At 40.8% G+C, this 576716-nt stretch overlaps 2 protein-coding genes and 2 non-coding genes across 5 annotated transcripts; all 4 read left to right on the forward strand.

Annotated features, from left to right (window-relative positions):
- Positions 1 to 8589: 8589 nt before the first annotated feature.
- On the forward strand, positions 8590 to 268295 carry cntn1b (contactin 1b). Of its 2 annotated transcripts, XM_007894635.2 has the most exons (23): positions 8590 to 8643; positions 84260 to 84397; positions 98318 to 98444; positions 98787 to 98959; positions 99607 to 99702; positions 102387 to 102593; positions 104721 to 104820; positions 106586 to 106767; positions 109477 to 109610; positions 109996 to 110125; positions 110989 to 111139; positions 111432 to 111559; positions 118919 to 119094; positions 135110 to 135230; positions 187568 to 187726; positions 190739 to 190888; positions 215031 to 215101; positions 217187 to 217421; positions 224644 to 224747; positions 235973 to 236159; positions 238942 to 239054; positions 242038 to 242197; positions 265312 to 268295. In XM_007894635.2, exons 2-23 carry the CDS (start codon positions 84343 to 84345, stop codon positions 265392 to 265394), a joined length of 3042 nt encoding a protein of 1013 aa, XP_007892826.1. In that variant the 5' UTR covers positions 8590 to 8643; positions 84260 to 84342; the 3' UTR covers positions 265395 to 268295. The 2 variants fall into 2 exon arrangements, with proteins under 2 accessions (XP_007892826.1, XP_042191038.1); XM_042335104.1 differs by lacking the exons at positions 187568 to 187726; positions 190739 to 190888; positions 215031 to 215101; ... (4 more) ...; positions 242038 to 242197; positions 265312 to 268295 and adding an exon at positions 155156 to 155178.
- A 36724-nt stretch (positions 268296 to 305019) lies between these two features.
- Positions 305020 to 305091, forward strand: trnas-uga. The gene has a single exon. It is a non-coding gene; the product is annotated as a tRNA-Ser (tRNA).
- An 11050-nt stretch (positions 305092 to 316141) lies between these two features.
- Positions 316142 to 548431, forward strand: pdzrn4 (PDZ domain containing ring finger 4). Its single transcript, XM_042335323.1, is given in 11 exon segments — positions 316142 to 316908; positions 323712 to 323798; positions 333017 to 333124; positions 520761 to 521014; positions 522563 to 522665; positions 530411 to 530509; positions 538860 to 538922; positions 542654 to 542755; positions 544519 to 544635; positions 546098 to 546332; positions 546335 to 548431. Coding segments are annotated over 11 exon segments (3180 nt in total). The 5' UTR covers positions 316142 to 316191; the 3' UTR covers positions 547630 to 548431.
- Positions 472999 to 473070, forward strand: trnaa-ugc. The gene has a single exon. It is a non-coding gene; the product is annotated as a tRNA-Ala (tRNA).
- Positions 548432 to 576716: the final 28285 nt, after the last annotated feature.

The raw sequence follows: 576716 nt of genomic DNA on the forward strand, positions 1-576716 counted from the left end.
AGGGTGATAGGTTCATATCACAGTACAAAGAGTTAGTAGAAATTATGGTTTCTTGACTTAGACTGACAGTTCCCGAACCTGTTCCTGTGGGAATACAGAGAATGGAAGTACACTTATAATAAATAATAAGTACATTATTAAATCTTTGTAGAGAAACTATAAAATTTACTACTAAATTCAGCGAAATTAAATCATTTATTACTCTATATCCGTTGTTGAAAGTAAGAAATTTTAATTGAACTGGTTAATATTCAAGAGTCAACATGATTAGGATCAGTAGTTAAGTCTAGTAAATAACCAATGCACAAACTTACAGATTGTTACAATGCTGGACTTATTTACCATTTTAAAGAAATGTTGTGTATACATGAGAGCGTCATTTCATACTTGCTTGTTGTGATTAAAAGTGACCCGAATTGTGCACCAGACATGTTTTCTGACATGATTAAAATTGCTGCTGCGGTCAAAGAACATGATATGACCCACATATTTTCTTATGCAGGGCTGATTAAAAGAAGGTCAGAGTATTCTTTAAAATTAAATTCATATCTCATAAAAAATTCACATTTTTATAATTCTTAGCTTTATAGTTATTACAATTGGCATGAATTGTCGTACCCCTCACCACTCCACATCCCCTCAGCCCCCACCCCCCGGTCAGGTGCATACCGGGACTGTCCAGCTTCTTGGAACGTTCTCTTGATGTAAAGGCGCTATATAAATGTACATTTGTATTGTATTGTAAGGGATTAATAGGAAATTTCAAAATGTTCTAACTTCTGTTTTGTTCTGCCTGTATTTCTTGGCAAGAAACATGAACAAAACGGTGCAGTTATCAGAGTTGGAACAAATGAATTTGACAGAAGAAATATTTTGGGTGAAGTAGAAAAAACTTATATAGTGTCTTCACATGGGTAGCATCTTGGAGTGTTTAACAGTGGTGCAAGAGAATCTGTTAATTTCCATGATTTATTTAATAGCGTATTTCAAGATTTCCAACTTCAGTTTATCATGTTGTCCTTTACTTTTGGTTCTTAGTAAACAATTTTGAGGCTGGCCTCTGCTCATGAAATATAGCCTTAGAATATGAACTGCATCCAGTTGAAACCAGATGGGACGACCAATAACAAAAGGCAGAAACTCAATTTGGAACAGCATCGTGACAGCAAAATGGAAGAAATATTAAATAATTACTTTGCCTCAGTATTCACCAGGGAGACCGATCAGGTGGACATGACAGTAGAATAAGAGATCAAAAATAATATAAATACATTTAAGATACAAAGGGGAGATATAATCAAAAAACTAATGAAACTCAGAGAGGATAAACCCCCTGGTCCAGATGGATTGCATCCGTATATATTAAAAGAATCGAGGGAAGAGATAGCAGAGGCAATGCAATATTACACACATATAATAACTCATTAGAAAAGGGAGTAGTCCCAGAGGACTGAAGGATAGCTAATGTTATACCTATATTTAAAAATGGAGATAGAACAAGCCCAGGGAACTACAGACATTACTGAAGGAGGTAATAGAAAAACATCTGGAAACAGAAAACATAATGAAGAATAGTCAGCACGGATTTCAAAAAGGAAGCATGATGCATGACCAACCTCATTGAATTCTTTGAAGGGGTAACAGAAAGAGTAGACAAGGGTAATGCGGTAGATGTAATATATTTACATTTCCAAAAGGCGTTCGCTAAGGTACTACATATAGACTAATGAATAAGGTCAGAACATGTGGAGTCAGGGGAAAAATAGCAGAATGGATAGCAAGCTGGCTACAAAACCGAAAACACAGTAGGAGTAAAGGATAGCTACTCTGACTGGCAGGGGGTGGGTAGTGGTGTTCCGCAAAGATTGGTATTGGGACGTCCTCCCGACGTGAAAGGGGCTCTATAAATGTAATTTTATTATTGATGTATTGGAACCACTGTTGTTCACAATATACATTAATGATTTGGACTTGGGAATCAGCAGTACAATTTCAAAATTTGCAGATGACTCCAAATTGAGGGGAGTAGTTAATACAGAGGAAGACTGCAGCAAATTACAGCAAGACATTAATAAACTTGCTGAATGGGCATTTAAATGGCAAATGCATTTCATGTAGAAAAGTGTGAAGGGGTGCATTTTAGTAGAAGGAACAAGGAGGTCACATACATGCTGGAAAATAAAAAAAAATGGGGTAGAGGAGCAAAGGGATCTAGGGGTACACATACACAATTCACTAAAAGTAGCAACGCAGGTTAATAAGGCCATAAAAAAGGCAAACCAGGCATTGGGATTAATTTCTAGAAGTATAAAAATGAAAAGCAGGGAAGTTATGGTAAAGTTGTGTAAAACCTTGGTTAGACCACACTTAGAATACTGTGTGCAGTTCTGGTCCCCACATTATATAAGGGATGCAAAGGCACTGGAGGGGTTCAAAGGAGATTCCCAAGGATGATCCCAGAACTGAGAGAAAAGAGGAGGGTAAGGAGTGACCTGATAGTTCTTTAAAATGATGAAAGGTTTTGATAGGGTAGACATAGGGAAGATGTTTCCACTTGTGGGGGAAACCAAAACCAGGGGCCATCAATATAAAATAGTCACAAATAGATCAAATAGGGAAGTTAGAAGAAATGTCTTCACACAGAGAGTAGTGGGAATGTGGACATGCTACCACAAGGAGTTGTTGAGGCAAATAGGATAGATGTATTTAAGGGAAAAACTAGATAGGTACATGAGGGAGAAAGTAATAGAAGGTTCTGCTTGAAGGCTTATTTGAGGAAGGGCAGGAGGAGGCTCATGTGGAGCATAAACACCGGCATAGACCAGTTGGGCCGAATGGCCTCTTTCTGTGCTGTTTATTCTAATGTATTCCAATGTATCAAAATGCTTCTGGCTCAGACAGTCATGAGTATTGTGTCCTCTGAATTTTATTTTGACAGTGATATCTTGTTTGGAATTTTACAAGAACAGTTGCATCATGTTCTCTGAAGCTGTTGATCTCTTTGTCAGAAACTCTGACACTAACCAGAAATAAAAACTTAACGGTTGTTTTTTAACTAATTTGAGCATAATACAATTCCCCAGGAATACTTGAGGTACAATTGGATTGTTGGAGAGTTTATTGCCTTGCTGAGTGTAAATTTATTGTCAAGATGTTTGGCTTTCATAGACTATCATTATTTGATAGAATTTGACTTACATTGAAATATAATATTTACTTGGTGAATACTGAGATGGATTCCTCCAAATAAAAATCATATTTTTCCATTGGCATAAAATGCTCAGCAATCACAGACAGAAGAATTGGTTTATTGTCTTTGAGAGTAATTACTCAACACTTTATCAGGTCAGTTTATTAATTTGATGCTTTTGAAGACATTTTACTATGTTGCCAAGTCTTTAAATGTTTTTAAATGTTTTTCAAGTGGACTATATTCCAGAAAGGAAGTCCTATTCCATTAGTAGCATTTTAGCTGCAGCAATTTCCTGAAGCATAATTAATAACCCAATTTAATGTGTCGCCATAGCATAATAACTGGATTTTATTCTGCATTAGTGTTATTACAAATTATAGACAATAATTATTTGGCGCTGTTAGAGTGCATTTTTTATAGTTGCTTCATTTGTTTATGTGGATTAGTCATTTTTTTATTTTTCTACGGCAATGGTTGTGATTTGAACCTTTGCAATTCTGATTACCTCCAGAGATGGGAAATACAATTCTCCACTCAAAGCCTCAACAAGTGCACTTAGGTTGCAGTGCATATCAGTAAATTTAATTTACATTTGCCAGTTTGGCATTTCAGATTCTGAAGGATGTCATGTATAATTTACTGAATCAGATAGATGAACTTCTTTTGAAATGGCAACAAAGTCTGTGCATTTTGGGGGCAGTGGAAAGAGGTTCACTGTCTCTTATCTTAACCATGGAATGTGACATTGATGATTCTATCTTGGTGCACAAAATGGATCAATCTTCCATTCTTTGACAATGTCATGGGCTCATTTTTGTTAACATGAGTGGCTTTAGGCAGAAATGTATAGCTCTGGAAATGCAGCAATTCTGCAAATTAAACAATGTATTTAACCTTGGATGAGCCATAGAAATACTGTACAATTGGAGAAATTGTCAAACAGGCAGCGGCCGTGTGTAGCAGAAGAATAAAGTGACGATCCCCTGGGAATGTAATGTGGTCCTTGAAATGTGCAGCAATTGAGAGAGTGCACTTTATGCTAGGCTTAGGAATGGTTTGTACTGCTCAGAGCAAAGTGACTTTACTTTCAGGCAATGTGGGATGGAAAGCCTGGTTATGCTTCTTCCCTGCATGGCAACACAGCCGAAAAAAATCGAAACACCTAATTTTGGAGTTCTGTTTGCAATACTTGCATCAAGTAATAGTTTTTGATGTCATTGAAGAATCAGATGTTTCAACAACAACTTCAACAATAACAACTTGCATTTATATAGTTCCCCTCACGCAGGGCAGTGTCCCAGAGTGCTTTCACCCACTGTTGCAACATGTTTCAAGCTCTTGATCATCCAAATGCAGTGCTCCGAAGCTTTCAGTTCACAATGGGGGAAACGGATTCCGATTTGACTCGCATGCTCTGTGTTTACATTACTTCAGGGTAAATGGAGCTGCTGCAGAAAGCATATTCTCCAGGTGATCCGAAGTGTAGGGCTCCAGCATGATCCTCCTGGTTTAGGCGCAAATTACATTATATGTTCTGTTTTGAATGACTGTGGATCATACGGTAATTATGTGCCGGAAAGGGAGAAGCAGTCTTCCTAAGTACGACGCCAGGAATCTAAAATAAAGGTGAAAAATAAGTGATGAGAATTAAGATGATGAAATCTTCCAAAATTGACCTACTCATCTTAACTAATTGTTACTTGCCGCTTCAGTCCCTTGCTACCACTTAAGCATTTTGGATTATGCAGAGTATAACGCTACATTTAAAATAAACCTGGTTCATTTATCTAATTATTTCTATTCTCATAAAAATATTACCTTTGATGAGATTTGTGAGTTGCAACCTCATTCTCTCTTACCGGATGTCTTAAATTACCCTTGATTTATGCTTAGACCAGGATGTTGTTGTTCTTGACCCTCACACTGCACATATTTCCTCTTTCTATTTCTCTCACACATTCTTTTAGCAATTCCTGTGATTGCACCAATTAATTCTCTTTGTTTAAATGATTTGTTTTGATCATGGCTTCCTATTTGCACTTGATAAGTAGAGCATAATTAAAGAGGAAAAAAGTCTTGTCCTTTTAGTCGTTTCTGATTTATCAACTTTTGAACTTACTTATGAGCATCTTAAATTACTTGAGTCTGATTTTTTTTCTGTTTGACAATGGTATCTGGTGGATTGGTTTTCACAGTTAGTTGGCATGGTATAATTTAATCTGGAGAAACTGAAAGCCAGGCTTGACTTGAGAGATGAAAGTAACCTTTTCTGCCAGCTGGTTGGATTCTATACTGAGTGAATTTAAAAAATCTTAACCTAGTCACTTGGACCCCATTCTACAATGAAGCACATTGAGTTTAAGAGAAACTCAAAGCTGTGAAGAGCCTTTAAGTGGATGTTGTGTGATGAAAGGATATTGGTTGTTCCAAATTGATTAGATACCAAGGTCAACCCCTTTTACTTTTAATTCCATCACTAAGAGGGAAAGAGTTACAAATGTTGCATAGAAATACAAAGACATTACATTCCACAGTGAAATCATGTAAAGTGCTTGAGATATCCTCCTGACATGATAAGACTTCAAATCAAATGCAAGGATATATTATTTTATCATTGGGATACGCAAATGTCTCCTGTGTTGGATTAGCAAGGTGAGCCAGGCTTGGAAAGGTGAAGCGAAAGAAATTGCAACATTGGTAATAGTTTGGAGGTTTTATTTTTCCACTACCGCTAGGCACAGTAGTGACATGGATTGAATGTAGATTATTTTAACAGAATTCTGATCCAATTTATCATCTCACATTGAGAAAATATTTCATGTTTGCAGCAGAAAGGTGAAAAAGTAATGAAAAAGAAATTGTTTTAGCATTTACACTGTCAAATTATGTTCAAATTAATTGCATTTTTGTAAGATTTGTGACATGTTTGTATGCAGAACATATATACATACACTTTCGAGTCCGCTTGGCACTTCCTTTCGTTTGAGTCTCTGGATCTGTGGAAAACCAACTTAAGGTTGTGCACTTCTCTCCCGCACAGTGGGGTATAAACACGTCCCTCTGCTGTGGTGTTCTCGATGGGAACTTCATGTATTTAACTGAATTTCCCTTTTTATTGGGTTGCATTGGGGCAAGTGCCAGCTGCCAAATCAGATTCAATTAATACTCCAACAAAGGATGTGGAAAAAAAACCTCAACACCTGCTGCTTTCATGTGGAGGGACGAAAAAGTTCAAATTCATTAATTAGATATTTCATAGGCATTCAGATGGCACGTAACTCACAAACAATGACAAGGAATCATGCCATGTCAGAGGCTTCATGTTTCTCTCTGCCAGGCGCCCAGGGATTACCTTTTCAGAATATAAATACACCGACATTTCTTGTGTGAACGGTGAATGAGAGGAGGACAAATGTGAATAATAGCAACTTTCTGTGTTTGATGCTGATGCAAATAGCGCAGATGCCCTGTTTTACAAACTCCTCTTTTTTTCCTTTTGTGCTGTCTTTCAACAAACTCTTGTTTTCATTCCAGATCCTTAACCAGTGTGTTTACTTCATCCATTTGATATCTGCAGCTGACGAGGATTTTAATTAGAGGCTTTTATCTATCAATCCCCTCCACAGTATTTGAATTCTTCTCCATTGTTGCAACTCAGCCAAGCCTGAATATGCAATTTGTAATACTTGAGTCAACTTTTGTCACAGCTTTCTAGATGATGTGCAAGTTCCCCAGGGGCCTTGGTTTCAATTTCACCTTCTTAATCAGTGCAATTCCATTAAGCTTAAGAAGACTTTTTTAAAAAAATGTTATCTTTTGACTCCTCCGTACTCAAGTTTTGCCAAAGTAAAATGAACTGACTCTTATGCAATGTTTCAGGTTTCTGACAGTAATGTGAATTTAGCTTCAGGGACCATCAAGAAAACAATGTAATACCTGGGATTTGTCCCGCTTTTGTCATTGTTTCTGTGAGCAGGTGTTGGGACTAGGGTGATTTTTGTATACTGCTCTCTCATTTTAAATTGGTTCAACATAAATACACAAAATTGAACTCTTACACTGGATGACAGTTCATTGAAATAGTACGAGAGTTGTGCCTGAGGAAAGAATGAATAGGATAATTTACTCTAAATTACATTTAATTTTAGGTGTTAGCTTGGCTCATTGGCTAGCATTTTCCCCTCTGTGCTGCAAGGAACACTGCATTGTTGGAAGTGCCATCCTTTGTATGTGATGTCAAGCCGAGGTCCCGTCTGTCTGTTCAGTTTGAATAATTAAAATCTTGTAACACTATTCAAGAAGAGAAGGGTGATTTCTCCCAGTGTCCTGGCCAACAATTCCCCAAATAAAATTGGTTAAACCCATTGGTGTACACAAATTGGCTGCTGCATTCACTTACAAATACAATTACTGAATTCTGAAGTAAATCCTGGTTGGCACACCTAGCCCTGTTAGTACTCTCCCAGCCTGTGTTGGAGTGCCAGGCTGGATTTTAGTTCAAATTCCTTTTGGAGGGCTTGACACTACAAATTTCTGACTTAAAAGACAAGTGTGCTGCCACCTGAGTCAGGTTGACACCTGTCTGACAAATACTGTCATGGGATCTCTGTAATGTCCACTTGAACAAGCAATCATGTCAGGCTATGAGATTTGAATCCTGAACCTTCTAACTTTGTTGCACAGTTGCATCTGGGATTTTGTTTTCTCTCCTGGCGATAAGGGAGTTTGAGCAACCCCATCTTGTACACCAATGGTTGAAGGTCAAATAAGGCCAAAAAAAATCAAGTTGAAAATTTACAATCTCACTTAGTGAGCTTGTAGGATGCCCAGTGGAAAGTGATCATAAAAAGACCTGGTGAATTACAACGCTTTCTATTGCAGTTGTGAGTAAAGCAGATTGTTGGAGCAGAGCTGGGGAAGTTTCACCTTTCACATGCTGAATCCAGTCTGCCAGTGCAGATGCTGATACTGGATACCAAAAGGGGAAAGTGTTCCATGCCCTTGTGCTCATAAGCCTTCCGTCATTGAATGCAAAAATTAGAAAACAGAACTAATTTGTGCATTTAAAATATCAAGGTCCACAGCGTCATTCCTGATAATTGGACCGTTTGCTGTACAAAGAGGTTGGGTTGAACTTGCTGTAGGATATGACTCAGTGTTATTTTCATAGATTCTTAATCATTTGGGTGTTGGATCATCTCCACCCGTTCTTTAGTAAGTTTCCATTTCTGATGTAAATTTGACAATTGCAGCTCGTTTATTTAAGCCTGCATGTGGCTGTTTTGCCCATTGTGTTTGCACTCTCCAGCTTATGGTCACCAACCATTGAAAGCATAGCTGAGCTCGTCCTCTCCTGTTTCCGCAGGTTTTGTATTGCCAGCTTGGAACCTTCGCCCTCCGAACATTTCATCCTTCGAATGTCCTTGCTGCCGATGATCTTGTCTTCCACGGTAGGAACAATTCATTTTCAGTTTCATAAACCTCTTTGCTTATAATCATTGCCACATTGGTGTTCATAATATGCGAATATGTATTTAAAAAATCTTTTAAATTTTAAAGTTTTTCACAATTTCTTGAAAAAGACTCATTTAAGAAATGTTTCAGCTCAGCTTGGAAAAAAATGAAGCACCAAATGCAGTTTAGGTGCCCAATCAATTTAGGCAGGGCTGGAGGGGATGTTCAACAGCGTAGCGTCTTAAAGTCACACTTCAACACCTTTTTATCTGCTGATCCGCAACTATTTTGGTGGAGTCTTGTAGATCCATGCGTCTTTAGCATGTGTCTGATAGGGAAAGGAAGAGGGTGTCATCGAACTATTTGCTTAAAACCTAATTCCACAATACCTAAGTTCTTCCTGACTGCAATAGCATTTCTACTGTGCAGAGTGTCACTTGAGCCAAGCACATTTCTTTCAAGAATTACCAAACCCAACAATATTTATTCATCCTGTTAAAAGTTGTGTCATTTTGCAGCAATATGCTGCACATACAGCACTTGGCCAATGTAAATATAGGTTCAACCAGTGCAAATTGAGCTGGAGTGTGGCTTTTGCCTCCAACTTGGGGTTTGTAGGCGCAAATCCCTCTGGACTCACTGCCCTCATGCAAACGCAGTATAATTAACAACACTTGATTGCAAAGTAGTGCCTTTATGCCTCTCGATGCTTTGAGAAAATGGTCCACGAGCAACAGTGATTTACATCTCTGCAGTACAAATACAAGCCCTGTGAATCAATACAATAGCTTTTTTGCCCTACCTGCTTGTCTTGTTTACTTAGATTGCAAATAAAAATTTAAAGTGTGCTTTCGGTCTTGAAAAGCTGCCTCAGGATCCCATGTTTGATATTTTCACAAACACTCAAATTTGTACATTACCTGTCCAACACTTCACTGTTGTCTGACAGCTGGGTCTGCACTTCATGAGCAGTATAAATCCATTCTGTTTTCTTGCATTGATCTCATGCTGGAAGCAATACTGCATCACCTCCACCAGTTTAAAATAGGAATGAAATAGGATAATATGAAGGTGGCATGCTGTTTCCATAGCCATCTGCGATTCGTGGCATTGGGCAAGTCAGTCCAGGACAGATGGCTGCAGCAGTTACATATTTTAGGGGTGAAAGAGTACATGTCTGTCTTATTTCTTGAGCCACTGATGACCAATGTAATGTAAATTTTGCAGCACTTTTCACAGCAATGCTTCTAGGTTTCCCAAATCCACCAAGCCTAAGGTGTTGCATTTTATCTCTGTCTTGAGATTGTGGTCATGAGTACTTGCCGTTTAATGAGTGGCTCTAAACACTGCCAGCTCGGGAGAGTTGTTGAACCCTGTGAGGCAGTTGAACAGCGTGTGGAGCTTCCTTTCTTTTCTACTGATATCAATTCATCTCCTGCACAATGTGCGCCATTTCCAAGCTCGTACACTTGCATCAAAACATGTCAGCACAGGAGCATTTACAAAGGAATGAATGAGTGTGGTGGTGGGGCAAGGGAGGGTTGAGATGGGGCGTGTTAATGGGACAGTTGAGACAAACTATTTTTCAAAATGCTAATTTATAGCATTTCAGAGGGTCCAGAATTAGGCAACTTCTTTAACATTGCCTTCATTTTGAAGCCAATTGTCTGTAAGTTTATTTCAAGAACTGCAAATGCTGGCTTCAAAGTTAAGACTGAATTCAACAAATTCTGCTGGTATCTGAGCTACAAGAAAGAAGGGCAAACTTACAGGTCATCAGGTCACTGCAATATTGCTGATGACCTAGAAATTGACTATTTTTGTTTGCATGGGAAGTTGCTGCCAAAATCACTTCCTGGTTTGTGTTTGCGCAGCAAAGCAAGAAGTTATGTCAACATTATCTCTGAATTTATGAATGGCGGCCAGCGAGCCAGTGCACAGCAAGTCCGCTTGCACACACGATGAATGAATGGGTCCACAGTGTAACACCGATTCAGCGAATCTAAGCTAAAGTGAAACATTATAGCAGGCCTGCACAGTACTTATCAATAATGAAGTAACGTTGATTAAACAGCAAGTCCGGACTGATTTATCATAGTAATTTTCTTTGGTGCTTGAACCATTATTCCTTAAACAGTTCTTTAAATGTATTGTAATTGAAAAGATACCACTAATGATTTCAGTGTTGGACAGCCTGGTGATAATACTGCAGATCTACAGAGCTTTTCAGCTTGTCTAATGCTCATTTGCAATTCACAAAATACAATACAGTTTACATTTATATAGCATGTTTCACGTTGGAAGGACGTCTGTGAAACACTTTGAGGCGTCCTCTGAAAGTGAAAGGTGCTGTATCAGATGTAAGGATGATTATAGTAAATATGACTACATAATAAATATAATATTATGTAATAATACTGTATGTATTACAATAGTAGTATTGTACATTGACAGTGAACAGGCACCGTGTGGATGAAACTGAATGAGGGCCATGTCAGGGTTTACTTCTCTGCGGGCATAATCCCAAAAAGAGACATGATCCTTTCAGACAGAAACAAAAATTTGGCTTCTTTCAGTACTTTGAGGGGATGCCAGATACACTCTTAATGCTACTTCCTGACCTCCTACCACTTGAGTCAGAGGTAATCATGCATTGAGGATAGATTACATTTTTTTAATATGCTTTGTGCATCAATTGCCGTGCATTTAAAATCCTCAAATCTTAGCTCAATGGGTTTATTGTTTATCGGAAACAAGGGAAAAAATCAAGCAAGAAAACAATGCATTAATGCGACTGAATAAAAATTGTGTTTGCTGTGAAAGCAGGAATGAAGAGAGAGAAATATTATATGAATCCTGATTGATTCTTTCTTGACCCCATGTGACATAAAGTATACCAATCAATCTTATTGGCGTTTCGCCCACAAATGTACAGTCAATTCACTTTACAGTATATTCTGTAAAGCGCTTTGAGACGTCTAGAAGACATGAAAAGCGCTACATGAAATGCAAGGATTATTATTATTCTTTAAAGGGCAGGTAGCTTAAGAGGTTATTTTGTTAGGTTGTTAGGTTGATTATATCAGTGGTATTTCAAATGATGGGAAAAAATGTTGGGAGCAGGAGTTCTGTACTCAAGTATTTTGCAAGGATTTCCTGTTTACTAATAATTGTTTTTGATTGAAATACTGCCTTGCCCCCGCTTCGTTGTTCCACTCTGGCCTATCTTCAAATCGCATCTGAAGAACTTCCTCTTTGACCCGCCAACAGTCGCCTCTCCTATCTCCCAGCTCTGTGTCAAGTTCTGCCATTGTTAAGCACTGCGAGAAGCTACCCACAGTAAAGGGTGCTATGTAAATGCAGGTGGTTCTTGTTGAATGTAGCCAATATGAGTACAAATGATTCATTTCTTTTTGCTTAACGATGCGATGGAGTTCGGGCAGGACACCCACAACAACACAATAATGTATTTCTGTTCTGATCTGTAGACTTTTCACTCCCAAATAAAATTGCTCTTGGATTTGCAGTGATAAAACAATTTTGGAATCAAATTAAATGTTCATATCATTGTGGTGGAATCCTAGTAGTGTAGTAAAATCCGTTTTACTGTAAAATACCCATGACCCATGCCAGCGGGTGCTATGCTGCCCTACCATGCCCCACCCCCTCAGTCGACTCTGTCTCGGCATTTTGGCTGCTGCCACCAACCCAAGCTGCTTCTCCCAAAAGTGCTCCCACTCCTGTCCTCTATCCTCCACTACTCCCGCTCAATCCTTCTCTCTCACCGCTCTCTCCGCCTCCTTTCCCTGCTCTTCCATCCGATAGCCTCCCTTTGCTCCAACCTGTGAATCCTCCGTTGCAACCTCCGTGGCAGATGCCACTGGCTGTCCAACCCTGACTGCCCAAGCCCCCACCTCTGGCACAAGGCGCATTGGTCCCTGGCCTAGGGGCAACCTCTCCTCCCTTATCACACATCCCCACCCTCCCTGTCAATCCTCCCCCTCCCCCCCTTGTCTCGCCCCTTCCTCTACCACCAGCTGTCCCCTCCATATCAGCTTACAAAACGTCCGCTCCCTCTCCAGCAAAACGCTCACCATCCAAGACCCCATTGTCGACCAAAACCCAGACATCCTCACCGAAACCTGGATGACCAGGTGACACCTTCCCCCTGACAGAGGCTACACCACCCGAATACATCTTCCACCATACCCCACAACCTAACCACCATGGTGGCGGGGTGGCTCTCATCTCCCAGTCACTCGTACTATTCCTTTACTCCTCCGGAATCTTCCAGTCCTTTGAGCACCTTACCCTCTACCAATCCCTCCAACTTTTCCCTCAAAATCCTCCTTGTCTATCGTTCCCCCAAATCCTCACCCGCCTTCCTCTCAGATATCTCCACCCTCCTATCTTCCCTCTCCCTCTGATCCGAACACCTCCGCATCCTAGGCGACTTCAACCTTCAGGTCACCTTCTCCTGCTCTATCTCTGCTGACTTCTCTCTTCTCTCCTCTCCAATCCTCTCACTCCATCTCCCATATTCATGGACACCTGCTGGACCTGGTGATTACCCAGGGCCTCAGCATCTCGGACCTCACCATCACCGACAAAGCTATCTCGGACCATTACAACAACAACAACAACAACAAGATTCCATTTATAAAGCGCCTTTCACCTCAGGAGGACGTCCCAAGGCGCTGCACAGTTGGGTCATGACCCGAGCAGGGGGGAAATGGTCAGGGTGAGGGGAGGGAAGGGAGGGAGCGAGGAGGGGGGAAATGGTCAGGGTGAGGGGAGGGAGGGAGCGAGAAGAGGGAAGAGAGTCGAGAGGGGAGCTGAAGGCTCGGTCAAAGAGAAAGGTTTTGAGACTGGCCTTGAAGGAGGAGAGGGAGGAAGCAAGGCGAAGGCACTGGGGGATGGAGTTCCAGAGCCTCGGGGCTGAGAGGCTGAAGGCCCGACCACCGATGGTAGGGCAATTGGGGCGGGGGACGTGGAGCAGACCGGAGCCGGAGGAACGGAGGGTACGGGCAGGTAGGTAGGGGGATAGTAGGTTGGAGAGGTAGGAGGGAGCAAGGCCGTGAATGGCCTTGTAGGTGAGGATGAGGATCTTGAAATCAATCCTCTGGGGGATGGGGAGCCAGTGGAGGCGAGCGAGGGTGGGAGTGATGTGTTCCCGAAACCTGGTGCGGGACAGTACACGAGCTGCAGAGTTCTGAATGACCTGCAGCTTGTGGAGGGAGGTGGCGGGAAGGCCGGCGAGGAGAGCGTTCCCATAGTCCAGCCTTGAGGTGACAAAGGCATGGACCAGGGTTTCAGCCGCGTGAGGGGTGAGGTAATGCCGTAGTCTGGCGATGTTCCGGAGGTGATGGAAGGCGGTGCCAGTTGTGGTGCGGATGTGAGGGAGAAAGGACAGCTCAGGGTCGAACAAAACGCCGAGGATCCTGACTGGCTTTGAGAGGTGGAGAGTGCAGCCTTGGATGCTGATGGTGTCAGCGCCTGAGGTGCGGAGGCGCTGACGCGAGCCAATCAGGAGGGCCTCGGTTTTTTGCACGTTGAGCTGAAGAAAGTTGTCTCTCGTCCAGGACTCGATGTCGGACAGGCAGCTGTCAGGACATCGGTGGTCGTGGAGTTGAGAGTAGAGGAGGAAAGGTAGAGTTGGTAGAGACGATTACTTCATCGTCCTTGACCCCTCAATCCCTCGCCCCATCGCCGCCCAACCCACCTCCATCTCCTGGAAAAAAATCTCCACTCTCTCCCCTGCTTTGGAGTCATCTGAACTCCTCACCCTGCTGGGCTTCCTCCCGCAATGACCTATCCTCCTTGGTCACTCTCCTTCGCGACTCCCTCGCCATTCCTCAGCAACTGACAGCATCAACACACAAGGATCCACACTCCATTCACAGAGCCAGTCCGGAAGCTTGGTGTCTTGTTTGACCCTCAACCGTCCTTTCTCCCCCACATCCTTGCCATGACCCGCTCTGCCTTCGCCCACCTCCGCAACATTTCCTGGCTCTGCCATTGTCTCGTACTGCAGGCTGCCGAGATGCTCAAACATGCATTCATAACATCCATGCTCAACTACGCAAACTCCCTGCTTGTTGGCCTCCCCAACTCCAGCCTCCATAGGCTGCAGATCATCCAGAAATATGCAGCCCTAAGTTCCACCATCCATTGATTGCTGCCATACATGATATCAGCCGTGTATTTCTTGTAGCAACTAATTTCAGCCACGGGATGGCACTGTTTGTAAACTGAGATTTATTTGAAGTTACTGATTTCTTGAATTGTTGCATTCAATTCAAGAAGGAGTTGAAAATGTTAGTGTGATTTCAATACAGATTGTTGTTTCACCCAGTCACACGAACAAGATCCAAGAATGATATTCTGCTGTTCCAGACCTTAAAACTATAAAAAGGGGGTTGGCTGGGAGGGATCATTCTCCAGCTGTTGGTAAATTTATCCACCTTTGGCAGAGAGTATATGTTAATTGCTACACATCAGTAAATTTTCCAATCTCTGGGAGTACGGCCACATAAGTAGAAAATTTGTTTTAAGCCAAAGTTCAGTGATTGTCCAGCAAATGTGTCCCTGAGGCTTGCTGAGATTGTCAGGATTTGTCTCCTTGCAGATATTTTCATCTCATTCAATTGTACTTTTTGTTGTTGTTTGAAGATCTTTACCCACCTCAACAGCGTGACTGAATTTCCATTGCAGGAACTCTCAAATGGTGTTGGACCAGCAGAGATGGAGTCTGCTTTTCAATTTGATTGTAGGCACCTTTATTTTATTTTTAGGAAATAGCTGTCTGAAATAAGTCTCCAATTTTAGACCTGAATGTTCCCACTTCGGATTGCTAATTCAATCACACAGCATAGATAATTTTATATTAATTCTTGCGTTTAATATTGCACCTACATTGTCAAAGTATCGATATGCTATACAGGCTACTGTCACATAGAATGAATGTGGCATATGCTGGAGCAAATTTTCTGCACAGCAATGTCCCACACACAGCCATGAAGTGAATGTCCAGATTATATTGGGGATTGTTGGCCAGGACACTTGGAGAAATTCTCTTTTCTGTTCTATCTGTGTCACAGGATCCTAAAATTTCACTGGCACAGATAAATACTGCCCCATTGCTGCACTGGAGTTTCAGCCTGGAATTTGACCACTAAGTCCTGATATGGGTTTAAATCCAAAGACAAGGCTGCTACCAACTGAGCCAAGAATTGTCAGGGGTGCTATCCTTCGCATGAGACGTTAAACCGAGATGTCTTCCTGTTTAGGTGAACATTAAAGATCCTATGCCACTATTTAAAAGGAGAAAGGATTTTCTCCCAGTGTTCTGGACACAAATCCCACAGGTAAAATTGGTCCTTTATTTCATTGGCTATATGTGGGACATTGCTGTGTGCAAATTGGCTGCTGAATTGCCCTCTAAGCACATTACACTTGGTGGTAAAAATACTGCAAAGTGCTTTGAGACATTTGGATGATAAAATAAGATATAATATCAATTGCAAGAAGTATTATTATTTATAGTAAGATAAATTAACAGTTGAAAACAAGATTATTTTAAACTTTAGGGAGTACCTCTTGTCAAACAGGAGAGGAAGTGAATAATAACAATAGTAATAATAATCCTTGCATTTGATAGGACCTTATCAAGTTGTTAAGACATCTCCAAAGTGCTTCACAGAATATACTGTAAAGTGGATTGACTGTATATTTTGTGGGGGGTGCAATTCAAATCGCAACAGCTATATTTCTAACAAAATCTTGAACTCTGTTGTGAAGCTCTTTCATAGTAAATGTTCAGGTCAATCATTGTGAGTGTGAAACATTTTGAGAAACTGCTTTTATGTGACTGCAAGACAAAATTGTGAAACATGTTTTGGTTTCTTTCAAAAGATCAACATGGGGTTAGCAGAGGGATCAACTTCTTATCTCTGTTCCATTATATCACTGGAGTGTCAGCTTGGACTATGTGAGCTCAGAATCCCAAGGCGGGGCTTGAACCAACACCTTTTGATTCAGAGGCAAGAGTGCAACCACCTGAGCCAGAATGACAATTTTCTCTGTGGTCTCAGCCACCTCTGTTGAACATGGATAGTGTTATATTTCTGAATCCTTTTGGCTGAATTGGCTTGTGTCCACCATCTTTCTTCTCCTTCCTTGAGAACTGATGCACGACAGGTAGATTCACATTTCATCCAGGCATGTTGTTCTCTCATTTAGTACGGACAACATTTTTGACAATCTATTGTCTCTCTTTGCAATGATTTTAATGCAGTCCAGTTGAGATATCCAAGATGTGGTCCAATTGAGAAAGAAGCTGCATTCCACAAAAATAGTAGAACATAAGTTACCCTCTTAGTTTGACATGTTAACTCGATCCTTAAAGAGAACCACCGTAAGGTAGAAATGATTGTTCAAGTGGAATTTGGACCAGCAGAGCTAAGTTCATCTGCTGCCTGAAATCCAGTACATCAGAACCAGTCATCCATAATGCCTTGTTGCCCTCAGGATGATTTGGGTCCAGAGCTGCAATCATAACTCGATTCTTGACTTTCAAAGAGTGTTTCAGTGAGTTCCGACAGATTTCTGTTCAGTTGTCAAGAGCCAAGAATAACTTCTAAATCTGATTCTAAATTTACAAGGAACTTGCAAGTTGGGTGTAGGGGAGTCCTCGGAAAGATGTGTAATACAGGGGAGAAACATATTCCCATTAAATCTACATATTTACGCTGAATTCAGCCATCCGCTTTGATTCGATGTTAAAAGGCGAGCTTTGTGGGAGAAGGTACGAAGTGAATTTTCCCTTCCTGAGCCAGTACTGATGCCTTTGTTATTTGAACACAGAACAAATTTATTGCCCTAAAAAAGAGCTACCTTCTCCCAATCTCATGGTCCTCTTCACTTTGCAAGTCTCTTGATTCTGTCCTGATTTTAGAGATTATAACTCACACTGAATTTGAGTGGCAAGGTTGCTCAAGTGAACGTAATGTGCATTAGCTTTGATTAGTTCTGATTTCCTGATACACTAAGCACAATTTTCTAGAATGAATTTCCATTGTCTTTTTCAAAGCTGCAAATCCGCTCTGGGAATGCGATAATTTGATAAAATAGAAGATAATTGCTTTTTCTGATTCCTGCATTCATGTGGTTGTAAAATTACAGTGATTAACTTTCCATTTCACAATATCCTATTTTTAGCTTTGAAGGTGAATGTTGATTGACGTTACAATTTACACTCAACTGTGGACCAGTTTTTTCACATTTCCAATACCAGCGTTTTAAATGTTTCAGTAAAATTATTTTTAGCTTTAGAAAAGGTTGACTTGCTTTTGGATTTTGTGTGTTTCAACAGTTTTGGAATGGAGCTTATTGGGTAATTAATCCAGCAGAAATGAATTGTGTTAACAGTGAGAACTGGAGTCACGTTTCTATTAGGTATCTCACGATAAAATAATCCTTATATTGGAATTATTGCCTTTCATGTTGGGAGGGTGTATCAAAGTGCTTCACAGGATATACAGTAAAGTGTAGTGACGACTTATTATGTTGGAAAAGTCTGCTATTCCCCATTTTTCAAGTATCATCAATTTGGATGACTTTTGATAGTAGCAGCTGCAAGCTGCAATTGGCTTATTAAAATGCATGTGCAATTATGGCTCATTAGACCCAGTGACAAGGGATTCTGAATATGCTGTATTCAAGTGGCAGACTAAATATGGATGAGCTCTCCAGTAAAGTGCTGTAAGCATGCACTCAAAAGCAGTTTGAGACGTGAAGCATTGATTTGGATATACTGAACCTAGTCGCACATACTGCAGATGCTGGAAATCTGAGATAAAAACAGAAGTTACTGGGAACACTAACCAGGTCAGGCAGCATCTATGGAGAGAGGAACGTGAGTTAACATTTCAGGTTGATGGACCTTTCGTCGACCTGAAATGTTAATTCACTTTCCTCTCTCCATGGACTTGACCTGCTGAGTGTTCGCAGCAACTTCTGTGTTTATTATAGTAGCACATACAATTTGGATATAACAATTAAAATAATCTAACGAGAAACTGTGTGACAGTACAGTAGTCTCAGCCTCATGAACTGTTACCTGTAAGACTTAGATTGCAAAGTTGCCGTAATTGTGTTATTCACTTGCCACGACAGGACATGTTGCCCCTTTCATGACCAATATATCTTGGGTATGTTGGAATAAATGGGTGGAGGTCCTGAGGTGGTTTCATTTGTGGCAGTGTTTTGTCTTGTTTCCTCCTGGACTGATTGTTTTGTTTCAAGGTGCAAACAAAAGACTAAATACTTTTCAAAATTAGTTACTGTTTTAATATTCTGCATCTGTTTTTATTTATTCATTTTATTAAACTGCACTAACTAAGCGGCCACTGAATTACCATGTGTTCAAGAATTCTCTGCAGAATTTTCAGGAGTTTATGTCATTTAAGTCCTCTTATTTAATTAGGTTCACAGCAGCTGGAAGTCACATTTGCCAGCAATAACTCTGAATGGAAACGGGTCCAATGAGTGGTTTTGGAACACATTATGCAGTATATCCAGTAGCCATGAATAACGCATACGTTTTCAACACCTGGTTGGGCATTTGTTTCAGGAAGGTTTAGGCTACTAAGTGGAAATGAAGGCTTGTTTGAATTGCTTAAACAATTAAATCCAGTTGTGAAACTGGAATAATTGTATGCTAATTTAGGTATGTTCTATGCCATGCATCATACATTTCCGTCAATGTGTGAAAATGTATTCCTCTTTTGCCTCACGGCATTTCCTCTTTTGATAGATTTCTACCTTTGCTGATTCACTCTGAGTTGAAGGGCATTTAAGCAAAAATCCAGTGACCTATTTGTGTAATCTAGTGGGACTCAGATGAATCTAAAGTTCAGCTCCCATTTGTAGAGAGCTTGATTTTGTGAAATATGACTTTACTGTTATGCATTGTTTTTTGGTGGCATTCCAGAAGTCAAGTGCATCTCTCAGTTTTGCTTTCTTGCCAATTGTAAACTGGCAACCGAGAAAACATTGCATTTGGACTGGTGCCGTGCCATCTTTCTAACCATTTCTTGTGAGTTGTGAGTTTCTCCTACACCTAATACTAGTGTGTTGTGTGTGTGTGGGCCTGTGTGTGTGTGTGGCCTGTGTATGTGCCTGTGTGTCTGTGTGTGTGTGTGTGCCTGTGCGTGCGTGTGCCTATGTGTGTACTTGTGTGCGCCAGCGCCTGTGTGTGTGTGTGCCTGTGTGTGCATGCGTGCCTGTGTGCGCCTGCCTGTGTGTGTGCGCGCCTGCCCGTGTGTGTGCGCGCCTGCCCGTGTGTGTGCGCGCCTGCCCGTGTGTGCGCGCGCCTGCCCGTGTGTGTGCGTGCGCCTCTGTGTGTGCGTGCGCCTCTGTGTGTGCGTGCGCCTCTGTGTGTGCGCGCGTGGCTCTGCCTGCGTGCACACGCTTCTGCCTGCGTGCACGCGCCTCTGCCTGCGTGTGCGCGCCACTGTGTGCCTGTGTGTGCGGGTGTGCCTGTGTGTGTGCCTGTGCGCGTGCCTGTGTGTGTGCGTGCCTGTGTGTGTGGAGGCATTGAGAATAGATAACATATGGGACATGGAAAGAATTTTGCAGTAGTGTTAGCAACCAGCTGAATGGCTGTTTCTGATCAGACCACACATTGACGTTCCCAGTGCCAAACAGTCCCAGTGCCATTCAGTTGCTCACGTTGCTTTCCTGAGCAAGAGTCGCTCATCCCCGCCTGCCAAGAATTTAGTTTGTGGGTGGTTCAAATGAAGCTGAACTCCTGACTTCTAAGCCGTGTGGATGGTGAGAGCATTAAAGTTTGCTTCCATCTAAAACTGAGCTACACCAGACATACATTTTCAAGCCTTTTTTTTGTCGGTCTTAAGTTATAATGGACCAGAGGTCTCCAGCCAGTCAATCAGAGCCATTTACTGCAGTTGAAACAAAAAAGTTTTTATATTTTTATTTCCAGGTGCATGAAATACTTTGTGCATCTGGCTTTTCTTCAATATTTACACGGTTCTCTCGCTCCTTCCTCTCATCTTTTTGATCGTACTCGACAGCGCCAACTAACGGCGATCATATAATTGGAGACTCCTGCAGTAGACAAGCCTGTGGCTGGAAGGTTCAAGTGGAATAACAGCAGAAGGGAGTGAAGAACTTCTGTGGTGGTGCAGTCAACAGGCAGCTCTTTTACACACCCAGCACGAGCCCGATGGGCCGAATGACCTGTAAATTTCTCTGGTTATAGTAGTGCATTGTGCTGAAGGTCCTCATGGACCAGGTGTCAAGCACAGGCAGGGACCCCAGTTTAGCATCTCATCTGAAAGATGTCACCTGCAGCAAATACAGCATTCCCCATCCCCCACATCCCTGGAGTTTCAGCCGACACCATGAGCTCAAAGTCTGATGAGGGACTTAAAACCCACAACGTCTGACTCAGGTGAGTGTAAAATTACAAACTTGAAATATTCTTAAACCAGCAACCCATGCTGCTGCCTTATTGCCAATAGTCAAAACTATTATCTTTCATTGCCTTGGTAAATAAAATGATCAGTAAATAAAATGCATTAATCTGTTTTTATGTATTCAGTGTCAACTTTCTAATGGTTAACAATTAGATTACCTGATTGAATATCGTAACTCCATCACATTTTCCCCCTGACAGCCTGTTATCTCAGCACATTTTATGGGCCTTTGAAGAGGATTGTCTGCAGGTACTTCAGTCACAACTGCACTGGATTATTTTCATGCATAATATAACTCACTGTAAACTCTGAGAATTATGCAATATTACACTAACTTTCTAACACTTAGCCCGGATTCCGTTTGAGAAATATATCAATCAAGTACTCCAGTGTTGCTGAATTTTCACCTATTTCTAAAAAAAAATTATGGAAATCTGGATGATGGAGTTAGGCTCCAACTGCAATTCACCACCAATGACAATAACAAGTTCAATGACAAATAACGATTGTCATCCTTACTTTTGTTGCAGAGACTTTCATGTCGGGAGGACATCTCAGAGCTACACTTAACATATATTGTTAAATGTAGTGATTGTGTATTTTGTCATGACAATCATGTAAGACACAGAAATTAGAATCAAGGGGCAGGGGTTCAGAAGAAGACCCACAACTGCAGCTCTGTTCTTGGCTATTGTGGCTGTGATCATTGGTGATCACGTCATTGAACATCTTCTCCATTTCCTTTGAAATTCAGCTCTCTGAATTTGCAAGCAGATTCTAGGAAGTCCATAAATCCGATATAAAATTTCAACCAGACAGCCAGAATCCTTCTGTTTCCAGATTTCACAAAATACACCTACCAAATAGACACAGTCACATCACTTTACAGTATATCTTGTGAAGCACTTTGAGATATCTCAATGACATAAGATGCAATGATTATTATTATCACAAGATTGATTTAGATGAAGAAGGCTCTTCAGGCCATCCAATCTCATCCCTCCATAATCCCTCAAAAACAAAAAACAATAATATAATGGTCATTTTAATCCAAGACTGTTTGTGGGACACTGCTGTGTGCAATTGGCTGCTGCGTTTCGCCCACAAGTATACGGTCAATTCACTTTACAGTCTATTCTGTGAAGCGGTTTCAAACGTCGAGAAGATGTGAAGCGCTATATCAAATGCAAGGATTACTATTAGTATACCCTTCCCCCATCACAGGATCAAGCTGCTTTTCAAATGTGTCCAATGTCCTGGCCTAAATCACCTTCCCTGGCTTCCTGTTCCAGTTGTTAATTATCCTTTAAGTAAAGAAAAACCTCCTGGTGTCTGTCCTGAAATTGTTCTTTGCAATTCTCACCTTATGTTCCTTTGTTATTCTGTCTCAGTGCATCCTAAAGTATCGTTCAAGGTTTACTTTTTGTAGCACTTTGAAAGAGCCAAGAACCATTGTGAGGATGCTGCTCTGACATTTAGAACAATTAAATTGGGATTCATCGTCCAAAAAACAGAATATAAGCTTCAAGTGCTTTATTTGCATGTTAATTTGAACACATTCAAGCATTGCATTAGGGCATAAATAACTTTCTAAAGCCATTATAAGGATCAACTGTTCTTCCTTATGTGTTGGGCCTCTTATCTTGAACTTTTTGAAGTACTTGTGTATGGTATGACATTTTCCAATTATTTTCTGACCTAACATCAGCATGTGTTATTTGCGGTGCACCCACTTTGTCATTACGCTCTCTAATTACTGACAACATGGAGCCGAGTTGAAGGACCTCTTCTAATCTTCAACAACCAGTTTTCAGAAATTGTTCACATTGAACAATTCTCTGCTGTACTTTTGAGGTAATTTTGTCAAAATATTGCCTGCAAGACACTGCAAACCTAATACAAAAGAATAGCAGGCAATTTTCAAAAGTTTCTGCCTGCCTCCCCATAATAAAAAATACACATTTTGAATTGAAAACATCTTTGTTCCATATGCTGTTAAGCAAAGGTACATTGTGGTAGCTAAATTTTCTTTAGGTATTTCAAATTGATTTATTTTCATTCCATTTGTACCATGGTGCCAACTGGAGTGACAGGGTGATTGATTGATTCATTTGCCTGATTTTTGCCACAATGGAAATGATAAATGAGACTCTGATCTTACAAAGTAATGCACATATATTTTCCAAAAAAAATACAATTGCACTGCTCAGATTGTTTTTTTTGGCGAAAAAATATTGAACCATAAATAGCCTTGAGCTATATTCTGTGCTCTATCAGAGTGTTAAATCATAATCTTTACATTTGGTATAATGCCTTTTATGTTGGGAGGAAGCTTCAAAGCGCTTCATAGGATATACTGTAAAGTGTCGTAACTGTATTTGTAGGTGAATGTGGTAGCCAATTTGTACACAGCAATGTCCGCCAAACAGCCATGATGTGAATGATGGATTTTTGGGGGGTTGTTAGCCAGGACACCAGGAAAAACTCCTCTCTCTTTTAAATCAATCCTGAACATACTGGTAAGGCTTGGAACATGATATCTCATCGCAGCTGAACTAGACTGTGTGGAGAAAAGGCTGTTTACGTCAGAAGCTCTTTCAGCAGTAGCTGTGCACCAGTGACACAGATCAGGTGCTTTTTGAACTTCATTATGTAGCGAAGAACTTCACTTTGCAAGAAGTTGCCAGGGTGTGGCGTAGAGTGGTTCTCATGTAAATCTGAAGCAGATTTGTCGTTAAGCACAAAGGCGGTAATGCATGTAAGCCCCTTTCTTCCCTTCCCATTATAACTACATTACAATTTTAACGGGTTCCCCTTCGGCACAATTGGATATGTGTAGGTGGCCTGCCTGGAACTCTGTTTGGTTTGGATACTCTTAAGCATTCTGATGGGATTCCTCAAGTGTCACATGCCTGGCTGACCAAGCAAAAACAAATGATAACAGTTCCAGTTCTGTGCTCCAGTCTCTGTGGAGTGGAGTACAGTAACATGGCTGAGGCGGTTCTGCCATTCTCCATCTGCAGTCACATCAAATATTGGGGGTCGATGCTGAGAACTCTGCATTATTAGCAACGATCAATGCACTCTTGTTCAGCCTTGCTTTAAGCACAGCTGCAACCATCTCAGTCTTTGGCAGAACAACTGAGCATTTTTGGACGTGCTGCTGAATTCATCCCAAATATTATCGAAAGAATTGTGGGGGTGGGAGCAATCACCTGATCTGCTATCAAAATTGTGTGCAGTGAGTGCTGTAACATTCTTTTAGTATATTTCATGTGGGTATTTAGTCTCTACCATCCAAAAATCTATCAATGAAGGTAAACAAACATGCTTGATTGTAACATTTATTTTCTCAGTATAAAAAAGGTGTAACAACAAGTTGGATTTACATAGTGCCTTCCACGCCGGACAGCGTCTCAGAGCGCTTTACAGTAACGGATCCCGGCGCCGAGCCAGGGGGAGGGGGAGGAAGGTGACCAAAGGTGCAGTCGAAGAGAAAGGTCTTCAGCAGAGACCTGAAAATGGGAAGGGAGGGAGCGAGGTGAAGGGAGTGAGGAAGGCAGTTTCAGAGCCTCGGGGTATTGTGACTGAAGGCATGGCCGCCGAGGGTGGAGAGGAGGACTCGGGGTACGAGGAGGAGGCCAGACCCGGAGGAACGAAAGCAGTGGGTACTGTTTTGAGGAGAGAGGAGGTCAGAGAGGTAGGGAGATGCAGAGGAGTGCACCACTTGAATACAAGGGTGAGGATCTTGAAATCGATCCTTTCTGGCACAGGCAGTCAGTGCAGTCTGGCAAGGACTGGGGTGATCGGGGAGTGGAGTTTAGTGCGGGTGAGAATGCGAGCGGCAGAGTTTTGAATGTTTTAGATTTTATGGATGGTAGTGGATGGGAGACCGGCAAGGAGGGCGTTAGAGTAGTCCAGCCGAGAGGTGCCAAAGGCATAGTAAAAATCCTTACAAGTGATATTGAGCCTTTCATATTGGTAGGATGCCTCAAAGCACTTCACAGTATTTGTTATAAATTGCAGTGACTGCGTTTGCAGGCAAACGTTATCATTTATAAGGAGCGCTTTGCCAACAGAAGTCACCCTGTTAAAATTCAAGCAGCCTATATCTATGTTCACACACGTTCGAATGCTCTCACACCCTAACACACTCACTCACACACTGACGTGTGCATTCAATTAATCTTTAAGTTCCCTGCTGATCTGCAGAGACTTCTGCCTCTGTGGGTTGACTGATTCTATATATTTGAAGTTCATAGGCTGTCATGTTATTTAAAAAACAACTAATATCGCAATGATAAAAACACTCAGACATCATGACCACCTATTTTAATGCTGGATTATCATCCCAAATGCATAAAGATGAAAAGATGTGTGCACTGCTCCCCGAATTGCAGTTTCTCAATTATTTATTTGGGCTTTGCCTGTGAATTGCAGGGAGAGTAACAGCATGAGCTGGAAATGATCAATGGCCTCAATGTGGTTATGCGGGCAGGGCTTTGACATGACTAATTGTACAGAGAGCCAAGTGATGAACAGTTGTGCACTACTCTTTATGCTGTCTGGTGCACTGAGGCTGTAATCGGGTGGTCAATTGCATTTGCACTTTGCGATCATTGGATTACAGGTAATAGTTTCTGAGATGGAGTGGGCACTGTTGGGGGAGGGGAAGGGAGAAGTATCATTTGCCACTGTTGACGGCTGACTTATTTTGAATTTCGATATCAAACTAAGGTAAGAAATGCAACCAACGTATAAAATGAGCATTGGTATCTGGTACAAAATGTCAAAGCACTCAATTCCATTGAACAAGCAGTGTCAAATCTTTGATGACTGGAGTACCATATAGCACTTCGTAAGGAGAGGGAGAATTAATTAATTTAACCATATAGCACAATGTTGGGTTAATAGTAAGCTGCTGGGTTTCTGATGTGACTTTTCTTCATGATTTTCACTGATTGATTAACTTAAGAACTGGCCAGAGAAGTATTGCATTGTGTGAGGAAGTGGAAGTGACAGAATTCAGTTTGTGCAGATATTCCATTTTTTCAATATTCGATTTTCAACGAGACTTGTTGAAAATCAGCTCCTGTATTGCAGCAGATGCCCGAGGTAATCCTTATTTGTTAAAACTGTTAGATCTTTGATGTTTTGTTCAATTTTGTTCATTTTGAGTTGATGCAAGAGAGGGTGTGGAGATGAAATCTGGTCTGCAGGAATTTATCTATGATATGAGGCTGGGCAGATTAAGCTTATAGTCATTCCTGAGAACATCTGAGGAGATTTAACTGAGGTATTTAAAATAATGAAGGGAATTGACAGGTTAGATAGTGGATGCCCCTTCTGTCTGGTGAAGGGATCCATTACAAGGGGCCAGAGCCTTAAAGTTAGAACCAAGATGATTAGAACTGAGCTTGGGAAGAATTTCTTCACACACAGGGTTGTGAAGACATGCAATGCCCTGCTCCTGAAAACTATAGTGATGGAATCAATCGGGATGTTTAAAAGAGAGATAGAGAGGTACTACTTGGGTTATAGAGGTGCTGAGGCGTACGGTGAAAGGGCAGGACATTGAGATTAATGGATCTGCCAAGATCGAATAAACTGGTGAAGCAGGCTGAATAGGCTGAACAGGCCTCGTGCTGCTCCTGTTTTCCAATGTTCCTATTTACTGACTGCAACATCAGTTATTTAATCACTTGACAATGCATATGACTGAAGGCGTCAACACAATGAGTGTAAAGCACCATGACTGGCATGTAACTACAGCTCTAGCAACTTAATTATTGCATCTCTCCTGGAAATGGCACCCATAGCATCTGCATGTCGATAAACTTTGCTGTAATCAAAACATTTCTACACATCACACACTTAGTCTGCCACATCATTGAGACATGTTGTTCACTTCTAATGAATGCTTTGTTATACTTCGCAAAGCTCACAGAGTAAAACCCACTGTTGAAGCTGAAGTATTAGCAATACAAATCCATCTCTTCTGATTGAATTGAAAGCTGATCTGAACACAAGAGCTCTGGGTGCTCATAAGAGGCACAAGAGTATTTAGTGAGTAGAGCGGTGAGCTTGAATTAGATGTTTTGTCCAGAGTAAGTATAAAACTGTATTATTACTACATTATAAAAGTATCTTCAGTGATGCACTCTTTACAGTATTATCAAAAAAATTACAATGATACCTCAGTCCTTTGCAGCTAAATGGTGGATTGTTTTGGAGCGTCTGTGTCAACTGGTACAGAGTTCCACTGTTCTATTTCTGCTGGAGGGAGATGGATTATCCTAATGCCTTCACTTCTGATGTTTGACTGGCATGTTCAATAGCTCCATTAGCTGCGAATTGTTAACTGAAAAGAGGGCTACTCTGTTGCATGAATTACTGATGGAGAAATTATTGTGCATTGTTTGCGTGTCCTCTTTTTTAAAAAAAATGGAAGCTTAAACTATTTTGTTGGGTATCGGGCACTCAGCATGCAACAAGATCAAGATGGACTGCAGTGGCATTTTGTTTTTCTTTTCATGATCTTGCCCATCTTGTCATGTTAATATGGTAGGGTACTTCTGCTCAACAAATAGAGTTTTTCCAGCCAGGTGTGTGTATTTTATTTAGCATATGGTACAAATGCTTTGATTTGGCAAAAGTGCATATGGCACACTCCTATTGTCCAGGGTGAAATGATTGAAATCACTATATTGGAACATTTACACTGGCATGTCAACATTTGTAGGTGCTAGATAGGATTGGGGAGGGGGGGTGAGGGAAAGTTGATTGAAATTGTGGTTGAAAAGATGGATCTTTAGATGGGCTTTAAAGGTGGGGAGGGAGTGAAGTAGGGTTAAATTATGGTCTTATCACTAGAGTTTTCTGGGTCCTTCTTGGGGAACAATCCTAAATAATAAACTTTAATATTAAGAGGAGGTGAGTTATGTTTAACATTTGTCCTTATCACTCTGATTCTGCCAAAGTTTCTACCGATGCATCCTCTTGTAGTCATCAAAAGAAGTTGCCCGAACCATAATTTGGCCTTGTCATCTTCATTTTGATAACAGGAGGAAGGATGGTGCAATGTCATTCTTCCAGCATTTTCTGTTTTAATAATAACCCTTGCATTTGATATAGCGCCTTATCATGTCATTGAGACATCTCAAGGCGCTTCACAGGATATACTGTAAAGTGGATTGATTATGTATTTTGTGGATGAAGCGTGGCAACCAATTGGCACAACAATGTCTCACAAAAACAGCCATGGAGGGAGTGACCAATTTTATTTTGGGGTGATTGTTAGCCAGGACACCAGGAGAAACTCCCTTCTCTTTGCGAATAGTATAATGGGAGCTTTAACATCCACCTGAACAGGCAGATGGGACCTCGGATTTAACATCTCATCTGAAGGAAGGCACCTCCGACAATGCAACACAACCTCAGCACTGCATTGAATTGTCAGCTTAGACAATGTGATTCCAATTCCCGACGTAAGGCTTGAACCCACAACCATCTGACTCAGAGGCGAGAGCTCTACTAACTGTGCTGGGCTGACATGCAAACCATTACCCATGGAAAACGATCCGCTAATTGACTAACAGCTGGGTTCCTACTCACTGCTAGGTAAATAAACAACAACAAATTACATTTGTATAGCATCAGGAGGATGTCCCAAGTTGCTGGACAGTCAGAGATCCGCACCCGAGCTGGTGGTTGAGATCAGGAGGGGTGGATTAAACAGAAGCATTTGGAGTAAGGAAACTCGCCTAAGGTTTTGACCCATCCTAGAATCGAAGCCGGGTCCTCTGAATTGCGAGGTAAGTGAGCTAACCGCTATGAATCTAATGTGAATTTTTCCTTTCCCAGGAAAAACTTACAAGTCCAACTGGAGCGCAACAGATTGCAATTTGCATAGCAATTGCTTTTTGCTTTCTTGGAATAATATACAAGGCATTATGTAAATGAGACACAATTAGCAACAGCAGCACTGATTCTAAATTATATTAACTGCATCAGTAAGCCAATATATTGGCGGCCACTAGGAATTTGTGTCCGAGTATACCATCTGCTATTATGCAAAAATATTAGACCTGCTTTTATCTGATGATTCTTAACTCATTCACATGTCTAGGACTGGAAACGGCAATACTATGATGCTGACAATTAATCCTCTAATACAAGTGTATAAAATGTTAACTTCCTGCAGTTTGCATGAAAATACTGACCAAGTTCTTTCAGTGTTGTGGTTCCAGGTCAATGCATTTATGTTTTGGAGATGGTGCACAGAAAATATTATATGACTTCAGAACAATCCATTAACGTGGACCTGCTAAAGAGAAAATATGACCATTAGCTGTGCTTTGTGTTGCTTCTTTGAGCACATTTTTTTGTTTGTTTTATTGTGTATCCCTGCCTTATCAGTATTTTGTTGTGGGAACCTTAGGTAATTTCCCACTCTTGGGTATATTTGCTGAGGCTGGTAGCACACAGTTACATTAGGACGGCACTATAATTTGTGACTTTAGAACAGGAGTAATTAGTAACGTCAGCAGGAGAAGCTGCAGGTGAAAGCTTTTGGCTTAGATAGTCGTGGGTTAAAGGGCCACCTTGAGACTTTCAGCTCCAATACAGCACTAGTACTTCATTGTTGGAGGTGCCATCCTTGAGATGTCATACTAAACTGAGGTCCCATCTGCCTGTTCAAGTGGACGTCAACCACAACAACAACAACAACAACAACAAGATTGCATTTATAGAGTGCCTTTCATGTCAGGAGGACATCCCAAGGTGCTGGACAGTTGGGTCGGGACCCAAGCGGGGGAAATGGCCAAGGTGAGGGGAGGGAGGGAGCGAGGAGGGGGTAGAGAGTCGAGAGGGGAGGTGAAGGCATGGTTGAAGAGAAAGATCTTGAGACTGGCCTTGAAGGAGGAAAGGGAGGAAGCAAGGCGAAGGCACTGGGGGATGGAGTTCCAGAGCCTAGGGGCTGAGAGCCTGAAAGCTTGGTCACCGATGGTAGGGCGGTTAGGGTGGAGGATGTGGAGCAGACCGGAGCCAGAGGAATGGAGGGTACGGGCAGGTAAGTAGGGGGATAGTAGTTTGGAGAGGTAGGAGGGAGCAAGGCCGTGAATGGCCTTGTAGGTGAGGATGAGGATCTTGAATTCGATCCTCTGGGGGATGGGGAGCCAGTGGAGGCGAGCGAGGGTGGGAGTGATGTTGTCACGAAGCCTGGTGCAGGACAGTACATGAGCTGCAGAGTTCTGAATGACCTGCAGCTTTTGGAGGGAGGTGCCGGGAAGGCCGACGAGGAGAGAGTTCCCATAGTCCAGCCTTGAGGTGATAAAGGCGTGGACCAATGTTTCAGCCGAGTGAAGGGTGAGGTAGGGCCGTAGTCTGGCGATGTTCCGGAGGTGGGGGAAGGCGGTGCCAGTTGTTCCTGATTGGCTTTGAGAGGTGGAGAGTGCAGCCTTGGATGCTGATCTTGTCAGCGCCTGAGGTGCGTAGGCGCTGATGTGAGCCAATCAGGAGGGCCTCAGTTTTGCGCACGTTGAGCTGAAGAATGTTGTCTCTTGTCCAGGACTTGATGTCAGACAGGCAAGCTGTCAGGACATCGGTGTTGTGGAGTTGAGGGTAGAAGAGGAAAGGTAGAGTTGGGTGTCATCTGCATACATATGGAAGTTAACCCCATGTCTGCGGATGATGTCACCAAGGGGGAGCATATGGAGGATGAAGAGGAGGGGACCGAGGACAGAGCCCTGAGGGGGGGCTGGAGGAAAAGCCGTTAGCGGAGACAAAATGAAGACGGTGGGAGATGTAGGACCTAAACCACTCAAGGACAGGGCCTTGAAGATTGAGGTGGGAGGACAAGCGGTGGAGGAGGATAGCGTGGTCGACCGTATCGAATGCGACCGATAGGTCGAGGAGGACAAGGAGGCAGAGGGAGCCCTGGTCACAGATGGTCAAGATGTCATTAGTGACCTTGTCCAGGGCGGTTTCCGTGCTATGGGCAGCACAGAAACCCGACTGGAGGGGTTCAAAAAGTGAATGGCTGGAGAGGAAGGAGCGCAGCTGGGAGGCGACGACTTTTTCGGGAACCTTGGACAGGAAGGGGAGGTTGGAGATGGGCCTGTAGCTTGTTTTTTTCAGTGTGGGAGTGATGGTGCTTCATTGTTGGAGGTGCCATCCTTGAAATGTCATACTAAACTGAGGTCCCGTTCAAGTGGACGTCAAGGTACCATGACACAATTCGAAATAGAAGAGAGTTTCTTTCAGTGTCTTGGCCAACAATTCCCTAGATAAAATTGGTCAGTCACTTCATGGCTGTTTGTTGGTCATTGCTGTGCGCAAATGTGGCTGCCACGTTCACCTGCAAAATGCACAATCACAACAATTTAAATCCTGTGAAGCTCTTTGAGACGTCCTCCTGATGTGAAAGGAACTGTATAAAATGCAAGGATTATTATTATTATTTGATTCAGTTGGGAACAGTACAACTCTAAATATCTGATTTTACAGGACTCTAGCTCAGGTCCCAAAAGACAGTGCGCAGTGCACTACAAGACGCAATCCTTAACATTTGATACAGACTACTTAATTGTATAGATATACTGGAGGACCATTCTGAATGATTCAGCAGCACCATTTCACAGGGTTGTTTATGTGTGGCTCTTGGCTATTGCAATATGGTGGGACTATTTTAAAAATGAATGTACAACTTGGCACAGAATTCAAATGGAGTGAAAGAAGTTCCCTTTCTTTTTTTTATTTCAAATAAGCAGATGTGTGAAATTACACTTAGACAAATACAGAAAACTTGTACATGTTGTCTATGTTGGAAAACATTTAGATTAATATTTAAGTATGAGATGAAGCTGCCCCTACCCTTTCCCCACAAACAGTCAATGATTACTGTGATTGTTGATCTCACTATGGGAATGTATTGTGGCAATGGTTCTGCATTCATCCTGAAGCCTCAATGTTCTTCTCTATTTTGACAGGAATTTTTTTCAATGCTGCAGCTTCTATTCATTCCATAGATCAAATGTAGCAGCACTCCTGCCTGTACATCTGCCAAAATATCAGAATAACTCAAGAATTTCTTCACAATTCTTCACAAATAGAGAGAGACCAATTCCCCAAAGGGACATCCTGCTTTCTCTCTGTAAATATGCTCACTCTGGGACTGACAACACCACAAACATAAGAATCTTCAGGATCTGAAAAGATCACAGCAGTTCATCCACCTCAATCTGTTTTCAATGCCCGTCATTCACAGTTTTACATATACAGCTCCTAAGTGGCCAATAGTACCAAAATCAATATTTTTATCCATTTACTGAAATTTAATTCATTTATGTTTCCAAGATTGGAAATTTTGAGGATCTTGCTTTCATTACTGGCACAGTTTTAAGAAGTACCATTAGATTTACCCTAAATATTCAGACACATGTGTAGTTGTTGAGTGGGTTGCAAACATACAGAATGATTGGACATTGAATCTCAGGATCACTTTTGCATTAAAAATAGCCTCAGTGGTTTCATCACCAATTCTGTATTTTTGAAAATAAAAATTGATTATCCAGTATAAGCATCAGGATTGCCAATAGATGATCTTCTCATTGGGAACGCTGTTAAATGATTTCCAACATAGAAGATCATTTTGATTGCCATTGACAGCATTTGGCAGGCAAATCCAGTTTTGTGACCTCCAGGTGGCCAAGTGTTTATCCACTGCATCATCATTGTGGTAATGATGTTAAGCAGAGCTTGGGCACAATGCAGATCAGACATCCTGAGGTAATACAGTATTGAGTGGCAATACCAAAGCATTTATCAAGGAGAACTAATTTACCACCAAACCGATTAAATGCCCTTAATGAGATGTCTACACAGACAGATGTACTGAGTCGCCAGGGGTTTGCTAAATAGGTGAACCTGGTCATAGTTAATCTGTAAAATGATTGGAGAGCTGGATAATATGACACAGAAGGTTAGACACTGCCCTATTGCCTTAGAGATCTGGCTGCAATTGAGCTCATTTTAATGGAATGAAGGTTTCTCCTCTCTGCCAAATTTGTAGTTAACTGAAATAAAGGGATTTTATTTTTGACAAACAAAAATCCTGGGGGAATGGTTCAAGACAAATACTAGCCTATTATTCAGCACTAATTGACAGTTTCCTTGACAGAGGATGCAAGAGTGGTTGACGTGCAAAAGAAAATAATGCCACATAGTTATGTTCGGTTTTCTGAGACTGTGTTTGAGGCATAGTGATGACAAAGAATCTGGTATGTGTAATAGCTGACTCTGAATGGGAAAATAAATACAATAGTTCTGTTTCAGAGAAACCATTCCCCATTTAATGAGTGCAAATAAATAATAATATTACTTTCATTTGATACAGTGCCTTTCACGTCAGGAAGACAGCTCAAAGTGCTTCTCGTGATATACAGAGTCCACATATATACACTACAGAGTGTAGTGACTGTGTTGTGCAGTGTACCAACTAAGCCAGGCTGACACAGTTAGAGACTGATAAATAACTCGGCAAAGGTCAAGATTTCTTTTAAGGGACTTAGCTCACGTGATCAGCCTCCAGGTCTATATAAATTCACCTAGAAACAGAGAAGCTAAGATGTGCAAACTTAACTCACTAGCTGGTGAAAAAGGAAATACAACATTCATAATTTTGTGCAGAAGGATGCTTCTGTTAATAATACAACATTTACAAAGTCAATCTTCGCCACTGTCATCATACGAATGCAAGTTGTTGTTGATAAGTTTGGTGAGAGGATACCATATTGTGTTGACTGATGGCAATCAGTAGATCAGGGAGAAATTGGTCATCGCAGGGATGGCAGACAAAATTTAGTGTGGAAATATAAAACAATGTAAAATAATCAGGAAACCTGAAGATGGAAGACTATTGTCAAAGACCATCACGGACACTTGATGGAGACTGGGAACATGTCTCATAAATGAAAGGCATATCCATAAATTCTAACCTTTTATGTGAACATCACTAAGTCATGAAAATAAAAAAAATTTGAAAAATATATTGGTGGGAATGTCATGCAGGACCAAGTTGGCAGCAGAAATTTTAGATGTGTCACTTGGTTCTGAAGCCAATAAAAAACAGAAACTCGCCCCTTGGCCAACTGTTATTTTACAGTGTGAGATGACATCTAAGGGAAGAGATTGAATGTGATAATGAATAATGGGTGTGTGACACAGCAGAAGCACAACAGCTACAGAACAATGTGTTTGATAATGGAAGTACAAATAAAGGCAAGTATTTGCATGTTGCACAAACTATTTGGTGTGAAGCACAGCAAGAGACAGTATTTTGTATGTTGTGTTCACCTTGCTTAAGATTCCTTCACCCTGCCATTTTAATTGGACCTCAGTTCACGCAAAGAAAAGCACATAAAATGTTTCCAAATAAATTGCATTGGTGTGATTTTGGTGACTACTCACCACGAAACATGTACGAATGTAGGAGGTGTTTTCTAAGGCAGTTTGCCTTGCGTCCCTGCAGTCCAAATGCATTCAACTCCACTTCCTCACGGTCCCTTGATGGTTTGATGCACAATCCGTGAAGGGATTTTTCAAGTGTTCTGCTCTCTGTAACGATCAACTGATTTTGGAGCCCTGCACATGGACTAAGTTGCACAGGCCTCTGAATTGTAACAACTTGCACTTATATAGTGCCCTTCCTGCCAGTAGAATTTCAAAGAGCTTAACAGCGGCGTGGTTTGACGCTGAACTGAAAAGGGGTAAGGAAGCTGAAGGCATGGTCTTTAAGTGCACTTGAAGATGAGCAGAGAGGAGGTAAGATAGAGGGATTGAGGCAAGAAGTTCCAGAAATTCGGGGTATAGTGGATGAAAGCACAACCACTAATTGTGGAGTGAAGGGGATTAGGGACGTACAGCAGATTTGTAACAGCTGAGCAAAGGCGATGGGTTGAGGAGTGGGGGAGTGAGAACCAGGACAATTTTCTGCTACGACTGTTGGAGTGAAGGTACATTGCTTCCAGCAGCACATGCCATGCAGCATATTTTCACTTCCCTCAAACTGGAATGTGGAACAAAACGGAAAGCCACATTAATTGAGCTATGTTGCATAAAATTAATGTAACAGAATGGGAGAAATAAAAGTTCATCAGCAGTATAGTGAAAGCCTCTGGCACTAAATGTTTTGTGGAAAAAGCAAGTTTTATTTAATTACTTTTACTCAAACGAAAAAGGATGATGAACAGCAGATTTTGTTCCTTTATTCTTTCCAAGATGCTACTCTGTGTGAAGAGTGCTATATGAATGCAAGTTGTTGTGTTCGTGTTCAGTTGGCGGCGCATAAGAACGTTACCAATTATACATACACGGCACCCAAAAGCAACAAATTATCTGGACAATTGTGAAGGAATAACTGTTTGACCAGGTTTCCATCCTCCTTCAAAACAGTAATGTTACATATCCAATTAGTTGTGTGTTTAATACTGTAGTTGTAGTCACTTGGTCCTCGGGGACATCATTGTGTGGTTTTTTTGGACTATCTAGGGCAGCAATGTTGTTGATCAGAAACCTTTTTTATTCAATGAACAGTTGGTGCACAACAGTAACATTGGTCTGACATGCTAAGATTAAAATATTACTTGTACCCATTTTTTAAAAAAATGTGGGGTAACACCAAAAAAAAAGCATCTGCAATCTTCAGTGCCAAACTACACCTGTGAAGCATTTCAAGTTAAATCACTGAAAACAATGGGGCCCAATATGCAGTGATTTCAAAAAGGATTCCTCCTGAAGAATTGAAACAAGAACAAGCTCCTTTTGAACATCAGCGTTATGTCATGTTAACCTGTGGAGACTAAAAATGGATTGCATTGGAGAGAACTCCTGTGGGTCATCGTAATGTAAGAAATCCTTATTAAGGAATGCATTTTGAAATTGTCACATACTTGAGCCCCAATAAATGAAAACATGTAAAGGATCAAAAATGTATATTTTTAGAATTTCTTGAATATGGAAGAGAAACACGTTTGTAACATTTAACCTTCTTTTGAAACTCTCTTTGGGACTTGTCACATTTTCTTGCTATCATTGCCTTTGCGATTTTCAAATTTTGGGGGGTTAAACTATGACAGTTGAAAGCAAAGTGGAACTAATATATTTGCTGACCTAATTTGCATCATTTGTAATGGTAGACTTTGCTAAGATTTTTTCACAATGTGCTGACACTGTAAGAGGCATCTGGTTTGTCATGTGAACATCAGAAGAGACAATACAAAAGCTCTGTGTCAAATCTCAACATTTTGTGGGGGAAAAAAATCACACACCTGATTTGATAAACTCTTATGACTTAAAAACAGGATTACACATCTATTTAGTTCAATAATAAAACAGTCACTGGATGTATATATACTGTGTATATATTAAGCTTCTACATTTACTAAAACTTGGCACATCAATCTGTCAGCTTAGTTTGAGTCAAAACAGTTTGACAAGGAAATTATTGAAACTGGCACAATTTTCAAAACAACATTAATGGAGACAACAGATTTATGGCTGGTTGTAACCATTAACATTGTTCTCTTTCTTCAGTGTAAGCAAACGCTCTAGATTTTAACAAGGGCATTTTTATCGTGCTGCTGTTGCCCAGATGAGTGTGACACTCTAGCATTCTGTAATCAAATATATTTATAGGGGTGGGGGAGGTGGATACATTCATCTATCTTTTCCATTTCATATAACCTGCAGCAGTTTCTTGTTAATCAAAACCTGAACAATAGCGACAGTAGAGCAAAAAAAGATCAGTTGCGCTTCTTTCAGGGAACCACATGCTAAAGATGCAGAGGGCATACGATTTTCCTCCTGTCACTACAACTTATTCACAAATTGTGGAAGGATGGAAAAAATAGACAGCTTTCCACTAGTTTTGTTGAAAAATTAATTCAGACTCTTATCTCAATGCTGGAATTAAAATAAACTGCGTTTTCGACTGGGTCAGAGGCCAACTGAATGTGGAGTATTTAATCATTGCTTGAGAATCAGCCTACAACGTGTAATTTTATTTTGATGTCTTGCTTGAATTTTGAATAGTAACAAAAGTCAAATGCACCACATTTTATTCCAATACCCTTCTTGCCCAAAGCTTCATTTCTTGTTTCAGACTATGACAAAAATAATGGGAACTAGTTATTCATTCCCTTTCTCTTTCATAGTCTCTTCTGGGTATAATTGTATGAACGAAAGAATGGGCAGGTAACTGATCTCACATCTCTGCCCAAAGCACGATTGACCCACCTGACAAGAGGAGCATGCTCTAAATTTCCATGTGCCTTGTGTTGAAGAGAATAGCCTTTGTTTGATGGCTCTCTCTGAAACTTTTCAATTGCAATCAGAAACTTGCCACAATGGGAATCACAACCAAGAACATTTGCCCCACACTGGTCTGTGCAACACAACACTGGTGCCGGGGAAGGTGTATCATTCCCTCATTGATAATAACAAAGGCCCTCTGCTCGACCTTGTTGGTGTAACAATTTTAATTGAACAAGAGCAGAAAAATACAATTTCTTTTCAATCAAGAAATATTTCCTTCCCATTGATAATTGAACAAATGCCATGAGTCCGTTTATGTCTGGTGGGTGCTAATGGTCAAATACACAGAGGTCGAGCAGAGGTGGCTGTCATACCAGAGGGACCTACGAGGGTAAAAAGCAGTTTGTGTTGTGATCTGAGGAAGGAGGAGGATGATTGCATGAGAGTTCTGCGAGGAAGATTTTTTATGGGGGAGGAGTTGTCAGTAGACCATAAGAAGCTTGAGGGAGAGGTTGAAGGAGTGGGATGGTAGAGGAGTAAGGAGATGAACTAAATTATTGTGGAGTCCTGTAGCTCAGTGGTTAGAGCACTCACCTTGCAAGCGAGACACCTGGATTCAATCCCAGGCAAGGCGAAACCTTAGGCAAGTTTCCTTACTCCACACGCCTAATAATAATCCTTCCAAAAAAAACAATAATAAATTGGTCATTTTCAATCCAAGACTGTTTGTGGGACACTGCTGTGCACAATTGGCTGCCGCGTTTCACCCACAAATATAGTCAATTCACTTTACAGCATATTCTGTGACGTGCTTTGAGACGTCCAGAAGACGTGAAAAGTGCTGTATCAAATGCAAGGATTATTATTATTAATATTTCCTTGCATTTGATATAGCACCTTATATCGTCAAGACATCTCAAAGTGCTTCACGTGAAATAGTTAGAAGCTTGAGATAAGTACTATATAACCAGTACTTTTTCACAGCCCCAATATATTCACCTCTGACAATGCAGCATAGCCCCCAGTGCTGCACTGTTGTGTCAGCCTTGTACTGATACTTTTATTAAAATTGACAAGACAAGTGCAATCATATTGCGAATGCATGGAAAATATAGAGCTGCAAATTAACAGTGGGTCCTCGCTTAAACAAACATAGGGGTTCACTGGCAATATTGGGCTTTCAGGTTGTTTGTAAACAAGTGTTGCCTTTAAATCTAAGCTCCGGTGAAGCAGGTACTAAATTATAACACCGTTGGAGTCATTTTAGTAGAATTCATATGGCAGTGCTGAGTAACTGGACCAACTGCAACATTAGATTATTGTCCATCTGGTTTACCAGAGAAAGCTACACTGCCAACACTGTATGCCAAGTTCTACCTTTCTCACTGTCGCAACCATCTGTTTTAATAATAATAATAATCCTTGCATTTGATATAGTGCCTTATCATGTCTTCGAGACATCTCAAAGCACTTTCACTATATATTTTGTGGGCGAAATGTGGTAGTCAATTGCACACAGCAGTGCCTCACAAACAGTCATGGATTGAATGACCAAGTTATTTTTTAATAATAATCCTTGCATTTGATTTCATGCCTAATTATGCATCTTCTAGATATCTGAAAGCGCTTCACAGAATATACTGTAAAGTGAATTGACTGTATATTTTGTGGGCAAAACAATAGAATTGATAGAAAATCATACTTTTGATTAATAAAACAAATAGGGGTAGTCAAATTGATTCAGAGCTGGCTATATATATATATGAAAGTTCCTTTAAAAAAATGCCAAGAACTTAAGAGTTAAGATATCTAAAAAAAACTTTGTTTAAAATAATTCTCAAAACATGTTTCAATTGTCATTCAGCAGTATTTACTGGTGGTGTCAAAAGTCCCATATATAATTAGTTTGTGTTTTTGTCTAAAATGAGGAAATGATCTGAAAATGAGGATACAATTTAAAATCAGGATATGATTTAAATCAGAATGCAATCTAAAATAATCAGGATATTATAAAAACAAGGATACTATCTAAAATCAGTATTTTATCTCAAGTCAGGATGCTGTCCAAAATTAGGATTCTCATCAAATGTGGATTGGTGTCCTTGGTGCATACCACCATTTGTTCTACATCCTAGAATTACTTAAATCAGGATTGCTATTGGATCAAGTGCAAGTGTGTTGCAATTGTTTCCCCACCGATCAAAAGTGTGGCAAATGATCACAAGTTCCTGGCATGTCATGATTCAGGCAAAGTGAGCAAATGTTAGCAATCTCTGCAGGAATCATCTGCATGCTGCGTACACATTGCTATCTTCATAGATTGGCCTAAGAATGAGGTTTGGTAAAGGTTTGCAAACTGAACATCGCTGATAAGTCCTGATATTTGAAACAGCAGCCTTAAGCATTCATCTTAATGATAACATTACTACAAGTCATTTATCACTTTATAAAGAAATATTTAGTTCCGGTCTATAATATTTTTTGGTCCACCATTGAGATACCTTCTCAGTTTTAAGGTCAAACATGATTTTGAGTATGTACTAAGTGACTTGAAGGATGTGAGTCAGATGACACATGATGGTGACTCGGCTCGCAATCTACCTTTAAAGTCTTCACAAAGTGCTTTCTGTCCACTTGAGCTTCTCCGGAAAGCCTGGCTCACATCAGAACCTCATCTTATGGAGTTCGGAGCCTAGTATGAGCTGAGGTTCCTATCGTGGGACACACAGTCTGCATCACCATACTCCCAGTGTGCCAATAGATCTTTACCGCAAGTGGGAACTACGAGATCACAGGGATGGTTTGAATGAAGAAGGCTGTCAGCCCATCTGATTTAATTTTTCCAGAACATTCACTCTTCTATCGTGACTCATCAAACTGCTTTTTAAATGAGTCTAGTGCCTTGGCCTTAACCACCCTTGCTGGTAACACATTCCAGTCATTAATTGTTCTCTGAGTAAAAAAAATTCTGGTATATGTCTTGAAATTTCCCTCTGCAACTCTAAAGCTATGTCCTCTTATTCTACTGTCTTGGTGCAGTCAATTTTGTAAATCAATAATGAATCTTTGTCACAGAGCCATCTGTGGGTTGATCTGTGGGTTATCTGTGGGTAAATCGTCCTTCTACTCCAAGACAATCTTGGATGCCAAGGACAACTCCAGGCTCCTCTTCTCCATCACCAACCGGCTCATCCGCCCACCCTCTCACTCCTTGCCCATCCTCTCCTCCAAGGCCAACTGCGAGGTGATGCTGGACTTCCTCGAAACCAAAGTCAAGGGGATCCACTCAGCTGTCTCTGCCCTTCCGTCTACTGCCCTCTCCCCATCTCCTCCTCACACCCCAGCCCCTAACCATCCCTCTTTCCACACCGTTGAACCTGTCCCCCCCTCCTCTCTCACCACCACTATAACCCACATGAAACCGACCACCTGCTCCCTCGACCCCATCCTTACCTGTCTCCTTACACCCCAGCTCCATCTCCTTGCCCCTCTACTCACAGACATCATAAAGCTCTCCCTGTCCACTAGTGCCATTCCCACCCCTTTAAAAACGTCCGTCATCACTCCTTAAAAAGCCCTTCCTGGACCCATCCCTGCTGTCAAATTACCACCCCATCTCCAACCTCCCTTTCCTATTGTCCACTCTATCCTTCTCTACTGCCTCTCTTCTCACCTCAACCTTCATGGTTCTGTCCTTGAAAGGTTCAGATCCTACCTCTCACACTGTTTCCACTTCATCTCCACAAACGGTTCTCCTGTTTTCCTTCATTGTACCACAATATTCTTCTTTCTTTCACTTCCTCAAAGAAAAGTTTTTTTTGCACATCTCACAAGTCTCTCACAATATCTGGAGAGATTGGTGTTACCCTGGGTCAATTGGTAACACCCTTGGCTCTGTCAAGATTTGGGGTTCATGGCCCTATCAGGACTTAGAACTCACGTAGTCCAGGCTGCCACTCCACTTCAGGGCTTGGGTGTGCTGCATTGACAGAGGTGCCATCCTTTGGATGAAACATTGAACCAAGGTCCTGCCTGCCTGTTCAGGTAAATGCTAATGATCCCATGGCATGACTGTAAAAGAGAAAGGAGTTCCTCTCGGTGTAATTTGATAGATTTCAGCATTTCAACATCAGACACCTCTGGAACTCTGCCTTTCACTCTCTGCCTCCCCTCTCTGCCTATCTGTGTTTAAATCCAGCCTAAAAACATCTTTTACAGTCACCTCCCCTTCCCCCTTCTCTCCTGCTCGGCATCTAGCCCCATTACTGTGAAGTGTTCCGAGATGTTATGTACATGAAGGGCACTATATAATTGCAAGTTGTCTCAAGACAAAGTCTCAAGAGGGTATATTGCTGCCAACATGATTTCTTGAGGGCAGCTCCAAGTCAGTGACATTGTGCAGCTTTGTCTGCAGTTGCTCATGACTCTTAGTACTGTACAGCACTATTGGTAATAGTCTGTCAGTAAAGTAACAAGTTTTATGGTAATTTCATGGCTGGCGTAGCTTAGCTACTGTAAGGCAGAGCTTGAGGGATTTGTGAGGATTGCGCATTATCCTTTTGGTGCGAGTATTTATCTGCTTGTCCACTGCACTTTGGTTTAAATGATGAAATAGAGTGACCTACATTTCAGGCACACCATGAGTAAGATGGGACTGACATTACGCTAGTTTTTAAAAAGCATTTCCGAACTACACATGAAGTAGTCCCTGAAGGAAGGGGGTGCGGGTATCTACCTTGATACAGCACATATACTGACTGCACTGATAATATGGGAGTATCTCCCATTGGAATAGAAAATGGCAAAACCTGAAATAACACAGCCTGCAGTTTATAAGTGGCGAGTGGCATTTGTTGATTGTGGCAAAAATTTCAAGCTCCCAAATCTCAGTACATTTTAAATAGTCCAGTGTTTGTGAGAGTAAACCCAATTACTGAACCCATTCCCCCTTCCACCTCTCCGATTGTTTTAACAAAGCAGTGATCAATAGCTCATTAGAGAGCGTGGCCCGGGAACAGAGGAAGTGCACAAAATATCTGCTGCATGAATTATGCATGTTGTGCTTGATCAGTAGTCTCGAAGCATTGAGAATGGAACTCCTTGGCTGTGTTAAGATTGCATGTGTTAAGTGACTGCAGCAGGGACTGGATAGTTTCATGCAAGCAAGTGGCTTTAAATGGGATGGGTCGTTGCAGGAAGTATAAATCCCATTGCGTGCTGCGTTTCACAGTCTGTGATCTGACAGTAAAGCTGCCACAGTGAACCGTTCTCCCTGCAGTTCAACCTGGTTGCTATGTTTGCAGAGGACGGATCTTGCCGAGCATTAGGCTGATGTCACAGCCTGGAGCCTTTTTTTTTAAATTTGTTGGCTGCAGCAAGAATAAATTTACACAGCATTGTGCTGTACAGTACTGGAGATTTTCTGTTGCAATTTTTAATTTTGCATGCAGTGGATTTTGAAGAATAACCCCATCTAAAGACACAACTGCAAGCATTGATGGTAGGTTGATTTTTTGTATTTTATGCAAGCAATTTGATTTATTTCAGTCTTGGGTTTTCAGGAATTAAATTTGCTGAGGCAGAGGACGATGCAGCAGGAGAGGCAGTGATATTGACTCGAAACCATGTGCAAGAATGCAGAGTCAGATTTTTTTCCCCCAATAGTTGTTGCTATTTCTGTACCTGTATGAATTTACAGCCCTGTACAATTTGTGTTGTCTTGTTCTATCGCACTGTATCTGTCTTGGTTGACAATGGAAGGCGAACAAGGTCAAAGATTTCACAGGAGGGCTTGATGGTATTCATACTGAGTATAAGGCAGACTCCATTGCTCACCATGAATTTCAGTATTGATCAGCAATGTTCTTTGCTGTTGCTGGTAATGGCTTGAAAACGGCGCGACAAGATTCCTAATTGATAACAATTGCAATAGAGAAAAGTAACCTCTCGTGATTTTTTATTAAAAATCTGTGCACTGTTCATGATTCTGAGTTCTTGTGTTCTTGGATATTTCATCCTCCCTTAGGTTGACAAAGCGAATGAGTCATTAAATATTACACTTTATCAATCCGTCTTCCACAGAACCTAAAGGTGAACTATCCAATTTAATTCAGCTCTGCGAAAAGCCAAAAATAACCAATGTGCATTTGTATTCCATTAGCTTCGAGCATCTGGGAATCATTTGAGCCATTTAATTCAGGATTTTCCCTTGCACTGAAAAAGCACGCAGTGACATGCTGAGTTTCAGAAACCTGGGGCAATATGCACCATGCAAAGCATGTTTCCATGTCACAAATACCGTACAAAGGAATCTATGCATAGGGCATGCACCATGGAATGCAGTGAGTCTCCAAGGATAACTCAGTGTTTGAAGTGAAAAATCTCAACTTTTCTTTAAGCTCTTTTTAAGCATATGGGGAAATGCCAGAGAAAAGTAAGTGAACTGTGAATCTGCTAAATATTTAATTATTTTTCTGTAACGGATATATTTTTCGGTAGTACTTGTAACACCTTTTTCGCTTCGTAGGATTTTAATATTAATGATTTATTGACAAAAATGCCAATTCTACACCTGTCTAATTTCCATAATGCTTCAGAAGAGAATTCTGGATTCTTAATGGAAATGCTCACAAACGACGTATGGCTTTTGTGAACAGAAATTAGGTAATTCGACTGTTGATAAAGTTCTTTATGAGCCTTGATGAGCTTGTAATCTATGTCTTGACATTTTTCTGTTGCATTTTCTCCAATTGGCAGAATGGTGCATTGAATATCAACTGGCTCTTAACACATTCCATTCATATCAGTAGCATGCCTCTGTGATCCTACAATAGGCTTTACAAAGGTTTTTTGTACAGAAAATATTGGTCTTTGGGCTTGAATAACAGTACAGAAATTACCGAAGTAAGGACCACAAGCAGCAGAATTAATGCTGGGGCAGTGGAAAGGCTAATTCAGAGATTTATGTCGCAGATAAAATCCATTGTGTCTCTATATCATTGTATTGAGGGGTATAGTATTGATTGATAATAATACTAATAATCGTTGCATTTGATATATGTCTTCGAGACATCTCAAAGCGCTTCACAGAATATAGTGTAAAGTGAATTTACTATATAATTGTGTGGGTGAAATGATTAATGATTTTTGGGGCCAAGTATTGGTGTCTCAATACTGTTCTGGATAAATTGGAATACAAACTTAGCATATTGCAGAAATGCTTGCGTTGTAATTTGCTGAATGACAGCTCCTTTTACGTCACTGTTGAAAGAGGTGATTGCTTACTGAAAAGATGGAGAGGATAAATTGTTTGTAAGGATGTTTTGCTGGATGGGAATTTGCACATGTTTGCTTTCAGTGGGGCATGCTCTGTAGATATATATACCTGTGCCGTATGTTTATAAAATATAGTGAATTCAAGAAAATCAGAGCCTCAAAATCAGTAGGCAGAGCTGGGAAGGCAGAACAGAAAATAAAACTGAAAAGATTGTTGTCAGTAAGTACCAAGCCTATTTTATGTTATAACTTTTATTTGGTAATGAAAATTTATTATTATGTTATTATATTCTGATTTTACAGTATTTTAATTGTTCGATGCTTTTTTCTTTCTGAAATTAGCGAGCAGTCATTTTGATACCTTGAAACTAGAATCTTTACACAAGGCCAGCTTCTTACAGGGCGTTGCCATCAGAGCACAGGAATAGCATGTAGTGCGAATAGTATTACTGCTTGAGTCACATTTCTTGTAGATGCAGAGCTGTGCATTGATATAATTGTTGGTATACTGTTGGCACTGCAGATGATTTTATTTCATTTTCAAGATATTTTAACAACATTTTTTCAATGCCAATTGAAAACTTGCTTGCACTGCAGCGGACAAAATCTCTGCAAATAAAATCCTGGCGCCAACTTTCCCTTGTGGTTTTCATGCCAAAATTGTTAAAGCAGAAAAGGAACATGACAGAAAGGGTCCTGTTAAATCCCCTTCAAGGGCAAATGCAGCGTTTTTTGTTCTCATGCTACAGCACAATGAGAAAGTAACAGAATCAGGATTGAACGAAATGTTGTTTTCAAAGACTGCAACAACCATGCCTGTTGTCTATAGAAATCTTAAAAATAAATAATCTTAGCAGCAGATATTGCATCATTTGCATCTGGAGAATATCGCAAAGCACTCCACATATTGTACATATTATTGTATTTTGGAAGCGAATGTGCTAGTAAGTTTACACGCAACAATATCCCACAGGCATGAAGGGAGTGGAAGGGAATTTTAATTTCATGCATAGTTCAGCTAGTATTAACAATTTACATGCAACAATGTCCCACAGACAGAATGACCAATTTTATCTGGGGGATTGTTGGCCAAGACAGTGAAAAAAACTTCGTTCTCTTTTTGAACAGTACTATGGCGTTTTGAACATCCACTTGAATACGCAGACAGGACCTCAGATTAATATCTCATCTCATCCAAAAGTGTGTCAGCCTAGACTATGTGAGGTAAAAGTCCAGAGGCGGGCAAACCCACGTCCTTCTGACTCAGAGACGAGAGAGCTACCAACTGAGCCAGGCTGGTTTCTCCATGTACCTGTGCACAAAGTTTCCCTGTGTTTCCTGGCATCTCTTGCATGTGGTTTACAAACATACAGTGTGTGTTCAGCGGTACGTTTGGAATCCACACTATATGGTTGTTAATGAGCAAAATGTGTATCAACATGGTAGCATCCTCATATCTGAGTCAGAAGGTTGTAGGTTCAAGTCCCGCATCAGGTCTTGGAACTCACAATAACAAAAACAACAATAATGCCTTTCATGTCGGGAGAATGTCCCAAGGCTACTCTAATACCGTGTTGGGGGTGTGCTGCATTATCAGAGGTGTTGTCGTTTGGTTGAGACATTAAACCAAGGTCTCATCTGCCTATTTAGCTGGATTTTGAAAATCCCACGACACTATGCCATGCCCAACAATCCCCAAAATAAAATTGGTCACTCACTCCATGGCTGTTTGTGAGACATTGCTGTGCGCAACACTGGCTGCCATGATCGGCCACAAAACATTCACACACACTTCACTTTACAGTATATCCCTATGAAACACTTTGGGACTTCCTCCTGATGTGCAAGGCATTGCATTAAATGTATGGAATATTATGCTGATTGATATGAGCAGGCAACTTGAAATAATATAATAATACTTGCATTTTTGATGTAGCGCCTTATCATGTCTTTGAGATGTCTCAAAGTCCTTCACAGGAAAGTGAATTGATTGTATATTTTGTGGGCAAAACACGGCAGACAATTTGCGCACAGCAGTGTTCCACAAACAGTTGTGAATTGAGTGATTAATTTATTTATTTTTATTTGAAGGTATTATTACCCCCGGAAAAGTGATTTGCCAATCGACTAACAACCAGGTTTCTATGTTCCTGAACAGAGGCGTGTGGAGTAAGGAAACTTGCCCAATGTTTCACCCTGCCGAGAAATATTTAAAAAAGGACCAAATTCAGCCACAGTGACTATGAACATAGGGATTTAAAGACAACAAATGTATGACAGACCCCATTCATTTCACCCCGATAATTAAGGTTAAGGTGGCACCCAGTGTGCCTGAAACAAGTTTTGATTTTAATTCAAAGAAAATGTTCGTTGTGCTATCAATCTGCAGAGGCAACACTTCTTGTGCATACATCCAGTTAATAATAGCTGAACTATACATGAAATTAATATTGCCTTCCATTCACCGCTCAGTTTTTTAATTACTGCCTTACGATTCCCGAGCCAAGTTGGAGGGCAGCTGCATATCCTGTTCTGCAATCCATAGCTGAGAAGAAACTGTAGTTGTTGCATTTTCAGCGATAGGGGACAAATTCTGAGTTATCACTTCACTGCTGGGTGGTCTCCCATATGCAGTATAAAAGAAGCGACAGCAGCAGCAATCTGCTGACCCAAAAGCTGACCATTTCTTAAATAGCGAGCCAGATAGTGTCGCGAAGCGCTGTGCACCTGTGCAATGAATGTGAAATGGCTGGAAGAAATTGTGTCCCATTATAAAGTCGGTTTCGATTTCATGGAACCCACGTGTCACCTTATAACACAGCTCCCAATTGCAACCAATTGCGCACAGCAGTGTCACACGTACAGTCGTGGATTGAAGTGACCAATTTATTATTTTCAAAATTTTATTTTAGATTTTCTTTTGAAGGAATTATTACCCCAGGAAAAGCGATACACAAATCTACCAACAACCAGGTTCCTACTTCCTGGTAAACAGAGGCGTGTGGAGTAAGGAAACTTGCCCAACATTTCGCCCTGCTGGGAATTGACCCAGGTCTTTCACTTGCAAGGCAAGTGTTCTAACCACTGAGCTACAGGACTCCACTGTATTAGCTTTACCATCAACTTTTTTGTAAATTTCTTCTTCAGCTTCATTCACATCTGCTTGTTCAGGTGGAGATTAAAGATCCCATGTCGCAATTTGAAAAGAGATTCCTGACTAACAACCTCTCGCATAAATAAATCATTTAGCATGATGCTGTTTGTGGGACTCTGTTGTACATAACATGACTGCAGTGTTTCCCGATAAAACCAGTCATGAAATTATTGTGAAATGATTTAAGACTTTTTGACATCATGAGGCACTATGAAAATGCAAGTTCTTTCTCTTGACTTGTTTCTGTGATGCTCTTTCCAAACTTCGTTATGCACCACACCATGTGCCCCGAAACTTCACCAGGGACCTGAATAGAAAAAATAAACTATTTAAAATTTTCAAACACATGAAGTGTTTTTGCATTGTTTCCTCTGGTGATATAATTGAATTGAAATATTGGGATAATATTATAAGTCCAAAATGTGTTTTGTTCCTTATTTAGGAAATGTATGCAGGAACATCAGCAGGTGTTGTCCTCTCCAGTTAGTGATTCGTACTGCTCAGAGACTAAGTGGTGTAAATTAGTCTTAACAACTTTTAAGAGAGACGTAGATAATTATTTAGGGAGGACAAGTTTGCAGGGCTATGGGGAGAGAGTGGGAGTGATATGGATAGCTCTTTTTAAAGAGCCGGCAGAGACACGATGAGCCGAATGGCCTTCTTTTGTGCTGTATAATTCTATAATTCTGATTCTAAGAAGTGCTGCTATTTTTCACAAGATTGGTTGGAATGAAATAAAGGCCCTTCAACCCATCCAATCTCATCCCACTAGAACACTCACCCTGCTGTCCTGCTAATCCACATCAAATTGCTTTTTAAATAAGTCCAGTGTCCTGGCCTCTAACCCCCTTCCTGGCACCTCTTGCAGTCAATGATTGCCATCTGCGTAAAGAAAATCTTTCTGGTGTCTGTCCTGAAATTCCCCTGTACACCTGTGTCCTCTTGCTCTACTGTCTTCTTTTGATTCTGAGATGAATATTTCTATTTTGTAAATGTTTGGCTCTAAATCAGGTTCTACATTTTAGGCAGGCTTCAATGTGTGTTTACTGAGGTAAGTGGGCCAGAATCACTACTCTTCTTGGCTAAAACGGACTTCCAGCGATCAGGCAGGTTGAGCCCAAAGCTTTTGGATGAGTCGCTTGAAGTAAATTATTACTGTCAGTCCAAATGTTCCAAAAAAAAACACTGTATCGAACACCCTTCGTTAGGGATGATTTATTCCGGTTCATAATATTTATGTCTGAAATATGTTTTACTGTGCAGTTCAAAAATTATTTTCTCCAAAATCATCTGATATTCACACAGCTGTCTCAGGGAAATCAATCTACCTTCATCCAACCACTCTGTTACGTCATCAAAAAACTTTATCAGGTTTGTTAGACATGATTTGCCTTTAATAAATCTATGTTGACTGTCCTTTATTAACCCCTGTTTTTTTAAGTGAAAATTTATTTTGGCCCGGATTATAGTCTCTAGAAGTTTCCCTACTACTGACGTTAGGCCGACTGGTCTGTAGTTCCCGTGTTTATCCTTTTGCCCCTTTTTGTATAGAGGAGTAACATTTGCAACCCTCCAGTCCTCTGGCACCACCCTGGTGTCCAAGGAGGCTTGAAAGATTGTGGCCAGAGCCTCCGTTATTTCCACCCTTACTTCCCTCAGTAACCTAGGATGCATCCCGTCCGGACCGGGTGACTTATCTACCTTGAGCACCGACAACCTTTTTAGTACCTACTCTCGGTTTATTCTTATCTTATCCAATTTCTCTGCCCTATCCCATGATACTGTAGCATTGGCTGCATTCTCTTCTTTTGTGAAGACAGAGTCAAAGTACTCATTCAGAACGTCAGCCATGCCCTCTGCCTCCACAGGAAGATTTCCTCTTTGGTCCCTAATTGGACCCATCCTACCTTTGAGTAACCTTTTATTCTTTATATGCTTATAAAATACCTTAGGGTTGTCTTTAATGTTACCTGCTAATCTTTTCTCATACAATCTCTTTGCCCCTCTTATTTCTTTTTTCAGTTCTCCTCTGTAATTTATATTCTATTTGATTATCTTCTGTATTTTGGACCTGCCATTTATCATAAATGTCATAGCCACGACTCCTGGCTCAAAATCAAGATCCTCATCCTCACCTACAAGGCCATTCACGGCCTTGCTCCCTCCTACCTCTCCGACCTACCTGCTCGTACCCTCCGTTCCTCTGGCTCCGCTCTGCTACACATCCCTCGCCCCAACCGCCCTACCATCGGTGGCCGGGTCTTCAGCCTCTCAGCCCCTAGGCTCTGGAGCTCCATCCCCCAGTGCCTTCGCCTTGCTTCATCCCTTTCCTCCTTCAAGGCCCGTCTCAAGACCTTTCTCTTTGACTGTGCCTTCAGCTCCCCTCTCGACTCTCTACCCCCTCCTCGCTCCATCCCTTCCCTCCCCCTGACCATTTCCCCCCTGCTCGAGTCGTGACCCAACTGTCCAGCGCCTTGGGACGTCCTCCCGACGTGAAAGGCGCTCTATAAATGGAATCTTGTTGTTGTTGCCTCTTCCTTACACTCCTTTGCCCCCATTTCTCCCTCCTTCCTCTCAACCACAATCATCCGGATGAAGTTCGCCACCTCTTTCAGTTCTTCTTACAGTTGAGTATCTTCACTTTTGATTGCTCCTTATCCCTTTCCATAAGTACTCTAAACCTAACGATGTTGTGATCACTGTTGTCCAGATGCTCTCCTACTGAAACCTGCTCCACGTGCCCCACTTCATTCCCCAGAACTAGATCCAGCCCTGTTTCCTTCTTCATTGGGCTGGAAACATACTGATCCAGAAAGTTATCCTGCACATATTTCAGGAATCCTTCCCCTTCCTTCCCCTTTACACTGTTATTTTGCCAGTCTATGTTAGGATAATTGAAGTCCCCCATTATCACTATTCTATTGGTTTTGCCACTGATCAAAGTAAAACAGCTGATTCTAGCTTCCATCACTCATACCATCTTGGGAGACATTTATTGTTTCAAAATTGAGTAATCTTTTTAAAATCTATTATAATTTAAATATATTTTAAATTTTACATATATTACATTTTGTATTAATATATTTTTTTCTAATTTTCTCCCCACTGGCATAAGCCTCTCTCTACTCCTGGTCTGGCCTCATCTCACTGGAGCGTAGCTCTATGAGCGCCGGTTGCCCCTTGCTGCCCTGACAAGTGGCTATTGCTCACGTGTGAGCCTTGAATGTTGTCAGACAGCTGAGCCTGACCTATCCACACCTGGCTGCCACTCAGGAGAGGAACAGGAATCCCACAAAAGCCACCCTGCAGGTTCGTTAAATCCCCTCAGCTTATTGCATTATTGATGAAGAAGCACCTATATGTGCCTCAGTTAGGGCAATAATTGCTTCCCTTGATACATCAGGTCTTGCCTTCATTGGATCTCTTTGCCTGAATGTCCCTTCTCTCCCCCCAATCTCTCACTCCCCACCCCACATTTTCAGCTATTTTACCATTAATATGGTTGGAAGGACAACATCTGCCTTTCACTTGGTTCAACTGTAGAGATTTCCTCATTCGACCACCAATGATAACAAGTAGTCATCAAGATGCCTGGAGTACAGCTGGAGGATAGGTCTGGATAATTGAGGATGTGTTCAGAGTCATTGTTTTAGATGTATAACTGCTCTGGTTGCATCCCAGTGCTGGACCAGTTGTGTTTAGTTGCTCTCTGTATGCTTTAGCAGATAGTTTTAACTTTCATTAAGATGCATGTTCCACAATTGGTGATGATTGCCCTAATTGTTTCTTGCCAGATCATTGATGAAATAGTCAGCTCTGGTGTTTCCAGTCCTCTGAGGCTTTTTTTAATTAAGCTTGGTCAACACTTCAATGATTTGTGCCTGTGTAGCAACTGTACATGATGGAGCAACTGGTTAATGGCTCATTATTGTACAGCCCCAATGCCCTAGCTGATATATCAAATATGCAGCTCTGCCACACAGATTGGGAAGGTCTCAGGTTGTATCTCTAAATTGTGACCTATTCACTGATCTCAAATGGGGCAACAGTTGGGACACTATAATTGGTCCCAAGTGTGCTGTGCTCGGGAAGCGAGAACAAGTCAGTGTTCTCATTCCCGATGACAGATTCCTCCTGGAAGATGCAAATGTATGAATATCAGGGAGAATAGCAATAGTAATAATAATAATATGCCAATAATAAACCTTGTATTTGACATAGCACCTTATCATGTCGTTAAAATATCACACAGTGCTTCACAAGATTTACTGTAAAATACAGTGACATGTATGTTTGTAGTCATACCCAGCAGCTAATTTGCACGCAATGTCCCACAAACAGCAATTAAGTGAGTGACCAAGTTTATCTAGTTTATCACTTGATTATTAGTCAGGACACTAGGAGAAATTCCCTTCTCGATTCAAACGGTGCCAAGGGATCTTTAACATCCACCTCAACTTCTAGAAGGGACCTCGGTTTAACATCTTAATTGAAGGACTGCATCTCCAACAATACAGGGCACCCCAGCACTGTATTAGAGCTCAGAGAATTCAAAGTCCCAGCATGAGAATCGGGCTTGATAATAATAACCCTCATAGCAAAATGACCCATTGAGACTGGAACATAAATTATCAGTGATTTATTCGAGGGTGTATGGCACTCGTGGAACTGTACCACCAGTAGAATGAAAAACGAGCCTAATGTATTCAGTAGAAGAGGGTCCACAAAGGGAAGGTGCAGTGTTTAATATGGAGAGGTACAAAAGGTATATTAATCTGAACTTTGGTCTAGAAAGAGCCATTCACACAGAGAAAAATCAGATGAGTTGAGAGCGAATATTCAGATTCACACTGAGATTCAGTCAGATTCATTGAAAAAGGGATTTGACTGAGAAAAGAACCAACCAACAGATTTGATGGACTGTAAATCTGACAAAAAGGAGAATCTCCACAGCAGAGAAAGAAAGAGCAGGAGAGAGCTTGGTGGGAGTAATGGAAGCAAGGCTTTAATGAGCTCTGTTCCAAAGGAAAAAAAAATCCTTTAGCCTTTTTATCAAAGTTAAGCTGTCTGTAAACTGCTAATGAACAGTGACAGCGTCGGAAGACTCAATCCGTAAGATCCAAAGAGACAACTGCATAGGAACCATTGGGAGGAAACCGAGGACAGCTCATTTGACTGCACTAGTCTGTGAAGGACCAATGTCGGACACATAACAAAGGTAATGTGCTGTTTTTGTCTTCCTAAATTAATACAGAGATCCACGGGGGTGGACTTGTACAGCCTGAACAGAAACCTTTGTTTCTTTATCTGGGCACTTCAACTCTGTAACTAAACCTCCTCGACTCTTCTCGGATTGAGCTCAGCTACATTCCAAGATACAGGATCTGTAATGATGTTTGTTAAATCTAACTTTCGACTAAATGCGTAATGATTAAATTAGTTCAGTTAAGCACATTTGATTGTGTGTTTTGTCCTTTCCTTGAGTCTTCTCAGATCAACAAAGGGTTAAACCCTATCAGAACTGCCTGCTTTGTTGCAGTCTGTCGACAGTCTTAAAGGGGCGGGGTCTGGATTTCACCGCAGGAGAAGTAATTGGCGTAATCAGTTTGTGTAAATTAATTTGATTTGAAGATTAAATCGGAACCGAAATTATCTAGGTTAAAACAATCCAGAGCAATATGAAGCTTCGATAAGTTAATATCAACTCTTAGATATTTGAAGGTTCTCCCTAAGAATGCTATTTAAGAACAGTCTTCATCATCATTTAACACACAAAAACTGATGGATATATTACACATATATATCCACTACCTATGATCTTAAATCTTGGTTGAATTGACTGATCTTTAAACTTATTTTTCTATTATTTTGAGGTGCATTGCCCAAAATACTTAAACTAATTTTCTTACCTTGATAAAGAAGCATTTGACATAAGCAAATACGTATTGTCAGGGTATCTGTGGATGAATGAAAGATGGTTTCATCTCATTTGGCAGTCAGATGAACAAAAATACTCCTGATTAAATGATATCCTAATGAATCGAAAATTATAGTGTTACAGAAATTCTTACAGAGATCATAATTATGCATTGTAAATTTGGTAACATGACAGTGAAGCATCATAGTTGTAATATGTCAGTGCTGTTATACCTGCTGGGAGTCAGTATGGTCTCTGTGATTGAACTTGCAACTGATAACACAGGCTTGTACATTGCAGAATTCAACAAACTAAGGCTAATGTGCTGAGAATTCGCTTTAATGTTATTGAGATTAGTCCCCACTTTCAGATTTATGGGTGGACATTTTAATTGTGGCACACACTTGTACCCCAGGCACTGTTCCGTTATCCTCCCAAACAGATGGTGGCTGTTGATTCAGAGGCAAGGCAGCGTGCCACTCAAATCTCCCCTCACCACTCTTGGGATGAGCAGCAGAGTGGTGTATTCCACATTGAGGGGAAGGCTGAACAGACTTGCTTGTGTTTCGCTGCCATTACTTGAAACTCAGACAAGATCAAAAGCCTGCGCGCTGAGCAGGAAATTGTAGGCAGAGCTGAGCCCCAGTGCAAGAGGGGGAGGGAAAAGGGAGACTGAAATCTCTAAAGCGATCAACAGTGTTGCTCTGACCTGGAGCCTTTTGATGACTTCAATATGACAGTCTGAAATGCTTTTGATTTTCACTTCCAACCATTTCTGTCCAGAAAATAATATGTCCTGCAGTATTTGAAATCAAAATGAAATGTGCTGCCTGCTGCAGCCATGCACATCTAATGGGCTTTCATTGCTTGTTAATTTGCTGATGTTGTTCTGTGATGAGGGATTTTTTTATGCTAATCAATTCAGAGGTAATGTCATTGGTAATATTCATAATAATAATAATCCTTGCATTTGATATAGCGCCTTATCATGTGTTCGAGAGGCCTGTAAAGTGAATTGACTGTATTCACTGACACTGACATTGCGCACAGCAATGTCCCACAAACAGTCGTGGATTGAGTGACCAAATTATCATTATTTATAAAAAAAATTGAAGGGTTTATTACCCCTGGAAAAGCGATCCGCCAATCGAACAATTAGGTTCCTACTAACTGCTAGGTAAACAGAGGTGTGTGGAGTAAGGAAACTTGACCAACATTTCGCCCTGCCGGGAATCGAACCCAGGTCCTCTTATTTGTGAGCCAAGTGCTCTAACCACTAAGATACAGGATTCCACAGTTTAATTAGCAACCTGCAATTTTGGGAGGTTCTGGAAAACATACCATATCTCAGGTATATAATTGCAGGACAGACAATTGGCTAAGTCAGATAGTATTGAAGAAAATCGTTGGACAAAATGACAATTTGTAATTTGTCAAATGTATTAAGAGAGAGAAGCCTATTCCACTGGAGCCTTGGGAGAAGTATCAAAACAAATTTGTGTAAATCTCTCAAATATTAATTGCTGTGGAAGGATGGAAGAATTATATAGATTACTTGCTGCATATCCTTCATTTGGCAATGCGAATGACAAATGAACTGCGTTCATTATTAATTATGGAATACATTTGATGGAGATGTATTTAAAGCTTTTGATCAGTTCCTTCGGTGCTTACATTTTCCTTGAGCAAATAAATATTTATTTCCCAGAGCGAAGCCTTAGACTTGATGCTCTGTGTCAGGGGAATTGAATAGAGCATCTAATATTCACAATTTTCTGAGGTGATGCGAGAGAAGAGAGAGGAATGGAAATATAATGTACGTTTGAAGCAATAATTTACCCTGCGTTTCTGAGGTGTACAATGCTGAGTTCTAAAGAGGAAATAAACAGGGGACATCAGAAGAAATCCCATATCGGGACTTTGAAATCACATAATTCTAGGCTAACACCTTCGGATGAGACTTTAAACCAAGAGCTCATCTCCCTATCCTTATGGGTGTTGAAGATCACATGGCACAGTTTGACAACAGAGGGAGTTTCTCCCAGTGTCCTTCCAACAATTCCCCCAAATGAAATGCGTTATTCACTTCATGTCTATTTGTGGGACATTGCTGTGTTCAAACTAGCTGCCAATACATGCACAGTTACTACACTTTACAGTAAACACTGTGAATTGCTAGGAGACGTGAAAGGCCTTATATCATGTCCAATTTTTTTTGTTATTTTGAATGTTCTAACCCAGAAGGTTATTGGAACCTGGCTGTTAAAACCGAGCCCATAATAGCATTTAGAAGGGAATTGGCTAAACGCTTGATGAAAATAACATCAAAGGTTATGGGAGAAAGAGGGGGAGGAACATGAATTATAGCAGATAGTTGCAGCGAGGGGAGCGTGCACAAATACAAATACAAATACAGACGACACAAGACAGAGTGACCTCATTTGGTGTTGCATTTTTTTTCTCCAAAATCTGTTTGAATATGCTTAAAAATTTGTAATGTGTTGACTTTATTTAGTTTAAACAGCAGTTTATCAGTCAGCCAGGAATGGATGGGTATGGGAGTGGAGGTAGTGGTCAAAAAGTAACCGAATCATCTGGTCCATTGAGCTGTGAGCCGCTCCCACCCCATGTCATCAGATACATTGATACAGAAGGCAGCCGTTGCCTATGGAAACTAAATTCAGAGTTATACACTGAAGGGAAGCGACACACTCTTTGATCTGAGCGGCTCCACTCACACCTGGCATTGGATACCCAATGCTTTGTACATTGCAGTCAGCTTCTCAGCACTGGATTTCACTGCTGGTGCCGGCTCTATTGATCTGCTCGTGGGACGCTTTGATGCCAGGAAGTGACTGGATTTCTTTCGTGTCAATTTGCTTCCTGCTGTTTGCATGGAATTTAAAACGAAAATTAACCTTTCAACAGCTCAGACCACCCCTCCAGTGGAGTTTAATCTCACAAAGCTAAGGACATGTTCACAACCCCATGGCTCGTTGGTGAGCTAGGTTGGTCAGCTATCAACAACCATACCTTCCTTGCATTTTCGCTCACAAATATACAGTGAATTCACTTTACAGTATATTCTGTGAAGCACTTTCAGACATCTTGAAGACGTGAAAAGTGCTATATCAAATGCAAGGATTAACATCATTACTGAAGGCTTTTTGCCAGACGTGTCTCCTCAAAGCCAGACCCAACCTACCTTCACCTTCCCTTGCCCTACCCAGTAAGCTCCTCCCCCAAGAGTATTTAATGTATTGGTATCACACTTATTTCATGGTTGATTGGACCCATCAAGATTTAAACCCATCAACTGATCGGCCGGGATACCATTTATTGATGACTGATATGTGAAGTAAACTGGGTATTAAGCCCAGAGAATCAATGTAACCTGGCAACATGATGCCAAAAATAAGACTGTGACAGCAATGGATTCAGTAACATATTTCGAATTTGACAACAACATAAGTGACTAGCCATCGTGACTTGTGGAATGGAGATGCAAATCAGAGAGTTTATGACCGCAGGAGATTTGTCTGAAGTCACTGTTAGTGCTGCTGCCACTTAGTATAAGGCTCATTTTGTGATAAATTTACTGAAGATGCCGTGAGAATTGTCATGAGTTGAGGCCGTGTTGTGTGGATCTCAACCTACAACATAATGAGATTTTTTTATAAATACGAAGGTCAATTGGGATTGTATAACAAAGCAGGAAGACTGCACAATGTAATGTAGGTATATCAAATACTTTGATATAGAGCCTTTTATGTTGGGAGAATGTCTCAAAGAATGTCACAGATATGCTGTAAAGTGTAAAAGTAGATTGTGTATTTTGTACACAAAATGCTGAATGTTGCAGCCAATGTGAGCATAACAAAGTCACACAGTGAATGACCAAGTTTATTTGGGGGATTCATGGCCAGGACAATTTGTTTTTTGAGAAGTGCCTTAGGATCTTTAACATCCATCTGAATAGGCAAACAGAATCTGGGTTCAGTGTCCCATCCACATATTGGAGTGTCATCCTAGACTGTGTGAGTTCAAAATGACAACACAAGGCTTGGACCACAATATATATAATATAATATATATATTTAAGAATAAAAGCTGCTCAATGATTCAGAATTAAAATGACTGTGTTTAAAATGTTCATTGTAAGTGAGGTATGTGGAGCTGTCCTATTCTTAATACCTGTGGCAGTCAATTCTCAGGAATCTTACCAATAAAATATCTTTTGTAAACAATTTAGTGTACTGGGAAACAGTTGTACGTTTTGACTGAATTTGATATAGTCTTGATGAAATTTAGGTTCCTTCCACCTTTGATTTTTGATCACAGATTGTCATGTCTTTAGCATTTATCATGTCAACTGGTAATCAAAGCTTGGTTGAGACGCGCGGTTAATATTGTTGCTAGATCACTTTGGAATTGGACTGTAATGCACTTGGAGCCACAATACTTTCATTGGCAGCCAAATGCTGTGTCAGTGAAACTTAATGCTCCTACTTAGAATATTTGTTGTCATTGCCAGCCTCTTAACTGCTTTCTCCATCCACCTGGTCGCTTGTCCAGTTCCCATTCAGTAGAAATGTCAGGCAAAATCACTGTCATTTCCCAATGTTGTGTTCTCCTGGCATATTGTTTTGTGCAGCCTCAGAAACTCTGTGAAGGTGGGCAAAGGCAGTGAAATTGAGAGGTAAGATCATTTTACGACTTGTGGATCATTTTCCAGTGGGTCTGCAGCATTCAGCTCTCTCCATGCGGCTCACCAACCAAACTGTAAGGAGTCGGAGACCACCCACCACATAGTGACATCCCATCCCTTCATTAACTGCCTCAACAACTGCAATAAGCAACATTTCATGCAAAACACAATGCTCCTGAGCACCACCGTGACTGAAGTTCCCGCTGAGGGTAAATAATAGCCTTCTCAGCAGTAGTGCCAGCCAAAGAAAATGCAAGACCCTCATTGTGTACATCTATCAGTACCTTGTAACTTGAAGTACACCTGTGGAGTCCTGTAGCTCGTGGAGTCCTGTAGCTCAGTGGTTAGAGCACTTGCCTCACAAGCGAGAGACATGGGTTTGATTCCCGGCAGGGTGAAACCTTGGGCAAGTTTCCTTACTCCACACGCCTGATGATAATGCCTTAAGAAAAAAACAATAATAAATTGGTCACTTCATTCCACAACTGTTTGTGGACACTGCTGTGCGCAATTGGCTGCTGCGTTTCGTCCACAAATATACAGTCAATTCACTTTACAGTATATTCTGTGAAGCGCTTTGAGACATCGAGAAGATGTGAAAAGCCCTATATCAAATGCAAGTATTATTATTATTATAGTCCCTCAACACCTCAATCATGTAGAGCTCAAAGGATCTATAACAAATGCCTTCAAATCAGAACTAAGACAGTTATAACTAGGAAGCATTTCTTCACGCAGAGGGTTATGAAGAGATGTGGAATCCCTCCTATCCCTCAAAAATGTAGAGGCAGAATCAGGAAAGACAGGAAGAGACTTGGGTAGCAGAAGTATTGATGGGTATGGTGGAAGGACTGTGTATGGGACACCGCTGTGTGCAAATTGACTGCCGCATTCGTCAACTAAGATACATAGTCACTACATTTCACTGTAAATCCTGTAAAAGGCTTTGAGATGTCGTCCTGATGTGAAGGGTGCTCTGGCAAATGCAAGGATGATTATTATTCCTGATGATGTATGCCACAAAAGTAGACATCTGAAATCAGGACAATACAATCTGATGTTTCCTCTGCGGCTGAAGCAATTAATTTACAGAATTCACAAAATCCACAGAACAAATCAGCATCTTAAAGGATTAAAATTTTGCAGTGCACATGCAAAAAATCACTTTAAGAATGGTGCAGCGTATAATATTATGCTTCATCGGAATAGTATTTATAGTGCTTGGCAGATATAAGGGATGCAACAAAACCGAAGAGAAAGGTTAGTTAAAAGAATGTAAGGGGATTCATCACCCATTTTAATGGAATGTTTGCCCTGAGTCACTTACATTGGGATCCCATTGAACTATAGTCTCATCTGAAGAGTAAAAATAATGCATAAATTGAGAAAAAAAATAGAGATTCTAAATTGTTGTTATCTATCATTCTGCTCCAAGAAAATGCCCACATAGAGTGCGAAAGAGAACTTGATAGATTTTGCTGCACAACAATCAAGTCATCATTTGCACTTTCCACCTATTGGTAGGTGAAGGCAAACAAAGGGTTGACTGATCAACCATTGCTCTCACCCTGCCTGTCGCAACGTTTCACACAGAAAAAAAACATTTCCGCACCGATCAATATTTATTCCATTTCAATGATCAACTGTGCTGGAAGACTGAAGCTGACACTTTCAGCACATCTGCATATTGCCATGACAGCCGCTCCACACACAAGCTGCAGAGTGGGTCACACTCATCAGTGAGACACCATAGCAGAGTGGCCAGGCTGGGAGTTCAGGACAAGCTGTGTGTGAATGCGATGAGGAAACTGGTTTTGCATTTGCCTTACCTTCTCCAATACATCCCTGAACAAATTGTGTGACAAATTGCCTATGGAGCCTGTGCATGTGAATATGTACAGAAATGATGAAACAATTAGTGTCATCAACGCAGTTTTAAGACAGCCATACCTTCCACTCCAGTTCAGATCTTGTGACTGAATTATTATTGTTTGCCTACTGTCACCCTCGTCTGTCAAGGCACCTGCTGCCAACAAAAAGAGAAATCTCACTGTAAAGCCGGTTCCCACACAGCGTAGCGTGGCACAGTACAGCTCCTGATAAGATGTTTCAGGTCATCATCTGACCTCTCAGACAGATTATCTTGCAATGCTTTCAGCTGTTGCTCTGTACATCTTACTGGCTGTGAACTCAATCATAGAAAGTGAATGCCAAGACACCAATAAAATGATGAATCAGGTGGGGGTGGGGGGAAGAAAGGAGTTAATGGTTTATAAAATGTTTGATTTTTCAACAATATAGCAGGTTTGTGAAAGTGGTGGTGGTTGGGAATGACAATTTACGGGGTGGGGTCAGAAACACTCACTTCAGATAGGTTAAACTGCAATGGTTTTTCACATAAAATAAATGACTGAAGCAATTTACTGTGAAGTCCAGTTACTGTGTATTTTGAAGGCAAACCCAGCAGCCAATTTACCCATAACACTGTAACATAAACAGTCGTGAAGTGAATGAACAATGTTATCTCGATTATTAGCCAGGACCCCGGGAGAGAACTCTCTTCTATTTTTCAAAAGTGACATAGGCTCTATAATACTTCAACCCACAATCTTCTGACTATAATCGAGGGTACTACCAATTGAGCCAGATTCACAGTTGATTATGTCAGAAGATAGGATAACTACCTTCACAAGTAGGTCAGATCTTAATAAATGTATCACCATTTCACAGGCAATAATAGTTAAAGTCACATGAGCAGAGATAACGTGCGTGCAAAAGCCTGCCCTTTCTGTGACCTACCACTGGATTGAATCTTTGCAAGATATATTGCAGTGTTATCTAAAATATATGACCATTCACCTTATCAAAAATTAATAGCAACCTCAATCAGTTTCCCATTGAAATATGCCACTCGGAGAGCTGTAAGGTCGAGGGATAGGAATGGTGAGGATGGAAGTCTTCTGCTCAAAGACTCACTTCTGCACTCAGTGTGATAGCAGTTAAAAGCATTTGAGAACTGTATTCAACAGTAACTGGATATCTTCCAAGCCTAATTCTTCCAACCACCATTCTTCGGTGGGGGAGGAGTATATCTTATACATGGGGGTGGGGGAGGAGGATATCTTATACATGTACCTCCAGAAATTCAGATGAGATTCAATAGAATCTTAAAACTTAATTTGTTGGATTGAGGGGGCATTTCTCAGACATTGCAGATTGCTACAAGTTTAAAAATTGATGAATTGCTGGCAACAGCGATTCTTTTTGGCAGTTATCCAGTGGGTAGAGGGTTATCATTCCAAACGTCCAGCATTAGTGTTATTGTCAGTATGGATTAATTGAACACAATAAGTATAATTTGAAGAAGGAGGATGTGTTTCCTGCGTATAGTGTGTATGCACAGCAGACAGGAAGTGCCGTCACAGTACCCTCCCAATTCAAATCTTGGCCATCTTTTTGCTCCTCTATTGTAACTCAGTCGATGAGACGTTGGGCGCAGCTGACTGCACTATAATGATATTTCGCCTGTCTTAGCATCTTCTGAGATATTTGTTATGCAGACTGATTTGTTCGTGGATAATTAATGAGACAATCTACCACTTAAAAAAGGTTCAAAGTCACCTCAGATCAGTGAAGCACAACTAAACTGAAAGAAATCTGTACAACTAAGTGAGTGAAACAGTTTGCTCCCCCACGGAGAATGCATTGTCAGAGAAGTGAATGGAGAAATATCTGCACACAGATCAAATTTTGCCTTGTATGAAATTTCTTCCGATCTGTACATTGTTTAAATGATGTAACCTGGACTGTTAAATAATAATCTATAATTCTTGTATTTTGATTATCACGTTTTGAGATGTTTCAAAGTACTTCACAGGATATACTGTAAAGACTGTATTTTGTGGCAGCAAATTGTGCATAGCAATGTTCCACAAATAGCCATGGAGTGAATGACCAATTTTATTTTGGGCTATTGTTGACCAGGACACCAGGAGAAACTCCCTTTCTGTTTTCGAATTGTGCCATGGGATCATCAACATCCATCTGAACAGGCAGATGGGACTTTGGTTGAATGTCTCTTCTGAAACACAGATAAATAACCCAACATTATACATTGCACATGGAGGGATTAATAATAATAGAGGAAGATTTTTGACTCCCAAGTGCTCTGTGGTAATATTACAAGATGTAAAAGAGAGTGACAAGATGTAAAGGAAAGCAACAATGTAATAAAGCTAGAAAATAAGGATATGATGGGTTTTCGCACAAGCTAATTATGATTGAAAATCTCTGTGAGAACAGCAGTGAATAAATAGCAAAGTGCTAGCAGCAGGTGTTTTATCACCCATTGAGCTTATGTGGAGCACAAGAAATGTCATTTGCTTAAAAGGCTAGCACCATGGTAACAATTCTGATCTTCAATCACATAATTTGAATTTTCTTAGTAAAAGGCAAATATGATTCTCCAGGACTTTCACGTATTTTCTTGTGTGTTTTAAAGAGTGGGGGAAATTAACGTAGGATTCTTCTAATTCCAGGAACGAGTTTGAGGGTTTTTTGTTTCCTGGATGTCTCTGCTATGCTCCTGCTTCAGCATACAACAACAACTTGCATTTGTATAGCACCCTTCATGTGGGGTAATGTCTTTGAGGGCTATATAATTGTAAAATACCCCTATGTGAAAAGTATTATATAAATGTAATTTATTTTGACACCTGTCACAATCTTCAATGTTGTTTCTGTTGTGTCTCTCTACGCTTCTATCTTCTGCTTCAGATGTGGAGCCTTGCACTTTTCTGTCTGTCTTCTCCCACCCCTTGGTGTCTGACTCCCTTGTCTCTCACCTGGGGTCACCAAGCCTGACAGACCGTTGCTACTTCCCTGATACCAGACTGACAACTGCAGATTTTGAGAAGCGCTGCAGTGAGCAGAAGCATTGCGGGATCTCATATGTCTCTCGTTACCAAGGAAACACTGCTGTGTTTTGCTAGTTTTTGTGTATGTTCCCTCCCTCCCCTACTTCTCTCTCTCACTCTCTCTCTCTCTCTCAGACCAGTTTCCATTCTTCTTATGGTTCCCTGTCGTCTGCGTTTAAATCTTGTCTGATTATCTACCTTTTTGATTGCACTTTGTCCTCCCCGCGAATACCCATTCACATACACAAAGGACTGTGCTGGGTTGAAGCTTCAGCTCAGCATAGGCTCCTGCAGTCTTAAAAAAGCACTTTGAGACATTCTCCCAAACTGAACAGGGAGCTACATAAGGGTAAAGTTGTCGTCGCTGTTGATGTTATTTTGATTGAAATTGGGTGTGGACCTGTGGGAGGGGGAGATGGAAATTTGAAGTGCTGTACAGATAATAATTTATTTTTTGATCAGTTGAATAAAATAAAAGGAAGCATGCAAGTCTTGAAATCCAACGAGCAGGAAATCTAACGAAATGAAAATTGAGCTGAAAACCGAATGTATCATGAGCCCTTAAGAAACTATCAGCCGTATAAAACCAGTAAACAACACTTCGATTGTTGGTGAACTGTGTGTCACTGTGCAGAGAATGAAGAACTCGCGCTATTCACTGCCATTCAAAGATTGCAAATGACCTAATGAATCACAAGATCAAAGCTTGTCTGTCTTCCCTGTTATCTGCATCCTGAGATACCATTACTGCTTGCCAATTGCTCTCGTGCAACAGATATTTATCTTACAGATGTTGTGAGGTTTGTACAGGTGGTTCAGTGTTCGTGTTATATCTGCCCCTCTCCCCCTTTTGCCTCACCAAAGAGTCTGGTCGATACTGCCAGCCAGTGAACTCTACGTGCTTGAGGAGGAAATATTCATTAATGTGAAGTTATTTTCAGTAATTACTGGAGAGTAAATCACTGTAGATTAGTTCACAATTTTCCATTTCTCAATTTGTTCTATTGAAAGACACCATCCAAGGACAATGGTGGTTTTGTCCTCATTTTGTTATTCTGGTCCCTACCCTTCTCCACAGAAAAAAAGCTCTGCACAACAGAGCGGATTTACCTGGTGTTGTGTGGATTGAATGTGAATCGTACGCAATTCACGTGGCTGCGTGCAGGTACCACAGCGACAGAATGCGCTCATTCCACATTTGCAAAATACTTGATGAATTATTTTAGCATTCATTTATTAAACAAACACATCCCTTAAATTGATAGAATTACGCCAAGCATATGTTGACCATTTACAACCTTGTGGATGAAACTTTTTCATCATATGAAAGATATTGCATATCAGAAAATAATCCCTACCTGTACTCATGTCCTGAATTTTTCTGAGTGCGTTCTTGCTGTCTTTTCCAAGATTTGAACGAAATGAAATATCAAGAGGTCCATTCATATGGTTTTTAAAAAAACTCTTCAACTGCAAAAAAAACTTTTGAATAAAGAATTGCTTTCCTTTCTCAGAGCACGTTTGACACAAATTGCAAAATCCATGCATATTGATGGCTCACAATGCTAATTAATGTCCATTGTGTATTTGGCTTCAATCAGAAAACATAAATGGAAAGTAAAATGAAAGGTACTGTGCATCACAAAGGTTGCAGTTTGTTAACTATTGGTGCGTTATCAAGATTTTATGGAAGACTTATTTCTCTCCATTACAACCATTTCCTGATTTCCGAAAAACCCATTTGAATTTGTTTATTAATAATTTGCTCTCTCATATTGGTGCATTGGCTATAGTTAACCTCAGTCAATAAATCCGCTGCAAGTGGAAGCAGAATGACACCGACTCATACAAATGCACTGGGATTCTTTTGAATATATGTATGTATGTAAGTGTGCATGTGTATGTATGTAAGTGTATGTGAATGTATGTCAGGGAGCAGAGTGGAGGAAGGAGCTGTCAGGACACTAGTGCAGCTGGGAATTAAATATCTTTCATACAAATAAATAATTTTATCCACAAAGTTGGAAACAGTCAACATATGCTTGGCGGAGTGCTATTGATTTAAGGTATGTGTTTGTTTTGTGCTAAAATAATTCATCAAGTATTTTCAAATGCGGGATGAGTGCATTCTGTCACTGTAGTATCTGTGTTCATCCAAATGAATTGCATACACTTCACATTCAAACCACACATCACCAGGCAATTTTGTGACAATGTATTGTTGTGACCTTTGGAGCTTGTGAATTGCTTGTCCATAAATCTACAACATGGAACATTAAACTTTAAGCATTTGCAGTGCAGAATGTAAATGCTGCTGGGTAATTTGTGCCGCTGTTGTGATCAGGCATTGCTTTGATTGATGATTAACTGTACTGAGATAATTTTTGACCATTTGACTTCTTCAGGAATAAATCCCTTCAGCTGCAAAACATCTGCACAGGAAAGGTCATACAGTTGAAGAATAAATAATTGGAAAGAAGGTTAGGAAACATGACTGGGATGAGGTTTTCATTTTGATGTTAAATCATGTTTTATAGCTATAGAAATGTTTACAGTCCAGTTTGCTTCGCAAGATATAGTGTAAATGTAGGACTGTGTGTATTTTGTAGATTTATGCAGCAGCCAGTTTTGCGCACAGCATCATCCCAGTAACAGTGGGACACCAGGAGAAATTCATTTCTCTTTTGAACATTGCTATGGGATCTTCAACGTCATCGAGGGCAGGCAGACAGGAAATTGGTTTAACATTTCACCCTAAGGACAGCACTTCCGAAAGTGAAGCACATCCCCATTGCATTGTCAACTTGGTGAGTTGCATATCCCATTGTGGGGCTTGAATCAACAACAACAAGATTTCATTTATAAAGCGCCTTTCATGTCGGGAGGACGTCCCAAGGCGCTTGACAGTTGGGTCGGGACCCGAGCAGGGTGCAAATGGTAAGGGGGAGGGAAGGGAGGGAGCGAGGAGGGGGTAGAGAGTTGAGAGGGGAGCTGAAGGCACGGTCGAAGAAAAAGGTCTTGAGACCGGCCTTGAAGGAGGAAAGGGAGGAAGCAAGGCGAAGGCACTGGGGGATGGAGTTCCAGAGCCCAGGGGCTGAGAGTCATTCAGAACTCTGCAGCTCGTGTACTGTCCCGCACCAGGCTTCGGGACCACATCACTCCCACCCTCGCTCGCCTCCACTGGCTCCCCATCCCCCAGAGGATTGATTTCAAGATCCTCATCCTCACCTACAAGGCCATTCACGGCCTTGCTCCCTCCTACCTCTCCAACCTACTATCCCCTTACCTACCTGTCCGTACCCTCCGTTCCTCTGGCTCCGGTCTGCTCCACGTCCCCCGCCCCAACCGCCCTACCATCGGTGGTCGGGCCTTCAGCCTCTCAGCCCCGAGGCTCTGGAACTCCATCCCCCAGTGCCTTCGCCTTGCTTCCTCCCTTTCCTCCTTCAAGGCCGGTCTCAAAACCTTTCTCTTTGACCGTGCCTTCAGCTCCCCTCTCGACTCTCTTCCCCCTCCTCGCTCCCTCCCTTCCTTCCCCTCACCCTGACCATTTCCCCCCTCCTCGCTCCCTCCCTTCCCTCACCCTGACCATATCCCCCCTGCTCGGGTCATGACCCAACTGTGCAGCGCCTTGGGACGTCCTCCTGACGTGAAAGGCGCTTTATAAATGGAATCTTGTTGTTGTTGTTGTTGTTGAGAGGCTGAAGGCCCGGTCACTGATGGTAGGGCGGTTGGGGCGGGGGATGTGGAGCAGACCGGAGCCAGAGGAATGGAGGGTACGGACAGGTAAGTAGGGGGATAGTAGGTCGGAGAGGTCGGAGAATCCACAAGCTTCTCAGAGGTGAGAGTGTTACCAACTGAGCCAGCCTGACACACAATAATATATTGAAATGAATTGGGCTGCTAGTCTTTCTCAGTGACTTGTTTCCCTCCCACCACCTCTCCTTCATTTGGTGACTTACAAATACTGAAGTCAGACAATATGTTGCCCAAGTAAAAGAAATGTAACTGGTAAAAGAAAGGAAGGGTTTTGTTTGCCTCATATAGAGACTTGAGCAAAATAAATTTCCTGGACTAATTGTTCTGGACGGTCATGTTTCCATAGGTGATCCAAAGTGCTTTTGTTTCCACTTCCAATTCCACTGTCAGTCATGCTCCTGCTATCTGTTTCCTCACCTATCCCTGTAATCTATTCTTCTTTTCAATTGAAAGCACAATTTCAATCATAATTTTAAAGATGTTAAATCTTGAAGTGAAGGTCTTGGCTTTTGCATTACTACATTTAAAGACATATTTGTAATGGCATTTTTGGTTCAGAGAAGGAAGAAAGCAACTTTTCCCAAACAGAGATCCTACTCAGCTGGAGGAGATACCAAGGATATACAACTCCTTCCTTTAGGGCCATCTTAAATCTGCCAAACTCTGTAATCGACCAAGCTTGTGGAGTTGTCTTAGAAGATTTGACTTATTGCACATCATTTTTAAAATCACCCAGGCATAGTCAGAAAGTGGTTCACTGATGACACAAAGATGAAGGTGAAGATTGCAATCAACCAACAAGATGAGGCCATGGTGTGTCAACTGAGGGGATCTCAAAGAGAGGGGGAAGGTGGTCAAATGTATTTTTGAAAAAATAGGTTTTAAAGGAGGTTTTGAATGCAGAGAGGAAGTAAAGGTGTTAGTGGGGATGTTATATGTTCATGAAATGAATCATTAAGATTCTTCTTTCAGAATCTAAGGATCACACAGATTGATGGATGATGCATTGCCTCAGTCTTCTTTGCCCCATCTTCAGGGAGAGGCATCTCAGATATCAGCAGCTGGCTGAAGAAAGCACTCAGGACCAGAATTCAGGCTTGACCTAATGATGTGCAAGCTGAGGTTGATTGGTGTTTTGGAATTTCTCCAAGGCTTAAGTCTGCTGTGTAGGCTGGTTTGTCCATCACCGGTTTGTGATCCATGAAGGTTGATCAGTAATTGAAGATTTCATTCAGTCTGGTCTCCATTGGGTCATTGGTCAGTTGGAGGTTCTTGAAACTATTATTTCTGTTATCCAAGGCATCAGGGCTGTACAGGGTAACTTTAGGACAGGCACCAAGAAGTACTTCTTCACATAGAAGCTAATCAACAGCTGGATGAAATTTCCTTAACGAGTGGTTGAGACTAGGTCACAAGACTCAATTAGGAAACAGCTTCACAGAATATACTGTAAAGTGAATTGACTGTATATTTTGTGGGTGAAACGCAGCAGCCATCTTTGTAGCTTGGAAGCCATTTTCGGCCAAGAACTTAAGAAGTGTAACAGTAACTGAGAATCCTACGGCAGTGAAGAAATGTGCCAATGTGGCATTTATCCAATTGATGACACATTATCAGTGAACACATGTCTGCACAAGCAAATAGACCACAGATGCTGCTGTTCTTCAAATGCAAATATTTGTCTCTTTGGTTGTATCAGAATGAATGATGCTTTGTTTACCATATTCCTCTCTATTTTTTCCTGTTGCCTTTCTTTCTGCTGACACCAAAACAAATGTGACATTAGACATTGCTGGTACTCAGTGAGTGACCATGGCTTACAAGTGGTATTCAGTCCTATTCAATCATGAGTTATTGCTGCACTTGTATTATGTTAATATTTGACACAAAGAGTGGCTGATGTCTTGTTCAACTTGCACCATCCCTTGATAACTGGTTAAGTTGGTGTTTTCATCTTTGTATATTAATTCTTTATGGCTGCGTTCAGTTTCATAAAGTGTGACCGTCCTGTAGTTTCATGGGGTTGGTGCCAGAACAACCATAATGCTGTCAGCACTAAATGGAAGTAAATGATACAAAAGTTCAAACCGTGAGGTTTCATCCTTTTCAAAAATTTCCCCGATGGCTCAGCAGATGTGTCCAATGAGTCAAAGGTCTCTGATTTTATTTCCCTGTCTGTGCTACCCTTGTAAGCCAGCTTGTCTAGCAGTTGTTTTCGATATTACAATTGAGCACAGCAGTTTGGTTTAGTGGGGATCAAATTTAAGAAGAGGAGAAGGCCATTCGTTCTACTGAGCCCACTCCACAAGCCAACCATTCCATGGTCTTATTCCATACAGCCAAACTATTCCTTCTGTTTAAAGAGATTGGTGAGAAATAGGTTGATAGAGGAAATATGACAAGTGGAATCATTCAGCTTGCATCAAATCTGTAAGGAAAGAGCTTGTACAATTTATCTTTTGCTTGCCGTAAACTTGGGTTTCCTGGAGCTAAATGTTCACCCCACATTTTTTTTCATAACAGATGACTGAGTTGTACTATTGAAACACGGGGTGTAAAGACAATGTGGAATGGTCTTTTATTGATATGGTGCTTGAAGCAATATAATATCATTCCCAGCAGCAGTGCACTGTGGAGCAGGAATTTTAATTAGTACTTCTCACTCTATCGCTGATGCAGGACAGCGCTCTGCTGACTATTCACTGTTACAATTATACATCCGTTCTTTGGATGAGATGTTAAACCCGATGTTCTACCTGCCTCTTCAGATTAATGATCCTATGATACCATTTAAAAAGAGAAGGGAGTTTCTTCTGGTGTCCTGGCCAACAAGCCTCCAGATTCACTTCATAGCTGTTTGTTGGACATTGCTGTGTGCAAATTAGCTGCCTCTTTTGCCTACAAATACACAGTCACTACACTTTGCAGTGCCACACACTCTGAGACATCTCGACGATGTGATAAGGGCTATATTAAATGCAAGGATTATATTCTATTATACAGGGGGGTCCTGAACAGCTCGAACAGGTTAAAATGGAGGGTGGTGCTGACAGCATGAACAGCTTCAAGCTACATTCAGAATAATATTCTGGAAGGATGAGATCAAATGGGCGAAAGAATCTTCTTCATCCAAACCTTTTTCCGAATTTAGCAGTTGCTTATTTGTTGAAAGGAATTTGTGTTGAGTCCCTTTCTTATTTAGGTGAGTGGACAGCTTTGAAATTTTCAGTCAAGTTAAATTTCAGCCATTGTCGTACCCACAGGCCAAGCTTTGTTTATCAAATTGATGCTCTCCAAATATAATCAGATTTTTGTGATTTGTAGCGGTTGCATTGAGTTAAATTACATTATTCTGACAATGGCAAAATGCCCCGAGGACACAGGATTGCTGTGCATCTCAGAATGCAGGGCTTAGACTAAGTAGCGAGTGAGTAGGAAGGAAATATGATGCCGTTTTTCTCTGTGAGACAAACTCATCAGCTCATGGTTTATCAGTGCACACCATGCGATGCTGCAGGCTATCATGAAAAAAGTGGGAAGACTTTCTTGCTGCCACCACCAGTTATTCACTCCAAAATGACAATCCAAGTGCTGGGATTTTAGAGGAATATATACAAGGCACATCAGAACCTGACGACTGTGTTAGATTCTGATGGGAAGCTTTTGAATCTGATGCTCCAAGAAAGTTAAATTAGTTTGATTTTAGCATGTACTGAAGCTGATACAACAACAACAAGATTCCATTTATAGAGCGCCTTTCACGTACAGTTGGGTTAGGACCCGAGCAGGGGGGAAATGGTCAGGGTGAGGGGAGGGACGGAGCGTGGAGGGGGTAGAGAGGCGAGAGGGGAGCTGAAGGCACGGTCAAAGAGAAAGGTCTTGAGACCGGCCTTGAAGGAGGAAAGGGAGGAAAGGGTTACTGCTGAGTGCTGGCTACATTAGAAATGACAGTGCTCAGACTGAACTGAATGTGTCTCCTATGGCTTGAAAGTGTGTGACATCAGCAAACCTGACTTATGTTAGGATAGAAAATGAAATAAATAATTTTGGAGTAGAAGAATGGAGTCAAATTAATAATAATGATCCCTGCAATTGATACAATGCCTTTCACTTTGGGATGTTATCTCAAAGTGATTCACAGGATTTTATTATCAAATGCAGTGATTGTGTACTTGGTAGGCAAATGCAACAGCCAATTTGCATAGTGACATCCTACAAAACAGCCTTGAAATGACCAATTTTGACTGGCCAGGACATTGGGAGAAACTCCCTTCTCTTTTCGAATGGTGCCATGAGATCTTAAATGTCCACCTGAACAGGCAAATAGTACTCATCCAAAGAACTATACCTCTAACAATGCAGGAATTCCCCCAGCAATGTATTGGAGTATTAGCTGAGACTATGTAAATTGAATAATTTTCTAACTTAGAGATGAGAGTGTTACCAACTAAGCCAGGGTAACATTAATTATCATTCAGTCTTCAAATGCATCTTCCATATTTATAGAGCTTAAGGGCTTTACCTGTTTATTTTAGGCTTCCAGGATATCTGCCATATGGCCCAGGTGCTCTGCAAGCATTGTGGAATTCCTTCATAACAGATGATTTACTGACCTCTGCATATGTTATTATTTCTTGAGCCAAAATAACTAATTCCAGATTTTTTGCATCGTCTCTGTTTAAAGACTGATCTGAAAAATGAATGTAAAGTTCTTACAATGTCCTGATGTTTCTATCCTATCTTTTAAAGGTTCCAGCTGGTGTTTCAACCACTGCCCACTGCAGTATTTGCAAAGCTAAATAAAAAGTGTGATCCTCTATTATAACCCTTTACAATCTGTCACGTCATTGAGACGTTTTATAATGCATTCCAGAATATATTGTAAAGTGGATTGACTGTATGTTCTGTGGGCGCGTCACTCTTTAAGGGTACTTAGTCATTAAAAAGTTACTTAAATGCACTTTTTTAAAAGTTATTTAGTCATCATACAAAATACAAATTGGCTCCAGTACTAACCAAAACATTCTTCCATTAGGAGTTATTCTGTCACTGTTGTGCCACACTATGCAAGCCACTTTCCTCTCTCTCACTGCTATTCTCTCTCTCTATGACTCTAACATACTAACTTGCTTACTTTCTTTTTCTGCTGAAAATATACAGCATTGTTCTTTTATTAGTTTAGCAGGAAGTAGGAACCCAATTGTTAGTTGTTTGATGGATCGCTTTTCCAGAGGTAATAATAAAGTAATGATTAAAATAACGATAATAATTTGGTCACTGAATCCACAACTGTACGAAATTGGCTGCCATGTTTCACCCACAAAATACATAATCCACTTTTCGGTATATTCTGTGAAGCATTTGAGCCGTCTCAACGACTTGATAAGGCACTATACCAAATGCAAGGATTATTAGTATTTTGTTCTCTCTTTTTCTCTCTCTCTGTCTTTCTTTGCTTTCTTTCTTGTTTTCTCTAATTTCTATCTTGCACCGTTCTTTCTCTTTCCCCATTTCTATGTGTCTGACCTACTGTATCTCTTTCTCTGACTCTCTTTCCATCTCTTACCATACACTATAGATTGCTGAATAAACACTTTCACCCTGCCTTTTCATGATCTGATTAACCTTGTGCACATGAACGCAACTTGATATTTCTGCTCTGGTATCTGGCTCAGTTTTGGTTAAGTGGACGTGCGGTCAACTTGCTTTCTTGCTTACGTGCTTGCTTTCTTGCACATTTGAAAACACTCCGTTTCACTTTATATTCAGTGTTGGCCTCTGCAGACAGCCATGCTGTTGACGCTTGAAAAGAGGAATATTAAAGTGACTAGAGAGCAAAGGAGGATGTGGAATGAGATTAAGGGGAGAGAAAAAAAATAGCACAGTCTTGATAGTTTTCATAGTTCCAAGGTTTCAGCTTCTGAAGTGTTTCACTGATGCTCTTAACTTTATTAATTTTGCCCTGTATTGCTTGGTATCTACACTCTCTATGGCTGTTAGGTCATCCCTTTTTAAGTAATGGCACATCTCCATCCAGTTTGTTTCTCTGTTACTCCAATGATGAAATGGTTCATTTAATTTATTGAGGCTACAGTGTGATCCTTTGCTGTGATCCATCGATTGCAGTCTGGAAATGTCACAGACTCCAAAGTGAACAGAGAAGGGCTTAATCCCTTTGAAAACTCTGAATGTTACATTTACACTTGTAGGTGATTGACTGTGATAGCAGCAACAATTTGCTGTCAGAGATGCACAATGCAGTATAAATGATGAATGAATCACACTGGAGCCAGGCTCCCAATAAACCCCTGCATGACTTATACCATTGATAAATTAGCTATGTTTCTCATGGAATTCCTCACAAAGAATTCAAGTCAACCAAATCGGGAAACATGGTTGTTTCCAGTGTTCTTTTGGATCAGTGGGAATTCTAATGGGATCCCTGCCAAGGATTCCAGTTTGAAATTGCTGCATTTTAGACCACGACATCAGCATGTATCATTAAAGTAAAAATGATTTAGTGCCTGGTTTTAAATTCACTTCATGCATGCTGATAATACTGCTTCAGTCAGGATCAGCCCCGTGAAAGCTCAAACCCATTCTTAAAATTGATTCCAGTGCTTTAAATTTAGCAGAATATGGCCGGCCTGGTGGAATATTTAGACTTCGGTGTGCATTTCATGTGAGAGTGGTTCTGTCCTACAGCCCAATTTCTATGATTTATATTTATTGTAATTCCCACTGAAGTGGCCTGAAAGCTGCTTGTCCAGCTGCCACAGAAATTAAAGGGCTGGTTGTGAAGACCAAGGCAACTTGGGAGAAGCGGGAGGGGGAGATCACACACTGCACTTTGAAAGGAGCTACATCAAATGCAAGGATTATTGATTTATTTGTTTATTTATTTATTAGATATACCATGTTTGTCTTATTTTTAGACTAAATAAGGATAAGCAGGGTTTTATTTTCACGCAGGTTAAAAGCAATGAAAGATGAGGCCACAGCTGTGCTTACTGAGGTGTGAGAAGGTGGCATTGCATTCCGTTCCATGAACAAGGGGTAATAGTCGCACTAATTATCAGCTTCTACACTAAACAATTTGGGGTTTGACTTAAGCTTTTTGGGTTGTTGTCCCCTTCCTCCAATATTAGAGCCAGACAAACAGCTCCCAGCAGATATTCTGACAGAATTTAACCAGGAGTTGTCAATCTCTGGTGCCAGCTTTACCATATATTCTAATCTCGAAGTCCATTCCAGCGTTTGTGCAGTGTTTGGGTTTCTGACCTCTCTGGAGCTTTGGGGTATGGCCACAATCATGGGTTCCAGTTTGTGAACTTTGATTTTTGGCCCCCCATATAAATTTGCTGCAATCTACATTTCTTCTTAGTCTTAAGGAAATCTCAGTGAGCTGAAGTTCACTCTTTTACTCTCTTGAGCCTGACCTTTTGTGTCTGCTTTTTATATGTTTTATTTTTTTTAATAAAAACCCTTTAATCTTGCTCAAATCACCATTTCATGGTTTAACGGCAGGCAACATTGCTTTGTTATCAAACAAAATTACTAGGTTTGAAAAATAATCATAAACTGATCAAAAGATCTACTTCAAAGGATTGGGAAAGGCAGGTCTGATGGGAGTTTTGTTCCTCTCTCTGGCATAGAACACATCTGCTGATTGATGGTCATTTTCAGGAACAGTCTCAAAACCTAAACTTGCTGCTCAGATACTGAAGATGTCATTTTCTCCCCATTACCCTTCCATCTAAAGAAAAACTTTCTGTCCTTTTCCATCCCATCTTTTTTTGTTTCCTTCCCCCTTAACCGTGAACAGTGCCATTGACATGGATGCAGTCTGAAATCCAAACCGATTGCTTCTCCTTTGTGCAGAGCCTGTATTTAACCCTGAGTTGTCACTGACAAGCTCAGATGGGTTTGCTGTAGCCCCTGCAGAAGCAGCAAAGAAAACACTGGCTACTCCACGAGAGTTGCACTGACTGAAGTGTTGCCTTGTCTCTCAGGAGCTGCGAAATCCTGGAGTTAGTTCCACATCTCTCAGTTGAATAGCAGCAGGTGGTCATTTCTGAAAAGTAGAAGTGAAAAAACAAGGTTAACCTATTCCCCTAAAAAATGACAAGAACTCTTTAAACCACTTGCAAAGCATTAAAGCCTCTCAGCTGACTTCATTTTTGCACCTATCGTGAAATTGCTTCAATCACAATACCAACAAGAAGCAATATATACTTATTGCAAAAGCTCCTACATAAGCTTTGGCCCCAGGGTGCTGGTAATCTGACAACTAGTCAGAGGTTAAATATTAGCTTTGGACCAATTCAATTACAGGGCACAATACTAGATTGATGTTAGCATGAAGCTCGCTGCTAGACAGGTATTGTTGTCATGGCTGTATGCATCCTTTGTGCACCAGAATGGTAGAAATTATTTAGTCCCAATTAATATTGGTTTGAGTTTGGTAATGAAAATACACTTACTGTGGAACAGCAAATGGAGTAATTGATTGCTGGTATATAATGTACACAGGTGTCACTTGATTGAAAAGTCAGAGAAATCCAGACAGTTGGCTTACGACTGACGGTCAGTGCAGTTTCACATGCAGTTAACCTTGTAATGGTCAATAGTCCAACCCTTGGATCCTGAAATCAACATTGAGGTATTCTTTGAAATCATCAAAGAAAAAACACTTCATAAAGTGGAAAGCAGGTGTGAGAAACTGTTTGCAAACTTGTTTGTGAGCAGCTCAGCATGAAATGCAAATGAGCATTGCCAGTTTACTCCTGCCTGCAACCCCAGACACTCATTCTGACCCAATCAGCAGTAACTACTTCCATCAGTTGAAAGCGTGGAGCTTCACCAACAGCTGCTTACCTCTCTGCATACCGATCAAGGCGTATTTACCTTGACCTTAAAAAGATTGTATTTCTTTCCTTTAGAATGGTCTTATAGGGGAAAGCTGACTTGTTTGGGCCTGACGATAAGAACCTAGTTACTCATCAGATTCACTGCTTCCCAAACAAATCAGTTCTACACATTAAATTATCAATAACTTTCCAAGTGACAGAAATGTCTGCACCCATTAATTGAAGAAACACAAGTCGAGCAAAATCCATTTTGTAAGCTTTCTCTGGCATTAAAAAAATACAGTTTTACTGCTCGTGTTTCTTTCCCTATTCAGAAGCACTCCCCTTTCCATTAAAAAGTTGCAGCACTCTTGCACTTAGTGAAGCTTTTCACGTGTGCAGCATGTATCGATTTTCACTGAGCTTATGGACGCAGGATTAACTGAAGTGCAAGACGTCCATGGTCTTATCAAAGCTTTTAATTCCTGAGAACTTTGAAATATTTATGGGAGAATGCGAACACTGCACATGAGAGTTTGTCTTTGAGAATGTGAATCAATAATTTACAATTTAAATTCTGATTCATGTTTTTTTCTGTCTGGTTTATTCATCAAAGTAATGTGGGACTGAGCGTTTCCAGTTTTGTTAAGTGGTTGAACTCATTAAAATTTTACTTGATCTAATTTGTGTCTAAAACAGCAGACAGCTCTTTGTTGTGTATATGTACCAGCTGGGTGCAATTTAATGTTGGATTGAGGTTATTAGTTCCAAAATAAAATCTGTTGCTTTTTGTGCAAAAAGAGGCATGGAAAAAATGTATCATTTTCTTTTCGTGAAGAATCTTGATTCAACCTGATACTGCTGGCAATTGAAATGTGATGTCCTGTGGATTGTGCCAGAGGTAAATGTTATTGTTGATCCTGCAGCCACATTCTCTCCTTCCACTACCTTCTGCTGATGGTTCTGGCGACACTGCAGAGAAAAACAAAGAGATCACTGCAGCAGCATGATGCCGTATGTTCGGCTAGTTAGCTGCTCGCAGTGAATGGGCCCCAAGATCAATTTGAGAGTGGAGATGGAGAGGAGCAATGTTTCTGGGTACAACTGTCTAACTTTGTCATCTTGACTGAATGCATTTCACTGCAACCTGCAATTAATTTGATCCTTGCTCATACAATCTGTATCATTGGCTGACAAGAGCTGTCCAGCATCACTGTGCTGAGTGTTGTACATTCCCTCACTGCCTCACAGACTGCCGTTGCTACAGAAAATACAAAGTGCAGCAGAGGCATGTAAATGGTTGAGATGTCTCGACGACACGGATAAGACACTTTTTCAATGCAAGGATTCAATTGGGATTGCTTTGGGGCTGAGCCGGGTGGGCGGGGAGGGAGGAAGTGGGGAAGAACTAAATGGTGAAAATATTTAAAATAAACCATGCCTTTCAATGGTTTTTGAAAGGGGAGAAATTGTCAATGGGAACAGCACTTTTTCACTGTCTTCTGTCCACCCATAGCACTATTTATTTAATGGCTGTCAGATTACCCAGATTTTGTTGTCACTGATGTCAAACTAAATCATTTCAACTACAAAATAACAACAACAGCAGCTTGGATTTATATAGCGTCCTCCACGCCGGACGGGTCTCAGAGCGCTTCATAGTAATGGATCCCGGAGCCAAGCCAGGGAGAGGGGAGGAAGGTGACCAAAGGCGCAGTCGAAAAGAAAGGTCTTCAGCAGAGACCTGAAAATAGGAAGAGAGGGAGTGAGGCAAAGGGAGTGAGGAAGTGAGTTCCAGAGCCTCGGGGGGTAGTGGCTGAGGGCATGGCCGCCGAGGGTGGAGCGGAGGACTTGGGGGACAAGGAGGAGGCCAGACCCGGAGGAACAAAGGCAACGGGCCCTGTTTTGAGGAGAGAGGAGGTCAGAGAGGTAGGGGGGTGCAGAGGAGTGGAGGGATTTGAAGACAAAGGTGAGGAAAATACACCTTTTTTACACATTTTATGGTAAATCCTGTGAAACACTGTAAGATGTCCTCCCGACACGAGATGGACTATATAAATTATTATTACTGAATAACAAAAAAAAAGGCTTGAGCTCACTTGTTGGCCCATTTATTTTTCTATGTATGGAGGAAGGAGGGAAGATTGAGAGGTTGATATTTTCAGTAATTAAAGCACACATTATTCAAGAATTTGCAAGAAATTTCTTGATGGGGATTAAAAGAAAATGCTTGATGATTTATTACGAAAGAAGATTATTACAGACTAAGCCTTCACCTTTCTTATGACAGTTAATTCTAATTAGATAGTTAGAAACCATTGACTTAGTTTTTAAACAGCTTAATAGTTTTATGATTGACATTAAAAAAAAATGGTCTTGTCTTGGAGTGGAGCTGAGCCAGGCAGAGCTAGAAGGTCCCAGTTCCGAACTCCAGGCTGTGCTGAGTCACTGGATCATAAAAGATCTGCTGGTCATTGTGCTCCTATTGGCATCGGTGCTTGTGGGATCAGGGAAATGCACAGCAGTGCCTACTGCAAAATGCACGTGTGCCATTGCTGATGCTTCTTCCAGCTACTTGACAACGACCACAACTTGCATTTATCTCACACCCTTCACGCAGGGTAGGGCGAGGGAGTGCTGAAACTTCATGGGAGGGATAACAGCAGCATCCCCTCCTCCCCCCCTCCCCACAGCAGGTTGAATATTTTAAGAGGTAAGATTGGAATTAAATTTAAAATTCCACCCTGATAAAACTAATATTGAAGAACCGAGAATGAGACTGCGTAATTTCCTTATAGAGGCCATGCACATTCTTTGATCCCTGACATTATTTATGTATTCATTTTTGCTGCAGTAAGTAGATTTCTCATTTCAAATCCATAATTTCTGAAGTATAACGTAATTTATTCCTAAGATCCTAAAGAGGTTTTAAGGTTTTCGATTGAATGAATGCACCTGACGAGAGGGTTATCAAGTTTCAGGACAGTAAGACATAAATCAGACAGAGGAGGGGGGAAGTGGTGAATAGTACTGATTGCACAATATCTGATATTTATGAGCCAGAGAAAAAATCACCTCATATAATGGCACAGTTTGCTAGACCCTCTGAAAATCACCAAAGCAATGTAATAACTCTCACCTCGCGCTCGTTGCCATGATATTTTCAGAAATCGTTTGTTTTTCTTGGTGAAAATTGGTATAAAAATATTAAATATACTTTTGTGCCTTTTGACTCATTGCCACCAGAGGTGTCATTACTGGGCAATGTGAAAAATGTTGTCCCTCAAGACACCTAGTAATGACGACAAGCAACTAGTTCAAGACTGTGGGGGTGATGACAGTCGTCATCAATGCCAGGGAAGGCTTCTTCCCCACCACCAAACTTGTTCGCCTTCTTAATAATAATAATCCTTGCGTTTGATATAGCGCTTTTCACGTCTTCTAGACATCTCAAAGCGCTTCACAGAATATACTATAAAGTGAATTGACTGTATTTTTGTGGGCGAAACACGGCAGCCAATTGCGCACAGCAATGTCTTACAAACAGTCGTGGATTGAAAATGACTAATTTATTATTGTTTTGTTTTGGAGGGATTATTATTAGGTGTGTGGAGTTAGGAAACTTGCCCAAGGTTTCGCCCTGCCTGGAATTGAACCCAGGTGTCTCGCTTGCAAGGGAGTGCTCTATCCACTGAGCTACAGGACTCCACTTCTTGTTTTGTAAGGGCTAACAGACTGAGGCCTGTTGGAGGCTGAGCCCAATTGTGCAGCGCGCATCAAATGTGGAGACAGATGTGCCTCAGAACACCCTCCTGAAGAGGAGGTTTCTCCACAGATGACCTACTTTGCATGTTAAAATATACAATGCTGTCTGCAGAAGTTAATCCCTATGTGTGTTTCTATGTTACCAGCAGATAAATAATCATTAATTATCCTTACATTTGGTATATCATCTTTCACGTCAGGTGGACATCCATGGAGCTTCACAGATTACACTGTAAAGTGAAGATACTGTGCGTTTTGTGGATTGAGTGTTACCAGAAGATTGTTCGTTACCATCAAATTGCACAAATGCGCTAAACAGTTCGATGGAAAATATAGCAGTGGATTGAAGCTGTTTCACGTTTATGAAGCCCAGTCTTGTGATGCAGCCAATCAGTGTTTCTCATTTAAACATTGATTGATTCAGATTACAATCCGCAGAAAACCACAGGAGAGGGCAACCAGCATCCATTAACCTGCTGCTCTCCCACCAGCAATCTACAGTCTGTAAATCTTCGTCTGTGACACAGTTCTAAAGATGTAATCTTGGAAACTGCTGCAGTCCCATTGAAATACAATATCTCTGGATTATTTTTNCACTGTTTATCACAATAAGGGATTTCACATTGGCACTTATGACACTTCCAGTTCAGAATATAGTTCACTTTTTGAGTTAACTGATAATGCTGCTCAGTTGCAATAAAAGTGAATTAATAATAATAATAATCCTTGCATTTGATATAGCACCTTATCATGATGTTGAGGCGTCTCAAAACGCTTCACAGAATATACTGAAAAGTGTACTGTAATATACTGTACTATGTATTTTGCGGGTGTAATTGATTTTATTAACTTGATTATTTTCAAGTGATGTTTTAAAAGCAGCGTAATGTTAAGTTTTGTTTTGACATCTTAGTTACATTGGGAAGAAAGCATGTGAGTCTCCTCTTAGTGATGCCAATCAAAGGCCGCACATGTGAAAACTTTGTCTAGAACAACAAATGTTTTATGAATTTGACTACCAATTTGTCATTTTAACTCTGGGAGGGAATGGAAATGTCAATGGGTTTAGCCACAGCTGCTTTTTACAAAGCTAGAATAAGCAGTAGCCAGCGATGAATCAGGCAAGAAGAGTTTTTGCCAGCGATTTGACCATTCAATGCTTCCTGAGTACTATTGCTCCAGGTGAACCTTCAATGTGGACAATGCAGGGTCACTTTGTTACAAAGATGGTGGTTGGGGCCATACACCCACAACCTGTCTTGTAAGGAGGTGCACTAAATCATGGCCACAGGTCAGTGCTTCCAGGGTCATCAGGTCGCTGTTGATTTACTTTGGCCAGTTAGTGCTGGAAGTGAAACGTAATTTCCATCAAGTATGGAATCATGGTATATCAGCGGTATAAACAGACTTACAACAATGAATTATAACAGATATTGTAGGGTTGTCCTGTACAATTTGAGGATCCTGCAAAGCCTTGTTCTTTCTCATCACTTATTAAAATATTTCAATGACTTGAATTTTTTTTACATTAAAAAAAATCATAAAAGTTATAATGTCTCACGTTGAAAATGTTTCCAAGTGATATTATCGGGCTTTTTTCAACAGCAGTTTGTCTGCTGCCTGGAAGGTGTATGCCAGAGCTGACCCCAATAATCAGCGCTGCTGTTTAATTGCTTTTGAAGGGAAGTTATTGCTTGCAGTGATTCTGTTCGAAATGTCACCATCTCGCCTCCCCACCTTAGGCACTGTTTAATTAATGGCTGTCAGATAAACCAGATTTGGTTGGTCACTGATGTTGAACTAAATCACAAATCAGATGTGTTGCAATCATTGCTGTTGGTCCAGTTAGCTGTTTTTCAGATCCCAGAGAACTGACCATTTATTGGGATGCTGGAGAATAGTCTCAAAGTGGGACGCTGACCTCGGAGTATTGAAGAGCAGCACAGAGGGGTTGCATTAACATGGGGCAGTACAGGAGCAGGGCACCGGAGTGGCAATGAGAGGGCCGCAGACAAGTGTTATCCAAGTGGGGCACTGCAAAAAAATGTGTTGTGTCACATGGGTGTGTCATTCATTTAAAAGGGGAAGCTGCACAGCTTGTATAAAGAACAGTGAATATGTAGGAGTGATGAGGCTGTGGAAGAACAGTGTTTTACTGCCAACTTAGTGAGTTTCATCTCAAAACTTTGGATTTTTCCTGCAGCATCATTCTGGAATGATATTAATAATATTTACATTTGATACAGCACCTTTCACATCTGGAGGAAAAAAGCGTAGTTTAATAATAATCCTTGCATTTGATATAACGCCGTATCACATATTTGAGACGTCTCATTACCACTGGAAAAGCGATTCGCCAATTGATTATTTTCTGCTAGGTAAACAGAGACATGTGGACTAAGGAAACTTGCTGAACATTTTTTCTTAATAATAATAATGTCCAGGAATCAAACTCAGGTTCTTGTCCAGGAATCAAACTCAGGTCCTCTCGCTTGTGAGGCAAGTGCTCTAACCACTAAGCTACAGGACTCTATTTGGAGGCGAACAAAGAGGTCAATTCACCCACAGCAATGTCCCAGACAAACACCGATGAAGGGAGTGACCAATTTTATTTGAGTGATTGTTGGTCAGGTCTTTGGCTTCTACCCCTTTTCAGTTCATCAAACTATTCTTAAAAAAACAGCAATGGATCTGAATTACATAAAATAATAATTGGATCAATGTTAGTGCTTGGAAGTGTAATTCAGAATGTGTGCACTTCAGCAGCATTTGGTGGCAAGTGTTGAACCAGTAAATTGGGTCAGTAAACAATGAGTCTCTGTAATATTTGCATGGAATAACATTCGCAGTGTTTAGAGGTTGAATTTTGAATTGCATAGATTTGACAATGTAGACAGTCGCAGAGAAATAAGTGCTTATCCCTCCAATTTCTCCTTAATGATTTGAAGTGACTCTAGGCTTCAGGAAGGTATTACTAATCTGTCAAGGATCCAGACACTAGTCAGGAGCTGAGGTGCATTTATAGCAGGGCCATTAAGTAGCTTGAATTGATTACTGCATTGAATGGAATGATTCAGTAAGATAGAACAAGTCATGTGGAAAATCAGGAGCTCCAATTGCTATTTGCTGCAGTCACTCACAGAGCTTTCTATTTTAGATTGAGTCTGCTTTCATTATCTTAGCGCAGTTCTCGTTGGGTTGTTGGGCAGTGACACAGGTCTTGGAGAATATTTTTATTTGCTGCAAACCAGTAGCACATTTATTCAGTCCAGTTTGACAATTTTGCACTCAGTTGCCGCATAGTCTCTAGTGAATGCTGATATTTCTTTTCTTCTATTGCACCCTTTAGTACAAAGAACTGAGCATAAGTCAGTCCCAAAACTCAAGGAGCACGGGTTTGCCTGCGTGCCAGCAGTTCACTTCCACTGTTTGTAGTGTGCTGATCCTGAGGATTTTTACTTTTGTTTTGGTTCATCTGGGTGTCTGACACATGGGAAAACTCATTGCCATGGCATGCAAACCAGACTGAAAGTCTGACACAAATGCATGCCACCTAACCATAACATTTCCCATTTGTCTGGAATGGACACCAAGAGATGCACTCTGTTTACCTAATTCCAGAAAGTATCAGGCAAAGATTGACAGGCTTGGGGACCCCAGTGTGTGCGTTCGGGAGTTTAATCAATTAATACCCCATAACTTTGCCAATCACACTCCCAACAGGTTTTCTGCTGGTTGTCAATCTTGGACCACTCTATTTGTTAGTCATTTGGCTGGCAGGGATAAAAGTAGGTAGTGGGAAGAAACTTTTCCTGGCTCTCTCAGTCCTTCTGATAAGCCAGGTTGACTGGTCTGTCTTCAGAAGTGCTTTGCAGTACTGTGGACCTGCTTTGCTTAGGAATTGGATTACTGAGACCAACACAAAAATGAGCTGGACTCCAACATTCCGTTGCCAGGTACATCACCTCGAAGCCACCTCAGCCCTGAGGAAGATCCCACACACCTGCTGATGCAATCAACCCACCACCCTGTAAAATGTAGTGACTGTGTATTTGTAGGTGAATGCAGCAGCCGATTTGTTCACAGTAATGTCCCACAAACAGCCATGAAGTGAGTGACCAATTTTATTGGGGAATTGTAGGCCAGGACACAAGGCGAAATTCCCTTCTCTTTTTGAATAGCATTGTGGCATCTTTGATGTCCACTTAAACAGGCAGATGGGGTTTTGTTTATTACACTGTCCTTATCCAAAGCACAGCACCTCTGACAATGAAGTCCTCTCCCAGCATTGTTATGGCGTGTTGGCCTAGACTATGTGAGTTTAAAGTCTCCCCGTGGGGCTTGAACCATATTTTGAGCTGAACAAATGTTTGCCATCTGATTGATTGACAGAAATATGCAGTAATTATCTATCCCAGAGAAACCTGTTTTAACATGGTTCTTTGCTTTATTTTATAGGAAGCCTGATGATTTGATATCCAAGACCTCAAGAGCACAGCGATTTCCAAGTTGATGCCATCCGCTTTCAACCACAGCTGAGAATGTGGTTCCTGTTCAGTCATTTTTTTGCGTTGTCATTCATTTGCTGCCTGGCAGGTAAGTTGACCGTTGCTCATGATACTGACGTGAAGGGTTTTCTGCTGGTCCCCTTGGCATGATTTCAGATGCAAAGCACTTCAAGGTCAGGAATGAATTTCATGAAAGGTTAATCTCTCCGCCTCCAATTTCCATTGATCTCTGCTAGTATTTGCTTAAAATGTGAACGTGGGGAGAGTGAATGTGAATTCCAATAGAGCTGGATAATCGTCAGGTGAAATGGAAAAAAAAAACAATGGAACTGATATAAAACACAGTCTACATTTGGTCCCTGTATCCGAGCAGTTCAATCCCCATGAGTTGGTTTCTGCTGCTGTGCCAAGTCTTGCATATCACATTAAAAGCACTCTGTGGCAGCAGCTGGGCTTTGTGTAATGCGTTTCCGAAGGATGATTGATGTCTCGATGTCCTACTGACAACTTGAACGTCTGTCTTATTTATGGATATAATTGTAAATGTTTACCGAGCACTGTTCAGAGATAACTGATCATAATAACTTTGCACAGTCCCAATCGAGGATGACTTGAACAATCGCTAGGTTCCCAGTGAATGCCCAATGCATTGCTTTATAAAATACTTGCAAACAGAAGTGAGAAGATTTTGTAAATATTGTGTGGACACATCAATTTTGCATGCATAAACGCAACAAGTTCTATGATATTTGCAAAACTATGGCATTCAGCTTGATACTCAAGAAAGCAAGTAGATTGTAGTAGAGTGAGACGATATGAACCTTTCAAAGCAGTACTTATCAGCTACCATCTCCTTCAGGTGGATTAAAGTTGCTAATTAAAGCGAATATACTCTACATCATATTGCGATAAATCACATAAAATAATTTGTCCTTAGCACCATGCACTGTCTTCACGAAGTAGTTAAGTGGAAGATAACTCTCATGGGCACTTATTTTTAGAATTATGGCCCGGCTTTGTTGAAAACCTGCAGGAAAAAACAAGATGAAATGAATTTGCATTGCCACAAAGGTCTGAATGCTGCATTATTTGTTAAACCTGTGAAAAGTAGCATTCATTATAGTGATGGTCTACTGTTTTCAGTGGGAGGAAGAGAGGAAAATATCCTGCATGGAACAACATGAAGTAATTAAAGCATTTGAATCAGATCAAATTGTAAAGCTTTTCTCGGATATGCTTGGATTGGTGAGAGTTACATGCCTTGAGCTTTCTTACCTGTAAAATCTTTTTGAATTCTGTTGAAGGTTGCCATGATTTCGTCAATGACCTGGTAAGACTCTTGTCTATCAAACCTGTTTGGGTCTGTAGAATAGTTAGTAGTGCAGTTACCTATGGCAGGGTTGTCTGATGATGAATATGATATGGAATCATTGAAAAAATGTGATTGTTTGTTGGCATTATCACTCTTCCAGGATGAACAGCCATAGTGCCTGGAACTGTAACAAACATTCCCGTTCTTGTGTTTAATTAGTGCCAGTGGACACCGACCACTATGTGGGACTGTTATTGCTTATCTATGAGAAAGATTTAGCAAGGGAGAGAAAGGTGTGTTTTCATATTAAATAGCCTTTTTATTTCCAGCAGTTTCCAGACTGCTCTATGTTGAGTCTAAAGCGAGGCGTTGCAGACCACCATTGCAATTCTTCTCTTTCCAGCTCTAGTGAATGGAAATGTCATTGACTACGGCTGGACGTGCCCTTCACACGGGCAGCATTTACTCAATCAATAGAAGTCTTACAATGGATTTTCTGAAAGATAATGGAATGATGCGTATTTTCCTGTAAGTAACTCACTGATGATGTAGCCTTGACTGCTTGACTGTGATCTTTCAAAATTGAATTCTATTACCAGTCTCGGTAAGGCTGCAGAGACAAATACCAGCACATGATGCTGGGGAATGATTTTTGATCACTGTAATATTGGTTTGTACAAGGGACATTGAAAAGTAGGTGAGGACAAGCTGTGGGTTCACGGACAACAAAGCCTCAGGAAATTGAATTTCCTGGGATTCCAGCTTGATGCTGCTGGACTTGATCTGATGGTAATGAAGAAGAAAGTGCACTGCAGTTGGTGAAATGTCTGGATTGATAGTCAATACATCTAAGCTTTTAGAAATAATCCTTTAAGGTCGTAATTACCAGCTGTAACTAGACAAACTCATCCTTTTTTTGTGGTTCAATGAAATATGTCAAGTCTGTCCAAAGTATGGCTGGAACTGTAAACCAGTCTGGTGAGGTGGGTGTTTTACATTCAAATCTGTTGCAACGTGGTGCTTTGGGTCCACAAAATGAGACCCCCTCCCTTCCCCCTGTGATCACGGTTTCACAAAAAAAGTCCACTATCCCGACTTCTGGGTCTTTAGGGTCATCTTTACTGGTCAGGTTGCTGTGTGTGCACGCAGCGTACAGGAAGCTAGTCGGTCAGCTGCAACAGTCCTCATGAGGGTTTTCATGCTGGAAACACTCACTATTTTGCAGCTGACTGCCAGCTCCCTACACACTGCATGCACATACAGGAGGACAGCCAGCCTGTGCCAGAAATCAGAAGCTTACCCCAGTTCTGGCAACCACTGGAGACCTGTGTTATAGGCAAAGTCACATTGTGGTGAAGCACGTCCAAATGGGAAATCGCATTTGTAATTGCTGGCACATTCATACCTTCAGACACATTGGACACATTTTGGGGTCAAAATTGCAAGATTCCTAAACACATTCACTTCCTTGATTGTCGCTCAGGATTTGGTAGCCTTATTTAAATATTTAGCGATCGCTGAGATTTTAATTCCAAGCCTATAGAACAACTTTTATTCCACATTTTTACTTTCGCAAAGAGACTTCAAACCCATATTCTCTATGACCCAATTAAAGACTCACAGATCCGCTCGATCATTTACGAGACTGTAGAGAGAAAACATTCCATATCTCTTTGCCTTTAGTGTAAAAATACTTTTTAAAGTATAATTTTGAAGTTAAAAAGATACTTGCAACACCATGGTGCTTGCTAAATTTTTTTAAAAAAGTGGCCAGATTGACTCTGAAAAACCAGGGTCAATTCCTAAACCTGTTATTAAAGGAATCTTTCGAAATAAAATAACTAATAATAATGCTTCCATTTGGTATAGTGCCTTTCACTTTGGACAGAAATCCCAAGACGCTTCACAGGATACACTGTCTGTTTTGTTGGCAATTTGCACACACCAATATCCCACAAACAGCCATGAAGTGAGTGAGCATTTCTATTGAAGGATTGTTGGTCAAATCACTGGGAGAAGCTTCCTTCTCTGGGAGCTGTGTGAAGGTGGCTAAATAAATGCAAGTTGTTATTGTTAAAGAATGGAATGTATGAAGGAAAATCACAGTTTTGACCAATAATCACATTAAAATGAGTTACATTTACTTTACAGGAGGTAATTTATTTACAATTGTAACATCATGGAGAAAATCCAGGCTTAATCTATTGTGCTTTGGCCTATTTTTCTGAAGTTGCAACCCGGCAGTTCACACAAAGTAAAACACTGTGTAGCAATTATAACAAATAGCACAGGGTAAAATGCTCGGAGAACTCGGGTTTTCTTTTACTTTGCAAGTCCAGATTATCAAGATTTGAAGACTGGGAGATTACCAGAAATGTGTGACAAATTGAAAGATCAAGGTTGTATCTGAAAAAACTTTGACATGGGCCTCTCAAAGGTTAGGGCTTATATTTTGCGAAGGGATAAAGTGACCCTCTACATATACAGACCATCATTTCTCAGCTTGTTTGGACCTACTGAATATAAAATCTGAGTTTATTTGACTGCTCATCTCCACTGATCATTGGCAATCTTTAAAATGAAGTATTTGGGTACAAACGACAGAGACAATGCCTCTGCCTCTATAAACCTGTCCCTCTCCACTGACACAGTCATACCTCATGTCCTGGATGAGCTATCACTCCCACAGCTTAATTTCGTCCTTCTCGTCTCAGGCACGACCTACATCAATCTATACAAACGCACACTCTGGAGACAATGTCTTGTTTGACCCCCAACCATCCTTCAAAATGTGTGTTTGGGCTTTCATTGAAATGGCTTTCCCTCGTTCTGGAACATCTCCCACCTGTGCCACGACTTCTCCCCGGCTGCTGAAACCCTCGTTCAGACCTTCATCATGTCCATGCTTAATTATTCCAGCACTCTGTTTACCAGTTCTTCGTGACACAAGCTGCAGACTATCCAGAATTCTGCAGCATATATCCTCTCTTACACCAGGTTCCATGTGTCCATTATATCTATTCTCGCTTGGCTCCACTGTCTCACCATCCCCCAGCAGATCAAATTCAAGAGCCTCGACCTTACCTTCAAATTCGTCCCCATCCTCTTTCATTCTTTGTCATTTCCTGTGACCATATTGTCCGGTCACTTCCTCCACACAACTAACACCGGCAGCCTGCTTCATGTCCACGTCTATCATGGATGGACGTGTTTTCATCTGTTCTGCCACCTTTCTCCAGAACTTCATTCCAAAGATCTCTTTCCTTACCCCCTCCCTTTCTGCCTTGAAAACCTATCTTTTCAGCCATGCTTTTGACACATTCTACCCCACAGCCCGCCAACCTCAGTTCCCAGTCGTGTGAAGTATTTTGAGACATGTTTTCAGGTGAAAGTGTGAAAGGCACTCTACAGATATAACTTGTTACTGGAAATCTTGAGACAGAGCGGCATGACTATATCATCTAGGGTGGAAGAGGTGCTATCGATGAATGGGTGGAGGGTGGGAAAATATTGAGCATGTACGTATGTTGAGGCTTGTGAAATTACAAAACGTACACTTAATGACACTTTGACCTTTCGCTGCTGGGTGTTTTTTTCCTCCAGTTGCCTGAGTGTCTGATTGTTGGCAGTAAGTGGTGTGCCTGCATGAAAGTGACTGGTAGTTTGGTGCTCATGCTGCTGGCAGGCGTGTCATTTCCAAGATTGGCAGCTTCCCCTAACCCCCAGCATCCAGCTATTTTCTTAACTTGAATTGCAAGAACAAAAAGGCCTGCTCTAAGATTTGCTTTGAAGGAAGACGTATCTTATCTGTGATGACAGTTCACCCCCAGAAAATTGATTGGTAAATTGGTGGAGCTAATGGCATTCCCCCATATTAGGTAATGAAGTGATTTTTGTGCAATGTGCATATGCAGGACCAGCGGCAATGTGTGTTTGTATTGTGGGTATTTGTATGTATGTGGTTGAGCATGTACGCATGTTGGGGCAGTTCTTGCAATGCACTTGCTCAAACAACCTTGCGTGTAAAGAAGTGGAGAATTCACAACATGGAAATATATAGTCCTGAGTATTGTGTAGCTGACAGATTGAAGCTTTTATCCTCTGTATTTACATTTTGATCACACAAGCGAAAGTTCAGATCTGTGTCGATGTGAGGGCTCTATCTATCATGATGTGCAGTGCCAAAATAGAGTGGCTGAATGGATCATTTTATGCAGCTATTTATCAATATTTCAGCAATAGTTCCGGCATTGCGTTTGTATTTTAAATAAATTAGATGAACGTATGCCCTAAATTTTAAAGACGATTGCACAAAGTGGTTAAAGGTCAATTTTGGGAGCGGGGGTTTGGCTGCAATGGGAGGTGAATCAGGAGAGGAAGAACAGTTTCATGACTGTTGTTCAAAAAAATAAAGAAATAATTTTGTTGAACACAATCAGAGGCTGTGCTTTTTGTCAAATATGAGTAAAGGGGACCTCTGGTATCTCAGGTGGATTATTAAAGGAATCCTGGATGGTTGTAGTGAACGCAGGCAGCGGAATACTAATTGGTCCTGCAACATAAATAGCCAATGATGACTACTTGGGAGGAATTGCTAGTATGCAAAGTAATGGTTGTGGGAATTCGTTTGAATCCAGCAACTATATTATTGCCTTGGAATCACTCTAGCGTGGCTACTTATGTATAAGTTACAATCTTTATTCATTCCATGATGTTTGAGGAGAAATACTGATAGCTTGAGGCCTCCCTCCCTCTCCTCACCATCCTCAGCGGCAGCTGTCGGTACTGACACCTCCTGTGAGCACACTCTGTCATTCGTATGGGATGATTAGAACCCTGACAGATTAACCATCAAAACGTCACTGCTGCATTTCATTTTCCTCGAGTTTCTGGTGCCAGCATGAGTTATACAGTTTTCAGTAAATTGTAATTTATGACACATGCCGTAGTAAAAAAAAAAGCTTCCCTTCCCCTCCCCTTTCCAATATTGTCAACACAGTGAAAAACCTGGTAGTGTGACAAAGTACATCCATGTTTTCAATGACTTCACAGAATATTGTTGTTTTCTCCAGTGAAACCCACTGTCTGTGTTTTGTGCTCATCACAACTGACTTCTGCCCTTCCAGAAACAGTATTGTGACAGAGTTTCTAATTTTAATGGATGCTCGAAAATTATTTGAAGTGTTTCTTGATGGGATTCTTTAACAAGGACTCCCATTGGATTCCCAATGGATCCCATTGTGAGAATTCTAGTTGGGAAATAGATTGTAGCTGACGTGGAGGTAAGTGTGACTGGGAAAGGTCTTTATTTGTGTGACTCTGACTTGTTATGGAATCCTGCTAAGAAATACAGCAAATCGGGCACAAATTATAAAATATTCAAACTCAAACCTCAAAATTTACAATGTAATCAATTCAGTTGTAGCTGTACAACTCCCTTGAACATGTTACCATTAATTCCTTCTGTATTCCTGCCAAAACTCTTGTGTAACTTTTCACTTGGATAAATTTATGAATTATAGAGCCTTTGGACTACAACAACAACAACCACAAATTACATTTGTATAGTGCCTTTCACATTAGGAGGACGTTCCAAGCCGCTGGACAGTCAGGGATCTGCACCCGAGCTGGTGGTTGGGGATCAGGAGGGGTGGAGGGTAGGGCTAGGAGTGTGACTGAAGGCACGGTCGAAGAGGAAGTCTTGAGATGGGTCTTGAAGGATGCTTTTAGTAAGTGTTTGTCTTCACTGATTCAAGAAATTGATAGAAAACAATCGATACTATGGAGTAATTACACGTCCAGAAATAAATACCTGAAGTGCAGTAGTGTTTATTTCAGCGCTTGTCACTCAATACTGCTGTTCTTTGCGTCAAATATTGTATCAACTGCTGCTGCACGACTACTTTGCATCATTCACATAGCAACCTCTCCCAGCTACTTTGTCATATCAAAGGGAGTTGTCGTGGACGATGAGCACTGAAGATTTAATCGTGAAGATCTGGTCAAACTGTCACTTGTTCTTCTAAAAAAAAGGTGCAAACCTACGTTCATTTAGTAAATCAGAACAAACATTCCTTCGGCACCATGCCTTGAAACTCCCATTGAGCTAGCTGCTGGTGAAAGCACCACCTAAGCAATTATGCCTAAACAGCCATATAACATGCAAAGAAATGAAGAAGCTGGGAATGAGTGAAAGATCCATTTCAAGGGAAATCCATCTCAAGGTTCTTTTTTCATTCAACACCAATTCTGACATTTGTAGGAATAATTGAGAAATTATTGAAGAGCACATTTGCCAGCTCTTGAGGACTTTTCAATGTCTTTTTGTTATGAAAAGGTTTCAGCAAAAGGTTTTTGACCAGCAGTTTGCTTGCCTTACAGACAATAAACTATTCTCCTGAATGGTGACATTGATACCCTGGTGCATTGGTTTGATAAGCATTGGGGTCTGCGTGTGCATTCCAGAGTTTGACTAGTGAGTTAGAATCGTCCAAATGTATCTTCAGAAGTTCCTGGTTGTCAAAAGAAAGCAGACCTGCCAACTGTGAGGCTTGAAAACAAATACCAATTGTTCAAATGCTGGCGAGGGCTTGACAAGCAGTCAAATGGGCCACATTGGGAAAGTTTAAAGATCCATGGAAAATCCTGCCTTTCTCCGTTAGGCTGCACATCTTGCCATAGCAATGTTGCAGTCTCAGAAAAAAATTCCTACTGTTCAGATTTGTGAGCTATGAAGAACAAAGTGTTCTTGCCAAATAAGCACTTTATAGGCTATGTGTTGTCCTGCGGGTGGCTTGAGGTGTTATGTCACTTTTGGAATGGCTTAGAGCAGCTTGGGTTGTTTCCAGCAGCGACCCCTGTATTTTTCTAACCTTGTTCACATCCCTCCAAGTGTAGAGAAGGAGTATGTCTGGTAGCTCTACATTGTTGACGTGAGACATAACAACCTTGTGTGTTGTTTCAGAGTTCACTTCTGGTAGCCCAGGGTCTGCAGTTCCACCAGTAACCATACGAAGGCCATTCTCTGAGCAGCGGAAACAATTCTATTTTAATTTTCTGCTGGATAGTGCACATTTTTAGAAATATTGCAACTCCTAGGAAGTAGAATAATGCAATTCCTGGCAATTCACAGTTTAAAGAGTGCTGCAAATGTCCCGGCAATGTTGAGGGATGATGTGGGCTTACAACATTTTTATTTGGAATTAACACAATACAACTAGGTATTATTGATCTTATTTTACATTATTGATCACACCAATCAGTATAAAAAATAGGATGGTCTCAACAAAGATAATAGCAATAAAGATTTAACTTATAAGTTATAAGTTGCATTGAGTAATGCATGTTAAATTATATTTTGTACTTAAAATTGCGTTGGAACTACTTTTAAGTGTGAACAAATTCACTGAACATAGTGAGCAGCAAACACAACAGCGCCCACACAATAGATTACTTGGAGATAAATAACAGCTGCTGAATTTACTGATTCATTCACGTGTAAATTCAGGTGAAGCTGTGTAAAGACTTCCACGACTGCACTATAATTAGGAAACCTTAGACATTTGATGATATTCCTGACCATTTACAGCACAAATGTGTGTGGGTGTGGAGGAGGGGCTGCATATTTCACTCCTACATTGAAACTTAAGTATCTGTCTTTCTAGAAATTCGGAATAAAATTGTTCCACTTATTAGCAATTGCTTGTCATGTCATATCTTGGGATCTCACTTTGAAAATTTGTTGGCGTAAGCATAATTAAATCAATTATGACTTGTTGTAATAATAATCTTTGCATTTGATATAGCGCCTTATCACATCTTCGAGACGTCTCAAAGTGCTTCACTGTAAAGTGAATTGACTGTATATTTTGTGGATGTAAAGCAGCAGCCAATTGCTCAGAGCAGTGTCCCACAAACAGTCATGGATTGAAGTGACAAATTTATTATTTTTTTAAGGGATTATTACCCCCGGAAAAGCTATTCCCCAATCGATTAATAACCAGGTTCCTATTTACTGCTAGGTAAACAGAGGCGTGCGGAGTAAAGAAACTTGCCCAACATTTCACGCTGCCGGAAATTCAACCCATGTCTCTCACTTGCAAAGGCAAGTGCTATAGTCACTGTTACAACTGATACAGTTGGCAAGAACACCTTCCATGTAATTTAAATAATAGTTAGTTGTAGAAAAAGACAAACGTTTTTGTAGAAGATTATGGAGTCCCTGTGTCCAAACACAGAATTTGATACTTCTAGTTTTCAGCAATTACCAAGATAAACATGCCATTGGCTGAATGCTCACACTTGTGGAAAAAATATTTTTATGCAACACAAATAGAATTGCATTGCATAATGGTGCTCACAAATCTAATGGTCTGTAACCTTAAAGTGATTACAACAACAACAACAACATTACATTTGTATAGTGCCTTTCATGTCGGGAGGATGTCTCAAGGCGCTGGAATAAATATGTTTCATACTGGCAAAGCTTAGCAATACTATATTTATTCCCATGATGGATCATTCTAATGTGAAGAACAACTCACCCAGGATTCTTCAGTTTTAAAAGTTATTCAAACATAACTAGCAAGTCTATGTGCAGAATGTTGCTCAGAGCAGCAGAATGAACCATCTGAAAATATTCATTGTGGAAGAAATGTCTGTAGCTAGGTAAATGACCTGAAATATTCAAAGAACATACATCTCAAGCAATTACAATACAGTGCTTTGCAATTTCCATTGATACAGCACCATTCACATTGAGAGGACATCTTAAAGTTCTTGACATTGTTGACTGGGCGCCCAAGCTGGAGGGTGGAAGCCGGAAAGGGTGCAGAGTGGAAAGATGACTGGAAACACAGTTAAAGAAGTGGGTCTAAAGGCGGATCTTGAACAAGGTGCAGGAGCTGCTCTTGTATTGTAGAATACTTTTGCTGCTGGTCCATTAATTTATCTTTCCTAGTAGTATAGAAATACCTTTAGAATTGCTCAATTGTAAAAAAAAGACATTTTATTTCAAATCAATTTTATTTTGTAAACGCTTTGAATTTTCTTTACACAAATTTCTTTCTTCATCGTGTAGTTGTCAAAAAGCTGGTTCATGTTCATGAAACTGAAACCATGTTTCAGAAACACCTGGTGCAGTAATTGAAACCATCATCATATTAGATGCGTGCCATATTATCATGGTAAAAAAATATAAGCACACTCTTGGCTGTTGCCCAATATGAAACAAAAGTTTTGCCAGGCACTTTAGTTTTGCCCCTTTAACTTCCGTTTAGACTTGTACTTAATAAACCAGTTATAAATTGTTTGTTCGTTCATCTCAGTGCATGGAGAACAGAGGTCACATTGTGCGTAGTTCTCATTATGCTTGGGTTGAAGCTGTCTTGAGAAATAGTTCTGAATTCAGCTTGAGACCAAGTGTGAAATCGTCGTGTCAGACTGTTACATCAATCTGACTCATGCAGTTGGCGCAGACTGTGAGCACAGAGGGTGGAAATGCCACTTTATCTTCCGACCATGTTGTTGCTTTGGTATGACTAGAGCGCTGCAGAAAACATTGGATGAATTAATGGGCATGATGTGTTGCCTTGCATGACTATGAGCTTTTCACTCTTGTGACCAAGATCGACTTAAATTTGTCACTGAGAAGAAAAGGCAAATGCTGCTTTTTGTCATCATTAAATTTTTGTCATTAATTTGGAAGAAAAACAGTAACTGATTCATTGATAAGTTTTGAGATGTTGAGGACAAATGTTGAGGAGCGTTTAAACTAGAATGGACTGAGGTGTGGACCATTGGACCAGAGTCATTCTTGATGGAAGAAATGCCATAAAAGAAAATTTGACCCAATTGATCTCAAAATAGGAAGGTGGAAAGGCTCAAGTATTTCACTTCTTCAGAATCAAAAATACTTACCAAGTTTTCTCTGTATAGTAATAATATTTACATTTATTCAGCATTTGAAACATCTCTAGGCTTGTGTCGATAGGTAAGTAGGATGTCCCTGGTTGAAAGGATATGGTTCTATGGTTCTGCATCAGTCATTCAGGGAACTGTTAGTGTTGGATCAGCTTGTCTTTTGTAGGCAAAGTGTAGATGTGTCCTGAATCTTTCAAGCCAAAAAGGTAGGCTGGACCAAGTTTGTTCTTATAACTTGACAGTATCTTTTATGATTAATTTACAAACTGCTTGAGATCCTGAAGTTTTCTTGCTGTTGTATATTGTTGAGGGAGTTATTAAATATTGGAAGCTTCGTTAAAATAATTAATTTGTAATTTGAATGGGAACAGACAGGCAATTTTTTGAAAACCTCTTCGTTGGGGCTGGAAAATAACTTATACTCATGTTCTTTTTTCAATATTCTGTTTGCAGAAAAGTTTGAGAGCTTTAATCTGAGAATTTAAGTTGTCCTTGTCAGATTTCTCATATAATTCTTCCCTTCGAGTTATTAGTGCATAAAAAGAATCCTGCTTCTTGTACGAAATGTGACTGCCTCTTCTGACATGGAAACTGTTGGAAACAAAGCTCATGCTGTGTCATTATTATTGAACTTCAGTGACCTAGAAATACAAAATTCCAACCTGAATTTTACAGTGGAGAATGCAGATTTAGATACAAGTCTTCTTCTGGCAGAATCAAGATATGTTTGAAGGTTTGAATATGTGAAACTTTTACAGCGAAATTGATGACTTCCTCAGTGAAACATGTCTTATTGTTTTTGCAATACATAGCTTTTTTTTGAGGGCAGGGTCTCCGTGATTTGTGAAAATCCCTTTTACGTAGTTCATTTGTGGCATGATAAATAAAAATGAATTTCGAGGACTGACAGTAATTTCGATATTTAAAATTTGAGGAGCTCAAGTTATAAAATAATAATAATTCTTGCATTTAATCTTGACCTTTCATGTTGGGAGGACATCTCAAAGGGTTGGTTGTTCAATGAAATACTTTTGTTCTGGTTGTTTCCATGTTTATTGGAGTTGCTGATGCTTTGTTCTGAAATGGAGGGGAAATATAAGTGGGGTTCAGAATTATCCACAGCTTCAAAACTGTTCACAGAGTCCACAGTGCCGTTGCCATGAAATGGCATCAGTAATTGTCTCAAGTGACACACTTCTGGTGAATCATGAGCCAGCACTCTGCACCATTCAGAAGTTTAATGTGGATTTTGTGCCATATTTTCTCAGGCTCAACATTCAAGTGATGCATGGTGACAGAGTTAGACTTCATTATACAGCAAACACAGGGGCAGATCTGTCACTGTGGCTGTCTATGCACAGATCACTGCTCGTTCTGCCCTGCTTTGTACAATTAAAGCACCAGGTTTTCCAATATCCTTCAACATGAATGTTTCACTTTTAACTCTCCTCCTGACAAAGCTGTCCAATTAACTCCCAACTGTGGCCTTCCTTAGGTATCTGTACACTTAAGCACAATTTTAAATGGCCTCATTTGTAAGCTTTATGGGAGACAAACATCAGACAGCCACCTTGAACATCTCTTAGCTCTTCAGCTGAAATAAAATGTTGAGTTGCAATAATACGAAATCTGTTTGTGTTATTGGTGGAAACGGAATCTATCAACCCTCAGTCACAGCACAATCGAGCCTTTATTCTTTGAATTATTTTATTAAAAAGAAAGGAAAATAAATGTTTGCAAAATAAAATTTTCATGGTCCATTCGTTCACTCAATGATATCAGCCTTTGGTGTTCTGTATGTAAACCTGTTGACAATTGTGGTCCCCAAAGCCCTGGAAGCTCAGTGTATAAATCGGGTGCAGTGCACTAACAAAACAATCACTCTGATTTTGTAAGAAATGAATGGAGCTGATTATTCCTCCTGTTGCAGTGATACAGTGTAACGGACTGTCTTTTTACTTGGGTTGTTTAAGAAGCTTTGCATAACTTTGCACACTTTGAAACTTGGACGTTGCTTTAGGTTTTGAGTCCATAATTGGTGCTGTTTCCCCCTTATCTCCTTTCCTGTATGAACTTCCTCTGTGCAGCAGAACACGTCTACAGTGGAATAATACATTTTTCCAAGGTTTCACTGATTTGCTTCCTTTATTTAGAGGATACCAAAATGGATTGATAGGGTAAGTTGTGAAAGCAAAGCAAAATGTTGTGTGACATAGACGTGGACAGATACAAATTATGGACTAACAAAAGTCATGATGGCGAATTGGTGCTTTGCTTCTTCACACTTGTGCATGTTTAGTTTGGCATTTGAAATTAAGTGCATAAAATGGGCAACGGCAGCCATCTAAACCATCTTAGAGAAAGAAGCTAACTGAAGAAAAATAAGACAGGCAGTCAAAAACTAAGAGTTGTACTAGATTACAGTGAAGTTTTGTCCTCTGAGCAATTGGTCTGGTTTGCGAGCTCATAGCTGAAGAGATGGTTTGAGAAAAGTGAGGCAGAAGAAAAATGAGCATCTGATTAACAGGTAATAATAGGAAGAAAAAAACATTTGTTCTTGTCTTGGGAGAGTGTTGATGGATGCAAATGAAAAGAACCCATTTTCATTTGTAATTATAAGGTGAGTGACATACATTGTACTGGATATTCCTCCCAATGGGAGGATCACATCTGATCAACTGGATTTATAATAAATGCACGACTTATATTTGCAGGACACGCCAGTCATCTTGTAACTTCTGCACTGCCTATAATAGTTGTGCATTGTGATTGCAGAAGACAGCAAGCAGTATGGACCAGTGTTTGAAGAACAGCCAATGCCTACGATCTACCCAGAGGAATCAGAGGAGGCAAAAGTGTCACTTAATTGCAGAGCCCGTGCAAACCCTCCTGCAATTTACAGGTAATAAGAAATACACACAGTTTAGTTTTCATTGAAGTATCTCACTGTTGTGGATCAGTGTGTTGCAAGTATTTAAATGGATGTCCAAGAAAACTTAACAAACAGATTTTCCTCACAATATGTTGTCCTCTATTGTCATCATTTGATCTCAGGTAAGTTCTGAGTAACTTCCGATTCACCCTTACATTCATTGAGAACCATTGCCCAGTGCCTTGTATTTTAATTGTGTCTAACATACCTGTGGAAATGCGTTTGCGGATCAGAGCCTAGCCTCATTATAACTTTATAGTTGTGCTGCCCTTTTTATTGTTGTATGTAGAATGTGCTTTGTGTTTGACATAGGTGGAAATTAGACAACCGGGACATTAACATGGATGATACCCGCTACAGCATGGTGGGAGGTAACCTGATTATCAACAATCCAATAAAGAGGAAGGATCGTGGGAAATACCAATGTATGGCAACAAACAATTATGGAACCATCATCAGCACAGAGGCTGAACTACAATTTGGCTGTACGTGATCATCATTTGTTATCAATGAGAAACCTCAGTGAAAGGCCAAAGCCCATAGTGAAAGAAACCACTAGGGCTGAAACTACTACTAATAATAATCATTGCATTTGATTTAGTCAAAAAGTCAAAAAGATTCAAAGCCCTCTGCAGAGTTGTCTGTAAAGTGCAACGAATGTGTATTTGTAGACAAATTGTAGGCAGCCAATTTGCACAGCGCCTTGGAACGCCCTCCCAACGTGGAAGTCGCTATGCAAATGTAATTTTATTGTTATTGTTGTTGAAGGGTTTTGAGATGCTTTGAATATGCTAAGGCATATTCAAGAGTTATTATGATGATGTTTCTTTACCCAAGAGGTACACAGTGCGAATCTGAGACTTAAATTAAAATGAGTTTTATTAATTAAAATTAACTTAACAGAACACAATCGAGTAGGGGAAGACACACATAAAAGAAAATTTAACTTTTACGCACCAGTGTCATGTTTTACAGTAGAAAACACTATTTAAGAAAGGTTGAGAGTATTCAAAAATACAATCATCCAATGCAGATTTTGAACCTCTTGAAATCAATTTTGTGATTTAAAATTCCCAGGGTACAATGGCAGCTGGAGTAAACATGTCATCTTCCAATCTTTTCTTGGTTCTAGATCTTGACAGATTTTCTGTTGATGAGCGTCCATCTGTGACAGTCAGGGAAGGAGTTGGTGTGATGCTCATGTGTGCTGCTCCTCCACATTTCCCAGGTAATTCAGTACAGCTCTGGTTACACTCCATCAGGTACCAAGTACATGCGTTTCGTTTTCAATTGTCTTTGTCCTGGTTTCAGTATCATCATGGAAGTTCAATATCTTTTGCCTTTATGGTAGTAAGCTGCTCTGTATGGGATATGGATAATTGTTTGTACATTGTTGGACAGGAAGTATACACTGAAGTTCACTGTCAGATAGAAGCACATGTGTTTTGGGGCGTAAGGTTTCTTTAGTGTTAGTGATGTGAGTGTTGGAATATTTTGCAGTACAGTTAAACTCACATAAGTCGTTATCAGTCAGGACTGTAACATTTAATATGATTTACTCGAAGTACGAGTTGCACGCAAACTGTATCAGTCATATAAAATCTGATTTAATCAATGATCTACATTGTGCATGCCTAATTCAATGCAGTTGGTAAGTGTGCATGTGGTAGTTTGGCACTGCAGTCGGTAAGTGCACATGCTCTGCCAGGTCAAGACTACGTTTCCCGCAATTCAATCCTTCTTGACCCGTTGCCATTTGCACATTTACCAGCAACCATTGGAATTGCATTGAATCGCGGGAAATGAAATTCTTCTGCACATGAGGCAATGGACCAAGATTGCATTTCCCGTGATTCAATACTGCAGGTAAGTGTACAAGTAATGGAGGATAGGGGAGTGGCATTATGAGTTAAGAGATGATTAATACGACTAGTACAAAGAAATTTTAAATGGTTTTGATAGGATACTGAATCGGACTTGGGTGGATGTATGACTTAGGTGATTATACTATTTATAAAGGTAAGACTTATGAGAATTTTACTGTGTTTTGAACCAACCGTGTTTTTATTTTCCACTGTGTGCCATTGATGTATTGGAGAGTTTCTGCTCTGAACTTGGATTTGCCTGGATTGGGCCACAACTGCCAAAGACGATTTAACTTTGGGCCCTCTCACCTTTCATCCCAAACGCAAAAGAGAAATACATCTGCACTTGTTCTTTTTTGTGTGTGTGCCTAGTTCTTTACTCTGTGTGTGAAGCTCTATACTGTGTGTGTGTGTTAAGTTGTATGCAACATCTGTGATGTGCAATACTGTGTTTGAAGCTCCAAACACGTGCTTGAAGCTCTTTCCAGCTCAACAACAACTTGCATTTATATAGTGCCCTTCATGTGGGGTAGCATCCTAGAGTGCTTGACATTAGCAGAGTCTGACCCTGAGCTAGGGGGAGAGGGAGGGTGGAGGTGACTCTACACACATGCCTCTGTTTACCTAGCAGTAAGTAGAACCTGGTTATTAGTCGATTGGCGGATTAATTTTCCGGGGGTAATAATTCCTTCAAAATAAATAAAAATAATAATAATTTAGTCACTTAATCAACGACTGTTAGTGGGACACTGCTGCGCACAACTGCCTGGGTGTTTTGCCCACAAAATATACAGTCAATTAACTTTACAGTATATTCTGTGAAGCACTTTGAGACATCTCGAAGACGTGATAAGGCGCTATATTAAATACAAGGCTTATTATTGTACAATTTGGTGAAGGTCTTTACTGTGTGTGTGATGTTCCATACAATGGATGTGAAAATCCATACTGAGTGAAGTTCTTTACCATGTCCTGTTGCAAACAGTTACATTTGAAGTTGCACTGTTCTTTTCCTGGGACAGGGACTCCCAAATTGGCTGGGTAGGGAAGGAAGATGTAAATAGATCCAAAGGACGGGGGTGGGGAGGGTGGGAGCAAAATTACAGCAAATGGGTTAACCTGGGAAACCAAGGATCAAACACAGTTGGTGGCTAAAAGGGCAATTAATCACGGTTTCGAGCTGAACAATCAATTTGGATTCTCACGTCTTGGCCTGTGATTGGAATCACAACAGCATTTGCACAGCCATCCAGCCACCAGGGATACCCCATCTGGATGATGGCAAGATGATCTGAATATAATTGGGAAGCACTGCTCCAACACTTTATTGACTTTACGGTTCAGAGCTTATCACAATTTAAAATCTCCCATTTGCTTACCTGTTTATTTATTTGCTACATACTTCACTTAATTTTGTTGACAGTAATGTTTGCTGATGGCTTTGTTTCTAATACATTGTGAGTGCCCAAGATTCATTCATTGCTGTCATTTGATTTTGCCAAATTGTTTCCAAGTAACTGATTGGATTGTTGCAGATGCGACCTGTAAAGCTTTTACTCTCCTTGTCCCTCTCAGTCAGTGGATTGTTTTAACACATGCATCCCTCACCACCTTGTGGCTGGTCAGAGTCAGTGCATCACACATTCCACAACTTCTGGACCCATCTCTGGGCTTTTATCTCTGGGGAAGGAAGGTATCTGTGCCCGAACAAGTTGGTGTGGCCTTATAAAAATATGATGAAACGCAGTCAAGGACACAACCTGATAGAAGCAACTTACTGGAAATGTCCAATGAACTTAAGTTGTTCTCACACATTCCACTCATCTTTTTTGTGTCCAAAGTGGATTTCTTTTGCAATGGGTTCTGTAATTGATTTAATGCACTCTCAGGTGCTGGATTTTCTTCTTGGTGTTAATCCGTTGATGTGCCTCTATACTTAGTGCAATAAATGTATTGCTTGTTGTATTGTGATTAAACTGAGACTTAAAGATCATTCCTGAATCCACAGCTCTGTAAGCAGCTAACCACGATGTTTTGTCTTTCACAGATGATCTCACCTATCGCTGGTTGTTGAATGAATTTCCTAAATTTATTATATCTGATGATCGTCGGTTTGTCTCCCAATCCACCGGAAATCTTTACATTTCAAAAGTAAAATCAACTGATATTGGGAATTATTCTTGTATAGTAACCAGCCCATCAATTTCCAAAAGTGTTTTCAGCAAATACATTTCACTCATTCCTCAAACTGACGGTGAGGGTTCATCTTTTGATCTCTAATATTGTGAAACCTAATTGTTCTTGAGTATTCATGTCTGCATTAGATTAAGTTCAGGTTGTCTGATGCACATGTCTACCAGATGTCATGTAAATGAATTTGCAAGTCTTGATTGTCAACTGAAATAAGTTTGTAAATTGTATTGTACAATGTTGCACATTATATTCGCTGGAGCTTTGGTAGCACTACATGGATGTCCTCATCACGATGGAGTGGCCTATTGCCATTGCAACAACAACAAAATTAGATTTATAGAGTGCCTTTCACATCGGAAGGACGTCCCAAATGCTGAATACCTGAGCTAACATACAATGGGGATGATTCCTGCTTCTGACATAGAAAAATGTATGTGCAGGCTTCATAAGCCTTTTAATTCAAAGTTATTAATTGAGCAGTTCCTATTATTGGGAATGTTTCCCTTATGTACTTGATTTGCAGTGATCCCCAATTTAATCCAGACATTGATGAGAACCTCTTAATTACTGTTGTGCTCAGAAAAGGTTTCCAGGGGGATTTGGTGTGATTTGATTATGCTTAAAGTGGGCAGACAGCAGCACTTGAGCAAAATGGATCTTCAGACATGTTGCACCTGAGCTAATTAAACACTTGATTGTGAGATCATGAAGCTAAAAATAATCTTACTTTGCAATAAAGGATAAATAACCTTTATATTTGGTCAAATGTTAATGATGTGACTAACAGCTCAGGCTGACAAAGTCCTAAGAATCTTCACATCTGCGTGATTATGTTCTCGAGATGTAACTGTATATCTGCCAGTCACACTGACAGTGATTTCATCAGTGACATTGCAATTTGGCCGTGAGAAGGTTGTCAAATTTGCAGATGACACCAAGTTAGGGAACTGTGGAATCAGTGGAGACAGAAAAGATCTTTCAAAGAGAGTTTAATAGGGTATACACTGGGCTGATAACTGACAAATTAAGTTTAATAAATGCAAGGCACTGGGAACTGAAAATTTGAAATGAATAGAATCTGTGTGTGGCACAGAACATTCCTAAGGGGAATCTGCAAGAGATCAAGGGTGTTAGTTGACTCATCATTCACTACATCAAAACTGTGTGAGGCAGCAATAAAAAACACAAACAATATACTGGGCTATATTGCTTAATCAGTTGAGTTCAGATCTCAAGATGCTGCATTCGGTCTATACAATACTCTGTTCAAGCCGTAGAGTACAGCGTGTTATTCTGGTTGCCACGACACAAGGGGATGTTGTGAATGCAGAGGAGAGTAACAAGAGTGATCTGCAGTGACAGCGGAATGAGCTATGAACAACAATTAGACGAAGTAGGGCCCTTGAATCTTGGATGGAGACATCTCGGAAGGGACCTCGTAGAGGTGCATAACATTTTAAATGGGATTGAGAAAGTCAACTCAGAACAATACGATAAGATGCACTGAGATAGCAGAACAACACGACTTAGGTTTAAAGTTGCAAAACACAATTTCAGGATAGACATCAGGAATTATTTCTTAACATAAAGGGTAATTGACGACTGGAACATGTTGACAGGAATGGTGGGTAGAGGCCAGGACACCAGACTCATTTAAAAGCAGCTTAACGTTCTCCCTCCTATTGACACAGGGCCACTTATCTGTTTTTTGTGGTCAGCCAGATTTCTGGCACATGGAGAACACCGTGACTGTGCTTATGGGTTCATAACTAGTTAAGTAGTTAAACCAAGTATATTTGTAAGATTCAATTCAGAGTGATGGATCTTGTTAAAGGAAGCTTGTGTTGGATATGTTTCTTTCTCACTTCGGCGTCCTAAATCCAAGTAACTGATCAGCTGAATCCAGAGTCTGAAAGAGCAACAGAGATTGACTTTTGAGATGACAGAGAACTTTTGATGTTGTGAAAATTTGTTGTATGATTATAAAACAACCTGAGATTATTGAAAAGTGTTTGTTGAAAAAAAATCATTGTAAATGAAAGGACAGACAATCAAAAGTGATTTCACAATTATGGGAATGTGTGTTTCTTCATCAAATTCAACAGTATTTGTAAATATTATGGAAATACTGACTACCGTTGCATGCCTGACATGATAGTATTCTTAAACTACCTTTTTTAAATTTTAGGTGCAATGAAAAGATATCCTGCTGATATCCGAATACGATTCACAGACACACAAGTCCTGATGGGCCAGAATCTGACACTCGAATGTTTTGCACTTGGAAAGTAAGTGTCATAAGGACATCAATGTCTCACAGTGCTGTTTGCTAGTATGAGTAAATATTGTATTACATGCAGAAGGAGCATTGGACAGTGTTTAGTTAACAGTGGATGTTAGATCCCAATATCAACCACATGTTTCTGAAAGCAGTGCTCTCCTAGTGACACAAAATAAGAAGTAACGAATTCTGGTCATTTGAAAAGGCATTTTCCCTTTAGCACTGGCATTAGTAAGAAAGCTTCTTTCAGAATAGATGTGAGCCATTAGGAATATGGGTTCACATGAGTGGCACGTCCACTCTACCCTTGATTTCTGTGACTTGCAGGAATCCTGAAAGGAAGAACAGATATGCCCATCATGAGACATTGGTGAAAGCCATCTCTGTTTGAACATCTTCACATTGCTAAGGCAATCTTTAACAAGCCCAGCATCTTGTGGAAAAACTAATGATGGGGTAACCGTGGGCTCGCTCACACACACACTCCCTCTCTCTTCCTTTAGCTTTCCCAGCCTCTCTTCCTCTAACTGTCTCATTATATCTCTGTCTCTCCAGCTTTCTCATTCTCTCTTTCCCTTTAACGTTCTCACCCTCTCTTCCTCCAGCTTTCTCATTCTCTCTCCCTTTAGTTTTCCTATTCACTCTCTCCCTCTAGCTGTTCTGTTCCTTCTCTCTATTCTCTCTTGTTGTGGAAAAATATCTGACCTTTCAGATTGAGATATGGCTGATGCTAGTTCATGTGGCAATAATGAGCAAATAAAGCTTACATGTCATAGAATGAGTAACCATGAATGGTTTTTAGATATGTCCTTCCAACTGAAAAGGATTCTAGGTTATTAGATGATATAAATGTGTTCAAGGAATATTGTAGGAATGAGATGCTGGATGGAGCATTGCTCAGCCCCTGATGAAATTACTATTATATCTCTGTGTTATTCCAATTTCAATTATAGTAATGGTTGAAAGAGCTAGAAAATTGTTGTTCTGTTCCTGGACTGGACAGCTTTGATGTATTCAGTTCAGTTTTTCTCTCATTAAATTTAACATTTTGTATATCAAATTGTAAGCATAATAATATGTTAACTTCTGTTTTATTTAGACGAACATGTATAATTCACATATCCACCCTTATACTTGAATTAGAAAAGCAGAGAAGAGAAGGCAAAACTAATCCCAATTGTGAATAGGGTGAATTATGAAAAACAAGTATGAGAGAAACTTGAGCTCTTCAATTGGGTAGGAAGTGAGTTAAGAGGGGCCTTTTTCAAAGGTTGTGAAACACAAAATGATACAAGTAAGGTAAACCCAGGTGTTTACCAGAAAGCCTTGACACTAAGGATGGAGGACATACAGAAAAAATAGTGAAAAACAAATTCGGAAAAGGATCAGAAAAAAAATCTTTTCTTACAAGCAAAAGGCAAAAACACTGTATTTATTGGAGATGAAATGATAAAAGGGTTAATGAAGTCAGGGAATGAGATTTGGCAGTACAAGCGATCTTTTCACACACCAGGCTTGCCTTACATTCCCATTTTAGGGAGGTCCAATCAAGAAAGGAGAAGCGATTACCAATGTAACCAATTGAATCAAAAAAAGTTTGCAAAGGGATTCAAGAGTGAATCTGTCTACAGGCTCTCTTTGAGTGATAGATGCTCTGGGTGATAATCTATAAATCAAGAGATATTGATAGCACTTTGCTTGCCTGGTGTAGATGGCTTACTTTTTTTCGTTTGTTCCATTGCTTCTCTCTAAAGTTACCTTTTTTCTTTCAGCCCAATTCCTGAAATCACGTGGAAAAAAATTGATGGTAGCCTACCCAGCAGTGCTGAGTTGAGCACGTTTAGTTCAGTACTCAAGCTGATAAACATTCAGCCTGAAGACGAAGGAATTTACGAATGTGAGGCTAGAAACTCAAAGGGAAAAGATAAGATCGAAGGAAGGATTACTGTTCATGGTAAGCACTCGGATTCCGTGATGGCAAAAAATGTTTCCCTTTCTAACAGTGTGTTTCTTCTCCAAACATCTACGATGTGTTTCTTGAAATCGCAAGATTTGGTCGCCAAATGTTATTATATTTCAAATGAACTGGTTGCAGACTCGCAAAGAACTTGAAGTGGTTTCTGGATCAATGTGGATGTAGGTATTCTGGAAGAATCAGATCAAATGGGCTGAGGGATCCTCTTCATACAAACCTATCTTGTGATGTGATGTGTCTCCAAGACATCCCTTGTTATATGGCATTCTGGGTTTGTGATCATTTCAACTTGTCTTGGGGACCATATCAAAATATTGGGATGAAATTCCATCTGGGTCTAGATTTACTCAATCAATGTAGAATTTCAGACAATCCAGAATTTGGCAAATTGTTGAACCTCGTCTGAAGTTTGAAGCCTGTTTAGTGTAGTTCAGAAAACTGGCTTGGCAGGAGCACAGGATTAGTTATGAAAGCGGCAAAGCTCAGGTGTAAAAAGAGCCCCCTTCGGCATGTCTGGTTGTCTTGCAAAATATTGTTTTGAATGGTGTTCAATATGTACCCATCCCTCGCTTGCTCCATCGCTCCATTACTTTTATGGTCTGTGCATTTCATCAGCATGGCATTTGATAGCCAACATAAAAACGGTGGTTGATGAAAAATGGTACAAAAATGGAAAAGTTCTTTTTTTTATCAACCTTTTTATTGTGGCAATCTTCCAAATGCCAATCTGCAGAAATGCACAGACCATTAAAAAAAATCCTCCCTGGATAATCCCTATTTACAGAGGTGAGCCACACTGAAATTCATAGAAAGGTCATTGAAAAGAACTAGCTGGTGCCACAACTCTTGTCACCGTCCTTTGCAAAGTGCGAAAGCGATAGTTAAAGAGGGCTGCCAGTGAGGACAAAGTTGAATAGGGAAAAAATAAACATTCCTGTTGTAATATTGAACGCAAAAGCTGGAACAAAATACAGTTCTGTGATTTATATGTAGGAACAATATATTGCATATACCATCATGGGTTTGCATCAAAACATTTAATTTATTACTTCAGGAGAATATATGTGAAGTGCAGACTATTTTAGAGTTTAATTTTGTGTAGCAGAAAAGCTAACACTCCATTATTAATGAGAAGAAATGATGTGATGGTTTGCAGAGGATACTTACTTATCACAGCATAGCATTTCAAATACCACCAAATACTGAAAAAAGATGTGTTCTTATCCTGCCCTTCACAGAAATCTCCCTCTCCTTTGTGTTCTTGTATATTAGCCGGTTTCATGCAGCAATTGAACAGATGTTAGACAGTCACTTGAATTGGAAGTGGTATAAATATGTTAATCATTATCTTCCCCTCTGTGATTTCCTCTCTGACATATTATCGTGACGTGTTTTTTTTTAACCTTACTGCACCTTCTCAGCAAACACCGACCTATGTTATGTCCAGCACTCAATCTGTCCCACCATCGGTGGGCGAGCTTTCATACACCAACATCAAGTTGCATTTATGTAGTGCCCTTCACACGTGGTAGCATCTCAGAGTAGTCAACAGTGGCAAAACTTGATGCCAAGATGGTGAGAGGAGGGAGGTAACCAAAGGCATAGTTGAAGGTCTTCAGATGTGATCTGAAGTCAATAAGAATGGGGCAAGGTGGAACGATTGAGACAGAGAATTCCATAGTTTGGGGTGTAATGATTAAAAGCATGGCCACTCTTGATGGAGCAGAGGGAAAAAGGTCAGAGCCAGCTAAGTGAAGGGGGCAGATAGAGCAGTGGGGTTTAAGCATTTTGTTCCTGCTCCCTGGAACTCATTCCTTGATTCCCTTGATTCCTTCTGCTATTCCCTCTCTTCACGTTCAAAACTAGAATTAAAACGATATATATTTGTTTCCCCTCTCAGCTCCCCCCAGCTCAGGCATCCAATTAATTGTGTGAAGCATTTGTGTTTATTGTTTTGTAGCCCTGCTTATTCTGTACACTCCATTCTTGTATGTGGGACATTGCTGTGTGCAAATTGGCTGCTGTTTTTCCAAAAAAAAGACGCACAACTTTACAGCATATTCTGTGAAGTGCTTTGAGACGCCTTGACAATGTGATGAGACCCTATTTGAAATGCAAGGATTATTATTTTTTATTGTTACACTTGGTGGAGAATGGCTGTAATCTTGGCAGTGATTTCACTGCCAGACATGCAGTATAAGTGCTACAAAATGTTGAGTAAAGCCACAATTATAAGGCACGGTAAGTCTTGACTGAAAGAATTTTGGGATTTTCCTGCCCACACAGTGAGATTTCTCACTTTGAGGGATTATTACTATTTCTTAACATGGGGAAGCAGCAATTTATGAAACAAGATTATAGCTTTTGTATAAAGCAAGTTATTGTAGCCGTTGTCTTGAGCTTGTTTTTGTCTTGACCCAGCTCGGGTACGAACACTGAACGTCCAGCATCTTCGGACGTCCTCCTGACCTAAAAGGCGCTATACAAATGTAATTTTGTTGTTGTTGTGATGGTTGTTTGGCTGCATCCTTCTAGCTAAATTGTATTAACAACTCAGATAGCTATCTAAAGCACTGTTGCTGAATTTATCCTCAGGTCCATGTCAATCAATTACATTGTATTCCTGAAAAGTGTGATATTATTCAACATAACACTAAACTAGGTGTATATATTTTGTGTCTCTGTCAGCTCATCCTTACTGGGTGCATCCAATAAATGACACTGTGAAAGATATCAAGAGTGACCTTATCTGGCCTTGTGAAGCCAAAGGAAAACCTCAACCCACATATAAATGGTTGAGGAATGGAGAAACCACATACGGGGTATGAACTATCCACATCTTGTTGTCGTGCCTCAAAAGGTTGCCATATCTGTGTACATTTGTGCACATGCACATGTTTGAGAATGAAAGAGTTGCATGGGATGTATGTGCTTCCAAAGTGTTCTCTATTTCTTCAAATTTTTGTGTAGTGTTTTATAACAATGTTGTACTCACGTTCTTGTGTTCTCCGTTGCAGTTCAAGAGCTGTTTATTTTCCTTGTGTTGTTTCCGCAAGACTGTTTTCCTGAATTTTAAGTAATTGTTAGATTTTGAAAGAGAATGAAAATTTGCCTCCTTTTCTGCAGTTCCTTAACACGCAGAGCTGTTGAAACAAACTTGATACCAAAACGTTTTGTGCGTTACCTTTTTGTTTTAACTCAATCTAGAGTCGATTTCGTGTGAATAGAGGAGAGCTGAAAATCTTGAGACTGACCCTCGAGGATTCTGGAATGTATCAGTGCGTCGCGGAGAATAAACATGGATCCATCTACTCCAATGCTGAGCTGAAGGTTCTGGGTTGGTATCTTGAACCAAATGACCGGCTGTATTTAATCTGCAGAGCTTCCACAGGACTGTGCCCACATCTCCTAATTTTCCATGTGCATTTCTCACAATTGTGTGTTTTTTAAAAAGAGTTAAAAGGAAGCATTTTTTGGTTAGAAGTTGAGGAGCATTGAAAGTGAGATGTTCTGGATTTACTCTATTTTCATTGAATATTTGGAAGGTCTAGAAGTTGGCAAATTGTTGAGTTCAATAGTTTAACTTTGCAGCTGGTTTTCTGTAATTAAAATTTAGACCATCCTGTTTATTCCTCATTTTTCACACACTCATCCACTCAGGGAACCCTGTGATTCTCCCCCCCATGATTCTCCCCCAACCCCCTCCATGATTCTCCCCCCATGATTCCCCCCCCCCATGATTCTCCCCCCTTGCCATGTTCCGAGAACACAGTGGCCATTTTTGTTAACCCGACTCAACCCCAATTAAAGCAGAAGTCACTGGGAACACTCAGCAGGTCAGGCAGCATCTATGGAGAAAGGAAAGTGAGTCAAAATTTTGGGTCACTCGAAACATTGACTCACTTTCCTTTCTCCATAGATGCTGCCTGACCTGCTGAGTGTTCCCAGCGACTTCTGCTTTTGTTTCAGATTTCCAGCATCTGCAGTATTTCAACCTCAATTAAGATCAGCTAACTCTGCACAGACTGGGAATGGAATCAAAATCTTTATAACCCAAGTAACCCAGGGTACTTCACTTGATGGGTTATTGGGGGAACTGAATTGATGGTTCTGAATGTTTACGACAGGTTACAACTGGATTGTCATTGTCACGTACAGGAATTATGTTACTCACCAGAAATCTGTTTGGTGTCTCTTCAGCTTTATCACCAGATTTCAAACTGAACCCCGTGAAGAAGAAGCTTTTGGCTGCCAGGGGAGGCAAAGTCATTATCGAGTGCAAACCAAAGGCTGCTCCCAAGCCAACCTTTACATGGAGCAAAGGGACTGAGCTACTCCGGAACAGCAGCAGGTCAGCGAGATGCGATGAATCACGTGAAATATGTTAGGATCTTAGTGCAGTAATGTCTACATGTCCTATATTTTCAGTCAATCCAAAATAACCACAACAGTAAAAATTACATTTGTAAATTGCGTTTCACATTGGGAGGTTGTCCCAAGGCGCTGGACAGTCAGGGATTTGGACCCGAGCTGGGGGTTGGAATCAGGAGAGGTGGAGGGCAGGGAGAATACTGCTTATTAAGCTCCACGAAAATGAAACTGTTCAAATACTTTGTGTGTTACACCTTTTGTGTTCATTATAGGATGTCCATTGGGTTTGACGGCAGTCTGGAAATTCGAGATGTCACCGAGACTGATAAAGGAAGCTACACCTGTTTTGCAGTGAATGACAGAGGGAAGGCAAACAGCACAGGCACTCTTTCAATAACAGGTAGGATCAAATTCTCCCCCTGATTAAATGTTGGGACAAGTGCCAGTTAAAGGCAGGCAGAGACTGGACAAGGCGGGAGAGAGAAAGGAGTCGAGAAAGGTTAAGAATTAGTTGAAAGTGCCAGGAACACACTTAGGTAATGGGCCACCTGGTACAGGTGTGATTGTGAATCATCAGTAGAAGGGCTGCGAATAGTGCGATTGGAAGCAACGAGGAGGGAGTTCATTTGGGAAAGATGCTATAGGAGAAATACAGTAGTTGAAACGTTGTACAGCTCCTGTAGAGGTAAAATCACTCCAAGCGCTAACATAAACTAAAAATAAACAGCAGTCAGAATGACCAAAAGTAGCAAGAGTTCAACGATATCATGTGAATGGAAGTTACTTTGTGCTCCATCTGGCATCCTTGGAGTGCATGAAGCATCTGTGCTGCCAGCATCTGAGGATTATAAGATTTGCCGCTGCTGTTTCCTTCTTGACAAATGGGCTCGTGTGGGCGGTTTTGGCATTTGAAACAAAATTTTCTGGAACTTTCTCATTAATCATGCAGACAACTGCTGAGTGTTCCCCATTGCCTTCCATTTCTTCATTAACAGCTTGAAGGAAAACAAATTAGACTCAGACCAAGTACAAGGGAACCCCATTTTAATGTGGATTTCAACCAAGAGAGACAAACAGCTGTTATCTGTCAGTGTGCTTCCAGGCTCTTGATCTCACTGTCCCTGGGACATGTTGTGCACCTGGCTGACTGCTATTTTATTGCAAAATTGAGTCGGGGTGAGGAGAGCGGACACTCGGGTTCGGTAATAAATGTTGGGTGAGCAACCAATTGGCCTTGTAAGTGAGGCTGCTCTGCATTGAATGGTATTTTCAAGGGATTCTCTTGTACATGCCAGAAACAAAACACGCATGAGGAAGGACAGCCCCACCTGTATCCCATTCAAAATGCTACTGAACACGGCCAATAGGCGCCCTCCAGCCCATTGAATCTATCCACACTTTTACTGGTACACAGCGAGAGGAAATCACAGACATATGGAAGCCATTTTAATTACAAACCGGTCACAAGCAATATTACCTTTGATTGAGTTGATATTGTTAGCTCCACAAGTTAACAGTACCTTTAAGAATTTCACTATTAGAACCGCAGAGTAATCTCTTTTCCCTTTAAGTGCACAGACGGGTGGGTGCATTTCCTTCAAGAAAATGCATTCAAACCACATTTGGGATACTCAACAAGCTTTGTGTGTGAAAGCACAGTGCTTTGTGATGATGAGGCATACAGATCAGAAAGATTCCTGGTCAATGCTGTCTTTCTCATCTGGATCAGTGGTGGGATCAATGACAATAGCATCTTGAGACTAGGAAGGAGGGAAATCGGATGGCTCTCTGGTTTTGATGCTGAGTGGATATCTATGGTAAGCTTGGATGCCACACTGTCAAGTCGCCTGTGAACACCCACTGCCCAGGCATATTGATATTTTGACATATTGCCATTTGGGAGGGGTACCAGAGTGCTGTTGGTTGAGTCTACGGATTTGTAGCCAATCATAAGGCGCTCAGGAGAATGAAATGTGGGTGCTTATATAACTGTGTGAGAAGGGAAGGGAGTTCAATGCAGTATAAATTTGTTATGAAAACTGTGATGGATTTTTTTTATAAAACACAGGCAGTGGTGTTTTAAATGCAAGGTTAATTGATTCCTCAACTGTGCTTTTAGAATTTTTATGATATAAGTGGAATGTTTAAACCCCATCAGGGACTTGCGAACCTTGGAATATTTTCCTGCTCAGCTCAATATATTTGGAAAAAGGGGCGAGAAAAGGATTTCAGGATGAAATACAATCTTCGACTAGACTAAACTGAGATTCTGCAGCCAGGAAAGTAATCAGATTCCCATGTCCAGCTCATTAATGTCGGCTCAGTGTTTGACAAGCTGGTCTGCTTAAGCAAAGAACAAAGTTTTCAAGTTACAAGCTTGATGTATCATTAACTTCTCCCGTGGTTGTAAGAAAATGGCAGCATTTGCTGATTTATTTCCAGCAATTCTGAAACAGTAACAGGAAATGTGAAAACCTGTCCAAGGCTTTCCTTAGAACCTATCAATCAGTTCCTCAGAAACTGTCACCGTGTACCTCAGGTACATTTGCAATATACAGTAGCAACATTTCTGCTGCTCTTCCAAGTTCATCATCAGTGTGATGAATGGACAGCCTCCAAGCTTGAAGGCATGCCCAATAGCTCATATCAGCATGAATGAGCACTGTGGTTTTCACAGCAGACAGCAATCCAAGTACCTCAATTGTCAGCTGTTGTTAGTTTTTTAACGTAATGGTTCAACAAAGCTGGTATTTTTCGTAACTTTGGGTTTCAATTTATGAGGCAAGTTTGCTGTGCTGTGTTGCCGAGGCTTCTTGGGTTTCAGCATTCAAAAACATTTCCTCAGTTTATTATATCTATTTAAAAAGTCTGTGCCAAATCGCACTGAGGAAACGCAGCACACTATTTTCTCTGCCTTTCGTGCATAGCGCTGGGGCTTGAAACTCATGGACACACCACTAAAATAAATATGGATATTGAAGGAGAGGATTTGTGGTAATATGCCCACTGTATTTTAGGCCAGTGAAATTTTGTTCCGGGTAATGGTGCTTCAGATTGATTACAGAAGGAATGTTGGTTTCATTTTATCAAAGTCCAGGCAGTGTGTCAGTGGGTCCATTGGTAGCAATTGCCTCTGAGTCAGAAGGGTGTGTGTTCCAAATTCCACGTTGGGACATGGAACTCGTAATCTAGGCTGACACTCCAGTACGTTTCTGGCACTGTGCTGCAGTGTTGGAAATGGCTTCCTTCAGATGAGAAATAAAATTGAGATCATCTCTGCTGATTCAGATGGACGTAAAAGGCACCATGGCACTATTTGAAAAGAGGATGGTGTTTCCTACCGCTATCCTGGCCTACAATCCCCCAGATACAGTTTCTCATTCAATTCGTGGTTGTTTAAGGGGCATTGCTGTGTGCAAATTGGCTGCCACGTTCACCTACAAAATAAAACAGTCACTACACTTTACAGAATATCTGTGTGAACTTTGAGATGTTCTTCTGACATAAAAGACCCTACATCAAATGCAAGGATTATTATTGTAACATAAATTGTGAAAGTTTAATTGCCTGGAGAAGATGAGAAACAGGTCAGAAGTGGCTGTGATATAAACATTGCATTAGTAAAATCCTAATGAATGCATGAATCCTCACCGCCTGTATTGGTGTGCACTCTGTGTTAATGGGGCGTATCCTCCAGTCTATCCTCCAGGTAGTGTTACTGACAGTGAAGTGTGAACAGGTCACCTTCCAGGTAGTAATACAGTGCATCGTCCAGGAAAAGGAAAGCAATGTAGGGAATGGCTTTCAAACCGTGCACCAGGTAGGTGGTATTTGGGAACACCATTGAGACCCTGATGTCCTGGAGGCTTTCAACTCTTTTTACATGTGAAAACACTGAGGTATTAACAGAGAACATTGCACACATGGGAAGATGGAAATATTAGGTCATTCATTGTAGGAGAAACTTTGTAGTTAGTATTGAAACCTGTGTTGTACAATGTGAACTGAATCGCAAGTGACTAATTGACCTATTTCTGAGAATTTCTAATGCCAAGGATTGTTGTTGCCCTCAGGCAATTTCAAACTGAAACTACAACTTCTTACACCACAAAGCAGCCAATGTGTAACCATTCTGTCACTTCAACCTCTCTGCATTTGCTAAACTGCCTCTGGTAACTTTTCTAGGATTAATTAAGTCAAACCACAGATGCCTAAAAAATGAAATGGTTTGTAGCACAGCTCTGAGTTCATGAATCCCCACCGCCTGTATTGGTGTGCACTCTGTGTTAATGGGGCGTATTTCTCAGATGTGAGTGCACAAATCCCTGCGACTTTATTTGTGTGCACTCTGTCACTGGGTTATAAAATATAATAATCCTTGCATTTGATATAGCGCCTTATCACATCTTTGAGACGTCTCAAAGCGCTTCACAGAATATACTGTAAAGTGAATTGACTGTATATTTTGTGGGGGACCGCCGCAGCCAATTGCGCACAGCAGTGTCCCACAAACAGTCGTGGATTGAAGTGACCAGTTTATTTTTTTTTGCAGCCCTCGGACCTTCCAGAAGGCACCTGGAACAGTTCCACTTTTCATCCCACAGATTAGTAGATGTGCACAATTCTAACAGCAAATATGTTTGATGAACGGCTTTTGTGATGCTGTGACTTGCACCAACATATCACATGGGCACACATCAATTAATGTTGGTTAAGGCCATCTGACCTTACTGACCTGGGAATCCAGAGATGTTTAAAAGACCAAATGGATACACAGCGCCCCTCTCTGGTTCAACACGAGAACACTGTTCAAGCTCATCTAAAGAATCTGAGGGTGCTTCAACACAGCTTCTGTTTGAACTGGTTGGGAAGTATTCAGCAAAAAATGCCAATCAACATGGCTCAATTGATAGCACTCTCGTTGCTATGTCAGAAGGATGTGGGTTCAAGTCCCACTTCAGGCTGATATTCAAATGCAGTGCTGTGGGGAGCGGCGCATTGGTTGAAGGTGGTGTCCTTCAAATGAAACGTTATACTGTTTGGATGTTCAAGTGGACGCTAAAGATCTCATTTGAAAATAGAAGAGTTTTTTTCTGATTTCCTGGCCATTATTTCCTCAGATTGGTAATTCATTTCATGGCTATTTGTGGGACAATGATGTGTCCAACTAGCTGCCCCATTCACCTACAAAACATACAGTACATTTACTTTGCGGTAAATCATGTGATTTTGAGACGTCCCTCAGCATGAAAGGAGCAGTATCAAAGACAATGGTTATTTATGCGTTGCAATAACCAGCCACTTTGCAAGAGCTTCCTGAAATAGCTTACCCTGCAGTTTGCCTTCATTCTGTTGTAGTGCTCACCACTGAAGCCTTTGAAAGCCCAACTCATAGAAAGACTTCCCTGAGAAGGAATTGAAGATTCAAAACCAGACCCTAGCACTGCCTGATGTGGTGCAACATCAGTACCCACTAAAAAAGCAACACATTGCGCTGACAGTCAGCCACTTGTCTCTTCCATGAACAGCAATGCTGGACTGCGCATTCTCACTATAAAGTCCAAAAATCCCTCAAACAGCATGTTTCCTATATGATGGTCTGGTCCAAGAGGACACTCAGTGATGTAGAGAGGCAATGTTGCAGGCATTAGCACAGTGTTTACACTCACCAGAACCTATCAAGCAACAGTGTTACTGAGGGAGGATATTTCACACAAAATATCTGATCATGGGGTTTTGTCTGACTTGAAGCATAGAGGACAGGATAAGAGATAACTGACAGATGCCGACAACATGTGGTTATTCGTCAGTGATATTTGGGGTTTATACAAAATTCCAACTTAGTGCACGTCTGCTTTATGTTGAACGTACAGGGCTTGGATTGTACTGCAGGTTTTCAGTGTGTTGTGATTTAAAATTCTGAGAAGACGCCCCATGAGAGAACAATTTTGGCCACAGAAAAGCAAAGAAAGTCTGTTGTCCTTAGAGATGAGTCCTCAAGGAATTTTGAAGGAAATTTCATGTCGTGTGACCAAAAATATAGCTGGGAGAGTAATTTAGGTTTGGGAGATAAAGAGAAACTGGAACTAATTTGTGTTTTTTTTTGGACAACAGCAAAACAATTCAGCCCGCAAAGAGCGTAAGTGCTACAAAGACGTTATCTCCTGAAGGGCTTCCCACCGAGAACATGTACACACCTTTTAAAATGAGAATCTGGTCTATTTAAAACACTGAATGCAAATTGATTTCAGAGCACAAATATATAAAGGACAATATAAGAACATAAAAACATAAGAAATAGGAGCAGGAATAGGCCATTCGGCCCCTTGAGCCTGCCCCGCCATTTAATAAAATCGTGGCTGATCTTCTAACTTAATTCCATTTACTCGCCCTGTCCCCATATCCCTTAATCCCTTTAGTTTTAAAATTCTGACCTATAAAAATATGCTGCCTGATAAATAATCATCCTGGAATAATTCATCATTCGGGTTACATAATTGTTATTCTATGTATCTTCAGCTTCATCTGTTTGTGTGTGCAATAGGTAATATATCCCACAATCATCAAATGTTCACTGTTATCTAAAACAACCCAATAGATCATGAAAAATTAGGGGGAGTTTTGTCCTTTTTTTCTCCTGTATTATTTTGATTCCTCTTGCTCCTGAATCCCCAGAAAGCAGTCACTCGTATTGGATATGATTGTCATTCTGTGTGGCATTTGGCTAATGACTGACTCCAATCCTCATCCACCATTCATGTCCCCAACATCTACATCCAGCAAAGTTTGTTTGATGCAGATTGGAGATAATTTGATTTTTCTTTTTAGATCTGAGGACACTTAGACGGATGACAGCCCTTTTGTTAGCAGTTAGCTGATGTTGACTCATGGTGTAGGCCAGTAATCAATCTGAGACTTTCCTGCGTTTTGCCACGGAGACAGAATTGTAGTTGCCTTGGTGGTGGTGAGGGCAGCAATGAAATAAATAAACAAAATCTTGCTCTTAGGATAGACATCTCAAAGTTCTTCCCAAAGACACAACTAATAATAATACTAGTCCTTGCATTTGATATAGCACCTCATCACGTCTTCGAGATGTCTCAAAGCGCTTCACAGTAAAGTGAATTGACCGTATATTTTATGGGCGAAATAAAGGGAGGAACGTAGGGAGAATTTAACCAAGGCATGGTCAGTGAGAAAGATTTTTAAGAGCACTTTGAAGGCAGCAAGAGAAGAAGCAGGATTTGTGGGGTGAGGTGGTTTCGAGAGAGGATGCAGTGGCTGAAAGCTAAGCCACTGATGGTGGGATGGGACAGTTGAGGAATGAACACTGGACTGGAGCTGGAAAAGCAGAGGCTACTGGTAGGAAAGAAGGGCTGCAATTATAAGACAAAAGTGAGAATCTTGATCTCAACAGTAACCAAAAGAGAAACAGTCTGCAAAAACTCAATGGTTCTATGCCTAAGCTTTTCAGAACAACATCAGGAATGGTGAAATATGCTTGTGGTGAGGCAGCAAGACAAGTTGTCTCCTTTCACATTAGGCAAACCGTGTTCCACATCCACACTCACGGAGAGAAGCCAGAAAGGCTTGGTTGTTATGAAAATTATTACCAGTGATCATATCACATGTTGTAGTTTTGACCACCACGTTGTAAGCTCACATTCTACTTTGGATGGTGGGTTAACACTTACAGAAACTTTAACAATGTGAAATTATTGTGGTAGGATCTTTGACATTTTGCTTTGTGTTATTACAGAGGCCACCAAAATCACCCTCGCCCCATCGAACATTGATGTCACTGTTGGAGAAAATGCCACTATGGAATGCCACGCATCCAATGATCCCACCCTGGACCTTACGTTTATCTGGTCAACCAACGGTTACCCTGTGGACTTTGACAAAGAGAAAGATTACTTTGAGCGCAATGTTCTGGTAAGTGTTTTGTTTTAACGACTTATGCAGTTCATGTGGTTCAAGTGCAGTGTCCTTTGCAAGTCATTTTCTTGTTTCAAGTAAATGCTGCATCTGAGCCTAATCAAATGAGCATCTTTATTACAATATGCTTGATGCTGTATTTCAACTTAATTTACCTTATGAGACTGTAAGCCACAAGCTTCTTTGTGCACTGCTAAACTTTGTTTCATTCACATTCATGAATCCTGCTGTCTTAGGAACATAGGAGAGCAGGAGGAGACCATTTGGCCCATCATGTGCCAGCCTGGCGCAGTGGTAGCACTCTTGTCACTGGGTCAGAAGGTCGTGGGTTCAAGCCCCACGTCGGAACTTTGAATCGTAATAGTCTAAGCTGCCATTTCACTGCAGTGCTGGGGGTATGTTGCATTGTCGGAGGTTCCGTCCTTTGAATGTGATGTTCATCCGAGATCTTATCTGCTCATTCAGGTGGACATTAATTGAAAAGAGAAAGGAGTTTCTCCTGGTGTCCTGGCCAACAAATCGCCAAATCAAATTGCTGTCTATGGGACATTACTGTGCACAAACTAGCTGCCACAATTTGCCCACAAAATATACAGCCAATCCACTTTACAGTATATCCTGTGAAGCACTTTGAGACGTCTTGAACATTTTATAAGGCGCTATATCAAATGCAAGGATTACTATTAATATCATCGAGCCTATTCCACCAGTTGACTTGGTCTTGGCGGAGATTTAATCCCAAAACCCGTCCTTTCATCATACTCCTCAATACATCTACCTAAGTGCCTGTCAATCTTTCTTAAATACATTGGAAGCCGAGTAAGCCGCGCACATTGGGGGCAGCCATTTTGTGTGCTTGAGAGGAGACCGAGGGTAACTGAAATACCGTTCCCATCCAGTAGAGGAGCCTGTCGACGCTGTATAAAAATAAGTAATAATGTTGTTTCGCTTCAAACCATATTAACTGACCAAACAGGACATCCTATGTTAACTTAGGAGTTAAAGCTAAAATACTCCCTCAGAATTGAGTAAAAATATATTTACCTCTGTTTGGCTGAAAAATAAGAGCAGAGGATGGCGCTTCCTCCCTCCCATTGCCCTTCCCATTGGATGGGAAGGGGACCAGTTAGCGCCGTCATTGAGGCGACTGACAGCCTGCAGCTGCTTGTGAATGGATGGGGGCTCCATCCATTCACAAGCAGCTCAGCTGTCAATCAATCAATCATGATTTCCCTCCCTTGTTCTTCCCTGTTTCTCCGCCCCCTCACTGATTGACAGCCCAACTCCAGCCGCTTGTGAACGGCCCGAGTGAGTACATTCAGCAGTGACCGGCTCTCTACAAGTTGCTTGTGCTGCTTAGTTTGGGTGTAACTCTTTATTTGGAGGGATGGGAGGGTATCTCATTCTTTTCCAAAGCTAATGCTTTCCACATTATGTCCTCCAGCTGCTAGATAGTTGATAAACAATGCAAGGTAAGACACATTTTGGAACATATACTTTTATTGCCTGTGTGCATTTGGGAGGTTTTATTTTGCAATAGGCTCTTGCTTCAGTCTGCCAATGAGATGGAAAAAAACAATGTTTCAGTGAGTCTGGTAAATCAATACAGTACTTTCTTCTGAAGACTATTTTGTGCGATTGCATGTAAATATGTTTTCACCCCCTTGAATCTCCCAAAGGAAACACGGTTTGTTTTTTGAGTCAGATGTTATATTATTGTAATGTTCACTTCACGTTACAAATTGGTTTAGTTTGTTCAGAATGTTAGACACAGAATGTTCTGTGGTTCCTGGTGGTGTTGCACTCTGGGAATTGTCAGAAAATAATTGCAGATGTTGTTTGATGGAAAACATGAAGTTGGAGAACTGTAAAGGGAGCTCAGTAGTAAAAGAGGTACAGATTGGGTGCTTTTGGCTGTTTCCAAATAAGAGAATGAACTCCAATTTCAATTGCGTTACCCCAGTGTCATTTGTCAAAGCGCAACAACAACAGCAAATTTATATTTATACAGCTCCTTTCACATTGGGAGGATGTACCAAGGTGCTGGACAGACCAGGGTTTGCACCCGAGCTGGAGGTAGGAGCCGTGAGAATAGGGGGGAGGGAAGATGCGAAGGTGCACCGAACATGCAGTCAAAGAGGAAGGTCTTGAGACAGACCTTGAAGGAGATGAAGGAAGGAGTGAGGTGAAGGAACTCCGGGATGGAGTTCCAGAGAGTGGGGCCAGATAGGCTGAAAGCCCAGCCGCTGATGATGGCAATCCATTCGGGACAGAATCTTTTGGGCAGAAAATAGGCTGAAGTGACCCAGCTCGTGTTTCCTGGGAAGAATTGTGAGGCTCAGTTATCAAAATGATCAAGTTGAGCTTCTAGCCCAATGAATGCAGAGGTGACGATAAGAGGTTTACAATCTCTCCTGAAAAGGTCAATGAGAATGGAAGCTGAATCTCTGTCCACCTTCTCTGAGGAGACATGCTCTACCCTTCAAAGCAACCTCTGAATGATTTTCAGAAGATTGTTTATTCACCAGAGATGATATTACTGTTTTACTGAATGAAACAGCCTGTCAGTATCCGTTTTGTTAATTGAAGTCTGCGAAGGAGAAAAGCAGTTGTTGGGCAGGTCACCTTTACTTTGTACACCATATAAATGTTAAGGTGTCAGCCTGGCTCGATTAGTAGTCCTCACACCTCTTAGTCAAAAGGCTTTGCATTCAAGTCCCACATTGGAGTCCTGTAGCATATTGGTTAGAGCGTTTGGCTCGCAAGCCATGACACTACTCGAAGGGAGATTTTTTCCAGTGTTTTGGCTAACAAGCTCTCAAATAAAATGTCTCATTCATTTCAAGGTTGTTTGCGGGACATTACCACGTGCCAATTGGCTGCCGCTTTTGATTACAAAATACACAGTCATTACACTTTATAGTAAAACCTGTGAAGCTCTTTGAATCGTCCTACTGATGCAAAAGGCATGACACCAAATACAAGCAGGAGTGCTAGTCGCAGTAGATAATAGCTGCAAGTTGTTGTTATACAATTGAAGGGGGAGATCAGATGGTGCCATGAATGGTGAGAGGGATTTCATAATTGTCATACAAACACAGAGATTAGATCAGTGCCTTGATTCAATTGGGGCTAGATTCAGTCTTTTTTCTCTTGGCATATGGTCCATTTCCTTCATCTGGATGTTTTCCAATACATTTAGAAGATGAACATGGGGCTATGTTATTTACAACACAATTATCACTTTGGATGAAAAGATTTATAGCTCAGGCTCTTGCTTAAGCGATGTGGATCACCTGGAAACACTAGTAATGTTATCAAGTCACTTTTTGGAGAGCACAGTACAGTTTGCTATAATTTTAGTCCAGAGTAATTTGCTGTGCTTTTTCATGCCAATGTTTATGTTTTGTCTGACAGCTAATTATACCACTGAAGTTGTTTCGTTTTCATGTCAGTTAGTCTGCTTTCCTTGTGAATTTCTTCAGTTGTGCCCGTGAACGAAATTTATTTCAGAGCTAAGCCATGCAAATCAAAGGATTCCAGGTTTGAATTTCCAGTCTGTGCTGTGTTAGCTGATTTCAGCCAAGGCATCATTTAGGGATGCTATAGTTGACTTTGGCACCAATTGGGCTAGCGAGGAAGAAAAACAGCTTTGGGTTCCCACTCCTGATCATGATTGAATACTGTGTACAAGGCAGGATCTCATGTAACTATGATGCTCACAGTGTCAAATATACCATAGGCACTCACTGCCAAAGCTCACAGTGAAGAGTTGTAACTTGAACAATGTAAGAAAGGGTGCTCAATGCTACGAGTCTATACCCCAGGAACAAGTCAGCGAATAAGAATTTGCCAAGTTCTGGATGCACTGAAATGCTATCTAAAGAGAGTAAATCTAGATCCAGGAGGAATTTCTCCATATTTATCTTCCTGACTTTGATGTTGTTCTGTATCCCTGCTGAACATTTGTTACCCATTCAGCCTCCTTTCTGTGGGTCATTACATGACTTTGGTACTGTATCTAGTTACTGTGATGTGTTATCTGTAACAATAGACTACTACTCAACAGGAAAATAGCAGAACCCATATTTATTGTCTTTCAAGATAATTGCTTGCAAACCATTACATTACCAAACTAATCAAAGATAACAGTCAGCAAACCTCCCAATGGATGACTAGGATTGCAAAGCCTGAAGTATCATGGAGCTGTTTTATTTGTAACATGTCAAATCCTAATCCCAGTCTCTCCAAACTCAATCCTAGGCCTTATAAACAAAGTTTTGAATCCCTCTTGTAGTTTGGTATTTCATAACTCATTGCACAGAATGAGGAATCAAATGCACCAAGCTGCAGTTTTGATTTGGACAATCTTCTCATTGGATTTGAATTTCCCCTCCGCACATCTGGAAAAAATCCTAATAAATAGTCTAGAACTGTAAATTCAAACCACATGGCAGATCCCATCATCTCCGAGCATGGCCCTGTTGGTTCCACACAGTGGATCTAGTCCATTATCTTTAGTTTAGATTTTCTGGTAGCTTGTTTTTGTGAGACCCTCAGTTTTTTTTCTGTTTAAAGGAAAAGCTTCAAGCTCATACTCTGAGTGGATGAATTACACTGGAAGAAGAAATGATTTACATTCTGCATTTGAAGTTAATGTTGACTTCGCTTCAAAGGAATGCAGACATAATGGTGCGGACGTCATGCCTTTCATAATATGTTTCAGGTGTCAGCCTGGCTCAGTTGGTATCATTCTCGCCTCCAAATCAGAATGTTGTGGGTTCAATCCCCACATTGGGACTTTGGCTGACACTTCACAGCAACGCAGGGGGAGCGATGCATTATCTGAGGTGTCATTCTTTACGCGTTTTACTGAGGTCTTGTCTGCCTTTTAATGTAGTCGTTAAATATCCAAGAACTTTTCTAAAGGGAGGCAGTCTTTCCCAGGAAACCAGCCAGACATCCCCCAACATAAAAAATTCAAACGAATATTCACTTCACGGCTATTGAAAGGCATTGTTGAGTCACTTCTTGTTTTATCTCATTTTCTCTGTGGAAATGTTCCCTCTTTGGTGCTGTGCGCCCTCTGTCTTTGACCCCGTTGAACCAGTTTCACATTTTTGAACAAGCACACGGCATATTTTTTTAAAAAAGAGTATTGCAACCCGGTGGAAATACAACTGAGCAGGAGCACACTACCTTCCTCAAAGTTATTCACCTTTATTGCTACTGTATATGTTATATCCCAAAACAAGCATTTATCAAGTGTCTGTGTCTCCTTTGTGTTGCCAATAGAAGCTCTCAGACTTCCAATTCAATTCCAGCTTCCCTTCATTTTCGGAGCAGTTGCAATGCCTCACTTTTGCCAGCAAGGAGCAGCGTAGCACCATTGTTCCTGATTGACTCTGAACTCACTGTGTTGTGAAGTCTCTGGGCTTGCTGGCAGCTTCCTTTATCAAACAAAAACTTGGTTTTAGCCTCGCAGATTATGAATGTATTGTGCTGAAAGCACTGTGTGCAAATAGAGAGTGCGTAGAGGCCTCTTGGTTTAAAAAAATTAAGAAGATCACTTTTAGTTTTCCAGTGCAAATGAACCTCGAAAAAAGTGCTATCCTGGGTGTTTCTGTCCATCATCACTGTTAGTTTAAATGTTAAGCGTAAGTTTGTCTGCTCTTGATAACTCTGCCAGTCCTTAGGGTGGGGTTGGGGTGGTCCTTGCTGGAAAAACCTTGTACTGGTGAGCTTTCTAGCTTTAGCTAACTCAGTTTCAATGCCTGTCAAGCCTCTGACAAATCGCACCAGTGTTGTTTGGGCAGAAGCAAGTGTACCCCCTTCCCTTCTCAAGACAGATTGGACACACAGTGTATCCTGACCAGGAGCACGGCAAGCAACTTTGGTATATGTCAGGCACCCAGCTGACAACAGACATCCAGAAATGTGAAATTCTGTGCATTTGGCTGCACGATAAAAGGTCATTGGAGTTTATTTTGAAAACGCAACAAAATATCCCAAGCGGAATTCTGAACCACACGTGAGCTGCTGCAGTGAGGTGCAGACCATCCTGTTCAGCGTCATCTCCTCTTCATTATAAAGTGCACAACATTTGTTACTATGATTTGATTTAGGTCTTTGCAAAAAAAAAGGAGAACGATCTGTTTATTTTCAATCCTGGCTGATTGCAGATGAGATTAACCTTGAACAAAGTGACGCACATACACACCACACCATCCCAAGAATGGAGATCCAGAAAGTTCACTTTTGTTTTGCATTTCATAGAATTTTTAATTATTTCCGATGGAGCAGTGTATGACCCTCAGAGAAGGGAAAGCTACGTCCAGTGTTGTTACAGGCATTCAAGTCAGTTGTGTTTATCCTGATATAGGAACCTCAAAGCCCAGCAGCTCGAAGGCAGAGTTTTGCAGCTTTGTTGGCAGCTTCCAACATGGTCCTGCAAAGCCGCAACAGTGAGCAGTTCAGGAGTCTAACTGACTGGCAGTACGCCAAGTGATCCAGCCTGACACTTGCTGAGGCAAATTGGGGTAGAAGGAGTCTGTCAGCTGGAAACAAGGGGAAAGGAAGTCACAAAGCAATGGTATAAAAAAGTGAAACAAAGAAGGAGAAAGCTCCAAGCTTAAGATGAGAGTGCAGGGGCAGCCCAGGGAGGGTTAAAGTTGGGATGGCGGAGGTTGGCTCCAATCCTGACCACTAAACTGTGTATATGCAGTTAAGTATAGGATTTTGCTTAGCTCTGACAAGTGTGGTCAAGTAGTCCGCCAGTCCTCCCAGACTTGACTCCCACAGAAAGAGTGACCACGTGGTAAAGTGTCAGAGGGCAACCACAATGCATGGAGCACTGTGCCATTGTGAGTGGAGCAAAGGAGACATTGGACAATTTTGTGGATGGCTGTGTGTGTGCAAAGGCACACACTGCAGATTTTTTGTGTTTTTTTGTGTATGTGTGCCTTTGCGTGTGCATGCATGTGTGTGTGAGTGTGTGTGCTTGCGTGCTTTTTATGTGTGTGTGTGTGTGTGTTTTTGTGCCTGCGTGTGTCTGTTGGCGTATGTGTTTGCTATGTGTATATATCCACTAAGGCATTTCTTTCCAACTTTGGGAGATTTTGCAGTGTGTGAGGTGAGGCTGAATCACACACACTGCTGCAGATTGACCGGAGGTCCAGGATATTTGAGTGTGGGCGTTTCTTCCTTGTTTACACTGAGGCTCATCTCCTCTGCACACGAGATTCATTTTTTGAATCAAATCCAGATTTGCAGCTGGAGTGCAAAAGAAATTAAAAAGACATTACAGTCTGAAAATCTGTCTTCCAGCCCTATTGGTCAGAAGTGCGTGTGTGAACAGGGCAATCGGAGATGCGGTCCTGTCACGATCCTTGATCCAGCATGATTACAACTTTAAATTGAAATGTCCTCAGCTCAGCGCCAGACTCCACATCAGCTGCAATGCAACAACAACTTAGATTAACATTGCACCTCCCACAAAGGATGACTGTCTTGAAGAGCTTATATACTAGGAAGCACCTAGTGAGGAGAAGTTTGGACATTGGCTGAAAGCATGCTCAAAGAGATATTTGTTATGAGCGTTTTGATGTCACGAAGAAAAGAAGCAAAATGAAGTGGTTTGGGAAGAAAAGCTTATTCTCATGCTCAGCACAGTAAGGTTCCAACAGTGTCAGCTGTCTTAAAGGTCTGTGCTGTTTTCTGATTTTAATGGTGCTGGCTTTCTTCCCTCATTTCACTTCACTCTGTTTTGTGACGAGTGGCAGAAATATGCGCGTTGCAAGGTTGACCCCAAGTGTGCTGTGACTAACCCGTACACCAGCCTTGACTGTCAGGAGTGGATTCCTCATTTATCTTAGTCCCCACGTATACCACATAAGCAAGTTCAGTTAACCCAGGGGGCTTTGGATCATGAGCAGAAGTGCGAACCTTGGCTAATTTGATGTCATTTGTAGCACCCTCACTGTTGCTCCAGCAGAGATTCGCTCACTCTGCCCACACCGGAATTACACCTGTACGTTTAGTTTCAATCTTTGTCAGGGCTTTGTCGTTTAACATCTCCTTTCCAGCTGAGTGCAGCCCAGATCCTGGCCAAGGCTCAATTTTCAAATTATTGATGGCTCCAGATGGATGTCGGGAACTGAACAAGACTATGACTCTTCCTGGTCGTTCTAGACCACTCTGTGTGTGAGCCTCTGCCAATGTGAACACTGAGGCAACTTTCCAACCTCAGACAGTCAGTGTCCAAAGCGAGGGTATTAATGTCACCCACGAGATACGATTGGGTGATATCAATTCACGAGGCGTTTAATAGAGAGGGAATTAATATTACCCATCAATTAGGAGTGGTTTGGGAGAATAAAGAAGGGAAAATATGGATAAATGTGGGCAGCCAATTGGGCACAGCAGTGTTCCCACAAACATTCGTGAATTGAGTGACCAATTTATTATTTACTTTTAGTGGAATATTACCCCTGGAAACACAATCCACCTAACAACCGGGTTCCTACTTACTGCTAGGTAAACAGAGGCACGTGGAGTAAGGAAACTTACCCAGTGTTTCACCCTGCTGGGAATTGAACCTAGGTCTCTCGCCTGAGATGCGACTGCTCTCCCCACTGAGCTACAGGACTCAACTGAGGAAGGATGTAGAGCAAGAGGCATAGGTCGAAAATTAAGCGAGTGAGTCATTGCTTCACCAAACCCAGGTTATTCGAGAATTGAATTGAATTATCGTTTATCGTACACTTTTTTTTGTTTTACTCTTTTGGTGGCAACTCAGGTTTGAAAGAAGCAGAACAGCTGCATATAAGGGGTGGAGTTCAAAATGCACTGTGGAATCTTGAGTTGAGCCAAGGTTGAGACTCACAAAGCTCGGCATCTAAGGTCTTTCTGATTTGTGTCTGTAAATGGTTTGGATGTCTGTTGCACTGTATGTGCTAAGGACAATCACTTCTGTGGCACATGTGGTTTGAGACTTTTAACTTAAGCTGCAACAAACCAAAAGTCTGGCAAAATGTGTAAAGAGGGGGAGAGAACGCAATAAAAATGTATGGTTGGCATCTGCATGAGCCACCGTAGCAACACTTAATAAAGTAGTGAAAACACACTACTTTCTACAGAATCAGCACATGCTGCAGCCACATTTCGCTACTGAGTCTAAAGGAGTTTCATGCTGACAGTGCAGTTCGGTTGAAATGGGGCAATTAACTTGTGGTTACCCAAACATTTATTGAGACAGACTTAACCTCTCAGTTTCCAGTTGGCTATCCAAGTCTCTTTGGGTGTGTTTGAACCAATCACACTGTTGGAAACCTTCCTTACTGAACTAATTATTGATGCTACTGTAAAATGACTACTATGTTCATGTGTTGCTGGGAAGATTGGTGTCTTCAGTACCAGAGAGACAGAGCCTCATAGCCCCTTTCCTGTGAATTTTCTTCCTGCAATACATGAAAAAACACTCATCGCAAAACATCTCGGTCTATGAAGTGGTTGATGCGTGCAATACCTTGTGAAGCGCTTTGGGACGTCCTCCAGACGTGAAAGGCACTGTACCAAATGTAAAGATTCATATTAGTTTTGATCAAATAATCACAGTGTAATCACAAATCTGGATTGAGAGTGATGCCTCTCAGTCTAGAGTGTCTTCTGATGGTCAGTGGACAAAAGTCCGATACACTCTGAGTGCCTGAAGAATGTCAATCCGCAGTCCAAAGCCAACATGAATAACAAATTGCATTTATAGAATTTACATCAGGAGGACATACTAAGGTACTGAAATTAATAGCAATTAAAATCTACAAACTCTCATCACTCTCAATCCAGATTTGTGATTACACTGTGCTGACAAAACCCAAACTATTAATAATTAATCTTTACAATTGGTACAGAGTCTTTTATATCTGGAGGACCATTGGGAGGTGGAGAGGGTTGCACTTGAAGTCACTTAGATCGCAGGTGTAAATTCAATATTATTGTAAACAGTGGCCAAATCACACAACCCAACATATAACCCCATATATATAACTTAGCCTCTCTACATAACTGAGCCTCTTCAATCTAGTGAATTAATTAATCAAGTGAACCATCACTGAAGATCCTCTGAGGCTCATACATCCTTCCTAAGTTTGGGTGCCCAAACCTGAACACAGTCCACCAAATGAGGTCTGACGAACGCTCTATATAACCGGAGAAGCACCTTTCATATTCTTTCATAACCTCTCAGAAACAATACATGGTCCCTGCATGTTACAAGGATAACTTTGAAATTCAAAGGGAACGTATAAAATCCTTGTGCAGAACAGCAAAGTGCATTATTATGGGTTGCATTTTATTGGGAAACATTGTGTGTTCATGCTGTTTGTTTTATTTAACCCGAATCAGTCTCCCTCGAATAAACCAACTACTTTGTGGGTCTCATTAAAGTGAATGGCCATTTTATTGCTCTTTGTGGCCACAACATTTGCAGGGAAATTTAATGCAGTGTAAGGATTGGTGGGATTTCATTGTTTCATCTTTTCGCAGAGGTGTAATCTGCAGCGGGACAGTGTATATTTTGCACATCCCCAGATCAGTCACTATCAAGCAGGGTTAGGTGCTGCCTGTCAATACGAAGATTAAATGCTGGTCTCAAACCTTGAGAATAAGCAATTGTTCACACTCATGTGAAAGTTGATGCACCGCTTTCTACTAATTCAAGCTTGTCTTTCATCTCTGGATTTTGCCCCCTTCTGCTCAATTTATGGAGCTTCTTGCGATAACTGGTACTTGTTTCCCTTCCCTTCACCATTTGTCCTCCAGCTCAGGGTGCCCGGCCATCAGTGCCTTGAGACAGCCTCCCGACGTGGGAGGCACTGTATAAATGTAAATTAAAATGTAATTGCAATATATTGTACACTGCACAATTGTTTTATTTGGGTGAACATAAAGCAATATTCCCAAACTTTCAAGATCTTGGGAAATCTTTCAAGCTTTCAAGATGAGTGCATCTTGGAATCAAGCAAGTATCTCATTGTAGCTTCTTGCATTATGTTCCACTGCAGAAAATTGTTCACGTAGCGTACTTTAACTGCTGATGAAGTACAAAATCCAGCAATGTGCGCCTCAGAGTTGGTCCCATCCTCTTGGCAATGCCAATTCACTGTCTTCTGATACTCGTACACAGGAGGAATGTGATTCTCTGTGATGATGCATAAACATCAAATTGTTTTGCTTTGTTTACCGTGGTGTCAGATCAGACTTGCTTGGCTGTCATGTTCTGTCAGATATTTCTTGAAAGAGAGAAATTTGAACAAACTAAATAATGCTTTTGCTTTTTCTGCCTTGGGCAGAATCATACCCTATATGTGTATGTATGAGTAGACTGTATTTGAGAGCTCCCTAAACCTTTGCACGCAATTACACTTCATACCCACATTAAGGCTGTGGGATAGTGGTTTCTGAGCACAGATATTTCCAGCGTTCTTGTAGTCTGGAAATGGTTCAGCTTGACTCTGATAGCTCTCTTTGTGATCCAGTCTCAAACCATTTTTTAGTTTTAGATGATGGATTCAGTCTAAAAGTAATAAGAGTAGAAAATCACACAAAAAGATTGTTTGAATTTTCAATCCCTTCAAAGGAGCACAAGGATCTATGACGTAAGTGAACTGGTCATTGACACACAAAGCAGGAGAGACCATCCCACGCTTTGTTTTAGAAGCGAGCACCTCGAAATTTGTCACTCTGGTATTGTCAGTGGTGAGCTTTCAACCATTCTGGCCCCAGTCTCTGGAACTCCATCCCAGAGATCCTTTATGGCTGTTTATGGGTCTTGGCTGTGCACAAATTGGCTGCCCGGGTCAGTTAAAAATAACCAGTCACTGCAATTTACAATACACCCTGTGAAGCATTTTGAGACATGTTGATGGCATTATATCAAATGCAGGGGAGGCATTGCCCATTTGCAATTATGTTAGCACTAAAGCACTGGGCAAGTTATTCCAATCACATTAAAAAGAGGTTAGAATGGAAAAACAGAGAATCTGTTCACCTCAAGAAGATTATTTACTTCTAAATCCACATTCTGCCTCACATATCCATCTGGCTCATGCCTCAGTTCTCCGGTGTTGGGAGTTGGGAACGTTCCCAGCTCTTAGCATTGAGATGACCACCTCCTCTGAAGACATGAAAGTGAAACCACAGTTGCTCAGTCGTGCAGTCAGACCATGTTGATCATTAGAACAAGCTGCCTTAGTCCCTGGTGCCTTTTACAAATCTGAAGTCGAAATAGGTCGTTACCAAGAGGTTTTTTTTACAATCCTTAGTTCTGAATTGAGTGTTGCACCTGTGGAGTAGAAAGCTTAGGGTGAGTTGACAATGAAACATTCAAAGTTTTATTTTGGCTGCAAGAATACTCTCTTGACGTTTGAAGTTGACTTTGCTTCTAATTTTGGAACACACTGTTGAATTCCATGTGCGTGTTGTAGGTGAGATACCACAGCTGGAATGAGTCTTTGCCTGAGCCAGTGGGTCTCGGGATTGCAGGACAGTATACTTTTTGGGATTGATTGCTCTGCTCAGCCACTGCTCCACCTCCACCGTGACTTTTTAAATTGTTGTATGAACTTTTCAAAAGGAGGTTGTGCCTCACATTCCTACCACCTAGCACATCTGCACTTCTGCCTTTCCTCGGGAAAGTGGAACAGGCCATCTGCTGGGTGGATCATAGGATACACCAGTCCAGCTGCTGGGAGCTGATCTGAAGGAGCCGCCTGCCCAGCCTGATTTTCATTTCCTATCGCAGTCAAAGCAGTAAGTGGGTCATTTTTTGAGTGGCTCAAGGAAAGATCTCGCTCTCCATCCAGTCAAAGTGCAAAGAGCAAAAGGAAGTGTAGGATACCCGACTGTGTTGAAGTCAAATGCAAGGATTATTAAGTCAGTTGACATGGTTGGTATGCACCACAGCAGTGATAGAAAAGTCCCTCAAAAAACATTTCTTGTATCTCCGCCAAGTGCTTCTTAAAAGCACACCACGAAAGTCAGAAATGGAGACTAAGAAATTGTGTTGAATGGACAAGAGGGGTTTGAAGGAATCCCCGCACTGGGTTGATTGGATATTGGTTTGTCCCTTGGCTGCATTACATTTCATGGAAAATGAATTGGATCTTGGGGCTCCAAACTGAATATTCCTGTGAAGTTTGTTATATGATCCCATCGTTAATTGCTCCTCATTAACGTTCCTTAGCGGTCAAACAAGTGCAAGCATACATTGTTTCAAAATGTTTACATTCTTATCACAGCTTGACATTGAACTGTAAAGGTTTGCAACTCACTCATTAAATAGCTTGAACGGCACGTTTCTTATAAACGAACAAGCCAATTACTTTAAGCATGTCCAGCCACTTTCACACAATCAACAGCACAGGAAAAGGAATGGAATACACATTGAAATCCAAATAATGAATCTTTGTGTTGCTAAAATGTACTGCATCTCCTAATAGACATTTGGTAAACAAGATATGGATGTTATTACTTTTCTCCTTGTTTGTGGAGGGCTCCATAATCATAGAGAACAAGAGAAAGAGTCAAATTAAACCTAAGCCCGAAAATTAACAATTAAAAACAAAGGCAAAAGTGTGAAATGGCTGAAGCTGATGAAATTTATACATCGATATGTCGAGAGGAGCATTCAAAAAATAGCAGTCACTTGATGTGTTTGTTGAACTTTTGAGACATATTTCTGTCCAAACCAGTATTCCTCCTTCAACGAACTTCACTAAACACAAACACAATTGGTTATTCATCACATTGGTGTTAGTCGGATGTTACTGGCATGGATTGCCTTCCCCGTGTGCCTGCTAAAAAGTGCCTGCATTTTAAAGTAACTGCTTGGCTTCCAAAAAAGCATTATCACACAAACAAGGAATAAAGTAATGACATCTGTTTGTCAGCCTGGTGCAGTGGTAGCTCTCTCACCTCTGAGTCAGAAGGTTGTGGGTTCAAGCCCCTCATCGGGACTCGGATTCACATAGTCTAAGGTGGCACTCCAATACAGTGCTGGCGGTTCGGGGGTGATGTTGCATTATCGGAGGTGCTGTCCTTCAGATGAGACGTAAAAACCAAGGTCCTGTCTGTCAGTTCGGGTGGACATTAAAGATACCATGGCACTATTTGTAAAGGGAAGGGAATTTCTCCCTGTGTCCTGGCCAACAATCCCCCAAATCAAATTGGTCACTCACTCCATGGCTATGAATAGGAATTTGCTGTGCACAACTGGTTGCTGTGTTTTGTCCACAAAATACACAATCCACTGTACAGTATACCCTGCAAAGAGTTTTGAGAGGTCTCAATGACATAATAAGGCACAATATGAAATGCAAGGATTATTATTATCACCAACTGTTGGGTGGTGCTTTATAAACACAAGTTGTTCTTGTGAGACTGCTGGCAAAATTGCTTGCATAAGAAAATAGCATTTCTCAAGGCAGCTCCAGGGTCGCGAGACCTCATCTCGGATCCAAGTTTTAGACAGAAGGGAAATCTCAACAATCTGAATTTCGTACAGGGAGATGATCCCCTGAAGAAAACACTATCTTGAACAAGGCAAGGTACCAAAATGGCCGACTTTGGGGTCATCAGGTTCCTACCGATGTCACTTCTTGGGCACTGTGCATTTATGGTGTGCATAAAATGGCAACCTGATGATTTTGAAGATGGCCATTTTGGCTTCCAACATGCCTTTTTGCTGACCTGTGATCGCACCCCATTATAGTGCTGAGCGCTCCTAGATGTTACCGTACATTGAAGGGCACTAAATAAGTGTAAGTCGTTGTTTGCGATTTTATGGACCTTGTTATCATGGGTGACTTTTTGCTGGACATGTGATTCAAACCAGCAGATCTACTGGCTTTACTGATCACGAGACTGAAACAGCAGGGTGTAAAGTGGAGTCAGTCATCAGGATACTGCCAAGCTCTTGTCCAAAATTCAAACTCAGCTTGAAATACAGAGAACCTAAATATTAACTTTTAGCCATTGGACCCCACCCAAGCCTCCCAACTTCTGGGTCAAGTATCAGAATGTTAAAGAAATTCTATTTCTGTTCACTTACTGAAAGTCACCATGGAACATTTGTTATTAATTAGCATTTTTCTGACGTCCTATTTTCCATCAAGCTGCTTTGCACTTAACATATAAAGGGGCTCTTTCATTACACAAGGGAAGCAATGCTGCATGAAGCTCCATGCCATTTTGATTGATAACTTGCCGTCCTCTAACTGTGTGTTTATTATGGTTTACATGTTCAGACATAAATGGAAAATGTGTGTGATCACAATGATTGCTGGAAAATGACCATCTTAGGTTACACTGGTGCTGCAGTGTATTAAATCCTGTTCCTTTCCATAACATTGGCAAACTGCAACCCCCATGTATCTTGCCATCAGTACAATCTAATAAAAATAATAAACCTTTCATTTGATGTAGTACCGTATCACATCGAAATGTCTCAAAGCTCTTCAACAGAGTCAGCCATGATTGCGAGCTCAAAATCCCAATGTGGGACTGGATCCCACAACCTTCTGACACAGAAGCGAGAGTGCTCCCGCTGAGCCAGGCTGATAACTAACAGCCTTCTGGAGCTAAACATCGGCATTTTTTGTAAAAAAAATAATTTGCTCATACTTTATCTTTGATGTCCTTCCTTAAGACACTCAAGAAACAGCCCAAACACAATTGGGTACAGAATGTCTGTTTAAAGTGTCTATTAAGTGACCATTGTGGGAACCGGACTGAACACATTCCAGTTGACTTAATGACATTTTCCAGGTTACTTCTTAAATGCTACCATTTCAACCAATTTCACACCTCGTCCATCAGCATCAGTCCACGGTTACATACCTTGCTTCACAAGGTAATAAGAACCAGGTCCTCTTCTAAAACAACGAGCCCCTGGAGGGAATGACACAACCTAACACTGGCAGGAATTAACTCTTGTTAATATTTTCTTTTCCCACAGGAAGAAGCTGGTGGAGAGCTAATCATCAAAAACGCGCAGCTGAGGCACGCTGGGAAATATACCTGCACCGCACAAACAATTGTCGACAGCACTTCCGCATCTGCAGACCTGGTTGTCAGAGGTAGGAACAGCTTTACGTGCTTCACAGACAAACAGCAAACAACAAAGCGTAAAGGGCACTGAAACCGCTGAGTTTACAAAATATATCCAGCATCTCGATTTCTGCCCCCAAGGAGACCTCCTGAAAACTGGTCTTTCCCAACAGAAGGCAGAAGCGCTACATGTCAAAATGTTAGCGGAATAACTTGTGTGTTTACCAGCATCATTGTAAATGTTTGCACAAAACCGGATAATCATACATTTGTGCAAGGCTGGAATTGTTGTGTTGCCAAATAATTTTTTTTTGCAGTGTGCTGCCGAGAGTTGCAGTTTACAAAGTTTAGGCGGAAAGAAATCTCAGCTTAGTACATTATCAAAAAGTTCCCATTGTGAAGTGGAGCACAGTTCTGGGGCGTTCACTTTACTTGCCCTTGCTCTTGACTCCTGTTTTTAAGTTCAATCCTCCTGCCAGGTCAATAGAGCTGGGACGTTTGGAAGAAGTGGAATACTGGCATAAAATGAACAATTTAAAATTGACTTCCATAATGGGGTATAACACCTGTAATTCTCGCACAGCAGTAAACATTTTGTTTGGTGCATGTACTGTGCATGTAATAGCAAAATGCTGAAAGCCAATGGAAAGAAACATTGAACTGGTTGGCTTCTACCTTGTAATTCACAACACAACAATTGTTTTGCGGCAAGTATGTGATTGATCACCGTGGAAAACCTTGCCCTTGTCCACACAGTGGAAAAATTGTATTCCGTTTTTATTTTTTTATATAATTCAGTCAGGTTTAACTCGAGGCTACTATCCCGTTAGATTGTCTCAGCTTGTTTCTGACTCTGTAAAATGTGTCTCAGAAAGTTAAGAAATGCATGATTTTAAATTAAATGATCCTTTTGGTGTATTAATGTTTAAATTCAATCAGCTTCACCCAATCTACTGCTTTGATCTCAGTTCTGAATGGTTCCTTGCTGGGCTTTAGGTTGAATTTTACAGGTTATCCTTTCTCTTGTTCCTTCCCCAATGATTGTAGAACTCACTACCAACAAGGAGTAAAGTAATAGCATCCAATATTGGTTTTGAAGTGAGTGTGAATGTTTAGAGGGGAGACGTGGTACATTATCTTCAATGAAATTTCATTATTTGTGCTATTGATCATGTGAAAGTGACAGAACATTTTCGTGGTAATTATCTGATTTGTGTCTAAGCAACGTGCTATTCAGAGCTCTTTAATGAGTGTGTGAGTCTAGTCGTTCAGAGTCGAACCTTTATAGTCAATGTCAAGCTGTTGTAGGAATGTAAACATTTTGAAGTTCAGAATGATGTATTCAGATTGTGTAGACGAGAACTATGGCAGATTTATCTGAATAAAATGGAAGAACTGGAGGCAATAATCAAAAATGAGGAATTGGATTATATAATAATAATAATATGCAATTGCATTAACAGATGTAACATGTGGATACAACTTGGACCATAATTGACAATTAAATATTGCAGGATACAATATACTGAATTCAGAAAGGACAGAGAGGGGGAAAGGGGAGGAGGTAAGAGCCCCTATAATTACACTGGAATGGAGAAACCTAAAGAATGACGGGGAAGAGATAGAATCCATCCGGTTGGAGATAAATGGTGAAGGAATAGCCATTTTATTGGGGTTGTATTATAGGCCACCCAACAGCGATAAAGAAGTAGATGAAGAAATATGCAGACAGATAAGGGAAATGAGCCACAATAATAAAGTAATAATTATGGGGAATTTCAATTATCCCCAGGTAAATTGGCAGAGAAAGGCAGTATGAGGCACAAAGGGGATGGAGGTTTTTGCAATGTATGCAGTATTGTCTTCTGTCCCAATATGTAGAACCTCCCAAAACAAGAGAAGCACTGCATGACCTAGTTATGAGCTGGGCAAATAGAAACCTTTTCCGCATTTTCCACTACAACAACCCATGTCCGCTACAAATTCGACATAAACATAGTGTCTGGCCCACGGGCCACTTGCGCTGTTTACCTGACGTCACTGTGGTCGAAGTGGTTCTGGACTCACATGCGCAGTACGGGGCAAACGGCAAATGGGCTACCGCTAGCCCCGCTGTTGTGATTGTCTGTGTGTGTCTGTATGAGTGTGTCTATGTCTCTTCTATATGTGTGTGTGTTTTTGAGTGTCTCTGTGTGAACTTGTGATAGAGCTAAGCCAGGAAACTGTAGGCCAGGCACCTTAATGTTGATTGTGGATTAGGTAATAATAATAATCCTTGCATTTGATATATCGCTTTTCACGTCGGGAGGACGTCCCAAAGCGCTTCACAGAACACATTGTAAAGTGAAATTGACTGTATATTTGTGGGCGAACGCGGCAGCCAATTGCGCACAACAATGTCCCAAAACAGTCGTAGATTGAAAATGACCAATTTATTATTGTTTTTGGTTTTGGAGGGATTATTATTAGGCGTGTGGAGTAAGGAAACTTGCCCAAGGTTTCGCCCTGCCTGTAATTGAACTCAGGTCTCTCGCTTGCAAGTCGAGTGCTCTAACCACTGAGCTACAGGAATCCACAAAGGTATTAGAATCTATAACAAAAGATGAAGTAACTCGTCATCTGGAGAAGGAAAATATCATTAAAACCGCTAACGTGGATTTGGAAAGCACGAAATGAAGGTCATATTTGACCAAACTTATAGAATTTTTTGAAGATGTAACCAATAAAGTAGACAAGGGCAAAACAGTGGTTGTATTGTATCTTGATTTCTAGAAGGCCTTTGATAAAGTGCCGCATGAGAGGCTCATGTTTAAAATAGAGGCATGTGGAATCACGGGATAGGTAGCACAATAGATTAGAGAATGGTTAGTCAACCAAAAGCAAAGAGTGGGAGTTAAGAGTATCTTCTCAACCAGGAGAAAGGTAGGAACTGGTGTTCCATAGGGATCTATTTTTTGAACACAACTGTTGACTCCATTCATAATGATTTGGATTCAGGTATGGTGTCAAAATTGACAGATGACACCACACTGGGGGTCATGATACACAGTGACGGAGATTTCCCTGTAACTCTTTCAATTCTGAACACTGAGCAGCAGTGTCTTGGGCTCATTCTCAAGCAGTATCGTTTTGGGCACAGCTGGCCTTGTACCGATCTTCCCTGGAGATCAGAAGAAGGTCCACGGCACACAAAAAAATGAGTGTGGCAGATTTTGTGAGTAAATTAATTTCAAAGACCACCCAAACACATGTTAGCTTGATGGAGATGCATACTATTTCAAGCAAGCCTTTTTTTGTATATAATGGATATGTGTTCTTTAGTGTGGCCACTGAACTCTCCTCTCCCTGCAGGTGGGGCTCAGCTGTAAATATAAAACATCACCAGACGCAGTGGGGTCTCAGAGACTGGCAGGCTCTGTATTTCCTGGTGACCTGCACAACAGTGCATGTAACTTTCATGAGGGCGGTGGGGGGATTGGGAGCCAGGCAGATCAGCCAGTTGAGCAGAACCATTTCACAGTAAACTTTTACTTCTTTGAATATAATTGGAGAAGGGTGGTTGGGGGGGAGAGTTCATTAAAAAAATAAAATGGAAACTTGAACGTGAACCCAATTTTTACTTTGTTTTTGACTTGCTTAAGTAGGTATCTTCGAAGTTCAAATTTGCCTCACATTTGCCCAGTTCTTCTCAGCATGTGACTGAACTGATAGAGGGAAATCATTTCCTTGCCCAGCACAGCCTGTCCATTGCCTTGACAGTCATCAGAACCTCAGTGCTTTCCCCATGGGAGGAAGGGACCATTCCCTGTTCAGTTTCATATTCAAAGCTGGCTGTTCGCAAAAGAATGGGACTAAGTGCAAAACGCTCTCTAAATCTGACATATGGGAAATCTTGACAACTGCTAAGGTAGCTGGTGTTGAACAAGCCAGAATTCTGTTTTCGGCAATCATCCATGACTGCACAAGGTCCTGGTAAGACCAGCAAATGTAATTTAAAACACAAAATGCAGTCATCTTGTTGCATGTGTGATGATTTGGTTGCACCCAGCAATGCTTTGTGTGTAGTGAGGAGAGGACAGCTGCCACAAGATGCTTTAAGTGTCCTGGTTTATGTGATGTGTTGTTAATGCTCCAAATGGGACATATTATTATAGAGCAGGAAATCTCTGGGAATATTAATGCTGGCGTTTGGTGTAAAAACGCATATTTGCAGCCAAACAAAAATGTCTGCCTCCAAAGCCATTACAGGAGATTTGGGGATCTTTATGAGGTGCCATTATGCATTTGCAAGCCCAGCAACAACAAAAAATTGGCCTTTTTACCAAGTTTTTGCAAAGAATTGCCTATGTAACCTTTAACTTATCAGGTGTTATAATGTGCTACAAAGAGAAATGGAATGTGACGTTTGTTGGTGAAACTTGCCAACAATGAAGCTTTGTTTGGAAGCAGCTCCATGTGAAATTAATCCTGTCATAGAGTTGCCAATCTCTACATTTTGTATTTTAACTCAATTCTTTCAAGACTGTCAATTTTGAGCTCAAATCTTTTTTTAAAAAAAAACACCAACTGCGTGTGCTAAGTTATGCAGTGAATAGCTGACATACCCCTCACAGGGGACATCCAACGTGCGATCCCTGGTCTGTGCTGAGATAACTGGTGCAGCTGGACATCGGTGCAAAGGTGTCAAACCCTGGTCACTTCCCAGAGGAGAGCAATGGTCAGGGTTCCATTTTGTGTCTGGAAGCCGACTTTTCCTACTTTCGCTTTATCCTGGGTTACCACTTGGGTGCAGTAAGTTACAGTTACGAACTTGCGATCATTTCCTCTATAAACTCCAATTCTGCAGAAGAAAAGTTCCATTTCCCTTGTTACTGTTTCAATCATTTATCACTGTTAAACCGTTAACTAGCCGAGCAGTTTGCGGCTTAAGCTGAAGAAACTGGAATTGTGTAAGTTTGAACATACACTTAAAGAGAATTTATAGCAGCCAACAGTGAGCCTTCTGCTCAAAGTGTATTTCAAGGGCCTGATTAATGTGGCTATCCCAAAAGGATATTAAAAATGGTAACAAATGGAACAATATTATTTATCTTCGCCTTTCTGCATCACTTGGAAGCCCAGCAGTGCACATCAAGTGCCTTTCAGATGTTATTTCAAAGTTTATGTGTATAGGAGGATTGAGTGTGCACCATCACTCTCATCAGTCTGAAACCTCTTGCAATTGCAAATTCCACACAACATGCTTGGAGACATGCATTTAGTTTATTGATAATTGCTGTATTTTGTTTCAATGATAGAAGTGTTGTGAATTTTGAACTTAATATTTTATAAAGTCCAGTCAATTTGCAGAGACTGCAGTGGGTTGCTGAGATTGGGAAGGTATATCGCTTGGCTAATCTCAACTGGGGACAATAGTGGGGTGCAGGGTTGTGCCACAGTTGATCTCTGTGTCCCATGATAGGGAGAGGAAATCAAGCAAAGGTTGCAGCGCCAAAAGGTGCGTTTGTGTAAACATCAGGTAATGCCCTCAGCTTAAGACCACCCCTGAGACGAAGCAGGTGACGTTTTGCAAAGTGCTAGCTTTGCTGAAATTGGGGGGAAATCCCATTTATTGCTTGAAGCGACAAGATACACAGAATGTACCACACATCCGCCAAAAAGTCAGCTTCAGTCTGTTTGACGGTTACAGCACAGCAAGGTGTTAATCCGTTCAGTATGGTTTCCATGTCAAAGTGACTGAGGGCTGTTTCTTTTTCTCAAAATGCGCAATGAAAACATTTGGAATTAAGTCAGCACTTGACAAGTGCTCTAGATTTGGTTTTAATGGGGACATCGTTTCAAACTGTAACCTGGCGTTTACTGGCAGTTTTGCACTGGTTCTGTTGCCTGCCCTGTCTGCAAACATACCCTATTCTTTAAAATTCTTTGGCACCCACTTTGTGTCTATCACATACCCTGCCTGTGTATGCACACAGCTCAGTGATGCCCACATTCAGTCACTTTGGCCAACAAGGGACACACTTCCATTGGACCAAAATAACAGGAAATTGGTGTGGCATCTTCTGTTTAATAAGGAAAATGCACATCATGTTGAATGTGCTGAAGGTATTGACTATTTGCAATATCCCAGTATCTTGGCAGATGTTGTTGGTGGAGAGGAGGAATTTACTTTGGGATTGGATTTTATTGGAATCTATTTCAATCTTTTCAATAGGAACTTCACTGGATACCAGAATCCCAGAAGCGCCGACTCAGCCCAAAACGTTGCAAAGCACTTTAGTGTTGAAGCACACTGTGCTGCAATGAGAGAGAGGCTAGTGCTTTGCATTCTCCTGGCAGCAAGGCCATAATCTCAGTCCCCACTGTGGTTGATGTGGTGGGTGGGGCAAGGAGAGTGTCAGCAAAGAGTAGAGAAAGTAAAGCAATTAAAGAGATCTGCTCAGTACCTCTTTCCTCCTGCATTCCCCCTCCTATCATCGTGAACATCAATCCAAAGATCAACATTGGCAAATGTATCGGAATATATCCTTGTCCGTCACTTTGGGCTGCCTGGGGAATGACATATGGAAAGGTGAAATCAAAAGGGAGAAACGAGAATCTAATACCACTGAAACAGGATATACTGCGAAGTGTGTTTAGTGGACGAAGGCAGCAGCCAATTTGCGCACAGCAGTGTCCCACAAACAGCTATGAAGTGATTAATCAACTTTAATTGTCAGCAGCATATCATGGACGAGATGTCGTTTCATTTTGTAGCCGAGTTCAGTTTGTAAACTAGGTTTGTGAAGCCACTGCACAAAGTGAATCTTGTCCTGTTTGAGCGTGAGCCATATAAAAGAACGAAACAAACAGTTTGAGGTTGAGCAACATAATGTAATTTCACAGAACTGTCATTTAATTCCTGTTGTTGGAATTTACTGAATATAGTTCAAGCATTATAACAGGGGCAACAGGACAAGGTGCATTCAGATTGACCAGTTTAAAACTTCCAACCAGTGGGCCAAAAATTCAAGATTATAGGTTTTGAGTGTACAACAGGAAGCTTTTATTGGCACCAAACTAAATTATGGCTGTTAACCTGGCATTTGAAGTATGAATACAGTTCCATTTGGATAGCGCATTATGACATCTGCACTGATTACTTTCGAGCACAGTGCCTTTATTTTTATATGGCAAATGCAGCCAGCGATTTTAGCATACAGCAAAGTCACATAAATGGTCACTTGGTGATAGACCGATTTATCTGGAGAATTACTTTCCAGGATACTCAGAGAAACTTGCAAATGAAAATGGGATAGTGCCAAGATTCCAGTTCTCTCCAATCTCCAACATGTTTTTGGTTGAGAGCGAGTGGTAGAGATTAGGAAAAGCAATGAGCTACTCCACAACACAAGAGGGCATTTCAGAACCTCTGGTGAACTCTCCTTTCACTCCTTTGGTGGTCACTGATGGTGCTGTGCGTGAGGATAAGAACAATTGAAAACTTGCCTTACTGCCACCTCTGGCTAATTCTCATACACTTGTGGATTAATTTTGCAATGTTTTAAAAACGAAGTCCCCATAGCTTTTGGGCACAAAGACCATCCACTGTGTTTCTACAGTGGGCCACAAAATTGGCTGTGCGGACTTGTAGTAATGTCCTGGGCTTTAAAGCACCTTGTAAATTTCCTCATGTAAGTTACCTTCAATGGGCTGGAGAAACACCAAAGAAAACTCTTACGAGGACCACGAGGGGACAATATTTTACTGTTCAAGGATCTTGATTTGCCTTGTGACTGTTTAAGTTGTTTAAAGGCAAGAGTGGTTTGCCTATGCTCATTTCCAGTGATGGGAAAATCCATCACATGGTTGAGTTGAAGAGTTCTGCTATTTTTAGCTGAGATTCTCATTCCAGTACCAAAATCCTTGGCCCACTTTACTTTGTAGAATGAAAATGTTATCCTCTGAAGTTTACAATGGAAAATCCGTGCTACTTACCACTAAACTCTGTGCAGTTTTAAGTCATGTGACTAAGCTTTATAAATTTCCTTGCAATTAAGTTTTTGCTCCTGTAAAGTTCCAGACTTATATTATTTTAATAACCTGTGAAGGTTAGCAGAGGGATTAATGTTCAGTTTCCTGCTTGTATTCCAGAAGCCTCTAATTTCCTTTCACTTTTCTGTCAGCAGGAGCTATTAAACGCTGGTGAAGTTCTGCTTAATCTCTTTCTTGAGGGACATTGGATGATCTGTTGGCTGCTTCTGTTGTCAACGTGCAGTTCACAAAGGACTGGAACGTGGCTCAAACAATTCTATGGAGACAGGGAAAGATTGTGTTTCCACTTTGCAGTAGCGTGCGTTTGAAATGTTGATTGGTTACACTGAAACGTTACTTTGGTCTCTCGCTTTTCATTCTACCTGTGGAGAAATGCTTTCCACAGTATATCATTGGAACAACAGGAACTGTCAGCATGACAAGTTCTGCACTGGGTTTTGAAAACTGCTGTGAAAAAGTCTTTTGCTCTGTTTGTCAGGCCCAGGTGCAGCAATGTGGTCCAATTCATGAAGGACGAAAGGAATTTTGTCTATATTGTGGAGAAGCCCACATGCTTAAACACTGCAAAGCAAAGATCATCCAATATAACCACTAGTGTGTTTACAACGTAGGGGTGGGCGAGTGTCAAGTTTTATAACAAAAGTGTAAAGAAAAGAGTCTGGGGTTATAACCATCGTATTGAGACTTCAAGAAGGAGCAGAAGATGATAAATCTGTCGTTACTGTTTGTTCAGAAAAGCTGACCTAGGGAGTGTTTGGGTTTGTCCGCCCTCTTGACCACTCTATCATTGATGGGGAAGCTTGTCAGTCGAAATCCAGAGTCTAATCAGTCAGTGTTCTCTACTCTGGAGGATATATTTCAGAGTCCAGTGGGTACGTTTAAAGCAGTGGGTCTGAAACAACTAATTCCCTCAAAACAAAGTGGACAGGATATTGTGATCGACTGAAGCCTCAAGAGTTGTCTGTCTTCATTCCATAAATGCCCATAACATATGAAGATGTAACACATTCATTTTCTCCACTTGTCCTTTCACCTACTTACTGAGTACTACTAACTGAGGTTAAAACCAGGGAAGAGAAAGCGTGTAAATATGAATGTTCTGCTGTATTGGTATGTCGGATCATTTCAATATCAAAACTGAATGAATGTTCAGTAGCAGGTATTTGCCAGATGCTGGAGTACAAATCAGATAGATACAGCTGTTGTTTTAGTAATGAATTGTAGTCTGAGGCTTTTTCAAAAAAACATCAAGATAGCGAACCAATAAGTCAGGATTTATTTTTGAGGTACTTCATCATTATCAGTCAGGAGAACATTTCTTCCCATTATCCAATGCAGATTGGAATATGAAGCTATTTAGATTAGTTGGTTATCTGAGATTGTCCACAAGTTTGAGGCGAGGAAACATTTCTTTACACAGAGAGTGAAGTGTGGGATCTCTTCATTCCCTCTTTTAGAAGGGAATTTGAAAGATGCTTGAAAAGAGAAATGTTAGTTGGTAAGGTTGGTAGATAAAGTTATAAAAAGGCAAATGGGGGGGATGAGCTTTATTTCCAGAGGGGTATAATATAAAAGTGAGGGGTGATTTTGAATTTGTACAAACCTTGGTTAGGCCGTATTTGGAGTACTATGTCCAATTCTGGTCTCCGTGCTATAAGAATTTTGTAGCTCAGTGGAGTCCTGTAATTCAGGGGTTAGAGCACTCGCCTCGCAAGCGAGAGACCTGTGTTTGATTCCCGGCAGGGCGAAACTTTAGGCAAGTTTCCTTACTCCACACACCTTTGTTTACCTAGCAGTAAATAGGAACCAGTTGTTAGTCGATTGGCGGATCGCTTTTCCAGGGGATAATAATTCCTTCAAAACATTTTTTTTTAAAATTGGTCATTCAATCCACAGCTGTGTGGGACACTGCTGTACACAATTGGCTGCCGCATTTCGCTTACAAAATATACAGTCAATTCACTTTACAGTATATTCTGTGAAGTGCTTTGAGATGTCTTGAAAACATGATAAGGCGCTGTATTAAATGCAAGGATTATTATTAATATAGCAGTAAAGAGTACAGCATAAATTGACTAAGATGATATCAGGGCTGCTATCAAGATAGCAGAAGAGAAGTGATGATTAAGAGGGAACCTAAAAGAGGTATTTAAAATGATCAAAGAGTTCAATAAGGTTAGCATAAATAGACTGTTTCCACTAGTTGGGGAATCCGTAACCAGGGGACACAAGTGTAAGATAGCGACTAGGGGATCAAAATGAGAATTTAAGAAAAACTACTTCACACAGAAGGTAATGTGATTGTGGAACTCGTTATCCAAACCAGTGGATTGGTCAGATGGTGTAGATGCAAGAGGAAGCGAGACCTTCACATGAGAGAGAGGGGAATAGAAGGGTAGGAGAGAGAGTAAGGAGTGGATGGAGATTGATGTGAAGTATAAACACTGACACGGACTAGTAGGGACGAGTGGCTGGTTTCCGTGCTGCACATTCTTTGTAGATCTTTTATGGGGACTGAGCAAGGGAGTGGGATTCATTCAGGTGGTTTACGATGGAGAAAATCACAAGCAGCCTAGACAGATGGAATGATATATTTCGGAGCTGTAACGTTGATGGATTCTCGGATGTTGTGCAGTGATTTTCAGTGCTCCGAGACACTTCCCCACATGAAGGGTGCCATATAAATTGGTTGTTGTTGTTGCAATTGTGAAATTATTTTCTCCTCCAGTTTCCTGATCACTGGTCAGAAGCAGTTGTTGACAGCTAACTGACCTGAGAGTTTCAGACTTTGGTATTTTGGAAGATATGTTGAACCAGTGTTTTGTCTGCTTGTTCAGATGGACAATAAATAGCCCATTACACTTTGAAAAGAGAAACAAGTTTCTCATGGTGTCCTAGTACAGAATGCCATAGACTTTCAGATTACATCAGAATCCACTTGATGGCTAATTATGTAGCATTTTTAGACAACTTGACACAAAAAGTTCTTTTTNGGGCACCACTCCATGTCATGAGAACCATGATTTTCAATGCTTTACAGCAAAGTACTTCATTTTTGTGCTGTCAACTCTTTTTATTATGTTGTGAATCTCAACCTTTACTGGAGCTGTAAGCAAATAATTTGACAGAAACGTGAGGGTAGTGGGCAAAACCAGCAGCTGGAAGTTTTGTGAGAGCAGTCTTCAGTGACTTTATAGCTGAGATCAGCCTTCAGCACATGATGGGTCGCAGGCCTAAACTCGGACACTCTGTAACACTCTGTGAAGTAAACATGCGGTGAGTGATTCAGACTCCGACACGGATTCACACAGCAAAGAGTGATACAGACCACAACACTGTCACACAGCAAAGTGATCCGGACCACAACAATGTAGCACATAGCGGAGAGTGACTCAGATTCTACCAGTGTATCACTTCGTGTTGGGTGAACAGAGAAGTGGAATTCTGTAGTATAGTGATTATAGCACTCACTTTGTAAGCGAAAGAACCTGGGTTCGATTCCCAGGCAAGGCAAAACTTAGGTAAGTTTCCTTACTCCACGTGCCTGTTTACCTAGAGGCACTTAGGAATCCAGTTGTTAGTTGATTGGCGGATTGCTTTCTGGGGAAAATATCCCTTCAAAAAAAAATGTAGTCACTCAATCCACGACTGTATGCGGGACACTGCTAGGCGCAATTGGCTGCTGCATTTCGCCCACTAAATTCACTTTACAATGTATTCTGTGAAACGCTTTGAGACGTTTCAACGACATGATAAGGCGCTATATCAAATGCAGGGACTTCGATAATGTTTTTGGGGTGAGGTTGGGATGTACATAGGTGTACATTGGGGAGGTTGAGGAAAGCAGACTTGGTCAAGGAACAAGATAAAGAGCAGAAGCTGAGCATAATGGCTTCAGTGTTGTCAACATTTGGATGAAGAACAAGTAAAATACAGGTAGTCTGAAGCTCAATTGCTCATGCAGAACTGAGAAAACAATCTGAGGATTTTGACAGAGATAAATATTGAAATGGAAAGCGTTTGCCATTCAGCCGTCGCATGTTTAGCTGGCAGTGAACATTCTTTTCCTTGTAACCCTTTGTCTTTTGTGCAGTGGTTTTTCACCAGCAAAGGAAAGTGTGTGTTGACATTGCTGGTCATGGCAAAGGGTTAACTAACTCACAGGTCTAATCTAAAGAAATAAACCATCAATGAAGAAGAATGTGATGAATGCACATTTTTATCATCGTTACGTCTAGAATGCAAAAAACCACAAAGCAAGAGAAAACGGGTGGTAAACCTGCCCGTGTGGCTCCGGGTGATCTGAGGTTTGCTGGAATTCTCATGTTAGAAATGCTTGGATTTGTTTTATTAGTCTTCTAGAGTCAATTTGCTGGAACTTTTTTTTCACTGCAAAAAATTCTGAAACTGGGAGCATATCCAAAACCCCTAATGGTTATATTCCAGCAGTCTTGGGATGTCCTCCGGACGTGAAAGGCGCTATACAAATGTCATTTGGTTGTTGTTGTTGTTATATCGGGTGTATGTTTACAGATGTCACATGCCTCGGTTGACCATAGACAAGTGTCAGCTGATAATATGTGTCCATTTACATTCATCATATGATGTATGCCCCACGGGGCTATCCTCGCAGTCCATGATGGATGATAATGACCATCAAAGTTTGCTCATGTGCCTGAAGAGGCCAGTTGTTGCAATATGAGCAGATCTGTACCCTGCTGGTCTATGCCTGTTTAAATTGTATTGCTCAGCTCTGATCTTTCTGATGAACTGATGCTCAGGCACATATGGAAAGAGAGTGAATCGCAAGACTAATGTAGCATTCTGGATGACTCATATGTCAAGTCATAAAAATAAGTCTGGAAGATACATCAACCATGAAGATTTTTTCAAGTGGTTCCTCCAAAGTCATCAACATTTGGATTTTTCCAAAAGGCAGTATCTCCAAACGAGATGGAGTTACTTAAGTCTATTTTTTCTTACCTTGAAGAAACCTTCCCTCAACCCATCACAGCTATCTAGCTACCAGCCCATCTCAAATCTCACCTTCCTTACCAAGGTCCTTGAGAGAGCCATTGCCTCCCAGCTTCACTCTTTCCTTTCCTCTCACTCCCTCCATGAACCCTTCCAATTGGGTTTCCATGCTGCCCACAGCACGGAAAATGCTGTGGTCAAGGTTACAAATGACATCCTGTAACCTGCGTGTCATATGATGAATGCCATGTGTGACCAGGGCTTCTTCTTCCTCCTCGTTCTCCTTGACTTTCCGCTGCCTTTGACACCATGGACTACTCAATCCTCCTCCACCACCTCTCCTAACACCTCAACCTTCAAGATTCTGTCCTTGACTGGTTCAGGTCCTACCATTCACACTGCCTCTACTTCATCGCGGCAAACGGCTTCTCCTCCAGCCCCCGCACCATCTTGTGTGGTGTTCCTCAGGGCTCTGTCCTCGGTCCCCTCTTCTTCACACTCAACATGCTCCCCCTTGGTGACATCATCCACAGATATTGGGTAAATTTCCACATGTATGTGGATGACACCCAACTCTACCTCTCTGCCTCCACCCTGAACTCCAGGACTACTGGCGTCCTGACCGACTGCCTGTCCGACATCAAGGGCCAACTTTCTCCAACTCAAGTCAGCAAGATCGAGGCCCACCTGATTGGCTCACGCCAGGGTCTCTGCACCTCAGGCACTGGCAGCATCAGCCTCCACAGCTGCACACTCAACCCTACTAAGCCAGTCAGGAACCTGGGTATCTTGTTTGAGCCGGAACTGTCCTTTCTCCCCCACATCCGCGCCATGACCGGCACTGCCTACCACCACCTCCGCAACATTGCCAGACTCCACCACTGCCTCACCCCTCAGGCTGCCAAAACCCTCACCCACATTCGTCACATCAAGGCTCGATTACGGGAACTCCCTCCTCATCAGCCTTCCCATCTCTTCCCTTCACAAGCTGCAGATCATCCAAAACTCTGCAGCTCGTGTACTCTCACGCACCAGGCTCCGTAACCCCATCACTCCCACCCTCACCCGGCTCCACTGGCTCCCCATCCCCCAGAGGATCGAGTTCAGGATACTAGTCCTCACCTTTAAGGCCATCCATGGCCTTGTCTCCTCCTACCTCTCTGACCTGCCCCCTACCAACCTGCCTGCTCCCTCCGTTCAGCGGGCTCCGGCCTGCTCCATGTCTCCCACCCAACCCGCCCTACCATCGGTGGCCAGGCTTTCAGCCTCTCTGCCCCCACCCTCTGGAACTCCATCCCATGGTCCCTTCGCCTCGCTTCCTCCCTTGCCTCCTTCAAGGCTGGTCTCAAGACCCTTCTCCTCGACCGTGCCTTTGGTCTCCCTTCCACCTCTCTGCCTTCCCTCACTCCTACACCACCCCTCCCCCATGCTCGGGCCCCAACATCTGACTGTTCAGCACTTTGGGACATTCTCCCAACGTGAAAGGCGCTCTATAAGTGTAATTTTGTTGTTGTATCTCCAAATTGGGGTCTTGGATCTCAAAACCCTCCTCTTCGACCATGCCTTTGCTCACCCTCCTACCCCTACCCTCCTACGTGATCCCAACCACCAGCTTGGGTGCCGATCCCCGACTGTCCAACGCCTTTGGACATCTCCTCCTGACATGAAAGGGGTTAATACAAATATAATTTGTTGTTGTTGTTATTTATTTTGCCTAACAAGAAGGCCAACAGGATCGGTGTCTGTGTCAAAGTGTGACAAGAGTCCTGAAAAAGTGTGCGTTCTGGTCACTGAGAGGTCAGGGAAGTGGTCTTGGCCCACCGTGAAAGTCACGAGACAGCCTTGTCAGCAGTGACTGCGTCAGATTTTTCAGTCTGAGGTTGAGATGATTGTTGCGTAAACATTTTTAACTTTTGCCGCTGAAACATTTTTATGATTGAGTCGAGCAGCCCTATTATTGAAATCATGTCAAGTTGCTCAGCTGAACAAAAGTATTTCAGTCAGGTAGGTACATAGGCTACATTGCTGATTTCCACCTCCCCCACCCACCCAAAAAAAACACCTCCTGTGTACTGAACAATGATGATTTCTTTTGATTTCCCCATAGGGTAAGAAGGGAGGGAGGGGAAGGGTTGGAAATAGCTGTTCACTTTCCCCTGCCTGTTTATTTAACAATGATGGCTTTTCAATGGAGATTTCATACTTGTAAACGGCATGTAAATCAGAGAGCTGCTGAGAAGTGAAGGTTGTAAATATTTCTTACCAAATGCATTGCTTAAGAATCAATCCCCACGTGTCTGGCTTCCTGAAAGCGGGTCAAGTTCTGAGTGTCGTATCGTAAATTTAACAGAGTATTGTTCAACCAGGCTGAATAAACCCCTTGCAGTTGAGTCTGTTAACCTCAGTAAAGCTTTTGATTGTATTTCTCTTTTCCCGCTCCTTCCCCCGAATTATTCACAGGCTCCGTAAAGCCTTCTTCCTCATGGACTTTACCAACCCACATATCGCTGGGTGGGGGGGGAAAGCTCCAAATCGAGACTTGCTTAATAACCCTAAAGCAATCAAGTGAGCACTCCATAATATTTCTCCATCCTTACAAAATTACATCCTGGCCTCCTTTCCTCCACTCTACTTTCCGGCCACCCCCCCCCCCCCCCCCCGACCCACACTTGCACAGAAGTCGCTGTATCCAGTGGAATATTTATTCCTCTATCCCACATCAAGGATGACGCTCCAGTACAGTGCTGGAGGTGTGATACATTGTTGGGTGTGCCATCCTTCAAAAGAGACATTAAACCTCCCTAACAACCTGCCCGCTCCCTCCGTTCATCCAGCCTGCTCCCTGTCTCCTGCCTGACCCACCCTACCATCGGTTGCCAGGCTTTCAGCCTCTCTGCCCCCACACTCTGGAACTCCATCCCACGGTCCCTTCGCCTCGCTTCCACCCTTGCATCCTTCAAGGCTGGTCTCAAGACGCTTCTTTTCGACCGTGCCTTTGGTCTCCCCCTCCCACCACTCTGCCTTCCCTCACCCATACACCACCCCTCCCCCATGCTCGGGCCCCGACATCTGATTGTTCAGTGCTTTGGGACAACCTCCCGACATGAAAGGCGCTCTATAAATGTAATTTGTTGTTGTTGTAAACAGAAATCCAGTCTACCTGTTTAGTTAACACTTGATCCTCAGTATGGTCACTCTGGACGCTCAGTGCAATCACACTACCACTCAGCAACATACAAGCACAGTTTGTAATGCTATGCTCAGGAACCTCGGTTTCTCCCTGCCTAAGGAAATGGACAGCCTGCTGTTAAAATCTGGCCTTGGGATGGTGGAAGACAGAATCTGTGCCTTTTCTGTTTCCATCAAAGCATGTATTACATTTCCAGAAGTAGAGTTTTACTTACAGTTACAGTGGTCTGGAGTTTGAAATATTAAATTGACACAGAATCTCAGTGTAGCCAACTTCCAAATGTGGAAAAAAGAGTAAAAAGCACATATTTTATATTTCATTGGAATGGAATATATTTGGGCTAAATCCATTTATGTGACAATTGGGGCCTATAATCAGCAACACACACTTGAAAACATGTGTTTTCACCGTGCTCTGGGTATTTTATAGCTTTATTAAAAGGTCATTGTTGAAAAGAACTTGTGACTTAAAATGTAGGAATGCATCCCTATTTGGAAACATTCATGTGAATTGTAGATCCAGTCTTAATACAATTAACATACTGGTTACTGCGCTTGCCTTGCAAGCGAGAGGACCCAGCTTTGATTCTCGGATGGAACGAAACCTTAGGCAAACGTGCTTACTCTAAATGCTTATATAGCTAGCAGTAAGAAGAAACTTGTTCGTTAGTTGATTGGCGACTTGTTAATATCATAGATTAGAAGTCAAATATTTCTGTACCAATACACACGTTTGTTGTTTTTGTAGAGAATTGAAAGGAAAAACGGGCCAGGAACTAATTTAGGCAATTTTCAGATACTTTTGAGGAGAAAAAATAGGAATTGGAAGGAAAGCCGTTTGCTTCATATCTGAGGTGACGGAATGTTGTTTATTGTAAAAGATTATGACCCAAAGTAATTATTGCTATAATGTTCGATGAGAGAATTGGCAGAGGTGGCTTGAAACTGTGATATGCTTAAGTTTGATTAAGTTACAGTATATTGCTGTAAAGAATGGCAGCTGATTTGTTTGATTAAAGGCAGGCTTATTTTAGGCTGGTATGTATTGTCATCAGTGGTTATCAGTAAATCACCTTCAGAAACAAGTGGGTTTTGTTTCACCATTGAACATGTTCAAGCACAAATTTTATTTTTGACAATACCATCTGCAGTGATTAACAATGAGAATCCTGTTGTAATGACATCCAATGCTGGAAATCCACAGCAGGGACAAAGAACATCTGAAGAAGAAACATAGATCAATATTTCAGGTGTGACCTCTGAACACTACACTTCAGTTCTTATGACAGGTCACACCTAAGACATTAACCCATCTCCCTTTCAGACACTGAAGACCTGCTGTGCTTTCACATGAATGCAATTTTGTTTTTTCACATGACAGCATTTCTGTTTTTATTTCGGATTTTCGGCATTCACAGTGTTCCCTTCTCATTTCTTTTGTCTCCATTCCACTGACACCAGCTACTTAAGTGAATTCCCTTTGTGAACTTTACACAACCTCAGCAACGTAAATGTTCATCACTGTTGTCAGACAATTTGGGAATTGCAGATTTTGCGAGATTAATAGAATGTGGGGTCAAGAAGCCGTATAATAGAAAGATTTTAGAATACAGATCCAAAGTTTCACAGACTACCTTCTGAAATCTCCTGGACATTGGATTCTTTGTTCTCTTCCTCTGTCCACCGTGACACCGTAACTCTATCCCTGACCAGCACAACATTGTCATAAATGTTTTGTGTTTAAGGCATGGAAATAGCCTGTTCCTGAAGCCCACGTGGGTGGACATAGGCTTGTGTGCTTCCTTCAGAAGGTACATTGTCTTGACTCTGCACTAAATGCTGTGTGCTTTTGAATGAGAAAGGGATGTGAAAGAGCAGAGGTTTGATATTCTTTCTGCTCAATCCAAATGATTTGATCTTTTTCCTTTTCATGTTTTGAATCTGTTTTAAATAGGAATTGACCAGAAACAGCTGTTGAATGCAATAGTTGAAACTGAACTTTATGGCTCATAACTATCAGCCTTGGAACTCAAATCTTCATTTCATTTCCTGCTCTTCAAACGTTGTGTAACAGCATGGCATATCCTTTTTCGTGCACAGCAATTTCGTGGTGCTGATGTTTCTCTGGAAACAAATGTACAAGCTATTTTTGGCGAACTTGGGTAGCATTTTATTTCACAGTGGTCTACACTACAATAAGTAGGTCTACACTTCCAATTTGGTCCACAACCTTAATTATTAATTGTTTTTATGGGGGTGAGGGGGTAGAATATTAGTTTGTGATGCAAAATACAAAATGGAAAAATGGCTTGCTTCTCCAAACCCTGAATCTCTCAAAACCTGAAACTTCCCTCAGGTTGAATAGCAATAATGGATCTATTAAGTGCCCAACAGTAGTGACAATCAAAGCTTGTGATCGCTGATCATTAATCTTAACTTGGACTATTTGTCAAAACTGGACCAAGTCTAACATTTGCTCAGGTGAAGCAGTTAGGATCTATTCAACACTTGCTTCTTTTCCTTGTACTATTTTGCCTCGATCAGAAAACCAATCAAATTCCTTAACATTTGCAGGCTATGAATGTCAGATGACCGGAGTTGGCTCATCATATTTGAACCCAGTGTAATGAGGTCACATTACCAAAAAAAATTTGAATGTGGGAGAAATTCAATCTGTGTCTACATTCACTCTACTTACTTTCAAGTATCCAGAATTTGGCAAATTCTTGGATACCAGGTTAATTTTGAATGAGGTTTTCTATGAGTTATTTTACTACCTGCAGAAGACTGACTTCAAAGGTATTATTTAATAGGACAAGACAAAGAAAATAACCCAAGGCCTTTGAGTTAAACACCAATGGTGAACAAATTACTGGAATCTATCATCAAGGATAGAATAACTGAGCATCTAGACAAACAAACACAGGCCAGAGAGAGTCAACACGACTTTGTGAAGTTTAGATCATGTCATGGAATTGATGTAAAAAGACAAACTTTGATTAGTGCATAATGAAAAGGGAACATAGCCTTTAAATCAGAATAAAGACTGTTAGAACTGATATCAGGAAGGTTTTTTTACACAGAGGATTGTGAAGATGTTGAATGCTCTGTCCAGGAAAAACTAGAGGTGAAATGAATAGGGATATTTAACAGAGTGAGAGACAGATTCTTGGGCATTATACAACACAGATTTACATTTATATCATATCTTTCACATTGGGTAGGGTAGACATCCCAAACACTTGATACCAGTGGCTGGGCATCTGAGCTGGGGTGATAGATATTTTAGGGAGTATGGTGAAAGGACAGGGCAATAGGACTAAAAGATCTGCCAAGATTGAAAACTGGTCGCACAGGCTTGATGTGCTGAATAGCCTCCTCCCATTCTTGCTTTCCTGTGTCTCCAGGTATTGTGTGAGTTGAGCAAATCTTCCACAGGTTTTCTACCAACACTCATGAACCACAGGCTAGGCCACTGTTGAATGTTACTGTGTAAGAGCAAAATGCACATAATGTTTCATTAATTTTAGTCTTTAGATAATGATTTCATTTCTGGGAGGTTTCCACTTGGGAACTACAGTATTAATGAGCACGTGAAAGCATAATCCCAAACTCACTCCAATTACCAATATATTTTGAAATAATTGGAGTTAATGTTTTCTTTCTTCTACGGTCGTAAAATAATACTTTACTCCATGCTGCTCAGGTATGCGGTGTAGAAAAAATACATCAAGATAAAACCTGTTTTATTCAACAGGAAGTGTCTTGTGATCAGGGAAAGGGCACACATTCGTTTGCAGTGAAATTCGTGATTGACAGTGATTGAACAGAGTTCCTGTCAGCTGTGAGCAAAGGAGCCTGTCAACATGCTGGGACAATTCAATAAAAGTTGCTTATTGGATCTAATCCTGCCTTTTTCAGCTATGTTATTCCTAATTACGGGCGTCCACCAGTGCACAACAGACAAGATTTTTTTCCACAAAGTTTGCCCCGCTCCCCACTGAGACTGTAGCTGCTTCTGGAACATTTTTTGAACTTCATTGTTCACTTGACTCCCTTCAAGACTGAAAATATGCTTTAGTCACATTGCTTGGCCTCACTTCAAGAAAAGCATTGAAGCCTTTAAAAGATTAGCTTGATCATTGCTATTCAGGCTACTCAAAATCCCTTGGATACTTCACCTGAAAATGGGGATGACTGAGTCAATCATCTTTTATCTCACAAGGAGTTAACATTTGCCCCTTGCCAAACTTAATTAGTTTCAAAAGATTGAACCATAGCAAGAGACAAGTGAAAAGGAGAGATTAAGATGAATTTCCCCCTCATTTGTTTTCAAGTGTAACAGTGAAATGGCAACAGATGTTCAAGTGTTTTTGGGAGACTATATTTCAGTAAATCTCAAGTAGAGGTCATAGGACATTGCTGTGTGCAAATTGGCTCCTCTACTTCACCTACAAAGTACACAGTCACTACACTTTACAGTAAATCCTGTGGAGTGTTTTGAGTCATCTTCCTGAGGTGAAAGGTACTGTACCAAAGCTAAGGGAATTATTACTTATTTTGACTCTTGTTTCAATTCTCCATTTGTTTTGAATTGATGGGACATTTATTGAGCCATTAATGCCTGGTTTGCGCTGCTGGAAATGGTGTAACATCGATCACTTCCAGTGGTGGATTTATTTGGAGCAGGACGCATTCCCTGGTCCTGAACGCTCCAGCTCGTTTCAGGAACGCCTGTGCTGAACATCAGAAAACAGTGTAAACTTTTAAGTAAAGAGCTGAAAGCTAAATTAGTGAAAGAGCCAGGAATTGTTCAGCAACATCAAAAACGATCGCTTACAATTTCAGATGGTCTATTGAATCATTTGTGAGCGGAGGCGAATCAATTTGCAGTGCCTGTATTTATACTGTATCCGTGCAAATCCTTGCCAAAATACGATCCTCAACAGCATGCTCCTTCTCAATCACTTGTCTCAAGTTTGATTTGCACTGTATTTTTCAGAGCGATTCAGTGCTATTTTTCACGGTAAATTGCATTGAAAGATCAGCGCAAAGTCGGCATGAAAAGTTATTTCACTTCTATGAATGAATGGGGCCATTTGTCATGGGAAATAACTGGTGTTGGTACTACTGACTGAAACATTTTGCCTGATAAATAGCCAACAAGTGACGGCAAAATGTACGGCGCAAAGTGAGAGGGCAGGAACAGTAGGAAACAGCGGGGTGTCCCTTATGTCTTTGGAAATTTGCTTTTGACTGGATCAGCTGGAACCAGAAGAAATGCTGTTCAATGGATCAGTGAAGAACGTTTGCTGAACGACTGATGAATGAAGCCAGAAAGAAGTATTTAGAGAGGAATGAGCTACTGAATGGAGCCAGGGAAACGTGCGTGCTAGCAATGGAGCACAGAGAAAGTTTTTTTATTAGAAAGTTGCAAGTGTGAAAATTGTGCAGGCAAAATGTTTTTTTGAATAGCTGCAGTGTTACAGTGTGACTCTGTAAAACCAGAAGGAGTTTTATCCAGATGCTTCTGTTGTGAGTGAAAATTAGGGAAATTGATATTGGTTTCAAGATAGAACATTTGCTTTCTTCCAATTTGCGTAGTGATTGACTATATCAATACACAGCACAGACAGAAGAAGGCCATTGGCCCATCTTGTGTGTGTTGGCATTTTTTAGGATCAATTCTTTCTGTCCCATTTACTTGCCCTTTCTCCTCGGATTCTAGCTCAGGATTTGTAAAGCACTCCTATGTGTTCTCCCTATATGAAAAGCCGGTCTACGTGCACATTGTTATTGTTCCTGTTCTTAAACATGGCACAAAAGCAGAAAGTCTCTTGTGATATGATAATAGGAGAAAGGCCAATCTGTTGGCTTCAGGCAGCTTGTTGTAAACATTTTGTTTACAGTTTTGAAATCTGGATTGAGCATCTGTTTGAACAAGGTACTGCATTGGTATCTTCAGCTGTTTTCTCTTTCTCCGTTACTGCTTTTTAATGCGGCAGGAATATCTTGGGAAGCAACAAGCACTGAATCTGGAAGATTTCGGGAAAGATGGAAGCAATGTTTACTGTATATATTGAGGCTGTAAATAACTTTTTAAATATTTAATAATGCCTCTGTAGTTATGAATGAAATGGCAGATTGTATCTGTTTGATTAATGGAGATTTTCTCAAGATGTGTCCTTGGAAGATAGATGGTCACAGAGTTTCTTTACAAAGTTTAACCTATTGAATGGAGATTGTGGATTATTAAGGCACTGTTATACCATGAAATGATGCATCAACAACTCAATTCACGATTCTGTTCCTAATTGAGACTGTGCTGAGGAATGTTCATGTTTCCCAGTTTCTGCTTCATAATTCTTGCTAATTGTGAAGTAAAACTACACAGACTTTACAGCACCGGATCAGGTGATTTGGCACAACTAGACTAGTTCTGGTGTCTGTCCCATCTCCATCCCATACCCTTCCTCCTCCATGCATGCATCATTTCTTCTTAATTGATACTTTCTGCTTCAACTAAAGCTTCTAGCAATGAATTAAAATAATAAAAATGATATAGCACTTTTTTTTATGTCTTCTAGACATCTCCAAGTGCTTCACAGAATATACTGTAAAGTGAATTCACTGTACGTTTAATATATATGTTCAACATTTGCACCATCTTTCGTGTAACGAGGTTCCTCCTAAACTCTCTTTTAGATTTGCTTGAGTCTATCTTATATTTATGCCCATTTACATCGTTCAACGTGACATTTCTTAACTCTCACCAGCCTCGGAAATGCCCCATTTCACCAGTGATGGGTCAGACTTTTCACTTGGTCGGCCTTCCCAACTCCTCCCTCCACAAGCTGCAGATAATCCAGAACTCTGCAGCCCGTGTCCTCTTCCGCACCAAACTCTGGTGACCCCCATCTTCCCCCATTCTCGCCTGACTCCATTGGCTCCCTATCCTTCAGAGGATCCAGTTCAAGATCCTGGTCCTCACATACAAAGCCCTCCATGGTCTCGCCCCACTCTGTGACCTCCTAACCCCCTACCAGCCTGCCCACTCTCTCCGCTCTGTCGGCTCTGGCCTGCTCCACGTCCCCCGACCCACCCGCCCCACTATTGGCAGGAGGGCCTTCAGCCACTCTGCCCCCAACCTCTGGAATTCCATCCCCCAATCCCGCCTCCTCGCCCCCTCCTTAGCCTCCTTCAACTCCCACTTCAAGACCCTCTTCTTCGGCCATGCCATCGGTCACCCCCCTTCCCTTCCCCTCCCTTCTCTCCCCCCCCCCCCCCGACCCCAGCTTGGATTGAAATGCTGTACACTGTCCAGTGCCTTGGGACGTCCTCCCGACCTGAAAGGCGCTATGAAAATGTAATCTTGTTGTTGTTGTAGACAAGCTAGGGCTCTTCCATCTTGAGAGAAGACATTTCAGACAGGACTTTATAGAGCTACATATAATGTTAAATGGGATTAAAAAAAAACAAAACCATGCACTAACACAGGAAAACGGTAGCAAGGGAATTCTGGAAGGTTGAGATCAAATGGCCTGAAGGGCCCTCTTCATCCAAACTAAGAGTGTAATCTTGTATTTCTTAACAATAATTTTCAGAAGATACAGTGAATTATTTAAAAAGTTACGCAAGAATTTCAGCATTAAAGATATTGCTGTTCAAACATTTATTTCACCTGTCAAATCGACCGAAATAGAAGTAAATACCTCTCTTTTAAGGATGTTTGCTTAGCTGCTGATGATTTGTTTTTTGCTGTCAGTGTAAAGAACTTGGCAGTGTGTACATACCTTCCTCCAACACTTGATTTAAAGAACTGGAATTGGTCTCGTTGAGTAGGTTTTAGACTCTATTTCCGGCCGAACAGGAAAACTCTCAAAAAAANGTTTATGTTGTCTGCATTCTTTCACTAGAATGTTTAAACATTTTCATACAAATTGTCAAACTTTGTAGCAGTTTTGCATTGCATATCCAAGCCACAGAGTGTTATTGTCTGTTTTTTTCTGGTCAGCTGGGTGTTTGACATATTTGGAAACCCATCACCATGCTTAAATGTATCCAAATCAGAATGAACTTTCCACATATGTATGCTACCAACTCATAGAAATTTCTCTGTGTATGCCCACTCTCTCACTCTGAATGCCCACTCTCTCACTCTGAATGCATATTCTCTCGTTGGAGGGACTCACCTTGATGACCAAATAATACCAAAAACATAATTGGGACAGGTTGATGAGAACCAAGGCTTGAGGTGCCCAGAATGTGCATTGGAGTTCTGCTGGAGTTAGGTTTACTGGATAGCTTACCATTGAGGACATTTTCTAGGAAGTAATCCACATTCTCCAACTAGGACCACAATACCCTTTAGGGTTTGACTTTCAGGGCTAACAGGACTCAAGGGGGAAGAAGAGTGACCAGTCCACCCTGCCAAATCCTATTGAAAACCAGGCTAGCTGGTCTGTCATCATTAATACCCTGGAGTACAAGAACCGGACTACAGACATTAACACTGAGGATTAGCTCAATTCTGACTTTCCCAATGTCTGAGATATCATCTTGTAGCCAGCCCCAAGAAGGATAGTCTATAGTTGGCCATTTGACATCTGAAAAGCGCAGGCTTGTGCACTCACTCAGGTGGATGACATTTGACACAAACTCCCTACGAACTTCCAAGTGAGCAGCTCAACTCAGCATGAAAAGAGTGAGAGCATTGCCATATCCTCCTGCCCACAGCTCAGACACCCATCCAAGTAATTGTCCACCAGTTGGAAGTATGGAGAAACAACTGCTTCCCTCCCTGCATATTAATCAAGGTGTATACAAAGAAAGCCCTGGATATATGAGCTTGTGTTCACAAGCCCAGACTCCAGGTAATGTCTTCTAACAGCTATTCTTCCAAACCTCAGTTTCCTGATTAACTATTCAATAGACACCTGCCTCCAATGTGGTGGGAGGACCTATACAGGACACTTCTTAACATGCCAGTCACCTTGATGTTCTGATAGGAACATATTTTGACATCAGAAATAGGAGTAGGCCATTCAGCCCCTCTAGCCTGTTCCGCCATTCTATTAGATCATGGCTGATCTGTACCTCAACTCCATTTACCTGCCTTTGTCCCATATCCCTTGATACCCTTACCTAACAAAAATCTATTCACCTCAGTCTGGAAAATTTTTATAGATCTAGCATCCATAGCCTTTTGGGGGCGAGAGTTCCAGATTTCCACTGCACTAATGATGATGTAAAGAATAATTTTTAAATTTATATCAGAACAACAAGTCCATTCCAGGGTGCAAAGGAAAGAATTTGGGTTTAGGTATTAAAAAGCGGTTCTTCTTACCCAGATAAGATTGTGATCACTTCCCTTGTGTAGGAAAGGAATGCCAGATGTGGTTTTGAAGGCCTTCATACAGTTGCCATCACTTATCTAGTCCAAAGGGGCTGAATCCCAACGTGCAAAGATATACAAATGCAAAATCCTCATAACACTCTTTGGAACCTGAGGGAGATTTTGAGAACAGTGTGTGCAGAAAAGATTGACATTAGAAATGTCTTGAAAAAAAATCAAAGGCCCCAAATTTCTTGAGACTGAGACCATTTCTGTCAGTGTTTCTAGTGGTGTTATTGATAACGTTGGCGTCTGAAGAAATCTCCCTATTAGAATTGTACATTATCAATGTTGCCGCATGACATTCAGAAAATAGTTTCAGCTTTCAGACTGAATATAGACATGAGAGGAGTTAGTTAGTGTAAGAACTTCTGGGTTAAGTCATCTGAGAGCAAAAGGAAACAGCCCATCTCCTCCAAGAACTTGTGTGTGTGTGACCACATATTTGCTGCCATAATGAATTAATATCAAAGAATAATGTACACTTTTATAGCCAACAATATGACACCCATTTTACTGTCAGATTTGTGTAGCTTTTAAGGTCAAATCACACCTTAATGGGAATTCATTTGTTTATTTTTTTAATCAGCTATGGTAGTTTTTGGTGTTCTCAGCTTGCAGAAGCAAACTGAGAGGTGGATGTTTAAGATAAAAAAAGTTCACTCATTGCAGGATAATATTTAAGCCATTACTTGGCACGCACAAGTCCACTGCTGTTAAACTTTACATCCCCACAAAACAATCTCTCAGAGGATCTGAGCTGGAAATGTTTAGTCTATGTGGATGTTGCACAGAAGAGTATTTAATAGACTCATTCAGCATTGATTAGGCATACATTAATGCCAATTGGCTCACAAACAACTCTGTTGCATGCTCAGCATTTTTGGGTCTCAAACAGTTCTGCAAATAGGTTGCCGGGTGATTGACTGGTTGAAAATAAGTGGTGAGAAAGGAAAGACACGTTGAAAATGAATTGTTTCACCCTACCATTGGATAATTTGTAAAAATGTTTTGTGTATTATTATCGGGGCTCAGTGAACTTTTCTCCAGTGGATCAGGTGGAGGGAAGTTCATGATTTTTGCTTGGTCTGTGAAGGGAGAAGGTTGAATTGCCTTTTCCCATTCATTGCTTTGTTATATTCTTAACTCTATTAGCGATGGTAAGAGATAAACTTGATAGGCCATGTGCAGGTCTGGACATCTTAACAATTATAGATATTTAATAGTATCATCAAGACTTTCCCCAACATCAGTTCTTAGCACTTCACTATGATAAGTACAATACCAGTTGTCCTGACTGGAAACATTTTCCTTTGAAAGACATTCCTTGAATACCAAGAAGCAGACTGATCACGCTCTGCTGTCCTCTGTCCCTAGCTACTGTTCACTTTGAGCCATTTTCAAACAATGGTTTGAAAGCTTAGTGATTTACAGTATTATGGGTAAACTACAGTGAATAAGAGAAATGACTGCTTTAATAATTATTGTCTACATTTTAGCATTATTAATGTATAACGTCTGCTTTTTGGAATTTGTACATGTTTCTGAGCTGCTTTCCGCTGAAAGTACTTGCGCTTCAGGTGCCAATTTATTTCAAACATTGTTCTCCAAGCTGACAAGCTCAAATAGCCTAACTGAAGCATGACCAGCATCATGGAAGCACTGCTCATGCTGGCAGAACCAAGCAATGGTCAGATCTGAGTCAGAGAAGTTGCTTAATGAAGGTCCATATGGAGAGTAATTATGTTTAATGGTGTGTTCAAGACAGTAATGTCATCAAAGGGTACAGATCATGTCAAATTGTGGGAGGAATGTTCAAGGTGTTTTTAAAACTCATCACAGTGAGGGATGTCATTACTGGTAATGGGTAACTTTTCCTCTTCAGGCACGCAGTTCCAGTGTCATGCACTGCAGGTTAGGTATATAGTACAGCCAAACCAGGGTAATGTTCCATTTATTCTCTCTGAACAGTTCAAAAGTAATAAATTGAATTTATACAGCGCCCTTCATGTTGGGAGGGCGTCCCAAGGCACTTGACAATCAGGGGTTTGCATCTGAGCTGGGGATTGAATTCGGGGTAGGGCGGGAAAGGTGATCAAAGGCACAATCAATGAGGAAGGCTTTCAGGCGGACTTTGAAGGAGTTGGAGAAGGGGCGAGGCGAAGTGATTATGGAATGGAGTTCCAGAGAGATGGCAGATAGACTGAAGGCTAGTCTGCTGGTAGTGGAGCATGCAAGGCAACGCAGGTGAAGAGGGACAGTGCCTGATGTGAAGGGAGTGGTGGGTTGGTCGGATTTTAAGAAGGTTACAGAGGTAGGGTCGGGCAAGACAGTGCATGGGTTTAAAAGTGAGGATGAGGATCTTGAGCTCAATCCTCTGGGGGGTGGAGAGCCAGTAGAGCTGAGCTAGAATGAGGGTAATAGGCTCTATCACCCCCAAGTCTAAGGATTATTTTTATTATACTATTTTAGCTTGTTAATGATTTCAATTCCAGATTTACTGTTTTTTAATCAAACCCTCCCTTTCAAATAACTAATGGATAAATACTATGTTGTAAAGCATTACAAAACCACTTTGTCCTGCTGTCTTGTTGCTTTGCTCGATGGGCTGAATGCCTATGTTCTGTTTCTATGTTCTGCCCCCACCCACTTTCCTCTTTGTCTCTCAATGGCTGAAAACAGGGTACTCCAACCTTTTGGCTGCAGAATCCCCATTTGAGAAACATCTGCAGGCTGCATAAGCCATATTTTTGTTTCCCTTTCAGAAAAATAACAACATTTACACAGTGCCCTTTTCACGTTGAAAGGCCATCTCGACACTGCCGGCTGGGCACCTGAGCAATGGGTGGGAGCTGAGGGAGGTGGGATGGGGAGGGGAAAAGATGACAAAGTGCGTCAAAGAGTTAGATCTTGATGGCCTTGAAAGAGAGGAGGGAAGAGTCTGAGGGACTCTGGGAATGGAACTCCAGAGAGCGGGGCAAAATGGCGAGTGAGGGAGGTCCGAAGTTGGAAATAGTCTCAGGCTGGGTGTAAATTCAAATATAAAGTAAATTCTTCCAAAGAAGTCGGTAATCCTGGAGTTGATAGCAAAGAATAGATTACGACAAACCTGCATTACAACTGGTTTCCTGTGTTTCACCCCAATGACTCCTGCTTGAAGAATTTGTTTCTGTGGTTGCCTGCAAGCCTTAGAAAATCAAGCTCAGCATATTTGGGATGTTTTCCTTCCATAAACTCTGGATTTCTTTCTCAATATTGTATGATTCATTTACACAACTCAGCCAATATGTTTTAGTCAAAAACTTTTCCATTTTTTCTGTATATTCTTTTCCCCCATAGATTTTCTGTCTTTAATTCTTACCCCATTGTCTCCTAAAGAGTCTATCTCTTTGCTGGACAGTATACAACAACAACAATTTGCATCAACATCGTGCCTTGGGACAACCTCCCAACGTGAAAGGCGCTATACAGATGTAATTTTGTTGTGTTGAGATAGCACCTTTCATGTCGGGAGGACATCCCAAAGAGTTTCACAGGGTTCACTGTAAAGTGTAGTGACTGTATGTTTTGTGGGCAAACAGTTGCTGTAAAGACAACTGCTTATTCTGCTTTTGTGATTTAATCTTTCGACTGAGCAGCATTAATATTACTACAGTGACATTAAAACATGGTTTAACTAAGCTTCAAAGTGACTCACTGTGTTCCTTGACCTGTCCATGTACTGGGGCTGCAGCTGTGTGGGAGGTAATCTGTCTCAGCTGGATTCCCATTGTGGTTTTGAGGAGCAATAGAAAATTATAAATGCCAACCCTACAACCTCCAATAAGTGATTCATTCAATCCAGGGTTTGACCTGCTCCTTCAGTCCTCCAGAGGAGACCAGCATCTGACTGCTGCTGAGTGCTGATTGGAGTGGTCACTGATCAGCCTTTCTCCCAGTTGTATTACACATCAGTCATACTGTGTAATGAGTACAGAAGTGATCCTCCAGTGTGATACTGCTCTCACTAAGTGAGGGAACATCTTATATGAACTCAAGCAAGATTTTTGTGGCACTGGGTAGCCAGTCAGGCTAAGTCTCTATGGTATGTGGGTCGGCTGCCCCTGAATTTTTGTAGTCTGAGTCACAAGGTTGTGAGTGAACCCATTAAGTCTATCCAGTCTATCTGCAGCATCACAGTGCTTTCAAAACAAAAGGCAATTTAACATTTCTCTCGTAATCCAGACTTTGAAATAGACATTTCCTGAAAGGCCTCTGAACTAACTTGTTAGGTTCACTGCTACGTGAATTAGGAGGGCAGGTTTATAGGAGGATCCCTGCAGGTGTGGGGTAGAAGGGCTGTCCCCAGAAGGGAAACTGTCAGAATGACTTTGGCTGAAAATTCTTGGAAAACAAATTTAGAAAACAACTATTTTAGATCGTTTATACAGATTACCAGGGAAAACAACCTGACATTAATGTTTGTGGACAAATTGGGGAGGCTACTGGCAAATCTGCAGTGACTTCAAATTTCCAGCAATCAAAGGGATAGAACAGGGGTGACCTTGGTGAGAGGGAATGCAGAAAATTGCTGAGTTTAGAGCTGTTTTCTGATAAGGTGAATGAATCAGAAAATCACAAGAGAGGTTCAGATGAAGTAGACTCTGCAATACATTCAAATTCATCCCTCCGCAAAAAACAACCCACTATCTTACAACAAACTTGAAAAAAGACATCTCAAGATTAGACCTCACGGAAGTATGTGAGATGCTAAATGAGTTAGATACATGCAACAATATATATCTGAATACCAACTGTTTCTTGATTGAGCAGTATCTTAGCACCAGAATCCTTCTGAGAAATCTGTTTCAGCTGTTAACTACACTCATATATTTCGCCCACAAAATACAGTCAATGCACTTTACAGTATATTCTTATTTATATATCCTATGAAGCTCTTTGAGATGTCTCAATGATAAGGTGCTATATCAAATACAAGGCTTATTATCATTAAGTACTTGTATTAATGGAGCCCCAAGGGTGAACACAGGGTGCTAAACCCATTTGGCATATAAGTAAGTGTAAATTTTATATACAATTAAAAATTTCAAATGATAACTTCAAGGCCCATCTCAAGACCTTCCTTTTTGACTTTGCCTTGGGTCATCATCCCTCCTCCACCCCCCTTGTCCTCCACTCTTCTCTGATCCGAACCAGCAGCTCCAGGCGCTATATAAATTCAATCTGTTGTTGTTGTTTCTTTGACATATCTGAAATTATTATTCACTTTCTTCCTCCCATTTAGCAGCTCACATAACTATAAAAATATACTCTTGAGACATCTTTTTTCAAGGTTGGAAGAAGCTCTGTCCAATTGGTAGGGACTCCAAAATCAGCAGTAATCAATAATAAAAATATAATAATCCTTGCCTTTGATATAGCGTCTTATCACATCAGCGAGACATCTAAAAGCGCTTCACTGGATTTACTGTAAAGTGTAAGACTTGTGTATTTTGGGGGGAATGCAGCAGACAATTTGTGTACAGTAATATCTCACATGCAACCATGGAGTGAAGGGACCAATTTTTGTTTGACTTGCTGGAGCAACACAAAGACCCATGATAATGGTTTTAGGACAATGTACGCCAGTATGTAACTGGAGAATGCAAGTGCCTGAGTTCAGAAAATGTAATATATTTGTTATGTGGAAGAACTGGAAAAGATTCATCCAGATTGCAGGGAATTGAGATTACAATGGATGAGTTCAACAATTAAATTTTTACAACATATGGCTCAGAAATCACTGTGTTTACAGAACTCCTTTATTGGGCAAATAGATAAGTCAGCAGATACGTATTTAATTCCCATTGCCTCATTACCCACTCCTTCCTAAGTGTCCCAGCTTGTGCCCTTCATAACAACATGAAAAAATGGGCCAGACGGCCTCCAACCGTGTTATCTTTCTGTACATTTTCATAAATAAAACCAATGCTGAGAATAAGAGGGACAAAAACAATGACTGTGTCATTGCAGCCGAATTGAAGAACTAAAAATGTACAGTGGTGCAACTTTAGTGCTTTAACTACAGTAAATACGAGCAAAAAGCAAATGGTGCTGATTTTACAAAGCAGTTGAAGATAATTGAAATAAAAGTTGGAGAACTAGAGAGAAGAAAAAAGTAAAATAGAAAAGTAAATGTCAATGAGCTTCATAGGAAGAAGGAAAGTCAACATTTATAGGATCAGACATGATGCTCTACCTCCAGCCATTCCCTGCAGAAGATCAAAGCATGTTGAACTTTTAAGTTTAATATTAATCACTATTTTTCAAAGAATTGGAAAAATAATTCCAGATCCCACAATTGAGGTACATGAAACAGCAGGGAGCATGCAGCAGAGGCAAAATTTGATGGAGCAAGAGAGGCAAGGTATTGCAAGTTAACAACAACAACTTGCATTTATATAGCACCGCTCACTGTATAAAAATCATCCATTTGACATTGTATGTCTAGTAGGAAGCCATTTGACATTGTATATCTAGACTTTCAAAAGGATTTTGACAATGTGCCACATGAAAGACTTCATCACAACCTGGTGTTACTGGGTATGATGGGCAAGACATGGAAATGGATTCGAAATTGGCCAAAGGGAAGGAAGCAGAGGATAGTTGTTAGGAGAGCTTTCCCAAAATGTGGGGCGTTATTACGTGGGGTGCCTCAGGGATCTTACTGTAAACCTTCTGTTTCTGATTTGCATCAATGACTTGGAGTCCTAGACTCAATGGAAAACTGATTAAAGTTGCAGATTTCACCAAGTTGGGGGGACTTCTGGAATCAGAGGAGGCAGCAAAACATTTACAACGAAAGCTTGATAGGGATGTACAGAGGCAAACAAAGTTTAAGATAAACTACCACATATAGGAAGTAAAAATTGGAGGCACATGTACTCTGTAGATGGAATAGAACTTGCCAAGGGAGAAGATGAAAGAGACCGAGGGTTGTTAAACTCATTCCTCACCAGGTCAAAACTAATAGCAGGAAGCAGAGGATCGTTGCAAAAACGAGCCAAACAACGTGCTGGATATATTGCCAAATCTATTGATTTCAGATCTCCAGAAGCCATATTCAAGCTGTAGATTGTTTTGGTCAGTCTGCACCTTGAGTGATGCGTATAGTTTGTTCAACACAAGAGGAGACCCAAGAAGCAGTGCAGAGGACAATGACAAGAGTTATCTCTAGTGTAAGAATGATGAATGAGAATGAATAGTGTAAGCATGAGCTGTGAGGAATGATCAGACAAGCTAGGATTCTTCAGCCTTGAAAAGAGACATCTCAAGGGGACCTTATAGAGAAGTATAAGATTCTTAATGGGAATGAAAAAATAAACTCAGAATAACACTTTCATATGTGCTAAAGCAGAGGAATAAAAAGCCCCAGTTTCAGGATTGACTCCAGGAAATATTTCTGTATACAGTGGGTAATTAATGACTGAAGCAGGTTGCCAGAAAAGGTGGCCAGGAGGCTGGATTCATTCGAGAACCAGCTTGTGATGCTTTAAAGGGAGATGGATGCTATGGAAGAATGAGATCAAGTGAGCCAAAAGCCATTCTTCATCCAAACTTCTTTTGTGATCATTAAAATACTTCCTCTATCCCTGCCCCACCTACTGTTCCATTCTTCCTAACTAGACTTTAAATATTTTACTATTTTGCTACCTTGTTAAGATTCACTTAAACACCAAAGGAGCAAGAACCCTCCATGCACAGAACCCCAATTGATTTAGGAACACAATGTAAGAGGATCTTAGCATCAGAACATAAAACCTGTAAATAATCATAAAACTGCTACATTTTCATGCAATGGCTAATCCAGTGGCATAAAGGTTCTCCAATCAATATTTCTCTGCAATGCCTGTAGCTACTTCAAGCGCCTGCTCAGGATTCCTTTTAAGTCACGACTTTATGAGGGCGCCTAATAAATAAAACTTAAGAAAGTATGGGATTTTTCTGTTGTGGTATGCAGGAAGAGATCAGGTTTTATGAGGTAACTAAATCACTGCTGTCTTCTGTTGTGCCTCATTGTATTCATTTTAACCATGACCATGACTTGTCCAGCAACACTATGGTACTGATGAACATTTCTTAGATGGACTGCGTCCCCACCTAGTAACAGAGTACTAATAAGAAAAATGAACTGAAGATATATTACCCTGGTCGGTGAAGCGCTCTATATCCAGATGGCTAACGTTTCAAATGTAGCAGAATTATTCAAATCAAAATAAATCAAATTAGGCAGGTTGAAAATGATACTTAGTTTGAAGTGTTTTTTCTCTCCCCCCCCAAAAAAAAATTAACTCTTAGACAACCGGGAGACCTACAGAGAATCCTATCTCTGTGGAAGAACTGGTTCTGTGGAATTTCAGCTCACGCTCACAAGAAAGCATAGAGGAAGGGGAAGCCTATCAACCTCATTCCTTCCACAGATCAGCCTACCTTAGCCCACCTTACTGTAGATTGCATCTCACCCAACGTATCTCTCGAAGAATGATTTGTATCCATACAATACATCCTACTCCTCAGGAAATCAAACAATTCTGTAAAATTCACTTTTTTGTTTAATTTGTTTTACCATCCCGGTTTCACAGACCTCCTTATCGTGAAAGAATCACAACTAGACAGGTACTGGATGAAAGAGCTGAAGATATTAAGAGAACTCATACTGTCGGGTTCAATCAGGTTAGATTCCAGTGAAGAAAGTTTCACTTTTATGGAGCTACAGGAAGTATTTAACTTTTAACAACTAGAGTTTTGCATTCAGAACAGTTATGTTGCACTCATTAAAAAAANCTCGAGCTCAGACTTGTTGATAGAAACATTCAATTCACATTACGGCTGAGGCTACATAATCTGTTTGGAATAATGCAGGGCGATTTCTACGTAATGAAGTCTAATAAGGCGCAATTTGCAATCAAAAGTTTCAAATAACAGTAACCCAAAGTATGTTACATCAACCTTGGAGAACTGTCCTTTAAAACATTTTACTTTTTGAGCAGATTGATGCCCTTCTGCAAACTGTAATGAATTGCTATTGTTGACCGATTTGCATCATCATGGAGTCTTTCCAACCCACAAGCATCCAGCTTCTGAATAAATTGAGGGAGAACCAAACTTATAAATTCAGTCTTAACTCAGAAGCCAATTCATTTTAAGAATTTCTTGAGGATTGGTAATAGGGAACTTTTTTCCACAAACAAAAATGCTGAATTGTAGCAAGATTTAATATTCAGATGGTGGAATAAGACAACGTTTACATAGGAGGCGGCAGAGATCCAGTGAAATCTGACAAAGTATTCTAATGTTAGAAAGAGTAGAAGTTACAATGGTGTGGTGAACAGGCAGCCCAGAGACTGTGGGTTAAAATCCTGATATGGCAGTTTAACTTGAATTAAAAAACATTTGATAATGTGAGTTACCGCACCACCAGAAAAATAGCTACATTTTATGAAACTTCAACTGGTCCACATAAGGAAATATCCTTCAGAGAAAGGATGGCAGAGTCCCAACCTTTGGTCTGATATCCACCTTGTCTTTGCCAAGAGGACCACTTTGTCTTAAGTTTTAAGATTTTATAGAATTGTGGAAAATTTATAAACTTAAGTCTTAACTTGGCAGCTATTTCTTTTCAAGAACTGCCAAAACCCTGTTTCCAATTTAAGATCAAATTTAAGAATTCTACACAATTCTGCGTGACCTTAAAATTAAAGAAGAAATTGCTTTCTTGGTGAAGACCGGAGGCATTTCAAGCCTCGTGTGACTAATTCTTAGTTGGCCTTCTGAGTAGGCCGAGTGAGCCATAAATTGGAATGGCAACAAATGTCTGTGTCATCCACACCCCAAAACAGAGTTTACGAAAATGGGAATGGAGCCACCACCACTAGAAGTAAATGGCCTCTTATGGCTTTAAAACCTTCTATTGCTCTCCAGATCGAGCCAGCCCACCCGAGATAAACCTGAAAGAGACAGAGCTAATTATGCAGAACATTGGAGCGACCATCACTATCCTCCCTCCCCCCACCCAACAATTTTTAGAGATTCTGCAACAAACTGAATTTCTCTCTGTTGCTGTAAGGGATAATTCCTCTGATTGAATGATCATTGTCATTCTTTATGAGAACTAACAGCGGACGTGACAGCTTTCAAATCTCCTTACAGAGCGAGCTTCCCTCATGCACACATGCAGTCTGAGATCCAGTGGCGTTTCACATAAAGGATTGTTCTGTTCAAACAAAAAACTCTTCCTCCAGGCAAATATCCACTGTGAGAAAAGTGGACACGGAATGTTTTTCAAGTTTTGGCACACAGGAGAAAATACAGCTCCTGTTGCCACATCATTTTGTTAATGTTTTTTCCTGTAGGGTTTTTTTAAAAATCATTGTTCGTTTTACATTTTCGAATTTCCAAATCATTTTACAGAACAGATCAAATCGATTGGTTCAGTTGGCCAATTTGAGTGGTCAAGAGAACTAGCATTAATTTGACTGGAAGCAATACTGTCATGCTTTTCACATAGGATGAACAGCTCAAAACTGTTCACAACAACAACAACTGACCCTTAAATAGTGCCGTCCACGCAGGGTAGTGTCTCAGAGCGCTTAACAGTGGCAGAGCCTGACTCCGAGTCGTTGGGAGCGGGGAGGTGGCCATAAGTACGGTCGAAGAGGAACATTTTCAGGCAGGTCTTGAAAGAGGAGAGAGAGGGGGCAAGGTGGAGGGATTGAGGGAGACTGTTCCAGAGTTTTGGGTGTAGTGGCTGAAAGCACGACCTCCGATGGTGGGGCGGAGGTGTGCAAGGGACGAGCAGGAGGCCGATTCCAGTCGAGCGGAGGCACTGGGCAGTGGATTGGGGAGTGAGAAGGTCGGAGAGGTAGGGAGGTGCCAGAGAGTGAAGGGATTTGAACACAAGTGTGAGGAATCCATGGGAGAAAATCAGAGGATGTTTGAGGGTGTGATCAAGGCTTGGTAAAAGATATATTTTATAAGGATTTTGAAGGTATTCTTCCAATATGTTTAGCAGATGGAGCTGATTTTGTCTTCCTCGCTGTTCCTTGTCCACCTACCAATGTCTGTGCTGAATGCTGCAGTTTGCTTATCATGCTGCATTAGGAAACCTCAGGCTAATTAAAGAGCTGGGCTAAACTTTGTACTTAATTAGCTGCCTTATTCTAGCATAAAGCATGCTGGAACGTTAATTATAACCATATTAATGTAAACCACAAGCAATATGTGTGCACTCAACTCGTTTAACCTTTTATGAAAGATGCTTGTTGTCTTGCAGAAAAAAATAACTTTCCCCACTGAATGGTACCGAATACTAAATGGCTGTGCTGAGCATTGCAGAACTCCATGGGGTTACTCTGCTCCTCAGCTGTCAAGTAGAGAGTCACTGCACTCTTAGTTCTACTCTAGTCCATTCAATAAGTCTTGAAAATTTGTCCCCACATTCTGATCAATGAGAGTTTTGTAATTTTAAGTTAATAATATAAAACATCTAGTTGTGAATGTAAGATTAAAATGTGTATTTAAAAATTCTATACAGTTACCGGCCAGCAGAATGCATTCATTGATGTAGAATATTACTTTGATAGCTGATGCATTGTTGAGAATAAGATAAAGATTCCAAGACACTCTGCTTTTTTTAAAAAAATCGTCTCACAGAAAGTTTAAGTTCACGAAGGGGTTGTTAGTCAAATGCACAACCCAGTTTACTGTTAATAATAATCGTTGAATTTGATAAAGCGCCTGATAAAGTCATACATGATAAGAACGTCTCACAGCACCTTACAGGATTTATTGTAAAGTGTAATGACACTACTCAAAAAGGGAAGGGCGTTTCTCCTGGTGTCCTGGTCAACAATCCGTCAAGTAGAATTCATAATTCACTTCATGGCAGTCTGGGGGACATTGCTGTGTGCAAACTGGCTGCTGCATTCGCCTGCAAATACACAGTGACTACACTTTACAGTAAATCCTGTGACGTGTTTTGAGATGCCCTCCCAACATGGAAGCCACTATATCAAATGCAAGCGTTATTATTATTCTGTTTCCACCAAAGTCGATTCCTGCTCACCGGCACTATTTTGCCTTTCTGCATGCATTTACAATGAATACAGAAGAGCTAACCGTTGCCCCATTACAACATTATGGATCCCGACTACTGTATTATCACAGACTCCGCTATGTGTCACGCCAAGGGTGGAAATTTTACTGACAATACTCTCTCCAAATGGAATGCATCTCGATTCACAGAATGAACGAAAACAAAGAAAGTGGTGGATCGTTATCTTGTATTATTTTTGGACGGATGTGGTTCTAAAATGCTGCTCGAGGTCACAAGGGGGTTACTTAAATAATAACTTCCGCTCATTACTTGGTATGAGGCAATAAATGGCTTCTATACAGAGCAAAGTTTGTGAGTTGTTGATTACTTAAGGAACTCTTCATAAAAGACCTCTGTTGCGGTGGTGCTGCATTTCAGCAATGAAAGACTGAATCTCTTTCAATGTTTGAAAATGTAAAATAATAGACCATTAACCTTGCATTTGATATAGTGCTTTGTTATGTTGTCAAAACACCTCAAAGCACTTCACAGGATTTCACTGCAAAGAGCTGTGACTGTGTATTTGCATTGATTCTGTGCATGGGGATTTGTTGGCGAGGCACCCAGAAGGAAAAAGCCTTTCTCTTTTTCCAAATTGTGCCTTTGGGATCTTCTCTTCCCTGCTCTCCTCACTCAACCTCTCCTTACACATAAACTCCCCCACTCACAGTCACGGCCACCCACTCGATTTGGTGATCACCCGGGGCCTCAGTGCCTCGGATGTCACTATTACCGACAAGGCCATCTCTGACCACCACTTCATCTCCTTCACCACCTCCACCCCCCTCCCCACCTCCACCAGACCCACCACCATCTTCTACCGCCCTTGGAAGAAGTTACCCCCACAATCCCTAACCGATGCCTTGGAGTCCTCTGAACTCCTCTCCCTCTGGCCTTCAACCCTCACCGACCCCTCTTCTCCTCTCTCCCTCCTCCACAATACCCTCTCCTCCACACTCGATACTCTTGCCCCCATCACTTCCCGCACTGTCTCCTACTCCCGCTCCTCCCCCTGGTACACCACCCACCTCCGCTCACTGAAAAGCCAGGTGCGGGCTGCTGAACGCACCTGTGTCAAATCTGGCCTAACGGTCCACCGACAAATCTGGCTGGACCTCCTCAAAATTTACCGCTCCACTCTAGCCTCGGCCAAGTCGTCCTTCTACTCCAGGATAATCCTGGAGGCGAAGAACAACCCCAGGCTACTGTTTTCCACCACAACCCGACTCCTCCGTCCCCCCCGCCACCCCGCGCAGGTCATCTCCTCCAACCTTCACTGCGAGGAGATGCTGGATTTCCTTGAATCCAAGATCAAGGGAATTCGCTCCGCGGTCACTTCCCCTCCAACATCCACCAACCCCCCACCCCCTCCTCCCACACTCCGACTCCTACCCATCCTCCCCTACTCACTTTTGTACCCGTTTCCCCACCCTCTGTCACCAAACTCATCCTATCCCTAAAACCAACCACCTGCTCCCTTGACCCCATCCCCACTCCACTCCTTATCTCCCAGCTCCACTTTCTTGCCCCACATATCACCGACATCGTCAACCTGTCCCTCTCCTCTGGCTCTGTCCCCATTCCCTTAAAAACTGCCACCATCACGCCCACCCTGAAAAAACCCTCCCTTGATGCGTCGCAGCTATCAAGCTACCGGCCCATCTCCAACCTCCCCTTTCTCTCCAAGGTCCTGGAAAGAGTTGTCGCCTCCCAACTGCGCTCTTTCCTTTCCACCCATTCACTTTTCGAACCCCTTCAGTCAGGTTTCCGTGCTGCCCATAGCACAGAAACTGCCCTGGTCAAGGTCACCAATGATATCCTGACCATCTGTGACCAGGGCTCCCTCTGCCTCCTCGACCTATCGGCAGCATTCGATACGGTCGACCACGCTATCCTACTCCACCGCTTGTCCTCCCACCTCAACCTTCAAGGCACTGTCCTTGAGTGGTTTAGGTCGTACCTTTCTCACCGTCTTCACTTTGTCTCAAAATGGCTTCTCCTCCACCCCCCGCACTGTCTCATGTGGTGTCCCTCAGGGCTCTGTCCTCGGTCCCCTCCTCTTCACCCTCTATATGCTCCCCCTTGGTGACATCATCCGCAGACATGGAGTTAACTTCCACATGTATGCGGATGACACCCAACTCTACCTTTCCTCCTCTACTCTCAACTCCACGACCACCGATGTCCTGACAGCCTGCCTGTCCGACATCGAGTCCTGGACGAGAGACAACTTTCTTCAGCTCAACGTGCGAAAAACCGAGGCCCTCCTGATTGGCTCACGTCAGCGCCTCCGCACCTCAGGCGCTGACACCATCAGCATCCAAGGCTGCACTCTCCACCTCTCAAAGCCAGTCAGGAACCTCGGCGTTTTGTTCGACCCTGAGCTGTCCTTTCTCCCTCACATCCGCACCACAACTGGCACCGCCTTCCATCACCTCCGGAACATCGCCAGACTACGGCACTACCTCACCCCTCACGCTGCTGAAACCCTGGTCCACGCCTTTGTCACCTCAAGGCTGGACTATGGGAACTCTCTCCTCGCCGGCCTTCCCGCCACCTCCCTCCACAAGCTGCAGGTCATTCAGAACTCTGCAGCTCGTGTACTGTCCCGCACCAGGCTTCGCGACCACATCACACCCACCCTCGCTCGCCTCCACTGGCTCCCCATCCCCCAGAGGATTGATTTCAAGATCCTCATCCTCACCTACAAGGCCATTCACGGCCTTGCTCCCTCCTACCTCTCTGACCTACTATCCCCCTACCTACCTGCCCGTACCCTCCGTTCCTCCGGCTCCGGTCTGCTCCACGTCCCCCGCCCCAACCGCCCTACCATCGGTGGTCGGGCCTTCAGCCTCTCAGCCCCCAGGCTCTGGAACTCCATCCCCCAGTGCCTTCGCCTTGCTTCCTCCCTCTCCTCCTTCAAGGCCGGTCTCAAAACCTTTCTCTTTGACCGAGCCTTCAGCTCCCCTCTCGACTCTCTTCCCCCTCCTCGCTCCCTCCCTTCCCTCCCCTCACCCTGACCATTTCTCCCCTCCTCGCTCCCTCCCTTCCCTCCCCTCACCCTGACCATTTCCCCCCTCCTCGCTCCCTCCCTTCCCTCCCCTCCCCCTGACCATTTCCCCCTGCTCGGGTCCTGACCCAACTGTGCAGCGCCTTGGGACGTCCTCCTGACGTGAAAGGCGCTTTATAAATGGAATCTTGTTGTTGTTGTTGTTGTTAATGTCCACGTGAACATGGCAGCCAATTTGTGCACAGCCAGGTCCACTAATAGCCATGATGTGAATGGCCTATTTCATCTGGAGAAGTATCGGCCAGGACACCAGGAGAAAATCCCTTCTGTTTTCGAGCAGCGTCATAAGCTCTTTAACATCCACCAAATAACAGGACTTCGATTTAATGTATTATGTGAAAACAGCACCTCCAACAATACAGCCCCCCCCCTCGCCACCCCACATACACACTCACACCTCAATGATTGTCAGCCCAGACTGTGAGCTCTAAGTTGCGACCTGCAGATTGAGCCCCCAACCTTCTGATTCAGAGGTGAGAGTGCAACTAACTGAGCAGGCTGAGTGGCAACTGTCTGTTGTTATTGGGTGTTGTTGTGACTAACTGCATGTGAATAGCAAATGAAGCAATGCATGCACAGTTATTTGGTGAAGATCAACTTGTAATAAATCACCAGGCTGTTTTACACAATACTAATTGCTTACCACAAGATCCAATATTTGTATTAGGATTGGGCTGTGATTGGATCATCCAATAAAATACATTGCAAAACACAATTGAAGGCCCAAACAACATTGTATTTTAGGATGATCACAACTTTAGATGCTCTGAACTACTGAGTAAACAAAGCATTTTAAGCGTCATCCTACAAATGTCAGACATCAGTTTGTTGGGGTTGCCTGTTATCTGGTCTTTGGTACACTTTCATGTTTTACAGAGTATTGAATTCTTCATTATTCGCTAAGAACCACAGTGTTTCTCCAAAAACATTTGGTTCTGAATAGGGACAACATCACCGTACATGGATGTTGCTAGGGATAGATGATTGCTGCCATCAAATCAAAAACATTTCCGTGCAGGATGAGTTTTCAGCTCATTGGGTCTGTGTCGTGCTCGCATCCCACTGGAGCTAACTGTTCTAATCCTATTTCCCTACATCTTTTCTGACAATTTAAAAAATGTATTCTGCTGTTTATTTTGAAAAAAATGAAAGAACAAAAACCGAGTCCAATTTTTAAAACACCATTGTCTCAATTGCTCTCACTCACAGCATGGTGTGAAGTAACTGCTTACTGTAAACATACCATCTGCTGTCACGTTTTGCTGTAACCACCTCACAAATCGAATGGGAGACTGGAGTCAGTGCACTTTGATAGTTTCAAACGTGTCTGGAAAAGGGGGCTTATTGTCTTTATGTGGGAGGGGGGGAAGAAAGCTGACAGCACAAAGACACAAGAAGATTGAAGAAAGAGAGAGCGAGAACTCAGCTTGCAAGAAATGCTGTTTGAAATGATGTCAGCATTGACTACATCTGTCAGTCCCCTATTAAATAAGAAGGGGCCCAATATTTGGCAAATAATAGATCAGCGGAGCTGGTTACAAACATAGATTAATTAGGCGAGGATAATTTAATGATAAAGTATTCTCTCAACCTAGTCAAACTGTCCTGATTATTTGAAAACGTACTAAAAAGGCACCATATTATGTTCAAATATGTCTGATCAGGTCCTCACATAAATTGATGAAAGGCGATTGTGGCAATTAGTTAAAGTGCAGATAAGAGGTGACAAGGGTATTAGTCATGGAAAATGGATCAGAGTGTAAAACATGCCAAATGAATTACAACTCTGTTATCACATCATTGGCTGTTTCCTGTAACACGATCAGAGGGTCCGAGATAAAGAGGGTTAACCAAGTTGAAATGAAAGGGTGTGAGAAACGCTGTGACTGACTTTCACAAGCAGATTAATTAAAATGGGATGGGAAATGTATCAAGAAGCTTCCTGTGAAGGTTCTTGCTCACATTTCGAACTTTGCAGACATTTCACCTTGAATTCTGTCTTTTGTTAATGAGTTACACTTTGAGACTTTGAGGCGTTCTCCCTGTGTGAAAGGTGCTGCTAAACTGCAAATTGTTGTTGTTGCATTTTCACGTTCAACCTTGTTTCAATTGGTGCTACAATGAGATAGAAGCAAAATGACCTTTAACCTGATTCTGGCACATTGTGTTAGATAAGACACGAATAAAGTATTACAAATCTTTTAAAGGTGTACAACAACAACAAATTACATTTGAATAGGACATCCCAAAGTGCTGGACAGTAAAGGATTTGGACCCGAACTGGGCATTGGGATTAGGAGGGGTGGAGGGCAGGGAGGATAGATGGTAGGAGGGTGACCGAAGGAGTGGTTGAAGGGGAGGGTCTTGAGGCAGGCCTTGAAGGAGGCAAGGGAGAGGTGAAGACTGGGATGGAGTTCCAAAGGGTGAGGGCAGAAAAGCTGACTGCCGATGGTGGGGCTGGTCAGGCGAGGAACATGGAGCAGGCTGGAGCCCTCTGATTTCTCAATCAACGTCCTGGTAAAACCACCTTCACAAGGCGTTATCAATAGCCAGGAGACAGCACAAATTCTTTCTGATCGTATGTATCCTATGAGTTGTGTGATATTCATGGTGAAGAGAGGGCAGTTTCCATAACAACTAGTGTTTGGATCCATTCTCTCATGGCTGGTATAAATCCCCCCTCTCACCCCGAACCGAGTAATGGACTGCATGTCATCCCTTCGAGCTCGTTCAACTGGTTTGGAGTATCAGGGAGGCATTTTCCAGAGGGACTTCTCTTTTTCCCAGGATTGGCTGCAGGGTTTGTTTTGGTTCCATTGCTTTTTAACCTTCTGAGAAATGGGGGGAACTGAGTGTCTGATAACAGGGACAGTGAGTGACTGCTCTTTCCATTCTGTGTGTCTATGCAACAGTCTTGTGCTTCTGTTAACCGTGGCAGATAAGGAGTTACAATAGCTATATTATATATAGCAACAACCTGGCTTAGTTGGTAGCACTCTCACCTCTGAATCAGGAGCTTGCGGGTTCAAGCCCCATATCGGCTTGAAATTCCAATGCAGGACAGGGAGTGCCATCCTTCGGACGTGAAATTAATCTGTCTGTTCAAGTGGATGTTAAAGATTGCATTGTACTCTTCAAAAAGCGAAGGGAGTTTCTCCTGGTGTCCCGCCCAACAAACCCCCAAATAAAATTGGCCAGCCATTCACTTCATTGCTATTTATGGGAACTTGCTGTGTGTAAATAGACTGCTGCTTTGGCCGATAAAATGCACAGTCATGACACTTCACAGTAAATCCTGTGAAGCGCTTTGAGATATTTCAATGTTGTGATAAGGTGCTATATTGAATGCAAGGATTATTAGTAAAAATCATTCATTATTCAACATTCGCTTTTTGGCTGGGTTTTGCTTCTCACAGCCAATGCCAGAAATGTTAAAACCACACAGATACGTTTTTGGGCGGCTAGCTTGCTCAGGCTCCTTGCTTACAAAACATCTCCGCAACAGGAGGCAACACTTGCGGGCGAGTGCGAGTGGGTGGGGGGGAGGTGGAGGAATGGAATTTAGGTTTTGATTTTTATGTTTTGTATTTGCAATGAGCTAGAAACAGACTTCAACAGACATCATCAAGCCAGAATGAAAACACTTTGCAAATTTTGAAGAGCCTCATTGAGTATGCTTGTTTGATTATTATTGCAAAGTGTCTTGCTGCATTTCATCTAAGCCCAGGCTGGCTATTAGTGTTAGGATTGCCTGCTCACTTCAAAGCAGTACTGGTGAAAAGTCATCAGCACCTTAGAGTTGCTCCTGACAGAATCTCCAGGCTGCTTGCCAGATGAGATAACAAACTGTGACCATGAGTGACCAATGCTTCACTTCCCACAGCTTCCTGACACTTTTACTTTGTAACTTTATCTAGAGGTCATTTGTTCTCATTAACCCTTGTGCTAGGTGAAAGACAAGCATGAAACAGACAGTAAACTTATGCATCAGTGACACAAGACCTGGCGGGTGCTCCCTGAAGTCGTCACAAGAGTAAAGTCATCAAAGCTGGAACTTGAGGAGCCTTCCTATTAGTGAAAGATGTCTCTCAATCACAAAGAGCTTTAAGAAACCTGAAGGAATCAGTTAGGAATCCATTAAACACATTGCTGAAGTTTTCCTCAAGCAGGTTTTGCTAGTGAAGTGACAAACGGGGTTCAAATGTGCTGTTGATTTAAAACATGGGTAAATGAAGGAAAGCTGAAGGGCAAAACTATTCTTGGGCAGCCTTTCAGCCCAGATGCGAGCAAGCACAGTGGCCCACCACTGGGCTGAATTCCAAAACCGGGATAGAAGGATACCGGGAGACGATCAGCACAAAGCAAAGTGACACACTCAGCTATCAGCCAAAACAGAGTTACAGACACTGCAAAAGCAAAAGCTATAACTCGACACCGAGTAATTCTGCAACAGAAAGACACCGGACGGATTTCTTCCATCCCTCTTGTGCCCTACTTTTACACAAGGATAAAGTATCTGTCTCAGTGTCTTTCGCCTACAGCAAAGGGCAGACATTGGAGATGCAATGTGAGAAGCAGCTGTGTAGCAGGAATTGCGATCCCGTCATTAGAAGTTTGGGTGGTGCTGCTCGCTTACTCCCATGTTTCACTTTCATAGTTGGATGGGCGCAGCTGAATGTGAGTGCCTGAGGACATGCAGCTCCCAAATACAGTGTTTTTACCAGGAGAAATAGCGCAGACAATATTTATTGTAAACTAGGAGTCAGAGCCCTTCCAGGGAATACAGCGTGCTTCACTTCATTTATTTGTGTCATGCCAAACCTTTCATTACAAATTTCATGCAGATAATACAGTAATCCTTACATTTGATAATTCTGCCTTTCAAGTCAAGAGAGCTATCAGAGCACTTCACAGGAGATACTGTAAAGTGTGGTTGTATTTTGCAGGCGGACATGGCAGCTGCCAATTTTGCATTCGTCAGTGTACCATAAAAACCATGAAGTGTATGACTAGTTTTACTTTGGGGATTTTAGACCAAGACACCACGAGAAATTCCCTTCTCTTGAATAGTGCCACAGGATCTTTAATGTCCACCTGAACATCCTCCCAATGTGAAAGGCGCTATACAAATGTAATCTTCTTGTTGTTGTTGTTGAACAGGCACACGGGACCTCAGTTTAACATCTCAACCTAAGGCTGGCACTTCTGATTATGTAGCACCCCATCCCAGCACTGTACTAGTGTCAATGAGAGAGGTGTGAGTTTAAAATCCTAGGTGGTGTTTGAACCCACAACCTTCTGACTCAGAAGACAATACTGCTACCCATTGAGCCAGGCTGACACGAGAGGGAGGTTTGTTTACTTTTCAGACATTTGTTGGAAAATAGAATGCTTCATCACAGATACCGCAAACAATCAGAGACAAGTTCCAACACAGAAACAATGCGCTGAAGGTTCTTTCTTTTGTAGACTTTCCATCATTCTTTCTAAATATGAGGGCTGCTATATAAATACATGTTGTTGTTGTTGTTGACACATTACAATTGGTTTCAGATGGTCACTTTATTGAGGATATTTTCAATCTTTTATCACTTGGTCTCCAGCAGTTTGAAAGTAACCTGTTTCCACATTGTTGCATTCTGGTCAATTCCAAGTAAATTTGTTCTAAAGAATGATCAAAACTACAGCAGAAAATGCACCAATGTCACCCAGATTTAATTGCCTGAAAATTCATTGTCGTTTATAACCAGGAAGGTTTTTCTTTACTCAGAAGGAACCAACAACTTGAGCAGGTTTCGGGAAAGGTGGTTGAGGCCAGGAAACTGGACTCACTTAAAAAACAGGTTCAGTGCTGGAAAGGGGAAGGGGGAGGGGGCAGTAGGGTGGGTGTTCTGGAAATTGAAATTGAATTGGCTGAATGTCCTTCTTCATCCAATCTGATCTTACTGATCTTGTGATCTTAAATCAGTTGTGTTACATTCAAAAGCTAGTCTGCAACAACAGCAATTTATTAAAAAGTCCTGAAGGAAATGTAGGTGCCAAGCTTGGTAATCAAAAAATGACAGTGTCAGAAATTTACCCGGAGGTTCTGTGCTTGCTTTCAGATGCACGTAGAAATGTTGTTTTATGCAGGAGCAGCTCAAGGTCATTCTTTTACATTGCATTGAATTTTTCTGCTGGCTTCGATTTATTGAGTCCAATATTTTCCTTGGAAAAAGTCACAGAGATGGTTTCAGCAGCAATTTCATTCTCCCTACTGCAGTGGAAATGCTCTGCTTCCAAACGATCCCTTGGAAAATCACTGACATTTTTAAATGTTGCTGAAATTGGCACTGTCTAACACTGACCATTTGATGCAAGGAAAAGTTGGAAGTTAGAATTGTAAATCAGGCTTCCCTCTCCACTTTGCTTTTATTGCTTCGACTCTACCCCAACACACCTGAAACTCTTATCCAGGCATTCGCCACCTCCCGCCTCGATTTATCACAAAGACCTCAATGGTCTCCACAGATCCACAATTCAGAAAACCAATTAATTAAAAATTCCATCGCCCGTGTCCTCACCCATACTAAACTCCAAAGACCCCCTTCACCCCAGACCTTGCCAGGCTCAACTGGTTCCCTTGAATCATAGAATATTACCATTTATTGTATATTGCCTCTCCTCATTCTTCCTCCCAAAATGCATCACCTCATACTTCTCTGCATTAAACTTCATCTGCCATGTGTCTGCCCATTTCACCAGTCTGTCCATGTCTTCCTACAGTTTTCTACCATCCTCCTCATTGTATACTATGTTGCCAAGTTTTGTGTGATCGGCAAACTTTAAAATTTTGCTCTCCATACCCAAGTCCAAGTCATTTATGTATATCAAAAAGAGCAGTGGACCTAATAACAACCCCTGAGGGACACCACTGTGTACTTCCCTCCAGCCTGAAAAACAACCATTCACCACTACCCTCTGCTTTCTGTCTCCCAGCCAACTTTGTATCCATGCTGCCACTGTTCCTTTTATCCCATGGGCTTCAATTTTGCTAGCGAGTCTATCATGTGGCACCTTATCAAACACCTTCTGAAAGTCATTTGATAAGGTGCATACACTACAACAACTGTACTACCTTCATCACTAGCTTTGGATACCCAACAGGAGGCTAGAGCCAGAATGGATCAATTTCGAACTCAACTAGCTCCCTATTGTAGAATGAATCGATTTCAAGATCCTCACACTCATTTCATACCCTAACACCTCCCTACCTTTTCAACTGGCTTACAGTCCACTTTTCTGCCTGCCTGCTTTGCTCAGCTGGCTCTTCCTGTAAATCCCTGGTCTCCTCCACTCCACCATTGGCGGCCTTACTTTCAGACAGTCCTGTAGCTCAGTGGTTAGAGCATCCACCTCACAAGAGAGAGACCTGGGTTTGAGTCCCGGCAGAGTGAAACCTTGGGCAAGTTTCCTTACTCCACATGCCTGATAATAATCTCTCCAGAAAAAAAAAATTGGTCACTTGAAACCACGACTGTTTATGGGACACTACTGTGCGCAATTAGCTGCCATGTTTCACCCACAAAATATACAGTCAATTCACTTTACAGTATATTCTGTGAAGTGCTTTGAGATGTCTCAAAGACGTGAAAAGCGCTATATCAAATGTAAGGATTATTATTGTAATATGCCCTGAAAGTTTGGAACTCACTGCCTCACCTTGCCCCCTCCTTGTCTGCCTTCAGATCACATCTGAAGACTTTCCTTGTTACCCTGCCTATGGTTTCGCCCACAAAATATACAGTCAATTCACTTTACGGTATATTCTGTGCAGCTTTGAATCATCTCAAAGACGTGATAAGGCGCTATATCAAAAGCAAAGATTAATTTTATGGTAAACCTTCCCTCTCTTCCTGGTTCAGCATGAAAGTTCCACCACTGTTAAGTATTCCAAGACACTACTGCATGTGAAGGGTGCTATAAATATAAAGTTGTTGTTGTTATTGTATAAACAAAACTATAGTGCATTCCACATTGCAGACATGGTTCAAGAAGCAGACAGATGCTGTAGAAGTCAGGGCATTCACAAGATCACAAGATGGGTTTGGATGAAGAAAGCCCTTTTGGCCTATCTGATTTCATCATTTCAGAACACACAGTCCATAGAACCATTGAAATTTACAGAATAGAAGGAGATTCTTTAGTCCGTTGTGCTTGTTTTGGCTCTTTTATAGGTAATCCTTCCCGTCCTATTTTTATGACCTTTATCCACACTCTTTTAGTTTAGTATTTTTTCAGTATTTATCTAATCCTCTTCTAAAACCTAATATGGATTTTGCCTCAACTACTGCTCCTGGCAGGGCATTCCATTTTCCTAACTATTTTGTGCGTGAAAGAAATTCTCCTTACTTATTTACTAATTATCTTAAATTGATGCCCTCCAGTCACTGATTCACCAACCAGTGGAAATAGTTTCTCCTCATTTCTGCTCATTCTCATAACTCCATAGTCTGAACCTACATTATGGCTGGAAAATCACTGAAGACAACTTTGATGTACAAAATAGTACGCTGCTAAAAGAGCTCTATAGATTGTGTTAAATGACATCTGTTTGCCAGAGCCATCTGAAAGCGGTGGATATGAAATGATTTTGATTGAATTAGTGCTTTCACTGGTTGGGAGAGCAAAAACCTGCACAGGACTGCCCTGGCTACTCCCTCTGCTCATCGGCCTGCTTTACCTCTCCTCCTGCTCCGTCCCACCATTGGTGTTCCCACCAATGCAGCCATTCTGCTCCCGCTCTCTGGAGATCCATCCCAGAGTATTCTGCCTAACCTCCTTAAGACCTCTCTCTTTGATTGTGATTTCAGCCTTTCTCCTCCCCCCCAATTACACATCTCAGCTTGGGCTCCCAGTCAGTTGTGTGAAGCACCTTGAGATGACCTTCCATGGGAAGGCATGTAAATTGTCATCATTGTTGTGTTCTGTCTCGCCTGCTATCATTGATCTCTGAGCCAAATTGCAGTCAAATTACAACTTTAACTCTTATGATACCGTGCTCTATTTCTTAAAGTTAAAGATAATGATCAGAGCACATAACTTTACCCACCAAAAGGAAGGGAAGAGAGAAATTGAGAGGCAGTCCCAAGTTGCTCTTATACACCTACGCAGGGCCATCTTCAGAGAAGCAGCAGCAGAGTTAGTGCTGCCAGGCTCTCTGTAATGAGTGCAAAAAAGGCAGAGACAAGGCAGATAGAAAATAGAATTTTTCTCACAAACCTGCAGAATGTTCATCCAGCAAATTTCAGTATTACTATTCCCCATTTACCAGAACAAATCCTAACAATAGCTATAACTCTAGCAAAATGTATTTGGATGCATAATCGGTTCAGTATGTATTCAATATTGAACTCTAAGCTTTGTTTGCAAATTCATAAGATCCTTGATTCAACTGCCTTCCCATTATACTTTATTTCTATTGTTAGGCTTTTGCATCCAGTAAGATCTATAGATCCTCGTGTTGGGTAACCTTAACTGGATGACGGACAATCAAACAATTGTATTCAAATGTGAATATTTGTGTTTGACTGAGATTACATTGAATGCCTTGATTCTTTCCACTCAGCTCCTGTTAACCTTACAAGCCAAAGCTATAACAGGTAGGATGGTCCTTGCTGGATAAGCAGCGGGCAGCCTACCAGACTGTGCTCTCAATGAAGAGCTTCATGGTTTTAACTGCTTAAACTCCATCACTACCGATACACAATCTGATGTCCCCAAGCTTTGGCTTTTGCTATCCGGCCCTTAATTCTCTCTGAAATTAGGTAACCAAGATGTGTCCTTCTGGGGAGAGAATGCATATTACATTCCAGACACAGGGAAATTTCTACATGTAGGTGACATACACATGTGAAACAGTCTGATTTGGATACTCTTAAACATTGTGATGGGTTTGTGCACGTGGCAGACACCTGGCTGACTAAAAAATAAATTCAGATGAGCAAATCATTTCTTGGTTTGTTTCACCCAATGCAGAAAGGATTAGAGACTTCCGTTAAGATAGTATTCGAGAACATGCCTCTTTTGTTCAGTGAACAGTTGAAGTTGCTTGAAAAATGAAGCCTGATTGTTTCTGGAAGAATTTAACCAATAATATGCATGACTGAGAGAAACACATTTTGTGACCATTCCATTTTGTGATAAGCCCGTTCTCAAGCTGACATGGACACTTCAATTTGTCTGCAGCAGGAGCCACTCATAACTCAGAAGATAGGTACTTGTCACAGACCAGTGTGCTTATTATAATAGTTGGAGAGCTATCATATATGTGATTTAGTACCTTTTCTGAACAGGTAGCTGGTACATCAACATGTCATGTTCAGAGCTCGACAAATGTGTGTATTTTCAGAGGTTAATTTCACTTATGAAGAGCTCACAACAGTCATGGAACTCAACAGGGTTATACCTATCGCATTAATTCTTGAGTGAAGATAATATTCCAATAGCTCCTAAATTGAAATACCTACATCTTAGGGTTTCAATTGTTGATGTAGTCTGTATCATCTTTACATTTGTAGTCTAAATTATTTGGCTGGTAGTTTTGTTCTAATGTAAGACATATCATTGAGCAATGAGATGGCATAAATCTGTTTATTATGTTTTATCCATAAGATCACAAATTATTGAATGTTTCAATACATCATTCTTGAAATTGATTTACTATATTCAGCACAATTCAAACATAATCTGATTATCTAGGTGAGCACTTAAGTGAACTCCCAGTGGAGCACTGCATTATCAGAGGTGCTGTTGTTGAGATGAAATGTTAAACTGAGATCCTGCCTGCCTATTCGACAGGTGAACTTTGAAGAATCAGTTTGAAAAGAGTTTTTTCCCCAGTGTCGAGAGCAACAACTCTCCTAATAAAATCGGTTATTTATTTCTCCTTTACTTGTGGATCCCAGCTGGGCACACATGGCCATGTTTGCTATAATAGCACAATATCATAGGACAATAATTGCTTGAAACATTTTCTGATAATTAATATGATACGGTTCTTTGAAAAATACACATTCTTCTTTCAATTATAATTTATTAAGTTTTAAGTACTGTGCTTAAGTGCTTGCCGGGGCTGTTGATATGAGCATTGTCAATGTAAAAATAAATTACATAAGAAGTATTCCTTGGCAGTAAGTAGTTATGGAGTCCTGTAGCTCAGTGGTTAGAGCACTCGCCTTGCAAGTGAGACACCTGGGTTCAATTCCAGGCAGTGCAAAACCTTGGGCAAGTTTCCTTACTCCACACGCCTGATAATAATCCCTCCAAAAAGAAAACAATAATAAAATTGGTCATTTTCAATCTACAACTGTTTGTGGGACACAGCTGTGCGCAATTGGCTACCGTGTTTCGTCCACAAATATACAGTCAATTCACTTTACAGCAGATTCCATGAAGCGCTTTGAGACGTTGAGAAGACGTGAAAAGCGCTATATCAAATGCAAAAATTATTATTATTACAGTGGAAGATGATATGTTTGCTCAGTGCTGAGTGACCCATATATCATTGTCCATTGCAAATCTCTTCTTTCAGGTCCACCAGGACCCCCTGGAGGTGTGAGGGTGGAAGATATTAAAGACACGTTTGTTGCATTATCCTGGAGCCGGGGGACAGACAACCACAGCCCAATATCCAAGTATACAATTCAGTGGAAGTTCTTCGATGCCGATGAATGGAAAGATGCTAAAACAGGTTAGTTATAATTCATTGAGAAAAAATGTTTAGTTCAAGAATAAAAACTATTGTACAGAGCCACACAAATTGGAACAAGCCACACTCTGGATAAGCAAACAGTGCAAGTAGTTGGACATAAATGGTAACCTGGTGGTCCTTACACCACTAGCAGGAAGAACACTCGGGAGCTGAGATTACCACTTGCTCCCTTTCACAAACTTGAAGTATTTGGATGGAAGGGGAAATACTTCTCATCTGAAATACTCACCCATAATGACCAGGAAAACAAGAGTCACATGGAGATTGTTTACAGAGATTTAGAGAGAACATACCTGCCTGCAACGAAAAAACAATTTCATAATGTTGTAAGAATGGATTGTAGGATCGTGTTTAGGTTTTGAAGGCATGCTATTTTTAAGCACGCTTGAAAAATTAGCACCCAGGTTTATCAAGTTAAATGTGGCATTAAGTGCAAATTGAGGGGGCTGACTTGTTTCTCAAATGTGCACAAAAGAGACAAAGCCAAACGATTCAGACAAGACATTGGTTGGATAATGATCATTGGTGATTTCTCTCATAGAAATGTCAATGGTTGCACCTCACCATGTTATGCCCAGCTCCCATTAATGGGCACAGAAGCTGGGTAGAGTGGGCACTGTGTTGACGTGAGTGAGCCTTTCAGCAATACGTGACAAGCACAGGCTATTTCTGAATGCATTTATGCTTTACAAACCTGATATATATTTTGACTTCTCCCAAAATGTGCTTCTATGACACACACAATGCCAAAGCACAGGAATAGAATTCAAGTTTTGCACTGGTAACATACACTATATGGAGCAAACATTGACCCAACTTAATTACAAGTGAATCCAGCCACCCATAGTACTTCAAAGCAATCTGCTCCTCAGTCATCCAAAACAGCTTCTTAAAAAACATGTCCTTGAGCGTAAAGACGAGGATTTTGAACGCTATCCTTTGGGGGATGGGGAGCCAGTGGAGCCGGGTGATGGTGGAGGTGATAGGGTCGGGTCACAGAGCCTGGTGAGGGAGAGGAAAGGAGCTGCAGAGTTCTGGAGGATCTGCAGCTTTATATGCAGATAGATCTGGATGATCTATCCAGCTTCTTGAGCTCAGCATTGGTGTGCAAGTTATAGTCTACAAACCAGTTGAGCCCACGTTTCACAGCAGGACAACCAGCATTTGGACAAATCACTCAACATATGAGATCAGGGGCAGCCCAGATGGTGCTGCAGCTGATTAGAGCTGCAGCTGATTCAGACCTCAGTGCATGCTTTGTTTGGTGGTCTTGGTCGGTGATGCAGGGGCAAGCTAAATTGGCCCTGGACTTCCCAGGATTAGAGAGGGGAAAACCAGCCATCTTGTCCATGAATACGACCCTCTACTTGGTTGTGCATGTGTGTGATGGGTAGGCAGAGAGAGGTCACGTTTGACTATGATGCACTAAAGAGTCTTCCATCGTTCACTGGGAAGGCTCAAACATGAACAAGGGCCACTGCATCCCAGCAAGAGGAGGGCAGATCAGGAGTGGAGAGGCCGGTGGCGAGAATGAAAAAAAAATTGACATGCTAAATTCATTTTAAAAAATCAAAATATGCAATTTTAGCAATATCAGGACCTGACTTTGCCCATCAGTGCAGCATCCATAGTCATTGTGTGTGTCTTTCTTGGACTTACGATATACATATGTAACAGGTGTACGTTTCCCTCCTCTTACATTGTGCATACTGCAGCTGCGGAAACCAGATATTTCACAAAACATTGGAATTAAACAATACCAGCCCTTTCAGAAAGATGAAAGTCAGTTACATTGTCTTTTGTTGTTTAAGCGTCTTGACATTCCATGCGTGTAGTTTTACAGTCTCACCGTTTACTTTTAAATGCAGTCGATAGTCAGAGGTTATGAAGCACTTCAAGTCATTGTTCGAAGGAAAACAATACCAATGTTCCAGTGACTACGTGTTCCAGCTGTATAACCAAGTGTAGAGCTGCAGTTTCAGACAGGGAGATCACCAGTTCAGACCTCAGTGCATGCTTTGTTTGGTGGTCTCAGCCGGCGATGCATGGGCAAGCTAAATTTAAGATTGCCTCAATTGGTTGCACTCTCACCTTCAAGTCAGAAGGTTATGGGTTCAGTCCGGGACTTAAAACTCACAGTCTGAGTTGACACTCTTGTGCAGTGCTGGGGGAATTCTGTGTAGTCAGAGGTGGCACTCTTCGGATGAGACGTTAAAGACCTGAGTGATATCATTCAAAAATATAAGAGAAGTATAAGGGAGTTTCTTCCATGTCCTGGAAAGCCATCTTCCAGATAAAATTATTCATTTCATAACTGATTGTGGGATGTTGTGATACACAAATTGGCTGCTCTGTTCACAACAACAACAACAAATTACACTTGTATAGAGCCTTGTGTAGATGTCCCAAAGCACTGGACGGTCAGGGTTATTGGACCAGAGCTGGGAGTTGGGGTCAGGAGAGAGCAGGGTGATGGGAGGGTGGCCAAAGGCAAGGTCGAAGAGGAAGGTCTTTAGATGGGATTTTAAGGAGGCGAGAGTGGGGGGGTGAGGTGGAGGGATTGAGGGATAGAGTTCCAGAGTGTGGGGGCAGAGATGCTGAATGCTCCACCACCAATGGTGGGGCAGGAAGTGCGGGGCACCTGAAGCAGACCAGTATCCGCTGAGCGGAGGAAGCGGACAGGCTGGTATGGGGTTAAGAGGTCGGAGAGGTAAGGAGGAGCAAGACCGTGGAGGGCTTGCTTAATCCCCTTCAAATAGAAAATTTACAGACATTGCAATTTACAGTAAAATCCTGTGAAACATGTCCTCCTGATGCAGAAGACGCTGTACCAAATACAAGGGTTATTGTTATTCTGTGGTTTTGTTCCCTTTACACACATCTGTTAGTCATAAAATGGGAAAAGCAAAGCATGATGAATGGTTCGTGTGATCTGTGATGCAGGAGTCTTTATCTCTGTTCTCACATTTGATCTTCTCTTATTTTGTTTAGACCCACAGAATATTGAAGGCAACATGGAAACAGCAAAGGTTGTTGACTTAATTCCATGGATGGACTATGAATTCCGCATTGTAGCAACCAATACTCTGGGCCCAGGAGAACCCAGTCTACCCTCTGCTAAAGTTAGGACTCTTGAAGCAGGTGGGTAGTCAGTTGCACATTTTTTTTATATCTTGCAATCGTTAAAGTGTTATGCATTTTTTAAATTATTTGCTCTTGAAAAATAGTACACCTGTATTCCTGGGACAGAGTACACTGCCTGCACTCATTTTTGGATGTAGGATTGAAAATATATTTTGCCTATATTTATGCTGTATCTATGATTTTTGACTGATGTCCGCCAAGGGAGTAGGTTGGTCTGGGCCACAGACAACCTCGTTTCTTTTCAGTACTGCGTTTCAACAACACTGCTGTAGAAGTAAACATGATGGGGTGGGATGACATTGATCTTCCCATCAGTATATTCTCTCTATCCCTACAAATAGCTAATTTCCCCACCATCATCAGTGTGTACCACTTCTTTGCAATGAGGTGCTCCAAGCAGTGCCTGCCAAAGAACCAGTAACCCACCCAATTAAGAGCAGCTAAATTTGACCGTCACTTAAGGTTAGAATTCGACTTGCAATATTGCATTCTGAATGGGAAACCACGGATGACTTCCAGTTGGCACAACCTCACCAACCTTTCAAATTCAAATTACACATTCCACCATAATATAATGCAACATCAGTTTGCTGTTGCCAACCCTCTTCTTCAAACACAATTTAGCCATTCATTTTTGTTCAAGCAGCAATCAACATTTAAAAAGAGGAACAGGGAAATTAGTTTGTTCTCCATCCATCATTGAAGACTGTTTTAGATCGACTTTACTTGATCAAAGTAATATCAATGTTGACCCAGTGCTTCCAGTGCCAGGACCTTAATTTCTGAAGCAAGCATTGTTTTTCATCAATTTATTTTATATTTAAAATTAATCGGCAGATGTGTTAAACACTGAATACTGAACATCACTTGGGGAAGGAAATTCATTGAAATATTTGTTCAATAAAACATAAATGACAGGAGTTGAAGCGATGAAACGGTATTCTGGGCAGCAGTGAAAATGCTGGGGTATTGTGTCACCTGTTGTCATTGTAATCTACCTTGGTCTCAGCTACTTTTAAGTTGTCTCTTTAGGCTTCAGCAGCTTCATATCGTATTGAGGGTCAAACGCTCATGCAACTTTTTTCACATGAACGTATAACTTTCAGATATAGTAATACAACTCTGAATTTATCTTTATCCCACCAGTGGGATTAACTATTGAATTGTAAATATAATGGAAAGTTCTGGTGCGCTTCAAGCTCTCCATTCCTTGAATTTCACAGGTATTATAAAACAAAATGAACCTTGTCAAGTAATGCAAGCTAGCTTTGATCAATTTCAACAACACTTTGAGCGACAAACATGAGAACGTATTGGTGGGAGGGGGAGGAGGTGGCAGGGGGCGCGGGGAAGGTGATGGTCTCAGTTTATTTTGCTAGTGGGATAGGGCGGGAAATATCTGGACAGATTTCATAACATGTTCCTATTTTGTGTTCATCTCGTATTGAGTGCGCATCTATTGTGATGTATCCCGTCAGTACAGTAAATGGCCCATTAAGAAAATCGAGCTATTGATCTTTTTTTTTAAAAGTGTAACTGCACTGTGTGTGAAACAAACAACTGGAATATGAGGTGGTAATCTAGACTTATTGTGCTCCGTAGAGACTTGCAGTGTCTGCAATCCAAAAGATAAAACAGCAGAATTTCAGCAACAGTTCAACCTTTCTCCAAGTCGTTCGGTATTTGAATGTTTTTGTTCAGCTATAGTGATTAAAAGCATGTTGCAGTCTTATCCAGATTAGGCATCCTCTTCTGATATCCCTCTTGAACATAACAAATTAAACTAGAGTGAGAGACAATGAGCAAAATTTTTCCTTGTGCTTTAAGATCAGAAGGCAGCTTCCGATGTTTCTGTCAGGACCCCTAACCCCAGATCCTCATTCATTCATTCTTTGGCAATTGATCAAGGTTTATATTGCATATGCATGTGTCTGAAAACTATGAAAAATATCTGTGTACTCTCTGCACTACTGTTTTTTCCTGAAGCAGTTTATCTATTTGGGTTCAACAGGTCCAAAAACAGGAGTATGATCTCCAGACCATGTTTTATATATTTATATCTCCAGTAATTTTTTCTCTGATAACCTTTGATCCTTCCTGTTGCATTCGTTGAGTTGTTGCGTTTTGCAAAGAGTGGTGCAAATATTTTTGGTACATCTTTCAGCTGTGAATGAAGAAATATTGAGTGGACATTTTTGTAATTCTGAGGTGTGATGGTGTTACACACAAAGAGATACCTCATAATGTATTATATATCCACGTCCAGATTGGTACAGTTATGGTGTTGCATCAATGGTTTAATCTGATTTTTATGTAAATTATGTAATCGGAACTTTACCAGACTGCTTGGATTTGATAGCAAAAGCCAACAGAGACTTTGAAAACCTTTGTTTGTAATTTTGCCATTTTCTGTGAACATTCTGTTTCACTATGACAGTTTGCATTCTGTTGAGGACTCAGCTGAACATAGCAGAACATAAATCTGAATTACTATTATGAGTTATAACTCTTTCAAATGTCATTCTTGATCCTTGCAACATTTGAAATCAGTTAAAATTGCCTTTTTGGATTTTATGCTTTTGGAACTGGTTGAAAAGAATTGAAGCAGGAAAAATGTTTGGGTTTTCTAGGTAATCGAGCATCACCAATCGTGTCCCATTTCATGGCAATCGTCAAGCCAACTGACAATTGGTTTGACAATTGTCAAGCCAACTAAAAATCTTTAAACTGAAACAAAATAAGGCCATGATTTGGAGCAAAAGATTCTCAAGCTCAGTGCAACTTAGTCAATTTATGGAATAGTCTGCTACTTAAGTGGGATCTGTAGACCTCTCAGTTTTCTTTCAATACTCTTGGTGACAGGTTTCCAAATGTGTCGTGTGGTTCCACCTGGCTGACCAAACAAAAAAGCATCATGAATATGCTCATTTGAAACATTTGGAAATAATTAAAATGGCAACTTGTTGATTTTCATTAAGGGAGTAGAGGGAGACTGAGTAAAAGACAAGACGATAGGAGCATGAATCTTAGCAGCATCACAATCTAAATGTGTTTTTTCTCATTCTGACCTTACATCTTTCGATGCTGTTTGAATTCCCTCATGTTATGCATGTTGTTCCCCCAGATCAGTCTTAAATTATTGAAAGCACGAGCCAGCCCCGTGCCCTCCGAACTTGATATTTGCATTAGTGACTGTGGAGGCCATTTGTTTCTTTTTCTAAAATAGCGAGAGTAACACAACTTGATAAACTGAGGTTTTGACTGAAGTTTGGGCCGACCCACCGCTTCTTCAGAAGAAATTGATCACGAGATTGTTTTACAATAAGTAGGTCGCAGAACATTCTCTTTGTTACTGTGACTGTTATGTTAGATGTCAGTGGTGTTCCTGTGCCTTTCCTTTGATATGTGATGTGCTACTTCCACACAAGGATATATGATGGTAAATGGTAACGTAAGCAATGCAAATGTATCACATGTTGTAAGTGAGTAACAGTTGATGTTGGGAAATAATTTCTGCATATTGAAAGCTGTTGACTTGCCTTTGAGCACTGCCCTTCATTCAGCAGAGGCAAAGCAGGTAACAGCATGCTGAGAGGACAATTTCAATGTGCATAGTCCACTGGAGTGTAAATGGTAATCCTAATGTGAAAATTGAAAATGTTTCTATTTACATATAAACCCTTTTAACTCCAGAGACCAGACATTTTTCATGGTCTTAGCACAGAGCCTAAAAAATATTGTGGCCCAAAATTTTGAATATCCTTCAATTCATTCTTAATTTGGAAATTTTCACAATTTTTAAAAGGAACTGCAGAAACCCGGCTGTTAAATCAAGACTTCTCTGAAATGCAAAACTTCTGCATGATACATTGGGGCCTGATAATAACATGGAAGATGGGGAATGTAATATCTCAACAATCAAAATAGCTCCATCTGCACTAAAAAGGCTGACAAGTGTACAGGAGGCCAAAATGGGCATGCACATGTCCAGGACCCAAGAAAGGGAATTGGAGGTAACATGATAGTCTGGAAGCAGCCAGAACCTATATTTTCAATTTTGGAGGAAAGTAAATGTCGGGGTCGAACCAACATTATAATTAAGTGCATTTTAATGGGGTGCTGCTCCATTCATTCTTTAGACAATGGTCTGAAGGCTTACACCATAAGATTTTTTGGAAGTTGGCAACCAATCTTATCTCTGGCTTTTTGGAGACTCCCACAGATTTATGAATCGTTCAACCACAGTGCCTTCTCTGCTTCCTGAGTTGAGCAGTCTCCCAATGTTATTTGGTTCAAACATTCTCACTGGTTCAAAACTATTCTCCCTGTCCCTGCAACACAGGAACTTCTTGTTTTGTGTGCCTCATGTTATTAACACTGAGAAAATAAACCAACAAATGTATCTGTACAAGTGCATTCAAATAACCTCTCAAAACCTCTCTCTTTGAGAACTGAACACATATTGCTTTAACACTCATTTTACATAACCTTTTATAAATTGAAAGCTATTTGATGAATATATCTGACAAGTTACAGCTGTTAAAAATCTTGGAGGAAGCACAAATGGATGAATACATCTGTACATTGTCTTGTTTCATCTGATCCATTTCTTCGTAGGAAGTAACACAGAGAAGTGGATACTTGAAAGTGAGTTGCAAGATAATTGAAGGATTTAGAAGGTTCTTGGTTTATAAATGTTTTCTAAGCCCTCAAATTAAGTTACACCCTATCTTCAATCCGTAGTGTATATTGCTTCATATCATAGATTGTGTTTGGGTGTGGAATTTTAAGTTTTTTTTTGGCATTTGAAAAGGTTTAGTCATTCCTGGCCTTGCCAGAGTATTTCAATTTCTGCAGTGCTGAGTGGTGTGCTCATGTTTCATTTACTTTCCTTTGTGATGATGCCATTACTGCAAATTCTGGAGAAAATAGGGCGTGAGAGATAGTTAACAAATAATACTGCAATGCAGCAATTTGTTTCAACTGTTTTAACCAGAAAAGTATCAAAAATGTTCTCAGTGAATTTAATTTGCCTAGTAATTTCTTTGGATGCCAAGAGTGCATGATTTACACTCTTGATTAAACCACACAGATGCATGGAATAAATCTATTTATTAATACTTTTCTGCATGCTGGCCTAACTCCCAGAATATTTACCAGTATTTATTTCATTACATTAAAAAGGTGTTGACATACAAATGCCTGAGTATAGAAAAATTGTGGGGGTGCCAGGATAATTGTAAAGCATATGGCCAAGGTGTACACATCAATGCATCCAAACTCCTATTGGCATGAGACCTACCCCTGGAGGGATGTGCTGCCTATATGACAGGAGAATGAGTGTTTTGGCAGAGTTTGCAATGTTATCTTCAGACCTGATCAGTGTAAAAGGCAGATTCATTCTTGGCAGTGAACGTTGACATGATATTCAATTACTCCATCGGATTCAAAGAAGCAGTAAGCCATTGCAGAGGGCTGGGATTACATCCACGCACTTGAATTGTGAACGAAGGGGAACTGACGACGTGGAACCAGCACATTATATAGCATTCAGAACTATTCCATTCACACTCGCTTCATCTTTTACTCACGTGTTCTGAGCACCATCAGAAAGAAGGTCTCCAAGCCTCCACATCGTGGACTAAAAACCTTGCAATTGTGTGCGTCAGTCTGGCTCAGTTGGTAGCACTTCTGCCTCTGCGTCAGAGGGTCGTGGGTCATGTCAGGCCTTGGAACTCATATCGTCTAAGTTGACAATCCAATCAGTGCTGAGAGTGTACTGCATTGTTGGAGATGCCATCCCTTGGATGAGACATTGAACCAAAGTCCTGTCTGCCTGTTCGGGTGAACTTTGAAAATTCCACAATAGTATTCAAAAAGAACAGGAGATTTCTCCCGGCCAACAATCCCCCAATAAAAAAATTGCTGATTCACTTCCCGGCTATTTGCAGGACATATCTATGGGAACATTGGCTGGTGCCTTTGTCTACAAAATATACAGTGGCAACACATTGCAGTGAAGTGAGTGAAGAGCTCTGAGATGTTTAAGGTGAAAAATTTAAATGTAAGGATTATTATTGTAAATTGATAATTGTAGAGAGGTAGTAATGCAATAGTTGAAATTATTAATTCAGAAATCAAACAATTTTGTACATTAGGAGGAAATGAGAACCAGCACACCTACTATAAGCAAAACTCTCAATTTCACAGTAAATTTTCCAGCTATGTATTGCCCTGAGTTGAGGACATGTCTACATTTCCACGCCAGATTAATGAGCTAAACAGGCTGGTGATGCATTGAAAATCATTATTTGAATTTGTAATATCATTCCAAAGTAGGCTGCTTCCCCCACATGAGGAAGTTTTCAAGGCATATTTTATCAATTTATTTTTGTGAACCATTGAGTAAACATAATGGACTTTGAACCTAATACAGTCTGATACTCAAAGTGACTATAAGCAAAGATAGAAACAAGCAAATGCGAACTAATGGCTTTGCACAGAAAGGTATGAAACAGACAAAACACCGAGTGCACTCAAAGCTGACTCATTCAGTTTGTTTAAAAAGAAGATTGATGGGTTAAGAATCAGATGGAAAGTAAAGACATCATGGGGTTTGCAGATGAGATTGTTGGTCAATTAGGATCGTGAAATAGGATCTAATTTATGTGACAAGCTGAATAGGCTGAACATCTTTTCCTTTGTTTCATTTTATCTTCCATATTGAAAACACATAGCTGAATTTGTGTTTTATTTGGCAAAGTTAAGATATTCCAAAGCAATGCAAGCCTTCAGAGATGATGAATTATTTCCGGTTTGCAAGGAATAATAAGCTATATTTTAACTTGTTGGCTGATATCCCTCCAAACTGATATGTGGGATGGGGAAGTCATAAGAGTCTGATTGCTAGCTAATAAGGGGAAACACCTGCATCTTGTGGACAAACCAATGTTTTTCACCTCAAACTCAAATTTGCCTCCTCCTTTGCAGTAAATTGCTGTGGTTTTATTTTGAGATACACTGCAAACAAGATAAACATTACAGTCATGAAGCAACTCAAACATCAGGAATAGTTTCAACCCCTTATCACCTCAAAATATCTGAAAGCACTTCATTGAGTTTTTCGGTAACGTTCAATGATGATATGTATTTGTAGGCATACTATCTATTTGTTTACCGCAGTGTCTCACAAACATGAACGATCAACTTTTAATCTATAGTATTGGTGGCCAGCACATGCAGAGAAATCCATTCTCTTTTTAAATAGTGCAATGTATCTTTTATATCCACCTGAAAAGGCAGACGGGACCTCAGTTTAATGTCTCTCATTGAAAGGAGGCAGCCCCAACAATGCAGCACTCCCCCAGCAATGTACTCGAGTGGCAGTCTAGACTGTCAGTTCAAAGTCCCACAGTTCCAACATCAGACTTGAAAACCCACAACCTTCTAACACTTGCCTCCAAGTCAGAACATTGTGGGTTCAAGCTCCAAGTTGGGACTTTGAGCTCAAGGTCTAGACCCAGACTCCTACACAGTGTTGGAGGTGTTGTCCTTCAGATAAATGTTAAACTGAGAAGATGACTGCCTATTTTTAGAAGAGAAACTTTATGCTGGTGGCCAACCATCCCACAGATAAAATTGGTCATTCACTTCATAGTTGTTTAGGGGTCTTTGCTGTGCACAAATTTGCTGCTGTCTTCACAAATATTACATTTTATAGTAAATCCTATGAAGCACTTTGAGACGATTTGATGTGATAAGGCATAATATCAAATACAAGGATTATTATTATTAAATACCTAACATATTTAATCTTCTTTTGATCATTGGAAGCCACTGCTCGGAGATGTCAGCTCAGATCAAAACAGACTTTAGTTTATCTGTGCCTCGACCAAGCTATTCAGTTGTGTTCTCACCACAGTCTCAGCCTGCAGTCCCATTCTGAGTCTACAATACTGCAGACATGTAGGGATAATATATACTTTTAAAAATAAAATCAAACTGTCTTAATGCTCAATTCATCAGTCAAATTTTTGTTCACCGATCTGTGACAGTCTTCTTATACTTAAATACAGGGACAGTTGAGTGCGGGTTTGCTTGAAGCCAGTGCACTAGCTTTTTGTCACTGACATGCTAAATTCTAATGCTAAAATATAGTTGACTTCCAGCTTCTCACATTGATGCTGACGTCACTTCTTGTACACTACTCGGGTTGCATTCATCCAACACGCAGAAAGTCATACCAGCACTTCCATGGACTGCTGTGTAACTTCCTTAGTCCCTACTATCAGAGCAAAATACAGGCTGAGATTTATTTCTCTATAGGACAGCATTTAGTGTGTGTTTTTTAATCATCAACAACTGTTGCAAAGTTGCTTGTGATTTTTGTTTTGATGTCTGCAACGCAACAACTCTAAAAAGAATAGTTTCTGCGCTCTTACCCAAATATATTTAACCAGAAATCCATCTTAAAATCACACCCCACTATTTAAACTCAAATCCTGTGCTTGTGCAGGCATCATGTGAAGATAATCGATCATAAAAATGATTTAGGAGCCTCCATCATGCTTATGGAAGTCTAGCATTTGGAAACGAGAGAAAATGATCTGAAATTGTTTTTATTTCATTTCTTGTGTTGTACATAAAGTACAGGCGTCATGGCACAAACTATTTGGTACAGAGTCAAGAGCTCGACAATGGAGCTTGTATTTTGTTAAAATCACTAATTGTTTCCATAAGAAAAGGCCCCAAGACTTATTGGCTGGGAGAGAAACACGGCATCTAATCCCCTTAAATCTAAGCCATGTCTGCTGAGATGGTGGTCTAGTTAATTCAGAAACAGAACGCCAGTTCCTCAGAATTAAATTTGAGACTTATACCTCAAAATCTACAAAGTTTATTATTGTCTTTATCTCATTTAGTACATTTCAATTACCCAGCAAACATTCCTGGCAGCGTTCAATGTAAAACTGATTTGCATCAGTGTGACAGAGATTCGGCTCAATTCCCAGGACACGTGTGTTTGACAATTCTGTTCAGAGCTTAGAACCCTTCAGTCTAGTTAGTACGAGTGTGGATCAGGGGTAATGTGCATGGAATGCTGGTGATGGTGTTGCCTTTGTTCCATTCATGTTTTGCAGTTCAATTTTGTTTCCCCTCCAGCATTATTTGTGATCACCTGGCGCTTTGTGTTACGAGTACCGTATCAGAAGGAGGCGAACATTTTCTGGTTCATGCTCGCATAAAACCTCACAAACTGTCTCCCATGTTCACCATCATTTGCCACTGCTAAAACACAACAGTTTACAGTTCCACAAGTGTTGCTTTCAAGTGGCCATTTTTTGTGTGTGAACTAAGGCAGTTCGTAGTTGGGGGTGCCAGACTCGCATTATGACGAGTCCGATTCTGATTCTATCCTTGTCCAGCCGGCACCACAAGCACTTTCCAATGAGAATTGTTGAATGGTAGTCAGAACAGGTGTCACAGTTGTTTGTTTTCCTCCCTTTCTTGTCCAGTGGTGCTAAGGCCAGTTGTGATTCTCTGCACAAAATCTCAACAAACCGGGGGATTGCACTCAGAACGCAGGGTTTTGGTAGTAGGGTGAAATCACTCCTCCAGCCTCGCCATAGTGGTAACTTCCAAGTAAAACTGGTAGTAAAAAGCTTTCCCGATTGCATTTGAGTTCAGCAGACACGGATACCTCCTGAATTAAGGTGGTATTTCCATGCAGCAGCATTGCTGGAGTTGCTGTGATTTGAATGAGATGTTAAACCGTGGTCCAGTCTGCCTGTCCAGGTGGATATTAAAGATCCCAAGGCACTATTCAAAAAGAGAAGGGAGTTTCACAGATAAAATCGATCATTCTCTTCATGGATTTTAGTGGAAAATTGCTTTGCACAAATTGACTTCTGTGTTCACCTACTAAATACACAGTCGCTGCACTTTACTTGAAATCCTATGAAGCATTTTGAGGTGTCTCCCTATTGTGAAAAGAGCTAGATCAAATGCAAGGATTATTATGTTTTTATTTTGTCAGTTTTAGCTATTCTAGTACTCGTGTCGTGAATCATCTTCCTGTTTATAGCTGAAAATATAAAAGAGGTAAAATATTTTTTCAACGGAAAAAAAGATGATCTCTATCGCTATCAATTAGTTAAAAGTTATAACTGTCAGAAGGAAATTGGTTCTTTCAGGATATATAGAGTCCTGTAGCTCAGTGGTTAGAGTACTCACCCCCGCAAGCGAGAGACTTGGGTTTGATTCCTGGCAGGGCGAAATGTTGGGCAAGTTTCCTTAGTCCACTCGCCTCTGTTTACGTAGCAGTAAGTAGGAACCTGGTTGTTAGTAAATCGGCAGATTGATTTTCCGGGGGTAATAACTCCTTCAAAAAAAAATTGACCACTTCAATCTACGACTATTTGTGGCAATTAGCTGCCGTGTTACGCCCACAAAATATACAGTTAATTCACTTTACAATGTATTCTGTGAAGTGCTTTGAGATGTCTTGAAGACATGATAAGGAGCTGTATCAAATGCAAAGATTATTATTATCCATGGCACCTTCGTGCAAGGACTGCATATGGTGTCTGTACTCTTCTTTTGATTTCCCTTCCTATAATTTTAGGGAGCTCTTTAGAGGTCAATATATGAGATGAAGATTGAGAAGGTGAGCTTGTCTTAGAGAGGTTCGAGATTGCTAGGAGAGCTACACCGAGAACCATACTTGGGAACAAATACTGAGGGCAGATTAGCAATGTTTTGAAACAACATGGTTTGATCACATCTGCTTGTCTTACAAAAGTATTTTTTTCAGAGCCGGTTCCACTCTATGTAATTTCAAATACATTCTTGCATATGCTTCAAGCATGCTCCAAGTAAGTGCTGCTTTTATGCTATTTAGAACTCAATAAAGCTCCAATTACAAGCAAAAGAACATGTATGAGCATCACTGACTGTTACCCTAGAATTCAGCACATGCCCCATTCATGAGTTCGTAAAAACGTTACCTTTCCAGCAGCAATCGAAAACAATTTATTTGTCCAGGTTATCTGGAACTTTGTTGTCAGTCATAATTAGTACTTGCAATCCTTTTCACATCTAAGCAATTAGTTAATACATGGAACTGAGGATTTAGAATGGCTCCTGGAGGAACACTAAGCATGAGAACAATTCATAATATTCCTGCAAATACTGTATTCATGGAAATCATGGAAATCAATATTTCAAAAAAATAATGTGTTATAGTTACATTTTGATTTAAAACTGATTGAAGCCCATGAGCTTTCACTGCCAAGCCTTGTTTTCTCAAGCTGAGCTGACCAGGTTATTAAAGGATAATTCTGAGGCACTGTCTCAATACTAAATGAGTGATTCATCTCTGGATAAAAAATAATAATAATGTATTTTTGTACTCAGAATTCTTACTTGATTGCTAACTGAAGAAGAGGATGTTTGATGCTGAGTCAATGAGCTTTGATGATTTGGCTTTAAGTCTTTTGGAGATTTCAACTTGTTCTGTAAGGGCTTATTGGAATTCATTCATCCTTCAATGACAAATGCATTGTGACCAAGTTGTGAAGCAAGCAATTCTGCAAACTCCATCGTAACCTGGTTAATGATTCACAGGAGAAGCTTACAGCCTTTGCTGCGTGGTTATGAATTCCATAACACTTACAAACCATTAAGCCATGTCAAGAAAATGAACTCTTAATAAGTACTCTAGAAACCAGCTTTTAGAAACAACAGAAGCGTTTCCATGTGCAATGGTGCCCTAAAGGTTATTCCTTTTTTAAGATCTCTTAATGGATGCCTAGGTTTATTCATTAAGCAGTTGAATCACAATCCAGTTAAGAGCAGTATTTTGGTGACATGAAATTGATCCCATTGCCATTTGGTGCAATTTATTATCCTTTCCAGTGACCCTGTCCCAGTCTTGTACCAAACTGAACAAGGTTGTTTGAAATGTGAGTGTGAACTTGTCGCCAGGTCATCAGTTACTGTCAACAATCCTTGCATTTGATATGGCGTTTGCAGCATCAAAATAACACAAAATTGCTTTTACTGTCAAGTAATGTTTTTGTAGGCAATGCAGCAGCCAGTTTGTGCACAATAAGGTCCCACATTCAGTTGAGTGACAAATTAAGATGGAGGATTAATGTCAAGGACACCGGAAGTGTCTTCTTTTCGAACAGACTCATGAGATTTTTAACGTACACGAGAACAGACAGATAAATAGCACCTGGTTTAACATCTCATCCATAGGACATCATCTTCAACAATAAAATCCTCTGCTGGAATGTCAGCCAAGGCTTTGAACTCAATTCCCAACATGGGGATTGAACTTTATTTCTGACCCACAGGCAATAGTGCTACCAACTAAGTCAAGCTGACTCAGAAGGTGTGATGCACAGAAATTAGATGTTGCATTTTGAGCAACAAAAGGCTGATTTTGTTCCTGTTTCTTCAGTTTTACATACATGGTGGTTTACAATGTAATCAGTGACTAGGAAAGGTTGTGCAGACTTGCATGTTGGGCTCATTTAAGGAACAGTTTGATGCTGTGATAAGATAATAATAATAATAATAATCCTTGCATTTGATATAGCGCTTTTCACGTCGGGAGGACGTCCCAAAGCGCTTCACAGAACACACTGTAAAGTGAATTGACTGTATATTTGTGGGCGAACGCGGCAGCCAATTGCGCACAGCAATGTCCCACAAACAGTCGTAGATTGAAAATGACCAATTTATTATTGTTTTGGGTTTTTGGAGGGATTATTATTAGGCGTGTGGAGTAAGGAAACTTGCCCAAGGTTTCGCCCTGCCTGGAATTGAACTCAGGTTGGTATTGCTCAGGTTGGTATTGTGGAAGAGTAAAAAAAAGGGCTGAAGAACCTTCTTCAACCAAACCTCTCTTGTGATCTTGTGATTTCATTGGAGCCCCATGGTGACTGTTAAAATGTCCAAGGCTATTTGGGTTCTTTCCACTTCCTTGAATGAAATATTTGTGAGTGAACAATTCACAAATGGAAACAAAACTAGAAAAGAGAATGAAGGCTTCATTCTTCCTCACTCTCTTGCAAGCTGACATCATAAACCTCACCCTCTCCATGAGCACAATACTCACCCTATCCTCCTCAAAACTGCCAACATCAAGAACTTTCACTCGACCCCTCCATGCTTTCCTGCTGCTCCATCCTTTCCCTCCTCTTCAAGATGTTTGAATGAGTTATTGACTCCCAGCTTTACTCCCTCCTCTACCTTCACTTCCTCCTCTGTCTTCACTCTCTCCCTTTGTGAGCCCCTTCAATCAGATTCCCTCCCCACCAAGCACTGAAACTATCCTGATTCAAATCACCAATGACATACTTTCCTTCTACTTCCATGGCTCTCTTTGCCTCTTTGTTCTCCTCTATCTCTCTACTGCTATGAAAACTGTCTTCTCCATCTCTGTTCCACCTCTGCTTCATCTTCTTTCTTGGTTTCACTCTTACCTTTCTCACATCTTCATTTTGTCCGTTCAAATGGCAGCTCCTTCACTTATCTTTTTGACTGAGTATTTGGCCACCTTCCCTCCCTTTCCCTCAGCTCGGACTTCCAGACTTCCAGTCAACTGTGCGAAACACTTTGAAACATCATCCCCTCCATGAAAGGCACTATTTAAAAGTAAATTGTTATTGGTCTTGTTCATTTTAATGATTCAAGCCACTTTGTTGCCTCAAACTTCCATACTCTTCTTCAAGAAATTAAAAGGGCAAAAATAACATTTATATAGTGCCCTTACCGCAAGGTAGCATTTCAATGGTGTAGTCTGACGCCGAGCCATGAAGAAAGGGAATGTGACCATAGGCACGGTGGAAGAAGAAAATCTCCAAAACACATAATACATCTCTTTTTTCTTGCTTCCACAGCAAGAAAGTATAGTTTAAGGCACATTTTGTCTCAGTAGACTTTAGAGAACCAGTGATAGTATCACAAATCACAGATATCCAAGTATTATTGCCCATAATACCTTTAATGTGGCACCAATGAATGAACTGTAAAATCCTTAGTGCCTAATCCTGTAATAAAGCAAAGACAGGACTTCTATAATGACTAACTATATCTTTGATTACTGATGGCAATCCAAGCTCCACATTGTTATTTATTGTTTATTTCAGTATATTGTAACCTGGAAACTTCTGATGTATTATGAAGTTATTTGGTGCACCATGGCAACAGCTAGACGCACCTGAATGCATCTCCCATCTAAGGAACATTTTGTTAGCCTAAACCATGCATATCAGTGCCAGTTCACAATATTATTCAAGAGTGGATTACTATTGTTTTTATTTGGACTGCACTTATTTCAGATCATAGATACTTGTCTTTGTATCTGAAAGCAATATAAATTGAAATGCAGGTTTCAAGGCAATTTTTTTTGGAAGACCACACGAATATTCACATTGTTTTCTCTATGGAAAAGGCATTTGAAATAGTGTTGCCACAGGGTAGAGTGATTGTCCTTGTTTCACTGTAATCATTGTAACTTGATCAGCAAAGCAACTGGAGTAATGAGTGGATTTTTTCCTAACCAGAACAACCCACAATTTAAAGTAGCATTGCTCCACATTTGTTAATTCCCCCCTCTTTCCCTCCCAAAGTCATGGAGACCATAGAAGCCTATTTTTTTAAAATTAAAAGCCTGCCTGCCACCAGATGCAATGAAGATGTCGCTGTTTTTGCAGTGAAGGTTATGTTCTTGAGGTTAGCATGGAGGTTAGCGGCTTGTAAAGAAAACATATCATTGACCTCCACTGTGGTCATTTTTTTTTGGTCAGCTGGGTGCCTGACACATGCGGAAACCCATCACTATGTTTAAGGGTATCCAAGCCAAACTGAGAATTCAATGCATCTCACCTATACATGGAAATCCCAGAGATAGATTGTTGGAGTGGAATTTCATTCTCTCCCTAGAGGGATGCATCCTGTTTACCTAATTCCAGAAAGTATTAGGCGCAGCTTGCCAAGAGTCAAAGCCTGGGGGGGCCCAGAGTGTGCGTTGATGTACTGCTGGAGTCTAACCAGCTAAAACCATAGCTTGCCATTGATATCGCTGTCTGGCAAGCTTCCCAGCCAGGACCACCCTACCCGTGACAGGCTTTGGCTTGCAGGGTTAACAAGAGCTGATTGGGAGGAATCCCTGCCCCAGTGACTGGTCTGCCCTTCCACGTCCCGCGGATGAGCCAGGCTGGCTGTGCTGTCATCAGCAGAGCCCTGGAATACTGTGGACCCGCTTGGCTCAGGAACCAGTCTACTGAGAGTCCTTCAGAGAACAGGCTCGATTCCGACATTTCATTGCAAAGCATGGGAGTCAGTTCAGCTCCAAGGAGACCCCCAGCTTACCTCCCCCCTAAGGAGGACAGTCACTGTTCACAGGTTACTGTGGAAACCTTTCAGAGCTGGTGAATGGGTGACAACCTCAACAACTTCCGTTTACTGTGCCCCAATTTCTCGAAATTCTTAATCTTGGAGTCAGCTTACCAATGTATTCAGTATTTATTGCATAATAATAATCGTTTCATTTGGTACTGTGCATTTTATGTTAGGAGGATATCCCAAAGCGCTTCACAGGTTACGCTGTAAAGTGGTTTGACCATTTGTTTTTTGGGTGAACATGGTAGCCCAATTTGTGTACAGCAATGTCCCACAAACATCCATGAAAAGAATGTCCAATTTTATTTGAGGAATTATTGACCAGGACACTCTGGGAAACTCCCTTCTCTAAAGTTCTTGAAGCAATTCTCAAGATGGGTTTTATCTCTGGTTGTTTTGCACAGTGGTGATAATATTATGAAAGCAGTGAGTAACAACTTTATCGAACAGTTAATTTTATGTTCAGCCTTGAATTTTCTGTGTTTTTTTAACTACATGGGCTGAAAATAGATTTTATCTTTAGCATTACCTTTATTTATAGTGAAAGTTAATGGCTCTGAAGACCTAAGGTACAGGGTCCTGCAGTGAAGTCAAACCACCAACACTCCTTACTGTGTGAGTGATGTGCCAAGATGCATTGGAAGATTCTCAGCCCAGGTCTTCGGTGAAATTGAGTCCACAGTTCAAAACCACTTATAATATGTTACAAGTTGACACTTAATTGGCAGTCTCATTCAGAAAGGCCAGAACAATACTGGATACCAGATGTGGAAATGGCAAAGTCTCATTCATACAACTGGTAGTGAAGCATTTTTGGAGGTTGGATGTTATGATCTGTTGTTGAAACAGCTTCTTCTACATATAACACTATCTGGATGAACACTAAGTTTACCAAAGGCTTTATAGCTCGTCAAATAATATCCAGACATGTATATTATATCATTATCTGCACTCACTCAGCCCATAAGCAGATTGGTGGCACAAAATGATCAGATGTTGCAGCTGACTGTACAAGTGATGTAAACAAGAATTAAGCTGATCTGCTCCAGTGGTTCTGTGGCTGTCTGCTACCAATTCCCCCATCACAATGCATCTAATTCTTCTTGACCCCCTCACTGCTTGCTGAGCTCCTAGTAGTGTCAGGATTACAATACAATACAAATACAATACAAAATTACATTCGTAAAGCGCCTTTCACATCAGGAGGATGCCCCAAGCCGCTGGACAGTCAGTGTTTCGGACCCGAGCTCGTGGGCAGGATCGGGGAGGGTGGAGGGTAGGGAGGATAGGAGGGTGGCCAAAGGCACGGTCGAAGAGAAGGGTTTTGAGGCGTGCTTTGAAAGATGCAAGGGAGGGGGCGAGGTGCTGTGAATACAGGATGGAGTTCTAGAGGATGGGGACGGAGTGGCTGAAGGCCTGCCTGCCAATGGTATATGAAGCAGGTCAGAGTCTGCTGAGCAGAGGGAGTGGGCAGGTTGGAAGGGGGTTAGCAGGTCACAGAGGTAGGGGGAGCAAGGCCGTGGAGGGCTTTGATGGTGAGGACCAGTATCTTGATCCTCTGTGTGATGGGAAGCCAGTGGATGGGGGTGATAGGGTCATGGAGCCTGGTGCAGGTGAGGACACAGACTGCAGAGTTCTGGATGATTTGCAGCGTATGGAGGGAGGAGTTGGGGAAGCTGACAATCAGGGCATTGACATAGTTGAGCCTGGTTGTAATGAAGGCATGTATGATGGTTTCGGCAGCCTGAGGTTTGAGGCAGTGGCAGAGTTGGGCAATGTTGCAGAGGTGGAGTTATGGCACGGATGTTGGGGAGAAAGGACAGTTGAGGGTTGAACAAGACACCTAGGTTCTTGACTGGCTTGGTGAGGTGGATTGTGCATCCCTGGATGCTGATGCTGCCAGTGCCTGAGGTCCAGAGGCGCTGGTGTGAGCCAATCTGGATAGCCTCGGTCTTGCTGACGTTGAACTGTAGAAAGTTGGGTCTCATCCAGGACTTGATGTCTGACAGCCAGTCTGTCAGGACATCAGAGGTCCTGGGGTCGAGGGTGGAGGCAGAGAGATAAAGTTGGGGGTCATTCACGTACATGTGGAAGTTGACCTCATGTCTGTGGATGATGTCACCAAGAGGGAGTATGTACAGGTTGAAGAGGAGAGGACCGAGGATAGAGCCCTGAGGAACACTGCATAAAATGGTACAGGGGCTGGAGGATAAGCCATTTGTGGAGACAAAGTGGAACCGTTGTGAGGGATAGGATCTGAATCATTCAAGGACAGAACCTTGAAGGTTAAGGTGAGAGGAGAGGTAGTGGGGGAGAATAGAGTGGTCCACAGTGTCAAAGGTAGCAGACAGGATGAGGAGACAGAGGGAGCCCTGGTCACAGATGGACAGAATGTCATTTATCACCTTGACCAGGGCTGTTTCATCCTGTGGGCAGCACGGAAATTCAATTGGATTGGTTCATAAAGGGAGTGCCAGGAGAGGAAGGAATGAAGATGGGAAGCAACAACTCTTTCAAGGACCTCGGAAAGAAAAGGGAGGTTGGAGATGGGGGCGGTAGTTAGTGAGCAGGGATGGGTTCAGGGAAGTTTTTTTAGGCTCGGGGTGATGACAGCTGTTCTTAGGGGGGTGGGAATGGTGCCAGTTGACAGGGAGAGGTTAACAAGGAATACCTTGCCAAGTCCTGCAGTTAATAAGGTGGTGTGCACATAGTGTTCTTCTGTCCATCCCTTTCTGAGGGTAGGCATTCAAGTTGCAACAGCGCCTCTGCAGAAGAATTTAGTCCCACAGAGGCCTCTTTATTTCTTCATATGACCTATTTCACCAATATGGTTTTATTTTTTCGGGCAAGTAACTCGGGAGACTATCTGGCTTTGCTATTAGTGTGGAAATATGATTTTATTTCCAGCATTTACAGGCCAAATGAGGGTTACAGAAACAGCTCCTAAAAAGAAATCCAAGTATAAAATTCCAGTGCATCAATCCCGATTGTTCCCACTTTCAGGAGTCCTGTTCCGCCCACAGTGTTTCTTGGCAAACCAGTTAGGTTTTAATCAGGCGTCCACTGTACATAAAGAATGAGAAATATTTTCTCTAAATTTTCTTTCAGTAAACTATTTTTAAAAATCATACATTTTGGAGAAGGGCCGCCACTTGCACAGGTCACACGATGCTCTGAGAAATCTGCTGACTAAACATGTTTTTGTTTGCAGACGGTGATTGTTTCTCTGAGGCGTGCAGTTCAGTATCACACTGGACATTCCTTTGTGGTTTTATTCTTCTGTTGTATTGCCAGTGAACAGGATACAATCTAATGTTTTGTAAAGCAGCTTCTCACTGTGGTGATGGATGTGTGCTCTCGAGATGTGGCTTGAGCTGAAAGCAGGAGCGCATCGTGAAATGATTACACCACTGTCTTCATGAAATGCAGGGCTGCTGTCACTGCAGCATAAAGGCAACTTCTAAACGACTCCCTGCCTCAATCCTTTTCCCCGGCCCCTCTTTTCCCATCTTCAGATGACACCTGAAGACCGTCCTCTTCAAATGTACCTATGGTTATCCCCCATTTCTCCCAGGCTCAATGTCAAACACCGTCTTTGTTAAGCACTCTGAGACACTTCCCCATGTGAAATAGTTGTTGTTGTTTTTGTTGTCATTCAGTCACCTCATTAAGGTGTTTTATTCTGTTTTGGAGGGAGCCTGAGAGAAGACCCTCCTCTTCGACCGTGCTTTTGATCTCCCTGCTTCCCCCCCCTTCCCTCCACCCTCCCCGACCCCCAGCTCGGGTCCAAAATCTGTCTCTCCAGCACCTTGAGATGTGCTCCCGATGTTAAAGGCGCTATACAAATGTAATTTTGTTGTTTTTGTTTTTTGGAGAGCAATGTCACCCTCCTGTGACATCAGTGTTGTGATGAATAGGGGCAGTAGAGCAGGTACAGCACTTCATGTCCACCGCAGCTCTACAGTGGAGCTTCTTGAAGCCCGTGGGTGTGCAAAAAATCTATGCCCAGGCATTTTCCAACTAGCAAAGCTGAAGCTTTGGACACAGTAACAAGGAGATAACAGAAAGTCATCAGCATATGTGAACTTGTATTATCTTTAGGTATATTTGTCATTTCAGTAGCCTTTTAAAAATTGAAAATCTTCAAGGTATAATATGTTGATCAGTGTTGAGAATTCTTTCGTATCTATCTCCGTTTCTGGAGAGCAGTAAACCCTTTGTTGGCCTATTGACAGCGCTGAGAACTTCAGTATAAACTATTGTGAGGTACCAAAGACTTTTAAAAGCTTTAAACAGATTCCCTGTTGGCCTCTTGCTCGATGTTAGGATTAGCTGAATTGAGCAGAAGGTTGCAGGTTGCCTGCTTGTGTGGACTGAGTTGATTTCAGACAGGGCAGCAATGAGGTGCTATAATTGGTTTTACTTCTGTGATGTCGGGGAGAAACATCTTGGATTCTGTTCCTGATTGCCATCTAGTCATTACTGCTGCAAAACACATGTGAATGTGGCGAGGAGAGGCGGGGTTCTGTGTGATGATTAATGTCTGTCTCATTAAACACCATACAGAAACAAGGGACACAATGCAAAAAAAATTGAAAAGCAAGACATGGTTTAATGGTTGTTTATCTTCTGGTAAAAGGAAATCTATTTGGTGATCACAATTCAAGTGCAACCATAAATCCAACTATTCCCTTCTCCTCTTCACAAAAGAGGCTAAATGCTTAGCATCAAGTCAGGACCTGTTTAGTCTGAAAAAATGCACGGTTGAGGTTACTAATTTTGAGTGGATTGCTCAGCAGAGATGAGGTGTTTGGTTTAGAGGTCATATGACAAAGCTGCTCATTTTCACAAAGCTTTGCAATTCCATGGGACCAAATGTAACTCGTAAATCCAAGTGCATTCTACTTCCATTCAGGATATTGTAAGAAAAATATATCAATACTACATGTTTTTTAACCAAATGTCTCAAGGTGAAGTATTTTTGTACATTGAAAGCATGCCTTTCCCTGTAAATATTTTCATTTGTTTTTTCTGAATCATAGTACTGTGTGAAAATGGCACACGATTCTTAAAACAATATTTTTGCAAGTCAGGAAGCAACATTTTATAATAATGATAATAATAATCCTTGGATATGTTGTAGCTCCAATAACATTGACAATTTCAAAGCATTTCACAATTAAGTACTGTCCAGGGCCAGTGGAGTGATCCTGTATTTGGAGGCTAACATGGCAGTCAACTTGCTCAAAGCTGGTTCCACAAATGGTCATGAAGGGAATGGCCAATTGATCTGGAGACTTATTGGCCAGGACCCTGGAGAAACTCCATTCTATTTTTGAATTGTGGCACAGAATAATTAATGTTAACCTAAACAGCAGATGACCAACTTGTCATCTGATTTCTGAGAGTTGTATTTCATGTTTGCATAGAATTACATAGAATCTACAGCAATGAAAGAGGCCATTTGCCCCCAACTAATCTGTGTCAGTTTTTATACTCCATACATACCTCCACCTTGCTAATCATCACACCTCTATTCCCTTTTCCCTCAAATATTTAGTCAGTGTATGGGTGCATTAAAGTTCAAATTATAAAGTGTTTATATCAGAAAAAGAAACAAAAAACTAAACAGACAATAATAATTTACGAAAATTTATACGTTTGACGAAGGGGTATTAGCGAAGCGCGAATGGACTAAGAGGAGGATTTGCTGCGCACGGGGATAAGGGACAATTCCTGCTGGAATTTCTGTTTATCCAGCAATACTGTGCATGGTTACCATGTTGGAGCCACAGCAGATTAATGCTGTATTTGTCCTCAATTCCGCAAAATGCCAGCGATAAACAGGTAACATCAGTTAGTGTTTATGTTGATGGGAAAGAAACAATTGTGGTTGAAAACGAGTTAGTTCTTAGTCGGTCATTACGAGATTAGACACCAGTCTTCGTTATGTTTAAATATCAATACAACCCTCCGTTGTATTTTTGTCTTCTTATTGTTGATATTTTATTGTTGTACATTTACTATAAAATTTAATCATTAGGCTAAAACAAAACTCTGTAATTATGCAATTAGAAAACTCACAGGAATTTTGACTTTGATCCTATTTTTTTTGTTGCAGTAAAGTTCAACATATGGAATGAAACTTGCTTTATAGCTTTGAAAACAATATGACATTCTTTCCAGCAACAGAAAGATTCTGAGCAAGCAGCCAAATTTATATTTCCCGCTCTCATTCACTCTCAGCTTGCGGAGGCTGAGGATAGCACTGCTAACTGTTGCAAGTTTTCTTCAAAGAAGATCGTCACACAGCATTAAATATTGTCCCTCAACAGCTCTTGGCAAGTCCATTGCACCACCAAGAACGTCTAAAAAAAACAAATTTTGAGCAAGTGCACACATACACTTAATACTGGAGCAGTGAAACCCGATTTCCTGGCAAAACCGTCTCAAGTCAGTCTCTGGGAGCCAGTTCTCAATGCGAATGACTTTGCAATTGTACAACTCACTCCAGATTTATCCCGTTTTCTTTTTCACAGCAAGCCAGCATAAAACGTGTCATTTAAATTAGGCATAAAAGCAACTTTTTTTTCATAATCCCGGAGTACCTCAGCAAAAGCTAGACATGCAAACTAATCCACAAACTGATCTGTTGCTCTGGCTATTCAATTAGAGGAGCAACTCCCAGCCACCTGTGATCTGGATTTGCCAGGATTATCACTCAGACAGCTGCGGGAAAGTTTGATTTTACTGAAAATTATAGAGAAGTTGGAGATAAGTAATTCGATAAAGTGTTTCATTTTCATTGAAATGAATATGTAGGGTATGCCATGCAAAATTCTCAGCCGTCCTCTGGGGCCTTGGACCAGTAACTAATGAACACATACTAGTGTTACTTGTTTCAAGTGAATAAGATGGAATTGTTTAATCCACATCAAAAGAAAACTTGTGTAACAGGCAATTCAAGTGAAAATAGATCAAGTTGAAAATGTGTAATATGCCAATGAAGGATAACATGATAGTTCCTTTAAAGTTCCTATAAAAGTGCAATCATAGCTTCCACTAGGCTGGGACAGGGTGCATCTTCTGCCGCTTGCTGCTCTTCTGCTACCGCCATGGCTCTCTGTGCTAACCATCGCTGTTGAAAGTAGAGCATCTGCTCACAGGAGCTGCTCAAAGCAGCAAGTATTGTCATTTGGGTGTTAGACAAGAAAGCTCATCCACCAATCCTCTGTCTTTTGATGGTTCTCATGCTTGCAGGGTGGTTTACAATAAAGTGGCACCTAAGGAAGAGGTGCCATTTCCAAGGCAGATACGCAGATAGTAGACTTTGGGGGCACATTCAGGCGTTTCCATAGGTCCAACACCTGAAAGGTGTAAGGACAGGAAAAGTGATATAGCATTTTTGAGTTGCATGACTCATCACGCGTTGAAGGAATGTTTGCAGTTCTCTTCAGATCCCCTTATCCCATTGTGCATTTAAATCCATGAGATATAAAATATTCAAAAGGCAAATTACTACAGATGTTGGAAATCTGGTATAAACGCATTAAGTCACTGGGAACACAAGCAGGTCAGGCAGCATCCATGGAGAGAGGAAAATGAGTTAACGTTTCAGATTGATGGCCGTTCTGACGAAAGGCGTTGCTCCCTTCTACCTCTGTCACCTCTTAACCCCTACCAACTTGCCCGATCCCTCCATTCAGTGGGCTCTGGCCTGCTTCATGTCCCCCGCCTCGCCCACCCCACCATTGGCGGGCAAGCCTTCAGCCACTCTGTCCCCACCCTCTGGAATTTAGTCCTTCCGTCTTGCGTCCTTCAAGACCCATCTCAATACCCTCCTCTTCGACTATGCCTCCAGTCACCCTCCTTCCTCCCATGCCCTCCACCGTCCCCAATCCTCACCCCCAGCTCGGCTCAAAACACTGATTGTCTAGCACCTTGGGACGTCCTCCCGACGTGAAAGGCGCTATACAAATGTAATTTTGTGGTTGTTGTCATTGTGTACTTTATATAGGTTATTAAACCGATGTCCCGTTTACCTGTTCAGGTGGATGCTAACAATTCCACAGCATTAATCGAAAAGAGAAGGGTAGCTTCTCCCAGTGTTGTGGCAACAATCCTCCAGATAAAATTGGTCACTCACTCCATGGCTTTTTGTGGAACAATGCTATGAGTAATGGGCTGCCACTTTCACCCACAAAATATACAGTCAAACCACTTTACCGTATATCCTTTGAAGCGTTTTGAGACATCTCAAAGACACTCCGGGACGCTACCCGGCGTGAAGGGCGTTGTTGTTGTATATCACATGCAAGGATTATTATTATTATTATCATGAAATCTGCCATCATTGCTACCAGTCTCATCTCACTCATGAAGAAATGGTAGTGGAGGGTGACGAATCAGTGAAAATGTAGACAAATAAGTTGGTGACCTTAGGAAATAAAACTGGAGTGGGTAGAAAAATAAGAAATTCAACTAAATCTTGCTACCAAACCTGCCTGAGTGGTCATGCACATGAGCTGGTAGCTGTCTTAGAACAGTAGCGAAAAAACAGTCTTGACTGTGGTGGGATCTGTGGCAACTCTACGTGCTGGTCACTGTTATTTTAATTAGATGAGCCACATGTATTGCTTTTCATTTAAAACAATAGTGAGTGGGTTCCTCACAATGGGTTTCCCCCATCCAGACATTAAAGATGCCTTTCATCTTCTTCCTCCAGCTCCAACTGTGGCTCCGTCTGATGTCGGAGGAGGGGGAGGAAACCACCGGGAACTGACAGTAACATGGACGGTATGTTTGGTAACAAGTGTAGTCTCTAAGGGGCGGCTTTCTTTGTTGCTTTCATGATAGGTTTAGACACAGCGATGTGCTGTGTTTCCGCACCGGTGCTGCCAAACACAGTTCCCAAGCAGGACTAAAGAGATTAGGAAGTGTGAATCTGCCTCACTTGTTAGCTGCAGCTGGTCTGCTCTTTACTGTGATAGGTGATACGAGCTGGGTAAAATTGCATGTGCCAGTGAAGCCTTGTGCTGTATTTCAGGCTGCAGTTTTATATCAGATGTATCCATTCCCTTTTTGTCAGGGTTTGGTTTCTCAATGCATTCTTGTTGCAAATTGGAATCATTGACTTTTACAGCACAGAAGGAGAACATCCAGCCCATTGTGCCTGTGCCAGTTCCCTGAATATGTTGTACGTTCAGTACCTCTCCCCTGCCTGCTTCCCGCACCCTCTTTTAATTTTCCTTTTCAAATATTTGTCAAATTCTCCAATAAAAGTTAAGTGATTTTCTCATGACATTTCAATTCTTGATCTGACAGAACAAAGTACAAACACTTCTTAACTAAGTTGGATGGGAAGTTCCCCTGCTATTGCACTGATGCAAATATCCAATATGATTCAGTGCATTACATAGCTTCACTGACAAAAAAAATTTGATTGGATTGACTCTGATGTGTACATTAAGTAATTTGTTCGAGTTTTAGTTTGTGAAGTTACATCTTATCTTGAAAATCTTTTGAATAATAGCATTATGACATTTTGCTGTGGTAGTTTTTAAACATAATAAAAATCTGCTAGCCCTTGTGTTATTTCCAGGTGTTTTAGGTTCCCTTTATTTAATCCAGTCTGTTGCATTTTCTATACAAGTTGCAAGTATGATTGTTGAAGTGTTACATTTTTTCTTCCTTTTATTTTTATGGATACTGTTCTCCTGGATGATAGTGTGTAAGGCTTTTCTCTTCATTTGTACATTCGGCTGCCAATCATTTATCCGATTTGTTCCTCAGCAGAAAGACATTTGTCCTGAGTCTCAACCTTGGCAAATGTTAATCCGTTAACCGCAGTGGCTCAGTTTAACTCCTGTATCCCTCACTCCATGACTGAAATTATTGAAGCTGTTCTGGGTGGACTTTTTTTTATTGTGGATGAAAAAACATACTTTTTTTATTTGCTCATTTTAAATGCATGAAATGCACAAAATTGTCCATGTGTTTGAATGCAGCACTCTACCTTTGCTCAATCTGCTGCAGACTAAAAAAGTTCGGAAGCATGAGGTAAGGCTGTGTTATCCAAAGGCAGTGAGTTACAGGCACAAGCATTGCAGACATGGGGTGAAGAGCCTGCAACTCACCCTCGCTCGTGAGAGCCTCTTTAGTTCACAATAGATGACAGTCTGCCATAAAATAAACCCCACAGCAAAGAGAAAGAAATGAGTGAGAGGAATAAAAACTTTGGAAACTCGTGTGTAATTGTGAAAGTGGACGCTGAAGCAGTTTAAAGTTGCTGTTTGACTGTAAGAGTAGGAACGTGGCTGCAGTAGTCATGAAAGATTGAGCAAACATTTTGGATGCAAACCTTTTAGTTCCAGATGAGGTCATCACCATTGTTCAGGCTATTACTGAGCGTGAAGTTACTGCTGAGGTTGTGATTTATCTAGTGGATGTAGTCATAATGTACTGTTTGTCTGACACCTGGTGCGTGTAGTATCTTTTGGGGTGGGGGGTTGTGGCAGGGGACAGGACAGCAGATTATAGATTTTAATATGATAAGATGCAATATCCATTTGGCTTTGAAACATTTTGGCAGCTTGAAATATATTCACGTCGTTCCAGGTCAGATTTAGCTGCCATCTATATGTTATTAATACCAGATGCGTGGTGTGTTTGCGTGTGCAGTGTGCTTGCTGTGACTGGAACAAAACCAATCAAAAACATAATTATAATGGAATAAAGTTAATGCACATGGCAGATGAGTTCTGCTCCTTGATATAATTAGCTTCAAGTCAAGCCCAGCATTACTATTTTAACTTACTGAGATATTTCCAAATGTCTTTTTGCTCAACATGCTTCAAAGCTAACCATTTTTCCTTCTTTCAGCCTTTGCCAAGAGAGTACCATTATGGAAGCAACTTTGGTTACATCGTTGCTTTTAAGCCAAGTGCAGAGAAGGAGTGGAGAAAAGTAACAGTGTCCAAACCTGATGCCAACCGATACGTTCACAAAGATGACTCAATGTCCCCATACACTCCATTTGAAGTGAAAGTTAAGGCTTTTAACAACAGAGGAGATGGTCCATTTAGTCTGACAGCTATTATTTATTCAGCAGAGGATGGTAAGTGTTAAAGCACAAACATCAGAAATGTTCCTCTGTTTAATCCTCCAAGTATTGCTTTGTTTTCCTCCAAAATTGGGGGAGGGGTGGGGAAGATATTTTCTTGTCCATTGATATCTGGATCACAACTGCAAATAATCCCCCCTCCTGCTGTGATTTTAATTCTAAAGATGTGCTTGTACTGGTTCTGGTTCACGATGATCGGTCAGGAATTTGGCAATGATGCAGAGTGGAACAAAGATAGTAAATTGAGGTTGAGGCAGTACAGGAGGAGGTGAGGGTTTCAGGAACGGTGTGGATCAATGCATCCTCAATCCTGTGCTCCATTGAATGAATAAATTAACGAATGATTGGAAACCCAGCAGCCAATTTTGCATGCGGCAAAGTGCCACAAAGATCCACAAATTGAATCACGAGTTAATCTGGAGCATTGCTGACCAGGAGAGAAGAAAGTTCCTTTGCCTTAAAAGGATCTTTAACCTGAGAACAGGAAGACCTCAGTTTAAAGACAGCACCTCTCACAATGTAAGGTTCCATGAATACTGACCTTGAGTGATAGCCTAGAATGAGCTTCAGACACTGTGTGTCGAATGGCAGCTCTTAAATGTTTTGGGGACCATTTTTAATATTATTAAATAGTTGCTTGCGTGACCAGCTGTTTAAGATGCATTAAAAAATAACCCCCTGGTTTCAGTGTTCTGTGGTAATAACACCATCCTCCAGACAGTGGTTAACTCCCCATCTGAAAGACAAGCTAGCCTCTTTACATTTCTCTTTAAGTCTGTGCCAATTTTTTTGTTCTTTCTCTCATCCTTAACCTTTTTATTCATGGGGAGGATATTAACTCATGATTTGGCTGGTATGATACTTTTGTTGCAATGCTTCCAGAATTGTAACCTGATAAGGTGCCAGAAATTATTGTTGCACAATAGGTTTAAATGTCTCAATATTTGGAGCACCTCAAAAGAATTCAGCAGTTCTAACGGACAGCAATTGTGCAGGGAGATATACATTGTGGCAAAGTTATAATAGGAAACCTCTTGACAGAAGAAATAACAAAGAAACACTACTTATGATCAAAAAGTTATGACACAGTGTACTCAAGGGTGTATGGCTCTCTTGGGGCTTGGAGAATGATTGTAAGTTATTTGAGCTTTGCTGTGAAACTCTGTGATGTTATCGAAACCATCAATGCAGTACTTCTTTAAAACACTCCTTGCCATCAGTTACCTTGGTACGATTTATTTGATGGTGCAAAATAATTCACAACAATGCCTCGAGTCACAATTTATTGGCACTATGGGTGACCTACTATTAAAACATAGTATTCAGCCAATGTATTAACTCATGTTCCTGGCTCCTGATTAAGGCCATGTGCATTGGATAAAATACTGTTCCTATCACTGTGCTATACTCTGTCTGTGGAGAACTGGACTGAAATCTGAAAATAGGAAAATAGAAAATAGGCCATATAGGAAAACAGATGGCCCTTTCAAGAAAATATGGCCACTACAAACACTATCATGGATTAATCAAACTATAAAATTGGAAAACAAATCTGGGCAGTGAAGATACTGAACACAACTGGGGGTGTTTATGGGGAACCTTTTTGCTGACTGGCTTCAACCAACTAAGAAAGACGTTTCAATTACATAGTTATTGCAGTGCTTTTTGGGAATATTTCAGTGCTGTCAAAGTCCTGTAGCTCAGTGGGTAGAGAACTCACCTTGCAAGCGAAAAACATGGGTTCGATTTCCGGCAGCACGCAATGTTGGGCAAGTTTCCTTGCTCAACACGCCTCAGCTTACCTAGCAGTAAGTAGAAACCCAGTTGTTTGTCGATTGGTGGATTGCTTTTCCAGGGATAATAATTCCTTCAAAAAAAAATAATAATAAATTGGTCATTTCAATCCACGACTATTTGTGGGACACTGCTGTGCACAATTGGCTGCTGCATTTCACCCACAATATTTACAGTCAATTCACTTAACAGTACAATCTGTGAAGCACTTTGAGACGTCTCAAAGATGTAATAAGGTGCTATATCAAATGCAATGATTATTGTTATTATCTATGGACCATTTTCTAATGGATATGTTCAAAGATGGTAACTATCTTATGAAGGAGAGTGAGAGATTTTAAAGGGATAGAAATAGCAATTCCACAACTTTCTCAACAGGAAAGTAAACAAACAATTGACCAGATACTTCAATACAATATCTCAATCGAACTAACTAAGCCAACCACACTTGAGGAAGGACAAAAACTGATCTAACAGATTCATAACAATAAAACTGCTGGGCCAGATGGGGTTCCAAGAGAAATGTATAAGACTGGGGGTCAGACAATTTCAACCTTCTTCTGTAAATAATTTGGGAACAAAAAGAAGCCTCTCCAAGATGAAAGGAAGGATATTCTACAGTGGTCCTAATCTGATTCCTACCCCATTGAAACTTTGTAATTTTTCTTGTGGCTTTTCTATTCTGAGCTACTCTAGATCTATCCGGTCACATGGAAATCAAGTACTGACTATATGAAAATCATTTCAACCTAAGGTGCTTACAGGCAAAGACAAAGTCCTCAATACCATCATCATCGATCTCTGTATGCTGACCATTATACAATTGTGGCTCATTCTGCAAGCAACCTTCAAACAATCTTACACAGTTTTGCTGAAACCTAGAATATTTTCAAATTCTATTAATGTTTCCAAAACAAAAGTTTTGCACCTGGTACTCCAGCTTCTCTTCTACCAATAGCCATCAATAAAAAGATTATAGAGAATGTAGACAACTTCACATACCTTGGTAGTTATCTATCAAAGATTGTAAACATCGATGAGGAGATTCAACATCACATCAATGGTGCCTCACCGGCTTTGCCGTCTGAGAGCCCATGTCTTCAATGAAAAAAGACTATGTATCTACTAAAATCTACTAAAAGTCCACAGTTCTTTCAATCCTGTTCAACGGTTCTGAGTCCTGGGTTACTTAGCCCAACCATAGAAGATTTCCACCAATGTTCCTTATGCACAATCATTCAAATTCGCCTGAATGATCATAAAACCAATGTGTTTGTTCTCTCAAAATCCGGTTGTATCAATATTGAAACTGATTATTGAAGCCCAACTTTTCTGGACTGGTCACATAAGCAGAACCGATGACTCTAGACTTCCAAAACAGCTACTATTTTCTGAATTGTGTTGGCAGCCAGAAAAAGAGATAGGAAGATTTTTTGAAATCTAACCTGAAGAAATGTGATATTGTCACTAATACATGGAAAGAAACCTCCAAAGACCACAGACTTTGCCAATCCATATATAGGTAGGGAGTTAATGATTTTGAATAAGCTAGGATTGCCAAGGAAGAAGAGAAACATAGACAGAGGAAGGAGCGTCAATCTGCTGCGACCACATCATCAACTGGGTCATCTCTCATCTGTTATATTTGTGGTAAAATCCGTCTCTCTAGGATTGCTCTACAGAGCCCACCAAGGCCAATCTTAATACTCAAATCTCCTCCAATTTTTTTTAAAAGCTGAAGAGCAATTTTACTCGATTATCAAGGGATTGCCTATTATTATTTGTACAGTGGCTGCAAATCAGGGAAGTGGTCAGTGAAACTTTAGGTGAGGGACATGGGGAAAAACAAAGTTGAGTAAGAAAGAAAACATTAAATCACTGTCATTGAAGATAATTAGAAAACTATGTATATTGAGTCTGTTTCCCACTCTACAGCTTCTTTCATCAAACAATTGCTCTAATAATGTGGAGTATCCATATTTGGAATGGTGGGGAGAATTCAAGATGTATTAAATAGGATTGAGTGATATTTCAACCGTTTTCCATGCTACACGATATACAACCTGAAGGAATGGATTTGGAGAATGGCTTACCAGGGCAACCTCATTACAACAGGATCACCTATATCCTTTATCTTACCAGAGATACCAGTGACTGTGCAATGCGTGCATCTACATAATGCACAGAAAGTGACGTCATCACTAACCCAGAAGTTGGCCATTTTTAGCATATGAAACCAGCAGCAGAATTCTTCTGGTTGGACCAGGTCCACAGTAGATCCACTCTCTAAGCTAATCTATGCTCAACTGAGGTGGCAGAGAAGGTGCAGCATTATGGATTTCTGTTTCCAAAGGGAAAAATCATAAATACTTCATTCAAACCTCCCCTTAAATTCCTCTCATCCAAGGCACATAATCCCAGTCTACTCAGCCTTTCATCATAGCTAAAATACAACAACAACAACAACAAGATTTATAGAGCGCCTTTCACGTCAGGAGGACTAATTTAGCGAACAGCTGCCAGAAAACCTCAATGACTTCCTAAATTTGGGTGTTCAAAGTTGAACACAAAGCTCCAAATTAGGTCATTGATATATAAGATGAAAAAAGATAACCCTTGAAAATTAATTTTCTTATCTGGTCACAGTGCAGATGCATAAGAAAGAAGGCTTATAAATCATTGAGTAACTCTATATAATGATAATAATAATAATTATCCTTGCATTAGATATAATGCCTTTTGGGACGTCCTCCTGACATGAAAGCCGCTATACAAATCTAATTTTGTTGTTGCTGTTGTTAACACATCTTCGAGATGTCTCAAAGCGCTTCACAATATATACTGTAAAGTGAATTGACTGTATATTTTGGGGGCGGATTGTGGCAGCCAATTGCCGCATCTGCTCTTTTTTGGCCATTGGCTGTATTGTGGGAGTTTTGACATTGACAGTGAAGATGTACAGGCTGTTAAATTGACACAGTCCCATCTTCCATTCCAAATGCAGGCATCCTGCTATTTCACATGACATACATAAATATATTCCAAATCACTGTTTTCTGTGTCTGATTTAATAAACATTCTCATACGCAAGGGAAGGTTTTGCTATCTGTAAGTTATTAGCTGTCACTGAAAGATGGTTTTATTTTTCACCCCTGCTTTGTAGGAGTTGCTGTTTTTCTAAGATACCTGCCTTTGATAACTGATGAACGTTTCACAAGACTAATTTATGGCACTCCACGTCTCAATGTCCTCAGACAATTCTCCTTGGAGGAGAAGGTAAACAAGGTCTCCTTGGGCTTGATTTGATTCCAAGTTGACATCTTTGCAACAATATATTGGAATTGAGCCAACCATTCGAAGCAGTCTTGGTAGTTTCGATCCTGAGCCAGGCAAGTCCGCAGGGCTGATGATCAGTCAACCTGGCTTCTCAGCAAGGCTTGGAACAACAGACCAGGAGCAAGGATGCTTCTCTCTTGGCTCCTGTTAACCCTACAAGTCAAAGCCCTAATGAGTGATGTCCTGACTGGCAAGCTGTGGGAAGCTTGACAGACAAAGCTTTCAAAGGCAACTACATGATGTAATCTGGTTTAACGTCCTACCGCACATCTGGTCCCTGACCAGGACTACCTTCCTCCACCTCCGCCACATCATCTGCAATCGCCCCTATCAGGCTCCATACCTCCATCATCCCAATGCTTGGCTTCCTGTTGAAATAATTGATTTCAGGATCATTACTCTCACTTTCATGCCTTAGTACCAGCCTCTCTCTCCAATCTGCTCATACCCCACTCCTCTATCTGCCACCTTTGCTCAGCTGGCTCTGGTCTTATGCATGTTCCTTGTTCCCTCTGCTCAACAATCGGTGACCAGCCACTTTGCCCTGAATCTCTTGAACTTTTTGCCTCAATCCCTCAGTCTTGCCCCCTCTCTACCCATCTTCAGATTACACCTAAGCATGGCAGTGTGTTTTCACATGTGACAGATACCTGCCTGTCTAATTAAAATATGCTCCGTGTGTGGTCTGTGCTGTCGTTGATGCATATTTCTCATCTTGTCCAATGGGGAGAACAAATGATGACTGAGGTTTCAATAGAAAGTTACACAAGTGAACTCAAATATTTTTTTTTGATGGTTTGCACCCAAGTCTTCGTTTTATGCAAGGAAATAGTTTTTTTCAACACAATCACCTTTCCTATTCATTCAATGAGCCAGTAGAGATAAAAAGGAATTCAGTTAAGTGTTCCATTGTTTATACATAAAATGCCATTGAATCTCTTGGGATAATGCTGCTGTCTGGAGCTGTCTTTTCAATACAAAAATGACTTTCTTAAGAGATCAGTTTGTGTTATTGAGCAAGTGATTTTCACTCTAAGCTCCTAGATTCCTACCATTTGCCACACAGTCTCAATCCCATTCAAAATCTTATATACCTCCATTATGTACCCTCTAAGCTGTCTCTTTTCAGGATGAAAGAGCCTAAGTTCCTTACACAGAGTAGACAGTAGCATGAACATACATTTCTGTAATTGGCCTCTGCTGTAAAAACCTTGCCTTTAATTGTTGGTTAAAGAAGTATTGTGGCTTTTGCATTTTTTTTCCAGAACAACCTACAACCAATAATTTTGTATTTGGCCAGTTAAAGAAACACTCAGTCAAGCCTGAGCTGTTGTCCTGTACTTCAGTGCTGCAGGTTATGAGGGTTTCTGTTGACATGTTAATTTTCTTTGACATTAATTGTTTTTGCCGATTCATGTTTCGGACGTAAAAAGGTATAACGTCATCATGAATTACATCATATGTTATAGGTTTTTGAAGAACAAAATTCAAAGTGTTTCCCCAGAAGAAAACAGAAGAAAAAAAACGGAGTCAATGTAATTGGTGTATTACATGGACATTTGGGATTGTGACAGCCTGCTGTGTGCTCTGTGATACAGAGTGATGGGGTGCAAGATCTTTGTGAGGCAGGCGAGTCAGTATTTACAAGATCAATAGAAAGAAACAAGCAATTGTTTTCTGATTGTAGAGTGAGCTATAGATTGAGAGATGGAACTGACTGAGATAATTAGCCGTAGAAGACTTTGCTGTGTGATATGCTGTGTCCATTCTTTATCGTCAGTGTAATGTTGTACAGTTTCAAATATTATTGTCAATGTGTGTGCACAGTTTGGGAAAAGTGCAGAGCTCAAAAAATACTTTGTCACAAATAAGACGGTCAATCAAGAGGTGCAGTATAAAAATAATATCAATTCACACAAAGTGGTGAATGAAACATCACCCTTTAATACCTGTGCCGGTATTAAAGCTAAACTTATTTCTTGGTAGTATTTCCTCCTATCATGGTTGGCAATGGCAAGGTCAAAAGAAGCACATTGCAACTGTTCAAATGGAAATCAATTAATCCAGCCTCTTGTTATTTCACCAGAGCCATCTGAAGCCCCTCCCCAAGTGGCTGTCCGAAGTACATCATCCACAGAAATTGAAGTGGCGTGGAAGCCTGTCTCCCCTCAGTCAGTGGATGGCTATGAAGTAAGTTGAGCGCATCTGAAAAACCCTACCTTTTATTTTTAAGTGTTGAAATGTCTCAAAGCAATTCATAATTATTGTCAGATGTAGCGGGTGTTTTTTTGTAGGCAAATATGGCAACAGACCATAAATACAGAATCATCTCATTATGAAACCAATAGTTCTAAGCTGCAGTACTTCATATTTGCAGAAACCAGCACTGCTTCTCTGCTGGTTCCACATTGGACTGATTACAGTAATAATAACAATAATAATAATAAAAAGTAGGATGTATTCTATAAAGAATAAAGTTCTTCAGGTCTCCTGGACCTGAAAGAGATACACTAAATTATAAGAGGTTTGGACAGGATTAACAGGAAGAAGCTATTTCTGCACATAAGGCATTCAGTTGTAAGATAGTCAAAAGAGCAAAAGGAGAGCTCGGGCGAAATGTTTCACTCAAAGGTGTTGGGATGTAGAATATCCTTCTAAATAAGATGGTAGAGGCAGAGTCCATTGTGGGTTTCAAGAGGGAAATAGGCAGTTATATATGAGAGTTTGAAGCTTGAAGGCATATGGGAATTAAATGAACACGTTGCTCTGAGAGCTGGTGCAGATTTAATGGGCTGATTGGCCTCCTTCTGTGTTTTAAATTTCTATAATTTGATAACTCAGCCACTGTTCCAATCACAAGACTTTTGCATACACCTCATAAAGAGCAAAATCTACAGGAGTCACTTCATAGCTCGTGGGAAACTGCTCCATCTTGTAAGCAATTGAAATTATGAATCCTTAAATCATATTGCAACGTAAGAATCCAGACCTATAATTTGCTGGAACATTCTGTAACCAGTTGATTTTTATCAGCTCACCTCTCAATATTCAGCAAAAAATGCCACACCCCAGATTGATTGTAATTATATAAAAACCTTTTCTCTGCATCCAAAGTGCAGCTTCCAACAGAATTTGAATTTCCCATTCCAAATCGTATTATCCGGGAGCTGAGGAAAGTAACAACAAATTCTATTTATACAGTGCCTTTCACTTTGGGGGGGCGAGGGGGCATGTCAAAGTGCTTCACACCACTGGGTGTGGGGTGGGAGGGTCATTTAGGTTTTGCTCTTTATGAGGATGAAGAGGCAAAAAGCTGACCAAAAGTGCAATTAGAGAAATACATCTTAAGGCGGATTTTAAAAGTGGGGAGTAGTGAGTTGGAGGGAATCTGGGAAGGAGTTCCAGAGAGCAGGGGCAGAAAGAAACACACCCAACAACGGTGGGAGAGAATCAAGTGGGGAACAAGCACAACTGAGCCACGCGGAGAACTCCAATAACCGGCACCGGTCCAATGCAAGCGGGTTTGAACTGACAAAGAACTGTGTACTTTCTTTGTTGAAGAAAAGAACTGAATCTACATCTTGTTTGGGGCCGGGATAAAGCAGCTTTGACCGAATAATTTAATGTTCCACATTTTTAAGAGGTGGAAAAATTACAGTGGGGATTGAAGGTATAAAATTCCAAACCTGATCTGCTCATGGACAAGCAAATAAACTGATGCGGGTATAACAATAAAATGGACTTAGTTTGATATATAATAGTATAACGTTTGATAAACAAAACAGTGTTATATATAATACAGTGCCATATGTGATAGTGTAATATTTGATGGTTTTATCATTTCCAATTTTAATTAGTACAATGTGGTATTTGTCAGGTTTTCCGATTTTCTACAAGTCAAAGAACATGAATACCCATCATTAAACAGTTTCTTACTTTTTAAAATTGTTTTCAACTACAAAAATGGCTGACTTCCAGGTCATAAGATTCCCACTGATGTCACCTCCCACAAGGCACATACTGTCTCAATAGTTACTTCCTGTGCCCTGCAGACCCTCAGCCTCCCAGGCTTTACTTGTCCTGTTGGAGCGTCCCAAAGGTGACTCTGTTCTGGATTTTGTCTCTCCCTCATTGTGAGATAAGGCAAGCTCGCTGCTCTGTATCATCTCACACCATTGGAGTTGACCACTTGAGTTGAGAGAGGACCAGATTGAACTGAGTTGAGCGTGGAACGTAACCAGCTTATCTAGAGCGTATTAGGCATGCGTTGGTAAGAGCCAAGGCTTGTGGACCCCAGAATGTGCGCTGGGGTACTGCTGGTGTCTAACCGGCTGAAACCGCATTAGCTTATTATTGAATATGCTGTGGGCATGTTTTCCCGCTGCCTGACCAGCTAGGACTACCTGAACCGGGGGGCTTTGGCTTGCAATGTTAACGGGAGCTGATTAGGAAGAGTCCCTTCCTCCAGTGACTGCTCTGCCCTTCCAGCTCCTGCCAATGATCCAGGCTGACTGGGCTATCATCAGCAGTGCCCTGCAGTACTGCGGACCCACCTGGCTCAGGAATTGGACTACGGAGATCACCATAGAGAGTTGAAAATGGAAGGAAGGAAGGGAGGTGAAGGGACTCCAGTATGGAGTTCCAGATAATGGCTGAAAGCTTGCCCACAAATGGTGGGTCAGGTCGGGTCAGGCAGACAGGAGACATTGAAGCAGGCCAGTGCTTGCTGAGTGGGGGCAGCAGCCAGGCAGCAGGGTTCATCAGAATAATAAAGACTGCTATCTCTTCAACTTCTAATATTGTGTGTCATTTTCCACTGTCTTTACGAGCTGATTGGCTCCATGCTGTTACCACAGTGCCTGGAGGCAATAAGCACTCAATTGATATTGCTCAGAATTATAACATCTAATGGCAACCACAAGCAATTGTAATTGCTGTTTGCATCATTGTATCTGCAGCATTCTAGCTGATTCTACTCTATAATCAAAGCAGAGCTAAATCGTAAACTGCCCACATCAAACAGAAGTTAAGTTTCAATTACTTGGAAACGGTTAATTTTCCATTTGCTGATGAATTGTGCAGCTGAAGTAAGCAGAGACAAGCCAAGGGGCCATGCCTCTGTGTATCTATCTCATGCATCCTGTCTCGTGTCCCATGGGAAGCACCAAATCATTTCTTGCCTCCAAAGTTTTAACTTTCCATCTTCCCAGGCCTCACTTGCTCTTAACTATCACCAGCAACTCAGTCTGTGGAAACGTAAGATTTTTTTTTGGGTGGGGGTAGTTTCTGGTTCACTGCTGAGAGAGAAGCCCTTGTTTCTTCATGTTTCTGTGAGATACTTGCATCAACCTGTATTACATCAGTTTTTATATCTGGTGACCATTTTTACATTGCATTTATTGTTTCAGAGCCTTAGCAAACAACCAAAGAGTTCACTTCCCGAGCTCTCCAACCTGCTCAAGCACTACTCCTCAGCCTGTCCCTTTCACTCGGCTGGCTCGGGCCTTCTGCATGTCCCTCAACCCCTTTGCTGCACCATTAGTGACTGTGCCTTCAGCCACAACTCCCCAAACCGCTAAAACTGTCTGTCTCAATCCCTCTGCCTTGCCCTTTCTTTACTTGTCTTCATATCACACCTGAAAATTTTCATCTTTGAACTTGCCTTTGGTTACCTCCCTTCTTCCCAGCTCGGCGTCAAAGTCTACCATTGTTCAGAGCCATGAGGACGCTGGCCCATGTGAAGGGTGCTATATGAATGCAAGTTGTTGTTGTATCCTATCCCTGCTTTCAATTCTTCCACTGGCTGTGACACAGCTTCTGTAAAAAAAGCAAGACAGAAGGTTTGCATATTCTGAGATTGTTGTACCAAGAATGGTTTTATCAGGGCACCTAAAACCATCCAGTGTGTTCATTATAACAATTCCCACTCATTGGTATAATGGAAATGATAGTGCTATTTTTACTTATTTCCCAACAAATAATTCTCCGCCATTTCCGGCAGCTCCAGCATAATCCAACCACTAAATATATCTTTCGCTCCCCTCCCCTCTCAGCATTCTGATGAGGACCGTTCCCCTCTTGACTCCCTGGTTCATTTCTCCATCACCACCAACAGTTGCTCACCTCCCTCGAGCACCTTCCCATGCCAACACAGGAGATGCAATACCTGGCCTTTCACCTCCTCCCATACGACTGTCCAGGGCCCCAAACACAGTTTTCCAGTAAGACAGTGATTTACGTGTACTACCATCAATGTGGTTTACTGCATTTGCTGCTCACGATGTGGTTTCCTTTACATTGGGAGACCAAACGCAGATTGGGTGACCGATTTGCCAAACACCTCCGTTCTATCTGCAAGTACAACCCTGAGCTTCCAGTTTCTTGCCACTTCAACTCTCTCTCCCACTCGCACTCTGACCTCACCATCCATGGTCTCCTACGCTGTTCCAATGAGCCACAGCGCAAGCTCGAGGAACAGCACCTCATTTATCTGCTAGGAACCTTACAGCCTACTGGCCTCAATATTGATTTCAACAATTTTAGACCATAACAGCTCACTTTGCCCCTCCCCCTCTTCTGTGACCATTACCACAACATCTGGGTCCCAGATGCACCTTTTCTCTCTCTGGTCTGCATATTTTGTTGCAATTTTCCCCCATCTTTGTTAGAACATAAGAACATAAGAATTAGGAGCAGGAGTAGGCCATTCGGCCCTTCAAGCCTGCCCTGCCATTTGATAAGATCATGCCTGATCTTCAGACCTCATTCTAATTACCTGCTCTATCCCCATATCCCCTAATCCCTCTATTTGTTATGCATTATTAATACCTCTTTCCTCCTGTTTTGTTGCAACCGACCCTTTGTTTTGCATCATTAACACCTCTTTAACCCTGTCCTCTACCACATTTTCTCCTTTGTCTTCCTTGCCCTGCCTCTGTTAGCACTTAAAAGCCTCTCCCTCCAAACATGCCCCAGTTCTGACGAAGGGTCATGGACCCGAAACATTGACTCACTTTCCGTTCTCAATAGATGCTGCCTGACCTGCTGAGTGTTCCCAGCAACTGATTTTGTTTGCTATTTTCAGTGATCAGTATAGGAAAGCTAACAATGTCTCCAGCTCATTATAAGTGAAAGAAGACGTTGTTTGTTTAGAAGACTCCTGAATTGGACGGAGTCAGACTCTGTGAACTTTGTGGCACACTGGGTCAACAAGTTTTCCTAGCACCTCTGGAATCTGGGTTGTTGGGAGTGTATTCGGGGGATCTTAATCCAATTATAAACAGTCATGAATCTGCAGCACAGAGCAAGGTAAAATGCAGCATTAATTGGAATTCTCATTCAGTCATTGAGAATGTGAAATAGGAAATGCTTCAGGCAGCAGGTTTGCTTCTGAGGATTGTGGTTAAGGCATATTGTTAGGCAACATAGGAGGAGCTTTAGTCTGTAATTCCATGCCACAGCCGTTGATGGGAATGTTGAACAATAGCTCTGACATGCTCCATCTTGAGAAGCATCAAATGTACCGCAAGCCTTGTGTCTTGTTTGTAAGAGCAAGACTGATGACATCTCCGAGATTCAACACAAGAGATTGAATAGTGTTGTAGAAAAAAAACACAAAATACTGCAGATGCTGGAATCTGAAACAGAAACAGAGAGAGCTGGGAAAACTCAGCAGGTCAGGCAGCATCTATGGAGAAAGGAAAGTGAGTCAACATTTTGGGTCCATGACCCTTCGTCAGAACTGGGGCACGTTGGGAGGAAGAAGTTTTTAAGTTGAGAGGGACAAGGATGACAAAGAAGACAAAAAAAGAGAGAAGACAAAGGAGAGAATCTTTTGGATTTAAAATAAAATAATAATCTTTACATTTGATATTGCGCCTTTCAAATCTTGAGGACATCAAAGTGCTTCACAGGATTGTTTGTAAAGTTTCCTGACTGTCTATTTTATAAGCAAACGCCAAATGGTTTGGAGAATATGAAAAACTTTGTATAGTTTTTGCACATATTCCCAGCTTGTCAGTACCTCGGAGATTGGAATTTTAGGTGAAATTTTAGGAGAATTTCATGAATGTAATGACATAAATATCCTCTGTAATGTAATAGCATAATTGTGTGAGGACATTGTAGTTCTGCCACTGATTTATGGCAACATAAGTTAAATAGAAAGTGTCTGCGTGAAACACGGTGCCTCAGGCTTATCTTTGGAGTGCAATGCAGATGAGTAAAGACCTGCGCATGAAATAGCCTCAAAAAGTTGAATATGGTTTAAAAAGTTGCAGAGTACATTATTCAGTCTATGTAGAAAAGGACTTCTGCAAGATAACTCAGCAGTTATAAGAAAATGATGGCACATATCTCAGATTGAGATAGGTGGATGTGATGAAGGTGTGAATGAGTATCCGGGTAGCCAGAAGGGTAGAGGTTGTGGAGCAGGTGGGCTAAATTGTGAGGTGAGGGAAAGTCAAGCGAATGTAAGTCTGAATGCAGAGCCTAAAGGACAATTGGGGTTCAAACAGGACCCCGAGGTTCCTCACTGGCTCTGTGGATGGAGTGTGCATCTTGTAGATCGATGCGGTCAGTGCCTGAGATGAGAAGGAACTGACAGGAGACCAGCAGGAGAACCTTGGTGTTGCTGACATTTAGCTGAAGAAAGTCCTCCAGGACTTGATAGAGGCAAGTGAGAAGTTGATGACGTTGGCTAGCAGGGAAGCTGAGCAATCAAGAGCGAAGTGGAGATGGAGTCAAGGTGGTGCTTTTCATGCAGGGGATGAGGGAGGAGAGAGATGAGGGCGAATAAAGGATGAAGATGTGGAAAGAGGGGTGAGTGGAGGCTGAGAGGGAGGATGGAGAAGGGGAAAGAGCCTGACGGAAGCACAGGTAGCTGAACAGATCTGCTTGATTGGTGCAGTGTGATGATTACGATATAGAGAGGAGAGTGGTGCAGTGTATTAATTATAGGTATAAGAGAGGAGAGTCGTGCAGTGGCTCATTTTTTCAACAGGCACTCAGGAGAGCGATGTAGCTTTGAATCCAAATGGCAGGAGCCGAGGATATCTCAACCATGCTGTCCCAGATTGAAGAGGGAAGCAGGAAACAGCTGAGGGAATGCACTGGTACACTTCCCCAAAGCTGCGTCAAGCAAGAATTTCCCTTCCACCCATCTAGTCCAGGAACGATGTGCAGTGGGAGGATAAAAGAAGTTGAAATTTTGAAATGTGGCACAATTGAAAGTTCAAACCAAGGAGATATTTTGTTACTATGCGGTTGCCTTGGAAGATGATTGATGTTCTCCTCGATTATAATTTCGCTAAATTGTTCTTCCTGTCTTGCTTGGCCAAGTTGAAGGAGACGTCGCGGTTTATTTGACGGCCATCTTCAAAAACATGATTGAGCAAGATAGCGCAATATATAAAGCAAACATTTCAGTATGTCACATAGCATAGTATAAAGTCAGTATTCACAAACCCAGTATATTTTTATAAACGTTGAGAAGGGTGCAAAACCTGCCAGTTGTTCGTTATATTGTAGAGCAGCATGGTCCAACAACCAGCCCATGGGCTGCATCCTCCTGCCGGATGATCTTATCCATCCCTAGACCATTTCCAACATTCAAATGTTTGCTCCCTCCCTTCCTGGCAAACATCCTCCCATGGCAGCGGCAAGACCCGGCGTTTGTGGGGGGGCGGGGCACGGAGAGTGAAACCAACGCCAGCCGGTACTGCAGTGTGCACCCAAGCTGGGGAAGGAGCCTCCTGACAGGCAAGTGCGTCCCCTTGCCCATCGCGTCCTTACCAACCCCCGGCGGAAGATCTGACTCGCCAGTGAAAAGCTGCTGAGGCAGAGCGGGATGTATCCGATGACATTCCGTGTGAGAGTTATGATGACATCAGCATCGTCACGTACTCACAAACGGCCACCAGTAACTTTTTGGGGGATCTTTGCTGGTCAAATAACTGCAATGGAATTAATGAATAATAGTGGGAGGCAAGTCACATGTGGAGTAAAATTCCATCTGGGCCTAGGTTTACTCAATTTACATAGCATGTCGGTTTACATTCAGTCACCATGATGATGAGAAGCCACAAGATGAGATATTAACTTGACACCACTCTAAAGTCCTGTTTATTCTAACAGGTTCATAACAGTACGAGGGCAGAACATACATATCCTGTTCATACAAGTGCTTGTCTAGCAGTAAATGTGGTTTAAGCGAGACTTGCCATCTTGGAACAGCAATAGTAGCTGAGAAATACAATCCTTTCATCTTCGGCATCAGTTTCAATCCAGTCCAGATTCTGTTGGGGGATGAAAGTCTTGTGTCTAAAGATTTGAATGATTTGTGCTGTATCAGTACACAGCGCAAAAGAGAAGCCCTAGATTTCAGATGAGATCTGAAGTTTAAACTGAATAAAATCCCATCAAGAAAGTTGTGCTACAAAGGGCTAGTTCATTTCAGCAGAAAGGAACTGGGAGTTGGCAGAAAACATTAAGAGAAAGGTCTCCAGAGTAAATACAGTAGTTTGTCACGTCGTGGTAACATTCTGGTCTCTCTACTCAGTATTGACCTCAGTAAAAAACACATTTGGGAACAAAATCCTTAAACATTCTTCAGTAAATTAACAAAAACATTGTTAATTCTGGCATTGCCTGTATGAAAGCTGATGTTTAAGTGTTTTTCCCCTTAAATTTTTATTTTGGAGTAAAATATTCACAAATATCCTGAAATAAAATGAGTTTAATTGAAACCTTTCCGTGCTGACTTCTAATAACAGGATGTACTTCTGATGCCAATGAAGAATTTTCAGCTAAAGCTGTGTCGAGAAAGGTCCTTCAGTTCGGGGTTTGGTTTCTTGTCGGGATTGGCTCTGCTCGTGGCTACAGTGGCCACTGTGGCATCCAATTGAGCAGAGAGAAATGAACCCACCCTGTCTCGGAGGATCCCATGAAAAGAAAGCACTGTTAAGGCGCTTCGACTGACACCACAGACAAAGAACAGACAGATTGCCTGGGCTCAGTGTGTTCTGCTTGCAGTATTTTTGCTGAGACACTTTTCTGTTCTGCAGCTGGCGGTTACTATTTCATGACCCAGTACATGATGGAAAATAGGTCGCACCTCGCAGTAAATTGAGGAGTTGGTTTTCAGCAGCACTTATTGAGTTGGAATCTGCAGTACAAATGCAGCAGTGTGAATTCCTGTGAGCTCTGCTCTTCTCCCCAGAGGTTCGTGGCTGGTCCAAATTCTCCTGGTGTCCTGGCCAATGATCCTTCTGATTAATTGGTCTTTCATTGCACAACTATTTGCGAGGCACAGTATTATCACTGTGTGTGTTTGCTGGCAAAAACAGTTAATATATTTGACATCAATTGCTGCAAAGGGCTTTGAGCGTTTCTTTACAGAATTAAGATTTGTTTTCTTAATCTTTCAAATCTTTTCCTCCTGCCCAGTTTTCTCTCTGCAGTCCTCCTCTCATCCTCCCCTGTCATTTCATGCTGGGGTCTGCTTCCACAGAAACAAGAGGTCAATGAATAATAATCAGAAACGGGGTGATTTTTTTTTACAAATTCTTCTCTTCCAAAACCCAAGGACTTACTTTTATGCCCAGATCATAACTGATTCAGCATAGCCCAGGGATCATTGATGCGGAGACCTCCCTGTTCTGCATGATTCAGGGTTATGCTGTGTGTTGTGTTCCTCCATTATGCCATGAAGGAGAGCAGTCACTGATGCTTTCCAATTAAAAGTGCTCTGATGGGTGGAAGGGATGTAAAAGTGTACAATTTCCCATCATAACTTGCTGACTCATGGTAAACGTGGAGGAGAATGGATAACTGTAAGTGAATTACATGGCAGTCAAAGCACTCAGATGATACCATAAAGCACAGAACATAGCTGAGACAGTTTATATCCATCTGGACAACATGACCTGAACCTTTTATTGTTTATTATCATTACCAGAGAGTGCAAGCGTGTTGCATCATGAGACACAATCTGCAGTTCAAGCAGATTTCTTTCTTTCGACAGTTTAAAGGAAATGTTGCTTCTGGTATATTAGAAAATGATAATCATCCAGCAATCAATATGAATGGCTTCAAAACACCATAATAATATTGCCATAAATAAAGTGTTTCCATTATAAAACCATGCACTACTGCAGTAATTCATTGGTAATATTTCAGTCATGTCTTTGATGAAAAATGGGCTATCATGAAAATCTTTTATTGCAATGAAGTGTGGCTTAAACACCCACTTGAAAAGTAATTTCTCAAGGAATGAATCTGGAAAACCTAACATAACTGATTGGTGGATGGAGGCTTCCGATGAAAATATTACCGTAAAACACAGTGTGTAAAGCTCACCTTTGACTTATGCACCAGGGCAGTTAAGTGGCGAATGTTTGCTTTGCACTAGGTCATAAAGCTGCACCCAGATGTGTTAAACTTTGCATGATCATGTGTGCAACTTGTGCAGCAGATTTTTAGCTGCATTAATCACATATAGAAAGAAATTGCAATGGAGTGTAGATCTACTCTATTTATATAACATTTTAGAGCACCCAGAATGTAAATATTTGTGAATGCAGCCTTAATTCTGAAGCCTTTTTTTGTAAGTTCTTTTAAAAGAACTTCAGAAAAACAACTTCAAAGTTAAGGTTGAATTCAACAATTGCCAAATTCTGTACTCTGAAATGCTATGTAAATAGAGTAAATCTAGACTTTGGTGGATTTTTTCCCCATAGAATCTGTGCTATGACAAGACTTACTGAAATTGGCTTTTCAGTGTTTGTGAATTAGCTGCCTTTCGTAGAGTCTGGAATGCAGATTGCACCCAAGTGTTAAGTTGCTTTCTTGATGCTGCCATTTTACTGTGTGGCAGCTTTAATATCCAAGTGAACAGTGATGAAATACAAAACATAACTAAAAAGACTTTCAAAACTAAAATGTCAATGATTCCCACAATCTCAGAAGTCTAAACATGTAACAAATAAGTTGGTGTTCACATCATTTGCTTATTCTTTGAGGACTCAGTGGAGGTACTGTGCAAAGTGCAACTTGAATTTATGCTTGATACCAAGAGTTGAGACCTTTTTGTGTTTTTAATGAAACTTTCAGATAGAGTGAATAAAGAATTTCACTTTTTGGTAACTTACTATCTTACGAACGTCAGGTTGTGCGAGTAGCTGATACCTTGTGCAGTGTTCTTAGCCTGTGCAAACATTTGAAAATAGATAACTCTGCCATAACCACTATATCACACTGCCACAAGAGCAATTTGGGATAATCTTGGAATATTTTCCTTTGTGAGTGTTGGATGTTTTTGCATAAGGGTAGATGAGGAGATGGTGTATAAAGTCAATGGCTTTAATGGAATTTGAAGCGCAAATACCCTGAATCGCATTTCTATGCTTAACTTGCAGATCAGATACCGGAAGTTCATCGATAACGAGGCTGCTGCACATCGAGTGAGAACAGTTGGATACAATCTAACAGCCAGAGTGAAGGACCTCAAGCCTGACACCTGGTACCATGTGGAAGTCAGAGCCTACAACAAAGCCGGAGCTGGTCCTCCCAGTCGAACAGTCCAAGTTGTCACCAAGAAAGGACGTATGTAGCATTTCATTTGGCCAAATTATTCATTATAATTATTTCTATATCTATTTAACAATTAATTGTGAAAACGCCTGACTGTTGGGAAGGCCAGCACTCACATTCCTTTCATGACTTGTGTTGTTTCCTTTTCACTGTGTGTTGAGAACGTGAGCTCTCCTTCCCAGCTGTTTGTGGCAGTTTCAGCTGTTTGTGCAGCCAATTCACTTTCCAGTATATTCTGTGAAGCGCTTTGAGACATCTCAACGATGTGATAGGATGCTATATCAAATGGAATGATAATTATTATTTAAGCATGGACAGAATGCCTCGACAGACAGACAGTGTTCACAGGCGATTCAAGATGGGGGTGGGGGGGGGCATCACATTCTGTCTCATCCAACATCATACAAACACACCCTCACTTTACAGCAGATTCACACACACATTCACCTTACAGTAGACTCCACACACAATCACTTTACAGCAGATTCTACATTCCTCACTTGCGAGCAGTAATTACTTAACAATCAGCAGTGGGAACCCAAGCTAATTTCACCTCCTAAACCCAGAAGCCCTGAGGATAATTGTACTTTCCAAATTGTTGCCCTGGTTGATATCAGCTGATTCAGCACAGACCAGGATTCAACGTTGACTTCCTGAACGATGCTGCCTTTTCTCCACCATCACATACTGATCTTCATATGTAGGTTCAATATTTCCTCTTTCAGGTCTTTGACTATCTGATGTTCACAACAACGTTTTTACTCGGTAGGCAGTGTTGCTCCTCACTGAAAACAATTTTCCCCATTTGTTTTGAGGCTAAACTGTTGCTCATGCCCCTCAGACCTGAATTTGATTGATGGTTCTGAGCATGTGTCAGCTTTGCTCAGTGGTATCACTATCGCCTCTAAATCAGAAGGTTGTGAGTTCAAATCCCACATTGGGCCTTGAACTCAGATAGTCTAAGCTGACACTCCAATGTATTGTCGGAGGTGGCATCCTTCAGATGAGACTTAAAACCGAGGTTCTGTTTGCTTGTTCAGGTGGATGTTCAAGATCCCATGGCACTATTTGAAAAGAGGAAGGAGTTTCTCCTAGTGTCCTGGCCTACAATCCCCTTACTAAAATTGGTCATTCATTTCATGACATAAAAGTGCTCCCAAACTACCTCCCCATCTCCAACCTTCCTTTCCCCTCCAAGATCTTGGAACAAGTTTTTGCTTCCCAGCTTCGCTCCTTCCTCTACTGCCACTCCCTTCACAAACCCCTCCAATTGGGTTTCCGTCCCACCCACAGCACAGAAACAGCCCTGGTCAAAGTGACAAATGAAATTCTGTCCACCTGCGACCAGGACTCCCTCTGTCTCCTTGAACTCTCTGCTGCCTTCGACACCGTTGACCACTCTATCCCCATCCACTGCCTCTCCTCTCACCTCAACCTTCATGGCTCTGTCCTTGACTGGTTCAGATCGTACCTATTACACCATCGCTACTTCCTCTCCACAAACGGTTTCTCCTCTAGCCACCGCACCATTTTGTGCGATGTTCCTCAGGGCTCTGACCTTGGTCCCCTCCTCTTCAATATCTATATGCTCCCTCTTGGTGACATCATCCGCAGACATGGGGTCAACTTCCACATGTATGCGGATGACACTCAACTGTACCTCTCTGCCTCCAGTGGTCCTTGACTCCAGGACCACGGCTGTCCTGACAAAATGTCAAGTTCTGGATGAGAGCTAACTTTCTTCAGTTGAACGTCAACAAGACCAAGCCTCTCCTGATTGGCTACCATCACCACCTCCACAGCTCAGGCGCTGACAGCATCACCATCCATGGATGCACACTCCACCTTACTAAGCCAGTCTTGCTTGACCCTCAAACCTTGGCATCTTGTTTGACCCTCAACTATGCTTTTTATGCCACATCCATGCCACGACCCTCTGTTCCTTCCCCACCTCCGCAAAATCGCCAGGCTCTACCACTGTCTCACACCGCAGACCACTGAAACCCTCATACATGTATTCATTACATCAAGGCTCGACTCTTTGCTTGTCGGCCTCCCTAACTCTTCCCTCCATAGGCTTCAGGTTGAGGTCCAGATCTCTGCAGCCCATGTCCTCTCCCGCACCAGGGTCCATGACCCTATCACCCCCATCCTTACTCAACTCCACTGGCTTCCCATCACACAGAGGATACAGTTCAAGATTCTGGTCCTCACCTTCAAAGCCCTCCATGGTCGTGCTCCCCCCTACCTCTGCAACCTCCCAATCCTCTAACATCTGGCCCACTCCCTCCACTCAATGGGCTCCGGCTTGTTTCAAGTCCCTTATCTCGCCCGCACACCATTGGCGGGCGGGCCTTCTGCCACTCTGCCTCCACCCTCTGGAACTCCATCCGGCAGTTTCTCCACCTAGCCCCCTCCCTTGCCTCCTTCAAGACCCATCTCAAGACTCTCCTCTTTGACCGTGCTTTTGATCACCCTGCATCCGCCCCTGCCCTCCACCCTCCCCAATCTTGACCCCCAGCTTGAGTCCGAAACTCTGACTGAGCAGCGCCTTAGGATGTGTCCTGATGTGAAAGGCTCTATACAAATGTAATTTTGTTGTTGTTGTTGTTCATGGCTGTTTGTGGGACATTGCTGTGTACAATGGTGCTGCCATGTTTGCCTCCATTTCACAGTAATTCCTGTGAAGCACTTTGAGCTGTTCTTCTTACATGATAAGGTGCTATATTAAATGCAAGAATTATTATTATTCTATGCTTGTCGATCTTGAAAGGTTTGATTTACTGTTCTCCAGCTCCCAGCCAGCCTCCAAAAATAGTCAGTGTCACACCGATTGGAACCCACTTCCAGATCGTCTGGGAAGGTGTCACAGCATTGTCCAATGAATCGAATGTGGAGGGATACAAGGTATGTTGAGCATGTGACACTGCTAAGCACTCTTATAAGACACAGCATTGGACAGTCTATGTTATAGGAGTCCCCGTAGCACTAATTCAATGCACAGCACATCTGCAGTCGGAAACTGCTGTCTAAAATTGCTTTAACCTACTTATGTTGCACTCCAAGCTCTCTTCCTGACATCTCTCCTCTCTGTGAAGTAGTGACTAATGCTGCAGTTTCAAGTGCAAGCTGCATCTGGTTCATGTTTCGAGGGGGTGCACTGTTCATGTGTCAACCTTGGTGATGAGCGTCACTGGACAGTGGGCTTCGCAGACTCACACCCCCTGGATTGGGTGTGCTAAGGCCAATATCTACACTTCACATGCCTTCCTTGACTGAAATTGGGAATTTTTGTTTTTGAACACATCAGCAATGGTGAAAACAGTTCATTCCAAGGAATAAGCAGATAACTCGAGTCAGGCAGATGGTGACTCTTTCTCATCAGCAGAAGCACATCATACAAACCCATTGAGAGCTCAGTCCTGATACTATGCACCTGCAGAGAGGAGTCCCACAGGTTGACTGGAATTCCAGATAATAGATATTGTAAATTAAGCTGCTATATTTCAACTACCATTGGAATGATTTCTTCCAGGATGCTTTTATTTGGACAGGTTTTTCATGGCTCAATCCAGACTGATTGTGAGTCAATGGCATTAGTTTATATATGACAGAATGGAATTGTGCCCAGGTCTCCCTCACTTTCTGCCAGGACTGAGCATCAATCCTCTATGTCCTCAATCTATGACTGCCCACTGTCCTCTGCTCCAGTATGCAAAGCTGAAAAGTCTGGAGATTAGCTTGCATGAATCAGTGTTTGTCACCTTAAGTCAATTACACATCCGTAACAAGTGATTTACATCCATTTATTATTGGAGATCTAAAAGAATGTGATCTCGTCCTTTGTTCTTCTTTAGTTCCTAAAATAACTCCAGACAGACAGCTGTCAATTACCTTTAGGTTCTTGAGAGCAAGTCATCAATATTTCTTTGCATTAAGTTACTTTTACGTATTAAAATGTGAAGCCATGGGAATCAGGGAGAATTTAGCCTATGTCAATCAACTGGCCGGCCATCACTGTTCCAAATGATGCGAAACCTGTCACAATAAAATTAACGGGAGATGAAATAATGAATCGGATGTGTGTGTTTGGTAACGGTTAAAATCTAGAGAGAGCTGCTGTTGAAAAGACTGAATGACTGCAGCAGACTTTACTAACACCAGATATGCTTTGGAGCTTTAGTGTATCAATTATTGTATTATCTGCTACAGTAATATCTATAAAAGACATTAAGCGGCAGAACCAGGGTAAGAAGAACAGCAGCACTGGCATGGAAAGCTGCACAAAAATAACCGTACTTCACAAAAACGCTGCAGAACTCAATATCTCACAGTTTATAAATCATATTTTGAAATGTCTTGCCACAGTGAAAGGCCTCATTGTTCTGCACACGTGGATTGGGTGACTGTTTTACACTGAAGCTTTTTATTTCATTCTACGAGTTAAATGCCCTTATTTATTGAAAAAAGCCAACTCTGTTCATGTGAATAATGAAATGTTTGTTACAATGTTTTGTCCAGAGTTTGAGGTACCTCCAATATTAGTCACGCGCACCTCACTCAGAGAGGCTAAGGTTTCCGGGTCTTTGACTGAACAGTGTATCCTCTGTAAGCCTCTGTGACTCTCCTGCACAAACTGAACTCTCACCAGCTGATGTTGGGCGGCTAGCTTTTTGTGTGCAGCCATTCATGCCTTTGCAGCTGTGCTTTTTACCTGGTTCTGCCGCTCAACATCTTTCACAGATCTTGCTGCAGTCGCTATTGAATCGAGTGACCCGTGTGAAGCTCCAAAAGTATCTGTGGTGTTTAGAGAGGCTGCTGCAATCTTTGATTGAAAACTTAAAATGTAACATTTAAAATGTTGTGGTCACAGGGGGGTATAGGGATTCGTTACCACTCAACTCCTTTTAACTCTATAAGTCAAAGCCCTAATAGGTAAGGTGGTAGTAACTGGACAAATAGTGGAACAACAACAACTTGCATTTATATATAGTGCCCTTCACGTCGGACGGCGTCTCGGAGCGCTTGAAGCTTGCCAGACACTGCTCTCTCTATGTTTTTTCGCTGATCAACTCCAGCAGTACCCCAGCACACACAAGCTGTGCCTAATACGCTCCAGAATTAGGTAAGCAGAGCTCATCCCTCCAGGGAGAGACTATGCATTTCATTCCAGATGCATGGAAATTTCCATGCGGAGGTGGTATACATATGTGGAACTTTGTCTGGTGTGGATACTCTTAGGAATTCTGTGTGTGTCAAGCAGACAGCTGACCAAAAAAAGCTGCAGTCTGATGGCTTTTTCAACATCGGTTCTCTGAGGTGTTTAACATTTAACCAACACATACTATATTGTTCTGAATGTAAGACAATCTCAATTATAGGGCGATTCCCACATTTTTCAGTTAGATTTGCTAAAACGGAAAACAAAATACAACATGACAATGACTATGGAGCAGTACAAAAATATATGTTTTGCATAATTTTAGAATAATATTACGCCACATCAAAATTATTCCAATCACAGTGACTTGCTATACCTGGCCAACTGTGTCCTTACGGGAGGCTGGAAAATGTTAGGGGAATACAAAAAGTGGGAAAAGAAAATAGAAGTTGAGTAAGATGAATGCTGTGTTCACTTGGATATTTAAAAGAATACAGTGGTGTATTAGTTTCATGGTGTATCATACTTAAAAATGTTCACACAGATATGTCAGTGTATTGCTCAGTGCCTAGGTTGGATGGAATACTAACTGAAATATTTTCAGGTCAGATAATGCCTGGACTATCTGTAAATGGAAACTCACTGTCAGATTCCTGCTAAATTTTCAGTGTTTTATATTCTATTAAGTGTCACGTATATACTACATCAAGGTTTCTTTTACACTTTTAGGTGCTATATAGAAGAGATGGAACCGTTAATGGCACACTGCTACAGACCTTAAACCACAATATAGATATACCTGTTTACGATGAGGGGGACTACATTGTGGAGGTCAGGGCCTACAGTGAAGGAGGCGATGGGGCAGTGGGCTCAATCAAGATTTCAAAAGGTACGCAGTTGCACTTTTCTTTTCAAGACAATTTCTACAAAGAAATGCTGTTGATTGGTGGAACAATAACATTCGGCCTCAGTCAGTGTCACTCGGTTGGGAGTTGGAGGATTTGGGACACTGTCTGAGATCACTGGAGAACAGAAGATTGACGTAGCAGCTCTTTGTGAATAATGCAGATGCAGGTAAGTTATTTAACTTATTTTGTGATGGCAGCAGAATAGATGAGCATAAAATGAATGAACCTTGAGGAAGAGTATCAATGAGAAGAAATCTTCCACCGAAGTGGTGAATTTGTGGAATGGACCCCACTGGCCTGAATGCGCTTCTGATCATTTGATAATGTAGGAATACATTTAATACTTTGTAAATGTTGAATTGGTTAATTTGCTATCTTGGAGTTTTGTATGGTCATCATAAGAAGCTTGGAGACATTTTACAGCATTTTACCTTCCTGGATCTTATACCTTAGGCAGGTAAGATTGAGATGGGTGGAAAAAATGATTGGGCACATTGTACATGGTCTTTGGAGGGAATAGTTTGATGGAATAAGAGACTGTTCCTCTTCCCTACTAACTTATGATTGAAGATGTCATGATAGGAGTCCAGAAACATGTAGCAGAGTAACCTGTTAGCACTTCAGCCCAACGTAGTGACACTGGGAAAGGACAAACACCCAAAGTGCAAGCACTTGCTCAAGGAACAGCAAAGTCTATGATCAATCGGTGATAATGGACATTGCCCCCAATGCCCCAGAAATCAAGGTGAGGCCATTTGATCTATGATGTATGCCAACCCTCAATTTCCAGGTATGGTACAGGCAGTCATTCCCTGTTCATTTCAATGGTACAGTGTTCTGTGGGGAGGTCATTGTTATGGAGAGAGTGCTTTGTATGTCCCCAAAAGGTAGGAATTGAAATCAAAACCTGAGGTCTATATTATAGTACATATTTTCATCGTTTGGATGAGACATTAAACCGACGTCCCATTTGCCTGTTCAGGTGGATGTTTCTCCTGGTGTCCTGGCCAACAATCCCCCGAATAAAATTGGTTACTCACTCCATTACTGTTTATGGACCTTGTTTCGCCCACAGAATACACAGTCAAGCCATTTTACAGTATATCCTGTGAAGAGCTTTGAGACATCTTGACGACATGATAAAATGTTCTATTAAATGCAAGGATTATTATTATTAATAGGAGTGAACACTCGGCCAACCCATTGACATGCACTAGATAACAGCCAGTACTAAAATCAATCATGTGCATCTTCCTGCTGCCTCCTCTGACCTGTGGAAAATATTAAATATATTTGACAGCTTGAAAAAGAAATTTTAGCACAATTAGGTCCTTTTGTCTTCTTACTTTTTCACAAATGGATCTAGATTATATTCATCTCAAGATGGTGTGATACGTGTTTTCCTTGCCTGACACTGCACAGATGCTCAGAAGCAATTCCTTAGGCTGTTCTACAGGAATGTGCCATCGTGTTTCCTCTACATCTCCAAGGAAAACTTCTTCTTTCCAGATGCTGCTTAATATCCCTTTGGCCCCAAGTGCATGAGATGCTTGATGATGCGACTTCTTTGTCCCTATTTATCCTGATGGTCCTTGAAGCAGCTCAGCATATGCAGGAAATGATCTGTCAGTGGAATATGTACAGTCAGGCTTTTGGCAATGTTTGGGTGAATTGAGTATTCTTCTAATCCCGTATCGATGCTAAGGAATGGAAACTGAGTTTTTACAAATCATGCTCCATGCATTGAGTTAGTCGTTCAGTCTGTTGTGTATCAAGTGCCTCATTAATAAAAAAAAGTTTACAACACCTAACTCAGAAATTGTGCCACATGGATGGTACAGAGATTCTGTAGTAGAAGGTGGACTATCCTACCCCTGGGGGAAAAAAAGGTGATGATTGAACTTTTCAGCTCTCCAGACATGTGTAGACAATGATAAGAAAATAGGATAAGAGGTAAATAGCTGGTTGCTCCAGCATAGGCTCAATCAGCCAAATGGAACTAGGTTAAAATGGTGAGGAGGGGCGCATACTGTGACAGCTCCTGTTCGTTGTGCACTTGAATAAGCTGGATTCTCAGACCCAATGTAAAGTTGTTAAATTTGCAAATGTCACCAAATTGGAAGGGGAATTTGGAATCAGAGGGGGCAGCAACATCATACAAAGGGAGCTTGATTCAGTATGCACATGGCCTGATCACTGCAAAAGAGTCTCAGAGGGCTAAAAAGGATTTTTTTTACTATAAAGTAACTATATTTTTGTAGATGAATTTGAAATTCAACACAAATGAATACAAGGTCATACAGTAAACTGTGTCTTATCAGACTCCCCTGGTATCTGGAATTCAAACCTTGCCAGACTGGACCCGAAGCCGAATTTTTAAAAAAAAAAGTTTCTGCAGATTTCCAACTCTCAACTCTCCTCGCACATGCCAGTGCCACCATATGCAACCTCAAAGTCCTTGCTGGCCTTCACAGTGGCTAAGGGTATTGAATTAGACTCGGATTATTTGAATCACACAAGCAAAAAATAGCTTATTCGCTATATTTTTAAATGCCAGTACTAGCATTACAATTCCACTTAGCTGGGAATTCCAGTTTGACGGACCAGATCTTCCCTTCATTAGTCCTGCTAGCCATGGTTTTAGTTTAATAGTAAATAAATAATAATCCTTGCATTTTATACAGTGCCTTTCACATCAGGGGAACATCTTCAATCTTCAAACAGAATTCACTGTAAATTGCAGTAATTGTGGATTTGTACACAACAATTTTCAGAAACAGCCACAAAGTGAAATACCAATTTTATCTGGGAGAAACTCCCTTCTCTTTTTGAGTAATGGCTTGGGATCTTTAATGTCCACTTGAACAGGCAAGTCATGCAGCACACCTACAGCACTGCATTGGAGTGTCGGTCGATGCAATTCCAAAGTCCTGACATGAGTCGTGAATCCACTTCCTTCTGACTCAGAGATGAGAGTGGCACCAACTCGCCAAACTGATACACAAATCGGCTGCTGGTCTGCTTACAAATACAGCCAAAAAGCTTCACAGAAAACTCTTGTCAACATGATAAGGCACAATACCAAAAATGAAGATCATTATTATAATGTCATTCAGCAAACTCCAGCTAAGAATATAATGTAATTGTACCAAATAGATTTAGTAAGTTTGTAATATGTGAGGTATAACTGATGTAATATGTAATAATTATTACATTTTATATCATTTTGCCTTTCACATCAAGTGGACATTTCAGAGCGTTTTACAGGATTTACGATGTATTTTGTGGGTAAACAGGGTAGCCAATGCCTCATAAGAAGCCATGACATGAAGGAACAATTTTATCTGGGAGATAAAATGTTATAATGAATTGGTCATTCATTTCATGGTTGTTTGTGATTTAATGTACAAATTGGCTGCCGCATATGCCTACAAAGCACTGAACTTTACAGAAAATCTTGTGATGTGTTTTTGTACGTACTCCCAAAGTGAAAGATGTTATAACAAATGTAAGGGTTATTATTATTTAGTAAATCTTCACTGGAGTCATTGCCAGTTCTTCTGTCTGTCGTTCTGATATTCACTTTCCCATGGTTTATCTAGAACAAACAAAAGCATTATCAGGAATTTAAGTAGCATAAACATGACATCAATATTCGTTTATTCTCAATAGTCAGATTAACTATAAGGTTATCTTTTGATATATTTTGTTGGCTATTTCTCATACAGATGACTCCTCTACCATATCTCTTGAATAAAACATGTTGTACGTATTGTTAGATATAATGCTTGTGTGGACTGATAGTAAGTGTGTGGCACTTGAAGTTCCGGTTTTAATTGATAAGATCCAGGTCTTCACTGATCTATTTTGACTGTGAGAACATAAGTCATGTGCAGAGGTTTAAAATGAAAAATCTCAAGTGGAAATAGAGATTAGGTTTTTTTCTTTCATATAAGGATATAAGGAACAAACTCCCAGCAGAAGCAATGTATACTTCATTCTTTTTGAAAGTAAGAAGCAGTCTTTGTTTCAAATTTCCTTTTGTTCCCAGCAAGTTGATTTCAACAAATCCCATGTGCATCTTGGCAAGCCCCAGACCATGATCTTCAGCTGAGAGCAGAGCAGGTGATAGTCACCAAAACACTTGTTACAACTTATTATTACAATAACTTACATTCAAATAGAGCCCTTCATGCAGTGTAGCGTCTCACAGCAACCAGAGGTATATGGGCAGAGATATATATGATAATTGCACCTGGGTCTAGATTTACTCTCTCAATGTAACGATTCAAAGCGTACAGAATTTGGCTAATTCTTAGTTTTTATTTTTTCAAGTCGATTTTCTGTAAGTTTCTTTTGACAATGTCAGAAAAACAACCTCAAAGTTATGAATGAATTTGTGGGTCAAGGCTGGCTCAGTTGGCAGTACTCTCGCCTCCGAGTCAGAGGGTTGGGGTTCAAGTCCCATCTTGGAACTCATATTATCTAATCTGACACTCCAGTGCAGTGCTGGAGTCTGCTCCATTGTCGCAGGTGATTCCTTCAGATAAAACATTAAACTAAGGTCTTGTCTCCCTATTCAGAAGGATGTTAAAGATCCCATACTATTCAAAATTTGTTGTGTGCAAATTGGCTTCCACATTTGCCCACAAAAACACACAATCACTGCATTTTACAGCATATCCTATGAAGCACTTTAGAACGTGCTCCTGAGGTGAAATGGACCATACCAAATGTAAGGATTATTATTAATTTAACAAGCTGCCAAATTCTGGACTTTCTAAAATGCTACTTTTCTAAAGTAAATCTAAAGACCCAGGTGGAATTTTATCCCAATAGAGATTTTAAATTTTTCCACAGCATCCGTTGATCGCAGCCATAATAAAACCATGAAAGGTGCAAAAGAAATGGTATAAAATCCTCAAGCCATAAATCGTCTCTGGTATCCTGAATGCCACTTTGAGCACTCGGTTGGAACAATATTTATCAGGATTTGTGCTGTTTCGACAGTGAGATATTTGTGTGACATAGCTGTGTAAAGAAAGACCATATAGAAGCAATTGAATCCTTCATCATTAAATATTTACTTGTTTAACATTATTTCATTAGTGGTTTGGCACAACTCTATCCTTTCCATGCTTTGATGCAAATGTTTGAAAAGTGTTTGAATAAGAATGTGTGATTTTGTCTGAGGCCCCGTGCGGTTTTGGCTTTGGGTCATTTTGCTGTTGGAGTTGTAAAGTTAACAGATCTTAACCATTGCAAATCTTTGCAAATAGTTTTCCAACCCAAAGTGTAGGTTCAGTGATGTTAAATTACACTGTGAGAAGTCACTGGATGAAAATTGTAGCAGAGCCTTTGCACAAACTATGAATAGAAGTAACATTCCTTTTCATTGATGTAAGAGAAGAAAAGCAACCAGAGATTAGCCATTGATTAGGGATGATCATTTAGGTCTGCGATGGGCTCCTCATTGGAGGATTTTCCTATTTGGAGGATTTTCACAAAACAGAAGATCATATCCTGAAATCTTCACCGATTGCATAATTATTTTCTCCTGACAAAGCCAAACAAACAGATGCACGTACACATGCACCAACAGGAATATGTGTAGACCCATAAACCTACCACACCAAGACAGAAAATGTACACAAACCCTGCCAGGAATTGGGCCATCTGACTTCCCCAACACAAGCTGGGAAAACAAATTAATCACTACCAGCAAGAATTATTATTCTCCAGTCCACCAGAAGAACACCAGTGATCAGGAATCTCATCAGCACAGACTGACAGGTAGGGAAAAGTTAAAAGAGGAAAGAAAACGACAGATTTTAAATTAAGCCAATGGCAACCACAGATAGCACCTATCTGCCTGTTTCGGTTGATAACAGGGAAAATACGTGTTGGGATTTGCACAGCAAAGCTGTATGCACGCAAACAGTCCCAACCTCGTATCTGCACCGAGAAGCATTTAAACTCAAACCACAAACATTATGAAATGATTGAAGTTTTTGCATTGTGCAATTTGGATAACTTTTGGGATAAAAATGTAAGTTGGTCCTCCTCCTCTCATGCAATATTATTCTCATGTCTAAAATACTAGATTGAATCTTAGGACTTTGTTGAAAGCTTTCTTTTCAATTGAATTGTACATGTTTCTGAGGTCATATATCTACAGCAAAGCTGCTGTGCCTCAAATATGCCTCAGGGAAAGTGTCAACATTTCCATTAAGTGTACCTCTATCTCAGCCTGTGATAATTGATTGAGAATTCAGCCAAAGGAACATATCTGTGCTGTTGAAAATGGGAATTATTATAGGCAACTATATAGTGAGAGGACCTATAGTCTCTTGTAAGGGCGTATCCCTCATAAACAAAACCCGATGATATTATCTCTAATACAGCAAAGGATCTTGTGTTTATCTCAGGTGAGTTATGCATCAGTTTGACAAAAGAACATTTCAGTTCCATGCCTTCACTGTGCACTGTTGTTGCTGAATGCAAGGACTTTGTTCTAAATTTATTCTGAATAAAGATATTCTAGTTTCTGAACCAAATGTCCTTTCAGGGTATTAAATGTCATAAACATAGGCAGTTAGCAAGTTAGCACTTGACATTGTCCCACATTTTGATTAAATATGGTACAGGGCAGTCATTCGTCAAAAGTACAGTACTGTATTTGATGCTTACAATAAAATCTGCTGGTTGCTGGGGGCGGGGGGGTGGGGTGGGTGGGAGTCACCTGCAGAGAGATAGAGATTAGTTGGGAAAAAAAAGCTGCTGAATAGCCTGGGTGGAGATTTTACTCGTATGCTTGAGGAGTTTTGATGCAGAATTTTCTCCAAGGAGGTAGAGTGTTTGTGAAAGGAGTTGGTTTTGCATGGGTCAATGGAAGGAACAGGCTTGCTGGATCACGTGTTATTTCACTTTCCACCCCTTTTCTGATGTGTTTGCACTGATGGTTGTTGGCACCAAATAACATTTTAAACTTGCAATGGAGCAATTCTGGATGCAGTTTACACAGCGGTAGTATGTTTTTACATGATAGCGCTCCATTCCCATTATCAGTCACGCTAAATACATTTGTTCTTTTCTCCCTGTATTTAGAGAGTGAAAGGACTGAGTAGAAGTGTAGAAACAATTTACAGAAAGATTGTAATCCTGTGAAGTCCCAACAGAACATTACAAAATGACGCAGTTTGTACATATTGATGCAACTGCATTGCAAACTCATGTGCCAAGTGGAATGGTTGTATGATGTGTGATCATGGTGGTTCGCCTTGCCTCCTCCCTTTCCTCCTTCAAGGCCGGTCTCAAGACCTTTCTCTTTGACGTGCCTTCAGCTCCACTCTCGACTCTCTACCCCCTCCTCGCTCCCTCCCTTGCCTCACCCTGACCATTTCCCCCCAATGCTCGGGTCCTGACCCAACTGTACAGCGCCTTGGGACGTCCTCCCGACATGAAAGGCGCTCTATAAATGGAATCTTGTTGTTGTTGTTGTTGTTCTTTCCCCTGCCTTCCTACTGTTCAAGCCCCTTTGCATATTGTGACACGAGTAATCCCAGCACTAGATTACTGTCTTTTACAGCTAAAGACTTCTGATGATGGTGAAAACTGATTAGACAGTATTAAAGATTTTGTGCAGTGAGATCAGCTTTCTCATGTGAATTATAAAGCAGCCAACTACAGAGAACACATTCTGGGCCCAATTAAATCCCCTTTTACAGAAGCTGTACAACCAGTTCATGGTGCTTCTATTTTCCTTCAACAGCACCTATAGTCAACTCTCCCTTCTCCCTAACTTGGTGTCCAACCTTGCCATTGTGCAGGGCTGCAAGACGTTATCCTGCATGAAGGGTGCTATGCAAATACAAGTTGTTGGTGTTGGTTTATTCCTCTGGATTTTACAGCCTGTTCTTACAAGCATTAATCTGGGTCAGTTGGTAGCACCCTTGCCTCCGAGTAAGAAGAATGTGGGTTCAAAGCACCAAGTCGGGACTTTGAGTTTCACAGGCTAGGCTGATGCTCCAATAACAGTGCTGGGGGTGTCGGAGGTGCTGTCCTTCAGATAATACATTAAGATAGGATACTGTCTGCTTGTTCAGATGGATGTTAAAGATTCTATGGCATTATTTGAAAAGAGTACGGACTTGACAATACAATACAAAATTACATTCCTATCGTGCCTTTCACGTCAGGAGGACATCCCAAGGCACTGGACTGGACAGTCCAGGATTTGGATCTGGGAGGGTGGAGGGCAGGGAAGGTAGGAGGATGTCCAAAGGCTAGGTCGAAGAGGAGGCTTTTGAGAAGCACCTTTATCCCGGTGGCCTGGACAACAATCCCCCACATAAAATTGGTTGTTCATGACTGTTCATGAGTGCAAATTGACAGCCTTGTTAACCTACAAAACACACAGGCCTTTACACTATACAATAAATGCTGTCAAGGGCTTTGAGATGTGTTAAGGCACAGTATCAACTGCAAGGATTATTATTACAGTTTCAATATCTTGCTGATTTAAAATTACAAAATCTTAAATAGAATCTAGGGGGTGGTTCTCATATTGAGCCTTTGTAGAAATAATTAAAATAGATTATTTTGGCCACTGTCTTCATTTTGTGTTTTTAACCTCAATAAAAGTAAGCAAAGTGACAACAAATATGACTTGCATTGGATGCATGGATTTCAGTGCAATGGATGCTGGTCTCTGCAATGGAGCCTTTTTGAAGGTCTTATGCATATTATCATTAAGAGTTAATTACCTGTCAGCAGCACTGCATGTGACCAACAGCAGACCCTTCTCTTCCATGGACCAGTGAGTAATAGCTTTCTGGCCTGCAGCTACACTCTGCTTCCTGCTGCTGTAGCTATTTTCTCTTCTTCTTTTCCATGTCCAGAGCTGGAGGATGTTTAGGTGTAGTTTGACACATAGCAAAACAAATTTGGTGCTTTCTTCTTGCCAGGCCATAAATCACTTTGCACTTATGCTGCTCCTGGTCACAGATTCATTGCATCAGGCTTCTTTTGTGCTGTTGTTGGACTGTCCAGCACTAATGGGCTGGAATGTCAAGGAGGCAGACAAATGCCCTATTTACACACCGCCACATAACCTCAGTGGATTAGCTTGATTGCTGACAAATGAAACCAAACCATAGGTGGCTAAAGACTTGTGTTTACCTGGTGCTTAAAATAAAAGTATGTTGATTAGATGTGTGCTGAGTGCTTAAAATGAACAAATAAATAAAACTGGCTGAGATGTAGTAATTGAACATACGTTCTTCACACTTCAGTTGGTCTTTCTCATGAACGACTGCTAGTGTGGCTGATAGTCCAATTCATAAAAGACCTGCAATGAATTCTACCAGTTCTCCACGCATCACGCGTAGGCAATCCTGTGGGCGTGTGTGCATGTGTGGGGTGGGTGAGTGGGGGGGAGAGATTCAAAGAAGTTAGGAAATATTAGGATAATATTGGTTTTGGTTCATCAAAGTCAACAACAACAACTTGGATTTATATAGCGACCTCCACGCCGGACGGCATCTCAGAGCGCTTCACAGTACCGGATGCCGGGGCCGAGCCAGGAGGAGGAGGAAGGTGACCAAAGGCCCGGTTGAAAAGAAAGGTCTTCAGCCGAGACCTGAAAATGGGAAGAGAGGGAGCGAGGCGAAGGGAGTGAGGAAGTGAGTTCCAGAGTCTCGGGGTGTAGTGGCTGAAGGCACGGCCGCCGATAGCGGAGCGGAGGACTCGGGGGACAAGGAGAAGGCCAGACCCGGTGGAACAAAGGCAGTGGGCACTGTTGTGAGGAGAGAGGAGGTCAGAGAGGTAGGGGGTGCAGAGGAGTGGAGAGATTTGAAGACAAGGGTGAGGATCTTGAAGTCGATCCTCTCTGGGACAGGCAGCCAGTGCAGTCTGGCAAGAACTGGGGTAATCGCGGAGCGGAGTTTGGTGCGGGTAAGAATGCAGGCGGCAGAGTTTTGTATAACCTGGATTTTATGGATGGTAGTGGAGGGGAGACTGGCGAGGAGGGCATTTGAATAGTCCAGCCGAGAGGTGACCATGAACCAAAGTTTCAGCGGCTTTTGGAGTGAGGTATTGGCGGAGACGGGCGATACATCGGAGGTGGAAGAAAACAGTGCTGGTGAGGGACCGGATGTGGGGGAGGAAGGGTAATTGGGGATCGAACCTGACGCCTAAGTTGCATACTAGTTCAAAGAGGTTTAGAGGGAGGTCAGGTGGATGGAGGAGGTGAGAACCATGTGATTTTAGACGTTGATGAGAGCCAATGAGTATGGCTTCCGTCTTGTCAACGTTCAGCTAAAGGAAATTTGCTCTCATCCAACTCCTGAGGTCTGACAGGCAGGTTGACAGAACATAAGGGGACTGAGGTGGAAAAATAGAGTTGGGTGTCGTCCGCGTACATGTGGAAGTGTACCCCATGTCTGCGGATGACATTCCCAAGAGGGAGCATATAGATCAGAAAGAGGAGGGGGCCAAGGATGGATCCTTGGGGTACTCCGCAGGTAACTGGGTGAGAGCGGGAGGAGAAGCCATTTGTGTAGATGTACTGCTAGTTGTTCGTGAGGTAGGACTCGAACCAGGCGAGTTTTTACATAAATGAACATCTCAAACCCTTGACAAATGTAGTGGACAGAACAATCATTTACATTTATAAACAGTAAAACTCATAAGTCTTAATAAGTCGTATAAATGCCTAAGTCATACATTCACCCGAGTCCTATTAGTTTCCTATCAAACCTACTTAGATTTCTTTACACAATTTGTATTGCTTACCTCCTTAGTCGTAACACTGCTCCCCTACCCCCAAAACTCCTGCGCTTACTGGAAGCCTTGAATCGCAGGAAATGACATCCTTACTGTCGATGCTTGGCACTTACCAGCCGGTTGCATTAAATCACAGTTAATGTAGCCTCCGTCCATCGACGCATGCACAGAAGAACTTAATTTCCCTCGATTCAATGCGATTCAAACATTAAAGTTTAAGCAGGTAAGTGAGCATGCGGTGATGGGTGAAAATGCATTGGATCACAGGAAATGCAGTATTAACCCGTAATGACAAATTCTGCAAGCTCACTCACCAGCTGCATTAAATTACACATGCGCATTGTGGACTATTGATTAAATCAGATTTTCTGCAACATCTATGTTTTGCCTGCAACTCGGACTTTGCATACATCGTATTAAATGTTATGATCCCGACTGATACAACTTATGTGAGTTTACCATAGGGCCCTTCAAGCCGTGAGGATGCCTCAAAGCGCTTCACAGAGCTCACTGGGAGTCCAAGATCTGAGGGGAGCTGAGAAGGGTGGAGGACACCAAGCAGAGAAATACGGTTTAATATTTGACCAAAGGCACAGCTGAAGAGAGATATCTTTAGGATTTTAATTTGAATGCAGGAGAGAGAAGCAAGGTGAAGTTGCGTTGGGAGAGAGATCTCGTGAAATACCCCTTTTTGTCAATGTAATAGAGGTACAATTAGTGTTGGAAGCCAGGGAGGAGTCTGCTGATCACATCAAGATGATAATCACAGAACAGAAAAGAAAAGAAAAATGAAAATCAACTGAAGCTTTCAAATAAATCACATTGCTTCAAAACTAAAGGAAGGAAATGTACAGCTCTGTGCTGAATACAGATGAAAAGGACAATGATAAACTGACAAAAGGGAGAGAAGCAGAATGGCTGTAAGGAGAGCTTGATCGAATGTTGAATGGTGTGCCTCAGGGTCTGACCTGCAATCTCTCCTGTTCCACGTGTGCATAAATAACCTGCATTTAGAGATTCAGTGTAAGATAGTAATTTGTAGGTGAGACCAAGCTCAAAAGGCAACATCTCAGACAATGCCTTGCAGAGGGTTTGGTGTCAATCTGGCTCAGAGGGCAACACTCTCACCATTGAGTCAGACCCACTTAGGTTCAAGCCCCACCTCGAGACTTCAGCTCGCAGTCCCCAGCCCAGTGTTGGTGGAGCAATGTATTGTCAGAGGTGATGTAGCTAATGAATGAGTTGTTAAACAAAAGCCTTGCCTGCCGGTACTTCAGGTGAATGTTTAAGATCCCATGGCATTATTCAAAACAAAAAGTGGGTTTCTGTCTTCAGGTGAATTAGGTCATTCATTATGTGGCACCAGCTCGGGTGATCCCTGAATGTCTAGCGCTTTGGGAATGTCCTCCTAACATGAAAGGTGCTAAGCAAATGTAATTTGTTGTTTTTTATTGGACTTAGTTGTGTGTAAAATTTCTGTACTGTTTGCCTGCAATCACAGTCAGTACACTCAACAGTAAATATGGAGAAGCATTTTAAGATCTTTCAACATAAAAGGGACTGGAAAAATACACGTTCTTTCTTCCTGAATGAGAATGAAAATACTAATAATCCCTCCAAAACAAAACAATAATAAATTGGTCATTTTCAATCCACGACTGTTTGTGGGACGCTGCTGTGTGCAGTTGGCTGCCGCGTTTCGCCCACAAATATACAGTCAATTCACTTTACCGTCTATTCTGTGAAGCACTTTGAGACGTCTAGAAGATGTGAAAAGCGCTATATCAAATGCAAGGATTATTATTATTAAAAGGAAAATCTGATCAATAATTTCAAGTGTATCATGACAACCGGGCAACAGGGCACAGGCTTTTGGATTGTGAGGGCAATTTTAGCAGACACCAAGAAGAATTTTACATCGAAGATAATCATCAGTTGGAGGAGATTACAAAGAAGGTTGTTTGAGTTCAAGTCACTGGAATCCTTGTAGAAATAGCTGATGCTGTAGTGGGACGACAGCAGTGTTACTTTTCTAGTCGAATGAGATCAAATGGGTCAAAGACCATTTCTTTATCCAAATCACTTTTCTGATGTTACTGAGGGCATAGAGAATTTACATTTGGAAGAAGTAACACATTTTCCTGTATATTTCCTCTCTCATTGCAACATCCGAAATCCCGGTGCTTTACTTTTGCTGCCTTGTGTTACAAATTACTCCATACTCCAAGATTCCTCTTAAAGTAAAGACATTCTTCATAAGATGGGTTGTGTATGATATATCTGCAGTGCAGTAACAAATGAGCAGTACAGCTATAAATAGAGAAATGAGTCCTAGCTTGTCACTTTCCTGACATTTCGAATTATTTATGTCTGAAACAAGGTGGTGTCGATTTTGTGCCGATTGTCATTTTCCTGACCTGAATGTGCTGGAAGGAATCGCTTTATCACAAACGTGGTCGTCTTCAGTGGGTTTAGGGTTTTAAAAAGTAAGCTTTGCATTTAGATGTACGGGATGAATATTTACTGGGAAAGTAATGCTTAGAAAAAAAGTCATTTATGTTTTACACGATCAGCTACACAATCTCGATTGGGGGGAACACAGACTCGAGCTCAGACGAAGGTGAACAGATAGAGCAAATTTAATTACTTCACACAGAGACTGAGGAATAGATTCTCCAGGGAGGGGGTGGAGGAAAACATTGTCAGCGTATTCAGGAAGGAATTGGGTAGGATATTTATTTTTATACATTACTTTGATTGACCAGATAAAAAGACCTTTTCTCGTCCTGTGCTTTCCCATGTTCCTATTTCTTAATTCTGTGAAAAACCTAAATAATCCTTGGAGTTTGATGTTGTCTGTTCTGCAGCCGATATGCTTTTGTGTGCCTCAAGTCATTGTAGTTTTGTATGTCATTTTTTCTACTTAGAAATATACAAATGTATGGAAATTCATCTTTGGAACTTTTTTTTAAAAAAGCACTGATATATCAGCACCCAAAAGAGAGAGCTTGATGACGCATCACACAATGGGCCCTAAATAAAGTACAAATGTGAATTAAGATGATTTGGGTAATTTGGGAAGTTAATGGGAACACAATTGTTAATTTTATGCCCTAAAGTCTTGTAAATCGAATTCAAGATCCTCATCCTCACCTACAAGGCCATTCACGGCCTTGCTCTCTCCTACCTCTCCGACCTACTATCCCCCTACCTACGTGCCCTTTCCTCCTTCAAGGCCGATCTCAAGACCTTTCTCTTTGACCGTGCCTTCAGCTCCCCTCTCGACTCTCTAACCCCTCCTCACTCCCTCCCTTCCCCCCCTCACCCTGACCATTTCCCCCCTGCTCGGGTCCTGACCCCAACTGTCCAGTGCCTTGGGACGTCCTCCCGACGTGAAAGGCGCTCTATAAATGGAATTTTGTTGTTGTTGCTGTAAAGTTCTGCGCTTGTTTACTGGAGATGAGGTAGTCCTGTGAAAACGTCTAAGAAGGTCTTATTTTTCTACAAGTTGAATAACTCAATTTTTAAGCATTAACATTTTACCATTTGTACCACTTAATGGAATTCACCAGATCACCAACCAGACCCCTTTACACAAGCACCATAATGGCTAATGGAATTCCGAGCCCATGGTATCCAAATTCATTGCGGTTACTTAAAAATTGGGAATGCTCAATTCTTAGCTCCCTTGCCAATCTGGAAACTAAACAACAATGTTAAAAGTGATATTATTAACAATAATCATTGCATCTGCTATAGCCCTTTTTCGTCAGAAAGATGTCCCACAGAGCTTCACAGCTGTGACTATGTGTTTGCAAGCGAATATGGCAGCTAGTTTCGCCCACAGCAGTGTCCCACAAACAACCATGAAGTGAATGACCAATTTTAATCTCAGGACAACAGGAGAGAAACTCCCTTCTCTTTCTGAATAGTGCCACGGGATCTTTAATGTCCACCTGAACAGGCAGATGGGACCTCGCCTCAACTGAAGCATGGACACATGGAATAGTAGTAGAAAGCTACTGCACAGAAGGAGGCCTGACTCTCTGGAGTAGCTAGATATTTCATCTCTGTCCTTAGTTGCCCAATGTGTGTTCCAAAAGGAATACATGAAAGATAGGTTAGAAGCCAGTAGCTGTGACAAATTGATCCAAACATCTGACCTTTACATATACCTCAGTTGGACTTATTATGAGAATCATTTTTGAAGCGTGGTTGCCAGAGTGGGATAGACAATTTAAGTCTTTCTTTGTGATAATATGTCTCATTTCCAAACCATATTCCATCCAGCAACCTGGGAGATGAAACTCAGGACTTCAACCTTGCATTCAGTGAGAAAATAAATGTTAGTTTCATAATAACTTCACCAAATTTTGAACATTTCAATAAAATATCAGCATGATTTAAATATATCAGACGCTATCATGAACAGAGCTCTCTGGTTATCAGTCAATAAAAATAGATGAACTGATAACATCAGCTGAGGGGCTACCAGTTATGCAGTATTAATGCTCTGTTTATTTTTCCTGCCCATTAACATTTCTGGTTAATGTTTTGAAAGGGTTACTAAATAGTTATGGAAGGAAAGGAAAATAAATACAAAGGCTATCTTGTTATTTTGTAGTCAGTGAATGAATGTTTGGTTCTGCACTTTGACATGGATGTTGTCAATCATTGAGCATTCTTAATTGCCACAGGGAAAGTTACAAACATGTTCAAATTCCAAGCATGTTGGGTAATTGCGGGACGTTATACTGGAGCAGTGTGAAGCTACGGGAATTACTTTGGACTTTAAATAAAGCATTAGAGCTAGACAATACAGACATCTGTAACTGCACACCCTCAAGGACTCTGGAGACTTAAGTGGTGAAATAGTCACTTTCACAAGCAAAATTGGTATGTGGGCCAAATATCATTCTTACTTTATGTTGAATGATACTCAGAAAAAAATCCAAATGAATGATCAATGTGGTGATGTCAAAGGTTTCTCTACCAGCTGTAAGCATTTTTTTAAGGTATTTTTTTTCAAACTTTCATAAATAGTTGCAATTTAATTCCATTATGACTTGTGTAAATGAAAAATCTTAGTTTCTTGTTGGAGTTGAGATTCAACTTTATATTGTATGAAATATACCTGCTACTTGATCACTCACTTTATAGCTGTTTGATGAACATTGCTGCGTGCAAATTGGTTGCCACGTTCACCTACAAAATTCTGTCACTAGACTTTACAGTAAATCCTGAGAAGCTCTGAAACATCCTCTTGACGAGAAAGGTGCTGTATCAAATGAAGGATTATTATTTTTATTGATTATGTTCCTTCTTCCTGACATTGCTTCTGATCATTTCTGATTTTCAGCAACTGCACTTGAATCGTTTAAATGCCTTTAAATATTTAAACAAATAAATAATAATTTGGTCACTCAATCCATGCCTGTTTGTGGGACACTGCTGTGTGCAACTGGCTGCCGCGTTTCACCCACAAAATATACAGTCAATTCACTTTACAGTATATTCGGTGAATCGCTCTGAGACTCTACTCTGCATGGAGGGCGCTATACTCCCATCTGGAGTACTGCATTCAGTTTTGGGCACCACACCTCAGGAAAGATATATTGGCCCTGGAGGGGGTGCAGCGCAGGTTCACTAGAATGTTACCAGAATCTTAAAGGGTTAAATTATGAGGAAAGGCTGCGTAAACTTGGATTGTATTCCCTTGAGTTTAGAAGGTTGAGGGGTGATTTGATTAAGGTATTTAAGATAATAAAGGGGTTTGATAGGGGAGATACAAAGAGGCTATTTCCTCTGGTGGGGAATCCAAAACAAGGGGGCATAGTCTTAAAATTAGAACCAGCTCATTTAAGAGTGAAATCAGGAAGCATTTTTTCACTCAAAGGGGGCAGAAATTTGGAATTGTCTCCCCCAAAAGGCCGTGGATGCTGGATCCATACATACCTTCAAGATAAGGGGTATGGGGAGAAAGCGGGAAATTGGAATTGAAAGGATTAGTTGAGGTACAGATCAGTCATGATCTAATTAAATGCCGGAACAGGCTCGAAGGGCTGAATTGTCTCCTCCTATTCCTATATTCCTCTAAGTGCAAGTTGTTGTTGTCTTGAAAACGTGATAATGTACTATATCAAATGCAAGGATTATCATTATTGATTTCATAATCTTGTTCTTTCCACATCTCTGGCAGTATAAGATTAGGTCTCACATTTTCAGTGATGGCAGATGCTTGTTTTCACTTTCAGACCTGTAGCTTTCTATTGATAATAATAATAATGATCCTTGCATTTGATATAGCGCTTTTCACGTCTTCTAGACATCTCAAAGTGCTTCACAGAATATACAGTACATACAAATTCTAAGGCACCAACTCACCCTTCGAATGCAACACAATTCTAATTGTTCCTTGGTTAAGTATATTTTCACTAAAATTTATGTTGTGTAACATGAAAGCATTGTGTTGCCTGTTAGAAATCACACATTTTTAAGCTCAACAATATCAGTGTTCCCATGGTTAGGATGACGAAATAAGTGTTGTTCCACCTCAAGTGGCCTTTTTTTNGGAAGGGAGGGAAGCGGAGAGGAATGGGTAGTGAAAATGATTGAGAAAGTTTGCCTTCTCTGATACGGGCTGTGGAATGGTAGTATAGGAGGATACAAAGGAGTGGGTGCTTTGGTTATCTGCAGTTCAAGGATGTATGAATGTTGACGTATTTGAGGTGTTTTGTAATTATGGGAAAATGTTGATAAAACACTTTTATGAAAATATTTTTTTAATATGGATAGCAGGGGTGTATTATTTGTCTGATATTTCTTTTAACTTTATTATTAAAAGACTCAAACAAGGAAATGTCAGACAACAATTGTTCATAGTGAATCTCAACTATGTGTTGAAACAATGTGCAAACAATGCGTTTTGTATGCTGTTTAGAATACGTTCCTTCGGGTCACATTTGGTACACTCCTCCTTTGAGATAAATTGCTGGGAGCAGCCTTTTTTCCTTCATAGCCAGTTTTTGAGCATCAGTTTAACCCATTCTGACATTTTTGAATTTATGAAAGTTTAGGACAAGCAATTTTGTTTGCAGATTTTGTGATTGTCAAATTGATTGTCTGCTGCAGAGTGAAGTACCTTTCCACCTTTGTCATTTTGTTTCAGCATCAAGCACTTCCAGGTTAGGTACCATATATCAAATGCAAATGATCATTTCCTCTTCTACTTCATCCCATGCTCAAAACATTCACCCCTTACTTTCTCCTCTTACCTGCTGCAGTGTGCAACAAGTGTTTCTGAGTGACTTAATAATTTATTTTGGGTACTTTTTTTGTGTGGGCCAGTGGTGAGTGAAAATTCATTCTACCCAGGCCTTCTACTACCCAAAGAGACACAGTAGACATTCATCTGATCAGTCAAGACTGGATCCAAATCTAGTTCTGAGAGGCAAAAGGACTATAAGCCAAACAGTCCTCTGACATGCACAGTTCTAATCCAAAAGCAAAATCCTCATGACCCAGGAGATACAGGAAATCCCTCGTCTAAATCCGATTATGAACATTAAACTATCTGGCTTCCACTGATTATTTCCAGTTCAATAAAAGCATAATTGAACCTTATAGCATGGTAAATTCGGATTCCAAACATAAAGAGGCTTCCACAGAAATTTTTGAAAAACAAAATTACACAATGTTAATGTATCAAATATCAAATGCAAGCATAAGATTTGCCTATAAACCTTGCCGAGCCTAGCCTTGTCTTGCTGAATCTTTTTTCTTTCAAACTTACGTAGTTTCAGACCATTTTCCTTAAATGTAGGAATAAATTTCAGAATAATCATCAAGTCTTTCATTCTGCCACATGAATACGAGTACTAAATAATTCACTTGATATAGTACCTTATCACACCAAAAAGTCTCAAAGACCTTCACACAAATAGTTCCTTAGAAATGTATTGACTATTGTTACGTCAGCAAAGGTAGCTGATCTGTGTCAACTTTTCACAAACAGCAATGAAATGAACAATCAAATTTTATCTTTTTGTAAATTTACAAAAGGGAGGACACTGGCTGTTGAAGCAGAAAGCAACAACCTATTTAAGAGTCAACTTGATTCATAAAATGAAGGGGAAGGGATATTAGGAGATGATTGGATTGGGTGAAGCCAATGGGACGTGGTCTGTGGAAGGCATGGGCTTGATCAATCTTGTGGCTTTTTCACATTCCAGAGTTTTTCCAGCAAACTGATAAGTCATTATGTTGCATCCAATAAGTAAACATGTCAGGCACAAATCACTTGGGTCAGAAGAAGTGAGCGATCAGAGGGATGTGTAATCATCACAAGGTTGAGACAAGTCTGAAACTTTTTTTTCCAGGATCACAATATTTCTCATATCTTTCAGCACCACTTGTGCTGTTGTCTGCAATTGGGGCTGAATTTGTTTCTTCCCACGTCAAAATAGTTCTGACTTTCTTTTTGTTGTGCATACCTCCTGTCAGTTTTGTAATTGCGTGAGGAAAGAGGACAGAAGTTCATTAGCTTTGCCGTGCAGTCACTTTGAGCAACGAATTCAACTTTCTTATTCACTTACTCAAAGAACTAAGTACCTGTGGCATGTCACATCATCTATCATTATAGAGTCAAAACAAAATGAAAATTACAATGTCAAGGGCAGAAAGGGAAACATTCTTCAGTGAAACCATTTCCCCTTCCAGTGGAGACTGAGCAGTATAACCTGACTTAGAAATGCATTGTGCATGCATAATAGTAAAATGCTAATGGTTTCTTAAAATTGTTTCTTGTTGATGATGCTATTAGAGAGAAAAAAAACAACCAAATGTTAGCAATTACAATGACAGTTTTTGCATGACAGATTAGTCTACGTGACTTTGGTCCGTAGTTGAACCACCAGAAAAAAACTGCACTTGTCCATTTCAATAAGAATCGTAGAATATTATAGCATGAGTGGGCCGCTTGGTCAACCAAGTCCCTGTTGGTGTTTTCCTCTGTATGAGCCACCTCAGCTTATCCCATTCTCTAATTCAAGCATCTATCTAGTTTCTTTTTTTTAAAAAAATGGATGGTGCCTCAGTAGAGGAGACGTTTGAAATGTTCTCTAATCTCCTCTTTATTTCTGTTAGTAGCTTAAATTTTCTACTTGCCCTTTTATTTCTTTTGCACTTAACTTAAATTTGTGCACTCAACGTTAATGTCTCACAGGCCAGTAAAAATCATCTACTGTATTACTGTAAATTTCAGACTGAATATCAATGAAATGATGATTTCTCCAAATCATCTTATCATATGAATTTAAAAAGCAGTTGTGATCTTAAAAAAAACTGTTTCTAAACCAATTTATTTAAAACAAGACTTTGTTTCTTTGATTTAGCTCCTCCTTCTGATTGTTTGAGGATCTCAGTTTTGCCCTCTCTTTTTGGTGATCCTAAACTGGAAGTCATGTTTTGTTTATATTATGTTTTTTGCAACAATTTGCAGAAAACATTATGGCAATTCAATGCTAAAATTGGGTTTCAAAGTATCAATTACAAATCACTGAGCACTGGAGCCTGGTTGTTGAAACTCCTTAGAGGAGGTGTTTTCATCAGACATTTATTTGCAGTGCTACAGAATAAATGTAAACTGTTTTGGTCACGACACAAAATCATCTCTTGAAACATCTTGGCGGGACATTGAGGCACCCAAGAACTTATAAGAGATTATTTTTTAATACTAATAAAGAACTGATCAGCCTGAATCAGTGGTTTCACTCTCGCCTTTGAATTATGTGGATTCAAGCCCCATGTTGGTACTTTGAATTCTAAGCTGACATTCCAGTGCAGGGGGAAGCACTGCATTGGATGGGGTGCCATCCTTCAGACGAGATGGCAAATCGAGGTCCTATCCTTAGCCAACAAGTCCCCAGATTGTTCATTCATTTATGGCTACTTGTTTGGCAGGTTGGCTGCCACGTTCACCTACAAAATGCACAGTCCACACTTTACAGTAAATCCCGTGAAGCCCATTGAGCCAACCTCTCATCATGAAAGATATGGTATCAAAGGCAAGGATTTTTATTATTATCATCATTATTTTTATGATCAGCTTTTTTGATAATTTTGAAAAACTAGCTGCAATGCAAAAATTGTTTGGTGCTGATGAACAGAGTTTCACGGATGGGCATTAAGCAAGCGCTGGCCTATCCTCACTCCTAACCAAGCAATTTCAGAGCGGGAGAACTAAATCAGGCTTCTCACTGCGTTTAACTTGAATACTGAAAGTAATGGCAAATGTCGTCTATCGGTACAAATTGAAATTTTGGATTGAATTGTCTGCCATATGTTTGAGTTTCGTAAATTCTCAGTTCAAGGTTGTGTAATCTGGTACATAGGGAAAAACGTAACCTTTCTGGAAGAATAATGCACATTGGCCATTAGCCTGGATAAGAGATCCACCCTGTCCAATGAATAATTCCATGCTGTCTGATGTTTCCATTATGGGGAATAGATTGGATAAATGGCATGATGTAATGATCCCAGTCAAATAAAGAGTTTCAGTGGACTTCTGTATAAATTACAAAAAATGTGTCATGTGGAATCAGTTTTTGTCGCTGCTGAAGTTGTTTTAATTTCATCCATGCCCATTTCAGCACTTGGTCTAACTTCAATTGAACATCATCTGTTTTGTGCATTCATGACTAAAAAAGTACATCACAGAGAGGAGAATTATTCTGCAGAATAGCTTTGGCAACCAAACTGCAAATTTATACTATTTCAGAGGCATTTAATTGAGAACAAGTTGAAGGTGTCAGTTTGCAAAGGGTAGAGCTGAGGAATGTCCATTTTAACCAGATTAATTTTTGGACTGTGGACACTATTATCTGGTCAGTTGGCAAATATCAACTGCCAATAAAGAAACAGCTAATTATTATCAGGCATGAATTCTGTGAGGTCCTTTTTTTGCCTGTTTTGCTGGAAAAATATTCAGATGCCAATTTTTAGTAAACAATCTGTGGGAGAGAAACTTGTTTTCAATTTGTGCAGTACAAAAAAAATCTTTTAAGCATAAAACTAAGGGTAAAAATGCTGTTGGAAACTTGAAAATGCCACAAAAATCAAATTATTCAGGTGAAAAGTGTGAAAAATCTCAAAGTGCCCTACAGGATATACTGTAAAGTAGATTGACTGTGAATTGTGTGCAAGAGGAGAATTGAGAGCAATATAACACAACAAATCTTGATGCTGAAACAAGGACAAAAGATGTGACATACAAGGCTCTGACAAAGTGGTCTTTTAAAGCCAGTGTGGCAGACCTATGGGGAACTGATTGAGAACTGATAAAGTTTCTCATTCCTATGGAGGAGATTTAATAATTGATGGTCCTGCATTTAATGTATACAACAAATCATTGTATACACTAAAAGTCATTTCCAGAACTCTCCATACACAGCCTCCTGCCTGGGTTCAAATCACACACCTCCAGAAGATCTCGATTTATATTGCATGAATGTCATCAGATTTGTTACAACAGGAAAATGATTCAGTTTGACTGCTGGTAAATGAATTCCAATATTCTTTCCTTTAACAGGAGTAGAGTTTAACTGAAGCTGATCTCCTGCTGGCAATGCAACAATATCACTTCTAGCAGCATAGGGATGTGTAATGGGACATCTGAATTGTATGACCTGCTCTTTATCACATTGGCCAGTGCCCAGGAGAGTGTTAGCACAACTATCCCCAGTGTCCTTTATGGACTGAGTTTTCCAATATTATGAAACAACATAAAAAGTGTTACCCAATTAACTATTGAATAACATTAAAAACAGAAGAGTGCTTTTATATCGCACAGTGAATTGCCACAAAAATCATGCTCACTCATACTTTGTGTTTATGAATACTCAATATTGGAGGCATTTTTGACAAACTGGTTCATTAAGTCAATACTTTGCTACCTATTTGTGCCTTAGAGCAAGGCAAATGTGGCAAATGCACAGTGTCCATTGCTCGTTTGTTCAGTGAAAGACCATGAGACAGAAGGAGTGTGGAATACTACGAGAGAGAGAGAGAGAGAGAGAGAGCAAATTGGTCAAGGAGATGGATGATAACTGAGCACTTTAACATATTGGTTTTGGACATTCAGAACTCCTTTGTATTTAATCTTATGTTCATAGGAAGTCACTGTAAGTCACTTAATCTTACACCGATTATTTCAAATGAGTCTTGAGTTTGGCTTTGTGCAGTATAAGGAGAAATTTCTGAAGAATTTTTTTCTTTCAAACATTAACTTCTTTTTCTCCTCTTTTCCATTCAGGTGCTGGAGTCGCACTGCAGTTCTCTTACAGCTTGCTGAGTTTGGGCCTGATCCTCGGTGCCATCAGATGCCTGGAGCTGTGATTGTATCCAACTTTATTTTCCCTTTACATCAGTAAAAGAGCACTCCCTGAGGTGACTGAGTCGTCTCAAGCCAGTAAGGACCTTGGCTCATTCCAGACATCTCTGGTACCATCAGAAGCCAAATATAACACTTTCATGAAATTCAAATTTGAAAGACGTATTGTATAAATCAAGAAGACAGACGGCATCAAGGAACTCCCCCTGTTAAATACCAAGTAAACATAACATTGGAAGTGAATCAAAGGAATTCTTGTGACTTGTTCCAATATGCCTTATACAAACACTTACTCCAATCTACTGCAGTTGCATGATTTGGTCTAATGGTGCAAGTTACAAGTGGCAAAATACCATAGCTTAAGAGTTCTTCAAGGGAAATCACTCAAATCACCATATGTAGGGCCTCTAATTTTTATCAAAAATCTGTTAAATCTTCTAGACAATGAATGCATTTATTGTATAAAAACAAGCGCAAGGTTAATCTTGTCTTATACCAAGTGTCTGCGAGCAGCACTGTTCCTCAAAATTGGCTGCTGCCAGTGTCCCCATGAATGAGAACATTCTATTCAGAGAAACAGTCATAACAAATATAACAGTGGAGTTTATGGCGATTGTACCAGATTTTTGCAACACTCTAGGTGTTTGACATCAAGTGCACTTTTTAGTTACCATATCATGCATGCTGGCCTCAAGATGTCCTACAGCCTTATTTCTCAGTAGGATGACTTCTTTTTGACGTTGAGCAATACAATAAAATAAAGTTTAAAAATACTGCTAATTACGGTACTAATTTGCTTAACTTTTATTTGGTTACTTTTTGTGAGGACAAGTAAATGATGCATTACATATTTTAAAAAAAGTTAAACTATATTTTTATTAACATTTTCCCTTTCAAAAGTCTTTGAGATTCTAAATAGTTACATATGTCTTATAAAACACTATAATATCCATTACACATCTCCTGGAATTTAAGAGAACCATTGTAGGATCTTATGAAGTTGTATATGCCAAAACATCTTGCAGAATTTATGCCTAGAACTTGGAATCCAGTAGGATTTTCAAATGGGATATCTCATGGATATGTTTTATGATACATTATTTAAAACAGACATTAAATATTTAGTTTATGATTTCTTCAGCTTATTAAATAATGGTTATTTGCAATTCAAGTAACCTGTTTGGATCCCTTCAATTTTTCTGCATCATTTGACATTCTTGTCTTCTGCAATTTCTGGTCAAACATGCTCTGTGTATATTTGTTCAAACTCCGTTCCCTACTCGTTTCTTGACTGAATCAGCCTCCTCCTTCTTCACCAACAATGGAGAGACGATCCTACAGGGTCTAGTTCACGTCTGATCTCAGGTTCCCAATCTTTGTTCTCATTGGAAAATACTCTTAATGGAAAATCTAACAAATAATAACCCTACCTACGAGTGTAGTAATATAATACAGCATAAATATATGCGGGGGAGGGGTGAGGGGGTGGAGGGTGAAATCATCTGACAGAAATTTAAAAGGGAATCTCAAAACATTATTGGATGTTTAATGCACAAGTTATTGTACAGTTACGAGATTGTCCTGTTTTGTATTGTATTATCTTTGCTTTGGAAACTGGCAGAATTTGTACCTTTCTTGGAGTGTTGAGAGTGCTGGAGGCTCAAGATACAAGTGTATTTTGTAACTAAACGTTGTGGGTTTTACACATTTAAAACTAATTTAAATGTTATCCTATTTGGAACCATTACCGGTCATCATGTCAAGCACCTAAAGTGTAGCACAGCCTATGAATGGTAATGCAAAGTGCTGAAGCAGCTGCCAAATGCCTGAAAAAGTAACGCTTTTGTTCTGACTGTGTCTATGAAATGTCAGTGTTACATGTTGGTGCTGTGTGAGGAATATAAAGTCCATTTTTGATTCACTTGTCAAGTTAAGATTGAATGTGTGACTGTTAAAGATACGCAAATGATGTCAGCAGGTTAATATATTAGTGCAATGTAACGCTTAAACAGGTAATAGCTTTGAATGAAACTTAGCACAAACTTGCTAGATAGGGATAGATTTTCTCTTTTAGATTTCATGCTGCCTACAAGCTTCTTCAGTAATAATTAAAAGATGCAGAACTAGGCACTATGGTATGTTTAATGTGTTTTCGATGGTTTTAATATGTATGGTTTTGCACTATGTCATTTTTAATATAAATCAAATGTGTTATTCCGAGTTCAGTTAACTGGTAGTCTGTCTACCTGATTTACTTTCTAATGTGTGCACCTCACTCCTGGTATTTCTTTCTAGATCACATTAATTTGTTAAGACTGATCTCTGGAAACATAAATAAATCAAAATATATTCCTGAAAGTTGAATTTGCTCCTATTGGTTTTGTGATCATTTTGTATATTCAATTTTGACAATACTATGCCTAGAATTTACAATACAAATTACTTGCCTGCTTTGTTTCATTTTTTATTGTGTAAAATCAATTAACTCTGTATTGGTGCTTCCTCCCACATCTTTTGGTGATAAGTAAACAAAAGTAATCGGATTAATTGCCACGATGCATGAATGTCTTTTCCTATTAAAATCTAAGATATTCAGATCAAAATTGGTATGTTACATTGTTCATCAAGTTTCACTGGAAGGCAAAAAATAATCTTTTTTGCAACTTTCTTTTTCCAACTAACAGTGCTACTGCGGTTAATATAAACAATCGGGAAGCATAAACTGCCTTTTTTGTTACAAATTGATGTACAATTTATGGGGATCATCAATTCACAAAGTATTGTAGATTAAAAAAAGAAAAGTTAACAAACATTAGCTTTCCGCTGGTTTCTCATACCAGTTTTAACTGAATACTGGAACTGGTGTATAATGGCTGTTCTGAATTAAAGTTTATATAGACAAAAAACAGTGCTGTCGTTTCTCTGATTTTGTTACTCAAATAGACAAGTTATCTGGTTTCATATGAAATAGCTTTGAAAGAAGGTATAGCAAACTGTGTCAGAAAAGCAGGAAAGATGGAGCCGGACAATGCAGTTTAAGTTTGACAAAATGTTAGTACATTTGGAGAGGAAGAACAAAAAANGCAAATACATTGCAGGTGGTTTATTTTACTTTCCGATTTTGTAAACCATGTTTAGAATTCGGTCAAACTGTGTGAAATAAATTTCCAAATAAAGATGTGAGGCTGTTGACTGTTTCAGAAAGGATATTTCAGAATCTTAAGTCTGCAGCTACATTGGAAATGCACCAGAAATAGAATTTTTCAGGTGGGTGGAGAAGCATTTGTGAATGGGCAGAAACACAATATTAAATGAAGCTTTCTCACTCTTTTTCTTGTGGAACATTCCTGTGTTCAAACTGTTTTTGCCTTAAAAACACAGTCACTTATGGGAATTCCCTGTTTCTAGGATGTAGAATGTTCTGCTGAGTGCGGTGGTCGAGGTAGGATCAAGACTTAGCTTTCAAGAGTCAACTGGGGATAGATATCTAAAACGGAGTAATTAAAAAGGAGTATGTGGAAAATGAAGGAAAAATGGGACTCAATTGATTTGTTTCAAAGAGCAAAAGGCACGATGGGCCAAATGATCATCTTCTGGGCTGCAAATTTCTACGATTTCCTCTTTATATGTTCGCAAGCATTTCCAAATCAAGCGAATATAAAAGAGAATGAAAAGAAAGGTTGGAAGCAGACCTGAAACAGAGTAAAAGAAGAAGCACAGCCATGGGGCAGAAGCGAGATTGTCCGGTCACAGTCACATGAGATATGTGAAGAACTTCCTATTCAACCTCCATTTCATCCTGGCAAATGGTTTCTCCTCCCTCCCCCGCCCGGTCACCTGCGGGGTACCCCAGGGGTCCATCCTTGGCCCTCCTCCTTTCCTTATCTATATGCTCCCTTTGGACAAAGTCATCCGCAGACATGGAGTAAACTTCCACATGTATGCGGATGACACACAAATCTACTTTGCTACTTCCAGTACCAACTCCAGGTCCGCCGATGTTCTATCAGCTTGTCTGGCAGACATCAGGGCCTGGATGAGTGTAAACTTCCTGCAGCTGAATGTGGAAAAGACGGAAGCCATACTCCTTCACTCCTGGGGATCTGAACTCCTCAACTTCCCTGGTCTCTCCCTCACACTCACTGAACCATAATCTAGGCGTCCAGTTTGACCCCCAGCTCTCCTTCCTCCCCCACATCCAGACCCTGACCTAGACCGCCTTCTTCCATCTCCGCCACATTGCCTGCCTCCAACCATACCTTACCCCAAATGCAGCCGAAACCCTCGTGCATGCGTTTATCACTCCTGCCTAGAAAACGCACCTCTCACTGGTCTCCCCAGCTCCACTATTCAAAAGTTCCAGCTCATTCAGAACTCTGTTGCCTGCATACCTACCCGGACCAAACTCCATACCCACATCTCAGCAGTTCTGGCCAGGCTCCACTGGCTCCCCGTCTCCGAACGGATCGACTTCAAGTTCCTCACATTCGTGTTCAACTCCCTTCACTCCCTGGCACCTCCCTGCCTCTCCGACCTCCTCACTCTCCAATCTACCACTCAGCACCTCCGCTCGATTGGCACCGGCCTCCTGCTTGTCCCTCGTACTCTTCGCCCCACCATCGGAGATCGCATTTTCAGCCTCTACGTCCCGAAACTCTGGAATACTCTCCCTCAATCCCTCCGCTTTGCCCCCTCTCTCCCCTTTTCAAGTCCTGCCTGAAAACTTTCCTCTTCGACCACCCCCCCTTCCGCCCCTCGGCTTGGAGTCAGGCTCCGCCACTGTTAAGTGCTCTGAGACACCACCCTGCAAGTTATTTTTGTTGTGCTTACGGCAACTTCTCCCTCCCCTCCCGGCTCAACGGCAACGCTCCACCACTGTAAAACGCTCTGGGACGCTACCCTGTGCGAGGGGCGCTATATAAATGCAAGTTGTTGTTGTTATTGCTCCCATGATAAGTGATTGTCCGAGTACCAGCTGGAGGGGCAGGTGTTTGAAAGCGGGAGTGGGTTGCTCCTCAAAGTCAATTCTCCTCATGCTCACTCTTTATGCTCCTCATGCTTCTTTTGTACATAACATTTTGAGTTAGTAAGATAGGAATGTTTGAGTAATTATTGCACTGAAGCATGTTTTTTAATCCACAAAGTTTATCCCAAAATGGACCCAATGGAGATTTCACATTGGGTGAGAGACTGACGGCTATCTGGCCATTTTTGATGTTTGGTTAAAAAGCTCTTGTCATGTTACAGTTGAAATGTAAACCAAACTCTTTGTATTTTTTTTCACCTATCCTTAACAAGGGTTGATCAGTCCATGTTTTTCCGGGAATGATTCAGCTCCTGATTTCCAAACCGGAGCACAGTGAAAACCGACCCCAGTGTCCCAAAAGTGGTGCAAGTTGACAATTTAGCTGTAATTTTTTTTACTCAGCTCTTCAATTTGGGAAACACAAATGCAAGTCATTCCCTAAGAATCGAGGCATGACATCACAAGTATTTGATCACAAATATTAGTCAACCTTGAGGAACTGCAAGATCAATAATTTGGAGCACTTTGAGCTCACAGGCTAGGCTGGCTCCCCAGTGCAGTGTTGCACTAGCACTACATTGTCAGAGGTATCGTTCTGAAACCTAGGCCCTGAGTGCCTGTTCAAGTGGATGTCAAAGATCCCATGGCGCTAGTCAAAAAGAAAATGGAATTTCTCTCAGTGCCTTGGCCAACAATCCCCAGATAAAATTGTTCAATCACTTTATAACTGTTTGTGAGGCATTGTGTGCAAATTTGCCTACAAAATACATAGTCACTCCACTTTACAGTAAATCCTGTGAGCTCTTTGAAGTGTCCTCTCAACATGAATGGCATGATATCAATTGTAAGGGTTATTATTATTACATGCGGCCATATAAGAAAATTCCTGAAACATCTAACTTTCACCTTGGCCGAAGTCCCAAATGTAAAACAAGCTTTGCTTCATTCTGTCGTTCTTGGTCAGACACTGAAGAGTAATTTTTGGCAGGGAATCAAACAGTTGGAGACGAGCTCTTGTGGTACAATATAATATGAAATTATTAATGATTAAAATAAGCTACATTTTCTTTTGATCTCCGACCTGAATCTGTTCAAAATTGAAAAACTGCAGATACAACTTGATGAAAATAATACAACACCTCATCACATTGAAACTTAAAATCCTTTATGCCATGAATTCCTTTGAAGTGTAATGAATGTTCAGGAGGCAAACATGACAGCTACTCTGCACCAGTAACATCCCACAAACAGCAATGAGATAAATGACCAGTTAATCTGGGTTTGACCCATTTGGATGAGTGAGGATTATTGGCCAGTATGCTGGGAGAACTCCCTGCAATAGGGTGTTCAAATTCCATCTGAAAATCACCACAACAGGCAGATAAAACAATATTTTTTAGTGTTTAATCTTAAGAAATGCAGCAGTCCTGCGGTACTGTTAAAATTCTTATTATTTATAACTTTTCAAAACCTAATTTCAGTTTCATGCTCTTATTATCAAGGTTGCAAAATCTAATAGAAGTCATCACAGAAATTTGACAACTAGAAGAAACATATCCTTTGCACGCAGCTGAACATGCCCCGCTTCATATCACCCAGAACTCTTCACTTCCAAAGAGGTGCCAGAATATCTGAGGTCAGAACCACAACAGATAATCAGGTGGGAATTAGAAGGGAGACACAATTGACAAGATTAAGAGTTGAGGGAGAGATGAAAAATTGGGTGAGACAAGTACAGTCCTTAACACATCATATTCAAGACTATCGTGATAATCTCTGCACCCACATCACCCCAATCCTTGCCAGGTTCCACTGGCTTCCTGTTGCAGAAAGGATCGATTTCATGATCCTCACACTTGCCTACAAACCCCTTCATGCCCTAGCACTTGTACCTCTCCAACCTGGTAATACTTCACTCCTCTACCTTGCATCCCTCGACTTAAGGTCCACCATCAGTGGCCATTCTTTCAGCCACTATGCCCCGAACCTTTGGAATTCCCTATCCAAGTCCTTCCAACTTGTCCCACATTTGCCTGCCTTCCTCTCTAACTGTGCCTATGGCCCCCTCCCTTATGTCTGTAGTTTGGTGTTGAATTACACCATTGTTAAGCACTCTGAGATGCTTACCTATCAGAAGAACACTACGTAAATGCAAGTTGTTGTTGTTTATAAGATTGGGTTTGTAGCAACTCATTTGGTTTGGGATGAAAGATGAAATGGCCTTTTGTTCTGTAAATGTCTATGGTTTTTGCAACAATGACTAAATTAAATCTCAAACGAGGCTGCATATTTGAAAAAGGGTTTATTTTACACATATTCTGTGGCACTTATTAAAAGAATGTTAAACTATTCTATCTCAAAGTGTTTATCAGGATTTTACTGTGAAGTGCAGTGACTGTGTATTTTTTGGCAAGTCAATGTTTCTTTAAGGGAAGAAAGAAATGTAATATCTGAAATAGTAAAGCAGTTCAGACCCTAGTCACTGTAGGAGCTCTGTCAAGAGCAATCCTTTCAGTTCCTTTCAGTTATGGCAGAATACATGATATTGCAAGACCAAGACCAAGAATTCAGCAGCGGTGTTCAACTGCTGTAATGCCTGTGGTGCCTGTGAGTTGTCCTGGATCCGAAGCAACCCCTTAAGGATATTTAGATATTAATTCAGGCTCTTTAGAGCAGCTGAACATATTACTTTCTCATTACCGGTTACAAATAGAGCTTCAAGAGAGATAGGCCAAGCCATGGTGTGGCTAGTATTACTGATGAGTATGTTTTTTTTATGATCAACCGGGTGCCTGACACATGAAGAAACCCATCACTGGTGCTTATGAATATCCAAAGCAGACAGAGTTCCATGTATGCACATTGAAATTGTAGTGTCTAGAATGGAATGCACACTCTCTCCCTGGAGGGACGCATTCTAATTCCAGACAATATAAGACAGTGGTGTTGGCAAGAGCCAAGGCGTGAGGCCCCAGAGTTTGCATCAGGTATTGCTGGAGGTTAACCAACTAAAACTGCATAATTTGCCATTCCAAGTACTGTCAGGCAAGCTTTCTGCTGCTTGTCCAGCTTGGACCAACTAATCCTTTGGGCTTTGGTCTGCAGGGTTAACAGAAGCTGATTGGGAAGGATCCCTTCCCCAAGTGCTAATGAATGTGGCAAGAGCAATAGATACCTCATTGTTCCTTTACAGTGCTGTTGTCTGCTGTATGGGGTAGTCACTCTGATTGTTGTCATCCCCTAGATTACCTTATCAAATGGTTACTGCCCCTGCATTATGATGTTTTGAAGCCGCCTTAGACTTGGAGAGCAGTTTGCTCAATCCTGTGTCGTATTAGCCACTGCAGAGAGGCTGAGCATCTCGTCTGCGGCAGGCAATGTGCATTTTGTGCTATTGCTTTTTAAATGCAAAGTGTAGCTCAGGGCAGAAGATATGAACCAGCGTTTACAACTGAGCACATTCATCTGAATTATCTTGTTCCGCACAGACAACCTCCTGCAGTGTTAGTAAAACAGAATAATTGAAGCGGTTACATTTTCCTGTCTCCCAGGAAAACCTATGGCATTGTAGTCTGATGTCCAGGAACCATGGTTGGACCAGGAATGGATCATTTTCAATATTTTTTATCCAAATAATGATTGCTCATTTGTGCATGCTGGGTACACTTAGATTTTTTTTGTTGCAATTTCTCAGTCAATCTCTACAACAGTCACATGGACTTACTATAATTAATGTCCAATGAGTTTTGCACATGGACGTCTGCAATATATACCCTCAACAAATGTGATATCAAATGTGATTACATTTGTATGGCGCCTTTCATGTCGGGAGGACGTCCCAAGGCGCAGGAACAAACAGAAGAGACATTTTGGACCATTGTGTGGCAATTTTACTCAGGTGCTCCAGTTTCATACAGACTTTTTTTAATCTTAAATCATCCAGTCATATTAGCCAAACTAGGAAATACAGTTTCTTTGTCATATTTATCCTCATATTGCCAATGAAGGGCTCAGTAATCTGATACGACCACACGCATTTGGGAGCGTGTGGATTAGGTTCTTTCTGTCGAGCATGAAATATTGTGAGAAATTGACAGACTGTAGAATTTTATAAATTTATTATGATAAATTGTCTGTGGTGAGGCTCTCAAACCAGTTATTGATTCCAGGCTGCTGTTTTCGTATCTTCACACTGTTGATGGAAATTATTTTATTCTTGTGCATCAGCACATTAAGTCAATGTCAGCAGCTTATTATGGCATTACTTCTCCTATCTTCCAGGTCCATGGAAAGTTCGATTTCAATTTGCCTTTGAATACTGGTCATTTGATGCGATAAGCCATTCCGATCTGCTGTCAAACACTAAGGCCCATAATGGCCCACCTGATCTTATCTTGAAGACGACTTTTTTAAAATTTCTGATTGAGAAGAATTTGAGTAAGTTTGGTCTCAATTTTGAAGTCAGCTTTTCACTGCTATTTTTAAAAAAAACTAAAAGCTCCCAAAATTAAAACTTGAATTCAAAATTGGAAAAAATTCTGAATGGTTTGAAATTGTAAGCTGCGAGTTTCGTAAGCTACAGCTCATCCAGAACTCTGCAGCTCATGTCTTCTGCAGTGACTTTGCTCAAAATAATTGGAGTTTTAGAAATTAGGCCAATATTCATCTGAATATTAAACATCTCACTTCTATTAAAAGTGAAATATTTTTGGTTAAATCCTCCTTTTGTTCTGACAGTTTCTGTTCATAATTTTGTGTTTAACCACTGTAGTGTCCCTGATGTCATTGGAAGGCTTGACTTGAAGGGGTTGCAGATCCTGATTATCTGAGGGAGCTAAATTAACATCAGCGGAAATCTGATCATTAACCCAGGGAACTTACCATTTCTCTTCCACTGTGTGTGTTAATTCTTCACACTGCCTGGTTCATTAACTCCTCCAAGGCCATTCTCCCCACAATAACATGAGAATGCACTGTTCAAAAAAAAAAGGTTGATTCTACAAAGAATGAAAAGAGAACAAAAGGATGTTCGATATTTTGTTTAATCATTTGATTTTTAATAGAGGTGCTCGCAATGCAAGAAGCTTCCTTTTAACCTTTCCAAGTAACCACAGCCATTGAAAATAACTTCAGTCCAAGACAATGAGTCTCAGAACACAAGGGTTTGTGGCAAAATTAAAACTCCTATTTCTTGCAAGATCAGTGGAGTTGTTTCTCTCTACCTCTTGACTCTCTCGCTGCCTTTAAACGCCTCCCCACCCCCCACAGCATTAAACACATTTATTTGACCATGTATTTGGTCAACATCCTTAATTCTCCTTTCTCTACATTCAATGTTCCCTCTTGTATACTTGAGTGTTTTGAGACATTCACCCAACACAAAATGCATTATTTGGAGTGCAATTTGTTGAGACAGCTTTAGTTTGCTTTTTTCTTTTGAATATACCTCAAGAATTCAAGATTTCATTCCAGCTGACCCAAAAGGAGCCACTTTTGAATTTAAAACTTTTTTCACTTTATTTCACACCCTTATTTTCTTTTAGATTCTCCCAGTTTTTCTTCTGAACAGCTGGGTCAGTTTTTTATATTCTGTGTGTACGGGATGAATGCAGATCAAGTCTCTGATGACTCTCTTCCCCTTCGCTATGGAGAGCACCTCTCATCTCTGTCTTGACCGAGTACATAAAGAAACCGTTCTCAACCAGGGTGCTCTGTACAAACACGCCACGTTGCAGCTTAGAAAAATATACAGATTTCTCAGTCTGGAGCTATGAGGACTGATCTGTTAGGAAATAACATCTTTCAAAGTAAATATTAAAAGAACTGTGTTGTCCTGGGAAAATCGCCTGCCGGGTGCCTTGAACTGTTCATGCATTGTGCCGGCGAGTTGACTGATGGGCAGCGTTTGTGTCTGCAGTCTGCTGAGTATGAACCTCTCCCAGCAAGTCAACCTCAGTCACTTCATCGTTTCTTTGTTTCCAATCCAAGCTGCTCAAGGCATCATCGCATGTAAGCTGATGTCAGCAGATGGCCGAGCTCTACTAATTTTGTGACAATTCACTGAGACAACAATGGTTCTTAAACTGATCATACAAATGGAGCAAATCTGGGTGTCCAAGCTCAATTCTCCACAGACGTCATTGGTGTCTGAAACATTTGATCAGATCAACGTTACACTTCTTGTTCCTTAACACATCCTTAATACATTATAAACATTGTACGAAGGGGCTGGGAAACAGCAATATGCTATCCGGTGGGGAGCACAGCATGACTGACATTCACACTGCAACAGCAATATTAATTCCCATTCACTTTCTCTGTCCACTCAACTCTCTGCCTGTCTGTCAAATATCATCAAATTGTATTGGGTGCATCCAATGATTCTTTAAAGTATGAGTCAATGTGAGATTGAGAAGAGCTGTTGTTTGCAACATATCATTTTTAAATCATGCAATTGAGTCAAAAACATTGAAGTCAAACATCTACTAGAAATAACTTTTCTTCACCTCTGCTGCTTAGCTCAGCTCCACCCCGTCTCAATCTGAATGCCGCAGAAATACCTTAAAATCTATCTCTTTGACCATGGCTACAGTCACCTTCCCCTCCCACCCCCCCACCCCCACTTCCTCTGCCTCCCATGCTCGACTTCCAACAGCATCTTTGTAAAGCTCTCCTTGACGATAACCCGCATGAAAGGCGCTATATAAATGCAAGTTGTTGTCAACATGAAATGCAGATGATTTGCAATTTCACCTAATATTTATACTGAGTGGATATGAGAGCTGTGATATTTCATTCATTTAAGAAACCGATATAATCAATGAATTTGTTAAACTTCTCAAATTTATATAAAATGTCTACACTATCCTAAAAAAANTAAAGCAATTAAAAAAATAGTCTTCGACTGTTCTGGAAAATACATCCACACCAGCATGGGAGAAAGACTGAGGGAAGGATCCAAATGCAGTGACTTTATATTGCTGTTTTAATTGACCTGAGTTGATGGCCATTTGAAGAAGGCAACTTTTTTACCAAAAATATACAAATAAATTTGACCTATGAAGAAACCCTGCAAAAGAAAATAAGAGGTCCTTACTGAAAAGGTATGAACCATTCAGCTATGGTCTATTTGTTCCCTATATATATCAAAAGTACAATATATATGCTGTAATTAAAATCAATACAGCATTAGTGATTCGATGTCCAGACCTTGCCTGAGCAATCTATGTCGAGAATGTTGCACTGATTTCACTGAACTGATCTTTCCCAGACATTGCACCTCCAAATGAAGTTTTTGCGCTGTGAGCTGTTCCACTTTGCCTGTAGCTCAGCACTGCTGTTACATACTCAATTATTAAAAGAACAAAGCAGACTGTGGTGCCAGTGAAACCACGGGCGAACAGCCTGAGATCACGTACTCTGTGGATGCAGAGAAAGATATTCAACCAGATGGAGAGGATCTTCTACTCCCTACTCAACAAAATAGCCTCAGTGCTGTACTCCAAGGAATATGAATAAGCACATATAACCTCTTTATTTTTGGAGATCAACAAAGTTTCACATTTTGGCAGTGATGAGTTGCAGTCACACAGACCACCCTTCCTCTGTAACCCAGCAAGTGCAGGCTGTGGAACGTAAGCTTGCCATTTGATGGCCATTGGAGTACTCAGTGGAATAGAGCTGGCCCAGAGCAGTTGAAAAGAGAAAAGGAGAATCTCAACGTTCAGCACGGCTGCTCAGAGAGCAGAGCTCCACTCAGGAGGGGGCAACTCGTCCCAGTTAACTGGCAACTAGACCGTAAACCCTCCACATCTTCCAGATTGTTTACATCGGCCAGAACGTGGCATGGATCTGCAGCCTGGTGGAGGAATGGGACATTCTACAAGAAGCGCCTTTACTAAAATCTTGTGTACTGGATGTTCACTTACCCGCTGCCCGTCCACTCACACCTTGCCTGTCCACTCACATTCTTCAAGTCCACTCATAATTTGCTCCTTTGTAGTTTTCCATCTGCACTTTCCATTGCTAGGATACTGTGCAATATCCTGAAGGTAATCAAGAAAAAACATCATAATATTCATCCAGTATTCACCAGATTTCCAGCTGGCAGTCAAGTTGAAAAAAAACTACTGTAAGTTAAGTTACATCTGGCGTGTAGAGCATCAGCAACTGGAAATTATCAGACCATCAGTCTGCTTCAACAAGGCAAACTTGAGCTGAGGCTGGAGTTATTCATGAACCAAAAGCTTTGCATTTCACACTCAACAAAACCGCGCCAGTCTAAGGGAATGATCATAAATACCGCAGAAACTGTGATACAGATACATTTTTTGTGAACTCTCCTCTCTCGTCTCCAAGCACCAGACACCAAGAGTAAATCCCTGCCTTCTGCTTGCACCATGGTTCCACGATGAACATGTTTGTCTTCCGAATGGGCTTCACTCACTAACTCTTCAAAATTAAATAATGATTTGAACGGCGATTAAAGGAATAGTTTCTCTGAAGAAAATTACAGAGCTATTTGATTTCCAGGGACTTTTAAGATCCCTTACAGATACTCCAGGATATCATCAGCATGCATTTCCCATTGCACCAACAAGCATAACAGACATGAAAGCTGATCCGCACTGTATGTATGAGCTCAATGTGTCATGCTACATTACAGGCAGACAGTTGAGAATCTGAGTGTATCAAATGTGCAGAAAAGATTTCTGTAGCATCTTTTCTTGGACTTTTTCCATTTGTATTATGTTACCCTTTTCCTTTGTTATCGTAGTTGCCAGTAAAACACTTGCCTTGGTGTCTCATGCAAGGAAATATGCCTGTCATTAGAGTTAATCCAAAGTAATATGTAAAAGCTGTGGTGCACTTTAGGTAGGACATTGTGTATTTGGGTTACTATTTGAAGATGATACTTTGTTTAAATTGAGCTCCTTCACTCATGTTGTTTTGTAACAATTCTTGGCTATCGCATGAAGTTATATTCACACCATCTTTCTCCAAGCTATAGTTAACTTTAAACAACTTTCCTTCCCCCTTCTAATATCTCTTCTCTCATCTCCTAAAAGCACAGGACCGTGTTTCCTTGTTAACATGATTTGTTTCCAAAACCACTGGTGGCCTCCAGTAACTAATCCAAACAATTTTGAAGTGTGAGCCTTGAGTGTAAGTGTTAGTGGGCTGTTTGATGCTGGATCCATCTCAGGTAAGTCAGAAAGCCTAATTCTCCTCATCCAACATCCACACACATGAGATTTTGAGAAAGCATTGGGCAGCAATCAAGAGCTGGGACTCTTGCTCTCTTTCCCTTCTTTCACCAAGGTCACTGAGGTCAATTCCAACATCCCTCGTTCGGCACCACTGAGATCAGCTGAGATCAGCTCAGGCGATGGACCACTTGTGGAGTTCTGTAGCTCAGTGGTTAGAGCACTCGCTTTGCAAGCAAGAGACCTGAGTTCAATTCCAGGCAGGGCGAAACCTTGGGCAAGTTTCCTTACTCCACACGCCTAATAATAATCCCTCCAAAACCAAAAACAATAATAAATTGGTCATATTCAATCTACGACTGTTTATGGGACATTGCTGTGCGCAATTGGCTGCCGCATTCGCCCACAAATATACAGTCAATTCACTTTACAGTGTGTTCTGTGAAGCTCCTTGGGACGTCCTCCCGACGTGAAAAGCGCTATATCAAATGCAAGGATTATTATTATTATTATTATCCGGATGGCCAAATGATGTCATGGGTAGGGATGAGAAAAAAGAAACTTTCTTTCAGTTTTTTATGACCATTGAGCATCCAAATGCTCTTGGAACAGATCAAAATGGAAAAAGGGCGTTTTAGTGGACTGGCAAATCTTCTTGTTGTATATTAAATGATGGATCGTGGTGTAACCCAAAGTTCCATATCATTGGATTTTGCAGATATAACCTTCAGAATAGGAATAACGATAACTGAAAGAAACATGAGACAGAAACCAAATCATGTAGCCATAGATTTCTGCATGCCTTGAAATATTAAGTGCACACACACTCTATGAATACAACAGAGAAGTTTTGCTTCTGAAGCAATCAGAAAAATCATAGAATTACACAGCACAGAAGGAGGCCATTCTCCCTATCGTGTCTGTGCCAGCTCTTTGAAAATAGCCATCCAATTCAATCCCATTCCCCCGCTCTCTCCCCTTAGCCCTGCAAACGTGTCCTCCCCAAATAATTATCTATTTCTCTCTTAAAAGTTATTATCGAATCGGCTTCCACCACCCTTTCAGGCAATGCATTCCAGATCCAAACAACTCGCTGTGTGAAAAAATTTGTCCTCACCTCCCCTCTGTTTTAACCACTATTTTAAATCAGTGTCCTCGAGTTACCAACCCAGCCGCCAGTGGAAATAGTTTCTCCTTGTTCACACTTTTGAATCCCCTCATAATTTAGAAAACTTCTAGAAAGTCTCCTCTTAACCTTCTTTGCTCCAAGGAGAATAATCCAAGCTTCTCCAGCCTCTCCTGATAACTGAAGTCCTTCATTCCTAGTACCATCCTGGTAAATCTCTGCATCCTCTCCAATGCCTTGACATTCTTCCTAAAGTGTGGTGCCCAGAACTGAACACAGTACACTAGCTGAGGCCTAACCAGTGTTTTATAAAGGTTCATCATAACTTCCTGACTTTTGTATTCTATGCCCCTATTTATAATGCCTAGTAACCCGTATGCTTTTTTAACAGTTTTTTCTAATTGTCCTGCCACCTTCAAAGTTTACTTAAATGAACCCCCAGGTCTCTCTGTTCTTTCACCCACTTTAAGATTGTACTATCAGCTTATATTGCCTCTCCTCATTCTTCCTCCCAAAATGCATTACTTCGCATTCCTCTACATTAAACTCCCTCCCCTCACCCTGACCATTTCCCCCCTGCTTGGGTCCTGACCCAACTGTCCAGCGCCTTCTGACGTCCTCTCGACGTGAAAGGCGCTCTATAAATGGAATCTTTTTGTTGTTGTTGTTGTTGTTGTTCATCTGCCACATGTCTGCCCATTTTACCAGTCTGTGTATGTCCATTTGCAGTCTGCTACTATCCTCCTCATTGTTTACTACTTTTCCTAGCTTAGTATCATTTGCAAACTTGGAAATTGTACTCCCTATACCCAAGTCCAGGTCATTTATATAGATCAAAAACAGCAGTGCTCCCAATATTAACCCCTGGGGGACACCACTGCGCATTTCCCCCCAGTCAGAAAAACAACCATTCACAACCACTCTCTGCTTTCTCTCTCCCAGACAGTTTTGTATCCATGCTGTCTCTTATGTGGCACTTTATCAAACGCCTTTTAAAAATCAACATAAACTACATCAACTGCACTACCTTCATCCATTACTTCATCAAAAAACTGTATCAGGTTTGTAAGACATGATTTGCCTTATCTAATCTGTGTCGGCTGTCCTTTATTAACCCATATTTTTCTAAGTTAAAATTTCTTTTGTCACGGATTATAGTCTCTAGAAGTTTCCCACTGGTGACATCAGGCTGACTGGCCTGCAGTTCCTCGGTTTATCCTTCTGTCCCTTTTTGTTCAGGGGAGTAACATTTGCACAGCAAAACATTCAAAGTCTTTTTGGATGCAACTTGAGTTTTGGCAAATTCCTGTTAAATAATCGGTGTAGTTTTACTTTAAATTGTTCTCTCATAAAAGCCAGTTTCAGCTGGTTTGTTTTTAAAACTGATTCCTTCACCAGAATGTCATGAGACTTGAAGCAACAGAGTGCTTGGCTTCCATTCAGAAGCATGAGGAGCAAAAACATTTCTGCATCCAAATTGGGCAAAACAAATAATCAGGTATTTGGAACAATCTCAATTCTGATCTAATTCAAACCATTTGGATCCAAATGTGCGTGATCCTTTATTTAAAAGGAGGAAAAAGCCATTCAGGTGGGTACTGCTGCACAGCAAAAACAGTTTTTTTTAATTAATTTGCACATTATTTTAGACGTTCATCTAGTTCTTGGTATAGGAGGGTTGAATAGAATGACTTCTGCAGAAAGTTAAATTGATTTATATTTTCATAGTGTGCTTTCGTTTGACTACCTGGTGGAAATTGCTGAGTGCATGTTTATCTTGTTGATTGTACTTTATTACTGGCAGCATTGCAATTGTGCCCAAGGTTACTTGTTCCCCATTGCAAGTGGATCATTCTGAAAGGAGTGTTTCTGTGGAGAGTTCGCGTGCGACTTGAAGTACATAGCAGCATTACTCAGAGGTGCTTGACTCATTGTGCATAAATTGACTGTTTGTGACTGCTACAATGATTTGGTCTAATGCTTCAACATCAATCTGACCCACGCTTCATGAAATGCACTGCCAGAGGGTTGCCAAATTACATCTGAGCCATTGGATAAAAAGGGAGAATTTGCATGCTTGTGAAACCTATTCACATATCCCTGATCCTATTTTTTACGAGTCATGAATGTGCCTCCTTCGTACAAAACCATCTTTGTGAATGACAAATTTATCTAATGGTTAACTCAGAAGAAAGATATATTTTAAATACACTGTATTTCTGGAGTAATCTGGAGTAAAACTTGCATTTATATTGCACCCTTCATGTAAGATAACATCTCAGAGCGTTTCACGAAGACAGGGTCAGATGCTAAACACAGCAGAAGGGGGAAATGACCATAAGTGGAGTCAAAGAAGTTTCAGTAGCTACTTCCATAACCTTTAGGCAGGATTTAATGACAATTAAAGAAGGGATGAGACAGAGGGTCGAGGGAGGCTGTTCCAGAGGTTAGGGAAGCAGTTACTGAAAGCTCGGTCACTGACGGTATCCGGAGGGAGCAGTGTCACGCAGCAGGCCCAAGTTAGTAGAGCAGAGAGGTCGAGCGGAAGAGCTGGGTAGGAAGTCCTTGCCTCAGCATAGAATTCCAATGGTGTAGCCAGACTGTCCATAACAGTACAGTCCTGTAACCGTATGTACAACATAGAATCAGGCAGTTATAATGGCTGCTTACTCCGCTCGCAAGTGTCCTCATAAGTGGACGAGACTGATTTGCAGGGTGCTTACTGATACTGAGCGTTAGATAATAAATAAATAATAATAATCCTTGCATTTGATATAGCGCTTTTCATGTCGGGAGGACGTCCCAAAGCGTTTCACAGAATACACTGTAAAGTGAATTGACTGTATATTTGTGGGCGAACGCGGCAGCCAATTGCGCACAGCAATGTCCCACAAACAGTCGTAGATTGAAAATGACCAATTTATTATTGTTTTGGTTTTTGGAGGGATTATTATTAGGTGTGTGGAGTAAGGAAACTTGCCCAAGGTTTCGCCCTCTGCCTGGAATTGAACTCAGGTCTCTCGCTTGCAAAGCGAGTGCTCTAACCACTGCGCTACAGGACTCCAGATCATTTTTTTGAAGCTAGGATGGCAGTTAAGGTACTACAAGTGGATTCAACAACCTGGAGTGAGGTGGGGTAAAAACAAATCAGCCAGGGTTCCTGCACGTATGTGTCAAGAAGGGAGCGTTGCTGAAAAGTCCTTGGGTATTTATTTGGTGTGTTTGTGCGGCACGGGACAAGTATATCTATCTGGTAAAGTTAAACTGAATCTTGGTTTGACTGACAACACCTGTGAAGGTTTGACAAAATAAAGGTCAGCCCAAAGAGGGCAGCATTGCAGAGACAGATAGAAGTGGGCACTGAGCAGGACATTAGGTGAAACACAGAGGAGCATATTGGGCTGATAGGATTTTGCTTGGTTGTAGCTGGAATAAGGCTGGTCCTGGAGGTTGTCTTGATAGAGTTGATGGTGATGATATCCCTTTGTTCTTTTGACATAGACGTTGCCTCCCAGTTTCACTCTTTCCTCTCCTCTCACTCCGTCCATGAACCCCTCCAATCGTATTTCCGTGCTGCCCACAGCACAGAAACTGCTCTGGTCAAGGTCACAAACGACATCCTGACCATGTGTGACCAGGGCTTCTTCTGCCTCCTTGTCCTCCTCAACCTCTCCGCCGCCTTTGACACCGTGGACCACTCAATCCTCCTCCACCGCCTCTCCTCCCACCTTAACCTTCAAGGTTCTGTCCTTGACTGGTTCAGGTCCTACCATTCACACCGCCTCCACTTCATCACCGCAAACGGCTTCTCCTCCAGCCCCCGCACCGTCTCGTGCGGTGTTCTTCAGGGCTCTGCCCTCGGTCCCCTCCTCTTCACCTTCTACATGCTCCCCCTTGGTGACATCATCTGCAGACATGGGGTAAATTTTCACATGTATGCGGATGACACCCAACTCTATCTCTCTGCCTCCATCCTCAACTCCAGGACTACTGGCATCCTGACTGACTACCTGTCCGACATCAAGTCCTGGACGAGGGATAACTTTCTCCAACTCAACTTCAGCAAGACCCTCCTGATTGGCTCGCGCCAGCACCTCCGCACAGGAACCTGGGTATCTTGTTTGACCCCGAACTGTTCTTTCTCCCCCACATCCGTGCCATGACCAGCACTGCCTTCCACCACCTCCGCAACATTGCCAGACTCCTCCACTGCCTCACCCCTCAGGCTGCCGAAACCCTCACCCATGCATTCGTCACATCAAGGCTCTATTTGGGGAACTCCTTCTTCCTCGGCCTTCCCAACTCTTCCCTTCACAAGCTGCAGATCATCCAAACTCTGCAGGTCATGTATTCTCATGCACCAGGCGCCGTGACCCCATCACTCCCACCCTCGCCTGACTCCACTGGCTCCCCATCCCCCAGAGGATCGAGTTCAAGATACTAGTCCTCACCTTTAAGGCCATCCATGGCCTTGCCCCATCCTACATCTCTGGCCTGCTGACTCCCTACCAACCTGTCCGTTCCCTCCATTCAGCAGGCTCCGGCCTGCTCCATGTCTCCCGCCCGACCGTCCTACCATCGTTGGCCGGGCTTTCAGCCTCTCTGCCCCCATACTCTGGAACTCCATCCCATGGTCCCTTCGCCTCTCTTCCTTGCCTTCGTCAAGACCAGTCTCAAGACCCTTCTCTTCGACTGTGCCTTTGGTCCCCCTCCCACTTCTCTGCCTTCCCTCACCCCTACACCACCTCTCCCCATGCTCGGGCCCCGACACCTGACTGTTCAGTGCTTTGGGACGTCCTCCCGACGTGAAAGAGGCTCTATAAATGTAATTTTGTTGTTGTTGATGCCAGACCAATAGGTCTTTTCAGCATATCACAAGATAACCTGAATAATTTCTCTAAGTTTGTCTTGACAAGCTTAGAATCGTGCAATGCTAACTGCAGAGCAACTGCACAATGAAACACTGTTAAATGTTACTGTATTTGTCCAGTTATGACTGCTCAATGCCTCAGGGCTTTATCTTGTAGAATTATAAGGTTGAGGACATTTTACCACCTCCAAACTACATTGATGAGACAGAACTGCTGATGAGTTATCAACGATGCTTTGGATTATTATATGTCTCTTCAAACCAAATTAAACCTCTATCGCATTATTAACACTTTCCCTCTCCCCCACAAGGATATTGTTTTGGCCTTGGTACTCATTTTATCTACTTTGACAGGGTGAATGACTAAGTGGTTCCACTGGGATTCAAAAACAGAACTTTTTGGTTCCAAAGCTCAACTGATTTCCTTGGCAGCCTCCACTGCCTCCCTATCACAGAACGGATTGACTTCAAAAACGTCACATGCGTCTACAAATCTCTTCATCTCCATCTCTCTGATCTACTTACTCCCCATTCCACCACCCGCCACCTCCACTTGGCTGGCTCCAACCTCCTGCTTGTTCCTCGTCCTCCGTTCCACTATTGGTGGCCATTCTTTCAGCTACTACGCCCTCAAGCTTTGAAACTCTATCCCTCAATCCCTCCGCCTTGACCCCTCTATCCCTTTTTACAGCTTTTGCCTGAAGGCCTTCGTTTTCGACTATTATTACAGTCACTTCCTCCCTCCCCCTGGCTCAGCTTTAGGCTCTGCCGCTGTTTAGTGTTCCGAGAAGTTATCCCCCATGATGGACTCTATACAAATGTTGTGGTTGCTCCCAGTCATATTAAATTGTACAAGTATGGACATGTTCTGGGCTTGGGCATATATCATGTTCATATGGGTCAGATGTGCCCTGGCCTCCCTGCTCCAGCCTCGGTGACAGGCCCTCATCTTTTCTGCCCCCACTCTCTGGAACTCCATCTCAGAATCTCTTCACCTCAGTTCGTCCCTCGCTTCTTTCAAGATCAATCTCAGGACCTTTCTTTGATCGTGCCTTTGGCCATCTTCCCACCCCCATTCCTCTTTGGCACCCATCACTATTACTCCAAGCTTGCGTGCAAACTCTCAGCAGTCCAACACCTTGGGATGTCCTCCTGCCATGAAAGGCGCTATACCAATGCAATTTGTTATTGTGCATGCGGTTTGTGAATAAACTGAAAGAGGGTGTCTGGACGAGGGAGATAGAATTCTGAAGAAGAGCGGGTGAGATGTTAATAAAATAAATCCAACAGCTGTGCTTGAGGCCTGGAAGCAGGGATGGACTGGTGATATGAGAAATCTGGAAATTTCCCGAGTGTATCCGTGAATGGTTTCCAGATGCCCCTGGAATTGGCTCCCGATACTTACCTCCCCATGCAGCTTAGTTCAGAAGTTCTATTTAAACCCCGACAAAGTTTTTAAACTCTTGGAGGTTTCATACTAAACTGGCGGTCCCACAAGTCAGCTTCTCCATTTTACCTGATAATCCTGAGTCCTTTTGGGGAAAAAAACATCCTCCACTGCCTGGAACGTAGAAATTCTGAGCAAAAAAAGGAACATGGCCTCAGTTGTGGAATTTATGTCTGACAGCCATGGTGGTGGAAATGCACAGAATAAGTTTAAAAAAATGTTATTAATATAACAAGAAAAGCAAAGAAGCTCATTGTCAGCGTGGTTTTTGACATAATAGTCATGTCTTATAAACTGATTAAAACTCTTTAAGCAACTAACTAAATTTGGGATGAGGGTAACCCAGCGAATATGATATTCTTGAATTTTCCGAACAGGATTTGAACAGTTAGTAATGTAATCATGTGGTAGAATAAATATGTTTAGCCAGAATAACACTGCGTGCCTGGAAATGCAAGATTGTTACCAGACGTGTAAGTGTGGGCAAATTGTATTGTGCTTGATAAGTTATGAATAGTTGCAGACTGAGGAGCAGAGAAGTTTTGTGCTATGTTGTTCTATTTTTCGCATTATTCAAGAAATTCCTTTTCTCTCAAAAGAAAATTAAGGGAAATTAAGTTAATGGCTATCAGTTATCTGGATTTATTCAGGCCAAAAAAAGACAAAAGTGGGTAATAATTGGGAAAATAGCTGTGGGACAGAAATTGACAAATTATAAGCTGGACCTGTTCTGCTTGCCTGATGTTTGCATGATTCAAGCCCAATATGTGGGGGGTACTTTTGACAGTGGTATCAAATTTGGCGATGATATTTAGTTCTGTAAGCAAATGGAAAGTGTAAGAGAGAACAGCTGAATTTAAATATAAATTAGAAAAACAAGAAAATGTGTGGAAACAAGAAAAGACCGATCAGCAAAACCTACCCTGTCGTGAACTTAACCCTTCCGTTTTATCTTATGGGGAGAAAGTTTACAGAAACCCGCAAAATCAATAAGTCATATACTTTCAATTGTTATGTTTTGAGATAGGTAACATAATTCTAGTCTCATGTGAAACATTAATTTTAAACTTAGGCCTTTGAGTTCTTTTCTTGGAGTCTAGGTCAAGTTGCTTTCTTCCAGCAACAGTTTAAAGATAATTTATTTCACCCCATTTTCTTTTTCTCCAACAATAACTTAAAACTATAAATCTCGACCTTTTACTTATTACTTTTATCTAACCTCATGTTCTTTTGTTTGCAAAGGTAGGATACCCGAAGCTTCACAGAATATTCCGAAAGTGATCTACGCTCGTTTAGAATAACTTTTTCTAAGTTACAGGCAATGCCTTGAAGATGTTACCTAGTATTTGACAAGTTTAGTTGACAGCAGCTTCACATTGATTTGAAACTTTAGTGAGATTGTTAGTGAGAATCCACATTCTTCCCCTTTTCCTCTACTGTTTACAGACTAAAAATATTTCACAAATTGACTCTTTCTTTTTTCAATTGTCATTGTCATGTCTACATTAAAATATATCTACTGCTCGTTAATCCATATGTTGAATTGGTTTGGATCTTCTCAAATTTTATTTATCCTCTTAATTTATCTGCCAACAAAGGAATCTGAAAATTCAGAAATTATACTTGCAATTTAATTTGGATTAATGCAAAATGGTGCACAAAGGAACAGAAGCATGAAACCTGCAGATAATGAAAGAGTGTCCTTCAGGATAGGTGGGAAAGGATTTGAATGTGATAATTCATTGGTAGGATCCAGCTAATGTGAAGCTGACATCAGTTAAATTACTGGAATATACCTCCAGGGCATTCAATAATAGTCCAGCCTTCGTAAAGACACATTTGCAATTTGCCATATGTGTACTTTACTTAAAAACTAAACTGATGCATTGGACTAGGTTGTTGTGACAGTTAATTTGGGAGGAATTTTGCAGAACTAAATTGATTCTACTCAAGAAAAAATGGGACATAGGGTTCAGATTTTTCAAAGGAACCCAAGAGACTAGCTCCCCCAGTTGCTTTATTAGCAATGTCAAACTCAACTGTTCAGACCAAGAAGACCAAAGATCTGATCCGTGACTGTAGGGAGTTAGCTGATGTCAGACGTAAGGGTGCTGCAATTGGCCTCAGTTCCCCTGAGCAAAGGAAAGGGGGGAATTCAGCTTCGTATTGTTAGGCGATCGATGACCCCTGCTGGCAAGTTCATTGTCTGGCTATCGAGCCAGCATTAAGATTGGGGTTCAGTTGTGATATTCTCTTTTTAGTCAAATAGCCTTCCAATACTCAATGCCAAGCCCTGACCCTCTTTGCTAGTTTCATACTGTTTATACTGTAAACTAATTTCAATTCAACATTCCTGAATTATTTGAAGACTGTAGTTGTATTTCAGAGCAAAAATTATGTTATGAACACTCACTGTGGAGGTTCACACACTTATGCAAGGCAGTGTAACCCACCATGATGCTTTCAAAAGAAAATAGAAAATTGAAGAGGAAGCATAACAACTCTGAGGCATGCACAATGTCTCAGGTTATTGAAGTGCGAATGAGAACATACTTGCACTGCCCTCAGGAAATGTTACTGGGCGGTCCTTTGCTTCTTTTGGCCTTCCTATCCTCAATTTCACAGTGGATTATACACCAAAGTGTATACATTATTGATTTGAAAATCTAGATGTGTTTGCTATCATACATCACTTGCAAAGAAATTTCCCATTTCTATTAAATATCATCAAGTATAATTAAATAAATGTGCACATTTTAATTTATCGTCTTTCCACTGAATAATTCTAAAAAAAGGCAACCTGTCTTCTTTTAGTATTGAGGAAAAACAGCCACCAGAGTCATTGGTGTGTTCAAACAGGTAATAATAAACACTAGAGTTGATCAGAAGGTTTGCTCATTATGTAAACCAGTGTATTGCCCGCCTCAGGGTAGAATACAGCAAATTGGTTTGTACTGCTATTCACATTGATTGTGTACATCCTTGCTTTAGTGCTTCATTCTTGAAGAAAATGTCTGAAACACCTATGTCCTCTGAGTCCCCCAGGAAGTTTCATAGTGTTTCATATTCTGTACAAATTTAAATTCAACACATAACTAAGCTATTTGAAAATGAGTTGTGGTTCAGGACAAAAAATAACAAACACCATTTTAGTTTGGTTCAAGAATAGTCTTATACTAAGACAACTTTCAGAAACTCTGCATTTTTGTTCATTCTAACATGTAGCATTCAAACAAATGACATATTAGTGTGGATATTAGCTGTGCTCATTTTGAAAGAATATACGTTCTGTTGTTTGACAATCTTAAACAAACCTTTTCACGTTGCCTGAACACTCCGAGATGCTACCTCGGGTGAAGGGCGCTATATAAATGCAAGTTGTTGTTGTTGAATCTGTGTAACTGTATGCAGATTTCTTGATTGATTACTGAAGATAGCAGTGGCCCGATGAAAGCCTCTATATCATTTTTCAGTAAGTATAATTACAGATGAGGTCAGTAGCTCAAATTTATGGGCACAGACTTTATTAAAGGTTTATTAAAGCTGATAATGAATTTGTTGAAAAATATTTGTATTATATGTAATCAGTGCTATATTTGTGTTTTTTTAAACCAAATCTGATGCTGTGTAAGTATCAATGTTTTATCAAACTTTGTTTATTTACTTACTCGAAAACAGGAAAATAAATGCTTCTGCCTTTTTTTATTTCCCCTCTCTCATCAACTCACTGTTTCCGATCTTGCATCCTAGTCCTCCTGCCTGCACACTCTCCAAACAAAGAAAGCTATTGAGCAGCTTCTCTGCTGATGCTGTTGCAGAACCAGCACTTGGAATGCGAGCTGAGTGATCTGGTATAATTTGCCAGCTGATGAAGAAGCACTTAGTTTAGATTCTGCCTGGGCTATTTTTGTAAGGATACTGCAGCGTGCTTTTACCATCACTTGAACAAGTTATGAATGAGGTAATGCATAAAACCTGGTTTCAGTTACTGTCACATTGAATTGATGATTGAACCATACGAGCTGCAATCAATTCCAGAAAAGGCTGCAGTTGAACCTACATTTATGCTGTAGTCACTGAAGCAAAATAACTGATGGTTTGATGCCCTCCGGTTGTTCGTGACACTCATTGTCACACAATAAATACTCTCAAATCCCAGCACTATGAAATGTGACCGTTGCCTGATACACGGCACTGCAATCAGAAATATTATTGCAATATTATGCTTAAACATAACTTGCATTCTAAATGCCATGGATATGAAATTTTGTACATGACTCACATCCCATATACACACTGTGGAAGTAGAATCATTTCCGAAACTTGAGTAAAACTGCAAGTTAATTTTTTTAATTTGTAAGTTTAATTTAGCAACCCATTGGGTTAAACTTCAGCACGTCTGGTTTAAATATTCTTGTTGCATTCTTTCTCCATATTGCTGCCGTTTATCACATTATTCTGTAAATTGCAAACTCTGCGCATTTCTTTCAGGTTGCCCAGAGAGGCCTCAGTTATACTAAGCTCGCTGTGTGCACGGTAATTGTGTCATGACTCTTTGTGGCTCTTTGTCATAACGAGAGAAACATCAACTTTGGATGCAATTCATTTCTGTGAAATCAAATCCCACCCCGTTTTACTTCACAGAAAATCTCAAACAGAGCAAAAATAGTTCATTAACTGGGTTTTGGATCATGTACTTTCAGTGTAGTGAAAATGAGTTGTCGTCACTTCTGGGGGATAGTCTTATGATTTTCAAACCCACATTGTATCTGTGGCTTGTTTTCCAACAACCCTCCAACAATCATGGCTCTGCATTGCTCAAGAGGGGACCTTGAGAGTATTGTTTGGAAGATACAGGGAGCATCATGGTCTCAATGCAGGTTAAGCTGGTGGGCATACGACCTGCGTCCAAACAGTTCTCCTTTATGATTCTCAGTTCTGGGTAAGGCAGTGGAGAGGCTTCCTCTGGCCCAATTAATGTTCGTAAATCCAAAACACAGTTTAGATTCACTAGTTTCTTTATTTAAATCTTACACTTCCATTCTCTTCCACTTTCCCAAAATCCTTTTATGTTTGCTTGCTTCTCATTGTCAATGTCCATTTGCCAATTAAGTCTTAAAGCAATATGCAACAACCCATTTGTTGTCCAGAATTAAGCAGTGAGGTGGATTTTGTGGTAAATGGGGAATCGAGGGAGTGCTCTGGCCTACACTGACTTCCCACTGATCACCCTGGAGGCAGATTCGGCTTCATAGTGGCATGTCTATTTGCCAAAGCCCTTCGCGTGAGGACTTATATTAAGCAACCGGTCCTAAATAAGCCTGGCATGTACCTCGAGAACATTAAAGTGGCGGGCATGTCACATGGAACCATCGCTCAGTGGACAGGGATGTGTCTCTCAGAAAACTGATGAGGAAACTTTGGAGGCTTAGGACTACAGGAGAGAAGTGCACATTACATTCCAAACGTGGGAATTTCCACTTGTGGGTGGCATGTTTGGAACTCTGTCTAGTTTGGATATTCTTTAGCATGGTGATGGGTTTCCACATGTTAGACATGCCCCAAAAAAATCAACCCTTCTAGGAACAATGGTGCTCAATCCATAGGAAGTTGTTTAGTTTAATGAAGTATGTCTAGGCCGAATTCTCAAATGTGAGTCTTTGTAATTGAAATCTATACAACAAGTAAAGTTTTAGATTGCAGGTTGCTTTAATTAAGTTTTTATAGCACCTTATCACATCAAAATGTCTCAAAGAGCTTTTTAATGACATTAAATTAGTTTTTTAAATTTTTTAAACCCAATTAATGACCGTTTGTGGGACACTGCTGTGTGCAATTGGCTGCAAGAATGAATGAACCATAAGATCAGATCTGAGGTGTTATCCATTTCATTGTGGAATGGTCCACTGTAGTTGTTTCATGATTACAAGAGAGATTTGGATGAAGAAGGTCTTTCAGCTGAAACATATCTACTCTCCCTATAAGAAATGCTTCCTGGTAACTGTCTTAAAATTGCCCTCTTGTCCAGGTCCAATACCTTGAGATGGCCCCCTGACTTGAAGGGTGCTATATAAATGCAATGTGTTGTTGCCTCTTGTCCTGCTTCCTTGGTATATTTGAAAGTATCAGTCTCTATCCCTTTTAATGTCTTATAAACATCAACCAGCCTCTCTGTGATGCCTCTTTCACACAATGTAGGTGTAGTTAATCACTAACATTTCCAAAATTTGCAACTCCCTAAATTAGAATCTTGGGAAGGCACAGAATAATTATTTGCTGAACTACTTCACCAAAATAGTGTTACAGTTTTTTATAAATATAAAAATATACATTTTGCTGTTAGATCTGTAACTAGGGTTTGTAAAAGTTAACTTCCAATGATATTGCAACTGGGCTGAAGACGGTCAGGGTTGCTATCTCAATAAACAATGATTATTAACTCAATTTATTATAAAATGTGGCATTCTTGAAATGATCCTTGTAGGCCCAATTCAAAAATATACAAATACAATGTGGAAAACCATTTCCAGATGTGGTTCAGGCGTCTTTGGATGATCTGATCAGTTTGTAATATTATAAACCCTATACATGACAGATGTGTTTAAAAGCATTGCAACGTTTAATCCGTTGTTCCCAGACACTTATGCAAAAATTGTGACATATAAAGTCCCTTATTTTGGCAAAAACTTGCAAATTTTGTTGTGTAATTAAATGCAGCTTTGCTTGATTTAAAGAACCTTTCATTCTAAGGAAGTCTAAATACTCTTCAAAAGAAAACCTGTTGCAATCGTTAATAAGGTTCCAATGAGCTGCTTTTCAAACTAATAAGGATGTTGCAGAACTTCAGAGATTCTTTGCCGATTTTTTTCCTACCAGAGCAAAGCTATCATCAGTTGGTTTATTTTGAATATGCAATGTTCGCTGGTAAATTGTTTGGAGAGTTTGGGCTACAGATTTGGATCTTCACACCATAAAAAATCTGCCTTCTGATGACTGTTGAGCTACAGGTGCTTTTTGTGCTCTGGGCTCTTGCTGACTATAAACTGGTTTGAAATAAGAACTGGAACATAGTACGTTCTTAGTAAGACACCTGGAGCTTTCCGACATCACATTGACATGGTGAGCATCAAAATTGGATCAATCTCTGTTGTCAAAGACTGCAAAGTCAGTGAGTGATCCAATTTTGATTGTGTTGGATTTCAAAGGGAGTTTTAAGATCACAAACCTATATAAAAAGGTGAATGTTTAGAAATACTCCATTCTGTCTCTTTGTGCATTTCAGTTTTAAAGGACTGACTGCTTCACCCCTTGTATCCAGGGAACTATTGATTGGTTTGCTTCAAAGAACTGTGTTCCAGCACTAAACTCTCACGGAACTGAGTTGTATAATTTTGGTGAGCCATATGTCTGATATGGGCGGAAAGTCATCAAGAGTATCCAAACCAACAGAGTTCCACATGTATGCCACCTGCACATAGATGCACACGGCTTGTCAAATTCCAGAGGCAAGAGCCAAGATCGGATACTCCAGAATGTGTGTTGGGATACTACTAGAGTTTAACCAGCTAAAACTCCAAAACTTGCCGTTGACAGCACTATCTCCTGTAAAGGTCTCTCACCACACATCAGCCTGCACTCAGCCTGACAAGAAAATAGCTCCTTGTGACTGTTTTCAGGGACTAAACATTGTTTAGCTGTAGCGTGCCAAAGCACCTATACTACGTTGAGAGATTCATATCAGGGATAGGCCCCATCTGTCCATTGCCGTGGCTGTGCCGAGCTTCAGCGTGTCCCTCAGCACATCGTTCCTGATGGTGGAGTGTGCGAGCCTGCAGCAGGCCCCCTCCCACACGGTGCTGTGCTGGTACACCAACTGGTTTCGGGTGGCCACAAGGGCCGCCTTCACCGAGCTGATGATCCTCCAGGCGCACTCTATCTCAGTTTCCCTGTGTGTCCCCGGGAAAAGGCCGTGCAGCACTGAGTGACCAGGCATTCTGCCGGACGTATCCGACAATCTCCCTGGGGTACCCTTCTATCAGGTTCATCCCCTCCCCTCTCTGACGGTCCTCACCAACTCCCGCACGGACCACTGGGTGATTGCTCGTGGATATGCAATGTTGCGAGATGTGAATCTGTCTTGGCTCCAACTGTGTGGAACATTTCGAGGCAGTTCTGCCAGACTCATCCTTCTCAGCACCGGGTACAGGTAGAAGTCCAGCACATATCGGCATTTGTTGCCAGCGTAGAGGGGCTCCAGGCGCAGCCTCAGGCAGCCACACACAAAGGTGGCCTTGAGGATCAGGGTTACATCAGGGACACAAAAAAAATCATAATAATCATAATAATTTGATCACTCAATCCACGACTGTTTGTGGGACACTGCTCTGCACAACAGCTGCCTTGTTACACCCACAAAATACAGTCAATCCACTTTACAGTATACACCTTGAAGCACTTGAGACATCTCGAAGACATGATAAATGCAAGGATTATTTATTATTTTAAGGAAAGAGTGACAGAAAAAAGGCAGTGGCACATTCATATACTGAGAGAGAGAGACATGCACCCACGTAGTATATAATAGAGAGAGAGAATAGGGAAAATAACACAAGACTGAAAGAGAGTTAATGGCACACAGGGAGAGAGCTGGACGTAAATTCACAACAGCAACAGTAAATTGCATTTATATAGTGCCTTTCACATTAGGAGGACATCCCTAGAGAGTCTTCAGTTTGCACCTGAGCTGGTGGTTGGCATCAAGAGAAGTGGAGGGTAAGAGGGGTGGGGGTAGAAAGATAACCAAAGGCACAGTCAAAGAAGTAGGTCATGAGATGGGCCTTGAAGGAGGCAAAGGATGGGGGAGGCGAAGTGACTCTGGCATGGAGTTTGAGACAGTGAGGGTAGAAAGGCCGAAGACCTGACTGCCTTTTGTGGGTGGGGAAGAATGGGGGACATGGAGCAGGCCAGTGCCTATCGAGCAGGAGTGGGCAAGTTGGTAAAGTTTTAGCAAGTCACAGAAGTGCAGAGGAGCAAGACTGTGGAGGTTTTAAAAGCGAGGACGAGGATCTTAAACTGAATCCTCTGGCGAATAGGGAACCAGTGAAACCGGACTAGGATGGAGGTGATCGGTTTGTGGAGCTTGATCCGGGAGAGGACATGAGGTGTTGTGTAGTGCTTCAGAGACACTAACTCCAAATGGAAGTATTGTTTGCTTAGCACGGCAGATGATTTCTATGTTACGTGATGTCCAACTAACCACACTGTCTGCTAAAATGCAATGGTACTGTCCCAGTTCATCCCAGAGCGAAGTGGGACTTTATGGAGCTGGGTTCTCAGAGTGTCTGATTTGGTGGAAGCTACCAGAATGAGAATACATGAGGGTTCCATAATTGGTTTTGTAAAATTTTAAGTTATTCTCTGATTTCTGCACTGAATTAGGACTGATAACATTTAATATGGTCAACTGTTTGTGATGAATGTAACAAAGCCTTTTAGAGAGTTTCACTCACCATACTGCTTGCTTCTCAAACATTCTTTAATCCTTTATGTTTCACACAGGCACTCACAGGTTCTTTCCAACCTTCGTGTATCGTTTTTGACTTAAAAATACCCAGTTTTACAAAGGTCTGTCAGAACATTATTCAAAGTACTGTATTCAATTTGAAGCAACTCTCGAAGGACATACTACCTTGGATAATGTCCAGCTATTGTTCACTGAATTAAAATCTGAGCTGAAGGGGGCTTAGCTGGGATGAGGCTTGGTTGATTGGAACTGTTGGAACTGCATTCCTTGGAGCATAGGAGGTTGAGGGTTGGATTGACTGGGATGTTTAAAATGAAACACACCAGCTGGGAAGTGGATAACTCATCCCCTTTGGCTGGGTAGCCATGACAAGACAGAATTCCTGAGTGTCACAAGGTGACGGCACGGACAAGCAGTCCTGATGTGGGGCTTAAACAGAACGTTTGGACCCCGTGAAGTGCTGACACCTGTTTACCCCCTGAATTACTTTGCTGATTCAATTTACAATTCCTTTCACCTGCCCATCAATGACTTCTATGCCACATTGATCACTTGCTGACCAAGGTTCACGGTTAGCTTTGTAATGCTGTCAGGATTTTCTTAAAATCTGATTTGGTCTTTATACCACTGGAAAATAAAGCTTTGTTGGAACATAACTGAGCCATGAAGGACAGTTTTTTTTCCAAAAAAATGTAGCTTCAGACATTAATTGTCCCTCCTTAAGGGTTACTCTCTAATCTGTTATTTTTGGGGGCTTATAATTTAACTTGTATGATTAAACTAGATTTGAATAAAAATATGAGGAAATATTTATTGTATCAAAGTTAGTGTCCAATTTGCATCAACTAATTAATACCTATATTAAGATTAAAGCTAAACTGAGGCAGCTCCTTTAAGAATATGAAAATGATTTTTCATTCTTGCTTTTGATATAGTGCTTCAAGTTGTCAAAACATTTAAGTATGTTCCAGGTTGTTTAAGTGTAACTATTGCTGTAGCCAGTTTGCCCACTAAAAGCTATGAAGTGAGACCAATTTTATTTGTGGGATTGTTGACCAGGAATCTTTCTCATGCCATTTGTGGAAAGTGTTTTTCTTTTAATTGAGGCAAGTGAGCATTGGGGTGCCATTGAGCATTGTTTCAAAGGAGAAATTGGTGTAATGGTTTCAATGGCACAGCAAACTCCAATTAACAACTGACTGAGCGTACTCCAACAAGTTGCCTATCTGCCTGATCAGGAGAAATCATCATTGTCTTTTCGAGCATATTCAGAGCTCCAAATTCTGAATGTACTCTTGGCCTGAGATGCTACGCTCCAGTATTCAACACTAACTCTTTTCACTGTCCTGTATCCCATGAAATGTATCCCATATTTTGATCATATCATTAATTTAAATATTGCCTTTTATTAATACTTGAATTTGGTATAGTACCTTAATACATCTGCAAGATGTATTTCAAAATGTGTTTCAAAATTTACTTTAAAGTGTTGACCAATTTTATCTGGCGGTTTGTTGGCCAGGAACATGGAGGAAACGTTCTTCTATTTTTGAATCGTCCCACGGTGTCTTCATTTGGCATTGTCAGGGAGGCTTTGTGACCTGAATATACCATTCGTGTTGCTGGTATTTGCAAGTTTTATTATTTGTTATGCGATAGTTGTATAAAATCTGATTTATGCATAATTCATACTTTGTGCAAGTTGTATTAAATATTATGGTCTTGACTCATGCAAGTTTACAGTACTCCATGCATGGTGAGGGGTTTATGCACGTGTCACACAGCTGGCCAATTCAGGAACAAATTGCAATTGACCAGTTGCCACTGGCTGAGAATCACTTGCACCATTTGCATTTTCATCCACGAGCAGCTGAGAGGTAGACCACCTTGCCCTCCAACGCTTTGGAATCAAAAAGATTTCAGGGCAAGGGGGTGGGAGCAAGAGGGTGACCAAACACAAGGACAAGGAGGAAGATCTTGAGATGGGCCTTGAAGCAGGCAAGGGAGGGGACAAGGCGGAAGGGCTCCAGGATGGAATTCCAGAGGATAGGGGCAGAAAGGCTGAAGGCCCGACCACCGATGGTGGAGCAGGCAGGGGACATGGAGTAGGCCAGTGCCTGGCAAATGGAGGAAGCAGACAGGTTGGTCATGTTTTAGCAGGTTACAGTGGGAGGGAGGAGCAAGACCATGGAGGGCTTTAAAACAGAGTACGAGGATCTTAAACTCAATCCTGTGGGGAAGCTAGCTAGTGAAGCCAGGCGAAGATGGCATTGATGGGATCCTGGAGCTTGGTGTCAAGGGGGTGCAGTTTGTCACTTTCCACAGTACACAAACAACCAAAGATAAACAATAATAAAAACAATAGTAATAATCTTTGTATTTGATATAACTCCTTATCCCATCATTGAGATGTCTCAAAGTCCTTCAGAGAATATACTGTAAAGTGTAATGACTGTGTGTTTTGTTGGCAAAGCACAGCAGCCAATTGCGCACAGCAGTGTCTCACAAACTGGTGGATTGAGTGAAATAAACAAAACCAAAAAAAATATAAACAAGCATTGCGTCTGGCTTTGGAAAGAGGTTTTGCCTGAGATCAGCTGGAACCTCTGCATGGGAAGGTTTTTGTTATTTTTGAGTGCTCATACTCGAGTGAAGCCAGCGTCTTCTTCACAGCGTGTTTTGTGACCGACTGTCAGTCAGCTCGCTGCCTGGCTTCTTGATCTTTCCCTGGTCCAGCGCGCAGACGCAAGGAACTCACGACTGTTGGTTTGGTACTTGTCCCCACCCCTCGAGCCGTTAAAGTTTTTTTCTGCCTTCAGGCAAGGAGACGGAGACAGATAGACTGACTGACTACCCGCAACTCAGCTCGTATCTGCTTTGTGGGATGGAAAAAACACCCAAAAAATAGAGTGGGGATGTAGCCCAAAAACATATCGTGGGGACGTGGTCCCCCAAAAATTGGAGCTGAAACCACTTCAAAGCGACATCATGAAAAACTTTTCTAAACCCTGAGTGTTGGGAAATTACACAAGGCAAGCCAGGCAAAATCAACTGGGGAGTGATCCAGGGCTGGGCGGAGGGTGGGGGGCTGGTAGTTAGAAGGCAGATCCATATCTGGTATCGCAAAACCAACAACAATTTGCATTTAGGTTGTACCTTTAAGGTAAGAGCAGTAGTACCCAATTTTGTGGTTTGCCAACAAAGTAATTTTATGGCATATATCATGAAATATTCCATCAAGAAAAAACTGAAGATACACTAATGATTGAACACAGACTTACCTAGACTCGTGCGAATGTCGAGAGTGGGGGTGGGGTGGGGGGGAGAAGCTGCTTCTTGACATCCAATTCCTTCTGAAAAGGCATACGTTGTCCACTACTGATGTAGGATCTCATCTCTGCACTTTTCAGGGCACACGGAGTTCGAGAAAAGATGGTTGTACGAGCTACAGTGATAGCACACATAATGGCACACTTATGTTGCTGTCTTTACCAAGATGACATTCACTTCATTGAAATTAATCTAATTTTTTATTGTACTTTAGACTTTATTGATGCGAAAGGCACCATCTAAAAGTAAATTGTTCATCATGTGACTGTTTTAATATTTTGCACCATATTGGTTAGATTGGATCTTGGGCAGGTGCCTCCATAAACGATTCTTGCATTGGATTTATACCAGTGTGCAATAATCTCACATTGTTTATCCTCACTTACAATCTGCCATTTGACATAATGCCCTTGACTAAGTCTTGTCTAAGTGTTAACAGGGGCCAGAGTCTTTCCAATGTTCGAATGTGGTTTCTGGTGTTATGGTATAAATACTGAAATGTTCAACAGGAAAACTTAAATAAATCAGAGTTGCCACCTTTTAGGAAGGATCCTCCCATCCCTCCCCATAACATTTCAATTATGCCTCAGCAAATTATTGCATATACCGTGTATCATGAAAAGTGTGTAACAATGCAAAGTTATGCAAACTATACATGTAACAGTAATGAGTGAAAGAAAACCATGTTATTTTGCTTCTGGTATAAGTATAACTATGCTATATACCCTGGAAAAAAATCTCCCCCCCCTCCCTCTTGGCTGCCTTGGAGTCTCCTGAACTCCTTCCCCTCTGGGCTTCCTCCTGCAATGACATATCCTCCTCAGTCACTCTTCTCCACAGCTCCCTCTCCACCACTTTCGATTCCCTTGCTCTCCTCACTTCTCGAACCATCTCCTACCCAAAAGTCACCATGGTACACCAGCCACCCCCGCTGCCTTAAAGCATAGGTGCGTGCCGCTGAACGCACCTGGCATAAATTGAACCAAGCGGTCCATCGGCAGATCTGGCTGTATCGCTCCACCCTCACCTCCGCCAAATCAGTGTTCTACTCCAAGACAATCTTGGAGGCCAAGGACAACCCCAGGCTCCTCTTCTCTATCACAAACCGGCTCCTATACCCACTCTCTCACACCTCGTCCATCCTCATCTCCAGTGCCAACTGCGAGGCAATACTGGACTTCCTCGATTCCAAAGTTGAGGGGATCCACTCAGCTGCCTCTGCCCTTCCATCTACTATCCTCTCCCCATCTCCCACTCTTACCCCGACCCTTACCCCTCTCTCCCTCCACACCTTCGAACCTATCTCCTACTCCCCTCTCATCACAACTATAACCCAGATGAAACAGACCACCTGTTCCCTCGACTACATCCCTAATCCTCTCCTTACCTCCCAGCTGCACCTCCTTGCCCCTTTATTCACTGACACCATAAACCTCTCCCTGTCCACTGGCTCTGTTTCCACCCCTATAAAAATGGCCATCAGCAATCCTATCCTTAAAAACTCTCCCTGGACCCATTCCTACTCTCAACCTACCGCCTCATCTCCAACCTCCCTTTCTTCTTCAAGGTCCTGGAATGAGTCGTTGCTTCCCAGCTTCACTCCTTCCTCTCCCAACACTCCCTTCACGAAACCCTCCAATTGGGTTTCCATGCCACCCACAACACAGAAACAGCCCACGTCAAAATGACAAATATGACATTCTGTCCATCTGCGACCAGGGCTCCCTCTGCTTCCTCGTCCTCCTTGACCTCTCTGCTGCCTTCAACACTGTTGACCACTCTATCCTCCTCCACCGCCTTTCCTCTCACCTCAACCTTCACGGTTCTGTCTTCGAATGGTTCAGATCATACCTCTCACACCATCTCCACTTCATCTCCACAAACAGTTTCTCCTCTAGCCCCCAGAATGTCTTTCAGACATCAAGTACTGGATGAGAGCTAACTTTCTTCAGTTGAACGTTAGCAAGACCAAGGCTCTTCTGATTGGCTCCCGTCAGCGCCTCCTCACCTCAGGCGCTGACAGCATCACCATCCATGGATGCACACTCCACCTTGCTAAGCCAGTCCGGAACCTTGGTGTCCTGTAGAACCCTCAACTATCCTTTCTACCGCATATCCGCACCACGACCTGCCTTCCCCCACCCCTCAACATCACCAGGCTCTCCTACTGTCTCACACTGCCGAAACCCTCATCATAACATTGAGGCTTGACTAAACAAACTCCTTGCTTGTCAGCCTCCCCAACTCCTCCCTCCACAGGCTACAGATCATCCAGAACTCTGCAGCCCGTGTCCTCTCCTGCACCAGGCTCCATGACCCGATCACCCCCACTCACCTGACTCCACTGATTTCTCATCACTCAGAGGATATAGTTCCAGATCCTGGTCCGCACCTTCAAAGCCCTTGATGGCCTTGCTCCCACCTATCTCTGCAGCCTCCTAACACCCTACCATCTTGCCGCTCCCTCCGCGCAGCAGACTCCGGCTTTCTTCATGTCCCCCGCCTTGGCCACCCCAACATTGGCGGGCGGGCCTTCTGCCACTCTGCTCCTACCCTCTGAAACTCCATCCCACAGTCCCTCCACCTCGCCCCCTCCCTTGCCTCCTTCAAGATCCATCTCAAGACCCTCCTATTCGACCAAGCTTTTGATCACCCTGCTTCCCCCCCTGCCCTCCACTCTCCCCAATCCCGATTCCCAGCTCGGGTCCGAAATATTGACTGTCCAGTGCCTGGGATGTCCTCCCAACGTGAAAGGCGCTATACAAATGTAATTTGTATACAAATGTAATTTTGTTGTTGTTGTTGTCTACCATGTTCAGAAAACACAAGTTTTCAGATTTGCCAAGGCAGCAGGACGAGAAGGTACCTTTTCAAGATTGTGATAAGCAATTAAAAGACAGACTCCAGACTCTGTCCTCTGATTACTTATCACAACCCTAAAGGCATAATATTTACATAAGAGAGGAATGAAGAGCTGGAACATTTTTAAGGAAGTAAGTGTGGTTTAGGCCAGAGTGCTTGACTCATTTAAGAAACTGCTCTCCTGGAAGGGAGGAATGTCTCCTCAAATAGGTCACCTTTACAAATGTATTGTGACAGAAACAAATTGGGCATTGCATTCAACCCGAGAGAATCATCTATTGGTTTAAAATGGAAACTGTAATCTTCCTTCCAGCAGTGTAATTGCAAATCAGTGTAATTGGTTATTTTTGACCAACCTCAACAAATAATAATAATAATAATAATAATCCTTGCATTTGATATAGCGCTTTTCACGTCGGGAGGACGTCCCAAAGCGCTTCACAGAACATACTGCAAAGTGAATTGACTGTATATTTGTGGGCGAACGCGGCAGCCAATTGCGCACAGCAATGTCCCACAAACAGTCATAGATTGAAAATGACCAATTTATTATTGTTTTTGGTTTTTGAAGGGATTATTATTTCTGATGAAGGGTCGTGGACCCGAAATGTTGACTCACTTTTCTTTCTCCATAGATGATGCCTGACCTGCTGAGTGTTCCCAGCGACTTCTGTTATTGTTTCAGATTTCCAGCATCTGCAGTATTTTGCGTTTTGTTTATAAATAAATATGCATCTCTTGAGCTGAGGCTTCCGTTAAGAATTACTGTCATTAAACACTTAAATGTTGATATTAACAATGGTCAAACATTTTAAACATCAGTTTTCAGAAAAAATAACAACAAATTACACTTGTATAGCAGCCTTCACTTCGGAAACAAGTTTGATTGAATCTCAGCTCAGGAATCTTTAACACAAGAAGGTATGAATGAAGCACATATGTTGAAGAAATTAATGGAAGGGAGGAATGTTTCCTTAAATTTACAAACATATTGAGACAGAAGGAAACTGGACATTGCTTTCAACCTGAGAAAGTTGTCTATTGGTTTAAAACAGCACTGTAATCTTTCCTTCGAGCAGTATAATTGCAAATCATATTTTTGATTGACTAATTGTCGATTAATTTGCTTTCAATTGATTTGGTAGCCTGCAAAGTAGCGTATATTCATATTTATTGTTGTATCTTTCACCACTGCTTACTGCTTGTCACACATGCATTGGATTCAAAGCCAAAATTTGTTAGAACTGAAGCTACCCAGAAAAATAACTCACTTGTTTTCACATGTCTGTCAACAAACTATGTTATGTGCCATTTTTGCTTCACTGTCCAGGTTTTGTTAAGTTTTATGACATTGACAACAGGATTGAATTAAACTGATGGCCCTTCATGAAATGACACTGATGTTTCTACAGATTTATTCTTGTATCTTATTCTGTTCAGATGTGTCCTGCAAAACTGATTTGTATCAATCTAAGTAAGCAAAAATATCTACTGTCTATCTAAAAAAATGAACACTGAACAAAACTGATTAAATAAATTACAACAAACAAATGAATAAAACAACTAAAATTCGAAGCATTATTATCAACAATATTTTTATGTTATTTTTGCTGAGATTTATGGGGCTGGGATTAACGGTAGTCCAGTCATATGTACCTTACATAATACATTCAAACTCACAGGTTATCCTTATATGAGTAGACCACATATTCAGTGTGGAATCTTAAACTAAACGATGTGTAAATAACGAAAAAAAAATCCTCATGTGCGAATACAGTATGCTGATTTTATACTGGTTTGCATTTAAGACTCATGGTAAAATACTGGAGGAAAATCTAGGCCCATATGCTATTGTTAAACTGGTGCTTGATATTCTATTCCTGTCCACAAGGCTGGTTGACTGACAGTTCTAAATTTTAAAGAATTCTATGAGTTGCCATGTGTCCGCAGCTGAACGGCTGAACTTGAAATAAAGAACAATGAAAAAGTGTTTTCCCCCACACTACTGGGACTGTGTGGCAGAGTGCATTCACACACTGGCCTTTCACCTTTGAGACATGGATATGAATCCAACCCAGACAAATGGGATTAACGTCTCTTCCATCTGTTGGCTGTAAGGGTCTGATGTGAAACATGTTTTAACAGTTTTAGCTCTGCTCCTGTTGGGTGTGAACTCTCAGTACAAAACTACACAGAATGTGGCACACCATAAAGATGGTTTGCTATATGAAGTGCAATGTAGTCCCATAGCTCAGTGGTTAGAGCACTCGCCTTGAAAGCGAGAGACCTGGGTTTGATTCCCAGCAGGGCGAAACCTTGGGCAAGTTTCCTTACTCCACATATCTGATAATAATCCCTCCAAAAAACAAAACAATAATAAATTGGTCACTTCAATCTAAAACTGTTTGTTGGACACAGCTGTGCGCAATTGGCTGCCGCGTTTTGCCCACAAATATACAGTCAATTCACTTTACAGTATATTCTGTGAAGCGCTTTGAGACTCTAGAAGTCGTGAAAAGCACTATGTCAAATGCAAGGATTATTATTATATCTATTATAAAATCACCACTGATTCAGTCGGTGCTCCTAAGGGGCTGACTTTTGCAGAAATGCAGAACATGCTTCATTTTAAATGTGACATGAAATACTTGAACTTAAATTAAAACCTGGGAGTGTTTAATGTTTGATGGGAACACAATGGGGTAAATGCATTGTATTCTCAGCGCTGACTTTCTCTTTCCTCATTGAGCATGGAAGTTTAACAGAAAACATAATGATAAAATAATACATTTTTATTTGTATCGTACTGTATAGGTTTGTACAGTCTGTCTAATTTTAGAAAATATTGCTGAATTTTGGTTTTAAGCTAGAATGTAATCAAACCATGTGAGGCAGTGACTTCAGAAAAGGTTCAGTTGACAAATTTTGCAGGTTTCATGACAGTTAATGCTGTTTACAATTTTGATATTTGCTCTGGTAATGAAAGCAGACTTCTGGGAGATAGCTTGGGCACCTCAAAGCTATTTATGATTGTGAGGCGATGAGGTTTCAAACTTTTCAGGTAATGTTTCAAAATTAAATTTCTAGTCATTGATGTATTTTAGATTGTTGTCTGTTAATCCTTAATTGGTTATTTGAACCAAGTATGTGAACTGCTTATTTAATTTATTTTATCAGTAGCTACTTTTAATTAAAAGGTACATATGATAACTGTAATGTTTGTACCTTGAAGCGTAAGACACCCATGATATTTATTTTTCTTGGATATTTAGTTATACAGTGTCTCTTTGACCGTGCCTTCAGCTCTCCTCTCGACTCTCTTCCCCCTCCTCGCTCTCCCCCTTCCCTCCCCTCACCCTTTCCCCCCTCCTTGCTCCCTCCCTTCCCTCCCCTCACCCTGACCATTTCCCCCCTCCTCGCTCCCTCCCTTCCCTCCCCTCACCCTGACCATTTCCCCCCTGCTCGGGTCATGACACAACTGTGCAGCGCCTTGGGACGTCCTCCTGACGTGAAAGGCGCTTTATAAATGGAATCTTGTTGTTGTTGTTGTTGTTGTTGTCATTGTTTGACGTCCCTACACAACGTTTCTTTCTTCCCTTCTAAGCTCAAATCACTAATGCTATCATAGGTTAGGCTAATAGAGTACAATAAATGTCACTGACAATAAAAGACTTGTGAATTTTTTTAAAAAATGTCCTTTTGATCAGTCAAAATGTTTTTAGTATTAATGCAACTCGGCAAATATTTCACCAGGTCTGTTTCCGTCCCAAAAATTTGCAGAGTTTGTTTTGTCAATAAATATACAGACAGATTTGAGAAGATGCAACATGACTAGACCTGCTTCATGAATGGGCCATTTACACACAAGTCTTCCGTGATGGTGCTACACACATACTAAATTCTTTGTGTGAATGATTTGTATTATTTTCATAAAGATATAAAATATTATATGAACATGTGTTTATCTAAAAAGGTAATAATGATGCCTGGTGTTTTGCTGAAAGAACGGCTACATTTTCATTCAACCCCCCTCCCCCCATTATTTTTATTTTGAAATGTAATTATTGATTGACTGTTGTGAATCATTTTCCATTTAAGATCCATGTAACGGTGTGAGTGGGCCTGATATTGTTTGGCCTTGTTGCTCTAGAGGTGCTAAATTTGGGCTATTCATGTGCAAACCATGTGTCAATGGACTGTGCAATTATTGGACTATCACATTTTTGGTGAACAAGCATGCTAGTTGCAATGCCTTACCAAAAATGTCCTCATCTGAGATCAAAATACTATAATAATCCTTGTATTTGGTAATGCGCCTTTTGCATTGGGAGGACCTTCCTAAATCACTTCACAGGATATACTGTCAAGTGGGATGACTATATTTGTGGCCGATTGTGGCAGCCATTTTGCACATAACAATAATAGGAATCTAACAATAATAGGAATCATTCTGCAAGGCAGCCCTAGATGTAGCTCCCAGTCTGTTTTCTTCATTGCACCCCATGTGGCTCAGCTGTTAAGTGAACCATTGGGAAATCTCTGATTTAGTTTTCTGGACCTTTTTTATTGGCTTAGAGTTTCTGACTATCATTATCTCTTTAAACTATTTTTCACAATACCTTTCTGTGGCCATAAAACTTGATATGGTAGCGTTATGTACCAGTACTTTAAAAACTATTGGTGTCACTTTCTGAATCTTGTACATCTTGAATTTGTAGATTCTCACTTAGCTTCAATTGGTCAGGATGATTTTTTAAATTTTTGATTGAAATTATTATGTTTGCTTGGCAACCAAGAGCTCCCATAAAATCTGGCAAGAACTTTTATTTTGTACATTTATTTCGCTTTATAAAGTCAACCATCTTGAAATGCTGCACTAAGATTAATGATTCAGTTTTGTAGGCCAACATGGAAGGCATTTGCACCTGTTAGCATCCACATATAACCATGAGGTGAATGACCAGTTTAACTGGAGGATTGATGGGCAGAACATCAGAAGAAACTGCCTTTCTCGAATGGTGACATGGAAACATTAATGTCCCTGAAAAAGACAGATACAACATTTTGATTATTTTAAAATAATATACTATTTTTTCTGATGTATTATATGGAAGGATATATCCCTCATTGTGTAATCATATTTGCATTCCTTTTTTTACCAATTATATGCAATACCTTTGTATTGTATTTCTTTTTATTTTGAAATTTGCCATTCAGATGTTTTCGGAGCAGTGTGTTCAATGCACCCTGCATTGCCACATGATTTAATGTATCTGTGAATTCAGGCATTCTGTTTATAATATCTTTTGTAAGGTCATTGAGTACATGCTAAAATAGTATGGGACTCACGGCTGATCATGCAAAACTCAGTGCTTAACATTGCTCATTATAAAGCCATTTTATTAAATCTCCCAATGCAAAATCACAATTAGCTATTCAAAGCCTCAATATCTTGAAACTGTGAAACTGTGGTGGAGATTTGATTACATCTTCTACCCTATTAATTTTAGATCTTATAGCCATCCAATCTTCTAAATTGGATGCAGGAAGCTGGAAACAAAAGAATTTCATGAATAATCAGAAAAGGTTATTTAAAAAGGACAGGGTCAGCACATGCAAATGTTGTATTTAATTTAATTGTTCTACACTTATCTTGGTAATTTAGGGTTAACCTTACAGTGGAACTATTCCCAAGTAGTTTTATTACAATATCCACGTGTAAGCATGGATGAAAATCAACAGTACTGGTTTTGCTTCTTAGACAAGATTTGTGTAAATATGCTGGCACTCACAGTGTTAATTTCCACCTTTAGGAGATCATCAGATTTCACTTCAGACATTTTCTCCTGTGAGATATTTGATAATATGCTTTGAAAAAATTTAGAAATTGAGATCAGTCAAATCTGTCATCACACCCTCATCCAGTAACTGTTACATATTCACAGAATTCCAAAAACATTTATTGCAAATGATCTGTCTGTCCTAAAGATGTGTTCATTTGAATTTATTGTCTTCAATCTCTCATTAGTTACTTGTGAATTGCCACCTTCTTTTCAATGAACTACAGTGATTTCTCATGATTGATCTCAAGCTCACTTGGCTTCACATTAGCTAATGTCTAGGTAACTGATTCCATCTCTATGGCTGTGTCCAATGAGCCACACAATTCTTCTGACAACATACCTCTGCTTCCACTCTTCTAGACTAATGTTTCCAATTATTATACTCTCTAACAGTGTTGATTTAAAATACATCTTAGTTCAAATTTTAAATGATGAAATATTCTGTACCTTAAACTGTATCTAATGAATTTTGGTTGTCTGTTTAAACAAAAATGGGAGTTAATATGCAACTATTTTGAACGGATAATATGAGAAGGAATCACACAGACCCACGGGAACTCTACTCTGAAAGTAGATTGCGGCAGAACACAGTTTTGTTCTGAAATTCTGGTTTCTTTGTTCAGAATTCATTAGAAATCGCCACATTCCCTGAAGATGGACGATTACTCAGGATTGAAAAACAACATTTCGAGAGAAAACATCCTCTCTTTCTCTTGCATGATTTTCTTTGGACACATATCCAGCCAGGAGATGCCAGACTTAAGGATTTACCCTGGCTGGTAGCTCATGGGTACAATTAAAAAATTTGCCAAACCTCAAAATGTTGAACTTATCATGACATTGATATTGATTGCGTCCTTTCATGTGTTCTCCTCCAGTGAACTACGTAAAAAGTAGTCCAGGCAGGATTATGCTAACTCACCAGATTGCCCCATACTTCGCCCTACAAACTGCAGATTATTCGTAACTCTGTAGCTCGGGTCTTCTTCCACACCAAGCTCCGGGAGTCAATCACCCCCATCCTCAACGGGCTTCACTGGCTCCCCAAACCCCAGGGGATTGATTTTGAGTTTCTTAACCTCACTTTTAAAGCCCGCTGGTATCTTGCTACTTTCACTGGCCTGCTCCATGGCCCCACTCCTGCCAGTCCCATCGTGAGCGGTCGAGCTTTCAGTCTTTCTGCCTCCACCCTCTGGAACTCCATCCTCGAGTCCCTTTGCCTCACTTCGAGGCCTCTCTCACTAGCCTTTCTCTTCAGTCATCCTCCCACCCCCACCTCACTTGTCCTCCACCCCTCTTGATTTCAATGCCTAGCTCAGGTGCAAACTGTCCAGTGCCTTGGGACATCCTCCTGATGTGAAAGGGGCTATATAAATGCAGTTTGTTTTTGTTGTAGGTAATTCCAGAATGGCTAAGTTCATAGTTTGAAACAAACAGTGTCACAATACATTGACTGCCAATGCATTAGAAATTGCAATGTGGACAGAATTATTTGAAAAAGAAATCCACTACTTCTCTAAATATTTCACAAAATGAATAATTTGAGTTCAACTTTTTATTTGATAATTTCTGGTAACATAACTGTCATTGAAACTCATGTTTAAATGATATATAAGGTAACTTAAATACATTGAAGCATTTCTTGTAATGTCTGTATTACATTTATTGTAATTGATTGAAAACATTTATTGTAATGTTTGTATTATTCTGGTTAGAATGTCTGCAAGATATTTTCGCAGGAATTGTTTTCAGATAATCCATTTATTTAATCATTATAGTCCTTATAAACTTTTTGTAGGCACCAGATAGAGAAGAAGGAAATATAGCAGTCAGTTCAGTGCAAGCAGCAAATGTAAATAAATGAAACTGCAGCATTTAAATCAAAGTATGGACATGGAGTGTGTGTGTTTGTGTATGTTGGGAGTGGGGGGGGGGGGGGGGGAGGTGGGGGGAGAGGAGAGTGAGAGACTGGAATTTTCAATCCCTAGACAATAGTTTACTGTGTATGTTCTGTTTAAGAGCAGCAAGGGTTTTTCAGTAATCCCATAATCACTACAAACATAAATCCCAGGGTAGATGTGTGAGCAGATCAGAGCTACGATAAGATTGTTTCTTTCTCTCTTGCCTCCTCAGAGAAAAATCATTGCACTTGAAGAATCACTGCTTCTTATTGGTGATGGTTTCTTACCTTTTGTTATGCAAACAATATGTTTTGATTGTTTTTCTGTGTTTTGTTGTCTTTCAAACTCTGAAAAACCTATGGAGTACAAATTTGGATGTCTTCTGTCTACGATAAGTAACAGCATTTCAAAGAATGAAACTCAGTAGACTACCATCTCATTTTTTCACTTCAGTGTATTTACATTCCAATATTTTGTTGATCTCTTGGAAATACAACAGTAGCCAAGATGAACAATAATTTAAGTGCGAGCTTTTGATTTCCAATGACTCCAATGAAACATGTACTGTACTAGGTAGTATTTTTAATTTTTCCATCTTTGACACTCTTTTAGAAGTGTAGATTTTAAATTTTAACTTCCCGCTTCCCTTCTAAAAATTCAGTGGGCACCAGTCATTTCCATACTTCACATGTCCAGGCTTTATATGTCAGACTTCTAAGTGAATGTCAGCAGGCGATTTGACCCGGGTAGGGTCTAGCTCAGATTCTGTCCTCACAGAGCATGCCCACATATGCACTTTCAAGCAGGAATTCACGGGCAGAGATAAAGGACTTGGGTAGGAAGAAAAGAATGCACAAGTGGTGATGCAATGAGGTCTTCAAGTTATTCCTCTTGAAATTCTATCATAATACACATTTTGCTTTGCTGAAGTGTGGTTTCTATTATCACCATGAAGTACAGAATAATCTGACAGAACAACCACCTGTTTAGAATTTGGATTAAGTGTGAAATCACAAACTCAGACAAAATTAATATCACCTTGTTTTTAGCTGAACATCTTAGTGAAGCACTGCCTTTATGTTACTCTATTAAAATTTGAAAAGAATAGTATTTTTTCTTCAGCACCATCAACAGAGATGATCCTCAAACCACATTCTAATTTTCACAAAAGCTTGCTGCTTTTACTAGAAGTGTCAACAAGCAATTGATAAATTCATGCTCTTTAGCCTTGTGAAAAGATGTCTCAGAGGTGACCTTATCCCAGAAATAAAAGATTCTTAGAGACACTACACAGACAATATTACAAGATATAATAAGGTTATACCAAAAAAGACTAGTACATGATTGTGAATGGGAGGCTTAGGACAGACACCAGGGAATATTTTTTTGTCACAGAGGGCGATGAAAAACATGAAAATATTGAGTGTGTGAAGAAATGTAGGAAAAGGCTATTCAGTCCATGAGACCTGTTCCACCAGTATATTAGATCTTCATTTAAATGAAAGTTCATTTAATCCCAATGCCCCTTTTGTCATACCCGTTTATAATAATAATTATATTTGGTATAGCACCTTTCATATTGGGAGGACATGCTAAAGCACTTCACAGGATACAACTTTGTAATGTGCAGGGAATGTTTGTTTTGTGGGTTTTATAGATTATTGTTCAAATCTCTGCCTCTTTTAAACACACCTTCTGATTTTGCCCGCACTGTTGTCTGGTACAGAGCATTTCACATCTTCACAAACTTTGTGTGAAGAAATGTTTCTTGGCCTCAGTTCTAACTGCCATGGCTCGGATTTTAAGGCTGTTCCCAATTGCAATGGATCTTTATTCCATTCCTCCACTGTCAAACTGTCAATTCCAGACTTTTGTGAAAAATCTTTTGGCAAATAATGCTCAGAACATGACTCACAAATGTGATACAACGATGTCATTAATATGGTACATGAGCTTTGCCCAGAACAAATGGAAGCAGAACTCAAGAGATAATAATAATAATCCTTGCATTTGATAGAGCGCTTTTCACGGCTTCTAGACGTCTCAAAGCGCTTCACAGAAATATGCTGTAAAGTGAATGTAAATGTAAAGATGAGCCTGAATAGCGCACAACTTTGACTCTGACATTTTTTTTGAGGTTCCACAATCTTTGAAGCTTACACTATCATTTAAGTCTCGGGTGAACCCTTCGTTGGACAAATCCCTCCACTGATATCAGTCGTCATCGCTGGTTTACAAAACAAAACGTGACAACCTGCGACTGTCACCCGGGCTGCAGCTATCCCGTGGGTTTTTTTTTTTGGTCGTTTTGGCTCCCCTTTTAAGTCTTCGATTTCGGTCAGGTATCCTCACAGCCATTGAGGAACATCTGCTGTAAATGGGGGTGGTGGTGGGGGGGTGGGGGGGGTGGGGGGGGGGGGGGTGCAGGGACCCTTTTGCCAGCCAATCTCCGACCAAACCGAAATAATAATCCCTCCAAAAACCAAAACAATAATAAATTGCTCGTTTTCAATCTACGACTGTTGGCGGGACATTGCTGTGCGCACGTGGCTGCCGCGTTCGCCCACAGCTATGCAGTCAATTCACTTTCACAGTGTGTTCTGCGAAGCGCTTCGGGACGTCCTCCCGACGTGAAAAGCGCTGTATCAAATGCAAGGATTATTATTATTAATATTATTATTATTATTATTATTAAACGACACCTGGAAGAGATGGTCTCCAACCAGCGATGGGGCTCTGTGATAGAAACAGCTGTTGCACAGCACCACCGCCACACAAGGGTCAACTTTAAAGTTTAAACCCTGGAGCCCCTGTACCACCGCAACGCAGTTTAATGATTGAAAAGACCTGAGCATCTCGTCAGCTGTTTTTGATCATTAAAATATCACACTGGCAGTCAGAGGAGCCCCACGAACAATGTTCCCACATACTCAGCTCTGCCCCCCACCCCACCCCACACACCCCCCACCCCACACACACCCCCCCACCCCCACACACACACACCCCACCCCCACACACACACCCCCCCACACACACACCCCCACCCCACACACACACCCCCCCCCCCACCCCCCACACCCCCACCCCACACACCCCCCCACCCCACACACACCCCCCCCACCCCCACACACACACCCCACCCCACACACACACCCCCCACCCCCCACACACACACCCCCCCCCACACACACACCCCCCCCCCACACACACCCCCCACCCCCACACCACCCCCACACCCCCCCCCCCACACACACACCCCCCACCCCACACACCCCCCCCCCACCCCCACACACCCCCCCCCCACACACACCCCCCCCCACACACCCCCCACCCCACCCCACACACCCCCCCACCCCCACACACACACCCTCCCCCCCCCACCCCCCCACACACACCCCCCACCCCACACACCCCCCACCCCACACACACCCCCCCCACCCCACACACACCCCCCCCACCCCACACACACCCCCCACCCCACACCCCCCCCCCCCCCCACACCCCCTCCCCCCCCGCACCCCCACACACACACCCCCCACCCCACCCCCCACACACCCTCCCCCCCACCCCCCCCCCCCACCCCTCACCCCCACACAACCCAACCACGTACAGTGCTGCGGTGAAAAGCTCTTCAGCGAAAACGATCGACACAAATAACACTGTAACGCAGCGTTTGTGTCTGATCTCCGCTTCTGTCTGTCCTGTTTCTCGCAGGTTTTAGTCAGTGAGTCAGTGAGTGAGTTGGTGGTGATGGTGATGTTTTTTTCTCTCTCTCTTTCTCTCTCTCTCTCTCTTTCTCCTTTCAAACCCCCGTACGATTTTCATTCAATCGTAGACCGTTCCTTCCTCCTGTAAATGGCCCCGATGCGTAAAAAGCATCGAAGGATCACCCGGACCAGAAAAGTCACCACAGTTGAAATCTAAACCGGGCATTTAAATTGAAATAGATCTCAGGGGTGTGTGTGTGTGTGTGTGTTTTTTTGGGGGGGAGAGAGAGAGAGACACACACACACACACCCACACACTGCATTGGCCTCGGTACCCCATGGGATGCGGTTGAGGCGAGGACTACTGATCGCCATCCTGGGCGACCTCACCCTGAAGGCTGGTGTGTGTGTGTGTGTCTGTGTGTGTGTGTCTGTGTGTCTCTCTGTGTGTGTCTGTGTGTGTGTCTGTGCAATGAGGTGAGCGAAGTCCTGGCCATCCCTGGGGGCCAAGTGACTTCGCTCCGGTTAAAAAAAAAAACCCCCGAACCCGTTGCCTCCCACAAAGGGAACTGGAAATAGGAAAAGAAAAACCAATGTCGTTTCGTTTGCTCACTTTTGCTCCGAAGAGAATTGCAATTTTTTTGGTTTTTTTGTTTTTGGTTTTGTTTTGGTTTTTGTTCGCTTCCATCACCTTCTTTTTATTTTCTTCGCCTCATACTTCTTCTCTCGGTTTGGTTTTTTTTTTGGAGGAAGAGAAGACAAACAGCACAGAGAGAGAGAGAGAGAGGGAGAGATGGGGGAGAGAGACACAGTCATCCTATGTGTGTGTGTGTGTGTCTGTCTGTACCATTCACTTTGATCAGTGTCATCTCCTTTCCCCTTCTCTCTCTCTCTCTCTCTCTCTCTTCCCTCTCTCTTCCCCCCCAAAAAAAATTAAAAGAAATAAATAATCACAGGTTTGGTAACTTTGACTTTCTTTTTTTAAAAAATCCTAATAAATCTGCATTTCTTTTTTTAAATGGCATCTCCCAACTAAACACACAACCAAAACACTTCTTCTAAACAAACAAAAAAAATCAACAAAAAAAATCACTTCTTCTTTCTGTTGAAAAACCCATCGAGACAACGCGGTACTATATATATATATATATATATATACATATATATAATATTATATATATATATATACGTTTTCGTTATCTCTATATCATTTTAATAAAAGTTCTCTGACAGAAAGAAAGGAGAGAAAGAAAGAAAGGAGAGAAAGAGAGAAAGAAAGAAAGAAAGAGAGAAAGAAAGAAAGAGAGAGAGAAAGAAAGAAAGAGAGAGAGAAAGAAAGAAAGAGAGAAAGAGAGAAAGAAAGAGAGAAAGAAAGAGAGAAAGAAAGGAAAGAAAGAAAAAGAAAGAAAGGAGGAGGAGGGGGGAAAAAAAAAGACAGTTGAACGGTGGAGAAAGCGGGTGGATAAGAAATTCCGCTGCGGGCGAATTCCCTCGTTGGCTAAAATTTAGCGGAAAGGCTCTTTTAGGGGGAATACGGTGGCCTCCGGCTGCAGCTGCCGCCGCTCGCAGAGGAGCCGCACAACTCCAGTCCAGTCCGGGAGTCGGGAGACTCCTGAACGCCCCGAAGGCTCTCCACCCGCCCTCAGACCCCCTCAGACCCCCTCTCTCTCTCTCTCTCCTCTCTCTCCTCTCTGCCAAATAACTCTCTCGGCCGTCGGACGGGGACGACCGCGGGCAACTTTATAAGTCACCAAAGCTCATCCCTTTGCCTTTTACTGGCACCTGGAAAAGTCCCCGTCCCCCCCCCCCAACCCCAACCCCAACCCTCCCCAACCCCAACCCTCCCCCAATTGCCCCAACTCCCCCCCCAAAAAAAAAGAAACTCAGTGGCCGAGGGAGGGAGGGAGGGAGGGGAGGAGGTGGTGGTGGTGGTGGTGGGGGTGACGGGCGGAAAGCCCACGATGGGTTTCGAACTGGATCGTTTCAACGAGGACGTGGATCCGGATCTGCAGTGCAACCTCTGCAACAAAGTTCTCGAAGACCCGCTGACCACCCCGTGCGGCCACGTCTTCTGCGCGAGCTGCGTCCTCCCCTGGGTGGTGCAGCAAGGCATCTGCCCGGTGAAATGTCAGAGGATCTCGACCAAGGAGCTGAACCACGTCCTGCCCCTGAGGAACCTCATCTCCAAACTGGACATCAAGTGCGACTACCGCTCCCGGGGCTGCGGCAAAGTGGTCAACCTGCAGCACCTCCCCGAGCACGTGGAGATGTGCGACTACAGCCCAGCCCAGTGCAGGAATAAGGGATGCAACGAGGTGCTGGACCTGAAGGAGATGGACGTGCACATGAGGGAGAGCTGCGAGTACCGGCCGGTGGGCATCTGCGAGAAGGGCTGCGGGCTGGTGCTTCTCCATCGGGACCTCCTGGCGCAGCCGAGCCACTGCTGCGTGCGGGCGCTCAAAGCCCAGAGCAGCTCCTTGCAGGTGAAGACCGCCAGTCTGGAGCAGGAGCTGAAGAAGCAAGCGGTCAGGTACGGCAAAAGGGAGAAGTCCCTGGTCGTCCAGGTCTCAGCCCTGCAGAGCGAGGTGCAGCTCACGGCGCTGAAGTACCAGAAAAAGTTTAACGAGTACATGAGCCACATCAGCAACATCACGAAAAATATAGCCGGTCACTGCAAGGTGAGAGGGGAGAGGGGAGAGGGGAGAGGGGGAAGGGGAGAGGAGCTCACACTTTCGTGTGGGCTTTGCTCATTGACGTCTGGGTTGTTTGTTTGTTTGTTTGTTTGTTTGTTTGTTATTTGTTTGCTGTGTGTTACTGGGGGGGGCGATGTGTGCGAATCGTCGGCGTAACGTGCGAAATAATAATTATTGATGGTGATGGCGATGGTGATGATGATGGTAATACTAATCGTTGCATTTGATTACAGCGCTTTCCACGTCTCCCAGACGTCTCGAAGCCCCTTCACGGAATATGCCGTGAAGCGAATTGACCGCGTATTTGTGGGCGACACGCGGCAGCCACTTGCGCACAGCAGCGTCCCACAAACAGTCGTGGATTGAAAATGACCAATTTACTATTGTTTTTTGTTTTGGAGGGATTATTATCAGGCGTGTGGAGTAAGGAACCTTGCCCAAGGTTTCGCCCTGCCGGGAATTGAACCCAGGTGTCTCGCTTGCAAGACGAGGGCTCTAACCACTGAGCTACAGGACTCCACAAATACCCACTGATGTCCCTTGTCAATTTCAGCCCCAGAGATTCGGGGTTGTTGACTCTGATATTTTTAAACAGGAATGTCATCCACTGAACCAGAGCAAAGCAAACTCCAGAAAGTTGTGCGTTTTTTTTAAAAGGAGGAGAAATTCATTCAAATTAATTAATCACAGGAATTCAAACAGGAGGGTGTATGTAACATTCCTATTTATCGAGGCAGCAAATGTAGAAGATCATGAAAAGATTCCCCCCCCCCCCCCCACCACCCAATTTAACATATAACCTTGTTCTAGTTCTATGCATTCTGTAAACCCAGAAGTTGAAGTCGATAGATCATTTATATTGTGGTTTAGGTACTTTTCGTATCATAAGAAAATGATTAATTATTATTAATAATAATCCTTACGTTTGGTGTTGTGGGTTTCATGTCAGGATGACTCAAAAAACTCTTCACCGGATATGCTGTAAAGTGTGGTGAATGTATGTTTTGCAGGCAAATGGGACTATATATTTAATCAACATTAACTCAAATTTGAATCAAAGTTAAATAAATTGATTGAACCTACCCGATTCAGTACCCCAATTGGAGTTAAAACATTGATTAATTTTCAAAAACGAAAAGGACCAATCAATTTTGTGAATTTTATGCTCTATTTAAGTTATTTAAAACAACACTGTGCATACAGGACAGTTCACATGTAGTAAAGGAAAAATGTGTGACAAATATTGTGCATCTGATAATATGCTATTTCAATTTTTGATTTGGTTGTTTGCTGTTTTGCAACTGTTTTCTGAGAAATATTTCATACGTTTGAAAGTGGGTGTCATACTGTTAACTTACATCATAAATAGAGCTGTTGTGGAGACACAGCAGTGAGTTCAAATCTGAAATTGAGATGACATAGAAGCTCTTCAAAAGCCATTTGTGTCTGTGCCAAATCTCTCATTATTGCATTGAGTTTTAGTTATAGTAAAATTCCAGTGTTTGGACTGTACCTACTAATTCTTTCACTTTTTTTTAAAAAAGGAAAAACATTTGGTGCTTTTTTTTGTTGCTCTTCATACATTAAATTGCACAAGGGTGGAATGTGAACTGGCATTTCACCGCGTCTTGAAGTGACAATAATTACTAGAGTGGTTGATTCTTAACCATCATTTTTTCATTCCAGTTACTCAAATATCAATTTGAGTTCTTGATAGCTTTCATCTTGTTTGAGCCCAAGTTAAGCTTGCTTAACCTGCCCACTCATTATGGGTCCTTTTGTCGCTTCTGTTTGGATAGTTTGTCCGTCCATAATGCATAACAGTTTATATTTTTTGCCCACAAAAGTATACAGTCAATTCACTTTACAGTATATTCTGTGAAGCGTTTAAGACATCTGGAAGACACGATAAGGCACTATATCAAATGCAAGGGTTATCATTGTAATAATGAAAAAATATGATTAATGGTTACTCTTTCCATTTGGAGCAATTAAAATCACACCAATTGTTGGACATCAGATGACAATTTAAAAGAAGAATCTTACAACTGCTAGTATACATTCAAACTAATATTGATCATGAGCAGTGAGAAACAGATATTTTAAAATAAAGGAACCTGCTTTGATTCTGTCAGAAAGTGGATGTGTTCTTCAAAAAGAAAAACTGGGATTCTGATAACCATTTAAGGGTGCTTTACTTGCATTGCAATCAGAAAATAGCTGAATAAATTTCTTTAAAAGCATCCAGGAAGCAGAGAATTTGAGCTGTAAAATTAGTTACACAGCACGGAGATCATTATCTCTTTCATTTGTTCCATCTTGGAGTCCTGTAACTCATTGCACTCACCTTGCAAGCGAGACACCTGGGTTCAATTCCAGGCAGGGCGAAACCTTGGGCAAGTTTCCTTAATCCACACGCCTAATAATAATCCCTCCAAAAACAAAACAATAATAAATTGGTTATTTTCAATCCATGACTGTTTATGGGACACTGCTGTGCTCAACTGGCTGCTGCGTTTTGCCCACAAATATACGGTCAATTCGCTTTACAGCATATTCTGTGAAGGGCTTTGAGACGTCGAGAAGATGTGAAAAGCGCTATATCAAATGCAAGGCTTATTATTATCTAAACTTTATTATTTGTCTTTTACTATTATGTTATTTACTATTATAGTTATGTTTACACGCACTGTTTTGACAAGAGTTGAGAATGAAAATATTGTCTCTAGTGAATACATTTGTAACCAGATTAGATGGCGCTGTGCTACTGATTGAATGACAGATGCTCTAATCTTGTCCTCCTGTGTTGTGGGCAGTAAGCTGTACAGGTGTATTGTTTCTCAGATAGTCCCAGACCTTTGGGACCTTGCCAAGAGGTTGTTTTTCATGTGAATGTTGGCAGCCTATTTGACCGACAGCCAAGCCCCACACATCCTATCCTCATAAGATATCTATGCACATGCACTTTGGAGCAGGAGTCACTGGACAGCAGTGTGAACAAGATTCCTGGCTAATCCTAGCTTTCCCCTTTCATTACCTTGGAGACCATGAGAAGATTGCTGATGTTCTACTGCTAAATTCAGCACAAACCAAAGAAAGTTCTAGAACTATCGTACTATGCGATTCATTTACCAACACATTCCATATTTATGACATCAAATGTTTCCTGGAAGTGTCTGAGGCAGAAACTCCCAACCCCTCACCCACTTGTCGTTCTCAATGGCAAACCTTGTATTGGACTTCCACGTCACAAAATATAGCATTGAACTGTCGAGTAAGAGAATGCTGTTTTTTTTAATGAACAAAAATTTCAGAGTCCCATAATTGACTGATGCTGGATACCTAGTGGACCTTATAGAAGTATTCAAGATTTTAAATGGGATTGAGAAAGTCAACCCAGAACAATATTTTCAGCTGCATCGAGATGATAGAACAAGAGGACAATTCGCTGTAGGGTTATAAAGGGCAATTTCAGGATATACACCATGAAGTATTCTTTAACCGGCACGTGTTTAACAACTGGAACAGGTTATCAGGAAGGCCGAGGCTAGGACAGACACTAGCCCACTTAACAAACAGTAGATGGTGTGACAGGAGCATGGCAGGATGTTATTCTGGAAGGATGAGATGATATGGGACAAAGGACCTTCTTCATGTGACCCTCTGTTGAGATTTATACATGCTTCACCATTGAGATGAGTCTGCCGCTATATCAGGTTATCTGCGCTTTGGATATCTTCTACATTCAGCCGAATGTACCTGTCTCCTGGGTCTGTCACGGGCCCTAGTGCTAGCCCTCTTATTGTGGTGGCAAGGGTTAGCAATGACACTCTTAGCAAGAAGAATAAGAAGTTCCTGGAATGTCCCACCAATTATTTCTCCCTCACCAAATTCACCAAAAAATACAGATTAAATGTTTTTGATCATGTCAGTCCTTTCTGCATGTCATTGCTTGAATAGATAAGTTATGTTTCTGGACTGCAGTCACTACACCTTAAAGAAACTGGCTGTTTGGTGCAATGAGATGCTGTATCAAATCATATTGTAATTAGAATATTACAATATAATTACTCAATTTGAGTCTGCAGCTGAGGGGTATTATTTTTTTATGGCTCAAAGGAGCCAATATACACGACAAGTGGTGCATTGGGCTATGCCAGGAAGGTAAGGAGCAATTCTGCCTGCATTAGTGCTATCATAGTGCAGCGTTCCTCAGGGCTCTGACCTTGGTCCCCTTCTCTTCAATATCTATATGCTCCCTCTTGGTGACATCATCAGCAGATATGAGGTCAACTTCCACATGTATGCGGATGACACCCAACTCTAACTCTCTGCCTCCACCCTCGACTCCAGGACCACTGCTGTCCTGACAGAATGTCTGTCAGATGTCAAGTCCTGATAAGAGCTAACTTTCTGCAACGAGAAAGTCAACAAGACCAAGACCCTCCTGATTGGCTCCCATCAGCATCTTAGGTGCTGACAGCATCACCATCCAGGGATGCACACACCAACTCACCAAGCCCGTCCGGAACCTTGGTGTCTTGTTTGACCCTCAACTGTCCTTTCTACCCGACATCCATGCTATGACCCGCTATGCCTTCCACCACTTGCGCAACAATGCCCCTCTCTGCCACAGCCTCACCCTTCAGGCCACCGAAACCCTCATCCACGCATTCATCACATCTGGGCTCGACTGCACCAACTCGCTGCTTCTTCCCTCCACAAAGTGCAGATCATCCAGAACTCTGCAGCTCTTGTCCTGTCCTACACCGGGCTCTGTGACCCCATCACTCCCACCCTGGCTCGGCTCCACAGGCTCCCCATCCCCAGAGGATACAGTTTAAAATCCTCGTCCTTGACCTCAAGGCTCTCCAAACCCTTGCTCCTCCCTACCTCTGTGACCTGCTGACCCTGTGTCTCTCCACTCAGCAGGCTGTGGCTTGCTCCATGTCCCCCGCCCAGCCCGAACGACCATTGACGGTCGGCCATCAGCCTTTCTGCCCCCACCCTCTGGAACTCCATTCCCCATTCTCTTCTCTTGCTCCCTCCGTTGCCTCCTTGAAGGTGCATCTCAAAACCCTCCTCTTCAACTGAGCCTTCGGCCACCCTCCCTGCCCTCCATCCTCCCCGATCCTGACCCCAAGCTTGGGTCCAAATCCCTGACTGTCCAATGCCTTGTGACATCCTCCCGAGGTGAAAGGCACAATACAAATGTAATTTTGTATTGTATAACATGCCCATGAGCAGTGTTTCTTGGCTCAGTGCAGCCAACATAAATCTATATAAATAAAAATGAAATGTCTGTCTGTCAGTGTGTATCAGTGTATCTGACAATCACGCAAAAACAATTGATGTAGAGACATGGTTTGTACCTCATCAGAAAGGTCTTGCATCTGGCAGTGTCATGGGCATAATATTTTGAGGGGATCTCCTATTGCTGATGAGCTATATTAAAAAATGCTTCAATTAAGCCCCAAAATATGAGGTATGCATTGTATTCTGCCACTATGTAGTGACAGAGGAAAGCACACACAGTTCAGAGAGATACATCTCTATTCTGCAACAAATGTATAGGAGTTTTTCTGGTTATCATGGGAGCTAGATTTCTCCCATGTGGGACAGAGAGACAGATAGAGAGAGAAAGAGAGACTGGGAGAGACAGATTGAGAGTCTGAGAGAGAGAGAGACTGAGAGAGAGACACACACAAACACAGACTGAGAGAGAGACTGAGAGAAACATAAAGAGAGATAGACTGAGAGAGAGATAGACTGAGAGAGGGAGACTGAGAGATGGAGAGCGAGAGACAGAGACTGAGGGAGAGAGACAGAGAGACTGAGAGAAAATATATTAAATATCCTCCTGAGTCCTCCCAAAAGGCGTCCTCCCACAGGAGTTCTCCCAGCTAAGTATGGATAAAGATAAATTGTCTGTCTGTCTGTGTGTCAATCTGCATTCCATATTGGATCATTTGGTTGCAAGCAAAGCTGCAACGGGTACAGCTATTATAACATAAATACTCAGGTTCTCTATTAAAAATGGGGAAAACAGGTAGTTTTACTAGTGATGCAGCCTTTGCCTATATCTGTGAGTCCTGATGCAAGTCTCTTCCAGTTGGAACCATTACGATGGGAAATTTGAATGCTTAATATGTGTTTTTTTCCTTCCATTATTGTTAACATTAAATGCTATCTCTTGCCAGGTGGCAACGGCACTCGCAGCTACTACTGATGAAAAAATCATGCCCATGGAGTAATTTGTGACATTTGTAACCCTGTATGATTGAGGATGCTTGCTCCTCATTTCCAATACTGCGTGTTGCACAACTGCTATTTGCTAGGTTTGATTGTCTGAATTTAAACTGGACTAATTTCATTCGTGCAAGCACCTGAGTAACGCTACTTTAAAACTGATTTCAAAAGAATTGGGTTCCTGCAAATAGTATGATTTGAAATATTTGACAGTTGAAATGATCTGTTGCTGTATTTGTTGACACGCCAACAGGTTGGTCAGAAGAGAACCTGAATGCGATCCAGCAGATGTACTGGTTTCAGTGCAGAAATGAGTGTGCACTAAGAAGAGGTTAACGTATATTTGGTTTGAAAAGCCTAACTGAGTGCAATCTGCAAATACAAATAAAACTGATACTGCACTGACTGCAGTTACTGGTTAAAAAAAGGCTATGTTATTCTTGTTGTAATATTCACGCAATATTGTTGTTTGACAGTTTATATTTTCACTGTTTTGAGTTCTTCTAATTTCTCTATCCCTTGTTTCTTCTTCCTAACAGGGTGGAGAAACCAAACCACTAACTATAGTGTTGCATCGAGAAAATGATACTCTTGGATTTAACATAATTGGTGGAAGGCCCAGTCTGGTAGGTTTTAACCTTTTCGGGTTTTATTTTGTAGCGTGATCATCTTTCTAATATTTACCTACCTGCTTCTACTCGTCCTTGTTTTGTATTCATCAAATATTAACTGTTCTCACCAACAACCTCTCAAATTAAAATTGGTTACTCATTTCATGTCTGATATTGAGACATTGCTATGCGCAATCTAAACATAGGGTAACAATTGTACATTTTTTTTCTTTAAAAATGTTTTTTAATGGGTCAATAAAATGCGTGGGAAGGATTCAGAAACTCTTGGTACGAAATCATCCTTCGGATGAGACGTTAGCACCTTGGGACGTCCTCCTGACGTGAAAGGCGCTTTATAAATGGAATCTTGTTGTTGTTAAACTGAGGTCCTATCTGCCTGTTCAGTTGGATGTTAAAGATCCGATGACACTATTCAAAAAGCGAAGGTAGTTTCTCTTTCCCAGTGTCCTAGCTAACAGTTCACCAAATAAAATTGGTCACTTCCTCCATGGCTGTTTGTGGGACATTGCTGCGTGCAACTGGTGCCAAGTTTTCCCCACAAAATACAGAGTCATTCCACTTTACAATATATCCTGTGAAGTGCTTTGGGATGCCTCGATGACGTGATAAGCTGCTATATCGAATGCAAGGATTATTATTATTATTATCATTTTCGGGTAAGAGGAGCATCAAAAGAAAGTTCACTAACAGTTGACTTCCAGTTTTGGGGTAGATTTTATTTTTTGTGTTCACTTAAATTACACTGAGATTGCCGATGCTTCCTAAGGTTGTGGCACTGTTTTGCTGTTTGATTTTCTTCCATATAGAATATATGTGAAACTAAGGTGAAAGCCACTGACTGAGGCTGCTGCTATCCTCAGACTCGTATGAAACTCCCATGAGAGTTAAACTCCCATTGAAATCACAATGAATGTATTCATACTGAAAAGAAATGAATCCTGTTGTAAGCCTGAGCTTGCTAACTTATATTTGAACATATTTATATTTGAACTTGGATCAATATCCATAGTCATCCTCCGTCTCAATTCAAAATCCCCGATGTCTCCCTGGTGTTTGTCCCGAAATTCCCCTTTATAACCCTAAACCAGTGCCTCTTGTTCTGCTGTCTCAGTGTATCCAAAGGTATTCTTTTGGGTTTAATTTCAAAATCCCATTTAAAATCTTGTATACCTCAATAAGGTTACCTCTGAGACGTCTCTCCTTTCATGAAGCTTCCTGCATCTTTCACTTTGTCTGTATCCCCTAAGATTTAATTGTTGCAGGCCTCCCTCACTTTTCTATTGAATTATGAATGCAAACAGAGTAGATGACAGTGTAACTTGTTGCCGGAAAAATATACAGGAGAATTCAGAGTACGCTCTGGCATGAGACTGTGCACCTGGGTTTTCTGTTACAATACTGGAATTGTTATATGAAATGCATGCCCACGTTGGCATTGAAAGGACACCGATAAGGGGGAGGAGCCAGTAAAAGTAAGCAAAAATACTTGTTATCCCAACCTGATTCCAGCCTCTGTGGTAATTTTAGTCGTTGGCCTGACACAGTGCCAGTTCAGTATTTTGGGGCTGACGTGGCATCTTGCAACCTCAGCTTCTTGTTTATTTTTAATACATTTACTGTGTCCAATTGTTTTTTCTAATTTTATCCGTGTTGGTATTTGCCTCACTGTTCCTACCTGGCCTCCCTTGCTAGATGCAGTTTCACTGGCACAAATGGCCCTCTGGTATCCTGGTTAAGTGGCCTCTGTTCATGAGTGAGAGTTGGCAATGAGAGTCATTGGCAAGCCACTCAACTGCAGAGGGCGTCACAGTCGAGCCTGACCTCTTCCAACCCAGCTGCCACACGCACCCAACAATTAGAGGGTACTTTAGAGGGTCTAGGAGAAGGAAGGCAAGCTGGTGATCCTTTATAAGCCTGGAAAGACTGGGCCAATTTACCCTCCCATGGAAACACCACAGATTGGGATTCAAACCAAACTTTTAGTCTGTAAAGTGCAGTTATATCTATTCTACTATTGGGGCTGCTATGCAAATTCTTGTTTCCAACTGGATGAATTCATTTAACTTAGTTCAACTCTAATATTTGGACTATACAAGGCATACTCACTCCAGAAACCAGCCGTTATTAACAGCTTGAACCAGATTAAAAGTCTCCCTGGTAGTGTATAACATATTTCTAAGTTTATGCAAGACTTTTCTTGCAGAGCACTGTCTAACCTCTGTGGAATCAACTGTGGCTGGAAGAATTTTTAAAAATTGCATGTTCTAGGAGCTGTGATTAATTTGATCTCATGGCAAGCAGGATTTTCATTACTTTAAATTGTAAGTGATTTACTACTTATAAATAATAAAGAGGATGAAAGAAGGAAAGAAATGAGCATTCCTGCGAGAAAAATCCTGTTTCTGTTTAGAATCTTTGTCAACATTCACAATAATGTACAACTGTTGGTTATTCGTCTCACCAGGCTTCCAGACCTCTTATCAATGTCCTTCTAGACCTCTTATCAATGTCCTTCTCTCACGTCTATTAAAGCTTTGTATTGACCTCCCGGTTCTCTTTCTTAACCTTGTGTCAGAATCTTTTTTAAATCCTCGTTTCTCTGTCTGTCCGTTTGTCTCTCTCCCTCCCTGTTGTATATTTCTTCCTCTTTCTGTTTCTGGCTGCCTCTTGCTCTCTCTGTGTTTAGGAAGCTGTCTCCCCCTCTCTTTGCTATATCTCTTTTTTCCTGACTTGCTGTACTTTAGCTATTTCCCTCCTTCTCTGGTTGTTTCTCTCTGGCATGTGTTTCTGTTGTTCTCTGTGTTCTAATTCTTTCTTCTGCCTTTCTCCACTCCACTGAATCTATAACTTTTGTCCGAATCTCCATTTCAAGGTCACACAATATGGGCCATGTTAGGAGTACATTCAAGATCACTTGGCATAAAATTCAGCAAATTTGAGCTAATTTTCAAAAATGTAGCTGTAATCTTGATTTAATTTTCTTTATTCAGTGGTAAATTACATACAGAGTTCATAAAACAAACCCATTTTAACAATTCTGTTTACAGTTATTTTTCATGTCGTCTCCCTGCATTTACAGATTTTGTTCTGTGTCCCTTGGCAGCAACATTTAATCATAAGACACTGTAACACTGACAACGATTTCAATACTGGCATTTACAGTATTGACGTTTGAAAGCTTTCTCCTTCTCATGATAAGATGCAACTTCGCCTCATCTCAAGTCGTGCATTGCAATGAGGATTGACTGTATACACCAAATTATATCGTTCTACGTGTCCTATTAAATGCTGACCGAAATTCAATTCTAATATTCCCACACAATTGTTGCAAAATGAAAATAGAACAAATCCCTCAATATTGTCCATAGAACTTATATTTTGTGAAATAGTACTCCTGTCTAATGAATGCCCCAGGGTACAAATGTATTTTTTTGTTAAATCGAACCATTAGAGATTGAGCAATTGAGAACCCATTATGCTTGGCTAAAATGGGCTACATTTAAAGGGAAACACAGTGTTCTATCCAAAGAGCCACATTTGAATCATTTACTTGCAAACAATATCATCAGCAAGGTGTACCAAAGCCTTTAATCTTTCACAAAGAAATCCAACCTGTAATTTTTCAACATTGGGGTTGAATCAGCACTTGAACAGCAAAACTGCGTCATAAATGATACATTGCATGCCAGAAAACGTGCTGTGAGACGTCACAGACACCTCCTGCGGAGAAACCAATGTATGTCACGTCGACCTTGGCTACGAGGAAATTTTTGGTCGTAGTTGAAGTCTCACAAGTTGGTGTGATGTATGTAGTGTTCCCCGCAGGATACGCACTTAACATTGTGAGTTGTTCTTTTTGTCACAATGTGCCACTTATACTGTGGATTTTCTGTTAAATTTCTTTCTTTCAACTTTTCTTTCAACTTGCTCTTTTTTGCTAATTTATGGTAGGATGACATTAAGACCCGGGTGTGCCTGAGAACTGTTCAACATTTTGTACAGTATTTGATTCACATGTGAAATCAATGCCAAAACGGAAGAGTTAAGTCCCTTTTAGTGGACCCGAAAAGACAAACTGCAGCAAATCAGCGCTGTGATTTCATCCAAGTGTTTGCTGCAAGAAAGTTTACGATGTACGCTAAAAACCCGGTTTGTGGTCACCTCAGTAATCCAGCCACCTCAAAATTGCTGGGACATTTTCACAGTCTCTTTCATTGTCTATATTAAAAGCCAGGCTGTCTGTCTGCTTCAGTAAACCGGGCACCGCACTATTCAGGGCAACCGTCATTGATTGTGGCTGCTACTAGCGCCTTGCTCTGCTTCAAACGCAGTACAAACATCCCCCTCCGCTACTAATTTGTACAGTACACAGTGCGCCAGGCCTCGGGCTTCTCGCACTGTTTCCTCAATGCTGCTACTGTGAGCGGAGTGAGCTCCGGTTACTCGTGCACGGTGCGAGGAGTGTTGGGATCGTGAAAATGGTGCGAGCGGAAAAATCGACTTCACTCGGCGCCCGCGGCCTAGCCTGAGCTCCTGCAGAGGAGTTTCTACCGGGGAACAAGACCCACAAGAGAAGGAACAGGAAGAGCAACCGCCAACACCAAGGACCCCTTTCACTTATGCTGATGCACTGGGTTTGTTGGGACAAGTGAAGGACTTTTGCCTTGATCATGGACTCAATGTGTGACAGACTTTGGTTGATGCTGAGGGTCAGCTGCAGCCCAAGTCAGTGCAGGTTTAATCAGCAGCCAGGCAAACAACGCTGGACTCTTTCTTCAAGAAATGAACATTTCTGTGATATTGACCTCTCATGTGAATTTTGAATAATGAAACCTAAATCTGTTTAAAATGTGACAATGCCTTTATTTTAGTGAGATTGCAAAGCATGGTTGTTGAATGTTCATCCTATGTAATGTTAAAGGTGTCTATGTTCATCCTATGTAATCCTATTTCAGTAATCTGGTCATCTCACTAAGTAGGTCACCTTTGCCCAGTCACAGTTACTGTAATATAAAGCTAGATTTCTTTCCAGCAGAGTATCATATGGCATTGAGACCAACTGTGGCATCCACTACTGAGATCAGCTTAACTCAACAACATGGTTGAAGATGTAGGTTTTAAGGCTCGACTTGAAGGCAGAAAGAGAGTTTGAAGTGGAGGGATTGAAGAACCTATTTGGTTTGTGCATCACTTGGTGGTGCCTTTGCCCACTGATCTTTTGACAAACTGAATTAAAAACACTGGAGCATTATTGAATGCCAGAAGCGACTCGTGAAGCAATATGGTTAACTGAATCCATAAAAGGGAAAAAACGTATCAGAAAAAGAAGGATCACAAGAGAGAGAGATAAGTGGAACACTGCCAACAACAGATATCATGTTACAGTCTGATCAGTTCATGCCTGTTGTCCAATTGGAAAAAGGAGCATTGTTTATTTGTCATTGGTAATACTCTGGCTGCATCCATTTAAACTATTTGGGCAGTTCCGAGCAGGCATCCAGCCAATGCCATTCTGTGCAGTTCAGGAAGGTTGCCTGTTGTGGAATTTCTATTTTTTGGGTGAGGAGGGGATCTGGAAGCAGCTAAGAAGAACAGTGCACTTTGAAATGGGGAATGCATGGAAAGATGCATGACCTGAGTTGAACGCTGCCCCAATGGAATGTAAATTCCCTAAACAAACTACAACATTGTACTACAAAGTTGCATTTCCTATTTAGTTTACGTAATTCTTGAACTGAATCCATTTGCTGGCCCTGAAAATGCTCCATATTGGCTTGATGCTGCTAAGAAAATATTAATTCCAGTTGCCTTTCCTCAACATCACTCAGGCAATACTGTTCTAATGGAACCTACATAGAATAGTGGCTCCTTGTCACAATTCAGATTTCAAACCCAAGGCTATCATTAAGTAAGTATGGTGTTCAAACTGTTTCTCTTAGTATATTTCATTTTTTTAAATATTTGTCTCTTGCAAACTTCATGAAGGATGTTTGATTTGGCGCTGTGCTCTGGACACAATCTGTTTTGAGTACCAAAGAAAGAACAAACCCTGGACTGCATTAAAAAGTTCCTTTTAACCTCTCTGTCACTATTCTCTGTGCATGTATTGCAGCTTGTGAAGCAGTTTTCTCCCACATAGTTAAATGAGGTGGATGTTCCTGGGCCAAGTATTTTGCTTTATTCTGTGACCTGGTGACTACTCAGTTCAGCTGACGAGACTGGTTATGTTCAATTACTCAAAGAAATGAAATCACTGATAGTTAAGGGGCCTTTTTGAGCTGTTCGGATATTTACAACAGATGTGGAAAATGGTACTGTATGTTTTTGACAAACTTCCTTCTTCAGTAACATGAGAAGAACATTTATGCTTTAACATCCTCTAGAAGGCCATTCCACAGCATTTAATCAGAAAGAAGACAGCATTCTCCGGACTGTTGATTTCCCACTGAGAAAGAAGCAATGTTGGAGAGTGTGGCAACCCAACCCTTTTTTGTGCAATCCTGGTAGCCAGTGATAGAGTGGCATTAGAGGAGCCTTTGGGAGCATGCTACTACTTCTCTTTGAGCCATATAATAATGCATACTCCTGGAAAATCTAATCTGAACACAAACACTTTATACCTTCCAGCAAAGCATTACATGTGTGCTTGTTTATCTCCCATCCACTTCTAAGATCTGATATAGTTCCAAAACATCAGCTATCTTCTGGTACATCGTCCAATGGCTATTCTTCCTGAGCCCAGATCATAGTATTGCCAGGCGATCCAATCAGAGACCATGGATGACCTTGATTCTGCCCTCGCCCAACATCTATCTTTACATATGTTCTTTTCAGCAGGACTCACTGGGTCTTGGTCAGGAGAAGTATTGACTGATTTTTCTCCCCTCCCTTCCTCAGGAGAGAACATTGTAATGGAACTCATATTTTCTGGCTCTGTTACCCCATTTTGATAAGGATTGAATCCAAGTGACAAATAAGAGCCATTTTTTGTACATTCTTACATTTGAATAGTGCCTAAACTTGTGTTCCAAACATTTAATCTAATTTCACTATTTGCTTTGTAATGTACTCACGTGTTCAAGTGTATAAATTGCTTGATTAAATTCTGAAATAATCTTTATCTCATCTGCTCGACCTTGAAAGGATATTTCACGTTTACCTGCCATAAACCTTTGATAAACACTGAGCATCCCAAAGCCAGCTAAATTGTATAGACAGTGATGTGGTTTGTTGATTTGAGGATTAGAAAAGGAAACCAGTTTTGAGTTGAATGCTTTAGACAGTTTATAGGAAAAGGGCAAGTTGGGTTAGGGTTGTAAGTAGTGTCTCGGGTCACATTTTTGATGTAGTCATTTGCTTTTTGTGGTGGAATATGACTGTCAGAAGTTTAAATCAAATAATACCACATGATTACATTTGTGTGCTGCTGAGCCCATTTTTATTTCATCATTTGCTCTGCTGATTTTGCTGTTCCATGGCAATGTTTGAGGCTTGAGCTCTTGGATGTCATTCTGCCCACTCATGATGGGATGCAGGTGCTGAGATTCAGCAAAACTGTTGTATCATCAAGGTTCTTCCAAAGCAACTCAAACTTCTTTGGATTTTCCCATTAATAATCTGTGTCATAGATTGGGCTGTCCAACTCTAACATAACTCTAACATCCAAGTAGAAATGGGTCATGGATTTCTGGAAAGCAATTTACTTTGAACTAGTCTCATGCAACTCCAAGTGCGTTTGGTGGAGATGGAGGAGAAAGTCCACATTTCATGTTCTTAGAAGAGTTTGCTCAAGGCTATCTGAAGTAAAAGGAATGACAAAATATATATCATGTAACATAAGAAAAGGTTTGTAACCCATAATATCAACAGCAAGTGTTCACTCACTCACAACCCTCTTGAGATGAGAATAAAATGTGTATTAAAAAAAGCTAGCCTTGCTTTAACTCAGCACAAAATTTCAGTTCATATAAAACCTTAACTGATTTGGCTAGAATAAGATAAGCAACTTACGAACTGTAGGATGCTAAATAAGTTAAAGCTGCATTTCCAAGTTTTAACTCAAAAGTTTACCTAATGAAGCTGTGCTCTTTGATGATCAAATCCTCCTTAGATCACTTTTCAGGATGTTTCAATCCATGTAAAAACTCACATGGCAGAAACTATGTTTGCTGTGAATAAATCACTAAATTTCTATAAACAGCTTGGATAAGGTGATCTGGTCTAAAATAATTACTTCATTCGTGAAGCTTTCTCTCTGCTCTTGCCTGTGAGAATGGATTATGAAGTTGTTTTGGTGCACAGAAGTTGATCCTGAAGATCAAGGAAACAATCGCAGTATTGTAGTTTGCCCAAGGTTCTTAAAGCATAATCAGTTCATTGATTGGTGAATTTTAATTATGCAGTATTTTTATTTTTATTGGATATTATTTGCTTGGCTAAACAATGGAAATCCTGAGCAGGAAAATAATAATAACAAATTGGTCGCTTCAATCTGCGACTGTTTGTGGGACACTGCTGTGCGCATTTGGCTGCCACGATTCGCCCACAAAATCTACAGTCAATTCACTTCACAGTATATCCTGTGAAGCGCTTTGAGATATCTAGAAGACATGATAAAGCGCGATATCAAATGCAAGTATTATTATTATCTTAGTACTTTGTTTCTATTGAAAGGATTGAGAGCAGTGCAGACACATGCAGAGGTCACCCTGCTGTGAAAAAGATGCAATTTGTCCATTCTTTCCCATTTCTGTTTGTAGTCACTGCATGTATTTGCAAAATGTTTTATTTTTAACTGATATTTTCATACACCCACAAAGCACCACCAAAAACATCCATAGAGTGAATGAGCAATTCTATTTTGGGGGATTGTTGTCCAGGACACTGGGAGAAACTCTTCTCTTTTCGAATAGTGCAATGCGATCTTTAACATCCACCTGAACAGGCAGATGCGACCTTGGTTTAATGTCTCTTCCAAAGAACAGGTCATCTCATCTAGTATCATTGTAATGGATGTATTTTGGGGTTTGAAAGCAAAAATTTTCCTGTGCTAAATCTCCAGCCAAGTCAAGAACTGTCATCTACCCACCCCAACCTCCCCCCCCCCCGCCCCCAAACTTGGAATTATTTTTGTTATTGCTTTTAGTAATTGTCTTTTACCCCCCACTAATGTTTTCTTTTCTTGCTTTGTGGTTGGATTTCTCACTTTATAGAACGCTGAGGAAGATTCTTGTGCTGAAGGAATTTATGTTTCCAAAATTATGGAGAATGGCCCTGCTGACCAGGCAGATGGATTGCAAGTTCATGACAGGATCATTGAGGTAAAAACACATTAAGTTCTACTCTTTAAACAGTCAGTGTTGTTATTAAGCTTAACGTTCAATATAGTCAATTTTTAAAAGGATGAAAACAACTTATGTTCTTCAAATGTGATATTGATACTGTTGTTTGTCTCATCTCTTCATTCTTGTGGAGAGATAGTAATACCTTCCCTTAAAAGTACAGTCAAAACTGTTTTTAGCAACCACTCAGGTGGGTCTGGGACAAAGTGGCCTCTGAGTAAGGGTTTGTTGGTGTGTGTAGAATTTTTAAGTGTATAAGTGTATAGAAAAAATACAGTGCATATACGAACCCATAAATCAAACTAGTTTTAATAAAGGATAATAAATCAATCACAAAAATACAAATTGTTACTGTTACCATGGACCAAAATTATCTGTGGGCCCTTATGTAGATTCCTGCCAGACTCCTATAGCATGTGCCGATGCTGCGCGGAACAGCCCATCGGAACGGATCTGGTTGCTGGAAAAGATGTCACTAGCACCAACGGGACAAAAAAATAGTGGACACGAGTTGCATTAGACAGGTTGCTGAATAGAGGTGGATTATTATAGAAAAGTGATGATTGTTAACAGCAGGTGGTTGCTGAATAGCAGTGGTTAGTTTAACAGCTTTGACTGTAATGGTAAAAAGAAATGGAGCTAAGCATGGTGACTCTGCAAGCGTTCAACAGCGTCAAGTGGCCTGCTTCTCCCAGCGCCTCAGAATAAACAAGATTTGCACATATATTGAGTTCTGGTCGTGACATATGAACAAATGAGAAAAAGATACAATTCAGATGAATAGTCGTCGTTGTTATTACTTTGCTAAAAAAAAATCAGGTCCTTAGTAAAAATCACAGTGTGTCAAGTGTGGTAAATTCATGCATAATTACAGTATTTTTATCTTCATCAATTATAAATAACTGAAGAAGGCTGTACAATGTTCATAATTGCGAACTTGTAGATTTTATGTGAGGTCTATTCATTGCATGCTATTAAACTTTATACATAAACAATGCAGTTTAATAGCGTGCAATGAATGGAGAGGAGGGTAAATGTGTTTTAGAAGTCGTGTTTCTGTAGGAAGTAGATTTTTTCCCTTAGTATCGCACAGAGTTTTACATAGTTTGCAGTATTTTCTGACATCTTAAGGGAGGTGGTAGTGGGGAGCGGTGGGGGCGAATAAGGTACAAATGACAAATTAGCTCGCTAGACAATGCTGAGTTTTTTTTTCTGATCTCACATTCAAATGTCCCACATTGCCACATTTATGATCAATTCAATCTAATTCTATTCATACTGTTCCAAAGTTCTAATTTTCTGGACTTTGACTTTTATTTGTACGTCATATCTCTACCATAATGCTGTCTTTCAGAGTTGAAAAATAAAAAGGGGGGAGCAGGAGATGTATCTTTAAAAAATATATATCGTTGTGTTCTGAGTGAGATAATCAAATTAATTGTTTAATTAATTTTTTCAGTATCAAGTCATTTTCTGTCATTCTATGTGATGCATTGATACAGGACAATCACATATTCAGTTGTATACAGATACATTAGTTTATTGAATTCTGTGCATGCAGTCAGAAGTAATAAAGCTCGAAAAATAGACAGTAGATGTCTGTTAAAAAGGGTTTAAGAATTAGAACCCTCGTTCTTATTTCAATGAGATGTTGTAATTCATATTGCATACTGGAGTTTCTTGTTGCCTAGTGGAATATGAATGGAAATTCTTACTTAATCTCATGCTGTGAATGTTGTTGGCAATATACTTTTTAAGTACAGTTCTTCATGTCATTATCAGTGGCAAGCTTTCACTTTAAATCTGTTTACAGCAACCTTGTAAAAATAATGTTGCATTTGGGGCAATTAAATTGGACCTCGGGTTAAAGCAGATCAGGGAACAAAAATAGCTGTTATCCTGCTCCCAGTCACGAGGTTGCCATTGACATTGCTTCTGATGTGGACTGACCAGCTTCCTGCACATGTCTGCGCATTTCTAGCACTATAAACACTTGTGAGAGCAGTCGAGGCTGACCAGCCAGTTTTTGTATACACGTATGGAAGCCAGAAGGAAATTACCTTACCTCCCATAACTGCAGGTTCACAGAACACCTGGTATAGAAGCAGATCGCACGCTAGTGAGCTGTGTTGTAATGAGGTTGCCCTGTAAATTGGTGAGATGATGAAACAGGACAATGAATACATCTCCTGCTATCCTCTTTTTATTTTTCAGCTCTGAAAGGCAGCATTATGCTGGAAATATGATGTACAAATAAAAGTCAAACTCCGGAAAATTTGGGAACAGTATGAATACAATTAGATTTATTTTATCGTTTAATTATGCAGTCAAAAGAAAAGACTAAAGAAAAAACATTCAAAATTTACAAAACAATTTACATGTAACCATACTTAATCCATAGACGAATGAACACATTTTGAGGTGTTGCAACGATTGTAGTGTTACATTTAAAGAAAGGGGCTCTCCACTGGTCCCATAAGGATTTCCTCACAACTTGCTGTGTTTTGTCAATGGAATTTTCAGGCCTGGACCTTTAGCCATCTGTGACCTGTAATTACTGAACTGAAGTGTAAGGCCATTTTTGGTTCAATCACCATATCCTTATCCGTTCTCTGCTTGTCTAGCACAGCTTCCAGTAGTCATATTTGTGCCATTGGTTTATACCATTTGCACCACTTTGTTGAAGTAAATTATTTGTAGGTAAATGATTCTGTTCAGCAGCACAGTAGTCTGCTCAAATTAAATGTGTTATTCATTCTGTAATGACGTTAGCTAGAATAAGATTGTTTCCACATTTTCTTGTTTGGCTCGCAGCTCTTGTCACACCGAGACATACCCCATGAGAAGTGCGCTATATAAATGGAAGTTGTTGTTGATGTTGGTTGACTGGTGGTAGAGCATGGTGGCATATTAGTATTTTAACATTTTTAAAATAACTGAGACATTTTTAGACTTTAAAAAGGGATCTCATCCAGATCATCAAGGAAAGTGAACCGCTTCCTATAAGGAGGAAGAGAAAACCACATGTTGCTCTCACTTGGCTATTTGTGGCTCTTTGCAGAAGGTCTGAGAATAGCTTGTATATCCTTTTGCATACATAAGTGTTACAGATCCACAACTGTTTGAGGGACACTGCTGTGCCCAATTGACTGCTGCATTTCGCCCACAATATATTCTGTCCTTCCGATGTGAAAGGCGCTATACAAATGTAATCTTGTTGTTGTTGTTGTCTGGAAGACTTGATAAAGATCAAATGCAAGGTTTATTATTATAGAGCCTTACACAATGCAAGGAAATAAAACAAATTAAGGTGGGTGAAGAATTTGTTTTTTATGTTGAATTTTGATGGTAGATTATGAAAATGTAGACTTAATTTTATAGTCTGTTACAGTTTGTACTAACTTTCTAAAAACCTGCTGCACTGTTCAGATTGGCCTCATTGTTCTGGGGAAAGGAATGGAAAATAGGGTCAGAGTTTTTTATTTATCTTCTTTTGGCTGCCTATTGCAAAGTCCACAAGTGTGTGCATCACCTGAGGCCAAATCAGGCTTGACTGTGCTTCCCCCCCTACCCTCCCATGGGGGGAGATCCTCAATAAATCTTGAATAACACAGTTCAAATAATCAGTATAATAATCTTACAGTCTAATAGTAATAATAAGGTTCTAATGATCACAGACAACTGCATAAATCTTACAGTTTCAAAAATGCAGAACCAAGGAAAAAAACAACAACAACTTGCACTTATATAGTGCCCTCCACACAGGATAGTGTCTCAGAGCGCTTAACAGTGGCGGAGCCTGACTCCCAGCCATGGGGAGTGGGGAGTGGGGAGATGGCTGTAAGTACGGTCGAAGAGGAAAGTTTTCAGGCGGGACTTGAAAGAGGGGAGAGAGGGGGCAAGGTGGAGGGATTGAGGGAGAGTGTTCCAGAATTTTGGGGCCTCGTGGCTGAAAGCGCGATGTCCCGGACATGTGGCAAATCAGGAGTATGCGGAGCAATAATTCCTTCAATTTCTTTTGTTTCCTTGTGGCTTTTTTTTATGTTCGTCCACCTTTCTTGTTTTTTTCTTTTCTCTGACTTTGAGTTGTACTTGTTCTGTCAGAGCACATCCTGAGATTTAGTTACCCAATCTACGTATCAGTAGAATTACTTTAGAGTTCTGATTGACCTGAGTGACCGCTGGAATTTGGAGACCTTTCCAAGCAATGAGTTACAATAAAGTGCAGGAGTTCTGTTATTTGTAAAGAGTCCCATGGGGACTCTGAACTGTTAAACTATTGCTTTTTGATAAACTACTTCTGTTTGATAATGGGCACATCCAGGCCTAACTAATTGGAATTTTGGTGAATGGACCCAAACTGCCACTATTTGTATAACTTCACAGTTTCACAAAATATTCACTCCCATTTGAGCCCAACTGTATGGGGTTAGAGTACTCTGTAAAAAGCAAGGTACAACATCTCTCAGCCATCATGTACTTAAGCTCCTATCATCTGTAAGTAAATGTGGTGTTGTGTCAGAGTTCAGAATATGTGAATGGGAGATTGTTATTTTCTTTCCTGATGCAAAGAAATTAATGAATAAATAAATAAATGAATGAATGAATGACAAAGGATTTTTAAGTTAGCTTTGGGTGACTGCCTTTTTATAAGTTAAGTGTAATTATCTAAATTCCACGTATTTGGCTCCATATCCAATATGTAAAGATACTGGATTCAGAGCCAGTAAAATTCTCTTGTTATTGTTCTGTGTGTCATGGCTGCTGCATGACACACTCCACTTGAAGCCTTTGGTTTTTGTTCTTTTACCAAGAACATGTAAATAATTACTAAACCCCAGAGGCCACGGTTGGAGCGTTTGGAGTGTGGATCAGTATGTATGGACTGTGAGATTGCCAAAAAGCACAGAGAAAGTTCTGTCTTTTCTCCACACTCTCTGTGTCTGCCAAATGCAGTCAGTTATTTGAACAGATAAAAGCAATGTCAGTATAAGGAGGCCATTCCCCTAAACTGAACAACTGCTGGGTGAAATTTCTTAAAGGAGAATAAATTGAAAAGGCATAGCCTAGCTAGGTTCTGTCTTCACCCTTGCAATTCATGTTTTGTATTCAACGTTAAATTCCAGTAACTGATTGCTTCCCTCCCTCCCCATGAGACAATTTAGCAAGTTTATATTTCAGTCTGCATACTGTGATGTTGTGCCCCAAATCCAGTGTGGATGCTACGGGAGAATGATTTGACGTTTTCCCAAAAGATGGCATGTTTAAATTAAAATAACGTGCAAATTAATCTGAATCATATAAAGCAAATTATTGCATTTGAATGTGGAAAAAATAGCCTGGAAATATTTTATCAGGAATACTTTAATTTGGTAAAGTTAGTTAATTCGTTATTATATAACAGTTATTGGCTAATGCAAAAAAATCATATGCTGCACTTCGGTGATGTGCAATGTCTTGGTAACTTCTTGCAATTCTGCTCTAATATCATATAACCCTTTGGTTATGTTAGGAAATGATTCATAGCTATCAAGGGCTGAATCTTGAGGAATGGGAGTGGGATGTTATGGTTGAGTTTGGCATACAAAATGGGACATAGTAGAACTGGGGTAGATCAGAAGATGCTGCCATATGATATGAGCAGGATTAACTTTTATACAGTTGACCATGACAAATTTTGTCACATTCTTTAACCATTGTAAAACTAGATATTAATCCTAGAATGAATTGCCCCATAAAATTTGAGTGACATCCATTGAATAACCTTTAAATGTTGAACAGCTTATACACCAAAGAGAGATTTGCTGTATCAACAAACTGAACATGGGGTTTAGCCAATGGGTCATAGATGGCCTATGTAGCAAAGTAAAATTTATATTGAGGCATAGTCTGTGAAGTCTGACCTTCATTGGCTGTGCAAAACAGAGGGTACTGCTCAATCAGTCAGGCCTGCTGATGATATTGGCAGCCGTCGCTTCCTGTGTTAAGGGGTTTTACAGGTTTATCTGATCCTAATTTCTGCTTAGCCACTGGTTGATCTGAATGCAGTACATTGTGTTTGGATCGGGGTTTCTCACTATGTCATTTATGTAAAGAATTTAATCCTATGCAGCTAGAATTAGGAACATGGCTACTCAATGGATCAGAGAACGTTTTGGTTTTTTCAATTTTTTGTAACCTCTTAATAGCATTTGTACAATCCCTCTTAATTTGTCAATTTTTTTTTCTAAAAGTTTCCTTTTTCAACTTTTCTTTGGATATGACGTTAAACCGAGGCATCTATGCCTGTTTAGGAGGACATTCAAGATTCCATGGCACTATTCGTAAAGAAAAGAGGATTTCTCGCGGTGGCCTGGCCAACAATCCCCTGAATAAAATTGGTCATTCGGGGCATCAATTTAAATAGTTAGTAAATAAGCAAATGGGGAGGTTAGGAGACTTTTTTTCACACACAGTAGTTTGAATATGGACTGCCTTATTGGGTGTGATGGTAGACTTAGAATCCATATTCGCCTTGAAGAAAGAACAGGACAGATACCTTAAAAAGAGTCAGCTATAGGAGTATGGGGAAAGGACAGGTGAATGGGACTGAAATAATTGCTCTTGATGGAGCCAGCACAGACATGATGGGGCAAATGGTGCTGAAAATATCCATGGTTCTAAATCCCTTTCAGCCTGAGATATTAATGTCTGCATTGAACCAGCTATTTGATACCAGTGACTGACACGTGACCTGGTGTGTTGGACCAGCCATTTGATACCAGAGACCAGCACGTATTTTTTGTTATACGGAAACTGTGGAAAAAAAACTGTGGAAAAAATGTCTCCTAACCTCCCCATTTTCTCATTTACTAACTATCTTAAATTGATGCCCTGAATGACCAATTTTGCAATTGTGGAAACATTGGAGACTCTGGATACAAGTTTAAGTATTGGAATGGAGTTGTTCAATGCAATGCTTTTGGTCAGCACATTGGTTTTGTTTGCTGCATAGCAATTCACAGAATTGATCAAAAGCTCCCTCTGTTGTCATAACAGACTTGTGTTAAATTTCCATGTTCGAATTGTTGTTCGAATGTCATACTGTGTGTTAAAGGGCGAGGCTTCCAATGTGAACCTGCAAAGGCAATTGAGGCAAGAGAGATGAAGCAGGCCCAATTTTAATTCAAACCAACATAGAACTTTTAAGCACAGCTGTAATTTGGGTTGATAAATATATAGAGCGAAATATGCATCTTTCACAGCAGCTGACAAGCTCTTGAGTTTTCAGAATGACACAGCTTGTGGCATGTGCTAAAGAGCATCCAACCACCTGTTGTAATATCCCAAATACTATGGTCTTTCACCATCTGCTTTCGACTTTGCCACTTTTGGGCAGTGGATGAAAGCGCTGTAAACATTATCTCTTGGTTCCTGGTATATATTTTATGTAAGTTTTGAGATGGCATGTGAAAAGATGGGAAGAAAGAAGCAAAACGCCACGGCAGGTGCACTCTTCCATATAACTTAGGTTAATGTACAAACTAGCAAGACAAATATTGGAGCAAAAGGAATTAACATTCAAAGCAGAGAAAACCTGAGAGAATGACGAATGAGGTATATTTCGGAAATTGGCGACAGTGAAGAATTGGAAGGTCATAGTGCAAGGATTATTATAACATTTAATCTTTAGCATGAATTACAGTCTTCAACACAACATCTTACTGTATAATTAGCAAGGAAGATCATAGCTATCATGGTAAACCTAGCCACTTAAATTTCACTCTTAAAACGTTAAAATTACGATTTACATATGTATAGTGACTCTCAAATTCACAGCATATTCCTAAATCAAGAAAGTGTTGCCGGATGCCGATTAACCACGGACGTCGGGTAAATCGAACAAAACGCCTGGCCCCGAATCATTTGTGTTCGTACCTGTTTTAAATATGCCTGCTAATTCAGATGAAAATCTAGTTACTCCAGGCAAAATGCTGTGCTGATTGCTGCTGAATGTATGTTGAGCACCTCCATTCAGCCACAAGGGGCTTAAGGATGGAGATGGGAGGAATGAAATTGCAATTGACAGTGGACCCCAGGCATTCACAAGTGGTTGGAGTTGGGCTGTCAATCTGTGAGGCAGCAGAGGAACGGAGAGGGACAAGGGAGGGATTGATTGACAGCTGAGCCTCTTGTGAATTCTGTGAGAGTATTTTAACTTTAACTGGTTAGTTAATGTTGCTTCAAGTGAAACAACATTATTATATTATTATTATTGTTGGCGGAGCTCCTACTGGGTGGGATTGGTATTTCGGCTAACCTTGGACATCCCGTAAACCGGACAAAATGTCCGTCCCTTATGTGTCCAGCTTACCTAGATTCCACTGTATATTGAAGAGCCACCAAAGTGTTCCAGTTTTTAAATGTGATACCATTCAATTGTTTCCCGAAATAAAGATAGCTGCATTCATATTGTAATCAAATAATAAGCAGGGAACAGAAAATCCAAAGTAAATGCTATGCTTGAGATGGATGAGTGAGCAATCCAGACCTTTTACTTTTTCAAATGTTGCCCTCTCTGCTACTGTATTTCCCCACAACTCAATGTTCTTTCAGGGATATTTAACAAGCAGTTTACAGCTGAATCCTTGATGCATTCATTACCTATGTAGGCCTCCTTGTTTGGTTTCACTTGCATTGGTTTACCAACACTCTCCTGTCAGGATGGAATGAACAAGCATATCATTTGTAAGGCTACGCTGACTTTAATATGAGAAAAGGCAGTAAAAAGATCGCTATGAAAATAAAATACAAGGTTGCTGAAGGAGCCTGATTTTGTTAGGCAGCTTGGCTAATCATTTTTTTAAGTTTGTGTAGCTAACTGTGTAAAATTATCAAACATGTACCATTTCATTTGTATCATGGTTTATAAGTCATACTTCAGTAAAATATGGGTTTCATTTGATCATTTTGGATTCTGCAGATCATCAGTCACTCAGCAGCAACTAATTGTGCAGAAATTAACATAATTGCTGGAAATGGGAAGAGGAAAATTCATTGTTATGTTCTGGAGCGGGGAGAGAGGAGGTTAAACAGGTGTACTCCTAAAACCCGTGATGGTCCAGTGGGAAAAGGGTAACGGAAAATACGTTGTAAATGCTTGGCTTGAGTAGAGCTATAGTGGATGGTGAAACACTGTGCCATACAGATCACAGTCACAGGTTTGAGTCTGGGATTTTCCTGACATAGCTAATCTAAGACAGGCCAGTAGGTGCTGGACTGCAATTTGTCTCATTACCTCTGAATAAGGGAGTGCAAATGTCAACCAGTGTTCCTGCTTTTGATAATTATCCAGGTGGAAGATATGTACATAAATGTTGCGTGAAGACAAGGATAAGACTTTGTTGCAATTCCTTACACTTACACTGCAATTTACAGTTTTGGCTCACACCTAAATTTGTGCAAAGTACCAGAGGATATCTAGCATCTAGGGAACTACCACAGTGGAAGAAAAATGAGGCAAAATGTCCAGGAAAAGAGAGGAAAAAATTAGAGAAAACTTGGCAGAATATCCGTACCAACCAAAACAAATATATGTCCGCATTTATGATTGATTTTGAGTTTGGATTAGCCAGAAAATGAACAGGAATTCACATGATATAATGTCAGTTTTGAAATCTGTTTTATACACACATTTTTGTGTACACTGAAACTACAGAATCTCACATTCCAACAGGCATGTTTAACTGTCTGAAAAACCTAGCTATCTTCCAGAGCTGAATGGGACGTCTAAAACATGCCAATTGACAATGGCAGAAAGGTCAGACATCATTTTGTCAATGAGCACATCTTGTTTTGTTGTCAGGTTGGCTCAGTTGGTAGCATTCTGACCTCTGATCGGAAGTTGTGGGTTTTGGTCATCTTGCGACTTGAGCTCATATGCTGACACTCCAATTCAGTGCGGTGGGAGAGTTGCACTTGCAGACATGTCATCCTTTGGGTTCCATGTTAAACCATGTCTGAATGCTCTTCAGATGAATGTTACCTTCTATATAAAATGTTCGTTTCACCTCAGGGGTGTTTGTGTGACTTTAGTTACATGCAAATTGACTGCTGTCTCTATACTTGACAGGGCTTGTTAACTACTAGCTAGGTACTTTGAGATATTTCAATATTAAAAGTGCGAGGAATATTGTTTTTCTGCAAGAAGATTAATCTAGATTCAGAGATGCTGCTGAGCCCAAGTCACCAAGCTACTTGTAGGTTTTATGGTTGGCTGAACAGAATGAAGCAGACCTTGGGTAAAAAAATATGACTTTTAAAAGTCAGCTTCAACAGGCATTAGAATTGTTATCAGCTGATTAGGGAGCAGAATACTGAGTTTAGAGGTTACCTTCAGAAGGGCTGTGTTGTTAGTTTGCATTTAACATGGCAAAGTGATGCAGTGTGTTATGGAAAGAGTGAGAATGTTTCATTGAACGTCAGCACAGTTCATCTGTGTGGCAACTTCAGCTTAAAACTTATTTATGTTTTTGATGTTGTTATAGTTTGAAAAAATTGAATTACAAAGTACATTTTATGTATTTTATCAGCATGATCTTTCATAATGTGTTCACCAACAGTGACAATATAGAGAATTACTGGAATGTTTGACAGCTATCTTCTCCCTTCTGTTGTGAAAACATGCTTTGGAACAGAACATTTTTCTTTCTTTGTAGGAAGATTTGTGTATAAAGATGGGGTGCCAGATGAGATAGCTTTCTCCATGTTATGTTTAAACAGTTTCCACAGGTCAAACAAAAAGGGAATCTGAGTTTTAACCCATCTGCAATTGCCCTGTTTTTAAAAGATTATCTTCTGGACAGCGTCAGTCTGTCTGCAGATTTGCAGTGCTCTGCTACCTTCCTTTTGTCTAATCATTATTTTTTTTAATCATTGTGGAGGTTACACCAGAACAGATCAATCCTAGATTGTGGGAAGGCAAGGAGCGAGCAGAAAGTAAAGAGAAAATAGTGAAAGGCAATGCGCAGAAAGTGAATCAGCATCTGAAGTGTAAAATCAGGCAATGTTTTCAATGTGACACTTCACCAGAAATAATTCTGTTTGCTTTCTGTCGTACTCCATCATCTTCTTTCCCCCAGAAAGAGAGAGAGAGAAAGAAAGCATATACACGTAGTTGGGTATCTAGCTCATGAAGTGAAGGAAAGCTCATTTCATTTACCCTCTTTCCCTGGCTCACACCACCACAGATTGTTGATTCCCAAAAGACCCAACAGAATTTAACAGCTCCCTGCATGGAGAATTACACTTGCCAATCTTTGCATGCCTTTTTTTGTGACTTAGCTCAGGGATGAACAAAAGCACCACTTTAATCTTTAATTGTCTCTTTGGTGATGTTTATCAAAAAAAGGTTATTCAAAATCACTAAGGCAAATTGGATGAATTAAATTAACTTAGAAATTGAGTACTTGGGTGGGGACTAGGAGTTCACTGTTTAGAATCTCAATCATGGTCTTAGGTCATGTTGAATGGAGTGGTTATCCACAGTGGTGGTGCTAAATTGGCCCTGGCCTTCCCAGGGTTAGGGTGATTAAAATCAGATGGGTTAACTGGTCCCTCTGCTGTTATGAGCTTGTGTGACAGCTGGATGGGGTGAGGTGAGGTGGAGTGAGGCCCTACTGAATGATCACTACAAAGGTCATTCATCACAGCCTCACATTACCTGATCAACAGTCTCCTGAGAACCTGGAGAAGGGGCATTTGCAAATGAAGCAACAGTTTGATTAATTGGTGGTAGAAAGGATATTTATTGTGTTTCAATCTGAACAACATTGATGCAAGGACAAGATTATTAAGTGAGTCATATCAAACAACACGTGTGGAACAGATGATGCATTTTATTGCCACAATTGAGTAAAAGTCAAAATAAACTCTCAGCAAAATGCCACGTGTAAAAGCTAGGAATGGGAGACCTTTGTGTGTCGTGGCATTATCACAAAAACTTGGTGACATTTAAACACATTTTAGGACATTTTATACAAAAAATTCAAAAACATAAAAGGAGATTTGAAGCATAGCTTCCAACGTTTTCTAAGTGTATGTTGATTAGACAAATGTGAAGCTTTACAGAATGTTGTCTGGCTGGTAAATGTAGACCGGTTCTTTGAAGTGCACACTGACAGCAACTGGTTTGCATGATTAACAGTGGACCAAGCTGTAAATGGCTCTGTTGAGTCTTAGTTGGAATAGTGGACTGAGCACATTGTGCAGAACCCCTCAAAAAGTCGTAGAAAGTCTTCTGTTGGACACGTGCTTCTGTTTTGCTCCAGAAATGTATTTAAATGTTAAATGTATGGTCCCACACTCAAAACACTGAAACCAGGGAGCAAAACAAAGATTATTATTATAACATAAGAACAGTATAGTAATAGACCACTCGCCTCGGAAGCGAGAGGACCTGAGTTTGATTCCCGGGCAGGGCGAAATGTTGGGTAAGTTTCCTTACTCCACAAGCCTCTGTTTACTGAGCAGTAAATAGAAACCCGGTTGTGTCAACTGACAGATCGCTTTTCCGGGGGTACTAATCCCTTCAAATTTTTTTTTAAAAAATTTGGTCACTCAATCCACACCTTTTGTGGGACACTGCTGTATGCATTTAAATTAATTTAAGGAAAGGCAGTTTTAACAGTTCGAAGTGTTGCTGGACAAGTAACAGCAAAATCTCTTTCAAACTCCCCATTACTTATTATTTATTGCAATTGTATTCAACTGCACAGGTGTCCAAATGGACAGTGTTGCAATTACGTCATCGCACTTTTTTACTATGCTGCTTTAAGACAGAACTTTATTGTCAGTGCAGTTTCCTCTTGGGTGTTGATATGAAGGCAGTCTAAAACTGCACGTTGATGCGAGCAACAGCATAAGAGTGCTGGTACTAAGCCCCATTAAAAGTGTCTTCTTCAGTAAATAATTCTAAGAGTGAAAACAAACTTTGACTCTTGCTCATCGGCTCATATCAATCATTTAAAAAATCACCAGCATTCTTAGGTAAGAAAGCAGCACTGCGTGCAGTGAGCTTTACCTTGCCCTGCTTCACTGCAATGCTGTATCTTGCTGTAAAAATGAATCAGACACTGCAACCATTGGTGTAGTGTAAAAATTAGTTTGAATGGAAAAGCTATTGATTAAAGGCCTATCAATCGCACCAAATCTGTAGGTATCTTATTGACGTGATTGTGGAATACCTTTTGTAACTGGTGTGACACACGTGATAAATTTGCAATGAAATATATGGGATCAATCCAACCTTAATCCATTACTGGAGATTTGGTAAGTGCCACACTTTGAAGTAAAAATCAAGCAAAAAATGTGAACATGCACTTTTGGTCTACAAGTACAGTGATTCACAATGACACCAGCATGCATATACGGAATGCAACAGGATAGCATTTGCCAATAGCTCACAGCCAAACTGCATTCTGCTGATTTTCTTACATTTTGAAAATGTACTTTTAGGGAAAAAAAGCTTGCCTTATGCAGTGGTTCAATCAGTGTGAAATCTGATTGTATGCTCAGCAGGAAGCTTTCAACCTCCTAAACTCACCTTTTCTGAGTATAACTTATTCCCCTGGGATTCAAAAATGGTATAAACTTGATAACTGCATCTGTTTTGATTGTAGTCATCTTCACGCACAACTGTGTGCAACGGGGTAACAAAATAAGCGTTCTTCCTGATTGCCAATGTAATATGGGAATTAAATAAAGTTGTTTTTGATTGAGCAAGATAATTCAATCAAACCTCTTTGTATATTTAATGACCGTTTAAATTGTGAATGTTGAAAACTGATGTTTTAGCAGATTCTAGCTAATCAAGATGAAATGGGGATTACTACAGTTGATTTCCAGCAAAGCCAAGGTCTTTAGGACATGTTAGCAACAGGACTATGACCCAGCGATTGGCCATTTTTCCACACCTTGCTTAGAGCGTGGTTAGTGAGATATTGGACCCAACTGCATTATGAAAAAGCTTTCCTATATTTTAATTTGTTGTGAGCTGGGCCAATAGAAATACGGAAATATTTGCGAAAAATGCAAAGCACTTTGCTGATTTTTTGGAAGGTTGTAGCAATTTGATTAGTGTGCGACACATTTTTCTGCTAACATACATTTTTTCTCTTTTCCCTTTTTTTATAAACTAAACATAAAGAAATAACGCATCATAGATTATTGGAAAAAAAACAATTGATTAATGTTTTCTCGAACAAAAACAGATCATAACACCTTTCAAAAGATGCAAAATGCAGTTTCAACACAGTTTGCCGAGAAATTAAAATTTTCAAAATCAAATTTTCACAGAAAAAAGCAAAATATTCTCGGCCAAAAGTTTAGTGCTGGTTACATTTTAACATGAGAAGAATCTTTATATTTTCTTCTGTTAGTCTTTGTGTATTATCTTTCAGGAGGTATGAATAAACAGAAAATGAACCTTTCAACATCAGCTGAGCTCACTGGTAGCCAAATGTACCTTGTTGCAATTTTAGCAAGTTTCACAAGTGGCTCAGGCTGAGCTCCCCACTGTGCTGCTATTTTGTGGTTAGCTGGGATATTTTCTCCAGCTGCTTTATATGCATGCCATTCAACGTTTGAAATAGTTGTAAGGGCAGGAATCACATTACTATATAAGTCTTTTCCTGCATCCATTGTTGACGTGAAAGGCGCTCAATAAATGGAATCTTGTTGTTGTTGTTGTTGTAGCTGGTAAGGACCAAAAATACAAACTGCTTTATAGGTAGCAATTGACGGATGCTTTTTCAAAATCAGTTCCAACCCTTCACTGCTGTCTTGCATGATTCTCAGGAAAGGTTTGACACATACCTCTCTCTCACTCTCAGAACAGGCTGCCAACTTTTCCGCTGTCTCTGGTCTGTACTCCTCTGCTCCAGCGGTGGCTCAGAAATCAATAAACAAATGTAAATTTTGCACCCGTAAGTACAGATTGTCGCCGAGGAACAGCTGCTGCCTGACATTCTTCTGTCAGTTTTATGAGCTCAGATGAGTGCTCTGTGACAAAGGTTGCTTGGGCTTGCAACTCTGTAGCATTATTGTTCAAGAGCGTTTCCAGTTTTTTCACTGCTAAGGCCTCTGATGCAATTTCCTTGAAGAAATTCTGCCAAGGGAGGCAAGTACTCGTACAAATATTCAACAGCCTTCACCCAGGGCCACCAACGCGTCCAAACAGCAAAAAGACTGCCATCTGTGGTTTAATTCAATCCTTCGTCTCCATAAAGTCCAACTACCGATGCCGGTACATTGAACTTTGGCAGAAGACGTTCTTGGCCAGAACAATGCATGTAATATGTATTGCGTTAGGAAGCAATCCCCACAGAACTGTGTTAAATGCTTTGATCATGTAGCTTGCATTGTCTGTGGCAACTGCAAGCACCTTATCAAAGTTAACCATTTTTACATTTAAGACTCTTAGTGTCATGGTTGATTCGCTGCAAGAATTCTACTCCAATAAGAAGAGGCTTCTCCCCAACTTTCTGCAGTGGCACTGCCAGAACACTGCACCCGCTGGAATCAGTGGTCTCATCCAGGAACAAGTACACATCTATGTCCTCAACAAGTTTCTTCAAAAATGCTTCATACTCAGGAATAAGCTCTTTCAAGTATGTATTACGAAGCTTTGATGGTGTTGGATTAGTCCCTCCCAGTTTTGTGTACTTGCATACAAACTCTTGGAAGGCAGGAGGTTTTTCAAGCAGTTTGTCTGCTCTAGTCAAACTTTGTGTCCGCACAAAGTCCAATATGAATTATTTCCTCTCCCTAGATGATGCAGTGACTCCAGAGAAGCAGGTTGTCAGAGCAAGTTGTCGTTGAGGTCCAGATCCACCTAGAAAGGAAAAAATAAAAATTGATCTTCATGATGCATTTGTCGTTAGCAATGTTCTGTCTATTTGTTTTGTTTGTTGTGGTTTTACGTGCGTCTAAAATTCAAACAAGTGAAGATTTTTTTTTCAAAATGAAAGTGAAAACAAATAATGATACATTTTCATTTAACATACATGTCAGAAGTATATTACCATCATTTTTTTCTTTATTGCCGCTGCCCTTCGTTCACAAAGTTTCCGAGATTTCATTGCTCATCAATAGTTTAGTTGCGAACATGGTCAATTGTGTGACAGCAAATGCGGCAAAACCAGTGCCCACTGTCTTCATAAAGGTCACCTGGACAGAGTATGATTCTATCTGAGGGACAGATGGAAAATGAGACGTGTTGCCCCATGGCTTCGTCACGGGATTTACAAAAAACGTTTGGAAATGTTTTGTATCGCGCAACCTAAAAGGTGAAACAACCCTGATTAAAACTATCCTGAAAATGTAATTATGTTTAAAATACTGAATATTTAAATCTGAATAGTATAGCACTTACCAAGAACGTGTCTCAGTACGGTAGTGTGTGACGCAGCCGCTTTTCCTGTCGAGGTTTACTCACCAGCGAAGTCGATTTCCTGCACACGCCGCTTCCCTGATCCCCAAATTCACCGCACCACACATATGCGATCGGAGCTGCTCCAGCCATAGCGACATGGAGCCAACAGCGCGAGAGGCCTGGGGCCCAGCGCACTGTGTGTAAAGGTTAGTACCCAAGGGGCTGCTTGTAGAGCACGACAGCCGTTGTAGCGGAAAATGCGGGCAAAGTGCACCCGTACTTTACTATTGGGCCAGATTATGAGGAATGGAGTGTTTAATCTGTGAGGTCGGCTGTGAGGTCAGGTCACATGTGAACGTGTGATCCCTCAGGGGTTTGGACAGAGGCATCATTGATTTATATCACGCGCTGTCCGTTAATAAAACTGATTGCCAACACTTGCACTGACATGTTTCTTTGATTAAATCCTGCTGGAAATACTCTTCAATTTGTTTATGGAAATGTGGTGTATGTTTTCAACCTTTTTAAAGGAGATCTAAATTAAGATCAAATAGGAATTTTATTGCAGTAAGTGAACTTTCTGACTTTCCATCTTTTGGAGTGTATGAATTGTAAATGGAGAATTTGTGCAGCTATTTAAAAGTTAAATGGGCCTCAATTCTGCTTGCAGTCTCATTTTTTCTTACCATTGTCAACAGCTCCAGAGATTTCCTTGAAGATGGTATTGTTTTAAATAGCACCTATTTAAAAATAAAAATAATCTTTGCATTTGATATAGCGCCTTTCGCATCTGGACGATTCAAAGCATTTCACAGGATATTCTGTAAAGTATAGTGACTGTATTTTCTAGGCAAATGCAGACACCAATTTGCACATAGCAACATCCCCCAAACAGCCATGAAGTGAATAACCAATTTTACTTGGGTGATTGTTGGCCAGGATACCAGGAGAAACTCCATTCTCTTTCAAGTAGTACCATGGGATCTTTCACAGCCCTGGAACAGTTTTGCAGGACCTTGGTTTAACATCTCATCTGAGGGATGGCTACTCCAACAATGCAGACTAAAATAAAAAATAAAAATCCAGCACTCCACAGGAACTTTAGCTGAGACTTGTTCAATGACCTGACATGGGACCTACAACCTTCTGACTCAGAGGCAAGAGTGCTACGAATTGAGCCAGGCGGACATCAAATTTATTTGACAGTTGATATAAATGGAGGGCTCCAAAGAGAAACTTTTAAGGTGCTTGTCATCAGTACATTAATTTGAATGAATTATTGAAAGCTTGTAGGGAAAGAGTTGATTGTGTCCTAAAGATCTTGTCATTGCTGGAAATACTCTTGGCTGATAAAAGATCATGTCAAAGACCCCAAAGAACTAGTGTATTGTGGATAGACATTTTTTCACGGTCACTGTGTCTTTGAAATTTCTACCTGACTGCACTAAAACAGATACCCCACCTTACCATAAACACAGAGAATAATTGGTAGAAACAGATATGGCAAAAAGACAGGATCCAAGGAATGAGTCTGGTCTAATTTCACTGGTGCCTTTTATCTTAATGTTTTCTCACTTGTATAAACAGTACCCGAAACTTCACAAGAAAATGTTGTGATTGAGGCAGGCAATGGTGCTTGGTAACTCATGATGTTATGACAATATTATGATATGTTTCTAATCATTCATATGTCCTGCTTAAAACAACATGTTTTGTTATATTGGCTGATGGACGTGGAAGTATTTCCAAGCTACATAGACAACTATTTCTGTATGTGCCACATTCACTTAAAAAAAATGTCCTTATGAAAAAGTATGTTTTGAATCTTGTTTGTTGTTTAGGAATTAGATTGTGATTAAAGTTAAAGTTTGTTGTTCAAATCTAGCTTTTAATTGGTTGATAGTTCAATTATTATAATAATAATCCTTACATTCGGAATAGCGCCATTCACCTCAAAAGATCAATCCAAAGCACTTCACAAGATATACTGTAAAGTAAAGTGATTGTCTGTGTTTGTGGGCAAACACAGCAGCCAACTTGGGCACAGCCATGAAGTGAATGACCAATTTTATTTGGGGATTATTTGCCAGGAGACCAGGACAAACTCCTTATTTATCTATTATAGAAGAAACTACTTTCTCTTTTCAAATAGTTTCATGGTATCTTTAAAGTCCACCTGAACGAGGCCTCGGTTTAACCGATTATTAGGACGGCACCTCCAACAATGCAGCACATCCCCAGCACTGCCTTGGAATGTCAGTTTAGACAATATGAATTCCAAGCCCCAACATGGTCTTGAACCCATAACCTTCTGACTCAAAGGAGAGAGTGCTACCAACTGAGGCAGTCTGACACATAATGGGAACATTTGAGCTCAAACAAAGAAGCCCACTTACTCTTGAGGCCACAGAACTTGTGGGGTGCTAAACTGTTCAGGACAATAAAGAGGTTAGGAACTATTGTTCAGTGGTAACAAATGTAAAGCAAATCATATCGGAAGAAAATGTTTCCCAATGTCATAGTGAGTTTATCTAGTTAGTAGAGGAGCCATATCGACTGGAGCATTCCAGGTTTGATTTAGCGGCACACAATTTTAGTGCTGGGAAATGGAATGCTCTCAGCGTAAAAACATTCCTAAATCCAAAATAGCACAGATAGATATAGAGCAAAGATTCCTCCTCTTTGTATCAACAAAAGCCTCAGCCTCGACCTCACTCTAAAAGCACCAGTGTGATATTTCATTTACTTTACCACTAATCCTGTGGTCTAGTCGAGCAAGTGATAGATTTCTCGTTGATAAAGGGATTAAGGCATATGGGGATAAGGCGGGTAGGTGGAGTTAGAATAAATCAGCCATGATCTTATTGAATGGTGGGGCAGGCTAGAGGGACCGAATGGCCTATTCTTGCTCCTATTTCTTATTTTCTTATGTTTGTTCTATGTAAGTCCCAATTTAGTGGTCGGTTTGGAGCTATTATGTGCTGGTAGTCGATATCCACAAGATACTCGGTTGAGTCTCATTTCACATATGCAATCTTTCTGTGCAACTATTTGAGCTGAAGGTTAACTCCAGCACTAAAGTTGACAGGTCAGGGTGCTAGCCCAATACAACACCCAGTCCCTCATTTATGTACATACAGTACATTTGCAGTGGTCAACTGGGCTACTGACACATGCGGTCTGCTAAAAGCGTTTACAATGTGAGTCACGTGCTTTTCTGAGCCCCAATTCAGTCCTCTCAGTTTACACAGCTGTTGTACATATGTAAACAGTAACTGTCACTGCATGTTAAAAGTGTGACGGATTCAGCATGTTTGAGTCAAGTAAAAATTTGAGCAGGCGTTGCCATGGTGAGAATCTCCCTGTGGTAATATCAATTTGCCATTTTGATTTGCAGCACCTGAAATACTGCAATCCTTTGAAGGATGCCACTAAACAATGGGATTGAGTTGTGTTTCTATATTTATGCACCATTTTAACTTGCTATAACAAATCTGGTGAATACTATTGATCTATATCCAGTTTACTCCAACCTGCAGGCTTGGATGCTACATGTGTAGTGATTTGTACATCAATTTATATGGTACATATGCTGAGCCCAACCATTTCTCATGATCTTACTTTTAAACTGCATTATCTTAAAATTTAACATCATGCATAAACTTGGAAACCAATTTCTGAAATTATAAAGAATTTATTCCAAATTCCCAAATTCTGCATTGTCTTCAATCTCTTAACACTGCCACCTTGAAGTATTTCATGCTTCCAATTGCAGTTAATTATCCTAATTTTTTAAATTATTGTTTTGAATCATCAAGAGTTTGTAAATTAAATGTATAATAATTAGAAAGCAACAAACAAAGATAGGTAAATGAGCTACATAAGAGAAAGTCAAGAAAGGATGTGAGAAGCTAATAGCATGTTATTTGTGCTATTTAAGTTAATCAAAAGGGAAAGTAGATGGAATGATTCTGCTTGGTTCAATGGTTTTCTTTTGCCTTCAAAGAGACACTGGATGAAATGGTTAGTTTAAGTTATAACAAACTGTGAATCAATTAACAGGAGAATTCTAAGTAGCTCACAGCATCATTTATGAGGGTCATGACCTGATATGTTGTGAACAGAATGCAGCATGTGGTTACCTGCCTCATCCACAGTTGGTGGTCTTGTGTTCCATTTGCAGTGATACCCAATAATTCTCCTACCCCCATATTGTTTAATTTTGTTAAAAGATATCTAGATAGAAGATATGGAATACTCCTTGCATTTTGATGTAGCGCCTTATCACGTCTTCTAGACGTCTCAAAGAGCTTCACAGAATATACTATAAAGACCTAATAATATTAATACTAATGACCTTCATTTGCTACAACGTAAAGTGCTTTAATGTTAAGTGGAGTGACTGCATTTTTGTGGCTAATCGACTAATTTGACTGTGCTTTTGGTTACCTTCTTCCCCCCACCCCACTGCCAAACTTCCATTCAGCCGTGTGAAATGCTTTCCCCTGAAATGAGACGCCATATAAATGTTTCAAGAACAAATTAAAAAGATTTCTGCTAGAAAATAATATCGCGGGATACAGTGCATAGTTGAGATATAACATGCCAAGCGATTGCCAGGATGGTGGTAGGCGAACTACATGGACCTTGATGTTCTTTCACCTAGCAAGCTCTTCTGTATATTGTTGCTTGTGGACGATCAGGTTTATATGGTTTTATCATTATTATTGTTCTTGAAATATCTTAGAATAAGATAACTACCAATAATGATATATTTGTGGGGACATTTATGATTAGTATTTGATACAGATTGCAAAGCCAGTTAAGATGTACATGTTTTAAGAGCAACATGAAATGTGTGTTTATTAAATAGCTTCAATTCAAAATGAGTGATTATCACTTGCAATGAATGAGAACTTGTTTGTAAAATAGATTCTCAAGAGAGAATGTTCTGGTTTGAACAGTTGAAGAATTCTGCAAAGTGTTTGTTGTTGCCACTTGAGTTTGGGAGAGAACGCCACATAAATGTTTCAGTGATCTGGTTCTACCAGACCTTGACCCATAAGCTACACAAATGATGCCCGCAAAGCAAGCAAGCCTTTTTGAGTACAGTACTACCTCACAAAATACTTTGGCAAGCTGTTTTGCAACCTGCCCTGGTTTGCAATTCTAATTACTATTTTCTAATGGCAAGCTCACACCACTAAGGCTGGTAAATGGTAAACAATTCCCCTCCCCCTATCCCCCCCTCACCATGTGTCTTTTCAGTTCAGCATTCAGCAGTTGAAAATACATTCACACATTACATGATATTTAATAGCATTTGCTTGTTTCCCATCTTGCCAACGGCACTAGTGCTAACAAGCCCTTGCAGCTAATTACATAGTGTTTAAAAATGTGTCTCTCAAACCAACTCGAACCAGCTCATCAAACTCTGAAGCAGGTTTGAAACACTAAAATTGTCATTTCCTTGGAAGACGACAGTAAAGTGAAACAAACCTTGCATCTGGTACAACTCTTCAGTGCAAATAAGCACACATTCCATTCAAAGTGAAATCTGAGCTTATTGAAGTCTGAACCAAGCAGCAACGTTTTGCTGAATTTAATAAAAATGTCAACTTTTCTAATGCGATATTGTTGCAAAATTTAACCCAATTCTACCCAAGCTTTGAATGACATTTTTATCTATATATTTTTAAATAAGCAGACAGACACAGGGGATATTGTCTGGAGATTAATACTACCCCCACAGCTTTATTTCCTCAAGCTATTTGGCCCATTTTATCAATCCCATCAAAGAAAAACAAAATCTGATGAGAACAAATCCAGTGAACTATGAACCTCATCTTCTAAATTCAGTCAATACACAAGTGTGGGTCTGCACACAGTGGTATGCACATGCAAAGCACAGTTTGTTTGGATGTGTTTGTTTGGACAAAAGGTGAAACAAGCCATTATTTGTGATGTGTCAATTTTTGCTTCCACAGAAAGCTCTTTGGCAGTTATAAAGTGGGTGGATCCAATTGAAATTAAATGATAGAGTCACAAACCTTTTTTTTCAATTGTTACATACACAGCAGGCTTCCAACTTTGTGAGTCGGGTCTTGCAAATCATTTTGTTTACAATACATGCTATTTTTAAATAAGACAGCCGCGGTATATCTACTATTATAGATATAACAGAATGTCACTCTGCAGAAGAGTGGAATCTTAATCCCTTTTTACTCCATGCCATCAGCCTGGCTCAGTTCGAAGCGCCCTAGCTTCTTAAATCAGAAGATTGTTGGTTCAAGTGGCACATTGGACCTTTGAAGTCATAGTCTGTCTGACACTCAAGTGTAGCACTGGTGGTGTCATGCATTGTTGGAGGTGTCATGCTTCTGAAAAGACATTAAACCGAGATCCCGGCTGCCTATTCAAGTGAATGTTAAAGATTTTATGGCACTATTCAAAATAAGAAGGGAGTTTTTCCTGGTTCCAGTTAAAAAAATGGTATTCATTTGGGTGCTTGTACAACTAATAATAATAATCCTTGCATTTGATGTGGTGCCTTATCACGTCTTCGAGACATCTCAAAGCACATCACAGAATACATGTGTATATTCTTTGTTTTGATAGACAAAATGTATTCACTCTGCCACCATGAGTTTGAATACCAGCTCTCCCTTTCCTCAGTTCCAGTGCTATTGATGATGAAAAAAAACTCAAACATAACTCAGATCAAAATTTGAAAATGGTTGGATCACCAATAGATATAAATAATTGACCAAATGTGATAAATTAATTACCTCTCAACATGAAATATTTAGAATTAAACAGCTGAATTAAATGTACTGCTTCTTTCAATGCTGGAACCACCACCATATCAAGAAAGGAAGAATAATATTGTAAAGATTAAAGTTGTAACACTGAGTCCTTATTGAATGAACAGAGATCAGAGTTTGGAATTTGGTTTTGGCCTTTTTCAATAGTGTTGTTTGAAAAAGGACCTGGAATTCTCCTTGGTTTTAGCCTTATGTCTGAAAAACTAAACGGTGCAGAAATTTTGAACATTATTGCATTCAGATGTTGGTTTTCCATAGTTCTTAAAATGACTTAATTTCAAACGTTTCCAAAATCTTGCACGACTTATGTTTCGCCCATAAATGTACGTTCAATTCACTTTACAGTCTATTCTGTGAAGCGCTTTAAGACGTCGAGAAGACGTGAAAAGCGCTGTATCAAATGCAAGGATTATTATTATTATGTTGTAAGATGTTAAATGATGCAAAGCCTTGATGACCAATTTATTTATATGTATGCTTTATTAAGGTTTCATGTTTCTTGACCAAGGGTTATGCTTAATTTGAACAGATGTAAGAAAATTGAATCAGGTCAGGATATTGTATCTCATATCAAGATAGCTCATGTAATGCAAATACATTTAAGAGTAAACCAGAAGCCCAAAATGCCAAAGAAGCCCTGGTCTTAGCCTGTGAGACTACTTTGTCTTAAATTTTATAAAATGAGATTGTATAAGATTGTGGAAAATTCTTCATTTGAATCTTAATTTGAAGACTGAGTTTCTGCAGTTAACTGATAAACTGAGTTTAAATATTATTCACAAATCTGCATGATCTTAAATTTTAAGACAAAATGGTTTACAGGCTATAAGTGCGATTCAGGCCTCGATGGTTAAGCTTGGCACCACTAGTTCTGACTAAGCTTTCAGTTAGTGTTTGCAGTTGGAAGTCATGACAGATTCTGAGAGGTTCAGATGAAGACAGTCCTTTATTACATTTATTTTCAATGGCTCCAAAGCAAGCCCTGAAGATGCATGGCAGCAGCAGTACATGTCACTATTTATAGTTTGCTTTGTATTACTTTTAACCCTCAAACAAAAACTTAAATGACTGGGTGTTCAGAGTTGAGCAAGCAGCAGGAAACTTCCCAGACAATGCTCTCAATGGATATCTATGAAATTTTAGCTGGTTAAAATCTAGGTGTACCCCCAACACATGCACCAGGGTCCTCAAGCCATGGCTCTTGTCAATCTGCATCTAGTACTTGCCAGAATTAGGTAAGAAAGTTGTGAATGCACATTCCATTCCAGACACAGGCCAATTTCCAAGCCTAGACGGCTTGCGTATGTGGAACTTTGTCTGGTTTGGTTACTCTTAATTATAGTGATGGGTTTCTGACTCCCAGCTGAGCAAAACAAAATGCACTGTAACCTTTGCAATGTACTCTTCTAGCAATGCTGGTCTTTCTTAGCCCATTCCCATTTAATGTCAGAATTTAGTTGTGCTTAGTTCATCAAATAGGAAAAACAGAAACATATGCAGGCGCTTTGAGAATGAGAGATGCCCTTTAGATTCCTACACAGTCTCCAGGCCACAACCTTGGATCTGTGCTGCTTAACCCATTAGGTTGCATGTCAGCCAGTGCTGACATGGTAAATGTGGAGTAGAGAGCAGATGTCAAAAACTGTTGACTTTTAACAAAAAACAATGATATTTAATATTGGTTCTATAAGACATTCAGCCACCTCTTGCTTAAGTTGATTTAACTCACAGATAAACTGGTCAGCCTGAGGGCATTTCAAGGCAATAGAAGATGATTTGAGTGCAACAGTTTCCCAAGAGTGGATGTACAAATGTTGTATTCTTAGCCAACTTTGTGCTGAATCTAGACTTGACTGCCTTTTGCACAATAAGTAACACATGAGGAGATGCTTTTCAAAGACCCCACCTTTTGCTTAAAAACCTCCCACGTTTCTCTTAATTTATTTCTTCGCACCTGCAGAAACAGAACCGTTGATGTTGTTGTGTAATATGTGTTATGCTGCCATGTGCAAAAAGCCAATGCAGTGTATGTAATGTGATGACGGCAAACATACCATCCTTGCGAGCAAAATTGGACATCTCATTTTCTGGTGTGTGATTGGGTGCTTCCTTTTTTTGTTTCTATAACATTCTTTAGACAGATTACCATACTTCGTGATGCATCAATTGCTGTTTGTGGACGGTTTCGCTCATGCCGATTAGCTTCTGTGTTTCCCAACATAACAGTGAATAAAGTTCACAGTTACTCATTATGTGAAACACTGAGATGTTTTGAAATCAACTGCAAGTACAATAACAACTGCAAGGACAGGGGAACCCCATTATAATAATAATAATCTTTGCATTTGATATAGTGACTTGTCACATCATTGAGATTTCTCAAAATGCTTCACAGGATATACTGTGAAGTGGATCGACTGTAATTTGTGGATGAAATGCGGCAGCCAATTGTGCACAGCAATGTCAAACAAACAGCCACGGAGTGAGTAACTAATTTTATTTGGAGATTGTCGGCCAGGAAACCGGGAGAAACTCACTTCTCTTTTCGAATTGTGCCAAGGGATCTTTAGTGTCCAACAACAACAGTAACAACAACATGCACTTATATAGTGCCTCCCCACAGGGTAGGGTCTCAGAGTGCTTAACAGTGGTGGAGCTTGACTCCGTTGCTGTGGGGAGGGGGGAGGTGGCCGAAAGCATGGCCGAACAGGAAGTTTTCAGGCTGTCTGAAGGATGGCACCTCCGACAATGCAACACATCCCTAGCACTGCATTGGGGTGTCAGCTCAGACTATGTGATTCCAAGTCCTGACAAGGGGCTTGAAGCCACAACCTTCTGATTCAGAGGCAAGAGTTCTAATACTAACCCAGGCTGACACACAGCATTGTAGTGCCATTTAGTATTGCGCTCTCTTGCTTTATAGCATAGGGCTCCTATGGAAAAGCTAACCGGATGGCGATACTCCCCAGTACTGATGAGCTTGCCTCCCATGCTACAAAACAGTCAACCTCTGGGTTGTCTAGTTGCCGGTGACTTTCGCTTCCTGCACACTGGGCACATGCATGCTATACACAGGAAGCTTTGCGTAGGAAGGGACGTTGCCATTGCTTGCTGCACATAATGTGCTGATGTGGTGCGCGGTCAGGGACATTAATAACATCTCCTGTATGAGAATAGTCCTGTAGTTCAGTGGTTAGAGCACTTGCCTTGCAAGCGAGAGACCTGGGTTCGAATCCCAGCAGGGCGAAACCTTGGGCAAGTTTCCTTACTCCACTCGCCTGATAATAATCCCTCAAGAAAAAAACAACAATAATAAAATTGGTCACTTCAATCCACGACTGTTTGTGGGAGACTGCTGTGCGCAATTGTCTACTGTGTTTCGCCCACAAATATACAGTCAATTCACTTCATAGTATATTCTGTGAAGCACTTTGAAACGTTTAGAAGACGTGAAAAGCGCTACATCAAATGCAAGGATTTTATCATTATTATTATCTCTGATACATAGTGTGCATGTGCGCAGCACCGAGAAAGTTAAATCACCAGTGACCTGCCAACCTGAAAGTTGCTATTTTTCCGTGCCTTGCTTTTAACCACTCAGGTGTGACTTGGGACCCACGAGGCTATGTTATAATGAGATTTTCCTGTATTATTGTGTTGCAAATACACTGAGAAGATTTGCAAAACAGTAAGAAAAGCATTGAAGGGTTCCAGGCAGGGCGAAACCTTGGGCAAGTTTCCTTACTCCACACGCCTAATAATAATCCCTCCAAAAAACCCAAAACAATAATAAATTGGTCATTTTCAATCTACGACTGTTTGTGGGACATTGCTGTGCGCAATTGGCTGCCGCGTTCGCCCACAAATATACAGTCAATTCACTTTACAGTATATTCTGTGAAGCGCTTTGGGACGTCCTCCCGACGTGAAAAGCGCTATATCAAATGCAAGGATTATTATTATTATTATTATAACAACCACAATTTCTTTTCTTTTCAGTTTTACCATGTCAGCGCTGTCTGCAAAAATACAGGAAACGAATCAAATCACTCCAAGTTGTCAAATGATCTCACTTGCAATTGTTGGAGTATTTAAAACTGATGATGTGATTGGGGGGTGAATATAAAATATACCGAGAGAACCAGACTGCAATAAGAATTGTGAAAGGTTTCTATTTTTCATTGTATCAGCAGTTGCCAGGAAGGACTGTGACAAATCAGATCTTCCTTTTGTCAAGTCATGCTAAAACCCATCAACTCAGAAATAAACATGACCCTGCTTCCTTTCACTCAAAGGGAAGGCATTCACCAACACAGTATCATTAATTTTTATATGATAAAATATTTAATTAATTTGTAAAGTGAGCATGTACTTGGGATTTAATAGATTTTGCAGCAGTATTGATGCAGTTTGTTTAATATTAAAGATAACACATCTTTACTTAATATCTTTAACTGCTAGGTCTGCACTGTAGCCTGGAGTTTGAGGCAGGGGGCTGTCAAACACACATCGATTTTATTCAGTTGCTTGTTTCCATTCATCAAACAAGATTAACTTCAATACATGTAATATGTGCTAGCAAAACCCTTTTAAATGACCGAAGTATGTCATCCTCGTAACTTAGTGATACGTTTTGAACCATTATTGCCTGAGATTTTTATATTTTGTTAACTACAATTCTCACGATCTATTCTAATTTTATTTTTAGGCCATTAGCACAAAATTGCCCTGCGGCATGACGTATTGCTAGTCATACCATTGTTACTGTTGGATCAGAATAAGGGGAAACAAGGTCCCTGATACATAATTACTGTATAATTTGTAGTCCTTCCCAACCTAGGGGGAAGCTTTATTTAAATCCTGAATGAGACGAATAGTCTTACAGCTAAGTTGTATATATGTTGCACCTTTCATTATTTCCTGAAATGCTTATTCCGACTCTGATGTCTGTGCTTCTCAGATTAAGAGCACACGATCTCTTAATTGTGTGATGCAAATGAGAAGTCCATCTTGCCAACCCATAAAACTTCCCGAAAGATTATTTTGACGTATCTACCTCAGAATTTAATTGGCCTGAATCTTTTTAATTTCCAGAAAACTACCTACATTCTGTTGTCTAGTTATGTGCTGTAACAACAGTGAACAAAAGTGAAGAGAAATGAAATTAATCGTGAACTTGCCCGGGGAGAAGCTGAAAGAGATCTACGAGTCTTAGTTGACTCGTTGCACACTATGTCACAATAATGTGAGGCAACAATAAACAACAACATTACATTTATAGAGCGCCTTTCACGTCGGGAGGACGTCCCAAGGCAAACAGGATGTGGGCTGTACTGTTTAATCAGTTGAGTTTAGATCCCAAGATGTCATACTTGGGCTGTAGTGTACTCTAGTCAGACAGTACCTTGAGTACTGCATATTGAGGCAGTGCAGAGGAGAGGAGCACTGATGATCTCTAACATTAGAGGTATGTGCTAATAGCAACAATTAGACAAGCTCGGGCTCGTCAACCTTGAGAGACCTTTATGAGGTCCCCTCAACCTTGAGAAGGTTGAGGGGACCTCATAGACATGAATAAAATTTTAAATGGGTTTCAAAAAGTGAACCCGGACCAATACTTTAGGATGCACAAGACAGTAGAACAAGACATTTGGAGTTACAAAAGGCAATTTCAAGAAAGATAGCAAGATCAGGGCAATTTACAAAGCAGCTTGATACTGTGATGGCGGGATGGCAGGTGGGTGTTCTGGAAAGATAAGATTGGATGGGCCGAAAGATCTTCTTCATCCAAATCAATCTTGATCTTGTGATCTTATGAGCAGTCTGTGAAAAGATGAAACATTTTCGCATATTGAAAGATAATGGGAACTCTACCACCGTGAAAATTTTGGAGTAATATTTGTGCTCATCCCTAGTTATAAAGGATTTTACGTCTACCATTTTCAAATTAAATCTTGCAGAATGAAAGCTCTGATTTAGGATGAAGACATTATTAAAATGTTAATGTATCGCATTGTCAATCCACACAATCATGATATGACCGTGACATTCACGTAACTGTCAAGTATATGTTGATGAGAGGCCAGACAGTGGAGTAGACTGCAACAGTAATGGACTAAGGAGCCAGACAGCAGAATTTAATATAGGAGCTTATTGACTATTCTCCTTTTAATCTTGCTATAATCAGCAAGTACAGATAAGACTTTTAAAGGTTCCTTTCTGAACTATGGAGGACATTCATTGTGCATGTTTTTTTAAAACAGGAAATATCAAATAGATAAGTGCAATAATATTATCTTTATATAATTTATCATGTGTTTGGCCATGAAATGGGAACTTAGAACAACATGCATTTGTATAGCATCTTTTATATAAAAAAAATCCCTCAAACATTAAGATGTACCCATTTCCAAGTCAGACTGGCAATACATTCATAGTGCTACGTATGCTATGATTGGTATGTTTCCTTCACTATAATCCTGTGTTTGTTTGATTTGTCCCGACCCCTGATTGTCCAGGGCCTTGGGACGTCCTTCCGATGTGAAAGGCGCTCTATAAATGTAATTTGGTGTTGTTGTCGTTGCTGTTGTCTCCTTCAAAATAAGGATAATCAGACTGGAGCTGAAGAAATGTTATGTAGCATGTTCCTTGGACACACCTCAACGTGTTTCTCCCTGCTCTTAAGTTAAACATGAATTGTGGCCAATACTGTAATGCTTTCGCAACAAAGCAGACTGAAAAGCAGTTGGCTGCTTTCCCACAAAGGAAAGTGACAGAATTTTAGTAGGGGAATTATCACATTTTGTTCTGTGCAAATGAACAGATACCTTTTAATTGGAGAATGGTGACCATCAACTTGGATGGATTATGTTGCATTATAATGGGAAATGCATACAGTGCTTTATAATCGTCTAATAATTGCATAAGAAAGACATGAAAGGTGCATCCCCTCCAATTATCCACCCACACATCCCAAGTCTGTGAGTTGTGTCATTCACCCCACTTTCGATCCAAAACATAACCATGATACAAATGATCTTGTTTATGCAGCTGATGTACATGTTATAATCTTAAGAGTTAGCCCTCTTGAATATGATAAGGGTGAAAGGAAAATAATTAAGATAGGGGCTAGACAGACCTGTCAGTTGATACTCCATTCCCTCCGAGACATTGACCTCCCTCTGAGAGTTGGAGTGAAATTCAGATTGTGAGCATTCAATGAAGGTATTCTCTTTTGTTAACTGTATAAAATCATTGAATAACCATAAACTCTTATTAATGTCCCATTCAAGTTGCCACACATCAGATCCTTCATTTGGAAACAATAGGTCCTAATCTGTTCACAACCTTAAAGATCTCCAGTTTACTTTCCATTCTTTATTTAGATAGATTGCTCAGCTCATTTTGATAATTACAGGTAAAGTGCATCTTTCTCCTTTTTGGATCTGAGCTTCTTTGGATGCAATGGATGGGCGTCCTCTGGCCCATTTGCAAAGCCCAGGATCAAGCAGCGAGATGGATTTGTGACAAACACAGGAAGTAGCTGCAGGGAGGGATGGCTCCGGCCTACATTTACCTATCGCTGAACATTCTGGAATCAAAGTCGGCTTTACAGCAGGTACATCTATTTGCCCCTCACATGAGGACCTGGATTAAGCAGCCGGGCCAATCGATAAGTAAACCTGTTGAGTAAGCCTGGTGCATGGCATTGGGCTTGGTTCTCAAGCACATCAAAGTGGCTGGTACATCACAACTGTCCTGTAAAGATGCTCCCCATGCTGAATGCAGATGTCTGCCAGATACTTGATGAGGAAACTCTGAGGCTTGGAAGACAGCTGCTGGAAAGTGTTACCTGGAGTCCAAGTTGGTAAACACATGTCCGTACATCCAGTGCTTGGAAACCAGCTTAACTGGTTTGCAGAGAGGTAAGCAGCTGCTGCTCCATCGCCACATCTCCAACTGGTGGAACCATTGCTCAGTGGGAAGGGATATGTGGCCAAGCTGTGGACAAGAAGACGATGACAATGCAATTGTGCATTTCATGCTGTGTTGTATTGCCCATCGGGAAACTTGCAAGGAGTTTCTGATACCTGCCATTCACCTAGTGATGGCTCAAACCTGTGCTTTTTGTGATATCAAATTATCAACTTGTGACTATCCTCTTCGGTGGAGATAAGCTGGTTCTCCTTGGAGCTGAACAACAACAACGAGATTTCATTTATAGAGTGCCTTTCACGTCGGGAGGACGTCCCAAGGCGCTGGACAGTTGGGTCAGGAGCGAGCAGGGGGAAATGGTCAGGGTGAGGGGAGGGAAGGGAGTGAGCGAGGAGGGGGTAGAGAGTCGAGAGTGGAGCTGAAGGCACGGTCAAAGAGAAAGGTCTTGAGACCGGTCTTGAAGGAGGAAAGGGAGGAAGCAAGGCGAAGGCACTGGGGGATTCAAGATCCTCATCCTCACCTACAAGGCCATTCACGGCCTTGCTCCCTCCTACCTCTCTGACCTACTATCCGCCAACCTACCTGCCCATATCCTCCATTCCTTTGGCTCCTGTCTGCTCCACATCCCCCGGCCCAACCGCCCTACCATCGGTTGCCGGGCCTTCAGCCTCTCAGCCCCTAGGCTCTGGAACTCTATACCCCAGTGCCTTCGCCTTGCCTCCTCCCTTTCCTCCTTCAAGGCCTGTCTCAAGACCTTTCTCTATGACCGTGCCTTCAGCTCCCCTCTCGACTCTCTACCCCCTCCTTGCTCCCTCCCTTCCCTCCCCTCACCCTGACCATTTCCCCCCTGCTTGGGTCCTGAACTGTACAGCGACTTGGGACGTCCTCCCGACGTGAAAGGCGCTCTATAAATGGAATCTTGTTGTTGTTGTTGTTGTTGTTGGTGTTGTTGGGGGATGGAGTTCCAGAGCCTAGGGGCTGAGAGGCTGAAGGCCCGGCCACTGATGGTAGGGTGGTTGGGGCGGGAGATGTGGAGCAGACCGGAGCCAGAGGAACGGAGGGTATGGGCAGGTAAGTAGGGGGATAGTAGGTCGGAGAGGTAGGAGGGAGCAAGGCCGTGAATGGCCTTGTAGGTGAGGATGAGGATCTTGAATTCGATCCTCTGGGGGATGGGAAGCCAGTGGAGGTGAGCGAGGGTGGGAGTGATGTGGTCGCAAAGCCTGGTGCGGGACAGTACACGAGCTGCAGGGTTCTGAATGACCTGCAGCTTGTGGAGGGAGGTGCTGGGAAGGCCGGCGAAGAGAGAGTTCCCATAGTCCAGCCTTGAGGTGAGTTTCAGCAGCGTGAGGGGTGAGGTAGTGCCGTAGTCTGGCGATGTTTCGGAGTTGATGGAAGGCGGTGCCAGTTGTGGCGCGGATATGAGGAAGAAAGGACAGCTCAGGATCGAACAAAACGCCGAGGTTGCTGACTGGCTTTGAGAGGAGGAGAGTGCAGCCTTGGATGCTGATGCTGTCAGCGCCTGAGGTGCGGAGACGCTGACGCGAGTCAATCAGGAGGGCCTCAGTTTTGCGCATGTTGAGCTGAAGAAAGTTGTCTCTCGTCCAGGACTCGATGTCAGACAGGCAGGCTGTCAGGACATCGGTGGTCATGGAGTTGGGTGTCATCCGCATACATGTGAAAGTTAACCCCATGTCTGCAGATGATGTCACCAAGGGGGAGCTGGCTTGAACTGGCTTCAAGATAACATCTTTGGCGATGAAACATCAGAATCGAGCCCACCCTCAGTGGCGATCTCAGTAATCCAGTTCCTGAGCCAGGCTGGCGGTCTGCGGTATACCAGGGTACTGTTGATGAAAACACAGCCAGCCTGGCTCATCGGAAGTGCATGAAGAGTGCCCTGGGGACAGGGATTCTTCCCACTCAGCTCCTGTTAAGCCTACAAGCCTACAGTGGTCCTAGCTGGGCAAGCAGCAGGGAAGCTTGTCAGACAGTGCTTTCAATGGCAAGCTATGCTGTTTTCGCTGGTTAAATTCCAGCAGTACCCCAACGCACACTGTGGGGTCCCCAAACCTTGGCTCTTGCCAACCTGCAGCGAATACAGCAACAACAAAGTTACATTTGCATTGTGCCTTTCACGTCGGGAGGACGTCCCGAGGCACTAGACAATCAGTGTTAGGTAAGCAGGATACATCCTTCCTGAGAGAGCCTGCACATTCCATTCCAATAAATATCTCTGGAATTTCCATGTATAGGTGGGATGCATGGAACTCCGTTTGGTTTCGATATTCTTAAGACAGACCCAGCTGACCAAAAGAATGGAGAAACCCACAGCTATTCAGTGCTGAGTCACTATTCCATTTAAGAAATTAAAGAAACTGTAGATTTTTATGTTTTAAAGTGTCTCTCTCCACTGCCGAACTAACAGTGTGTTGCTCTTAATTTTATACTACATATGGTGAAACTTTCAGCAGTTCTGTGTTTCGAACTGTCAGTGTGGAATGTTGATAAATTAGGCCAGGTCATGGTTTCCGAAGATGAAAACACGAGCAAAATACCAGAATGGCAATTAAATCTTTCCTGAAATTCTGATTCATGCATTCGCACTGCCACCCACTGCCCCCCCACCCCCCCACAACCACCACCACCCCCTCCCCTCAAAAAGAGAATAAAAAACTTGCATTTGCAATACAATAGATTGTTGGCACAGCATCTTTGTGATCTTTCCAGAAGATCTTTCAAGAGCAAATAGCAATCTGACTCAGCACTTTGGGTCCACACCACAGGCCTGCTAGCATTGAAGATATTAATTTCAATCACATGTGATTTAACAGTTGAGCTGGATGAAAAGAGAGCTTCATTGTGTTTAACCTGCTCCAGCTTTCGCCCTATGTTCAACTGCCATTAAGATTATATGGCTAAGAATGCTTACTCTGATGCCACCATATGTTCCTTTGCACATTGTCACCACAAATCCATGCTCTATTATGATTTAACTTCAAAACATTTACTCCAAAAGCTTTTATTTTTCTGGCACCAAAAATTCCCCAGGCAATATGACTAACTTTGAAAGCTGCATATAGCATATGAAGAAGCAGTATGTATTCAAACTTGTTTTCTATTTACTACAGGATAGCCTCATTTGGTAGCTTTCTCGCTTTTGAGTCATACAGTTGTGCACGCTGGGACTTTGAACTCACAATCTCAGCTGACAGTCCAGTGCAGTGCTGGGGAAGTGTTGAATTGTCAGATGTGCCAACCTTCGGATAAGACGTTAAACTGAGGTCTTGTCTGCCTGTGTATCCCCCAACTAAAATTGGTCATTCATTTCATGGCTCTTTATGAGAGATGACTGTGTGCAAATTGGCTGCTGCGCTTGTCTACAAAATACACAGGCATTATATTTTGCAGTATATCTCTGTGAACTGCTTTGAGACAAACTTCTAACTTAAAAAAGAATGTGGTCATTGGTCCTCATCTGGGCATTGGGCAAGGTATCGTGTAGCACTGCAGTGTTGTGGGATTGGACTTTATCCACGGGACCAGAAATCAAAAAATAGAGGCAAATTGTAAACAGAAATGTTTAAATCACAACTTTCTTTTCTGAAACCTGGAAATGTTAGCAGACCATTAACTCTGATGATCCATTAAGGGATTTTAAACCACAGCACTTTGAGTTTGCCAGCCTCGATTGCAGTTCAGATATTGTTGTGTGGGAAGTTTCTCTGAATTGTTGCAATGTTTTTAAATGGAGAGTTGCACTCTAGTAGTGTAACCAGATGCCAAAGGAAGGGGAAAAAGTTCTTAAGTCCAGGACTACTAAAATAAAACATTTGGGAGTCCAATATGGAGTGCATGTTTACAAATTCAGAATGTATCAATTAGCAATACCCAGATGTGCCAGAGGCAGACTTCCTGACATCATTCTCAATGTTGATGTCTTTGAAGCAGGACATGCATTTGACTTCTGACTTGTAGATCATGGCAATTGATTAGAAGTTAGTGGGATTCTATTTTTTTTCTGAACAAAAACTTCTTTGTGAAGGCACAATCACACTAACCAAAATCAAATGTTCAATCTGGCTTTATGGATGTCAGCCTTGAGAATGGTGGTCGAGGGGGTTAGGGGTCAGAAATATTTCCTGTTGCATGGCCAGAAATTGCCCTTTGTGACCCTAAAGTTGAGTCCTCTTGTTCTGTTGTCTCGGTGGATCGGAAGTATTGTTCTGAGTTTACTTTCTCAATCTTAAACCCACATAAAATCTTAACTACTTTTAGAAGGTCCCCTTCGAGACATTGCTTTTCAAAACAAAATAACCTAGCTTTTCTATTCATTCCTCAGTGCTTATTCATCTAACACTGGGATCATCCTAATTGCTCTCTTCTGCAATGTCATGTTATAATAAATCCTTGCATTTGGTAAAGCGCCTTATCATGTCATTGAGACGTTTCAAAGTGGTTCTCAGAATATACTGTTTATATGTATATGTACTGTATACAGTATTTGACTGCATATTTTGTGATTGAAACGTGGCAGCCAATTCCCACCAGCAGTGGCTAACAAACAGTCACAGATTGAGTGACCAAATTCTTTCTTTATTCATTTTGAGGGATTATTACCCCCAGAAAGCAATCAGCCAATCAAATAACAAGCAGGTTCCTACTTATTGCTAGGTAAACACGGGTGTGTGGAATAAGAGAACTTGCTTAAGATTTCACCCCACCTGGAAATTGAACCTGGGATGGGTCGTCTCGCTTGCAACGAGATTCACCTAACCGATAACCTAGAGGACTCTACCGCAGCAAACTGAACTGTATGCAGTACTCTAGGTAATGTCTGACTACGGTGGGGAGGGGAAAGCTGTCTGAAAGTGCAAAGAGATACGTCTTGAGACAGAGGTGAGGGAGGGACTCCGGGTTGGAAATCCATTGAACCCGGGCACTGAAAGTCCAACCGCCGATTATGGGGAGTAGGTGATACCGCGTCCTACAGGCAATCAGGACTATGATGTTGGTCAGGCAAGATCTATCTCTTCTGAATCTGCTTTTGATGTTATTTCTTAAGTTATTTTTATAGAACAACAACCATTTTCATTTATATAACATTCTTCACACGAGGAACCATCGTGGAGCACTAAACTGGTGGAGCTATGCAGGTAATATATGTAGGCAGGTTGATTTCCAGGTTAGATTTTAAGAAAATCTCAACCAAATGGTCCAATCTGTCTTTGATGCTTGCAGGTAGCTTTTCTGATGGTAAATCAAAACAAAAGTATGGAAGGCACAGATGCACAGGAAAATTCAGGCAAGTGAGTGACATCAGTAGTAGCCTTATTTTGGAAGCCCAAAATTTCACTTAGTCTTAGCCTGTAAGGTAATTTTGACTTAAAGTATAAGATGATACAGAAGTGTGGAAAATTGCTAGATTCAGTCTTAATTTGGAAGCTAGTTTTATATAGTTCTTAAAAAGATCGTTTTCCAAATTTGGGCTAAATTGAAGTATTTTCCACATTTCTGAGCGATCATAAATTTTAAATCAAATTGATCTTGCAAGCTAAGATCATGAACATTTTTCATAATTGAACATAATAGGGCATTTAAAAGGGAATCGAACATGTATTTGAAAAAGAGAAATGTTAAAGTGTACGGGAAAGCACAGAGAACTGGAACGAATGGAATGACATTACAGTGGTAAACACTGAAGGAAAGAGTTAACATAACTGTACAATGTTGTTTTTTGCATTAGTTCAGTTTTACTCAGATATTCCAAGGGCCATACTAATTTCAGATAGTACCAACAAGTAAGTGGAACGCAGCACAGCTAATCATGACCTGATAGTACCTTTGATGGTAGTTGGAGAATTCAACACAGCTCTGATAATTAGTAATCACACAAAGAAAAAAAAGGTTTCTTTTTGGCTGGAACATGAATTATCCATTCCACCTTGGAACCAGTATCATATTAGTTTCTGTGCATGCTTTACTTTGTTTGGCTTTCAAGCTCTTAGACATCTTCCATCACTAAACTCCTTCCGTCCATGTAAATCTCCAGCAAAATAGCAGTAAACAGTCAGGAAAAATCTAAAAACATTTAATGAAACCATTAAAAATGTTATTGCATGTCAGCTCACAGGAGAGGAGCTCTTAACAACAAAATGTATTGCATTTCTATCACCAAATACAAAATAAATTAGAAGCATGAAGGATTATAGAATGTAGTATACAGTATACTGAATTCCTGTTAGGAAGGGCAGGAAAAATTGAAAGGGAAAACAAAGATGCAAAAAAAGGTAGGTGCATTATTTTGTAGCAAAAGCATGTATTGTAACATCGATTTGCTATGACAAAGCATAAACAGGAGGTCATTGAATGTTTAAAGTGCAGGCGAAGGTTTGGTTTCCACCAGTGGCGTGAAGTACAGCAATTTAAAAGTCTGTCTGAAGTCTGCAGCCAGCAAACTTACAAGAGATTATATATAAATCACATGAGGACGGTAAGCTCAGCAAGAGGTTACTGAAGTAGTTTATATTCTTGGTAAGATGGAGATTTTGGGCCAAATCATTATGGTTCAAAAGGTTATGTTTCTCCTTCCCTCAACCAAGAATGCAGCGATGTACTCTATAGCTCTGTAACTCACAGCTCTCTTACCACATCTGTGGTAGGTGTCAGCCTGTCTGACATATATATAGTATAGTCAGAAAGTTGTAGGTTTGAGCCCCACGTCAGGACTTAGAACCCATATAGTCTATGCTGACTCCCAGTGCAATGCTGCGATTGGGCTGCATTGTTGGAGGTGTCATCCTTTGGATGAGCCGTTAAACAAGGTCCTGCCTGCCTGTTCAGATGGATGTTTAAGATCTAATAGCACTATTCGAAAATAGATGGGAGTTTAACCTAATATTCTGGCCAACAATTCCCCAAATAAAATTAATCATTCATTTCATGAATGTTTGTGGGACTTTGCTGTGCGCACATTGGTGACCACATTTACCCACAAAGTGGTTGGCAACATATCCTGTGAAACGCATTGAGACGTCCTCCTGAGATGAAAAGGTGCACTACCAAATGTAAGACGTATTATTGTTATCTGTAATAAATTCCCATATCAATCATCTTACCTTTTTTTCAAATCTACATGTACTCACAGGAATATTTCCATAACATTTATCGGGAATATCAGTTTACCAGTTCAAAAAATTAAAACATTAAAAGGATCACAGCTATCTAAAATGTCAAATCCAGAATCCTGTGATTCACGAAACATTATTGAACAAGCAATCATACAGATTTTGTACAAAACTGTTAAGATGCAACTAGATGACAGATTGGAAACATGTGTGTCCAGTTATGTAGTGCCCTGCACACTGAGTTCACTATCTTAGACAGGCCTCAGAGAGAGGCAGAGCATTTCGTAAAAGGAAGAACTGGAAGCTCAGAATCTTTGTTGAAAATATCTTAATTGCAAACTTCTCAACAGCTGGTTACATTATCAGTAGAGGTTGAAATCAACTCATTTGCTCAATTGCCCTCTCAGATTGGGAATATTGTATGTCAACACAACAACATAATTGACAGAAATAAAAATAAGAGCATTATATATAACTTTCAAAGTTGAGGAGCTAATGGAGCTTCTTTTAGAAAATATTTGGGAGTTGACCTTTAGCTTTAAAAGGAAACAGAGGAAGAAGGAATCCACCAGCGATTTCTCAGAACAATGTGTTTCAGTCAAAGTGAAATGCTGGTGAAAAGTACCCAGTGATGAATTTGAGTGGCACTTGTTTGGACATTGGTGAATGTAATATTTTATGTGATTAGTTTTTGGGGAGGAGGGAAGCATACATTTTACTAAAATAGATGTGTCACCTTGTTGTTTTCCAGGCAACATTATCACTGACATCCATAAGAGCTTTGAAAAAGTATTAGTTATAGTAGGGTCAGAGAGGTTCTATTCGAGAAATATTTGCTGACTTGAAATTAGTTTAGTGCATCAAGAAGCAGTGTTTCTCTTCACAGAGTGGCTGGGCATTGTGATTTGCTAAAGTATGGGAGGGAGTGACATGGATTATGAACTGAAAAGGGGGTAAATTTTCTAGATCATTGAGCCTACTGAAATAACAGAAGGTCACTTAACCCCATGACAGATGGAGCCAGGCTGTCGCCCTCATCAAAGGAAACCAAATGAAATCTCAGTGGCCAGAGGAGTCAGTAAATATGACTGTAATTGGAGTGGGACATTCAGAGGGAGAGAAGATTCAAACCTGTCACCGTCCACAGATCAGCTTTAAAGATTTAACTGGTGCACACAACTGCACTCTGAGGCTTACATTGGGAAAGGACAGGAGGTTAAATCAACACAGTTTAAATAGAAAAAGGAATTATTTTGGGAGATTTTTTTTCTGTTGAACAATGTAATTATTCCAGGGTTGCAATTTACTCCACAATATTCCCTCCTGTCAACAGTGTGTGAAATCCCATTCTAGCCTCAATAAATGTACCAAAATGAAGGAAATAATCCCCACTGTTTCTTGATTAACAGGAAGAAGAACTCTGCTAATGAGGTCTATTGTTCATCTGTGTTTAATGGATTTTTGGTCACTCTCCCAAGCATCTTTCTTCACTTCTTTTTCACAATTAAGTCTGCTTAAAGTTACTTAAACACATGCAGGCAAATATATACCTCATGACAATTGTTCATCGCCAGCAATGCATTTGTTCCAACATTGCGTTGGTTTCCAGATAGTTGTACAATAATGAAAGACAATTGCAAAAGACCAACCCCGAGTAAAACTACAAATGAAACAGTCAGAGGAAGCTTTACTTCTCTTTACCAAAGCATCTTTGTAACTCAGAACCGGTTATGAGACCAATGAAGTGATAAACCAAATTATGGACACAAAAAAAGACCAAGAAGTTTGTTTTGCATCATTCTCTATGATTGTCAAAATCCCTGCATTGAAAACAACAAATAATTCTCAAGTGCAGAAATATGTTTACAGTACTGTCATTAAACTGATAACATTTTTCTTTTGGCTATAAATTAGCAGAGGATGCTTGGCAGGCTTCTTGGCACAGTGTTTGAAAATGTGGAAAAGTGCATTGGTGGTATGTTTATAATCAGAAGAAGGCAATTAGAAGTCCTCCAGATATTGTTTATGGTTATTTTCCCAGTTGCTGGTGAGTCAGGAGCTGCCAATTTACTGTTTCTGGGTTAGTTTTAACTAATGACTTTCTGCATGGAACAATTATACTGTAGTTTGTATTGTTTATTTTTCCCTTTTCTCTCCACTTTACCCTGTGTTTCCCTCCCACCATACCCCCACGTTTCCACTCATCGAGGTCCAGCTGACAAGCAGTCTAAAGTCTCTCTATCACTAGTCTGTAGCAGATTCCTCAACTTATTTTCATTATCAAACTGAGGATCACATTTTGTTAAAGGAACTCATTCATAAATCATAACAGGTTTCTGCTATAATCCAGAAAGGTTGTTTACCATGTCAGACTTTTTTTGTAGCATCTCTTTATCCAAAATTGAACTGGATTACCACAGCCATGATAAAATACCAGTTTTTAATGTTGTGCAATGCAGTTAAAGTAAACCGAATGCTAAAGGTTTGAATCAATCTTTAAATTACACCTCAATACCTACCATGTTGACCACACCTACAGTCATCTCCCCCTCCTCATTCTCTCTTCCTTGCCGTTCAATCCCGCCACCGTGTAGCGCTCTGAGTCACTATCCTGCATGAAGGATAAATGCAAGTTGTTGTGTTGTGAGTCTTTTGTGAAACCTGGTATTCAGAGAAATGGTGCTAATTCACATCAGTGGAGGCTTGACAAATTTTTAATTTGTGGGAACAGTGTCCTTCTGACAGTATCATTACGGGGGGGCAAAGTCCTCCTGATAATACCACTGAGTGGTAATGTTCTCCTGACACTACCACTGAGAGGCAATAGCTTCCCATCAAAAGTACAAGGCAGTGTCTTTGTGATTTAGTGCCTTGTTTCTTGCTGCAAAAACATTTTAACTTGATGAAAATCACATTCTTTAAATATTAATGAAGCATTGTGGAATCCTGTAGTGTATTGGTCAAGGCACACGCACGCAAGTGAGAGGGCCCAGATTCATTCCCGAGTGTGGCGAACCTTTAGGCAAGTTTCCTTACTCCACACACCTCTGTTTACCTAGTAGTAAGTAGGAACCCGCTTGTGAGATAATTGCCAGATTGCTTTCCGGAAGTAATATTTGCTTAAAAAAAATACTTTGGTCACTCAATCCACGGCTGTTTGAGGGACCCTGCTGTGCGCAATTGGCTGCTGTGTTTTGCCCACAAAATACTCAATCAATCCACTTTAAAGTATATTCTGTGAAGCACTTTGAGACATCTCAATGACGTAATAAGGCGCTATATCAAATGCAAGAATGATTATTATTATTACAAAAACATATGGCAGAGAGAATCAGAAATCTTACACCGTAACAACAGCACGTTGGCTTGACATTGTGCTGATAATAGAACAAACATTTGAAGTATGTTTGGACTGAATAGAATTCTAGAATTTTATAAGATTGAAGTGAGGCCATTTTGTAGGGCATTCTATATTTTAACAACAAAATTCTCCTAACATAATCATTTCTATTTTGGTAATGATCTTAAATTTATGCCTTCTGGGTACTGACTCACTGCAGGTTTGCACTTTATGAACTGAAAAAAAACAATTAAATGAGGTAGACTTCATCCAGCATGACCTCAGCTGCTTATCCCTTCATGCTGTAGTCCCTCCCTACCTCTCTGAACTGGTTACTCCTCCCACTCTACTACTTTGCCGCCTCAGCTTGGCTGGCTCCGGCCTCCTGCTTGTCCTTTGGTCTCTCCACTCCACCATCGGTGGCCATGCTTTGAGCTACTACACCCTGAAACTTTGGAATTCTCTTCCTCAATCCCTCCGTCTTGCCCCTCCTTCCCCGTTTTCGGATCACACCTCAAGATCTTCCTCTTCGACTGCCCTTCATCTCGGCATCAGGCTCCGCCACTGTTAAATGCTCCAAGACACTTCCCTGCGTGAAGTTACTATATACCTTACCTTACCAACATAGCCACTCCACACTTATGAGACCATACACTGAAAACTTAACCTAACATTAGGGACACCAGCGCCTTTGGGATGTCTTCCCAACTTGGAAGGTGCAATACAAATGTCATTTTGTGTTTTTTTTGTTGTTGTAACAATCTTAATTTATGGAGCAGTTGAAGTGACCGGAAGCACAATCAAAAAGTGGGGTCAACGACTGGTGTGATAGAGGTACAGAGTTTTATGCATGTGAGTATCCAGGCGGCGGGGTTTAGAATAATTGAATTTTATGTGTGATGGAGCTTGGGAGACCAGCGATAAGGGCATTGGAATAGTCTAGCCAGGAAGTGACGAAGGCCTGGACAAGGGTTTCGGCTGCTTTTATTGTGAGGTATGGACAGAGGTGGGCAATATGGCAGAGGTGGAAACAAGCGTTCCTGGTCATGTGCGGTAGAAAGGCAAGCCGTGGATTGAATCTGACGCCTAAGCTGACACTGGTTCGGTGAGTCTGAGGGAGAGCCCGGGGAGGCTGAGGAATTCAAACCCACAGGAGAGAAGACTTTGATGGGAGCCAAAGTGTATGGCTTCCGTCTTGCAAACTTTCCGAAATATTGTCCTGACATTATGCTACAACAGGTCGTAATGGTCGCTTGACCATTGAAGGGCTGTGGTCTCCTGGCAAGACCACTGAGGGGCAGTTGCAACCTGACAGTTTTCTATGTGGACAAGAGTTTGTAAAACACAAGTTATCATTGGTTTGACATGAGAAATACCCAAAGAGCTACATTTAAGTCCAATTTTTTGGAGAGTTTGAGTGATAAATTGACCCATTCATATCTTTTACACAGATCCCCCAAAGAAATTCTCATGATTTTTTGGAACCAGGCATGCACTGGCAGGGCCACACTGCTGGAATAGATCAATATTAAATAAGATCCAATCAGATTTTGAGATGTGTGGAAAAGGAACATGACATTGTTTATGTTTTTTTGTTCCACAAGACAATGCAATTACTCCGTGAAAATGATTTGTTTCCGAACTATTAGAATTCAGTGATTTCTTTTTGCGCTCTCCATAAGGATCATGATAATGTGGAGGAAGGAAATGAACAGATAAAGAACCATTCCCTGAGAGCTGAATTACATTTGATCCCCTGAAGAAGGTTAGTGTGTGTTTGTTTTACACTGAAATAGAAGGAAATGTCTTTTTAACCATAATGATGAGCTGATCAGGAAGCTTTTTGTTGATCTTGGACATCTGACAACTATATCTGAACTTGGAGAAAACTCTCCCAGATGTAGCTGGAGAGATATGGAAGACTGCTGGTGGCTACAAGAATGAGCCAAGCATTCTTCGAAACCACAGATTCTAAAATCTTTTTATTTCCCCTGTCAGGTTGTTCACTCGAAACTTTTTCTGCTGTGTCAGCCAGAAGGTTGACATGTGCTTCTTCGCAGCAAACATCAATGGCTCGGGTTGGCTTAGATGTGCTGTATGCCCTGAAGCTGGAAATGACCCATCTACTCCAGCCCATCTCCTCTGTGAGATGCAAAGTCTTCCAGCCAAGAATTACATAAACTATTTGAATTTGGCTTTTCGCTGTGGCTTATTTTTCTCTTCTTCATTTCCACATGCCCCACCTGAAGAATGCCTGGAAGCCAAAGCATTATCTTTAATCATCCATTTTTCGTTTTTCAATGTGAACTCTGCATTCAGATAAACCACCCTGGGCATCTGCCTTTAACATTGGTGCTCTTCCCTGTGTATTGAGTTTGGGATCTGTGAAAGAAGGTATGAGCAATCTGGGGTTAAATAATGGGCATAGCCTGTGATACTGTATATCTAACCAGATTTCCCCTCTCTTTCTTCAAGTGTTAGATTATGGTAACTTTTTGTCTTATATTTAGAAAAATATTGCAACCCAATGGGTACCTTTACTTTCCACAATGGATGCTTAGTGTAACATACATAGCCCAGTAAAGGTGGTGATGATGATGATGTTAGGGAGGGGAAGTGAAATCAAATGTTTGAAGAGTACAATTAAAAAGCTCAACAATATGTTCTAGTTTTACCTGAGTATAATCGTGTCTTCTCACCCTCTACATACATATTCCAGTATGTACGTAGAGGGTGAGAAAACAAATCAAGTATGTATAACCTTTTGGAGCAGTATGCAGAGCAACAATAATGTTACAGTAAATGAGCATTGTGGTGTAAAGTGATTCTCAGATTACTCATATTTGGGAGCCCAGAATGAATGCTGAGTTAAAACTATATGGTAAGAGAGACGAGGGGAGGAAGGGAGATGTTTCTGTTCAAGGTTGTCATTTTTAACCACTTAGCAACAACAATCCAAGTTCACTGACTGACTCAGAACCAATTTATTTTTGGCTTTGTTACTGTGGTGGTTCCACTCCTTGAGGAACTTGGAAAAAGGAACATTTTGTTTTCTGCTGATTTCTCCTTCCTTTTCTCCGCCCTCAATCTCACCCTCAACATAAACTGTCACACCCACATCTATGACCAGCCACTTGACCCTTGCTGAAGCCACTTGCTGAAGCCCTTTCAGTCTCTGTCATCTATCTCTGATAAAGGCATCTCAAACTACTTCTTCATTTCCTCCCTACACAAACTGAAGATCATCCAGAGCTCTGTAGCTCATGTCCTCTCCCTCACCAAGCTCCATGAGCCTATCACCACCATACTGAAAAGGGAAATAAGTGCCTTTCCTTTTGACACATAAAAAAGACTGCATCACAAGGTATTTCACATTTCACATTCTCAACAGCTTCCTCACCCAAAATGCCTTGCTCAGCACCAAGCTGTATAAGGGCTGTGATACTATGCAATTACACTTTGGTGAATGGAAAACTAGCACCAGAGGAACCAAAATGCAACAACTATTACTCAGTTTTATTCACTGTGCATTGATATGGTAAACATGTCAATCACAGTATCAATTCAATGGGACCCTTTACAAATTATTTTAAGAGAAAAAAAGTCGAAGATTGTTAGACTTGTCAGATATCAAAATGCAATTTGTTTCCTGTTTTCGGTAAAAGCTCATTAGCCTGCTCATCAGTTAGCATTGTAGTTGTACAATTATAGTAAATTAGTTTAAACTTCAACCAGTAATCGAGAATATCATTACATGGAAATGTTGCTTTGGATCAAGCCTTTAATTTTACAACAATCAAACCTTTGCATGTGAATTGTCTTGCAGAATTGTATACATTTTCACATGGCATATTGGCATTTTGCTTGTCTGGAAATTGTAGAAATTTAGCATGTCGCGGTCTTGATACCAGCAATTAGTTTTGTTTTTAACATAAAACAAAACACTGTTTATAAGCTGTCTATTGAGTTGTGACTTGTTTTGAATTTCTGTTATTCCAGTTGATTAAATCAATAATACAGTATTTATAAGAGTTTCTGCTTTAAATCTTATAAATTTTATAAATCAGTCACTTCAATCCTTGACTGTTTGTGGGACACTGCTGTGCGCAATTGGCTGCCGCGTTTCGCCCACAAATATACAGTCAATTAACTTTACAGTATATTCTGTGAAGCGCTTAGAGACGTCTACAAGACATAAAAAGCTCTATATGAAATGCATGGATAATAATAATATTAATAACGATTTCCACAGGCTATGTTCAATCCGTTACTTTATACAGTAGCGAATATTGCGGTTTTAATACATAGAATAATGTAATGTGGAATAATTGCATCTCTTCTGCCAGCCTCTTTACCAGTGATATCTCAATGTTCTTTGCTTTAATAAGGTTCCTTGTATAATTTAGAATGCGTTCAACCCATTACTTTTATATTGTCTTTCAGAAAAGATTTTTTGCAGTTACATTTTCTTTAAGATTGTTTTCCCAGACAAGTCAACTCATTCAGTGGAAGCATTCCAAAAGGGACATTTGTGTTCAAATGGCCAATGCCAGACAAAGCTAAACAAGCATAAAGATTAAATCTTTTACAGAAAGATAAAGGGAGCTTCTGCTCCTTTGTATATGAGAGGGGTAAACTTCTGAAGCCTACCCAGACTGAGGAACTAACCACTGACAGAACTCTAGCACACCACATTGTGACTCAAAACTTAATCCTCGCGCATTGCAAACCAATGAATGTGATCTACAAGCAGAGTGATCTATCATTCTGCTGAAATGTTGTCAGGAAAAATGTAAGGGCTGGAGCTTTTCATGTTAATTATTGCAAAGTGCTCCGTTGGCAATCTGTTTCGAGCTGATTACTGCATATTGAATAATGACTTGTAGGACAACAGCTGGATAATGACCAAGCTTCTTAGATGTGGAAAAAAGTAAAGCACGGCAAAATAACTTGTGAAGATATTTTTCAGATTTATGGTATAAATATATACTATGGAATATAGTGTAATAGCACTAGGAAATTTAGGCAACGTACAAGGTTTGTTGAAATTTTTGCTGTTTGGTTACTGTTGATATCAAGCATGTTTGACAAGCTGTGTCAGGGTGTTTTTTGTGTCTGGTCTGAAATAGAGGTGCTCCAGGCCAACTCTCAGAAAATCAGTAAAATCAGTGGATATGTGATTACGTAAACCTGTAAATAAAAAGTTGGTCATTCAGAGCTTCTCTCATGAGCCTAAAAAAAGAGTATTTGATCAGAAACTTGCAGCCTGTCATATTGGGGAGCTTTCTTCTAGGAAAAGATTGTTCTGGAAACTTGGAAATAGTGCCAGGCATTATATTACCTTGGGTCACGTCATTAGAAGCCAATCATTTCAATTAAAAATACATGAACCGGTATTCATTAATCCTTTGCATAATAAAAGAAGAGGTAGGGCCAATTAGGAACACAAAGGAAAATCTAAATGAAGGTATGCAATGATACTTAATGTGTATTTTGCCTCCGATTTTTACAGTAGGGACTGATAGTGAGGCATTGAGTGTACAAGAGGAAAATATGCAGCAATAAGAAGGTATAGGTTTAGAAAAGGAAGTGGTGCAAAAGGAAGTTGATGCTCTGACTACAATTTTTCAAACATCTTTGGATATGAAAGTTCTGCAAGAAGAGCAGTTTAAAAAGGGAGACGGGCAGCAACTGAATATAAACTAGTCAGGCAACCAGATTGGGCAAACTTTTAGAGGCTAAAATAATATTAATAGTCACTTGCAAAGCTATGAGTTGATTAAAGACAGTCAGCATGGATTTGTTAAAGGCAAGTCTTGCTTGAGAATAGATAAAGGTAATGCTGTGGATGTAGTCCATATGGATTTTAAGAAGGCTTTTTGATAAGATGCCACATAGAAGGCTATTTAAACAATAATTAGGGCTCATGGTAATAATGGAAAAGTTGTAACTTTAGAAAGTTGGTTAAAGGAGAGGATACAGGAGTGGGACTCAAGTTCTGTTACTTGCAATTGAGAGATGTAATAGTGGTGTCTCCGAGGGGTCGGTGTATGGACCATTGTTTTTCTCTGGTGAGTCAGTGATTAGAGGTCATGAATTTAAGATAGTTAGCAAATGAGCAAATAGGGAGGTTAGGGAAACATTTTCACTCAGAGTAGTTAGGATATGGAATGTCCTACCGGATCGGTGGTTGAGGCAGAATTCATATTAGCTTTCATTAAAGGCAACCAGATAAATATCTAAAAAGGAGTAAGTGACAGGAATATGGGGATAGGGCAGGTAAATGGGAATGAAAGGATTGCTCATAAAAGAGCCAACACAGACCCGATTGTCCGAATGGCTTTCTTTTGTCTGCTAAATTTGTATGGTTCTATGTCCATTTCTTGCCTTTGATATCATTTGTCCCACATGTGGAACACCAGTAATCCCCCAGATAATGGTCTTTCACACAAGCTCAACATGGTTTACTGAGGATATAAAAGATTCTTGTACTTTGTTCAAAAACAATAAGAAATTAAACTGAGATTCAATCTGCCTGTTCATGGGGATGTCGAAGATCCCATGGCGGAATATGAAGAGAAAAGGAAATTTCCCCCAGAATCCTGGGTAACAATCCCCCAGATAAAATTGGTTATTCACTTTATGTGGGACATTGATTTGCGCAAATTAGCTTCAAACTACACAGTGAAAGTATTTTGCAGTAAATCCTTTACAGTAAATGAAGCATGTTGAGACATCTTCCCAAGAAAGGTGCCATTTCAAATGTAAGGATTTTCCTTGAATTAGATATAATTCAATCCAATAGGTATTGTTGGATTCATTTTGACAACTGAATTGCCACTGTTTCTTAGAGAAAAATAACTGCCTCCCTTCCCTTTCCTTCATTTTTTTTGTATTGTGCACAACTATTTGTGACTGTAGAGTAGCAAAGATGGTCAGATTGGACTGTGATGGCAATAATTTGTGACCCGGTATGTAATTAATGACTGGAACAGCTTACTAGAATGAATAGTTGAATCCAGGATATTGGACTCATTTGAAAAAAAACATTTTGATGCTATGATGGGAATGGCCATTCAATGGCCATTGTACAATGGCCATTCTTGAAAAATATTCTGATTATTCTCAAATATTCTGGCTATTCATCGTCCAAAAAGATCTTTTGATCTTGTGGTCAGGTCTTCAGTAACAATAGGCATTGCTTTCAGAAATACCTGACAAGATACATTACTTGACAAACATTTTTATTGTGTTTGTTTGTGGAGGACCCAACGTCAATCATCATTTGCTTTCAAGAGATTGTGCACATTTCAATGTCAATGTTTTCAAATGTTGGGGTGAAGGTTTGAAGTTGCGAACACCAAGTAATAGTTTACCATATGGTAACCTGGCTAAGCTTCATAGACAAAAAGATTAAAGTGTGTTAGCTGTTCCTGCATGAAACATTTCCTCAACTTACAGGAACACTTTATGGAAAATGCTAGAGTGAAGCATTTGAAACAAAATCGAATCATAGAATTTTGTAATATGGATATAAAGCTAAAATATCCAATGGATACATGGGCAGGAAGTGATGTTGAGATGTTAGGGCTGTGATTCAATATGAAACACATGTTGAGTTAGCGGACAATGGTAAAGCTGCTTCCACACATTTGTTTCAAATCACTTTCAGCAGAACTCTGCACTGAGATTGTGTTGAAATACAGTTTTTTGTGATCAGTTCACTATTCTCTGGAGTACACTAGATAATTTAGTGAATAGGATTACTTACTGAATTAGATAAGGAAAGAGCTTCACTTTTCACTACGCATATTCACTTATAATCAGGCTTTAAAGAAACGTCTGAAACATCATCAGTGTTAAATAAGTTAGAGACTTGTTACTGTAAACACAATAGCCACATATCTAGTTTTGGAAGACCTCAGGAGGCAACAATATTTATCAATACCTTTCTTGGCGAGGGTGATAATCCCAACTCCAAAACTTGCACCACAATTCCTTGCAATGTGAACTCTTGAGAATGTTCTAAGCTGGACACTTGCCAAATGGAGACCAGGAACATCTGCTCTGGAAAAGGCAGAACCTACAACACTGATGATTCTTTTAATGCTTTAGATCCTATCATTTAAATCCAGAATTTAACACCATCCCTTTCTTATCTCTTGCTGTAGTCTAGAGGTGAGAAAACAGCATTGAATCCCAGCTCTGAATCAACACCCCATGGTCAGGCAGGCCATGACTACAGGCCCAGAAACACATGAAGTAACAGGTCTGCATACAGCCTTAGGTGAAGAGGAGGTAGGCTGTAAATGGCTCTTCAAAGTTCCATTGGGTTTTCTTAGTCCAACACTCCAATGCTGCACTGTCAGTGGTGCCATCATTTGAATGGGACATTAAACTAAGGTTCTGCCAGTTTGTGCAGATCTCCAGAAATCAAACTTAAACCATATAATGCTCTGGTCAGGCCCCACCCAGATTACTTCATTCAGTTCTGGTCACCACAATACTGGTGGGAGGGCTGCTCAAGTCCTAAAGGCAGTGCAGCAGAGACCACTGAGGTTGTTCCTCGTTGATGTTTGTACATTAGAAGAATGAGCAAGTTAGAGCTCCTCAGTCTTGAAAAGAGATCTCTCAGAGCACAAACTGCCAGAAAATGAATGATCAGTTTCATCCGAGGAGTTGTTGGGCAGGACACAAGGAGAAGAACTCCCTTCTCTTTTGAATAGAATGAAATGGAATCTTTAATTTCCACCTGAAAAGCAGACAGGATCTCGTTTTAACACCTCATCGGAAGGATGGCACCTTCAACAATACAGAGCACTTCCAGGGGGAGATGGGGGAGGGGGAGAGACAGGGGGAGAGGGAGAGAAGGGAGAGGGGTAGAGAGAGGGGGGAGGGAGGGGGATAGAGAGAGGTGGTAGAAGGGGAGAGAGAGGTGGAGAGAGGGGAGTATCTATAGAATGTCTGTCAGATCAAGTTCTGGATGAAAGCTAACTTTCTCCAATTGAACATCAAGAAGACTGAGACCCTCCAGATTGGCTTCCATCAGCGCCCCCACACCTCAGGCGCTGACAGCATCACCATCCATGGATGCACACTCCATCTTACTAAGCCAGTCTGGAACCTTGGCATCTTGTTTGACCCTCAACGGTCCTTTCTACCTCACATCCTTGCCATGTCCCGCTCTGCCTTCGAGCAACTCCGCAACATCACCCAGCTCCGCCACTGTCTCACACCGCAGGTCACTGAAACCCTCATACACACATTCAGCACATCTAGGCTCGACCACGCCAACTTTCTGCTTGTCGGCCTTCCCAACTCTTCCCATCTCAAGCTGAAGATCATCCAGAACTCTGCAGCTTGTGTCCTCTCCTACACCAGGCTCTATGAGCCTATCACTCACACCTTTGCCCAAGTCCACTGGCTCCCTATCCCCCAGAGGATTGAGTTCAAAATCCTCATCCTCATCCTCATCCTCACCCTCAAAGCCCTCCACAGCCTTGCTCCTTCCTATCTCTGTGACCTGCTAACCTGCCATATCAATGTATCTGTCCCCTTCGCTCAGCAGACTCTAGCCTGCTCCACGTTCCCCGCCTGCCCCACTCCAGGATCGGTGGTTGGGCTTTCAGCCTCTCTGCCCTCACCCTTTGGAGCTCCATCCTCCATCTCTTCGCCTTGCTCCCTCCCTCAGGGCATGTCTTAAGATCCTCCTCTGCGACCATGCCTTCGGCCATCCTCCTACCCCTACCCTCCCTGCTTTCCACCCCCCACCCCCCCGATCCCTGACTGTCCAGTGCCGTGGAATGACCCCTGGACGTGAAAGGCGCTATACAAATGTAATTTGTTGTTGTGTAACCTCACGGGAGGTACAAATGGTCTTTTTGGTCTGTACATAATTGTAAACATGTGTTGCTGTAAATCTGAAACGTTTTGGTGGATCCAGCTGGTGGGGTTCACAGGGACAAAAACCAAAACACACGCTCATTTTCTATTTTGAAGGGACTTTCAGAGCCTGAGCCTGTTGGTTGGTGTACACCCGCCCCCCCCCCCCCCCTCCCCCCCACCACAAAAAAAAGGTCTCAAGCAATTCAGTTTCTATAGAAAATATAGTTTTTCCGTTTGTCTGTGGACAGTGGACAGTTACTGTTTTGAAAGTTGATGTGCTTCCCTATCTGATGCCAACTCACATAACAGTTTCAAGTATCCTGGTGACAGAGGGAAATACATGAGCCAAAAGGTGAGACATGCTCCATTGCATTTATGTGTCATTTAGTAATTTTCAATTTCATCAAACAATTCTAAAACTGGGAAAGCAGCCCTTTGGTGGGTCAGATGAGGAGCAGGTTCATACTGTGCCTCCCACAAACACTAAAACTTGCTGATTTAAAAGTCAACAATTGGTTACATTTGATAAATAGATGGAAAACATTTAAGCAGAATGAGTCTATTTAAATTGACAGGAACATTTTTTTCAGGGCCCCACCTAGAATTCTCTGTATGAAACTTATAGCTACCTGGAAGTGATGAAGAAACATTAATTTCATAGGAGGATTTGGATACGATTAATATTGTTACAAGGAACTGAAGTGGTTTATGACTCTCATGAACCCATGAAATTACATTGCAGTTTTGAATTCACTAACTGGTATTTGTTGTTATATATGTAACAGCATCTAAACTGAGCTCTTCTGGCATAACCACTACATGGCCCTGTGGCTGGGATTTCTGGAATCCCTGATACAGCACACAATCATAAGAGCTTGCCTCCGCCGAGATCTTGTGTCTGATTTCCTCCTGAGTGAAAGATGCTTGATAAGTACAATTGGTTGTTTTTAGAGCTTAAATCTCTGCAATGGATTTATTGGAGAAAATGTTGTTTATATTGTACAGGCACTTTTGTCTGATAGCCATACTGTGGGCCCACCATTAAAATATACAATATCCTTTTAAATCTTTTGCAGGAATAGTTTTTTATTCAGTTATTTCATTTGTTCGTCAGAATTAATTATTAATTCTGCTTTAAAAATTGTAATTGATCCAAAATTGCTGAGCAGACTGTTGTGTGCAAGTAGTATCAGATTCCTGTGACAGTGAGGTTCTATGTGAAGTGACATTTTACAGAGCTTCATGAAGAAAATAAACTGAGTCCTGATGACAAAGTTCAAGAAAGACCACTCACTGCTCAGTGGTAGCACTGCTTCTCTGCTTCTTGCGATATTCTCCTTTAGCTTCTAGGATAGGGACCATTCATTTTTCAAAGGTCCCAGCACGTTTTAGTCAAACCATAAACAATCATTGGTCTTCAAGACTTCTCTTTTTCCTTGTAAAAAAAATCTCCAACTTGTTTTGCATGACCTTCCTTCAAAAACATATCAGCAGGTATTGAATATCAGCACGTTAAAGCAGAATACCACAAAATGGTTTAACTAATGAAAGCAAGCTGTTACTTCTTCAATTCTTGGAGCAGCTTGTCCTCTTATTAATATGGCCAACGTTACATGCAACTGTACACTTACTTTATAATAAAGCTTTTGTAAGTGTTACCTGATGTTGAAATTCCAAAGCAGTAATCAAAAGATTCTGTATATTCAACTTGCTGTATAATTAAGAATTGCCCTTCTCCATGACCTTCCACTGAGACCAAGGTAGTTGAATGCAAATTACTCCACTTGGGTTATTTCTCAACACATTGTGCTGTCTGATACATCAACATTGTGGTAATTTTTGGTCAGTCGGTAGGATTATGGATTGTCATGGTTATCAAGGACCTGTTGCTCATGTTGAGTCATCGTTTTAAGTTCTGGAGTCATTTGCAGCCATCGATTTCATGGCCTGCTCCATGTCTACAGACCTAGTGTCGTATGAACCTGAGTTAGGTTCCTAGAGTTTGGGGGTTGAGTTGGTCAGGCTAACAGATAGAGTCACAGACATCTTTCCTGCTTATTTCTTGGCTCCTAGAAGAGTCCATACAATTGACCTGTATTCTGCGGATGATTTGTCCATGTGCTTATTGTGGGGAGTAAGGATTAGCTCAGTTTACAAATTTTTGCTCTTCAAGTTTGATTCCTCACTATTTCTCATCAGACATTTAAGAGGGACAACTACAAAATTACATTGATAGAGCGCCTTTCACGTCGGGAGGATGTACCAAGGCGCTGGACAGTGAGGGGTCAGGACCTGAGCATGGGGGAGGGGTGGGGTAGGAGTGAGGGAAGGCAAAGGGGAGGGGTGGGGTAGGAGTGAGGGAGGGCGACTGAAGGTACGATCGAAGAGGAGGGTCTTGAGATCGGCCTTGAAGGAGGCAAGGGAGGAAGCGAGGCGAAGGGACTGTGGGATGGAGTTCCAGAGTGTGGGGCAGAGAAGCTGAAAGCATGGGCACTGATGGTAGGGGAGGTTCGGGCTGGAGCCCACTTAACGGAGGGAGCGGGCAGGTTGGTAGGGAGTCAGCAGGTCAGAGATGGCCTTGAAAGTGAGTACCAGGATCTTGAATTCGATCCTCTGAGGGATGGGGAGCCAGTGGAGTCAAGCGAGGGTGGGAGTGATGGGGTCACAAAGCCTGGTGCGCGAGAGTACACAAACTGCAGACTTTTGGATGATCTGCAGCTTGTGAAGGGAAGAGTTCGGAAGGCCTATGAGGAGGGAAATTCCATAATCGAGCCTTGATGTGACGAATGCGTGGGTGAGGGTTTCGGCAGCCTGAGGGGTGAGGCAGAGCGGAGTTTGGCGATGTTGAGGAGGTGGTGGTAGGCAGTGCTGGTGATTGCGCGGATGTGGGGGAGAAAGGACAGTTCAGGGTCAAAGAAGACACCCAGATTCCTGTCTGGCTTAGTGAGGTTGAGTGTGCAGCCGTGGAGGTTGATGTTGCCAGGGTCTGAGGTGCGGAGGCGCTGGAGTGAGCCAATCAGGAGGGCCTCGGTCTTGCTGACATTCAGTTGAAGAAAGTTGTCCCTCATCCAGGACTTGATGTCGGACAGGCAGTCAGTCAGGACGCCAGTAGTCCTGGAGACAAGCACCTAAATGGAAGCGAGATTACATGAAAAGGAGGGAGATAATAATTTGAAAAAGGAAACAGAAATGATAAGCCTTCAGCCTCTCTGCGCTCACCCTCTGGAACTCCATCCCACATTCCCTTTGCCTCTCTCCCTCCCTTGCCTTCTTCAAGTCACCCCTTGAGACCCTCCTCTTCGACCGTGCTTTCGGCCACTCTCCTACCCTTTCTGCCATCCACTCTCCCTGATCACAAACCCTCCCCACCACTCCACCGCTCGTCCTCCCAACATGAAAGCTGCTTTACAAATGTAATATCGTATTGTATATAAATGCAAGTGTTGGTGTTGTTTCCTCTGTTTTGTCTTCTCTCAAGATAAAAGAGCCCTAGACTGTCTAATGATTGTTCACAGCTCATTCCCCCAACACTGGGGATCACCCTCATTGCTCTCCTCTGCACTGCATCCCTCATGTATGCAGTACTTAAGGTGCAGAGCTCTGTGTAGCCTGATTGTGACGCCTGGGAATCTGAACTCAAGTGATTTGATAACTCGACTGTGTTTAAATGTGTAAATATAATGAAAACTGTTTCACCCGATTCCAACATCACCTTTGAGCTTTCCTTTACTGTTTTTGCAGAAGTATATAAACACGTCAGCAACAGCTTTGTGAACTCAGCAATGCATTTCCCAAAGGCCCTGTAACCTTAGCAGTGCATTATCCAGGTGGCTGTATGAATTTAGGATTACATTACCCGTGGGATTCTGTGGGTTTGCCAGGACTCTGAGGAGAACTCTGTGAACTTAGAAATCCATGATTCAGAGGATTTCATGAACTCAACAGTGCATTGTCCAGCAAGCAGCATCCGTGCAGCAATCAGGGGATTAGCTAAACAAAATGGCACAGTGCTCAAGGGGAGGAGTTCTGTTTATTCCATCGAGCATTGGGATGCCTTGAAATTAACAGATTTCCAGGAGGAACATTAAATTAAGTAATGCGTGCTGAATAGATTTTAAAGTTCTAAATGGCCTGATTTCTTACTTAAGACCAATATTTGGGCAATTTTCAGAATGGAATAGAGACAACATGCTTCACTGTGTATCAGTAACACCATTTTCCATATCTAAATGAATTGCATCTATCTGATCTTTGATAATGCAGGAATAGGGATGGTAGGAGAGAGAGCACCAGTTTCTTTTTTGAGGCATACGTCCAATTTCTGGAAGGTAACAGATTTAATGCATTTAAAAGTTGCAAATGTGTTTGGCAATCCATGTTGTTCGGGATAGAAGTGTCGAAGTTGTTGGTTGTAAGATAGCATGTGATCCTTGTTAGGTGAAATACGTAAACTTTAGGCCAACTGAAACAAATCTTAGAAGCTTTCCCCAGCCTCCAAACAGAAAGTTAAAATATATCCCTGCTGAGGACAATCATCCTTACTGAGCACTATTGAGTAGAAATTTCATCTGGGTTTAGATTTACTCTATTAGCGGAACATTGCAGGACATCCAGAATTTGTCAAATTCTTAAATACAGACTTTAATTTTGAAGCTATTTTCTGTCCATTTCTTTTAAGCACTACAGAAAATGGGCTTCCAAGTTAAAACTAAATTCAACAATTTGTCAAATTCTGCACAGACTGAAATGCTATGAAGTAAATCTTGACTCAGGTGGTGGTTTACCCCACTATGAGGGATGAAAAGCTGAGTGGGAGTGTTCCGTGCAAATACTGAACCTATATCAATTTCTTAACCACAAAGTGCTGTGAGGAGTGACATGTGCTGCCTGACCAGACTTGAGAACATGAGAAAGATCCTTCAAACTCTCCTTTCTACCATAAAATGTTGTTGAAGTGCTGAGGAAGAGACTTTTAAGAGGGATCTAATAGAAGTGTTTAAAATTATAAAAGCATTCAAAAAGGTTTCATAAATAGGTAGTCTCCACGAGTTAGGGATTGAGAAACAGGCAACACAAGTATAAGATAGCGACTAGGGGATTGAAAAGAGAATTTAAAAGGAACTGCTTTACGCAGAGACTAGTGAGAATGTGAAACTTGCTGCCTGAAGTGGTGTTTGAATCAGATAGTGTAGATGCATTCAAGAGGAAGCTAGACCTTCAGATGAGGGAGAGGGGAATAGCAGGGTATGGAAGGGAATAAGCAACGTATGGAAACTTGTGTGGTAGAAACCCGGCATGGACTGGTTGAATCGAGTGTCCTGTTTCCATACTGCACATTCATTACGAATCTTTGTAGATTAACAGCAAGATGTACTGCACATCTGAAGAGTTACATTTAGTAGCTTTTGACTGATTGGTTTCAACGTTTGTATGGTTTGCAAAGATCAAGAGGGTTATGTGCTTTTCAGGTTAAATGCAGGCACCAAAAAAATTTACTTAATTTTTTTTCAAAATGATTTTTCAATCACTTGAGATTCGTCAAAATGAAAATGTCTTTTAACCTTCAGAACCTTTTCTGAAAATATGCAATAAAAGGTGGTGACTATTCCATTTTCTTTTTGTCTTTAAATAATAGCAAAAGTTAAATTTACTGAAGGTCACTTTGAAATAATTTGCATACTTACATGATGGGATTCAAAAGACCAGGAGAGGGCAGCAATTGACTGCCAGCAAACAATCTGTGTTTGTGCAGATACATTAGACTCCATACTTTATACATAAAAAGCAGTACAAGCAGCCCTCTTCATTTCTTTACAGCCATTGAAAATGTCTTGCAGAAAAGACAGGAGGCTGTTGAGAGTTCAAATTGCCACAGGCACTGCTCGTCAAAGCATGTATTTTGTTGATGCGTTTGGAACATATGGACACAACTGAGATACATCTGAGAGGACACAGAAATTCTTGGGATTAAAGTATTATAAACATCCAAACTACCAACAACATCAAATTACATTTCACTTTGGGAGGACGTATCAAGTTGTTTGTTCCCAATATACAGTAAAACTCACATAAGTCGTATCAGTCGGGATCATAACATTTAATATGACTCACGCAAAGTTCAGAGTTGCAGGATGAGATGAGTGGAAGAATGTGATGAGATCGTACAATGGCTTCTTGAGCAGAAATGAGACCTCATGGATGTTACAGTCAGAGCCAGGAGCAAAGGAAACATTGACACAAACGAAGCAGAATGACTTTGGTTTTGTCAATTGTTAGTTCTGTTGAGGAAGTTGAGGTTCATCCAGGACTTAATGGCTGACAGGTAGATTTTTAGGGCCGCAGTGGTCCTGGAGTCAAGGGTGGAGAGAGAGTAGACCGCATGCCTGCTGATGATGTCACCAAGGTGGGATACATAGATTAGGAAAAGGAGAGGATTGAGCTCTGATGAATTAGATAAGTAGAGGCAAGAGACAAACACATTCAGAAGAAGTGGAGTCCTGTAGCTCAGTGGTTAGAGCGCTCGCTTTGCAAGTGAGAGACCTGAGTTCAATTCCAGGCAGGGCGAAACCTTGGGCAAGTTTCCTTACTCCACACGCCTAATAATAATCCCTCCAAAACCAAAAACAATAATAAAAATTGGTCATTTTCAATCTTTGACTGTTTGAGGGACACTGCTGTGCGCAATTGGCTGCCGTGTTCGCCCACAAAATATACAGTCAATTCACTTTACAGTGTGTTCTGTGAAGCGCTTTGGGACGTCCTCCTGACGTGAAAAGCGCTATACCAAATGCAAGGATTATTATTATTATTATAAGTGTTGGGAAGAGGGAAAAATATGAGGGGAAAAATCATGATAGTTACAACTGAGCCAGACACCTCCTCTGAAAGTCAATACTTACACATGTGTACATACAAACATAATATAAGTATTATTATTTTTTCTGGTGGAATGAAAGAGTGAGTCAAAGTTTTTAGGCCAACTCGTTCACCATGTTGATCAGTTCAATACTCAGGGTGTTTTAATGAATTCACTGTATATTTGAGTTCTATGATGCATTACAGCTCTTTAGAGATCCATTCTCTTTTCAAGAACAATATTAAAACAGCAAACATTCAAATTCTAAGTTGATTTGTGTTGGTATTATGTAATTCTATGATAGGTTTTAAAATGTGATAAATGCAAGGGTCAAGCATGAAAATTACCATCCTACAAAAGTTGTACATCAAGCTTGTGATTTGCCTCATGCCCTGATAAATCGCACAAACAGAATTGTTGAAGCAATTGTGACAAATTTACTGATGTGTAACTTGCATACCTCTCTTTGAAATAGGTCTTGGATAGTTTCACCTTATATCTTGCTTTGGATCACCTTACAACAACAACAACATGATTTCATTTATAGAGCGCCTTTCACGTCGGGAGGACGTCCCAAGGAATTGGACAGTTGGGTCGGGACCCGAGCAGTGGGGAAATGGTCAGGGTGAGGGGAGGGAGGGAGCGAGGAGGGGGTAGAGAGTTGAGAGGGGAGCTGAAGGCACGCCCATGTTACATGACGATGTGTCCCTTTGAATTAAACACATGTGAGCAGCTCAAATCTTATATGCTTTGCTTTGAACAACTATGAATCAAAATAGTTTTAAAATACGTTCATTCAGTACAAGTTTCACTTCTGCCTAAAGCTAATCCTTAATTCTTTGCAGCATTCGTTTAAAAAAACACTCTTCTTTCTTGACATTCAAACAAGCTTTCCAGAGATGAAGAACAATGATTGAGACTTGCACTTTTCCTGCCCTGTGCTACATCACCTGAACTGCTGAAGTGCTTTTAGTAGGTGAAGAGTAAAGTTAGCCAGTTCATGGTTTATAGCCGTAAGCCACATTTTTGCCTCATGCACATAATCTTTCAGCAGTAAATTTGTCCCTGTCACTCACTTGTCAGTCAATTTCACAGCATGATTTATGATCCTTTTCTGAGCCGTGGCTGACAGAACCTGCCTCATGGAAAATGCCAATCGTTATATTGAAACCACTTTTTCTTGTGCTGTTTATTGTTGTCAGTTTGTATGGCTCCTAACAGCAATGATTAGGCTTCAACTTGCATTTTTATTGAATTGACTGTGTATTTAATTTCTAAGATGTGTGTTACAGCTCTTTAGAGATCAAGCCTCTTTGCAAGAACCAAATGAAAATAGCAAACAACTACTCAGAAATTCTAAATTAATTTGTTTTGTTCAAATGCATTTCTCTGCTAGGCTTTCAAGTGATAAATGCAAGGGTCAAACATCAAAATTGTCCAGGCTGCAAAAGTTAAACATCAGTAACTCTTTATCAGTACAGAAATTAATAAAAGTCGAGAAACTAACCCACTATTTTTATTTCTAAGACTTCAAAGTTTTGAAACTTGGTTTGTATTGTGAGGCCTGGTGCATAACTTCAAAGCAAGTAGCGAAAGTTCTCTTACGCCTCACTACATTTATATTTTCAACTGTTCACTGTCTTCCTAAATATAGAAGTAGGGTCATTGTCTTTTGAACCCTAACCCTTGTTGGCTTTGAACTTGAGCACAATATTTATGAAGCTATCTTTCTAGTTTTTACACAGGCTTCAGATGAATGCACCAGACCAGTGATTATTAGTTAGTTCAGTCTGAAACTGATTTAGTGATTCACATGAAATAATTTCAACTGAGGAATTCTTGCCTTGCCTTTATGTTTCTCTCTTGCTTTGTGTGTTGGGATTTCACAACTTTGTTAGAAAAAGTCATAAAAACTGAATTCGTACTTGATCCCCATTTTTGTCTTTCCTCTATAATTTTCCTCTCTGAACAAATCTCCAATGCCAGGTAGAATTTCCCAAGGACCTGCTCTATATCTTTGGCAGTGTTATCCTTGATCTTTCGAACTGAAATAGGCAAGAGAAATATGGGAGCGATTTGTTCTCTAATTTTCCTTTCTTTCCTGTGAAGGGAATGCAAAAGTCTTCTCCTTTTCCTCCTCTACATCCATCCCCCTGCCACCAACATTGCCTAACTGATCCCACTAGGGGTCCTGTCAAGAACATGAAATCGGTTTGTGACAAATTGCAGCTGTAAATCTCTGTCTCCCCAGTCTGGAGCATTCATGATCGAGCCTTCTAAGATTCATAAGAAATGTAATGTAAGCTGCATTTCCGATTTCCGACCATTTTGCTTGGTTTTTGGTTCTAATTATATTGAAAGCTGTTTGGATCAAATTGCCAAACGGTTCCATTGCTGCCTGGTAGTAGATTTGCAAGGGACAGTAACACTTTGTTCTGAATTCAGTCAGTCTAAAAGCAGAAGTCTTAACAAACCAAATGTAAGATTTGTTGTTTTCTGACTGTAAACAGCTGTAAGATAGAATCCAACATGACCACAAAACGTCCCGAAAACTTCAGACACATCAGAATTTGAGAACAGTCATTTTTTCATGAGCATCTGGTTGTAGGAATTCGTGCATTGGTTAGTAACATTGCTTTTGGAACCTGGAAATGGCTGTGAGTCAGTTCTGAAGAAGTCTAATTCTGAGAAAAGGCTAAAACAGGGATTATGTACAGTCAACTATTTCTTTATAAGGAATGTTCAGTTCTAGGTGTCTCTGTACCAGCTGTTCAGTGTCTTGCAATCAGAAATTTTGACCAAACAGGGTAAACATTTCTTGGAGAATACTGCAGGCATAAGATATATATCAATGTGTTGTTGTATTGCAGAAATAAAATTAGTGCCAGTTATCAGATAAATAGTGTCTCAATGCCTTTTTTATTGATAATGAACAAAATATCCAAATTTGGTTGTGCAGGCTGGCCGTAATTCTGTGGTCTTACTTAAGAAACGTAATATTAATGGGTAATTTGAATACTGTGTCACATTTGTCGGTATTTCAGTTCTGGCACAAATTTGTGCTTCCAGAATAGGTTTAGATCGTAGCTCTATTTTCTGAGAATGGCTCCAAAAGGCTACTCAATGAATTGAACCATTTTGAATTCTCTCCTGCTCCAGTACAGTGGCAATGCTGTTTAAGCTTGAAAAGGAGTTAAAGTTCTCAGCAGACTGTTCATTTTTGTTTGAGGAATAAAATATCATATTGTGTTTCTCAAAATAAATTTCAAGCACACCTGATGAAATCTTTGCGATGTGAAATTATGGAATACTTTCTCCAGTTGAGACAAATAGCAATGTTTACCTTTAACTTTGTGCCATGCTGAGTTTTTGTACCAATACAGCTGACCCATACAGAGGTCGATGGCTCACACACAATGTCAGATGTTCGCAGGCAAGCTTTAGAGTTTGTAAGCTTTGTTTTTCCAGTCTCCCTTTTAAAAATATTTGGTATTCAGTGTTTCCACCCCCTCACAGAATTTGATGAAATCCACCAATCAGTCATGACGAATACAAGAAGCAGATCACTGTCAGCAACATAAAGCTGGCAATACTGTCTGTGTTTGGTGTGATTAATGAGTTAGCAGTACAGAGTTATATATGTACAGATGGAAACCAGATCCTCCTCCAGTCCAAATTGAAGATAAAATGTAGAATGTGAACAAGTGTGTTTCATTCAATTATTACATCGCACCTCGAGTATTATATCCACAAACTCTGATTTAACAGGCAGTAAAATTCCTCTGGATATCCTTTAAAAGATCTCAGCATCTTGGAAATAAGTGGATTTCTCTTTCCTGTTTGGTCCTAGCTACACAACGTCACAAACAACGTCCTCACTATCTGTGACCAGGGCTCCCTCTGCCTCCTCGTCCTCTTGGATCTCGCTGATGCTTTGACACAGTCAACCACGCCATCTTCCTCCACCGCCTCTACTCCCTCATCCACCTTAGTGGGATCGCACTCGCATGGTTCGAGTGTGGTCACTTAACCAACCGCCTCCACTTCATCTCGGCAAATGGTTTCTCCTCCCGCCCGGTCACCTGTGGGGTACCCCAGTGCTCCATCCTTGGCCCTCTTCTTTTCTTCATCTATATGCTCCCACTTGGTGATGTCATCCGCAGAGAAGATATAAACTTCCACATGTATGCAAATGACACACAAATCTACTTTGCCTCCTCCAGTGCCAACTCCAGGTTCACCAATGTTCCATCAGCTTGTCTAGCAGACATCAGGGCTTCCTGCAGCTGAATGTGGTCAAGATGGAAGCCATACTCCTTGGCTCTCGTCAACGTTATCACTCCTGCGGATCTAAACTCCTCAACCTCCCTGGGCTCTCTCTCGGACGCAATGAACCAGTGCGCAATCTAAGCATCTGGTTTGATCCCCAGCTGTCCTTCCTTCCCCACACCCAGTCCGTAACCAGAACCGCTTTTCTCCACCTCCGCCACATTGCCCACCTCCGATTGTACCTTACCCCAAATGCATGCATTGTCACTTCCCGCCTGGATCACTCAAATGCACGTCTTGTTGATCTCCCCAGTTCCACTGTTTAAGTGATGTAGGTTCTTTATAAAAATACAATGCCAGTTATCCATCCTTATTGAATAAAATACCAAAGTGAATCAGGTAAAATAATAGTGCACTTTGATTTTCAGTATCATTTTGTAACTTTTCAAGATTGGTGTTGCACCTGAGACTGCTAGTAAAGTGAATGATCTCCTTTAAGTGTCATTAGGCTGGAGACATGGTCCTGCTAATGTTGTTATGTAGTACTCCTGTGAGCAAACTCTCTGATCTGACATTGGTCTGGAAGATGAATGTCACCAAATATGTCCGCTGCTTGTGAGAAACATTACCAATAAATACTTTTCTTGTATCTACAAAGAGCAATTGTACAGAGGCATAGAGTGGCTGTGTGCAGGCATCACATTTATAGAGCTGTCAGGGTTTTCACATGGGCAATGGGTCAGTAAACCAGTTTACAAGATGCAATAGCTTGTGCAACAAAATCTTAGAGCTGTAATGGATAGACAGAGGCCTCTATGAAACTTTACATCCTTCGGCCAGTGATTTTAGGCCAGTTGCCAGACAATTTTAGATACGTCAGACATATCCTGGATGGTATTTGGCGTAAAATCATTCAGTTGAAGATATCATTATGTCCTACAAAGATATTAAATAACTTTTCTAAGTGATCTCTGCTATTAAATTGAGAAATTATCTCACACCCTAAATGCAAACTGACTGAAATTTAATTGGAGAGTGATGAGGTCAATCAAACTCAAATCGATTCAGGCTTTGATATTGAGTCACATTTAAACAAGTCATTGTATTCACAATGATAATGGGTAGTTTGTGTCAAATTGGAGTTCCCACATGGTATGGTTGGTACGGTTTACTTCTGAAAAATTGGGGGAAAAAAAGCACAAATGTGTATGTATATTATTCCTAGCAAAGTTGGAAGTTTGTTTTTAAAAAAAACTAATTGCCAACATCTGCAAAGTTGTACATTACAGTTTGGGGAGGAAGGAAACATTGAAAAACATTTAATGAAGAATCAGCCAACTCATTCTATAACCAAATGGAGTCAATAAAAAAGACATAAGGAATCAAACTTCGTGGGACTTAGAACCTCTCCTGCTTCCTTCAGCCTTGCTTATAATGTAATATGTCAAAATAGTGTGAGAGCAATAAACAAGCAGCAATTGCTAAACCACTGGAGTTCAAATCTCCAGAAATAACACTCAAGCTATGTGGTGATTTTCGAGCGGTACCTAGAGTAACAACAATAATAATCCTTGCATTTGATTTTAGTGCCTTATCGCGTCTTTGAGACATCTCAACCTCTACTAGAGTACTGCACACAGTTCTAATTACCACAACATAAGAGAGCTGCCCAGGCACAAGAAGCAGTGCGGAGCAGAGCTTCGAGGATGATCACCAGCGTTAGAGGAATAAGCTTTGAGACGCGATTAGACAAATTTGGGCATTTTGGTCTTGAGAGAATATTTCTCAGCAGGAACTTTATAAACATGTATGCAATTTTAAATGAGATTGAAAAAGTAAATCTAGAACAATACTTAAGAGTTTTCAAAGGGAAATTTCAGAACAGATAACAGGAAGTTTTAGAACTTTCTCAGGAAACCCTGTGGAACTCTGGCCTCTCTCCCCTCTCTCTGTCTTTAGGTCCTACTTCAAATCCTATCTCTTTGAACACACCTATGACCACCTACCTCTCTTGCTTATTCAGTGTCCAATTCTGTCCTGTGAAGCACACTTAAAATGTTACCTGATATGAAGGGCACTAAATAAATACAAGTTAAAGCCAGAACACTGGGACTCATTTAAAAACCAGTTTGATGCAGGGATGAGAAGATGGTGAGGTGGATGTTGTGGACTGATGATATCAGATGGGCATAATGGCTTTCTTCATCCAAATTAATCTTGTGATCATGAAATAATATGTTCAGACATATTTAGCCTGGATTATATTTGCTATTTTTTGACCAGCAGATTGCAGAAGCTTCTTGATTCGAAAGCTTATGAAAATGGTCTTCAGGATTTTGTGTCCATCTTGTTTGCATTCGAAGTATTGATAAGAGCCAGAATTGTTCTCAAAAGAAAATTTCAGTAGAGTATGATACAATATATCTTAAAAATTTAAGTTTTGTTTAAAGATAGATATTAATTAAATCTTTCTTTTTTTTCTTGATCATTGTTTATTGAGAAGTTTTATTTCCTTTTTTTGCACACATTTGAAGAATGTTAAAGATCAAACATTGAGTGACATGTGGAAAGTGGGATTAATAAAGAAAATGAATTATTTAGCAATACAGGATGCAGTGTTAATACTCAACAGATTGAATGGCTTACTTACTTACTGAAAATTTGTATGTTTCCAGTTGCAGTTCCAGCACAGCATACGAGTTTTAATAATAAAATTGTTTGTTATGCACAATAAAGATGGGATTAAAGTTAATCTTCTACTTTCAGTGCTTCGCCAGCAAGAAATCTCTGGCTATACAGTATGTCTGTGCTTCACTGCCATTTGTAAGTGGGGTCTCCTTGGAGCTGAACTGGCTCCAAAGTGACATGCCTGGCTCATCACTAGAACCTGGAAGGGCAGACCAGTCACTGGGGGCGGGGAATCATCCCACTCAGCTCCTGTTAACCCTGTAAACCAAAGCCCTAACGGGTAGGGTGGTGCTTGCTGGACAAACAGTGGGAAAGCTTGCCGGACAGCAATATTAATGGCAATCTATGTAGCTTTAGCTGGTTAGAGGTACTCCAGCAGTACCTCAACATACACTCTTGGGTGCCCAAGCCTTGGCTCTTGGCAACCTGCAACTAATACTTTCTGGAATTAGGTAAGCAGGATGCATCCTCAAACAAAACCTTAGGAGTTACCCCAAATCTCAAATAAGTATCTTCATACTTATTCAAAGCAGCAAAAAAAATTGAAGCCAGAAGTTGTGAATACAATAATAATAATAATAATCCTTGCATTTGATATAGCGCTTTTCATGTCGGGAGAACGTCCCAAAGCGCTTCACAGAACACACTGTAAAGTGAATTGACTGTATATTTGTGGGCGAACACGGCAGCCAATTGCGCACAGCAATGTTCCACAAACAGTTATAGATTGAAAATGACCAATTTATTATTGGTTTTGGTTTTGGAGGGATTATTATTAGGTGTGTGGAGTAAGGAAACTTGCCCAAGGTTTCGCCCTGCCTGGAATTGAACTCGGGTCTCTTGCTTGCAAAGCAAGTGCTCTAACCAATGAGCTACAGGACAAATACTGAAAGAGCAACATTTTTACCTTCAGAATATTGAGCCACTTTGATATTTGTTTTGATTGAATAGTCTAGGTAGGCCAGGAAAAGGAACACAATTTATTCAGCTTAATACTTTTTATGTGTTTATCAGTCATTTTGAATAATTCTTGAATTACAGCACAACCCAACCTCATCCTGTTGAGATTATTCTTGTCTCAAAGAGCTCTGTTAAGCCCTGATTCATTGATGGTTCTTTAAAGTACCATAAGAGTCAGGTGTCTCGTACAAGTCTGAGTGAATCAGTGAGTTTCACAATCAGTCTTAGCCTCAGTGAATCAGTGACTTTTTTTGATAGATCACTTCACATCTTCGCTTCTGGTCCATTCAGGTTTTTTTTAATTGGTAGCCACCATGTCACATCAAAACAAATTGACTGGTAGAGAAATGACATTAGCCCTGGTCCAATAGACATGATATATGGACAGGCATAAAATTGCATGCTTTAAATTGGAATAGAATATACAGTTTCCAAAAAGCTTATTAACACTATTATGGTCAAAAGGTAGTCTTATGAATAATGTAGAGATCTACATGGGGCAGCATGTAGCTAATAGATGCAGTTGCTCCCCTCCACTGCCAGGAGACTTGTAAACCAGAGTGCATTACCTCTGTTGCATGATAATAAATCATTGACTTTTCTCACCGGCTCTTGCCTGCTTTCCTCCTGAGGTCTGGAGCAATCTGCTGCCATAAGGCACTGGATATTTTCCAAAGTGTTTCGAGTAATTCAGAATCTCAAGGGTAATGTTTAAAGGTGGTTCTTTGGTTGGATAACAAGTGTTAATAATTTTCAGGTATTGCAACTCACATTCGCTCGAACAATTTTCATCAGGCCTTGCTTTTTTTTAATGTGTTGGGTGACTTAATTCATTCTAATTGGGAGCTCTGTAGTGATTTTATGTCTCTATTTAAGAGTTATAAAGCCTCTACAAGCCAGTAATGAGCTGAGTAAAAGCTCTTTATCTCTTCTGACAGAAACATCCGATCACTTAGCTTTAAGCATCACTTAGAGGCAAAAGATAATTCTGTCAGTACAGCAGCTGTAACTATAATGCTCTTTTAGAAAGGATCATTTGTTGAATATTTATGCAAAACCATCAAGTTTGACTTCTGAAAAATATTTTTGCTGAGCCCTAAAAAGTCTGTTGACTTGAATTCTGTGTTTGCCTTGAAAATAAGTCAAATTAGTGTGTTCTGTGGGAATGCTGCAATCATGTCTGTGTTATGTCTAGCCACCAGATGGCAGTATTGGGTCTATTACAGCTCAGTCTGCACAATGCAAGTCTGAATCAGAGGTACCTTCATCTTCTCCTTCTGGCCTCCACTAACCCATCCAGCTGTGCAGGTAGATCTTTAAAGTATTTCTCCAGCACAAACTCCATTTTGCACAAAGTATCTGCAGCTAGGGCTGCACATTTTATTTTCCATTCTCTGCCTCTGCCTTTACATGTCTGGCAAAGCCTAAAAAATCAGGCAAACATCTCGAGTTCTAGCTTCTACTGCTCAAATTGCCCCACATGCTAGTTGCATAAAATAAAGGTAGAATGATATGATGAGTGTAATGTGAGGGCACCTCTTTTCTTTCTCCCTTCTACATGTCAACAGCAAAATGAGGAGCCAGATCTGAGACTGTGCTGCAGAGATTGCCTATTTCAATTGTCCTTTTTTAATAGCTGTGATCATACTCACAAATTTTTATGTGCTGTATACGTGTTGATGCATTTTGGGGATCAGTATACTTACCTTGCACGAAAACTGTTTGCAAACACTTTCCCAATCTAGGTGAGATTTTAATATGCTTCCTGGGTATAGAGCAATAAAAGTTTCACAGCAAAGTAAGGCGTTCTTGTGAACACTTTGAAGTGTTATATTGCCATTGTATTCAGTGTGTACCTATGTACTTTGGGTGGTCTGTGTCTATCAAGCAATTTTACTGTGACTTCAACTCTCTGTGAACATCTGTTACTGCCATATGAAAACAATGTAAACATGGAAGTTCAATTCAATAGATTCAATTCACTACTTATGTAGTGTCCTGTAGTTTCTATGAGTAAACATTAGCTGAGTTTTAAATCATTCAATAATGCAGGGTTAGGTTATGTTGTATTATAGTTAGAAAAAGCTCTGGTCAGAACTGATTTATAATTTACAATAATCCTTGCATTTGATATTGAACTTTACCCTGTCATTGAGCTATCTCAAAGCGCTTCACAGGAATTTAGTGTGAAGTGTGGTTAGTGACTGTAGTCAAATGCGTCAGCCGATTTGCACAGAGCAATGTCCCACCACCAGCCATGAAGCAAGTGACCAATTTTATTTTGCGGATTGTTGAATAGACACTGAGAGAAACTCACTTCTCTTTTTGAATAGTGCCATGGGATCTTTAACATCTACCTGAACAGACACAGACGAGACCTAACCAGCTGAGTATTCCTTTGTAAACTGTAAACAAATATATGGAACATGTGTTGAAGCAGAAACTGAATTTTTGAATAGTTGAATTGTGCCATGAGATCTTTAACATTCACCTGAACAGGGACTTCAGTTGAACATAGCTCATCTAAAGAACAGCATTTCCAACAATACAGGACACTCCTAGCCCTGCACTGGAGGGTCAGCCTGGACTGTGAGTTCAAAGTCCTGACTTGGGCTTGAAGCCGAATCGTCTGACTCAGAGGCGAGTGCTACCAGGCTGTTCATTTGGAGAACTATATTCAGTTTGTGCACCCAATCTTATGAAGGATGTGCAAGCTTAGGAACCTGTCAATAGATTCATACTTGGGCTGAAGGAGCTGAGCTGTGATGAGAGATGGGTATGTCTTGGTTATATTCTTTTGAACAGAGGAAGTTAGAGGTGATTTGATTAAAGCATTTAAAATAATGAACAAAATTGATGGCTTAGCTCATGGACAACTGTTTGGAAGAAGGATCCATTACAAGGGGACATAGCTTTAAAGTCCGAACTAAGATTATTAGAACTGAGATGAGTGAGAAAACATGTAAAGGTGTGGATTCTCTGTCTCAGAAAGCTATAGAGGCAGCAAAAACAGGGATGTTTAAAATCAAGCTAGATAGATACTTTGGTAATGGTGGTGTTTTGATTTGTTTTGCTCAGATTGGTGTCTGATACAAATGGAAACCCATCACCCTGCTTAAGAGCATCCAAACTAGACAAAGTTGCTTGCATGCCTTGCACAAGGAAATTCCTGTGTCCAGAATGAAATATATCCTCATTTCCCTATACTCTGAGGAATGTACCACCTCCTTACCTAATTCTGGAGTGAATTAGACACTAATTAATGTACAAACACCTTTTCATTAATTAGGTTTTAATTGGTTATTGCAAACAGGCTGATATTGGCATTATCAGACCTGCTAAAATCTAGTCAACTGGAGAAACAAGTCTTGATGAACTGAGTAGCCTAATCTAGTTGCTGTTTTCCTACGTTCCTATATTTCACACATGTAGTATGCTGTGAAGTATCACTTTCAAGGAATGTATTAAGGGTTTCAAGTCCTATGACACTCTCAGCAGGTCGCATAAAAGAAAAATATTTTTTGCATAGTTTGCATTGCATGTAATTTTGCTTGTGGGCTCTGTATTGGAGCTTTGCTTTTGAGGGAGGATAGTTATGGGAAGATAGGACAGTCTCCCTTCAAGTTCAATTTAAGTGCTTTAAGACATTCACCTCAATGAAAAGTGCAAGATGTTGTTGATTTGTTCAGATGGCTGGGGAAGAGAAGGAGAAACCAGGCAAAACTAAAGAGAAACCGATGAGAAAAGAAAATGAGTGTTTTCAATCTTTGTTGCTCGAGAAAGTATAAATTAGTTTGCAAATTACATTTATGAATTAGGTTTTCAAACTATTAATGTCGCTGATACAACAAATTGCAGTGTTGGACAGTGAAGAAGTTTGCACCCGAACTGGGGGTTGGGAGTCAAGAGGGGTAGAAGGCAAGGGGAGCGGAGGTGGAAGGATGACAGAAGGCACGATCAAAGAGGAAGGTCTTGAGAAGGTTGTGAGAAGGGAGGGGGTGAGGCAGAGGGCTTCCAGGATGGAGTTCTAGAGGCTGAAGTTTCGACTGGTGATGGTGGAGCACGCAGGGCAGGGGACATGGAGCAGGCCACTGCCTGCCGAGTGGAGGGAGCAGACAGGTTGGTAAAGTTTTAAGACAATTGTCCAGTGTGGTAGACATATCCCTTATATTTCATATAAATATTTTTTCTCTTGTAAATGTGCTGATAAGAAAAACAGAATTTTAAGTGAACAGAAAATGTCATGTCAAAGTCAACATTAAGAGAGATTGTATAAAACGCTACAAATCCCGCTTATTCAGAACAGTGAGGTATTCAACTGGAAATGCTGAGCAGCCCTCCTTTAGCAAGTTTACATTAATCTGTCTTCACATTCTGTTTCTTCAGCAGAGACAACTTTAGTTTACCGATATAATGTCAAAATATTAAACAAACAGTATTTTGTATGATAGTTTGTAGCAGCACACACAGCATGAAACATGTTATGTTTTTGAAACTGCATTTGAGACATGGGGATGAAACGATGTACCCTTCATATATAAATATGAGGAGTGATCACTGAAAAAAACAAATATTTTTGCAAAACCCAAAAGACGGCAGATGCTGGAAATCTGAAACAAAAACAGAAGTTGCTAGGAACACTCAGCAGGTCAGGCAGCATATATGGAGAAAGGAAAGTGAGTCACCGTTTCTGGTCCACGACAAGCTGATGAAGTTCTGACAAAGGGTCGTGGACCCGAAACGTTGACTCACTTTCCTTTCTCCATAGATGCTGCTTGACCTGCTGAGTGTTCCCGTTAAAATATTTTTGTAGTTGTGTACCCTCAGTTGTGCTGAGTATCTTTGATCAGCTGTAGCTTTAAGTTAGCCGAATACTTTAATGCTGACAGACCACAGTATGATTGGAGAATTAGGCTAGAATCAAACCAGTAGGGGATGGGAGGGGAAGGAGGTTGGGGTGAGGAGAGAAAATTTCAGCTGTTGACTGGCTGTAGCGACATGGATCAAAAGATCATAAGTAGTCACAAGTGCAAGATGTTCCCTTTTTGACCTTGTAAGGTTAGAAGTTTATTTCACAAAAATGAACTTTGACTTCTGCTTTTTATCTCCCTGAGCATCTTCAATCAGATAATTTTTGTTGTGCCACCAACCATCTGTCTCTGTGACAGTGGACACTTACCAATTAATCAACAACTTTGAAGCTGTGTCTTTCCCTTTTTGTCTGTATCTTACCTCTTTGGTGTTAAGGTAACATAATAATAATCCTTGCATTTGATATAGATGTCTCAAAGTGCTTCACAGGATATACTGTAAAGTGAATTGACTGTGTTTTGTGGGCGAAATGTAGCAGCCAATTGCACACAGCAGTGCCCCACAAACAGTCGTGGATTGAATGACCAAGTTGTTATTATTTATTTATTCAAAGGGATTATTACCCCTGGGAAAAGCAATCCACCAATCGACTAACAACCGGTTTCTTACTTCCTGCTAGGTAAACAGAGGCATGTGGAGTAAGGAAACTTGCCCAATGTTTCACCCTGCCCAGGAAACAAAGCTAGGTCCTCTCGCTTGTATATCTTATCCACTGTCTGCCAGATCCAATGCTTCTTGGGGTTTTTACAATGATAAAGGAATTCATTAGGGTGGACACAGAGGTAGGAATCCAGAACAAAGGGGCATAATATTAAAGTTGGAACTAGGCCATTTAGGAGTGAAATCAGGAAGCACTTTTTTACACAAAGGGTAGTGGAAATCTGGAACTCTCTCCCCCAAAAGGCTGTAGATGCTGAATCAATTCAAATTTTCAAGACTGAGATCAAAAGATTTTTGTTAGGTAAGGGTATCAAAGGATGTGGAGCAAAGTGGGGGGAAATTGAGTTGAGGTACAGATCAGCCATGATCTAGTAGAATGGTGGAACAGGCTCGAGGGGCTGAATGGCCTGTTCCTATGTGCTTGCTTTCAGAACCCAACAACACATCTTTGATTTATAGAAAATTTCATTCTCAGAACAGCCAAAACTAATGATGATCATTGCAATTGATATTGCTCCTTTCGTGTCAGGAGGACATCTAAAACACTTGAAAGGATTCAGCCAATTTGCACACAGCAGTCTTTTGTAAACTGCAAACAGGTGAAAGATTAATCTTAACTTGTTGACTAGGACACCTGGAGGAACTCCCTTCTCTTTCAAATTGTGCCATGGGATCTTTAACATCCATCCGAACAGGCACAGATGAGATCTTGGTTTAACATCTCTACCGAAGGATAAGCACTTCCAATAATGTAGTGCGCCCCTAGCACTGCACTGGAGTGTCCCGACATAGGTCTTGATCCAACAACCTTCTGACTCAGAGGCGAGAACACTGCCATCTGAGCTGGCCTGACACCTAAAATCCAACAGAAAATGATACACAGAAAACATTGGCAGACACTGGCTTTGGGGGAGTGAGGAAATATTTTATTATTAAGTTTAATCATCAAAAAATGGTAATTACATCTGATTTCACCCAGGCTTTTCAAGCACTTCTTAGAGACACTGGGTTTACTTTGAAAACAAGCCATTTTATATCTAACTTCTTAAACACCATATCTCCCAGCTGAGTAACTTTGATGAGAATTGTACCCAACCTTATGAGTGATGACTTCTCAGATATGTATTCTTTTCATAAATAGACAAATTAGGAACGGGATGTGTGTGTGTACACATTTGGGTACGTGGTCAATGAATAAACAATCAATTCATCATGTCACTGGACTCAATTCCAGGTCTATTGCTGTGCTGACCAAGTGTCTGTCAGACATCAAGTCCTGAAAGTTCTAACTTTCTCCAGCGAAGTGTCAGCAAGACAGAAGCTCTCCTGCTTGCCTCCCATCAGCGCCTTCTCATTTCAGAAGCTGACTGCATTGATATGCACGGATGTACACTCCATTTCATGGAGCCTGTGAAAAACCTTGGTGTCATGTTCGACCTTGAACTGTTCTTTAAGCCCCATATCCTGCCTCTCACTTGCTCAGCTTTCACTCATCTCCACCTGATCACTTGTTCAGAAACAAAATAGAAAAGAAAACCACTTGGAAGTCATAAGGCTTTGTTCTGACAGATTTATCCTGGACATCAAGTAGAAAGCCACATTTAGAAGTGCAGAAATCTACTAACCTGATGGGCGTACAGCCTCTACAGCCTCGTCCTCCAGACTCTACCTCTAACCTCAGTAGAGGAAAGGAGGGGACGAAAATGATCACAAACCCAATTGGCATTGAACAGACATTTTGATTCCTTTGATCTGGGCTTGATTCAGATTAACTTCCTCAAAAGTGAAATAACAGTGCAAAAACCACATGCACCATTCAGCATTCAATCTTCCCATTACTCAAATTTCCAATTATCTGCTACTTGTAAAACTGTTGCATAAGCAATTTCTGACACTAATCAGAAGATAGCTTGGAGGGATCATTTATAAAGAATGATGCAATGGTCAAGACAGTTATTGATTGTACAGCTGTTAATTGATCAACAACTAATCTATATATTGTTTAAACCTTAGTCATGACCCATACCTGAACCTTGAAAACTGATATCACAGTGGTAATTACAGTACCATGGATGATCTAATGCATGTCTACATATGGTAATTACACTGTACTGACTGAGTGCTTCATATATTCTCCAAATCCGTTTTGATGTGGTATGAGTCAAAAGTAAGGTATCCAGTCAGTCTCTTTCAGTCCAGTTCATGCAAACTTTGATCTTCAAAGTGTCAGGGTCATTTTTTATTGCTCCTTTGTGACCAAAATGAGATACTGCTACTTTAAGGATGCAATATATTTCTAATTTAAACCCATCAAAAATCAAATAATTCGTTCATTTAACCTTCTAGCATTCCCGCTGTTCTTGAGCGCAGTCTTTCAATGCAGGTTAAAAGCTGTTTACTCTTTCTCATGGACCCGCACTGACTGATTTCTGGTCATGACAGTGTGAAGTCCCTCTGAACAGGCTGAGCACACAGTAAAAAANCATTTACAACTGCCACAGCTCTGCAAAAAGATTTGTGCTAATAAAGTACTAAAAAAAATTACACAACAACTTGCACTTATAACAGCATCCTCCACACAGGGTAGCGACTCAGAGAGCTTAGTGGTAGAGCCTGACTCTGAACACGGGGAGGGGAGGTGGCCTTAAGCACGGTCAAAGAGGAAGGTCTTCAGGTGGGAATTGAAAAAGGGGAGAGAGGAGGCAAGGCAGAGGGATTGAGGGAGAGTATTCCAAAGTTTTGGGGCATAGTAGCTGAAAGCACGACCTCTGATGGTGGGGCGGAGGGTGTGAGGGTTGAGAAGGAGGCCGGTGGAAGAGGATGGTGTGGTCGACTGTACGCTTGACAGTGGCAGAGCAAACTGATGAGCTGGAGGAAGGGGGGAGGTGACTGTAGGCACAGTCGAAGAGGAAGGTCTTCAGGCACGATCTGAAGATCAGGATGGAAAGGGCAAGGTGGTGAGATAGAGGATGAGTGTTTCAGAGTTTTGTGTGTAGTGGCTGAAAGCACGGCCACCGATGGTGGAACAGAGGGCACGAGGGACATGCAAGAGATTGGAGCTAGCCGAGTGCAGGCAGCAGGTATTGGGTTGGGGTGTAAATAGATCAGAAAGGTAGGGAGGTGCCAGGACATGAAGAGATTTGAAAACGAGTGTGAGGATTTTGAAATTGATCCGTTGGCGATAGGGAACCAATAGAGCATGGCTAAAACTTTTGTGATAGGGTACGGAGTTTAGTACGGATGAATATGTGGGTGGCGGCCTTTTGGATCAGCTAGATTTTGTGGATGGTGGAGCTGGGGAGACCGGGAAGAGAGCATTTGAATATTCTAGGTGGGACGAGTGTTTCAGCTAGGTCTGTTAGGGTAGGATCATAGGCAGGTAATGTGGTGCAGGTGGAGGTCAGGGAATGGATGTGGGGTAGGAAGGATAGCTATGGGTCGAACCTGATGCTGTGAGAAGCACTTTGAAATGTCCTCCCAATGTGAGAAGTATTATATGAATGTAATTTGTTGTTCCTGCTTTTGCTTAACCATCGTGTCCCTCTCCATTGCCACCATCCTTCAGGAGGATAATTATAATTATAATAATTCTTGTATTTGATATAGCACCGTACCATAACAACTATCAAGTATCTCGAAGCGCTTCACAGGATGTACTCTAAAGTGTAGTGGCTGTGAATTTTTTAGGCAAATGTGGTAGCCAACTTGCACCTGGCCTTAGGATCTTTAATGTCCATCTGACAGATGGGAACTCGTTTTAACGTCTCATCTGAAGAATGGCAATGAAGCGTTCCCCAAAACTTTTCAAGTCTCAGCCCAGATTGTGAGTTAAAAGTCCTGACGTGGGGCTTGAAACTACAATGAAGATAGGTGGGAGAGTAAGTTGTGAGGATGACACACAAAGAATACAAAGGGAAATAGACAGGCTAGGTGAGCGGGCAAGAAGGTGGCAGATGGAGTATAACGTGGGGAAGTGTGAAATTATTCACTTAGGTAGTAAAAATAGAAAAGCAGATTATTTTCTAGAAGGGGAGAGACTAGGTAGTGTTAGTGTTCAGAGAGATTTGGTTGTCCTTGTACACCAGTCACACAAAGTTAATATGCAGGTACAGCAAGCAACTAGGAAGGGTAATGCCATGTTGGTGTTCATTACAAAAGGGATAGAAAACAAGAGTAGGGAAGTCTTGCTGCAGTTGTATAAGGCCTTGGTGAGACTGCACCTAGAATATTGTGTACAGTTTTGGTCTCCTTATTTAAGAAAGGACATACATTCACTAGGTTGGTTCCTGGGATGAGAGGATGAAGATAGGTTGAGTAAACTAGACCTACATTCTCTAGAATATAGAAGGATTAAAGGTGATCTTATAGAAACATATAAGATCCTTAAGGGTCTTGACAGGGTAGATTCCGTGAGACTGTTTGCCCTGGTTGGAGAATTTAAAACTAGGGGTCATAGTCTCAATATTAAGAGTCAGCCTTTTCGAACTGAGTTGAGGAAACATTTCTTCACTCAGAAGGTAGTGAATTTATATAATTCTCTACCCCAGAAGGCTGTGGATACTCAGTCCTTGAACATATTGATAGATTTCTAAAGGATAGAGGGATTAAGGGATATAGGGATAGGGTGGATAAATGGAATTAGGTTAGAAGATCAGCCATGATCTTATTAAATTGCGGGGCAGGCTTGAAGGGCCAAATGACCTACTCCTGCTCCTACATCTTATGGTCTTATGGTCTAACCTGTGTCTCAAAGATGAAAGTGTTAATGGCTGAGCCAAGCTGCCAAATTAATAACAAGCATAGTCACCAGTTTGTCAATAGACATTGGACAAGAGCAGGTTTGAGCCCACACAAGGCAGTTATTCAGATAAATGTGCTCAAAGCACTGAGCAGGGCTCTGTGAGATTTACTGCTGTTGATTGCACTCTGGGTTTTTCCTTTACATGTTGGATTAGAGTTGCACAAACACAGAAGTGTGTGTATCTCCACTGTTCCCTGGGACCAACCCACCATTCAATAATTTAACACAACCCGTTTACAATATTTCAACCGTTCGAAGAATAGCTCATCCTCTTTCCAGTTCATGATAAAAGATAGACACAAGATACTTTATGCACCTTTCAGTTGTCACTTAAAACAGTGCATTTTTACTTCAATTTGACATAGGTTCTGCTTATGCATCAATGCCCCTTCAGCCTTCTTCCTCTGTGTGATTAGTGTCTTGGAAAAAACAAGTGGCAAAAAGCATTTGCCTGCACAAAAGATTCTCGAGAGCTGCTGCTGACAGAAACTGTAGTGGTGTGAAACTGCCAGCTATTTTGTTATTTTTTCTCTCAGTCTGCGGAGGTTAGTACCATGGTGTCTAAACTCTAGAATAATCAATTAAATCTTAATATTTTCTCATGCCCTGAGTAGTTACTTTGTTTTGGGCAATAAAACAAATTGCACTTTGGAAAGTAGATGCTCATTTTGCTCACCTTTTCCTCAGATCCTCCATCACTAATCAGGTTCCACAATTTCTCTTCAGTAATTTTGGCTTCACTGCAGCACTTTGCTTCTGTCTCACTTGAATTGTGTAATCGTCAAGAGCCATTGATATTTTCTCCATATTACACTCAGGCACTTTGCGTCACTTGTTTCATGCCAATTACAAATACTGGCTCACACAGACATATTTCTCTTAATTTGTATTCAGTCACGTTTAACTGCTGGGTAAACTCCCGACAATACAACAGTGCACATTCTGAGGTCCCCAAGTATGGCTCTTGCCATCCTCCGCCTAATAATCTTCGGAATTAGGTAAGCAGGGTGCATCCTTTTGGGGAGAGAGATCCCTTCCAGACATGGAAATTTCCATGTTTAGGTGATATGCTTGGAATTCTTAGTGTGATTTGATTCTCCATATGTGTCAGACATCCGTCTGACTTCAAAAAACATGCGTGAATATGATAGGAGACACAAGCTCTGTGGACTGTATGTATGTATCCCACAATAGGTGGAAATGAATGCAAGATATGTTTAACTCATAATCTAGCCTGACACCCCAACACAGTGCTGGAGGAGCGCTTGATTGTTGGAGGTGCCATCCTCTAGATGAAATGTTAAATCACGAACCTACCTGCCTATTCAGGTGAACGTTAAAGATCCCATGCCACTGTTCTCCCAATGTCCTGGTAAACAATCCCCCAGATAGAAAATTGGTAATCCACTTCATGGCCACTTGTGAGACATTGCTGTACGTATATTGCCATGTGTTTGCCTTCAAATACACAATCCTTATACTTTACATTACATATGTGTAAAGTAAATGCATATTTTGGGAACTTTTTAATTTCTGGTAGAGATGAATAGGACTACAAACTGCTTTCAAGAGGGAACAATGTGAATAGCACTATATAAATGCAAGTTGTTGTTGTTGAAGTAGATAAGCATATCAGAGAGGAGCTTGAAATATATGGGGATAAGGCAGAGCAGAGAGATTGAATTGATCTCCTTGCTCTGTGAGCCGATGGTAACTTGATGGGCCAAATGGCCTCCTGCGCTGTAGGACACAAAATAGACCACCATTGCCTTGATATATTAATCTAATTATGGTACTAGTTTTATGTGCAAACTGTCCTATGCAACACTAAATAAACTTGTGAAGGAGACAACAACCTCTTTGCATAGCACTGTGTCATGGGACTTTGAGATAAAATATTATTTCATTATTATTCTAGTTTTCAAGCATTTAGAGCTTGGGGTACAGAGACATGATCCCCCCCTTCCCAACACCATGATAAAGTCCATACAGAGAGACAATGAAACATAGGCATGGGCGAGGTCTGAAATTCCACTTAATTGCCACCTAGAAAATAATTTTATCGTAAAATTTAATGCAATGAAGCATATTAAATTATCAATTTGCTGCCATTTATCATATTTATTACTGGAGAAAACCTGCAGGAAACTGTATTCGGGGTTTCACTTCTGCTGTCATGAAGCTTTCCTGATTACCTAATGTCTCACTTGGTAAAAGCACTGTCCGTGGTGGAAACCAAGTGTTAAAAAGACCGTCTTCCAAATTCAGACTGAATTAAAGTTTTTCCATAATTCTGTTCACGCTATGCTATGAAAGTAAAGAATTACTCTGAAAGTTATAGTTTGACACTGCATAGAAGTTGGACTAACTTACCAGTTTTTGACTATTATAGAAATATTCTGCACTGAAGGGGGACTTCTGCTACTTATTTTTTTTAATATCGACCCTTTTTTAATTAATAAATGTTTTTTCCTGCTGCGATGCATATCCAGTTCCCTTTTGAATAATTCTCTTCATGATTCTCTCAATATCCACTTATAGTAATGAATTACAACTCCTCTCTCTGAATTCTGTCCGATATTTATGCTCACAATCTGAGATGATGTCCCCTCTTCACCAATTTATCAACTAAAGGATACACTTTTTTCCCCATTTGCCTTGTATCTCACCTTCATTATTTTAAAATTTTATTTTAAAAACCTCTTTTATATTCACTCTTAATCTGTGGATTAAATTAAATTGCTTCAATTGCTCATACCTGGTATCAGTCCAAAACTGAACAGAACACTTTAACTGCAGCCTAATGTCCTACATAATTCCAGCATTACCTCCCTACTTTTTATTCAATACCACCGATTATAAATCTCAGAACACCAGTTGCTGTCAAGACAGTGTTTTGTACCTGTTTTGCACCACCTAAGGGTAGAGTGCAGGAACGGTGGACTCCTGCTTCTTCATTTCCAGTGTAAAAGGAATTAAAATTGGAACTGAATTAAAAAAATAGAATCAAAACTATTATGTTTAAAAAAAAAGGCAAACAGGGAAGCAGCTGGTTTGTGGAACAAACATGCAAATGTTGCCAATGACATTCACATGATATTTACCTTGGGAGCCATAGATCTGCCACATGATTGCAAGCTGTATTTTCAAACCAAAAAGCATATTCTAGTTTTAGCGCAGTGACTACAGTGATCAGCAAGAGTGGCCCAGCTCACAGGAATGAAAGCAACCTAAATGCAGCCCTCCTGTGTCCTGTCACTGTTCCCATTTGTGTTTGTGGTCATGCAGTCTGGCAAATCTATCAAGTTACACCCTGCTTGCTCTTCATTAACCAATTAACGGTCCAGTTTTGCAGTTGGTGCAAGTATAGCATTTCATAAATCCCCAACGCATAGTCCTTAGAAGCCTTTGGAGAGTTGTTGTCCTGTCCTGGGAATTGATCAACAACTAGTCAATTTGAAATTTCAATGAAGAGCAATGTAAACCATTTTCATTGAGCTGGCCGCAGTGAAAGATCTTCTTTCACCCATGGGAGTTTGTCTTTCAGACCCTGATCTACAGAGGACAGTGGCACATAAAAAAACAGATACAGAGATGCATTGTTGTTTTTCATTTATTAGCTAGACCTTTGACATTCGGCTGAAAAGATTGCTAAAAGACTGGAGTTTATTTTGCTCCGTAGTAATGTGTTCATACGTTAACATTGGCTGCTTTTTTTTCATCATGGATGTAGGCTCACAATTCTGAGTTTTCTAAATACTAGAGATTTTTAATAATTGTTAGATTATTAGATTACTGCAATAACTGACTGGCACATGCGTCCTGTAGCTTGATTTTGTATGACCTTTGCTGTTGTCCTGGTTCTGGCTTGCTGAGTCAATGACATGTTTGGCTGGGTTGGTAATTACTGGAACTGCTCTGGGTAATTACTTCAGATGCTGTCAGTTCTGTAATCACAAGATGCCACCTCCAACAATGGAAAGGGGTGAAAGCGAGCAAGGTGCATTTACTGGATAAGCAAACCCGGGGTCCTTCTGTAGCATTCCTTATTGGATTAGTGTATATGTTGGATCATGTCTGTCTCATTTGAGATGTAGTTTACTGGTCGGAGAGTTTCTATTGCAAAATTTCATGGAAAATATGAAATTTAATGTTGTCTTCCGATGAATACTTCATTGCTGCTGATATTTATTCATGTATCTTGTTTCCTCTTTACTGATTTCATTGTGTAGGAGGAGAATGATCACACACACTTGCATGATAAATAGATTGAAATCAAGATGGTTATTTTAAAGCCTGAGGAAAACAGACTAATGGAGTGAAGAGGCTATTGAATTCAAGCCATGGAGAATGTTATACATTGAAGCCTGTGACAACAATAACAACAACCACAAAATGATATACGTATGGCACCTTTCATGTCAGGAGGATGCCCCAAGGCCCTAGACAATCAGTATTTCAGACCAGAGCTGGGGGTCGGAATCAGGGAGGGTAGAGGGGTGGGGGGGGGGGGGAATGATGGTAACTGGAGGCACGGTCAAAGAGGAGGATCTTGAGACAGGTCTTGAAGGAGGCAAGGGAGGGAGCGAGGCCGAGCGACTGTGGGATGGAGTTCCTGAGGGTGGTGGTAGAGTGGCTGAAGGCCCGCCCGCCAATGGTGGGGCAGGCGAGGCAGGTGACGTGAAGCAGGCCAGAGCCCACTGAGCGGAGGGAGTGGGCAAGTTGGTAGGGAGTTAGGAGCTTGCAGAGGTAGGGGTTTCCAAGGCCATGGAGGGCTTTGAAAATGAGGACCAGGATTTTGAACCTTATCCTCTGTGTAATGGGAAGCCAGTGGAGTCGGGTGAGAATGGGGGTGATAGGGTCGCAAGAAGAGGCGGTGTAGGAGGATAGAATGGTCTACAATGTCGAAGCCAGCAGAGCACTCGAGGAGGACAAGGAGGCAGAGAGAGCCCTGGTTGCAGACGTTCAGATTGTTGTCAGTGACTTTGAACAGGGCTGTTTCCGTGCTGTGGGCAACTGTTTTTAGGGGGCTGCGAATAGTGCCAGCGGATAAGGAGAGGTTGATAATGTCGGTTGAAAGAGGGGCCAAAGTTATGTCCTCTGACTATTGATAAGTAGTAGTCAGAGGTTGGTCCTTTGTGTACTTTACATTAACTTCATTATAAGTGGCTGCTAGCGTGTGTATTTCAAGTGTGATTAATGTTTGTTATTTCATAGTTGCGTTTGCTGATTTTTATTGTGTCATTTAAGAATGAACGCCGAGGCTTGTGGATTTCATCGAAGTTACAATAAAATTCTGTTGAGCTAACTTAACTGTGTTTAACTCGAGCTTTCTGTATAAATCAAAGAAGGAGCGAATACACAAACAGGTTCAGCCTGGGTCACAGAGGTGTGAAATAAACCTCTGATTGACGGAAGCTTCCCAATTTGCTTTAATTTAAATAGCAATTGGTAGTACGTATTGTCGTGGGAGAACTCATTAATCAAGTTATAGGGACTTGCATTCATTAGTGAGGATTGAACACAGAGGCCACTTAGTACACTGCGAGGGAGAGCGAGCCCTATCATGGGTGTACATATCAGGATGATAGAACCATCTCAGATTCCTGTTTTGTTTATCTGAGAAAGCGGTGCAACATTTTTGGAGCGGGTACGCAAGATAACAATACAGCACAGAAACTGAGCAGCTTTGAATGGCCTTATAAACCAATGCTAGCTTCATATTTTGATTGATATCTACAAGTTTAACAAGGGCAGAAAGGCAAACAAGTATGTGAGGTGAGGCAGTTGCTTGTAATAGGTTTGCATTGACTCTCCTGGCTGTCAGACAATATCTTGCTTGCAGACACTTCTAACAATAGCTGCTGAGAATTACTGTGATAATAAGGAAACCTTAGTTGAAGTTTGACATTTAGAAGAGTTCAGGCGGCAGACTCACTTTTTGTCTCACTGAGTTGAAGAGACTGCAGGAGCTGCGGCTGCAAAGGTATCTGACTGACACTGGGACATTTAGTCTCCAGAGTAGCTGGCAGCAGCATCTGTCGGCACCAAACTCTATTAATTCTTTCGTGTCAGAAATGAAGTAGATTGAAAATTTTAATCTAGGCTGAGATCTCAAAGGAACCTACCTGCAGACACTGTAGTGGAAGAGTGCAGAGGGTATACCTCTTAGTTGAAGCACGGCTGAATTTGGATTGTTACGATCCACATTTGTGCTGATCCATTTCTGTTATCATCGCTGGTTTTGCGATGAGACGGCAGAGGGAGTCTTCAAAGTGCTCTGAGACGTTATCTTATGTGAAGGTATAAATTCAAGTTGTTGTTGAGTAATGTCAGATTAAGGGAGCGGAATGCAAATTTGGTGGTTTTCACTTGCATGCAACATTCCATTGACCAATTGGTGCCTGTGCCTTGCTTTTATGATAAAGTATTCCTCATACTAACTAATTACATGCAACAAATTGAAATGGAAGTCTCTTTCAGTATGTTTTTGAACAGGTGGGATACTTTCACTGGGCGCTCTAACGGAAGTACCCAAGATACTTGAGCAGAGCAGTGCTCTCAACTAAATAACATCACTCCCTGATGAAGACATCTGCTATCTTGGGTAAAATTCCTCATTTTGTGAATTTGATTCCCTAATTCAGAATAGAGGATGCTCAGTGATTTTTAGGGACTGTTTCATCATAAAAAGTGTAGGGGGACATTTTATTTATTAAAAAGCAGGCTTGGAAGGGGGAAGTGAGCTAGAGTGCCCACTTCTGATACCTATCCACATACCTTTTGCTGGAAGGTACAAGTTTCTTTTCCAGACAGGTGTTTGATAGCTGTGGAAACCCATCACCATGCTTAAGAGCATCCAAACCAACGTAAGAGCTTCATGCATGCCAATTACAAATGTAAATTCCTATGTATAGAGTGGAATGCACACTCTTTTCCCTGAGGGATGCATCCTGCTTACCTAACTCGCTTTGGAGCTGCCCTCCTAGCACTGGTCAACAGGACTCTCTCTGAGGTATGCTCTCCGTCAGTCCCGAGTGCAATTGTGGTATCTAGCCACAAGAAAACTGGCCCTTGTGAGACAGAGAACTATAGAGGGATCTCACTGACTTCAGTGTCTCTTAAGTTGGTTCTTTGGGCAGTCACTGTATGTATAACACACGCACTGGAGGCTCATTCAAGGGAATGCTCTCATGCTCACAGCTCGCCAAGAATTCCTGGTACCTGCCATCCACCTAGTGAGGCTCAAACCCATTGTCGGATGTCAAATGACCAACTAGTGACTATCCTACTTGGGGCAGAGGTGGGGGGAAGATAAGTGGTATCTCCCTGGAGCTGAATTGGCAATGGAATAGAGCCAACCCTCTGTAGTAGCTCGGTTGTCCAGCTCCTTGAGCCAGGTGGATCACAGTATTTCAGGGCACTGCTGATGACAGCCCAGCCAGGACTTGGAAGGGCAGACTAGTCATGGAGCAGGGATTCTTCCCACTCAGTTCCTGTTAACCCTGCAAACCAATGCCTTAACAGGTAGGGTAGTCTGAGCTGGATAAACAGCTGGAAAGCTTGCCAAACAGTACTTTCAATGACAATCTTTGTAGTTTTACCTAGTTGGACTCCAGCAGTACCTCACATTCTGGGTCCCCAAACCTTGTGCCCAATACTCTCTGGAATTAGATAAGCAGGATATGTCCCTCCAGGGATAAAGTGCGCATTCCATTCCAATAAATATCTCTGGAATTTCCATGTATAGGTGTGATGCGTGGAACTCTCACTCTGGTTTGGATACTCTTAAGCATAGTGATGGGATTCTGAATGTGTCAGACACCTGGCCAACCCCCCAGAAAATGTGACATGGTTTTCACTGAAGACAGCAGAAGAGATAGCAAATTGAAAAACATATGGGTACTTCAAGTGTATGAATGGCAGATGAACAAATTCCTGAAGCTGTTTTGCCACGCAGTCATGCATTGTATTTCAGCTGCTGTTTTCAGCATTTGCAGCTTCTTCTAAAACATATATATCACAGTGTGGACTGGCAGGTATTTAATAACAAGGTGTTAGATGACATGAGAAGGTCTGTGTCAGTAAGAAACAGCCCTTTTTATTAAATAGTCTCAGTAAAACCAATCAGGTGGGAAATTGAGCCTATGTAACACTGACAGAAAGTTTTCGAGGACAGCAGAGAGAGAGAGATAGGCTGATATTATACATGGCAGAAGGTACAGATAGTCTGCTATGGTGTTGAAATAATATTTATGAAATTTGAGGTTAGCATTTCAACCCAATGAAACAAAATGCTTTTAAACATTTCCAGTTCACACTCTTTCCCAGCAATTTATCTCACAAGTGTGGGTGCACAAACATAGCCCCAGTTTATCACTCGGGCTTCATTAAAGCATTCACATCTGATGTATCTTTATGTACTGAAGCTAATAGTTATTGTTCCGGCATCCCTTCCCCTCCTCAAAGTGGAGCCAAGCTGAATTTAGGACTGCTTATTAAACTATCAGTGGGGTCAATTTATCAATATAATCAATACTTATCACACCAAATGGTCTCAGATGTGTAGGAGGTGGGCCTACCAGCGCTGTTTTTGATAATGACATACTTGCACTTCTGGTCAACAGCTGGTTGGTGGGATTCCAGCTTTCTGTTCAATTGGAGAATGAATGCACCTCATATAAAGTATAACAGTCCCTTCTTCCCTTCTCTGTGCTTTTATGTCTTTTGCCACTAATTCTCAGTAACCGTTTTCACTCATTAATTACTCTCTGGGTAAAAATACCCCTTTCAACTCTAAACCTATGACCTCTTGTTCTCCTGTCTTGTTGCATATGAAACTATTTTCTGGATTAACTTTTTTAATCACATTTAAAATTTTATATACCTCTACGTGGTCCACTCTGAGACATCCCCTTTCCAAATTGAAGAGTCCTAGTTTGTCCCATTGTTGCTTGTAGCTCATTCAATTAATGCAAGGGATCATACTCATTGTTTTCTTCTTTATTGCCTCTAGGGCCTTGGCAGTAATCAGAGCTGAATGTAGTACTCCAGGTACAGCCTGACCCAAACAGTGTATAGCTTGATTATGATTTCTGTGAATCTGAATTCAGCTAATTTAGCAATATATCCTAGCAACCTTTTTAACTTGTTTATTGCGACCTCACATTGTTTTGAAATGATAATTGATGATCGCTTTGCCCACAAAATATACAGTCAATTCACTTTACAGTATATTCTGTGAAGCACTTCGAAACTTCTTGAAGACCTGACAAGGCGTTATATCAAATGCAAGGATTATTATTCTTATTAACTAAGACCCCTAGATCTCTTTCAGCTTCCCCTTTGAGAATCCATGGAGTAATTGTGTTCCTATTCTTACTTCCTCTATATAGTACCTTGTATTAAACTTCATTTGCAGTTATTAGCCCATATGTGTACCCTATCAAGCTCTCTTTACTGCTTCCTCAATTCCACAATTCCACCCCCTCCCCCAACTTGGGATCATGCAAATTTTAGTACCTTACACTGGGTCTGCAAATCCAGGTCATTAATGTATACCAGGAATGGGGCAGGACAGGTCCGTAAAGGCAACCCATTTATCACCTCTCCTCATTTTGACCTAGTTTCCCCAGTAAAAATCCTCTGCTTCCTTCCTTTCAGTCAATTCAGAATCCATGTCCACGTCTTGCCCTTGATACCCAGTGACCACATCTTGTGAAGGAGTTTTTCATGAGGTACTTCGACAAATGCCTTTTGAAAGTCTAGATATACAACATCATATGGTTTCCGCAATTTGGGCTGTCACTTCCTCAAGAAAAATCGGTGAGGTTGGTCAGACAAGACTTACCTTTCTGAACCTATGTTGGCTGCCAATTTTTAGATTATTTTTACATAGGTAATCTTCCATTTCCTTTCTAATGATTGATTCCATATATTTTCCAATATTTGAGGTCAGGCTAATACTTGCTAGATTTATTTTTGTTGCCCTTCCTGAATATAAGAACAACATCTGCTTGCTTCTAGTTCATTGGAACCGTCCATGTCCCTGATTGACTCTGTGTCCATAATGTCTGTCTGTTGGTGTTGCCCCAATCTGTAGCCTTATCTCCATAAATATCGAGAGGTACAATTCATCCAGGGGAATTGTTAGTTTTAAGCCCCTTGAGTCCGTCCAGAATCACAGCCTCACTTATGTTAAAGTCCTGGAGCTCAACTAATATTTGCTGGCTGTTGGGACGCATGTTTTTAGTGTCCCTCTCTAAACCTCTCCAATCGGGAACAGCCCTGATCAAAGTCACTAATGACATTCTGAACATCTGCGACCAGGGCTCCCTCTGCCCCCTTGTCCTCTTGACCTCTTGGTTGCCTTCGACACTGTCGACCACTATACTTGGCCTTCTCCTTTTCAATATTTAGATGCTCCCCCTTGGTGACATCATCCGCAGACATATGGTCAACTTCCACATGTATTAGAATGACACCCAGCTCTGCCTCTCTGCTTCCACCTCGATTCCAGGACCACAACAGTCCTCTCAGACTGCCTGTCAGACATCAAATCCTGGATGAGAACCATCTGTCTGCAGATCGAGGCTCTGCTACTTGGTTCCCATCAGCGCCTCCATACTTGGAGTGACTGACAGCATCTCCCCCCATGGATGCACTCTACACCTCACGGAGCCAATATGGAACCTGGCATCCTGTTTGAATTCCAATATATCCCACATCCGTGCCATGACCCACTCTGCCTTCCCCCACCTCAACACCATCGCTCGGTTCCACCACTGTCTCACACCATAGGCCGCTGAAACCCTCACACACTCATTCATAACATCCAGGCTTGACTATGCAAAATCCCTGCTTGTCGGCCTCCCCAACTCCTCCCTCCATAGGCTGCAGATCATCCAGAACTCTGCAGCTCATGTCCTCTCCCGCAACAGGCTCTGCAACCCTATCACCCCCATCCTCGCCCGACTCCACAGTTTAAGATCCTGGTTCTCACTTTCAAAGCCCTCCATGGCCTTGCTCCCCCCTACCTCTGCGACCTCCTAACCCCCTACCTATCTGCCTGCTCCTTCTGTTCAGTGGGCTCCAGCCTGCTTCACGTCCCCTGCCTCACCCTCCCCACCATTGGCGGGCAGGCTTTCAGCCACTCTGCCCCCACCCTCTTGATCTCCATCCCGCAGTCCCTCTGCCTCGCCCTATCTCTTGCCTCCTTCAAGACCCGTCTTAAGATCTTCCTCTTCAACTGTGCCTTCAGTCACCTTCCTATTCCTATCCTCCAACTCTCTAACCCTCCTGATCCCAACTACCAGCTTGGGGTTGATCCTTGACTGTCCAGTGACTTGGGGCATCCTCCTGATGTGAAGGACGCTATATAAATGTAATTTTTTTGTTTTGTTTGTTTGTTTTGTCTTCCCAGGTAAAAAAATCTCCAGGAAGTAGTCATTTAATATGCTTGCTATCTCCTATCTCCTATTCATTCTAATAATAATCTTTGCATCTGGTATTGTGCCTTATCATGTCAGAAGAATGTCTTAAAGTGCTTCACAGCTTTTACTGTGAAATGGAGTGACCATGTATCTGTAGGCAAACATGTCAGTACAATTGTGCACCACAATGTCCCACAAACTGCATTGAAACAAATGACCAATTTTAATTGGGATATTCTTGGCCAGGATATTGAGAGAACTCCCTTCTATTGTCAAATATTGCCATGGGATCTTTAACATCGACCTGACGGGACCTCAGCTTACATCTCATCTGAAAAAACGGCACCTCCAACAATACAACATACCTCCAACACTGCTTTGACTGTGTGAGTTGAAGTCCCAACGTGGCATTTGAACTCACAACCTTCCGACTTAGAGACGAGAGTGCTACCACTGAGCCAAGCTGACACAAAAATTCTCTTTTTGAACCCCATTTCATGAGCTTTCATTTTGATACATTTCCATTTCCCCAGGTATGTTACCATTTGGTAGCTCTGGTTTGAGTAAATGGTCGAGGCATTCTTCTGGAAAGTCTGGAGGAGGAGAGAGATTTTCCTAAGCGGCTTCACATAGTGCATCGCTCCTATATTTATGGTATTCTTCCCTGCTGGAGCTGCAGACACTGTTAAATGTAAAATAATTAAAAGGATTTGACTGTCAAGTGCACTTAGTTACAGTAGTTCATTTTGGATCATTTTGAAGCAGTTAATTGAAGCTGGAGGGTTCTGCAGCAGTTTAATTGCAGTGGCATGTGTTAAGGTAGCAGCTTTGTTATATATATATATATATACCCACAGATAACTTAATATGGCAGGTAATTACAGCGTCACCAATAATTCAAGGCAATGCTATGAAGCTGTGCTAATTGTAACCTCACTTACAGAAGACTGTTAAAAGTAGCATGTGAGGATAGCACAAGCACTGCTCTTGAGTCTCAAGTGCCTGCAGCTCTTCATCCGAATGATATCTCCAGTTTACTTTGTTTGCACTGGTAGAAGCTCGAGGCAATCTCACTTTAAATCACAGTAAAATTGCTTATGTAAACAAATACTCTAAGCTGCATTTACATTAGGAAAATTAAGTAATTTGAATCATGTTGATCCAAATAAAGCTCTTCAGCAACAGCAGGTGGGGTGGGGGAGGTGAACCCAGCTTATAATGTTTGTGATCACAATGCAATGCAGTCTTCCAACAAATGAAGATCATAATTTAAATATTTGAATTATATGCTTTTTAGTTCTTACATGAACAATTAATAAATAATTGCAAAGCTTTATATTTGAAATACTGCTTTCCCCTTTGAGAATTTTTACGCATTGGCATGAATGACAAACTGATTTACAGAAAGACAGTTTGTGCTGCAAATTCTTACTGTGTCTAGAAAGCCTTCAGATTCTTTAGAGAAACAGAAGAAAAAAGAATCTTATCTAAATTATAATTTTAAAGACGTTGCTCAGTAAATCCAATGAAGCACTTTGAGATATTTAGATGTGACAAGGCTTAATAATAATTAATCCTTGCATTTGATACAACACTAAGATTTCAGGAACTTGCTGGCAAAATAAGCAAGTTGACAGGTGGGAGGCATTGTTGTAAGAATTCATAATGTGCGTTCAATACACTGCTTTCGCAGCAGCATAGCCTCTCCCTGAGATGTAAATATGAGCTCTAGTTCAGGTCCAAGGATACCCACCAAACCTCCCCAACTAGTTACTATTTGGTCAGTTGAGAGATTTGAGCTATCATTTGGTGGATGGAAAGTATCAGGAACTCCCTGCGAGATTCCTGGTGGACAACACAGCTCAGCATGAAATGCATGAGAGCATTTCACTTTTTCCTGCCTCGGATTCACTTCCCTTCCCATTGAGCAATGGTTCCACCATTTGGAGGTGCAGACCTTAAGCAGCAGTCGCTTTCCTTCACTGCAAACCAATCAAGGTAGATTCCAAGCCCTGTATATATAAACACGGGTTCACAAACTCATATTAGAGGTAACATCTTCAAGAGCTGTTTTCCCAAGTCTCAGAATTTCCCCATCACAAATCTGGTGAATATTGTCTTCATTGTGGTGGGAAGACGTTCAGCTTGTGACCTGTAAGGCACTTGATGTTCTTGAGACATATCAGGCTTATTCAGCATCTGCTGCTGAATTTAGGACCTCATGTGAGGGGCTTTGGCAAATAGACTTGCCCGTTGTGAAGCTGACTCAGTTTCCAAGGTGCACATTGACAGGTCCAATGTCCATTAGCACTTTTCCAGCAGGGAGTCACTGGATAATAATCAGAAGCAGAAACCTTGCCCAAATTTGTTTTTCCCCAACTCCAGCACAGGAACAAATTGTAATAACTGAGATCAGCTAACTTAATACATAACCTGGTGTGCATGAATCAATTCATAAACAAACAAAATAATACTGCATATATCACAAACTGCATATTTGCACTCAACTACTTGCTCAATCAACAACGATAATCTTTGGGAAACATGAAAGGTTTGACTATTAACACAAAGAAAAAGTTACAAGTTTAATTGGATACAGCTTGAAAATCCTCTTTCTCAAAATCCACAGTCACATTTTTATTCAATGCTCAAACTGCTACATCTGACAAAGTGTTATATTCCATCACATTGGTATGTGCTGAATGTTATCTGCTTGGCTCTCTGTAAATTTCTGTTGAGCACATAAGGTGACACGAACACCTACTTTACATCCCAGCAGCTTCACTGATTGGTGTTGGTGGCTGGAAGTAGCTGAAGTAATTAACACCCGAGCACTTCTGAAGTGTGGCTTTTTCCATGTTACGCTAATGCTGTCAGAGTAATGTTATTAGCTCTGCATTTCAAAACAGGATGCAAAAGAAGAGGTGAAACTATGTTGCAGCAGCAAAATGATTGTCTTGTGGCTGGATAGTAAATGTCAGTATTTGACCATTGGCAGAGAGGTTGGCTCTCCTCTCCTTTTAAAAGAGGCTGTACGTTGTCTGCTGACACAATAAAGAGACCCAGAGGAATCTTTTTTTTACGTCTTGTTGAGGTGATTGTGGAATTCCATCACTTTGATCAGCTTCCTCTTTTTGATGCTCTTGTAAGCAATTTGTTTCCCCTGGTGGATTTGGCAAGTTTCTCCTCAGATGGTCAAAACTACTTGGCTTGGGAGCATCCAATTTTGTTTGAATATGAATTATTGTTTGCATTGTTTGCCCTGTCAAATAAGGTAGAGTTGTGTTTAATTGTCCATTGTGTTTCTCAAGAGGGAAGTAGACAGGTTTATGAAGAATAGAGGCTTGAAGAGGATATAGGGATTAGGCTGAGCAGTGGGATTGAGTGAACACCTTGCTCTGAGAGCCTGTGTAGACTCAATCAGCCAAATGGCCTCCTGTGCTGTACATCTCTCTGATGTACATCATAGTTTATCACGTGTTTTTGACATTAATTTCTACCTCATACCCCAGTAGTAACTGTGCACCAAAGAGGAATTGGCTGCACATGGTACCAGATGTTTAATGGCTCCATGGAGTCTTTTTTTCCTGAGAAGGAAGACATTGTCACAATGAAATAACAATTTTCTATTCTCTTGCTAGCATCTTATCCTCTGGTATCTCAGCAAATTAACCCTTCTTATGTTAGCCACAACATCTGAAGGTGATTCTTTAACACTCCAACTTTCTATCAGATGTCACTCAACATTACAATAATAATTATTATTATGATCTATATTAATAATAATAATTGCATTTGGAAAAGCGGCTTTTCACATTGGAAGGATTTCTCAAAGAATGTCACAGGATTTATTATGAAGTAAAATGACTTAGGGTGTGCAACTTCCCAAGAGTAGCCATGAAACAAATGCCCAATTTTTACTTGGAGGATTGTTGGCTATGACACTATGAGAAACTCCCTTCTGTTTTCAAGTTATGCTATGTGATTTTTAAAATCCACCTTACCAGGTAGACAGTACCTCAGTTTAATGAGTGTTAGTGTTAGTATCAGGATTAGGAATTCTGTTCGATTGCTTTCCTCACAAGGCTGGATGTTCAACCCAGTCCAGGGAGTGAATCTACGATCTTCCTGGTCAGAATTACACCAGGCCATCAACTGAGCATCCATCTATGTTTTGACTTAAGAATAGTTATTTCCGAGCTTTAAAATCACAAGAACAATAATAATCCTTGCATTTGATATAGCGCCTTATCACGTCTTCCAGACATCTCAAAGCTCTTTGCAGAATATACTGTAAAGTGAATTGACTATATATTTTGTGGGTGAAAAGTAACAGCCAATTGCGCACAGCAGTATCCCACAAACAGTCGTGGATTGAAGTTACCAATTTTTTTTTTTTGAAGGAATTCTTATCCCTGGAAAAGCGGTCTGCCAATCGACTAACAACCAGGTTCCTAGGTAAACAGAGACACGTGGAGTAAGGAAACTTGCTCAACATTTTGCCTTGCCGGCAATTGGACCCAGGTCTCTCGCTTGCGAGGCGAGTGCTCTAACCACTAAGTTATAGGACTCCACAATATTTGTTATTTGTCCCAAATAATTAATCACTTCCCTTTGCAGCGACATGTATTCAGTTAATGATTAAAACTGGTGCATGAATGATGTTGTCTTCAGCTCCCTGTGTATAGTGTTGTCACTGAGACATAGCAGCTGTATGACTGCAAGTCTGGGATGGATGAACCTTTCTTGGTTTTACTAAGTAGAGAAAAAGCATACTGCACTTGAACTACTTCAGCATGACTTTAGTCAGGCTCTTGGTTCTGAACAGAGAGAAAAGTACCACCTGTGACACTTAAATTTAAAATGTAAGATGTTGAAATTTAAAACTATGTCCTTCTAATTGGGGAACAAAATTCTCTTCTCAGCTCGGTCATTTGCAATGCCCATGTTTTTCCTGGCAATAATTGGAAAGAAGATTAATGGGAGCTTTGCCAGACATTCCAATCAAGCCCTGTTGCTAATGTGCTGTGGGTTCTAATGCTCTTTATTATTTAAAAAAAGTGAGTGGGAAAGAGACTAAAGATTAATTTTGTGTGGTTTAAGATGATTACAACCCATAATTATTTGCATCTGTAAATTGTAGCTCACAAATTTTAATTCTGTAATCTTGTGGCAATATATTTTTTATAGCTTTTAATTACGCCTTCCAAAGCTCACATTTAACGCTGAATATCCATGGATTTGGCTGGTGCTTCTGGCACCAATGGCAATTCTTTAAGAGTTATAAAAACGACAGACGCTGCATTGATTCACATCACACTAAATACTGATGAACCGATAGGAGCTCAGGTCAGATGTCTAGTTGTTTGAAACGTGCAGCTCAGCCAGTTCAGTAATCAGAAGATCTGCCTTCTCTCCTGCTGCCAGAACTGAATTGAAGGTTAGAACAAAACAGATAGCTCCAGAGCAAGATAGTCCCACAGGCCTGCTCCTTATCACAACTTTGGCTGCCAATGCCTGCTGCTCAGCCAATCATTCACTCACTCTGTATAATGAATGGTTTCAGCCATGCAACACACTGATAACTCTCAATCCAATGTCAGTGTAAGTCTTTTGTGTATAAAAAATCTTTTGAAAGATAAACTGGATGATGAGATATTGGGTCCTATTACTATTCACTGCTTGTGTTGATATCAGCGTGATGGTAAAGGTTATTTTGTGCCCCAAAGTGGAGTAATTTTGTAATTCGATATTAATTTATGGTGAAGGGCAAAGTTGATGATAGCCATAAATTTAATTTCAAGGAAAACATATATGTCACATCACCAATAACTGTCTTTTTTTTCCATTTGGAGAGTCTTATATTGTATACGTGAATGCTCTCAGGCATTGCAGTTCCTTGTGGGGACAGGTGAAAAACACCCACAGGTCAGCACAAAATTGGAAATCTCATTCAGAAAGCCAATAATAAAATGGAAAATGGACTCCTGAATAGAAATTACTTTTTACGTACCTACAATTAAGACAAATTGCTGGGCGGAGTGCATAAGGAATTAAATTCTATAAAGTAACAATAGTAATAATAAGCCCAGAAAGTGACATTTTCTACGAGTGATATTCCCTGTTCTTCATCGGCTCAAGAATTCAAACCGTCTAAAAAAAAACCTCACTCATTCATCATTCGTCCGATTAAAATATGATTCAAGAAATGTAAATGGAATCATACTATCTTCCCTAAACTTTGAATAGCAACACCTTGTTATTTTGTTAACAAAATAGCCCTGTTGAACTATGGTGAGGCAGAGGCGCTATTTGGAGAGGTAAAACCACAGAGGTATTGGATTTTCCTTATTCACAATCGAAAGGACTAAATGCAACTTCTCTTTATTAACATGGAAATCAATTTTATTTGTCATTTTTCAAAATGGTTAATTGCTCAACCGATGGTATTTTCTTTGCTCTTCAGCCTTTTTTGCACTTTGCCGTCTTTTGGAATTTACAAACAAATGTTGCAATTATCGCTTGAAATCCCATTTTACGAATGTTTCAAATTAGACCCCATTGTGATGGCAATGTCAGAAAGCCATTCCTGGAAAGACAGCTCCTGTGAAATGCACAAGAACTGACCTTTTAAGTGTTGAGTTCTGTCATTGGTAACAAGGTGGAAATAAATGCCCGTTCCTCCACACTCTTAACTCTTACTGAGGAGAAAGGACTGAAAGCCTTTACAATCGTTCAAACAAATTTGCACCTTCCCCCTTCTGGAAACATGGTAACACCAGTGTATAAAAGGATTACCTTTTCAGCTGCTGAGTCTCATTATATTATTCAGAAGCTGAAACAAGCCATAAATAACATTATAATAAATTATGTTCATGTGTCTGACCGACACACCAGACCACTTCTTTTATGATTATGTAATGCAGGGTATGCCTGTAAATAAACTGGATGTAATAACTTATCAAATTTGAGGCAAACCAGCATCCTTAGTCCATGTCCCATTATGCATGTAAAGGTCATAATATTTTAGGAAAATGTTTTCAAAGGAGTTGACAGAATTATAGAAATGACTAGCATTTTAATTTGAGAACCTGGAACTTTGAGAGAATCTCTATGAATTGTCCAAAAATAGGATTGGAGCTTTTCAAAAAGAAATATTGGCAAGATAGTAATTAGGAATTTGAGTTCATGTTCACAGAAGATAAATAAGCTGAATTAAGATGATCCAAACTCTTAATTTTCTTGTTGGTTTGCAAGCAGCATTTGCTCAGAATAGCATGTTGAAGTACCCCCCATCTTCCTCAAAAAATGGCCCTTTTATCATCTGGATTTTGAATTTGATATAAAAAATACAACAGAAAGAATCCTTCACATATCGACAGTTCAGTTTTTATAAACTGAGTAATTTCTGTTTTGATTCAATGCAAAGTTCTTGTTTGGCCATCAAAAGGCTTTATATCAAACAATTTAGGCACACGGTGACAGTGCTATATTACTATTATTTAGAGCAAATTTCTAATATTCTATTGCCGACAGAGAAAAAAACAGGTAATGTAAAAATACCACATTGTGAATACTGTTCTTTGAATAAACTAGAAAGTCCAATCCCAGTTATATTTTTGATATCTTTCAACAATGATATGAAATTACTAAAATGGTTGATGTTATTAAACTGGTGTCTGTGTAATCTCAATATGAGAAAAATGAATACAGTGGGGAGGAAGAGCCTCTTACTACAGCACAGAGATAAGCCTCATGGAGGTTATTATCACCACAGCTGTCTCTGCAGACTGGAGCTGAGTTAAGCCTATCCTCATCACATATGTCAGGACAGTTAGTCCTTGATTGATGCTGTATTAATGCACAGCACAAGCCCCATTCCTTTTGTTACTGAGCATTAGACAAATTAGGCCTTACAAATTCCTGTCCCACCCCTACCCCTAGGCGAAGCTTTGGCACTCTGGCTGGTTAATATCACTAATAACCTTCATTTGAAGTGAATTGAAGCACAAGGGGAGGGAGGATTGCTAAAGGAAGGGGCTGGCACAGGGGACCCTATCGATGATGTGTAACAATATATCACTATGCAGCAGCCATTTTCCACTGCACTTCAACACACAAATGACAAATGATCTTTTCATTGTCAGGTCCCCCCCACCCCATTCATTTTGTCAGCCACATTTAATCTGACTCCATTCATCTTCCCAATTACATTGCGTTTTCCTTTATCTCTGATAGAAACAAGAAAATAGGTGATAAAATGATTTGATTCAAACATTTATAATAATAATAATCCTTGCATTTGATGTAGCGCTTTTCATGTCTTCCAGATGTCTCAAAAGCGCTTCACAGAATATACTGTAAAGTGAATTGACTGTATACTTTGTGGGCGAAACCCGACAGCCAATTGCGCACAGCAGTGTTCCAGAAACATTATTTATTATTGTTTTTTTTCTTGAGGGACTATTTGTTTGTAAATGTAGGAAAATTGTAACCAGCTATTACTGAAGGTCATGTTTTGTTATTTAGTTATTTAGTAGGGGGCTAGGGTGGGGAAAAGAAATGTTTGAGCAGTTTCAGATTAAGCATTTGGAGCACTTAGTTTCTTTCAAGATTTACATTTGCAATGTTATGAATGACAGGTGTGGAGTCAGGACAGAATGAATGGGTGCCATAATTCTATTACTGTCAGCCTTGACCTGAATAGCTGTAACCTCCTTTATCACCTGTTTATAAGATTCAAGTCATGAAAGGATATCATGCGCTTGCTAGTTTCTTCTGATTTCTGAAAGATGTCTAGTGAAGGGCCTTTTTCCTATTTGTTTGTGTAAAATTTATTGAGTGACTATCTCAGCTGAATCAGAAAGACTTGATTCTCTAAATTTCATCCTGATATCTGACTTAACTGAAGTTATTCCAAGCAACTTCACTTTGCAGCACTAGCCATTTTCCCATTCCAATTTCTACACGGTTTGAGCTTGTACATGGAGATTGTCCACTGTTGGTTCGATTGTACACTGAATGATGGTTGCATGAAGAAAGTGTGAAGCTGTGGCAGTGAGGATGCTGCAGAGATACTGCAACACCTTTGACTTTTTCCCACTCATTTGTTTCTGCTGGAAGAAGAGATTAGAAAATTCTAAATGGTTTTCATTGCACATCTCTCTCATTGCACATCTCTAAACAGTGGCTCTCTCTTAAGTTCTGGGAACCAACAAAAGTGTTGTGTGATTTGCAAGTTGGAGACCTCATCCAAACTTTTGTATTCAGGAAGAAGAGATCTCAAGTCTGAGATTTACAGAGACAGATTCAGTCAGATTAATAGTTCACCTGCTTCCTCCCATTCCTACCACAGAGAATATTTATCGTTATCAGCTCCTTTCAAGTGTTTTAAACTGCAAGAAGTCTGCAATTTTCACATGAAGTCCTATGTAGCAAATAATTTCAGTGGGTAATTGTCCAACAACATGATACGAATCACAATATATTTTCACGCTGTACAGCAAGAAGCTATTTGGATTCACAATGTGTAAATAATTACTAATGACTCAGTAATTAAGCAGTGGGAGTGTAAGAGGTTGCACCTCATGATAGGTCGATTGATTTAAAGAAAATGAAACCACAGGCCAAGCCCTAAATCTGCTATTGTCAATTATACTTTATTGAATGAGTGAAGGTTCATTATTACCACTCAAATATAGGACTAACAAATTTAGAAATATTTTATTTTAAAACTTATTTTCTTTCACCTCTGAGTGTTTCAACAGTGTTAAAGGTAGCAATGAAAAGAGGTTGTGTTATTTCTGCATGACCATATCTAATCCCTTTGTTTAAATGGCACTGTTAGCATTAATAACCTTATCTGTCTAAATTATTGCTGCTAGCGTTACTACTGCCAACTCCGCTCCCTCACAGAGAGTCCCTGTAGCATAGTTTCAATTAGCTGAAGAGAGGTTCCTCCATCAGCAAAGAGGGAAAGAATAACAATTACAGTCCATGCACCATGTTATGTGAATAATATTTATAAGTATTATTTTGCCTTGCCTTAGTAAAAGGCTTTCTCATTGTGCCACTGTACTGTTGACCATGATTACCTCACATCCATGCCACAACCCGCTCTGTCTTCCCCCACCTCCGCAATATCGCCCGGCTCCGCCACTGTCTCACACCGCAGATTGACGAAACCCTCATACATGCTTTCATAACATCCAGGCTTGACTACGCAAAATCCCTGCTTGTCGGCCTCCCCAACTCCTCCCTCCATAGACTGCAGATCATCCAGACCTCTGCAACCCGTATCCTCTTCCGCACCAGGCTCTGCGATCCTATCACCTCCATCCTTGCCCGACTCTACTGGCTTCCCATCACACAGAGGGTACAGTTCAAGATCCTGGTCCTCACCTTGTTCCCCCTTACCTCTGCGACCTCCTAAGCCCCTACCAAGCTGCCCGCTCCCTCCGCTCAGTGGGCTTCAGCCTGCTTCACATTCCCTGCATCGCCTGCCCCACCATTGGCGGGTGGGCCTTCTGCCCCCCACCCTCAATCCCTCCACCTTGGCCCCTCTCTTGCCTCCTTCAAGACCCTCCTCTTTGACTATGCCTTCGGTCACCTTCCTTGCCCTCCACCCTTCCCAATCCTGAACCGCAGTTGGGGTCCGAAACACTGATTGTCCAAAGCCTTGGGATATCCTCCCGACGTGAATGGCGCTATACAACTGTAATTTTGTTGCTGCTGTACTTCTGCTAACAATTCTCTGCTTTAACTCCTTGGGACCATGCATATCCCCATCCATTGTGAAAATAATGCATGTATTTTGTTAAAGTAACGGGATATAATAATTATTTTGTGGATCTGAGACCGATTCAATAACAGTGTGCAGAATCCAAGTGTCATGCTGGTGGAGTGGAGTAGTTGCAATTTTAGGGTGGGATATACATTGTAGAGTTTCAGGCGATGCCCAGGACTGCAGCTGACTGTCCTGTGCTATAATGTTTGGGAATGCTTAGTGTTATCAGTGGGTGCCCGATGAAAGCATTCTGTTTTCTAGCACTGCTATCCCTAATCACTATGAGTCCTCATTGCAATGAGAAACGGTTTCATGCTGTGTTCGTCCAAAGGTCTAAGAGTGATAAACTGTGTTAGTAACAATGTCAGGTTCATTATTCATGCAGTACAAAATAGATTGCTGTAGCATTGAAAACATATGGACAGCTGGGCTATTGTAAGGCATGCACAACTTTATAGCTTTTATTGAGTTTTTACTTCATATTGGACTTGATTTATGATTAATTTATGGCCAGTGCACTTTAAGCAGGCAAAGGGATGTTATTTGATTGCAGGATCTCAAATTATTTTTTTAAGCAAGATCTCAAATTGTTTTTTACAAAATATATATTTATTGGTAGGTATATATTTGCACTTATCTCAGAAAGAATTAAGCCTGCCACAGAAAAAATAAATGCAACATGTTGTTTTCCTGTTACAGGATGCAACAGACCTGGCCCCTTGAGGCAGGATCTCAAATATTGCACATTCATGCGGAGTCCTGTAGCTCAGTGGTTTGAGCACTCACCTCGCAAGCGAGAGATCAGGGTTTGATTCCCGGCAGGATGAAATATTGGGCAACTTTTCTTACTCCACACGCCTCTGTTTACGTAGCAGTGAGTAGGAACCTGGTTGTTAGTCGATTGGCAGATTGCTTTTCTGGGGGTAATAATTCCTCCAAAAAAAATGGTCACTCATCCACGACTGTTTTTGGGACACCGCTGTGCGCAATTGGCTGCTGCATTTTGCTCACAAAATATACAGTCAATTCACTTTACAGTATACTCTATGAAGCGCTTTGGGGCGTCTCGAAGATACGATAAGGCTCTATATCAAATGCAAGGATTATTAAGGATTATTATTATTATCAATTATTTGAAAAACAGATTGCACATGTTGTTACAGAGCAAGTCAAGAACTCTATATCACCTCTTGTTTCCTACAGGGTTTCTGCTTTAGTTAATACAGAACATGAGAAACGCATAAGCCAAATGATCCCAGTGATTTGTAACCAGTGTTAGCCCATAAACTGCTAGTGACAGGAATAGGATTATATTGTACATTATTTTTAAAATGGAATCCGCCTAGAATCTAGACAAAAAAACTTCAAGAAGTTGAAGGCTGAGTGACGTGATGTAGACTGAGGAGCATTGTTCAAGGACAAAGCAGCTGAGGATGGGCAGCCTTCAAAACAATATGCAGCGTTAAAGACTGCGGGATGGAGTTCCAGAGGGTGGGGGCAGAGTGGCAGAAGGCCCGTCCGCCAATAGTGGGGCGAGCGAGGCGGGGGACGTGAAGCAGGCTGGAGCCCGCTGAGCTGAAGAAGTGAGCGGGATGGTAGGGGGTTAGGATAGATATTGCCATACGTTAGTCTTAAGTTAAAATAAAGAGGACAGTTGGTCAGTGGTTAGCTAAAGATTTCTTTGTGGGTAATTACCACCAGACATGGGGAACTGTAAAGATGCACAGTTGGAAAAATTGGAAAAAATAATCCAGCACAACATAATGAAGTATGTTTCATCCAAGGATAATTCTCTAAGAAATGTAATCCAGCATATTTTTTTTGAGCCCCGGAGTGTTGCAGGGCATCAGTTATGAAGCTGAAAAAACATGAAGTATGCAGTACTTTCCAGTTCAGAATCACATCATCAATCTTCACTGTTGTTACAATTTTGAATTGTTTCATTTTTGATTGGCTATCCTCCAGATAAACCATTATTGCACATTATGTGGTTCCATAAGACGTATTGTTGAAACCAAGAGGGAATATTATGAATAAATTGTTTTTAGGACATTGTGTTTATCCAGATCTTGGGTGCTTGGCTCAAAATGGAAAGATGTCATAGAGAGTTCAAATGATGTCTCTGTGTATTGTTAGCTATTTAGTGTCATGCATAGTTAGATTATTCCTTGCTAATATATGATCTCCAGCTCAAATTATTTTGTCTCGGGACTTAGAACTCATGTTGTCTAAGATAATACTCTGATGAAGTGCTGGGGTTGTGCTGCATTGTTGGAGGTGCTATCCTTCTCATGAGATGTTCAGGTGTGGGGGTTAAAGATCAATGGCACGATTCAAAAAGAGAAGGGAGTTTCTCCCAGTGTCCTGGCCAACAATCCCTGAAATAAACTTGGTCATTCACTCTGGCTGTCTGTGGGACATTGCTGTGTGCAAATTGGCTGCTGTCTTCGCCCACAAAGCACACAATTATTCCACTTTACAGTAGATTCTGTGAAGTGCTTTGGGCTGTCCTCTCACACCTGAAAGGTGCTGCACCTAATGTAAGCATTATTATTATCAGGATCTCAGAGTGCCTAAAAACTCCTGTTTGTAGTGAAGAAGTTCTGAATATTCATATAATTATGTTGTGGGAAAATGTTTGGCAAGGTATTCTGGAAGGATAGGATCAAATGGACTGTGGGGTCTTCTTCATCTGTACTTTTTTTGTGACATTAATTGCAAATTCCTGCTTTGTTATTGAAATTCTGAACAGAAAAAAGTTGTTTAAAGCAAAGAATATGGTTTACAAAAACATAAGGTTTGTGTTGGTTCTGAAAGGACTTCACTCAAACCCATGTTTATGCTGGTACTTTCAAAAATGCTTAGGTCATTTTCACAAGATTCAGTTGTCCAAATTTATTTCATTGTAGAGTTGCCAAAAGGCGCTGGACAATTCAGTGTTTCGGACCCGAGTTGGGGGTTGGGATCGGGGAGGGTGGAGGGCAAATAACAGAGTTGATAGAAGGAATTTCTGCCTCATGTACTGATACAGATCAAGGTGAGCAGGTGGAGAAGATGACTATCAGCAATTATGCTGAAAATTTGGACAAAGTCAATTTGGTTTCAGGTTTGGCAGAAATATTTTTTTGACCCATGCATTCGAAAAAAACTTTTGTAGGGAGGCAAACAAAGATATCCAGCCAATTCAATGAAGCCATTTCAATCTGAATGTGTTATAAAGAAAAATAGGTCTTTATACCCATGTTCTATTTTCTTTGGAAAAAAATGTTGCTTACATTTTTTCTAAGCTAATAAATGTTCTTCATCAAGTTAAGTAAGATCAAAATGCGTTGTTGCACCACTTTCAACTTGAGTCCTTGTGATGAAAAATGAATACCCCTCTTCTTCAAGCATCAAAAAGGATTTGTCAAGCAATTTTTTCATGAAGTCTTCACCCCTTTAACCTTTGCTCTTGCCAAGATTTGAAAATTGTTGAGTATCATTGATATTGGAAATAACTTGTGCAGGCTTAGGTTCTTCAGACTTCTTAAGTGGAATGTTAAAGAAATCAAAGCTTTCATGTGGAGACTTGGGTTATGATGGAGTGTGAGATTATTCAATACGGCTGCCTTTAAATCCTTCCAGAAGGATTTATAGAAGTCCACACAGAACCTGTCCAAGCTAAGCACTTTTTGATTTTTTTCATAGGAAATTCAGTCACACTTTATGGATTCTTTCAGAACAGTGGAAGCATATTGTTCAATCTTTGCTCATGATAATTCTGCTAAAGCAATTCCTCTCACACTGGAAGCATCCAGCTTTTCCTCAGAGTGTCAATTTCCAAAGTGTAGGTGAAATTCATGCCTTTTGCATCCTTAATAACTTTGCCAGATGGATTTTTTGATGGATAACGTTAATGGATGAGATTGTTGTTTCCTACAATTTGATAGCCAACATATTTCCGTTTCAAGACTCATTTTGAAAATTCAGCTCAATTTGGCTAACAGAAAAGATGCTGCTTTAAAATTGATGGGAATTTTTTTTATCACAAGCTCTTACTAAGAAACAAATGCAAATCAGTTACAAGCTTGCAGTGCCTGTGAAAATGCAAATGTAAATAGCCTGTAGATATTTATCAGGCAGCATGCATGCTGGTCTGTAACTAACTCTGCCCAATTTTACCATCGTGAAAGATAGGATTAATAATTGCCTTCATCTGGGTTTTTGAACATCATTAACCATTTGGCATCAAAAGAACAGTCTGGCGTTCTCTCAGCAGGGAAACGTTTTACTGTCTTTCAAGAGGCCATTGGCTCGCTTCTGGGTGTGACTGTGTTTATTTGCATTGTAATTAGCAAGACCTGGTTTGTATTTAGTTTTACTCTAACAGCAGTAAATAACGTTTAAATCTCCAACTACAAATGAGGGTGAAATTTCATTCCTTAATACTCTTCAATTTTCCATTCAAGCAGCTGTTTAGCTGTAATTGAAATCCTTCCTGATAATTTGTGTTCTTGGAAGCTTTCCATTTAACTGCAAAATTTGAACATCTTAGTGAAATGAACTCACATCGCGGTATAACTAAGGGCAAAGAAAGCAATTACCTTTATTACACTAACTGATGGTTCAACATGATTAGCTCCACAACATGCTGCTTTCAGTTCAAATTATCATGACTTTAAAAAACCTGTAAATAAGTTAAGATTTACAGTTACATATTGGACTGGAATATAATTTCATGCTCATTTAAATGAAACAAGGTTTTTAAGCATCAATATAGGAAGCTGTTAATTAGAGCATCCTGGTGAGTTTCTCCAAGGAAAATGGAAGGATTATTGAAGACTGGAGAATTGAGTCTTACCTGCTTAATCAGAGAACACACATGCATGAAGATAATCTTCTCATGTCACATAATTGATAGAGACATCTCCAAATTTTGGAAATTTCATAAAAGTAAATTAAAACATCCTTCATTGGTGCAACAGCAGCTAACGTGAAACTATATTGCCAACATTCAGAGTTTGACAATCACGAAGGAATCAAAGAAACTCCTTCACAGTAATTTTCTCTCTCCCCCACCCCAACCACGAAGGAATCTAAGACCATTCATGCCCCAAATAAGGAGGGGAGAAAAAAAATTCCAAGGCCCCTGCCATGTTTGCCATTCATTGATTCCTGCTGGAAAAGATGTGTGGATTCAAATCTGATTTCCACCTTAGCAAGGTATCCACTTCTAGAAGGGGCTGCTGAATTGTGATTAGGATGGGAATCCTGGTTTGTTATCCCTTCATGAGTCTAATGGATGCTGAATCCAAATGCACTGCCCAGAGAACTGCAGTGCTGAAACCAGCTAACACAGCCTTCTGGTTTAGATGTCTTTGTTACCAGGCCGTGACTTAACCCACTCATCCACCAAGGCTGTATAATAATAATTCTTCCATTTGATATAGTGCCTTATCACGTCCAAATGTCTCAAAGCTGTTCACAGGGTTTTCTATAAAGTGTAATGACTGTATTTATAGGTGAATGCAGGACAGCAATATCCCATAATGGCCATGACCGTTTTTTTAAATTCTTGCATTCGACATAGCACTTATCAATATCTAAAACCATCACAGGATTTAATGTACAAGTGACTGTGTGTTTGTAGATGAGTGATTATCAGGTCCATTATCCAACCAGTTAATTACAATGCTTAATTGTTGTTGTGGATGCTTTGTCATGCTGCAAGAGCAAGTTCCAAAAATGTGAGTCCTGGGGCAACCATTAACAATCTACTTTAACTATCACAACTAATGCAATAATAATAATTCTTTGAATCAACAACATAATAAACTGATAGGCTCATCAGCTCATATTCTGAAAATGACGAAACTTCTTTTCGGATAGTGCCATGAGATCTTTAACACTCATGTGAACAAGCAGGTAGGACCTCAGTTTAACATCTCATCTGAACAATGGCAGCTCTGACAATGTAATACCTCCCAGCAATGAATGTCAGCCTGGACTATGACCTCAAAGTTACGATGCCAGGCTTGAATCTGACTCAGAGGCAGGAATGCTGCCAACTGAGCCAGGGTATCGCTTCACTTGCAGCTATGACTGAAGGGCCGTCAATGACTTGACAGCTGAACTTTGGAAACAAAGATCACAATCATGAACACCAATAACCTGATTTATATAGCACCCTTCAATGCCGGATTCCGTATTGGAGCGCTTTACCCCAACCCCAAATGCTCCACTCTGCCTTGTATTTAGAATTTTTAATCCTAAAATGAACTTTCAGAATATATATTTACTATTGATTGCATCAGCAAGGTAAGAAGTTCACAAGTCTTGAGGTGCTTGGAAAGAAAGTGGAAGCTTATTTGATGAGTTTTATTTTAAAATGCATGAACGTGTAAGGATATGATTAATTTCAAAGGGGGGAAATGAAATGTAAACTTGGAGGTGTCCTGAAAACTTCCACAGCAGCTTTATATGTGCAACCACATTATCTGAAGCTCTATCAGCTATTATATAAGTCTGGTTCTTGTTATTCGTTTTACCAGTTTGTTTTTAAAATGCTTGCTGTCTTTTTTAAATGAGGTATGAAGTGAATGAAAAAAAGATCCTCTTTGATTAAATGTCAATCTGTGAGATAAATTGGGTAGAAATGCAGCTATGTAGATTTTCAGTGTAGATATAGCCTTTAGACTCATTGTACCATCCCTGGATCTTTCATCTATTCAAAACCTTTTGTAAAACCATAGAGATATTGGTGTTGAGATGGAGCAGTTACCTTTCACATTTGGTCTCAAGCACAAAGGTGCTCAGGAGGATGAATAGTTATTCTTCCTATAATCAAATGCCTGTTGCTGATGATGATACAAGTCTCAAGAAGAATTTTGGCTAGTCTCAACTCCATTGGTACTGCTACAGAATTTGTCTAGGAAATGGGAATGTTACTGTGACTGTACAGGGAATGCTCTTTTGCATTTCAAATTGTTGAGTATTGTTACAGCAGTTGTGTAAGAGATTTGCCCCAAGTATAACCTGCACTGCATGAGAAGGGAATGCTTAAATAAAAACAAAAGGCATTGGGAGCAGCAGGTCAGGCAGCATCTATGGAGAGAGGAAAGTGAGTTAACCTAACAAGTCGATGACCTTTCATCAAAACTCACTTTCCTCCCTCCAGAAAAGATGCTGCCTGACCTGCTGAGTGATCCCAGTGACTTCTGTTTTTATGTCAGATATCCAGCATCTGCAGTACTTTGCTTTTTGTTTAGGGAATGCTTAATATTGACTTGGAGCAAATTTATCCTTTTTTAAAAAATATGTTTGTTCACAGATAGTTTAATTCTTAAAAAAAAGGGTTCTCCTAGGAAAGAGATTAAAAGTTCTTCTGTTGATTTGATTAATAAAGCCAATCCTGCAGCAACATTGGGTCATATAGAGTGAGGTTGCAATTCTGGTCTGTGCTGAGGGAGGTGATCTCAGCAGCGTAACTATATGCCTTCTGGATCAGGGAGAAGAAATAGACAAGGTTTTTGATCAATATCTAATGAAGCTCCTGGAAATTGTGGCTTTGAGTGAGGATGGTCTTGCCTGAGATGTCTACCAAGATCGAATAGCTTGACACTCCTTAAGTCTAAATTGCAGAAGTTGAAAAGGATTTGTAACTCGGAATCTAAAATATGCCGTGCCCAATGCACAGAATTCTACTCACCCTGATGTCAGTTCCCACTTTTGCTAACTGGGTGTCTGAACGGGTTTCCAATGAGTTAACTCCAGCGCTTCTGAGATTCACAAAATCACAAAATGGGGACACCATTGTCTTGATCTCTCTTATAAATAATAAGCATTCAGGTAAGGTACAGCCACCTGAGGAACCATATCCCAGCAAGAATTTAACTCCTTTTCCTGAAAGCATTTTCAAGTGAGTCACATCAAACAGCCACTTTTTGATTTACTGCCCTTGATGTTTACACGGTATAGCTTTGGAAAATACACTTGAAGTGTGACGAGGTTAAAGGAACAGCTTGTTTCTTCTGTTACATTTTAAAGAAGGTGAACCTAGCACAGCGCTTGTGTCGGAACCTTTATCACCTTGATCAGAGATGATGTCAATTTTAATTGTACTCCAGGCTGATTCTCATCGCACCAGCTCCTGCGTGACAAGGAGATAGATGAAGCCATTTGTTGGCATTATCTGAGCCAGCTGCGAGCTTGGCTCCATCTCCAGTATGTATTATATCTCCAGCCTAATCCTCTTAATTGTGAGAAGATCACTGGCAGCTGAACCATATGGCAAATAATTTCACTATCATAAAACAGGCTTTTGAATCTAAAAGTTGTGGAAATTAAGCCCTAAGATTGGTTATAGTAATCTATTTAAGATTTTTTTTTAAAAAATGGTGAGTCTAAGTTATTAAAAAAAACTATTTTTAGGCAAGTAATAAAGGTATATTCTTCAGCAGAGAATACAGTGGTATACATAAGCAGACACAAAACACATGCTTGGAATCTTTTAAGGATTTGATACGCAAAGCAATGCTTCTGTTTGTACTGTATATTATTCCTAATTTTATCATACATGCTGGACAATGTGTTTCTATCATCCATTGGCCAAAATTAGTCAGAAATACTGAGAAAACAATGGCCATTGATTTGAGATTCCCCGAAACCCAAACATGCTGCGTTTCACCCACAAAATATACAGTCAATTCACTTTACATTATATTCTGTGAAGCTATTTGAGCCATCTCAAAGACGTGATAGGCACTGTATCAAATGCAAGGATTAATATTATTATATTCTTATTATTATTCCTGCTAGGGGCTTGGATAGTGCATCCAGAAAACCTACAGAAAACACCAGTATCAAAGAAATTGACTGCTGCACATAAATGCAGATTTTCACCATAGCAAAGGAAGTATTTTACACCCTTCAAAATAATCTTGTTATATTATAAATAATATTGGAATTAAGTAACAAAAGACAATAAGTCTTTGTTCTTTTGAGTAATTTATAGTTGCTGAGGTTATATTACGCAATACTTCAGAACTCTCAGTGCTTATGGAATGCAAAACAGAAATGATCTGCACATGTGAGAAGCCCTACAAAAAACAAGGTGTGTTGCAGCAGGTCTGCACTCACAATATCACAAGAATCACACGTTTGGTTTGGATGAAGAAGGCCCTTTGGCCCATCCGATCCCATGCCTCCAGAACACCACCGTACCGTCCACCATCACAGGATTAAGCTGCTTTTTAAATGAATCTTGTGTTATGGCCTCAACCACTTTTTCTGGCAACCTGTTTTTATACACCTTTATGAGGTCCCCTCTGAATCGTCTTCTCTCAAGACTGAAGAGCCCTAGCTTGTCAAATCATTGCCCATAGAAAATTGTGGCCATATTTGTACAAAACCTGGCCAGGTTTCGCTAGCCCAGGAATCGAATCCAGGTCTAACCAGTACGCTTACGGGACTCCCACAAGTCTTGCAGGAAATTGCGGTGGCCTTTGCTGAATTTTGTGGAGAAATGGGGCGGGGTGGGGGGCAGGTTGATTGGTGCTATTGAGGTACATTTTATTGCTACATTTTTTCACGTTATTGATCACAACTAAACATAAGGAAATACCACATATTAGATTGTTGCAAAAATATTTTATTAATTGCTCCTTTAACAAAAACTGGGTGGCCGTTTTTTTTGGGGTGGGGGACACTAGCGAGGCTACAGGAGCTCACTACCTCCTGCTTCTCAGGGCTGGCACTACACGCAGGCACGAGACCCAGAGAGAGAGACACAGAGAGACACACACAGACTCAAAGGGAGATACACACATACACAGACAGACACATTCTCAGAGAGAGACTCACACTCATAGACACAAAGAGACATACACAGACAGAGACACACATTCATATAGAGGTATCGAAACTCAATTTATTTAGCCATGTATCCCAGAATCCTGTTTGCCTTGTTTATTGCTGTCTCATGCTTTTTTGACATGGTAGGCAACAAATCAACTAACACCCCTAGATCTCTTTCAGCTTCTTGGCGAGTTTGTTCCCATCTATGGAGTACTTTAGTTATTTATTTAAAATCATTCACTTCTTCATGCCTGTTTGTGAGACGTTGTTGTACACAAGTTGGCTGCTGAATTCGCCCGCAAAAGACAGTCACTATACTTTAAAGTTAAAAATAATAATAATAATCCTTGCATTTGATATAGCGCCTTATCACGTCGTTGAGACGTCTCAAAGTGCTTCACAGAATCTATAGTAAAAGTGGATTGACTGCATATTTTGTGAGCAAAACGCGGCAGCCAATTGCACAAAGTAGTGTCCCACAAACAGACGTGGATTGAGTGACTGCATTTTTTTTGGGAGGGATTATTAACCCCAGAAAGCGATCTGCTAATCTACTAACAAACGGCTTCCTACATACAGCTAGGTAAACAGGCATGTGGAGTAAAGAAACTTGTCTCAGGTTTCGCCCTGCCCAGGAATCGAACCCAAGTCTGATCACTACACTACGGGACTCCACAGTTGATCCTGTGAAGCGCTTTAAGGTATCTATCCTCCTGATCCTGAAAGATACAATACCAAACATAAGGATTATAATAAGGATTATTATTATTATTTGTGTTTCATGTTCTTGCATCTTACATGTTGAATCTTGCATTTATAGGTATTAAACTTCATTTGTCAGTTATCAGTCCATGTGCATATCCTATCAAGCTCTTGTTTTAGGAGAACGTCTCCTGTTCATTTTCTAATTCAGACCCTTTTAAATCCCTGAGGGTTTGCAGTCTTCCCTGACTACCCTCTCAGAATTGTATTACTGAAATATTTTTCCAGGTTATATTTTCCATTCGCTGCTAAGTCCCTTTCTAATTCTCTCTTGGCTCCTTAGTTTCTTTTTTAACCTCTTTCTGTACAGTCTTGCATTCAGTTTAATGGTCACCCATTCCTTTCTCCCTATAAGCTTTCAAAATCTTCCTTTTCTTCTTTATCTCTCATGTTATTTATTACTGATTTTACTTTACTCACGTTGCTGTCCTGTATCTGGCGTCAGAAATAACCAGTGCCTGGAAAAGAAATGAAATCCTTTGTTTCACTGGTTCTTGCGCAAAACCTGGCAGAAACTGGACATTGGACTTGGGGCCTTGATGCTTGGCTCAGTTCAATCTTGGTCAATGCCTTTACCAACTGAGCCATCAGGGAAAAAGAAATATATGGCTTCGTTAAAGCTATCTCTGCTCATTTGCATTTGATACTGCATGTGTGTGAGGTGAACAGTTTGTTTGCACCCAACATTTGATTTTGTGTCAAATACGTTTTAGCCATCTCTAATCTGTGAATTTCACTCTACAAATGTAATTTTCTCCTATTCTAGCAATTTGAACAAGTATAAGAAAGAAGATAAAACTGTAGATGTGACAAGCACTGACAGAAAAAGATTTTTCCAATATACCAGCAGCTAGAACATTAACAAACATAATGCTGAAGTCAAAATTTCTGATTGCCCTTCATATTCCTCCGATAATGTCAGAGTAGATTTAGCACATTAGTCCATTAGCTTGGTTACTTATTATTCTTGTTACTCTGGGCCAATGAACTATGACTGCTACAAGTGATTTCTGTCTGGAGTTCACTGAAAAAAGAATGAAAAGTGTAATTTCTTGTCCGTAGTGTTGTGGGAGCTTGTTGATATTGCCTGTTTGAAATGAGGTCAAATTTAAGTTTATAAATAGGAGTCATTGTGTCATAGCTGCACTGACTCAGATTTGTCTCTTTACTCTAAACTAATTACAATCTATTGCCAATGAGGGCAGCACATAAATAATGGATGAAGAAGACAGGCAGTGCTTCAACACTTAGAGCTTGACAGATTACTTAGTGATGTATTACAATTAGATATGCTCCAGTGTCACTTAATTTATTCAACTAGTGAATGAATACCTCTTGCGTTTGTTACAAGTGGGAGGGTTTTATGAAGGGTCATTATTGTCAACTGCTTTGTATCTCTTTGAAGTGTTTTCCTCGATATGTTTTCTTTTGGGATTGAAACTTGATTGACAATGTACTGTAGTTCTCACCCTTTCTTTATTTTCTGACACTTGGCATGTGGAATGGTTGCTGTTTTTAAGGCTAAACCGTGGGTATGGTGCTGGGTTTGTCTATGCCCTAAGGCCAGTTACCAGATGATAAATTGCCATGTCGCTTAGCTTGTCAACAGCCCCAAATGAGCTGCCAGGAAAAAGCAGTGAAAGTTGGCTGTATGGTGATGATAGGAGAACGAGGAAAATTATATTTGGCAGAAGTGCAGATTTCAACATCCAGAACATCTGCATTGACTATCAAACCTCCAGCTGCAATTCAACTTGGAGTCGAAATGTTTTTTAAGTGAACGTTTTTTCTTAAAGGAGTTTTTTTTCTTTTTTCTTTTTCTTATGTCAATTTTTCAGCAAAAACGAAAGGGCTGGGGGCCATCCGATTCTTACTAAATCATCCGTGTTATAGTACACACAAGATCACTGTTCTATAGATCAGACGAGACAGACAAGAGAACTTCCAAAGCATCCCAGAAAAAAAATATTTTTTATTGAACTTTTAAATATGACTTAATAATTTCAATAATGTAATCAAAGGGCACACAATGTCACTTTTAATATCAAATTCATTGATTTGTAATGCAGTATTCAGCTGTATTTCTGCTCCCTGTTTAATAGTGCTAAAAGATAGACATTTATTTAGTAATACATTTCAATGAAGCCTTATTAGAACAGAGGTTTCTGATAACATCTTGATAAAGATGCAAACTTTATCTGTTCATGCTCAAAATATAGGAATAAGTTTAGTACATAATGCAGAGCCACAGTTGTAAAGACAGGACTAGATTTTGCTGGCAATACAAACTGAAGTGTGTGACAGACAGCTGGTACCCACAGAATATTCACAGCAGCTAAACACCCCAGAGAATGGTAGATAGCATATTCCCCCCATGTCAAGCTACAAACAGGTTGGACTTTACAGACGGGCTTTTGAGGTGTTAAGCAAACCATTTTTTGCTTGCATTTTAATAGACTACACAGGAAATGTAACAAAGCTTGACAAACAAGGCATGCTCAAGATTCACTTGGTCTCACCGAAGCTGATAATAATTGATGAATGACCAGATTGTCGGACCCTGACAGAATGGTTGCGTGGCCTTTGGGCTCTGCCAGTTCAACCCTTACAAGTGTGAAATAGCCAATTACTGGAATAGCTCTTGAAAGTAATAGGCCAATGAGCAAATTGCTACTGAGGGACACAGTGCTACTGGAGATGGAAGGAGGCCAAGATAAAGTTCTGCTTCAAACAGCTGCTCCCCAGGTTATCAGATAATACTATTGGATGACTTAGAAATGATAGCAAAGTATTTTTCCCATTCAACGGAGAGCTTCCTGATTTGTATTGATGAAAAGTTTATGACCCATGATACTATTGTTGCCCAGTGACTAATTTCTGGAAATAAAATCTCTTTTTAAAAGCTTGCCAATGGACAATGGAATAATCATCCTTAGATTTCCGATTTTACGGTTAAATAAAATGCTAAACTTTGAATGGTAGGAAAAAAACACGCACATAAAAGCACCATGTTAATACTTGCAAGCCATTTGCTATTGACAGGTCAATTTATCTTGATAAAGGACACTGAAAAATTCCAATCTATTCTCAGACATCACATTATCAGCAGTAATATATGACTGAATATAAATACAAAGTGCAGAATGGACACAGCAGAGTGATTTTTGGTGATTTTACAGATAATACAAAACACCCTGGACAACAGGCAAATTGAGCATTAAAAATATAATCGGAAAACCTATTTTTATAAAAGATTTTTAAAATGTTTTCTGTAATCCAGTGTTGCTTTTCCACTTAGCTTTTTTCTGTTTGTAAGGCTCTGCTGATATTTAAGGGTATTAAGGAATCAATAGGACTAATAAATTGCAGCAAATGGAAAGATGAAACAAGCCAATTATATGCAACTCAGAAAAGTAATCAATATAGCAAATATCAATGAGAAAAACAGGACTTTTGTAACAGCAAAGCAGCTGATATTTAAGATACATGTATTTGTGTCTCCAAAGTTCTAATTGTAGCCAAGAATTTCTGCTTTGTGAGCAAATAGCCAGTGTCAGTGTTTTATAGACACTGGTACAAATACATGAAACTGCCAGGGTAAACACAAAAGCGATCTATCTCAATACTCTCCCAGGTGTCATATTCATTGTGAGATTGTAAGAATGTTGAAGATGTGGACATTTTATAATTACCACACTTCTGCTTTTATGTTTGATAATTTATTGAAGTGAATTATCCTCCCCTACTGCCTCTCCTCTCATCTCAACCTTTATGGTTTTCCTTGAATGGTTCAGATCCTTCCCCTCACACCATCTTCACTTCATCTCCACAAACGGCTTCACCCCTAGCACCCACACCGTCTCGTGCGGTGTTCCTCAGGACTCTGTGCTTTTCAACATATATGCTCCCTCTTGGTGACATCATCCGCAGACATGGGGTCAATTTCCACATGTATGAGGATGACACCCACCTCTACCTCTCTGCCTCCACTGCTGTCTTGACAGAATCTCTGTCAGACATGAAGTCCTGGATGAGAGCTAACTTTCTACAGTTGAATGCCAACAAGACCGAAGTCCTCATCATTTGCTCTGGTCAGCGCCTCCAAACCTCGGGCTGACAGCATCACCATCCAAGGATACACACTCCACCTCACTGAGCCAGTCCGAAACCTTAGCGTCTTGTTTGACTCTCGACTATCCTTTCTACCTGACATCGGTGCCATGACCCGCTCTGCCTTCCCCCACCTCCGCAACATTGCCCGGCTCCGCCACTGTCTCATACCGCAGGCCAGAGACCCTCATACATCCAGGCTCGACTACACAAACTCCCTTCTTATCAGCCTCCCCAACTCCTCCGTCCATAGGCTGCAGATCATCCAGAACTCTGCAGCCCATGTCCTATCATGCACCAGGCTCTGTGTCCCTATCACTCCCATCCTTGCCTGACTCCACTGCCTTATAATAATAATAATAATCCTTGCATTTGATATAGCGCTTTTCAAGATGTCTCAAAGCACTTCACAGAATATGCTGTAAAATGAATTGACCATATATATGTGGGTGAAATGCGACAGCCAATTGCGCACAGCAGTGTCCCACAAACAGTCATGGATTGAAAATGACCAATTTATTATTGTTTTGTTTTGGAGGGATTATTATTAGGAGTGTGAAGTAAGGAAACTTGCCAAAGGGTTCGCCCTGCGTGGAATTGAACCCAGGTGTCTCGCTTGCAAGGCGAGTGCTCCAACTGCTGAGCTACAGGACTCCACTTCCCATCACACAGAGGATACATTTCAAGATCCTGGTCCTCATCTTCAAAACCCTCCATGGTCTTGCTCCCCCTACCTCTGCGATCTTCTAACTCCCTACCAACCTGCCCACTCCCTCCGCTCAGCGGGCTCCCGACTGTTTCACATCCCCCGTTTTGCCCACCCCACCATTGGCGGGCGGGCTTTCTGCAACTCTGCCTCCACCCTCTGGAACTCATCCCGCAGTCCCTCTGCCTCACCCTCTGCCTTGCCTCCTTCAAGACCCGTCTCAAGACATTCCTCTTCAACCGTGCCTTCTCCCCCCGCTCTCCACCCTCCGTGATCCCAACCCCCAGCTCAATACGGTTATAATTTGCTTCCTGAAGGCTAGTTGCCTCACAAGATTGTATCACTAGAGATGGCCAGATTTGGTTTGAAGAAATATAAGCAAATGCATGTTTGCAGAATACACAATAGATCAGGAATCTCATGAAAGGTCTGGATGCAATTTCCAACCTCGTACACATGTAGCCCATTTGGGTCTGTGAGGAATACATTTTCACTCCTCGTTGTACGACAAATGATTGAATACACTCAACCATTGCTTCGAGTCATATATGTTAGGAACTACATTGGATACTGGTAGTTGATTGGTACTGGTACTGGAACTGATTGTTCATTTTGCTGTGATAGCAAATTTGAATGTTGTCATCTCATTTACTTAATTCCACTGGCATTAGTTTGGCTTTTATTTTAATTTGGATTATGAAATGTGGGAAAAAGCTAAATAAAATATGCTTTCAAAATCCCAAATGTTTAATAATGTTCTTTCTTGTAATCATGTCATCCAAAATATGTCATTCACATATTTAAATAACTAGATTGTTGTTTCCCGAGCTGAAGGAATATGTATAAATAAGAGTGTATTGAGGAGTCGGTGTTTTTATGAGCATGTACTTTGCTTTAAACCATGTCTAAAATGTAGTTTATTGGCCCTATCGTGCACCAAAGGCATGCATGCAAACAATGTGTGATGGAAGAAGGTCATTGACCTTCTGTGCAGTTTACTGGTGAATTTAAGCATGTTGCCAAAGGCCCTCAATGCAATGTGCTTTTAGCCTTAACACTGTATTCTCTTTCGCTGTACACTCAATGTGCTCTACAAACACTGTACAGGTCACTAACCTTTTACTATTAATAAGAAAAGGCAACATCACACACCTATCCTGAATTTCTGAACATTCTAGTTTGAGATGCAAATGTTTTTCAAGGAGCTACATAACCCTGTGCACTGGCTCACAGGTACATGACAACAAGGCTTCCCTGCCCAGGAGTTCGGATGGAACAGGCAGTACCTTTTTTTTTATTCATTTAAGAATATGGTTCTGTGTTCTAACAAAACATACTGGAAAACAATTGTGTTTAACTACTGGAACTGCTACAAAATGGTTGACGGCATCAGGTGGAAAGTGGAGAGAATGAACAAATAAACGAACGAATGAACAAATGAATGAATGAGCATTTTGATATTTGTATTCTGTGTATTGTAATTTTTTGCTAACAATGCTACGATTTACGGCAGAAGCAATTGAGGGTAAGACTTCATCTAAACTATTTCAGCATTTACCTCCAAATGTTTGGAGCAAGTGTTTTATTTGAGCATGGCTCCCCAGTTTAAGCTATCGGAGATGTTCCAAAGCGTATTTCGTGCTGGACCAAACAAAATTTGAATTGCATCTATGAAGATATCCATGGGTATGCACTGTAAAGTATAGAGCAGTAACATGCACTACAGATTAGATGAGAAGACTCATGCAGAGTAAAACACCAGTGCAAACGTGTTGGGTCAAATGGCCTGTTTATGTGCAGTATTCATTGATTTTAGGCAGCCTGGCTCAGTTGGTAGTTATGTTATTCCTATGTCAGAGGTTATGGGTTCAAGATGATTATTCGGGCTTGAGTTTGTAGTCTAGACTGCCATTCCAATAAATATGGTGATGGGAGAGCGTTGTATTGTTGGAGGTGCAAACCTTCAAATGAGACATTAAACTCGTATCCATCTGCCTGATCAGGTAGATGTTAAATATCCCATGCATGTTTCGAAAGAGGAGTTTCTCCTGGCCAACAATCAGATAAAATTGGTCATTCACTTCATGGCTATTTGTTGGACATTATTGTATGCAAATTGGCTGCTGTGTTCGCCCACAAATATACAGGATCTTCACCTTGCAGTAAATTCTGTGAAGCACTTTAAGAGGTTTCAATGATGTGATAAGGCACTATATGAAATGCAAGAATTATTATTATTTTTTAGATACCAACTATCTGGGCTTGCAGCAAATACCTACTCCTGTCTTCTTCCAACATACACAGACATGCAGCTTTCAATAGGAGCCTCTTGAAAGCAGTTAGGAGAGGAAAAACTGCTGATTTTTTCCTTGTTAACTAAGAGTCATCGGGGCTAATTGTGATCTTAACTGTTACTCAACTGAGATCAACTAAGTCAAAAGAAGCCTAGAAGCTCCCCTTTCTTAATGACTCAGTTGCTCGTCGAGCATCGGCCAGAATCACTTTGTAAAAAGAATAAGCTATTAATGTAAGGATGATAATATGAACTCGAATAATGGTGCCATAAAGACGTCCCCTGGGAATTTGCCAAGCTGTGAGTATAACCCTTTATATATTGCCGAAATTTGTATTTGGTCTTTTCACAGTTAAAATAAGATTCAGACTCAAATTCCAGATTCTATTAATGCAACATTTTATTACAACCTATCCACACTGGCTAGGTAGCACAAATCTTGTCAGTGGTAGTTTCAAACACAGCAGTAAAGACATAGACAGCTGCACCTCAGTGTTTCTTGGTAACAAACAAATCATAATAAATGCCCCTTAGCACCACCGTGTTATAAAAATAATTCTGCTTCAAGCCTGTGTTGAGAGGTAGGAGGCATATGGAAGCTCAAGAGCCTATTAATTCCCAACCAAATCTTTTTGTCAACATTTGACCCAAAAGAGCTATAATATACACTGAGTAGTTATTTTCTTAATATTCAATTTACATGAAACTGTCAGAAAGGAGAGATGAGGATGCAGGTCACTGAGGTTTGAAACTTCCCTGTCATTGGCAATAGCCTTAAACTGATAAACAGAAATTAATGCACTGCATAAGGCCCATCAAACCAGAATCATTTGCTTATCACTATGCTTAATGGCATATCCTGCACTCTTCAAAGCATAAAATACATTGGTTACCCTTGGCTTTTATCTATTCTGAGGTTCTGTGTGCACTGGAATTTTATAATAATCCTGAATAACATGGATTTGTTCCACTGCGCACACACGCTGAAGAGATTAAATGAATATATAGCAGTCGCTTTTTGACAAAAGAAGTTTGAAGTCAAACAATAAAAATGCTTATTTTGTTTAAAATGTTATCCCTGATGTTGAAACTCCACCTGGTGCTCTTGGTAAATGCTTTAAATCCTCCAGTTGAGTGAGTATATGAAATGGAGTTCAAATGACTTTTTGAAAAGTGTTCAACTGACCCAACTTTAAGGATATAATTCATCAGACATTTGTTTTACTAGGAGGATAGGAAGACAGAAGGCTTTGAGTGTACAATGAGACATTTAGTGAGTGCACTCTCAGAAAAGTAAAGCATTCAGATCATCTGAAGCACTTTGAGATGTCTTAAAGATGTGATAAGGCGCTATATCAAATGCAAGGATTATTATTATTTGGTGTCGGCCTGGCTCAGTTGATAGCACTCTCACCCCTGAGTCAGAAGGTTATGATCTTATGCACTCTGTCGGGTTTTTAAGTTGATACTTTATATGATACATCACTGCAATGCTGGGGAAATGATGAATTATTGGAGATGCCAGCCCTTGGATGAGACATTAAATCAAGGTTCCGTCCACCTATTTGGGTGGATGTTATAGATTCCATGTTAACATTTCAAAAGAGAAGGGAGTTTCTCTAACAATCTGGCCAACAATTCCCCAAATACAATTAGTTATTCACTTACTTCATGGCTCTTTGTGGGACACTCCTGCGCGTAAATTGGCTGCCCCATTTGCCTACAAACACATAATCACTGCACTCTACAGTAAATCTTGTGAAGCACTTTGAGACGTCTCGAAAACGTGATAAGGCGTTATCAATGCAAGGATTATAATTATTACACTCAGTCATTGCTATCTCAGATAGTTCAATGCCTCTCAATCAGTGTGTGCACAGTCAGAGAGTCAGTGCAAAGTCATAAAATCATAGACTTTCCAACAGAGATGGAGACCATTTGGCCCTTCATGCCAGTGTCCATTATCTGAAAAAGCTGACCCTTTAGTCTCACTGACTCTTTTCACTCACTCTCAGTTATTAAACAGTCAGTGTACAGGCTATCAGTAAGCCAGTACAGTCAGACAGATTATCACTCATTGTTTATTTTAAATAATATGGCAAAATGAGTTGAAACATCAAGAAATATTATGGAGTCCTGTAGCTCAGTGGTTAGAGCACTCGCTTTGCAAGCGAGAGACCTGAGTTCAATTCCAGGCAGGGCGAAACCTTGGGCAATTTTCCTTACTCCACACAGAGCCTAATAATAATCCCTCCAAAAAAAAACAATAATAAATTGGTCATTTTCAATCTACGACTGTTTGTGGAACATTGCTGTGCGCAATTGGCTGCCGCGTTCGCCCACAAATATACAGTCAATTCACTTTACAGTATATTCTGTGTTTGGGACGTCCTCCCGACGTGAAAAGTGCTATATCAAATGCAAGGATTATCATTATTATTATTAATATTGACTTTGATGAAAGTGAAGTGTAATTGATGGATCAGTGGCTAATTTTTTGGTGTTCTTTATTGTGTGACCCATGTTTAATCATTATTCTGTGTGTGTTTGTTATATTTGTAACTTGTGTTTATGTTACTTATGCATATATTACATGTCAGTATTTATTAGTATGCACATACATTAATGTTTAAAGCAAATGCAAATCACTTTGAGCGAAGCATTAGACTCCAAAAACGAATGAAAGGCTGTCACCATGGCTTCATTGTAAACATTATGCACCAAGCATTTGATTGCCATCATTCAGTGAATGATACTTGACAATGTTATTACATTTCCTCCTCCTTGAACTGGAATGATTTTTTTAAGCCTGTGTGTGCTCTTTTCCATCCACTTACTATAAATAAGCAGGAGATGGGTTCTGCCTTTCAAAGCCTAGTCCCTGGTTATTCTATTCTCTTTAATTGGATTAAGTAAATTGCCATTGCTTTGCCACGTTTGTCTGCCTAGCCCGAGTTAAACCGCTCCTTGCCAATTGAATGGAAGTCACATATTATCTAAAGTTTAATAGATCATAAATAAAAGAAGAAGCAATTTCCAAATGGCCTCTTTTTGCATTGTACCTCAAAGTGCTCAGTGACTTCAGCAGGGAGCGTGGGAATCACAAAAATAATCATGAGCGGAGTCACTGCTCCCTGGCCAGCTTCATACAAGTGACATCAGTGGCAACTTTAGAAATGAGTGTGAGTGGCTACACTTTTATGCACTCTGAGTCATTCAGGGTATTGTTTCTTAAAACCCTCCCCCTACCACCCCTCCAAACTCCCTCACTATAATGGGGCTGGACTATATTTGCACATCATCACACCTTGCTATCGTCAGCAAGTCTAAATAGCTTGTTTTCTTACTTTACTTCATGCTTTATATGACCTCATCAATTGCAAATCCATTGGGAAGCTACCCCTTTATTTTGTCTTCCAACCTTGTGGACCAATCTCCTATGAAGCAAAATTTAAAAATGTGTTTCAGTTATTTAGAATTACATGCAAATGTTGGGCAAGTTACCTTACTCCACACACCTCTGTATACCTATCAGTAAGTAGAACCCAGTTGTTAGCCAATTGGCGGATTGCTTTTCTGGGAGTAATACTTTTTGTTATAAATAATCATTTGGTCACTTAATCCACAACTGTTTGTGGGATATTGCTGTGTGCAATTGGCCACCCCGTTTTGCTCACAAAACGTACAGTCAATTCACTTTACAGTTTACTCTGTGAAGTGCTTTGAGACGTCTACACAATGTAATAAAGTGCTATATCAAATCCAAGGATTATTATTTTCATATCTGAGCAGAATAACCCCCATTATCCTGCTGAGATTAGCAGAATCAGCACAGAGCAGGAATTGAGCCTGCAATCAAGTCTATTTGACTAAATGCTGCACTGAGTGGTGTCTTTAACCACTAGGCCATTGGAGAAGCTGCTTATAAACTATATCTGAAGGAAATGAGTTTCAATTAGGCTGCTTTAAGAAGCCTCCAGTCCTGCCTGATCCATGAGTGCTTATGTCAGACTATAATCTGAGACTCTTTGCTTGCTCACTTCATTATTCTATTTAAGGCCGGAGGTTAGTGCATACACCAGGGAGAATAAATAGTTTGGATTTACAGATCTGAACAGATCAATAGACGTAAGCTGAATATGCTCTGTTTACTCTGCGTAAACAGAATTCTTTTTTTCAATCATAACACCTCAGTGAGTTCTTATTCAAATGAAGAATGAGCGATTAGACATTATTCAACTGGCAACCTTTTACTGATTTGGAGCCTCTCCTCCTGTGGTCTTACATCTACTCTTGAGAACATGCTGCAATAGTTGAATGATTCCTGCAATTCACACACAACTCACTGAAGGCTCAGCAACAGAACAAGCAGAACAGCAGCTTTCTACTATCCAGGTTCCTGTTATCCAGGATCTAAAAATTTACAATCAGAGACATGTAATGGTGATTATACTTGTTAAGTATGTCACTAAAAAAAATGATGACTGGCTGATTCCATAATAACTGTGGTTGACCTCTACTGCCAGACATTCTATACTTTTCCACACAACTGGGTCTCCCAAGGCATGAACCATTGTTCTGCATACTATTGGGCTATAAGGACGTCCTCTGGGCACTGTTCCCTTGGCTCCCGCATTTCTCCCACAAAATATACAGTCAATTCACTTTGCAGTATATTCTGTGCATTGCTTTGGGACGTCTTGAAGATGTGATAAGGCGCTATATCAAATGCAAGGATTATTATTATTGGCCAGGCCAATGTGGAAACTCCCTGCTCATCTTCAAAATACAGTAAAACTAACATAAGTTTGATCTGTATAAATCGTATAATCACCTAAGTCGTACGTCTACCCATTCCCGTTCAAAGAGCTTGTATTCTATGCATGTTTGACATAACTCACACTTTGCATAAGTCATATTAAATATAGGGTCCCAACTGATACGACTTATGTGAGGTTTACTGTCATGACATAAGGGTGCCATACATCCACCTCAACCACCAGATTGGGCTAGTGGGACCTTTATATTAATGTCTCATGCATTAATGCCATGCTCGCTCAGTATTGCACTAGAAAGCGGGGTACAAATCAAACTTTGGTTATATTTAAGGTTTGAACCTTCATCTTTGTGGCTCCACACATAAAAGTTCCATTCCTGTTTCTCTCCACACAATGTAGCAAATGCATTCTGTTTGTCCTCGTGCTACACCTCAGTATAGAAAAGTATAGAAAAGAGAGTTACCACCATCCATTTCTCTTCAATTGAATAGTTCTGCATGTAAACAAGACAAAAGAAAAATGTTTCATATATCTGCAAAACTCTTTCAGTTTTCAATTAAATTTTGATTTTTTTTTCCCAGTCAGACTCCTACACCATGGGAATTAACTTGCAAGCTATGAATGCATTTATGTTACGAAAACGTGAAGAATGACAGGAAGAATGACACTTAACCTTGAGATGCTCCCTACATCAATTTTTCTTGTTTGCATATCTACAAATGACTGTGCTCCCTCATTAAAATACAATTGGAAAAATTTTAAATAGTGCACATTAAACATGAAGCATAGTTTGACAAGGATGGGGCTGTGCAGTCAGAGGAAAAGTTTCCTAGGATCACTGATATATATACCTGTATTCATCTCCATATATGTTCTAAGATTGTTTACCATTAAACGCTTAGCAGATCTAGGGATCTTCAACACAATTTCATTTGTTAAAACAATAGCTGTTGATGCTCACACTCATAGCACACTGCAGAACATGTCTGAATGCGTTAACTTGTTCAGGGTGTATCAATGGTTAAATCATTTGGGTAGTAGGTTATGCAAAACGCTGAGATTTGTTCTTTCCCACATTTGCAAGGTGCTTAAACTATTCACAGAAATATGTACAATTTCAATATCAATATTTATGTTGTGCTTTGTGTCTATGTTGGCATCTGATTCCATGGTTTTGCTGAGCATCTAGGAAAATTGTTTTTAAGATGTACTGAATTTGCCTCTAAAGTTACATAAAAACAGCAAAGGAATCACTTAAGGACATCAATTGTCCAGGGCTTGTTGAGTCAAGCAGTTTTGGTAAAGGGAATGATGTATGTCACTCATGTAGCCCCATGTTTGTCTCGTGACAACCTGATATGGATAGATTGTGTGCAGTACTGCCACAGTTAATCACACATGAGTTGAGAGGTGGTTCCTGGTGCGCTCCAGGGCTTACTGCCCTGTTTAAATGTATAAAGAACAGCAATACATCTAAGGCGTGGAGGGCATTACAGGGCAATACAACTTATCCATTCTGTATCATTTCCACTCTTAAAGTGGTTTACCATTGCTCTCGTACAATTTAACTTTTATTAATTAAGTTGGATATCGTGGATCCCTCCCCCTTTTGAAAGGCATCTATACTTTGATCTCCTGTACTAATTACTAAATCTGCTGCCACCCATTTGGTCCACCAGGGGTTATCCATGAGGCGTAAATTGAGCTGCTCTTTCTAATCATTTGGCATTGCAGATCTCTTATAATGGTTTAAAGCTGTACGTTATGCTGGTTGCAGAGCAGTGCTTAAGTGGAGGTGCTAGATTGAGTGTCTCTGTATATATCGCTTGCTTTTACTTTCAAACCTCATCCGTTTCTTTCCGGGTTTTCTTCCATACAGGTGAGGATCCAATGATGTTGTTGAATTATATGCATGATGAAGTTTAGATCTAACATGGCGTAAGGGTGGAAACTCTGGCAATCTGTCAGGTTAGTGTGCTACTGAGCCTGGTTTTCAAACATATTCCAAGCTCACAATGCCACCATAAGGTTGTCTAACATAATGCTCTTTATGGACATAAGTCATAACTTGCTGACTTGAAAAATATTACAAAATGAACTGGAACAGATTGTTTAAACATCAGAGTATTCAAAGATAAGGTAATGAAATCCGTGTTCTGATTCTGTTTTTTTCCATCACTTAAAATCAAGAAAATGCCTTCGCAAATGTGTCTGCGTTTAAAAAAAAGGTTCCTTTCAAGAATTTATTTGTCTGTGGGCTACCATGGGCTACAGTATATTTCTGCCGCATTTTAGCCTAAAAAAATGCTGCTCTGTTCTGAGCCCTTCACCTAAATTGCTTCAACATTTAAAAATAACTTCTAACCAAAAACCTAAAGGGGCCCTTTATAGGAAGAACATTCCACAAATGCCCCAACAAAGTTGTAACTTTTTTAAAAAACAAATCATCCCGACATTTTTGTGTGAACTAAGGTAATAGGAGTTTGGTGTGTGGATAGAAACAGTGTGCCTTTGTGAGGTGCATTTGCAGGATCCTGAGCAATCCTTTGTGGTTTGCTTGGGCATGAGTTCCAACTCATGTTGCCTTTTGCTGTATAACTGTTTCGGCCAATTTTAATGTTGTTTTCCCCCATTTGGTTTATGTAGTTGCGAGCTGCGATGCAGTACCTCCACTCCCGAAAAAACACTGCGCTGACAGCTCCACAACAACAACAACAAAATGCATTTGTAGTGCTTTTCACGTCAGAAGAAGGTCCCAAGGACTGGACAGTCAAGGGTTTGCACCTGAGCTGGGGGTTGAATTCAGAAGGGGTGGGGTGGGTTGGAGGTGGAAAGATAACTGAAGGCACGGTTATTGAGACAGGCCGTGAAGGAGGCAAGGGTCTGATGAAACCATTATCGACCGTTATGTCAGAAACCCATTTTTCAAATGCAAGCTGAATAGAGTTGACCGAATAGAGTTGAATAAGCACATTCTCCTACTTGCCCAGCCGGCTAACTCTTATGTAGTTATTTTTTGTTTTGTTGTTCCAGCACGAAGAGTTCGGTATTGTCGTTGATCAGTGCAAGCAGTTCTTTTGTCATAAGCTCTGTCAAACAGCACCGGTTGCTATGGTGACACAGAAATAGCTGGCCCTTTTGGGGAAATACTTGTAGAGCTAACACTCTATCATCTGTCATTCAATAATTTCGTGTTCATAATAACTAGGAAATCAATGGCTGTCCTCTGAGACAATTGTGTGAGTGAGACAGGCAGCCTGCTACATTTGTGAAATGATAAGTGAAATAGATAAAAATTATTTTTGATCAGTGTTCCCGATGAATGTGGTAAAAAGATAGGTCTTTTTTAATGAGAAATAGATATGCTCTTTGTGGACTTGTTTTCTGTGGGGTAAGGGCAGAGCAGATTAGCATATGAAATGTGGTGGTCATTCGACCTCTGCTGCCCTTAAACCTGAGGTCAAATTGAAGCTCTTTGGGAATCATAGCCTTGTGTTCTTTCTCAACCAAGCAACATTATTCCACTGCTTCACCATGAGACACCTAACTCTTTAATGTCCATGGGGTATGGCTATGGTTCTCTTCAGAGATCTAAACAAATTTCTTTGCCAGTTCCCATGTGCAGCTCACGGGAAATTACATTGGTGACATGCAAGCAATGTGCATGAAGTGACATCAGTGACGATCTGACAACCCAAAAAGCAGTCATTTGTTCACGCTTCATTTTATCGCAGAGGTCTGAGTTCATGGACACAGACCACTTGTTCTAATGGGGTCCTCTCTTTATTATTAAAACAATAATAATAATCCTTACATTTGATATATAGACCCCTATCACATCATTGAGATGTCTTATAGATCTTTACAGAAAATATTGTAAAGTCGAATGACTATGTATTTTGTAGGTGAAACATGGCAGCCAATTGCGCCACAATGTCCCACAAAAATTGTGGATTGAATGACCCCAATTTTTTTTTGAGGCATTATTACCTCCAGAATGCAATCTGCCAATAGACTAACAAGCGGGTTCCTACTTACTGCTAGGTAAACAGCGGAGTGTGGAATATGGTAACGCGCCTAAGGTTTTGCCCCACCTGGGAATCGTACCCAGGTCCTGTCGTTTGCGAAGTGAGCGTGCTAAGCACTAAGCTATGGGACTTCACATTTTACTGCCAAATGGAGGAGTCCTGTAGCTCAGTAGTTAGAGCACTCGCCTCGCAAGCGAGAGATCTGGGTTCGATTCCCGGCAGAGCAAAACCTTGGGCAAGTTTCCTTACTCCACCGTATGATAATAATCCCTCAAGAAAAAAAATAATAAATCAATCCACTACTGCTTGTGGGACACTGCTATGCGCAATTGGCTGGCGCATTTTGCCCACAAATATACAGTAAATTCACTTTACAGTACATTCTGTGAAGCGCTTTGAGACATCTAGAAGACCTGAAAAGCGCTATATCAAATGCAAGGATTATTACTATTAAATACAGTGAACAACAATTACTTACAAATGCAATTAATGAGAACTTTTTTAAAAATTTGTAGCTGGAGCAGGAAACATATACCAGTTAATTTCCACTGTGATTAAATTAAAACATCCACTATTTCACTGAAATGTCCAGGAATCTGGAATGGATTCCAGAAGCTATTTTTGTGGCTGCTTACATTGCAGATTTCTCTTTGCACTCTCTTTGTACTTTACACAAATGGCATAAAGAAAATTTGAGTGATATCTGTAGGTATAACTGAGCATTTGGGTAGAAAATTTCAGGGGAAGAAATAAACCATATTTTGCTGCAAATGTGGTTTTGGAAATGTTTGTCAGTCTATTTTAAGTGGTGATCAATGTTAAAAGCATTGCCTTTCTACATCCATTGGTGATATAGTGAAGTACATAGTGGGAAATACAGACTTAAATCAATACTGTTGGGATTTGCTCATTGACAATCCTCTGATAAATTGGGTAACTTTACGTCCAACACAGCAACCCAGTTAATGGTTATAATGACGATATTTTAGAGGGCAAATTAAATATAATATTTGCTGCAGTTAACTGCTGTTCGAGGCTTTACTGATGCCAGTTTCACCGTTATAGCTAACTGCTTTTATTCCAATTCCCTGCTGTTTTTCCATCTTCTTTTATCTTTTTGTGTTCTGAAGATGTTTGGGGCTCCTTTTTAAGCAGGAGATGTACCTCACGGATGGAGCTCAATACTTTATTTAGCTGTCCATTAAAAGACATAAAGGGTTTGTAGTGATGAACCCAGAAGCGCTGGATCAGAAACAGAGAAGTCAGTGCCCTTTAGTAATCAATTGTAACTGTCCATCATTCATCAAAAACACACCACAGTGCACCAGCATAACAGAAACTGAAAAAGTAATGTACGAACCATCGCTGATCTTTTATCGAAAGCCCACATAAGAGCTTTCCTCTGTCCAGGGATGCAGTGGGGTGAGCTGGTACTGTGACAAATGTTTGATTGCCAGGAGTTAATAGAAGTGGTTTGATTTTGGGTGGTGGACATTTAACTGCTTGGCCCAGTTTTCAAGCTGTATTAGCACTGATTTCTCTAGTTCAGATCAACAAAAATAATGCATAAAATAGGAATAAATTTTCTTCGAAGTGGAGAGATTTGACAAAACCTTCCAAATACCAATTAAAATTGTGAACCAGTAAGCCAGGTTATAATGAAATGCATTATAATGGAGTTCTACCATGGGCTCAGTGGAGTTGCTGGTCAATGTTAATTTTGAGCAGAATATACTGTAAATTGAATTGACTACATTTTGTGAGCGAAATGCAGCAGCCAGTTGTGCACAGCTGTGTCGTACAAACATTTGTGGAATGAGTGACTAAATTATTATAGTTTTTTAAAAATTCTTGAAGGGATTATTAACCTGGAAATGTGATCCATCAATCGACTACTTACTGCTAGGTAAACAGCCACCACAACAAAATTACATTTGTAAAGCGCCTTTTATGTCGGGAGCATGTCCCAAAGACCCGAGCGTGGTAGGGGGGCAGGATTGGGATGAGGGAGGGCAGAGAGATAGGAGGGCGGCTGAAGGCATGGTCGAAAAGGAGGGTCTTGAGTCGTGCCTTTGAAGGAGGCAAGGGAGGTAGCAAGGAGTGGAGTAAGGAAACTTGTTGTTCTGCACCACCCGTGAATTGAACTCAGGTCCTTTCGTTTGCGAGGCATGCGTGCTAAGGCACTACAGGACTTCGCATTTATAGCTACAGAACTCTTTGGGGAGTAATTTCATGGTTGTATCATGTACTAATGACAGGCTAATATTTGAAGTGCATCTTGTTGAAACTAGCTTCCAATTTAGAAAGATAATGATTTAAGGAGTTCATTTTAAAAAGAAGACTAATCTTGTTAAAAAGAGCTCCAGAAAGTATTTCTTTGATTAAAGACTTGTGAGAATGTGGAATGCACTTCTCCAATAGGCCACTGATGCTCAACCAATTGAGATGTTTGAAATTGAGAGAGAGAAAGAGAGAGATTTATAAATATTTATCTCTTGAGAAATAAACGTATTAAGTGTCTTAATACATTTTAAGTCTTAATACGTTTACGAAAGCACATATTAAGTGAGATAGAGAAAAGGCACAGAAATGGGATCAAGAAGATGGAACTGCAGTAAATGAATCGAATGATGAAACATACTTCATAAATTAATCCTGGACACTAATACTATTAGGAGTAGAACTGTTTTCACAATAAGAAATGTTCCTTTAGGGGTCTGCAGAATTTTATTCTAGTATTTGTGGTACTCTTCATGTCATGTCAAATGTCCAAATCTCTGAACCACACAACCCTGTACAAAAGGGATCCAGTTGCATAAAACATCACAAAATATATTTTAAAACAGAAAAGTGGCTGCTGAAAACATTCTAAGAGTGTAGTTTGCACGAGTAACTGAGCAGGAGAAAATATTTGTGCTTTTAACAATACATTGTAACCTTGGATTCTGACCAAGAAGCTTGAATAGAGGGCTTTCTGAGAAGCCAGTCATCTCATTGCTTTTAATCATAATGCTAAAGTAACTCTGTAAAGTAGCTGTGATGGTGACTATACTATCGTTTCCGGGTTTCCGGTAAACAAATCACTCATAATTTCTGACATGTTCCGAGTCCCTCGGTTGTGTTGTAGCCCATGTGACGCAACCAGTTGGTCCCTAGGAAAAAAACAATTCCTTTCTCTAGAGCTGTCAACCCTCATCTTCACGACCACATTGTAACAAGAGAAAAGAAAATGTTATTTGATTGCTTGGCGTTGTGCTGTTCTCTTGGCTGTAAGAGTGCATTTCAATTCAAATTAAAATTTGAATCCATAATAGCACATTGACATTTCCAAGTCCACAGAAACGTTTGATTGCCAGGAGTTAATAGAAGTGGTTTGATTGTGGGTGGTGGACGCTTAACTGCTTGGCCCAGTTTTCAAGCTGAATTAGCACTGATCAGATTGAGTATTCGCAGCAGGGTGCATGGCAAAATCAATTAAGCTTGAATCGAGGGCTTGCAAACTTAAAAGCTACCCTTGTACCAAAGCATGTGTTTTTCTGTTTAAAGCTCTAACTGCTTAAGTGTCACCCCAGGAATCTAGCAGCGAATCACAGCTTGTTTGCTGGATTGACGGCTGCATGGCAAACTACCATAGCATGACGCTCCTGCCACTAATAACTAATTAATTTACGAAACAATCTGTCAGTGTATGGATGTGTGTCCATCACAGCCTATATTGGTGCTATAGACTAAAAAAAAATCAATTGCGTTGACAATGAGTGAATTGTTTTTAGACAAGGCTTTCTAAGGGGTATTAAGAAATTGCCTGCCATAGCAACCACAACATCCAGTTTCAGTATGTCTATCAATTGAACGACATGCTGATTTGCCATGCAAATACATGCTGTCTATGTCAGGTTTTGCCATCAATTCAGTATGTTTGACAATCTGAAATTTGACAGATTAGTGCCAGAAGTAAGGGGGGATTATTTTGTAGGGATTTACTTCCATTATTTCAGGGCCAGTGTCTGCAGTTCTTTTGCCTTTCATCAAAAAATGATGAAACTGAAATATATTCAACAGTTTTGCATCAGAGATAGTTTTGGAAGAGGAGCACAGCATGAATGTAGTAGGCACTGCAGCCCCTTTGGGAATAGTGTACGGCAAGAGTTAGCCAAAGAGGTACAGTGAGATGAGCACTGGACTGAAACAAGGTTTGGGTTCAAATCCTGCTGGATCCACTCAGTCCGTCACCCTCTTGGGACAACCATGCCTAACAATATCCTCAGGGGCAAGATAAATGGATTCTTTCTGGGGTTGTCCTGATCGAGGGCATTGTTGATGGACAACCAGCCTGTTTGGCTCATTAATAATATTTGGAAGTACAGTTTTGACACCACCTCCAGTCTCTATGAGCCAAAGTCCTAAAATGCAGGGCAATCGTAGCTGGATACCTGCTGTGCTGCATGATTATAATTATTGTATTTTCACTGGTTTATATTCTGTTGTGATTTGTAAATTTTTTGTAAATGCCACTCTGAATAAAATAAGAAGCGCCATTGTTTGCAGTTATTTTACATATTTGGGATTAAAGTTATAATAATACTAATCTTTGCATTTCATATAACGCCTTATCACGTCTTTGAGATTTCTCAAAGCGCTTCACAGAATATATTGTAAAGTGAATTGACTGTATATTTTGTGGGCAAAATGCATGTATATTTACATATATATAAATATATCATAGTATTCTAGTATATATTACAGCAGATCATGCACAGCATGCGATCAAATGCTTTTTCAACCATAAAATACAGAGCTATCCTAGCACATGGTACTAACTCTGTCAAACCAGTTCCTTACTCAACCTTCCATGACCAACCTCAAGGGATAATTTAGAACCTGTGTTGAGATATCAAAGTGATAATTCACATTTGAAAAAAGTACATAAAGTTAGAAACATTTCACACAATGGATAAAGAACAAATGTCAGTTTATTGGCTGGGTCATTCAGAACCTTGAGCATGAGCAAATGTTGGTGTTTCCCCTTGTCGTATCTCAGTATCTGCTGGGTAGAGTTTTATTTAGTTGCGTAAATGTTTGATCCAGCAGAGAAAGCGAGAATTTTCTAGAGTGCAAAACGAAAGTTCACAGCTTTTGCCACAGGAGGTTGGAAGGTTTAATATGCAGCTTTGCCTCACCAGCAGTTATTACCTCCTGCTCAATGATCCTGTTTCTCACCATTATCTTTCAGCAGTATCTCTGCAATCCATGAGAAAGGCACATATGATAACTTTTTACAAGAAATAAGGGATCATTGATCTCCTACACTCATGGATAAAATTGTGCACAATCCTGTATGTGTAACTTAGTAGGACTTCTGACAGCTCATTTATGCACAAGTCGGTACTAACTTTGTAACAGAAGTAATTGCAACATCTTCAAAATCTTTGGATGAAATGGACCATAAACATGAATGACAATTTTGCTATCCCTTACCTTGTTACTGTATGGCAGTGAAATTACAGATTCTGATTCAGTGCAATAACAGTGCAATTGCTCAGCTGATTCCAGCGTGCACTAAACTATGAAAGGCACCTCGCAGTGGGATAAATGCATAGTGACCCTGGTTGTGCATCTCTGATGTAATTTAATTAATGCAAAATACATAATTCATCCCATAATAAGTATTATGTATGGCAGTGCATCTCTGAATTCTTACTGGGAAAATACTGTAGTATGAAAATATAAGGGTTCTAGATAAAAAGGACTGTTTTAAGGAGTTTGAAAATATTTAGAATACTAAGAGGCCTTGAGAGTTTTCTTTGTCCAAAGCTCAAATAATCTTGCATTTAAATGTCACTTTGAAATGTCTCCAAACGCTTCACAGAGTTTTCTGTAAAGTGCAGTGACTATTTGTAGATGAATGCGGAAGCCAATTTGCACAAAACAATGTCCCACAACAGCCCCAAAGTGAATGCTCATTTTATTAACTAAGGGATTGTTGGCTTGGGCAGCAGTGGGACCATCCCCACCCACACCCCCCCGTCTTTGTGAATATTCCCATGGGATCTTTAACATCAACGTGAAACTGCAGATGGGACTTTGTTTTAATGTCTCATTCAAAGGACGGCACCTCCAAAAATGCAGCCTCCTGCCCAGTACTACATTGGAGTATCACCTTAAACTATGAGCTCACTGGAGAAATCAGGAACTGGAATCCCAGAAGGATTATTTTCTCCTCCTTAGCACAGGGGACTTTGACGTAAATTGCCGTGCACTACCCTGATTGAGATCAAGAAGCTGAACACTATCCAAAAACAACAGCAACTTGCATTTATAAGGCACCCCTCACCCAGGGCAATGTCCCAGAGGACTATTCCAGGGATCAAACCTGAGATCTCTTGCCCTGTATGACTTGACTCCACACCAGACAGTGCTTCAACCAGCTGAGACATTGGGGAGCTCAACCTCCTTTGTTTTGTTTGGCTGTTTTAGAGGGGTAAACCCTCAGGTATTTTGTTGTGGAATCGCTATGTACAAGGGGACCAAAAAGTCATGATAATTACCCTATTATCTAAAAGAAATATCATCAGTGTACATGCTTGCCCCAAGAAGCTTTACACTCACACAACAACAGCAACAATAAAATTACATTTATATAGCGCTTTTCACATTGGGAGGATGCCCCAAGGCGCTGGACAGTCAGTGTTTCGGACCCGAGCTGGGGGTCAGGATTGGCGAGGGTGTGAGGGCAGTGGGGGGAAACGATCGAAAGCACAGTCGAAGAGAAGGGTCTTGAGATATGTGTTGAAGGTGGCAAGGGAGGGGGCAAGGCGGAGGGACTGCGGGATGGAGTTATATGTTGCTACAGTCCATTCTTCTCCCCACATACACATGAGGTTTACCTTTAGTGCCATCCTTTCAAATGCACAGAGAAACTGCACACTGTATTAAAGGTAGAAATCAAACTTGAAAAAAATCTAACACTGCAATATATTTAGAATGGAAATTGCTTTTCTTTGAGGAAACACAAAATGTTATGGCTACCATGGGAGACGGAGTGAATATATTACTTATATCCCAGACTTGAATCTCTATTCAAACAATACATTTCTAAATAAGATTAGATTATCGGATGCTATGTGCATACTGTTTTGAAGTATTTGTTTCATCTTGCAATAAAACTAGGTTAGAATTAGTTACAATTGCAGGGGAATGGGGCAGTGGATACAGGTTTCAAAGAAGTGCATAATTGTTCTCATTGAAACTAGCATAAGAATCTGAAAAACATTTACAAAAAATTTCCTACAGCAAGTGTCAGCTTTCCTTGGGTGTGGTGGACAGATGTTGGGGTCAACATGGGGGAGCCTGTAAGCAAGTACTTCCAGGAGCTTTATCTGCCAAAAAAACATCCTGTTGTGACTATTCCAGTATATTACCTCAAGGAATTGGGCACTCAAAAGTTTATAGAGTGTATGGTGTTAGTCCTCACAAGTAAAAGTAAGATGGGTGAATTATGAGCTCGGAGTGTCATGAATGCAGCCTAGTGAAATTAAGGTTTCTCGGGAGCTGGCTGCTCTAGAGCTTTGTCCTATTACAAATGCAGGATGTATTGCCAGAGCCTGACTGGTAGGAGGGCAGACAGGCTGACTGGGAATTCGCTGGATGTAAGTGACCAACAATGACCATCCATTTGTGCTTAAGGCAGGATAAGTGTCATTTGCAGCTCAGAAGCAAGTGCTTTCAGGTCAAGTCTCCAAAGAAAGACAATCAGAGAGTGGAAAAGACAGAGCGGATCAGCTGTGACAAATCCTGATCCATAGACCAACATGCTCTTCTGCATCATCTTTTGTTTCCAGACGTTGAAAATAAAGACAAGATTAAGATTAAGGACCTGTAATACTGAGCAAAAATCTCTTCAAAAGCAAGTGAGGTAAAGTTGCATTTCCTGTACTAATTTACACTGGAAGTCTCTAACAATGCCAAACAACCATAAATCAAAAGTATAGTACTGACAGTTTCATTGGCAGTATAAAATTAATTTTATTTGGGCTCCTCAATTGAATTCTTAGTCTCTTGCACTTTTACACTAGCCTCTGTGAGCACTGTTAAACTACAGTGGCTGGATTGTGCAGTAATCAATGCCAACCTCATGTTCTATTTTAGCGTAATCTTTTAAATATCTGCACAATAGTATAACAGCTGGTTCAAGCTTCAATTTCTCTAATAATGCAGGATGTTGGGACTCAGTCTTTACAAGAACAATAGGTGGGGTCAGCATCAAGCAGACCTGAGTATCTCCTTAGACAGCTGGCACAGCAACTTGATACCAGCAAGTCATGAAGTAAAGTCCAATATAATCACATTAGTTTTTCTGCAAAGGCACAGAAGGTAAGGAAACCAAAGGCAGGCGAGCCAGGGGCTATTATGATCTTCACCTGACAGTCTGTTTGAAAGCAGGTGGGCTGGTACGTTGTAATACTACAAGCTCAATAAAGGGTCAGCAGATCAATAGCTTGAGTTCAAAATTATTTTCAACATGTGGAAAACCAAGTGACTGATGTTAAAATACTTCTGCTACTTGTACCAACAATTTGTTTCACTGGGAACAAAGACCCACTACACAGCAGCAATCCTATCCCACGTGCATCTCTACTTTTCCATATTTTGAGAATAGCACAGTTGCACTTACAAGTTCCAGCTTTCATACATCTTTAGCTTCATTGGGGTCTGATCTGCGGTATTTTGTAACAGATTTCCAAATACAAAATGTGTAATTATCAAATTTCTAAACTATCGAATGCACATTCTTCATATAGAAATTCAACACTTACACATTTCTTACTAGAAAATCTTTTCCAAAAAACACACATAATTGAAAACCCGATATCACTGTATTATGCAATTTAGCAAAAACATTTTTTAAAATCATTTTTTGTATTTTATGCATTACATTCATTCACCTACAAAAAGTATAGTAACAACACTTTCCAGTGAATCCTGTGAGGCATTTGAGGCATCCTCCCGACGTGAAAGGCACTGAATCAAATGCAAGCATTATTATTATTAAATGATTGTGGAGAATTAATGATATGATAATCTTTCATTTGATATAGCACCTATAACATCGAAACAACTCAAGAGTTTTCTATGAAGTGTAGTGTCTGTGTATTTGTAGATGAACTGTCTACTCATCTTTGTGCCAAATTCAATGCTACTCCTACTTTGGTTGCCAGGAGACAGCATTTTTCTCTTCTGTACTTTCTTCTGTAGCTTCTTCTCTATACACCATTCCATCTGTCTCTAGGTAGGCAGAGAGGTCTGTCACTGGAACCCTACCTGCCCAGACTTGCTCATGCTCCACTGAACCACCTCATTGGGATGAATTATTTGTAATATTAGCTCTCTTACGTTAACGTGTGTTCATCTGAACCTCACCAATTCACTAGTTGTATGAATGAAATGCTTCACTCTGATAGATTGTAGTTTGCTGGGATTGATGGATTGAATGAGATAGCAAGAACAGCTTTCTTGAAATTATTTGACTCAGAATCATCATGCATCTTTTAAATGGTTTCTTCCATCGATGCTATGGAGGTAACACTGAATGAGATGAAAACTGACAAGCATGACGCGTGACACATATTTGCTGTAGTTGGGAATAGGCTATTATAATGAGTTGCTGTGTGGTTGCAGCCACGCAAACAAGGTTATTATGTTCTGCAACACCATAGCGTGAAGGCCATACCTTACATGAATCAAACTTGCATCTTCACCAAGAAAGAATGCATTTTGTATTTTTGTAACATCGTTTGTATTTCTATGACATCAAAATATCTCCCAAGTGCTTCACAGGTAACAACTGTTCTTATAGGAAAATACAGGAGCTATTTGTGTCAGCGAGGTCTCACAAACAATTGCACGTCAGTTATGTTCTCTTTGAGGACTGGGTTTTCTTACACCTGTACAAATGAGCTTAGACCCAAATGGGAAGCCTCAAATCACCAGTTGTGAGACAATATGAGACGAGTTAATCCAAATATTTACTGCCATGTTTTGAGCTTGCCTTTTTTGGGAAAGAAAAGAGAGATAAATCACATTTATACATTAGGTCAATAACAAGACACTAAAATCATCAGCAGGGGAGATGAATTTTTCAAAGTCAAAAGGAGTACAACTCTTGAGATTTAGATAAAATAATCCACACAACAGGCAGACGAGAGGATAGCGGTCGTCTGCTAAGTAACAAGCATAAGGAGCAGCGGATCATGCTGTTCCACATCTGGGCTCTGAATTTCTGCAGGTTTCTTGCATAATGATCCATACAATCCAGACGGACTGTCTGCAGTAAGACTCGTAGCTCTCCTCCATCACGACAGCTTGCGATCAAGCAGTGAGTATAGTGGCTTCTTTTTGACAGGTCTTTGTCGGACGCACATAGGTTACACAAACAGAAGCAGCTTTCACAGGGGCACTCAGTGCCTGACGTTTCAGCTTCATGTGTCACAGGAATTTAAGCAGGTCCTCTCCATCCCTGCAGAATTTTTGGATTTGTTTTTGGTCAGCCTGTTATCTGACACATGCGGAAACCCATCACAGTGCTTAAGATTATCCCAACCAGACTGAGAGTTCCATGAATGCCACCGACACGTGGAAATTTCCCATGCTTGGAATGGAATGTACATTCTCTTCCCAAAGGGATGCTTACTACTGGCTGCATACTGAGAGGATTAGGCACAGGTTGGCAAGAGACAAGACTTGGGGACTCAGAGCTGTGCTGGGGTAGTGCTAGAATTTAACCAAGTAAAACTGCATAAGCTTCCTGCTGCTTGTCAGCTTGGACCACCATTCCCTTGAGGGCTTTGGCTTGCAGGGAGCTGAGTGGGAAGAATCCCTGACCGCAGTGCAGTTTTATCTGCAGTGACTGCAGATAAAAGGCGTAGATTAATTTGCTTCAGGTCCCTGGTCTAGATCTTCTCAGTTGCAGGCTATTCTTCCATGTTTCAGCTATGCAGTTTTAGCTGGTTAAAATGAAGATGGTAGATTGCGAAGCTGAACAAGATAGATTACAGGAGGATTTGAACATATTTGAGAATTGGGAAGATCGATGGCAGGTGAAATTCAATGTGGAGAAATGTAAAGTACTTCACATGGGGACAAAAAATCCTTGAAGGGGCTATTATTTGAAAGGAAGGAAAATAATATGTATGGAAAATGTGAAGGACCAGGGGATCCTGATTGACAATAAATTGAAGCTCCCCCAACAATGGTCTGTGGCAGTGAGTAAAACAAACCAGATGTTGGGATGTATCAAAAGATCAATAGCAAGCCGAAATAGTGGGGCAATCCCACTGTATAAATCGTTGGTGAGACCAGAATTAGCATATTGTGTACAGTTCTGGTCGCCGTAGTACAAAAAGGATATTGAAAAAATCGAGAAGGTACAGAGGAGGGCAACCAAAATGATTAAGGGAATGGAAGGAATGGACTATGAGAAGCGACTAAGTAAATTGGGCATATTCACACTGGAAAAGAGAAGATTGAGAGGCGACATGATTGCTGTATTTTAAGATTCTAAAAGGGCAAGACAATATAGATCATGACAGGCTGTTTCAGGTATATGCAATTGAAGGGGGTTAAATTCACAAATCTACGCAAACACTATTTCAGTGAGTGAACAGTGAGTCTGTGGAACAGGCTCCCTAGGGAGACGGTTGAAGCAGGAAGTGTTGATTCTTTCAAACACAGATTAAATTATTTTTATTTTAGGAAATAACATTATGGAATATAGTACATAGGTAGTTTGGGACATATGTGCATGTGACCTTCAAGAAGGTGGAAGGTGAACTAGACGGACCTTGGTCTTTTTTCATCCTGCAATTCTTATGTTCTTATGTTTTTTTCTGAGTGAAATACTTGCACAGAGGTTGATTTGAGAGATTTTCTATGGTGCACTTTTTATACAGTTCCTATATATGCATTCACAGGTCCCCCTCCAGTTTATGTTTTTTTTGAGCAGAATTGTTTCAATTTCAAACTAATAGACTGTGATTTCTGTCAGAGAAGCTTTCATAATATGCGTGGTACTTCAGCTGTATAAAATCTACAAACTGATAGTGTGTGAACTGTGAATGTTACAAAGTAGATGAGAGAAGACATTGAGCGTTGCTTGGATAAGGATCTGTATTTTTCCAAAGGAGAGGAATCTGTATTGCACCAAAGGATAAATTATGTTTGCACCGTGAGCATACTTTTTCTTACTCATTTACACCGAACGTAAAGCTCTTGACCGCTCAGTGAGTTAATTTACTGAGCAACTGACTCATAGATAAGGAAAGATTCCAGAGGGTCTGTGTTGAGTTTGCTGATCTTAGCCAGAGAAACCCAAGGGTCGCTACATTTGGCTTCAGTGCTATGAGTTAAGGAGAAAATCACACAGCCTTCATACTTCTGATCGCTATCCAATGGTCCCTGCGAGAGTTGCACAAATATAGACATTGGCTGAAGACAGGATCATGGCCATTCGAATATCCTACCGACACTCATTGTTAAGCTGAATATGAATAATAGCTGCTATCAATGAGAAGGTAATGAAGGGTAGACAATGTAAACTGCCCTGTGTTTTCTTCCCTGTTCAGTACGCAAAACATATTGATGGTTTGCTAAGTAAATTATAAAATGGTAAAATAAGCAGGCAGTTCAGCTGATGTCATTAACTAGAAAAGGAAAATTCAATGGTTTGTGAAAATCCCACAAATCTTAAAATAAGATTTTTGCCGTAAATTCATTTTGAGGAATCTACTTTACTTACAATATAAGCACAATTATTTTTGAATTAGCTTTCTATTGTTCTGTTGGGACTTTCACTGAAAGGAGTGGTTAAAAAATCAATTAAGATTTGCCTTCTATAAACCCACTTAGTTGTTCTTTAGTGTAAATCTTGTAGAAGAGCTTCATTTGTGTGAGGGCAGTACTGCTTCTGAAATATCTTCACTGAACTATCTGATCTTTTTGATCATATCTGTCAGTGTTTTTAATGTTAATAAAGTGACTTTTAAAAAGATAAAAGCATAGTTTCTTGAAACTTCTTGGACATTTGTTGGATTAAACTTAGAAGAGATCACACTGGCTCTCTTGTATATCAACAGTATTAGATCCAGACTTGATTTCCATTCACTGTGTTTTTGTACTGCAATCAAGACCTCCAATAAGGTCAGTGCCAGTAATAAGGCAAATAAGTACAGTCTCGTTTAAAAAAAAACCTAGAGACTGAATTTTAATGTCGAAAGATACCAGAAAATACCCATACCGGCATTGTAATTGTTTGTATCATGTGAGTAGAAGATAGCAAATAAGTTGTCTTTTGCTCACGGGATTCATATTGAGTAAAGTCGATCTCCCTGGCCACTGAAGGACAGTGAGGCAGGAGCACACAATAGGAGAATGGCTGATGGGAATCTACATGTGTGCAGGCCCATGGAAATCTTTTTTCATTTCTCTGTTTCGGGATGGTCTGCCTAGGTCTGAATTCCTGGAGTCCAGTAAGTCAGGGGTTTACTGTTGCATTTTTCATGTTGGGAGGATGTACCAAGGCACTGGACAGTAGAGGGTTTTGCACTCAAGCTGGGGTTTGGATTCGGGAGGGGTGAGTTGGGAACCCAGGGGGTGGAGTTGGAAAGATGCCATGGTAAGGGATAATCATCTTTGAATTTTTGATATGGCGTCTTATTGCATTTTCCAGAGGTCTCACAGATTTACTGTAGTATGCAAAGACCATGTATTTAGTAGGTGAACACAGCTGCCAATTTCCACAAAGCAATGTCCCACAAACAACTATGAGTGAATGACCAATTTTAGTGATTGTTAGCCAGGACACTCCCTTCTCATATTGAAGAGTGCCAAAGGATCTTTACTGTGCAGCTAAACAGGCAGACGGGACCTCAATTTAATGTCTCATCCAAAGGACACAGCCTCTGACAATATGGTGCTCCCGCAGCACCTCACTGGAGTTTCAGTCAAGTCTATGAGCTTGAAGTCTGAAAGTGGGGCTTGAACCCACAAGCTTTTGACTCAGAGGCAAGCGTGCTAAGAGCTGAGCGAGACTGACACCTGATAATAAATAAATAATACAAGACAAGATGGAGGCTCAGCGAGTTGTAGCTTCAATGCTGCTGTGCCAAGAATGGGATGGACGCATTTTTATCTGTGATTTTGTATTTTGTTTATTCAGCAAACTAGCTTGTGGGAAAGCAGAAATCGCAAACAGACAGGTTCCTCTTAAGTGCCTCCCCGAGAACAGGGCTAAACAAACAGTGTCCTGGGATCACCTCGGGCAAGAATGGTACCTTGCCACAGGGAAATTCTAAACAACTTACAAAAAATAAATAAATGTTGGAGAAAGTCAAAGAGAAAACAAAACAGCTATTTCTATGACAATAAAGTAAAGAAGTATCTGTTGTATTGGTGTAAACAGATGCAAGGGTCTTTGAGAAATTATGATTAGCTTCCAAATGGTGGAATCCTGTAGCTCAGTGGTTAGAGCACTCGCTTTGCAAGCGAGAGACCCGGGTTCGATTCCCGGCAGGGTGAAACCTTGGGCAAGTTTCATTACTCCACACGCCTGATAATAATCCCTCAAAAAAACAAAACAATAATAAATTGGTCATTTCAATTGGCTGCCGCATTTTGCCCACAAATATACAGTCAATTCACTTTACAGTTTATTCTGTGAAGTGCTTTGAGACGTCGAGAAGAAGTGAAAAGCACTATATCAAATGCAAGGATTATTATTATTACTATAAATGTATCATTCCAAGTCCTATGATTTCTTGTCACTGAAAATGACTGCGAATAAAAAACATTCCTGTCAACATCTTCAAATGATCGTATGGAGAATACTTGGCCTTTCAACTGGTCTCTCATAGCCACTGAAACAAGCATGGCAGCACATCGTATGATCTTTGGGATTGTGGTGCCATTACCACCTGGACAGTAATGAAACAAAGAAAGTAAAAAGAAAAAAAAAAGCATCATTGAGGTGAGCCTTATTCTGAATATCCCCCTCATATGGATGTTTAAGATCTCATTTAAGGAATTAAAAGTTCAAACTGGCAATGCTGCTTTTTTTCGCCGCCTTTTTTGCTTTTCGAAGTGCAACCCTATACCTCCATCCAAGTGAACATTCTTGATGCAGTCTACAGGTAGTGAAGGTCTGCAGGCTATTTTGCCATGAATGGCAACTCAAGCCTTCATGCACAAAGCCGGCTTGACCTTCCACGTCCTAATGTTTTCCATTCAGGACTCACTCAACCACCTCCTGAAGATTATAACCTTCCGCTGTGGGCTTGTCTGCCCATTGCGGTTTTCCCTTGAAAGTATTCTGTCACTGCACACCACCCATTCCTTTTCATGATATATATTGAAAGTTTCAAATCAATGTCTTCATAAGGATCCAGTTCTCAACAACAGATCGGACATTGACACAGATGCTAATCTATCAAAATTTATTCCAACTATGAAAATGACGTTTAAAATTGCAATTATTTTCTCTGAATTCATGAATTGAGAACCAGAGGTACAATCAAAGAATCCTGCCAATAATTGGCAACACCTCACAAACTTCTTATAGGAACCCCATATTCTACTATTGCCTATAAAATACACTCATTCCACTTCAAAGTATATGCTGTAAAGCACTTTGAGACATCCCCCCAATGTGATATGCACAATATCAAATGTACTGATTTGGATTACTGCTTTAGAAATAGGAATTCTACAATCCTACTGATGTACTGCTTGTTACCAGCACATTCCCTGTTAGTGCCATTGCAAGCTTCTGGTGTCTTTATCTCTTTTTCACAGCTACCACACCCCCATTATTTTTGTGTGAGGGAAGAATGAGCTGGTATCACTGAGCTCAGTCTGCGCTTTGTGGCTCCTGAACTGAAGCAATGTGAATGGCTTTTCAGGGAGGGAAACTTCATTTGAGGCGTTCTAATTAGCACTCATCTTGCAATGCTGTTAGTGATCTTTGATAGCACGTGGCATTTATGATAATGATGCTGTGTTCACGTCGTTTTTTGGTTGGCTTTTCTCCAGATAGTTAAGTAAAATTAAGGTCTTTGAAAAATCGGATTATTACATCCCAGGGGTGAGAGCTGATACTTAAGTAGCAGTTGACCATTGATCTGCTTTTCACTTTCTCCCTTTGGTGTTTTTTCAGTGCTACTCGACACAAAAAACAATTTGCTTGTAATTAAGCATAATTAGGCAAACTTCACGGTTCCATTCAAATATTCTGAACATTTACAAAATAAAAGAAAGTGACTGAAATGTATTGGACTGAAATTGCTTCCGTGTAGAGGCTTAGGATTTCTAGCTTCACTGGGCAATATTACTTAGCCATATCTTATGGCCTATCTTATGTACATAAACAAACAGAAGCGCTGTATCTTAAAATTACTTTCTATTATGTCCCAAGAAGTGATTCCTCATGAGAATTCCCACAGGGTTTCCAAAAATTAATGAGTCCACTTGACACTACACAGTAAAATATATAGCAAAAAAGCAAAACAATTTACATTTTGCTTCATGTAAAATCCAGTACAAGGTAAAATACTACAGAAATCTTAAGGTTTTTTTTTGAGGAAATCACTCTTTCTAAATGAGGTGTTATTTTGTCGCCTTTATTATCCGTGCCTATTATTTAATAAGTACGAGAGTCTGTTGACGGAAAGCAGTGGTTTTTTTTCAGTCGTACAATAATATAGTTGCTTCTTAATTAGTGAATATTCATCTGTCATAAGCCGCAACATCGCAGCCGCCTCCCCGCTATCACGGCGTGCCATAAATAATCAATGAGACTGCATTAATATGCATGAGCTGGAATCTGTGTAGTCATGTGCACTGATGCAAAGACAGGGGGAGTGTGTTGCTTTGAACTGACTCAAAACTGTGTGTGAGATACTGAGGGAAGGAGACAGACACCACGAGTCCTGATGCACACATTGCCCAGCTAGTGCCGCTGCTTCGTGTCTGTGTTGCGAGTGTGAGCTCAGCTCTGGTGACTGATGAGAAACAGCGATCGTACCAGTCAGGTCCGGAGGGGGACTCCTGGTCAGTTCAACTACCTCTCAGTTGCGGGGAAATTCGAAGTTGGACTGAGTGTTCGGTGCTGACTATAATGGGCTGCAATCTGTGCACTTTACGGAAGAGAGAGGAGCACTATAGACTGCTGTATGAAGTTTCACAGGTGAGGTGCAGAAGGGGAAGACTTTGACTGTGTCAGTTGTACAGGGGTTAAATAAGTGGTAGCTTCTCCTAGGCAAATGTTGGCACAGGTTTTTTTTACACAGAGGGAATGGGTAATGGGACACTTTTGTTCAAGTTTGGGTTGTCCTATATGCTATTCTTTACAAGGTTTGGGGAGCCTAACATTAATGCATTTGTCTGCTTCTGTTATTTGATGTTTAGTTTAATAAGTGTGGTCTGTTTAACAACCAGCATTAACTGGTGGGACAACAGAGCTGAATGTAACAAAGTTTTCTTCACTTTTAATTGTGGCTGATTGAGACCAATAGTCGATTATTGGGGCTTATATTCAGTTTTGTTAAGCGTTCATTTGTAGTTTTACTCAACTTCAACTTCAAAACTTTATGATGTACTGTTGACATACATACATCCCTCATATCCAAACTGAGGTGGCATTCATGCCAGTAACAATACAGATACCAAATATTGCCAATTTCAGACTCAGTACAGATGTAGCTGGTCCTGCTTTGCACAATCAAAATCGAAACCACCAATATCTGAGAGAAAGATAGGTAAGTATTTCTGGTGTAGCCTTTTATCCAAAATATGCCATATAGGGAGCAGTGCTACCCAAGTTGGAAGTAGCGTGCGGTCTATGAAACAGGATTCCAGTATATGACGAATGCACGAGAGACACAGTGAATGTTTCACGCTTACAAACACGTATTGGATTCATTCGTGAGCGCGTTGTACACAGCTGACGTAAATGGGTATCACGGATGCTGGATTGGCTAACTTTGCAGCTGAAGAAAGTTCAGAACATCCTCTTGACATTGTAGAGTTGTTGGAATATGTGTTAAAACCGTTTCCAGTAATGATTGCCGCTGCGCTAAATGTTGGGAATGCTGAAAGAATTACACGTTTGTGTTAACTCAGAACCAGATTGGGTTCCAAAAACACGCTTCTTTGCTCTACCACATTCTATCCAAAGTGGAACTGTTTCAAGATGTGAAAAATTGTTTAAATATCAAATTACTTGTAAAATATTTCAAAACTTAACGCCTCACTATAACAGTAACTTATAATAATAATCCTTGCATTTGATATAGCACCTTTTTACGTCATCGAGTCATTTAAAAGTGTTTCACAGGATATACTGTAAAGTGGATTGATTGTGTATTTTGTTGACGAAACTTATACACCATTATTTCTACTAGTTCTGTAACAAAGACCCACATATCGCCTGTTGTATCACAGGCTGTGTTAAGAAATGAATTGTGTATAAATTTCCAAATTTAGGCTTTTGTTTCACCTTGAAATTATTCTCTCCTGTCATTAAAACAGAAAGAAGTGAGGCGTGGAATATGATTAATTTCTTCATTAAGCTTTTGCTTTCTTTAACTCTCCTCACTAAAAAATTCCTGCAGAATGTACGATTTTAACAAATCATCTGGGCTCCCACAGCGTTTTTTATATATAGATTGCTGAGGTAAAAAAAATCCTCCAGGATTGCATGGAACCAATTATACATTGTTACAAGGTTGTTACTGTGTCTGATGGACTGAAATAGCCTGCAGGAATATTTGAAAATCCTGTTGGATTTTTAGTAAAAGTCTCTCGTTTGCTCTTGCAGACAGAAAGGGAACTGTCATGCGTGTGAGGTTTAAGGATTAACAGCAGTTTCTAAAAAGAAAATGTATTTTTTATATCTGAGTGTGCAGTCTTTCACATCCCGAAGTCGGAAAGGCTGGAGTTCTTGTTGCATGAAAGAAATCTTTCAGTCTTGTGGAGGATTTGAATATTTATGTGAAGAAACAGTGGGGCGGTAAGGCCAGCATATCCTTGGAAGCAGAGAGAAAAACAGCTCCCACCTCCCTGTTCTGAATGCATGGCTGGTTTGCAGGTCATTGCTAGTCTATTTGAGGCTGAGGTAGTTAACTGTCCATTACCTATTGGGTTCTCAAAGAGTAGCCACGAACGTGTGGTCTGTTTCATTGTCAGCTAATTACATAGCAGCTTCGCTACTCACGAAACTACCTTCTCTGTTCCACTCTTAATGAACGTGTTTATGGTAATGTGATCAGAACCTCATTAGTCATTTTATAAAATGATTCTGTGCATTAATTAAATGTAAAAAATGTCCCTTTTATCACCACGGAGAGAGAAAAAGAAGATTAACACTGCTAATTGCTGCTGGAGGCAAACTCTGTAAATTTTATTAAGTACGAATTGGTAAACTGACTGACTAACTCCTCAAGTAATATTGTGTTTTCTCAATGTTATTTACATTACTGAGGCACTTGGAAAAATCATATAAGCTTTACTCTTCCCATTTATGCATTTAAAATAATTCAATAAATGCAGAGCCTATTGTTAATTGTATCCAAATTACAGTGAGTGCAGTGGGAAGGAACAGCTTGACGGTTGGTCGACCCAGCAGATACGTTATTTGAATGGTCAACTTCGACGAGTGTATATGAAGAAGAATTGGAATAGATTCTTTGTGTTGCTATAGGGAAATCTCCTTTACAAAATGTGTTTGCTCCAAGAAGCAAGTCAAAATATTCTGTACTGATTTTTAAAAAAAAACTTTTTGTTGTTCCCAGTAGCTGGTTAACATTCTCTGTGGAGCAATGTGAGTCTTGCTCTCTACGAACTCCATTGTTACGACAAAGGACCAGATAAGATATCAAGGCAATGCAGCAATTTGACTTTTGACACTTGGGCTGCCCCAGCGTGCATTCAAGCAGCAGCTTCTGTCTCAGACGACTGTACTGTGCGCTTTTTCGAGTTTGAGTGTCAGAGAGCATGTGTTCAATCAAGTTCCTCGTGCAACCCTTTCAACAGCATTAAGCAGCAGTGGGGAACCACTGAGTTTAAAGCGACCATCTGCGCTTATCTCAGTCTTTAGGTGGGCATCTTTTTAAAATTAAATTAGGCAGCTTTTTTTCCAAAAAGATGTTCAGTATGTAATAAAACTTAATATAATTTTTCATAAACCATTGTTGTGTGTGAAATGTTTTGGAGCAGATGAAAGCAGTAGTGAAAACTGGAATCTTGCGTGATACAAATTTAAGACTTTTTAAATATTTTCTGAGACAGTTCCAATGAACTACAGGTATTTTTATTCCTCGCTGTAGTGTTCCTGTTTGTGATTCTTTTTTGCTTGCTGGATTCATTATTTGTCATTTCACTCAGGTTTGTTACACTTTGATCTGAGATGAATATATTGTTGGAGGAGGGAGATGAATTGAGCTCCATCCTACCCATGATGTCATGGGAAATACCATGTGAATGTTCAACAAAACTTAGACGCTTTGCACCGCAGGCACCACACTCTAATTTGCAACATCTCAGCCGCTAAACAAAAATAGTTTTTTTTCAGTGCTGACAAGAATTTGCATTTCTTTAGCTTCTATCACGTCAAAATGTCCCAAAACATCTCATAAGTGATTACTGTCAAGTACTTAATTGACTGATTTGGCATTTTATTTCTTCACATATTTCCCCTTCTTCCACTCTGTCCCTTTCCTTGGTTTGAAGTGAGCAACCCGGTGCCAAACTGAGCATTCTCCCAAGGCTGCTGGTGGGAACTGTGCCGTTGTGACCTATGTGAATCCAATCTTCACTATTGTTTAGCTGTCGTCCCCCCCTTGCCCTTCAGTAAAAATGCTGATTCTTTGCTGGGGTATAATTTCTCAGACATTATTCATCCTCCATTATTCATGTGTGAGCTCATCCAATGAAGGTCGACAGACTATTTGAGGATGGAGAGTGCCACTGTTGAGCCTGATCTTGTATAACTTGATATCCAAACATACACTCACACACACACTGATCAGCAGGGCTCACAGGATAGTGGTCATAAGGTAGTCACGATTGATGATTCTTTTTCCGCGTAGCATCCCACTGTCTGCCCTAACTAAGATTACCTAATCTTAGTTACAGATCGAGAATCAAACCTCAGATTACCTGACACTGTGCAGTCGTGTTTAACTCCAGGCAAAATCAGTCCATACAACTGAAGCCAGGAAGTCACTCTGCTGCTTCTCTTTGTCGTAGCATTGTGCACAGCTGCAGTGCTACTTCTGGGAAAGGTAATTGCCACAAACACTGGCAAATTCAGGAAAAGGAAAAGTGAGAACAGGCAGCTTCTACACAATCCATGATAGTTGAAAAGTTAAAACACAATGCCTTGCATTTGATATAGCACCTTTCATGTTGAGAGGGCATCTTCACAGGATGTACTATAAAGTGTAGTGACTCTGTATTTGGTAAGCGAAAGGATTAAAAATGGATCAAACTGGGATCGATGGTGTTTATTTGTAAAGCTACAATCTATGAATGGGATCCAGCTTCTTTCAAAGGGACAAACTGAAGAACTACCGAAGATAATTCATGTATAAATTAGCTTCTTCTCAAATATTAACTGTTGACTTACAATAAATCATTTCAATTCAATTGTCCTTCAAATTCACATGGTTTGATTTTGTGAGAGTTCCTTTTTATTCTTACATGTTTTGTAATTGCTGGGAGTATAGGACCCTTTGCTGCCAACAGATAGCAGAGACCATCATTCCACCCTTCTGTGCTGGATTTGAATTGAGATGTCAGAGTTGAAAGGTTGGCCAAGATCCCACAGTGCCACCCAATGAATCCTCTTCCTGACTCTAGTTGTGATCACAAGTCTGGTTACAATTTCTAAGTTAATGCTCCTCCAAAAAGTCCTTTTTTTTTATTTAAGTGACTGTGAAGGAAAATAAATAATCTGCTATTCAATAAAACCCTAATGGTTTGGTTAACTTAGCTGGACCATATAGACTTGGAATACTCTAGGTTGGACCTCAGCCACGGCAGACGTTTAGGCTCCAATTGGATTTAGCATCCATGGTTCAGCAAGGGAAAATTTAGCCAGTGTTTCAGCTGCTAATTGCTATCCAGAGTTCGGTGCTGAAAGGTGCACCCATCTGGACGTCAGCGAGGACAGGATTGGGCTTGGCTGAGGTGCCTTCATTTCCTCAGCTGCTACTAAGATTTATATACAGATCAAGTGAGGACATGACCTTTCCCTATCGTCCCCACCCCCTTTCCTGAGAGTTGCAGACTCATGTGACTAAATCAATTCTGCAAAATGGTATAATTTGTTTAAAAGAGTGAAATAATGGAAATCAGCAGCATAAAGGAACCCGTAAAAATAAACATAAGGACTGCAAACAAATCACTGCTCGGCAGCCTGTTCTCAGCAAGAGTCACGTGGTTATTGCAATAGCTTGTCTGCTTTCCATCTGTGCACTGGCAGTGTTTTATTCTTGACTGTGAGCAATGAATGTTCTCACCAATCTCCTTCTTTCATTCAGTTTTGCTAGAATGATGTGTTTCATGTATCAGACACATATCGGAACAGACCTAGGCTCTGGGAGTACAGAAATATGCTTCCTTTTGGGACCAAAACACAGTTGCATTTGCCTCTGCTTTCATCTCTTGCAAAGAAATTTTAACAAGCAAAGTGGGCCACAAAAGATTAAATCCACAGTGATCGGTCCATAAAATATTCTATTTATGTCGATTAAATGTTACATCTGCTCTGGCTGAGCTATGAAGCACAAATTCTGCACTCATTGGCCTGTAAAGCAATAGCCAATGGGTTTGCAAGATATTACATTTCCAGTGATTGGTCTATAAAACAAAAGCCTGACCGTAATATAATGTTAAAGCTGAACATATTGGTTTGTGAAACATTGAGCCCGCATTGAATTCTAGAAATTTATGTTGCCTCTTTTCATTGATTTTTTTTACCCTTTGAAGCTGCTTGGTGCTTCCTCTTTGGTGGGCAAAGTCAGTGCCCACTGTGCATGATTCCAGTGGATGGAGTGAATCAATGCTTAAAAGTTCTTTTGAGCTCTGAGGCTGAAAAGCCTAGGTTCCCACAGTCCTCCTTCTTGTGTCCTGGTTACAAACAGTCAGTCACTGGTTGGTCTGATTGTTTCTTTCCCTCCAATTTTCTTTCCTCTTTCTCTCCTGAAGGCACTGAGTTACACTTCTATCCGATGCAAACAAGTAAAATTGTGTTGTGCTGTCATCCAGTGTACCTATTTCCATACTCTCTGCCCAGGATGACAGGCCAGCAATGCAATTCGAGTGCTACTGCAGGTTGTCACCAGTCCGAGCAAGTTAATGTGACCTAAATATGATATTCACACAAGAATTTGTTAATATCAAACCCTGACTATATCTCTTTGACGATATGTCTTTGATAATCTTGAGTTGTGCATTGCAGCCTTGGCACCTGACTGGAGATCAATGCTCCATATCTGCTGTTTACAAATCATGTTGTGAATCTCGCAATAAAGTAAATATCCAGAGGCAGAAAATGTCTCATTGGCAGCGACTCCACTTGTAAGCCATTCTTTCTGTGCACACAGGCGCAAGCTAAATGCACCACTAAAAGGAAGTACATTTGAACTTCATATTGCAGATCTGACTGAAAAGGTCAAAACAGCGATTAGCTTCACTGAAAAAGCCAGAGGGCTACTCATTAAATCATCATTATTTGAAGAAAGCTCCGAGAGCAATTAAAATTGACAAGCAATGCTGAAAAGTCCCACTTTGTGTACATTTGTGCTAGTTACAGCTGACTAGCAAAAAGTAGCTTGTGTGCAATTTTGTTTTATGCTAACAGGCTTCTCCCAGATCATCAGGAGTGCGTGTGATCTTAGTTCCACTTTATTACACCCTGGTAAACTAGTGATAAGTTCTGCTGTTTAAAGTGTTTTGTTTTTGCCTTCTGATCATTGTCTTTAATATGCTAATACCACTAGTCACTGCTTATTTAATTTCTCATAGAGGCCTCTGAGATGCCTTGAATGGTGCTTTCAAAGCACAATCCTGTGTAATTTCACGCCAACAAAAGTTAACTGCATGAGCAGTTTTGGCCTCGGCCTTCCCACATTTCCAAAGAGGGTCTGAATGTATCAACATATGGCTGGTAGAGGGGCAGGATGAGGTAGGTGAACACTTAGGTGCCACAAAGAAACCATAGGCCATTACACTACGAGCAAGAGAAGTAAGACATGCATACATTGCTGTGCCTGTTCTGATCCCTTTCAATACAAAAGGAAGACGACAGTTTTTTGTTATATTGGGTTTCAAAATGAGATATTCATAAACTGAATGCTACTATGCTAACCACAGTTGAATTACGATTGCAACTGAAGCTCTGTTTTCAGAGGTGTTTCTCAGCCAAGAAAAGACCTGTAGCTCAGTGGTTAGAGCATTCGACTCACAAGCGATAGACCTGGATTCAATTCCTGGCAGGGCAAAACATTGGGCAAGTTTCCTTACTTCATGCACTTGTTTACCTAGTAATAAGTAGAAACCTGGTTGTTAGTCGATTGGCGGATTGCTTTTCTGGGGGTAATAATTCCTTCAAAAAATAATAATAATAAATTGGTCACTCAAACCAGGACTGTTTGTGGGACACTGCTGTGTGCAATTGGCTGCTGCATTTTGCCCAAAAATAAACAATCAATTCACTTTGCAGTATATTCTGTGAAGCGCTTTGAGACGTTTCAAATGCAAGGATTATTATTATTTCATCAGGTCAGGATTTCGCAACTCGCCCTCCCAGAGACTGGTTTCTCTTTGTGTAACGTACATTTGAAACACCATATTACTGCCTTAATTGATTGCAGTGATGATTCCTTTGTTTTCTATGGGTCTGGTAGATTTGACTATCTCCAATTACTGTGACCTGCAACATGAAAGAGGAAATTAAAGGAAGTGGTGCTGTTTGATTAATGTAATTCACACTGATCTCCACACTCAGAGCAATGCTTTTATGTTTGTAATCAAATGTGCCGTTCAGATGCCAACGGCAGCTCTGTTATCAACTAGATCTGTTGTGCAACTTTTTTGTCTTTTTTCATATATTGTGTTTTATTCTCCTTTTATCAGTGGCTTCTTTCTTTTGCTGTCATCAGTCATCCCAGCCCACCTAAGATATCTGCCTTTAATATCAACACTGACATTTGAAAGCCTCCTGGTGTGGAATGGCAGAGGCAGGCTGGCCCATTCCTCAGGAATATCGGAACAGAAAGGTCACAAAGCCCATGAGAGTCTTTTTCTCAACACCTAGTTCTCTTCCAGAAGTGGGAGAAGGTCCCGCGCTCAGGGCATTGCTCAGAAAGACTGAGCGTGAATTGGGACAAAGAACAGTGAGAAACACAATAGGTCTGGATGACAACAGAGGGGTTGCGGCTGACTCCACAGGTCATCCCCAGTGCACTCTGTGCTGGCTGATAAGGATGCGTTTGACAGTGGCTAATGCTGCTGTCGACACACCTCCTGAGCCTGCTGCAGAAGCAGCGGGCTTTTGGAAACCGATGATAAGGAGCACAATGAATAACTAACAAAGCTTGTTTGATAAATGCAGTCATTTGCATCACACCACAAGGAAGCTCTGCTCCCAGTGGCAGGAGTGGGCACACCTAGTTGGAAATTGTCTTTACCATTGACAGCTGAGGACAGACCTTCCAGTCTGCAATGAGATAAGTAACCAGAATGTTTTGCACATGTTTCCACTTCAGTAAAAAAACAGCAAAGATATAGGGATCAGTGCTCAGCCCAACACAACCACAATGTATAAAGACCCTCTGGACTCTTGTCCCAGGTAATAATACAAAACAACAACTTGGATTTATATAGTGCCCTCCACGCTATATTATTAACAATAATAATAATTTGCAAGAGTCCAATACTGAGAGAAGATTATTAAACAAAAATGATGGGAGAGCACGCTGTTGAAAAACTGAAGTTGAGGGAGGTTCCCGGTAACCTTCTGAGTGTTTAAGTGATGGCGGGGTTGTGGAGTAGGACTCTGGCATGCAATGCTACTACATGTGTTGCAGCATTACACTGACAGAACACAGAGAGTGATTCCTGTAAACATAAAAGATCATCTGTAAAGAAATAAAAACCCGAGGCACTTGAGTAAAACACATAATTGTCTTGTGTTCATTCAGGCCAGAGTTCAAAGGGAACAAAGCTGGGGAGCTCAAAATGAAATTCTCCCCTTCCATTCCTTCATCCTACGCAATAATTTGGGACATGTTCGTTCGTGTTTCATTGTAAAAGACCGTACTATTTTCCATGTACAATTTTCAGCACTATCACATGACCTCTTGTGATCAGACATGGAGCAATTGAATTGGTGACATACACCAAACTAACTCCTAATTTAATAGAACTCTTCTGACGAAGGTCGTGGAACCGAAACGTTGACTCACTCTCCTCTCTCCATAGATGCTGCCTGACCTGCTGAGTGTTCCTAGTGCCTCCTGTTTTTGTTTCAGATTTGCAGCATCTGCAGTATTTTGTGTTTTGTTTCCTAATTTAATATCCTGTTTCAAATTTAGAGCAGCAGGACTGTAGCCCCACCTTGTCAAAGTCATCTCTGTACATGTACTGTCTAAGTGTATTGTTGCATTCAGATTGCAGACAAGATAGGTTTTCTGTGCTGTAACTGAGTGAATAAAGCCCCAAGTATGCATAAATTCAGCTGCTGTTATCAAAGAGGCAAACAAGAACAAAAGTGACCAATTCTGCCCGTATCACTCAAAGCATAAAATATCTCAATTTATTTTTTCTCTCCCTCCATACACAACTACATGTTCCAAAACAAGAAAATGACTTAAAAGTATTTTTTCATGAGGTTCCTTACAACCATTGTGATGTACTTTTAATTACCAGAAGGAGCCTCTATTTACCCAACTCAAATTAGTTTTTTGAGAAATCATGCTGAGAAGTACAACAAATTAGACCCCCATCATCGAGATGTTGGCATATTTGCTTATCCTCATTGCTTATTTTGATTATTACGTTTTGAGGGATTGTTGTTTGGTGCTTGTGAAAGGTAATTTTTGTGTTTTCTTTTGGAAACCTTTTGTTCCTCATTGAACCCATGGCGAGCTGTGCAGCGAGCAATGCAACCTTCCAGCATGGAAACTTTCAGGTTCAAGATCCTGGACTGTGCTGGGTTAGGTCAGCCAGCATATGACACGTCACAATTAGCCTCAGCAAACCAGGTTAGGCAAGTGGAAAATCAGCCTGAGTTTCCACTCCACATCACTAAACAGCGACCACTGTTGTATGTGTGTTGGATGAGGACACGATTAGACTGGAGTAGAACATGGAAACAGTTGAACAGATTGCTTACACTTAGCATTAAGTTTCATACATGAATAATGGATACTTGGACAAGGAGTCAGAAGGAAGTTGATCAACAGGTAGGCAAAAAGTACAAGCAGAACTTGAAGCAATTTAAGATAACCAGGTGACATTACTGTGAACAGTGAAGTCATCCTCAACATCATTAAAATGGTAGGAAAAGTGTCTTAAATAATAATAATATTCATATTTGCATTTGATATAGTGCTTTTTATGTTAGGAGTTCAAAGTAAATGCAAGGATTATTATTACTAACATGATTTATTGTAAACTGTGTGACAATTTGTAGATGAACACAACAGCCTATTTGGACGCAGTATTGTCTTACATACAGCCATGAATGAATGGCCAATTTTATCATGACATATGTATTTGCTGGTTAAACTCTAGCAGTACCCAACCCACACTCTGGGCTTCCCGAACCTTGGCTCTTGTCAATCTGTACCTTTTTCTCTCCAGAATTAGGTAAGCAGAATGCATTGCTCCTGAGACAGAGTGTGCATTCTAGAAAAGTCTTGATTGTCAACTTAAAACTGAGGTTGAACTCACAGCCTTCCAAACCAAAGGCAAGAGTGCTAGCAACTGAGCCAAGCTGACCTATGGATGCTCCTATCAGGTTTCAAGGAAACTTAAATTCAGTTACTGTCTATGTTCTTCCCATTTTAATTTTCTCCACTTTTGAACCATGTTTCTCTTGAAAATGTGCCCTTTTTTTAAAAAAAACAGATTTCCCCCCTTTGGTGAAACAGATTTGCTCTATCTCTATCAGAAAATTGATCCAAAATGCCAAAAAGCAACATGTAATAATGTTCTCCACTTCCCCTTTTCTCTTTATTTCTGTTTGATACTCACATAGATGCCCTTCCAACAGGTATTACTGGACAGCTGTTAGGAGCAGGAATCCTGCCCTTCCTGTTTGATTTTGCTTTTGCCTGCTACTCACTCAACGGTGCTGAGGCCAAATGTAGTTGCCAAATTGTTGAAATCATCAAGCTCTGCACAGACCAGTAATGGCTGTCATATCCTTTTAAAATGTCTTTGGAGAGCAGTTAACCATTCAGAAGTCCTGGTGCTTTTGGCCCACCTTCAAACTGCTACGTCCGTAACGACTGTCCAAAGTATCTTTACTGCTATGCACTTAAGAATTTTAAGCCATTGTTGCATCTGGTAGCAAGTTGATAATGGGCACGTGGGTGATTGCAATGTGTTCACTGGAACAGTTTCTGTACACTTACTATGGGGAGGGGAGGCTATGAATATGTATTTAATATTCCTTTTCCACATAACTTAAATGTTTTTAAATTAAAAATGTCATTCAGATTTTGAAAATATCACCCTTTATGTTTATATTTTGGGTGGTGCGCCGGGAGACGAGTAACACTGATTCATCGGTTCTCTGTTTCAGATCACTGTGAGTGATATGATAATGATGAGTATTTGCAAATGAACAGACGCTTCAATCTCATCAATACCTCAGATCTAATTATGAAATATGGGGTTGAATCTCAAACAGATGCCACCTGCTAGCCAGTTGTTTTGACCATTTGGTCATGTTCTAATGTTACAGACACACTAGCAATTGATGTTTATTGGAAGTGCTCACAAATCAAGCCTTCTGGCTTATTCCAGTCACTTTGTCAATTCGGAAGAAAGCCCAATGAGTGCAATATTTGATGGGCAATAATTCACATCAGAGTCACAGTCCTCATTGTACTCCTCTCCAAAACTGGAACAGGCTGTTCAGCGCACTATGAGACTAAATTATAGGAACAAAGAATGTAATTGCATCCAGCAATGGTTTAACTGGTCTCATCAATTGGATCCGTAGGAGGTGTTTTTCTCTCTGTAAACAGAAAATCCATATAAAATAATCTTAACAGAAGCCTTGTATAAAACACTCTATTACGTAAGATTTGGCAAAGCACAGGAATGCTGTGTGATAAAGAGAAAGAGACAAACCCAGAATTGGTTCCGTGCCTGCAATTTCATTTTGAAATTCAGAAAATAGTGAGTACCATTTATATGTTTTTCTGTTGAGAAAAGGGGAAAAAAATCTAAGCAACCTTGAAGTTTAAAGCAAGGGAATGTGTGTGGAAAATGTTTTTTTTACATGAAGTCTCTGTTGGAGAGATGACATGCTTCCTTCCTTATGTCGTTCTCAAAGCATTTGAACAGTCACTACACTTGACAGCAATTTCTATGACATGTTGAAGAGATTCAGTGCAATAAGGTGCTATAACATGAGAATTCTTGCTTTTAATGAAAGCAGCTGAATTAAAATAATAATCCATTAAATAGATCCTGTCCCGAAGAGTGAGAACCTTAGGATGCAGCTTTAAGGAGTCTGACAGAATATATAACAATTTGAGGTGACCAAATGAGAGCTGATTAAATTACACCAAAGTGTTCACCATTGTTTGCACTCTTCAAATACTATGTTTTTAGAACTTGCAGTTTGCAAATTGAATCCAGTTTATGAATATTGCAAATCAGACAGAATATTAAACTAATAATGGCAAGGTGGTAGGGTGGCTATTGTGTAAGGATGAGATCAAATATGCCAAAGGGCGTATTCATCCGAACTTCTCTTGCGATCAGCACTGGGCAAAGGGGGAACACCAGATACTAGATACATAGGGATAAGTAGATACTAGATACATAGATACCAGATACTAGATACATAGGGAATAACAACTTACATTTAGAGAACACCCTTCATGTAGCAAAACGTCTTGGAACTAGGAACACCTCGCTGATCAGAATCATTGAAGTTCGTGAATCGCAAAAAAACTAGAACTCTCACTCTCCTTTGTTTTATTTTCTTCACATGTGGAACAAATATCGAATTTCATTTTGCCTTTTAAAACTTATGCCGTGCAGCCATCTGTCTTCAGCAAAGGTGTGGCCCTGTTGTGCATGACAGCAGTGTTTCAAAAGACAATCACTGGCAGAAGTGCCTTAAAGGCCACAAACTACCTGTTAATGATTGTAGCCAGCATTGTGTGCCTAGCAGTCTAATTCTCCAATTAAGCATCTGCTCATCCCAGGAACACAGGGAGAGCGAAATGATTCGGAGCAGGTTGGATTCTCTGTGGTCGTTTTATTTTATCCAATAAAACCTTGGCCTTTGTCACCAATTTTGTACCCATCCAGTCCAATTTCTGATTTTAGTGACTGTATTTTTTTCTCCCTGTGCAGTAACCTTCAGTTGAACCAAGCCTTGTGATGAATTCAATCCTAATTGCCTTCCTTTTCTCCTTATTAAGATATATTGTCTGGTACACATTGAAGTGCAGTATTTGCAGCTATCTTTTACATACAACTGATTGTTTAATTGCAGATTAAAGATTAATGCACCCATAATGATTCCATAAGGACAAGAGAGACAATAGCATCCTGCTTTAAACTGGTTGCATCCATTTTTCAATCTGGCCATAAATTTAGCTGAGAATTAACCAGTAAGTAGCCGTGATTGCACACCAGTCTCTGAAGACACTCACAGGAATGAAAATAAATGAACAGGCTCTTGTACAAAAAATGTTTCATTACAGTCATTAGCGCAGGAGACCCTCAGCAAGAGTAAAGGTGAAGTTGTCTTTGTGAGATGCTAGGTTTAGTCATGATGTTGCATCTGTGACTTTTACATGGAATGGAACGTTTTGTTTTAACCCCATGAATACTTTTTTGTTTCAGTCAAACATTTGTATAAAACAACAACAAAATTACATTTGTATAACGCCTTTCACGTCAGAGGACATCCCAAGGTGCTGCACACAGATTTCTGCACACAAATTCTAATACCACTACTTGACCCAACTGTCCAGTGCCTTGGGACGTCCTCCCGACGTGAAAGGCGCTCTATAAATGCAATTTTGTTGTTGTTGTTGATATTTAGAAAATCTCCAGGGTGTCAGCCTGGCTCCGTTGGTAGCGCTCTCACCTCTGAATCAGAAGATTGTAGGTTCAAACCCAACATCTGAACTCCCAGTTGGGCTTGACACTCCAGTGCAATGCTGGGGGTGTACTGCATTGTCGGAAATGCCATCCTTCGGATGAAGTATTCTACCGAGGACCAACTACCTGTTCAAGTGGACAAAAAGGAATGGAATTTTGCCAGTGGCCTAGCCAATAATTCCCAAGATAAAATTGGTCATTCACTTGTAAGACATTAATTTGTGCAAATTGGCTGCTGCATTCACCAGTAAAATATAGTCACTACACGTTACAATAAATCCTGTGAAGAATTTTGAGATGTTATAACAATGTGATAAGGCACCATATCCAATACAAGGAAAATTATTATTATAGTATTGCATCAAAAAAGCCAATTCTGAATTTCGAGTAATTTAAGTTCTAAACTCCACGTCGCAACTTAAACCCATATTGTATATGCTATTCTCCATTGCAGTGCCAGGATGTGCTGCATTGTTGGAGGTACTGTCCTTTGGACAAGACGTTAAACAGAGGCTCTATTTACCTGTCCAGGTGGATGTTAAAGATCTAATGGCATTGTTCAAATAGGACAGGGAGTTTCTCCCTTTCTGATCAACAAACCCGAAATCAAATTGGTGACTCACTCCTTGGCTTTTTGTAGGACATCGCTTTGCACAAATTGGCTGCCGCATTCTTCCACAAAATACATGCAGTCTCACACTTTACAGTATATCCTATGAAGCACTTTCATACATCTCCACAATGAGATAAGGTGTAATAATATGCAAGGACTATTATTAGATTTTATCATTTGCTAGCTATTTTATATTGATGCCCTCCAGGCACTGTGTCACCAACTAGTGGAAATAATTTCTCCCCATTGACTATTAACCCCTCATCATTTTAAAGAATCTATCAGGTCCCCCTTCAATCCTTGTTCCAGTGGGAAAGTGTCCAGCTTCTTCAGTCACTGCTCATAGGTCAGAGAGTACGCGGAACCAGAAGAAAGTGAAATGCCGAATAAATTAGAATTTTTAATTCTTTGTCATTATAGTCAATTTAGGGGCTTTATGCCAACAAAAACAATTTCTAAGCTTGATAGTAATTACTTGAACAGTGCTTTGAGACATTTCATTTTTAATAAGGTGCAATAAAAATAAAAAAAGTTTCTTCTTAATTAGCCTGTTTTACTGCCAATTTTAGTTTTAGAGATGACTGTTGCCAGAGTTCTGTCATCAGTTAACCAGTGGAGGTGTTAATTTTAGCAATCAACACCATAAAATGTAATGGATTCCTGTTTAGAACGATAGCTTTTTCTCTACACGCCAGGGGGTGTAGTGGGGGAGATTCTGGGAACATAGTTGTGAGGAGAGCACAAAGAGATCAACGATTATTTTGCTTCTTGCAGAACTGTACTTGATTTCAGAGAACTTGGTGTCTGAAAAAGTAATTTCTTTAACACTGACCTTCCTCACCTTGGTGGGAAGCAGTAGATAAATAGATGAAGTGTGTTGCATTGCAAAAGACTTAAATATATGATTTAAAATGCATTTCACATCAAGCAGAACATTAGGCCATAGAAAGCAATTGGGGAAGCCTGTCACCTGTCACGGTGACTGTTTATCAGGTATACACAGAAAGATGGAGTGCTATCACAAGGACCACTTCAAAAGACTCAAGGGCTAATTAAGATTAGCTTTTATGCCCTTGCACTTTTTGTGCCTGTTTATTTGGAATATCTTTGTTTGAAGGGTTTGTGTTGATGACATCTTTAGAGATTTGCTTGAAAGGGAGTTGTGAGCCCAGCAGCGTGCAAGTTCACTTAGTTCCTTTGCACTTGTGGGGGTTCAGCAACTGCTCCAAGCCAGTCGCTCTAGTAATGTATGCAACATTCACTGTTTAATATATTTAAAGTTATCCCCAGCTGCAATGGACAAAAAAGGGCTGTTAAAGATTTTACCTGTTTTTTTCCCACAAAGTATCACACTTTATTTTAATGCAAAACAATAATATTTTTATTATTTGCAATTAATAATAATAATCCTTGTATTTGATACACATTGGAAGGACGTTTTAAAGCACCATGGGATTTTCTGTGAAGTGGAGTGACTGTATATTTACAGCAAATGCAGCGGCACAATTGCGCACAACAATGTCCCACAAACAACTGTGGAGTGAATGACCAGTTTTATTCGGGGGATTGTTGGCCAGGATGCCGGAAGGGTGAAACTCCTTTCTCTTTTCAAATAGTGCCATGGGATCTTTAACGTCCACCTGAACAGGCAGACAGGACCTTAGTGTAATGTCTCATCTGAAGGATGGCACGTTCGACAATGCAACAGCCCCCCAACACTGCATTGAAGTGTTAGCTTAGATTATGTGAGTTCAAGGCTCATCAAACCTCAATAAAAAAGGTGGGCACTCAATCCACGGCTCTTTGTGGGACACAATTGGCTGCCTGTTTCGCCCACAAAATATACAGTCAATTTACTTTACATTATATTCTGTGAAGCGCTTTGAGAAATCTAGAAGATGTGATAAGGCACTATATCAAATGCAAGGATTATCGTTATTCTTATATTATTGTTGGATTTGAACCCCTTCTGACTCAGAGGCGAGAGTGAGCCAAGCTGACACACGATTGAGCATTTTATGAAGAAGCTATTAATTCCCAGCGAGTTATGCTCGGTGACACTTGGGGGTGACACTCAATCCTTGTGGATTGAGTGTCACCCCTGAGCCTTTGTAGTAAGCACCAGCATGATATTTATCTTGTGACTGAGAGAAGGATGCTAGAAGGTTATTTTAAGCGGTGATTCATTTCCTGATATTTCTGAGACACTTTGAAATTCCATCTGTGCCTAGATTTACTGAATCAAACGTAGTAGTTTAGAGCAATTAGAATTTGCCAAATTGTTGAATTCAGTCTGAACTTTGAAATTTGTGTGTTTTTTAAAATAACTGATAGAAAACAGCTTCAAAATTCTGGTGTTATATAAGAATATTTCAGAATACAACATAGAGTAAATTTATACCCATGTGGAATTCGAATCCATTTGTTTGAAAGATGCCCAGCACAGAGCTGAACTCGCACCTGCGTTCTTTTAAGGGATTAAGTAAATAATGTTATTATCCAAAAGAGAGAGGGATGACAAGCAGCAGATGTGGTGTCAGGATAATATGCTGTACTTGTTTGCTGTAAATTCTAAGACTCATGTAATGGTTAAGTATAGAATGGACAGTGTTTGTTGGACTGCTCAGTTGCAAAGTCAATTGGGATATGATAGTCTTACCATATTCAAACCACTGTAGAGTCAGCTTTAAGCATTCAGAAAACAATTATGGTTCAAATAGCTGCATTTGTGAGTAATCATACTAATTCCAAATTCTTACTTGTTCTTTACAATTCTTCTGTTTCTCTTCAGTTTCTGTTGCTTCACATTCCTTCACTTTTCTTTATATTTGGGATTAGTGGTTCTCTCTTCGTCAGTATTCTGTAATCAATCGACCTGTCCTCTTTTCATTATCTCGGCATAATATCATGCCCTGGGTATTATCTCCTCGACACTCGTAAAACAAGTCAGAGCATTTGTACCAGTGGTCTTTGAACAAAATTCCTGAAATGATATTTTGGTTCCATACCAAAATATTTGTTAGGACCATTTTAGGCTGTTACAGAGTGAAACTGGAATAGACACCACATCCCTTATTTACAAAATGCAATCAGGGCATTTGGCTTACTCCTGAGTCAATTTGAGCTAAGTTTACATGAGATCGAATATTATTATATTTATGTGAGAACATAAGAGAGTGTGGAACAAGAAAATGTCTTTTGACACACCCTGAGTTTGCTATCCAGTGAACTGAGTGTGGGCAAGTGTTTGATGATCAATTAATGTTTTGAATCCATTGTACCAGTGCATATAGTTGGTTAAATACAACCACAGATGTCCTGCTGGCCCATTACCCCAATATCATTGAGATGAGCTTAATGTTCTTTAGGTTGCAGCAACCCACTGTTTCTAAATATCTGGGCTATTGTGTGCAGTACTCTTCACTCATATCCGAGCTTCTGACAGCTATCAGAAGCAAAAAGCCTTTCTTGGGCATAGATATATGAGCTTCTTGCAGCAATTGGCCATAACTGATATGTGTCGATGGCTTTAGGAACAGCATCAATATAAACAGTATCAATGTGCATTCAGTAGTGCCTCTGCACAACTGTTCAAAGATAACATGTTGCCTGATGTCCACTCAATGTACGTTCGGTTATTTATTTTACAATGTATTGCTAGATCAGTTATTGGAATTTTATACATGGGAGACGGCAACACGGAGGTTTTCTCAGTGATAAATTCACTCGGGGAAAATAGCATTTTGCAATCTTCCTTTGCCCAGATTCACCTGGTTATTGGAAATGGTGAGGCAGTGTAACTTGAACAGACATTAGATATGATTAAAGAAAATGGGGCTGTTCAGAGGCAGCTGGGAAATGGGAGGCCACTCAGTTAAAAATTGGAGGCTTCAAAATGAAAAATCACGACCTTGCTCATGTGTAAATAATGAATAGTTGTTTTTCGCAACAGATGTGAAATTGCAGCAGTAGTCTATAACCCACTGACATTTCACAAATCAAAGGAAGAGAAATATTTAGGAAAAACAAATGCAGTGTTTTTTGTTTGTTAGTTTTAATAACATTCCTTCTATTTTATTCCCTCTCCTATATTCTCTCCCCTGCAAAAGGCTCTCAATTATAATTGGGTTTAGTTCCTAAAACACTTGCTATATTCTGACTCCTTGACCGAGTGGCTATTCCTGTGGGAGCCTGGATTGTTGGCTGGCTATTTGAGCTTTGGTTTGTCACACCTTTGCACACAGATTATGCTTGTTGATGCTATTGCAAATGTGATGTTTGCAAACAAACTTGGTTGCAAATGCTTCCTCACCCTAGGCCACTGCCACGGCAATATCAGCATTACAGAATGGTAGGCAGATATTTTGGTTTCACATTGTGGCAGGTGTGCTTGTGTTATATCAGGGAAGTGGGAAAGATGTCTTAGATTTACACTGGAATCAGACAGTTATTCTGTAAAGTGTAATGATGATTTGTAGGTGCACGCGAGTTTCTGCATTCAAAGTCTCAGAGATCAAAGATAATGTGTTCCTGACTGCATAGCTCAAGCGTAGATACCATTGAATGCAAACGTGTGCAGACTGTAGGGCAGAGGAGTTACAGTAATTTCAACTCAGCATATGGTGCAACAGACACTGTTGGGCTGAAACACTTGCTGTTGTTCACCTGTGAGTTCATTCCAGCCATTGGAACCTAAGTGAGGTATGAATAAAATGTCAATGACTGCTTACCTAACTTCACAATGCCTTGAAACCTTGAAAGTTATACAGTTCTTGGATTAATTTCACATATAATGTGTACACTTACAAACCCTTCTATTTTGTTCACAATATATATATTACATGCCTTGTACCTTGAAACAGATTTGAAGCCACTTCAGATTGATGATATTTTCCAATTCATTCTCCGCTCATTTTTGTGACACTGACTTTTTCTCACAATGCTGTCCTTGTAAATATTCAATTTTTCTACAGCCTAATGTCTTATTTTCTCTCTTTTATTATAGGTAAGAAATGTTTCACTCTGCTGCTGCAAGTATTGATAGTCTTACTGACCTGTGAGTATGGATTTTCCCAGTGCATTTGTAAATCTGCTGTGTCTGTCTGTGGTGAAGATTTCTTCAGTGTCACATTTAGATGCAACATCATAAACCATTGTTTGCAATAAATTGTTTGGCCATCAAATCATTGCTTCATATGTGACATTTTACCTTGTGATGCTTTTATTCTGAAGAAGGTTATTTTTGATTTGATTCACTTTTGAGTTCAACAAACATAGCTTACCCTTAAGAGCAGGGAACTGAGATTCAAAATGAAAAAAAATCTTGATTACGTCTAATCATTTTCAGTGAAGCTTCTGCTTAAGAACTTTTTTGTTGGTAATTAAATTGCATTTCCTTTAGAGCTTTGGATTATTGGGAAAAAAATGTAAATGCAAATTTGGTGCAAACCCTTTCCTTTCCACTGCAGGAACATTGCTCATCAAATGCACGAGTGACTATTGATGACACATTCCACCCCTCCAGTGTCGACTCCTCTAAGTGCACTGTCTGACACATGGCAGAGCTAAAGATGATACGTTTACATTTGGAAAACTCCGTCTTACAAAATTGAATGTTTCAAATGTTCAACTTTTATGTGGAACTTACCCCGCATCCCGAAATAATTAATAATATTCCAGAACCTTTTCTAACAAAAGATGCAAACAAAAAAATAAACATTTAGTTTTAGAGCGAATATGTCATTTAACCTTTGTCTGCAGCATGGGGAAATTCACTCTTAGTAAGAATGTACAGGAGATAAAACATGTCAGTGACTGGGAAAGGGTCATTAGGTTTGTGGACAGTCACAACTCATTAGTTCATTGCAATATCCATATCTATAAGAAAAATGATACTTTCAGCTACCTGAAGTACTTTAGAAATTCAATATATTTGTGTTTCATGGGTAAAAGGAAAAAATCCATTTTGCTGAGAAATAAGTAGCTATTACGGTCCAGAAGAAGAATGTCTGACCCGGAGTTCTTATCTCAGCACGGACGTGGATTTATCTCATTAAGGACAGCACTCTCTGCAGTCTAAGTTCCATCCTTCTCAATCAAAATTTATCCATGGGGTTTCTTCATTTATGATTAAGCTGTGCAAAGCAGGACTCAAGCCTATTTTTCCCTCCAATAGAGACTTTCCACATTATTATATTAGATTTAACTCCTACACTGCCAACCAGCTGAACACTCTCATCTCTGCGGGCCAATTCATTTTTATTAATTTTCAGCTCTTGCCAATTTTGGCCTCCTGGAAAAATAGCTTCTGACAACACAGGACATGTTGAAACCAGACTTTTTACCCACGGTTTATCTTATATGATATTGCTCTTCAATCATAGTTCTGATTGACCTCAAGCAATTCTGTGGAGTATAGTCCTGTGATGTGGTGCTGTCTCTCTTTCTGTCACATGCTTTCTATGGGTGCTTTCTCTGTGTACTGTAGGGGTTCTCACTGTATACTGTGGATGCTCTCTCTTTTGATGTGAGAAAGATCCTTCAGTGCTGGTGATGAATGGATCTGCTGATATTGACCCTGAATCAATGCATAGTGATGATTAGCGGCTTATCTCATGGTTCCTCAATAGAATAGGTTGGTTTGGGTTTAATTTGAAAACTGGAAGTATCAGTATGTTTCCTTAATGTTTCACTACATGGAAGGTATTACAGTGCCTTGTAGATAATATTCTTGTTCAGATGCATGATCCGTCCTGGCATTTTATTCTGCTGCGCTTTTTGTATTGGATTGATAATGCAGGTGGCCTCTTGTGTTGAAGTGACTGATGATGTACACAGGAGTAAAGTTGACAGACCTTCTTGAACAAACAGGAGAAAAATACATTATTTTATAGGATATGCTAAATGTTAGCTTTTGGGAAGAATTTCAATGGTAGATTTTAAAACCCCACATTAGCTATATGTGTAAAAATAACCAAGGAACAAACATAGTGTGCAAATCTGTCTTAGTCTTTCTATTGCTTCTTCCCCCCTTCTCTGGCCTCCTTCCATCCCATTGATCCCCCATCTCCCATATGAGACTGAGCCATGTGCTCCCTCGACCACATACCCATCCCTCTTCTGACCTCCCAGCTTCACCTCCTCCCCATAAATGGGCATCATAAACCTTTGTTTGCCCACCAGCATAGTAACGGTCACTTTCAAAACAGCTGTCATCACACTCCTCTTGGAAAAACCTTCCCTCAATCCATCCTTGTTCCCAAACTATTATCCCACTTCTGACCTGCCTTTTCTGTCGAAAGAACTAGAATGAGTCATTGCTTCCCAGCTCTTTTTTTTCCCAGCACTCCCTGCTGAACCTCTCCAATCCATTTTCTGACCTTCCCACAGTACTGAGACTGCCATGGAAAAGTCACCAAAGTCATTCTTTCTCTCTGTGACTAGGGTTCTCACTGCCTCCTTGTTCTTCTTGATCTCTCTGATCACTCCATCCTTCCCCACTACCTTTCCATTCAGCTCAACCTTCATGGTTAAGAAATGTAGTCATGATTGCTTCCTGACTCATTGTATCAGGGAGCCCACAGGGGGCAGTTTTCTTCTTGGCTGAGTTCTAGTCAATGACCCAGAAACTATTCAGGGAGTGGAACAAGTTGACCCACTGGGGGACAGTGACCGCAGCTGAATAAGTTTCAGTTTGACTTGGTAAACACCAGCTGCACATGACCAAACTCTTGTTTGAAGAACATTATGCAGTATGCACAGGACAAGTGTAAGATTACCGATATAAGAATAATTTAATAATTGACAACCAACATGTGTTCAGAAAGGATAGGTTCGTCTGACCAATCTCATTGAGGACTATTTTGAGGAGGTGTTAGCTCAAATTGACTATGGAAAGCTAGATGATGCAGTATATCTAGACTTCCAAAAGGCACTTGAACAAGTACCACATGAAAGACTTGTTCACAAACAATGGTCACCAGGTATCAAGGACAAGACGTGAACATGGATTCAGAATTGCCTGAAGGGAAGGAAGCAGAGAGTCTTTCGTAGAGCAGCTAGGTCAAAATGGGACATTTTTCTGACGTGAAAGTCTCTATATAAATGTAAATTTATGTTGTATTGTATTGCATGAGTCGACCATCCAGCCTGTCAAATATGCTCCAACATTTTATTAGAATTCATCTGGATTAGCTGGGTTTCCGACACATGTGGAAAACCATCATGAAATGTCAGCCTGGCTCAATTGATTGTACTCACCTCTGAGTCAAAAGGTTATGGGTTCACGCCCCACTTTCAGACTTTGAGCTCACTGTCTTGGCTCCAGGGCAGCTCACCCATGTTCCTGGTCCCCCAATTTAAAAAAAAGGGAAAGAAATTTGTCCCGGTTTCCTGGCCAACAATCCCCCTGATAAAATCAGTTTATCTTTTTATTGGCTGCTGCATTTGCCTACAAATATGTAGTCACTACAGCTTACAGTAAATTTTGTTAAGTGATTTGAGATGTGACATGAAAAGGCAAGATACCGAATGCAATGATTATTATTTTTATTATAATTGGTATGCTTAAGAGAATCCATCCAGACTGAGAGTTTCCCATAGTCATGTCACCTACTTATGGAAATTTTCCTGTGGCTGGAATGGAATGCACACCCAGCTTACCTAATTGCGGAGAATATAGGGAGCAGGTTGGTGAGAGCGTGCATTGGACTACTGCTGCAGTTTAACCAGCAAAAAATAGATAACTTGCCATTCAGTACAATTTCTGGCAAGCTTCTCACTGTTTGTCCAGCTAAGAGGTACCCATGAGGGCTTTGCCTTGCAGGATTAAGAGGAGCAAAGTGGAAGCAATCCCTGTCCCCAATGACTGGTCTGCCCCTCCTAGTCCTGCCAATGAGCCAGGATGACTGGTCTTCTGTAGTGTTTTGGAGCACTGTGAACCTGACTGTATTAGGAACAAGACCACTGAGACTGCCACAGAGGCACATTACCTTGGAGTCAGTTCAGCAACTTAATATCATTCCCCTGCCTTTTCACCCACCATCTCTTGATATCCTAGCCTGATGAATATTCATTGAGATTGATCCCCCTCTTAACCATTGGTTCACCAGCACTGACGTGGGCAAGTTCCCCTTCTTCTTTTTCCATCGCTGTGTTGCCTTTAGCTGTTAGAAAATAACAGAGAAGTCTCAAAATGAAGGGTAACAGATTATTTTGTCTTACTGGAACCAAATATATTCTAAGCAAATTCTTTGTTGATGTGTGTGCTGTCAGAAAGTCTGGAAGGCAAAATGATAAGCAGACAGGCAGAAGCAATTTAATAGTGAGTCCTTGGCAGTCCTATTGGAAAAACCCAAGGTTCAGTATGACTCTTGTCAGGTTGGGACCGAGGCTGGTAACCAAGCACAGCTCTGGTGGGTTTCTCTCTGGTGAAGACAATCACAGAATAAAGATATCAGATAGAATGCGCCATGAAATGAAATGCATGGATCACAATTACAACAAAAGAAAAAAACAAATATGGGTACTCTTTCTTTAAAAACCCTGTTCATTTTCCTGCTATTTTAATTGCTAGCAGTCAATGGGATAATATAACAATAATTCCTGCATTTGATATAGTGCCTGATCACATATTTGAGATGTTTATATTTCAAGCAGCACAGCTTGCTACAGCCTTTTACAACTTTCCATTTTTCACGTCGCTGCAGCAGTTGCTGAAATATCAGCTATGTTACACACTCATAATGCACATTCTTTTATAGAGGAAAATGTGGTGTAAAGTAAGAACTGATTTAGGGATACTGAAATAAATATCCATGGTAATGTTTATGCAAGATTGATTCTTCCCTGTCAAGGAACACTACGTAACACTAGATTGAATTGCGACTGAGTCAGTGCAAAATACTTAAAGTAAAGTCACTTGAGGATATCTGTCGCACAGCAGATTTTGCCTTCTGGTCTGCCATCATACTTTTCTATGGCCTTCTTCAATTTATGAATCTTTGCAACTAATGGAAAACCTACTTCAAAATAATTTACTACACTCTGGAGCAGTTTGTTTGATATCAGATTTACTTTTTTTTATCATTTCAACAAGTACTGTATTAACACTTTGAGTGCTCAGGCTTTATGCATTATTGCTTTTGTAGGAAGGTCAGACCTGACCCATCAATAATGCTGTATGTAAGTGCTCCATGCTCTCCAGCTTCCAACCCATCTCCAACTTGTGTGTCAGCCTGGCGCAGTGGCAGTACTCTCGCCTCTGAATCAGAAGGTTGTGGATTCAAGTCCCACATCAGGGCGTCGAATCATATTGTCTAACTGACACTTCAATGCAGTAATAGGGGGGTGGTCCATTGTCAGAGGTGGTGTCCTTCGGATAAAGTCCCATCTGCCTGTTCAGATGGATGTTAAAGATCCCATAGCACTATTCGAAAAGAGAAGGGAGTTTCTCCCAGTGTCCTGGCCGACAGTCCGCAAAATAAAATTGATCACTCACTCCATGGCTGTTTGTGAGATGCTGCTGTGTACCACTGGCTGCCGCAACTCGGTACCCACAAAATACACAGTCACTCCATTTTACAATATATCCTGTGAAGCACTTTGAGATGTCTCAATGACATGATGAGCTGCTATATCAAATGTAAGTATTATTATTATAACTTGCCCTTTCTCTTCAAGGTGCCAAATAAATCAATGTCTTCCAGTTTCTCTCCCTCTTGCACCACTCCCCTTTGAGCCCCTACAATTTAGTTTGTGTTACACCAATAGAAACTTGGTTAAAGTCCCCAATCTGAGACCATCTCTCTCCATCTGAGACCAAGGCTTCTTTACTTCCTTGTTCTCCTTAACCTATTGCTTTCAGCACCATCAGCCACTCCATCCATCTCCACCATTTCTCCATCTGGCTCCACCTCCTCGGATCTGTCCTTTCTTTTTTTAACTCTTACCTCTCCCAGGTATTCACTTTATCTCTTCCAAAAGCACCTCCTCCTGCCCAGCATAGTCAAATTCAGTTTTCCTCAGGAACCTATATTTGATCCTTTCTAATTCACCATCCAAATGTTCCCACTTGATGACATCATCTGCCAGTATGATATCTAATTCCACATGAAGAAGCCCAAATCTTTATCCTCAATTGCTGGCCCAATGCTATTCTGACTAATTGTCTGTCAGTCAATGTTCTGTGTGGACTCTAACTTTCTCGCTTGAATATCAGTAAGATCGAGGCTTCCCAGCTTGGTTCTCATCAATGCCTTCTCACCTCAGATGCTACTGCAGGAACCTGCGCAGATGCTCACTCCAACTCACAGAGTCGGTGAAGAATGTTGGTGCCTTGTTTGACCCCCAGATGTCCTTCAAGTCATACATCTGGGCTCTCACTCACTTATGTTTCCTTACTTTCACAACATCACAACAGTTTGTATGAACCGGTGAAATGAGGCAGATTTTTGAAGATGTGTAAAAAGTTGCTTTGTTAACCTGCTCAATTGTGCTGTGATCTGCTTTGGTCTGGCACAAGTCCAACTTGTCTGATTTTTATTACAAACTTCTTAACAGTAGGTGAAAACATAGGAGCAAGAAAAGGTCTCATTTGCTGTGACCCATCATTTAAGTCCATGTTCAGGGAGTCTATATCCATTTTAAAATAACATACCACAATCAATCATTAAGCCATCCCCTCAGGCAATGTGGAAGTAAAATGTAGCACTTTACTGCCTTGTTCCTGATTTGTGAACAAAACCATCAGAGGAAAGGAGTGGTATTTTGCAAACAAGTCCATTCATTTAAAGGGTCATTTCATGCCATCACATTGCTGACAACTACGTAAAGAGAGTGTACTGATCTTTATGGTGCTTTCTGGAAGAGTGGAAAAACAGATTGAATAGATAGTTGGCTTTAATAATATAATAATCCTTGCAATTGATATAGTTAGTGCACCTTTAATTAATAGCACTGGAAGCAAAAGATTAGTGAGTAGCTCTGTGAAATTAGTTTTGCTAAATTAGACTTTTTTCATATAGTTGAGGGAGGTCATACAAATAGTCGAGCTGTCCTTCAGAATTTCACTTCAGAATGATCCGTTTGTTGTTCTGCATTAAAACTTTGATCATTGACGGGCAACTTTTTCTGCTTTGTTTTAGTCAAATCCTGTGTATACTAAGGCCTGAGCATCTAGGGTCTTTGTAGGAAATGAGCAGAGACATACTGGAAACTGACACCCCAATTGGCACAATGACGATGCCAGGTATTCCTGGAAATAACATGCTTGTCATTGGACAACAGCAGTGAGTGTTCTACAGTGTGCTGTATTTTTGAGATCATTGTGGACTGCCGCTCTGCCCCCAAATGATCTCTCACAGCCTAGAATGATTCAGTTGCAAGGCTGAAGGCAATTGGATAAAAAAATTACAAATGTGGATATTAAATTTAAAATATTTTTTTAAAAATTCTTTTGTGTACTTCTTAGCACTTTTTTTTTTACAGTGCTTAAAAATCTTTTCCTCTGACTATCAACTTTCTTTGTCCCAGAAAACTGTCTAGATGAAATCCCTATTAAATATGTTAAGCTTTTCCAGTTGGTCTCAATGTTTACAGCTGAATGAATTTTGTAGTATTTTAATTAAACAGATCCAAAACCCACACTGCTGCCAGTCTGCACTTAGAATGAACTTATCTCTTCACTGTTTCAATGATTTTTCATGTAGCATCTAATTACATTTCAGTTATTAATTAATTTGGGAAAAAAACAACTCTAATTGAAGAATTTAAGCAAATCCGGATGAAGGTGTGTGCCGCTGTCATTTCTGTGTGTGTTCTTCTCATCTGAAATAAATTATCTTTATCATCCTAAAGTAGTGCTTAATGATACCAGATGTTTATGGCATAACTTCATTCCAGGGACTGCCTGGAGGAAATTATAGTGAAAGAGCAGCATAATCTCGTAGCTTCCTTCCTGGTTGAAGTCCATTTGTGAAGACACAAGAGTGTTAGGGTGACTTTGCTGCTACTGCATCAATGTGCTTCAGGTGTAGCCAAGGGTGCACTGTAGTCTCTGCTTTTTATGGTATCTTTCAGTGAGGAGTTTGTGTTGAAGGAATTCCAGGAACCAGCTAAGGATAATCCTTGCTAATGTAAGTGTCTGTAGCCAAAGGGTTGTATGCTGATAAACAGGTTGCATAGAAATGCAGTGCTTGATCCAGGATTTATAGTCCTTGTGTGGTCAAAGACCTGCAAAAATAAAATTCCTCTTTCTGGCATGATGAAGCAGCATCACAGCCAGACATTTCATGCTCTCCTAATCTACAATAGTAAATGAATTTCTTTGTCTTTTACAGAGAAGACTTTGCAGCATTCTATTTAATGTCGTTTTTGTTTCTATTTCGGCCTCAGTAATGCAGATGTTACATGTGTAGAAAACCTTTTGTCTGTAGACAGAAATGTCCTTCTTTTGAAAAACAATTCTTCAGCCTGCTTAAATCATCAATCCAATGAGTAAATGTAAACTGGAAGAACACAAGCTGTTCTTATGAAAACTGTGAAGGGAGAAAGAAATGCTGATGTTTGAGAAGGATTAAGCAACCATATAGACTGCTGCCTTCAGGTGAATGGCAGAGCTCAGAGTACAGGGTGTACAGAGTACAGCATCAGAAAAGAGGAGATATTAGATTAGGTTTAGGCATTTAGATTCTCTTCCTGAATCAGGAAATATGTTTGTCGATCCTGATTCATAGGAATAGCTGACTTAAGTCAGTTCTTTGGACTGTTGTGCTTTGGGGGCAGAGCTTGATTTTCTGTGCTGGTATTAGCACTAAAATATTTGTCCTTCGTTCACAATTTTGGACTCTGGTGTTCAATGTGCCCTCGGAATTTCGCTAAGGCATTATGGGACTCAATACTTTTTGTGTACTGTTTAGACACACGCATATAAATACGTAGAGATGCTCACATTACTGAAGGGAAAATCCAATGCAACCAGAAATTTAATCTTTATCTGCACACAAAGCATTATCCTTGAGGTGAGACAATCAGAGCTTCCCGAGGCAGCCACACAGCTTTGTTTATTCGGCAGCAAAGTTAATGCAGTGAGGCTGCAACATAAAGACAGTGTAAGATATTCTCTTTCCTTCTGATCATGATTGATGTCATGTCGGAAACAGAAGTATATTTGTGTCTCATCAAACAATAAATCTGCCCTGTTGTGAAAGAATGCTTCAGAGTCTTCCAACAGGACAGGTTAAGATCACCTGTGAAATTTGCCACACAAGTGCTGTTTTCGAGTGGCATTCCTCAGGGTGGAGCAGTGCCCAATTTGAATTCTGCACAGCTCGTTTTCCACAATGGAAGAAATGTTAAATGCATATTTTCAATTAGGTTTTACAAAGGAAACTTTTAAGGAAAATTTGGTATTAACAGATGGGCAGGGTGTAAAATCACAACAGTTATGATTGAGAGAACGGAGATACAAGGTAAATTACACCAGTTTAAAGAGAACAAAGGACCTGGCCCATGGACAGCACCCAAGGATATTTAGAGAAACTAGGGAAGAGATAGAAACAGAAGTAGGCCATTCAGCTCCTCGAGCCTGTGCCTCCATTCTATAAGATCATGACTGATCTGTACCTCAACTCCAGTTACCCGCCCTTTTCCCACATCCCTTAAATACCATGACCTAACAAATATCCATCCATCTCAGTCTTGAAAATATGAATAGATCCAGCATCCACAGCCGTTAGAGGCAGAGTTACAGATTTTCACTACCCTTTTGGTGAAAAACCTTTGGTGAAACCCTTTTGGTGTGGAGTCCTGTAGCCTTGTAAGCGAGACACCTGGGTTCAATTCTACGCAGGGCGAAACCTTGGGCAAGTTTCCTTACTCCACACGCCAAATAATAATCCCTCCAAAACCAAAAAACAATAATAAATTGGTCTTTTCAATCCGCAACTGTTTGTGGGACATTGCTGTGCGCAGTCAATTCAATACAGTCAATACAGTCAATTCATTTTACAGTATATTCTGTGAAGCGCTTTGAGATGTCTAGAAGATGTGAAAAGCGGTATATCAAATGCAAGGATTATTATTATTATAAAACTGCCTCCTAATTTCACTCCAAAATGACCTAGCTCTAATTTTAAAATTATTTTGCCCTCGTTCTGGAATCCCCCACCAGAGGAAACAGTTTCTCTGCATCTACCCTGTTGAATCTCTTTATTATTTTAAAAATCACAATCAGATCACCCCTCAACCTTCCAAGGGAACAGAGAACAATTTTATGCAATCTGTCCTCATAATTTAACCCTTTAAGACCTGATATTGTTCTGGTGAATCTGCACTGCACCCCCTCCAGAGCCATATATCCTTCCAAAGATGCGATGCCCAAAACTGAACTATGTACTCCAGATGGGATCTGACCAAGGCTCTATATGGTGGAAGCATAATTTCCTCTACTTTATATTCCTAGCCCCTTGACATGAAGGCCAACATCCCATTAGCGTTTTGGATAACTTTTTGTACCTGTGAGCTTGTTTTTAGTGATTTCTGTACATGGACTCCCATATCCCTTTGCTCTTCCACAGTGCTTAGTTTCTCAGTATTAAGAAAATATTCTGTTTTGCTATTTTTGGAGCCATAGTGGATGACCTCAGACTTCCCCACATTGAATTCCATCTGCCACAATTTTGCCCACTCACTTAATCTGTATCAAACCCGTTGTAACTTCCTGCTCCCATCTACACAATTTACTGTCTCTTAATTTTGTGTCATCTGCAAATTTTGATACAAAACTCTATTCCTTCACCCAAGTCATATATATATATTATATAATATATATAATATATATAGTGAAAACTGAGGCCCCTTAGGAACACCACTTGTCATGTTCCCCCAATCAGAGAATGTGCCTTTTATCTCTATTCTCTTGTTTTCTGCCTCCCAACCAATTATCAAGCCATGTCGCAAGGTGACTTCTGATTCCATAGGCTTTTATTTTTGCTTATAATCTCTTTAGCTGAGGCTCTAGTATAAATTATTTAAGAACTCTATAGAGAAAGGAATTGTGTCAAAGGACTGGGGAGTGGTCAATGTTATACCTATTTCAAAAGAGGTAATAGTTATTATAGAAAGCAACAAGTCAATTAGCTTTCCGTTGGTTGTGGGTAAGATATTGGAAGCCTTCGATAAAGTGACACATGAGAGACTAATGACTAAATTCGGGAGTCATGGAAGCAGTAACAGAATGGATTAAAGAATAGCTAGAAACCTGAGATTAAAGGGTTGGGGGTTAAGAGCATGTCTTAGGGAGAAGGATATGGGAGGGAGTAAAGAGTAGGTGGAGACACTTGTAGAGTAAAAACACTGGCACGGACAAGTTGAAATGAGTGGTCTGCTTCCAAACTATACAGTGTATGTAAATCTATTAGGTATTGAGCGAAACAGGAGATTATGTGATGCATCACTCTTCAGTCGTGCAGAAAATCAACTGCGAAATATAGAAGATATACACGTTTCCATCTTTTCTGACAACATCAACCTCTCCTTATGCACACTGGCACTGTTCCCACCCCCCTAAAAACAGCTGTCATCAGCCCCCCATCCTCAAAAAACCTTCCCTGATCGCATCCCTACTCTCCAGCAGTCGCCCCATCTCTAACCTTTCATTCCTCTCCAAGGCCCGAGCCGTCGCGTCCCGGCATCGCTCTTTCCTCTCCTGCTATTCCCTCTTTGAACTTCTCTAATCAGGTTTCTGCGCTTCACAGCACAGAAACATCACTGGTCAAAGTCACCCTCGATTCCAGGACCACTGCTGTCCACGCAGACTGCCTGTCAGACATCAAGCCCTGGATGAGAGCTAGCTTCCTGTAGTTGAATGTCAACAAGACCAATGCCCTCCTGCTTGGCTACCATCAACACCTCCATACCTCGGGCACTGACAGCATCTCCTTCCACGAATACACTCACAGAGCCAATATGGGTCCTCGTCGTCTTGTTTGACCCTCAACTGTCCTTCATACCCCACTTCCATGCCATGACCCACTCTGCCTTTCCCCACCTCTGCAACATCGCTCGACTCCACCACTGTCTCATATTGCAGGCCCCTGAGACCCTCATACACGCATTCATAACATCTAGGCTCGACTACACAAACTCCCTGCTTGTCGGCCTCCCCAATTCTTCCCTCCATAGGCTGCAGATCATCCAGAACTCTGGGGCCTGTGTCCTCTCCCGCATCAGGCTCCGCGACCCTATCACCCGCATCCTCTCCTGACTCCACTGGCTTCCCATCACACAGAGGATACAGTTCAAGATCCTGGTCCTTACTTTCAAAGTCCTCCATGGCCTTGTTAACCCCTACCTTTGCAACCTCCTAACCCCTCACCAACCTGCCCGCTCCCTCCACTCAGCGGGCTCCTGCCTGCTTTGTCCCCTGCCTCGCCTGCCTCACCATTGGCAGGCGGGCCTTCAGCCGCTTTGTCCCCCCCTCTGGAACTCCATCCCGCAGTCCCTACATCTGGCCCCTTCTCTTAATTCCTTCAAGACCCATCTCAAGACCCTCCTCTTCGACCGTGCCTTCGGTCACTTTCCCCCCACCCGCCCTCCACCCTCTCTGATCCCAATCCCCAGCTCGGATTCGAAACACTGATTGTCCAGCGCCTTGGGACGTCCTCCAGACGTGAAAGGCGCTGTTTTTGTTGTTGTTCTGTGCTTGGACTACATGTTTGACAAGTTTCCTCAAAAGTGTGAATCCCACTGGAACCATTCCTCAGGTGCAACCTGCATAGGATCAAAGCAGCGGATGCTAATCCTGCTGAGCTGTACAATTAAATCAATGTTGAAAGCCCTTGGGTGCCATGATAGCAGTCGTCTCACAAATTAACATATTTAAGACAAGATATCTTTATTCAGACAACAGATTCAAAATATTCGGGAAGCAAACCCTTAGCCCTCAAAATCCCTGTCTCAGTGTAAACTTCATTTTAACCAATTAACTACTCAATGTTTGTTCCTTAATGCAATTTTAAAGAAAATGTGACATTGTCTTGTGGCATTCTTGAGATGTGGGACAAATGCATTAATCTCCATCAGAAATATATCTGGCTGTAAGTAAGCTGAAAATGTTTTGATTTTTGCACATCTTATTTCATTCACTGTCTTACACTGTGTGATAACACAGTGATCTGGTACAGTTTATTATTCCATGTGATACCACAGTGATCTGGAATAGTTTATGACTCCACATGATAGCATAGTGAATTGGAGCAATTTATCATTTCACATGATGCTACAGTGATTTGTTTGATAATCTTAGCATAAATAGGCTGTTCCTACTTGTTAGAGAGTCGGTACCCAGGGTAGAACAAGTACAAGAAAGCGACTGGGGATCTAAAAGAGAATTTAGAAGGAACTTCTTCATGCAGTGGGGAGTGAAAATGTAAGACTTGCTGCCCAATGCATTGGTTGAAACAGATAATATAGATGACATAAAGAGGATGTTAGATATATACACAAGGAAGAAGGGTTTGGGAGAGAATACGGAGTAGTCTTACACTTCATGGTATTACAATGATCTGGAATTAAACTGCATGGTCCCACAGTGGCCTGAAACACCTGTTACATTTTATGGTACCAAAGTGATCTGGAACAGTCTGTTCCACTGCAGAGTACCAAGGTGATCTGGAATGTTTTTCTTACCTCACATGTTACCAGAGTGAACTGGGTGGAACATTTATTCCATGTGGTACCACAGTGACCCTGGACAGCCTTACAATGTACAATATCCTAATGTTCTGATACAATTTGTTACTCTACATGGAATCATTGCAATGTGGAACAGTTTATTATTCCACGTGGTACCACAGTGATCTGAAACAGTGTGTTACCCTTAATGGTATCACAGCGATCTAGAATAAACGATTACCCAGCATAGTACCGCAGTTATTAAGAATAATTTGTTAATTTGTTCTTCTCTTTGCTATCACATTAATCCCGAACAGCAGATCAACATGTTGATCTTCAACAGAGGTTTGTTTGGCAGTTGGCAAATATCAGTGCAGAACAACCTCTCCCAGAATAGAATAGTTGGGGTGGAGTTTGCCCGATGAGAGCCAAGTGAATCTCATGCCTTTGTTTGTTCCTTTCTTTATTTTGCTGCACGGCATGTAAGATCTGGGACGCCACACTGCGTGAGGGACGCTATATAAATGCAAGTTGTTGTAAGATTTTAAGCAGTATACCATAGAATTACACAAATGATACGGCACCAAAATAGACCATTCAGCCCACTTGTCTGTGCTGATATTTCTATTCCACTCAAGCACCCACCACTCCTATTCCTCTCTCCTCTACGTGTCAATTCCCCAGTCCCACCAGTTGTTGAAGCATAGAGTGAACCAAATTATTTTCACAAACGATGCAGTGTAGCAGAGAAATGTTCAACAGTCTGGACTCATTCAACAGAATATGGATTAACATCTAAATTTGTCAATTCACTGGTTAAACAGGTAATGGTAAACGGTAGACTTAATGGTTCAGCATTGAATGAGAGCACATTATAAATGCAGCCCACGAGCTCTCCGGAGCAGTTTGTTCTTACTATTGGGAAGGGTGATTTATACCATGAACTCTTATTCTTTTTATTGTATGAACTGAAGGCGTGTAGAATTTAATCTCTAAGGTTGTCTGAGGTTAGCAGTGACAGATAGACCGTGTCACCTCACATTCAATCCCTTTTACTGACCTATATTATGTTTTCAGGGGTACCTTGAAGCTGCTTTTGTGGTTCCTTCATTCAGGGTTGCTGAGGTGGTGTTTGTGAATTTTTACTGAGTTTATGCGTCTTGTTATTTGTATCTATTTTGTTTGTGAAACAAATTCTAGTTGCTTCATTGTTGAGTTGCAATCTCCTTTCTCTTTAGGAGATCGCTGCCTACATTCCTGCGTCTAACAATTGTGCAGGGTCAGGATATAGAGCATCTAATTGATTGTGCAGCAGACAGTGCAGAGATAAAAGGCACTGTAGGATGGATGAGAGGAAAAGCATTGGGTTTACCTGAATGTAAGTGCCTGGTGTTTGGCAAGATGCAGCACGGATATATTATACCAGTGAAAAATTCATCAGCGAAGGACACTGGGGATATTTTCTTCCCATCCCATCCAAACATAATGAATGCACAAATTATGCACTTTGTTGAAAGAATAACAATGAAATGCTCCCTGGATTCTGTGTCATGTTCTTGCATTAACGGTGAGATTTTAGATTGCAGTGTTGTCAGCTGACACATGGCACACACATACCATCTGGTACTTGGGTGAGCCAGGCGAGCTACAGTAAAGACCGAGTTTGCTTTCTGAGTTAGGTTCTTTTAAGGGTCAGAAACAGTGACTTAGGATACTACAAATTCAATATCTTGATCTCTTGGGTATCATCATCAATTACAACTCACTCTTACTTGCTCCAAATAACAGTTAAATTAGGGAATTAAAACAATAGAATTCAGTGTCAGTGCCAGTGGAGTTAGAGAGAATGGTATCAATTAAATCAACAACAACAGTGACAACTTGCATTTACATAGCATCCGTCATGGGGACTTGCATTTACATAGCATCTTGGACTGTTGTGAGCCTTGGAATTAGCATTGGAGTCCATCACTATTTGGAAAGATAATTGTCCCTTCCATAGGGAAAGCTAGCATGGCTTCAGAGACAGGAGTGAGGTTGTAACACTGTGTAGTTGAAGTATGGTTGAAAGTCATGGGTAGTGGGATTCTGTTGACTTAGACCAAAATTGCTGTTTTGTTGTGTGATCTTTGGCTATGAGTTTTTGAAGGCCCAAATAATCATGTGGGGACACCACAGTGGAATATGACCCTGTTCTCACCTGCGTCTCTAGCAGGAGGCCGCAATCTCTAAAGTGGGACACTGTCAGGGTAATGCAAAGAGAAAGAGAGCTGTTGGAGAAAGCAGAGCGCCTTTAAAGTAGCACTAGAAACCTTCTCAGAGCAAACCCTAAAGATAGCTTATAATGAAGCACAGCATGAAACCAGGAAGATTATTAGGGAAACAAAGCAGGATCTTTGGGATGAACAACTGCATAAGGGATTGTATCTACACAAGAGTGATCTCAAATCTTTCTTCCGCTGGTTGAAGTCTGTTATTGGCGATGGCTGAAGGGGTCTTTATTGGCTGATGCCAGGGTTGGACAAGTCCTCTGGTCCACAACAGACCCATGAGGGCCTCCTTGAGGTCTGTAGGGAGCATTATGTGGATTAGGCGTCTGATCCAATGGACTCCAGCAGAGATCCATCTGCATGGAGGGTGGGAGAGCTGGCGGGAGATGGTGAGCAGATTGAAATCTTTAATGACCCAGTCTGCTGGGAGGAAGTTGACTCTGCACTGCATCGCCTTGCCAATGCTGAGGGAGCAAGTGCAGATGGTATAAATGCTGAGTTCTAAAAAGCTACTCTGAGTTAGAGGCCAGAGAATGATGAGGGTCATCCAGATCAATAAAGGTTAAGTGTTGTCCTTACCCAAAATATCATTGTGTAAGCTGATATACCAGTAAATATACTGGAAGGGCCATGGTGATGACATCTGAGTGCAAGTGATTACAAGTGCATGCAATCTGGAAACAGCAAGCAAAGGGTTAAAGCCACAATGTCATTTGCCACAGATTCAAATCTGGAGGTTTGCCTGATTCCCTTAATCCACAGTTCCGTGTCAGAGGTAAAGACCAACAAGTGTCCCCGTCAATTCACCTGATTTACCTGAATGTCACCAGTAAAATGCTGTTTGCCCCTTCCTGAGCCAGAGATCAAGGGGTCATATCCTCAAACTGACACTGCAATTGTACAAAGGAGTTCTGCATATCACTAGTGGCTTCTAACTGCTGATGTGGAAACACAGCGAGAGAATAAAATAATTCCTTTTTTGCCATGAGCTGAACAATGTATAAAGAATGTAACCTTTGAAGTGAGGATATACCTATTTGTCTAATTAGCCTGGCCTGCCTGGTTGGTAGCAGTTTTGCCTCTGAAAGTTCTGAGTTCGTTTTCTTTGCTGTGTGTAAATTGACTGCTACATTTTCCGACGAATACTTTACGTATTACTCTATGAAATGCTTTTAGATAATGTAAGGATTATGATTTTTATTATTTTTTTTCCTGCTACTGGGAGACGACTAGGAAAAGGACTTTCTGTTCAAGAATGTTTGAAGCAGCAGAGTTTATATGGATCAATTTGTTTTACTTGTTTCCAACGTAACATAAGTTCCCTTATTTTTTCAATTGTCTTGTGGAGAGGAGGACTGTGTTATCTGAATAAGTCAACAAATGACTGAGACTACTTTGTGAGGAATCTAGACCCAAATGATGCAGAATATTTGTATGTTTGTTTATTTTTGGATCATTAATCGCTGATACAGAACATGATGAGATTCATTCAGCATCTCAAACATCTAATCACTCTTTCACTGTATCCAAAGCAATTTATGGAAACAATGTACAGTTTATAGAAACAACATAAAATTATGTCTCACAATGTTTAACATCAAGGTTGTGGTGATGTTAAATAAAGTTGGAGGAATTTTTGAGATGACGAAAGGGACATGTCTCACTTTCAATTTTTGTCAAACCAGGTTGTGGCTAAATGCCCCATTATCTGACACTTCAATTGCTTACAGGAGTTCTTTTGTAAGTCAAAAAAGTCTGTTTACATCTCCTTAATCTAAGCTTTTCAGAATTTTAAATACCTGGATCACAAGTTCTCTACATCTTCTTTTCTTCATTGATAATGAGTTGCACTCTGCAAGCCTCTGCTCTTCAATTACCGCTCTCGGTCTCCACTATCATATTTGTTGCTCTTCTCTGAACCTCTCCTAAATGTTTTCAATGGCACAGGAAACTGACTTGTATAAGCCCATGCTTACTACTGTGAGCGAGGAAGGAGATGTCTTCTTTATTCAGGAAGCTAATCCCAGTGGGTTGACATTCCAATTTTCCAGCAGGATGTGTGAAAAGCTGTGTTCATTATTGGCCAGGCTGCAAGGTAACTTCTTGTGCTGGTTTGTTTCTGTCAGGTGGAACAGTAGTCACAAGGACTTAATGCCTGGCCCTGCAGTTAGCAAAGCTTTTATTAGCAACTAGTATTGTTCATTTTAGGAACCATACAATGATCCTAAATGTGAACTGGAGCCCAATGGAGAGTGGTACAGGAAAGAAATAGCTTTGCTCCATCTGTTCAGGTGGATATTAAAGATCCCATGGCACTATTTGAAAAAACAAGACAGATTCTCCCAGGATCCTGGCCAACAATCCTCCATTTAAATTGGTCATTAATCTCCTGGCTATTTACGGGACATCGCTGCAGTCAAATTGGCTGCCACGTTCACCTATAAATCTTTAGTCACTACACTACACTAGTTACTGTGAAGTGCTTTTAGACATTTTGATGCAAAGATTATTATTATTATTACGGCTGCTTTACTTCCTCTTTCCTGAAGATCCTGAATCTTTGCTTGGTTACAATTCCTTAGATTTCTGGTGTAAGATGAGACAGGAGTTTGGCGATAGCCATTCAGCTGTGGAAGACAATGCAGCCAAGCACACTCAAGATCCTGTTTTCAGCTGATCTTCACACTCAATGGCTTTCCAGCAAGGAATAATAGTAACAAAAATATATTCTGGCGTGTTATGCTTGGCATCAGGATTTTACTTTATTTTCCGGTAGCTGCCGCGAACCACATGTTGCACGCTGCAATGAATTGGGTAAAATATGCTTTGGTTTGGGTCTGATGATGAACCCCTTTACAGTACATATGTACCGTACTGCAGGCCAAATCCATCACGGAAAAGAGAGTTAAGAAATAAATTTTGGTTTGTTGAAGTGTCAATGCACATAGCCAGTAGAATGGCAAACTAAACTAGTACAAAAGTAAGCCAACTCCTTCTGAGTCCAGAACCTAAAATCTTATTTTACAGTTCTCCATGTTCAGCAGTTGGCCACTACATTTGGCTTTGGAGCCCCTGGTGAGAAATCAGCTAGGAAACCAGTCATGATCCATAAAAATGAAGGTCTTTGTTCCAATCAAAGATCCCTGCTACACACACTTCTAGTTTGGTTTCCCACTCTTTCATTCTCGATCTCTTCTGCCAAAAACAATATGTAGTTCTCACCCTCTCTGTCTTGCAGCATAGTATATAGTCCTCCAAAGCAGTTTCCATGTGGAGATCTGCCCATGCTAGCAATAGCTACATTCAACTTCCTTGGAGGAAAGGTGTCTGCAAAGAACCTCTCAGTGGATGGGCGTGGAGTCAACATGTCAGCTTCCTATCCATTTTGCTTAACTTGTTTCAAACACCTATTTGCAAGTGTGTAATGATTTTGAGAGCTATAGATTAAAAGTCTAGAGATGGTACTCATTGTGACCTGCTAGGAACCCCATCTTAACATCTATCCCACATTGAAATTTATTAAATTGGGATAGTAACTAGAAAATGATCATGCCTGGATTCCTGGTTGATTTCTCACCTACCCTTGAAACTCCAAGCGTTTCTAAACTAATTGCAGTATTGACCATCTGAGATCAGCAGCTCAGCACAGAAATATTGGGGGGAAAAACTACTATTTTCTGGCTTATATGGCTCATTGCTACATCAACTGGTGACTTTTTGAACTAGAATGCTGATAGAGCCCCAGGATAGAAATATTTTAAGCAGCAAACTCTCTGAGACAATAAAGTTGAAGGCTTTATTACATTTGCTTCAATTTAATGACTGGAAGCAGAAAAATAAAATTGATATGATCACACACCTGAGGTGACATAATACTTCCGAAAGCCATTGCCTACTTTCAAATTGGAAATTATGAATTCTTTAACAGTAATTTACTATAACATTGATTACTGCACTAGGGTAATTGTTTTCTTCCTCATTAGATGTGGAGAAAAAGGAGCATAACAGTTTTAAAAAGCTCTTAACAAAAATGTAGCAAATGTTAAAATATTATTTGAGGCATCACTGCCAGATTGCTTGGAGGCTGGACATGGGAAAAAGAGATCCTCTTCCCTGTTTGTATTGCTGGGAGTGAAGCGATTGCTTCCATCAGTGGAGCAATGCAGAACAGGAAGCCTGATTTCTCACTGCATTGGCTGGTTTTGAAGCTCTGTGAATACAACAAGAACAACAAATTCCACATGTATAGTGCCTTTCACTTCGGAAAGAAGTCCCAGGGCGCTGGAACAGTTGAGGATATTTGGACCCGAGCTGGGAGTTGTGGTCAGGAGGGGTGGAGGGCAGGCGGGGTCGGGGTGGGAGGGTGGCCGAAGACATAGTCGAAGAGGAAGATCTTTAGACAGGTCTTGAAGGAGGCAAGAGAGGGGGTGAGGTGAAGGGATTGCAGGATAGAGTTCCAGAATGTAGGGGCAGAGATGCTGAATGCCCGACCACCAGTGGTGGGGCGGGAAGTGCGGGGAACCTGAAGCAGGCCGGTGTCCGCCAAGCAGAGGGAACGGACAGGTTAATATGGGGTTAGGAGGTCAGAGAGGTAGTGGGAAGTAAGAGCGTGGACCACATCATAGCCACAATATTCACATACCCCCCCCTCCATCTGAGCTCCTAGTATTCACTCCATTGTTTATAAAAATGCTTCAGTGATGATTACCTCACAATGTAGCAGCTTAGGACTCAGCCTAGGAGTCCTGTAGCTCAGTGGTTAGAGCACTCGCCTTGCAAGCAAGACACCTGGGTTCAATTCCAGGCAGGGCGAAACCTTGGGCAAGTTTCCTTACTCCACACACCTAATAATAATCCCTCAAAACAAAACAATAATAAGTTGGTAATTTTCAATCCACGACTGTTTGTGGGACACTGCTGTACGCAATTGGCTGCTGCGTTTCGTCCACAAGTATACGGTCAATTCACTTTACAGTCTATTCTGTAAAGCGCTTTCAAACGTTGAGAAGATGTGAAAAGCGCTATATCAAATGCAAGGATTATTATTATATTATTATTATCACTTGCACCAAATTGTTGCTAATTTGGTCTAAAATGCATCAACGTCTAATGGGATACCTTGATATTCACAATCAATAGGTGTTCACTACACTGTAAATGTTGAAATTTTTTTCATAAGGAATCCTAATAGAACTTTGCGCACATCAGACCCCGTTGTGGGGACTATCAAATGTGATATTTTATTGCAAAAGAAAATAAACTGGAGGTACTGTAAATCTAAAATAAAAAGGAAGACAGGTTATGCCCAAAATGTTCAACTTTTTTTTTTACAGTGATTGACTTGTGGTGGATTTGCAGAATTTCTGTTATAACTTAAATGCGACTGAGTATTCTTGTGAGAGTTATTTCTCAATCTATCTGTAACCAATTACTCTCCGTCAAGATCAACTCCATCACGAGCAATTCAGACTAAAAGGTAATGGGTTTGATTTCAGACAAGGTAGCAGCTAGGACAATACAATTCGCTGCAAAACTCCTAGGCTAGGAATGTGAGGTCTGCCAGGATTAACATCACTCATCACTTTCCAACAACCCCTGTTGGAAGGTACACATTTGAACATTTGGGGAAAACAAGATTAGGCGTGGCTGTGACGCCTTCCACAATCAAATGGTCTATTAACAATTGCTGATGACAACTCGTTCTTGTCCCCTCCTGGTGGGCCCACATGTACATTTTCCAGCTTGTGTCACTGGACATCAGGAGCCAGAAACCTGCCTAGATTCACTTTTTATAATGCAGACAAGCTGGGACTTTACCATCAAATTTGAGATAGGATCAGGACAATCATAAGAGTGCACAGCTAAGATATAGAATCAAGATGAGAAAGAATCAAAGTGAAGAAAATCCTTTGACACTTTGTGGAGAAAAGCATTAAAAGAAGAGTAATTTCTGTGACATTCTTTGCTAGTACAACATACTCTGACTGAGATATAAACAGTATGCATACAGTAGATGTATACAGTCTGTTTTGTATCTTTACGCAGTAAAATGTTTTAACAAGGACAAGTACTAAGGCTGTTATGCTGATGGCAGTGGAAAGCAACCTGATACAATACAATATACAATACAAAATTACATTTGTAAAGCATCTTTCACATCGGGAGGACGTCCCAAGGCGCTGAACAGTCAGGGATTATTGTCCTAAGGGATTGGGGGGGGGGATTGGGATCAGGGAGGGTGGAGGACAGAGAGGGTGGCCAAAGGCATGATCGAAGAGGAGGATCTTGAGGTGAGCCTTGAAGGAGGCAAGGGAGGGAGTGAGGCGAAGGGAATGTGGGATGGAGTTCCATTGGGTGGGGCAGAGATCCTGATGGTGGTGCGGGCCAGTCAGGGCACATGAACCAGGCCAGCGCCTGCTGAACGGAGGGAGTGGACAGGTTGATAAGGGGTTAGCATGTCAGAGAGGTAGGAGGGGCAAGACCATAGAGGGTTTGAAGATGAGGATGAGAATTTTGAACTCGATCCTCTGAGGGATGAGGAGCCAGTGGAGCCAGGCGATGGTGGGTGTTGTACGGTCACGGAGCCTGGTGCGGGAGAGAATATGAGCTGCAGAGTTCTGGATGACCTGCAACTCGTGGAGGGAAGAGTTGGGAAGGCCGACAGCGGGTGTTGGCAGAGTCAAGCCCGGTTGTAATGAAGGCATGTATGAGGATTTCGGTGGCCTGGGGGTTGAGGCATGGTGGAGTCGGGCAATGTTGCAGAGGTGGGGGAAGGCAGAGCGGGTCATGGCACAGATGTGAGGGACAAAGGACAGTTGAGGGTCAAACAAGATGCCTAGGTTCCTAACTGGCTTGATGAGGTGGATTGTTCATCTGATGGTTCTTTATGAAATGTAATTTTCTGGTATAACTTCCAAATGGTTAATGAATTCCCTCAGATTGCCTATTTATTAATGCAAATCCTTCAGACAAATCTTCCTGAAAATGGGAGTCTGGGATCGCTCCATAATTTAACACTATCATGGATCAAATCCAAAAGCCTTTCCGTCAGTTACTTTAGGGGATTTCAGCTCTTAACATCTGGTATACATTTCTCAGGAAGTCAAAAAGGGGAGCAAGTCATTAAAGAGAAGATTTATCAAGGGTAGAAAGGAAATAGTTTACATCTGAAAAGCTATATCCACTGGCTGAACATCAATGAATTTGGCACCTACGCTATGTCTCCAACAAAATGGGTGCATTTTCTGCTTTGAACACTAAGTTGTGATTCACACCCTGGATCTGGCAATATTGTGGGGAACGACAACAACAATAACAACAACTTACATTTATATGGCAACCCTCACACAGGGTGGCGTCCCAGAGCGTTTGACAATGGTGGAACATGACTCCATGCTGGGGGGGAGGGAGAGGTGTCCCTAGGCATGGTCGAAGAGGAAGGTTTTCAGGCATGATCTGAAGATGGGGAAGGAGGGGGCAAGGCGTAAGGATAGAGGAAGAGTGTTCCAGAGTTTTGGGGCATAGTGGCTGAAAGAGCAGCCACCAATGGTGGAATGAAGGGCATGAGGGACATGCAGAAGGTCAGAGCCAGCTGCTTGAAGGCAGCAGGTTGTGGTTGGGGAGGGAGTAAGCAGGTTGAAGAGGTAGGGAGGAAGAGGAGGCAGAGGGAGCATGGTCACAAAGAGGGAAGACGTCGTTTGTGCCCTTGACAAGCGTCGTCTCTGTACTATGGGCAGGGCGGAAACCCGACTGGAGGGGCTCGAGGAGGGAGTGGAGGGAGAGGCGAGAGCAAAGGTGGTTAGTGACAATGTGTTCCAGAGCTTTGGCAAGGAAGTGGAGGTTGGAAATGGGACGGTAATCTGTGAGGTTGGAGGGGGTCAAAGATGTTTTTTTGAGGAGGGGAGTGATGACAGCGGTTTTAAGTGGGAGAGGAACGAGTACAAGGACAACAGCCTTGCAGCTCCTTTGAAGAACTGCACACAATTGGCAACCAGGGTGTGCATTATAGTTCACAGCTTGCAGTTGTATGAGCAGTGTTGTGGCAGGGATTGCATTTAAAGGGAGCTACATCATCAAGTAACATTTGTCACACGCAGAAATGCCACGGGTTAGATTCAGTTAGATTCAATCTGGCTTTCATTACCATCTGCAGCATAATTTTCAGAGTAGTTCCACATTTAAAGTGTTCCAAATACTCTTCTTAAAATCACAAGCGATCTCCATCGCTGCCATGTTGATCCTGCTGTGGAGCTTGTATTTCAGTATAGTTTTACAACCCAATGGAGTCCCTTTAATGTCACATAAAATGTTGAAAACGTTTTGCACAGTGTGTGAAACTGGAATTTGGGAGCATTTGTTACAAAATACTGTAAGTAAATACAAACAGTGACTGGATATAGCAGAATATGCTGACAAGAATCGAATGTATGTCAAATCCTAAAAAACTACTTGGGGATGATTTACTCCATGCAGTGTATTTATTGATATGGGTTTATTGTCACAATCAATGTGTCACTAAGTTCACCAAATAACTGTAATTTCAGTTTTACAGTGCTGTAGAAAGCTTATCCACACATCAATTAACTACAAGCCTGTTTTACCACATATGCCTCCCATGTGGAAATTAGACCCTGGGCAGAAAGATACTGGCATAACATATTGTTGTACTCAGTGATCAAGTTCCTGATGTGGTTTCCTTGGATGCAATGACATGTCGCCTAACAAACAAGTCAAACAAGCCTGCGAGTAACTTCACATGTACTCACCAAACATAATTTGTATTGACAGGAACAAAGTATTATTTTGTTGATGAAAGAGATGGAACCTGTCCTTATTTGAAAGTATTTAAAAGCAGTCACTGATATTTTCCTGCTTGAAGCAGTGATGCCAATTGATGATTCCAGGTGACAAATCGACAAATTTAGTGTTTACTATAGTTTGAGCCTGGGACTTTCTCAGTCTTCCTGGCTCAATTTGACTCCATGTTTTGTCAACTGAGTTATTGTTAGTGAATATTATCGTATCCCATTTGCTGGCACCTGGGCTTCAACATTTATCAGCTGCACGGAGCATCTTGTCTGCTGATGGCCACCGTGCAGAATTTTCGTCCAAGTACAGTCAATTCTGAGACATGTTCATCAGGATTCAGTTGCACCCAATGGCTAAAATAGTACAGCCAATGGAAAAAGGTGTTCATGAATGAAACAGGCAATGCTGCAACAGTGGTGAAAAAGCGTGTGACCATCTCACATGTTCATACAAAGAAATACAATCATAAAATGATGTTATTTCCACAGGTTAATGGGAAGGATCTCTCAAAAGCGACCCATGAAGAAGCAGTGGAAGCTTTCCGAAATGCAAAGGATCCTATTGTTGTCCAGGTTTTGCGAAGAACACCTGTTGCCAAGAACCATGCCAATGCTCAGGACCGTCAGCTGTTGGATGTTGCCACACAGACAGAAATCACCTTTGAGCACATCATGGCTCTCTCCAAACTGAGATCATCTTCACCTCCAGTCCCTGATATCTGCCCATATTTGTTATCAGACAGGTACAACTCACAGTTTCTTATCCATCGCATGCCACTTTAGAGACTGAAAGCGTGTTCCAACTTGAAGCAGATAATTCTTATTTTCACTTTGTGAGTGCAATCTGACCTATTTTATCCACAAAACTCATCCCTGTGATTCATTTGTAGGGTTCATTTTCATTTTTCTGAATGTGCCTCACGTGATTGTCTCTATTCCCAAGTTTCCTCCCTTAGCTGGGAAAATGATAAAACCTCATCCACAGATGAGAACCACCACTGGCTACCAGACCCGATATCGGTCAATAGAAGGCATGTTTTGTAAAAATTTGTTTTTTTTGTTCATTTGAAAAAATGCATCTATTGTAGATAGTCATGTTTCAACTGGCAGCGAAAACTGGAATTCCTCATTATGAAATTCTCAATTCTTTTCTGTAGCTTGTTTGCCCCAGATTGTAATCCTCTTTGTTGGGGTGATGGGCAAGCCATAGCCAGAGGTTTGTGCTTTTAATCTTGCTGATGCTACTGTAGTATACCTGGGTAGAGATTTCCCCAAATTGGCTTTGAATTGCAGTCTTTGAAACATTTATTTCATAATGTTTTGGAGTTTAGCAAATCAAATCTGAACTGAGTGCTCACTTCAACTGAACTCGCTCAGTTCAGTTTACTGTTTCCTTAATTTTCATCAAAGGCAACACAAGTAATTTGAGCAAAAGGTATCTATCCCTGACAGATTTTTCAGGCAACCAGAGGCTGCATAAATAGGCTTCTTCGCTGTAAATCCTGTCAAAAAACTAAAGTTTTTAATTTTTAAAGAGACAATGGGTATTTTTTTGCTGATGGTTTATTTGTTCTTTGTTGAAAATAATGGTGAAACTAATTAGTTTGGCAATATGATTTTGATAGTATTCAAAAAGCTGTTGGTCAGTTCTGTCATAAGTCATTGGAAAGATAATATTGTCATTTAGAGGACACAGGGCTGATGAACAGCGATGCCAGCTATCAGGAATTTACGTTCGAAGGAAGTTGAGCTTGTTTTCTTTTGAAAAGAGGAGATTTTTAGGTGATGTAATGAAAATGTTCAACTTTACAAAGCAATTAATGCTCTTATTCTGACGAATTTTGATGGTTCAAATATCAGGGGACAAAAATGAAGAAGATAGAGATAAGAGGGGAAGTCAAGCAGAGCATGATCATTCATAGGGTAATAGATTTATGGAGTATGTTAGCAGGGTGAAGCACTGAAGCAGACCATACAAATTGGTTCACAAAGGAAGGCTCCTGGATACAAGGAATTAAATGATATGGTGAAAAGGTGGGATTGAATTATCAAAATGGAGTGAACTTGTTGGCTCTTTCTAAACATGATTATGTGTATAGGCCTGAATAATATCAAAAATATCTGCTAAGATACATAATATGTTATTTCCTTAGTTTTAATATGTCTTAGATAATTCAGAACCCAGTTAACACACCAGGATTGTGTGACTTTGGAAGACGATTAAATTTAACACATCCTTTTCAGCCAGCTTGCTCTCATTCCTGTTATGTTTGGCTGCTTTCCTCACACAGCTGCCACTCTCTGCATCCTATGGCGCATGACTATTACGAAGCTAATGATTATCTTCCCAACTTACCTCCTGACGGCGACCGAGCAGATGAACTGGAGTATGAGGTAAGATGAAGTCCCATTGAAAAGCAGATCTGTTCAGTGTCTCAGTTTCAAAGTACTTTGTAACTACCTTTAATAAAGGTTTTGTGTCATTAGTGGCAGCTTTTGCCATCCTCATTTTCAAGCCAACTTGGCAGCACTTTATAAATGTAATTAGCCACATTCTGAAGGGTATTATGTGAATTCACTCTCAAAAACAAGGGTGAAAACTTAACAGATAAAAATAAAGGGGAGAGCAAGCTGATGAAGAGCAAAAATGCACCTTATAATGTCTTGAATGCATGAACTTTACAGAGATATTTCTTTCTGAACCGGGCATTTCTGTATAAAATTAAGAATTGAGAAGAATTACATTTTTTTCAAAATGTATATGTTGGCCAGTTAACACATTTTAATACCTGTTTCAAGACGTTTCATTTGGGATAAATGGGAAAGCAGATATCAGATGGAACATTAAAACGGACTTTAATATGACATACTGCTGCTGAGCCATTCTTGCTGCTAATTCCTAATAATGGAAAGCCTGTGTATTGTGACAGGGCTGAATGCTGCTCAAGCAGGTTTTCAATAGCCTGTAATCTCTACTAATCGCACCATCAGAGTCATTAATTTACCATCAGCTGTGATTTTATAGCCCGAGGCAAAGCTCCTAACTGAAATAAAGAGTATTCGGGATGAAATTGAAATAGAAAAAGTGCCCTTCTCACACAAAAACCTCTTCAAATAACAGGGTGAATAAAACATTATGATCCATTCTGCTTTCTAAAAAAANCGCTTCAAAGCGATTGAAAAGGAAATTATTCCAATTTTGTGAGTGACAACAGGAAAATAGATTTATTTTTGTCATACCAGGGTATGTCAAAGGAGACATGTTTGAACTTATTGTACTTTTTAATAAATGAAAAATGTCTATCAATGAAGAGCATGAATATTTATATTCTTTGCGTACAGTTGTGCACCACCTTGTTCAATACTGTGCATTTTATCTGCAACAATATACACAGCTAACAAACTACCATACTGGTTATATTTATTAATAATGTAGAGATAAAGAATGATTGTCAACAAACAAGACTGCATTCTCTTTCTAAAAATTGCCACCAGATAGGTTATATTATGTTGGCAAAAACGCAAAATACTGCAGATGCGAAATCTGAAACAAAACTTTTCTTATATTATGGTGGTGTCGGCTATAATTCATGGCGACATCTTGCTACTCATAATCTCAAACACGGTGAATGTGCAAAAGGCAATATTCCCTGTAGGCCCAAAGGTGAACAAGACGGATGTCTGTGGAGGTGAGGAAAATGGAAAGACCAGCCGTGGTATTTCAGTTTGTGTTGTGTGAATATGGTCACAGATGGCTGCTCAAAGAATGCAATATCCACGTTGGACATGTACAAAAATGATGACAGAGTGCAGGACGATAAATTAAAGAGGCAGCTTTTTCTTGTCTCCGACCTGGGATATGGTTATACATGTTTCCAATAACTAAAAAAGTGGCTGGTAATCAGGCCTGTCCTTTACAAGAAAATTTTGGAAAAGATCGGTGGCCATTTATTCTGTCGTTTGTCCATTGTTAATGGTTCAGGGTTAGACCATTTTTTGCACTAAAAGGGAGGAAATAATTCTTCAGCATCTGTGCATTAGTTTTGTCTAATTGACTTGAGCCAAGTTTGAGCGCTTCCTTGAATCAGAGTACAGTGCAGGTGACATGACACAAATACATGTATTGAGGGTTTTAGTGTCTGGCTCGGTGTCAGACTCTGCCATTGTCAAGCACTCTGGGACGCTAGCCCGTGTGAAGGGCGCTATATTAGTACAAGTTGTTGTTATTCTTGTTTTTATATATTGCTGCACATTCGGGAGAGCTGGCAAAGCCAGGGTTGATTATAATAAAGGATAAAATAGGCCAAGGCAGGGTGAATGGGGTCATGGGGATTTGATGGACACCCCAAAATGGGTAAGATTGGGTCATGACCATTTTTGGAATGGTTTTTGTATGTGGTGTGATAAAAATAATTTGGTCACTCAATCCACGACTGTTTGTGGGACACTGCTGTGCGCAATTGGCTGCCGCATTTCGCCCATAAAATATACAGTCCATTCACTTTACAGTATTTTCTGTGAAGCGCTTTGAGATGTCTCGAAGATGTGATAAGGCGCTATATCAAATGCAAGGATTATTATTATTACCTATGAACTGTGTTGGGCCTGGGGCAGGAGTGACATGTGCCTACATCTGCTGTTGTTTCTCAAACTCCAAATCTTAATCAGGAACCGTGTCAGAATTTCCATCAATGAATGGGAACTCTAATCCAGAACGTTGGCATGACACTTCTCTCATTTTCTCCTACCTAATCCTCTGCACTCCCTCTGCACTCGGAGTGTGTGTATCCCGCCTTCCTGCGCACCACCATCGGTAGCTGAGTCTTCAGCTGCTAAACCTCTAACCCCTGAAACTCTCCCCCTCTACCTCTCTCTATCTGTCTTTAAATCCTACCTAAAAATTACCTCCAAGTATGCCTATAGTCATTTTGCCCTTCTCTCTTACTCAGCATCCGACCCGTCATTGGTGAAATGCTCCAAGACATGAAGGGAGCTGCATCAATTCAAGTTGTTGTACTTTGGATACGTGAAGGCGGCCTTGATTTGCCTGATTATTGAGGAACCTTGTTAAGAAATACCACAAATTAGACCCTTTGTCTCCAAGTCGCACTGTTGAATATGCAGGGAGATTACAGCTGAGCACTATGTCACTTTTGGAGCCCTCTGCAAGGTGCAATTGAAAGCTTATCCAGCCCATTAGTTCACATGCTTCAACTTCCAACTTGTCAGGACTGAGCACGTTCCTAATGAGATATGTACTGCTTTACTTTTCACATTGCGGCCAGCTGTGTCTTCCCTACTATCGGAAATGAGAGAAGAAGGATGGCGTCCAGGCTTTTTTAAATCAAACGCATTGTTTGTGCAGTAGATCAAAAGCATGTCAAGATAAGCAATTCTCTTGTTTTTCACAAATAATTGTTGTGTTGTGCAGTTGTCTTGTAACCATCTTTTTAACCTTTTCAAATATTTATGAGAGTGATTGAGTGTCAAGCCCCAGTGTCATCCAGGGATTGGAGGGTTGAAGTGATTTATTAGTTTTGCATTATAATTTTATTTGCCATCCCGGGTAGCTCTGTTGGTTGACACCAGACGTGGAACTAGAAGTTTCCCCATCAAAGTCCTTTTGAGGTCAGTAGAATAAACAACATCTCCCTGGGGTTGAATCAACGTAGAGGAGACTTGGGCAGTAATGTGAGGTAATGTGACCAGCAGGTTTGGCTCAAAGAGGTTTGGAGATGTTGTGGTCAAAGTGTCAAAGTCTCTTATCTGAGTAAGTACTGTAAAATGAAATTTGTCAGTGCCTTGTTCTGGTAGGCTTTGCAATTCTCATAGGCTATGATGTTTAGAATTTCACTGACTATACAGCAATATCTTCTTAACTATTGACACCATCTTTGGCACCCCTGTTGGAAGCCAACAACAACAGCTACAACAAAATTACACTTATAGAGCGCCTTTCACGTCGGAAGGACATCCCAAGGCGCTGAAGCCACACCTCTTTAAACAGATCAGAGGTTCTTTGCTGAATATTTCTCATATGGCCCACATTTGAGCACATATGCAAGACTAACAAAATCTCGCAATAACTATTTGTGTGCAAGTGATGAAAAAAACATATTTTGCAAAGGAAACTAAAGGATCCATTTAATATTAATGTTTAATTTGCGATACTTGCCAAACGGAATCATTGCAACCTCTGGTTTAAAAAATTCATGGCCAACAATGTGTAGATCCCAAGCAGGCAAAGTCTGGAAAAGTAAACAAAATGGTCACATTGGATTATTTTACAGAAGACTTCATCAGACTGAATTGAGTTTAAGTGCCAAAAGATAGGTCTCTATCATTCTGAAGTCCTTGAGGCAGAGAATGGGACTGCAAATGCTTGAAAGCTTTAAATGAGCCAAACACCCTTCATCCTTCTCTCTTGCTCACCTCTTTCTATTGTGGAATCCCATAGCATAGTGGTTAGCACACTCGCCTTGCAAGTGAGAGGACCCGGATTTGATTCGGGGGGAAACCTTGGGCAAGTTTCCTTACTCCGCACGCCTCTGATTACCTAGCAATAAGTATGAACCTGGTTGTTAGTATATTAGCGGATTGCTTTCCGGGCATAATAATCCCTTAAAAAAAAATTGGGTCACTCGATCCACAGCTGGGACACTGCTGTGTGCAATTGGCTGCCGCGTTTCGCCCAGAAAATAATAATAATAATCCTTGCATTTGATATAGCGCTTTTCACGTCTTCTAGATGTCTAGTATATACTGTAAAGTGAATTGACTGTGTATTTCTGGGCGAAACGTGGAAGCCATTTGCGCACAGCAGTGTCTCACAAGCAGTCGTGGATTGAAGCGACCAATTTTATTACATTGTTTTTCTTGAAGGATTATTATCAGGCGTGTGGAGTAAGAAAACTTGCCCAGGGTTTCGCCCTGCTGGGAATCAAACCCAGGTCTCTCGCTTTGCAAGGTGATTGCTCTAACCACTGAGCTACAGGACTCCCAATACATAGTCAATCCACTTTACAGTATATTCTGTGAAGCTCTTTGAGACGTCTCAATGACATAATAAGGCGCTATATCAATTTTTTTATTTGCATTTTTTAAATCTATTATTACAGCATGCTGTTTCTGCAGCATTGAAATCCATTTGCCAGTAGTAAAACTTTTGGAGGCTGCTTGGAAGTACCTGTGCCTTTACAAAGCATCGCTAAAAACTAGTTTATTTGACAATAATCTAGTTCCATGAAATTAGAAATAATACGCTAAATTAAAACACCATTATTTTGTTTGATGTTTTGTTTTGAATCCCAGCTTTTGTGCTTCTTCATCAGCCTTCTAATGAAGCAAGTACATTTATTCTGTGAATACCCCAGCGCTCCCGAGATTAGAGGAATCGGGAGAATTAAATGTCAATGATTTGCCTCCCTCTTACAGTATGAGCACATTAACAAACAGTTAATTTGAAAGGTTGGTGCATTGCAAACAGAAATGTCGGTGCCCCAGTGGTTAATTGTGCAAAGCAGCTGGAAGAAGCCATACTTTGTGTTGCTGGAATGTTTATGCTCTGTAAGTTATGCCGGTGTTTACAATCACTCTCTGCAAAATGCTGACATTCAGTGCACCTGTGACAGTTGTCATCCATAGCTGTCACTGGTAATGAATTTCCCAATTTACTTAGCTGTTTCCCACCCTTCAGTAGTATGTGTCACCCAGCTGGGGAAAAATATCTGGGTGACACAGAGGATGCATGAACAAATATGTCAGACTGCTTCCAAATGTATTTCTTTTCAGTACTTGTTAAGAAATGATTTAAGATCAGAAATGCCCTGCATGTTTTAGTCCTGTATGGGGAACAAATGCAGAGAAAGCAGCAGAAGGATTTCTTTGTGTCTAGCTTCCCTATTCAAACCGAAAGTAGAAAATTAATTCATGCCTTTGCAATAGCATTGTGTTGTGTTTATTAAATGATGGTGAATGATATCGGTTTAATATCTGTAATATGATTTTTAATTTAAAAAAGAATTAGCCGTCATTGTCATCATTTATTTCTGTCCTGTCTTCCTCTGCCTCCCTCTTTTGTTCACTTGTTTGAGTGTTCCTTCCCAATCCCTTTATCTCTTCTTTGTACTAACAACACAGTGCTTTAGCTCAGTGCAGGATAGCATTCAGCTATCTTTTTCACAATTGTGCTTTTTTTTTTGCATGTTAATGCATAACCATCTTTTGCATACCGAATGACATTAATATCTCTGTTTGAAGCACATTAATATTCAGATGTGTTTTAATCGGCGTTGGGACTGATTCTGGATCATAAAAGCTTAGCGATCTTGAGATAATTTTTTTTTATCATATCACATTCATCCAATTGGAATACAAGCACGGCCTGAATTATGTTTATGAATGGGATCAATCATTGATTGAATGACTAATCCCAAGTGCTGTGTGTTAGTTAACGTGATTGGATGAAAGAAGTGTCCAGAGCTCCTGAAGTACAGAGGTCTTATGTCTTTTTCTTTTGTGGTATTTATTCGACTCGGGCTTTGCAATATCCTGGAGAGTAAAGATAGCTTATAACCGCAGTGGATAATGTGTTGCTATTCCAGATTGTTGGGACATGCAGGAGGCTACAATTTCACTGTGAATCTGTCCTATGAAATTGTACTTGAGAATGCAGTGCAGTCACCTGAAGTATAGGCACAGAGACAGCAGCAAAAGTCATGCGTTTAGACTCAGGCTTGGTAAATGTGCTCAAGACTGGCAGCATGTCCTTGGGAAAGAATACAGCTCTGGCATCACATAATAATAAAAATAATCCTAATAAAAATAAAAATTGCATTTGATAGAGCGCCTTATCACATTGTTGAGGCGTCTGACGTGAAAAGCGCAGTACAAATGTAATGTGTTGTTCTTTGTTGTTCTCAAAAGCGCTTCATAGGATATACTGTAAAGTGGAGTGACTGTGTATTTTGTGGGCGAAACACTGCCGCCAATTGTGTACAACAGAGTCCCACAAGCAGCCGTGGATTGAATGACCAAATTATTCTTATTTTTATTTATTTATTTATTTTGGAAGGGATTATTACCCCTGGAAAGCAATCCGCTAATCGACTAACAGCCAGGTTCCTACTTACTGCTAGGTAAACAGAGGGTGCAGAGTAGGGAAACTTGCTTAAGGTTTTGTCTTGCCCGGGAATTCAACCCGGGTTTGTGTGCTCGTACTGAGCCATACATTGTAACCTGAACATCCTAGCTCTTTGTGTATTAAAAGTTGGATAAAATACTAAAAGTTGGATGAAAGGCTGTGAGTTGGTATTTTACTCCACGAAACAACAACTTGCATTTATAGTGCCTTTCACACGTAGTGGTGTCTCAGAGCGCTTTACAGTGGCATAGTTTGATGCCGTGCCGGGGAGGAAGGAGAGGTGACCGTAGGCACGGTCGAAGAGGAAAGTCTTCAGGTGCATTTTGTGATATAACATTTTCTGCTGGTGCAAAAGGCCACTTGAGTAAGATACAGTGTGGCTTTCATTGATGACAGAATTGTATGAATCACTATTATGATAGAATCAATGGCAAAAAAACTGGATTCAAAAAGGTGATCTAATTGTGCAAAATTAGGATGAAGATGAAGGATCTTCAAGTTTTATTCCTTTGTGTTTTATTCACTTAAAAGATACATTTTCAGGGAAGTGTTGTTCAAGTGCTAATGTTTTGATTCCTGAAAGTGGCATTATATTGGGATTACCATTAAATTCAAACTTCTATTGAAATGATAAGAAATTGAGCTGCGCTTTCAGTACATTGATGTGTCCTTTTTGTGTGTTAGACACGGCTTCAAGTAAAATTAATCTTTTACTGGTGTCGTCCCAAAACTGATGGTGTAACCCGCTGTAAATAATTCATGCGCAAACAAAAGCACATTTGTTGTTGTGGGCACGTAATGTATGTGAAATATTTACAGAATGTTTAAAACTGTCACTCACTTTGAAAATGTATTTACTGGAAAACGAACATTCAGCGTGTGAGATCCGTGAAGCCTCTGCGGGCTATCGTGTTTTTAAAAAGCTATACTGACTGCTGTGTAGTTTGGAGAGGGAACAAAGAGATGAAATTGAATGCTTTCACTCTTTTTTTNGCAGGAAGTTGAACTGTGTCGCGTCAGCAGCCAGGAGAAGCTGGGCTTAACTGTCTGTTACAGGACAGACGATGAAGATGATAGCGGGATCTATGTCAGTGAGGTAAGATAATGTGTAAGGAAGCAACAGCCTTTGTGATGTGACTGTCGAAGCCTGGCGTTGTGCCAAGTGTTGTCAGCTCTAATTGCCATAGTAAATTGCATTGCCCGGGTAATATGATTATCACAGCCTATTTATTTTAAGCAAATGTTTTAATGCTGGATCTTAATTACGGAACATTGTCAGAGCCAGGAAAAAAAGTACTTGATGATGAAAATTGGGTTGACGACACACAAATAATTAAATTTTTAAACAAAGGCAGTACTAAGGAAGTCGTCAAAGATTCCGTTCTACACTGCGGAAGTCCAATTGGAAAATCTGATCAGTGCATTGTTTGGAAGCAAATAGTTATAGATCTAAAAAAAAATCCATGCATAATCACATGATGTGACTTCCATGCATAAACCAGATGATGGGATGTCCCGTCGACGTGAAAGGTGCTATATAAATGCAATTTGAAAGGTGTCATACAACAGAGGGGAATCTTTCTAAAAAGTTGTTAAAAGAGAAGGATGTTACAGTGAAACTGTTGAAGAGGGTTTCTCTTTTAACAGAGAATGAGATAATGTGTGTCTGAACAAACGTAGATATGGCAAATGTAGCAACTGCAGTCAAATCTGCGAGGTTAGGAATTTTGCCAGTTTGTAAGAAATCCAGAATTAACCATGGCTCCAATAACCTGTGCCAAAGGGAACTGGCAAAACCACAATTCACTTGAAATGCAGCCTGTTTTGTCCTGCTGTCAATCACATGATTACCTACAGAGATCATTTTTTCCCGTAGAAAACAGCAGATCACAACATTGGTTTGGATGAAGAAAGCCCTTTGGCTCATCCAATCTCAACTTTCCAGAACACACACTCGACTATCCCCACATCACAGTATCAAGCTGCTTTTTAAATGAATCTAGTCTTCAACCAAACAATTTTTCTGGCAACCTTTGAGTATTGATGAAAAATTACCTCTGTATGTAATCATGTGGTTGACAGCAGGATAAAACAGACCTCATTTTAAGTGAATTGTGGTTTTGCCAGTTAATTACCCACTAAGTACATAAGAAAATCCTGGTATCTGTCCTGAAATCACCCTTTACAACTCTATGTTCTCTTGATCTCCTGGCACATCCTAAAGTGTTGATCTGGGTTTGCTTTTTCAGTCCCATTTAAAATTTTGTGCACTACTAAGAGGTTCCCTCTGAGTTGTCTTCTTCGAAGACTAAAGAGTCCAAGCTTGTCTAATCATTGCTCAAAGCTTGTCTAATGATTGTTCAATGTGATACATTTTCCTTTTCTATGACAGTATAATAATGAAAAAACTATCTTTGATTCCATAATGTTTCCCTGTTACAATGTTGTAATGGTGAAGATTTAAAACGTATCTAAATGATTAGATCTTGATGCCCTTCAGAAGTTGCAAGAGGCCTTCAGACTCTGAGAAGTTGGGTGTGTAGGCAAGATGACCAATTATCTACTCTTGCCTTAAAATGTTTCTATTTTACAAGTGCTTCTCTCTCTGTCCTCTCAATACAGTCAGAATTTCAAATGTACAATTGTCCCCACATGCAAAACTTCAACACACAATAAACATACCATAAAAGTACAGTGTGAGTGCACCCTGTTTGGATAACCCACACTTCTCCTGCTTCCCTCCCTGACCCCACAGGTAGCGCCTGCACAACTGGAGATTTAATTTATGAATCTTCCTTAAAAAGCATTCTTGTTACAAAATACTAAAAAACTGGACTTTCAGAGCTTATCATGAGCAGTACTCAAAAACATTTTGTGTTATTTATGACCTTGTTTTTAATACCACTGATTAACCAAAATAAAGAATTCAGCACCTTCCTAATCAAAAATGTTTCATTTCTAAAAGTCATAATAATAAGTTGCATTTATACAGTGTCGCTTTGTAAAAATAAATGTCTCAAAGCACTTTACATAATTTAATTGATTGGTGATGAAGCAAATGTTGTTATGTAGACTAATTTGCACAAGCATTATCCCAGATATAATGAGATAAGTAGGCAATTTATTTGATTATGTAGTTAAAGAATATGACTACCTGAGTCTCAATTTACTCTGCATAACATTTCAGAACTTCCAGAATTGAGCAAATGACTGAGTGAAGTCTTAATTTTGATGTTAGTTTCTTTCATTCTTCAGAGAACTTATTCAAAATTAAAGCTGAATTTAAGAATTTGCCAGATTGTGGATGAGTTGAATTGCTAAGTATATCGAATAAATCTAGACCCAGGTGGAATTTCTATCCCACCATTCAGTATTCAGTGTTCATCTGCTTTGTTTTAATAAAGAAATGGTGTCGATCACACAGATTGTAAACAGCATACTTTTGTATGGAAGCAGAAACAGACCTTGAATCCACATACATACACACACACACACACGCAATGCTTTTAAAATAAAAATACCCAAGGTTATTTTTCCTGCTTTAGACAAGAAAAAAATATCCTTTAATTCGTGAAAGTGCAGCTATCTTACTGAAAGCAATTCATGGTAGAACACCAAACCTGAATTCATTGTCAAATTACCTACCTGAATTTAAAATACCAATTTAATGTAGACCAACATTGCGCAATAGTGCCTCTTCATAATTAACTGTAAAGTGTTTATCAATAGACTTGCAGCAATTAAGGACTGGGAGGGGTAGTGGGTTGGACTTGAGTTCCAATACAGTCCAGACTGATGGGGTAAAGGTCTCTTTTCTCTGCTGGCTGTACAAGTCCTACTTGAAATTGATTTTAGTCCAGTTCCTGGTGGAAATGGCCACAAAGCATGAACTTGTCTCTAAATTATCTCTGAATGCAACCTCCCGTCTGAGAAATAATGAGTATGGCTGATGTGGGAAACAAAAGCATTATGTAAAAAATAGCCATGTTTGGACTCAAAACAACAATTGTGGTCCATCCAGAAGGTACCATTTTTTAATAAATGTTTTTATCATCCTACACTATTCTATCCTTTGTTCTTCTTTCATGCCTTTGCCAAATAGCAACTTCACTCTTAAATTCACTGACACTAAAATAGTAATAATAATAATAATATGAATATTAATGCTTGCATGTGGTATTGCGCCTTTCATGTCGGCAGAAAATCTCATAGGACTTCGTAGGATTCAAAAATGAATGTGGCTATATAACAGCAGGAACACCACCTTGTAATTGTCCCTTTCTCCCCCTAAATAATAATGAGCTATGTCATTTTCTCTGTGCAAGGATAGACATCATACACGCTCATTTTCCTATTTCCCGCAACTCACTGTGTTGAAATTAAGACTCATTAAGACTCATTGCACCATCTCCTACTCATTCTTACACTCAAGACTATGGAGCTGCTTGTCTTACTCCAGCTTCCCTCCCTCAAATTCCCATTCCCTTACAGTGAGACAAAATTTAGAAAGAATTTCGGGCCTTCAGCCTTTCTACCCCCACCTTTTGTAACTCCATCCTACAGTCCTTCACTTCCCTCCCTTGCCTCCTTCAAGGCCAGTCTCAAGACCCTCCTCTTCAACATTGCATTCGGTCAACCTTCTGTCCCTACCCTCCCTGCCCTCCAAACCTCCAGATACCAACTCCCATCTTGGATCCTAATCCCTAAATGTCAATGCATCTGTCACATCAAGGCTTGATTATGGGAATTCCCTCCTCATTGGCCTTCCCAACTCTTCCCTTCACAAGCTGCAGATCATCCAAAACTCTGCAGCTTGTGTACTCTCGCGAACCAGGCTCCGTGATCCCATCACTACCAGCCTCGCCCAACTCCACTGGCTCCCCATCCCCCAGAGGATCAAGTCCTCACCTTTAAGGCCATCCATGGCCTTGCCCCCTCCTACCTCTCTGACCTGCTGACTCCCTACCAACTTGCCCGCTCCCTCCATTCAACGGGCTACGGCCTGCTCCATGTCTCCTGCCCTACCCACCTTGCCATCGGTGGCCGGGCTTTCAGCCTCTCTGCCCCCACACTCTGGAACTCCATCCCACGGTCCCTTCGCCTCGCTTCCTCCCTTGCCTCCTTCAAGGCCGGTCTCAAGAACTTTCTCTTCGACCGTGCCTTTGGTCTCCCTCCCACCTCTCTGCCTTCCCTCACCCCTACACCACCCCTCCCCTATTCTCGGGCCCCGACACCTGACTGTTCAGCGCTTTGGGACGTCCTCCCGACATGAAAGGTGATCTATAAATGTAATTTTGTTGTTGTTGTTATTGTCAAGCGCCTTGGGATGTCCTCCCGAGTTTGAAAGTGCTATACAAATGTAATTTGTTGATATTGATGTTTATCACATCAAATCTGCCGGAGGCAGAGTCCCCAATGACGTGCTCAATTCTGATGTCACAAAACCGAGCTTCTGACAGTGGATTTCTGGCTTGTGGCTCATAGCCTTTGACTAGCAGAATATCATTGTTACTTAACAAAAATCTCAGATAAGTCAGTATTTTGCCAACTGGCAAACAAGGCCTTACACTGGAAGAAGTCCAAAGCAGTGGGCCTGCTTCACTGATGTCGCCATTGATAACGGCAAAGGGAAATTTTGTCCCCTTACTTCACTGTTTCTACAACAGTCGCTGTTTTGAAAATTTATATCAGTAGACTTGTTGCATGTATTTCAACTAAACTAAGCATGTTAGGCTGCAAGAAACCTAGTGTGAGTGAAAAGATCACAGTTTATGTGATAGCTACTTCTGCCTCTATGGTGAATGTGGCTGCCTATATTTCAAACCCAGTAACTTAAACATCACTTCCAACCCTTTAATTGTATCATAGCAATGTATACATACTTGAAACCTGTTATGAGTTTATTTTATCCACAGCTACAAGCAACACACTTTAGCCAGATTGAATGCAGTGTGGATGTGCATTAAAAAGCACTGAGTAGGCTCTTCTCTTACATAAAGCATGTACCAAACATGGATCGCTAGATAAATGAAAGCATTATGTTGCATCTGACTGAATTTCCCATCTGCCTTGTTTAAAGTCAATCTGCCACAGAAAAGTGTAAATTGCACTTTGTACTATATGAATGATGTGTCATCTACACAGACAAACTGCTGATTGTAGTTAATTGTAGACAGATGCAAGCATCGTATTGTTTCTTCTTCCTGAATGTGGTTTGGTTTTGTAATATATTCAGATGAGCTTGAACTGTCAAGTACATAGATGTCCTTTTATAAGCTGGGAAACAATTATCTGGCTTTGGCTTTGATTTGGAAAGCAAAGCATAGCTGCAGAGTTTACACTTTGCATTTGGAAATGCTGCTGTTCTTGGTGTAAAAGGGCCTAGGGGTCCCTGGTGCAAGTATCTAAATCTTTTGCTTACCTTTACCATCTTCATCTCCCCGTGTTCTCTCTCTCTCCAGCAAAGTGCATATCGAAATGGGGAGTGAAAGAATAAATCTTGTTCCACTGCCAATGAGTCAGGCTCCCATTATATTGTTGGTCCTGTATTGCCACTTGCACCATTGTAGTTAAACCACTGATGTTATTGATGAGCACACAGATTTCACAAACCAATACAATGTGTTGTCTGTTCATTATTTACTTAGATGGTCGTTTGGTTAGTAAGATATTGCTGCCTATTTTATAATGATAATGTTGCCTTGGATTCAACCTGGATCAATTGTTGATCCTGTTCACTAATCAAGTTCCCCAGGAAATGTTCTGTCTTGTCTGGGGAAAAAATAATCATTCTCTCTGGTAACCACAGTTCAAGAATCAAGATGAATGGTCCATTGATTCTGTCTTTAAGGAACATAGAACTTCTCATTTTCAGTAAAATTCAGTTTCCAATTGAAAAATGTAACACTGCCGGTTCTTGATGCAGAAGAATAGATTCTGCCAGAACTGTAGGATTCAGTTTTGATGGAAGCAGAACTCCACATAAAAAATTGAACTTCAATCTCACAAACTTTTACATTTCTCACAAATCAAATATGAGACGTTAATGCCTGAACGGCATTCATCTTTGAGTTCACAAGATTGATTCAGAGAAGAAAGTCCTTTGGCCAATTTGATCTCATCTTTCCAGAAAAATCACCAAACTGTCCGACATCAACCTATTTTTTTTAAATGACAGCAATGACTGCAAGACCTTATATTCCATGAGTAACATTGAAGAAAGGGAGGTCATTGGAATGTTAAGCATTCTTTGAACCTTCAGTCTTGTATACGGTATACTCAGGAAACTCAGGAACAAATTCGATCAATGGATCCTTTGTCAGAATGCATAATAATAATCCTTGCAGTTGATATAGTGCCTTATCACATCTTTGAAATGTCTCAAAGCGCTTGACAGAACATACTGTAAAGTGAATTTACTTGTATATTTTGTGGACGAAACACGGCAGCCAATTGTCCACACCAGTGTCCCACAAACAGTCATGGATTGAGTGAGCAATTTATTATTATTATTTTTTTTGAAGGAATTATTACCCCCGGAAAAGCGATCCGCCAATCGTCTGACAACCGGGTTCCTACTTACTGCTAGGTAAACAGAGGTGTGGAGTAAGAAAACTTGCCCAACATTTCGCTCTGTCGGGAGTCAAACCCAGGTCTCTCGCTTGCGAGGCGAGTGCTCTAACCACTGAGCTACAGGACTCCAAGCTTCACTCAGCTCAGCTTAAGTGGACAGTACTTAAGGGAAAAAACACGAAACGTGTGGGACACAAAGTTTATTGATGAACTTAATTAGTGAATTTGAAACAGAAATGCAGTAACTCCAAACACAGTTTATAAAAAAGATGTACTTTAGGTGCGCTTTCCTTTCCACCTCAGTAGGAAGTAATTCCTTTCCCAAGTACCCATATGTGTACATATTATAATCATTTGAATCATAATGCCTTACAAATAAATGTCTCACTTTGAGATAGTTTTAAACTATTCTTTAAGAAAAAATAAGTCTATTCATTTGCTTTACAATTAGCAACGATTCGGTTGTTGAGAAATGGAGCCCAAATTTGAAAAATAAATGGACAAAGATGGTGATCAAGTGAGAGGTGATACATAGGTTGGCCCCTTAGTGGCAGGGTCATTACTCTGCTCTGAGCTGCGATGACTTTGATAAATTATTATTTATATCCCAAATTCTGCAAACGCACAACAACAAGAAAGATCAGATGAGAACAACCATCAGTCTCATGTACTACTGTTACTCTCAAAATCATAATGTGCCATTTGTCTAAACGTCCCTCCTTGTTACTTATCTGTATCTTAACTGATAATATCATCAGCTATTTCGCTTCTTTCTTTAATTGTTGTGTTAAGGATCTCAAGCTAAAATGTGTTATTTTGGTAGAAATTGGAGCTCACATATTCCTTGACCTCCCAAGACCTGCTCTGTATTCTTCAGATTAATTTGCAGTGGCGAAATGCTAAGAATAAATGTTAGCATGTCAACTGCGAACTGTTACATGTAGAGGTTATGTTCCTGTGAAGCTTCAACTCATCTGAATATAATTATTTTCTTCTGGCCTTTAAACTCCATTGTTTTTAAACAGATTAATTGGTATTTTCCTGTTGCATTTAGAAACTCAAAAGTAATACTTTGGGGTGGGGTTACATTTATATATAAAATGATTGAAAAGAATATTGAGAATTGTCCAAAAAGGCACACGACCATCACTTAGAAAATACAAGTTGTTTCTCCGGTGGCAGTGAATTTGAGCAATCCTTTTGTGATGTAAAGGGCTCTTTGGCTGCGATGAATAAACATCTAGAATATACCATTGCAAGCAAGAAATATTTATTTGTATGGGTGGACTGCTTGCAAAGTGTTTATATATTTTTTATACTCTTATTTTACATGTTCTCTCACTCTCCCTTTCAATATTTTTGTATCACACAATAGTTTCTGCTTAAGAGAACATGTACATTACCTGGTCTGAAGCCCCTGGCAATGCCAGATGTCCTGTGGCCACCAGGAGGAGTGTGAGACTTGTCTGCCCAATTTTATTTTTCTCTCTTCCCCCCCCCCCCAATGTGGGGACATGCCTGGAATATCTTCTCTTAATGTTACATTAAACATATCTTTAGATGAATTTGAGGATTAGTTCATTGCTGTTGCTGATCATTGAATTTTACTTAAACTTTGTGACATATGAATTCTGTTTGGTCTCTATAGCACAGTGAGAATATGGAACCACTTTGATCTCTATAACTCAGTGAAGCATAGAACTTGTTTGATCTGAAAGAACCAGTAAGGTATATAGAACCCGTATGGCCTCATGCTGCATTATCAAGCTCATAACAGAAAGTCTGGGTCTATGTTTTAATCCAATTTGATAGGTAAAATATATGCACAGTAGCTCTGCAAGGTTGTCAGACTGAATGTTTTTGTGTTTTCACAGGTTGATCCGCATAGTATTGCTGCCAGAGACGGGCGCATCAGAGAAGGAGATCGGATCATACAGGTATATGTGGAAAGAAATGTATTTGTGACTGAGCTGACTAGCCTACTCTGGTGCTAGATGCAGAACGTGCTTTGGTCTTGTGACCAGAGGTCAGAATTTGAACAAGCAGGCAAGCTGAACAGGTGGTTGTTTCTGAGGTCTCAGATGTTCGACCCTGAGCTGTCCTTTCTCCCTCACATCCGCACCACAACTGGCACCGCCTTCCATCACCTCCGGAACATCGCCAGATTACGGCATTACCTCACCCCTCACGCTGCTGAAACCCTGGTCCACGCCTTTGTCACCTCAAGGCTGGACTATGGGAACTCTCTCCTCGCCGGCCTTCCCGGCACCTCCCTCCACAAGCTGCAGGTCATTCAGAACTCTGCAGCTCGTGTACTGTCCTGCACCAGGCTTCGGGACCACATCACTCCCACCCTCGCTCGCCTCCACTGGCTCCCCATCCCCCAGAGGATTGATTTCAAGATCCTCATCCTCACCTACAAGGCCATTCACGGCCTCGCTCCCTCCTACCTCTCCAACCTACTATCCCCCTACCTACCTGCCCGTACCCTCCGTTCCTCCGGCTCCGGTCTGCTCCACGTCCCCCGCCCCAATTGCCCTACCATCTGTGATCGGGCCTTCAGCCCCGAGGCTCTGGAACTCTATCCCCCAGTGCCTTCGCCTTGCTTCCTCCCTCTCCTCCTTCAAGGCCGGTCTCAAAACCTTTCTCTTTGACCGAGCCTTTAGCTCCCCTCTCGACTCTCTTCCCCCTTCTCGCTTCCTCCCTTCCCTTCCCTAACCCTGACCATTTACCCCCTGCTCGGGTCATGACCCAACTGTGCAGCGCCTTGGGACGTCCTCCTGACGTGAAAGGCGCTTTATAAATGGAATCTTGTTGTTGTTGTTGATGTGTAGCTGCATATGAAGCGTAACCTGGCAGATAAGTCGTGATAAGTTTCCATGCCAATCAAATTTTGCACTGGTTTTAAATGAATAAAGGAGCCATACAGCTCCCACTATACCACATTTCTGGAGGCAGCTAGAGCAAAAGCACTGTCACAAACGTCAGACCAAGTCACAGAAACTTCATAAACACTCGATATGTGCAGTATTATTTCCCCACACAGAAATTTAACAAATATTATACATTGCCTCCCTTTCTCAAAGTCTGCTTTGTAATATCAAGCTATTTATTGTCCTTCCAAACTCAAGATTTGATTGTTTCCTTGACAATCATTCTCTTCAGTCTACTTTTATTGAACAAATGCTTTCAAGCTTGAAACAGTATTTCAGCTTTGTTTTTCCAGAGGCTGGCATTCCTGTGATTCGGGTAAAAAAAACAGTTTAAAGTTAGAAATTTTTAAAATACGAAATAGAATTGTTCTCAGAGGCAGATCTTCATTGCTGTTCTCAATAGGAAACCAGGTTGCACATCCAACTGTGACTGGTGAATCAGCTTTAGTGAATAAACAAAACAAAATAGTCCCATTAATTGTAAATGTTTGAGTTATTTATAAGTGATCAAACAATAAGTAATGTAATCAAATTCATTGTCTGAATATCATTAGATAGACAGGCAGGTGTGATATTCCCTGTTCTTGTGAGCATTGCTGCACAGAATCAAACTGTTTAAACGTTAGTTGGGTGATTTTGCTTATGCAGACTTCAGATCTGTTAGTTATAGAAAGTGAAAATGTTACACAATAAAACTCACACAAGTCGTATCAGGTGGGATTATAACATTTAATATGGCTTACACAAAGTCCAAGTTGCAGGCAAACTGTATAAATCCTATAAAGTCCAATTTAATCAATAATCACAACTGAGCATGCCTAATTCAATGCAGCCTGTTTGTGAGCATGCAGTGATGAGTCAAGACTATATTTCCCACGATTCAAGCATCTTAACCCATCGCCGCATGTGCACTTACCAGCAAGCATCCGAATCACGGTGAATCGCGGAAAATGCAGTTCTTCTGATCAAAACTACATTTCCCGTCGACAGGACAGTACATTTTCCGTGATTCAATGCAGCTGGTAAAGTGCAGGAGTAATGGAGAATAGGGAAATGATGTTGTACGTTAGGAAGTGATTAATATGGGTAATGCAAAAAAATCAAAGTGGTTTTGATAGGAAATTGAATGGGTCTCGGGCGAATGAATAATTTAGGTGATTATACAGGGTGTCCAAAAAGTCGAGATAACCATCCTATTTTCTAAAAGAAAACAAAAATATCATCATTTCTTTAAGACTTATTTAAACATTGTAATTGTATCGCAACTTTTTGGTCACCCTACGAGTTTTACAGTATTTGTGGAGCAAAGATGCTTTTTCTATCTTGGGGTTAAGGTTTAAAGTGGCCTTACTATATATTGAACTTCTAGTTTCTCTGACCAAACAGAATGTAGTGCAAGGTGCAATATTATGTATAAAAAATATCCTAAGAGTTATGATAGAGCTTTTACCTTATTGATTAGAAATAAAATAAAAACAATCTAACAGGGAGTTGAAAGGCAGGAATTCAATTGAAAGCCACAGCTGACACAATAAATCACAAAAGTAAAGGTGCAGTTTGTAAACATTACCAAATTACAATATATATAAAATATACAGTCAATTTACTTTGCAGTATATTCTGTGAAGCACTTTGAGACGTCTCGAAGACGTGATAAGGCGCTATATCAAATGCAAAGATTATTATTATTACAACTGTCTGGTTTATCTTTTGTCGAATGACCTCAGTAGCCCCTTTCTCGGTTATCACAAATTTTAGCTGTACCCGTCTTAACTCTTTCTGTGCTTATTCTGTGGTGTGCACTGATTGCATAGGCACAAATGATCAAGCTTAGACTGGGTTGATAAAAAAAACACCAGGAAATTACTCTTCAATTTCCACAAAATCAAGACGAAAATAGATCGGCAATCACACCAACTCTTTTTCAACACCAACAATGTTTTCCAAACTTCCCCCAGATGAAATGGGACCCAGCTTTCGATTACAAGTGGCAATATTTTTTTACGTGCATACAACCAGGGTTGACAGCTTTTTAATTTTAAAGGATTGTCATAATAGGTGTTATATCGGTATCAAATTGCAGAATTCAAAATGCAGAATTTGCGGACATAAAGAAGTGATTTTGTGCGTCTCTTTTTGCTCACAACCAAATCAAGTGTATAGGAGGGTAGTTTTAAATGAATCAATAATTGTTGCAATAGGCGAGAGTGTTGAGATGAAAGAAAAGTGGCTGGTGGCCAGTGACCTGCAAGCACTGCACTCCACCTTGTGTTGTGAGATTATACGGTATTCTTTCTAATTGGCTCCCCATGAGTATGGAGGCTGAATGACTTCTGCTGCAATGTTTCAGCTCCATCTTCCACCACCATTATCTCTGACTGACACTTCCATTACTCTGAAGGGAGAAAGATGAACGTCACCTGTCACAGGCTGGTTAATTGTGTTGCTAGATGTATGTCGCTGGGGCATAGGTTGGACATTTATGAACATTATGACTTTCTCTGATGTCCACGATCCTTCAGTAATCAAAAATAACTCTGGGCGAGAACATAATTGAGTGACGGCACTTGCTACTCTGGTTCCACAGCTGAAGCCTTTGTGTGAAAAAAAACTTGTCAGTTGTTACCAGAGAAGAGCCTATAGTTTGCCTTTTACTATGTTCAGAGTTGTCACTGTGGAAGCAAATGTTGGGGGTTTGATTTTGACTCCTTTTCCTTTCTGTCACTCTCTTACAGATAAATGGCAGGGATGTCCAGGACCGAGAGGAAGCAGTTGCTTTGCTCTCCAGTGAAGAAAGCAGGAATATTCTGCTGCTGGTTGCCAGACCAGAAATGCAGGTAAATGTTGAGTGAGTGCTTTCTCCTTGTTGTATACAGATGCAATGTCACCAGCGTAATGGGAGGTAAGGGTCCATTTTACTCAGATATTTGTAATCTAACCACATCTGGGACAGGATTGGAATTTGTGTGGGTTTAAAAGATAAATGATAATTATTTGCATTTGATATGGTGCCCTGTAATAGTGCATTGCTCTCCCAGCACTGCATTGGAGGGTCAGCATAGACAACGAGCTCAAACTTCCAACATTGAGCTTGAAGCCACAGCAGCAACAACTTGCATTTATATAACGTCCTTCACTCGGAGTAGCTTCCCTGGAGGGCTTAAATCGTCTGCCCCAGAGCCGAGAGTGCTACCTTCTGAGACAGGTTGCCAATTATTATCATTTTTCAAAGAAAAATGATACAATTTATATTCTCCTTGGTATTGAATTCATGAGCCCTTTAAAAGTATGGGAAAAGAAACACCTCTGTTAACTCGATCGGTAAGGCCTGTGCCTACACTGAAGCTGACATATACAGGCAGCAAGGTCTTCAGTTCAATATGTGATTTATTAGTTCTCAGCCACAGTGGTGGAAGGAGCGATATAGCCCCTGAGTTTGAAAGAGAATAAAAGAATTTCTCCTGACCACGATCCAGCAACCTTGTCTGGAAAGTATGTGCAGACATTGAGTAAGAACGCACAGGTCAAACAGTCTGCCATCAGCTCACTTGGATGAGGTGCCAAGTGCAACCAATTCCCGTGGAACTGTTGTATCTTTAGAAGAGGAGCTGAATATACACTTTGTAATTTCTCTGAAAAAATGTTGTTGCAGTATTTACTTGTCACACTGTTGTGATGACATTAAACACTCCTGTAGCATCCTCCTGCGAATGTCACTCAGTGCTGCAAAAAAACAAATAAACTGTAATTAAATAAACACTGTATCCGAAGATAGACAATACCTGAATTAAACTGCTTCTTCCATTCCCACGGATTACTGATCTAGAATTCCCAGATATATATGTCACCTTTTGTTTATTTGTTATCCTTTGAAGTTTGGAAAAGCACAGGATCAGATCTAGCCTTTCATTCCCTTGTTATTATTTAGAACAAAATATTATAATTACCCACACTAGGTTTTCTACATGGTGCAGATTTTGAGCAGAAATGAGAATGAGTGACCAAGACTATATTCAAGCATCTGAGATTGTGTACCAGCCCTGGCATGCATGTAAAGGACATTAATTGAGAAAGAAAGAGGAACTTCTGTTACTTCACTCTCTGTCTAGACAATCTAATGTCTCAGCAGTAATTGGTTTTCTCAATAACTTCAAATGATTGTAACCAAACTGTAAAAAAAAATTAGATAATTTCAGAACTGCAACTTTAAAGGGACATGACAAGAGTGGAAGGAACCAACAGCTAAACTCAACAGACCTTGCAAATTACATAGGGTAGGCACCTCAGAGGTATAAATCTTGATGATGTTTGACAAGTTGCAGGAAATCCAAATAAAAGTAAATGAAAGTTCTTTCCAAAACACGGAACGTGTACAAGTCTTGGAAGCGTGACATTGCACCTTTGCAACAAACCTGTTGAGTTTGTATTTGGGCAGTCCTGTAAAGAACCTAATATCATGATATTCTAAAGCGGTAACACCATGGCTTATTGACCTCTTTTGTTCAACCAGAATTTAGTCAATTTAGCCTCACGGGAAGACTTTCCATTTGTACTTTTTGCATTCTGCTTTTAAACTCTGTCTTGTTTTCTCGGTGTTCAGTTGGATGAGGGTTGGCTTGACGATGACCGGAATGACTTTCTGGATGAGTTACATATGGATATGTTGGAAGAGCAGCACAACCAAGCAATGCAGTTCACAGCCACCACCCTCGAACAGGTGATCATCAAGTTTTAACCACTGAACACACATGAATTTTCCTCTATGTAGTATGATATTGTGTGGTATATTTTTTACTTTTACATTTTGGTCTCGAGTCTAAAGAACCAAAAGTCAAGATATTAATGTAGCTTTCTACAATTTACATTTCCAAACACGTATGCCTTTTCGGATACCCATCTCTCGGTAATGCTCACAGTCCTGTGAATCTTTCTGAATGGAACTAGTAGTGAACAAGGTTTATCCATCTCCTGGCTATGATTTTGTTCAGTTAGGCAACAAGATAGATGCCGAAAAAGTCAGTTGCCCTTTATACTTTTGAGGTGAGTCTCCATGCGATTGACATTCTGGTGAGATGGGCATTTTGGATACACGCTGCAAGAAATGTAATCTCTGTACTGATGCAGCAGATGAATGCTTCTTGTAGTTATATTGAAAGCAGATTGGGAAGGACCTCATTGCACTGAGCTTCGGCACAAAATATAAAAATATCAAATGTCACACTTCCACCAGCCTGCACAAAATATGCAAATTAACTTTAGTTACAAAAACTACACGTTACCATATCCCATCCGTCTATCAAGAAACAATTGCTGTGAATTACTTTAATTGCGAATATGTTATCAAGATTCAGCTTGTCCCATGGGACATTTATCACAGTAGACTTGGTGCAAGATCACAATTATGATACCAAGATGGTTTCTCCCTTTCTTGTTTCTCAAATTGTTTTTTACCTACCTCAAATATTACTTCTCCAAAACATCTCTTGAGCAGTATTCGGCCGGAAAATGTAAAGAAATGACTCCAAAATTGCAGTTTCTAAAATCCCTGCTTCCGGGTAGTTGCAACATCCAGACACATTAATGGTAAACATGAATTAGTCTGAATTCATGGTAAACATGAATTAACAGTAAACAAATTAATGGTAAACATGAATTACAACAACAACAACAAGATTTCATTTATAGAGCGCCTTTCACGTTGGGAGGACGTCCCAAGGCGCTGGACAGTTGGGTCGGGACCCGAGCAGGGGGGAAATGGTCAGGGTGAGGGGAGGGAAGGGAGGGAGCGAGGAGGGGGTAGAGAGTCGAGAGGGGAGCTGAAGGCACGGTTGAAGAGAAAGGTCTTGAGACCGGCCTTGAAGGAGGAAAGGGAGGAGGCAAGGCGAAGGCACTGGGGGATGGAGTTCCAGAGCCTAGGGGTTGAGAGGCTGAAGGCCCGGCCACCGATGGTAGGGCGGTTGGGGCGGGGGATGTGGAGCAGACCGGAGCCAGAGGAACGGAGGGTACGGGCAGGTAAGTAGGGGGATAGTAGGTCGGAGAGGTAGGAGGGAGCAAGGCCGTGAATGGCCTTGTAGGTGAGGATGAGGATCTTGAATTAGTCCATGATGCTTTGTATCCATCCCTGCTGAATACGAATTGCTAGTGGCTTCCACAGTCTGACTTTCCCTTTTGTAACGTAGAAAAAGCACGAGGAAGATGGTGGAACAACAGACACTGCAACCACTTCTTCGAACAACCATGAGAAGGACAGTGGGCTGGGCCGTACAGATGAAAGCATGAGGAATGACGAGAGTTCGGAACAGGAGATTATGGGCGAGGAGCAAAATAGCAGCTCACTGCAGAGCCAGAGGGAGCTGGCCTACAGTCAGGACACTTTGGGAAGCAGTGAGCTGCACTGTAATGAGAGCCTTGTATCTGGGAGTATAATGACTCGGATTTTGTTGGAATCCAGGATGAAGAATGTGAAAGATTCAAAGAGCTTCTGGAACTGAAGTGTAAAATGGGGAATCAAAGCCATTTTGACCTTTACTACTCCACAAGCACAATCGAATGTGGCAGGAGGCAGCAAGATGTAGTGGATCGTGAGCTGGAGATGCTTAATGAGGAACTAAGGAACATTGAATTGGAATGCCAAAATATTATGCAGGCACATCAGCTTCAGAAAGTGAGGGAGCAATATGGAGATGTGTGGTCAATCCACAGTGGAGCATTTAGGAACTACAACACCAGCATCGACTTGCAAAGGGGCAAGCTAGCAGATATCCTGGAGCACCCTGAGAAATCAGACAAAGATAGCTCCAGTGCATATAACACGGCAGAGAGCTGCCGCAGCACCCCTTTGACCATAGACCGTTCGCCCGACAACTCACTCCAGCGAATCGTCAGCATTACCAATAAGAAAAATCTGAGAAGTTCCACTGGAGCTGAGCAAAGCTCATCAAGACAGAACAGCAGAGAAGCGAGTCCTGCCGCGAGCAGCTCTTCTGAGACGCCAGAAACAGCTGTAGCTGGAGAGGACCTAGAGAACGTGACGGAGGGGAGCAAGTCTGAAGACCAAGAGAAAGGCAGCGCTCAACGTGTTCCTTATCTCTCTCCTTATCACAGTTCTCCATACAGACACACCAACATACCCGCTCATGCCAGACACTACCAGAGCTATATGCAACTCATCCAACAGAAATCTGCAGTGGAGTACGCCAACAGCCAACTCAGCCTCGTAAGCATGTGCAAAGACTCTCAGAAGCCAACAGAGTCTAAGATGGAGTGGAAGGTGAAAATCCGGAGCGATGGAACTCGATACATCACAAAACGACCAGTGCGGGATCGCCTGCTCAAGGAACGTGCCTTAAAGATCAAAGAGGAGCGTTGTGGCTTGACCACAGACGACGATGCCGTGAGCGAGATGAAAACCGGTCGCTACTGGAGCAAAGAAGAACGAAAGCAGCACATAGTGCGAGCCAAGGAACAGCGGAGACGGAGGGAGTTCATGATGCGCAGCAGGTTGGAGTGCCTCAAGGAAAATCCCCAGAGTGGTGGTGAAGGGAAAAAAGAAGTCAACATAATCGAACTGAGTCACAGAAAAATGATGAAAAAGCGAAATAAGAAAATCTTTGACAACTGGATGACAATTCAAGAACTAATGACACACGGTGCCAAATCTCCAGATGGCACAAGAGTCTACAATTCCTTCTTGTCAGTTACCACTGTATAAAGAGAACTCTTTTATAAGGACACTACCAATTGAGGTAGAATACAGTTGCCTCGTTAAATGCGGCATGTTTTTCTATTTGAGAACTGCTTCTAATCTAATTTCGGTATGAAAAGCAGTTACTTATCTGTTTTCCAAATACAGCTTATGGTACCTTTGTCCCCAGGTTGCTGCCTTGCTTCATTCACCACAATCTCAAATCCCAATTTGTAAAGAAGTCATAATATTTCACATTACGTTATACCTATTGCAATTCAAAACATAATTTGATTTCAGCACTTGTTCCACTGAACATTACCAAGGTTCTTTTGTAATGTATCTTTGTTATTATTCAAAAAATTCATTGGCAAACTAATAGCTTTGCATACTTGCCCATCTGCATCGCAGTACATGTTTATCAATAACTTTACTTTCTCTGCTGCAAAGTGGAGCATAAACAATTAACATTGACTCTTTTACCTTTCACTTTTGTTCAGCCATGTATTGTACAATTAGACTGTAAATGAAGTGTATTGTCCAAGTAAGTGTAGATGGATGAGTGATCTGTACTCTGTAGTGGAATTGATGATGTAGTCAGGTAAATATGTGGTTATTGTGAAGATGAAAGAAATAAATTATTGCTTATATTTGAAGAAATACAGATCGCAGAGTACATGTTATTGTAAAATCTTTACTACACTCATTAAGTGCTATAACAATTTGTTTTGTTGGCATTGACTGTTTTAATTGGCCTCAGGAGAACTGTTATTTTAAAGACAACAAGCTGGAATCAATAGTATTTCCATTAAAAATCTTTGCAATTGAATTATCCATAGAGAGTGTGCTTTTTTTCTGCTGGTCTCCAAGTCGTGGACTTTAAGTCTGTAATCAAATCCAGATACGCACATTCTTTGAACATTGTGGCAAGGCTGCACGTAAGAGATATCTTGAGTAAAGGCAAAGAAGATGGAAAATCAAAATTAATTCCAATCTCTTCTCTCAGTGCAGGGAAACACAAAACTAAATCCAAAATTTAGAGTCCTCAAAATTGTTTAAGTAACCCCATCTCAAACAAAACAGGTGGAGGTTAGGTGAAGCATGCTTAGAATAACCACCAAGAAACCTGGAAAGCCTATAGGGGAAGTCAACGTCATTGATTGAGGGAGCTTTAAGCAGTGTCTGGGAGCTGAGTCAAATGAGTCTTGGTCTGAGATGCCAAGAGAGTTGGGAAGGGGAGGTTGGTAGGACTGCAGCGTTAGTCTGGGCAGCATCAAGTAGCCCTGTGTAGAGGCGATCTGGCAACGTATAACACATCATTTTAGGGCTACTATTTGATTTGGAGGGAAGGTCCAAGTCCAATTAAATCTTGCAACGTAGAATTAGATGCACGTTACAATGGCTTTCACATTTTCCTGACACATTGCAAGTTCCAGTAGCAATGGAGCCGTGCTTGCGAGGGGGTGGGTCGGGGGAATGCAGTTCAATCCCCGTTTTGATCGATTGTGTTGCTTTGACCTAGACTGGACGGAAGATTGTTAACTTGATTGCAAGGCTGAAAATACAGTCTGAAAGTATGTGGCCTTGTCAGTGATGAAAGCACTCGATTGATCTACAGACCTTGAATTCACCTGCATATTTTATACACAAAATACTTGCAAAAATTAAATTCCCAGCCAGGATCTCACTATAGATCAGTCAGATCACGTATTTTGTGGTTGTAAACCATACTATAATGTGAAGCAATTGGTTTTCAAATACTCTGTGTAGCACAGTAGCTATACCAAAAGGTGCAAAACTTCAAACAATTCTTTGAAAATGAATGCAATGCAGTGCACAGTATTCTGCTCACAATAAAAGTTTATAAAATAAACAGAAATGGCCTTATTCCATTTTATCACAACTATAAATTGCTTCAACTTTGGAAAAATATAAAATCTTTCTCAACTTTTGTTTTCCCTGCCCTCCTGTGTTTTATGTGGTGGCTGTGAAATGAATGCATTCCCCTGGGCTTTTGTGGTTCAGATGCTTGTTCCTTCCTCGTTGTATGGGTGGCTCAGTGTTCTGTAGTTCAGTGGTTAGAGCACTCGCTTTGCAAGTGAGAGACCTGGGTTCGATTCCCAGCAGGGTGAAATCTTGGGCAAGTTTCCTTATTCCACACGCCTGATAATAATCCCTCAAAAAAAATCCACGACTGTTAGTGGGACACTGCTGTGTGCAATTGGCTGCCGCATTTCGTCCACACATATACAGTTAATTCACTTCACAGTCTATTCTGTGAAGCACTTTAAGACGTCTAGAAGATGTGAAAAGTGCTATATCAAATGCAAGGATGATTATTATTATGGGGAACGGAATCGATCGTTGAAAATTAGACTATAAACCGATAATAGAAGTATTCAAAGTTTTTTTAATTGCATTGAAAGATTTAGCAAACGTGTTAAATACTCTTCGCACATAATTGGTAGTGCACAAATGAACAGAAAAAGACGAACACTGTCAATCAGTACACATGAGAAAGAAGCTTCTCTCTCACTGAGATGTGCGCAAAAAGGTTAGAAATCTCACCTCTCTCTACCAATAAAGGAAAAGCCCTATTTTAAATTACCTTATATGGCCAAAGTTTTGTATCCGTGGAAACCACAAAAACTGCATGTGAAACACAGTCTCAAAGCAATCAGGGAAGCCCTGGAAATGACAGTGAGAACAGCGAAGGCTATCAGCAGTATCCAGTGTTAATATCATTTAATCCTTGTTTTGTAGAGGAGATTATACTGTATCTCTGCTTGTAATCTTGACCAAATGTTCTTTTTAAGTGTCTATTACATACTTTTAAAAGTGTAATCCTCTCCAACCGCACTCCATGACATTTAAATTTTCCACAATTACTGTACATCCTATAATTTAAAATGTACTGCAGCACATAAATATTCTCTTCTTAATATACCTCTAAGCACTTTGTGAATAACAGACATTTAAAAAACTGAAATTAAATTTGAATCATCTCTTTGCCAAAGTGTATAAAGTTGCAGACAGTGGATTTCTGGCACAGAGGCTTCTCTTCGTACAGTGGAGGAATTCAGCCATTATATGTAACCAACTTTGCTGATTCCAAAGTTGTTCCTTTTCATGGAGACGCCACCCAATCTTGCTTTGGAGGGAAGATTATGGTAATGTCTCTGGTGTTCCAGGAACTTGATTCCGTATTAAAAATAAACATTTGAATTAGTTGACTTGGGGACATGCCTGCCCCTCTTCCTGAACACATGGCGTGTAATGGAGGAATCTGTCTTGTAACATGTTATTGTTGGCACGACATTGCTGTTCCTTCTTGCAGTGGATTCCGGTTGAAAATGGGACCTGTTTCATACAGGTTTGAGTTTTACTTTTCTCAAGTACGTTTGGCTCAATAGAAAAAAATAATTAGTATTGTTTGTATCTAAATTCTGTGGACTAACCTAAAAGGGGATTATTCCAGATAATCCATTCATGTTCTCCAACACAGGATCCTCTGCAGGAGGGAGAAGCAAAAGAATGTATTATTTCTTACCCTGGGCTGCAGCTTTCTTGAGCTGCGGCAGTGGAGGTTTTTGCAGTAAAGTCTGTTCATGCGGCTGTGCCTCATTCTTCATGGGCAGCTAACTTCATAAACCATCTGCCACATGGTGTGGTGTATTATAGAGTAGACAGGAATCCTAGCCTTGGTTGCAGTGGGATGTGCTGGCCTTCTTACTCTATCAATTAAACAAACTTATAATAATCCTTGCATTTGACGTCTCAAAGCATTTCACAGAAAATATTGTAAAGTGAATTGACTGTATATTTTGTGGGCATATGCAGCAGCTGATTGCACAAAGTAGTGTCGCACAAACAGTCGTGGATTGAGTGACCAAATTATTATATATTTTTTAAGGGATTACTACCCCCGGAAAGTGATCTGTCAACCGACTAACAACCGGGTTCCTACTTAGGTAAACAGGGGCTTGTGGAGTAAGAAAACTTACCCAACGTTTCGCCTTTGCATTTGGACGGGAAATAAAGTTTTATTTTCAGGATCTACCTGTGGCTTCAACATGATAGAAGTGATGGTGAAACAGTGCCATCAAGCATTGTAAACTCTTGAGTGGCAAGTCATCTCGCATGACACCAGGTGATAACTTGTGTGAGTGAACACAGGGGGACCAGGAGAGGAATTTGAGATTGGTTTCTTCCAAGACGCTTTGCTGAATATGTATGAACACCTGGTTCATCGGGGTAAGTGAGATTTACCTTACACCAGAAGGTATTGCCACTTCTGTGTGTCAGGGCAATACTTTCTTTTAAGACAGGCCCGAACTATATATTCGATAACAATCATTTGTGAAAGATTTTTGTGCTAAAAATAACCCAGTTGGAATATTATTTCAGGTGGGCAAGTAATAGTTTTTTGGACATGCCAAACTGATACATATTCCTTTGTTGTCAAGCCTCCTGCTGCAAGTTATTATTGGAGAGCTGTTGGTAAGAAATTTATAACAGGTTCTTTAACACGGACAACTTTAACAAGATTCATAGGCAGCTCAGTGCATTGCAACAGTAGGATTAGTTCCAAGAAAGGTGCTCGATTTGAGTAATTGAGCAAATTACCAGAAGGAAGCTCTGGAGTGAACAGGAGCTTTCACTACTGTGGGTGAAATTGAAGCTTTGATGTGGATGCTGCCAATTTCATCAATTCAGCTTAAACTAGTTTATCTTGTAAAATGATTTTACTCATAACTCTCCGAACTGGGATGTCAATTCTCATCGTCAAACACGTTAGCAATGTAAATTGTACGAAGACACGACTTTTGATAAATCTCCAGATTACCCCAATCGTCTTTTGTTGAGGAAAGATTTTTTTAAAATAAAGTGTTACAATGTCAAAATCCCTTTGTGGGCAAACAGAAATGTCAAATAAAAGTTGTCCCATCGTGTAGATACTTCGAAATTCATCTGTTAATTCTCATTAGCACTTTGATGGGGATGGAAATGCCAGTTAAATGCTATCAAGCTTTTCGGGATTATTTAGTTTGATGAAGGCTTTAGGTATCAGCGTTAGCACCAACTAATTAAGTGGCCTGCTTGCAGCTGCTGGGAGACCTGATCAGGTATAATTAAAAATGAACAGATGACAGCAGTGGCATTTATCAGATTCATGTCCTGTTAAATTCGTAATCCTGACAGAAATGTCAAATTGATAGCAGTCCTTATCTTTCAGATGCAGGGTACCTTAAGCAAGCAGCACTTATCAGATAAATGCCGGTGATAACCTTTAGGAATCCCTCAAACAGCAAATATTAAATATTAAATTTCATAATCCGACGAAGGAGTTGCACTTCATGGCTCTTTGAAATCCAGAACATGATGAGGCTTTAACCATTGGCCTACTTATCTTTTGCTGTTGTGGATTTTTTTTTATGTACAACTTTCTGTCCTGCTCCACAAATTACACTGACAAGATCCAAAGAGTAACCACACAGTGGACCCTTATGAATACTGGAAAGATTTGTGGCGCTTGGATATTATACAATATCCTTGCCATTCGGCCTTTTTCTTGAAGGATCATAGACAAATCCACCCCTGCAAGTCTCATGAGTCTGATCTCTTGAGTTATTATGGACCTTTCTGCCTTCAAAGTGTGGTATCTTCAAAGCTATTAAAACCTCTCGTTTTATCAACCTGGAAAAGGCAAAACGTTGAATAGGATTTTCTGGGATTTAGAAGCAGAAGATTTTGATGCAATTCCAGAACTTGACCAGGATCAAATATATTAGAGTTCAGTTTGATGGTGGTTATTGACATAAATAATGAACTTTTAGCCATTTGATCCTTCCAGAATAAGCATTTACCATCCTTCCATCGCAGCATCAAGCTTTTTTTTTAAATAAGCCCAGCATCCTGTCCTCAGTGACCTTTTCTCCCTTCATCATAATCCATTATAGTCAATCATTTTGCTCTGTGTAAAAAAAGCTTTCCTTGGGTCAATCCTGAAATTGCCCTTTACAAATCAGAACTTGTGCCCTCTTGTTCTGCTGCCTTGAGACATCTTTATGTATTGTTCTGGGTTTACTTTAGCAATTCCATTTAAATATCTATAACCACACCACCCTCTGTATTAAGCCCAATGTACACCTTTGGTTATAGTCTCCTTTCTCCTTCCAAGTCTTGTAACTAATCCTTTTTTTATTCGTTGTGGAATTTTTTAAAACATTTCCCTTGTGTACTTATTCTGGACATTCTGTAAAAAGATTTTGAAAGGTATTTGTTTATCCTCATGCTTGAACAATGCCTTTAGATTAATATCACTGAACTCAGTGCTCATACCCCTGACAATTGCTTCGTATTTTCACTACCACTGTCTTGCTACCCATACAGAATAATGCCATGTTCGTTCAGCAACAAACTTATCTTTTTTACAGGGAATGATTATGTGAATGAAAGATCATTGACACTCTTACATGTTTCCGGATGTCAGTCTTGCAAGAATTAAACTTTGTTTTTGTTTGCTGAAGGAAACAAAATCTAAAGGGATTTTGAACATTTTGGCAGCAGAGATCATTGAAAGGTTTTGGCAATGTTCCAATAACAATTGCACAGTGTATTTCCAGTTTTTGTGCTTTTATGATCTAAATTTAGGTGAGAGTGTTGGAGGATTGTTGTCTAAGGATTTGGCAAAAACAAACGATTGCATTCTTGTTGGTTTCTTTCAAAAGATAATGACACAAGAGATTAGGTTGAAGAAAGCCATTTGGTCCTTTTGATATCATCCTTTCAGAATTCCCATTGTAACGTCCTCCCATTACACCATCAATAAGTGCACCCTCCACCGATTTCAGCTGATGATTACTCTATGTGTGAAGAAATACTTCTTGTTGTCCAGCCAAACATTGCCCTTCGCAACTTGAAGCCTGCTTGCATGCAGTGTACATTTTGGGATTTAATGCTTAAAATTTGGTAAAATCAATTTGTGGTACGTTTATTTATTCTTAGTAACATGTCAGAATTTCTCCGGAGTCCTGTAGCTCAGTGGTTAGAGCACTCGCTTTGCAAGTGAGAGACCTGAGTTCAATTCCAGGCAGAGGGCGAAACCTTGGGCAAGTTTCCTTACTCCACACAGAGCCTAATAATAATCCCTCCAAAACCAAAAACAATAATAAATTGGTCATTTTCAATCTACGACTGTTTGTGGGACACTGCTGTGCGCAATTGGCTGCCGCGTTCGCCCACAAATGTACAGTCAATTCACTTTACAGTGTGTTCTGTGAAGCGCTTTGGGACGTCCTCCTGACGTGAAAAGCGCTATATCAAATGCAAGGATTATTATTATTATTATTTTATAGTTTAATCTGAGTTCTTGGAAGGTGAATTGATGTTCCCAAGAACCCAGGATTGATACTGGTAGAGCCATCAGTAACACAGGATGGTACACTTGTTCACATGCGCAAATGGAAAGAGACCAACAGTTTTTAGACTGTTCAAAGAAACTCCTGCACTGGACGCTGCACCAGCCTCAATGACTTGAATTCTGGCTTCCACTATGCCCTTCCTTTTTTCTGACTTTGTATGAATTATCCACCCTTGTGAGACCATATTTACCTTTTTGATTAAGAATATATTGTAGGCTTGTACTGTTAATTTTTTATGCAGTTATCGCATTATTGTGGATTCTGGCATTTTACATGCACATCTGCTGCAGTTAAATGGACAATTACAGGAAGTTTGTGAAAATGTGGACATTTAATTGACCATTTCTTTTCTATCTGCGAATATTTGTGCTCAGCAAGGTGAGAAATATCAATGCTATGGAATGTAACACTTTATTTTTTCAGTTACCCAGTGTCAGAACAACTTAAGCCAGTATGCCTGGATTCCAGCATCAGAATTCTTCCAAAGGCCCAATGTGACCTTTTCCACTTCCCAAACGTGGTGAATATAATCTCTTAGTGACATCATCCACAGACATGGGGTCAACTTCCACATGTATGCGGATGACACCCAACTCTATCTCTCTACCTCCACCCTTGCCTCCAGGACTACTGCTGGCCTGACAGAATGTCTGTCAGACGTCAAGTACTGGATGAGAGTTAACTTTCTTCAGTTGAACATCAAAAAAAACGAGGCTCTCCTGATTGGCTTCTGTCAGCGTCTCCTCACCTCAGGCACTGATAGCATCACCATCCATGGTTGCGCACTTCACCTTGCTAAGCCAGTCTGGAACCTTGGGTCTTGTTTGACCCTCAACTGTCCTTTCTATCCCACATTTGTGCCATGACCCACTCTGCTTTCCCTCACCTCCGCAACATCACCCGGCTCCGCCACTGTCTCGCACCGCAGGCCACCAAAACCCTCATACACGCTTTCATTACATCGAGGCTCGATTACAAACTTATTGCTTGTCGGCCTCCTCAACTCCTCCCACCACAGGCTGCAGATCATCCGGAACTTGTGGAGTCCTGTAGCTCAATGGTTAGAGCACTCGCTTTGCAAGCGAGAGACCTGAGTTCAATTCCAGGCAGAGGGCGAAACCTTGGGCAAGTTTCCTTACTCCACACAGAGCCTAATAATAATCCCTCCAAAAACAAAAAATCAATAATAAATTGGTAATTTTCAATCTACGACTGTTTGTGGGACATTGCTGTGCGCAATTGGCTGCCGCGTTCGCCCACAAATGTACAGTCAATTCACTTTACAGTGTGTTCTGTGAAGCGCTTTGGGACGTCCTCCCGACATGAAAAACGCTACATCAAATGCAAGCATCATTATTATTATTATTAAGAGTAAATTATGCCCTGCACACCTAAGGATAGTGATGGCAAACTTATGGCACAAAAATTCAGTGACGCAAGGTCAATTTTAGTGATACCTGGGAGAACCAATGTCTGGTCCAACCTCTTCTGTGCTGAAAGGAAGTCCAGCCATTCAAATTGCCAAAATAGGATCACAATTACCAACTAGTGCTTGTCCTCCTTGGAGGAGGGGGAAAATTAACAAGGTCTCTTTAGGGCTGAGCTAACTCCAAGTTTCCTTCCTCCGCACTCCTCTGTTTACCTAGCAGTAAGTAGGATCCTAGTTGTTAGTTGATTGGCGGATCCCTTTTCTGAGGGTAATAATCCCTTCAAAAAAATAAATTAAGTAAAAAGTAATCATAATAATTTGGTCACTCAATCCACGACTGTTTGTGGGACACTGCTGTGCACAATTGGCTGTCACATTTCATCCACAAAATATAGTCAATTCACTTTACAGTAGACTCTGTGAAGCGCTTTGAGACGTCTCAAAGACGTGATAAGGCGCTAAATGAAATGCAAGGATTATTATTATTATTACATGTGCTTGGTAATGGAATATCAGAATTTAGTCAATTCTTTGCAATCGTATCAGTAGTCTAGTTCCTGAACTGGTGGGTCCACAAGACTGCAAGGCACCGCTGACGGTAGAACAGCCAGTTGGATTTGCAGGGCAGAGAATCTTCCCATTCAGCTCCTGTTAACCATGCAAGCCAAAATCCTAATGAGTAGGGCGGATAAGCAATGTGAAGCTTGCCAGGCGATGCTCATAATGCCAAGGTAAGCACTTAAACCGCAGCAGTTCTCCAGCGCACACTCTGGGGTTCCCAAGCCCTGGCTCCACAACCAATCACTGCCTTACACTTATTGGAATTAAGTAAGCAGGATACATGCACCCAGGGAGATAGCGTACATTTCATTCCAGATTTTTTTTTTAACTTTGATTTGTTGATAGCAAGCATATGTGAAACTTTGTCTGGGTTGTCTGATACGCATAAGTGTGTCAAGGATTTTGTGCACCTTTCAAACACTCGGATGACCAAAGAGGTCACCAACTGCTTTGAGGGGTACACTGTGCCACGAGGCAATATGGGACAGGTTGTTATATGCAGACACTTTGGGACATAGGCGGCAGCCATTCACAAAATGCCTAAGAGAGCAGTCACTGATGCTGCTGAGTTTTCACATCCACCTGCACAACACCCAACAATTTCATATTATTCGTGGTTCACAATCAACATTAACTTTGCTTTAGTTTTTCCTTGGTGAAGTTCTCCATGTGAATCTGAGTTTCCCGGAGCCCCAGAAGTGAGTGATTTGGAGTAGATTGTAACCTTTACATCCAGGCTCCTACTATGAATTGCATGAGCTTTTGGAAGTGATATCATATCAAATGTATGCGCATGAAGAGACATGACAACCGAGACCAACCTTGATATTATTTGTGTTGCTGATCACCTGCTTTGTATTATGCAAAGCAAGGCAGAGTCCCTAATGATCAAAGTTAGTGAAACAGACAAAGGATAGGAAGGATGCCAGAAGATCCAGAATGCTTTCTGTGGGTGGGAATTGGCCATCTTTATACTAGGTTCACCCCGGGGAGGATACTGGGTCCAACTACAGCAGAGAAAAGCAGAATGTTTTATTTTTCTTTCCTTGTTTTCTCGCTCTGTTTCTTCCTTTAATTCTAGACATTTTAAGGGAGTGGAGGAGGGGAGAGCGAATATTTTATGTTTTCTGGATTGAATATTGCCAATGCTTTCACTATTAAGTACTTTGTTTTGTAGTTCAAATATAAAGTAATTCAAATGCTGTTTTTAAAATACAATAAAATGGACAGTAGAATAAATTGTGGAAGCAGTTGCGTGATTCCTAATCTGAGGCAACTGTTCAATCATCACAAAATTGTTTCTGGTGAAGAAGGCCCTTATCCTTCCAGAATACTTACCCGACCACCATCACAGTGCCAAGCTTTTTTTTTAATATCAGCTGAACAATCCGAGAACAATGCAGCAATCATTGATTCCACATTAAAAAGCCAAATAAGGTAACGAAACAAGCTCTGAACTTGTTCATTTTGTTTAATATATTTGAATGCTAATCTTTTTCTGACATGACAAACTATGTCAAAGGCATTCACACATTTACAGGTAGGATACTGCAAAGCTTAGCTGTCATGAAAACAAAATTCAAAGTGACGTTCTTCAGTAAATCGACCACTTCATAAAAATGTTTACTTGCTTCATTTTTACAACTCTACTTGTATTCTCCAAAATTGATTCATCTGTCTCCTAAATAATAACAAAATTAGAACTGAGTGAAAAATCAATCCATAATCAATGATATGTTGTCTTGGATATTGATGTTGTTCATCCAAATGGACCTTTTGTCACAACCTTGTTGCGTCTGCACTGTAACACTTTCCATGGCTTTTACGATAATATTTACTATATACAGGTTGGAATTGGCATTAACTGGTAATAAAATGTATGCATCTTTTAAAATGAGTGAACTCCCATCAGAACAGACAATGAAGACACCTTTTGAATGAGCTTGATAACATCCTTCACTCAAATCACAAATGTGTTAATTCTATTTTCTCATAGCAATTAATGTTGCAGGTGTGTATGTACAGTGCTTTGTTCAAGATTCATTTTGTGCCACTTAATAGTATTAAGAATTGAGAGCAATGATCTGAGTTAGATCATGAACCTTCCCTAACCCCAGATTCTCATAGTGAGTGCAGTTTTTCTAATTTTGCCTTGGCTCACTTGGCAATATTTCTTCACATGAAGGAGGCCTTTCGATCGCCATTCCTGTAATCTGTTCCTGTCGTTAATTACCCTCTGGATAAATAAATACTTTCTGAAATTGCCCTTTATGACTCTAATCCTGCGTCCAATTTTTATTCTGTCTCAGCGAAGAGCTCCAGCTTGTCTGATCATTGCTGACAGCTTATTTTTCTAACACTGGGGATCCATCCTCATTGCTCTCCTCCTTAATTAACAAGAATAGACTTGGTGGGAAAATGGGAAGAGGCAAAACAAACAAAAGGGAATGCTGTCTTGATGATCCATGCATCTTTATCTTTGTGAATTGCTGTTTATATTGTTAATTAACTGTTTGGCATTTATTATGCCAAGCTTGTTTTCTTTATTATCAGTTGAATTTCAATGTTCTCTACTTCACTGTTTTATACGGTTGATGAAGTGTAGAGTTTTAGGGAAGGCAAAAAATTGCCATGCATTTCCTGAATTTCATGCCTCTTTGTAACTAACGTCCCATTTTGGTCTTGTTTTAGATCAACAGGATGTCAATACTTCTAGAAGTTTCAATGGTACAAATTATTTTGAAAAAGATATGGAAATTCATGCTTACTTTCCAAGTGTTGAGGAAGCCACACAAAATTGCACAGGACTTTGATGGAACAGCAGAATATATTTGTGTGCAGAAGTGTTAACAGCTACAATTTTTAACTCCTTCTAGCCAACCGATGACAGCAATTAGGAACGTGCACTGCTTGAGAAGAAAGCTACCAGTACAAATTCACTTGTCTGCCAAAAAATGGGAAGGAGCAACAGTAAAATATTGGGGGAAACCCTACTCAAAACATGACTCTTCTTTCTATATTGATTTTGGATCTGTGTAACAAGCCAGCCATGAATTTACAATATTTTTGTGTATAAATGTGATGCTTGTTGCATGCTCGCTTCTTTTAGAGGAAAGCAATGTCAGGATGTGTTAGTGCAGCTACTTTTTGAGAAACATTTGTATGGAATAAACTCATTGAGGCAACTAATTGATAAGTGTATAGTAAATTATTTAGTGTGTGTGAAATTGTGGGGATTTTCACCTTAAATAGTTCCTTTGTAATTATCCAATGCTGCAATACAGTTCTCGAGTGTTTCCGATGTATCATCATTCTCTAATAACTTTTCCCGTGTCCTGAGAAAACTTGCATGAAACTTTGCACAACATTTCCAGGTATCTAACTACAGTGTTGAACCTGGGCACCTGCACCAGGTGTGGCTGAATGGCGGTGGAGAAGGGGAAATTGTGGCGTTCTAATGTAAAACCATTCAAGATGTGATACTGGTACTCATGATCCTGAGATAAACAGCCACCACCTGCTCTCCAGAACCACGCTCAGCTGTCCATTGCACATCTGAACAAGTTCATTGTCGGCAACCAATGGAACCAAAATGTATCACAAAAGAGCATTCATGGTTTCACCTGATACCCTGACTTGTATGCTTTGCTGCGCATACCAGCAGCAGAAGCAACAATGACTTCCTTTGCATTCCCAGCCAAGGGATTCTGTGGACAACCAATTGAAATTGGCTTAATCTGAATATAAATATTTTACCATTTATCATTTATATAAACAATGACTTGCTTGCTGAAATCTTGTAATTTCCTACCTTCTGTGAATTCATTAATGTTCGGTGTCGGTGAGGTATCCTAAACCAAATAAAACAGCTAATTTGCCCACAGTCTCCTGCAAACATCCAAACGTTTTTTTAAAAGAGTTTTTTCAGCTGCTTTTCACCTGCAAAATTGTAGATGTCCTCAACAAATCCTGTTATATGCTTTGAGACATATTTCTATTGTAAAAAGCAAGAATTATTTTCTGTCAATATTGCCTATTATATGAACTGCAGTAAAATAGTTAATCAAGAAACAACATTCCAAAGACTTGAACTGACAATATTTCATAATTGCCAAAAACGTTTTCAGTTTAATTCACACAGTGGTGGAAAATAGCTCTAAGGCATCCAGCAATCTACTTGTTTCTCATTTGAGTCATTCTTTCCCTCTGCACCTCTTTTGCATGTATAACATGATTCACTGTACAGGGCAGTGAATTCTCCAATAAGGAGCAGCGTATGTCAATGCGATGGGCAAGAGCATTTTTTGAGCAAAGCATTCTTGGATTGAAATGTTTCTTTGAGGCTGAAAAAGTTAGTGTGACTCAGGAAATGCTGGTGCAAGGTACAGAGCTGAATCCTTTGACTTTTTTGCAGCTGATTGAAGATCAACAGAATAGCTTTTCGGTTAATTTGGATACTCAATCCTTGAGTTTGGTACTTTAAAGGATTGTAATCACAATCGGTACCCCCATTTGATTATAGGAGGCATAATGTTGGGGGAAGGCAGAACGGGTCATGGCACATCCATGCCTTGACCCGTTCTGCCTTCCCCCACCTCTGCAACATTGTCCGGTTCCACGATTGCCTCTCCCTTCAGTCCGCAGAAACCCACATCCATGCATTTGTTACATCTAGGCCTGAATACGTCAATTCCCTGCTTATCGGCCTTCCCAACTCTTTCCTCCTCAAGCTGCAGATCATTCAGACCTCTGCAGCTCGTGTCTTCTCCTGCACCAGGCTCCGTGACCCCATCACCCCCACCCTCACCCAGCTCCACTGGTTCCCCATGCCTCAGAGGATACAGTTTAAAATCCTCATCCTTACCTTCAAAGCCCTCTACAGTCTTGCTCCTTTCTACCTTTGAGATCTGTTACACCATATCGACCTGTCTGCTCCCTCTGCTCAGCAGGCTCCGACCAGCTCCAGGTCCCCGCCCCAACATCGGTGGTCGGGCTTTCACCCTCTCTGCCCTTACCCTCTGAAACTCCATCTCACAGTCCCTTAGCCTTGCTCCCTCCCTTGCCTCTTTCAAGACACGTCTCAAGACCCTCCTTTTCAATCATGTCTTCAGCCACCCTCCTATCTCTACCCTCCCTGCCCTCCAACATCCCCTGATCCCTCTGCTCGATTCCAAACCCCTGACTGTCCAGCGCTTTGGGATGTTCTCCCGATGTGAAAGGCTCAATACAAATGTATATGTTTTTGTTGTTTTTGTAACAAGTTATTAAACACAACAGGAGATGAACTTTGTCTGTAGTACTGCAGATTATGTGCATTTGACATCTCTGCTGGAGCTCAGCTCTGACAATTGTGAAAATGATGTACTGCTGTAGGATGGATGCAGTGTTTTATAAGTATTTATAAACAACAAGAATAACAAAATTACATTTGTAAAGCTCCTTTCACGTTGGGAGGTCATCCAAGGCTCTGGACAGACAAAGTTATGGACCCGAGCTGGAGATCAGGGTCGGGGAGGGTGGAGGGCAAGGGGGGGATGCAGGGAGATTGAAAGCACAGTCTAAGAGGAGGGTCTTGAGATGGGTCTTGAAGGTGGCAAGGGAGGGGGCGAGGCAGATGGCCTGCGGGATGGAGTTCATGAGGGTGGGGGCAAAGTGGCAGAAGGCCTGCCCTCCAATAGTGGGGCCAGCAAGGCGGGGGACGTGAAGCAGCCAGAGCCTGCTGAGTGGAGGGAGCGAACAGGATGGTAGGGGGTTATGAGGTCACAGAGGTAGGAGGGAGCAAGACTGTGGAGGGCTTTGAAGGTGAGGACCAGGATCTTCAACTGTATCCTCTGTGTGATGGGAAGCCAGTGGAGTTGGGCAAGGATGGGGGTGATAGGGTCGCGAAGCCTAGTGTGGGAGAGGACACGGGCTGCAGAGTTATAATAATAATAAGCGTTGCATTTCATATAGCGCTTTTCACGTCGGGAGGATGTCCCAAAGCGCTTCACAGAACACACTGTAAAGTGAATTGACTGTACATTTGTGGGCGAACGCGGCAGCCAATTGCGCACAGCAATGTCCCACAAACAGTCGTAGATTGAAAATTACCAATTTATTATTGATTTTTTTGTTTTTGGAGGGATTATTATTAGGCTCTGTGTGGAGTAAGGAAACTTGCCCAAGGTTTCGCCCTCTGCCTGGAATTGAACTCAGGTCTCTCGCTTGCAAAGCGAGTGCTCTAACCATTGAGCTACAGGACTCCACAAGTTCCGGATGATCTGCAGCCTGTGGAGGGAGGAGTTGAGGAGGCCGACAAGCAATAAGTTTGTAATCGAGCCTCGATGTAATGAAAGCGTGTATGAGGGTTTTGGTGGCCTGCGGTGCGAGACAGTGGCGGAGCCGGGTGATGTTGCGGAGGTGAGGGAAAGCAGAGTGGGTCATGGCACAAATGTGGGATAGAAAGGACAGTTGAGGGTCAAACAAGACCCAAGGTTCCAGACTCGCTTAGCAAGGTGAAGTGCGCAACCATGGATGGTGATGCTATCAGTGCCTGAGGTGAGGAGACGCTGACAGAAGCCAATCAGGACAGCCTCGTTTTTTTTGATGTTCAACTGAAGAAAGTTAACTCTCATCCAGTACTTGACGTCTGACAGACATTCTGTCAGGCCAGCAGTAGTCCTGGAGGCAAGGGTGGAGGTAGAGAGATAGAGTTGGGTGTCATCCGCATACATGTGGAAGTTGACCCCATGTCTGTGGATGATGTCACTAAGAGGGAGCATGTAGATATTGAAGAGGAGAGGACCAAGGACAGAGCCCTGAGGAATGCCGAATGAGACAGTGAGGGGCTAGAGGAGAAGCCATTTATGGAGATGAAGTGGAGGCGGTGTGAGAGGTGTGATCTGAACCAGTCAAGGACAGAGCCATAAATACAGGGGAATCCTATTGTATCCTTATTCGTGTTCTACTGACTTAGTATATCAAAGTGTTTGTTTACTTCAGAAGCTTCAGTCAAAGATTATTATGTTTAAGATTGAACAGCATGAACTTGTCATAGGGAAAAGGTAGGAAAGTTTGATTGCAGACCTTCTGTGGAAGAGCAAGCACCAGTGGAGCTTAGGACATCTTGTCCTGCAAGTGTTTGATTAATTGTGCAGAATTTAAGGTTATTTCTTTCCTCAATTTTGAACTGGAGGTGGGCAAAGTGGTTTCCCCTTTTGTATATACACAAAACGGGTAATTCCCAATGTCCACTGTCAGAGGAAATGCATATTTTTGCAAAGTGAACCATCAGCATTGCTTGGAACATTTGTTGCAATTTATCGACAAAGGAAATGTTTGACAAAATTAGGTAATGAAGAGACTAACATATGGAGCATCCCTGGAGGGAATAACTGACCCTTTGAGCTATCTGTAGAACACAGCCAAACAGATGTAAGATAGATCTGCAATGCTGGATGGGGGCCTTGACAATTCAGAACAAGAGACGGGAAGGTTGTTTAACATTCTCTTAGGAGTTCTGTTAGAGCAACCTTAATCGCGGTGGAGAAGCTTGCTCCAGCAGAAATGTTATGCAGTGCACCAATGGCTCCCTCTGGAACCCTTGCCAGCTGTGCTGATTTGGCGCAGTCTCACAACTTTGACAAGCCAATCTTAGTGTTGCAAAAGAATTGATGCCGACCATTAAAGGGAAACTTACCCTATCATTTGATGGGATGCTAAAATATAAATCTACAAATTGTACTATGTCAAGTAACTTCCAATCGGTTTAAAATACTGGTAATTTCACTTTAAATTAAACTTGCTTTGCATCTCCTGAGTTGCAAACTCTGGTGTGCAATCCAAAATGTTTTTATTTGCTCTCAGCAAGAAAGCTGTTCTATGGACTGCAATTTCAAAACAAAGATAATACAAAGCTAAGGATGGAGCTATGCCAGCACATGAACACTGTACGCAACCAAATGTATGGACCAGTTACTGCTAGAGATTCTGGAGCCTCTACTAGCCGTACAGTGCCTCCTCTTGTGGTATATAGCTATAGTTTGAATGAAGCTAATGCTGTGTTATTACTTGGCATGGAAAATTATTTCAATCACTTATCCTGAATATGATAAACACATGTATTAATTTTCTCTTGTGATCTATGGCCCTACTGATTCATCTCTCTAAGCAATTCCACATAATCATTACATTTGATATAGAAATACCACCCTCCCCGATCCCGACCCCCAGCTCAGGTCCGAAACTCTGATAGTCCAGCACCTTGGGAAGTCTTCCCGACATGAAAGGCGCTATACAAATGTAATCTTGTTGTTGCTGCTGTTGTAGAACCTTCAATCAGGGCATCTCAAAACAATTCACAGGATTTACTGTCAAGTGTAATGACAATTTTGTGGGCAAATACAGCAGCTAATTTCTGACAGTAGTAACTCACCAACAGCCAATGAAGTGAGAAATTTTATTTTGGAATTATTAGCTTGGACAACAGTAAACTCCTGTGTCATGGCATCGATCTGATTATCAATGTAGATGATGTCCCAACACTGCAGTTCACCAACAACACTGCATTGCAGTCTCAGACTGTACTGAGTTTGTACTGGTTTAGGGATTGCCTCTTAAAATGCACATGTATATGTTGTGAAGAGAAAATGTCCCAAAATGTCTTTTCAGTGCATCCAATTAATACTGGGCCTTAGTCAGGTAGAGAAGCTTTGGCTCAGGAGAACAAATGAGAGCCTGGATTCCTACTCCTGGTGAACATTTAGCAACCCTGCTGGAAAGGTAGCATGTATTTCATCATTGGCTTGGCTGTGATGCCCATGTAATCAAATTTACTGGCAATGCTATCTCATTAAAGAATGGCAAGCCCAGGGATGGGTGGGGGGAATGTATAAATCAACAAAGCGTAAGAGGTAATCCCTAAATCAGTGCAAACTCAGTACAGTCTGAGACTGCAATGCAGTGCTGTTGGTGAACTGCAGTTTTGAGACATCATCGACATTGATAATCAGTTCGATGCCAAGACACAAGAGTTTATTGTTGTCCAGGCTAACAATTCCAAAATAAAATTTCTCACTTCATTGGCTGTTGATGAGATATTACTGTCAGAAATTAGCTGCTGTATTTGCCCATAAAATTGTCACTACACTTAACAGTAAATCCTGTGAATTGTTTTGAGATGTCCTGATTGAAGGTTTTACAAAACGTTGACTTATGCATGGCTCCAGGGCAGCTCTCAACTTTAAATTCCTTAGGTGTGTGATTTTAAATGTATCGGGCATCATAGAATTGAGAGAGTAAGACTTCGCACTGAGTCATGCTGTGCTAAGGGCTTGGTAAACTATGACTGAACAGGAAGAAAATGTAGTTTGATTTTGCTTCATATTTAGCACATCCGATGCTTAATGCATTTTTCTTGCATTATGTTCATGCAAGTAAAGGATTCATTCATTCAAGTAGAATTACTTGTCCTAAGCATACATATTATGGAAGTTAATATGAAGGCTGCAGGATTTGTAATTTTCATTAAATTTTATTTGCTAAAAAAAATTCCTGTCCTTTGTAAAGTTTTCAAAGCATCTATTCATTAAATTGCTTAAGATACCATGAAATGTAACATGCTCCTCCAGAACTCTAAAATCAGCTAACTGCATCTAAATATTCATATAAATGAGATGCGGAATAGATATTTATGTAGAATTGTTCTGTTCAAATGAAATTTCTTTTTCAGCCATCTCAAGTGGGTTAGTACAGTATTACAAAACCTTTGTACTGTGCATTTGGAAATTGGATTTGATATTTATTTTGAGACCCCAAGGTGAACAGCCAAGTGTTTAGTGACCAGGCCATCACCCAGCAAGGTTTAGATATGAGGTAAATCAAATGTTGGTCAAAACTTAGTTTAAGGTATGTTGCAAATGAAAGGGGTCAGAGATGAGACATTGGAATAACCTAGCAGGAGTCTGAACACTGGCAATCCAATTCATTGTTCTAGTTGAACAGCACAGGGAATATCTTAGTAACTGTCAGGATCACATGTGAAATTGTTACAGTAGGGAGACCATGTCGGAGACCAAAAATCCAAGTAAGAGACTAAATAAGATGCTAAGATATAAATTGCGAGCTTAAGCCAACAGAAAGCCTGAAATGAAACAAGTGGTGCGCCACTTGGCGATACTGGAGACTAATAATAGGACAGGATAACTATCTAAAAGATACAAATTACAAGTATGGGCTTATTATACTGTATAAAGCCTGAGCAAGAGATAATGCCTGGAGAGTGTCGCGATCCCTCCAAAAAGTATGTTCACTCATTCAATGTCTGTTTGTGCAACACTGTTGTGCGCAATTGGCTGTGTGTCCCCACAAAATACGCAGTCAATCCATTTTACAATATACTCTGTGAAGCGCTTTGTGACGTCTCAACAACAACAACAAAATTATATTTGTATAGCGCCTTTCACGTCGGGAGGAAGTCCCAAGGCGCTGGACAGACAGAGTTACTGACCCGAGCTGCGGGTTGGGGTGGGGGAGGGTGGAGGGCAGGGGGGGAAGCAGGGAGATCGAAAGCACGATCGGAGAGGAGGGTCTTGAGATGGATCTTGAAGGTGGCAAGGGAGGAGGCGATGTTGAGGGACTGTGGGATGGAGTTCCAGAGGGTGGGGGCAGAGTGGCGGAAGGTCCACCCGCCAATAGTGGGGCGAGCGAGGTGGGGGACGTGAAGCAGGCCGGAGCCCGCTGAGAGGAGTGAGTGAGCAGGATGGTAGGGGGTTAGAAGGTCACAGAGGTGGGGAGAGCAAAACCGCGGAGGACTTTGAAGGTGAGGACCAAGATTTTGAACTGTATCCTCTGCATTATGTTCATGCAAGTAAAGTATTGGGATGAGAAGCCAGTGGAGTTAGGCAAGGATGGGGCTGATAGTGTGGTGGAGCCTAGTGCGGGAGAGGACACGGGCTGCAGAGTTCTGGATTATCCGCAGCCTGTGGCTATATCAAATCAACTTGATAAGGCTCTATATCAAATCAAATGCAAGGATTATTAGTTGTAACGCTCAAAAGGAACAAGAGGCATGCAATAAACGTATGTTGTTGAAATCCTAATCGTAGATTTTGAAGTATTCTTACAGAGTGCAATCTCAGAGCATTCACTTGCACTCAAGGCCGTGCACTAACGTAGCCTGAGTCCCGTGAAGGAAGGCAGTTTTTGATCTGCCGCACTGAGAAAACACTAATATTGTGGTCTTGGCTTCAGACTGTGCTTAATTGCTGCAGGTCGCATAAGGAACTATTCCTAATGTAACTGGTGTATTGAGGACGTTTCTTCAAGACCTTTATTTAAATGGATTGTGCTTCAAGGTAATATTTCTAACTTATCAGATGATAAGAAAACAAGAGATGGTACTCATCTTTATTACATTAGAATGCAGTATCAAGTGGAGCTGAAAGATGACGTCCATATATAAAATTTGATGTTTAAACAATGCTGAGCAGGAAATAACTGCTCTTAAAAGCTTCTGCTCTTGCCCTGAATTGTCAAACAATCCTGATTTATGAAGTGAGACAGCTGTAACCTTAAATCTCAGTCAACTGTTCCTGTTTTGTGCTTAATGGCAGAACCAAAGTTTTCATGTTGATGAAGTTCAGCCCCACTAAGGTAACTGAAAGCTTCCTTTTATAATCGTAAAACAGAAAAGTCATTAAACATTTACCTCCTTTCTTGAGATCATCAATGAAGATGGAGGAAGAAAAGTAAGATGGATCAGGCCATTAGACATTTGGGATCAAGAGAATGCATTCAAGCTGTTTGTTGTCTTTTCTACTGGACACTGGGGGTGAATCATAAATTGCCACCAAACTTGAACTACATTTAGAATTGAATCTTTGGTGCCTGCCACCAAGACTATGCAGCATAAATTAGCTTGTGCAAAAGGAATTTTCAAGAGCAGTGTGATTTGTACCCACTGCAACATGAACAGGACTAGAGCAAGTAACACTAAACATGCTCACATGTGATCTATTGAAAGTTTTTAGATAGTTCCATTGAACCTTATAGACATTTTAAAACGTTGAACTGATTGTCCAAATAGCTCTTAAATAACCTAAGCAGTTTTTGTTTGTATGTTTCTCACCTAAGCTAGATATCCCACTATACACTAGTTTGTTCCAACCTGATTTCTAATTCCTGCTACTCGTTCCATTTATAAAAAATAAAGCCTGATTGCAACCCTGCACCAGAAATAACGTTAACAATGAGGCTTTGATGGCGCAGCATTGAGACTGCAGCAAAACACCATTGAGAATCCAGGTCACCTGCAGAAGGGAAGCCTGTGGATGATTCCTGAAGAGCCTAGAGGGAATATAAGATTCCTGAGAGTCGAGTGAAGAGTAAGTTAGGGAGCTGATTTTTCTTACAGTCACCCCTGGCTGAGGGTGCCTTCAAGATGCTGCTTGTTCAATCTATTGATACTCAGCCTAACATTCAGTTGTGTCAACGATGGCTGCCATTGGCTTTCTTCAATGATGCCCTCATGCCCCATGCAGTTTGGTCTCTTTTTTACTGATTCATTTGTAGTTTTGGTCTTAAAGAATGTAAAGACCATGAAAGCAATTTGCATAAAATAGACCTTAGTATCACTATTTTCAATGTCTTATACGTATCAAATTCCAAATGTTCATTTCAAATGACACATGGGTCCAAAACAATGAGTCAATAGCATATGGGGCCTGAGTGTTTCAACATTATCTGGAATGAATTTTCGCTTGGAGAAATAGTATCAGCAACCATCTGGGTGAAATATTTATGTCAAAGGAAATTTCATAATCCAGTGGTTCTTGGTGTGCATCTATCAAGATTACAGTTGTGTGATGTCTGGGGCATGGCATACACTGGGGCTCAGTACTCCATGTAGTCAGTGAGGAAAACTTGTCCTGGAGCTATTGCACCAGGGGTCATCAGTGGGCATCCACTTTTTTTTATTGTAAATTGGGAATATAACTGTTTATTGGCTGTTTTAATTTGCAAGGCTTGGCATCCTTCTGAGGCAGAATATTTGAGCATGGGGAATGGAATTCAAAAACATACGGTAATGATTTTCTGTATAAAGTCTTGGGTTCAATGAGGTTTAGTTAATCCAGAAGGAACTGAACAAAGATTGGAATCCCAAATCCATTCATCCCCCCCTAACAATTTTTAATGGGGGTGCAAAGAATGTGCAGTACACAAGTTCATTTAACTTCAGTCACTGTCAATCAGTGGTATAAAAACGCCATTTTAAAAGCAGAAACAGGAGCCAGTCATAATGCAGAGCTGACAGATGTCTTTGAATTCAGTGTTCAAACAATAGAATCTCTACTTTCAATTCACATTCAATTTGCATTACAAAAATAGATCAAAAACATTCTTGTTTTTTTGCTCCCTGTGCATTATCACTTATTTTTCCCTGCTCCAACTTAAGTAACTTTTTTTTAGTGAGGAACAATTCTTCTCCAGAAAAAAGATGACTGAATCATGATAATACTAATAATAATGAATTCAATTGCTGCTTAGATTCTGAGCTGCTGCTTTATAATGCTCTTAACATCTGAAATCCTGTGATTGTCCACAGCTCTAGCAACACTTGGTCCTTCAGGTCTACATGTGCAGCAAAGGAGTGAACATAATATGAAATTATTTCATATGAAATTGTTGCATTTGAGTTGGCCTTTCTGAAGATAACTATCCCCACATAAAGTGAAATAAAGTTTTTCTTTGTTGGGATTTCTTTCCACAGAATTTGTGTGAAGCAATGAAGGAGTAAAGGCAAGTTCCCAATAATAATAATAATAAATAATAATCCTTGCATTTGATATTGTGTCTTATCACGTCTTCGAGACGTCTCAAAGCGCTCAAGTGAATTGACTGTATATTTTGTGGCCGAAATGTGGCAGCCAATTGCGCACAACAGTGTCCCACAAACAGACATGGATTGAAGTGCCCAATTTTTTAAAAAAGAATTATTACTCCCTGAAAAGTGATCCGCCAATCGACTAACAACCGGGTTCCTACTTATTGTTAGGTAAACAGAGGCGTATGGAGTAAAGAAACTTTCCGAAAGTTTTGCCCTGCTGGGAATCGAACCCAGGTGTCTCGCTTGTGAGGCGAGTGATCTAACCGCTGAGCTACAGGACTCCAGATACAGGATAGAGAGAAAGAGAGCTTCTTTCAGGCAGAAACAAAAACAATATTAGGCATGACTAACCTTTATCGTTTCTTTTTTTCTACAGCTTCTGACAACTAACTAGGATATGGTTCAACTGCTACCAGTCCTTGATTATCATACTTGTTAGCTTGAAGCTCAGACTATAAAAGGCAACAGGCTTTTGAACAGGATGGTATTGTAACAAAGGAAGAATAATTTACCCCATCCTCACCCAATGGGCTGAGTGATCAAGAATAAATACTGACGAATGTACAATACAGATTTACATTTATTAGTACTTTTACAGCAGCAGGATGTCAACACTTAACAATTTTGCAAAGACAGCCGAGCTGGGGCACGTCTTGAGATAGACCTTGAAGGACGGGAGAGAGCAAGGGTTATGCTCTCCAGCCAAGAAACACTGAAGCCATTTTTTGTCCTGTTTGCTGGCTCAGCAAATTTTAATCTAACTTGGCACAGATCAGAAATCAAACCTGTAGCCATCTAGTATAGGTTTAGAGATCAGGACAGTGCACTGATGCAAAAACAATTTGACACCCCACTGTTTGTCGATTGAGATTCTTGTTCTGCAGTCATACCTAACCTGCCAGGTTCTTTGTTGTTCTGTGAGTTAAGTGTGCTGGCTATGCACTGTTGTGTATTGAACAGAATCATTGTGCTTATAAGAGATCACACAATTGTTTTGGATGAAGAAGGACTTTTGCCCCATCTGATTTTATCCTTTCAGCACACGCACCAGACCATCATCTCCTCACAGTATTAAGCGGATTTTTACATGAGTCCAATGTCCTGGCCATCATTGCATCAGGCTGTGTGTACATGGTGACATTTATCCGTAACATCGCCCGACTCCGTCACTACATCAACCCCTCAGGCCACTGAAACTCTTGTTCATGCCTTCACCACGTCCAGGCTCAACTATGTAAACGCCCTGCCCGTCAGCCTTTCCAACTCGTCCCTCCACAGGCTGCAGATAATCCAGAACTCTGCAGCCCACGTCCTCTCCCGCACCAAACTCCACGACTCCAACTCCCCCACTCTCGCCCGATTCCATTGGCTCCCTATCCTTCAGAGGATTCAGTTCAAGATCCTGGTCCTCACATACAAAGCCCTCCATGGCCTCGCCTCACCCTACCTCTGCGACCTCCTAACCCCCTACCAACCCGCCCGTTCCCTCCACTCAGCCGGCTCCGCCCTGCTCCAAGTCTCCCGACCCACCCTCCCCACCATTGGCGGGAGAGCCTTCAGCCACTTTCCCCCCAACCTCTGGAATTCCATCCCCCAATCACTCTGCCTCATCCCCTCATTAGCCTCCTTCAAGTCCCGCCTCAAGACTCTCCTCTTCGACCATGCTATCGGCCATCCCCCTTACCCCCCCTCCCCGACCCCAGCTAGGGTCTGAAATGCTGTACTTTGTCCAGCGCCTTGGGCGTCCTCCCACGTGAAAGGTGCTACACAAATGTAATCTTGTTGTTGTTGTTTATCAGGAGGTATCTGAATGACCATTCCGCATAATATGTCTGTCCATTCAATGAGTTGATTCATACATATTATGGCATGGCACCACAACATTTGTTTCAGAGCTGAATCCACTTTTCCCTACCACAATATTCTCATCTTGGGCAACAATGGATAAATTGCTTGCAAACAATCAATTTAATTTACACTGCAGTGAATCCTATAGATTGAAGTGCAATGCTCATCTTAATATAACAACATGGAATATGCACAACATTTCAGACATCTGGCCATATAGTTCAATAGTGTTATATGAAGAACCACTGTAAATGGACTTGAAGCAATGAGCTCCTCAGCACTGTCATAAGAACTAAAACATTCTGCCTTATTCCTGCTCGGGTGCAGAAGTTAAGCCGAATGGAACAGACATGATGCACAAAAATAATATAATCTTGATTCAAATTGTATTTGGTTTTAGAGAATCTCTCCAAGAGAGCAGAAGAGCACATCCACTTTCCATTTATTTTAAAAGTTGCTATCCTGACTTTAATGCTGAGGATTTTAAATTGTATATAAATGAGCAGCACACAGTTTGATTTGCAATAAATCAAAATTCCATTTCGGGATATTTTTTCTCATTTCTAATTTGTTTCATCACTGGCTGAGATATGCAGTTAATGCATTCCTGCATTATTGCATTACTGAATTGTTTTTGCCCACTAATATTTATGCTTGATATGTTGTCTTTGCTTTATCCTGTTTTCATGTTCACTAACAATTATGTTTTTATTAAATTTAATATGCTGTAAATTTGAAACAAAAGCAAGAAAATTCAACTGGAGATGTTGCAGTATATCCAATCACCACCAAAATAATAAAATAAACTTACATCAAAACAAATACATGATTTATATTGTTTATGGGTACTATTTTGCATTTTAATAAGGGCATGACAAATGTTACACATAAATTATTTAATAGAGAATGTATTCGGCATAGTGAATACATTCTCAATTATAAAACCTGCTATATGGAAATATTTGTCTTGGCTGTTGGTCGCACAATACCATAACTATGTTCATTAAATACTGGCCTTCAAAAAATGAGTCATCTTTATTCACTACTGTGAAACAACAAAACATGTTGGGAAAAGAATTTTTTTTTAAAAATCGCTCTAAATCCTCTTGTTCTGATATCTTGGTGCAGCCTGAAGTATTGATCTGGGTTTACTTTTTCAATCCCATTCAAAATTTTAAACACCATCTTCAAGGTCCCCTCTGAGTTGTCTTCTCTCAAGACTGAAGAGCCCCTAACTTGTCTAATTGTTGATCACAGCTCATTCCTCCAACACAGGGATCATTTTAATCTTGTCAGCCAGTCCAGGTAAAAATCCCATGGCATATTTCAAAAAAATGGGAGTTTGACCCATTGTCCTGTTCCCAAATAACCTTCCCAACCAAAAAAAAAACTATTCACTTAATGGCTATTTGCGGACATTGCTGTGCACATATTGGCTGTTGTATACAGCACAAAAATTACAGTCACAACACTTTACAATAGATCCTGCAAAGCGCTTGAGACATCTCTGACATAAGGTACTAAGGTGTTTAATCTCCCTTTTTATTTTCCTAAAGTTCTTGATGGTCACTTCACATTGACCAGAAACCTTTAGTGAACTATCAAACATTACACCCAATGTTTTTAAGTCTCAATTGTTTTGCACAGGTCAATTGTTCATAGATAATACCATATTAAAATCCATACATTGGCCTATTGGCCTATCTTCATAAATAGCTTGGTATCATTAAAAGTGCTCTTCTCTAACTCATGTGTTGTGAACACTATGGAAGCGAGCAGCCTGTTTCAAACTCTGCGAGTCGCTGCCCCTGACAGAATTATTTCCCACTTATCACCATCTGCATCCTATCGCTAGGACAATCTTCAATCCACCTGGCTAATTTGCCATTTATTCCTTGATCTTTAACCTGTGTTGCACTGTCTTGCATGTTATAAATGTTTCTCTTTGGTTAAGTATAGCAGGATGACACCAGCCTATTTTGCAGATACATTAAACATGTGTCTTGGGTGTTACTGATTAGCTGGCCACAATTTCCATAAACACCTATCACAAAGGCAGCCAAACATCACAACCCCAGTGCAGTTCCGCACTTGTCTGAGGGTGCAGACTGTGGCTCTCTGTGATCGAGTGAACAAGAGAATTGCAAAGGGCATACCAGAAAAACAGAGGATTTTAATAAAGGAAACTTTAATGAATAAAAGGAAAAGCGAGAAGTAAAGTTCGAAGCCTGATTAAATTATTAAATAGACATGAGGGGAAATAATTGAGAGGAGGGATTAGAAGTGGGATCATTAGTATTGTACTCCATGCTTTTTTAATCTCCCTGCAGAACCAGAGGACCATTTGTCAAGTAACTACAGGAGATGCACGTTGAAATGGCTGGAATTGAATCAGCTCATGCTGTGCATGTTTTAATGAGAACCATCTCCTTAAAGACAGTGAGTTTTGATCAGAATTGACCCCTGGTGATTTCTTGGTAGTCAGTCATGGCTTTGTTTCCTGTAGAGGAAACTCATTGTGTGCACATGACAAAGCTTTCTGATTTAAAACAAATCCTTGACATTGATCACACATGTTAATTTTTTTTTAGTGAAGCACAAGTTACCATTTGTCGTGTAGAAGTTATAGATCCATTGCAGAGCTTTGTTATGCACACATTGCGATCAATAACTTTAAATGTCTCTAATTTTCTTTTAGGTGTATTGCCACACTGATCAGCCATTTTCACTGAATAATATTTCATTTTGTACGTTAAATATGAAGTGGCAGTCTCTATGCGCCCATATTTTAAAGGGTAGAGTCACACTATCAAGTAATGATTTGTGTAAAATATAGCTACAATTTAAACTAGTCATTCAATATTTACGCTTAATTTTTCAACTTAATACGATTTCCTACTCAATTTTCTTTAATTAGATGTTGACAAATTTGCATTTATTTAGAAAGCCTTGTTCTTTTTTTAAAAAAAGTCAAATTTGTTTTTGAAAATGATTTTTCCTCCCACCCCTGCCCAGACTCCTGTAGGGTACTCCAAGGCTCCATCCTTGGCCCCTTCTCTTGGCGGGTAGCCCCTTCAGCCTTTCTGCCCCCTGCCCTCTGGAACTCCATCCCACAGTCCCTCGGCCTCGCCCCCTTCCTTGCCTCCTTCGAGGCCCGACTCAAGACTCTCCTCTTCGACCGTGCCTTGGGTCACCCTCCTACCCCTACCCTCCCCGCCCTCCACCCCTCCTGATCCCAACCACCAGCCCGGGTGCGGATCCCTGACTGTCCAGCACCTTGGGACGTCCTCTTAACATGAAAAGCGCTATAGAAATGTAATTTTTTTGTTGTTGTTGTTCGCTTCCTTATTTACATGTTCCCTCTTGGCGATGTCATCCGCAGACATGGTTTAAATTTCCACATGTATGCAGGTGACACCCAAATCTACTTCTCCTCGTCGAGTTGCTACTCCATCAGCAAAGTGTAAATATTCTTCCAGCCCTCGATTCCTACTGCTTTCCTCTTGCAATTCAATGCAACAATTTTACTTTGAATATGTGACCATCCTCACAAACTGAATGTTCCATCAAAGAGCAATGTTTGAGACTCCTGATTATATCATTATATTTGAATATTAATTAGGAATCGAGTCTCTTTCCAACTCACTTCCCCCCCCCAAACCCTCCTTCTAAAAGTAGAGGAAAGGGATGTGTGCTGCTCCTGCCTGGAAGGCCCAGGAGGGGCACTAATAAATAATAGTCTACAGCTCCTCTAACATTGATCTTTTAGAGGACATGTTAATGGAGGGAGGAGAGCTGCACACCATTTATTATTATACAGTACTTCACTAACCAGTTAAAATTTTAATTGACAGTAAATTAACTAATCCATTAATTGAGTTGTCGTTGAACTGTTTCCCAGGATGGATGTCACAATCTTCCACAGGCTTTAGATCAGGCTGTCCAGAGCTGTCCAGATTTCCATAGGAAACCTTTACAAAAACAAAAT

Source organism: Callorhinchus milii, unplaced genomic scaffold (genome assembly GCF_018977255.1).
Source record: "Callorhinchus milii isolate IMCB2004 unplaced genomic scaffold, IMCB_Cmil_1.0 Scaffold5, whole genome shotgun sequence".
In the NCBI taxonomy this organism is placed as follows: Eukaryota; Metazoa; Chordata; class Chondrichthyes; order Chimaeriformes; family Callorhinchidae; genus Callorhinchus; species Callorhinchus milii.

Excerpts from the sequence above, each read along its gene's own strand:
- cntn1b (XM_007894635.2), top strand. The coding sequence starts at position 84,343 with ATGTGGTTCCTGTTCAGTCATTTTTTTGCGTTGTCATTCATTTGCTGC. Across the intron at positions 98,445-98,786 it reads AACCCTCCTGCAATTTACAG|GTGGAAATTAGACAACCGGG; the intron begins GTAATAAGAAAT and ends TGTTTGACATAG. Across the intron at positions 190,889-215,030 it reads AGTTAGGACTCTTGAAGCAG|CTCCAACTGTGGCTCCGTCT; the intron begins GTGGGTAGTCAG and ends TTCTTCCTCCAG.